Consider the following 576,716-nt stretch of genomic DNA (forward strand, 5'->3'; position numbering starts at 1 on the left):
ATAATTCGCAAGATTTAAGGGGGGACATGCTCGTCGAAGGTCAAAATTGAGTTTTTATTGTATTTTCAAACCATGATCCTGGACACTCCTTAAACGTTGTAGATAATCTATTTATATAATTTTGAAGCCTTATTATCCTTTATAGTTATTTTAAACATTTGATGACTGCATAAAGTATTTTTGTTACATAAAATAGTATTCTTTTAAACCTCTCGCTCTAATGTTTTAGAATATAGTCATATTTCGGTACATAACTGTGCAGTGGTGTTACGATTTTTTACATTTATTAATTTTTAAACGCATTTATAAAACCATTAGCATAATTTATTAAGAGATAATTTTTGTAAAATATTCACGATAAAAAATTATATTGATAATCTCTGTGATCCCAAATTTGACAAGAATTAGGCATTTTATTATTCAAAAAATCGGCAAGATCAACACATTTGAAGATGATTCTAAAGATATTTATTATAAGCTATGTCTTTGACCATTCAAGTGTGATAAACATCTTATGAATAATGATTGCTTTATAATAATTATTGACCTAAGAATAAGGTAGTGTTTTTTTGAAATACGCCATTTCTTTTGTCATTCCCCAGTGGTTAAGCTACAACATACGGCCGTAGCCATAAATTGACAAACTATAATTGAAGTAGGGAGTAAAATGATATTGACGCGCATGTTTGAACATGTACCGTTTAAAAAAAAAAAAAAAAAAATTAGTTAGGTACATGTTCAAACACGCGCGTTAACATAATTTTACTTCTTATTTTAATTAGAGTTTGTCAATTTATGGCTACGGCCGTATGTTGTAGCTTAACTACTAGGGAATGACAAAAGAAATGGCGTATTTAAAAAAAACACTACCTTATTCTTAGGTCAATAATTATTATAAAGCAATCATTATTCATAAGATGTTTATCACAATTGAATGGTCAAAGACATAGCTTATAATAAATATCTTTAGAATCATCTTCAAATGTGTTGATATTGCCGATTTTTTGAATAATAAAATGTCTAATTCTTGTCAAATTTGGGATCACAGAGATTATCAATATAATTTTTTATCGTGAATATTTTACAAAAATTATCTCCTAATAAATTATGCTAATGGTTTTATAAATGCGTTTAAAAATTAATAAATGTAAAAAATCTTAACACCACTGCACAGTTATGTACCGAAATATGACTATATTCTAAAACATTAGAGCGAGAGGTTTAAAAGAATACTATTTTATGTAACAAAAATACTTCATGCAGTCATCAAATGTTTAAAATAACTAAAAAAGATAATAAGGCTTCAAAATTATATAAATAGATTATCTACAACGTTTAAGGAGTGTCCAGGATCATGGTTTGAAAATACAATAAAAACTCAATTTTGACCTTCGACGAGCATGTCCCCCCTTAAGAATGTACCATTCTAATTATTGAACGTACATAATTTTGAAAAACACTTCTGAGAAAATATATTATAACCAATAGAAAAAATCTTTTATCGTAATTATATCGTCATTTTGTCGTCATTAGTATGTCACCTCGTAGCATAGTGGTTAATGCGCGGATTGGGGCGTAATCCCAGGAGATGCAGGTTTGATTCCTGCCGGGTGTTTTAACTTTATTCAAAAAGATTTTTTCTATTGGTTATAATATATTTTCTCAGAAGTGTTTTTATCAAAATTATGTGTTTTCATTTTCACATTTTTTTTAAATAACTAAAGTCATATAAATTTATAATGTTTACAACCGCTGAAATTATATAAAAAATATTTACTTGTTCTCAAAATCATTGTGAATACAAATTTTATTTATGTTTTTGAATTTATTATGGGTACGGGTTTGTGTGGCAGCCTTGTCTGATCCAATGATATATGGATGCTCGACGAGAATCTTTTTTATGAATAGTGAAAAATGCTATGTTTAGGTATTCAAAATGGTTAATGAATCGCATTACGCTTCTTTTTGTATTGTATAACTGAAAGATTGCAATAATATCGACAAAAAGTAAATTATAATTATTAAAATAATAACTTTAAAAAATTAATCCGGCCGTTTAGTGCCGGCCGCGGGCGATAGCTCCCCGCCGGGATATTCTGCGAGCGAACTACGAGTATTGTACAGTCAACCTAAATGTCCACATGGGTGTTTTCGTAATAATAATAATATATATTTTTATATATTCGGCGATATGCTGTCTATTTGTTGTGTGTTCTAAACGATCTTAGACGGTTGTTGTTGGTCGGACAAAGTGCAATTTATCGGTCGAAAAAAAATGTAAATTGTGTAAAAATATCAATACAAAGTATTTCGCGATCGCATAATACATATTAGCGTAATATGATTGTTTTGTAAAATAATAAATAATGTTTGGTTTTATATTTGTAGATTCGTTTACGTTCCACTGTTCAGTTTTTTATTCGTATTCCTTTGGACGCTTACCATTTGTTATTCTTCTTCGTAAACGTATCGGTGTTTTAAAATGTGCTATTATTTATGATACAAGAACAACCGGCGAATGCCAGCTGTTCTGCTAGACCTTGCAAGCTGCAATTATGTCTTTCAATAGTAAGTACTGAATCATCAGTAAGGTATTTTGGGCTTCGTCTAAACTATTTTTTGAACACACATTTGAATTTCGAATACCTAAAATCTTACCCCACAAGTAAAAAATAATGTTTTTGGTAGAGCCAAACATCGGAAATATATCCGTATTATTTTTAATGTAAGTATATCTTAGTATACTGTAATGAAATAATGGCAATATCACCTTTTTACTCCAGTTGAAAAAGTGGTGTTTTTTTACATTATCCATCCTAACTTTCGGATTCCAAAATTGTATGCGTGGTGTCTAATAGGTGTGTCGCTTTTTTTATATGTACAGATTCCAAATTATGCGTTTCCTGTATGCGCTTGTATACCATTGAGATTTTAAGACCAATTTTATATGAAAATTAAAGTTGGACTTATCTTAGTTCCGATTCTGATTTAAAATCCAGAAAAATGCTAATAGAAATCGCATTAGTGATACATGACATGCGCTTAGTCATTTGATTTTCGTAATAATTAAAGAGCGAGACAGCATTGTGGTGAATAAATTTTATGGGGAGTTATTTGAATTCGTTCCTTGATTCGCGCTCAATGTCTGAGCAAAGCAACATCGTTCTGTTTTACAGTTTAGTTTATGATAAATCGTCTGATGGTGGAGTTATCTCCCCGATACAGCAATTGTTATAAGAACTCTGTTTTACACTATTCTAATAAACTTTTAATACAAATTTTCTGGAAATACTAAAAATTATACTTTCTTTCTCTTTGCGGGTTTGCTGATTATTATAATTCCCCGACCATGTCCGATCCTAATAGGATCATATGGGCCTCCACAGAGTAGAGGTCTGTGTTAACAGAGTTTGTTTTTTACGAGATGTCAGCCACTTGCTCAACCTATTAGGTCCATACCCTGACTCACACACAAATTGAAAAACAATATGTGTACTTGTCAGACCCAGGATTCGATTGGTATATTACCTATGGATTAATTTATTGTGCGTAGGTCGATTTTCTTGTCAAAATCTTCAAAACAACTTCGTATCTCAAACAAATGCTACGTATTTTTAAACTCATACAAGTTACTGCATAATGAAAAATCCATTTGTTACAAATACGTTTCTGCCTTTTGTAAATCTTACTTATAGTTTCGGCCAATTTTTACTCGTACAAGTCGATTTAAACTCTAATCCTACCCTACCAAATAAACTGAGGGTGTCCAGTATCTAGAAATTCTAGAGATTTTTCGCCTCGGGGTCCACAGAGGTCGCCAGTGTCACCACTTTACCAATAGATAATCCAATTAAATGGCGTCGAAACGTATTAAATATTTTATAATAATATCATGTTACTCGGATGGGAGATTTCGTTTCGTTTCAATGCATCCGAGCTGCCCCTCGCTTGGCAACAGAGCCCGGGGCGCCGGGAGGGCGTCTGTATCCACTATTCGTTGGTACATGGTTAACTCCTTCAGTGATGTCCCCTGGATATTACTACAAACGGATCGCGAAAAATGACACTGGAAACCCAATTGAAGGGAGACATTTCAAAACGTATTCAGTCATCCAAAATACCAAATGTTAATATGTTGATGGAACCTAATGATGTGTGTTGAGATGTATTCTCGCACTAAAAATCATTTGACTTACAAAACCCTGAATCTCTTCAGTTGTATGTCAAAAGTTTTTTTTTTAATGTACCAACTAAAGGTGATGATAGTGAACAAATGAAAAACAGTTTCTAGTGCAAGGACTTAAAAGATGAAATCTCATTGCCAACACTCTACCATAATAAGATAATTCCTAGACATTTTTTATTAACAAATCAAATCGGAATCAGAGAAATACTTTGTGAAATTGACAATAACAACGTAAATCAGGCTTTGCCACTGTCGACGCCAGCTATCTCCTCCAACTATGATTATCAATATCGTATTTAATTGTTAATGGCGCTATGAATGGTCATCAGTTCTTAATAATTATACAGTGCGATTAGTTATTCGTTACAACTGTTTACCACCACAGTGGCAATAATATGATTAAGAGTTTTGATTCGTAACAATAAATGTTCGTAACCTAACGTAATGTCAATGGAAATACTTACTCGAATAAGCTCCTGGTTCAACTGTATCGTATGAATTCTGCCCTTTCAGTGGTACACATATCAATAATGAACTATTTCTGCAGATTCCACTAATCACAAATCTGCATACGCAAAAACAATTAATTGTAGACATTTGTGAAAAAAGCACCCGGTTCGGCTCAATGTACTTTATTCCAACATCCAGTTCGCGTGGGCCGCTAGCCAAGGACATCACTGAGGTACTTACTCTTTGATGGTCTAGCCTCCTACGCCAGACGTAGGGCTAGGAGGGATCAGGATAAGCCGGCAACGATTCCGATTACAAAACTGAACTGAACTTGTACAACTTGCATGCATGCCACGTGTGTAAAGGGAATAATAATATATCCAGATGCCAAAATCAGATGGAAACTTTTGTTTTTGGGGATGGCGCGGAAAATTATAATTGATATAATAATACTTCCGTATATGTAGGTATACAGCAGACGATGTTACATGTAGCGTAGTACCTTAAATCCGCGAGAGCTGCCCTTCAAAAATTTGACAGACGTAGATCTCAAAAAACATCCATACGAATTTCAAATGACTGTATTTTTCTCTATGAAAGTATCATTCAAATTTTCCGTTTATAATAATAAAATTTTAAATGTGTCATGTTTTCCCATCTTGGAAACTTACTAAATTAATAATTCTTAATTAATATTATATTTTTACCAGTCGTGTCGTTCGCGAACGACTGATCTAAAATTATCTATAGGTACAGCGGTCTCAATACAAGTCGTTCATACACTAACTAACTAACTAGAGATTTACTCGTTCATTTAAACGTTTTCATGGTTTTGTTAATTCTACAATTTTGAATTATTTGATTTGATTGATACCAACATATTCCTTTTAATGTCGTCACAAGGGAATTGTATTATATCGACTATGGAAAGGAAAAGGGGCGTAATCGACACGAATCAAATTTTACTGGAGGCACAAAAACGTTTTTGTTATAATTTCAGTCAAAGTTAAAATAAAAAATAGACTTACCCGCCGTACTTGTAGTGCATGATAATTAATAGTTTGCGTTTTATATCCCTAATCTGATATTAATCATTGAGTTATTTTGACTCCATGTGACTTTTTTTTTTTTTAAATTGCTAGCTAAATTTAGATAATAAATCGGCATTTGTAGCTTAAATCCTTTGGACACCACGTGTATTTAGTCGTGTACATAATATGCAATAAAACCTATTTTGAAAAAACTGAGGGTTATGCCCTTTTTCCTCTCTAAGGCGATATAAACAGCAATTACATTAATATAGTAATGTAATCAGACATCAAAAATGGTTGGGGGGGGTTCATTGCGACAAAATATCTGCGCTGTTTTCAAACATTAGAATGATGTCCCTGATGGTTGCACCATTTCACCAGTGCCACTGGTTTTCCAATGGTCACAGTCGTAGAATACCGAGAAAATTAGGGACAACCCGTTGGGAAGGCTATTCGACAGCCAAATCACTTGGGTCTTGAACCACAGTCATAAGGCCATGACGAAGAATGAATATTCCATTTATCTTAATAATCTGTATTTTTTCGTTCTTAATGGGGTCCCCTTTTATATCGTAACAATGACTGATCATTACAAATATTGGTTTTGGTTATGTCATCTGTCACTTTGGTAACATTTCGAGTCTTCTGAAGCTCAGTTTAAGTTTATTTTCCATTATCATTTCATATTATAAGATTTAATTTTCAATATGGTATAATCGGTAAATATTTCTGTGGTATGGTGGTTTGTAAATAAGTGCGTACAAACAAGAGATAGAGGAGATTTCCCCATTTTTCCACGTGTCAAACACAGCTGCTGTAAGCAGGCAACACGTGCCTGAGACAAGAGAACTTAATAGACCGGCTTCATAATAATATTCGGTTCATAATACGCATGAGAGATATTTTTTGCCTGGATTATAACGACAGGTGTCCTTGAAATGAAGGCATTTAGGTGACAGTGAAATAGGTGAACGGTGAGCTTATGCAACATATTTACCTGTTCATAATAAAAAGATACTTGCCTTAATCTGCGTACCCAGGACTTGACAGCCGGTTCTTGCGTAATGGATATTAAACATTGTAGAAACAGTAGGACCTACTGTCAAAATTATTACACAACATGATTGACGAAGTAAAGTTTCTGTAATAATTGAGACAGAATGGTAGTGTCCGTCTATAGTTTTTTTAATACTACACAGGTCAAAAGGACACCAATAACAGTGCCTAGTGTTAACTACCACAGAAACGCCCAGACTGGAGAAAATGCATTGTGATCTCATTGTGAATCTAACCCGGCACCCTTGATATAAGCCAATGCAGCGATGTCCCTTGGGGTTAGGCAGGTCATGCGTTGCTTAAGGGCGGCAAATGACGGAACGAATACGAATATTACAACTTTTGAGATCAGTGGCGGTTTTCTATGAAGCAGACGATTCGTTAGGAATTACCGACATCCGAAGCATTAAAAAGACTGGTGACTTACCCTATTATTCCTGTTTTGTAAATACCCAGTGGCGGTTTATTGCATAGGAAAAAAATCACGAGAGGGCCTCCCAATCTGTCAGTGTCTCGGATCTCCGTGTTTCTAAAAGCACCCCTGTTTGAGAATGTTTCGTTGAAATACAATTTGAAACTGAAAACGAAAAGGGATGACATTCTAAGGGCTTACCTACGGTCGTCACTGAAACAATGTCTTAGTCGGCTCGCACATCGGAACTCGTCTTGCCTAAAAACGTGTCGAATACGTCGATGTGACGTCATCGTTATTTAACGAAACAACATAACACGCGTTGCCAAATGGAGCTTCGCAGATTGATAGAATGCAACTGTTTGTTGTCGTCTCTCGTCTGAAAACGTCTGGCTGTTGCATTCTTACATGTTGCATCCTTCTCGGGCTCTGATTCGGAGGGTCAAAGTCACAAAGAAACACCTACGAATTGGTCATTCCTATACCGGCTCGCCGATCACTGCATTGAAATATCAATACGTTTCGAAGGCTACGCGCAACTGTCGTAAAGATAGATGTGCGAGTTGTGTCATGCAACACTGGCCAGCCGGTCTCGGAAGTTTTGATTCATGGCTGTCAGGCACACGAGGCGAGTTGTGATGTACGAGCCGGCTTAAGCATTGGGCTACAAGACCCGTCAAATTACCAATAGGTACGTATGAGAAGAAGCTTTGTATTTTTATTATCTTAAGTGACCGATACTGTTGTTTGTCTTTAAATATTATAATCGTGACCATTGATTCTTTAATGTGAATATTATTTATGCTTTGTCCATTTTCATTTATTAATTCAATAAAAATAAACATGCGGACAGTGTAGAACTCGTTAATGCTTCTAATGCTTGTATTTTAATGGAAAATTTACCTCAAAAAGTATGCGGTCGACATGTTTGTTTGTTTCAGCGTGGAATTAATGAATTCTCCCGACCGCAGAATTTCAAACCCCTTTCGGAATGTCACCATCGAGAATTCTCAACAGAATAATATTATTACACTTCCACGGATACAGACAAAACATGCCTAATATTTCAAATTCCATGACAATACTTAGTGACCTATCTGTACTTAATTATATCTTGTACTACATTATAACGCCTGTGTGGTTTTAGAATTGCAAACCAGGGAGCGAAACTTCTGTACACTTTGTGGCTAATAACTTTTGCTGATACATTTCTGTCAACAATGACTACACTGCAGCATCTACAAATATGTGGATTTCCTGTCATATGTTTCTGTCTGAGATAGTTGCGAGCATCATCAGAGCAATCTTTAGGTTTGGCCAGCACTCGAGAAGGAACATTTTACGAACCGGAGCGCTCATTAATTTTCTGAAAATAATAACATAATTATCCAATGTTATGTGTGCTTTATAAAAAGAAGTATGCTAGATTTTTTGTTATTTATGGCCATTCTAGCTTAAACGGTAAAATTAATTTTATCCACGAGACGGAATGACAATGTTGCAGATTTTACGACCCAAAACTGCGCTCCGGTCTATTTCGAGCCCTGGTTTTGGCACGAAACTATAACGTATCCCCAAATCATTATGTTTGTATAATGTTTGAGACTTTCGCAGTTGTTTTATAACATAGGTTATAGATTGTTGGGTTTCCACCACGTATACTTCTTCCTTCTTTCGTCGACGTTTCGGGCCATTATCTCTTTATCATTATCTCTTGATAATGGCTTCTGCAACGATCCCAAAACGTCGAGGAAAGAAGACGCAGTGGAAACCCAAGAATCTATTACATTATGTGTATTATAAAATCCATTATTCAATTCACGGTGGAAAGACGTCGCATGTGTAAACTAGAAATCGTTATCATGGTTGTATACATTTTATAATAACAACAACTTCACACATCTCGGTAGGACTTTCGAGGCTTGAATCTACTACTTGTAAACACCCGGTTTGAATTTTCGAGTAAAAAATGATGATTATTCCACCGTAAAGCACCGATAATTACATAATTATAATAATGTAATGTTGATTTGGCCTTTATTTTTGCATAATTACGATGAAGTCAGTGCTACATTTTGCAATACTGTGTCGTTTCATCGTTATTAGCAACCCTCTCCTTCGTCGGGGGGACCTCATGACCTCATTAATTTCACCAATATTGCGGTCATCGGGCAGAATGAATTTTTTCAATCGTGTGATTTTTGCATAATCCGATCAGGCCATAGAACACACATATTATAATAATAATAATAATCCGCGTCATTATTAACATTTTCGTGAGATTATAATAATTTTGTGTTATTATTTATCTCACGAAAATGTTATTCGATGAAATTACGGCAGGAGTAAAATAAAGTCATTTTTATAAATAAATAAATAAATGAGCATGTGTGGTGGCCATACGCGACAGAAGTAAAACTTTTTTTGTTTTGCCCTCCATTTTCACAATCTTCAGCATCGTTGTCGTCGATGTATGACAACTGCGAACCGAATTATGGTCATCACTGTATTGTTATCTTCGCATGCATTGTACGCACAAAGTTACCCACCAGTTGCATAGTCTTCGTGACATATCTATATACGTAAAAAACAAAAAAACAAGCGTGCATAGATCATAGATATTGTCAGCGTTGAGCGAATTACGCGGTTGGCCGGCTGACTCGAAATCAAATAAATCTACTTTATCCACTTTATCAAGTAGTTTTGTATACGAAGTTTCCACATTTACACTGTCTAAACTAAAGCGCCGTCTAGACGGCAACGACTTGCTTGCACGGTAGTTTGTGCAAAAAATACGAAACACTTTTACAGAGCTTTTCGGTTTGCGCAAGCCACAGTTTTCCCGTCCATACACACGGACATCCCGATACAAACCGGTTTGCGGATGTAAGCTTGTGGTAAAGGTAAAGCATGAGCGTCTAGCCGGCGCTTTAGTGGTGGAGCTAATTGGTAACGCGCTTTTCGATATTCGAATCAGCTGTGGCGGTTTTAAAAATATTGTTCTGGATCAAAGATACATTAAAAAAACTACATGTGAATTTAGGTAGAAACAAAATTTTAACCCGTGATCCAGTGCTCCAGAGGCGGGAACTCTGCCACTATTCCACTGTAATTGTATTGTATCTTTACCCGTTTCTAATCCGCTGCGAGTTGAAGGCCAATCTTAAGAGCGTACATAAGTGAAACGGCAAATAATTTTCAACACTATGTGGAACGAAATTTCGGCCGCGTTGAGGCGCGTTGCCATTCGGAGAGGGATAGTATACCTGTTCGCACGTCAATTTCTTTTGTGATGGAGTCGGATGAATATATTCTTAAATCGTGTTAAGATAGATGACTTAAAAACGTTCCGCATGTACTTGAAAAAGAAAACATGTCAATGAATATACTATTATTATTACGAATATATTAATAAACATAACATAAAAAGGACGCATGTTGAATTTTTATGGCAAATCATATTTCGTTCGGTTCGCGTCATTTGCACCCGCGACCCGCAATCCGCGCATTGCGTAGTCACGATCTTTTTAGACCATGCCTCAGCTGATTGATGTATAGCCTTAATGCTACATTAAAACTATTCAAATATTAATAAGGATGAAACGAAACAAAACAAAATGATCTCGAATTTCTAGTTACTGTAATTAATTTGACATGTAATCAACATGACAGAGTATTATTTCACAAGTAAACCGTTTAAATTTATATATTTATAATTATTTATTGTACCTAGTACCTATATTCCATTCCGTAAGGCTTACTTTGAATATATCCTGCAATAAATAACAGCGCATGTTCTGTAGCCACGGTGTCGTTAAATCGCATTATAGTACTTTAAAAACAATACCTTCAATATAGCGTACGTGTCACAGGGAAAGATTGCAATCTTTGATACTGCATACTTTGAACTGTTATATTTTATATGTGGAAAGTGAACGACGTCGTAACGGACCCATTTGAAAGCATCCCAGATGTATGTAGTTGAATTTGCAAGAAATGAGCGATAACATAATTTTATTTACCTAATTACTATCATCTCCCAATACATTTTTAAATATGAGAATTTTGAGAAGGGAGGGGGGAGGTTAAAAAATTGGAGGAGGAACTACGTACAATATTAGGCATATAATCCAAAAACATTCAAAATATATTCACAAATTCTGTCAAATTACGAGTGCAATTGGGTGGGAGATAAAACGAGACAAGCCGATGCAACAAGGAGCGATACAAGAAACGCTATCTACTTTTAAAGTATACTAATTATTGACTCTGCCTAGCTCTATCGGACGGGAATTAATGGGATTTTCGCACTTTTTGTAGTTTGTTTATTCATTTTAAAAATTCTACATGTGGATATTTTCTCGACGATATATTATATAATCGAGAACAGTATAAATATCATTTCATGACAGAAACGTGGCAAGAGGTTCCAACGTGGAAAATTGCTTAATATTCGGGATGTTCGATTCTGAATTCGAATGCTGTCATATCGTTTAGTACATATATTTATGCTGAAATGAAAATAGCATATAATATATAGCGAGACCAGGTAGTGTACGTAGTATGTTTTAATCAAATAAAAAGTAGCTCTGTTATTTTTAATATTGGTGAATTTTTTTTTTTTGATAACTCTTTAAAAAGAATTATGATTATAATCGTTTGATTTTTTTTTACTGCACAAACGTTGTCATGCAGAATAATGCCAATATGTGACGTGAACGATACAGGTCGGCCGAACTGACGCACTGAGTTCTGCTATCTATATTCTCGCTCCATTCAGAGTTATATTAATATTTGTTTAGTTCCTAATTGTTTGAATCATCGGTCGTATATGAGGAGTGTATTTTCAAAGTGAACTTATTCCACTACTTGACGAAAATGAGTTATGAACGCCAAAATTAAAAGGATAAAATTTTGAACGAGTAGTTTTTGTATATAAGAACCTTACAGCATTCAATCCAGTAGAAAAACTTCGAAGTCGGTGTTAGTAACAAAAGTAGCTTTTTTCAATACAAAAAGCATGTGTAACATCAATACCGTAGACAGTTTTTTTGGTTTTTGCCAAAAATTTGTTGAAGTGGAGTAAGTTCACTTTGAAAATACACGCCTCATATATCGCTATACATATTTGAATATTCACATCGAACACTCGCCATTTCATCACTCAAGTGTAAAATTAACATAATGTGGGACTTTTAGTTTTTGTGTCGTCGATAGATCAAAATATAGTAATGCGTACTGAAGAGAATCCAAAACTACATACATATTTGTCATACCTATCTAAAGGGAATTGAAAAAGGTATTTTATCCCTTACAGTAAGTTTAAAAACGGCATGACGACTACTGATATCTTCACAACTACGCGTAGTTGTATATATATACCTGTATACCAAATTCATCTACCTATGTTTTGACATCATCCATTTAGTACCTTTAGTGTTCTGTTGACAATATTCCCTGGTTTTGTTGTACCGTTCGCCTTACTGCAAATGTTTGTCTTGCAATAAGACCTCCACTCTCGCGGACCGCAGCATAACTGAAGCGGAAAGCCTCGACCGCCCCCACCCCTCATCTCTCACTTCCTTCCCCTCCCGCCACCACCCCGCCCGCTCCTCCAACCCCTCGCCCACAGCTGCTGCTAGGAAAATCAATATCTCGTGATGCCGCTGCATACACTGACATGCACGCATACATACACGGCACACATATGTATACAAGTGAAAACGCATTTACACTATAATATTATACTTACTTACTAGAACAGATCCGAATGCAGATATTAATTAGTCTAATTACTAAATGGAGAACGGTACAAATTAAATTAAGCTCGATGCATTTTATTATTGGAATTTTCAAATGTATACGTACTAATTGGGTAATGGAATAAAAATGTTCGTTTTTTTTAAATTTCAGCGATCGAAAGTTGACAAAAATGTATGATTATTTCACATCTTTATACCTACTAATTAATCGTACAGTTTATGTTGTGGTATTGAATCCATTTTAAATCGAAATGTTAATTATATTTGGGCTATTTCATATGTACCTACCTAATATCTGTCTAAAATCTGTGATGTTTTCGCGTAAACTGTAAAACTACGTAAGTCGAAAATATAATATTCATAGGAGAGCACTTATTAACATAATACTATTTAGGTATTTACATAATACGTTATTCCAAATAATGAGTGAAACAACCCTAATACAATGTAGGTACCTTTGGTGAATAACATAAAATTGTTATATTTTTCATCGTCGGTACTTGGCACAATATAACAAATTTACCATTTATGAAAATATTCAGGGGAGACAAAAATACTTTATTACTACGCGGGGTCGCTTTTAAAAGTTAACCCTAACATGGTGTTTTTTCCTTACCATGGTTCATATGTGGTGTTATATTATAATGGTGCATATAATGTAACTTGTCATTTTTAACATAATGCGGCGGAAAGTGTATTTTTTTAATGTGTCTTTATTAAATTGGTACTCACCTTTAGCAGCTTAAAGTTTTATGATGACTTACGTACTTTTACCTAAAGATAGTGAAACTGCTACCAAATGGTTTCTAAAGCCCAATTGCATTCATGAATACAGTCGATCCGTTCGATACGTGTCACATAAAGATAATAATTGTGTTACCTTCTTAGAGACTAAGATATATCAAATCACGTTTTCCAGCCATCAACGGAATAATCTATAGATAACTCGACAATTTTCTAAATCATGTTTTTTTAATAATAAAACGTGTACTATAAATATAGATGTTTTAACATTGACACCTCGTATGAGAAATTTGTTTTTACATGGGAGACTTAAAAACTACTAATAAAACGTTGACAAAACAACAATACACTTCGTTTAAAACAGCTATTTTTGTGCAGTTGTACACCCACGATGGCGGCGCGGCTTAAGCGTTGGCCTATCACGTCGTGGGTCCCAGGTTCGAACCCTGGGTCTGGCAAGTACACATATTGTTTTTCAATTTGTGTATGAATCAGAGTATGGACCTAATAGGTTGAGAAAGTGGCTGACATCCATTTCTCGTAAAAACAAAATCTGTCAATACAAACCTCCACCCTGTGGAGGCCCATATTATGATCCTATTAGGATCGGACATGGTTGAAAGAAAAAAGAAAAAAAAAGAATTTTTATGTTTATTTAATTTATTTCCTGATAACGTTTTAACTCGCCCCTTTAAAAAGAGTTGAATCTCTGTTAACATGTTTTAATGTTAAACCATCGATATGTACGTACACAAGATGACAGTCAATATAATAATTAAGCTTTGATAAAATAATCTTTTATTAATTGAAATTTAATTATCTTATTCCGAACCCTGAATACACGAACACAAACAAACATCCGTTTTCTTTATACGTATGTAGGTACGTCGTGACGTATTACATTATTGTCTATGTGTGCAAGTTTAGGGAACAGTGCTAGTGGGGCTCCGGGTCGCTCGGAATTTTCCCGCTTTTTTTAACAAACGAAATGTTGCCACCTTTTTCGTTAATTTATTCCACTTCCGCCATTTTGAGAGTTTTTCGCATCTAAACCATGTACACGACCGTTTTTATTTTATATTCACGAGGTATTATAATTAGAGGGGTGCCTGCTTATGTTCTATAATAATATTATGGATTAAGTATTACGTATTATTGCCGCAATAAATTTTATATTTTAAATTTAAACGAACTCTATCGAACGAATATTAATTAGACACCACGCAAAAATTAGGTAACTAAATGTCATAAAAGAAAAATAATGCTTATGCATATACTTACCTTATCAAACTTATTATTCGAATACCTGAAATGTTATTTTTTACTTAAAACAAACTATAATAATGCTGTGTTATTATTGTTCTAAAATGGAGATATGTCAAAACATGCTAATATGTAAAATTTCAATTACATGGAATAAGAAGATGATTTAGAATCAATAATATTTTTCTCCGTTTCTAATAAAATTAATATATCGACTACCTCATGGAATAACACACTAATTCTAAATTATCAACTTTTCAGGAGAGCAAAAAAACCAATCAAAAACATGTGTAGAAAAATCCGTTTATTTTATGAAAATATTATTTAAATTATAATTTATATCTTAAAAAATAATAAAAATAACTTGTCATGCCAACTACAGGTGGATTATTATTCCATATTATTTAAGATATTACAAAAAATGTTATATAATCATAACTCTACTTACGAGTATTATTTTAAACAGTATTTTGGGTATTTTTCGAGAAAAAAATGCTTGTGTGGTATTTTTTTCTATGCAAGAATAGCTCAAAAAACATAAAAAAACACTATTTTGAGTTGGTGTATTATTCCATGAGGTAGTCGATATGTTGAGAAAACGAATACAAATCTACGTTTTATAGGGGCACATGTTTTGACATATCTCCTTTTTCTTTCGGATCACAGAAAACGTTAAAAAAGACCGCGTAACAGCGATAAAATCATATTTTACAATTACGAATGAAAATTTAATTAAAAACTGAACAGTTCCTTCGAAAATATTGTCGCTAAAGGTTAAAATAAATATTCATCATCACGTATCTAAATAATGGAATAACACCACTATCAAAATAATAAGAAAATTGCTGTTTACAAAGACTGTCTTATAAGAGAGCAATAAAATTGATGATCGCCTTTGAAACGTTTTAAAAGGAAACTAATTTCTGAAAACTCTGAGTGTTTGACAATCGCCATATTGTTTTTTTTAATGTATTGTAAACACTATCGCTAAATCACCTTAAAAAGAAGCCTTGATTATAAATGTCGACATTATACACTTCAATGTAATAATTAAAAATGGATATTGATTGAACACGGTTCTAATGAATGGAATGTTTCACTTAAGGTGCAATTTCACTTGGCGAGTGAACCTGAAACGGAAAAGATTCAAGCCATGTAAAAATGCACCTTTACCCATCAATATTCAGCAAATGTTTTATTTTGTATACTATTTAGAATTAGCTTATGATGCTATTATTTCTTGCCAAATAATACCATAAACACGAAACAAATATTTTAGTCATGTTTTGTCACGAATTCCAAATTAATAATAATTTCATATAAGAATTGTAGCAATATATTAACTAATTTGTAATAAAATTACATTAAATTGAACCTTTTTTAAATGGGTATTCGTTTGTCAGTTATTAACGTAGGTAATTTCGATGTTCTAACATTGAGACCTCGTTTCTGACATTCTATATTTTTGACAGAGGAGAGTTAAAATATTATAAGTACAAAAACTATTAAATGAAATTAAATTTAATTAAAAATACGCCAAGTGAAAATATATTTTATTTTATTTTTAAGATAACTGTATTGTTGTTTTTTTATTTAATTTAATAACCTGATATTTATAAAAATTTAATTCCCCCTATATAAAATATTGAATGTCAGATACGAGGTGTCAATGTTAGAACATGGATTTATTATTCTTTTTTTTTTAAATATCGAATGTGTACGAATATGTATTAATTATTCACTTCTATTTTATTGTTCATATTATAGAAAGTGAAACATTTAATTTGTTCGAATGCAATATTATATTCAGTTTCATTTTTAAATTTATAAATAAAAATATTATTTACGATGTATTTAAAATTAATAATGTTGCCATGGTGTAGGAAGAGAAATGGTAATCGGAACTAATTATCTCTCCCTTACAAAATAACAAAATATTATTATTTATATTTTAACTCGTTGTTGACTATGACTAGCTTTAATTATTATTATAAAAACTATTAAATGTTTCTATTATGTCATTGTATTTTTTACTTATTTTTTGTACGCCCGATGAATCTCTTGTAAAATTATTTTATCACAATATAAGAAAATGATTTAAATGTCACATAATATATTGTATATTAATTTATTCATTTAATGCATCTTGACCCAATATCACGATTCTGTTACATACAGTCAAGGAGAAATCAAAGCGATTTAATTTTTAAACACCATGACATATTATGTTATATTAATTTATATTAGATAAAAATTAATAATAAAATTTCATTATAATATGCAGGGTTGCCAAAAATAAATATGGTAGCCGGTTTTATAATGATATTTTTTTGTTGTACCAAAACCGGTATTCCAAATTTAAAAAATTACTATTGCTATCTTACTGCATTTATTTTAAAATCTATCTGATTAAAATAACCGATAATATTGGTTGCAAACTTTATACATTTTCTCATTAGCATTTACAATTTAAATTTGTGTCACCGTTATCGGCCGCGATAATAGCTAATTTGTCTCCGTGACTTATTCATGTTTATGTCACGTTGGTTTCTAATTGGATTTGTTTTAATCGTGATGGCGCCGATCTTGTAATTTCCCCTATCGGATGTTCATGCGGGCAAATAATCATTATTGGTAGAAAGTTTGCGCTGTTGTATTATAAAAAAAACATTAAGTATGTATTCTTTTTGTAAAAATGAAAGAATTTTTGGCTAGAATCTGAAACATTCAACACTGCCATACAAACCATTTAAATGTCGTCTTATAACATGTTCTTATCAATCTTAACATCAATATAAATATGTATAACAAAAAATATACAGGAATACACCAAAAGCAACAGTACAATTTATTAAGTATATATTAATCAAAAATGTATTCCCTGCAAAGACAAAATGTTTTATTGTTTTAATGGACACTCAAATGGTAGTTTGTGTTTAATTTAGGCAGTATTCCAAACAAACTAACTAAACTTTGTTACGTTACTAAACTTTGTTACGTTACAAAATGGCGAGTGTAAACTTTCAAAAGCTAGCCACAAATTCTATGGCCACAGTTGTGGTGGCAAGTATGGCAGGGCCTCGCAGCGTATATGGCCATACAACACTTATCGTTAATTCACTAGTCCTGTAAATACATAGAGACGTGCATATATTGTAATTATTAATGGTTTATTATTATAATTCTATGACTCCGAAGTGTGTGGAACATTTTCTAGTACCTAAGGAATTTTATGATATATTTAAGACGTATTGGAATTGTGAAATATATTAATAGTGACAAAAATAAATATTGTATGTAGACTAAAGAAATTGATTGGTTATAGCCTACACTTGAATGTTTTATTTCACGAAAAGGGATGATTTTAATGGCTGCTCTATAACTTTTTTTCAGTTACCTACCACAGCTTACGTACCGTCAACAGGAACCTTTCACCACTGTTGTATAGCTCTCTATGCTATATTAAAATTTGAAAGGATATGAAAATAAATAAACACATTTTTCCGAAAACAGTAGGTACATAAATTGTAATAAAAATATAAGTATTGTTTTTCGAATTGCGTTATATCGTAGGTACATATATCAGTTTTAATGGTTGATAGATGTATACCTAAATATTATAATACAAATAATTAATTATTACCGAACCTAACATACCTTCACAAAGTTAGTTACTAAATTAAGTTATTTCAAAACTACACAAATTTACAGGAGCATCTATAAATGTATAGTCCATAGTAGTTTAAAAAAAAACTATCTCACAAAATAAAATCTTCCATAGACACTAAAAAAGAGATGTAGATTTGTTTTTGAGTGACTCAATTTGAAAACAAAATAGTTATTCTCAATTAAAAGAATAAATATATTATTACCAATACAAAAGTACTTAGAGAATGTTCCCTGTAAATAATAAATCAACTAAATATTAAATCCACGGAGTCAGGAATCGGCCATCGGCCATTATTGTAAAATATATCATAACATGTATGACATAGGTTAAATTTTTAGGCCAAATATGTACTGAATGTTGAATTAAAAAAAACTTATCAAGGAAATCTTCAGACAATGCATGCCGTAGAAGCGTTCATTACAATATTAAAGTAATTTTAAATCTAAACCGAACGACTTATATTATAATATTATTATATTTGTGACTGTCCACAGTTTAACAGTAATTTTGTATTTTATCTATGATTTTATTTATACTCACACCATTTGTTAATTTTACTCATAATTAAAAGGTTCAGAACCGCTGATGTAATTAATTATTTTAATATTCTTTAGGGGGGCCTTGCAGGTTATACAAATATAAATAAATACGATTACAAACCACTCTGGTGTGCAGTCAATCTGTCTTGTTTAATTTTTAACGAATATTTTTTTCCATTTAATGATTAAAATTTCCTGAATGCTCTTCACTAATTTAAATTAACGGGAAAAAATCGTATTCCGGAAATAAACGTCAAATTTGAAGTCCTTTAAATTATTATATTTATATTAGTAATTTAATGGTGAGTCATCGTAATGTGAAAGAAAATTTGAAAGAACGTATTGCTTACAATTATTCTGAAGTCTTCAATGATATTGTCAGATAGTCTATATTAGAAAATACATACTGTCAAAAAGGGTGTAACGCACAATTTGCAATTTGGCATCTACGAAATAAAAGTGTAATCTTGTCACGAAGATTAAACTCTATGCAATCTTACTCCATACACAACTTATTTACATCCTTTTGGAAATTACTAAAAAACACATAATAAACTACTCTAACTATTATTGATGTATATTAAAACAATGTATACGACGCAAGGTCCTATAAGAACGCATTATATGCAATCCAGTATTTTAATGTTAAGTGTCACATTCCATAACTTCCATGGCCGCCATTTTGAATAAAAATGAAAGCTGCAATTTTATCGAATATGCCAAATTATTATGTTAATTATTTTAAAGAACACTAACAATTCAGTAAGTACCTACACACGCCGATTTGATATAGCATCCGTAATAATTTTATGTGAATATGGGCTATCGGTAGTTATTCCCTAATAACTAAATGTTGATTTTATGAAAGTAAATTTGACTGCTTTATGCATTTACAGATAAATGTGACGAAAAAGGTGGTGATCAATTTCAACTACTATTAAAATCTATAATTTCAATAATAACAATTTAAACAACCAAATAAAAAGACCTATGTCCATTTGACAGGAGTTTTCAATGAAACGCAATCCCACCGATTGCATAGTCCGATTGAAGCAGACAATTTTTTTTAAAACCCTTCTACAAATCCATAAATGTTGTTAGTAATTCATTTACGTTTCAAACCAATATATTTATTATAGTGATGCTTAATTGAAAAAACTTTTTAATACCGATAATTAATTACCTTCCGCCCAATATTTTAATAATAAATTATATATTAACTCTTTGGTTATTCATAAATTATTTAATTCATATTAGCAAACATATTAATTTTATAGAATCTACAAAATGGCGTATACAGCTAAAAGATGATTGAAAGTGAGAAATGGTACATACAACATTTTATTTGTAATTTGTAATTTATTCTTTTTATATCGTTCAGTTGATTGATATATTTTATTTAGTCGTAAATAATATTACTTATTTATTTCAAAGCGCGAATACCTCGCCTGTTTATTTTTTGTCGTATTATTTTACGTCAATTTTTTTATGAATATTATTAATGAATGTTACGTGAACATTTTGTGAGTGCGTTCATGTTATTATAGTTATCATAATTCATATTATTGTTGAAGATTTTTGTAAATTATTATAATTGATACTTCATAGGAAAGTAGTTAAACGCAAAATGGCTCCCCACGTAGGCCAATCATCACTGTGAACAAGTATTATTGAAAAATACAGATAGAAAAATATTTGCTTCGATTATATTATTTCTTCATCTATATAGAGGCAGAGAATTTCCCTAGGTTCCATGCAGCTAAAGGAAATTGGGTGCGAAAAAATACAATACATTATAATAACAAACCAATTCGTATTTATTTAAATAAATAATCAATGATTATATTTTTTTAATACATCAATAACACACGCAGTGTCAAACTTCGTTAGTTTCAATACCACCTCACTTTTCTGTGCACAAGTGCACAAAAAAACTAATGGGTCTAAATACGTTCTTCACTTATTGCCGGAGATATAGTAATATAATATTGGTCAGTATTTATAATATTATAGGTACTAATTGTCGAGAGAATATAAATTTCTCAAAGGCACTGACCGTAAGTATTTATGACAGAATTTTATCGGTATTTTTCAATAATTTCAATTATGTTATCATTGTTCCTGTGACCTGTGAATTTTAATGAGATTTAAGTCTTTTTCTACACTTTCATTGTTATTATTGTGTAAAGGTCAACCATTGTACCTACACCGAAGATTAGCAGTATGTACCTATATGTTATTTTAACCATTATTGGCCAAGGCAATCATTTTTATAAAAATACTAACCATTTTATTGAAAATTCACTATTACTTCAAAATGTAAGATTATGTAAATATTCGTGTGTATGACCATTTTTGTTTTTTATTGTGATCTTCGGCAGATATCTTTGCCATGTAAAAATGCTTCACCGGGTTGACATTATTTTCAATGTAGCAAATCAATGTTAGAAGAGACTAAATCTTATTAAAAAATAAACCGAAATATCACACATCTAGTCTGTCGTAACTTAAATTATTAAACTAGATAGTTACAAGTTGAAAAAAGACATAACTGTATAATTACACTAAAATTCTGACCTGAGATTGAAGGGTTGTAAGAGCCATTTTAATAAGAGTGTAATGCCATGATAAAGCAACGTGTTTAATGTACATGAGTGACCAAAATGCAGTGAAAATCATTATTAATATGACTCTGTATTTCTACAGAACACATTATAGGTATGCATAATTTGTCTGTTAGAACCTTTTCATTCTCACGTTGCACGATGTTGATAAAAAAAGATGTGTCGGCACATTGGTAATTGGACCACGTTTTGCATTTATAGATAAAACTAAATTTTCGCGTGAGATAATTACACTATCAAATTAATTCAGCTAAAATTATTATCATTCATTTGTTGTCTGACTTTCACGGCATTGTAAAAAACATAAAAATAAACAATTTGGCAATATCCGTTTACCCAAAGTCTTAAAGTCTTGTACACACGTACTTATGACATTGTGTAAATTTGGGTAATTTAGGATCTGGGGTTCGAATCCCAGGTGTGGCAAAATTCACATATTGTTTTTCAATGTGTATTTGAACGTGGAGTATGGACCTAGTAGGTTGAGCAAGAGACTTATATCCATTTCTCTAAAAAAACAAAAAAAAATACAAATTCCACTCTATGGAGGTCCATATGATTTTTTTTTCGAATCAAACTTGTTTAAAAAAAATATAGAGTCTGCTAAACCAAATTTAAGTAAAAAAAAATCCTGCCATCAAGAATTTCTTGAGAATGTTAAACTTGCTTAAATTGGCGTTAACACTACAATTGCGAATTGTTTTTTACGCCCTTTCGGCGTAACTCCCTCAAACTGAAAAGCTGAAGTCGGGAATACTAACAATGGTTAGTTTTAGATTGCACATGACATATTTAAGCAAAATTATGCTTAACAGCTTATTTTGTTATCGTAGCTTCCCGTGAACATCGTTTTATGAACGAATGCATAACTCCGTCTAATGTGTGGTCAAAATAATAACGATGTATGTCTGAATGGAGTTAGACACTGGATGTGTGACGTTTTGGTTTACAACTTTTATGAGCATACTCTTTAAATAGCCCATGTACAGAAACCATTGTAGGTAGATAATATTGCCAGCAGGCTATATCATTAGTGTGAACTGAAGATATACTAACGCATAGCATACCTTACTATTATAAATGATAAGTTACTTTTGCGTAATTTTAACTAAGATACAGAAGAAAATCCCATATTTATATACTTTTTTCATGTGTAAAAAGTGGCGTAGTGGTGTGTGAGGGACTGATCGCGCTGTACTTCCTTATAGAGTTGTCTAATCATCTGAACGGTACTCGTATGTGATATCAATAAACTATCGTAAGTTCAAATTATTGTTGTTTCATTAAGGTCCTAACTCACCAAATATCCTGCGCCAAAAGGGCACAACTCCCATTCCTTCCATTTTTCTATCAATTCTACAATATACTTATACCAATGACGATAACTCCATGCTAGGTGACTTTTAAAGCTTCCTTTAACAATAAAAAAAATGTTTTTGTATCACATTTATTAGCAACATATAAGTAACAGAGAAATGCGTAATATAATGTTAACGTTGTCACAATTAGGGATTCCAATCCTGAGCCAAATTTTTGATCCCGGGATTTCGGGATTACAATTTGACGATCCCGGGATTGGTATTTTTTCGATAGTTCATATTAAATTTTTATATTGGTATACAAAAAACTTTGATAAAATCGGTCAAAAATTAATAAATAAATAATTTATACTATTTAAGACATTTATTGTTAATATTGTGCATGTTGTTCAATCTTGGAAACACATAGGTGTAATGGAGTAAATAATATTGTAATATAAATAATAATGTGAGAGTAAAACATTTCTATTTATTTATGAAAAGATAACAAATACAAGTTCAATTAACATGAAGTGTTAGTTTTTTTAGTTTTTTCTGATGTTGTTACGATTGCTGATTGTGATCAGTGGGTCTCCAGAATAGCATTTTTGGTAGAAACGTCTAACTAAATGTTTCTTGATGTATTTATTCTATTTCTCAAATTCATATCACGAAAGTGCGAAGCATTGTTTTTTCCAATCTATCGCATTTTTATTAATTCATGTGAAAAAATAAAATTAATTGGTAACACATGGGTAATAAATCAACTTCATTCAAACTCAGTTTGTTTCTAATGTAGTTATATGTTATTAAAAGTATTTTTTCTGTTATATTTTCGTTTTTATTTTATTTTCCATAAAAATTGATAAAAAAATCAATCCCTAAAGTTTCGGGATTATGTTAACTAATCCCGGGATTCATAGGTATCGAAAATAGTTGGAATCCTTAGTCGCAATGTTACACCAATGGTTTGCCGCTTAAAGGCAGTAATAATTTGTACACGCTTGACCATATTTTTGAATAGAATATTACATACCATCTAGCTGAAATTATGGAAGTAAATGAGTGAATTGTATAGAATTGGAGGCTTTTTATATTTTAATAAAATAAATATTTTCTACGGCATCAAATTTTGCTTACCTAATTAAAAAAAAAACTTTTATAGTATTTATGGAGGAGGAAAATATATTTAAAAATTAACTAAACCATTATTATTGTCTTAATTATAATTTCAATGACTGTGCTGTCAGTAGAGTTGTCATCGGTTCAGAGTTAGTAAGTGCTATTATTATTATAAGCATGTGAAAATAGTGTGTACTATTTTCTCGAATCCCCATAACCTGTCTACGAGTACTTTTTCAAAAATTACTTCTCATCTCAGGTGATCATCTATGCCCCGGACACCTAAATATTGTCTCTGCAAAATGAACGAGCCGTAATTTAAAAAAAAACCCTTAACTCCTTCTTCGGACTAATCAGAGACGGGAACAGTTGTATGAGAAGATACAATATTGAGGTAAGTATATAGTTTGTATGAAGATTCTAGAGTAGTTCAAATGGTGCCTTAGTTACGAGTATGTTTGACGCCCACGGTGGCCGCGCGGCTTAAGCGTTGGACTATCATGCCGTGGGTCCCAGTTTCGAATCCTGGGTCTGGCAAGTACACATATTGTTTTTCAATTTGTATGTGAATCAGGGTATTGACCTAATAGGTTGAGCAAGTGGCTGATATCCATTTCTCGTAAAAACAAAATATGTTAATACAAACCTCTACTCTGTGGAGGCCCATATAAATGTACACTATATGAATGACAATAAATCTAAAAGTACAATTAGGTACATCGAGCAGTTGGTATAAGGTAAAGAAACCAAAAAAAATCTGGAAAGATTTAACTATCAATGCCTGCCGTATGCTTTGAATAAAGACAAATGGAGGGAATAGAGAATCAGGACATACGTATTCCAAGTTGTCGCGCTTCTGACGATGGTGGCGACACATTTATGGTATGAGAAGGATTTTTAAAAGCTTTTGGTTTTATTTGAAGACCTCAATAAATGTTTGATATATGTTGCAGGTTATTAAAAATGAAATTACGCAGAAATTACACCAAACGTTTCAATTTTTACATTGCGATGTTTGAACATTATAATCATGGCCCCACATCCTAAAGCGGTCCCCCAGGCCAAGATGTTTGGCCCCCTACCTATCGCTAAGGTGAAACGCAGTGTGATTATCTCAGTGGTAGTTTACCCCACTGGTATTCAGTTAAGGTTGCGTGAGGTGAAATTAGGGATATTTCGTGTATTTTTAGCGATTTTTTGTATTTTTAAATAAGTCTTGATTTATAGAGTTATCGCCACTTGGCATCATATTGATTCACGATCCCCTTTTGTAGTAGTCAAGAAACATACGACCCTTCGTCACATTGAATAAATAGCCATTTCATTAGTCAGGTAATAGGTACACTACACTACAAATAAATATAAAATAAAATTTTACACTTGAATTTTCATTTAATTACTTATCTCAATCATAATATGATCATATTTAACTGCATCGGACAGCCACATATTTTTTTATGTTATTATTCTTTAAGTAAAATAGCACCACAGGCTACTTTTGAAATCTATTTGGTATATCAACTTTGTGGTGTATTTATCTCACTTAACTGGTCGTATCGCGACGCCGGGCCCCCTTTAATCCCGGGCCCCCAGGCTATAGCCCTGTCAGTCCCCTCTTTGTGGGGGCCATGATTATAATATTATTGATACTATTATAATGTTGTTTAGCTTTGCGGCGAGAAGGAAACATCGCTCCACCACAACGGAAGAAGTTACCCGAGGCTGACAGGTAACAAAAGTAAAGGACAAAACACATTGCAAAGACATGAACGATTTGCTGTCGCAAAGTGCATCGGTTTAATTAGACAACTCTGGGTAAGTAGCTATAAACTTTGTACGATACAAGACAAATCCAATGATTTCTATAGTATAATGTAATTAGTTGAACTACATCATAGGCGGCATACTAATATTGTCATCTGGCAACAGTTTGCACAGGTGTTTATCCTTATTACGTCACTTGATTTTTGGTATTTTTAACCTCCCCTCCCTGCCTATCAACATACAATAATATCATATTTTATAACATCACCAATTGGTGAAAATGATCTATTTCAGCATAACACCTCGTTTACACGTGCATTGATTTACTGCTGACAGTACGTATTATAGTGGCCATAACAAGAAAATGCAAGATTGCATGGATGGATGAAAAAAAATCAGCGGCTTCTGAATTTTCACGCGATAATTGAAACTTGCATGACGTGTGCGCAGTAGAACGATAGTGGCGAACCTGCCGGAAAAAATACGAACTATACCGCGCAGCGCATTTTGACGTATACCAATTTTCACAACCTATCAACATATATAGCACCGTACAATGACACCAACGCGTCTCACTTACGCTTGAAGAATGAGATTGGTGAGATAGGTAGTCAGCACTATTACGTTTTACAAGTTATTATCGCGATAGTTTAATTTACACACATTAAAAATGAGTTTATTTTGTTAGTTTTGTAAAATTGCATTTTCTATTATATCTCTCCTATCCCTTCGTTAAATCCCTGAATTACATATATCAAATTTAAGAAGTGATGTCGTATACATATCAAAATGCGTTCTTTAGCGCGAGGCAGTGCTTCTCATTAATATAATTTTTAATTGTTACGCCATAGACAACGATTTGATTGCATATTCATGAAAATTCTGTGATTTATATTCATGTAAACGAACTAGTAGGTCAATAAAGCAATCAGAGCAATAACAAATTCGCATTCTGGCTGGTCGTCAAGCATAATATTTTTATGTCGCACAAAAGCGAAAATAATTAATTACAACATTGCCCTAATTCCATTAGTCTCGCAATAAATACGTCAAGGGCAGAAGAATGGCTGCCAATTATATTATTATTTCTGAGATGGAAAAGTTTCTGCTGAAGCAATTAAAATGCAAATAGCAGCCGAATTGTACAGATAAGTTTTCCGAACGGAAAATTTCTCCGTTCTCTTAAACCTGGTTCAGTGGGTCTATTCTATACTTATCAACCGCTGAAGTGATAAATATTATCAAACTTAGGCTAGATTTGTATCAAAGTATTATCACTCATTGTAACAATTACAATAAGTTGGTTGTAATTGTTGCAATAAGTGCTATATTTTAACAGCACATCTCTTGCTGCTGTTAAAATATAGCACTGATTGCAACAATAACATTCAATTTATTGTAATTGTTACAATAAGTGCTAATATTTTGATTCAAGCCTACCCTAAATTTGATAATATTTATCACTTCAGCGGTCGATAAGTATAGAATATACCCAAAGATCATGCTAGTAGTTTAGCCGAGTGGCGAGTAATTGAGAAACTAAACGTGTATGAACAGTCAAATTTAGTCGAGTAATTTAGTAAAATTATTTAGTCGAGTCAAACCACTTTCTTCTATTTTTAGATCGAGTAGCGAATCCCAGTACCCCTAATTAAATACCAAAAGTCTAAACATGCCACATTTAGTCAAGTTCATTAGTATTGTCGCAAAAATATTGTTTCGTTGCAATGTCACACAGTGGCGAAGGGTGGACGTAGGTTAGATCCGACATAAATCGTGCATTCTAAACATTATCAGCCAAACGTATTTGTTTACGTTGAACTAAGACTACAGTGTATAGATAGTGTTAGTTTTTAAAATTCAATTAAACCCTGCCTAATTCAAACCAGTGGCAGTGAAGGGTGGATGTAGGCTGTTAAGATCCACCATAAATAGTGCTCATTAAACTTTGTCAGTCATACGTATTTGTTTTCATAAGACTACAATTCACAGAACCCTGCGAAACCAGATATTAACAAACTAACTAACATAATTAAAAGATAAAAATAACTTTTTACATACCACGTTTTTAAATTTTCTGTTGGTTCATATAAACTTGACAATTCCATGTATTAATAATTTAGGCCAAATAAGACAATTGTCAACAAATCATTTTTTTTGCTATTTTGCAACAAACAAACAAATATAAAATACTGAATTGTCATTTTGATTTCCATAGTAACGCACGTATATATTAATAATTTAGTTGCTAGGACCACCCCCTTAGCAACCGCATCGTGTTCTGATATATTCTAAAAGTTTCAAATGTCTAGCTAGTCGGGAAGTTAGTTAAAAATCGATTGCAAGATTTGTACTGGATAAACAACCACCGGACAAATAAGAATACGACCTAATAAAAACGTTGTAATAAAATTGATAAACATGTTACCATTTTTGGAAAATTATCGCGCACAAATTGTATTCTTAGTTCAATGAAAACAAATAAGTATGACTGACAAAGTTTAGAGTGCACTATTTATGTCGAATCTCCACAGCCTACATCCACCCTCAGCCCTTAATACGAGGGTGGGTCAATAAGTCCTTAGAAAAGCCGACAGGTGGCGCGACTAGTACTGTAAGCGGTGTGTTTTCATGCAGCGGCACTACCGATTCAGTATGCTGCGAAGTTTCAATCAGATTGGTCGGGTTGTTGTGTGTTTCTCGTACATTTAAAAAAAAAATTGCTTGTTTACAAAAATGGAGAAAATTGAGTTTAGAGCTGTTATTAAACATTTTAATATAAAAAAGTTAACAGCAAAGGAAATAAAAAATGAGTTGGATTTAGTTCACGGCACATCTGCTCCTTCACTTGCAACTATTTATAACTGGTTAAATGAATTTAAACGTGGTCGTACATCAACAAAGGATGAACCACGCTCAGGACGTCCTGTAGAGGTGACTACACCAGAAATGATCAATAAAATCCACGATATGGTGTTAAGTGACCGAAGATTAAAGTTGAGTGAGATAATTGAGGTTACAGGGATCTCAAAAGGTAGCGTCATTTCTATTTTACATGACAAATTGGGCATGAAAAAAATTTCTGCAAGATGGGTGCCGCGTTTGCTCACAGTCGACAATAAACGCAATAGGGTGGTGGCCTCTAAAGTCCTGTTGTGGCTCATGCAACGCAATCCGGATGAATTTTTTCGTCGCTTTGTGATTGTAGATGAAACATGGATACACCACTATACTCCTGAGACGAAAGAACAGTCAAAGCAGTGGATTGCGAAAGGCGAACCATGTCCAAAGAAGGCGAAAACCGTAAAATCAGCTGGTAAGGTTATGGCTACTGTATTTTGGGATGCACGTGAAATTATTTTCGTTGACTATTTGGAAAAAGGAAAAACAATAACAGGGGATTATTATGCATCTTTATTGGACCAGCTAAAAAACAAAATTGAAGAAAAACGGCCTCATTTAAACAGGAAAAAAATCCTCTTTCATCAGGACAATGCCCATGTTCACACATGTTTACGATCAATGGCTAAAATTGAAGAATTGAAGTTCGAATTGGTCGACCACCCACCGTATTCGCCAGATTTAGCCCCCCCAGTGACTTTTTCCTTTTCCCAAACTTAAAAAAATGGCTAAGTGGACAACGTTTTTTTTCAAATGAAGAAGTCATCGATCGGACAAATGCTTATTTTGAGGACCTTCCGAAAACTTATTTTTCTGACGGTTTAAAAAAAATTGAGAAACGTCTAACCAAGTGTATTGAGCTCCAAGGAGATTATGTTGAGAAATAAAAAAAAATTACAAAAATAAAAACTGTTTTAATGCTTTTTTCTAAGGAATTATTGACCCACCCTCGTATAAACGTAATATAATAACATATTTTAATAAGAAGAATTTGGCATTCTTAAAGTTCAAAAGCGTTAATTTATGTCTAATGAAATGTAATTCAGTGAAAATCGAGGAACACAGAAATAATTGGAAGCGGGTTGCCTTCCTGTGTGAGGCTGTAACAAGATTTAAATCTCGAGTGTGAATACATATCGACAGTATAAAGGAAAAAGGGCGTAATCCTCAATTTTAATCAAAATAGGTTTTATTGCAAAATAACGTTGAACACAACTAAATACAAGTTGTGTACAAAGTACGTAAGCTGAAAATGCCGAATTATTATCTAAAGTTAACTATAAATTTAAAAAAAAAAAAAAAAGTGACATGGGTAAAACGACTTAACCATCATTCTTGTTGGGTTTTTTTAATTAACTCAATAATTTATATTAGATTATAGATATAAAAACTAAATTATTAATTAATATGCACTTTAAGGCTATGTCTATTTTGTATTTTAACTTTGACCGAAAACCATACCGAAAACGTTTTTGAGCCTCCTGTAAAATTTGATTTGTGCGGATTACGCCTTTTTTACTTTCCACAGTCGATATGTTATTTTTATTAGGTACGCCTGTGTTATACAAAATATGTAATAAATGCCAAAATTGGAATGGCAGGAGAGGTAAAAAAAACTTTGTATTTTTCATAGTAGATAGATGTTAGTTAGGGCCAAGTAAGAAAAGAAAATCAAACAAACATAATAATATGTTGAATTTGTATGTAGGTATAGATATTATTCGCTTTTCGTGGTCACAGTTGCCAACCCCTGGTATAAATTGTTCTAGGAAATGTGGAATGTGTAAAGAATAAAAGAAGCGTCCCCTGATTGATGTTGATCGATCAATTCTATTAGTGTTAACAATAATTCCAGATGATCGATCTGATTCTATCCAAATAGAGATAAACGATTTGTACCTACACATATGCTCGACAAACTGTAAAAATACCAAACAATGATAATATTATTAATATTGGTTGCCGATTTTGGATAGCTTTTCTTGCACATACAAAAATCTTAAATTGTATCAAGGCCTGAACAAAAACGATGCATGAGTGCGAGTGAGAAAGTATTCGGCACCCTTATAATCTCTGCAACACGCGCTAGAGTAAGATAAAAGGCTTACATATGTTTGAGTTAGTTTCCAAAAGTATCGCCGACAAATCGTGGTGAATCGCTTCACGTAGCGTCGTAGCTCGTGTTGCTAAATTGCTATTTTTTGTGTTAAACATAAAGTCAGTGGTAAATATTTTTAGTTAATTAAGTAGGAAAGATGGTTCTGTGTGTTGTATTAAAATATGGTAGCCGTACTGATAAGCAAGAAGATGGTATTACGTTTCATAGGTAAGTTGATACATGTTCGTGATAATTTATTTGTATATTATTATATATTTTAATATCAGTGACCTAGTGTTTCTTTAAAATAACTTAAATTATGGATATCTTTACCTAATGGTTGCATTTTGACCGCTTAAAAATACTATATAACTATGGTCTCGAACATTTGTAGACGAATGCGTTCGCTCGCCCACAAACCAAACGCATGGCACGCAGCTTAATTTAGCAATGCAACCGTCTAGGTGGCGTCTAGGTGTATCTATAGTCTATGAATTGTATGCATTTTACTTATCACCTTTAGATACTGAGGCTTGACTTTTGTTTAAGTAGCAAAATTATAAGTCTGTTAATACAAACCTCTACCCTGTGGAGGCCCATATGATTCTATTAGGATCGGACATGGTCGAAAAAAAAATATAAGTGGTTTATTTATGCTATTAATAAGACGATAGTGACACAAAAAAAAATGTAAAATATAAGTACATCAGAAAACAAAATCACAAAACCATTCACAAAAAATCAAAATTCAATGCAGGCGATTATTATTTAGAAAATGAATACAATCGACCGAGGATACTTGGTGGAACTTAAATTTAAATTCTAATTGATTTCAGTTTGGTGCTGTTTTATGTGAGTCATTTTTGCGACCTGGGTTTCACCTTTCAGCATCTTCAGCCACTATGCGCACTCATCAATGGTAAATACACACTGACAACAAACACAGTTGACCACGCGTCGCTACTGCCAATGAAACGGTAAAAATATACCCCCTTGCTTATTTATTACTTTGCACATGTTTCCCCATCTGCGGCGGAATATGTATTTAAAAATATGGAGATTTTCGTGTAATACTGTAGCTATAACATGATTTTAAATCATTTTTATTTATTTGAAGACAATAATAATTGTATGTATCTTGGTATCTTGGATGTATCTCGGTCTGAACTACGCATTATTCTTGTATCAGCTTAGTCTTGAATACAAGTGCTTGGACCATAACCGAAAGTATGATTACCTACCTCAGACTCCAGCTATGTTATATTCTAGCAATGCCTTGATTTAAATTACAAAATTGGTAACCACCTCTTAACAGATTTTAAAACACTTTAGATAGTATTCATAACCATAATCCATCCGGAAAGCGAAAGGTGTGTGTTCGAACTCCATTCGGCTTATTTGCTGTTATAGAGTTTTCTTAATAGTGTTCTTAATGTTTTTTTATTTACCTATAGATATAGGAATTTCACATAAATAATACTATTTATCGAAAACTCTCGATATCGTGAGAAATTATGTTATTTAAAATTAATTAACTCATCCTCGCTATAGGATTGGTTTGTCGAATATCCGTATTTGTCGAAATCGACCTTTGAATCCAGAATGTTTTTTATGTATCTAAATAGACCATAACCATCCTTTTCTTGAAATTACTTTATAATGGTAATGAATACATCATTCGTATACTGTAAAAATAACAATTTCAATATCTCCATGTACTCGTTTATATAGGATTATGAAATTTGTTTTTCGTCTCCTGAACATTTGGTCTATCACATTTGGACAAACTATAATTAAAGTAGGGAGTAAAATGATATTGACGCGCGTGTTTGAACATGTACCGTTTAAAAAATAAAAAAATAAATTCGGTTAGGTACATGTTCAAACACGCGCGTTAACATAATTTTACTCCCTACTTTAATTATAGTTTGTCAATTTATGGCTACGGCCGTATGTTGTAGCTTAACCACTAGGGAATGACAAAAGAAATGGCATATTTCAAAAAAATACTACCTCATTCTTAGGTCAATAATTATTATAAAACAATCATTATTCGTAGGGTATTTATCACATTTTAATGGCCCAAGACATAGCTTATAATCAGTATCTTTAGAAGTATCTTCAAATGTGTTAATCGTGCCTGTTTTTCGAATAATAAAATACCTAATTCTTGTCAAATTTGGGATCACCGAGATTATCAATATAATTTTTTATCGTGAATATTTTACAAAAATTATCTCGTAATAAATTATACTAATGGTTTTATAAATGCGTTTAAAAATTAATAAATGTAAAAAATCTTAACACCACTGCACAGTTATGTACCGAAATATGACTATATTCTACAACATTAGAGCGAGAGGTTTAAAAGAATACTATTTTATGTAACAAAAATACTTTATGCAGTCATCAAATGTTTAAAATAAGTATAAAGGATAATAAGGCTTGATAATTATATAAATAGATTATCTACAACGTTTAAGGAGTGTCCAGGATCATGGTTTGAAAATACAATAAAAACTCAATTTTGACCTTCGACGAGCATGTCCCCCCTTTTGACTCGGCATACATACTGTACCTTTAAGCAGTGCGTGTGTACCTACCTTAATGTGAAGAACTTTATTAAAGTAGCGACGCGCCGAACGATCACTGAACGTATAATAAAATATGACATAACTGGGACATGTCAAGCGCCATATTATCAACTACCTACCAGTAACCAGATGCTACATGGAGGAAGGGGTATGTATGACAGTAGGGATAATGATCAAAATATTCGCTATGTTCAAGTTCTCTAAGAAGTGGAACGAGATATTTTTAAACGGAGATAAACCAGAAGAAAATATTACATATCTACACATGTCATATAGCATTAAATATAATAAAGATTTCCGTCCAGTATACATTATAGGCAAGAGGTCAGTGAACTGACTTTCCCAGAGAAAAGAAAAACCATTTCCCAGTCTAAACTCCCGTTAGATTTAACACACAGCGGTGAAGTTTGCAACGGAACTGTTCTTACGGGACGCATGCACGTTTTAAGGACATACATGAACGCAGTTTTACAATGATAATACGTAGGTACTTATTATAAATAATTACAAGATAAAAAGAATTTTTTACATACAACGTTTTTAAATTTTCTGTTGAATCATATAAACTTGACTTGACTAGCTTAAACGATCAAAAAAAATAGTACTTGATAGAAATACTGAATAAATATAGAATACTGAAATGTCATTTTGACACTTCATATTGATTTCCATAGTAACGCACGCATATATTAATAATTTGGTTGCTAGGACCCCAGACCCCTAGCAACCAATAATAGTGTTTTACTTTTTACGGATTTCTTCCGAAATAACTTTTCATACAAAACAGAATTAACTGAAAATGAATTCAATTCTACTTAAAAATGGCTAAAACTATTAAAAGAATGCATTGGCATCGTGTTCTGATATATTCTAAAAGTTTCAAATATCTAGCTAGTCGGGAAGTTAGTTAAAATCGATTGCAAGATTTGTACCGGACAAACAACCACCGGACAAATAAGAATACGACCTAATAAAAACGTTGTAAAATCAATTGAATTTGCTTAAATCTTTGCTGGAAAACTGTTATAATAAAAATAAAATTACTGATGTTTTCGTAAGCACTCCTTGTTGTAAATCAAAAGCATCATTATTGTCTAAGCTGGGACATGTTATTGAGTGGTATTTTATTGGCTGTTCCTACCAAAAAGAGTCTAGGGCAAGGCCTGAATAAAAACGAACCATAAGTGCGAGTGATAAAGCATTCGGCACGCTTATCTCTCCGCAATATGCGTTAGAGTAAGATAAAATTTATACGGCTGAATTAAATATTTTTTGTACGCATCGCCGGTAAACATTGATTTGAATGACTACATTCATTTAAAAACTACGAGTACGTATTACTGAAATTTATTGTTTTTGTGTTAAGTGGTAATTATTTTTAGTTAGGTAATTTAGTAGAAAATAATATGGTTAACTAACTAATTGTGTTGAAATTTGTTAGCCGTACTGAGAAGCAACATGATGGTATAACGTTTCATAGTTAAGTTGATAATACTAAAATTGAGGTTCTACTGTGCGTTTTAAGAAACACGGCTTCATTTTCCCGAACAATGCCCACTCTCTTTATATTATTACTCTGAGGTCTAGGGCGTTTTTAGCTGAAGTACATTTTCCCATACTTTTAGCAGTAACCCCACATTCCCCATGTACCTATTATAATACCCATTAACCATGCCCGATCCTAATAAGATCATGTTATAGGTCTCTACAGAGTGGAGGTTTGTATCAACAGATTTTTGTTTTTACGAGAAATGGATGTAGCCACTTGTTCAACCTATTAAGTCCATACTCTGACTCCAAACACGAAATGAAAAACAATATGCAGATTTGCCAGAGCCAGGATTCGATCTTCTTCCATGACATTATAAGCCGACAAGTAAGCCGCTCGTAATGTTCTAATACCGGTTTATCGCACAGACACAGTATTCAAAAGGGTGCCTCCAAACTTGTCAGTGCCACAGACCACAGACCACATACTTCAAACTCCCACTGTTTTGAGAGTAGGTTTCATGGAATGGTCTAATTATCAGATTTCGATGTCAATTTAACGATATCTGCGCATCTATTCTATACACAAAAGTCTGCTTTCGGACGCTACGGCAGCTAAATAGGGTAGGAAAGTATCGAAATATTAACACTTAGGTATTGTAACAATTAGGTACACTAAGTTAGCCGTCTAAACAGTCAAAACTGACTATCTCGTTCTGAAATTTATCATAGCCAAGAGATGTGCTGTTAAAACATAATATTTATTGTAACAATTACAACTAACGTATTGTAATTGTTAGAATAAGTGCTAATATTTTGATACTTTCCTACCCTATAGGTATAGCTGTTTAAGCGGCTGAAAGTAGTCTTGTGTATAGGATGGAATGATGCGCTGGTGTATTTGTATGGTTAAGATAAGTTGGTAGGTATTCAACGAATTTTCAGACAATTTGAAACTAAAAATGAAAGGGGGTGACATTATAAATTTGCTTAAGGGCGGCACTTTGTCTAGGGACGTCATAGGGTAAGTCAGAACGCGCGGGAAAATCGTTTTAATTCCATTGCATAGTTTCATTATTATAGAAGAGAAATTATGTTTATTCATAATAATATAATCCAATCGTTGTATGGTCTCTTATTTAATTCTGATCCGACGCATGCGCAGTTGATGGAGGCATTCACAATATATGGATCGATAGCTGTCACTTCGCTATATATGAATTCCTTCATATAAACATCCTCTTTCGCATATAAACTATAAACATTGTAGTATAAGACATTTATAGTAGACGATTTCGTACTGCAATTGCGTCATTTTTCTCTATGGGAAATGCAGATAAATTTTAGGTTAGGGTGGATATTGTGAATAGATATCCGGAAATACCTAATAGCACCTGTACACGTGCATGGGTTTACTTGCACCAATAGTATTTATTTTAAACTATCGCGATAATAATTGTTTACATGTAAAAGTACTGATGTCTCTTCAATCTCATTCTTTAAGCGTAAGCGAGACGCTATGGTTTCATCGTATGGTTCTATTTGACAGATTCAGACAGGTTCGTAGATAAATGGTAGACCTCAAAATATTCTGTGCAGTGTAGTTCGCATTCCGTCCAGCAGGTTCGCCACTGTCGTTCTACTGCGTGTGCGCACCAACTATTGCGTGAAAATTCAGAAGCTTCTGAACTTTTAAACACGACAATACGTGTTTACAAGTGCATTTTCTTGTTATGGCTGCGATAATACGCACTGTCTGCAGTAAATCCATACACGTGTAAACGGGGTATAATATTGCATCATTTCCTGCTCTTAGAAGACATGCCGTAAAACAACATTCTGACGTTTTTAAATCTTTTTCTTATATTTTCAGTCCTTGACGTAACTGTTCTAAATACTATTTCCATGATGCCACTGAACTGACAAGGAGTTCTTCTTTTACCAGCACTCCGACGTCCTTCGTTGTAGAACGATTTGTCTATTAATCCAATGCACATAAGTCTACGTGTGTACATCCCATGGCCCCCACATCTAGAAGCGGGCCCCCAGGCCAGGATCTTGGGCGGGCCCCCCTACATATCGCTATGGTTAAAGGCAGTCTGACACTCTACAGTGTTGTATTTCAAATGGTGTTCGAGGTGAAATAAAATACAGTGTATTTTTAGCGATTTTTTAACACATCGAATTTTGGGGTTGTCGAGTATCACTCAACACGTCATAACAACCATATATTTTAAAATGGTAATAACTCCGAAGTAAAATAGCGCCGCGGGCGACTTTTTTACTATTACAGCAAATTTAAGATGTGTGTTTATTTCATTTATCTGGTCGACCCGTGACGCTGGCCTCCACCCTAAGCCCGGGCCCCTAGGCTAGAGCTCTGTCAGCCCCCCCCCCCTTGTGGGGGCCATGGTACATCCTGTAAATATCGACGAGCCCCAGGGCTTTTTAAAGTCTTAAAGGTGATACGTGCTGTCTATACATTATATTAAACAAAGGAAAAGAAAATGAAATATAAATGGGTATAGTTCAACCCAAGCAGCCTCTCATCACGCTGAGAGTGGTGAGGCGACGTTGAACCTTACCATGATACGTGCTGCGGAGTGCGGATACCAGAAGAGAACTTCAACCTTGTTTGCCTATTCTTCAAGCCAACCTGGAAGGACGTAAAATACTATCCTCAGATTGTATACGGCGGAGCTACGGAATACCGGTATGACTAGCCTTTTTGGAGGTGCCGTATGGTGACCATATGCTCCAGTTAACAACACCGTTTCAACAAAAGGTCCGTTGTTGAGCTTTTCGCAGTGGACTGTAATTATTTTGAGGGATGATGAGGAGTTAGGATCTAGAGGTGGGGGCGATTAAACAGAATGCCAGACACTGACCTTTATGATGATGAGGGCTGGTGCGCACTGGCACTGGTCACAGGTCATACACACACGCACTAGTTTGTTTTGGGCCACCCTGTTCGCAGCACTTGATACACAGATGGGTGATGATATATTATGTATGAATGTCTTTTGAGTCACTCCTGAATCAGTCTGTATTTTCAATTGAGTTGCTAGCCACGGTAAGCTATCAGAAGCCCGCTCGCGTCGGCTGGATCATAGTAACTGAATGTCACCTTGCAACACGGTCTCTCATGACCCGCAATTGCTCATTGATTGTCTGGTGGCAATAACACTGGGGATTAGGAGGTGGGTGAGGAGATAAGGAATGGAACTGGAATATAAATTGCCCAACCAGTCCGTAAAGTCAAAAGATCCACGAAGTGCCAATTCAAAGTACGAGGAGGCCCCGTGCGCCGACTGACTTCTAGCCACATTACTGAAGTAACAAAAACAATCAATATAACATTTACAATGTTTGTTTTATTGTATTTTCTACGATTTTACTACAGGTTTTGAAGCCTCTTTGGATGCAGCCACTGAGTGTGAAAATACACTAATAAAATTTAATAATAATTATAATGTTTTTTTACGTTTAAAAGCCTTGCATTGTGAGAAATGCGCATCTGTTGATCATCATTTTGGAACTTTCTGACGAAGCGAGTGCCTCCTACGTTTCAAGGAAAACCACCGTTGAATATAAGTATAGGTAAATCATTCTACCAGCGCACGAAATGGAAGATTTTACCAACCGGAACGCTCGATAATTTCCCGAAACTACATATTTACGTAGTAGTTGTATGTATTGTATGGAAATACACCTGCCAAGATCAGATGGTCAAGCGGAGTACCTTTCTTTAAACATGTGGCATGCAAGTTTAGGGCATAACGTTGTCGGCGCCCGTAGACGATTTTTTTTTTTTTACTATGATTCCGACAAGTTTCGTATGAACTTTAAAACATATATAGAAAGTAAATTAATTTTATTAATTCACGAATGCATTATTTAATTTTTCCACGATACGGAGCGATAATTTCGGGGATTTTACGAACAGGAGCTGCGCTCCGGTGCGTTCCGGTCCATTTCGAGCGCTGATTCTACAGTGGCATCATGAGCGATTCGCATGTATATTAGTAGTGTTCGCTACAATGTCTATTTCAATGCTAGCATTCATTACCAATACAACTGCGAGTAGGTTTTGCCATACCTATTAATGGTGCCACTGTAAAGTAAAGATTGACATTTATGAATAAGATATTTTCCCTACATGTATACTTCTTTGGTAAACTGAGCCACCGTGAGGTGTCGTACCGAAAATATATAGTTATGTAGCATTGATATTAAAAACTAGAGCGTTGTTCGTGGAGCATTGCAGACATTAATGTTCCAATTTTATTAGATTTAATAAGAACATTAATTTGATATTGATTATTATCAAATATCTGATTTTTGTTAGATAAGTCATCATCATCATCAGGGGCGCGACAACCCGGTGTGGGCCCTGGCCTCCTCCAACAGCTCCCACCACCTGTCCCTATCCAGTGTGGCCGCTTTCCAATTTGGTACCCCCAGAATACGGCAGTCACTGGCAGCTCCATCTAACCAGCGAATCTTTGGCCTCCCTCTTCTTCTACGTCCTATTGGATTGCTGGACATCACTCTCTTTGCCGGTGCATTGTCATTCATACGGTGCACATGACCTAGCTAGTTAGATAAGTACGACTTTATAATTACGAAGACCTACCAGAATTTTATATAAAGTATACGATATGATTGTATTTCTAATTTACTTGCCTACCTATTTTATTCTGTCATTCATTCATATTCCCGTTGTTTTTATTACGTATTTTTATTTACCTATTTTATTTAGTCATGAATTTGATCTCAATGCTATATGGCCAACATATTAGGTACAATTCAGGACACGAAGAATATGGACACCACACGGTTCCTTTAAGAATATGTATATACTTATCGCGTTTTGCGTCCTCCCAGGTAATGATAACAGAACATCCCGAAATATGAGCTACGCTATTAATCAGCACTCTAAATGGAAAATCTTACGAACCGGAGCGCCCAATATATTTATCTAATTTTATTACTTAAATAAGTATGTTTAATTTTTTGTTATATGGCTTTTCTAGCCTCACATCGTCAAATTAATATTTCCACGAGAACGGTGCAATAGTCTATGGTAGCGATGGCAAATACGTGGCACGCTGCACCAAAAAAAAAATCATTTTATTTTTTAATATTCGAAACGTTTATAGCGGAAAATATAAAATCAAAGCGATATCATGTTGATGTAGGTATATGCATATTGTGGCAACACTGGACAGTTGATGCTCTATATTGAATAGTGTACATTCAAAGACTAGACATAGGTTGACAAATGAAGATGCAGCAGCATGTATTAATTTGTAATCAACGACATATTATCAGCCTGATATAAAAAGTCTCGCAAAACGAAAAACCTCAAACAAAAATTAGTGTGTTAACAATATATTTACCAATGTACCATGTAACCATTTTTTTTATATTCAATAAATATTATTTAGATTATATTATATTATCATGTGTATACTTAAAAAGGAATGGCACGCGCCACGAATTAAAAAAAATCGGCTTATTTTGGCACGCCGATCAAATCCTATTTGCCATACCTGGTCTGAACCGAAGCTGCTCTCCGGTGCGCTCCGGTCATTTCGAGCCCTACCTACCAATAATATGTTAATTGTAAATAATTGTTTAAAATAAAATACACACAAACTATACATATACATGATGCCAATAATAATATGGCATACTATTAAATTACATTAAAACGTGACACCCCTTCTATAAAGTTAAGGGTGCAAAATTACATAAACAAAGTTCACCCGCCCACTCTTTGCAAAATATATGAAGTTTATAATCAGTAACGGCGATGTTGGTATAAACTTTGTTCAAATCTAAAATGGATTTACACAGCTTTTGTAAAGTTAACTTTCTATTATTTATATTTTATACTTGAGTAAATCCACAGTTCCTGAAATAACTTTGTGCAAGATATTAATATATAAAGTTCCGTTTAGGTACATGATTCACTTTTGACGATCATCGCGGAGGAATCATCCCCAGTGACCCGTGTAAACGAACATTCATCAACGAATCATCGAAAGTGATCATCCGGAATCAAAAGTAAATGATGTTCAACTGGTTCTAGACTTTGATCATTTTGTGTGCACTGCGGATGATTCCAAAAGTCTTTCGCATGCGCACTGCGCCCCTGAGTACTGTCATCATATTCGCATATTCCCATGATATTACGTCACATTACCCATGTATATTAGTTTATTAGTCTATGGCTTTATCCATCAACAACTTTTTTTCCGATTCCTCTTTCTCTCGATGAAATTTCTGCATTAATATAACAATCACAAATTGTTTGAATTCCAACCTGCAGCGTATTTCACTTGACACCATTTTGGATGAATTGTGTATTTCACTTTCAGTGACACGTGTAAACAAAAAATGAACGCCTGCATTCAATTCACTGCGGATGATCATCCGCGTTGATCATCCGCAGTTACTCGTCTAAATGAGCCTTTATACCTGGATGATTTAACCGTCTGAGTCTAGATGGCTTGGTTCCATCCCTTATGGTATCCAGCGGTACTTAGGGCGTGCGTCAATGAAAAATTGGCGAAATTCTTGATTTAATCCATCCAACTGTCAGGAGCTCAGCCTTCTTCTCTCCTACCTTCGACCGTGGCCTATACTGATGATGCGCTCCTTCTTGTGGGGGCGTTCATTCAGGGAGGACTCGAACGCATAGCTACGGACACGTTGGGTAGAACACTCGAATGGGGCATACTGAACAGGCAAGAATTCACTCCTGGTAAAGCTGGAGCTCTCCATCTAAAGGTAACTCCAGGGTTAATATTCGCGGAAGGGCACGCACCCACAATTCGTATGTGGCTGGTACGTTTCTCGAAGTACCTTGGTATAATTCTTGACGATAAGTTGTTTTATTGAACATACCAAGAAGGCTGCTTCGAAGGCTAACATATTCTATCAGAAGATTGTCATAATGGCGGCTAAAAATTGAAGACTTAGTGCTAGTGCCCTTAAGGTCGCATTATGGCGCTCCATTTATGGGAATTGCCAGTTACGCCTTCAGAGTATGGTACCTTAGCATAACATCGTTATCTAAAGTAAGGGTAGTCAACCTTTTTACACCTACCGCCCACTTTTATATCTCTGTTAGTAGTAAAATTTTCTAACCGCCCACCGGTTCCACAGTAACGGTGATTTATAATGTAGGAAAGTAGGTAACTTATAAAATTTATAAAGCAGAATTACAGCAAGTTAAAGCATATAATAATAATTACTTACCAAATACTTTATGTCAGACTTTCGCTAAGTTTGGCAGAATAGATCTTTATAAAACAACTTACTGTAGTTAACTCTATCCTTTTATTTATACTTTGCATACATAGAAGCATGAAGTCTGATGAAATTACATTTAATTAAGTAATTAAACAATTATTAATGAAATTTAAATTGTCTAAAAGGAATTTTATGAAAACATTATGAAAATGTTTTTAAAACCCCTACCGCCCACCATGAAAGTTAGAACGCGACTCTCGCCGTTTGGTATTACTAAATACACATAACTGATGGACCACGAATAAAAAGGTAGGTAGGTAGGTAATAATACAAAAAATAAGAAGAAAATAGTCCCACGCAGTTTTCAACATAAATAACTCAATTAACGAAGAATTAACAAAAAACTTTGTTTTAAAACCATTATAATGAAGTTCTAACACGTATACTGTCGTAAACGTTAAATAAATTACTTAATTAGTAAAAAGGCTGTATATACCTATTCAAAAATTATAATTAAGTATATAGAAAAAAATAATACTATTAACACTATAATACGCCTAGAGGCCCAATGACTGTAGTGTAGTTTAACAGTTAGTAGTGTATTTAGTAATATAAGTAAAGCTCGCAGAAGGGACAATTGTTGGACAAATTTAATCATCCAGTGGTATCCAAGAGGTACAAAATGTCCTAGAGGCCGTAGTTCTGCGGAAGTACGTGGCAACGCAACGTACACGACCAAGAGAAGTGGAATCAGCTTGGAGAGGCCTTCATCCAGTAGTGGATAGATTCAGGCTGATGATGATGAAGTGAAACATTCACAAACACCCAACTTTTAAGAAAATCACTTACATATACTGTGTCCTCACCAGTAATCGAGCCCGGAGCTCCCGGATGGAAGGCCAGCGCCTTATGCAATACACCACGAGAAACATAGGATAAATGTAGGTATACGTGACAAACTTAATATCTTAAATATAATTAATGTAGTTGGTCGGTTTTCCTTGTTTGTAACCATCGTTTATAATACCTACTACATTCGAATTAATGAAATCGATCAATACTTTCAATAATTCGCAATAAAATCGTAACGCAGAATCAAAGACAGCAATCAAAACAATACATACATAACAAATGGGTATTTTTGAATCTCATTATCGAGTTATGTATAGCAATAATATTTTTCCCGCGCTTTCCCGCGAAGGCTGTATCGCACGTAAGCGCGGAGCGGGGGGGTCGTAAAAACGGCGGAGTGGGGAGGGCGGTGTCCTCTCTTAGTACAGGTGAAGGTCATAAGCCCTCTCTGCCAGCGAATGGGGAGCAAAGGGGAAGCGCGGGCAAGTTGTGTCAAGAGGAAACGGGTACGCGTGGAGTATTTCCGTTTGTTTTACACGGAGTTGGAAATTTCGCTCGAAACATAGCGTGGGATCAAAAGCATAGCTATATATATTTATAGGTAATAGTATACCTACTTTATTATTAATACTTATATATTTATACTTTAGGAAATTAAATGAACTAGGTTTGTTTATTGCTATTTTAATTTGTGTGTTTACTTATACAGTGACCTCCCACGATCCCTGAAGCGTAAACTGTTTTTCCAGGGCTAGACTGGGAACCGAGTGCGAAATATGGTCACATGACGTACTGTGTACGAATACATTATAAGCCGAAATCATTTGTACCCATTACAAATGACAGGTCAAGAAGAACAAATAATTAAATACATTTTAATTTTGCCGAGCAGTAATTCGTAGGGATTTTAAAAACAAGTGTCATTTATTTGAGATGCGACGTTTATTTCAAGATCCAATTAGATTCAAATAAAAAATGATATCATCATCATCAGCCTGAATCTATCCACTGCTGGATGAAGGCCTCTTCAAGCTGCTTCCACTTCCCTCGGTCCTGTGCATTGCGTTGCCACGTACTTCCGCAGAACTTTATCATTTCATCGATCCAGTGGCCTCAAGGTCCTACCTTGCGGACGTTTTGTACTTCTTGGATACCACTGGATGACTAGATTTGTCCAACGATTGTCTCTTCTTCGAGCTATGTGTCCAGCCCATCTCCATTTAAGGCTTTTAATAAACTCTATTACATCGTAAACCCTTGTCTGCTTCCTTATCCACTCATTCCTCTTGTTGTCCTTTCGCGTTATGCCCAGCATGCACGTCTCCATACCACGTTGTGCTACTCTTAAGTTTCTGGATCTCTCTTTTACTTAGGGTCCATGTTCCACACACGCATAAGTGATCACGGGAAGCACACACTGGTTGAACACTTTGCGCTTTAGGCACAGTCAGCGCTCGAAATGGAATATTTTACGAACCGGAGCGCTCGATATGTTACGAAAATATTAACATAGTTATCTAATTGAATATCTATTTTATAAAAATAAGAGAGTTAGATTTTTACATTATATGGCAAATCTAGTCCAGACGGTCAAATTAATATATCTACGAGACAGAGCGATAACTTTGTAGATTTTACAAACCGGAACGGCGCTCCGGTGCGTTCCGGTCCATTTCGAGCCCTGGGCAAAGTGGAAGTTCACTTTTCAAGATGATACACTTATTAGATACGAGGGTGGGTCAATAATTCCTTAGAAAAAAGCATTAAAACAGTTTTTATTTTTGTATTTTTTTTTTATTTCTCAACATAATCTCCTTGGAGCTCAATACACTTGGTTAGACGTTTCTCAATTTTTTTTAAACCGTCAGAAAAATAAGTTTTCGGAAGGTCCTCAAAATAAGCATTTGTCCGATCGATGACTTCTTCATTTGAAAAAAAAACGTTGTCCACTTAGCCATTTTTTTAAGTTTGGGAGAAGGAAAAAGTCACTGGGGGCTAAATCTGGCGAATACGGTGGGTGGTCGACCAATTCGAACTTCAATTCTTCAATTTTAGCCATTGATCGTAAACATGTGTGAACACGGGCATTGTCCTGATGAAAGAGGATTTTTTTCCTGTTTAAATGAGGCCGTTTTTCTTCAATTTCGTTTTTTAGCTGGTCCAATAAAGATGCATAATAATCCCCTATTATTGTTTTTCCCTTTTCCAAATAGTCAACGAAAATAATTCCACGTGCATCCCAAAATACAGTAGCCATAACCTTACCAGCTGATTTTACGGTTTTCGCCTTCTTTGGACATGGTTCGCCTTTCGCAATCCACTGCTTTGACTGTTCTTTCGTCTCGGGAGTATAGTGGTGTATCCATGTTTCATCTACAGTCACAAAGCGACGAAAAAATTCATCCGGATTGCGTTGCATGAGCGACAACAGGGCTTTAGAGGCCACCACCCTATTGCGTTTATTGTCGACTGTGAGCAAACGCGGCACCCATCTTGCAGAAATATTTTTCATGCCCAATTTGTCATGTAAAATAGAAATGACGCTACCTTTTGAGATCCCTGTAACCTCAATTATCTCACTCAACTTTAATCTTCGGTCACTTAACACCATATCGTGGATTTTATTGATCATTTCTGGTGTAGTCACCTCTACAGGACGTCCTGAGCGTGGTTCATCCTTTGTTGATGTACGACCACGTTTAAATTCATTTAACCAGTTATAAATAGTTGCAAGTGAAGGAGCAGATATGCCGTGAACTAAATCCAACTCATTTTTTATTTCCTTTGCTGTTAACCCTTTTATATTAAAATGTTTAATAACAGCTCTAAACTCAATTTTCTCCATTTTTGTAAACAAGCAAATTTTTTTTTTAAATGTACGAAAATAAAAAACAACAACCCGACCAATCTGATTGAAACTTCGCAGCATACTGAATCGGTAGTGCCGCTGCATGAAAACAAACCGCTTACAGTACTAGTCGCGCCACCTGTCGGCTTTTCTAAGGACTTATTGACCCACCCTCGTATTACTTATTAGAAAATGATATAGGTACTTATTAGATATTCAAAATCAATAAATTGTTTTGTAAATACCCACCGGATGTGTTCAAAATTATTTAAGGATGGTAAAGTATGTTTACCGAAATTAATAATAAAATTGTACTAGCTGCAAGTCATTTCGCATTGCGTCGTCAGTTGTACCAAATTTCATACTGTTATTCGCAAAAATCGAAGACTAGGTAGTCAACACAAATTTAGATTCACTTCCGTTAATTTAATAATTTTATTTTCACGTACGATTGATGTTAACAAGATACCTAACCCCTGAAATTTGAACGTGTTTATAACTATCATCAGTCATCACCCCCACATCCTGAAGCGGGCCTCTAGCCCAGGATCTTTGTCGGCCCCCCTACCTATCGCTAGGGTTAAAAACATATGCTCTACACTTAGGTACAGAAACGTTTCCAAAATGGTGTTCCAGATAAAATTAAAGGTATTTTTAACGATTTTTGTGTTTTTCAATAAATCCACTTGAGTTATGACGTTTTATGACGTTATCGATGCACAATAATCAAAAGTTGCTTCACACAATCACATATTTTAAAAAATTTTACTATTAGAGCAAATTGATGTGTATTTATCTCACTTATAAGGTAGATGCGCCACGCGGGGACCCCCCAGATCCCGGACCTCTAGGCTAGAGCCCAGTCAGCCTTGTGGAGGCCATGCCTAATACGTCTAAATAGGTCAATGATATTGGCTATGAACAAAAATGTTTATAGCCACCATTTTTCAAATGCCAGCGTACAGAAATTAGTTTTTACATGGCTACCAATAATATTGGAACACACTAAAAATGTTATATTAGAAATACAAAAAACTTCATATTAAGACTCCCTCACTAAATATAGTAAATAGTACTAGGTAAATATAGTTTTCCAATGTTGCCACTACAATGGTAGATAAATTTTATTAATATTGATTATATATGACTTAAATTAAATGGCTACGTGCTAAAATTGCTGACAGCTGTTTAAAATAATAATCCCTCCTCTGGAATTATTACTCTTGCTAAGTATTGATTTTATGTCGACTCAAGTCAACATTTCCGACTGATACGACGGCTACCCGAATTGACTATTATTTGCTTCCGAATTAATTGCAATGCGGAATATAGGCCGCTATTATAGCTTGTTTACTCTGAATCTGTGTGGGAAAACGGAACGGAAAAGGGAGATAAGTCTTAAAGTCTAAACTTATCTTCCATGATCAGTGTTTTTTTACTATAGCGGCACACTTGTGCCTCCCATGGCACACCAAGCATCGATGTGATAATAATTTGATATGACCAAAGATACTGATCAGTTGATCGAACTTGTCTTCAAAGGTGCTCTGTCGGTATTCGGGGAGAGGGATGTTTCCTGCCCCACTCCTCTCGGTATTCTACGACACGGCTACTATAAGATCCACGGCTCTCACGAATTGATGCAATCATCTGGGGCATCGAATGTTTTCTTTGATATGCTGACACGGCATGTCGCATATTTGATAATCACGTGTGAAGCGACGTAATGCATGTTCATAGTTAGGCTCGTTTCAGACGGGACACCGGTGTCGCGCTCGTATATGATAAGGAGGCCTTTGTATTCGAATAAATGGGCCTTTGTATTATGTTTATGAACGCCCAGAGCTAATGAGTCAACGCATAATTTCGCGATATAAATTAGAACATAAAACTGGCTGCGGTCATAAAAACATGTGTATCGGCGGCTTGAGGATGTAGCGGCCGACGGAAAAGTGTACCATACACGCTTTGACTCATTAGCTCGGGGCGTTCATAAACATAATACAAAGGCCCATTTATTCGAATACAAAGGCGTCCTATATTAATACGAGCGCGACACCAGTGTCCCGTTAGAAACGGGCCTTAGTCTCAAAGTGCGGAGTGTTGGAGTATGGGGTATGTACCCTAAAAAAGCGGGGATTCGCGAGGTAAATTCGGAAGTCAGTGACATCTGTTAGATTTAGTTAACCACACCCCATCCCGTTAATTATGGATAATTTTTCGAAACGGAGACACATTTTTCTGTGTACACGCCTGCTCGGTAGATAACTTGATGCATTCTTTTCCTGATAAATGTAAGGATTTCAAATACATGTCTAAAACATTAAACTCGTTGCATTAAACTACTTATTAATACAAATGTAGTGAACCTGTCAATCATTATAAATCATGGGTATGGGATCTTAGAAGGTTTGGTGCTGTTAGTGTATAGGGAAATTTGTCAACACACTGAGAGGGAACTCGCGGCACACCAATGTTGCCAACCGTACTATAGTTATAATATTTGTACTATAATTTTGGTCTGCGTACTATGCACGATAGAAAACAGGTACCTATGGTACGCCTAAAATACTATTATTTTGAATACCGGAAAAAATATGTAAAAAGTACTAAAATTTCGATATTTTCGTTCGATAAATTGGTGCAAAGTACTATAATTTCGTAATATACATAAGAAGATTTGGAGAACTTGGAAAAAGAATGCTCGAAAAACGTAAAAAAATCCCTTGACTTTGGTTTAAAATGAAATTTCTTGAATTCTTCGGTAAGCATTTTTGGTCGGAAGAGGTACCTAAATAAAAAGGGGTCTCAGACTTTCTCAAATTCTCCGTTATTTTTTTCTGAGAAACAAAAAACCTATAGATTTTCAACAGATGACATTGCGTACTATAATTATGTTTTCCCCAAATACTATAATTTTGGAGGCTCAGTACTATAATTCCACTTTGAAACGATGGCAGCACTGGCCGAGGCCCACCGTTTGAAATAATAAAATAAATCAGTGTGATTTTTTATTGACATAATCTTTTTGATTCATGTCTCTCTATGATTGTTATTATCTCTCATCGGTTCAATTAACAGTCATTCATTCTTTAAATGACGTCAAGCAGTGGCGCACCCAGGATTTAATATTGGGGGGTGCCCAAGGAGGAGAATGTAAATTAGTCTCATAGGCTCTTTTTCATCTTCTCGTTTATCGGTCTTTTGTCTATTACCTACACCATGGTCCACAGATCCTGAAACGGGCCCTCAGGCTAGGATTGGCGGACCCCCTACCTACCGCTAAGATTAAAGGCAGTGTGAAACACTACATTAACGTTTTTGAAATTGTGTTTTAGTTCAAATTAAGGGTACTTATACAGTGAATTATTGGCGATTTTTAATACATCTACTTTAATAATGGAGCTGTCGAGTATCAACACATAATAATCAAAAAATATATTGCACAATTATATAAGTAATTGAAAATGTTCATGACCATGAAGTATAATAGCGCCGCATGCGACTTTTTTTACTATTAAAGCTAATTTATGGTGTGTGTTTATCTCACTTATCTGGTCAATCCGACACGCCGGGCCCCCCACAGCCCCGGCCCCCAGGCTAGAGCCCTGACAGCCCTCCCCAGCCATGACCTACACCACTCCGGAATTCGGGTAAACACCGAGAATTTTTTGACAGTTCCATTAAGGATTGGGTTTTTAAAAAACCTGAGATTAGTGTTGTGTTAGATAATAAAATCTAAGAATTTTTTCTAAAAGGGGTGCTGGAGAATTACAAATCATTTTTTGCCGTGTTTTTAGGCCCAAAGGTATAGTTTATTGGCTTAAAATTTCAATGTTTAAAATCATTCTGATAATTTTCATGTTTGGGGGGTGCCAGGGCCCCTTGGCCCACCCCCTGGGTGTGCCACTGACGTCAAGTTATCTCCATAATTTGGGGTGATATCCTCAAGTTAAAGAGACGTGAAGCTTAAAACATCAATCAGCAAAAAATCAAATATTTTTTTAGTAATGTATTTTCCCTTTTGTTCTACAATCCGATCTATATCTTGTTCATTGGCCGCCTCCTGGGAGGGATGTTTAATCCATATACCTACATAGTAATACACAATCACATTTTTCAATAACAAAATAACTATTTAATCTAATAATGTCAAAATGAAAATAATTTCAACAGGAATAAAGGTCAAAGAGATTAACGTCGAATCCAAAATGAACGTAGTTATGCAGAATGTAGCCAGTCCACAATAATGTCGAGCTGAGATAATGGCACTTTAGTAACAACATGAGTATTAAAAATGTATGTAAAATGTCAAATTGTAAATAGTATGTTATTTCAAGAATATTTTTTTTGCGGCTTGGCTATTTTCAGCAGAATGTAGAGAAAACCTTCTCGCATCTGATCTATATCATATCTCATTTTTTATTTTTTGTGGACTGGCTACTTTCTGCATAACTATGTCCAAATATTGTGCAGTGTTGTAGTAATAATTCAAAATTGGAACAAACTTAATTATAATCATTTTTGTTTGTTAATGTCTCGCTCATTTGTTATAGAATTGGGCTACTGTCATTTGATCCATATTATAACAACTAGCAAAATATTACCAGGTGCTACTGCCACCTGTCAACATTCTCATACGTCTTCTCCCTGTCTCCATCTTTCTCATATTATGTTTATGTTCTGTCTATTTAATTAACTATTTCTTTTATTTAACGAATAATTGACAAGATTTTAAGAATGTACCATTCTAATTATTGAACATACATAATTATGAAAACACTCATGAGAAAATATAGCCAATAGAAAGTCAAAAGATTTTTTCTATCGGCTATATTTTCTCTCGTTCGTTTGTCAAGATTCAACCCGATTAAAATAAACGATTCCTCCATTTTTTTCAAATAGGTCTAGGACGATTTGGCGCCGGGACCGGAAAATAAATAGACGTGAAGTACTTTTAAAAAATATATTTCATATTATTATTTATATTTAAATTACTATATTATGATTTAATAGTTGGTGAGAATTTAAATATGCACACGTAAATAATGATTTAACCGTGCATATGTTTAGGTTCCAACGACAAAAGAGTTTTTTATTTTTATATAAAGCCTTAGGCATGGTAATTCTCAATCCGCAATAAAAAATACATTATGTTAAGAGTACTATGGATTAAAACTACTAAGTAGTAGATAGAAACTGATTAAAATTCCTCGTCCACGTTATGTTCACGTGTCTACGACAGTGCGGCGTCCAATTGTCCTGGCGTCCAGTTGTCCCATTCCTTATATGTTTAATGTTTTCACACGTCACATGTTTTCTCCCATGCGTTACAGTTAATCCAAGATATATAAATAATCGCGCTTATGTATACTTATCTATAACCTATAACCACTAATATACGTGCCTGAGTAAAATTTGAAATATCAAATTTGTATAATATGTAAGAATATTTTGATTCTTTGCATAAACAAAATATAAATATCCCTGAAAAAACTGGGATACCTGCTATATATAGGTGATACCCTTTCCTGCACAAACGCAAAATATACAAAAATCCAGAGAGAATATTTTATTCGATGACGGACGGGTCAGGGACTTCCGGCCATCTCCCATCCCTCGGCGCCCCCAACTCCTCGCAAAATTTCCCGGGTACAACGGCCTTCTAAAGTTTCCCGGAATTACAACGTTTTCGGATCGCATACATTAAAATTCGAGGCAAACTCTGTATGCAAACAGAACTATGCATTATGTATGTAGCATGGATAGCAATTACTGATTCTATAGTAAATCTAAATTTATACACTTAATTTTCATTATAAAATGTTTAACTTGCTGAGCAGAATAAAATGTGGGCAGTAAAGTTTTAACCGTATTTTTTACCTTTATTACTGTGGTAAAGTATCGGCTTATAATGTCGTTAGTCCTGGGCTCAATTTCCGGTTCTGACAAATGTACATAGTTCTTTTTAACGTGTGTTTGGGTTTTGAGTCAGAGTATGGATATAAGCAAATTAATGTATTGTAAAAATAAAATTCTGTTACCTCAATGCTGTACTCTGTCGACTTTTGTGGAGACCTGCATATTATTATAATTATTATTCATTTTGAGATTGAACATGATGATGATTGTAGTAAATATACTCGTACCTACATAATATTATATTAAGATAAAAATGATAGAAATATTATTGTCAGCGATTATCAATATTTTATTTTTAAACAATTCCTTCAAATTCGAATTTATTGTAAAAAATATTAGTTAGGTAAGTACTTATATTATGTTTAAAAAATCTTGGAAAAACTTCCAGATTAGGTACATAACAAAATCTCTTGTGAGGGTAATATTTGTTATAATGTACAACTCATGTTGTAAACGTTTTGAATTTAGATTTGTTATGTCCACAATGTTTCGTTTTCTTACATAAATAAATAACACCTTCTTCAACTCAGCACACGGGAATTAAACTAACGTATCATTTCTCTCACATTTCTACGCCCAGTTTACGATTTATGAAAATGCCTATTTACGTACCTACGTTTTGACGAGTTGACCTAATTTAAATAAGTACATTAAAAACTTTATTATATGTAACATAATATTAATATTTTGTACGGTGTCGAGTCGTAGACCCCAAGGGCAAGGGAGCTGAAGCGATGGTATTGCTGCCGAATGTTTCATATTTCTTGGACAGAGTAGTACAGGACGAAGCAGTCAATCATCCAGAGATTCCAGATCAAAGAACGGCTCTCGACAATATGTCTGAGACGCATTCTGTAGTTTATTTGTCACTTGGAGAGACTGATGGTTTTGGGTAGTCTCCAGGTGAGGTGAAATAGAGGAAGAGCGTCAGTACACTGGAGCGATCCAGTGAATTAGCAGCCTTCACTATGCCCTGAAAGGCGCAGAGAACCTAGAGGATAGAGAGCTTGGTCGCTCAGAAAATGACTAATTTTCAAGGTGGTCAGCCATGAGGGAACGACCAGGAATGGAATATTGGTGCTTGGAAGTATGTCCCGTGTCGGCGACCTGGTGTGCTCAGGACCGCTATACCTACTCCTGGTACCCACGCAAGTTCACAACGCCATAAAAACGGTAACTCGCCCATTAAATCTCGGAAAAGGTAATAAAAACGAAGCTGTTGTTAGCTCAACAACCCATTAAAACAATATTTATGGTTATAATTACATAATAAGATAATTATAATTAACTGGACGGCCGAAACGGAGATGGCTGGACTGCGCCACGGGATTTTAAGAATATTTGGACAAAGCAACTGAAAAGCGTCAGCAAAGGATTGCCCAGGATGGAAAAAAGTTTTTGGAGTTGATTATAATACCATAAACATGATGATAATTCCAATTATTAATATTTTTCAGCTTGTTAACTTTTTCTTTCTATGCACATAGAATAAGAGGTAGGTACATATTGTACGACAACATCTTCTTGGCTACGTGAAGAAGGGCGCTGTTGTCGACTAAATGGGAGGAGCTTGTTAGTTTATACTGGAAGTGTGGTTAAAAATAGGAGGAGCATGTTAGTTCATAGTTTTAACACGTAGCCAATAAGATGTTGTCATAGAGTACATATACTTCCTCATTAATCCACGCAATTTAATTTATTACATAAACCTCAGAGGCAGACGGATGCAACTCTGTTTTGGGGAGAATGAGTTTTTTTAAGAATCGTCATGCTAAAGGTTTTATCTATTAGTGGCAGAGAGATGAAAGTCCTAGTCCAAGATATGCATAGCATAAAGATGCAAATGCCATACCTACCTTAGAAGCAGAAGGATGCAAATCCAATAATCCACTAAGCTAAAATTCTCTCAAACCGTCTGCAATATGTACGATTACTAGACGAGAACCAGCCAGGAGAACGAGCTTTAGAGGAGGATATAGCACTATAGACCATATTATCCAAGTCATCAGAGAAATCAGAGCGGTAACAGGAATACAAGCTGCCGCTATCCATGGGTTTTATAGGCTATGAGAAAGCGTTCGATTCCATAAAGAAATTTTCAATACATACTCGATGCACTCAGAAATTAAGGAATCCCCGGGCGCTATATAAATATTTTCAATAATATATAAAATAGCGCAACAACATCTCCATAAACCATCGCGCATTTCCTATCAGCAAAGGAGTCCGACAAGGTGATACAATCTCACCTAAACTATTTACAGCTACATTTGAAGACTTATTTAGACAACTTGACTGGAATGACACGGGTCCCCATAAATGGAGAATACGTGAGTCATCTACGCTTTGCCGATAACAATAAATGAGTCGTATAGTATCAAAAGTAGAACTGTCGCATATATGTCGAAATTGAACTAAGTATGCCACATTATTCTTCGGATCATAATGTATGACTAACAATATAATATTCGAATTAAAATCATATCTGTGTGGTATAAAATCGTGAAAGAAAATAGGGCTTGGTATCAAAGTTAGAACTGTTCACGTCTTTGGAAACACAAGTAGAACTGTTCGGTTTCGACCAATCACAGAGTTGCCCTAAGTGACGTCACAATATGCCCGCTCATACATATCGTTCAGTTGTGACTGTTGACATGCCGTGTTTAAAGTTGAGTTTTTTATGGTTTTTTTTACCAAAACATATAAATACTGATGGCTAGTCCCCTCATGGAGTACCAACCAACACCAGTAATAATAAACAAAGGTCGCAAGAGAAGCAGAAATCCTGAAAAATGACAGGCAAAAATCGACAAAGTTGGCAGGTCCGTGCGTGTAAAATCCATAGGCGTACCTACATCAAATGTTTTGAAAATATTACTTATTAAATATTTTAATTTAATTTTATTTATCCTAGTTTAAACTATTTCAAAAACATAGTGCTAATTCTTTTTCATCCTCGGAAGAATGAAACCTCAGTTGAAAATTTTCCTATATTTCCTATATAAACCGCTCCTGATTCATTAAATAAAGTGGATTTTAGTACAATTGTTTTTATGAAATTTTATTTATATTATTAAAACTAGATTAAAACAATGCCCCCCCTCTCCACCAACAAGAATAGTTTATATAATTATTTGGATTGTTTTTGTTCACTTTTTGTTTGTTTTCTTAAATCTTTTATTTATTTTCTGTGAACTGCTTATTTCATTCCTTTTTTCTTATCGATGACATATTAAGAAAAGAAATATGAAGCGTTCAAAACGTTAGGGGAATGTTTTAGTACAGGTAGAGAATTTATATCGATTAGACTACGGGAAACTAAAGAATATTATACAAGAAAAATAATAACATTGATATGATTCGTCCATTTACAGTTGCAAAAAGGTTGCCAAGTGAAAGAAGTTTTATAATAAATTATTAACTAAGCATTATGGGCCACAATGGTAAACTTTACCTAGGTACTCTCCAATTCTATAAAAAAAACGTTTGATTAAAATAACTCCCGGAATAATTTACGAGATTCGGGGGACGTGAACTTAGGTGAAATACAAGATGACATTCTAAATGAACTTATAGTATAGATTTTATTCCGTTATTATTCTTAATACCTAATACATTGGAAAATATGTCCTATTTTCTTTATTATAAAATATGTCATACAATAATATCTCTGTCTCCCTGTATGTTTATGGTTTCATGTTATTTTTTTAATACCCACAATATTTAATCAATTTAAAATTAAAGTATTATAAATTTTATGTAGGTACCTATTGAAATTGAAATCAATAAATAAAAAAATACATTATTTTTATTATAATGATATACTGCACTGGTAAATTTGAACTACTTCTTAGTGACGTCATCCACAATTGTTTGGGATCAAATACAGAACGTTACACAACCTTGGTAACAAAAACAGAACTGTATACTATGTGAGTATCAAATGTAGCACTCTTCATTTTTAAAACATGTATATTTAATTATTTACAATAATCAGAATTCTGACATACGTAAATTATGTTGTGTATTTCTAATTTCTAAAAGTAGAAAAATATTTTATGCTTTTATAAAACTCAAAAATCCAACAAAGCGTTTTTCGTCATTTTCTCGAAACGATGAATAGTGCACAGTTCTACATATGATTCTATACGACTCAAATAGTAGTTTGCAAGACTTAGAAGGCCTCTAAGGAAGGAAGTAACTCGTTGGAGTAAGCAACAAAGTAGGCTTGAAAATAAATGTATCAAAGAATAAAGTCATGTTCAACTGCTTTGCGGGCCAAAAAGAGATCCTCATCAATGGCATTCAGCTCGGAAAGGTGCATGCTGGGCATAACGCAAAAGGACAAAAAAAAGGAATGAGTGGATAAGGGAACAGACAAGGATTAATGATGTGATAGAGTTTGCTAAAAACCTCAAATGGAAATGGGCTGGAACATGGCTCGAAGAAAGGATGATCGTTGGACAAATTTAGTCATCCAGTGGTATCCAAGAGGTAAAAAACATCCGCAAGGTAGACCTAGAGGCCGCTGGATCGATGAAATGATAAAGTTCTGCGGAAAAACTTGGCAACGCAACGCACAGGAACGAGAGAAGTGGAATCAGCTTGGAGATTAGCGAGGCCTTCATCCAGCAGTGAATAGATTCAGGCTGGTGATGATGATGATGACATAATAAAAAATTTAAAAAAACTTGCTTTGTTATATTTATACTTACCTATTATTTTTTTTAACTTATAAATTGTTTTATTTTGGCTAGGTAAATAAGATACAAATCCACATTAACAAAATATCTTTAGAGGCAGAAGGATGCAAATCCACACTACGTTTTTTATTTTATTTTTTTTAGATATAAAATTGTATTATATTTATTCCTTTCTTACATATTCCAGAAGTACTTTAATTGAATTAGAATAATAAAAATAATGATCATTCTATGTATATTTTCTTAGAAGTTATGAGTATTCGTTTAAAAAAAAATTGTTTTTTGGCTCTCCTGAACAATTGGGTATTTGGATTTGCATCCGTCTGCCTCTGAGGTACAGAAATATTGTTTAATATTATTATTTCGACAGTTTTTTAGTTTGCATTGTGTCATTTATGATTGATATTATAGAAATAAACATTATAAATATTAAACAATGCATGTTTTATGTTGTCCCGCTTTTTGCTGCAAAATCCCGATTTTTTTTATTTCACATTTAAAGAATCCCGATTTGCTAAAATAATTACCTGTCAGAATATTAGATATTTTTAAACTTCGTTTCGTGCTCCGAATTTTTCATTTCTAAATCTTCGTACCTTCGTGAAATGTCGGTCTTAGTGACCAGAGGTGTAATGGAGCCGGAGCGCGTGTTTGAACACGTACCGAACTGAAAAATAAATCGTTTTTTTCGGTTATGTACATGTTCAAACACGTGCGTTAACACGATCTTAGTCCCTACTTCAGTTTCCGTTTGTCAATTTATGGCTACGGCCGTATGTTGTAGCTTAACCACTGGGAAATGCCAATAGAAATGGCGTATTTCAAAATAAATACTACCGTATTCTTAGGCAATAATTATTATAAAACAATCATTTTTCGTAGGATGTTTTATCATATTTGAATGGTCTTATAATCAGTATTTTTAGATTGTGGTAATCGTGCCAATTTATTGAATAATAAAATGCCTAATTCTTGTCAAATTTGGGATCACAGAGATTATAAACATAATTTTTTATCGTAAATATTTCTATTATTTAAATAGTAAACAATTTTACTAATGGTTTTATAAATGCGTATAAAATTAATAAATCTAAAAATATAATCTAAAAATAAATCGAAATACTACTATATTCTAAATCTAAAACATTAGATCGAGAGATTTAAAAGAATACTATTTTATGTAATATACTTTATGCAGTTATCAAATGTTTAAAATAAATATAAAGGATAATTAGGCTTCAATATTATATAAATCTACGTTTAAGGAATGTCCAGGCTTATGCTCTGAAAACAGCAGAAAATCTCCATTTTGACCTACGTGGCGCATGAGGGCACTTAAGCGGTGGCCTATAACGTCGTAGGTCCCTGGTTCGAATCCTGGGTCTGGCAAATACACATATTGTTTTTCAATTTGTGTTTGAGTCAGGGTATAGGTTGAGCAAGTGGCTGACCATTTCTCGTAAAAACAAAATCTGTTAATACAAACCTCCACTCTGTGGAGGCCCATATGATCTTATTAGGATCGGACATGGTCGAAAAAAAAATTAATTATATTATTGGTAAATAAAAAATGCTTCATTATTTAATGCAATGTTAAGGGGGATCCTATATGCCAACAGAGAACCTAGCTATAAAAGAGATAGATACAAATAAAAAGGATTTCAAGTTATACACATTTATATTTTTATAAAAACGATATTTTTTTAAATAGATATAAAAAATACTAAAACGATGAATTGGTTGGAAATTTTAATAATAAATATGACCATAAAATTTAATGTAATAAGATGTGACCCTGCAATGAATTCACATTTTATTATAATTGTAAGTTTATCTTTGAATTAAAAAAAAATCTATTTAATGTTTTCAGATACATATTTATTAATTAATAAAGTTGAAATTGTAAATTATCAAAAAATCCGCTAGGTTCTCTGTTGGCATATAGGATCCCCCTTAATCAGTAAAATGCCAAAGATGAAACACAATTTCACTAAGTCCTATAATTAGTATGACTATTCAACTGTACACCAGTGACGTCCCTAGACAAAATGCCGCCCCTAGGCAGCGTCAAAATGCCGCCCCATTTTTTTATTATCCTTTCATTACTCCAATAGCTAAGAAATGTGTTGTATGAAGCATGGCCCCCTCATCCTGAAGCGGGCCCCATGTTAGGATCTTTGCCCCCCCCCCCCTACCTATCGCTAAGGATAAAAGCAGTGTGACGCTCTACAGTAATGTTTTCCAAATGGTGTACGCGTTAAAATTGATGTGTATATTTAGTGTTTTTTTTGTATATTTTAATACATACACTTGAATTGTGGAGTTTTTGAGTATCGCTACACAATTATAAATTGTATTGTGTAACCACATAATTTTAAATAATATCATTATTGAAGGAAAATAGCGCCGCAGGCGAATTTTTTGCTATTAGAGCAAATTTGTGATAAGTGTTTATCTCACTTATCGAGCCCGAGCCCCAGGTTAGAGCCCTGTCAGCCCACCCTTGTGGGGGCCATGGTTTGGATACATTACTAATAAAATATACACCTACCACTAAGCTGAAACATACAAAATTAAATTTAGATATCAATAAATAAATAAGCGAATAAATATAATATTAGTTAGACACTTACCCAAATCACCAGAGTCTGAGATGCCATTTGGTTGATATGTCTGACACATTTGGTTTGTATCATTTAGTAATACCTACGCAGATGTATTATTTTCCTACCTACTAGTGTACATTTTTATTACAATTAGCTGGTACTTAACGTAAATACCTATTATATGCACGAATACTAATTGATTATGTCAAATGTCAATAAGGATTAATAATCATTATGAATAGGTATCTATTTGCAATAGGTACATCCGGCAACTTTTAAATCTCGCGAATGACTGGCAAAAATATTTGGATAAATTAAAAAATACGGTATGTACCTACCTATAAATCTCTACCATAAATTCTCCTTGTTTCGTTACCAATGTTGATATTGTCACCGTTCAGGCAAAAGTCACCAACCCTAAAAACATAATTTTGAGATATCGCAATTTGAATGTTTGAAAATGCAGGAAAAATCAGATTTTAATGTTTTTAAAGTTTTATCTACATTAAATTATTTTCTCATGTCTTCTTAATAATTTCTTTAAGGTAATTTTACTTTTTGATGCTAATTAAAACATCTGGACGGTTTTGAAGGAGGCAAGGTAGCTCAATTATGGTTTGGTGACTTTTGCTTGTTAATAATCTGAAGAATGTTAGCCAAAAGAAGGATCAGTAAAACTCACCATCCATAGTATAGTGACTTTTGCTTGTATATTTATAACGAAGGATTTATTTTTTTTATATAGTCAATAATGTCTTTTCACCTATAATGACTTTTGCGTGTTAAGATTTTATCGAAAGTCATTTAGTGAAAAACAAATAATTCGGATTTAAGCAAAATTTTACTAACTAATGTACCGTGGTGAGTTTTGCATCTTAAAGAACATAATTTTACGCTTCGGGTGATATACTCAACTCAAAACTGCCATTTTCAGGGTTGGTGACTTTTGCCTGAACGGTGACGATATAATATATAATATTATTTTCTTTTAATAACTACGGCGCGACATAATTATTGGCTTTTGCGCAGTATACCTACCACTGTTATGAAAGGAACTCTTTAATCTGAGTAAATGACATTATATTATTATGACTGATTTATTATTCGTTTGTGATGTTTTACATTTATAAAAATATTCATAATGTGTATAGGCGCCAAGTTTATTAGCATTTGTATACGAAACCGAGCAGTCAAAAATAAAATAAAAAAATCTCTAGCGGATCATCTAGCTCTCATACTAAAATCGCTGCGAGTACCGACTTGATAATAATAAAAAAAAGCATCCGGAACAAAACATCTCCAAAGCTCTGGTTATAATATAACTAAGTTTAGGTAGCTATTTCTATATAATACCAAATGATTCTCCTCGATTTGCCGCCCTTCGAGTATCTGCCGCCCCCAAGCGACGCTCAATCTGCCTACTCCCACGGGACGTCACTGCTGTACACCTTTTATTGACTACCCCCCCTCCCCCGCTTACATTCCTCTAAAGGTACTCTATCACTGTAAGTCAATGTCAACGCTTGGGATAGATAACTGGAGTAGGATGCAGGAGACCGGACAGAATGGCGAAGTCGCCTTAAATTAGCACCCAGGTACACCAAGGGCTATAGTTCCGTAAAAGAAGAAAGGGCTAAAGAATTGATATAACATAAAATAAAGCACAAGATTTATAAAGAGTAGTATTTATTCATTAACAATAAATTATTTATTATAAATTATAACATAATATAACCAATATAATGGAAACAACACATTCTACGTATGACTATTACATTGTTATACATAAAACATGTAAAAAAATCAATTTCTAATAAGTTTTATATAGGTACTTGTCTGTTATACGCCAGCCAATCAAAATATATCCAAGAATTATACCCATAATTTTTAATTCATTCCGTTAATTTTGATTTCAAAGACAATTCAATTTACATTACCTCAGGGGTCGTTCATATATGATGTCACACCCTAAGATTGGCGGAGGGGGCTGTACAAATGTGATGTCACAAAACTAAGAAAATAAAATTGTATTTTTTCCGAGAATAAAATATTCCATGAGAACACAATAATACTGAAATCAATCATTTTCAATGAATTTGTTGGTGGGGTGTTTAAATATGTGACATAATTTAGATAGGGGATGTCAAAAATACTGACAATTAATGACATCATTTACAGACGATCTCTCGCAGAATCCATTAATATAATATGTAGAAAGTTATATTAATGGGTTCTGTTTGAATTACATTACATTTACAAATGTTTTTTTTGTATCAGTTAACAATATCTCGACACCTCCTACGTAAAAGGTCGGAACTGCATTTTTTGCTATTTTGTCTTGGATTGCCTTTATTAAATAAGATATTAAAAAAATATAGAAAAAAAAATCAATCAATATTTTACAGGCATAACTAAAAAAATACGATTCCAGCATTTAAATCAACGTTGTGGTGTCATTAAAATTTATTGAAAACATACTACTAAAAAGTTACCATTTTGCAGTTTAAATAAGGACACAGCTGGTCCTAAACATTTTAAAATTATATTAAGTACTATATAATGTGTTTTATTTTAATTATTAATAAACAGATAATGCTTCAAATACAATATCATTACGCTATGTGCTGTTACAGTAAGCTACCATTATGGGAAAAAAATGTGTAATGTCGTGGTATTTAAAATGTTATCAGACTGATTTTTTGCACCTATAAACGAACATTGTCAATTAGCAAAATCTGTTGATATCGCCAGAACAACAATGAGGTCACCTCACGCGTATCACGCTACACGCGTTTTTTTCTCTGCGGGCCTACACATTTTCGACTCGCATCATTCTTTGTTTTTAGTGGTTTTCTCTGTGGATTTTCTATTAAATTATTGCCTATGTCTGTTGTTTACGTCCATTACCTATGGTCGCCTGGTTGGTTTCTGTTCAAAATATTATCTATGGATGCAATTTCGCGAGTTATTTTAACGTCGCACACCTAGAAACTGTTAAAGTTAATCGAAATTAGCATGAATAATTAATAGTAATTCAAAATACTAATACATTAGAATTGGCACTCTCTATCATTGAATTTATAGAGATAGTGATCGTTCAAAATATTCTGTGGAATGACGAAACCATAGACTAAATTTGTCACCGTGACAGCACATAATGTGATGATAATGAATTTGAACCATAAGAAACAATATCTGAAAGCATATTATATTCATACGATAGATTGATGATTATGCAATCTCCCAAAAATGCTAAATTAAAACTCGAATAAATAAAAAATTACACACTGTAGTAAAGTTAACTTGTAATGTATATACTTTGAGATTACTTTATATTGTTTATAATTGCTATAATGTCAATTAGCTGACGCATAATGAACAATGATCATGAAGGTTACTTTAGTTTTAAAAAAATAATATTACACTTAGTAAGCGTTATAATAATCAATAACATTATCCTTGCGTGGGTCATTTTATTTCACCGCCAAATTTTTTTAAAGGAAATATTTGTTAATTTTAGTGATGAGCAAACAAAAAAAATGTATATATATTATTGTGAGTGTTGGCAACATCAGACTGAGGCATTGACTGTATTTTTTTAAATAGAGAAAAGAAAAAAAATCATGAAAAATTGAATTGCATTATATATTTATAGATCAAGTGATGAATACTCCTAGTTAAAAAATTTAGTTAAATTAAACTGCCGTTGTGCTGATTGCATACATATTGATAGTTTAGTGCACAAAAAGTAGTGTGTTCAGTTTATACCAAAATTGAGTTGTCATTATAGCTTAATTATTTTGCAACAGAAACCTCTTAAAAATGTTGTGGTTTCTCAGGTTTCATTTTTCACATATTCTGAAGTTTTACCAAAAACAAAATTATTATACATTCTAACGTAATGTTTTGCATTTTTTTACCAACGTGATTAATGCCCACAAACTGTGACATCCATATTCTTCGTGTGGTAAGGATATCATAAAAAAATATTATACACATCTAGTTTTTGAGTAGGTACCTACCTACCTATTGATGTTAACGCTAATGGGGTAGGTAGGTAATTGTTTTTTTAATGAACCAGAACCGAACCTCATTTGATTTTTACGCTGGAATCGAAGCGTAAAAAAGTTTGGGGATTCCAACAGCTCTGGTTATTATGCATAAAACATCTCTCTGTATCACATCTTTATGCTATAAAAATATTGTATGTCCAAATAGGGTACATGATAAGAAAACATGTCTCATTCAAATACATAATGTACCTATCTACATTTCGCCTTTAAATCTTTGAAATTCGATTTTCTCAAAACATCCAATCTGTGCATATTTAAAAACAAAGACTATAATAATTACTTATCTCATTTTGGAAAAAATTTCACTTGTTCTAGAAATACAAAATGACAGTTCAAATCATTATCCAAAAACAAACTCATCCGAACATGCCAAAACCTCTTTTTTGAATCTATAAAGTTATCCAAAATTATCCACACATTTTCTCATGCAAAAATGTCAACTATTCAATAAAAACTATATGTTAATAATACAAATAATATTTCATCGCCATTCAGGCAAAACTCACTATCTATAGAAAGGCAGATTTGAGTTGTTTAACATGCAAATTGGCATCCGCCAATGAATTATCAATCCTATTCAGAGTGAAAACATAATATATGTAAAAAAGAAAAATGATTTTTTTATACACTTTTAAACTTTCAAAAAGTATTAATAAGTTTATGTCAAAATCATGTATCTGCTGATAGTGAGTTTTGCCTCAAAGGAGACCATTTCAAGAATTGAAGATAAATATCACATAAACATTAAAACTAAGTTCAAATTAAATTAATTAATTATTCGAAAGGCGTAAAGTAAAATAGAGATATTTGGAATATTAAATATTTGGTCATAATAATTATTATTAGTAGACAGATAGATGATTGGTCAAATTCACCAGTGGATAGGAACCAATACAATGCATTACAATAATAATACTAAAAATTGAAATATGTATCCAGACGTATCACAATAAAAATATTAGGCATTTGACAGTTTAATCAAAATAATAACATGTTATTTTATTACTAAAACTTTTCATTCAAAGTAAATAAAATGATTTATACTTGACAGATCTTTTAATTGCACCAATCTCTTGATTTTTGAGCTATGAATATTATTAAAAAATATGAAAAATACCGACATATTAAAAGAATGATTTGAAGTAGTTAAAATATCATATAAGATTTAATATTTGGTGTCTGTTGATCAACAGTTAAGGTAAATAAAATTAATTTTATGAGCAGCAGATCCATAGCAATACAAATTTAGATTAATACAAATAATGAGACAAAAAATTAAAATAAATGTGTTAAATAATACATTTTGGTGATAACTACATTATACAGTAGCAATACAAAACCATGCATGTTACAGTGCGACTTCTATATTGCTACCAATATGTCATTATTTAGGTACGCAAGAGTAGAGATATATTGAATTCCCAATGTGGCCATTATAACAAGTCAGTCACAATACAGAGTTGCCCATCCCTTTAAAAGCAGTTCACATTGAGAAATACCCATGAGAACGAATGATCCACATAATGTATGGGTACAAACTGTATAAAATATGACCCACATCCAGAAGAAGCCAGCTTTATGGCAAAAACCACACTTTTCAGAGATCGTCTGTCTATATAGAAATGTGTTAAGCCTCAAAGAATGGGTAAGGCCAGAAGAGTTCCTCCCCCCCCGGGAGCCGGTCTCAACTACGAAACATAGACTGCAAATAATGGTAGGGTGTATTTAGAGATAATATGATGAAATGGAAAATCTCCGATGGAACACCTGTTTAAATTTAAGGCATGCCCACATATGTTATATACGCTACACACATAGAGGGGTGGCTTGAATTTTAAACTTCTTGAATGTGTCTCTCAGCATCAGTCGTTCCTTTATTCAGAGGTCATCATCACGAGGGATTCACTTTTTATTATATACTGGTGTTATTGTTATAATGCCAGTGTGATCATAAAAAAAATTATTGTGAATTATCGAAGTGCGCGACGTTAATGATCGGTAATTTACGGTTATAATTTATGTAAGAAGGGCGTCATGTATATGGAACTTAATATGTGTAGCTGATATACGAGTAAGATCTTTTTACGCCTTTGTGTAACTTAAGGCGACATTTTTTTTCATAAACAGATGGTGGCAGCCCTGCATGGCTACTTAAATGTAACTTTAACAAGGTCCTACAAATTGAGGAAGATCGAGTTGAATTTGCCACCTTCAATTACAGACTATAGCTGTATGTACACCGGTAAAACCCACAGAAAGAAACTGTAATATAGAAGCCACTGTATTTTATAGGGATAAATGATACATAATATATTAATCGTAACTAGAATAAAGGAATAATGCAATAAAACCTCTTAAATCATTTTCAAATAATTTGCAATAACAGACATTGGTGGAAAGGATTACATTTAAAAATAATTCATTGCGAAAGATTAATATTATCTATATTTTCATTTAAGTTATGTACAGACAAATTAATAGTGACTATCAAAAGATATTTCTGTTGTACAACATGCAATCGCTCAAAATGAACTGAGATGTCTGTGCTTAATACATATAAAAAATAAACATATGTAGCTAAACTAAACAAAAAAATGGAGGGTATATCTCAATACGTCACTGAATTGAGCAAAAAATTAATCGTAACTTAAACATAATATTATGTGGACATAACAAATATGTTTATTAATTGAAGCACGTCGAGAAATTTAATTTATAAAAGAATATTGCAACTACAACCTTCAAATGAAAAGAATATATTTGTGTGCGAAAGGAAAAGGGAGATATGTCTAAAATTACTACTTTTCAGAACAACCAAAAGAAAATTGAGTTTTTGACCATTTTGTACGGAATTTACAAATTCCGATGCGTTGATTCAACTTATCGTTTTTCTCGTGTATTAAATATTATTCTCATTTTTTTAAGACTTATCGCCATTTTCCTTTCATATAAGCAACAGATATAACCTCTTGGCATTAATAATAACTCTATCTACCGTTGGAATATTTCACTTTATTAAGTTTAGTATCAAAATTTTCAAAATAATGAAGAATTCAGGAAAGTAAACAAAACTACATAATATATTTTCGAAATGTGTACATACATATTATTATATTATGACTATTTCTTTAAAAATTGTTCTTCTGCAAGCTTTCTGATTTCTATAATAGTATGGTACAAGACAACACTCATCTGAGCCCAGTGTTGCTAGTTATAGTAGATTTACATCATCGTCACATTGATGTGAATCAATTCTTAATTTCAAAACTTGCTAAAATGATTTTACACAGTATTAGATATAAGGTGAAATGGTTGACATTATTTTTTAATTTACTGATTTCATTATACAGTACACTCTCAGTAATCCGCCGCGTGATTATCCGACAACTACTATAATCCGCCGTTATTTTTACTAGTTGGAAAGCACAAAATCAAGCTCTATAATTCGCCGGTATTCGATTGCTGAATTCAGTAGCAGATGAGATGGGTTTATTTTGGAAACTTCTCCTTCGTAAAGGGAAAGCCAGGAATCCTAAGCCATTCAAGAATATCTGCTTCACTGAACAACTGGTTGTGTATATTTAGTACACGTATATGTAGTTAATAAACTTAGTATAAAATATGTATAATTTAATAAATACTTGACTTTGATTATAAATAAAACCGTAATTTGCTAGTACAAATTTCTCAAAAAAACTATTTTTACCAAATTTAATACCTGTTTTAATTTTTACCATATTTTGTACATATGCACTATAATCCGCCGCCGCCACTAATTAGACACTTGTCTTGTTTTTGGGGTGGCGGATTACTAAGAGAGTACTGTAGCAGTATTGTGTAAATATGTAATTGTTATTAATTAATTAATTATCTCACAAATTATAATCAAATTTAGCAGATTTTGAAATCAAGCACTTTATATCATTTCTAAAACGGATAACAATTACAATTTCATTCCCTTTAATGAATAATACAAAACCTAACAGCCAGTTGAATAAAACAATAAATTCACTATGTAAATGATAACGATACACTGATAATTATTTATCAAGTAACGACATTTCCAGTATCGCGGCGAGTTCAGCTTCCTCTCTTAGCCTCTCTCTCTCGTCTGCCTCCCTCTCTCTCTCGCTGAGCATGAGGGCTTCCAGGAGGTCAGGATCCGTAGAGACAGGGGTGGCGGGTGAGGGGGGGCTGTCGTATTCGTCGCCCCTCGGAGCGCCGGGCCTGCAGCTCGCCAGGCTGGCTTGGATGGCCCTATCAGGGATTAGGCATGGTCTACATTACAAGCGGCAAACTAGCTTACATTCAGCTATGATACAACACAAAACCGTAACCACAAAGATTTTTTTTTAACTACAAATAATCTTAAATTACTGTAAAAAGGGAAATAACTCAAGTTAGTACATATTTTAAATCCATGTTGATTTTCCTAAAGGAACTGGAAGATGAGTCAGAACCAGTAGTTATATTAACCTATTTTATTATAATAAAGGTAAATTAGTATTTTTGCTGCAAAATGGAGAAAACACCTAAATGGTGTGATTATAAATGAGGAGTACGGAAGAAGAATATGTTATGTCAAACTGAGATATTGTCGATTAAAGACAAAGTCAACGACTGTAAAGCCATCCGTTCACGCAGAAACTAAAATCTGACAAACTGGTTGGTGATGGAACTCATAATCTGGCCAGTGACTGATGCGTCGCTCACGGCGATATTGAAGCCTAATAATCTCTTAACCTCAAACTGCCAAACCCATTGTCTTTCCTACTTCATTCTAAGCTTTTTCCATAATATCTTTACGGGAATATTCTGGCAACCTGTAATCATACAGGCAGGAGTATTTCTCAACATCTCTCACATATTTTAAATTAAAAATCGGTTCACCCATCTTTAACTTTTGACGTCTTGACTTGTTATTGCTTGTTTAGTTAAGTGCTACCAATCAAAAATATGATTTTTCATCGAATCTACTGATATTGGTACCACTGTTTTATAGGTGACTGGAAACTGAGAGACTAGCATATCGCGTCTCATCGGTTTCGGTCGTGGACGTTTTGAAACTGAGAGATTCCAATCTTGCCGTCAGCGAGCTGCCATTGAAATACATTAGCTGGATACTGGAGTTACAGTCTCATCTTTTTTGAGTATTCACGTGAGCGGATGGCCTAAAGAGCATCGATTTTTATCTGGCATTGCTTATAGTGCTCATCCGTTCGTCCGGCGTTTCACAGGAGGAGACTTTTGATTTATGATTCCGATGCACTATCAAGAGTGTCAATTTTGAAATGAATGTAGACCATAGACAATACATGATTTTACCCTGATCGAAATGGACATTTCTTGTTTTTAGTCTGTATGATAATTTTCAATGCTCTATAACTACATATTAGGTACTGTTAATGCCGAAATTAAAATACCATATTGTAGTACTCGATTCGATCTACGAGACTACATTGCCAGTTTAAAAAAAATCAAAAATGTGACATAACATGTTCTTCACCTATCCCCTTCAAACAGACTTTTTAAAGAGAATCTCATTTTATCCTTGCAATGATTAAACACACATTTAACGCAATAATTGTGTTAACTCTTCAGTTTTAATGAAATTTAGTAGGCATGAGATCCTTTTTTCAGCTGCACTTACAAACATTTAGGCTCGTCTCTATACAAACAGATTTTCTTAAACATTTAGTTTTCTTAAACACACCTAAAAATAAATATAACTCAAAAACCTTGAATATTTTTAATTAAGGGGTAGCAAAACCATTTATTCTTGAATTTTATGTGCAATGTGCCTTACAATGTTATATATTATTTACTGTGAAATAATAGTAATGGTGCTGGGTTTGAGTGGGTACTGTAGATTAAACTGCAATCGAACCATCAAACATCTTCAGAAATAAACTGAAATCACACTGAATCGATAGGTAACTAATTGGTACAGAATTTACCATTAACTTATTAAATGAAGGCATTTATAGACTAAGTGACATTCTCGCAAAACTTGTATAATTTGCTTAGAATTTTTGCCAGCTTAAGTAAGTTATAACATATACATACCTACATATTTTAAACTAAATACCAAACTGAAATTTAAAAAAAAGCTTGGATGCATGATTTTGGTTTATAGTTCTGGATGTCACTTAATCTATAAATATTCAACATGGTGCAATTGGCGTAAATAAAAATTAGTCCAAAATTCATTTAACATCTTCCGACATAGTATGAAAGTATACTCAAAGATGTAATTATGTTGTCTCAAGGAAAAGGGAGATATGTCAAAACGGTATTTTAAAAAAACTATCGAGATCAACAGTCTTGTTCTTTTCATTTAGTAGATAAATCTTTGTAATACATTGTGTTATTTTGTTTTAATTCTATAGCAAACCACGAGGCATCAATTACAGTAGCGAAACTTATCACAAAAACGCCCTGGGTATACTATCAAATAAAAATGTATGTATTATGACTTCATCACCAATTGAACCCGGAATCCCTCATACGATAACCTAGTGCAGGGATGGCGAACCTGCGGGTCAGACACTGACCCACGCAGGCTTTTTAAATGACCCACGCGTTGATTTTTATAAACTTATTTTTTATATCATAAAAGAGAGAACAGACAATCAAAAATATTAAAAACAAAGTATATATTATATCTAATGTCGAATTTATAACAAAGTATTTCAATGTGGACATTGGCTAGCTAATTTTCTATCGTATCAATACACCTGTGTATGAGGTACATGGTCGTAAAACGTTGTATTTCGTCCATTTGTCGCGAAGCGCGTATGACTCATGACAATTAGTCATAAACTTGACCGCGCATACATATTCGTTGCATCGTAGAACGGGGAGATGTACCAGTGCTGAACTAAATGGCAGCCTTGTCGTACGCGTCTAGAGGTGTTTATTAATTCAACATTATTATTAAAGTTTCTCATCTACATATGAATGTATATCAAGTACGTTAATAAGAAATTTCTTTTCAAATTATTGTGTTCTAAAATATTTTTAGTTGTAGCCCTATATTATGTCGGCGGTTAAAAAAATAAAAACAAATGATACAAGTTCCAGCAAAACGGTTTGATAAATATGGTGTGATTGAAAAGAATAAAACGACTGTGTGTGTATTTTGCCATGTAAACAATTTTATCAAAATTCAGGACCGGATTCGTCAGATTAAATGAACATTCTTAAATAAATCAATTGGTATCCAAGTGGATAGTAACCAAGTTTAGTAAAGCGACTTTATTGATAAATTTTCGTTTATTTATTTTATTCGACACAACTATTTTAAACAATCGGTAAATGTAGTTTGATACTTAAATAATACATTATTCCTATATCTTTCTATTCATATTATTTCTTTGTTTTTTAGTATTCGGAGGGGTACAAATAAATATTCTCTAATAAAAAAAAATCGCCTGCAGCGCTATTTCCTTTTATGGATATATTTTGAAATATGTGACTCAGTGACCCACGAGCTAGTACTAAAAAAAATAATAAACAAAATTCGACCGACTTCTCAAAAAGGTTCGCCATCCCTGACCTAGTGCCTAGCACACTGGACGACAAGAATAGCCAAAGGACAGTTTTGACTTATCTCCTTTTACCAGTATACTCCGGAATTGTTCCCATTAGCACAACTCAACCTAATATTTGGATTAATCACACAATAACAATTTACTACAAATATTTGGGAGTTAGCGTAGTCTTGGAGGTTTTTTGTTTTCTACCGGGGGTGAGGTAATTGCGGACTTGCTCATAAGGAGTGGGGGTGGGGCTGTAGCGAGCGGGAAGATGGCTGGGGGCGGGAGACAAAGAACGGGAACACATTCCTGGGGTTGAGGCGCGACGGGGCATGTTTTGGTATGGCATAGGACTGCCTCTGAAATTCAAGTCTTTCACATTTAAAATAGTATTGTAACTAAATTTAAAATGAAAAGTATTTAGGTCTGACATTCAGCATTTTGACATCAGCAAATGCAAGACATTTGGCATTTTCAATCCCTTTTACCTAGGATTAAGAAATCAAACAGAATCCTGGAATTGCAAACCATAATTTTTGCTAAATAGTTATGTCAGCATTGCCTCACAGATTATCCAATCATGGCCCAGGATACACTTTTCGGCAACATGTCCTTACGAAGGAACACCTCTATATATTATTACAATCATTACCTTTGCAGTTGTCTCTCTTCCTCGCTTATAAGATTAGGTGTAGTTGGACGAGACGGCCGCTGAGCTTTGAGTGCTTCCCAAATATCAACCTAGAATGTATTTGAACACTTTTATAAAATCTTCACACAATAAAACATATATTCCACTAGCACTTCCCCGATAATGTCAGTCAAAAATTATGGGTGCATATCAGCGTTGCCAAACATCCCAATTTTTATGCTTTTTCACGATTATTCAACAAATTATTCAGATTTTTTATCGTAAATATTTCACTATAATAATGTCAACATAAATTTTACTAATGGTTTTGTAAATGCGTACAAAAATTAATAAACCTAAAAAATCAAAAAAACATTAAATCGAGAGGTTTAAAAGAATACTATTTTATGTAATAAAAATACTTTATGCAATCATCAAATGTTTAAAATAAATATAAAGGATAATAAGGATTCAAAATTATACAAATAGATTATCTACAACGTTTAAGGAATGTCCAGGCTTATGCTCTGAAAATACCATAAAATCTCCATTTTGACCTACGTTGGGCATGTGGGCCGTTAAGCAGCAGAAAAAAACTCTTCAAGAAGTAAAATCTTCAGCCAAGTGCAAATAGGCGAGCGTCGGGAAAAATATTGTTTAATATTATTAATTTGATAGTTTGCGTTATGTCATTTATGATAGATATTATAGAAGTAAACATTAGAAGTATCGAACTATGCATTTTTTAGGTTGTCTCGCTTTTTGCTCCTCATTCCCGATTTCACATGGTAAAAATCCTGATTTGGTAAAATAATTATCCGGCGACGTTGGTACCTACATATTAATATTATAATTATTATCTACAGTGAAAATTTTCATTTCAATTAAAAAAAATATCGAAATACAATTTTTGTTTTTATACAAGTAGAGAGTATTACTCACAGGAAAATCATTTAAATGCGACATAAAGACTCTCCAAAACACTAAATGATTCATACAGGTAAAAACCTGATGTATTAAATTGTATTTTTTGTCTCTTGGGGATCCCATCCCAATGCCATTCAACATCTCGTTGAGTCTTCTAGTCCCAAGTCCCCAAGGAGGCTGAAGTGCCCATTTTTAAAATCACTAGTGAACCAGATCATAAACTTAAAGAAAAAAAAATGCTAGCCACACTGAAAAGGAATGCAGAAGAATTAAGAATATTGTCAATATAAATATCTAAAATTAAAATATACCTCATCCCGCTCACTGCCAGCATCAATAAGGCTTTGCTGAATAGCATACTGCAGGAGATCATCCTCATCTTCGAAGCTGAACTGTCTTCTATCTTCAGCACCTAAACACATGATAACAATAACATAAGAAAACATGTACATAGTATGTTCGAATAAATTATAAATTACGCTTACAAGCTGGGACACACAGGAAGAGAGGAGTTTTTCATAAATAAGTAATTCTATTATTTAAAATGCAATTTCAATTTATTTACTCATAGTGTCTGGCTAAACTAAACGGAATTGCGGGAATGGAAAATCGGTTCGTTTCTAAAACATATGTACATATTGATATAAACAACGCCACACCACAGCGGAACGGAACATATAAGAAAGGCGTGTCCAACCCTCAGTATGCAGTCCTGGAAAGCTAGTAATGCAGCCCAAGTCGTGCCCGGAAATTTGTACATAAATGTAGTTAGTCATATCACAATTCACGGTGAAATGTAATATGTACAATTGACATGTAACTATCCCAAGTAAGTGAACAGAGAAAAATATGCAGTTTTAATTAACTATTTATTCGCACAAGATTCAAGAATGTAACATTCTAATTATTGAACATAAATAATTTTGAAAACACTTCTGAGAAAATATACTATAACCAATAGAAGAAATCTTTTTGAAAAAAGTAAGACACCTCTGCATCTCTTGGCATATTAAAAAGTCCAATAGTTAAAATTCGTCGTAAATAAGTATGACTGTGGACTATGTGCGCGGGCGCGATACCCGAGAGATGCAGGTTCGATTCTTGTGGGGTGTCCTAATTTTTCCAAAAAGATTTTTTCTATCGGTTGTAATATATTTTCTCAGAAGTGTTTTCAAAATTATGTATATATGCAATTTTGTTTTCCGTTTTGATACGGGAAATTGAGAACGAATTCCAAGATTTCCGGGGAAATCAATAAGTTTTATGTTTCCTTCTGTATTTTTAATTTAGCATTGAAGTTAATGGTCCCACCAAACCGCATCCGCCCTGCACCACACCTGGTCTTAATCGGGCATATCATGGGACCCTACGTTTAGATATGAAGAATCATTTTTTTATGACTTTATAACATAAACAAACATGTCGACTGTGGAAAGGCAAAAGGATTTAACCCTCACTTTTTGCAAAATAGGTTTTATTGAATAATAGCATTGCACACAACTAAATACACGTTCTGCCTAAAGGATGTAAGCTGCAAAATGCCAAATTATTATCAAATTTTAGCTTTTAATTTTTAAAAAAGAAGGGCGTTTGAAATTTGCGTCCAGGTAAAAGGATTTATTCCACATCAATGACATTATTAGTCGTTCAAGTAATCTTTTACGGAAAGGAAAAAGGCGTTATGCATCTTACGTTACAAATGTATGAAAATAATGGTAGTTTTACTAAACTCTGCCGGCAGACCGGGTAAGTTATGAACCAGAAGGAAGACTTAAGCCACGTACATTTCTCGGTCGGTCGTTTGACAGTTAACACGGATTTCGACAGTTTTTTTCATAAAAAAATCATTTAAAGTTTAAACATTGAGTGAAAATGGCAACAGAACGAAGCAAAATGATTCTTGAAAAGTGTGGTGTTAATATGGACGCAACAAATAATCCCGACAAGAACTGTTAGTGTTTAAAATTACATCTTGAAGTTTTTATATCACACACGAGAAGAGCTATTGTAAATTCTATCTATATCGGTATGAAACGGCCTGTGACAACTTATGTTGTGTTTTAATTGTTGATTATCGATTAATTGATTTGATGATTTCATAATATCTGAGAAAAGTAATACAATATTTGCTAATTCACCTAAAACACTGCCATGCGATTTATAGGTTATGTGATGTGTCAAAAATACTTCTCAATTGAAATTGTTTTCAATTCACTTTAATTTACGATTAATGTCATTGTAATAGACTAATATCATTATTATGCACTGTTTTATGTTAATATATTATAGTAATAACATAAATCGCAAGTAAAATGTACGTGTCTAACTCCAAATATGTTAATACCTACCTCATTTTTTGTCAGGTAAAATGACTTAACCCTCATTTTTATTAGTTTTTCTTCAAAAACTTCATTATTTAATTATAAATTGGGAAAAAATAACACCAAATTATTATTCATCATGCACTTCAAGTTTGTGTCTATTTTATATTTAGACTTTGGCCCAAAATCTTTATCAAAACGTTTTTTGTGCCTCCTGTAAAATTTGATTAGTGTGGATTAACTCCTTTTGCCTTTCCACAGTCGAATGTATATAAATTCACCATATTATATGAGGGGTCCAAGAGTTGAACACATAATGTTAAGCACACAGAACAGATAATAAATAAAATACTGATAGGCTATGTTCAATACGTCCCATATTGATGCAGGGTTTTGAATGTGTGAGTGTTTTACGAAAATAAAACACGCATTATGCACGTGCAATAGTGTGTGTAATACACCAATATTAAATGAGCGTAAATGCATAAACCGAGAGCAGTGTTCAGTATTCGACGTATAACGTATTCTTGACATGTGTTTAAATTTATTCCGTATTCTTCCTTACTCGAGATCGGTTGCCTGCTTCTGTTTACCCTTTAGATATTTAATTTCCCATTATTTCTGAGTTCCCTGGTTAAGCAGTTGAGTCTCCATTCACCTTCTATGCCTGATGCGGAATGGCGACAGAGATAGTGTGCCTTCACTATTGTACAGAAGTGTGGCAACCCAATATATACTAAATTAATGCATCTTCAATTACGTGTCCGACATATCAAATAGGAAGATTGGTTATATTTAAATAGATACCTTGTTGTTCATACTCCGGCGGAACTTGGAAGATTTCCTCGTCGATGAGACATGTCTGCCGATCGCCTTCCATTATGCAAGAGACGTGTGGCACGTCACATTCCGTGCCGTATATGTTGCCAAACGTTATTCTCGCGTTTAATACATGGAATAATGGAATCTCTGCAATAAACAAAACAGAGCATCACACTTAGTCCTCCAAGTTTAAATATTTTACATACATAGAAAGGACTTCACTCGGAAATTATCTGTTTTTAAACTTTCATTTCATACTCACGTTAGATGGCTACAATGATAAGAGAGAATAATGAAATTATTGAAAAATATTCAACTGTTAATAATAGTTAATTCTATAAATTAGGCATCCAATGAGAAATCCAACAGACTAATATGTTTGTATGAAATATCCCATAATACGACATAATGATCATTCAACTTTTAAGGCATGCCAAAAACATATGATTTTTTTTAAACTTATGAGTAAATAAATTAAATGATAAAACAAATGCAGATATGAATGCTACACAGATAACTTGGTTGGTTTTAAAGTTGGTTTGGTATTTTATTTTTAAATTATGTCTTAATTATCATCAAATGGCTCATTGTAATATCATATGCAGCGAAGTGTTGATTTATACTTTATTTGGTACACATGTGCATTATGGAAAATAACGGAAAGCGCTGCGATTTTTGCGATTTGCGATAGTATTGCCATAAGAATACTCGCGTATAATTGTATATTATCACTGAAAGTGGTTTACCAATTTTTACAGGGAAGCCCGAAGGAAGTTGCATCTGGATAAAGTCTTTGAGTTTGGCAAAATGAGGAGACGACATTGACGCCATCAAGTCTAAGATCGGCATTATCTGCTCCTGGAGCTGAAAATCATACAATATTGTAAACAATAGATCAAATTAGAAGATGCTGAAGAAAAATGCGATTCTATGAACATAGTTTGAAAAAAGGGTTAATAAGACTAATGATTAAATTAAGTTTGTTCACAGCACAGATTCATTTGTAGCAATTTGTACACATATCTATCTATACTATGAGATTTATTTGCCAGTTAGTTTTATAAGCTTAGAGCAAGTTTTTGATAATATCATCAATGAGAAAGATTACACGATGACAGCCCAAAAATCGAAAAACATGACAGTTGACTGTAAATATTTCGAGCAAATTATGCGTCTGTACTTCAGATCTAGTGTGTCTTAATACCTTTCGAGTCTGATCACAACAGAAACTTGAATACACAAAATAAAATAGGAACTTTTTTATTTTTTTACCATGTCCGATCCTAAAAACATCATATGGGCCTCCACAGAGTGGAGGTTTGTATTAGGATATTTGGTACTGTTCGGTTATACAGAATACAGCGGAAAACGCATTTTGAAAATAGCCGATAAACTGGATTATTTGTTAGTTTGGGTTAGTTTAGGTTAGGTTAGGTTAGGTTAACCTAACAAATAATCCAGTTTATCGGCTATTTTTAAAATGCGTTTTCCACTGTATTCCGTATAACCGAACAGTAGCGGATATTTTTTTTGATGTTATGAGAAATGGATATTGGCCACTTGCTCAGCTTATTAGGTCCATACTCTGACTTCAAACACACATTGAAAAACAATATGTGTATCTGCCAGACCCAGGATTCAAACCTGGGACCCATGACATTATAACCGAATGCATTAGCCGCTCGGTCATCGTAGTGCCGTATAATAGGAACTATGTATGTACCAAATATTCTAAAAAAAATTATATGAAGAAATTTTGCATGTGCCATTGGTATATAAAATGTGCCATATGTATTAAAGTCCCAAAAAAATAGATTTTAACCATCTATTCGATCTCAAAGGCGGCGTTGGAAATATGCGCCATGCGTATTGACAAGTCACAAATGTCAGTTGTATGAAAATGATTGAGATTAGTGCTTAAAATAATGGGCTCATATTCCTTCCACAGAGGAATTCAGGTGGCACTTAGTCCACGTTTTAAGTAACAGTACAAATGACATGCTTTAACATTATACACCTGACAGATCTTAAATTTTGTTTTTATCTCACGAGGGTACTAATTATAGCAGTGAAACAATCACAGAAATACCCAGGCATGAGAAAATCACACATTATGAGAATCAAATGCAGAAAATCTGTTAAAAGTACCCAGTGTCATACGCATTGGACTATGACGGGCACCACCTCAAGATATACTGGCTCTCAGGTACACAACTATTATTAAGTATGGTTATAATTTACCTGTAGTGGATATGTCTCGCATAACCAAAGAGTGGCTCTGAACTTTTGAATCTTGGTGTTAATCTCTTTTGGTCTCCCGATGTCTCTGCCCTTGAGGTCCTCTTCGCTGAAGTATTCCTCAGGAGTGATATTGCAAGGGTTTCCTATCGCATTAAACTCTTCCTGAAAACATTACCAATGACAAAAGATATAACAAAGAATTAAATAAAAAAATAATCTTATGGCGAAATTCAGGTGAATGTAGACACAACAATTTTATACCAGATGCTATTTACAATCATAGCTATCATTTTTTTAATGGAACCAACTTGAAATAGTTAGAACTATATAACCAATATCCCAGTTTTTAAAGCACTACATAAATAGCTATAAAAACTCCATTAGTTGCCCTGACCTTAAAAATTGTAATAATTAAAATACACAATACAATGAACCAATTATTAACGGAATGCATTAATTTATGATTCCCAGAAAACGTAATTTTTTAGATATGTGCTCGATGTAAGTACATATATATGACTGTCGTAAAGCCATGTGTGGCTATTCTAACATATCACTTAACATCCAAAAAGAACTACATGTATAAATATATCACATTTATCACTTTCTGTGACCAGGCAGTTAATTATTATAATAAGTTAACCGCCTGAAATGTCAAAAAGTGCTATCTTTAAACAGTCCCTCTCTTGATTGTGTTAATTTTTAAAGCGAGATAGAGTATGTCAATTTTACATATTGAGAACTGAGATTCAAGATCCGACTGTTTCGAAATATAATTACATAACGGCCGCCCTTAATGTATAGTTCCCCATGAGCTGTCAAATATTGAGTGGCTAGTAGCAGCTAGTAGTAACATAATATTTGTTTTACTGCAATTACATTGTTGTGTTGCAATCACAATGACATGACTAATAACATTGTAGGTTATCTTGATATATGTGATGTTTCAATACAAGATTTTTCGGTTTGGGCGTTTGGACACGTCTACCAACCTTAATTTTTGCTGTATTACGAATTTACCACTTATTGTAGATACCGCCTTGTGTATGGAATGCCTTCCATGTTAATTTGGACCAATGAAAATAATGGAAACGTGCTAAAGTGCTAACTGTTAAGAATGCCTGTGCAGGTCTTAAATTATCTCCTATATATTATTATCCTAAGAGATTTTGGAAAATACGTCAACTTTTTTATTTAAACACCACTTTGTTGATTATTAAAGGAATTCACTTCAATTTTTAGAGTCCCGAATCTACTTCCATTTGAATCGGGCACAATCTGATAAAACTCGACACAATCACAGATACTATCGTTTTTAAATCGCGTTTTATATCCGTCACCATACATTTTCGCATCTTGCAGTCCGTGTACCTCAAATTGATTATAATGTCGTTTAATACTTTTTATATACCTAATCAATATTGCAAAATATCTAAATTAATATTCCACAAAATTATTCAAATCTGTAAGTAGCACATTGGCGTATTCTTGAGTTTTAACACAAAATAAATACATATTTCCTCACTAATTACTACGAAAATATAATCTAAAACCATGTCACTGCTTTTTATCTGTCAAACTAAAAGAATTAGATTGTCATTTGTTTTCTTTCGCAAAACAAGTTCATTTGACGTATCAGATTTCAAATTTAGAATTTGCAGGAATAAGTAATCGAAAAAATGTGACATTTCTATTAGCACCCATAAATAATCAATTTCAATCAAGACATTTATTGTAAGATGAAGATAATTTTAATAATTCCATCAATAAATTGAATAATTTCAGACGTAATAAATAAGAAACTACATTATATAGGTACATATTACGCTCTTCTCAATATTATAGTAAGTCGACTGTGATCTGACAATAGTATCTATCTGCAGTTTTGGCAAATTCTAGGTTATTGGTGTATTTTGTACAAAATGGTGACGGATCGAATGGAAATATTATTGTTCTACGAAAAAAATCCTAAAATGCTCAAATTTGACGTGGAAAATAGTGTCTATCTGCATCGAAGTGTCTAGAAACTAAAAAGAAATATTATCTATCTGCGTGATTTATTTTATTATGACATTACAATTTTCATACATCTTTAAATGACTGTTTTAGTACTAATATTAAATCATTTCACTTGAAAAATAAAAATAATACTGATACCGACAAAAACAGTTTTTTGAACCCCCTGAAAAATTGACTATAAATGTCAGATAGATACTATTGTCAGATCAACGTCGAAGTATCACACACTTCCATATAAAATAGATAGGTAGTTATCGTGATTCAGTAATAATTGTATTATTTTTACATTTCTTTGGTAAATGAAATTCATGTGACGTTTAATACAAGTAATTAAACATTAATAATGTTTAGGTATATATTTTATAATAATAATTACATATAAAATTACAGTAACCTTTCTTCTTCTTTTATATCATTAGTAACTATTAATATTAAGGGGGGACATGCTCGTCGAAGGTCAAAATTGAGTTTTTATTGTATTTTCAAACCATGATCCTGGACACTCCTTAAACGTTGTAGATGATCTATTTATATAATTTTGAAGCCTTATTATCCTTTATAGTTATTTTAAACATTTGATGACTGCATGAAGTATTTTTGTTACATAAAATAGTATTCTTTTAAACCTCTCGCTCTAATGTTTTAGAATATAGTCATATTTCGGTACATAACTGTGCAGTGGTGTTAAGATTTTTTACATTTATTAATTTTTAAACGCATTCATAAAACCATTAGCATAATTTATTACGAGATAATTTTTGTAAAATATTCACAATAAAAAATTATATTAATAATCTCTGTGATCCCAAATTTGACAAGAATTAGGCATTTTATTATTCAAAAAATCGGCAAGATTAACACATTTCAAGATAATTCTAAAGATATTTATTATAAGCTATGTCTTTGACCATTCAAGTGTGATAAACATCGTATGAATAATGATTGCTTTATAATAATTATTGACCTAAGAATAAGGTAGTGTTTTTTTGAAATACGCCATTTCTTTTGTCATTCCCTAGTGGTTAAGCTACAACATACGGCCGTAGCCATAAAATGACAAACTATAATTGAAGTAGGGAGTAAAATGATATTGACGCGCGTGTTTGAACATGTACCGTTTAAAAAAAAATAAAAAAAAATTCGGTTAAGTACATGTTCAAACACGCGCGTTAACATAATTTTACTCCCTACTTTAATTATAGTTTGTCATTTTATGGCTACGGCCGTATGTTGTAGCTTAACCACTAGGGAATGACAAAAGAAATGGCGTATTTCAAAAAAACACTACCTTCTTCTTAGGTCAATAATTATTATAAAGCAATCATTATTCATAAGATTTTTATCACACTTGAATGGTCAAAGACATAGCTTATAATAAATATCTTTAAAATCATCTTCAAATGTGTTAATCTTGCCGATTTTTTGAATAATAAAATGCCTAATTCTTGTCAAATTTGGGATCACAGAGATTATCAAAATAATTTTTTATCGTGAATATTTTACAAAAATTATCTCGTAATAAATTATACTAATGGTTTTATAAATGCGTTTAAAAATTAATAAATGTAAAAAATCTTAACACCACTGCACAGTTCTGTACCGAAATATGACTATATTCTAAAACATTAGAGCGAGAGGTTTAAAAGAATACTATTTTATGTAACAAAAATACTTCATGCAGTCATCAAATGTTTAAAATAACTATAAAGGATAATAAGGCTTCAAAATTATTTAAATAGATTATCTACAACGTTTAAGGAGTGTCCAGGATCATGGTTTGAAAATACAATAAAAACTCAATTTTGACCTTCGACGAGCATGTCCCCCCTTAATAAAAATTAAATTGCAATAATTTTTCTTTTGATAATGATATTATGCATGTTGTTTGCTATTTCATCTTTTATTTCTTCTAAGTGAAATATATACTTATAGTCAAATATAGTCGATTATGACCTTTATACGACGCAATTAGGTACAATAAGTAAGTACCTACCTGTTTCTTTTTCCATTTTTGTACATGATAAAAATAATATTTTTTTTATTTCCCCACAAAGATAATTTGTTAAATAATAATTTTAGCATGTTGAAATTTATTCATTAGTATATTAAGAACTTACGAATTTTAAAATAAAGTACCATTTTTGCTCCTAAGCAAAGCATATGGACACACCCCTTCAGAGTGGTAATTACGAGTATCTTAAAAGACTTATTATAAGAAATAGTGGGTGCAATCTAAGGTGATCCCATTGAATAAATAAAACGTATTATATCGCAATAATCTAAATGTATGAAAAATAAGACTATCCTGCAGTGGCGATGGGTGGAGGTAGGGTGGATCCACCATAGATAGTACAGACTAAACGTTGTTAGTTATACGTATTTATTTACATTGAACTAAGACTACAATTTACAGATAGTGTTCTCATTCATTCATATTTATTTTCGTTAAACTATGAACATACATTACACGTCATGTTGTTGGTTAGTTTTTTAAATACAATTAAACCCTGGGAAACCAAGCCATAATACGCATCTGTCTATAAAATATTTAAAATTATGCCATTAAATCATACATCATTTTGGATATTTAATAGATAGAATAATATTTTAACTACTATTGTTTGGTTTAGGCAGGGTTTAATGAATTATAAAAAACTAACCAACAACATGACGTGTAATGTATGTTCTTAGTTTAATGAAAATAAATAAGAATGAATGAGAAAGTGCAATATATAAACATATTAGGTATATTCTATTAAAATGTCAGTAGTAGCAATCGGCGATTGCCAGCTGTTCTGCGAGGCCTATCAGTCTGAAGTGGTGTCAGACGATATTGTAAAGGCCAGACTCCAGAATAGACTACGCATATGACCCCGAATTTATATTGGCAGTGACGACTTGCAAATCGTAAAACTGACAAATCAGCGAAATATCAAACTGTCTGAGGTGAATGAAAATCTATGACGAAGGGAAAATTATGGCGCCGCCTATGCATACTTCACAATTATATTAATATCCAATACCGCCAAGCCGTCTGCAAGACCTAGCGAGACAGACTGGCGAGAGCCAGCTGGCTCAGCTAGTAATTACATAAATACCTATTAATGAGGAAAGGGTACCAGCATCTTATTTTTAAAACTATATTATCTGATACTAACAACGGATTCCGGATAAAATCTTGCTATGTATATTATAATAAACATTATTATGATCATACTTTAGAGATAACAGTCAACTTCTAAATACACAATGTTTTCTACTGGATTTATAAATAATTCTAGAATACAAGATAACGGTATATTAAAAAAAAAAAATTAAATAAATATAACAAAAAGCAGGTATTAAAATTTACAGAGCATTAGGTATATGAGAAATTGATAAAAAAACACACATACCCGATTTGCCTTTGAGCATGCAATATGTAAATTTAAAACAAAAAACAAAATATGTAAACAAAAAAGAACAATAATAAATCAAATTTGAACTAAGATGTCAAAGCTAAAAAAGATTGTCCCAGATCATAATAATTGTGAATATTCCTGATCACTGCCAGAGCCGAGTTAACTCATCAAAGCATGTGTGCCGCGTCAGGGCATGGACGAGTTAACTCGTGCGTTCTTGTAAGCGTCATAACTTCTGAATAAACAGTTTGTGTATATTTTCTAAAGAATATTTATCATTTTACTGTGAAAATATTCACGATAAACTCGAGAAACATGTTGATTTGGTAAGTTATCACAACTATTTATCATTCTGTTCATATTTCATATTATTTAAGGGATTTATTTTATTCGAAAAATAGCTGGCCGACAAGTGTCCACCTAGTAAAAATTGGCTGTCAGTGATAAGGCTAATTTAATTGCTATTAAGCACCCTCTGTCGATAGTATCAATGCAATGTTGTTTAAACTTATCTCCCTTTTCTTTGACAGCACTCAAATAAAACTCTAAATAAACTGAAAATATCCTTACATCATCGGGAGCGCATGCCGCCTTGTCTTCTTCGTCAGCAATGCCAAGAAAAGAGTGGAGAGGCGTCCGCGGTCCGCGAGGTCCTCTCGCTCTCGCCTTGTCTCCCTCCGATAGGTGTTCGGTGCGTGTCCTAGTCACGAATTCTACATTGGAGGCTCCAAACACCTTGCACTCTCTGCCGCCGACGGTTTCCGCTTTGTCAGAACGCCAGCCCCAGATGCCGCTCTTATTTCTGGAATTAATTATTTTAATGTTGAAAGAAAAACAAGGAATTGTAATTTTCAAAGCGGACATGACAAATAAACCTACAATCAAAGGGAGACCATGTCCGGTATGGAGACATAAAAGAAAAGATTTTTAAAAAAACTTGGGAGAGAATAGAAACATTTTTATAACACAGATTATCATACTAGATGGTTTGGCAGGGATATCGTTGGTTTGTATAATTTAAGTCGTACTTGGTTATTACGAGGAAGATGGGACTGACTGAATTTGCTTGTTATAAGCATTACTCATAATATCGTTATATAACATCTTTCACGCCACGTTCTATTTAAGCATAGAACATAAAAAAGACCATCGTAAAAATCCCCGAAACAAGCATGGCATTCATAAACTACAAAAGAAGTTGTTTATTGTAATGAAGTGCTGAGCCGCCGGCGGGGGTAGGTACCTACTGACTTCACAAAGCTTGGATTTTTTACATGCAATTTCAACCATATGCGTGGATACTTTTTCAATATTGTCGGCGAAAACACCAATGAGGTACTTAGACACTTAACTAGTGTCATAAACGTAATCCGATCCCGGCGGCATCGGTCTAGTTAACTGCCCGATCGGATTTTATTGATTAGGGTCGAAAATGTTGATTTTAAACGATTGACACATGAACAGTTTTGCTCGGTATACCCGAGAGGTAGTTCGTTATAAAAGTGAATAAACGTATAGAGAAAATCATAAACTAAAATGTCAACGAATGTTTCCTCATTACATCCGAGATCTCGCTATTTTCGTGATCGTAATAACCAAGTGCGACTGAATTAGTTTATAAATAAATATACCTTTCAAAGCTTATTTTTTCTGTATCAATATAATTGGTGCAGATGGGAGCGGTGAGCCGGTGTGAGACCTGCTCGGAAGATGGAGGCGACGCTGTCTCGTTTCCGCCTCCTTCTAATCTCTCCGCCCACACCTGGTGGGTTTCATGGTCCAGCTCCAACATGGTGGCAGATGTACCTGAAATCCAGCAAATCATGTCATTAAAGCATATGATTTTTTTTTACAGAGGTCTCCAACTTTAGCGTACCTACTAAAAAGTAAATTCAAAAATATCTATGAAACAGAGCGTATCATTTACCTTATCAAGAATAATTCTGTATGCAAAAGTAAAAGGGAGATAAGACCGAAAATTTTATAAATTAGTTAATATGCCAAATTAACTATAATGCATATACTGTGTAAGGAAAAGAAGGATAGAGTCGAATGAAAACTGCTGCATAAATATATTTAATGCAGTAAAATAGAATTTACCTACATACAATATTGTTAAACATTGAATCTTCTTTGGGGTCTCCTAAAAAGTAGTAATTGTATACTTATCTCCCTTTGCCTTTCATACACGTGTGAATGGAAAAAGGAGATAAGTCTATCAGTAGTTTTCAAGACAGCCAAAAGGTTGTGGGCAACTCTGTACATATTATGTTTCTATATGGAATTTACTAATTCACTTGAAGTGAATCGACTCTTTCATCCCATTTCTCTTTTACACAAATGAATTTTGGTTAATTTTTCATAATTTTTTCAATTGTCCAGATCTCCCTTTTATTTTCGCATATAGATATTATAATTATGATTTTTTATCAGATTTTTCAAAATATATATTACAAAATATTAATCAATAAAAAAATATTTTAACATCTACACATTCCACACTAAGTATTGACTAATAAATGTTATGATAATAAAAACAGAGATTCAGACTTGAATACAGAATACAACGCCATGATGATCACTAGCTATTTTTAAATATTCTAAACATTAATAATAATGACACATCTTGTTGTAAAATTTGCAAAGAAAACATAAAATGACATTTGTAAGAAATTAGCATTGTCACAATATTATAACCGCATTAGCATATTAAAGATTATCAAATAATCCCATTAGAGGATTCCAAAACATCAAATTAAAAACGCATTAGCATATTAAAGATTATCAAATAATCCCATTAGAGGATTCCAAAACATCAAATTAAAAACGCATTAGCATATTAAAGATTATCAAATAATCCCATTAGAGGATTCCAAAACATCAAATTAAAAACGCATTAGCATATTAAAGATTATCAAATAATCCCATTAGAGGATTCCAAAACATCAAATTAAAAACGCATTAGCATATTAAAGATTATCAAATAATCCCATTAGAGGATTCCAAAACATCAAATTAAAAACGCATTAGCATATTAAAGATTATCAAATAATCCCATTAGAGGATTCCAAAACATCAAATTAAAAACGCATTAGCATATTAAAGATTATCAAATAATCCCATTAGAGGATTCCAAAACATCAAATTAAAAACGCATTAGCATATTAAAGATTATCAAATAATCCCATTAGAGGATTCCAAAACATCAAATTAAAAACGCATTAGCATATTAAAGATTATCAAATAATCCCATTAGAGGATTCCAAAACATCAAATTAAAAACGCATTAGCATATTAAAGATTATCAAATAATCCCATTAGAGGATTCCAAAACATCAAATTAAAAACGCATTAGCATATTAAAGATTATCAAATAATCCCATTAGAGGATTCCAAAACATCAAATTAAAAACGCATTAGCATATTAAAGATTATCAAATAATCCCATTAGAGGATTCCAAAACATCAAATTAAAAACGCATTAGCATATTAAAGATTATCAAATAATCCCATTAGAGGATTCCAAAACATCAAATTAAAAACTCTGCGTGTAATGTAGGTACTCATAATAAAATAAGAATTCATTTCATTGTTAAAATATCCCAATCAAGTTTATCTACTTACTTACTTCAAAGTTTTCTACCATAGATACGGGCGTCAAGTATTGATAATTTCATTAGATACAATTATACAGATACCAAGAATCAACACTTTTTCTTTCGATATGATAATGTTACGCAAATCGCATTCACAGTATGTGAAGGCCTTAGGAGCATTTTTTGGTTATTTAGCTGTAAACCGTTAGTTGAACTATTGTTCTCGATTGTAGATGTAAACTTCTGGGATACTTTTGCCAAATATAGAAATATAGAAACAAATAAAGTATGTGAGGTTTCCTCAGTCGGCGAAGTGGAGAATACCTTCATGAAGTATGCATAAGTGATTTTTTCTTGCCTGCAGAGAGTGTCAGTGAGTCAGTCGCTGGTAGTCAGCCAATGAATGAGGAAGTATACCCATTGACTGTCGAAATGACAGAACGATTTGAGCAGCGGTATTAAATCAAGCTTTCAGCGATAACACCATGTGTATAACTTAATATTAGGAGTGATAAACACAGTCCAAATATGGCCGCACATCAGTGGAGAGCGACACATTCCGGTATGCTCTCAACAAACTGTAATGACAAGGTTTGATTATGCAGAACCATCGTGTCACCCTCTAGAAACTTATCGATGAGGTGAAGAGAAGTGGTCTGGTACGTTCCATTTTGACGATTTGGACCTGTGGAGGGTGTAAGCGAAAATAATGCCGAAGCTGCTAACGATGGAATAGAAGTAACTCAGTCACTCCTATGGTTCGTCAAACTTCTTACTCTCCTGACACTATTCCTTGTGATATTTGGCTTTCGAAAGTCACTAGAAGACATTATGTGGAATGCAACTGTCTGTTTGCAAAGCTTGGTTCAACTACTTATCTTTAAAAAAAATGTCACATCGATTCATCTTTCCCGAACTGTACGAGTATAACTCTTGACCTTAGAGAAACTACTCAAACAAAGTAAATAGTAATAACAATTGGCTGCATGCTTCAGAAAATAAATGTTACCTTGCCCTTTGAAGATATAAGTACGGTTGCCCCTCTGCCAGTTGCCGTTTTCGAAACCCAGAAGAGTGGTGTCGATCCGAACGCTCGCCCCTCTTTTGTACACTCTGTACGTGTCTGACGGGCACATACGGGACACTAATGGCACTGGAAGAAAGAGACAAATATTTTCAATAACCATAATTAATTTATTAATTATTATACATTGTTTTCCAAAAAGTTTCAACATGACTTTTGGTGTGATTAAATTGGTAGCCATTTATTCAAAAAGGCCACTACAGCCCGATGAGTCTTGGCCACTTCAGGAATGCCTCTACCATATATATCTGCCGCTACACAGTCGAACCACTGCTGTCTAAATATTCCGACTCTCCTTTTCTCTTTTGATCTATTGAAGCGGAGTGTCTTTAGTGGTTGGGGTCTCCCGTACTTGAGACATAGTTCCTCATCAAATTAGTCCAACAGAGTTCCCACACCTTTGCTTAAATGATTACTACTATAATATAATATTGAGTTCACATATAAATAGACCATTCTTGTTACACAAATATCACCCAGTAGTATTTTTAATTACATTACACATATACATATTTATTGTTTTAATCAAAAACATAACTTACCTGCTTATCTTATAAAATTAAATTGCTATTCTTATTTTTGCTATTAATACAAGAATAATTTTGAATGAATAAAATAAACTCTACTTTGGAGTAATGAACAGGGAGCCCATTAAATTCTTTGTATTATATATTTATTTTAGAACCGTCACTCGTTACGTGTTATGCGCCCGAAAATCGGAAGTATAACGTATCATAAATCTGACTAAGCATATGGCCATATCAAAAACATTCAATTATAACAATCCATAGAAAAAGTTTTCCTTCAACATATTTGTTTAGCCCTCTACTGAAACAATATGAAAATAGGTAACTCACTCCAACTGGTGAACTCCCACTTCATCTCGACGTAGAAATCGGGAGCGGTGTGCAGGCGAGCGAGGAGGAGAGGAACGCCCTCCGAACGAGCCACCTGTCGACTCTGGTCCCGCCGCCCCACTATTAGCGCCACCAGGCCAGGGTCACCTGACGATACTGCCTCTTGCACCACTGTAAAACATATAGACACAATTAGACAACTTGCTGAGTTGCATCATTTACTTGTAATAAGGCTTGGAATGGAGCCTTGTTCGGCAACGTGCCTTTGTCAGTAAGCTATAGAGTAGGTTCAAATGTAGTTGTAGTGCAATACAACTATCTCTGTCCCACGATTTCATATTAGTAACCTCGTCATATGATGCAAGGTACGGCCTGCCTTCCTGGAATTGGGTAGCCAAGTAGTTACAACACTAATAGTTAATTTACATACAAAATTAAATTGATTATTCGAAATAGCTAACTCTGTTTATTTAGCCGCTAAACACTGATTAAGGCTTGATTTTGGAGGGCATCCAGGAGGGTATCATTTGAAGACCTAAAAATTTATCTCAAAAATAAGTGCTTTACTTTTGTGGTGTAAAACATTGGGCTTATCACACTAAAGATTTTGGGTTTGATTCCCAGTGAGGTCACAATACATATATTATGTAACTTTCTCAAGCATGGGTGTTTCTGTGATTGTTTCACAAGATGCTGTAAAGGGTTCCATATACATATTGAAGGTTTACAAAAAGTTAAAATTCTTCAATTTTGTTCAAAAGTTTCACTTATAAATTCAATGCGATAGTACTTTTATACGGGGTGATAACATTAATCAAACATGTCCTAGGTGCCGAGAATAGAAAAGATTGAGAACCTGCAACTTGTAAAAAACAATACTAAAGCTATGGCATTCTATGGAGCACTGTCAATTATTGACAAGACATCTATAATTCAATTATCACAGCAGATATAAAAAATGAGTCAAGTGTCAAATAGGTTAATTGACAATATCAAAATGGTAAATTTATAACGAAAGAGTATATACGATACCTTGTTTTAAATATCACTACTAATCATATGACAAATACATGGTGAAAATTCATGAGTTCATTGGATGGGTAGCACATATAGATTTTTTTACTTTAAGCCTCCATGACATTGAGCTACTTTGTAAGCTGCTTGTTGGCGAATTTAAAAGCGGGCGAGTCAGCTAGTGCGATTGTGATGATGATGCACAAAACTTTCCACTCGCTCAGAAGCCACAAGATAGCGACTATTTTGACAGGACGTAGTTCGTTTTTTTACCGGGAGGTCGCCACTATCGCTCTATCGGCCCACACGCCAGCGTGTAGCGTGTAAAAGTAGACCGGCTTTCAACTTTTCTCGGTAGATTGTTTACAATCTGCTTCTTAGCTTGTTCGATGACACTGGGCGAGTTTATAAGCAGACAGAATGTAAATTCACCAACAAGCAGCTTGTAAAGTAGCTCAATGTCATAGTCTACGCCCATTACGAAGGAAGTGCTAGTCAGCAAGAGTACCGTATCCTTATGTATAGTATGTGGGGTGCATACGGGCGGCCAAACAAAGGGGCGACTCTTGAATTTGTCTCTGCACCAGCCGCTCCTTGGTTCAGCGGCCTTCGTGACTGATTCATACGTTATCATTAATTTAAGTTTTCAAGTACACTAAAATATTATTTTGTTTGAAAGATATTATTTTTGATACTTGTGTTGTCTGAATATAAACAAAATTTTAATTATTGAAGTATACGACGTTAATGATTGCTAACTTAGGATTATTATATATCTATCAGCTATTTTATTTGTAGATTACATCTATGTTAAGGGGGTATTTTTTAACACACACGTGGGTGATGACACGCTTTTATGAGCCAAAAAAATTATACAAATACAGCGAGACTGCAACTCATAGAGGCTACAACTCATCGACTTTGTGTGTGTGATTTAGTTGCCGCATATAGTGTTGACACAATAATGTTCGTTGGAAAGACAGTCATTCACGCTTGCAACAAAATTGGGAGGTGTTTAGCATACATACATGTCACTGAAGGATAGATGAAACATTCAAAGCAATCATTCTTGTCAAAATGCATAGAATCCGTTCTATTCACAGCGCATATGGGTCGCTTTTGCTTCAAGCACCCACCAGATAGCAAATCGTAATGACATTTCAGTTTGAGAAATATCCTTCCAACAACTGATATATTGCACAATGGTATACTTCTAATAAATGTACTTGAAGTATTTCTTATCTTTATTAAGCGGCAAAACAAAATCACCTTTTCTTCGTCTCATATACAATGACAATTATAAAGTTTAATTATTTTGGCAATTAGGTTTTTTTGGCTTTCAACTCTATGGATTAAATCACGCATGCGTGGCGTGATAGTAAATGCAATTTGTGGCTAGCCGAATGTATGTGTCTTAATTCTTCGTTAATACATATTTTGTATTGATTTAATTTTTACTAAAGTCAAACCTGTCCATCCTTCTTTGTTCTCTCGGTTGACATCGGCTCCAAGATCTAGAAGGACCCTGGCTGACTCCAAGTGGCCGAGGGTCACTGCCAGTATCAAAGGAGTACGGCCTCTAGGATCCTGCTTCTCCAAGTCATGCTGAAATTATAACAAGTATACAGGAATTTGAAAATATTATTGTCCATTTTTGTTTTGTGTATATGACAGGAGAATTGTCTAGAAGAGATTATTTTGATATACAATAGAAAAACAGTATGTTTTGCTACTACTGATAAAAATTGATTTTTCAAATTAACGTGTAAGAAAATATCATTATCCAGTTTTCCATACATTTCAGTAATCCGGCACCATCAGGTTTTACATAGTGCCGGATTATTAGGATTCATCTGTATTCTGAATTTACGATACTATTACTTTGAATAATATCTCGAGATAGGCGCTGTAGCAACTGGGCTACCGTAGGTGCAGCTGTATTTTATATTAACGCACATAAAGGATAAAGATGAAACTCGGGTCACTAAAACCAAATTGCGTGGTTTTCGTTTGATAGGACATGGGTCGGAATGCACATGCGGGCACGACCATCAAGACGCTGAACAAGTCCTCTAAGACTGCCTATTGATGGAACCCGACCGAGCGGAGCTGTTTGCTAGGGTCCGCCCACACACGGGCTCGATTGGCCACACCGACTTGATATCAACCAAGGCCAACTTTGAGGCATTTGAAAAATTTGTTGCATTATATGGCGGACGGAATAATTCAGATCACTCCTTAGATTCATCACTTTCAACTCCTGACTTCTCTGTTTCGGCAGAGTTTCAGTACACGGGGACAGAGGACACCTCATGTCATTAAAGATAAATGACGGCAGAGCAAGTCAAGATTCTTTTTATTTTCTAAAACTCTTTCTTTAAGCACTAAGGCGCATGGTTGGTACATCAGTTCCGTGCAGCATCGCTTCGGGACAAGGAAGTGTGGCACTAAAATCTTTTCATTCTGACACTTTTGACGCATATACATGACAGGTGGAGATGGGGAAACAAAAAAGGACAAAACTATAATCAAATAGAACTTCAAAGAATAGTCGAAAAATGGTGCTTATAATGAGAAGGTATAATTTTAGTGTTTTAAATTATGTCAATTCAGCGTGTCCAGAAAATTGTACAGATGTAGAGTTCGCATTCTTTATGCTGGCGTGCGGTTTTCCCCACGCTTCAGCATCTTAACACTGTATTCCCTCTCGTTCCTTCTCATTGAAAACTTGCAACAGTCAAACGTGATGACACAATGCTTTCCGTCCGCGAGCGACGTGACGTGAACGCCAGCTTAAAGAATACAGACTCTAGTTGACCACACCATATATATATTCATATAAAATTCTGAATGATTGAAAACTAGGTAGGTTAGCAAGAAGGTGCTCATAAGTATTAAATCGTATCTATCAAATATCTGATAGTAATGACAGCTTTATTATCAGACATTACCAATTAACCCAATGCTTACGGGCCCTTTTAATTAATTTTGTAATTAACGTGTTAATTTGCATTTGAAAAGCAATTAGCAAAAACACAATTTTGTGCGGCCCGTAAGCATTGGGTTAATATCAAATTAATGTTTTAATTGGATCTAATAAAACTGGAACACTACGGCATGCATCGTTCCATGAGCAACTTGTAATTTTTTATCTTAATGCTATACGGCCATCTATTTCTTGTACGACAGCTCACAGTAAACTGTGATATATCAAAATGTAATACGTACAATTTACATGTAACCGCAATTTAGAACACATTCGTTTGTTGGAATTGGTACGATTTTCATTGATTTTTAGTGATTCACATTTGGTAAGCCTCCAAATTAGTTGATCATTCGAAAGCAGACTAAATATTCTTCATAAATATTTTACAGTTCAACAAATTTCTGAAGGCAAAGTAATATGGTAAGCTTGTGGCATTTTCAAATCCAATTATACGTGGTATTTAAATTTCACGTTGAGATGGTAGTCATTTTCAGTCGATCAATCACATAACGTCACTTCCCGCCTCAATGAAATCTGAGGAAGCCTTATCTTTCACTAAAAATATCTAGGTACACGAATCGGCCCCTTGTTCTAGATTATTCATGGCCTATTTTACATGGTTATGTTGACACTACTGTCAACTTAACACCTATATGCATTGGAAGATATGGCAAAATGCAGGTTCTAGGATATTTACCCCTCTGAACAAAAACCGTCCGGAGATTAACCATGTGTTTAAAAAAATACCACAAAACAATACGTCTAATGATGAATGTCGAAGAACTGGCAGCGAAAGTGGGTGCCTCCATCAAAGGTAGACAATATGTTCTTTCCAAATGTTCAATGGCAATTGGAGATAAACAGTTTGACTCCTGACCACTACGCCAATTATGGCCCCACAAAGGGGGGGCTGACAGGGCTCTAGCCTAGGGGCCCGGCGTGGCGGGTCGACCAGATAAATGAGATAAACACACATCTTAAATTTGCTTTAAAAGGAAAAAGTTGTCTGCGGCGCTATTTTACTTCGGAGTTATTACCTTTTTAAAATATATGGTTGTACAACGCAATTTTTGGTTGATGTGTGTTAATACTCGACAACTCTATAATTTGATGTATTAAAAAATAGCTAAAAAATACACTGAATTTTATTTGACCTAGAAGACCATTTCCAAAACCCCACTGTAGAGCATTAGACTGCCTTTAACCTTAGCGATAGGTAGGGGGGCCCACAAAGATCCTGGCCTGGGGGCCTGCTTCAGGATGTGGGGGCCATGACGCCAATCAATTATTGACTGGCCATGGTGGATTCTCTGACAAGCTCTTTGAGTTTGGACTCGTCACCTGACCAAACTGTCCATGTGGCGTAGAATTACAAGATGCAAACCACATCCTATGGGAATATCCGAAAATGTGCTCCGAAAGGGAAGAGATGCTTAAATAGGCCCAACCAGTTGTTGGGTCTATCAGCCTGTCGTCACATACGAGATCTCGCTATATCCGTGATCGTAATAACCGAGTTTGACTGTATATATTTAGTAATTAGAATCATTTATTTTTGTTAGCTTGTACGTACCCTATTCTACCACGGGCACTTTTTATTAGTAAGTTTTTATGAACCCAGTCAAAGCACGCTTGAGTGTGTGGGGTGACCTCAGTCTTGGGTATCTGCTATTGAGACATTCTCAGTAGTAAAAAACTGCTTCACTCAAATGTAGGGCCTCGTGATATGCGGGTTGGGTTGCTTTAGAGGGGGCTCTGTTATGTTGTATGTTTCTAAATTATTTATGTTAACCATTGAAAAAAAAGTGGTTTATTGATTTTCCGTGTTGGCCACAGAGAAAAAAATAAAGTATAGATAACAATATTGCTACGTACAGAGGGGTTAAGGACTTTACGAGAAAGGTTGTCGTCATTGCTAAAAAACGTGTGTAAGTGGAAACCATATAAATCACTTTTCATATTAAGTCGTAAAATGTCTTTCAACAATGTATCATCCTGTTGGTATATAACATTTTTGTTGACTGCATATCTTATCAATACGCTTTTGTAACTTATACTAACAATAAAATTAAAGCATCAGTCCGTGATTTAGAAATATTTGTCTATTGATCAACCTTTCGACTATTTCCATGATACCCAAAATATAGTTTTTTTTTTTAATTTTGTCTATATCATTCTGTTGGTTCGTTCCCTTATAATAATAATGAAACTTGCACAGCTTATAGACAGCATTGTTGGTACCGATATAGTAGAATTATACTTCAATATCTCTAAACGTTACGAAGTTACTTTCGAAAATAACACACTTGCAACAATTCATTACGAGTACGAGCAGGCAGAGGGATGCGCGCCTACATCCAACTGTTGTCTACTGAACGGGCTCACACGAGCTGTCAGTCGAATGTGATACTGATATACGGGTCAAAAGTTACTGACCAAATTCATAGAAATTGAAGATGGGTAGAAGGGCGCACGCCTAGATCCAACCGTTGCCTGTCTTATTGATTTGAAGAAACTCAAATCGAATCAGTCTACTTCTTCATTCCGCATATTCGATCTACATTTTATTTCAGTAATATAATTTTCAGATTCAAATTATAAAGTATTAAAAAAATTATAAATTATAAACTTATCTGAAGAATGGAATAGGGGAGCTACTGTCGAAAACTACCCAATCAAGACTCGTAACTGGACAAAATCTGACATTCGAATGACATTTTGAAAATGGCGTCCTATGGTAGTTCGTAGTTCCATTTTTGGCCATTCTTTAGATAAGTTTGTAGGTCTGTGTGACTTGTTTTATGCTAGTTTCTAGATATTTTTTGTTGCCATATATATTTTTTTTTTTTTTATTAAGGAAACAGTTAGGTACATATTGATTACAAAAATTTAAAATATAATAATGAAAAGTTATTGCAACCAGCAAAGTTTCCATGAATGCATTATAATATAGTTAAGCCTAACAAGACAGAAAGTAAGAATAACATAAATATAAAGAAATTACATAAGAAAATTACATGAGAAAAATGAGGTAAAAAAAGTATAATGAAAAATTAAATTATATACAAAAAAAGTAACATAAAAAAAAAATATAAATATATATATCTATTTATACAAAATTTTGGAGATAGCGCGTTTAAATGAAACAGATGAATTATTAAAAGGATCAACGGTGGAGAAATACATATTATAATTTAAACAAGAGCGCCGAATAAAAGAGTTTTGTGCATAATTAGAATTGCTACGACTGATATGGTACAAAGTTTGGTTTCTCGTAAATCTTGATGGACAATGGAAACCCACCCTTTCGAGTAGGTTTGGTGAGTCAACAAAACCATTGATAATTTTAAAAAGAAAATATTGATCAGATATAGAACGTCGACTTTCCAAAGATGGTACAATAAAAGTTGCATTAGTCGCAACAGAATTAGATAAATCATACATATTTTATTACTCTAACTAGCATATAATGTCAACAACAGTCGGCATCACCGATCAAGACAACAAAAATATACGATTTGTCTCTGCTCACTTAAAATGTGACAAACGAAATAAGCATCAAGTAAAAAACTAATTGGTAACATTTCATACAATTAATATTGTATATCAAGTCAATTTCAAAGTAACGAGGAAGCTAAATGAATGATTTTTATGGAATTATTATGCCCTATTTACCCTGTATCTAATCTTATTCAAACAAGTTAATTGAATTTCTGATATATTCGTGATCGCTTTATATTAAAACAAAATCAGGGACGCCTATTCAGCAGAGTGGAAAAATAATACAATTTAATGAATGATTATAAAGAAAAATGACAGAGCTGAATTTATTTTACGATAGAAAATTAAAAATATTATGTTTCAATAGTAAAACAGTTAATGCATACAAATATGGTGTTTTGCACACAATAATAATGTCTACATATTGGAAGTGTTAGTATCAAAAAACGTCTCTCATCTCCATATACGTAACACATTCTTTTAATTCTTTGAAAACGTTGTCATAAAAAATCCTAGCACCCTGCAGGAAAAGGAGATTGCATGGTCAAGTGCCTTCCAGATGGAAAATTATAATTAATCTTCAATATCAGTGATAACCACCTTCAGGAATGCGGCAAAGGATATGAAAGAGAGCTAAATACGTAATGTGTAAATTAAATAAACAATTTTAATATAAAATTACTAATGGTAAACAAATATGACAGAAATAACAGGTTACAATTATAAATATAGCAGAAACACCATTATCAAGATCTTCCATTATCTGGATTGTGCAAAACAAATAATTTCAACAGAAAAGACAGCCACAGACTCCCGCTATTTCTCATTAGAAAATCAAATAATCTAAAATACAAGAAGAAGATATGGATGAACAGTGAGATTTTTAAACTTGATAGTTGAATTGCCGAAGTTAAGTTAAAATTTCTTCCACTAATTAATGTCTTGTCTATAATACAACCACTGGATTAGGTTGTAACCAAAACATTAAAGCGCCTTTCCATTAAGAAATTGATTAAAAGAATTTTCGCTACATGGTAGGAGAGAGTAGAAATTATGTAGATATGTCAACATTGAAGAACACCATGGGAGAACGTTTGAAAAGACTCTTAGTAAATTCCAAATTTCCGTTCCTCTCGATTATCCAGATTTTTCGTTATGCGGATCATCTTAATCCCCGTTTCATCCGGATAATGGAAATACAGATAATAAAATTCCTGCAATTAATATAGTTAACGTCTTGGAGATTCAAAGACTCGGAAGGGTTGGTTGCGATTTGAGATGCATGCACCTAAAGCCTCTGTAAGATTTATAAAGGAACTCGATTAGGCACTTAGTTCCTGGACCATTCCAAAAAGAGATGGACAGACATTGTCAGGAGGGATGCAGAGAGGCCGATTGGGAACGACTGGAGAGAGAGAGAGAGAGAGATGGCTTACGATGCATAATAATGTTTATTTATTACCGAAATAATAATTCATTCTAATAATGAAAATATTTATTGGAAATAGAAAAAATACGTTTGACTAAACATGACTGAATAGCAGTGGCGAAGGGTGAAGGTAGGCTGTTAAGATCCGCCATAAACAGTGCACATTAAACTTTTTCAGACATACATATTTGTTTTCATTGAAATAAGACTACATTTTACAGACAGTGTTGGTTAGTTTTTAAAATTTAATTAAACCCTGAGAAACCAAGCCATAATAGATAATAGTCAAAAAATACATGTCTATCTATAAAATATCTAACATTATACAATTAAATCATACATAACTTTGAATATTTTATAAATATAATAATATTTTTTATTTATTATAGTTTGGTATAAGCAGGGCTTAATGAATTAAAAAGAATTAACCAACAATATGTGTAATATGTATTTTTAATCCAACGAAAACAAATAACAATGAATGAAAAAGTGTGCACAATTTTGTCGTATTGCCCAAATTAGACCAAAACTATTATGGTTTCGTTTAGGCATGGTTTAATTGATTTTTAAAAACTAACTAACACCGTCTGTAAATTGTAGTCTTAGTTCAATAAAAACAAATAAATATGACTAAAAAACTTTAGTGTGCACTATTTATAGCGAATCTTAACAGCGTACCTCCACCCTTCGCCACTGCTGAATAGTATACTGGAGTCATTCTACAGTGGCGCCATTGGTGCGACAAACCGATTCGCAGCTGTATTGGTATTGTCTTATACGTACATTTAAATCTAAAAATACCAATGCGTGTTTATTGCAATTCAATGTGAATAGTAAAAACATACTTATCAAATAATTTGACATGCAATTTTAACTGGTAATTGTGATATGTATTGAATTACCTATTAATTTTATGAATCGTCTGCATTTGCCAGCATTCAGTGGTCCTGCTTCTATTAAAGCTTAGGTTGGTTATCATGACACAGAGATCTACAGTGTACAGGAGCTCCTAGGTTTCCAAATAGTGGATCTCAACAGATTGTTTACAGGGAACGGTTGCTGACCATTCTCCAACCCATTGGGTTTATCGTATCAAAAATCATAAATTAGCAACACTGCATCGATCAGATGTGATCTGTCATATTTCGGGGACACCACTAGAACTTAACTTTTAAGAAAAATGATGGGAAAGCCTCAAATAATCCCACTCACAAAGTTACATTAAAAATAAGTTAGAGTAAATCCTGAAGTTGAAAAGAGCATCATATTTAGAATTCTGTGAATATATATGATACACTTGCTACTACGTTTCCTTACCACATTTTTGGAGATCTCTTCGTGAAGTTGTTGGAAGGAATTATCCCAGACGAGCCAGTGAAGGGGATATTCCTTCTCAATATTTTCTAAGGAGGCCATCACAACATAATTTATCCTAGATCGCTAATTTATTATATATTATATTTAACGGATGATTTAATATTATCTAACTATCAAATCGAGCAAAGGAACTTTGACAATTAACACCTCCATTCGCACTGGCAAAAAATTGATGGTTGATAAATCTGACAGCCGCCCGCTGTCCACGAATGATTAAAAGCAGTGCTGCCAACCGAAAGAAAGTAACATTAAAAAATATGACAACGATTTGGATTTCCATTCCCGCAGAGAAATACTATGATCATCATTTCCATTGGTTTGGCTTGCAAAGTAAGTTTTGACTGATTCATCACAGAATGATGCAATTATTGTACATGTTTTTAAGCTATTTTCGAATGGATACACGCACTGGATTACGGTACCTATAACATGGCTTTTGGTTACAATTAAAATTTCTTCTGGATGTAAATATAATAAATAATAATTGCATCAAAATAGTTAGGACAAAGTGTTTCAAATGGGATCAACCATATGCGTCTATAAAAATCCGTTTTTTTTATTACAACTTTAATCACACACTCTCTCTCATTTTATTTTTATACACTTTTTAATTGATATTTAAATTTTCTGAAAAGTGTGAGGTGCTAAATAATATTCATTAGTATTTTTGCCATTTCGTAAAAAGTTGATTTTGTATGGCCTTTAGACTGAACTTTTATTTTGAGCTACCTACTTTAATAAACAGAAAAATATTTTTTTGGTCAATAAAAACGATTGTGTGATGCAGCGTTTGATGAGATAGACATATAATTAAAGGTAAACATGAAAAAACTAATATTATGTGTGACGTACAGTCAAATCAAAACAATGATTCGGTTCGTCAATTGTGTATGTACGTATACGTATGAATACGCGGTCATCGGCTGCCAGGCGCGCGACGGCGTACATCTAGTCACAAGACCCAAAATGCTTTGTGTCCACTAGATACAGGCCTACCCATTTCATCGCACAAAATTTTAAATAATCTGGATTGAAGTGGTCTTGACTTTACATACCTACATAGTTTATCACTTTCACGGCATCATCAATTTTAATTGAAAAAAACATATCTAAATTTTATTTTGTATTAAAACGTGCCTTAACTATAGTATAATATCGTTTAATGAATGCCAGTTTAAATTATTTATTTATGAAACTCGAAATTGTGTTAATATTTTAAAAGAAATCTACAGCATATTATAGTACTGTGTGTTCAATTTCTAAGTATACCTACCCAATTACATTAAATTTTCAAAGTTTATTCTTGAACTTCCAATTTTTGTTATATATATATTATACTAGCTGACCCGGCAAACGTTGTTCTGCCATATAAATTATTTCTAGTGAATATTTTGGTTGTTGAATAAAAAATAACGAATGTATTGTTTGTAAGTGTGTGGGGATGGGATCTATGACAGAAAGAGGAATGGAGCGCTGTAGACAATGACCGCCGATAAAAACAAAAAAACACCAATCATTTATTTTCTCAGTTCAAAATGAGTAATGATGTTCATAATGAATGAATTACCTGTGGCGGGATCGTGTTGTTTAATGTTTATGCAATATCCGTCTTGTCCCTTCCAGAAAATTAGCGGATATTGGAGAGCGTCGTATGAACGGTGTGTGTCAGCGATGAACTCCAGATTATTTTTTCTTCTTAGAATCACGATTTCTCGCGTCGATGTGCGGTCGCCAGCCATGATTCCAGCAACGTCGTCAACAACAGGCGCATCGAATCGACGCACGTGCTCTCCAGCTGGTGTTTTATCAGGATCGTTGACACTAGCGTAATTGTCACTTTGCAATTCGTGAATTTCAGCGAAGAATTTCAATAATCCATTGTGCTCATTCAATAGGGGGTCCAGTTCGCCGACGATACGCCTGGCATTAGGCGAATTGAGGTTATTGTAGCCGCAACGTGCATTCACTCGATTGATGTCCTCACCGCCCATGAAGTAGATTTGTAAAAAATTATGTGGTTCGTTTGGCATTGGCAGCGATGAGCCTACTGTGTGGTACACTTGGCCTTTGATTTTGAACGTTGAATGGAATTGTTGACCATTGCTGCAGTATTGTGAACTATTTCTGTTGCTCCGAACGAAGTCATTTGGAAGCATGAATTGAATATGCGAATGGACTTCAGGAACAGGTTTGAATCTGGAACCGTGCCGATGAGCAAGCCGTTCAATGGTTCTGGTGGTGTCTCAATTTCTGGTAGTTGCACTCAGTGGCGCACCCAGGATTTAATATTGGGGGGGGGGGGCAAGGAGGAGAATGTAAATTAGTCCCATAGGATCTTTACTTCTTCACAGCCTAATTTCTCGTTTATCGGTCTTTTGTCTATTGCACTCGGTGTACCCACACCATGGCCCCCACATCCTGAAACGGGCCCTCAGGCTACGATATTTGGCGGGCCCCTACCTACCGCTAAGATTAAAGGCAGTGTGAAACACTACATTAACGTTCTTCAAATTGTGTTTCAGTTCAAATTAGGGGTACTTATCAGTGAATTATTGGCGATTTTTAATACATCTACTTTAATAATGGAGCTGTCGAGTATCGACACATAATAATCAAAAAATATATTGCACAATTATATAAGTAATTGAAAATGTTCATGGCCATGAAGTATAATAGCGCCGCAGGCGACTTTTTTTACTATTAAAGCTAATTTATGATGTGTGTTTATCTCACTTATCTGGTCAACCCGACACGCCGGGCCCCCCACAGCTCGGGCCTCCAGGCTAGAGCTCTGTCAGCCCCCCTCAGCCATGACCTACACCACTCCGGAATTCGGGTGGACACCGAGAATTTTTTGACAGTTCCATTAAGGATTGTGTTTCTAAAAAAACCTGACATTAGTATTTTGAAATTTTTGTGTTACAAATTAAAATCTAAGAAATTTTTCTAAAAAGGGTGCTGGAGAATTATAACAAATCATTTTTTTGCCGTGTCTTTATTTGTCGAAGCCCAAAGGTATAGTTTATTGGCTTTCAATTCCAATGTTTAAAATCATTCTGATAATTTTCATTTTTGGGGGGTGCCAGGACCCCTTGCCCCCTCCCCCTGGGTGCACCACTGGTTGCACTTATCCTGATGCGCAACACATCCCGGCTGACTCATGTTTGAATTTGAGCGCATGACAATGGGGACATTCTTTGTCCATAGCATCGCACCAATCAGCTTTTTCGGATGAGCGGAATATACAATATCTGGCTCGTACTCGAATGCGAGACGAAGGAACGAAGCGGATGTAAATGCTCAATGTACTTGTTGGCGTTGTCGGTCATTTGCTCTGCGTGTTTTAACTACGAACCGACGCGCTTGGCTCCGTTCCAATTGTCGTTGTTGATCTTGTTCAGCTCGTGCCTCTTGTGATTGAGATGCACACAATTGCGACATGCTCACACGCACATTTTCGTTATCTTGTTGGATTTGTTCGTCTGTTTTTTCTGCTCTACTATTTCGCATTTATGTCGCTTTATTCGTTCGACACCCCAAATGGTCCCCCTTGCGTCTTGCTGGCATTGTTCACTGTAAGTAATACACCCACACAAATAAATACATTAAAATAAATCGTACAAAGTTTTGCACGCACTGCGTTGTGATATGCCGAATAAAATGTCAAAATGACGCTACGCTTCTCTTGAATTCTTCTCGGACGTAGCGCCATTTGTCATTCAAAAACATAAATAATTTCGTTCTGTTTGAAATACGAACGACGGTTAAATTTGATCATACAAACATCGTAATTAAAAAATGGGAGGGTGGAAAAGAATGTGGGTTATAGGTATTTTTTGATGCAAAATAAAAAAAAATACAAAAAAAAAATTTGTCAAAAAAATTAAAGAAATTTTTTTCTCGATAGAGATACCCTAATCACCTAACGGTATGAACACTTAATGACCTATTCTCATACCTAACAAATAAACATTAAAAAAATCATAAAAATCGGTCGAGCCGTTTCGAAGGAGTGCGACCACAACCCCGTGACACGAGATTTTTATATATATAGAGATTATTATCTATTATAAGCAACATTTGACAGCTTAATATTTTTGTTTATTATTGAGAAACGGAACTTCAGCTGTCTGTTCTTTTTTCGAATACCCTAAATAAAAATTGCAATTCCTTTATTTAAAGATAATCAAAGTGGATTTTCTTATAACAGACTGTCTAAAACAAGGGAGAAAGCCATCGTAAAACGCAATATCTTGGTCCAACAATAGGTAATAATAAAATTGTTAAGTGATATTATCGTCATACGATTTATCTATTAAACATATCATTTTGCATGTGTTGGATTTTATTTTTGTGATGTGTGCCGCGGGCAATGTTGGGACACCTTAATTATTGAAACATTTCTTTCTATTTCAGATTCATAGCGATGACGCATTACTGCGATATATGCAACAATATTTTCAATTGAGTTGACCGCGTCTACGGGACAAAATGTGGTCACGTTTTCTACCATACCTGCCTAACGCAAAGGCTACAACGGTAAATAATTAATGTTCTTGTTTCGTGATAGAAAAACTTTTCTACTATATGGAGTTTGATAGATTTTTGAAGCCGCAAAGAATAAGTATGAAACTGCGATTGCGGAAGCGAAATTAGAAAGCTGGAAGAGCCATTGCTCGGCTCAGGGAAAAGAGAATGTATGGTCTAGTCTTCAGAGATTGCTCAAAAGTAAGGCGTTCAAACCGCCTGAAACTCTGACAATCAACGGTCGCATGACCTCTTCGGCTCTCGAATCTGCAGAGGCTCTTCTTGCGTATTTTTTTCCAGACGAGAGTATTGCAAACGAAGCGGAGCAACAGACATTGATCCGAAATGCCGCCTCGATTCCTTCAGAGATATGACGACGAGAACTTCACTCTCGAGGAGGTTGAAAGAACAATGAGGCTGTTCAATCCAGCTAAAGCACCATGAGAGTGAGATAGCGGCTCGTAAGTACCGCCTTGCCAGCTATTGTACGGTAATGCAGGCCAAGCTCTATGCCATCCAATGCGCTCTGGAGTGGGCAGGCTCAGATCCAATCCAGCGAAAGCTCACCGAAAACCATAGTATTTGTATTTATTCGGACTCCAAAAGCTCAATCTAAGCAATTGGAGATCACTTGTCTACTAATCCGATTGTCTTTTCTATTCACAGCGAGTCCGCTCTACTGAGACGGCGCCACCCCGAGGTGCACTTCAAGTGGATAAGGGGACACACCGGGATAGAAGGAAATAAAAGAGCTGACAAATTGGCTCGGCATGGTGCCTCTGAACCCAAGACCGCAATAGCTTATGACAAATTTCCTCTGAGCTACGCGAAAATTACAATTTCAGATATGGTAAAAAACGAATGGAACTCACGATACATAAACTCATCGACAGGGGAGTTGACCCGAAAGTTTTTACCTTCAATTTAAGCAGCACGAGACGTCAGGGTGCATAAGGGGCTGTGTTTTGAGATGACTCAGATTCTTACAGGTCACGGAGTCATGCGAGCATACCTGCACCGGTTTAAAATAACATCTGATGGAAAGTGTCCATGCGACGACGGAAGCGACCAGGGGCTCTATGTTAGAACTTGCGAGTGCAAGCTTCCCGGTCGAGATGACGTCATATGACATCATTTTGACGTACTACCGGAGTGATAATAGCATTCGAGAAAATAGCGAGTGGTCAGACAGCGGCGCTATTCATTGTCACCATACACATATAGGTGTATCATAATAAAATTTTCTATGGTTATTCTGTGCGCGGTCGGCATGCCTCGAGCGTGACGTCACAATTACGTCATCTCGTCTGGTGCCACACGAGACGAGAGTTAGGAAATCGCGGTGCAGGACGTCTTACATTTACTCCTAGATTGTTAAATCTTTAGCAAGGAGCGGCACAACCTGAAAGCTTTTTATTACAGATGGAAGATCCGGACATTCGAGACCATCCGGGGACCAAACGAGGCCGGAAGAGATGCACTTTTTAATTTCTGTATTGATGTAATAAAAAGAATAAAAATAATAAATGGTGACATGTAATGATGATTCATGCCTTTCAGATCCAGTGACTGCAATCATATAAGATAGGATAAGTATATACTTATAATATCAGTCCTATGCGTCATTTCTTTTACCACGGGAAAAAACTCGACTAAAAATCGCAGTCCTCAGTTCCCAGTGAATACGACAAAATATTCATCAGAATCACCACCGCCTTGCGCTACAAAGAATTTTCCAGGGTTTTTGCAAGGCGGTTTCATATGCCCTGGCCGAATTCAAATTAGCAATACCCGATGCGGGTAGAAGAACAGTTTTCAATAAGGCATATTCTCTCAGCCGGCACAATTTTCATTTGACTAGCATCAACTAGAGTAGTTTGCGTGCCAAAGTCCTTAAGAAACCTCGATAGTAAATGCGAGGTATCCATAAAGGCATCTAGAAAATAAAGAAAAAAAAAAAAAGCTTTGGCCTAGGCCACTCATATTCAGAGGAGGGCAAATGGTTTGCTAGAGCCTCGATGAAATGATTTAATGCCAATAGGTACATTTCTATAAAGTGTTGAGACGCTACTCTACGGATAGCCAACAAATCCTATCTCTAGCCTCCACGCGGCATCCCACGGGCAATGCAGATGTGGTGTGTCTTATGACAGTATATATAACCCATCTGTAGCCAATAGAGAAGGGTTAAAGGCGAAACTCTGGCACCTTAAAACGAGAGATCACTTGGCTACGGGAAGGAAAACCCAGACAGAAAACCACACACCAACCCGTCTGGACAGCGTGGTGTGTTATGTCCAAATACCCCCCATAAAACACAAAAAAAAATCTCGGCCCTTATTCTCCGAAGGCCAACCTGACACTGATCACGGCAGCAATCAGCAAGGGAAGGCAGAGGGTGCTAAGAATCCCCGGAAAGACGGAAACGGCTACCTACCGATTACCATTGCCACAAATAACGCGAGAACATTATCCAGCAATGCCAAACTTCTAGAGCTCGAAGAACTTGAAAAAATCCATTGGGATGTTGTCGGGCTCAGCGAGATAAGACGACAGAGAGACGATATCGTTAATCTCCACATCGGACATATACTCTGTTATAATGGGGCTAAGACCGGACGCACAAGCGGTGTCGGATTTTTAATCCACAGACTCTGGATAGACCGCATAGTTGAATTTGATTTCTCCTCAGATAGAGTAGAAAGTTTAACACTTCAGCTCAACAAAAGATACCAGATTCTGCTTTTGCAAGTTTATGCGCTCACTCAAAACTCATCTGATGAAGAAGTGGAGGAGCTATATGAAGAAATCAGTACGTTTAAAAATAAACGGAAATGTCACTTCACTATCATCATGGGAGACTTTAATGCACGAATCGGATCCCAAAACCAGGATGATGTAGCGGTCGGGCACTTCGGACATGGCACCAGGGATGGCCGAGGAGACATGTTAGTGGAGTTTGCGGAAAACCACAATGTCTACAACATGAACTCATTCTTCAAATAGAAGCCTTCCCGAAAATGGACATGGCGAAGCCCAGCAAAACGAACCAGCTAAATTGACTACATCCTCACCGACAAGAAGGATATGTTTCTAGACTACACAGTCATTAACAGATTGAATACTGGCAGCGACCACCGAATGGTAAGGTGTAAAGTACGATTTAACATCAAACGTGAGAGACCCAAACTGATGCAGAAGTCCAGAGTCCACAGAGGCTTGAGAAGCAGAGTCGAATTCCAACAAGAGCTGGAGAACAGGCTAGCGGCCTTCCAGGCTGAAATTGACCCCATCTCCCTACAAAACACCGAGGTAATAACAAAAATCATTATAGAATCTTCGGAAGAGACAGATGCTGCTGTGGTTGAACGAGTAAGCAAACTCTCAAAGAAAACATTGGATCTTATGAAGCTGCGTAGGAATACGAAAAGCTAGCAACAGGTTGCAAATGATCCCGAGTACTCCACGCTGTGCAAAACTCTACGTAAAAACATACGAGAAGATCTTCTTAAGTTCAATATGAACCTTGTAGAATCAAGTGTTGCATCAGGAAACAGCTTACACAAGAACAAGCAGCATCTATCAATAGGGAGACGGCAGATCACGACACTAAAAGCGCAAGATGGAAGTATCGTGCGTAACTGGGATCATCTCCTGGACACTGTTGTAGAGTTTTACAACGCTCTATACAAAGATGACACTGACAACACTGACATCAATTCAGACTGGTGAACGGAGAATATGGAAATCCTCTTCCCGAGGTTACTACCACAGAGGTGGAATATGCTATAATGTGCTTGAACAGTGGGAAAGCCCCGGGAGAAGATAGGCTGACTATCGATGTTCTCAAACGGGCCGGGAGGACGGTGAGCGAAGGGCTCGCACATCTGTTCACAGCTTGTCTGCACGAAGAGAATATCCCAGAGTCATGGAAAAATGCCTCCATTATTATTCTCCATAAGAAAGGAGACACTTAAGATCTGAAAAACTATCGACCAATTAGTTTACTGCCAATTCTGTACAAGGTTTTCACGAAAATACTCTCAAACCATCTCGAAACAGTTCCAGACGAGAACCAACCAAGAAAACAAGCCGGATTCAGCAGAGGCTATAGTACTATGGATCATATAGAGGTCGCCAGGGAAATCATAGAGCGCTACCAGCAGGGCTCGAAATGGACCGGAGTGCACCGGAGCGCCGTTCCGGTTCGTTAAATCGGTAAAATTAACGCTCCGTCTCGTGGAAAAAATATTTTGATCGTCTAAGCTAGATAGCCTATATAATAGAAAATCTAACACACTTATTTTTATAAAATACACATAAAATTTGATAACTATGTAAATATCTTCAGATAATTGCCGAGCGTTCCGGTTCGTAAACTTTTCCATTTCGAGCGCTGGCTACCAGGAATACAAACTGCCATTATATCTTGGTTTTATAGACTATCAAAAGGCGTTTGATTCCATCAAAAAATTTTCAATTATAGACGCCCTTAGTAACCAAGGAATTTCCAGACGCTACATAAACATATTGAACAGTATATATACAGTGATGCCACAGCATGCGTAAAACTCCACAAACGGTCTTGTAAATACGCCATCAATTTATTCCCGATTAATTCACCTTTGTTATTTTTATAATTGAGATATATCTATTCTGAATATTTGCTTTTAGGTTATTTTGTTGTGGCATTGACATGATTTTGACCTGAAAGACATATTAAAATGCAATTAACGCAAAATAAAGTGTTACTATTACTATTCATAATGAATTGCAATAAAAACGGATTGGTATTTTTAATGCAAAAACTGCATCTGTGAATTATTCATCTTGGACGAGGGTCTCTGCCTTTTTACTTTCTTCTAGCTGTAACTCTACACTGTCCAAATTTGTTTTTAGGGATCCAGCGTCGATTAATTCACCTTTGCTATATCTATAATTGAGATATATTCTGAATATTTGCTTATTGTTTATTTTGTTGTTGCATTGTTGATATGATTTTGACCTGAAAGATTATATTATTATTTTTTATAGTTCGACTAGGTACGTTATTAGCTATACCATTGATAAAATGGTTTGAATTTTGACCGACTACCACTCGTTGACAAACGCTATCATTAATAACATGGCGGACATTATCTGTGCTTCTAAATAATGAAGCATCAATTAAATTGAGCTTCTTTACGAGCTGTTTATTGGCAAATTTAAAAGCGGGTGATTCAGCTACTGCGATTTGATGATTACACACAAAACTTTCCATTCGCTGAGAAGCCTCAAGCCAGTGACTATTTTGACAGAACGTAGTTCGTTTTTTTACCGGGAGGTTGGTACTGCGCTCTACTGCGCAAATGCAGTAGGCCCACACGCCGGCGTGTAGCGTGTTAAGTTGACCGGCTTTCAACTTTTCTTGGTAGAGTGTTTACAACCTGCTCATTAGCTTATTCGATGATTACACTGGGCGACTTTACAGGCAGATTGTAAATTCGCCAATAAACAGCTCGTAAAGAAGCTCAATGTGATTGAGGCTAGTCATAAACTAATAAGTTGTTGATTTACTAAAATTGTTGATTGTTGTTATAATATAAAGTTGTTGATTAAAATTGTCACAAGTTATAACTATATTGTATACCAAGTTTAAAATGGAGTAATTCCTATAATGTTATTAGGCTAATGATTCATTCAAATTGGAATAACACAAAGCATGTTTTTTTGGTGTCCATTGTTACAATCAAATCCTATATGTACAAAAGCTTTAGTGGCCATTTTTGATACTGAAGAATATAATTAAAATTTTCAATGCTAAGATTTTGATGCAGTTTCATTATTTCATCATTCATCTAAACCAGCGTTTCTTAACCTTTATGATCTCAAGGGCGGCTCTCGCGGTGCAGTGCGTAGGCGCTTGCCTTCCACCCGAGAGTTCTGGGTTCGACCCGGTCAGGACATAATATGTATGTGTTTTTATCAAGGCCTGGGTGTTTGTGATTGTTCAAAATTACTAACAACCACCTTGTACGAAAAAGCAAGGACATTGTTATTAATAATTCTAAAATAATGAGATTGGAGAGACAGTCAGCACTTTTACGTGAAAAAGTTATTATCATGACAGTTTAAAATAAGCACAATTGTCAACAGTAATTCCATGCACGTGTACAGGCGCTATACCTTTCGCTCGACAAAAATATTATTAGGGATAATGAAATATGTACCTACAATATTATTAAATTTAGTTTTCCACCACACACGTCATACTTGATTTTTTAAACTTGGTGTTGTCCATAGACTAATATACTTGACTGTGTTGTTATATTTTGTGATCTTGTCTGAATAATCCAGTGTTGCCATCTTTTCAAAGTGGAACTATAGTACAGAGCCTCCAAAATTATAGTATTTGGGAAAAAACTATAGTACTCGTTGTCATCAGCTGTTGAAAAACGTATAGGTTTTTTTTTCTCTGAAAAAAAATAACGGAGAATTTGAGAAACCCTGAGACCCCTTTTTATTTAGGTACCTCTTCCGACCAAAAATGCTTACCGAAGAAATCAAGAAATTTCATTTTATACCAAAGTCAAAGATTTTTTTTACGTTTTTTGAGCAATTTTTTTCCAAGTTCTCCAAATCGTCTTATATTGCGAAATTATAGTACTTTGTATCAATTTATCGAAATCGAAATTTTAGTACTTTTTACATGTTTTTTCGATATTCAAAATTATAGTACTTTGGGCGTACTATACCGGTTTTATATCGTACATAGTACGCGGACGAAAATTATAGTACAAATACTATAATTATAGTAAGGTTGGCAACACTGGAATCTGAACAGGTTGATGTTGGTAGACATGGGTAGACGTTTTAAGTTCTGCTTTGTTGGCAGCGAAGGTCACTGTCCACTGATCGGCCTGAAGTTGATTTCACATTTTCATTGCGCTTCACGAATGTTGGAATGCCATCTTTGATGGATTTTAATTACCCGTTATAGTGTGTTTTCCTAAAAATCAAGTGTCGCTCCGCTCCTCTCACCTCGCGCGTTTTTATTGTTCACAATGTGGAAGATTTACGAATCTTGTAAAAGAAATCAGTGCCTTACGTAAAAGCTCTCGTGTATACCGTGAAAAATGATCGTGTCAAAAAGTTCTAGTGATTGACGTTTGTATATTTTTTATGTATAGTGACTCCTGTGTCATTAGCCTTGTAATTAGACACGGCTCGCGAGCCGTGACCCGGCATCAACACGTCGCCTTCGGACATTCGGAGTACGGTCCACAATGTCGACGACGACAGCCCAAGTGTTAATGCGGAAGGGCAAACGAGGCGCAGCGGGGTACATCCACGCGGATTGCTCCAGCGGCTCTCTGCAACTCTTGGGAGGCCTGCTGGATGTCCTCCTGCATCCCAACAAGGCCATCGACGAGTGGGAGACCATCGACTGGTGTCGCTGGCTCATTGCCGGCGGCCGAACCCCTGACGAGTTTGCTGCCATCGGTATGTCGATCAGTGTTTACAGTTTACATGCTTGTCGGTCTTTTGCTTTCCTCGTACATAATACACGTATCATTCGTAAGACTAGCACCTTATTATCAAAAATATATCTTGTGTAATTTTGCTATATATATATATAAATACTTCAACGGTCTAACCGTGATAGCATAATCGTTTCGAATGATCAATGTCACTTCTGTCAGGTGTTATTGCACCCAAGGCAAATCGGTTTGGCACTTCAGAAAGGTCAATACTTTGAATGTTGCCATTCGGTAATAGAATGCAATTTCATCTAAGTACACACCTAAGTACCTATTTACATTTTGTTTACATTCTCATTCCAAATAATTTAACATTACAATGTATGTCATACTATGTACAATTTTATTATTGTAGGTACTCATATACGTGTCAATACCATGCAGCTTTTTATAACCCCTAACATTAGCTAGTAGGTACCTGTATTTCGTTAGAAACCATGACTCGTGCAATTAATTAATTATTACTTACATAAAAGTTAGGTTAGAAGATCGTTTTTCTGTATTGTCATTGTTAAAATTGAATCTCTAACTTATGTACTTGAATGATTTATCTTGTAATTATTATAAAATTGATGATAAAGTGAACTATTTTATGATTGACCATCTATCGAATAAGAGTTGTCTGTAATTAACAGCCAATAATTATTGTTCTTCGGGACCTCATGATTGGACCCAGGTTATACTTTTCCATGGTTTGGTTCCATCGTTCTCGTCATACTCAGGGTCTGCGTCATGGGAAAATCCGTACACCTGGATATAGTTCTTCCTTGTCCTCCCACCTTCGACCTTACCAAACACCACGAGTTTTCAGGTTGTCAACCTCCCTGCATGACCCACACCAACGGGAGTCTGTTTCGAATCTGTTTGCTGGTGATTTCGCTCATTTTTACGTTTCTGATTTTTTGAATTTGTCTTTCTCTTGCCTCCACCGTCCTAGTCTCTGAGGGATACTTATATACAAATTGGTAAAGCCGCGTTGACACGGTCCAAGTACGATCCAAGTAGACTTGGATAGGAATACTTAGTATGAAGATGTCTCATCATATTTATTCCTATCCGAGTGACAGCTCCATACTATTTATTCCTATCCAAGTTAACTTGGATGAGTAGGACGCGGTCCAAGTAGCTTGGATAGGAATAATTAGTATGAAGATGTCACGAGTTCACTTGGATGGCACTCGGTCCAAGTGTACTTGGATCGGGTGCCATCCAAGTTTACTTGGATAGGAATAAATAGTATGGAGCTGTCACTTGGATGAGACATCTTCATACTAATTATTCCTATGCAAGTCTACTTGGATCTTGCATGCCCTCCACATCCTGAAGCAGGCCTCCATTCCTGGATCTTGGGCAGGCCCCCTTATCTATCGCCAAGGTTAAGAGCAGCGTTTCCCACATGGTATTCACGCAGTCACATGGTTCCGCGAGGTAATACTAAGAGTATTCTGTGTAGGTGTGTATTTGAAGCTTTTTTTATTTGTGAATACATCCATTATTTAGACTAGTTGTCGGCACCCAGCATCGTTCGCGACCCCTCGCCATATTGGATAAATAGCTATTTTTATTAATGAGGAAACACTAAAATTAATTATAAAATAAAATTTTACACGTGAATCACCATAATATTATCACGTCATGATATTGTATTGCACAATTTTAAAGTGTCATTACACCTTTTTTTACTATTGGAGAAAATTTGTGATGTGCGTGTGTGTTTATCTCACTTAGCTCCTCGACTTGTTACAGTGAGCCTTCCTAATGCCGAGTCCTGTAAGCGCCCCCTTGTGGAAGCCATTTAAGAGATCTTACTAGACGCATTTTAGTCGGTTTGGTCGTTATTACTCTTCCAGATCGGTTGCAGTTTCGATATATTATCATTATATTCTATTTTATGTTCTCTTTTGTCGTCAGCTTCGCATCCATTCGTGATAAACGTAATATATACTGAGCACCACCATGTCTTACGATTAGATTAGTAAATATTTATTTAAACTTCCTGATGAGTGGTATCATCAAAAAATATATTCCACATGTGGTTTTGTGCATGGGTGATCTATCGTCTAACCCTGACCTATCAAGAATTGATCGTTCATTGTCAGAAGCTCTTATTTTGACCAGTTTCTTCTAATCACCAAGTGTCGCGACCTATAACAACGGAAACGGTTATAATACCCCGCTAGCCGCTACCGTCCCAAAGACAATTGGGTAAGGTAGTCTCGGAGCGTCATTCACCTGGTTGCTCCAGAGAATCGAGAAGCTTCCGCGATGATCATCATCGTCTCCAAATAAAGTACATATTTCAGAAACTTTCATTCTTTTTCGTTTAAATCACAGTTTCTCCGGGATTTGAGTTACGACTGTTACAAGACTTCTGGATTATGTATGGTTATGCATATAATTATGTAGTTACATCATTCAAAGCGCGACAACTTGTGTGGGTCCTGGCAGTCTTCAAATTCTGTACCGACTTCATATATACAGCAGTCTCCATCTAGCTTTTCATGTCTCTTCGTTTGCACTCCATTGGATTGATTGCTGGTTAGTATGTAGTCTCTTTCGGTTCGTGGCACACAACACACATGGCCTAAGTATTCAGTCTCCCAATTTTGATTGATTGAACTGCGGGTAGAGTGTAGACATACATTGCGTTATTAACAGGCTGTTTCAACAAGTATTATTATGATTTTTTTTGACATTAAATTCCTACAGAGACTCTCTAACTGGATCACAGAATATATTGTGTAGTTAAACGGGGAATAATACTAAATGCTAATATTACTAGTTATTAGTACTTCATATTGATAGCGCGGGTTCAATTATTAAAGTGAGCATGACCGAAAAGCCGACTTGGAACGGATCAAAGCTGGCCTGAGGCCAATCCAACAAAACACTCGCCAAAGCACTACAATCTATTTCCCATCACTAAAAATACCTACACACTTCGACACGGAGACACTGAAACATCCATTTAGAATTATGTATTAATATTATTATACCTAATATACGAAGTCTGCTAAGCAATGTTTAACACCTCTTATGAAAGCCATCGAATTATAACAGTTCACGAGTCAATTGCAAATGGAAATAGAAAGTTTGCCTAATAAATTTTACTACATACCTACTTAATTTTTTTATTAAAATTAAAGGTACACTGGACGTATTGACGGAAGAAATGAAAAGGATATGGCATAATAATCACATATGTCATTATTGGAAAGATGTAACTATTTTAAGTAATACATCTTTACTACAACGTCTACCTTCTGGTTGTTTAGGTTAAACTCTCAAAGATACCATAAATTCTTAATTTGCTACCTGTACATATCATATTGTGGGCCTTTAATGTCTCCTCATTTTTTTTCTAGATGCCTTTATGGATACCTCGCATTTACTATCGAGGTTTCTTAAGGACTTCGGCACGCAAACTACTCTACTTGATGCTAGGCAAATGAAAATTGTGCCGGCTGAGAGAATATGCCTTATTGAAAACTACTCTTCTACCCGCATCGGGTATTACTAATTTGAATTCGGCCAGGGCCTATGAAACCGCCTTGCAAAAACCCTGGAAAATTCTTTGTAGCGCAAGGCGGTGGTGATTCTGATGAATATTTTGTCGTATTCACTGGGAACTGAGGACTGCGATTTGTAGTCGAGTTTTTTCCCGTGGTAAAAGAAATGTCGCATAGGACTGATATTATAAGTATATACTTATCCTATCTTACATGATTGCAGTCACTGGATCTGAAAGGCATGAATCATCATTACATGTCACCATTTATTATTTTGATTCTTTTTCTTACATCAATACAGAAATTAAAAAGTGCATCTCTTCCGGCTTGGTCCCCGGAAGGTCTCGAATGTCCGCATCTGCCATCTGCAATAACAAGTTCAGGTTATGCCGCTCATTGTCTCCTCCATTATAAGACACGGTTAAGGAACATATTAAGTTTTTGCTCATAATATACTACTATGTGCGAGTCATCATTATCGCCATCATGGATCAATCCACGGCTTAATGAAGCCGTCTACAAGCTGATTCCATTTCCCTTAATCCTGTGGTTTGCGTTACCACTTACTACCACATGACTAATCCGACGATTCAGCGGCCTCTAGTTTGTCTACTTTTCGGATGTTATGTCCTCTACGTCTTGGGTACCACTATAATAATACTACGGTGTATGAGTAGTTTCATCCTATTTCCAACGTCCACTTTTGCATTTTGTAAAGTCATATTTATAACTTATACATGCTGGTTTTCCCAGGCTTCGTTGTTAACAATTTGTCCAAACTGTTCGGACACCCCAATACACTTTAAGGGTGTCAAAACACCACGTAAATTAAATACGTACACATGTACACGGCCAGCGGGATTAGTACCCGTATCTACCGATTAAATCATTGGGTCAATGCACTGAATACAAACACACATTAATTCAACATACCTATAACATGTGCATTTGATTCAGATCATCACCGATTGGGATCAGATCTGATTAACCTTGCTATTGTTGTGATGTCAAGTTACGATACACAGGTTCTTCAGTATTTTATGTTTCAGTTAAGTAATAAAATGCACTTAATTCTTCAGCTTTTAATTATTATTTCATATATACATAATATATTGTTAAAGTAGGCAATTCCGTTAAAATACTATCATCTCATGAAACTGTACGGTGGTAACCAATGTGACATGTGACATGACAGTGGAATTTATTATGTTATGACACTAAGACAACTTAGTTAACCAGCACAGAGATGGCGCGTTTGTATGTGAGAACATCTATCTTGGATAACAAATACGTAAATCAGCTTCGATAGAGATCGATACTAATAAAATTATCTCTTGTGAATATCAAATGTCTTAATTCGAATTATTGGTAGTGCCTTAAAATTTGTCGGTCATTTTATTTTAAAGTATACTTAATTGGGAATAATTAATTATTCCTAATAAGTGGCTGATTAGAAATCTTGTTTGAAGAGATGGACAAGTTATTATGTAAATATGCTTGTTCGGTATGTGTCTTATAGGAAAAGCGTGTTTGTTTTGGTATGAAATTGCGTTCTTTCGAATTCGAATTTTAATGTAGGTATGTGTTCTGCGAGGTTTTATCCGCCTACTGAATGATTACGTTAAATTTTGTTGAAACGAAACTAAATGTAAATAAATATGTATTTACGCAGTGACGTCCTGTGGGGGTAGGCAGGTCATGCGTTGCATATGGGTGGCGAATGAAGTAACGAATACATTTTTTTGAGAGCATTGGCGGTTTTCAATGAGGCAGACGATGCGGTCGCTTCATTAGAAAATATGGACATCTTTGTTTAAAAAATAATGAAAAAAAAAACATAATATTGCTGTAGGGGGAGGCGGGGCTAGTTGTTACAAAAAAAGAAAAAGTTAAATATCTGAAATCCGTTTATCTTAAGACACATCATATTAATTATTACTAATTCTACACACATTTAGCTATTACAATACTGTTTATTTGTATCCATACATACCTTACAAAAGTTACAATAGCATTAAAAACAAAAAATGAAAAGTGTAACAATGTGCCCCAGCCGGGGGCAAGTTGTTACAGGGTAGGGGCACGTTGTTAACAACTAAAACAAAAATTGAAAATGTATGTAAAAGTAAGTTTTTTGCTTGTGATTTTCTTTGCATTTATATTTAGTCACTAAAATCATAATTCTGACATATGAAATTAACTTTATCCCCACGAATACAGGAAATGTGAGCCCAATTTTTGCATGTTGTGCATTGGATCCACTCTTGCCCTGGTTTAAAGAAAATATAATTCCCCAAACAGAAGCATTCTTCATTCTCTGCGTCCGAAGAAGACAACACCACTTTCTTTTACAGTTTCTTAGTTCCTTGGGCCATAAAATACTTTGCTACATTTTATTATGTATGTTGCAAGCTCGTTTTCTTGATCGACAGAAAATATCTGGAGATGTTTTGCGTAACCCCACTAACTTGGAAGTGGTCTGGCGGTTTTCTTTATGTTCAATATAACATTGTAAGGTCATAAAGTTTACTTTGTATGCTTGGGCAGCTTTTTTCTAAGAGATATTCTGTTTTCAATTATTTCTTTAGCCGCTCTGTTTTCGGTTTCCTGGAAAATTTTACCTCTATCGGTTTTGTTTTTTTTTTGTCCTCACCATTGTAAGATTGTAATCTGGAAGGATAAAAATAGATGGTATAAGTACCTACCTATTGCAAATAAAGAAGATAACAAACAATTTGTAGTAAAGTGGTAGTGAGTGGAGTTAATTCATACAGTAACCACCTGCCCCCACCTCACTGTAACAACTAGCCCCTTTGACCCAAATAAAATTGAAATTGTTTTAATATTAACACGGGAATTATATTTACTTCGTTAAATATACAAAATACGAGCATAAATATATAGATTTTTAATAGCATACTTTAAAAAAACTTACCTTTTATAGTTTGGTAACAATCAAACTTCAAATTCGTCCAACAAAAGTTGCTTTAGACACGAAATTCACTCAAAATGGTTTTATTTCAACTGCATACAATTAATGCAGGCGACCTTTCGTCAGCGACTGCGGACAGGATGTTTACGTCTCCTATGTGACACCTACGCCACAGGACCTTATAACGGGAGAGTTATCTAGGATGTAACAACATGCCCCCGTAACAACTAGCCCCGTCTCCCCCTACTATAATACCCATTGCAATACATATTATGATTGCGGTTTATCACACAGGCAACATTTGTACAAGAGTGTCTCTAAATCAGTCAGAGCCAAAGACCTCGACGTACCCAAAACCACCACCATTTGAGAGTAGGTTTCGTGGAAATGCTGATTCAAAGTCTGCTTAAGTACGACACTTTGCCTAGAGATGTCACTGTATTTACGTGTATTGTGTTCACTGTAGAACTGTGCAGATATGTTGAAGAACCTTTTTTCATACGATTGAGTCTAAATAATATTATGTAAGATTATGTAAGTGAAGTTGACGTATGTAATTAATTGTATGATTTTTAAAAAAATATTTTATTTTGTTGAAGTATAGTCACTCAGCAGTGGACCTTTTTTGGTTAGCGGTAGATACGTCATTCTAAGCTTGTCCTTCGTTCTGACTGTTTTAACTGCTCTCGGTTTATATGTTACGCCGAATGTGCGAAATTGAATATTACATGAAATGGGCAAAATTTTGCCTAAATCATGAAAAATGCAAGCCCGTTGCCTTATTCACGAATTAGACAAAATATCTGGAGAGTGTGTGAAATCGCCAGTAATTTTTCTGCCTACTTCATGTCTTGGACAAATTAGATAGTAGCGCTACGGTGGTATTTTTTGCAACTAAACTAAATGTATCAAATGCTCATGGATTAGTCAAAATGTACATTTATAAAAATAGATGATCGCGCTCCGTGGTGTTTTTTACAACTAAACAAATGTGTCAAATGTCATTGATTTGAATGACGTTCATATCCATTTACTATGCGCAAAAAAAATCTAGAACTATAATATGATAACGGAAGAATTTTATTGAAAAGTATTTTCGCGATTTGATTCGTGCTTGGGTATCGATTGTGCAATGGTCGATTGAATGTTTGTGATAGTTTGTTGACACTTGATAGCTAACCTCAAAATGGACATTCAGTTGAATAATTTAATTCAGAATTACAAAACCTAACCTAACCTAACCTAATAATAATATTATATTATGTCCAATTATAACTAATAAAACCATCCGTATTATTTTCGCACATTCGGTGTAACATATACACTGATGCTCATTCAATATTGGTGTATTTGAAGGTTGCAGCACACACCATTGAACGTCTATAATGTGTGTTTTTTTTCGTATGACACTCACACATTCTAAACCCTGCTTCAAAATGTATTGTATTGGGGTATAGCCTATCTGATTTCTATTTATTAATCTGTTATGTGTTAGCGTATAAGTAATCTACATTAATGAATAAATACGTGTTACTAGTTACTAGGATCTTACAATCTCTGTGCTTTATTTGAGTAGGTGTATTTTATAATATCCTTCCTTCAAAAACCTTCCATGTAACACGCAATGTAACTTATTTTTGCTATTCCTGACCTAGATAATAATTGGTGATTTTTCCTCTCCTAAACTCGTGGACTCTCTCCTCGTATGCGTCTGATTGTATCTACAGGTAAAGACGTCATATCGATATCGAAGTATTGAAGTATCCGTCAGAAAGTGTCAATACTTTTTTGACGTCCCTATCTACAGAATATTTCTTCCTCAGGGATTATGCTGATTGATTATGCAGGCGCTCGTGACATTGTGGTTAGTTCGCCAATTACTTTATAGGGCCTGCTTATTGCCTACATTCCTTCGTAATTTGCAATTGCAATAATTAAATAATTGTGTACTCAGGGCCTTCCTTAATAAATTAGTTTTAATTAATATTTAACGGTTATTGGCGAAGACTCTTTAACAACTCGATTATTTAACATTTTTATTACTTACCTTGGCTTGCAAAGAAATTATTTAATTGCGAAAATTTATTAACCATTAAAATGTACTTACATAATGTATACATTCGTAGAAAAATGTGATATTTACCTGTTTGTTTATATGAGACAGTAAAACCTTATTAGGTACTACAATACAAGTTTTATATCAAGTCTCCTGCGGTACTACGATCGTTTCTGCGCAACTATTCTATACACAAGACTGCTATCAGCGGCTATCGAGGGCAGTTTATCATATTTATGTATTTAGGTATTATAATTTATTGTTACAATAAGGTAGCCGTCTAAACTGTCAAAACTCTCTTATCTCGCTCTAAAAGTTAACACAGCTAATAGAGCTGCTGTTAAAACATAGCAATTTTTGTCAGTTTAGACCGTTAACTTATTGTAACAATTAATTAACCGCATCAATACAAAAATATGATAAACTACCCTCGATAGCTGCCGATAGCAGTCTTGTGTATAGAATTGATGCGCTGGAAGTAAAATCTTCTCACCCGCATTTAATTTCACCTCTACTACATTCCCCGCGCCATACATTCAGTGTATTCGATACCGCGTACCGCGTAGAGTTGTAGAGCAGACGAAGAGCATTATTTCAAATGTAGAAGTATTGTGATGTTGAGAGACAGAAAATACAGCTTCTGATAATTATTCTTCTCAATAGTGCCAAATATACAGTATCTGCTATGTCAAGTCAACACGCAAAGAGCATGTGACGTAATAGTATCAGTGCGCAAAACCACGTGTCGTAACTAGGGAATCCAATCCCTAGCCAAATTTTTGATCCCGTGATTACAGTTTGACCATCCCGGGACTGGTCCCGGGATTGGCGTTTTTTCGATAGTTAATATATTTTTTATTTATACAAATAGCATTGATAAAATCGGCCAAAAATGTCTAGTATCATTTATATCTATCTACTTATTAGGATTAATGTTAATATTGTCTACGTTCAATCTTGGAAATACCATGGGTATAATGGAGTAAATATTAAATAATATGAAAGTAAAACAGTTTTTTTTTTATTTAGGTATTTAAGAAAAGAAAATATTCATAAAAATCGGCATAGAAACAAGTGCCTGCCTGCACGTCCGTGGTACTGGCCGTAGACGCCGTTCGCGTGCCAGAACGTCAGTGGACGTCTAGCTGGTTAACGAATTTATTATTTTTCTGATGTTGTTACGACTGCGTATGACAACAAAAAATGGTTACGCTTCACTAACATATTTTTTTACTCATACTAATTGATTGTGATTCATAAAAAAATCAATCCCCAAGGTTTCGCGATTATGTTTACTAATCCCGGGATTTGTAAGTATCGAAAATTGTCCGGGATCCCGGGATTGAAATCCCTAGTCGTAACAGTGGTAAAGTCGCACTGTAGGTAATAGTCATTTCTAGTTAGTAACCAAAGCAAAGTGTCAATACCGTGATTCCATTTTCTTTATTATTTACAAACAACGCATTCTGACATGCCGTCTGAAATTTTCACCTGACTACTATTCAAATTTTATTTATTTTTGAGAAATAGAAATATTATTACACGTGTTAAATATATACAATTAAATAGATCAGTATTAAGTCATTAAACAGTAGAAAAGTGTAAATACAAAAATAAAATTAGATACAAGGAAGTACATCGAATGAGCTAAGCAGACCCTATTTTAAGAATTTATAAAACAATGCCCACCTATACTCGTCCTCACCCAAGTTGTCAATATCGGAAGTGGGTTGAACAGAGTTATTGCCCTCCCAATTGGCATTACCAACGCCAGGCACATAGTTTCACCTATTTGGTTCTGCTAATACTTATTTGTTTTGTTTTTATTTAATTATGACTTTAGAATTACTATCATCTCTTTATAATAACGTAGTTTTCAATGTGGTTGTAGGTAATATTATTATAAGATAAATCAACATGCGACTAGAATATACTTACTAGGTTTTACATGTAAAGCTTAGAAATGCTAGAGAAATAGTTTTATTTAGTATTTATTTAGATTTTTATGACAATCCATACCTACTTTCAATTTAATAGAATTCCTGTGATACGCGCATAGTAATTATCGTCATGTTTTATTGATTTTTAATTAACTACTTATTGCCCTATCTTGTGTAATTCCGTCATACCTGTCAGATTACTCAGAACGAAATGAAATTACCCATTTATGAGTTCACGAACTCACCCAAACCGGCTTGTTTTGATTTGATTAGTTTAGCGCAGCGATTTCCAAACAGGGAGGCGCGGAGTGTTGCAAAGGGAGGCGCGAAATGTTTCACAATTAATGTAGCCACAGGTTTGCAGTTTGCAAATGCATAGTTTATAAATCGGACGCTAGTTATAAATTACACAAAACAACAGTCCTATAAAAGGTTGTTTGCAAACATGTCTGAAAATATAGAGACTTTATAATATGTACCTCACTTCTATACTATTGTGAAGCGCGCTAGCTATCTCGGAAAAAATTAAATAAAAGGGTCAAATCATAATGTTTAAATTTGAGACAAATTATTTGTTTAGGAACGATAATTTTGTTGATAAACTTGTCTATTTGGTTGAAATTTAAAAAAAATAGTGAAAAAATCAATGCAAGGATCACTACTGCATTCACCGATTTAAAAAAGACAAAGTGAAGGCATTCATAAAAAAATGGAGCTTTGGAAATCAAAATTACAAAAAAATAAGTTCGCCATGTCTCCACTTTTAAATGATTTTTACGCCAGATGTATTGAAGTAAACAGAAATCTATTTACCATCTATATACTGAGTTCTTGGTCAGTTTGCTAATGCAACTTTCACATTACTTTATTAATAGTAAAAAAAAGTCATGAATAACAAATTAATTAAAAAATTATAAGTAGTAAAACTTTGTTTACTATTTAAAAAGGTGTCTATATTATTTAATGAAATAAAGAGGGGAGGCGCCAAGATTAGATTTTTTTATAAGGGAGGCGTAGTAACATAAAGTTTGGAAACTACTGGCTTAGCGTCGTGATGGGGGGAACCTCGTACAGTTGATTCGTCGCGTCATTCTTGGAATTGAGTCCTTGTCTAGGCCTGCGCAGTTCATGGATTATACTGGCAATCAGTGACATCCACAGACAAAAAGTAAACCTGGATTGATTTTTGGTATTGCCTGACGATTATTAGACACGCGTCGAAAGCATTGACATTGACTTGCTATCGTAAACATCATAAACGGAAGAATATGGTGAACATACACTGAAATAAAGGTCGTTATTGCAAACATGCGTTCATATCTTTGCAGCATTGTGTCCACTTTAAGAGATTTTGTGGACCATACCATATTTTAAAAATCTAGTCTACTTGAACAAATGGTGCATGTGCTGTGCGTTCATTGCCTTACTTCAGAGGTTCTCGAAATGTGCGATTAATTCCCTGGGGCAATGCAGGGAATTTAAATAATTTCGGCGATTGCCTTCAAGTCTTACACACATTTTTTGACAACCGCGGTTTCGCATTCGCGCCAACGGCTCCACGGGCGAGTGTTCTACCAACTAGACCACCGTGTATGTAATTCCATTTATAGTGTACTTATTGTATATTACTTAACCTATGATATAAATTCAGTTTCCATTTTTCCTGAGGGTCATCAACCCGCCCCACACTGGCGCCGCCATGAGTAAAAAGCGGAAAAATACAGGATTTACACGTTCCGCGCCGGTCGCCGACAGACTACTCTTACCGGGCACGGGCCATCAATAAGAAGACTGTCACTTAATGTGTTAATATAACCCCTGAAGACACGATGGAAGTCAATTGGATACTGCTCAGATACGCACATATTATTATTAATTGCAATAAACCATTGCCTGCGAGTTGGCACGTAGTTATAAAACAACTAATTTATAAGTTTATGAACAAAATTACACTGAAGAAAATATTATAATAAAATATCAGTGGCGAAGGGTGGAGGTAGGCTGTTAAAATCCGACATAAATAATGCACACTAAACTTTGTCAGTCAAACGTATTGGTTTTCATCGAACTAATATTACAATGTGCAGATAGTGTTTGTTAGTTTTTAAAATTTAATTTAACCCTGCCCAACCCCCACGACGGCCGCGCGGCTTAAGCGTCGGCCTATAGCGTCGTGAGTCCCAAGTTCGAATCCTGGGTCTGGCAAGTACACATATTGTTTTTCAATTTGTGTATGAGTTAGAGTATGGACCTAATAGGTTGAGCAAGTGGCTGACATCCAATTTTTCGTAAAAAAAAAAACAAATACAATCTGTTAATACAAACCCCCACTCTGTGGAGGCCCTTATGATCCTATTAGGATCGGGTGTGGTCGGAGAGAGTTTCTAAGCCATAATAGATAATAGTCAAAACATATTCGTTTATCTATAAAATATCTAAAATGGTGCCACTAAGCCATACATAATTTTGGATATTTCATAGATAGAAGAATATTTTTGATCGATTATGGTTTGGATTAGGCAGGGCTAAATGAATTTTAAAAAGCTAACCATCACCGTATTCTTAATTCAACAAAAATAAATTAGTAAGTATGTCTGAAAAAGTATGCATTATTTTGTCAGATCGCCCATAGCATAACGGTATGCTGCATCCTAAACAATCATGGTTAGGTTTTTAAAAACTAACCATCACTATCTGCAAATTGTATTATTAATTCAATGAAAATAAATAAGTATGACTCGCCCCTCGCCACTGATGTATATTCAATATAAAGAATGTTACATTCGCAAATTTTGTGAATTATTCATTGAATAAAATAAATAATTTATTACATCAAGTGCAAGTGCGTTATAACTAAAATTTGGGAATACCAATGTACTAAGTACGTACTTAGTATAAATATCACCTAGAATCACATCATGTAACTAAAAAAAAATATTATTGAAGATGACAGCGATGATGCATAATAATAGGTAATAGTGGTTTATTTATGTGTGTACAAGTAGCTATCTGTTTACTAGTAAAGGTATGTTATAGGTCCCATTATGTTAGTTGCAGGGATTTCGCTATGCTTTGGTTTGGATAATATTTTATAGGTACCTGCTCAATTTGTGAAATACCTAACCTACACATATTTTTAAGAAGGTCTATGTATAATTTAATAATTGTATGGCTGGTTTGGACAGTTTCAAGGCTCCCTTTTAAATCGTATGACGAATAGATTGCGTCCAGAAGAAATTTCTTCGAAGTCTTTATTTTAAGATAAATACAATTATTTTCCTTTCGATAATTCGTCAAACGATTACTTTCCGACATGCTCACTTTTCACTCTCTTGAATCTCGTAGATCACTTCTGCTCTTGATACATTTTTGCCTGCTATCTCGAGAGATGGTTTCCAATCCTGGCGTCCTTTAAGAATTTAAATTTACATGCGCCTGTCAATTACTTACCTATGTGGTCGCAGCCATGACCTATTCTTGGCCAAAACTGGTCCCTAGTGTCAAGCTTATCAGGCACCATTATCTAGGGGTACAAGACTAGTCAATGCACTCTCCAAAGATATTTTCCTATCCTTTTCAGTGATGTGCTGTGTATTTTGTTTTTGAAATTTTATTTTAATGTATAAAATTGTTTTTTTTTTAATTATTTTTTCCTCTTCTCTTGTGAGCTCTCGTGTTATGAACGTCCTGCATTTTGATTTGTTATGTTCACAATGTTTTGTTTTCTTAAATAAGAAAATACAATAAATAAACCAATGAAATACAAAGCTTGCCGAGTGTCCTCAAATATTATAAACTTTAATGCATATTATGATAGGGACGTTACTATTAAAAATAACTTATTCTTAAACGCGTATATATTTCTCCACATTCGAGATTTAAACCTCGTTACAACTCACTTCCAATTATTGTTGTGTTCCCTGCAGGGCACATTTCAGTTCCTTGACGTTTTTATAGACATCTGCAAGTTGCAACACTACTCTGTGACATTAGATTTGAAGAATTGTACTACTATGCCCTCTTGAACATCACATTTATCGCAACGTGCTACAATCCTGAGCTGGTGCTAGGTTTTGGACTCACGTAGCTATTTGTCATTTGACAATAAATCGTCTCTGTTCTGGCAGAACACACTCACTGGAGAATACTAGTTTTGAGTAATTTGACTTTGAAGTTGTTAGAATATTTGAAATGGTCTATCGTGTGAGTTTATTAAGTAATCGTAAAAAGGATGACTTTAAAATAAAGACTGTTTATTTATTAAGAAGGTTTCCAGACGGTAAAGTTTGAAATAAAGAACATTTTGGTATAACTAACTCAAGATGTCATTTTTTCGAATTAGTGTCTTCTGCCAGAACAGTGACGAAATTATCTCACCAGTAACCTCACACATAAGTTAAGTTTTGTAAGGTTAGCAAAATAATGATAGGTCATCGTTAATAGGTTTAGTTTTACCGTGTTCTATAGTCGTGCTTATTTTATTATTTTTGGCCAAAATTTAATTATAGAGAAAACTCTTTTTGTATCCAGTAAACGTATTTATTTATTGAACTTTGACTGTGTACGTGTACTGTGTTTTTTTTTACAAAGATTATCGTATAATGACAGGTGTAGATAATTATAGAAGAATTAGCAAAGCAATTAATTTCTTAAACATATGTATACATTACCGATTTACCTTCGAATTAGAAAATTGAAGATATACTTTTGTACTGTGAGGGATCGCAACCTTTTTCTAGCCGTTACCCGATTCGACGCCATGGGAGCATCAAAGTTTCGTCGAAAACTGAAGGATTTTTTAGTCCGTCCATAAAATATCCAAAATAAATGTGTTGAATTTTTTTGTGATTATTTCACTTTTGTCGTAGTCATTTTTGATATAGTTTTTTTGCAATTTCTCTGCTTTTTTAATACCTAAAATACCTAAAATATCGATATTTTCGATTATAAAACCAGTATTTCAGAGTCGTTAAAAATCGGAAACCCGTTTTTTTTAATATTAGTATAATTGCAATCCCTATGCGTAGCTCGTCCTATAAGTATTATTGATCTACAAGTATAAGTTGTTTGTGAACAATTTCAACTTTGATTTATTTTGATCAATTTTGGGCCTTATTTTACTGACATGTAGTTTTTTTCCAGTTCACTATTTAGTAGTTAGACGCCCACGATGGCCGTGCGGCTTACGCGTCGGCTTATAATGTAGTGAGTCCCAGGTTCGAATCTTGGGTCTGGAAAATACACATTTTGTTTTTAAATTTGTGTAGGGACCTAATAGGTTGAGCAAGTGGCTAACATCAATTTCTCACAAAAACAAAAATCCTATTGACTTCGGACATGGTCAAAAGAAAGTAAAAAAAGATAATTTTTGTAGTTACTTAGAGATCCATGGGTTAGGAACCCGTGGCAAATGTTCTCTTTTCCACTAATAACCTCTCAAAATGTCAGTATATAATAATTCATTAAAATGATGCTTGTGCAAACATTAGTGTTCTCGATATTTCTATACGGAGTCCAGTCGTGGACCCTGAAGGCAAGAGAACGGAAGGGAATCGATGCCTTTGAGATGTGGTGTTGGCGCCGAATGCTTCGCATTTCTTGGACGGAGCACAGGACAAACCAGTCAATCATCCAGAGACTGAAGATAAAGGAACGGCTCTCGACGATATGTCTGAGAAGAATTCTGCAGTTTTTTGGACATATTGTCAGGCGCGGACCTGACAACCTGGAGAGACTGGTAGTTTTGGGTAGCCTCCAGGGAAGGCGAAGCAGAGGAAGAGCGTCTGCGCGATGGAGCGACCAAGTGAAAGAGCTGACTGGGGACACCATCCATTCTGCCCTGAGAGAAGCGGAAGATCGATGGAAAGTCTTGATCGCTCAAAGGATGGCGAAATTTAAATGTGGTCACGATCCTCAGCCATGAGTGCACGACCAAGAAGAAAGAAAATATTTAAAAATGTTTTTGTGTTTTACGGTGCGGTCCAGCCACGGTCAGATCGCTTTGTATATATACATTTTCGTGGAAATCTGAATTTATTAACGTTAGACGCAATTAGTCGATAGAATGATCTCCTAAACTCGCCCCGAATCACACAATGGCCGCGGAGTAATTAATGCCATAAATCACACCGTATCACGCTCGGAGCAGACTTACGTACGTATGAGTATGATTATTGATTACTCAAGCAAGACGTTGAAAAAAGACCTTCATCTATAGACGGAGCCTAAATATATGAAAGTGAAGCTGAAATAACCACTAATAGCTCCTGTACACGTGCATGAATTTACTGGCAGTGCGTATTTTAAACTATCGTGACAATAACCATTTACACATAAAAGTGCTGACTGTTTCTCCAATCTCATTCTTCAAGAGTAAGCGAGACGCGATGGTGTCGTTTTATGGTACTATTTGACAGGTAGTGAAAATCGGTTAACCTCAAAATGAGTATAGTTCGTTTTTTTGCCGGTAGGTTCGCCACCATTGTTCTACTGCACAGACTCAGATCGAAAAAATCCCTACTGTCGCATTAACATTCAGAAGCTTCCAATTTTTTTTTTGATTCATGCATGCAAGCTTGCAACTGCAGGATAATACATGTTTATCCATATTTTTTTTTGTTATGGCCGAGATAATACTTACTTTCAACAGTAAATCCATGCACGTGTAAACGGGGCATTATACTAAAATTAGCTGCATTGTCACTGAAAAGCATTACAATACAATTTTGGTTTCACACAAATCTCAATCACAAATTAATAAGCTATGTATTTGACCATTCAAGTGTGATAAACATCCTACGAATAATGATTGCTTTATATTTATCTTCAAATGTGTTAATCTTGCCCATTTTTTTAATAATAAAATGCCTAATTCTTGTCAAATTTGGGATCACAGAGATTATCAATATACTTTTTTATCGTAAATATTTCACTATAATAATGTCGATATAAATTATACTGATGGTTTTATAAATGCGTTTAAAAATTAATAAATGTAAAAAATCTTAACACCACTGCACATTTATGTACTGAAATATGACTATATTCTAAAACATTAGAGCGAGAGGTATAAAAGAATACTATTTTATGTAATAAAAATACTTTATGCAGTCATCAAATGTTTAAAATAAATATAGATGATAATGAGGCTTCAAAATTATATAAAAATATTATCTACAACGTTTAAGGTATGTCCAGGATCATGCTTTGAAAATAGAACAAAAGCTCCATTTTGACATACGCTGAGCATGTCTCCCCTTAATGTATGTTCTAATATGATTTATTATCAGTACGTAAAAGGATTTTCTCCAAAAATACAAAATTAAATTATCCTGTTGCAAATCATGACATCATAGTAATATTATTAAAATCTATTGTCATTTTGTCCAAACTGCACAAGGTATACACGAAAAATGAGCGGTGCTATAATACAGGTATGTCCAATGTGTTGATCGCAATAATCACAGGATGAATTTTGGTCGATCCCACCCATAGGTATGAATTGGGATCATGCAATTTTAAAAATCGTGTAGGTACCTACATTTAGTTTTAATTTAATATTCATTCATTGAGATTTTAAAAGGGAAGCATGAACCATTCCTATTTTTATTACTTTAACCAGCTTACGTGAAAGTCGAAAGCCTCATGTAACCGTGACCTCACGAGTCGTATTGCATTACTCCGCAGGAGTGAGACAAAGAGAAGAAGTGCATCCTCGCGCTTTATATCCCGTTTATACTTGGATTGATTTAAACAAGTTCAGAAGTTTCTGAATTTTCACGTAATACTTGGTACTTGCATGGCGGTGCGCGTGCGCAGTAGAACGATAATGACGAACCTGCTGGGAAAAATAAAAAAATATGAACTACACCGCACAGAACATTGACATTTGCCGTTTATCTATAAATCTGTCAAATAACACCATACAAAGACAACATCGCGTCTCGCTTACGCTTGAAGAATGAGGTTAGAGAGACAGTCAGTACGTTTACATGTAAACAGTTATTATCACAATAGTTAATAATTAATACACACTATCGGTGCAAGTAAATCCATACACGTGTACAGGCGCTATTAAACTGAGGCATAGTTTTCCTTTACCGTCATGCAGTATGATAATTATTGTTTGACGATGTGTGCAATGGATACCCAAAAGAATACCAAACAGGGAACTCAGAAATAATATTATCTGTTCTGTGATACCAAAACTTAAAAAAAGGCTTTGTGATGGTAAAAGATGAACACTTATTGTTTTTTTATGTAAGCCCCAGTTGAGGACACTGGAATATAATATGCGTCTTTAAGTTGAACAATGACATTGAAGTCCTTGAAGTCGGACATGCCTGCATAATAATGTCCGTAGGCGCCTAATGATCATATATATAAGATTGACAACTGTTAAGTTATAATAACTAAAAAGATCAAACTATCTTGATAGTTATCATGCCCATTATATCTTCAATTTAGCGCTCATCTCTCTTGGGTCGATATATTTTCATTTGTACCTATATGGAAATTTATCAATTCACTATTCTATACTAATTTATACATTTTGTTGTTTTTTTTCGAATGACGTTCGAATAACGTCAAAATTATAAATATAGCAATGAATGATTATTGCTAACGTATGAAACGTATCTGAATCATTAAATTATTGGCTACTACAATTAATAGTTTAAGTATTAGCACACTTTAACTGTATATTACATCTACTTTTTACCCATTACATACTTCGTGAACTTGTGACACTTTTTTTCAATTATTCAAAATTATATTGGCGACGCTCCAATCCGTATTACGAAACGTTATTTTGTGATTACTGATTATAATAATATATCGTACTATTTATTATGCTTATCCAAATAAAGCAATGTGTATGTAATAGTTTTTATTGATGCGATTGTGAATCTGTCCTCGCTATCCGAGTACAAAGGTATGTGTTATTTGAACAATTTGTCTTGGGGGTGTTTTTTTTTTTTTTTAAATAGATTATTATTATAGTAAGTAGGTATAGGTACTCAACTGTCACATTTCCAGCAATCTAATATATTGTGTTCGTTCAGGTCTTTTCTTCCAGTTTTGGACACCCACGGCATCTAAATCTGATTCGACACTCAAACAGTTTTATACCATGGGGAACTTTATCAAAAGAAAATATACTAAGTACCACTCGGGAGTGTTATGCCGGGTCCACACTGGCAACATGTCGCGCGACAACCTCGATAATTTTTACGATAAGTATGATAATTATCGTAAAATTTCTTAAGCAGTTATGATAATTATCGTAAAATTTAACGAGGTTGTCGCGCGACATGTTGCCATTGTGGACCCGGCATTAGAGTTTTTTAACTGACTCGTGTTAAAACATAACACACTTTGACTCAATTCAAAGTGGTTTTATTCAGGGGTTCGAGACGTTATTTTTTGGTTTTCGTTCCGGTTCAAGTAAAAAATATATACCTATATCGGTTCGGTTCGGTTCCGGTTTTCGTTCGGACAAAAGTAACGGTTGTTCCGGTTTTCGGTTCAGTTCCGGTTCGAAGCCCTGTTTATTGTCATATGAATTGAAAAATCACGAAATAGTTTGACTGATTCTGTTTGATACGATTCCCGGTCTGAATGTCTTGGCAAGTTAGGACGCGGACGACTTGTCGCAGTTGTCTCGAAAACCAGACTCCTGACGAAGTATACTTGTAATATAATAAATACGTCATAAATACATGGCAAACTGCAAAACTATACATATGTACCTACTTGTTATATTTTTGTTTTTATCAATAAGAAAAAAAAACATGAATTGGCAACTCTCGCTATGATTTTAGTAAAATTCGTGGCAACAACGGCTTAACGTTAAAATATATATTTTTTAATTCTTAAATAGCCCGATGGCCACTGCGCATATTTGCTCCATCTTGTACGAGGTCGACCAGGTCTTGATTTTTCTTCCGGCTTCTTGATTAAGATGTCATACTTAAAAATTATAAAATAACATAATACGTTATTATTAATGAAAAAATAACGGAATGTCTGGCAAATAATTATTTTGATTTTTCAAATCCTGACGTTAAAAACCCTTCCACGATGGCAACAGCATCGCCATAGTCAGTGTTTAATAATAAGGCCTCTCCCTGCACAAACTATAACATTCAATGTTTGGAGTATAAAGGCGGTATTAGACGGTCATATGAGCATCGTTAGAATATCATTCCATTGAAACAGAGTCAAACAATTGGATGAGAAAATAATATCGTCCCAATTGCTTCGCGCATATTATTTACATATCAAAAGCGGGTTTGTACAATTCATCTCTAGACCAAGAATATAATTGCAGCAAAAAATAAAATCATACCTCATGTCAGATGTTTTCAAACCAAATGCCGCGCATCGTTTTTCTATGCTGAATCAATTACGTAAAAAAATGTTTTCATAAATAATTAAACCTTGTGAAAAGAATAAATAAAATAATACATTTTTAACCAAAGAGAAGTGTTTATTAATTGAATCAATAGGTATGATTACTATCTCAGGTTTGATTGGAGAAAAAATATTATGATATGGTTTCATCATCTCCTCGGGGGTTGATCCGCTGCTGAGTAAAAGCATCCCAATAGCTCCTTTCACTCAGTCTCTAGCTCTTCGCTGTCACGTACATACACTGAATTTAATGAGTTCGTCGATCCAGCGGGTTTTATGGTGAACGGGTACCACTGTATTATTGCGTTTTGTCAGAGGTTGTCCACTTGACGAGCACCATGTCCAGCTAGCACAGCGCGTCAATTTTTCAGAGTCATAAGTAACACCCGTTTACCAAATTTCAAAATCTTAACTGCGAAATTAATTTCGCTTTTTTATTGATTTTTTTTTATACCTAAGTTCTTTCAATTTGTCATTTAATATTTGTCATCTCTTCATAAATCACTTAATTAGCACTAGTCATAATAAAAAATTAGAAGGCATGCACAACTAAATCGCAGGTGAGTTGGCTCGGTGGAATTGGCAACCGCTGTTTTGGCGAACATCGCCGGCGGGGGGCAATGAACCCATCCGCGGTTCGGGCACTAAAGTTTGACATTATGAACCGTTTCGATACATCCGAGCGTGGTATCATTCATTATATCTCATCTTCTGATGGCGAAGTCGGGATTAACTCAGCTTAGAACATTATGCTAGGACCGGAAACTCATGCTTTAGCTTATCCATCCCTTGAGGTTTTTAATGCATGTTGTCCTTCTTTCTAGCCTGCACACTTTTATGATATTCTCTTAGGATTCCGTTCTTTTTTGACATGTCCAAGTATTCAAGTTTTCTTTGTTTAGTCGCGTCACTACTATATCCCAGTGGCTATGCGGTAGGCTGTTAATATTCGACATAAATATAGTGCACACTAGACGTTGTCAGTCATACCTATTATTGTTGTTTTAATTTAATAAAATTCAATTTTTTTGTAGTACTTAAATTCCACTTTTAATCAATAGATTAGGACCGGTTTCGTCCGACTCAGATGGAAATGTCCTACTATAAAAAAATGCGTTTTATTAAATTAAAACAACAATACAATGCAGTTCCACCATGAATTGACAGTTAACAAAATAAAATAAATCATACCTATTAGTTTTCATTGAACTAAGAATACAATTTGCAGATGGTGCTGGTTAGTTTTTAAAATTAAGTCCTGCCAACCATAATCGATAAAAAATATTCTTCTATCTATAAAATATCGAAAAAATATCTAAAATTATGTATGGTCGATAATCGATTATTTTTTTACTATTATCTACTGTCTTGGAAATGACAGGGTTTAATTGTATTTCAAAAACTATCAAGCACCATCTACACATTATAGTTCGTTGGACCGACAACGTTTAGTAAGCATTATTTATGTCGGATTTTAGCAGCCTACCTCCACCCCTCGCCACTGCAGTATCTATCCGAGAGATAAAGCTTTCGTTAGTACAATCGCATTTCGAGCGCGACTAAATCTTTACACAACTTATGAGTGTATTATGTATTTTGTCGACTATTAAATTTAACGTACATATATATTTTATAGGTATTTATACGAAAATTGTCTAAAATAATACCTACCTGGGCACAAATCACGCGAATTGACTTCTTATTAAATTTTATGATGTTATTGGGTCTGTAATCGTAACTAATTTACGAGCGGCACAACGCGACATGGAAAAGTGGATGCTGGGCATAAGGTGGAAAGATCACAAGAAAACCAATGTATAAGGAAGCAGACAAGAGTACGCGATGTGATAGAGGTCGTTAAGTAGATGAAATGGCAATGGGAAAGACATGGGTAGTGGACAAATGCCATCATATAGTGGTACCCAGTGAACTCAGAAATAATGGGAACTGAAATACCTAACGAGAGAAACAGACAACCGATCTCGAGCTTGTTTTTTGTTCTGACAACTGCTCTCAGTTTATGCGCTGACGCTCATTCAATATTAGTGTATTTTAAGGTTGCAACACACACTAAATATTGCACGTCTATAATGTGTTGTTAATTTTCGTAGGATAGTCACATTCAAAAGCCTGCGTGACGATCTCATATAATTCGGTGAATGCACGTGGCAGTGAAAAAATAGGAACCGATAAGAGTGGAGAGACCTCGGCTGATGATAATAATGATGATGATGACGATAATGGCATTAAAAGAATATATAATATATAGGTAAGATCCATAGAATTACGAATGATCTTACAAATCTGAAGTTTTTTAATTGAACGATATTTTGCACGTACCTGTGTCAGCCGAAATCTCGGCGGCTGGGACGCTAGTTGCTAAAACTCGTTCGAGATAATTAATCACTGTTTACTCAAAAAGTGTTGGGCGTGTTATTAGGTAAATTGTTTTGTGAATGGCATAGTCATGTATTTCGACGTATAGGAAAATTGGCGGTCATCATCATTTGACATAATGCTTTTACATATCAATTTTGGATTAAATATACGTATGTATTAAGTTAGCTCTAATTTATGCTTTTCAGAGTTTCCAGTGTTGGGTACATTGCCTGTTTAAGTTATCAAGCAGTAAACAAATATCATTTTTTATGCGTACTGCAAATTAAATTGATATAAGTAATAAAAAAAGCACATCATTTATAAAATATTGTTTTATAACTGTAGAACGGGGTTTAACAATCTCACCCCGTTTTATTCAACTGTAACATTGACAATTTTATCATCTATCCCTGTTCATTAAATAACCCATTTTCAATCCCCAGGTCCACAATAATTGTAACAATATGTATTGCATAAACTCGTTTAATTTTGGTACCTCATACTTGTAAGCAAAACCGTTAACCATAATATTTTGTATGTGAATTAAGTGATACATATAATATTACATAGGTAAACCATAACCACTGGGAAATGCCAATAGAAATGGCGTATTTCAAAAAAATACTACCTCATTCTTAGGTCAATAATTATTATAAAACAATCATTATTCGTAGGGTGTTTATCACATTTTAATGGCCAAAGACATAGCTTATAATCAGTATCTTTAGAATTATCTTCAAATGTGTTAATCGTGCCTATTTTTCGAATAATAAAATACCTAATTCTTGTCAAATTTGGGATCACAGAGATTATAAAATATAATTTTTTATCGTAAATATTTCACTATATAATGCTAACGTTAATTTTACTAATGGTTTTATAAATGCGTTTAAAAATTAATAAATCTAAAAAATCTTAACACCACTGCACATGGATGTACTGAGATATTACTATATTCTAAAACATTAGATCGAGAGGTTTAAAAGAATACTATTTTATGTAATAAAAATACTTTATGCAGCCATAAAATGTTTTAAATATATATAAAGGATAATAAGGCTTCAAAATTATATAAATATATTATCTACAACGTTTAAGGCCCGTTTCAGACGGGACACCTGTGTCGCGCTCGTATATAATATAGGAGGTTTTTGTATTCGAATAAAGGCGTATTTGTATTATGTTTATGAACGCCCCAGAGCTAATGAGTCAACGCATAATTTCGCGTTATAAATTAGTACATAAAACTGGCTGCGGTAATAAAAACAAGTGTATCGGCGGCTTGAGAATGTAGCGGCCGACGGAAAAGTGTACCGGACACGCGTTGACTCATTAGCTTTGGGGCGTTCATAAACATAATACAAAGGCCCCTTTATTCGAATACAAAGGCCTCCTTATTATATACGAGCGCGACACCGGTGTCCCGTCTGAAACGGGCCTAAGGAATGTCCAGGATTATGCTCTGAAAATACCATAAAATCTCCATTTTGACCTATGTGGGGCATGTGGGACCTTAAGTGATTGTGAATTGTTTTAAAAATAGAACTAGCATTTATTTGTTAATTATTTTAAGTAGCTATGTCGTTATGCTTTGTCTAAGTTATGCAATTATCATTGGTAAAACAATTGCCCGCCATTCCATTTTTGGTTATAAATGTGATCCTGATTTAAATAAGGTAGGGGACTCCTGTTGTAGGCAGTTTTAATTGATAATAAATAATAGTATTACCTAAGCAAATCATTAATTAGGGCTGTCAAAAATTATCAAAATGTCTACTGTCGCCGGTAATCAGCGTGGAGAGAGATTTTATTACGGTCGTACGGCGCTCTTGTATGGACTTGAAATATAATCAGACCATCTCGCAGAATGAGAAAATCAAATTAACATCACCATTAGCTGGTGTCTGTGGGGGACGAATGAAATCCTCGGACGCAGATCGGTAGCGCCTGCTTACTTGTTTTTATGTCTGATGGTTTTTTTTCGCAGGTACCGACCGAGCACTAGAGCTGGCCGCTCGTGTTAAATTTTACACTCGACATCTCGCAACCAAAAGGTCGTTTGTAGACTAATAATACAACTTTAGTTACATACAATAATTAGTGACAATTACTAAATGCCGGTACTGTACTGACGTATATCTACTAATATATTAGAAACCTGGAGTTTCCCCTGTATATTTTAACAAGTTGCTGAACTAACCTGACATTGATAATGCCAGTTGGGAGGCCAATAACTGTGTTCAATGAAATCCGCTGTGGATATTAATATATTCCACTTACGTGAGGTGAGTTTAGGCGGACTTTGTTCAATAAGTTTTTAATATATGGTCTAATTTAGTTCACCCGGTGTGCTTCCATGTGCTTTTTTTTATTCATTTTACCCTGTACTTTTATCTAAACAGATATATACATATTGTAAACACATATTTTTCGTTGTTTTTTGTCATGTCGTTAAGGCTTTGAATTTGTACTTTATTATGTTCATTATAATGTATAAAATAAATCAATTTTAATTTGAAAAAACATGATGATTACGTTCAATTTACATTGCGTTTAGATTCACAGGTTTATTAAAAAACTATTAGGTACTAACTGATCACAAATAACGTTTAAAAATACGCGCACGAGATTGACGAGTGGTAACGCGTCCGCTTTTGTCGTGGATCTCAGGTCTAAATCCCGGATCAGACAAATTCACATGTTGTTTTTAAACATGTGTTTGGACTTAGAGCGTGGACCTTGAGAATGTGGCTACCGTCCAGTTCTAGTAAAAAACTGTTAAGAAACTTATTCGTGAGGCGGCCAAGGTCCACATCGTCTTGTAGATCCAATGCAATAAAGACGGATTGAAGTGTCTACTTTATGATTCTTATGAATATTTCGAGTTTACAGTCAATTCATCGAATTATATGTATATCTGAATATTGCAGCAATTATGACGTCACCAAAACAATGGTGAAAAAATTCTGGTCAATTTTCCGTAACCCTATGAATGGTATATGTATGATAGGTATATGTGTAGTACCCGCTATTTCCAGATGGTGTCGTAACAACGGTGCGATTGTCAAATACTCAAATGCAACGGGACCAATCAAAAAAATGCATAGATGACTTATTTTTTTTTGATAACTCTAGTTGCCTATTATTATTGAATTGTGGTGCACGATAGTATTATTTTCTGTCAGTATCCATTTAAAAATAACATTATAACTCGGTACTTGTCTATCTGAAGATTAGTAAAAATACACAAATGACCTTTCTGTACTGAGGCAGCGGCATTAAGTATTTACTTACCTGTGTTTTACATTTTCTTTTTGTGAACATTTTAAAATACCGCGATGACTTTGCAAATAATGCCTGTTGGGTTTGGATCATCCGCTTTCCATCGCATTGCAAATCCTTCAGGTTGGTTATCCTATCGGTTACATTCGCATACGACATTGGTAAGAGATCTATTAATTTTATTTTGAGTTATAATTCAATTGGTGCGATTGCTTGTACATCGGTCAGACAGGACGAGTGCAATCCTTTCGTTGTCTAATTGCCATCGTTGTTATAATACATTCCTATTATTCTCAGCCTCGGATAGATTCGAGTGTTTTTCGAACTTCTTTCGACGATTCCTTGGCCAAAAAATATATTTTCTTTCCCCTATTCATTTCCTCTTTATATATCGATAAACGGTTTCGTGATTTACAATTCTTTACCGTTTTTGGGGTGGTTATTACTTATTTCGTTACGGAGTATGGATTGCCAAGGTAATGTGGTTGTTATACCTACTCTGTTACATTAAGGACGTTGAAAATCCTTCTATAGAGATGGCGCCTAGATTTAGGCATTCGATCAAATTACTAATGATTCATTTAGTTGCAAGTAATTTTTCTTGCAAACATCCCTCCTTTGTGGTATGCGATTTTTTCGCCGAATGAGAGATAAAAATTGACCGTCGCCATTTTACATATCTATGAAAACAAACATCACAATCACAATTAACATTACGTATAGCAGTTCGCACCATTAGAGTTGAGTCGTGAAAATGTAAAAAGCGTGCACCATTCTTATTTTTATTTCCTTAACCTGCTTAAGTACGTGTAAGTAGTTTTTTAAATTAACTATGTGAAAGCTCGCTTAACCTCGTTATATCACCTGATTCGTGTTGCATTATTCACGGCCTGCCGCAGGAGTATGTGAGAGAGAACTTGTGAAACCCCGCAATTTAAACTGGGGCGTAGTCCTCTTACAATAGGTTATTTGCACAGTGTGCAATAGGTGTCCAAAAGAAGACCATAATTTATAATTTTTACAGCGAGCGAGAATGTAGTATTTCTTTGATTACAAAATTCAATTGTCCTCCGCCAAATATAACACGTTTGTTTAAGTTGAATGAACAAAGGGGGTGTGTAATAGATTACTGCCATTATTGAACTGAGTGATAGTAGATCAACCTACTCGAAGTTGGACATGCCTGACATAGTATAACAACGTAAAATAAGCCTTCATGTTTCAATGTATCTAATATTAATTAATGTATTATTGCCACGAAATCAACTACAATAAAACTGTATGGAATTTCCATATGCGTATCGTCACATCAATTATACAACTAGATAACACTGATTTGGTCATTGTTGGGAAAATGAAATTTAAACTTTACCTGATAAACTTATTAAATCTAGGCTAAAATTATTATTTTAAATAATAATGGAAAATTGTGCTCGTCTAACAAATTCGAAATTCGAACAATTAAATAATGTTCAAATCTATGAAAAAATATTGTAGATATACTATTTTATTTATTTATTGCATATGGTTTTAATGTTATCTAATATTTTCAAACACAAAATTAATACAGTTCCCATTAACTTCTGACTTACTTAGTTTTATCATATTGTAGAGAAGGAAATGTAGAATAATATTCAAAGGCTAACTAAAAAACAGTGAAAATCAACTTATCTAGTTGTAGTATTGAGGTGACGATATGAATCTATTACACGTATGTCTATTCCAGAATATTTAGTTATTACTCTATTGCCAGCATGATCTCTTAGTTTTTTTAATTAAAACATAATATGATATCGTTTTGCCCTCTGGGCTCTGATATTTCCATATATTATGAGAATCATCATGTACCAACTCTAGTGACCATGCATCGTAATTATAATGATAATCTTTGCGTGCTCATACTGGCTCGAAGCCGCGAGCTTATCGGCTGGGCTCTTAACCGGAAAATTACTGATGAGGGCAAAGCCTCAACATCTCCAATCTTGTAGTATTTTAGACTGCCAGTTCACGAAACTTATTGATACATCTTGAAAATAGTTTGTAATGTTGTTTACGTTTTACACCGGTTTGGCATTTTGTCCCGGCTGTTCCGCATATGAATGATTGTCAATAATTGTCATAATTATCCGTAGTAGCATTTATATGTGATGAAACGGCGGAGAAGGGTGCGAAAAAAGTTCATTCTCGCGAGAAACACAACTGGTTGCCGAGCTAACCTGACATTGCTAATGCCAGTTGGGAGGTCAATAACTGTGTTCAATGAAATCCGATGTGGATATTGATATATTCCACTTACGTGAGATGAGTTTAGGCGGGCTTTGTTTAATAACTTTTTAAGATATGGTCTAATTTAGTTCACACGGTGTGCTTCCATGTGCTTTTTTTATTCATTTTACCCTGTACTTTTATCTAAATAGATACACATTGTAAACGTAAAAATCTGCTGCAGCGGACCTGCATTCTTCTTTTTAGGTACAGACTTTTAATAATAAAATAATTTTTGGTGGTTAAATTTGTTTCTTGCCATATATCCCGTTCCTGTCCCGGAGTTTCATAATTATGGTAAGCCTAGCTATACCAATACATTACATTTTGAAGCAGGGTTTTGAATATGTGTGTGTCATACGAAAATGAAACATATAGCTGTGCAATAATATAGTGTGTGTTGCAACCTTCAAATACACAAATATTTATTGAGCGTCAGTTCATAAACTTAGAGCAGTTGTCAGAACAAAGGACAAACTTAGAATGACGTATTTTTGACACGTATTTAAGTTTATTCCATATTCTTCCACACTCGAGATCGGTTGCACCCGTTAAGTATTTCACTTCCCATTAATTCTGTGTTCCCTGGTGTATAACTAAGTAGTTGTAAAAGTTACCCGCGCCACATTTTTAAGTACCTACACATTTTTCATTGTTATTGCAATACATGAAATTAAGAATAGCCGTATTTACTTGACAGTCTTGATAATGGCGTTTCAACCGCCATAGGCATCGACGTAAAACATCCTGTAGAATTTAATATAATTTTTATTATGATTGATAATAATTTAATTATAGAAAAGGTACGAAAAATAACATTATAACTTAGGTACACATGGGATTGTTAACTATGTATTTATAATCAACGAGTAATATTTTTATTAATTAACGACAGTAATTATAGACATTTTTCGGCATCATTGGCGATAAATTTTTACACTCCCAACTTAAATGAATCCAAGATGTTCTTGAAATAAAAAAATACACTCAATTCGGTTTGATGTAAGATTTCTTATCCGCTGATTTTCCGGCTCGTTTGATTGCTGAAGTTGGTATTATGTCTAATATATTTTGAAAATAATAATATCTTAATAAGAAAAAAGTTAATTAATAATTTCCGCTGTCATTATCGCTTTTACGCGCCGGTTTTGCCTATTTGCTGTGTAATTATTTCTCTGTTAATATGATATTGCATTACTTACTTCTTATTTTATTCATGTTTGCTTAGTCACTGTCTACATCACGACTGTGGTCAAAAAACACTAAAACTCCTCACGATCAGAACGTCCTATTTCGTTTCTTGCATTTCGATTTCACGTGGCTGAGACAATCATCTTAAAATTTTTGCCATTTTAAAATACATAATAAATATGTGTATGCCATCGTATGTTCGGTAATTTGTGCGAAAGAAAAATGGCCGAATGGAATTTTCACCGATCAGCACGTTGTACGAATTACATTACTTAAAATATTTGATAATATTTACATTCACTTACCAGCACCTTACCGCGGCATGCATATATTTTCAAACCCCGTTGAAGGTAATCAATGGATGATCGGCTTATTAGCTTGATCAACTGATTATGTGACGTCATTCATAATTGAAAATGGCCGCTTGTCAGTCCTGTCACTAGCTAAAATGGGTTCGCTACCACAAACGTTTTTTGCCGCGAGTGTACAGAGCCTTGTTGATTTCGTGGATGCCGCAGTTTTGCGGATAGAAATAGATAGAAGATCTCGACTGCCAAAGAAATATATAAGAGATATGGAAAATCCATACATGTATTCATTTTTGGATTTGACTTTGCAGATAACGAGAAATCAGTAACAATGTTGAATGAACACGAAACGTCAAAAAGTGTTGCCATATTATGGAAATGTTTACTGGGAATACTTTATCCTTTCGTGATTAGAATTATAAAATAAATGTGATAATATAACTGATAATTTTTTTAAAGTTCATAATAATTATTCATTTATAATTATTTAATTTATATGGTACTGTTCGCACACTTTCGCACATTTATTTACAATTTTTAATTAATGATCGGGGAATCAAATTTTATAAGTTAGCCATTATATGGAAGCCATGACGCATATGGCGTCACACTAGTGACATCGCTAAACAACGGATTACATTTGCGTTCATGCATGCAAATTGGCAGTATTTAGCTTGAAGGTAATTTGACGTTATATGCATACCGCGGTTATTCTACAAGACAGTACTCGATACATGGCAGTCGAGGTGGTTGGCATCCACCAAAGGACGATAGACGTATCTGTTTTTTCTAGATGTGTCCTGCAGGCTTCAGATGATACAACTAAGGCCAACACACTGGTTTAGCCAGTCCTGACCGTCCATGGTGACTTCGCAGCCAAAGTGCACGGTTTTCATTTGATAGGGGATGGGCCGGAATACACACCCGGGCATGACCACCGAGACGATGAACACGTCCTCTGGGACTGCCCGCTGATGGGATCCGACCGAGCGGAGCTGTTTGCCAGGATCCGGCCACACATGGGCCCGATTGGCCACGCCGACTTGATATCAACCAAGGCCAACTTTTAGGCGTTTGAAAAATTTGCTGTCATGGAGGACGGAACAATTCCGATCCCTCCTTAGATTCATCACTTTCAACTCCTGACTCCTCTGTTTCGGCAGAGTTTCAGTCATGGCCCCCACATCCTGAAGCGTGCTCCCAGGCCAGGATCATTGTCATTGACCTATCGCTAAGATTAAAAGAAGTCTGATGCTCTACAGTGGCGTTTTTCAAATGGTGTTCTAGGTCAAATAAAATTCACTGCAGATTTTTTAACACACAATGGTGAAATGTTCAACGAACAACTCGTCATTTGATTAAATGCTATACGAACACATGCTTTAAGAACAACGGCTCACGAAGAAGTGTCTTACGGTTAATAACTGTATACGTATGTACGCAGCAATCATTCACGTCGTGTGTATTGTATTAAAACAAGAGGTCTGCTTCGGCTCATCGTTTGGAACCGGCTTTAGAGTTGTAAGTTATATTATAAACCAGCGTAGTAATGTAGTTTCGTTTTATTTTCCTCACAATTTCTAATAATTAATATTACGTGGAATTTCGTCCACCCAAGTATTCCCAACTCTCCAATATTTTTACCTTGTAATTATCTTCGACTATTAATTATTGATACGTGTAGATTGCGTTTCTAAAACGATTGATAACTAACCAACTACAGGTGTGGTAGCGCAAGGTGAACGTCAGGTGCGAGAGAATAAAATGTCAGATCATGCAGAGTCGTAGATAAGATGTCAAATGACTCATGATTGTTTTCGAAGCATTTGACCAGCGAAGGCAAACCAAAGGTGCGCACTTCGGTAGTTAATTAAACTGAATCCCAGAGGCACACCTTCGTTGTGTGTATGGTATAATTCGTTTTAGGGTGTGGTAATACCGCCGGCCACCCACCTGTCTCATGTCGAGATGACTGCTGACACGTGGCATGTTGCCCTCAATTTGGTCAAAGGTTTTTATTCTTGCATCATTAATTGAAGAAATAATTTGTTTATTTCAGAACATTGTTTTACAGCTTGGAGGAGAATTAAGTTGGCATCTTTAATACTTTTACTTACTATTCATTAGTGATGACTACAAATTGCCTATTAGATGTTTCATTATTACTTTATACTATATTATACTCGTATGACACCCACAATGGTCGAGCGGGAACGTGTTGATTTATAATGTCGTGGATCCCGGTTGGAATACTAGGTCTGGTAAATTTAGATGTAGTTTTTTAACGCGTGTTTAAGTCAAGATTGTGGTCCAAATAGGTTAAGCAAATGGCTAACATCCATTTCTCGTAAAAACAAAAATCTGTTAATATAACTTCCACTGTTGGAGCCCATAAATGTTCCACTTATGATCGAACATGTGAACATGAGCCGGGACAACTGGGCGCAACGCAATCGAATTAAATTAGAAAATAAATAGACGTTCGTGAATTATATGTATTTATATTTAAATTATTATTTAATACTCGATGAGAATTTAAATATGCACACGTAAATAATGATTTAGTTGTGCATGTGTTTAAGTTCCTATTGGAAGAGAGTTCTTTTATTTCTATATAAAGCCTCAGGCATGATTATTCTCCGCAATAAAAAACATTGTGTATCGAGCAAAATGAATTAAAACTACTAAGTAATATATAGAAACTGATTAAAATTCCTCGTCTACTTTCTGTATAAAATCGTAACGAACGTCGTATATTAATTTTATTTCATTTAACTGTGCGGCGCCCAATTGTCCTGGCGCCCAGTTTCCCATTCCCTGTGATGTGTAATGTAATTTTAGCATACATTGCAATGACCTGATTTTTTTTGACCAGTGAAGTCATTGCTCAAAGCTTCTGCTTGTGTAATGAATTTAATCATGAACATACATTACATATGAACGTTTTCAAGAAAATTTGGTCGCAGTAGAAATGCTTTCAACAATGTTTGCACTTTCAACCGATGCGCAAATTATTTTCTTGTACCTACTCTTGTGTGCCATGATAACAATTTTATATAAAAATTCTGTAAAGTAGGTACTGACAAACTAATAACTAATTATATTATGTTACTTGTATTATCTTAATTTTAATATGAAACAAATCTTTTTAAGCAGTGTTCAAAGGCGTTCATCATGTTGAAGCATTTAATTAACATTTTATACAATTTTATACCCAAATCGGCCATCTTCCTCGTTCTTAATAATTGTTTTAATATTCACGCTAATGACCAATGGGCCTCTATCGGAATTTACCGTCAATTAAAAAAAACCGAAATCAATAAATTAGTTTTTAGTTTTATGTTCGTAAATGAGGTTTCGGTTATCTATTTTCCATTGGCCCCATGTCCGTGCACACAACGTTCATTATTTAGAATTTTAATATCGTAAAATACGTGTAAAATTGTAAATGAATATGTACAACATGTACGTTTGCTAGCGCTGGCGGTGTTACTGGAAGTGCAGGAGGCGCTTGCTTCGTCGGAAAGTTAAAAAAGATTATTATTTTTAATGTAAACGAAAAACATTTCAGCACACTTGTATTTATATATTTTAATACCCAGTCACAGTTTACTGTATCTACATGTTAAATATCGTAGAGAGGCACCAAACCTGTCAAAATGTTAACAAATATTTAATTTTTACTGAAAACGATGTCTCTTTCTATTTTTTTTTAATAATGAAATGGAATTTTTAATAATGAAACATTCTTTTGATACAAAGTGTAATAAAGCGTAAAATGTATTTAACGATAGAGGTGTTTATTTATGAAAATAGCTGTAAAAACTGGGCTAACTCTACTTTTATGATTATTATGTGTGTATTGCAGTGTTGCCATCTTTTTCTATGCTGATTATAGGACAAAGGCATACAAATTATAGTGTATTTCTGAAAAATATATAGTACAGGAACATTGTTCGTCTTGAATCCTTTAAAATTATAGTATTTTGGTATATTTGGCGTAAAATTATAGTATTTTACGTTTTTCGCGGAATTAAAATTATAGTATTGTACTATAATTATAGTACGGTTGGCATCCCTGGTGTAGTGCAAAAATAAAACCATATCACGCGTGCTATGTCGATCGTTATAATGTTATAAATATTATTTTTGTGATGAAAAAAAAACAATAAATATGTAATGCTTGACAATGAGGTAAAAGTGCTTACTATCGCTGAGTAAGCTCAGTTTGCCCTCAGCGTTGCCAATTTAGCCTATTTCTTGCCAGATCTAGCATTTTTCGGTCGGCACCTAGCTTGCAAAAATGCATCTAGCTTATAGCGTTTTTATTAGCTTTTTTTGGTGACTTCAACAGCTTTAAATGTGCTGACAATAACCAAGATATTTAGTTCATTTATTCAAATATTTAATGAAGGTAGGTCAGTACTTGAGACAAAAAACAACACAATGAAACAATAGGAGCATTTTTGGCGTTGTAGTGATATAATCATGGCCCCCATATCCTGAAGCGGGCACCCAGGCTAGGATCTTTGGCGGCCCCCCTACCTATCACTAAGGATAAAAGCAGTGTGACGTTCCACAGTAGCGTTTTCCAAATGGTGGACGCGTAATATATTCTTAGTGTTTTTTTTTAATTTCTTTATTTTTTTAATTTTAATTTCAATACATCCATTCGACTATCGATACACAAATAAAAATTGTATCGTATAAACACATAATTTTAAATAATAACATTATAGGAGGAAAATAGCGATTTTTTTTACTATTAGAGCGAATTTGTGATGTGTATTTATATCACTTATCTGGTCGACTCGTCACGCCGGACCCTTCCTGAGCCCGGGCCCCCAGACTAGAGCCCTGTCAGCCACCCCTTTGTGGGGGCCATGGATATAATAATTTAATCTGTGCTTAGGCATGTGGCATCGCATTGACGATTATCGAGGATTCCACTCTCTGGTATTACTTATCATAGGTTTTTAGATAAATTAATTATTTTTTGTCAATTTTGAAATGTGTTTCTGGGAAAATGTGGTGTGATTTATTTTGCACTTTTTTCCTGCCATATTTGTTTTCGTATCCCTTCTGGCATTTTTTTATCGACGACAGTAGTTGGCAACACTGTCTGCCCTACTCGTTACGAGCATTGATTTTCACTGGCATTATTGTGCAGCTGTAGGCATCGTATCCATTATTAACAGGTAGATTAAAAATGTTCGATAGATAAACATTGAATTATTTGTAGGAACGTTTTTTCGAATTGACTTATAAAGTACGAATTGTCTACATAAATTACTATTAGTCGTCATATTTGTGGCTTATCAATAAGTATGCTGTTGATTAAAATCTATCATCAATGGTAATCGATTATAATCGATGTTCATTTTATTACCCGCCAATATCCTGTGTGTTCACTTTTTAATTAAAATTAAAATTCTGATACGTCTAGTGGTTTAATACGAAAGTAAATGAATGATCGTGAACCCATCAATAAACTCGAATAGCCAATGAATATGTTTTATTAACTTTGGCATACGTCATAGTGAGAATTAATTGGGACCTCGTTTACATTTTGAAAAAGTATTAATTTCTTTTTGGAAACATTAATAATCTCCTTAGAAATAATTATTCTTCTATACTATTTAAATTTAAAACACATGAATGTTGAAACTAGGGATAGCAATATCGGTATTTCAATATTTTTTACTGAATACCGGTATTAATACCGGTATATTCGTCAAAACATGTTGAAAAAAAAGAAGTAGCTATCGTTAAATATAACCATTAAAATCTATTTGAAACACTATTTTATAGCAACCTAAAGTACCTACCTACATTTGTAAATGTGTATAGAATATGGAAATATTTTAGAACTGCTAATTTTTACAAATACTATAAGTCCTGATACAGAAAAATCTCTCTGAAATTCAATGTTTGTTGGATGTACTCTATCAACGGTGGATCAATAGTAAAGTTATAGAATAATTGGAAATATTTGCCACGAATGTTTTTTTTTCTCGAAATATGTTAATTCATCGCGACAATTATATTTGAGGGATTTTGTTTTATTAGATATTATTTAGTTTTTGTTAGTTTCATATTTGCGTTTTGGCAGCATAAAACTTGTACACTAAATTTAATGTACAATATAGTACTTAGCAAGTATTGAAAAAATAATGCTAATAAATCTATGCTTTCATAATACCGAAAATACTGGTAAGTATTTTGGATTTTTGAAACCGGTATTTCGGTACCGATGAAAAATTGAATACCGGTTTTGAATTGCCGGTATTGCAATCCCTAGAGGAAACGTACATCTTGTATGACTTTACTGTCAAGTCATCCTGTCAGTTTTACTTGAAAATTCATTATGAATTGTAATTCATGTATTTTTATTATCTTTGAGTTCGGTTTGTGGATACTGCCTACCTAATTGAGACCCATGATTCGTTAGTACCTTGAAATAAGATAGGGAAAGGGTATCAATTAAAAAAATATATACTAGGTGATTTTTCTGTAGTAAAACCGGTAAGCTAAATCTAATAGGTAATGTAGCCCATCCTCGAGGCAACAAACGAGACGTGGCCACTCTTTGATGTTTACCGGAAGTTCCCTACACTGCTCTAGGCACAGGGATGCTGTGTCTTTTTATTGGGATCCATGCTCTACGATTATTTAACGTTTACATTGACTCATAAAAATGATGTAAATGCGAGAGTTTTCTTGCTATATCTAATTCCAACGTAATATAATATGTAGTATTATATCCGTAAATTATGAATTTTATTATAAAGTGATACACTGGCGCCATTTTTAAATATCTACTGTCTAATTATTAAGTCTGTCTTTTCTAATATTTATATGAACAATGAACGTAGGGTATTTTAAGGCGATACTTCAGTGAAACGGCAAATAATTTTCAACTATAGGCGCGACGAAATTTTGGACTCGCTGGCACACTGAGAGCGAACGTCGAGGTGTGAATACGTCAATTTGTTTCGTGATTGGCGACGGGGGTATTAATTCTTAAATCGTGTAAAGATGACTAAAAACGTTACCCATTTACTATAAAACGAAAACATGTCAATGGATATATTATTATTGTTACCGATAGAACAATAAACAGAACATTAAATGGACGCATGTTGGATTTATATGACAAATTATATTTCGTTTGGCATGCGTCATTTGCACCCGCGACCCGCAATCCGCGCATCGCCATGCCTCAACTGTTGTATAGCCTTAATTTAAACAAATATTACTGACCACTTTCCATAAAAAATAGTATTTATAATATTATACTGAACATTAAGCCATAGAGAAAATTGCTGCGCGTTACGCGGATAATGTCATGAATGTCTCTGTTTAGCCGTGGATCGGCTATTTAATGAATAGCGAAAAAACGTCAACACACGTGGTGCGTGGAAAAAGATGCGCACACAATTATTAGTGACAGGCAACATCCACCATTCGCCATAAAGCCTTGAAAACACGAAAAATATCTATAATATCAATTAAATACAGAAATACTAACGACTGCCAGTATTGAATACGTCTTATACGTATTATTATTTTCACTATGATATCTAAACACATAAACAAAAGGGGTAATTTTGAAATCTATTTATTTATTTACTTAACTTAAAGACACAAGATTCGAGAATCTAACATTCTATATATTGAAAATACATGATTTTGAAGCATATGCATATTATTATTATATACACTAGAAAAAATCATTTTGTAGAAAAAAATACGACACCCGACGAGACTTGAACCTGTATCTGTTGGATTCGCACCAGTATGCTGTTCCAATTAAGCTACGGGCATCTTACTAAATTACGACAATTTAAACTAGGTGGTATGTAGTTGTTACATGAAATGCTTATCGAAATGCGTTATAATGGTACTGTAGGTATAAATTAATTCCTTAATTACTAATTGAGTAATCCACGACGTCGGGTGTCATATTTTTTTTCAACAATGTTTTTTTCTAGTGTGTATATGCATGAGATGTTTTCAAGTTATATATCGTCCGTGTTTTGTAAAAAGGGCGAATCAACCATTTTGGCGAAATCGAGATTTTAATGAAAATACAATATCTATGTAAGTACCCCACTAGCTTTGTTGTGTAAAAACGGCGAATTTGTATCTCCACAGGAAAGTACTTAAAAACGATAATCGACTAAAATTAAATTAATTAAAATTACGAAATAAAAAGCAAATGTGACATATTAGGCCTTTTAAAATATTATATAATAATACCTATTATAATGACAGTATTCTTTCTAAGCTTTATTATAAACTTGTTAGATATTTATAATCATATACAGGTGATAAACAAATAAATCTCGAAAGTTAAAAATCCTCCTCTTGTTCAATAGCATTTTGGTTAATTCGCCCTTTTTACAAAACACCGACGACATGTTTAATATGTATTTTTTACGATGTATCTTATTCGGTATATTGGATCCACAATGATTTACTTAATTCACATCACTAATAAGTGATAAGTATCTTTTAAATTCCTATTTAAAGTGTATAATAACTATTTTATTCAGTTTATATTGTACCATTATTGGTAATTTAAAAAAAAATATAAAAAATTAGTTTTATTAAGTTTTTTTTTTTTTTGTGTTTACCGAGGCTTTGACTGCGACTCGCTGTCATATCGCCTCTTCTCTTCTAGAAGGGGATCCGTCGATCAGGTCCTCACTCCTATTCTGTTAAATAACTTTACAATTTTGCCTAGCTCTTCCGTCTTACCCACCGCCAGGACACCCTTCAAGTCGTCGACATTCTCATAGATATCTGCAATTCGCAGCTGTACTCTGTGAATTTCATATTTGGGGCATTGCAGTGCTATATGTACAATGTTATTAAGAGTTTAGCAACTGTAATTGTATTTTGGTTTATGCATGTAATTATTTCGATTTAATGTACCTACTCGGCATTCTATGCATCTGGGGCTACTGTGTGTATTTTATCATTTTAGTTATAATCGATGTCCTCCATCCAACGGAGGCGGTCAAATTTAATATGTGCAAGCTCAGTGTGCACTGTGGTTATGAATAATATTCCGCTTTGCTGGGGATATCAAAAGCCGAAACCCGACGTATGATTTTCGTCTTAGGCACGCCACTGCGGTGACTTAATGAGTCGTCACGTGACGTGGACTGTGCAATTAGTCACAGTGAGGTGATGCTTGTCGAACTCGGGCTTTGTTTCACCTCTTCGCTTCAGCTCGGGCTGTCTCGCTCTGCAAATGACGCTGGGGGATGCCTGCAAGGGTGTTTCATATTCACCTGTCGTTAATCGGGTACATAATTTTAGATTGTTTGTCTCTCAACGACCCTCCCAAAGTGCTCCATAATCATAAGTAGCCATCAGTACAATGTTCTCACGGATAATTTTGTTCTTAGAAAGAAATGAATTTATATCGTGTCGATTTTGTGATGTCACAATGGTTGCCTGACATAGAAAGGGGGGTTACATGTAAATTGTACATAAAACATTTCACCGTGGCACAGTTCGCCGTGAGCTTTCTTACGGTCTTCATTTTTATTAGATTCAATATGAACATTAATTCAATTTTCATAGCTGATTTTGGCAAAATTCATGAATTCAAGAATGAAAACCATAACTTAACCGTCTTAACCTAACAGATAATCCAGTATATCGGCTATTTTCAAAAATTGTTTGGCTTCATGTAAAATGTCAACCGACAGGAACCGTGTTTTATTTAGACATGAATTTTATGGCAGTGCTATGCGACCCAAAGAGGTTGGACGGTCTTTAATATACGGCCATATATTTCCGATACAACATTTCATTAACCATAGTAATTAAGGTAATTAATATTCCTCGATTTAATACACAAAAACCGATAGTTAATAATAACGCAATTTGATAAGCATTTTCATGTGTAACAGTATAACCTACTAGTTTAAATTATCGTTATTAGATAAGAGTCTCATAGCTTAATTGGTTAATGCACAGATTGGCGCGACACCAATGGTTATACGGGTTCAAATCCCGTCGAGGATCGTATTTTTTTCAAATATCATTATTTCTAGTGGGTATATAATTATATATCTGAAGTGTTTTCAAGTTACGTAAGTATAAGTAAGGTAAAGGCACTAATGGTTGACAGTGCACTAATGGTTGACACTTTTGAAATATATTAATTAAAATAAGAAAACCTGTGCATGTATCCATTCGAAAATAGCTTAAAAACATGTACAGTGTAAATTTTGTGATGAACCAGTCAAAACTCATTTCTTTGCGAGCCAAACCATTAAAATGGCGAATATTTTTTAAAGAGTGTGACAGAGTGTGTACGTATTTCAAATTTTCTTACCAAATCCGTTAAGAATGCTGTACTCTTCCAGGTAAGAAATTATTACATAATATGTTTTTATTTCAGATTTTTGGTATCTTACATGTAATAATATATGTTAGTAGATTTGAATAGGTTTCGTGATAATATATTTAAATTTATGTCTGAAATTGATTGGTGTCAATTATTGGACCACAAAATAAAGAAAACCTAATAGTTGACAGGGTATGTCAATTAGTAGTGATCACATCAAAGTTGCAATAAGAGTGATTTTTCAACAATTTCGGCATACACATACATTCAGTTTTGATTCCATATAAGAAAGTATATTTTTCGTCCATCCTCTCCAATAGTAGACACATGTCAACTACTAGGTAAATTAAATGTCAACTTTTGGTTCCGCAAAACACGAAGCGACTGCCTCAAGAAAAATGCCACCTATAAAACGACAAAATGTTTCAATACTCTTAAGGCTATACCTCAGTTGAGGCATGGTCTAAAAAGATCGTGGCTAGGCGATGCGCAGATTGCGGGTCGCGGGTGCAAATGACGCATGCCGACCGAAATATAATTTGTCATATAAATCCAACATGCGTCCATTTAATGTTCTGTTTATTGTTCTATCAGTAACAATAATAATATATTCATTGACATGTTTTCTTTTTAAAATGGGTAACGTTTTAAGTTATCTTTACACGATTTAAGAATTAATACCCCCGTCGACATCACGAAACAAAATTACGTATTGAGACCTCGACGTTCTCTCTCAGACTGCCAGCGAGTCCAAAATTTCGTCGCGCCTATAGTTGAAAATTATTTGCCGTTTCACTGAAGTATCGCCTTAAGCGTCAATTACATTGAGCTTCTTTACGAGCTATTTGCTGGCGAATTTATAATCTGCCTGTAAAGTCGCCCAGTGTAATTATCGAACAAGCTAACATGTTCGATGATTACACTGGGCGACTTTACAGGCAGATTATAAATTCGCCAACAAACAGCTCGTAAAGAAGCTCAATGTAATTGACGCTTTAAGCAGCTATGGAGGCAGCTATACATGATGAGGCAAAGCCTTCCAACTACAACAGCTACAAAATGTGCCTAGAATTACACTGTTATATAAAGTTAAATCTCATGTGTAGCATTAAATGAGAACAAGTTCATACATATCTGAAGATGGAAGAAAATAGAAGCAGTGCTGGTAACATTGACCAATCTTTACGAGCAACTGCAAATCCAAAAAAATGTATTTTAGAAGGGAAAAAGAGATATCATAAATATGTCTGCGTTGTCCAAAAGGCATTTAATAAAAATGATATCATGGTAATGATTTGTTTTGACAATGCAAAAACGAGTCACCGGTTGATGGTTAATTTGTATGTAGGTACCAGAAAGGGTAAGGAGAAAATATTTAGGTAGGTACATGTAAATTATACCAAAATATTCCATGTCAACTATTGGTGTCTAAAGGTGTCAATTATTAGTGATTCATCTTTTTTGCCATGTCAAGCATTAGTGATAAAAGGTAGGATACAAAAATGTTTTATTAAAAAGTGTGTTTTATTATTGCTTATTTTCTCTCATTATAATATAATCGGTAAGGGTTTCGTGCAGTGATTAAGATGTCTGGTTTTTAAATCTATGAAGAAATGTGTATTCTATATTAAAAAAAACATGATTTTTTTCTTAATGTGTCAACCATTAGTGCCTTTACCTTAGGTATATTTTCAATAAAAAATATATTTTTTCTAATCACTTTTTAAAATATTTATAGTGGATGTATCTTGAACCGCCTGTCGCGCTGTCATATTATCCTGACCGTGTGCTTACATAATAATTATTTATTCTTTCTACCTTCGGCATATATATATTCAGATCCCCTGTACAATAATGAAATGAACATAGCCTCTTGATCATACAGCATGGCCGATAATTAAGTACGGGACTTCCTTTTCTGGCGATGTATTCATTTCTTGCACCGACTGTATTATAATAAATTATGCTGCGATTATCCGCCTCGGATGACTTTGGTCTTTCTTCGAACGAGAAAAGGGACACGTTCAAGACGGATGCCACGCTAGTCAGCGATTGCAAATACGTCGCACGCGTGCCCAACTTGGCACGCTAAAAATTTTCGATGGCACTCCAAAAAAATTAATTCCTTTTATTTTTTAATATTCTAGCGGAAAAATATAAAATCAAAGCGATACATGTTTATATATGTATAATATAGATATATATTTATTGTGTCAACACTACATAAAAAAGACTAGAAATAGGTTGACAAAGGAAGATTCGGTAGCATGTGTTAATTTGCAATCAATGACATACTACCAGCCTGATATAAAAAGTCTCGCAAATAACATGAAACAAAAAATCTCGTATAAACAACGTATTTCGAAAACGTTACATGTCACATTTAAAAAACGAGTGTTACCTAGATACACAAATGTATAGTATTTTTTTTGTAGTGTTTCGAAGACAATAGTTAATACATTAAAACTTTTCACTATTTATTTTTTATATGGGATTGTTTGTTTTCACTATTTTGACGAAAACACAATAGTGACTTGTAACGTTTTCGAAATACAGCATTCAATTGGTGTTTAATTAACTAAGTATTTCTTTTGTTCAACGAATAATTCACAAGATTTAAGAATGTACCATTCTAATTATTGAACATACATAATTTTGAAAACACTTCTGAGAAAATATATTATAACCAATAGAAAAAATCTTTTTGAAAAAAGTAAGACTCCCGGCAGGAATCGAACCTACATCTCTCGGGTTTACGTCCCGCGCGTCACCTTGACTGTAGCATAGTGGACCATGCAGACGGGGCGTAAACCCAAGAGATGCAGATTCGATTCCTGCGGGTGTCTTACTTTTTTCAAAAAGATTTTTTCTATTGGTTATAGGTAAGAAGTGTTTTTCAAGATTATGTATGTTCAAAAATTAGTGTGTTATTAAATGTTTTATAATATAACATTTTTCTTTCATTTTATGTGTAGGTATCATTTTTTTATATATTCAGTAAACAATATAGTTACCAATGTACCCAATTGTTTTTTTTAATATTCAATAAATATAATTTAAATTATAAGTATCATGTGTACCTACACTTAAAAAGGAATTACTTACACGCGCCACGAATTAAAAAAAAATCGGCTTATTTTGGCACGCCGATCAAATCCTATTTGCAATTCCTGCTATAGGTGATGTAAATAAATTATTTTCATGATAATAAAGTAAGGCTGTCAACTATCCCGGTTTCGCCTGGACAACCCCGTAATTGAACTTCTAGTCCAGAATATCCAGAAAATATTTTTCATTCTTTCATATAGCTAGCTATTAGAAACATTCGGTTCCCAAGTAGAAGCAGCTCTTGGTTAAAAAAAAATAAATAACTGCGATATCTAAATCTAAGTTAGCTGAAATTTTCCAAATATGCACTCTAATACTGCCGGTTAGATTAAAGGTCCTTACCAACAAGGTTTCAAGATATTGGTACCTGCCATTTGGGAGAGCTTTTCCTAATTCTCGCGGAGCCCCTGACAGAGCTCACGCAATCCGAGAGTTCCGCTTTAGCGGGATAACGATGTGTATATCGTTACTATTCTGGCAGAAGACACTAATTCGAAAAAATGACATATTGAGTTAGTTATACCAAAATGTTCCTTATTTCAAACTTTATGTACCGTCTGGAAACCTTCTTAATAAATAAACAGTATTTATTTTAAAGTCATCCTTTTTACGATTACCTAATAAACCCACACGATAGACCATTTCAAACATTTTAACAACTTCAAAGTCAAATTACTCAAAACTAGTATTCTCCAGTTAGTGTGTTCTGCCAGAACAGAGACGATATAGAGTCTATAAACGCGGCCAAATTACTTAGTAAATACGCTGCAATTTCGCAATGCATTTTCATTTGTTGCAAACTTCGGACGTATCTGTCAGTGACCGCAAGTATTTTGGCAATATTTTTATTCATTAAATTCCATATATCGATACGTCATGTTGAATCTATTGAATCGGGCATGTCCAACGCGGTGTCCTTTGCGGGATGGGTTTTGATAGATTGCACCATAGACAATTAAGTCGAGAAACCGAGTATCTACATTCAGTAATTGTAATATGATATGATTTTATTGAGATTTCAAGGGGAAGCATTCACGACACCTATTTTTATTCCTTAACGATCTTTACAAGCCTACGCAAAAGTCGTTTTAAAATTGACGAGGAAGCCCGCGTGACCGTGTATCACTTGATTCATACTGAATAAACCACAGTCTGACGCAGGAGTTAGTGAAATAGAATATGTGAATCCCGCGCTTTAAACTGAGACGTAGTCCCCTTTACCGTCGCGCAGTAGAATAATTTTACAATGAAAATAATTGGTACAAGTCGGTTTACGGGAAGCCAGGCTGGAACCGTGCTAATTTCCATAGCCGATTTTGGCAAAATTCAAGAATGATAACCTAACCGTCCTAACTTAACACATAATCCAGTTTATCGGTTGTTTTCAAAGTTTGTTTGCCGCTGGCTTCCCTTTTAAACCCACCCACAAGAACCAAATAATTTTCAAGGCGAATGGGAAATTGAATTTTTCTTCGTGATGGTGGTGTTTAATTTTCCGCAGCCAAATATCAGTAAGTACCTACGTTTGTTCTAAAGTTGAAAAATGAAGATGAATGATGTATGAATTGGGGTGTATGGCAAATATGGTTCTACGTCAATAATCTATCCGGCTCATTTCGCTAGTGAACCATTGAACCATTTTTGTTTGAGAACAGAATAGAAATATTCTTACGGCTACACAAAACGTATGTCCACGTATCGAAATGCCCTAACTAGGTACTAACCACCTATCTACCTACACAACTGTTTTTATTTGTTTACTCGCCTGACATCTTTATATTACTAGTGGCTCAAAAATTTTAATTAAACGCTATATCAGCAGAGGCATTACAAAAAAATAGACGAGAGGTAGAATACGGTAACACGCGTAAAACCTGTGCTCAGTGGGGTGAATATGAACACGTTTTGTGTTTAGGGCTCATTACTGCAGTCGAGTGACTTGAACCATTAAATCACTCGACTTGTTCTCTTTATGTACCATTTCGTATTTTTTTATCCAGCATTGGGCAATTAAATTGCGTATTATAAATGCGTGACAACGTCGCTGGATCTTTACTTGTGTAACGCGGTCCAGTCAATATCAATGTCCATTTCAATAGTAACGAGAGTGCATGTGTCAGCAACTTGAATCAAAATGTTATGTGAAGGTTACTAATTCGCATGCAATTTTTAAAATCATATCTGCCCCAACGGAACAGATTAATAATATGATTTTCGATTCCCCGTCTCCACCCATGGATATGCAGGGCCGCCTTCCAGGCCTGCGATTTCCTAACTATCGACTCGTGTGTCACCAGACGACATGACGTAATTGTGACGTAAGCCAATACACGCTCGAGACAAGCTGCCCAACACACACTGCTCACCATAGATATTATTATGATGAAACACCTATTTGTGTATGGGGACAATGAATAACGCCACTATTTGACTAGCGTTATTTTCTGGAATGCTATTATCACTCCGGTAGTACGTCACAATGATGTCATATGACGTCATGTCGACCGGGCGACTGGGACTCGCAAGTTCTAACATAACAGGCCGCTTAAAACGTGTCTGAAAGAAAAGATTTTAAGCGCGGCTTCGTATCGGAATAGCACAGGACTGACGTAACAACCAAATCTGAAAAAGTCATTGCCATTTCCCAAGGTTTTGAAGCAGTGTACTTTATGACGGTCGGTCCATAAAACTAGAGTAGGTATAACAAAGTTATACCGAGCTATTTAATGTTATTACATAGTACTTTGTCTATTATTTCTATACATACTTTTTCTACAGCATCTATGGACCGCACACCACTGTTGTTGACGTATTGTCATTTATATATAAAAAAAAGTATTTTCCAAATCTCGATTAAGTATTCTTTCGAGATGTTTAGGTTTTACAACAGACTATCAATCGGTTATCTTATTACGTAGTACTTTGTCCAATATTTCTGGGCATGCTCTGCATTTACAGCAGTGGTTCTCACGTGAAATTTAACTGTGGCCGCACAATTGACATTGACAGTTCTATGGAAATGTCTGGTGGTCGCACCAAATTTCACTTTTGTTGTGATTGAAAAAATTAAAGCTAAAAAATGGATCAATTTATTTATAGACATGTCCATTTAATAAAAGACATTTGAAGATTTTAGTAAATATCTTATTTAAAAATAATTCAAATGAAAATTCCTCAATACTCCTTTTTCTAATGCAAGCCGCATGGATGCTTCTAAGTTTACATCTGTCAACTGGCTTCGATTGTTTTTTATAATTTTATAAATACATTTTTGAAATATTATTCTGTAATGCGCTAGTGGCTGCAGCAAAATCATCTGGTGGCCGCACATGGGAACCATTGATCTACAGCATCTATGGACTGCACGCCATTGGTGTTGACGTGTTGTCGTTATAATTCTTTTTTTTTTTTTTTAATTTTTGAGTATTCTTTCAAAACGTTTTGGTGTTATAACAGGATGGCTACCAAACGATTATGTTATTATTAAGTAGTAATTTGTTCATTGTTTTCGGGCATGCTCTGCATTTACAGCATCTATGGATCACATGCTACTAGTGTTAATGTTTTGTCAATATAGAAAAGGCTATTTTCCAAATCTCAAGTATTCTTTCAAAATATTTAAGTTTTACACAAGCAAGCCCTCCGACTGAGCCGATTTTAGTGAGTAATGTTTTACAAGTGCATAGCCAACACGCCAGTGTTGCCATCATATAATTTATAAAAACATCGCTTGTAAAATTATAACATTGGAATAAATATTCGATATCTGGCAACACTACGACACGAACACTGTCACACATATTTTCGAATAACTCAGGAAAGGGTCGCGGAGGAAGCGTGAAGGGGGCGAGGCCAGGAGCCCTATGTTAGAACTTGCGAGTGCAAGCTTCCCGGTCGACATGACGTCATATGACATCATTGTGACGTACTACCGGAGTGATAATAGCACTCGAGAAAATCACGCTACTCAGACAGCGGCGCTATTCATTGTCATCATACACATATAGGTGTTTCATCGTAATAATTATCTACGGTGAGCACTGCGCGCGGGCGGCTTGCCTCGAGCGTGGATTGGCTGACGTCACAATTACGTCATGTCGTCTGGTGCCACACGAGTCGATAGTTAGGAAATCGGGGCCCAGTGCGTCAAAAAGTCATGTTTTGAAGGACAAACACATGCAATAGCTCTATCTATATTTTTCTATAATCTAAGACAACAAGCTATCAGACGATTAATAAAAAAACTGATATTAGAGATTGTTAATGAGGGCGACATGAATGTTGTACCTACTTGTACGCGTTTTGTACCTATGTATCTACTTGGTTTCTTCCTTCACGCAAGCTGTCTGTTGGGTAAGGTTACTTCCGCCGCATAGCGCCACGCGAACCGGAGATGAGTCGTCAATCGAATGGGTTGGTCGGAAGCTTTGATTAATTACAGGTGGACACGAGCCAACTGTAGGTAAGAATTCGTACGCCGAGCTCGAATGGTATTATGTGCACTGGTGTGACAACCATACACTATGTGTGTATAGCAGTCGTTCCCAACCAGTTCGCGTCTTGCCAAACCCTACTTGCGGTTCTGAATTCTGATAACTCTACTTAAGAACATACGGGTTCTTTCCTTATGATAATGACAATAAAATGAATTTCCCGACTCGTTTTCTTCTGGGTATGCTATCAATGCAATCCCTGTCTACCAGAAGAGTGATTGTTCTTTTAAAGCATTTCTTTTTACTTCTTCGTGGGCTCATTTACAATCCGTATATACTGGCAAATATTAATTTTCATGTTCCCACCAATATCACTCGTAGCTCCACGGTCTTCAAGATACCTCGTCGCAGGACAGATGTTATGTTTCATGATGCTGTGTATCGTGCAATTAGCTTATTTGATGGCACCATAAAGGTTGATTTGTATTTTATTAACTATATAATGTTTGTGGACGTGTTAAATAGGCTAAATTTATAATTGTATAAATTATCATATTTCAGTAATATTTACACATGCTGTCTTTTTATTGTTATTTGTAATTAAGATATTTTTATACATTTGTATTTATTAAGTATTATGGCGCATTGGCCAATAGCTGTAATGCCGTAATACTCTTTTTATAAATAAATAAATAAATAAGCAAGCTTTCGGACTTTTGGTGTGTATGGGCGATGTTATAATACGGTCTCCAAAAGCTACATCAATGTAAAGCGTCGATGACATTGAGCTACTTTACAAGCTGCAAGCCGACGAATTTACAATCTGCTTGTAAACTCGTCCAGTATCATCATCGAACTAGCTAACATGCAGATTATAAACAATCAACCGAGAAAAGTTGAAAGCCGGGCTACTTTACTCGCTACTCGCTGGCGTGTGGGCCGATCGTCGTCTGCGCAGTAGAGCGATAGTGGCGAACCTACCGGTAAAAAACGAACTACTCAATACGTCCTGTCAAATAGTACAAAAAATGACGGTTTCAACTAGCTAGCTTGTTGGCTTCTGAGCGAGTGGAAACTTTTGTGTGTCATCACAATCGCACTAGCTGACTCGCCCGCTTTTAATCTCGCCGACTAGCAGCGTGTAAAGTAGCTCAATGTCATCGACGCTTAAGCACGAAAATTGCCTTTGCCATGCTTTCTGATAAGTAGGGTTTGCAAAACGCAACGGGTCCGGGTCCGCGAAAATTCGCAAATATTATACTTTAAACCTGAGAGAAATTGAGTTGTCACTGCGGTGGCGAAGGGTGGAGGTAGGCTGTTAAGATCCACCATAAATTACTGTGAACACTAAACTTTATAAGTCAATTTGTTTTCATTGAAATAAAACTACAATTTACAGACAGTGTTGGTTTGTTTTTAAAATTCAATTAAACCCTACGAAAATCAAGCCATAATAGATAATAGTCAAAAAATACTCGTCTATCTATGAAATATCTAAAATTGTACAATTAAATCATACATAACTTTGGATATTTTATAGATAGAATAATATTTTTTATCTATTATAGTTTAAACATATCGATACACCAGTTCAATAGGGGAACAACTCATAAAACCTTGTTCCGAGATAATGGCGTTTGAATTTTTTGCAGTAGGTAATTATTATTTTAATTTTAAAGCCTTGATTTCGATGAAAGTGTATATTTTTTGTATTTGATTTAGTGGAATTCATCAATGCACAATGAAATTGTACATTTTAATAACGAATTAACAAATAAATTTGATTATATAATGGAATTACTGATTAATCTTAGAAATGATTATTCGATTTTATGACACATTGAAGAAATTTTTAATTATTTTTTTGCTGAATTATAAAGAGAAGACCTTTCTATATCAAATGGCATTCTTAACTCAAAACCTTTAAATTTTGAGTTGTTCCCCTATTGGACTGGTGTATCGATATATAATTTAGAAAAAACACTTTCTGAGAGAATATATTATAACCAATAGAAAAAATCTTTTTTTTGAACAAAAGTAAGCCAACCCGACGGGGAATCGAACTCCGTATCTCCCAGGTTTACGCCCTGATCCGTGCATTACCACTATGCTACGAGGTGACATACTAATTGCGACAAATTTTAACTATTGGTCAATTTTAATACCTACTCATCAGTGCTCTTCCAAATCAAGCTACTTTGGCAATCGATTTTTGTTTCTTAAATTAGTGTAGGTAACTATTTACTTATTACTTTGATTACTAACCGACGTCGTGGAATTTCAAAAAATATTGGAGAAATTCCACAATTTGCTTCAGGGCAGCACATTTTAAGGAAGGATTGCGAATACAAATTTCTAGAATAGCTTCCGTAAAGCTGACGGGTTCGATTCCGCGACTGGCCAACATAAATATAATACAATACTTTTTTCAATGTGTGATCCAGTGTTAGGACTCAAATGTGTTGGACGAAAGGCTAACAAACATTCATTGTAAAAAGGTCTGTTAACATAACATTCACTCTGCGGAAGGAAGTCCATAATAATATTGCTCCGCTTAGCGTAGTAAATTCTATTTTTGACTTTACTGATTATTACAGATTAACGTCGATAATATTATTATGTAAGTTATAATTATTAACGTATAATTTGTAACAAGAGATCGGTTTCATTTTTCGGGACTTTTTCGAATACATATCAACAAACATTAAAGCTGGGCCACACCGAAAACAAGTCGCGCGACAACTCGTTAAATTTTACGATAAGCATGATAATTATCGTAAAATTTCTTAAGCAATTATGATAATTATCGTAAAATTTAACGAGTTGTCGCGCGACTTGTTGCCGGTGTGGCCCCACTTTTACATCTATATTCTACCTATACCTACAACAGTACTTATAAACTTTTCTGTTGACGTATATCGTATAGGTATAACTTCAAAAGATATTATTACACACAAAACTCAACGAAGATCCACCCAAATCCAAAGAATCCACACTTTTTATTTCACTCCTGTAATTTTGGTCAATTTTAATGAGCATTTAATTCGTAATTTGCGCAAATTAGGAAGGATTAAAAAATATTGAAAACTGCCGTAAGCGAAATAAAAATTAAATAGATTCCTAATAAATTGCATCATACTGACGTGCTCTCTCGTGAGTCACACGCTTTGTTGTTTTTCGCAGTTATTATTGAAAAACACTCTATCAATGTCACGGCTGTATTGTGTTGAAATGATATTTACCTCGTGATGATACAATATTCGAGATGTGACATCACGATCACGCCGTGCTCGCGAAACTTCGTCGAATCTTGATTGTTCATTTATTAATCACGTCGGTTGTCGACTTGGCAAATTTGTATTTATGAACAGAGTGGGGTGTTAGCAACCCTTTATTATTAAATTTGTCCACATGGGGTGTTTGTAGTACTGATTATGTTGTTGTTTCGCTCTGATCTGATCCCACTTCGGTAGTTAACTTCAGGAAGTGGCGTCGCATCGAAATACCCAACAAAGTTAATATTATACGCAATGTATTCACACAGTCGTCTTCTACCGAAGGTTACCAGTTAACTGACAGTACACCCCCTATCCTGGAACAGTCGTACCAGATCCCCAACGCCCTGGACATTGAGATTGCGTAGCCAAGATAACCTACGCTACTATTGCACTCTACCAGTGGCGAAGGGTGGAGGTAGGCTGTTAAGATCCGCCATAAATAGTGCACACTAAACTTTATCAGTCGTACGTATGTGTTTTCATTGAAATAAGACTACAATTTACAGTTGGTGTTGGTTTTGTTTTAAAATTCAATTGAACCATACGAAAACCAAGCCATAATAATAGAAAAAAATATAATTATTTTTGTGTCTTTCTGTATCGATGGCGAAGGATAGAGGTAGGCTGTTAAGATCCGATATAAATAGTGCACACTAAACTTTGTCACTTTGTCTGTCATAGGTACATATTTATTTTCATTGAACTAAGACTACAATTATTTGCAGATAGTGTTGTTTAGTTTTTAAATTTCAATTGATCCCTACGTAAATCAAGCCATGATTGACAATGTCAAAGAATATTCATCTATCTATAAAATTGTGCTATAAAATCATACATAACTTTGGATGTTTTATAGTTAGAATAATATTTGTATGTACTTCTCATAGTTTGGTTTAGGTGGGGCTAATGAATTTAAATAAATGAACCAGCAATATGACGTGTCCTAATACCTATGTATTCTTAATCCAACTAAATCAAATAAGTATGAATTAAAAGTGTGCACAATTTTGTCGGATCGTCCAAAGTATACCAATACTATTATGGTTTGGTTGAGGCAGGGTTTCATTGATTTTTTAAAACTAACCAACACCATCTGTAAATTGTAGCCTTAGTTCAATAAAAACAAATACGTATGACTAACAAAGGTTAATGTGCGCTATGTATGGCGTGTCTTAACCGCCTACCTCCACCCTTCGTTACTGCCCTCTACCCGCCCTTGCATTATAAATTGGAGTAATCAGTAAATCATACTTCTGATTGCAGAAAATATGGCCGAAGTATGCAGCTTTTCTGCGCTTGATAGTACTTCTGTACTCTTCTGTGATGTCTTTCTTGTTGGTTCGTTTTAAAACCTTCTGATTGGTAATGTGATCAGCCCATGATATCGTCATGGTACACGGATACAGCAGTTCATTCCAAGGCATCTGATCACCCTCCACCGATTGCCCACAGCTGTCTCGATTGCGGAAGAGATGTTTCATTTTTTTTCAAAAGTGCCATCTCAACCCTGACCATTTCATGGTAAGGGCTCCAGTCTTCATGCAGACGGCAACCAAGATATTTTACATGCTCCACCATTTTTTATATGAATGTGCAGGTGGACAACACCGACTTTCTGTTTAGTGACAACACTGACAACCATAAAAAGGGTTTTTTTTCATTCACACTACGTCCGTATGTCTTACTTACGGTGCTTCAGACAGTAAACATTGATTGGAAGTCATCGGCATTAACCGCCAGTAGGTTTTGTCGGCGAATGAAGATTAGGTATATTTTATCCATCAACACTTACTACATATCTAATTACAGGTGGGGGGCTAGAACAGGATTGGCGAACCTTTTTACGTACTCGTACCAAAATTTCCCAAATATAATTTTTCAAGTGTCTGACGTGCCGAGCATTTTTTCATGGGGAAAAAATAGTTTTTGAGAATTCTATAGGTATAATAAATGATGATGTTCTAGATACCACTGACAGAACATAGCACAAATATAGCTTTACCGCGTTTATCAATAATTACGCTATACATTTCGGACACCAATAAATTTTGAAAACTGTCTGCCAAAATTACTACTACTAGCCCCACCACGTTTTTGTCTCATATTTGGTGCAGCCATTTTTTTTTTGGTAGAAATGAAATTATCTGTTAATGTATAGATTAGTTTTGTTGTTTGCTTACAAATTGACACCTGAATTGCTCCGATCAGATGAGGCATTTTCTCGCTACAGTGGTCTTAAGCATTGTAAATCGATCAAAATTAGAGGTTCGCGGCGCGGCATTCCCCGCAGCCTGATAAGGTTAGTGTGATAATAATTTATGTGACGCATAAAGCGTAAGGAACGAACTATGCAATTATATAATATTTACATTAAACGTAATGCTTATTCTTACAGAGTATTTGCGAGATTTTTTTATACAGTGCGATCTGTCATTTGTTAGTATTATATTTCTCTTCAAACGCGTGCCATAGGTTCGCCACCACTGAGCTAGGAATGGTTGCATATTCCTCCTAGCCTACAAAACGACCAAATGGCCGGGATACATTTTAAAGATACTAGATCAACCGGGTACACTGAATTAACAAATCAAGCAAAGATATCCTCATAAAGTATGTTACCAATGACATTTTGCTGTTAAAAAAAATAAACATGCTAAATATCGATCAGTGTTACTTTTTAGACCATTACCATTTCGCACATTGCGTACATTTAAGAATCGACAAAATGTTACCACCTTAAATTTTTAAATTTAATGACAGTAATGAGTACAGTCTGGCTCAGTTGTGTAGTTGCGACCTTTATTGTGCTTTATCTCACCCCATACAATGTTCCTACTGCTTCCCGTCGCTTCGACCCAGGGAACTCAGAAAGAATGGGAACTGAAATACCCAACGGGTAAGGCGATAGCAGGTAACCGTCTCGAGTAAGGAAGAATCCGGGTTAAACTTACACACGTGTGAAGAATATGTTGTGCGTCTAATACTGAAAACTGCTCTCGGTTTATGCATTTACGCTCATTTAATGTTGGTATATTACACACACTATTGCACGTGCATAATTCGTGCTTCATTTTCGTAGGACACTCACACATTCAAAAACCCTGCTTCAACGTGCGGCGTATTGAATATAGCCAATCTATTTATTATCTGTTCTGTGCTTCGACCGCTTACTAATCTAGTCCTGCATACTTACTTTCCTCCCAAATACTCACTGCTGCGATCTGTGCCGTGAATACCTGACCTGCAACTGTGACCTGTAGTAACCAAAAGTGGCTATGTCTGCGGTAGGCCTAAATCCATCCAAAATTGGCATTCTGCACACGATCGAGTTGAATATTGTTATGTATCATTCTCATTGAAACTTATTTAATGTTGATTAATGACCTGGCCGAAGCTCCCCGTGTTGAATCAACTAGCTCTAATTAATTATGTTTTTTTTTAATAAATTTTATAATGGGCAATAATTAGTGGCAGAGTACTTTCGCAATATGGGGACGGCGGTGCGTGACGTCGCCGCCCACCTAGCGAACCGCCATTCAAGACACGTGAGGCATTTTTCTCAACCTTTATTCTTTATTCAGTTTAATCCACATTGACCAGGGGCATGGTTTCTTAAGCCCGTTAAACGTTTAATAGTTAAAGAAGTAGTTAAGTACCCACTCTTAGGAAAACTTACGTCTGAAAGATACTTTTGATTTAGGTACCGATGCAATTTCTTAATTATTTATCTGCTATCCCAAATAGTGCACACTAAACTTTGTCAGTCAAACGCATTAATTGTTTTTATTGAAATAAGACTACAATGTGTCAATAGTGTCTGTTAGTTTTTAAAATTCAATTAAACGCTGCCTAATCCAATCCCATAGTAGATAAATAGTCAACAAATATTCGTTTATCTATAAAATATCTAAAATTATGCCGTACCATACATAATTTTAGATATTTTGTAGATAGAAGAATATTTTTCATCTATTATTGTTTCGTTAGGCAGGGCTTATTGAATTTAAAAAAAAACTTCTGTAAACATCTTCTGTAATCTGTATTCTTAATTCAACGAAAACAAATAAGTATGACTGAAAAAATGTGCACTATTTTTGTCGGATCGCCCATGGCATACCTATACTATTATGGTTTGGTTAGACGGGACTTAATTAAATTTTTAAAAACTATTTATGTCGAATTTTAACAGCCTTCGTCCACTCCTCGCCTCTGATACCAGGCTGGGTCTAGGACGATTTGGCACCGGGACAACTGGACGCCACGGAATTCGAAAATAAATAGACGTTAGGTACTTATAGGTACTTAAAAAAAATATTTAATATTATTTATATTTAAATGATTATATTATGATTTAATAGTTGGTGAGAATGTAAATATGCACACGTAAATAATGATTTAATCGTGCATATGTTTATGTTCCAACGAAAAAAGAGTTTTCTATTTTATATAAAGCCTTAGGCATGGTAATTCTCAATCCGAAATAAAGAATACATTATGTAAATAGTAAAATGAATTAAAACTACTAAGTAGTTGATAAAAACTGGTTAAAATACCTCGTCTACGTTCTGTATACGTGTCTACGACAGTGCGGCGTCCAATTGTCCGGAGTCCAGTCGACCCATTCCCTACTGTAATTAACTCTTTCGGCCCTGTTATTAAAAAATTAAAACAATACGAAACAAAAATAATAGCCTAGTAAATAGGTATAATCAAAAATTTGTAACAAATGCAATCTCCGATATTTTGCAGTGACATTTTGTATAAGAAAGTATGGGGATTAGGAAAATATAACACAACCTATTATAATATGAACCAATCAAATTAAACGTCAAGCTAGACCAATGATACTCAACCTTTTTTTTCTTCGGGCCAAATACATATATTTGTAAAGTAACGCGGGCCGCATCACTACTGGTGTGACGAAAAAAATCATGAAACCCCCCTTTTTTACAAAACATTTTTGAGATTTTAAAAATTATGCGTGTTTTTTTTAATTAATCGTGTGCAATAGCAACACTCTTATACCAGATCTGATGTGGACCATAATGACAATCCTCTTCTGGTGTCACTATCTGTGCGTCAAAATCGAAACGAATTTCAAGATATACGAAATTCCTTAAAACAAATGTGTTTCGGGCCGCACATAAAAGCTTAAAAGGCCGCATGTGGCCCGCGGGCCGCAGGTTGAGTATCGCTGAGCTAGACGATCGAATTTGTACCTGAATAGTTTCGTGTAGTTACTCAATTATTGCTCACGATGATCGCACGAGACGTCAGGTCTATGAGTCTGCTTGTAGAATTTAGGTATACAGTAATAAATTGCCATCCTATATATTATCACAGGCTTATCTATTACCGATGAAAGTGAAGTTGTGCGCCAGCCATCTGGGATTATTGGTTTTGTATCTGATTGACAAATCCCGATCGTCGACCTGTCTTTCTGGGCGCAAATTTCGATTCAAATCGTATGTAGATTCGAAGTGGGAAATCGTATTCAAATATTGTACGATTGTAAATGCGTCGCTTGGCAGTCTGGACAACGGTCTTGTCGACTGTCAAACAAGGCGCGAGTTTTGAATAGACAATGCGCCACACGTAAACCGACTAGCATGGACCTCTCTCGTGTCGGCCGGTGAATCATTTATCTATCGTTTTCATACAAAGTATGCACTGTCAAAAATAGTACTTTTGATTAAAAATAAACGCAAGTTTTTTAATACTCTAGTCTTACAAAGAGATCAAAACGTCAGAAATGCAAAGATTTTTTGAATTCATTATGTAATTCATTCATTATGCGTAATTGTCATTATTAGGGCCCGGATTTATATGCTAGTGCATGTTTTGTTAGGGTGTATGCACAGCTATGAGAGTTGCACAGAAATCTGTTTTGAAAGACACAGAATCCAAAAATAAAGTTTTATTGTGCATATAGATGCATATTTGAGACGTTAGAGAATATTTGAGACATTCGTGCATATTTCGTAAATTAATGCATATTTTAGAGCCTTTGAATTTATAATTTTAGTATTTAATATGTATTATTTTATCGAAATATAACTAAGTTAGGAAGGTAGACAGTTTAGATGGACTTGCATTTTAATGCCATCTCCGAGCTGTGAATTTATCAGAAAAAGTGAAGTGAACTCGGGCACTTTTATTTAAAGTTTGTCCAATCACCACTGTGGACGTTGAGAGGTCGTTTTCCGCATATAAACAAAATACTGACAGATACCTATGCGGAAAAATTTAAAGCCAAAGCATAATATTAATTCATAATATAATACGACCCTCATATTATAATGACTCATTATTATATGAGGGTCGTTATTTGGGTTGCATGTAAATAATTGCACGTATTACATTTCGCCGTATCACATTTCACCATTGGCTGTCGTACCGGAAGGATATAACCGTAATAGCATTATGATAAAAAAAATAGCACGGAACTAATTTGATATCGATTTGCATCAAATATCTGATAATAACGCTGTCATTATTAGCAGATATTATTGATAGGTTCGACTTTATACGAGCACCTACTTGCTAAGCTATCTAGTTTGGAATTATTCAGAATTTTATATAAATATTTACGATTTGGCCAACTGCATCTGTACAATGTTCCGGACATGCTGAATTGACATAATTTAAAAAAAGTATACTTTTCTATCTTGATATAGGTACGATATTACCGAGATATATTATAATATATATGATTACGAGCAACTACTTGATAACCTACTTTTTAATCATTCAGAATTTATATAAGAATATACGTATATAGATATACTTCAAATTTATTTTCCTACCTATTTTCTTCTCTTTCCCTGGTACTCCGGTGGGTTTATTACGTATTTTTAAGTGTTTTATTATTTAGACATGAATTTTTTAATTTATTGTTTATTTTAACTTGTTTTTGAGTATTTTTAATTTTTTATGAACCATCCTTATTTAGCATATTGAAATCAACAAATAGTCGAAACATACAGCCATCTTGTTTATTTATAAACATTGTTTGCTATAGTTTTTTTTTCTAAAAGCTTTTTAAAATTGACGATACAGTGTCAGTTTTAGGACTGCATTTCCGATTTACCTGCATATGGCACCCACGTGAAATCTCATGCGTACGTATACCTTTGTTTCTTGGCCACACGTGGCACATGGCTAGATGACACGTGATAAGCCGATAAAGGGGTGCCCGCTCGTCACACGATGCATGAACTACCGCACGTCTGTCGATATTAACATTGCCTAATGAATTATTTATTTTAATCTGTCGGCATAATGGTCGGAATCATTTCATTATTCTGCAGACTTCATACATAGTTGCTACAGTTGGCTATCTCGTTATATACCGCTTTTGCCACTACATCTACAGCGTCTGACCGTTGAGATTTTACATATTATATGTATATACATGTACAGTGAAACCCCGATTCTACGGTTTTCAAGGGACCCTAAAAAATGATAAATGTGGGATATATAAAAATAATTGAAAACTCGTTTTTCTCCTGGATTTTTTTCGACGTCTTGAATTTTTTTCAGTTTCTCAGCGAGAGTTCTAGTTTTATTCATGGGAGGCATTTTAGTTGTGACTTATAAAAATAGGCGAGGCAAGCCTGAGCGCCGACCGACCTGTGCAAACAAAGCAATCCGGCTAAAGGTCTGTATGTACAATTCTACGAAAGCGAAATGACAAATATTCAACAAAAACGGTCGATCGGGATAATATTTGTGACGGGACTATACTATTTAGACCAGGGGTCGGCAACCTTGTTGCCACGAAGGGCGTAATACAAATTTTGAACATAGGCGGGGGCGAATAATAATATATACATACATATATATTTTTCTTTAAAGCTGATAACTATTAAAAATCAACTTAAAATCTTCATATAACCCCGAAAATCACAGAAATGTGCATTATTAATAATATGGAGTTCTATAAATTAAACACCATATTAATCGATCAATTAATATTTAATTTAAGAGAAGATACATACAATATATCGACATAAATCAACACAAAAGTAATATTTCAAGCTTTAAAATTAAAAATACAAATTCTAAAAAAGTTAAATAATAAACCAAAATTCAAATTTTCAACTTTATAAAAAATTAAATTATTAATATTATTATGTATTTTAAAATGGGTGTTCTTATATTATTTAAATGTATTGACGTACATATACTTACACACGAATACATTCTATGCAAACAAATTCAATGCGGCACTGTAAATCTTCAGCTAACTTATTATAGTCATTACATAATTTGAATTACCTGTCTTTAAGCAATTATCCAAGTGAGGGTCTGTGAGTCTTGATCGATATTTTGATTTTAACTCACAAGAATATGTCGTAGCACAGTAATAAGATAATATGTTTAATGCACATTGTTTTAAATTATGTTAACTATTCTCTTCGAATAAATTCCAAAATATGTTATCATTATAATGTGCTTTTAATATACTTAGTATTATTTTGTATATTTATTATTTCCGTTTCTAAGTCTTCAGTATTAAATTCAAAATGTTAGTGGAGTGACAGTATTATAATTTGATGGTATCTTGAAGGCGCAACAAATATTCTCCGAGGGCGTACTGGCGCCGCGTTGCCGATCCCTGATTTAGACGATAGATCGAGGAAAATGATAAATCGGGGAGCGGTTAATGCGGGATTATTTAACATTGTTCTTATGGGTGTTTGGCGGGACTTTCAAAAATGAACATGCTACATTCTAAATAGAGCCGTGGTCTCCTCAATCCTCCGTCTCTAGAGATAGAAGGAAGAAGGATGGAAAGAAGGAAGAAGATAGTTTCCTCTAGAGCAGTGGTTCCCAAAGTTGACTGGGCTCCGACCCATCTAACAAAAATTTCCAATCTTGGGACCCACTTCTTAGCTGTCTTAGAGAAAAGAGGGCATAAATATTGGTAATGCTCAGATTCCCTAGTGGCGAGTCGTGGAACAACTTAATGCTGTCTTATTTGTTCTAATTGAAATAAAACAAATATTTTTTATAAGTGTTACCAATATGAATGAAAAACTGTTGAAATAAGAAACACAACTTAAATAAAAAAAAATATTACTTAAATACCTACACCTGCAAGGTTTTTTTACAAAGTTATTTCAATGGGAAGGATGTATTTGTTTCTTATTTTTCTTCATTACAGTTTTAGCATCAACTTTAACTTTAGTTACTTTTAATCGCAGTGAGTTTGATATATCCAATTTATTTCGGTAATAGCCGAAAATCCGACCTCAAATAGATATGAGGTAGTAAAGAGGAGGAGGACTTTCATAGCTTCATCGAACAGGCAAGGATAATTATCAGCAACTGAGAGCCAGAATTTCGTTAACTGTTTACGATTGAAACTATTTTTCAGTGACGTATCTTCTGATAAATCAATGAGTTCTTCACATGCGTTTGTTAACATACTAGTTGGTAAGTCGTCTTGAAATGGGCTACAAATCCAACGCAATGAATCAAACTTTTTCATCTCTTCCCCAAAATAGTCGTCAAAGTTATTTATTAACAGTGATAAATGACTGGAAATTTCAGACAGTACGTTCATCTTAGGCTGCACTTGGTTTTCAATAATAAAAGTATTCTTTTTTTATTATTATTTTTTATAATTCATGTATACAGTGGCGAGGGCCCACTCAATATTTGCTCGCGACCCATAGTTTGGGAAACCATGCTCTAGAGGAAACATTTATTTTAGTATCACAATAATATGCCATTTATGACTTTTTCCCCTGCAGGCAAATGCAGTTTTTCTAACTATTGATATTAGCTTTTTCTCTAGATACCTACATGCATAATTTCTTATCTTAAAAAACCGTAGCTGCATGCGAAATTTTGATTATCGTGTAAACTGTAAACCGAGGAATAATAATTTCTGTTATCTTTATGTACGTAGGTATGTGCCTACGTTATTATAATACCTATTAAGGCTAGACCTCAGTTGAGGCATGGTCTAAAAAGATCGTGACTAGGCGATGCGAGGATTGCGGGTCGCGGGTGTAAATGACGTAAGCCGAACGAAATATAATTTGTCATATAAATCCAACACGCGTCCATTTAATGTTCTGTTTATTGTTCTATTGACTCTTCTGTAGACTCATCCATTTCAATTCGTGACACTCAGTATGCGGGTACACAAAGCGCTTAACGTCAGCGGACAGCAGAGCCAGTCCAAAAACAAACATTTTCTTTCTTAACTTTCTTCTTTAAGCACTACGGTGCATGGTTGCAGCATCAGTCCCGTGCGGCTCCGTCTCGGGACGGAATGAGCACTTAAAATCACTTCTTTCAGACACGTTTAAAGCGTCATAGAAAGCGGCCGTGCATATCCACGGTTGTGCATATATGACGGGTGGTGGTGGGCACTTTAACGTATGTTCTATTAGTAACAATAATAATATATTCATTGACATGTTTTCTTTTTCAAGTAAATGGGTGACGTGTTTAGTCATCTTTACACGATTTAAGAATTAATACCCCCGTCGCCATCAAGAAACAAATTGATGTGTTCCCAGCTCGATGTTCGCTCTCAGAATGCCAGCGAGTTCAAAATTTCGTCGCGCCTATAGTTAAAAATTATTTTCCGTTTCACTGATGTATCGTCTTAATATATTAGCTAGGCGAAATGAATCAATCAATCCATAATAAATTGTGAAATTTGTTTTTATAATATACCTAACACGTTGGCTCGTAGCCGTACAATCGAGCGTGTTGACAATTAATATTGCTCGTGTGGATAGAATTGCTAGGTAACTAAATCAAAAAATGAAAACTTACATACTCACTGCGATTACGGCACGGATTAGAGTATTTCCTTCATAATTTTCAATAATTCGAGCATGAGTAAACAAAAAAATCTGAATCAAATTTAACGATGTTAAGATTTAGTTTCGAGGCCCCTTTAAAATTTTCTAATGGATCGATTGCGTCAAATTGCAAAATCGCCCCCGGTCATCCCCCAGATATTTGAATTGCATCAACTAGGCAGGTACTCAATCAGCGTGTGTTTGAATCGCAAGTTTGCATCTTATCTTGTCATTGAGAGATGCACGTTGTTATTATTTAGATTTATCGTCTACCAATTAATATCCAAATCCAACATGGCGGTCAACGTGCAAAATAATATATGAAGTGGTAGGCTAGCTGGTTTTAACTACCAATCAATTTTTATTGCTTAGTATATTCAGTTTAAGCGGTGGAATTGATTGATGACGGTCGATAGTTTCCCCTCCCAATCATTGGGTACTGTTTATTCATTGGCAATATATTATTGTTTGTAAATAAGTACTAAGCGTGTGTTAATTCAAGTTACTTGAATCAATCAGCGGACAAGTATTATCTGATAAGAAAAGCCATCCTCTTTTCCAATACGATACTACAGTTATTTATACCAAACACCAGTGACAAAGAGTCACTTTTGAAAGTGGGTAGGCTATGGGAATCATAGTGCATAGTCCCGACAGGAATAGGTACGGCTATAAATCAATATCGGGCGCAATGTTGCAACTGTCTTCCGTGTGCACAAGTGAGGACATCCCGGGATAGTGGCGCCACACGGTTAGCCGAAGCGAATGAAAAAGCAGCTTCTGCGCATGTGCCATTGCGACATTTTGGTATTATGCCTGCGCCGCATGTCTAATGAAGTTTGTTGCCAGCGACACCAGCTGTTTTTTTTTTCAAACTAAAATGTTACATTATTGTGTTTTGCGAATACCGACAAAATCACATCGACATATTCAACGTATTGCAAACAAGACGATTGTAGGTGTGAGTCCTGGCTTACTGAACCGACCACCTGTAGCGTGGCCCCCACAAGGGGGGGGGGGGGCTGACAGGGCTCTAGCCTAGGGGCCCGGGTTCAGGAAGGGCCCGGCGTGACAAGTCGACCAGATGAGTGAGATAAAGACAGACCACAAATTTGCTCCAATGGAAAAAAAACCCTCCTGCGGCGCTATTTTACTTCAATAATTAAAATATGTGATTGAACCATGCAATTTTTAACTGCGTGCCGATACTCGATAACTCCATAATTAAATGGATGTACATATTCGCATAAGTCGCTGAAAATACACCTTAATTTTACTGCGTACACCATGTAAAACGCTAATGTAGCGCTTCACACTGCCTTTGCCCTTAGTGATAGGTAGGGGGGCCCGCCAAGCATCCTAGCCTCGGGGCCCGCTTCAGGATGTGGGGGCCATGACCTGTAGCAACGGTCGACAAGAATGAAAATATGATCCATACTGGGTTCCATAACAATCTAAAGAACATATTAATTCGGATAGTTATATTCGCGGAATTGGCAGTTGTATCTTTCTATATATTTGTAAAATTTTTATCGTTTTTAATATTTACATAGGAACATACTTTCTCTTCTACTGTATTGTTATTTGTAATTAAATCATTTTTATATTTTGTACATATTTTTTATGTTTGCCAATATGTAATGCTAGAATACTCTTTTTTCTAAATAAGCAAATAAACAATTATTTGCAAAACGTTGCCTAAAATAATATTATGACTATTGAAGGCATTGGAAAAATAAAGACAATCATTTTTATCGCCCCCTAAATTGTAATGTCAAATCCACTTGATTCAAGCGAAAGTCCGATAAACTCTTGCCAACTTGACACTAATAATGTTTAATTAAATGTTCTGCTTCTAGTTTTTTTTAGAGAATTTCTTCTCTGACCATCGACATTATCTCGGAGCTCGCTTCCGTGCCAAAATTTACTGAGAACGGAAAACAAGTTGTTATGGCGAATTTTGCCGGATTTAAATTAGCTACTGCCTTATTTTAACAGCCTCGCCCAGACGTTTGTGGGTAATTTATATGTCTAATGATTTAATTGGTTATATTACACGGTTCCCTGCCTTGCCGACCACTCTTCTTGCACTGTCGAACAAATTTTTGATTTATTTCTTATCTTTTTTTTCACTCAGGTTAATTATTTGCACGTCGGTAGGTAGGTATGTGCTATGCGCTATGCCTAAATTTACGAAGACACATTTGTGATTTTGTCTTTCTTCAGTAGTGTACAATATAATTTGATATCTGTGTCCAAGACGTAAGGTATCCTTATAAATTATAACTTAACGTGTGTCTTTTTGAAACCACAGCTCTTCCACGTTAATGCCATTCAATTGGGGAAAGATAAAGTCGGTAATCATGTATCTATAGTACTTACTATCCATTGACTGTCACGTTCTGGCCGGCATCATTTTTGAAGAAATATGGATCAATGATTCCACAAAACAGTGACTTTTTATGGATGTAACGGCGTCTCAATAATGGCTTGTGGATTCTCTTCACTGCAAATGTGGCAATTTTTCTTATTGACGTAACCGTTCAACCAAAAATGAGTGTTTAATCAAAATAATGATATTTTGATTTAACGTAACGTCGATATTCATTCTGGCCCTGACAAGGCGCTAATTTTCCATGACATGTCAATACTAAGGGACACTTCGAGTCGGTTTGAGTTCAACACGTATTTGCTTGAATTACTCGTTGTGGAATTTACCCCTGGATAAGATAGGTTGTGAGTGACTGATTGATGACTGATGAGCGTCGTATACGGCTGATGATGATTTGGAACTAATTCACACATCAAATAATATGATATCAATATCACCGGGGCGAGTAATGATTTCTAGAATGCTCCGCGGGCGTGCGGTGTCGATTACCTCTGCCATGCAACGAACCGTTGTACCGCGTGCCGTATAATTTAATTATCGATCGGTGTTGTCGGCCTCTGTCACTTGTGTGGTTATAAATGTTATAATTTATAATATTTGACTGATGGACAGAAGGTTCTGGACACAGAACAGATTAATAAATTTAATTCAGATATACTAGAAATACACTACATTTTGAAGCAGGGTTTTGAATGTGTGAGTGTCTTACACAAATGAACCGCACATTATGACGTGCATTAGTGTGTGTTGTAGAGGTGAGTTGGAAATACTGTCACCAGTTTGTGTACTCAAGTCTCGGCATGAAACTACCCATACTCAGTACGTGTGGCCCAATAAACTTGTTCCAAGAAACTTGTTCGAACGCATACGATGAGATCATGACCATTTATTCGGTGCGTCGAAATTTTTCTGATTACCAATTATTTCATGAAAAAATCATCTTCACCGATGAAGCTCATTTTTTCATGAAGTCTCATTTGGAGTAATGAAAACCCACGTGCTATTCTTGAAACATCTTTACATCCATAAAAAATAACAGTTTGGTGGTTTTCTTGGTCTGGACTCTGGAGGTATAATAATTGGACCGTATATTTTTGAAAACGAAAATGGCAATGCAGTTACGGTAAATGAAGAATGCTACAGAAACATGATTAATGATTTTTTCTAACATGAATTAGATGATTTTGATCTGGACGATATGTGGTTACAACGAGATGGTGCAACATGCTATACAGCTCGTGACACATCAACTTATTGAGAGAAAAGCTCAGTATATATAATATATTATATATCTCTTATTTGATAACTCTTTGTTATGCGAAATCGACATTTTATGATCACGTAAAATAATATTACTATATCACAAAAGAATATTATTGTAAGCGTCGTCGTTATAAAATTGAGAATAAAGCCATATTTTGGTAGACGGGATATGTCTGTGGTAATAATAGAACTTTTCAAATTATTTTTTTGTCAACACGTGTATTATACCTACAAACACTTGAACACAAGATTCTGAATCTTTGGTTCATTATTTCCACAGAACAAATAATAAATAGAATACCGATAGGCTATATTCAATACGCCGCATCTTGATGCAGGGTTTTGAATGTGTGAGTGTCCAACGAAAATGAAGCACGCATTATGCACGTGCAATAGTGTGTGTAATACACCAACATTAAATGAGCGTAAATGCATAAACCGAGACCAGTTTTCAGTATTCGACGTAAAACGTATTCTTGACACGTGTGTAAGTTTAACCCGGATTCTTCCTTACTCGAGTCGGTTACCTGCTATCGCCTTACCCGTTATGTATTTCAGTTCCCATTATTTCTGAGTTCCCTGATTATTTCCTATTCAATAAATATTAAGGTACCTATATACTTACATATTTAGATTTTTTTTTATGATTAGCTCCCAAAGATACACAACAAACTAATTTTTCACTAGTTATAGAAGGGCAAGTGGGCCCATTTAGATTTCTTTTTTACTTCTAAAGACGCTGTTTCGATCGTGATTTACATTTACATACTATAGACACAAAATGTTGCGATTCACTGAAAACTTTTTTCTGTTATTAATAAATTAATATCCTTATTTGTATTGTGGATCAATGGTGTTGCACGCCTGGTTTCAATATTTCCATCAATCAGTGGACGTTTTTGATGACCGTCTGCGATTTCGATCGCCATTGCCATCGTCATATTATAACTATCATCATCATCACCATTTCATATCCAGCCCACAGGTCCAATTTCGCTACAGGGTTGCCACGTCAGGGACAATGACCTGCGTTTCGTTTTGTTATTATTTTTTGCACATCTTATATAATGAGTAATCGACGTATTGTACGTGATTTCAAATATATTTTTTTTTCAATATTTAAATTCAAGGAGCAATGAAAAAACCAAAGAAAAATAACTGTATTAACAATATTTATTTACAAACACAACGTATTCTAAAGAGTAAATTAAGCTGACGTTAAATAATGCTATGTACGAGGGTGGGTCAATAAGTCCTTAGAAAAGCCGACAGGTGGCGCGACTAGTACTGTAAGCGGTTTGTTTTCATGCAGCGGCACTACCGATTCAGTATGCTGCGAAGTTTCAATCAGATTGGTCGGGTTGTTGTGTGTTTCTCGTACATTTAAAAAAAATGTTGCTTGTGGAAAATGGAAAAATGGAAAATGGAGAAAATTGAGTTTAGATCTGTTATTAAACATTTGAATATAAAAGGGTTAACAGCAAAGGAAATAAAAAATGAGTTGGATTTAGTTCACGGCATATCTGCTCCTTCACTTGCAACTATTTATAACTGGTTAAATGAATTTAAACGTGGTCGTACATCAACAAATGATGAACCACGCTCAGGACGTCCTGTAGAGGTGACTACACCAGAAATGATCAATAAAATCCACGATATGGTGTTAAGTGACCGAAGATTAAAGTTGAGTGAGATAATTGAGGTTACAGGGATCTCAAAAGGTAGCGTCATTTCTATTTTACATGACAAATTGGGCATGAAAAATATTTCTGCAAGATGGGTGCCGCGTTTGCTCACAGTCGACAATAAACGCAATAGGGTGGTGGCCTCTAAAGCCCTGTTGTCGCTCATGCAACGCAATCCGGATGAATTTTTTCGTCGCTTTGTAACTGTAGATGAAACATGGATACACCACTATACTCCCGAGACGAAAGAACAGTTAAAACAGTGGATTGCGAAGGCAAACCATGTCCAAAGAAGGCGAAAACCGTAAAATCAGCTGGTAAGGTTATGGCTACTGTATTTTGGGATGCACGTCAAATTATTTTCGTTGACTATTTGGAAAAAGGAAAAACAATAACAGGGGATTATTATGCATCTTTATTGGACCAGCTAAAAAAACAAAATTGAAGAAAAACGGCCTCATTTAAACAGGAAAAAAATCCTCTTTCATCAGGACAATGCCCGTGTTCACACATGTTTACGATCAATGGCTAAAATTGAAGAATTGAAGTTCGAATTGGTCGACCACCCACCGTATTCGCCAGATTTAGCCCCCAGTGACTTTTTCCTTTTCCCAAACTTAAAAAAATGGCTAAGTGGACAACGTTTTTTTCAAATGAAGAAGTCATCGATCGGACAAATGCTTATTTTGAGGACCTTCCGAAAACTTATTTTTCTGACGGTTTAAAAAAAATTGAGAAACGTCTAACCAAGTGTATAGAGCTCCAAGGAGATTATGTTGAGAAATAAAAAAAAAAATACAAAAATCAAAACTGTTTTAATGCTTTTTTCTAAGGAATTATTGACCCACCCTCGTATTATGCCAAGAAAAACGATCGGTTGGCAACGTTGACCAAGACACTAACTACTTCACGTACATAATTTCAATATTAAAGTGGACATTGCACAACACAACATGTAGTACATATTTTTATAAGCAGGCAGGTAGTGATTTTTAATGTTTGGTTCATAATTACTTCCATGATGTTTTGACGGTAAGAGGTTTTGCCGTTTACGGCGACATCGTGCTTATTATTTTGGCAACCCTACTCTGCGGAAGTAACTCATAGTTACATAGGTGGGTGTACGCGCTGGGGAAGGTGCGGAAGGTGGGGTGCGGTGCGCCAAGGCCACAGCGCACAGCTGTTGTGAGCTGTGACCGCTGGCTGCTACGAGAGGGGTCTACGATCTCTGTGTCCTCACCCTCCCCCCTCGCCTCCCAGCATGACATCTCACTCCGCGCACCGATCTGGTTTTCACTCATCACGCGTGCTTTCGAAATGCGAAAAAGGGCGCCAAGAGAATGCCAAGTGACATTTTATGCCGGCGTCGAAATACCTCGTATCTCGTGAATTTCGCACAGATTTATTTTGCAGTATTTAACTGCTATTGTCTATCTACGGGGTGGAGATAAATGATTATTGCAAACGAATAGCAGTACACACGTAGACAGTGATGAATATCGAGTGTTCGCCACCGCTAGCTAAACGTGGGCGGTCGTTCGTTCGTATGGCAGCTGGTTGTCAATTATATATTTAGTAAAAACAATCTGTAATACAACTAAGGATAAAACTACATCAAAAATATTGATCATTAAAAAAACGAATGAAACTCACTTTACTTCTGGGGTCAAGAATCATGAGAAAGAAGTATTTGGTTTTTTTCCTACATGAATGGATGTAAATGTAGAACCTGCCTAAGGAAGTACAGAGTAAATAAATCGATCACTTTCGTTGAATATAAACAAATGAAATGTCTATATCTATAAGTACATTCTGTCTTACCAACTCGCATTCACCAATATATTATAATGGTACAAAAATAAGCTAGTTTCCAAAAATCGCTAGATCTTTTCAAAATAATGAAAGTAAGTATATTATACTAAACTAGCATGTCTAAAAAGTATTCATAATTATTATGAACATTATTTTCACGAGTTTGCAGATGAATTTATTATTTAAATTTAAAAAAATCAGTGTGCGTACTTATGTACGCGCGTTAGAAGTTATAGTTTGGCGTAACAAAACAAAATAAGCCGTTACCTGAGTCTTAATATTAAAGTGGATAAGGTTGATGTAAACGTGCGCGATTCATCTGTGTCTCATATAGCACACGATTATTGTAATTTAATTATTGTATTGGACCAAAACTCATCTTTGCCATACAGCGGTTATAATCGATTCAGAAGTGCCCATGTCATTAATAAAAAATCTAATTTTAATATATTTTTTGAATTATTTACCAACTCAGCATCCACAAAATTTACAATGAAAAATAAATATACACTCCAATATAAATAAAGTTTTAAATTAACAGTGTAGAATGTTATTCTTCAGAAATTTGTTAATAAACATCTTATATTTATTATGACACAATATTGGTTATGTTTACAATACGTGCTCTTTACTTGGTTGTATTGAACGACAAACTAAATAAAACTATGCGCATGCGCGTGTACCCCTGAGACCGAAATGAATATAGGTAATCATATCTAATAATAAATTATGTGTTGCATCTGTGTGCGCAACTTCCGTCACACGCCAAACGTGTTGCATCGGCGCGCGCAACTTCGTCACACGCCAAAAATACACTCTGATCTGTTATCCCAAACGCGCCAAAAGAACTATAACAAAAAAATATAAAACGCATAGGTACAACTAAAAATTGGGGTATGGAATTTGGTTATTACAGTAAAACTTGACTATTTATTGACTATTCGTCAGATAACCGATTAGAGAGGTTGATTATAAAAAAACGCCAGACTTCAAAAGTGCAAAAAAACGTGATTGTTTTTTCAAAGTAAAATTACTGAAAGCAAGCGCGTCAACATCGAACACCAACGTCACTCCACAACGTGTGTATCTTGATATATCATCCGAAGACGAACATGATTTTGTTTGTGTTTTTATATAACGGATTTCCGGCTTTTACGGACACCCTCTCACCCGCATTAGTCTGTTATATCGATGTTATACTGTACTTAAATAATGCATTTTAAATTTATGAAAAACTTAATACTGTTTGCGATGGCATAAAACGCTATAATTAATGCCATACGCCAGACGCGTATTCAAAAATATTATATCAGGGAAAAAAAATGGTGACTACATTGGTAACCGTCTTGGATGCTTATGTAGATGATTATTGATTATAAATATAAATTATCATAATCATAACGATAGCTCATTATTTATATTTTTTTAATAGTCATAGTAATAATAAATTACATTAATAGTATCTTGGACTTCTTGGCAAGTTTGTTGACATGATTCAGTATTTTTTTTACTTGACGTGTTAATATGAAACTAATATAATTATTGTGTAGTTAGGCACTCTGTGGTATTACGTGTAAATGAATAATATAAATGTCAGAATTTTTTAATAAGTAGTATCAGTATCTATTATAATATTATGGATATTTCGGGAATATCGTTTGCGGGTGTTTTAACGTCAATGCATCCCGAAACACACGTAGGTATTTATTAAAACATATTTGTATACCGTGCGGTACTTAAATCTGCACGCGTCGGATTCCAGCCAATGTGCTTTACCAATTAAGTAACCGGTGTAATACCATCAGTGTTGCCATCTTTTCAAAGTGGAATTATAGTACAGAGCCTCCAAAATTTGGGGGAAAAATATAGTACGCGTTGTTATCTGTTGAAAAGGTATAGGTTTTTTGTTTCTTAGAAAAAAAAAAATAACGGAGAATTTGAGAAACTCCGAGACCCCTTTTGGTACTGTTCGGTTAAGGCGGATACAGCGGAAAACGCATTTTGAAACCAAGGTTAACCTAACCAAACCTAACCTAACCTAACCCAACCTAACCTAATCTAACCCAAACTAACAAATAATCCAGTTTATCGGCTATTTTCAAAATGCGTTTTCCGCTGTACCCGCTTTAACCGAACAGTACCCCCCTTTTTATTTAGGTACCTCTTCCGATCAAAAATGCTTAACGAAGAATTCAAGAAATTTCATTTTTAACCAAATTCTAGGGAATTTTTAACGTTTTTCGAGCATTTTTTCCCAAGTTCTCCAAATCCTCTTATATTGCAAAATTATAGTACTTTTCACCTATTTATCGAACGAAAATATCGAAATTTTAGTACTTTTTACATATTTTTTACGATATTCAAAATTATAGTATTTTGGGCGTACTATACCTGTTTTATATCGTACATAGTACGCGGACCAAAATTATAGTACAAATACTATAATTATAGTACGGATGGCAACACTGAATACCATGCACGTCGATATTTCCCAATAGCTACGCGTCCGAGGGTTTCCGAGATGCAGCCGAGGTTGGATGAAATCAAAAAAATATATTTTTGCAATGGGCATATTTCTGATATATTCCAAATGTGTGACGAAAGCTACATCAAATCTCATTAAATTCATTAAATCTCGTGTGTTATTCATTCAATGAAAATAAATATTTAACTATAGTTCTTTTCCTTGTTTACTTTAAAAATTAAATTCACTATTTAGTAGACTTCAGAATTATAAAGGCACTCTTATAAGTAATACGTTTTACCTTGATTGTTTGATATTTACATAAATAAGAATACCTTAATTGATTTGAACGAAATATGCAATTGAAAATCATTATTTACTGCGAACAGGTTACCGCGTTGAATTCGAACTCATCGTAACTCGCAATTGAGCGCCTCGGCCTGACCTGTGGGTCTATTCTATACACAAATCGGCTATCGACGGTAGTTTATCATATTTATGTATAGAGTATTATAATTGTTAAAATAAGTCAGCTGTCTAAACTGTCAAAACCTAGGGGCGGCATGGTATATGAAAGTATGGTGAAGCCGGCAAGTATGGCGAAAAAGTATGGTGAAACAGGTTGGTAATCAATTTGCGGCAAATTTTTCCACGTTAACATTATTTTATATGGGTACGTTATAATGACAAAAGTAAATCCTCCGTGATGCCCTGCATTTTTTTTTATCGCGTCGCCATTTCTCGCGAGTTATCGGCTGTTGTCGGCATGCTTCATTCAGTTCTATGAGGAAGCCAAATCGTTGCCTATCTTTACTTTTAATACATCTATGGTCAAAACTGTCCATCTCGCTCTAAAAGTTAACACAGCCAAGAGAGGGGTTGTTAAAACATTGCCCTTTTTGACAGTTCAGCGCAGCTATTCTATTTTATACACAATACTACTATCGGCAGCTATCGGGTGTAGTTTTTCATATTTTTGTATTGAGGTATTATAATTTTTACAATAAGTGCTATATTTTAACAGCACCCACCCCTCTTGGCTGTGCTAACTTTTAGAACGAGATAGACACTTTTGACTGTTTAGACGTCTAACTTATTGTGACAATTATAATTCCCCAATACAAAAATATGATAAACTACCCTCGATAGCCGCCGATAGCGACTGATAGCAGTCTTGTTTATAAAATATATGCGCAAACGGTTAACTTACTGTAACAGTTAACCGCCTCAATACATGTATATGATAAACTACCCTTGATAGCCGCCTTGTGTAACTCGAATTATTCAAAATTGTAAAGGAGTTACAAGTTCCGTAATACTTAACATTATTTGCGGAAGTGGTCAATTAACAATAATTAAGTATTACCGAATTACGATGAATAGTAATCCTGTTTATTGTTTATGAAATCTTTTTTGTCTCCCTTTTCTAAGTTTAAATTATTTTAGTTTTGTAACGTCATGTGATTATTAAATTTCGAGTTAGTTATTCCTGATCTGTGCATTCAATTGTCCGGGCACGGATGGTAGCGACCCGGACCGCCCCCGAGACAAAAAATACATAATATGAAAAGTTTTGCAAGATTACTTTTGAAAATAACTCCACTCCGGCGCAGAGTTAGATTCAAATCTTCGATGTTTTATCTATGTAAATTCAAGACGTAATTTTGTGTGTAAAGGAATTGATTTTGCTTGTAAAAGATGCGTGAAAAAAACCGCGCGAATTTGAATAAGCATAGAGTATCCAAAAAATAGAATACCTACATCTTATTAAGTGGTATTCCTTGTCGTGTCGTGTAAACTATGTTTTTGTACTTAGTTACTTCAGTTTATATATTCATTCCTGCCAGTCATACGTCTGACGTTTTACTCTATTTAAATATCGCAAACTTTATATTGAATTTTAAATAGATGGGCGGCGGCGGTTAGTAGGGATTGCAATGCCGAATGAAAATACCAATACCGGTATTTCCTATTGAATACTGGTATTAATAACGGTATTCGTAAAATAATCTGAGAAAACAGAAGTATTTAATAAATAAATATGTAAAAATCTCTTTAAAATATTAATATTTTATAGCTCGTGTCATTGCTGGTCACCAAGGACGATAAATAGCCACGGAAGTAAACCAGTCATCGCGTGACCCGACCAAAAACTTACAGTCCTGTTAACCCGTTTATGTAATTAATACGTCATATTGTTTCCACTTTGAATACCGAATATATAGGTATTGTCTGATTTTTAAAACTGGTACTTCGGTAACGAAACATACTGGGATACCGGTATTGTAATCTCTAGTGGTTAGGGTAGCCAACTGTCACGGTAATTGAAGACTGTCTCCAGGATCCCAGTTGGTGCTTATCCTCCGGGACGCACAATATCCTAACCCTAGCAATGGCACTGCCAATCTTCGCTGGTTTATCCAGAGACTTCAGAAAATTAATAATTTTCACTACAGACACTTTATTTAGTTAACTCGATCTGTAGATTTTAAATTACTATTCATTATTACGTATCAAATTTGACATTATCGGAGGTTTAGACCGCGCTTATCTGACGATCACTAGCAGTCAGAAGTTGTCCAGGTATTTCGCGCGTCATTAAGTCATGCACCAAAACTGGCTTCAAAGTCTTGGTCTATGGCGACTGGCTTTCGCATGTCTATCGTATTAATGTGTTTTTCGGCTGTGACTATAAGAATATTTCTTTTGTTGTTTCTAGTGCGAGGTTATGACAACCACGTGAAATGTGGTCTGGTGTGGATTCCGCACGTGGTGGCTTACCGGTGCCGGACGTGCGGCATCTCTCCCTGCATGAGCATCTGCCGAGAGTGCTTCCGGAGGGGCGACCACTCCACGCACGACTTCAACATGTTCCTCAGCCAGGCGGGGGGCGCGTGCGACTGCGGGGACACCAGTGTCATGAAGGAGGATGGGTGAGATGCCTTTCGATATTATTAGAAAAGTGATTTCCAACCTTTTTGTTTGACAGAACACTGGATATTATCTGAAACCTCAAGGAACCCCTACCTGGCCGACCCATTTAACGCCCAGATAGGTCCTTGACATTAATAGCCCAACCAAAACACTCTGACTCTGCTCGAAATCACGGGACCCTACTTTTGGTGGTGTAACAACAGTATTTTTTGACTGGGAATGTCTCGGGAACAGTTATCCAAGACCTAAGTGTACTTTGACTGAATTTACATGACTTTAATTTAAGAGTGCCCATGACAGAGGAGCACACATAGGCAAACATGGATGTTGTCAATCCATTCTTCGAGATGATGGAACTTAACGTTACAATATTTTGATTGTGTCACCATACTTACAACGTTCTTTAAAAAAAAAATGTAAATAACAAAAGTTGATACAAAAATGCCGAACAACCTAAATCTTCACGTTGACAGTATGACGCTGAAAATTTTCTGAATGAAACATATTGGCCTTTGTAGCAACCAGGTGGGACAATCCGATGGGCAAAAAGCTGGTAGAACCGACTTGAGCAGCTCTTCCTCTTCCGTACACTTTTTAGGACATACCCGGAGGACGTGGTGTGCGTCCTGTATATTTCCACCACATGGATATGTTCAATGTAATGGAATGGGTCTGCCGGTATGCAGTGATGTACCAATGCAAAGTGCCATTCAGCAACTCTTTAAAAAGATTAAAAACGTTGTCTTTTATCATATTATTTTAATCTCCAAGTTTACAGTGTATTAGCACCATAGACAAAAAATTTGATGAGATGAATTATTTTAACATACTTATCTTTTGTCCAAAAAATACACCAACCAATGAACACACATTTAACAATAAATCATTGTGCTGTAACTGCAATGCTATTGTGTAAATTTTAAACGTTTAGACAGTGCGGTGATGTTCGTCACTAATAACTGAATTCTTCTATTTTCCTTTAAACTTAAAAATATGTACTTCATTCAAATCTGGTGGCGGTATCTAGTCCAAAATATAGAGAAATTTTATTACGTATACCAGTGGCGAAGACTCCATACTAGGCGATTATTTAAATATTCTACATCTCTATTTTATATTCTACAAAAATAATTTAATGTGCCAACGTATATGTAGAAATGTATTATAAATATACACAACCATCTGTCAAAGGTTAAAAGTATATTCAACAACGCCATCTCTCTTCAACTATTGTATGTACCTATCCAATAGCGGCCTTAAGCCTGGCAACGGGGTAGGTCAATTTTGAATATATTATTTTAATTTGCCTTTTCGTTGTATACTTAAAAGACGTATTGCAAATTAGCTTTTTATACATTATAGAAGAAGTACTATAAATTTTTATATGTAGGTTACTTACCCTTAAAAAAATTCCATTTTTCACATTGTCAACTCATCTTTAACCGAAATTGCACCCAACATGTTATAATTTTTTGTAAATTAGGTCAAAAAATAAACTTTGTGTGTCTATTTATACACCTAATAACTGTTGTACTTAATACTATTTAAGAACATAAGATTAAAACAATCAAACACATTTAATAAAAACTCCGTTATAATACCTAGTGTTATGGAATGGCGGGATCATTTATATATAAACACTTTTTATATTTCCACTGATCTCATTAGAAGGTAACTTTATGATTAATATAGCAGATTACATTTTAATCGGTAACTTGTACACAATGGTTTAATACAGAAAATGCAGTCAATGGGTTTTACTCAAAGGTTGGATTTAAACTGAACTACAAATTAATAACATAATAATATGAAACTTTCAGAGAACAATGGTCAGTTTGAAATAATAAGCGACAACAAATAAGAATAAAAAGGTTTGCCGCACAAATGAGACCTTGAAACCACAGAACAAAACTCTTGAAACATTTAAGGAAAAATTTATATCATTCTGTTTCATTTTACATATTGAAAATAGTATAGCTGTCTCGTTTTCGGCAATGACCAAAATTTAGTGTATGCAAGTGATAAAACAATATGAAAAAAAGGCGTGTTTTGTGCTTTCTTTCCGTCTCACATATGGGAAATGAGAGAGAAAGAAATATTATTAAGAAATATGAATCTTGGCGTTCATGAAATTGACCGAGAAACGCTTGTGAGAGTTGAGATACGTGTGTGTGTATGGTGGTTAGATACACGTACATACAAATTAGCGTGCGTCACGTTACGATCGCTCGCCAAAACGGAAAAAGGCGTAGGATAATAATATATAGGAGATAATTGACATTGTATAATGTATATAGATTGTAAGATATTTATTTTTGGGAGGTCATTGACTATTTGACCCTTGGAGCCAGCCGCTCATGTACCTATCGATTATTGTGTAATGAATGTCAATTTTTTTTGTGTGATCTCAGCCCCGTCTACCGTAATGTATGCAATATGGTAGGCTCAAAAGGCAAAGCCTAAAATCTTTGCGTATAATATTATTGTTAATGTCTGCTGCTTTATCCAAAATAATTAGAAAATAAGATAATTTAAAAATAATAATTTCTATGGTATTCAATCACATGTAATTGATTGTTTTTAAAAATAAAAATATGTTTTATCTAATGATTTTTGTTGTGTATAAATGTTTAGGAAAATACATAATTTAAACTCATCGCTCAATTTTATATTGTCAGTGAGTTATTGAAATTTCATCGATTTAGTGTGTACCTATTCATCAGTAATAATATTGTATTATCTTCTTATTTCCCGTAAGTATACCTGACAAGTGTGCTATTTTTCTCTGATCTCCATAGCCTACTTCTTTCCAAAAGTCACCCTTCGTCACTGATGTATACTCCTGATGTATATCATTTTGCAAACTTCATGCCTATTTACAAATGCTAGATCTGGCACAGAACGATTATCAGGCAATGCTGACTGGTATTTTGTTAGATGACTGTTCTATTTTACTATATAGTACTACAATCTACATAATAACATTGATTGATTTGTTTGTTAATATTTTTCCAGATTCTGCAGCAACCATGGCATCAACAACTGCGCAACAAAGAGTCCAGCACCAATTGATCTCATGTGTGTGGCGGAAGCCATGATGCCCAGGGTCATTCTTAGACTGTTGCAGCACTTTCGGGAGAACAGGTTAGTTAATTTTTCGCAACATATTTTTATATTTAACATTACCACATTCGCCCAAGAATCTTGATCATCGATGAACAATAATTATTCATCCACATAATTCATTTTTGCCTCTCAGCATGAGTAAATTATGCCCAGGGCAGGCTATGCACACAGAACAGTTTTTTAGACTTTCACACATTTAGGGTCCATCTCTATGGGCTTTCTTCAACATTTTTGGTTTAGCATAATATGGAAATCACATGACTTATATTTCGACATAATCGTCTTCTGAGAAGGACGTCATCGACATTGCCATTGCAATCCATTGGTAATGTCCTAAGCAGACGAAACCGGTCTAATTGTTATTACATTATAATAATTAACTTACATTTTATACTTTACTTAAATACTTTTTTGTTTTAATATTGTGTAATGTTTGTTTCCACCAAGAATACTATTGTTACCCTTCTTTCTGATAACTTCATACTATGAAACAACTGTAAATTTGAATTAACACAAGATCGTTTCTCGACATTATAATTACGTCTACCATATTAATGCCATTTTAATCAACAAATTAAAAATTGATTTGTTTTACCAAATTAATGAACTCGTGTTTCCTTGAATATTTTGCAGTGGGGAGACACAATCCAATACATACCGAAAGGCTCACGTACAGGAGTGCGAAGGATATGTGGCCATGCTGATGGAGTTTAACAATATGGGGGAGCTTATGAGGAAAGCCATGACCAAAGCTCTTATCAATCCTCAGGTATACTACAATCATCTTCATGTTTCTTTTTTTATCGTATCCGTGCAAACTTACTGCTGTTGAAATTTCATTAACTGATACAGAACTTATAATATTAACACTTTACCTAGGTACCGCGAAAAATATGGAAAGTAGTTATCTACGCCAAATACCAACAAATGTATCATAAAAATTATATAACTTTTGAACCAGCCGATATATTTCAATAAACTTTTTAAAATCTTTGATGAAGAATTGATGAGAAGAAGATGCTTTTTTCTTATGTCAACCTCTAACAGAAATCGACCACCATTAAAGCGATGTTTGCTATATCATCTGCTACCTGGAACAGAATCACAAAGGTTCTTAAGCCACGTAATGCGGTAGGTACCATTAATCTTTCCTTCAATCACAAGTTAGCGAATGCTGTTCTAATATCCTTTCATAATGTGACCGAGGTCTGCAGTTTACTGGTTTTGATATTACACAAAACTTCTTGGATTTCTCCATTTGTTTGAGAATGTGAACATTTTTCATCTGGTCCGTCAAAATGTCTTAGGTAGCCTCTATACAGCCACATCTCGAAAGCCTTAACTCTCCATACCATAGTGAATGATTGAGAGAACTTAGCAGCGAACCAGACGTAGTCCCAGACTCCAAGATGCCTTAACAGACACCCCTATCTACTCCTGAATGGATTTTCGACCAAAATTAAAACTGGGTTTACCTATTTAGTTTTTGACACGTTAACTCTGTTGGTCAAATAGTTATCAGAGAATGAAAGGAGGCCAAAATCAATGAGTTAAAGTTTGAATTGCTTCCTCACGCACCCTATTCGCCAGATTTAGCCCCTTCGGATTATTTTCTGTTTCCAAACTTGATAAAATGGCTCGGTGGTAAAAGATTTGCCAACAGTGAAGAGGTGGAATCTGCGGTTGATGGCTATTTTGAAGAGCTCGACGATTCTCACTAAAACAGGGTACCGAAGTTATTGACCATCGCTGGGAAAAGTGTATCGACCTAAAAGGAGACTATGTAGAGAAATAAAAATATTTTTTCCCAAATTTTTTGTGTTTTCTTTGTTAGGTCGGGTACTTCTGGGACTACCCTCGTACATAGTTTATCCTGCTTGACCTGTCTGCACTAATTATGTAAAACTTGTCGATAACTGTCAAATATTCTGATTGTACATATGTGATTCCACTCGTTATGACGATTCCTGGTATGTGTCACATCAATAAATTATTATTAAAAATTGATTATTATGTGACGCATTCGAACTTGCCGGTGGTGCGATAAACCGAGGGCTTTACCTGTGTACTGAATACTTTCTCGCTCACTCATCGGACGTCACCTACAGTGTCGTGCGGGGCGGCTCCACCGCAGCGTGCCGACGTTATCACCTAGACGGCAGAGAAGGGGTCGCCTGTTTCACTATATAAGGCGACATTCGGCCTTCAATAATCAGTCAGAATTGGGACGGACTTGGCTTTGTCAAGAGACCTCATTCAGCTAGCTCACTACAGTAGTCTTGCTTACACTCTGAAAACGGAATACACAGTTAGCCGTTACCCTATCAGAGTCAAGTGAGCTATTTGATTAAGCTAGGAACAAGGTCGGACTACGCCATAGTTCCACTCTCAATTACATCGAACTCATTGTACTCGCGTTCTGTACTATGCGGTGGTACCCTTATAATATTTTAATAATATATTGTACATATATTTCTACGATGGGCTTGACTAAGGTGGAAGGCTTAAAATTATCTCGTAAATGTTGCAAATGGAACTAGTTGTGAGAGTATGATGCCAGTATTCCATTTCTTGTAACTCATGTGCCACTATAAGGTAATCCTATAACTGATGGTCAAGCCAGTAAATGGGGTATATATATATATATATATACATCGCCACAGTATGCTGATTTTCCACCCTGAATAGCATTAGCAGAATTTCAGATTGTCTATGCAATAGTGATATTGGGACTAGGGAATCCAATCCCGAGCCAAAATTCTGATCCCGGGATTTCGGGATTACAATTTGACAATCCCGGGATCCCGGGACTGGTCCCGGAATTGGCATTTCTTCCATTGTTAATATAAAATTTTTATAATTACAAATATCATTGATAAAATCGATCAAAAATAAACCTAGTATAATTTATACAATTTAAGACATTTAATGTTAATATTGTATACGTTCAATCTTGGAAATACACAAGTTTAACGGAGTAAATAATATTGTAATTTAAATAATAATGTGAATTTAATAGGAGATTGCTGTTTCTGATAGTAAAGACTTAATGAATGGATTAGCGAGATTTAAAATATTAAAGCAAATAATCATGGCGTACTTATGGCCTTTCCGCTTCATAAATCTAATTAGTCAGACAAATATGAAACTGCCGTAAAACGTATGATATCATGGTGGAATTACTTTGTTAAAAGTGCAAAGCATTGTTTTTTCCAATCTTTCCATTTTTAATAATTCACGTGAAAAAATAAAATGAATCGGCAACCTACACATGGGTATAAATCAAACTTCATTCAAACTCAGTTTATTTATAATGTAGTTACTTTTTATTACAAGTATTTTTTATGTTATATTTTCGCTTTTATTTTATTTTCCATAAAAATTGATAAAAAATCAATCCCGAAATCCCGGGATTATGTTTATCAATCCCGGGATTCATAAGTATCGAAAATAGCTCTGGATCCGGGATTCGGGTCCCTAATTGGGACGTCAAAAATTTATTTATAATGTGACTCAGTACTACGGTATTGTGAAAATATAATAAATATTGACAGGAATAAAATTTCTTCTCCAGATGTACAGAAATATGGTGGAGCCCCCCTTTCCTGAGACGGAATACGGACAGTATGCAGCAAAATCCCGTCTCATTTATCAAAAAGCGATAGAAGACTTCCCAGCACCAGAGCCGCCTAATGAGTAAGTTTTTCATGTATTTTTTTTCATATGTTTAATATGATAACCAAGTTCGACTGTATATTATTGTAAGATATTCTGTCGTGTGGAATCCACAGTACATACATAAATCATCTCGAAGCGGTATAAAAGCGATTTCGTAAGCATGTCAAGCAAGCAACCACTGCAACTTTTATGGTACCATCTTTGGAAAGTCATCATTCTATATCTGATCAATATTTTCTTTTTAAAATTATCAATGGTTTTGTTGACTCGCCAAACCTACTCGAAAGGGTGGGTTTCCATTGTCCATCAAGATTTACTCGAAACCAAACTTTGTACCATATCAGTCGTAGCGGTTCTAATTATGCACAAAACTCTTTTATTCGGCGCTCTTGTTTAAATTATAATATGTATTTATGTTGATCCTTTTAATAATTCACCTGTTTCATTTAAAAGCGCTATCTCCAAAATTTTGTATAAATAGATATATATACTTATATATATATATATTTTTTTTATGTTACTTTTTTTTGTATATAATTTAATTATTCATTATTCTTCCTCATTTTTCTCATGTAATTTCTTTATATTTATGTTATTCTTACTCTTTATCTTCTTAGGCTTAACTATATTATAATGTATACATGGAAACTGTGCTGGTTGCAATAACTTTTCATTATTATATTTTAAATTTTTGTAATCAATATGTAACTAATATTAATACTTTCGACCGAAGGTACTTGATGGAATTTGAATTTAAATTCTAATGGATTCAAGCTCTGTACTATTCCATTTAAGTCGTTTTTTGCGACCCGGGTTTCGCCTTTCGGCATCTTCAGGCGTCGTGTACAATCACCAAAGGCAAATACACACTGACAACGAACGCCCTTAACTCTACCTTATATAGTAAATCGATACAATAAAGTAGGTAAAAACTCCATTACCTACCTATTTAGTCAGAACATTACAACAAAAATTCAATAAACAAATTATGAATAGCTGAAGTAAAAAACCTAATTAGTAAAAACTCTCTCTTATTAATAACAATACACTGGACAGCATATTATTATAATAAATCGTCAAACCTAATAATAGGTCAAAATTCTTTATAACAATAAAAAATACTACACTCAAGAGGTGTAAATCGTCAATTCTAGAGAATTCAATCAATCGTCAATGCCAGAGCTTGAATCCATTAGAATTTCAATATGTAACTGTTTGTTTTCTTAATAAATAAAATAAATAAAAGATTAAAAAAAACAACATAAATTTTTTTCTGCGTTGGAAATAGAATCTAGTTTACCATGCCGATTGCCGGATTACTTTTGGTTCTTTTAATGCGTTTAAAAATTATTAAATGTAAAAAATGTTTACACCACTGCACATTTATGTACTGAAATATGACTATATTCTAAAATATTAGAGCAATAGGTTTAAAAGAATACTATTTTATGTAATAAGAATACTTTATGCAGTCATCAAATGTTTAAAATAAATATAAAGGATAATAAGGCTTCAAAATTATATAAATAGATTATCTACAACGTTTAAGGTATGTCCAGGATCATGCTTTGAAAATAGAAAAAAGCTCCATTTTAACCCACGCTGAGCACGTCCGCCCTTAATATGTTTAATATGTAAATATGCTATGTACACCATAAAAAAAAAAAAATTAGAAGATTTCTTTGTTCCGGTTCAGTAGTTTGCCAAGTTATCACTGTTATTGTGTAGAAATATTCTTGTTTTATTCAATACCATTGTAAATTTATCTCTGCTGTTTCAGATATAAACACTTCCCTGCCCTCGGTAAGAAGATGCATCATACAACACTGCTGGAGGAATTCATTTTTTGGACTTTTAAATATGAGTTCCCTCAAAACGTTGTCTGTTTTCTTCTCAATATGCTGCCTGATCAAGATTATAAGGTCAGTATTGCCCAATGGTGAAGATTCGATAGTAAACATTTAGTGGACACCTTGACGTGTAATGAAAATTGATTTATTTGTGCGTATTTCAATAAATTAGGCACAGTGTGAGTAAAGAGTGACATCTATGTAATTTCAATGAATCTATGAGTTATTTTGATCTTAATTCACATCTTTATAATGTATGAAAACCAGTGGTGACATCTTGTTATCATAACCAAATATCCGCAATTCCTTGGTAAATTGCAATGGGTGATAATACACGGTATACTAAAATGGTGTGTCTAGTGAGAGACCAGTATAGATAATACATTCAGTGAGTGGTCCCCATATATAACAGACGTATATATAGGATCGTAAGTTCTATCCGAAAGGATGCCCCCTGTAAGCGGCGCCATCTATTGGTGTGACTATGACTATGTATTTGTACCATGTGAGCCCCAAAACGCAAAAAAGTACTAATAATTATAAAAACAAAATTGTTTTAAAAATAAATTAAAGACCATATTTCAAGTCAGATACAGTTGATTGTAATAATAATACAGTTGAGCTTGGTTATTATGAGGAAGATGGGACCGACTGAATTTGCTTGTTATGAGCATTACTCATTATATTGTTATGTAACATTTTTCACGCCACATTCTATTTAAGCATAGAACATAAAAAATCTGAAAACCATCGTAAAAATCCCCGAAACAAGCATGGCATTCATAAACTACAATAGAAGTTGTTTATTGTAATGAAGTGCTGAGCCGCCGGCGCTGGTAGCTTCTTACTGACTTCACAAAGTATGGATTTTTTACATGCAATTTCAACCATATGCGTAGATACTTTTTCAATGTGGTAACACCAAATAACCACCATCATAAACATAATCCGATCCCGGCGGCATCGGTCTAGTTAACTGCCCGGTCGGATTTTATTGCTTAGAGTCGAAAATGTTGTTTTTAAATGATCGACACATTAACAGTTTTGCTCGGTATACCCGAGAAGTAGCTCGTAATAAAAAGAATAAATGTATGGAGAAAATCATAAACTAAAATGTCAACGAATGTTTCCTCATTACATCCGAGATCTCGCTATTTCTATGATCGTAATAACCAAGTTCGGCTGTAATAATAATAATGTTGACATTATGAATAACAACATAAATTTATGAGGATATAATTATGTATAATAATAATCGTAACGCACTCCGACCATTGGTGGTAATTATTTGTCAGCACTTCCTGTCGGATTAATGACTTTATTAATTTCCCATGTGTAGTCTGAAGATTTCATTATAGATTTTCATCGCTTGCTGTTATTTTGCGAAACCAAAAACCCAACAAACAGATAAAATATTAATACAAACTCCGAAACAGTAATTTTAAAATTTAATGTCAAATAAAATGAGACTGGTCGCCATTTTCACTTTTGTAAGGATGCGCGAATATAATATAGATATTTTATATACGTAATTTACTAAAACGTAAACTTCTTTACATATTCATGTTTACGTTGGTTGATTTGCAAACATGAAAATTACAATACCATCAGTATTTCGATGCCACGACTGGACAGAATTTTCAAGGGATATCCTATTGGGGTGATTCTGATGTTTAAGATATCAAAATCGCTGTATGGAAGAAACAGTGGTACCCAAGGTGCACTACATGTCCACAGTGACCTTCTAAAACCCACTTGTTCGATGAAATGATTCAGTTTGGTGGAAATAAGTGACATCTGAGAGCTAAGGGATGCATTTATCCAGTAGTCGGATGATGATTATTATCGTCCTAGTTAGTTTAAAAAAAAAAAAAAAAATATTGTATACATTTCTATAATGCGCTCGCAGTGATTCTTAGAGCTAATGGGTAATATTTGTTTGTGATTACAGGAACACTTGACGCGGACGTTTGTGATGCACTATGCCCGGATCCCTCTGGTGCTGGAGCTGTCAGCAGACCCTGATATGCTCAGTAACCGCGTAGTGCACATGTCCGTGCAATTGTTCTCCAACGAGGCCCTCGCCCTGCGCATGGTCAACCAGCTCAATCTCCTCCACGTCATGGTCATCTCCCTCAAGGTCATGATGACTAAGATACTCGTCAGGAATACCTTGCATGGTGGGTGTTTATTCTCTTCTTCGTGATTATATATTTATGGCTTAACGGCCCACATGCTCAGCGTACGTCAAAATGGAGCATTTATGCTATTTTCAAAGCATGATCCTGGACATTCCTTAAACGTTGTAGATAATCTATTTACATAATTTTGAAGCCTTATTATCCTTTATATTTATTTTAAACATTTGATGACTGCATAAAGTATTTTTATTACCTAACCAAAATTTTTTTATTTTTTTTTAAAACGGTACATGTTCAAACACGCGCGTTATTATGATCTTACTCCCTACTTCATTTATCGTTTGTCAATTTATGGCTACGGCCGTATGTTGTAGCTTAGCCACTGGAAAATGCCAATAGAAATGGCGTATTTCAAAAAAATACTACCTTATTCTTAGGTCAATAATTATTATAAAGCAAACATTATTCGTAGAATGTTTATCACATTTGAATGGTCAAAGACATAGCTTATAATCAGTATCTTTAAAATTATCTTTAAATGTGTAAATCTTGCCCATTTTTTGAATAATAAAATGCCTAATTCTTGTCAAATTTGGGATCACAGAGATTATCAATATAATTTTTTATTGTAAATATATCACTATAATAATGTCGACATAAATTCTACTAATGGTTTTATAAATGCTTTTAAAAATTAATAAATATAAAAAATCTTAACACCACTTCACATGGACGTACTAAAATATGACTATATTCTAAAACATTAGAGCGAGAGGTTTAAAAGAATACTATTTTATGTAATAAAAATACTTTATGCAGTCATCATATGTTTAAAATAAATATAAAGGATAATATGGCTTCAAAATTATGTAAATAAATTATCTACAACGTTTAAGGAATGTCCAGGATCATGCTTTGAAAATAGCATAAAAGCTCCATGTTCACGTACGCTGAGCATGTCCCCCCTTAACTAAAAGCTTTTACATATACAGTATAACCTCGTTTTTACGTGCCCAGAATTCACGTTTTCCCGGCAATTGCGTGTAATTTTTTCAATCCCGATGTATTTCAGTACATTTAATACCCGCATTTACGTTTTTATTTCCCGCGATGTACGTCGGAAATATTCAAAATATGCGAGTTACACGCGCTTGACAATGATTGGTTCGTAACATTCGAACGGCGTAAGGTGTTTGGAGGGAAAACTCCGTGTCTTTAGAACGGCGCACGGTGATTGGTCGGCGAGCGACGCTGTGATTGGCCCGAGTTCGGCGCCTGCCATTCTGATGAAGAAGAGGTTGATATTCCAACAAAAGAAGAAGCAATGAGGTTCACCGAGGGTTTAAAAACCTACTTTACAAGCTTTGCTGATATCCAAGATGACACTTTTAAATGTTTATATAGTCTTGAAAGAGAATTACATAACAAAAATGCAACAAACATACATGATTTTTTTAATAAAAATTAAAAAAATTTCATTAAAAATTTAAATTGAATGTTGTTTTTTAATAAAACGTTATTTTTTTAGAAACATAAAATTTAAATGTTCTTTTTTTCCCCCCTTTTACATTTTCCCTCCAATTAGGTTTTTTTTTTCAGTCCCTTAAAAAACGTAAAATAGGGGTTATACTGTACTACGAATTTCACGAAGTCCGACCACCCGAATCTTCCGGTTTTATTCAGTTTTTCACAAAATTGATTAAAAGTCTATTGCTCATATTGCCTGTCAAATATCACAATGTCACAAATGGAGGAAAGAGGGGAGGCAAAACCTTACACCGATTCAAGTTGAAAATTCACAATGATCTGAAATCAATATCTAATCACAAAAACCAAAGAATTTGAATTAATAAGAGGCAGATTGTGGAATGTTTATAGTATTATTAAATTAGTACCGTAGATAAATTAATATTCTTTATATTGGCAGCACTGAATACCTACATTGTTTTTAATTATACTACAATAGGAGCCTGCTTGTTAATGTTGGTTTGGTGATTTACAATTTTATTTTAGATTAAATTGACCCTACTTATAAAAAGGTTATGCTTTACCGATGTAATGATGATGGTTCATTGTATGACAAACTTGTTAAAACGCTTGTGACACTATTGCTAGGCGTATGTCTATCAGTGAATTTGTTTTCTGTCTTCAGATCAATATAAGAATCGTCACCGTGTGATAGACTGTGCACGCCGCGTGATGAAGGAGCACTGCTACTGGCCGCTGGTCTCTGACTTCAACAACGTCCTCTCGCACAAGAGCGTGGCGCTCGTCTTCCTCCGGGAGGAGACCCTCATCGACATGTGGTTTGAATTCCTCTCCATGCTGCAAGGTGACAATATGATCATTTTTCACATTGTTTGGGAAATGCTTTTGACCGAGTGGTTTTATACTCTCGGAGTAGGTGGTATGTGGAAGATTTTTTGGAGGCACGGCCTGGACTCTACAATTTATGCTCTGTCACGCCATTCTCGAGAGCATGGACGGGTTCTCGATACATGGACCTCATAATTTTTGATGATTGTGTCAATAGTTTTACCATGTTTAATCTGAATTTTTTTTTATGCGAAAAAACACAATAATTTTTAACTATTTTAACTAAATTTTAAGTCTATAATCCAATAAATATAATCTAAAAAAAAACAGGTTTGACCGACGTGAAATCCTTCTTGTATACTTAATTGTTCATTGGTTTCTATTGTGTTTTTTTCTCGTTATATTGGTGACCCTTTAGGGCTGATATAACGAGAAAAAAAAATGATGGTCACCAAAAATCTGAACAGCTTAACACTAAGGGAGAGATAAAATGCAGGCAATGGATTTTCTTCCTTATGTACTTTGTTTATTTTCTCGTATTCAGAGGATGGGTTCATAACTGTAATGTATTCTCAATATTGTAGAATAAACGATAACTTTGTTAAAACCGGATGGCTGCCAATGACGTCTCAAGACGCGAACTTTTCCGTGAACGGAACGCCGCTCATACAAAGATGACATCTTTGGATGTCCTGCTTTAAACGGGAAACGGGGGGTAAATCAATTATTTTAAGCATACAATTATGTTGAACACATGACATATATTGGGAATGTCGTCACATACTCAGAATTAGCGATTCCAATCCCGGGATCCCGAATCCCGGGATCCCGAGCTATTTTCGATACCTTTGAATCCCGGGATTGATAAACATAATCCCGGGATTTCGGGATTGATTTTTTTTATCAATTTTTATGGAAAATAAAATAAAAGCGAAAATATAACAGAAAAAATACTTTCAATAAATAATAACTATGGTAGAAATAAACTTAGTTTGAATGAAGTTTGATTTATACCCATGTGTAGGTTGCCAATTCATTTTATTTTTTCACATAAATTATTAAAAATCTAATCTAGCTTCGCACTATTAACAAAGTTATTCCACCATGATATCCATACGTTTTACGGCAGTTTCAGATTTGGCTGACTAATTAGATTTATGAAGCGGAAAGGCCATAAGTACGCCATGATTATTTGCTATACTATTTTAAATCTCGCTAATCCATTCATTAAGTTTTTACTATCAGAAACAGCAATCTCCTATTACATTCACATTATTATTTATATTACAATATTATTTACTCCGTTAAACTTATGTATTTCCAAGATTGAACGTATACATTATTAACAATAAATGTCTTAAATAGTATAAATTATAGATTTATTTTTGACCGATTTTGTAAATATAAAAATTTTATATAAACAATGGAAAAAATGCCAATCCCGGGACCAGTCCCGGGATCCCGGGATTGTCAAATTATAATCCCGAAATCCCGGGATCAGAATTTTGGCTCGGGATTGGATTCCCTACTCAGAATTGAAACAGAATTCGTTTTTACCACTTGAAACGTAAATTGATTTTATTTTTTTATTTTACCGCCTACCGGCTTATTAGTAAAAAGGTTAAAGAACTTTGTAACATGAAAGAAATGTAATGATTGCTAATTCACATGCACACATGGACAAAGTGGGAGAAGATTTAAAATGATTCATAAATGATAAACCACATGATATGTAAAGTTTTATTTAGTGATCATTTTTAATGTATTTTTGACACATCCTGGGAAAATTGGGAAATAAAATCTAATAGTAGTTATGTTCTCTTCAAATTAACCACTAATGCAAAGTCACTTGTTGCTAACATAATCAGTAGACACATAGACAATCAGGGTCATATTTTTGCTTCACTTCATGTTTAACCTTTCTAACGCGGCAACTGACTTTAGTCAGCCTATACGCGCGAGTCATCCGCGCGTCAGCTGACTAAAGTCATTTCGATTTTCGTTTGCCTAGTACTGCTTTCCGCCAGGCGCGAATAATTCGAATATTGATTTAATTTATTCAAAAATCATCCTTCTCTTGACATCTGTCAATGGATAGCCTAAACTTTTGTTCTATCTAATTTAAATAAATATTTTTCGGGAGCGTGTCTTGAATAAAAATATATCAGTCATCGGGCCAATTCAAATTTGCCGCGTATATAGTGTCTTATCGCTTCTTAGTGCATGTGCGCCGAAGACATTTGACTGACGTGTTTGTAACGATACGAGTTTGCGATATAATAAGTTATATTGTTTTTTAGTGATTGAAAAACTATTTGGTGCGTAAACTGTTAAATAGAATATTCGAAAGTTACATTGATCAAAGTGAATTTACAAAATATTTTTACAAAAGGAATGCTTTTGGAGATTGCATTCATTCGCCTATCTGCCAGTATATTATCCGCGAGTTTATAGTTTCGGAAAATAATTTGAACCAGGTGTCATTTAAATATACCTAGAAGTCCGCGATTTAATATGTCTCTTTGTTTATCATTGATTAACATTTTTAAATACTATTTTCTGGTTATAGTATTAGGTGAAACAGACAAAAATTATTTATTTACCCTAGTTATCAGCCATTTATAAAGAAAAGACACGAACACTCAGACGCCCGTTCCCGCATAAATGCGGAAATTGTCGTATTACGCAAACACCAGGTCCCGCGCTACTGAATTTTTATACACTGCGCGGCAAATCATCGTCTGCTGGTGTGAGACAGACACTTGAGAATTATTTTTTTCGTAATACTATTCAAAAGGGTTTGATTCATGACTACTATTTTTTTTATGTAGAATTCTTCTTATATTTATAGTCGAAAATAACTCGAGTTACTTACTATCACGTCATTATAATAAAATAAGAGATTACCTATTCTAGTACCAGGTTATTGAAGTAATATAATAAAAAAAAAACAAATGAACTTGAAAATAAAATTGTGGTGACTATAAAGCATTTAGAAGTGCAAAAAGTGTTTGAAATTTAATATTTTACGAATTGTAATAGGTATTCGAAAAATAAACCATTTTGTTATATAAACTATGTGTCATTCGATTCCATTCAGTTCGGGGTCAATGGTAGGTACAAACCAGGCACTGGTGGTAAGTACATCACTCTCAAATAGCCAGTAGTTCTCAAGGATGATTTATTTATACTCGGCCTGCAGTGCTGCAATGTGTATGCGAGTTCAAACAAAAGTTACACAGTTTGAGATGTCCTGGATGCTATAAAAATGAGTTATTTATGACTGATATTTTTTCAACACACTCAACAAAAATGCTCATAAAAGTCATAAACCATATTATTATTCATTATGTGTATGACATATTTGTCGAAATGGTAGCCGGTAGACTATAAGAATACTGAACTGTTCTTACACTTGTTAATCTGTCATCGACGCATTAGTCCAGCACCATTTCGTAAGTGTCATGGCGCCGCTCGAGTAAGCTGGCATTTTTTCAATGAAGAAGTCTTGTTCGTGATTTCTTATCAGATTTAGGCGACGAATGTTTATTTTTAGAGTCACATAAAATATTAGGTTCTGTCATAATCATTTTTGAACTTGACTCCGATTTTTTACTACTCTATTTGTGTATGTTTGACTGACATTTATTACGATTTATTGATGCTTGAAATCACAACGCGCACTGTTGTACTAAGTCGGGATTCGTAACGCTTAGAAAGGGTTAATGTGTTACTAAATAGGTCCTAGCAGTAGTTAGTGGAGTGAAGATCATCTTGATGATGACCGACCACCTATATATTATGTATTATTTCCTTCAGGTATGAATGTAAACGTACGCGAGCTTGGCACCCACGTGGAATTTGAACCGTCATCATATTATGCGGCGTTTTCCTGCGAACTGGAAGCGTCGGCCTACCCCATGTGGTCGGTGATCTCCCATCTCACCGACAGCACTCATGCAGACCTTGCCAAGAAGCTCATCCGTTACTGCCTGGCCTATCTGACGAGGTGGCTCGATGCTATATCCTTCTCCAGACCACACATTGACGGGGTAAGCTTTATTTATATTGTTTGTTATGATTAAAGAGTTTGGATAATAACTGGGGGGAGTCTTATAATCCGAATGATAAAAAATGAAAATGTTAATTACATAGAATTGTACAGATTGGTTTATTAGTCGATATCGGGCTCTATGCTGTAACTAGGGACATTGAAGGCACTCGCAAAATGATGTCATTGTGACGTATGCGCAATACACGTATCGAAGCGAGGCACCCAATGCGCATGCCCACCATAGATATATGCCCACATACTTATTTGTGTATGGGGACAATTATTAACGATACTATTTGAGTAGCGTAAATTTCACAAAGAGTATATGACTCACTCCAGTAGGGTCGACAAATGCGTCATAATGATTTTATATGACGTCATTTTTCGAGTGACTTCAATGTCCCTAGTTACAGCATAGCGGTGCACTTCCCTCTTTCACATCAGCAACTATTCAGGAATAATACTTAGTATTTTAGTCTAGAGACTAAGCGCTAATTTATAAAGTTTTTTATTTTCTGAAACCCATCTCATGATTTCGTATGAGCCCCATGTTTTTTTATACGGTTTTCTACTGTGTAGATCGGAGTATTTAACATTAAAATGTTTTCAGATTGTTGTCAGTCGGAAAACAATCACTTCCAAAAAATTATCATCTGATTCATTTCCCTAGTTAAATGTTTCGATGATTTGTTTCAGCCGGAAGTGATGAGGGCGTCGTTTCATTTCCCGCTGCACCGATATCTGGCAGCTTTCATCTGCCAAGCGGTTCGCCACATGGAGGTCCCCATCGCCGAGCTCGTGCCCCAGACAGATCTGCTACTCCTGCTCATGATGCATCCTCTCAGAGTCCAGGTGAGTCTTCAATAATTTGAGATTAAAGAGCTTGAACTAATGTAGCCTATGGAATTCTTTGCAAGTATTACAACACTTGAAAGCGATGGGTTTCAAGATTATCCGCAAACTTTTTATTCATATAAAAATTATTATTGAAATGATTCAACATATGGGCCGTAAAAAAGCTAGTTGCTAATGACTTATGTAAATAATTAAAAATTTGGTAAGGGTAATAATTTTATTGCTTTATCATAAGACAAAACTACAATATTTTTATGAATAATAATTTTGTTATTAGTGGTTAATTGTTGGTATGGAAATATTTTAATTTTCATGAATTCATACTAAGGTATTAATATTATCATTACACAACATAGTTTTAAAAGATAAATTAAATAATACTCAATGTTTTAAGAACCCAAATCGCTCATATTTGTATTTATTTATACATGGAAAAATCTATATAATATAGATAAATGTTGTCTTACTTGAGACTTTCATGGTTATTACTTGGACATATATATTTTCTGTTAAATGAGTTTACAGTTTACACTGTGTGTCAGTGTTGCCAACAGATAATTTTATGCAAAATATAAATACCTACTTTAATTTTTACACCTCTGTACTGTAATCAGTATTGAAAAAGATGACAACATTGCTATGTGTACTTCTTCCTCCTTTCCCTGTCAATTACCCAGCGTCTCTATAGAATGAACTTTGAAATGAGCCGGAAATGTCAGGAAAGGAAGAAGGTTTTACACCCTGTGATATCCAATTGCCAGGAAATGCATTCTGTAGAACGGGGGTTTTCAAACTTATTCAAAATTTTAACAATTTAAGGCAATGTTAATTTAGTGGCTGATATACGTTCACAATGATTTTTGTATGTTGCGGTTATTGTTTTCTGGAGGTGATAACAAAATTTAGACAGAACATATTGTTCTTTCCTCACCGCTGAGATAAAACAAGATATGATTTCACTTTTTTTTCTGCCGAATTTTAGTAATTAAAATACCTTTGTATACAAGCTCGGTTATAAAATTGGTCAGATAATTGTATTTTTGCTGGTTGAAATTTGCATGTCGATTATTCTAGACATTTTAATTAAGCCTATATTTGCAATCATTGATTACTTCAGATATGTCATTTCTATGTAGTATTTGGGAAAATATAGGTTGCAATACAAGTCAAAATTTGTTATTTTTTGCAATTAGTCGTTTCATAATCTGGACCCGATTATGGCCCTGATAGATAAGGTAATTGTTGCCTAAAATCAGATTTCGTAAAAGCCCGTGCTAGATAACAAAAATGATACGCTTCTGAAGTATATAAGGTAGAGTTGTCATATTGAAAGAAAACTATTAACCTTTCTAACGCGGCAACTGACTTTAGTCAGCCTATACGCGCGAGTCATCCGCGCGTCAGCTGACTAAAGTCATTTCGATTTTCGTTTGCCTAGTACTGCTTTCCGCCAGGCGCGAATAATTCGAATATTGATTTAATTTATTCAAAAATCATCCTTCTCTTGACATCTGTCAATGGATAGCCTAAACTTTTGTTCTATCTAATTTAAATAAATATTTTTCGGGAGCGTGTCTTGAATAAAAATATATCAGTCATCGGGCCAATTCAAATTTGCCGCGTATATAGTGTCTTATCGCTTCTTAGTGCATGTGCGCCGAAGACATTTGACTGACGTGTTTGTAACGATACGAGTTTGCGATATAATAAGTTATATTGTTTTTTAGTGATTGAAAAACTATTTGGTGCGTAAACTGTTAAATAGAATATTCGAAAGTTACATTGATCAAAGTGAATTTACAAAATATTTTTACAAAAGGAATGCTTTTGGAGATTGCATTCATTCGCCTATCTGCCAGTATATTATCCGCGAGTTTATAGTTTCGGAAAATAATTTGAACCAGGTGTCATTTAAATATACCTAGAAGTCCGCGATTTAATATGTCTCTTTGTTTATCATTGATTAACATTTTTAAATACTATTTTCTGGTTATAGTATTAGGTGAAACAGACAAAAATTATTTATTTACCCTAGTTATCAGCCATTTATAAAGAAAAGACACGAACACTCAGACGCCCGTTCCCGCATAAATGCGGAAATTGTCGTATTACGCAAACACCAGATCCCGCGCTACTGAATTTTTATACACTGCGCGGCAAATCATCGTCTGCTGGTGTGAGACAGACAATTGAGAATTATTTTTTTCGTAATACTATTCAAAAGGGTTTGATTCATGACTACTATTTTTTTATGTAGAATTCTTCTTATATTTATAGTCGAAAATAACTCGAGTTACTTACTATCACGTCATTATAATAAAATAAGAGATTACCTATTCTAGTACCAGGTTATTGAAGTAATATAATAAAAAAAAAACAAATGAACTTGAAAATAAAATTGTGGTGACTATAAAGCATTTAGAAGTGCAAAAAGTGTTTGAAATTTAATATTTTACGAATTGTAATAGGTATTCGAAAAATAAACCATTCTGTTATATAAACTATGTGTCATTCGATTCCATTCAGTTCGGGGTCAATGGTAGGTACAAACCAGGCACTGGTGGTAAGTACATCACTCTCAAATAGCCAGTAGTTCTCAAGGATGATTTATTTATACTCGGCCTGCAGTGCTGCAATGTGTATGCGAGTTCAAACAAAAGTTACACAGTTTGAGATGTCCTGGATGCTATAAAAATGAGTTATTTATGACTGATATTTTTTCAACACACTCAACAAAAATGCTCATAAAAGTCATAAACCATATTATTATTCATTATGTGTATGACATATTTGTCGAAATGGTAGCCGGTAGACTATAAGAATACTGAACTGTTCTTACACTTGTTAATCTGTCATCGACGCATTAGTCCAGCACCATTTCGTAAGTGTCATGGCGCCGCTCGAGTAAGCTGGCATTTTTTCAATGAAGAAGTCTTGTTCGTGATTTCTTATCAGATTTAGGCGACGAATGTTTATTTTTAGAGTCACATAAAATATTAGGTTCTGTCATAATCATTTTTGAACTTGACTCCGATTTTTTACTACTCTATTTGTGTATGTTTGACTGACATTTATTACGATTTATTGATGCTTGAAATCACAACGCGCACTGTTGTACTAAGTCGGGATTCGTAACGCTTAGAAAGGGTTAATGCCAAGGTATTGATAGATACTTTGTATTGATTAACTTTGTTTATGAAAGCCCAGAGCTAATGAGTCAACGCATACTTTCGCGATATAAATTAGAAAATAAAACTGGCTGCGGTCATAAAAACATGTGTATCGGCGGCTTGAGAATGTAGCGGCCGACTGGAAAGTGTACCGGACGACTGGAAAGTGTACCGGACACGCTTTGACTCATTAACGTAATACAAAGGCCTCCTTATTATATACGAGCACGACACCGGTGTCCCGTCTGAAATGGGCCTTATAATCGATGGTGTCTTACAATCGCTGTAAAATTCTACGGTCATGATGAATCATCACCGATTACTAGTCTGGTGCGGCGGAGCAGGTAGTCGAGTTGAAGTAGCGACTGCCCAAACGCGTTTCGGTTTGAATAAGAAATTGAAATGTTCAGACTTCGTCAGTGATGATACATAAATAATATGTCTATTTTAAATCCTTATTGTCATTTGTGTGACTTTTATCGGTATATAAATAAGGGTGCGTCTTAGGAAGTCTCAAGGAAATACGGTTGTATTGCGTGTAGATTGAGAAAAAACAATTATTTTGTCTGAAAGTGAAAATTTCGGTTGGCAGCCCAGAAAACCTAAAATTTTTCTCTCTAATGACCCGGATTTAAGGTTTTGTCATATGTCATGATGTCGAGAAACAGACTGAATGGAGAGTGGGGGGGGGGGTCATTAAAAGGTTAAATAATCATCACAAAACAAAACCTTATAACTAATGTAACCTACGAGTAATTGTTTATTATATCTACTGAGTATCATTAAAACATGTATCATATTCTTAATTAATTAACTTATATTATTAACTAAGGTATACAGTGATTTTATACTATAAACCATATTACATATGTAGGGTAGGTACACATAAATTTGCTTGCATAATATCCCTTTGCATGACCTTGATTACTGATCTAGTGGCACCTTTATCAATTTTTATTAATCATTATATTTCCGTCAAAACTCCTTGTTTGATGAAGAGTTACGCTAACGTACCCATTCATGGTACACAGTTGTTAGTGCCCCAATTTGACCTACGTGCTCATCTTGCTCACATGATATTTTATAGCACATATTTTGATTAGAAAATCATTATAAACATGATATTACAGACAAAATTAATTCGCTCATAGTTGAAACCAATGACATTATTAATGGACAACGCACTCAATACAGTAGCTAGCAAGTAATTCGCGCATAGCTACATTCGCACATGTATAGGTAGACGTCACGCAATTTCCATTATGCGATATCACGCATCGGGAATTTATAGCAATATCACCTTTATTGTAAAGGCGTTAGAACAGTGTTTCTAGTATCAATGTTCATTTGTACGAACTCGTTCGAACCGAACCATTCGGCAGACCCAACAAAAGGCATCGGGAATTTATAGCAATATCACCTTTATTGTAATAGCGTTAGAACAGATTATGCCATTCGGCAGACCCGACAAAAAAGTGAGTGTCATTTTTTTTCCCAGATGCTTCGTCCATATTAATGTCATTGGTTGAAACATACAAAGAATGTATTTATTTTAATTTATTAAAACCCATTTTATTAGTCAATGATTGAAATAACAGAATAGTTACTCTTTTAAATTAAATTTATTTATAAAACTATTTAAAAAAAAAAAAATATATATATTAAATATATATCATCAAAATATATATCAAAGTAAAGTTATGTGAAAAGGTCCTATGTCATTATTTGATATATATTCATTTTTGGCATTTTCTCATTAAATTGAAATTACATATTATATTGTTCCAGTGTAACTTTAAATTTTATAGCAAAGGGTTGGAGGGTTTAGTTAGATTTTCTGTTGAATAATCTTATAATTACTAAGAAATATTAAGAATAAATTTATTAGTACAAATTATTATCTACTAATGATAATATCATATTATATTAGACTAAAAATGCCAGTACAGATCGTTTTTGTATTTAAAACTACACAAAAACTATTGCATGGCATTTTAAAATTCTCAGCCCTTTTAATACCTATCAATAAATTAGATTTTACAATCGTTGTATTGATAATATGCAGAAATTCGTTAATGTTAAAATTAAGAAAGCCACACACTGAAGGTAGAAGTGTACATAGTTGTGTTTTATAACTTACAGTTGGTAGTGATATAATTAATTATGTTGAATTCACATCATATAGAATTACGGTTTATTGACATTATTGTAAAAGTCTACATTGATATAAAAGTCATCTAAATAGTCTGAAAGTGATATATTCCAATCTCTTCAAACAATAATTTACGGCTCAATAAGATCCTATCTCAATTGTCAAAATATGGATAAATGTCAAAAGTCATTATTTGCTATCGTTGGTGTTGGTAAATAAATACCTATAAAAATTTTTGGTATTTTTTTCATCGAATATTTCTTGGGAAATAAGTAAAAATTGTAATTTATATATTTTTCAGATCGGTCATTTGAGATTGCAGAAAACCTCGACAACTATATATAGCAAATTACTTTTGTTGTATTGATTATCTTGCAAAAAAAACATTTTTTAAAGAGATATAAGTAAATTGATCATTATAGAAATGATGATGTCACTATCTAACTTCGGCCATTTTTAGATATGTGACCTTTTCTATTGAGCTGCTAAATTTTGTTTTAATAGTTATGAACCAGTGAAATTTACAAATTCGGAAACAGTTGGGAAGCATCACTAAAACATTTTCAAAATTTGTGAGGATTATTAATCATTAAAACATTAAATTGGAAGTTGATGAGAACAAACTATTGAAATACAAAATTTTGATTGTAATGATTTTTGTCTAACTACATGAAACAATTTTGATATATTTTGTCATTTGGACAAGCAACCAAAAAAGTTATCATTGAATTTGATATGGAGAAGCCAATATAATATTATTGATATCGATGTGACTAAACCACACTACGGCGCAAGACATTTTTGATAGGCATTTGGTTTCCCGTAAAATTAAAATTGTCTGTTCCACTCTGGCTTGCCATTCTCGAATTATTAAAAGAAACAGAACATTTTTTGATCAGTAAAATATAAATAGATGTTTGCATTTTTAAATTTATTTAAGATAAATCTTTAATTGACAGGGTACTATTGTGGAAATGAAATTGAATTGTTATTCATTAGAATAAACTGAATTGTGTGGTATTAAAAGCGAAAAGAATTTTCTTAAATTGATTTATAAAAATTCTAACATGAACATTATTCACTAAAAATTCACTAAAATTAAAGACATAAGAATCGACATTTGGCTGTAGTTTGCTCATACTTAGCCTAGGTTACAAATTCACTATGCGCGCAATACAGATACTTTTCACAGAATAATTGAAATGTATAAGTTTAATAAGGTTAGACTCCGTTGTCCATGTCAGGGAATGTCACCTGCATGTGCCTGGAGTAGTCGTATGTGAAGACCTTGGGGGCAATGAACCCGCCGTATGTCTTCTGGCCCTTGTGGTATAGTCCGGCACCTGAAATTGCAAAATATAACACGAGCTTTTAATCAAATGCGTTGAAGAATACTTTCTCGACTAGACGGAGCCTAAATGTATGAAAGTGTAGCTGAAAAATGAGTCATTGTCCACTATTCACTTTATTCACTATATTCAGTACAATTCATTTCGCATTGCAGATCCATTTGAAAACTACTATTTTCACCCACATCTGTAAAATTTCAACACACCTTTAGATTCACTGAAACAGTCCATTCCATAAAATATTATTACAAGTCGAAGGTCGGGTGTCCATTTTTTTTTTTTTTTTTTACAAAAATGACATTCTTCACATTCGACCTTTCACTTTTGACGTACAGAATTGAATTAGTCCATACCTGACAGTGGAACGGCCTGTGCTGGCATCACAATTTGGGCGTCTAGGAACGGTACTGTCGTTTGGGCGACATCCGTGTCCATATTGGAATGGGTGAACTCGATGTACTGGTCAGAGTTGGAGTCTGGGATCGAGGGGGCCCGACTGCTGGTAGGGACATCCGGATTGTTTAACTCCACTTTTGTTCTGTAAAACAAACAAAGGCTATAAAAAAGACCCCATTGTGGATTACGATATCAGTCTTACTAATATGGTAGCCATAGTTTCCATGCTGCCACATGTTTCTATAAAAAACATTGAGCGTGGTGGAACGTATGAATTTTTTACTCTGTTCGAGATCTGATTCGTAATGCTTAATCGATCTTTTCGTAGTATAATCGTTTTTTACAATTAAAGTGAGGGTGAAATGAATTCTACAACTGAATAATATTTATTTCTGTGTTAATTATTGATAACACTTGATAAAGATTATTAATAGAACTGAATACACATTAAAAGGTATTAAAATAAAATTGATTCATGTATCAGATCAGCCGGTGAGAATCTTTTTAATATTAATTGAAGTCATATCATCACCGAATTTCAATGTATGATGTGCATTTTTCTATGATCTTTTTTATTTCTCTATTTTCATACAAAATTAGTCACAATTACAGACCCATCGGTATCGCCAATTTCTCACATAATTTTAATTAATGCTAATGTAGCGAATTCCTGGCAATTGCTTTGTAGGTACATAATATTATGTTTAGAAAATTCTTGTATATTTTAAACTATTTGTATCAGTCAAAGTGAAGGTCAAATTATTCCTCAGTAGTCTTCGCCACTGCTAGACACTTTATAATATTTTGATTCTGTAGTCACAACTCACCGCGGTGCGGTCTCGGATGCATCAGTGTTGTCATTGCTTATCCATCGACTGGTCAGATGCGGCGTCAACAGCTTCCCGGTTTTGAAATCGAACAGCGAGGTCTTGATCTCTAAATTAAGATGGCTACCTAGCTTTTGGAAGCGCACGCCCGTCAGCACGTGCCCCGGGGGGCCTTCCAAGTCATCCAGGTCAATGGCCTTCTCCTCGTGAGACAGGGTGTGGTAGTCGGTGCTAATCGCTCTCGTGTTGATCATTCTAATCGGCTGCCACCTCACGGAGGCCTGGTTGATCTTGCCCATCGGTTCCAGGGTGCCTTCGCTTATCTGGAGGTAGATAACGCGGTTCTTTTTCACGAATCTGAGTCCAGTGATCACCCTACAAAATCAATTCAGTTTGGGTCAGAGTTTACACCTATAATTGTAGTCAATCATGCCTCTCTACCTCACTAATACTTTCATTAAATTGAAATGTATTCAAAGTGTTTAATTTGCAAATACTGTTAAAATGGTCTTTGTTAAATTTTAAATAAAAGTTAAAAAATGTGCTTAATTTTAAAATTCAATATGAAGCAATGTAAATTTCAAATATGGCATTGTAAGTTTATAAATCTAGAAACATTGAAGTAAAAAAATAATTAAATTCTACCTGACTGAGTTACTTAGTTAGTTTAAATGTCTTTTCTCAAATATCTAAATGGTTTTACTGGCATTCGTAACAGTCACTTGATTTTATTTTTTACTGGCTGAATATATTGTATAGGGTAATTAATATAGAATGCATTAATTTAAATAAATATCATATTAGTTTTTAATTAAAGCGATCATCGTGCATTTAAGTTAATAAATTGTTGGTAAAAAAATTCAGTGAAATCCAAAAAAAACAGGCAATTATACAAAGATGTTAGTTCTTACAAGCAATTTATTTAGTAATATCAGTTAATAAAAGCAATGGTTTTGCATGCAAATGCCATAGAGATTGAGTTATATACTTCAGTATCTCCTCCTCCTCCACCTTCTCCACTGGTTGAACAATTAACATGTTCAAACTGATATTGAAAAATATAATTTTTCAGCAACATAACCCATTGCCACATTACCCAATAACAGCCAAGGCAACATATTGGACTGAAAAATAATTAGAACACCTCATTATGTATTATGATTGAAAGAAAACAGACATAATTAATTGTTTTTTCAATTCCACCATAATTCTATGAGTATATATAGTGCTATAATAATCCAGATGATTGATTGTCTCACGCGTTCTGGACTTTTATATTCCAATCCAAATGAAGTGCAAATTTCCAAAGTCATGTCGAGAACAGAAAAGATATTTTGAATTGGATGTGCGAAAATGAAAGAGAAAAACCAGCCCAAAGCGGTGTGATTTATTGAAACAAATGACAGTTGATTTTGTGAAAAAACAAATGACAACCAATTTTATAATAAAACAGATAATGGTGATCAATTGTAATAAATCAAATGACAGTTGTTTTTGTGATAGAAGTGAAAGACTAGTGTATTGAAGAATATGGAGCGGTTTTCAGAAGAGGGATACTGACTTGTTCTCTGTGGCATTGGCCAGCAGGGTCTGCATGCTGATGTAACGGTCGCTTTCGGGTCCGGCTTCCTCGCAAATGCACAGGCAATAGGAACAGTGGTACAAGGCCCATCGCCACCAAGAGTCGACCTGATAGTCAAACACACAGGACACACACGCGTGCAATCAAAACGGAAAGACAATATATTTTCCACACAGGCATTTGCAGAACTTTTAAAAGACAAATCAACCTCTGCGTAGTCTGTAGTGTGTGTATTGTATGATAGAATTGGTGTTCTTTGTAAATGTAGATGATTAACTATCTGTTTTATGATAGTATTTGATTATAACATATAACTTGAATTATCAAATGACAACTTTCCTTGACAGATTTCCATGGAATAGTACAAACATTTCATCAATTAGAAGTTAAATATTCTTTCGATTGGTATCGCTGTTTCACGTTATCAAGATGAAAGCATAAACATTGCTGTGGATGAATTATATAAGATTAACATTTGTCTGTGATGCTACATTTATGTTCTATATTATTATTGCACAGGTGCCGATACAAGTGTCAGACATAAATGTGGGTTTAGTGGTCTGTTGGAAGATGTTTTGTTTAGTGTAAATACAATACAAAAAAAGCATTACATAAAATAATATAATAGTTCAATATGTATTTATTATTATGGGCAGTGAACTATCATCGGCTACAGAACAAGCTACAGTTCAACTGATGGCAGCTTTAGTAGATAACTAGTCATAGAAAAATACATGCTGAGGTAACGTGCGAGAACGATAGACGTGGAAGATACATGAATGTGACAAGTCATACCAAAGCTTTCATCAGTGGAAATGTATGCATTAAAAGATGATATATAAGGAGGTAAGCGGTGACATGAGACGGGTGGCTTGCAACAAATTCAAAATATGCATGTTGTAAAAATGTAATCAGTTCTAACTTATTGGCGGTAATATTGGACATGGTCTCCAGCATGCTGATGTATCTGTCTGACTGCATGCCCGACTGGTCGCAAATGCAGAAACAGTAGGAGCAATGCCAGAACAACCATCTCCACCATGAGTCCACCTGCCCATCCAACACACACATAAGACAAGTTAAAATATTCTCGGCTTGTTGTTTGTGCTTTGGCTCTGTGAAGGTATCTGCTGACTCCCGAATTCTCGTTCATGTTATGTCCCAGCGACACCAGTGTCTTTTTTAACATTTGTCAAATGTATCGTTTTTTCCAACTAATTTTATTATTGGTTGCTTCGTATAGAAATGTCATATTTTATTTGCCAAGAGACCTAAGTATTCAGCAATATAATAAAAACTTAGAAATATGATTCATTTTAGTATTTGCAAATGTAATAAAGGATCCAACTGTATACATATCACACAAGTACCTTTTCAACTGAATTATATTTTGACACCATGTAATAATAAGCTAAGTGCTTGTATCTCGTTATTCTGTTTTAATTTTGACATTCGAACATGTAATAACGATCCTTCTGCACATTATGTAACCTTATTCCACTGATCTGATTTGACATGTATTGATTTATTCTTTAACTATTAATTTATTTCTACACAAACGTATCATTTCAAGGCGATTCTATTTGGGCATTTGCAAACGTAATAATGATCTAACTGCATAATAATATGTCACTCTATTTCATTGTATTGTGATAACTACTAATTACATTTTGAAATTGGGAAATAACGATTTTAGTGGGTATGTTACATTATTCCACTGCTTTAATTTAAAATAAACCCTGCGAGGTAGTGACAATGGGCAATTTAAGTCACCCATGTCGGTTATGGATGACTTTAATTGTATATAGAAAACAAGAAACTCTACCTAATTATTGTCTAAGCATTGGGTTGCTAGGTAGGTCCTTCCTGAAAATTCCTATTCTAATTGTACATGTGCTAATTGCTTACGTTCGAGGATCCTCGTGCGCACGCTCCATTTCCTTTCTTTCCGAGTACCCTTCCATTCTCGTACTCGATCCAATCGTATCGTCTGCCTGATTTTACCGCCTAAAATAGAGTAACATTTAAAATCATTAATTAATATAATCATATAAAGCATTTATCATAGTTGAGCAGTCCGATTTTAATATGCGCTCGAGATATATCAATTCTACCATCAATCAACAGGCCTTATCTGACATTGCTGGTTTTTACAAAATATGTGGACAAAAGGTTGTATGTGTGCTTCATAAGTGAATGAAAGAATGAACTGTGTTATGCATGAAAGCATAAAAGTTTATAGAAGTTTAAAGGAAACATGCAAAAATATATTCTTATAAGATTTACCTTAATTTGAAAGGGTTTTGAATTAAGCGCTTTTGTGTTTGATTATGTAATATGTAGGAATTTATTTTAAAAAGCACAATACTTTAAACCAACAGATTGATTGATTGATTTACAGATTGATAAAGTCCACGGGGAATTTCACCTATGGTTTACGACATAATGACGGTCAGGCCATGAAACACAACAAATACAAATCCCGCCTGAATGTTCTCAAATATTGCCAATATTGAATTCGCGTTTCGTCTACGTGACACACTGCATATTTACAGATGTAACTATGATAAAATAACATATTCATAAATTCTTAAACTAACGTCCCATATTTCTCATTAAACTCGTTAAAGCCTAATCCAGAATGTAACCCACTTCTCAATATTTTTGTATTTCCTGGCATTTGCACATCTTTATTCAAAAGGTTGCAAACTTGCATCATATAACTATTTTTTAACAAACAAAAACCGATGAATTTGCAGACGTCACATTCAAACACAAACAAAAGCCTTACTTCCTGCAGTCATGCTCTCAGCTGCTGCGAAATATATTATTGTATAATTAGCATGTATGTATTCAAGGTGCGTAATATAACTAGGCATATATAGATAAACGTTAATCATTATGAATATACAGACTCGCGTGTGGCATTCATATGGTTGTGCACACCTGCGGTCAAGGCGACGAAATATTGACCTGCCGCGATCGCGCCATTTGCAAAAATACTCACATAATGTAGGTATTATAATTTATAAATTATATGGTTATCGACCGCATTGCTTTCCAAATCGATTGCTGTGTTGCATGCAGGGAACTCAGAATCTGTTCTGTGGTTGCATGTATTGTTTTATTACGATTTGTAATACATACAATATAATGTTTTATTATTCCATGACTGTATACGTATATTATGATGCCACTAGCTATGGATTGCAATTGTCCAGCCGAGTGTCGAACTCACCCCTTTCAATTAATGTGTGAAAACACTCCCTAGAGATGTAATCGACAATTTTAGCATCTGCAATTCACCACATAATCAAATGACCATGTTGTGTCAGGCAGAGAATTCCAATGCGGATTTTTTTTTATTTCTGTGGCTTACACCGTATTGCATCTTTTCCCGAGGGCTGTGGTATTACCACCCAACGGTCACAAATGAACCTTACTAAACGATTATTTCGCCCTTACTTTAATAAACAACAGCGAACACTCAACAGCAAACTATTATTTATCATTTAACGTTTATCTTGGCTTGTAAAAAAATATTTAATTACGAGAATTTATAAACCACAGTATGCAATTTTATTAGTACTACACATAATGCAACTCGATATTACGTATATGTCCGCATATTGAAATTGTGCATAGTGGCATCTGTATGATTTCAATGGAATCTATGAATTATTTTGTCATATTTCATGCGGTTACAATGTTTTTGAGCCAAGCCGAATGTGAATGCTTTGCGTTACGATTAATACTGCGAATATAATATATATGTATTATAAAAAAAACAATGTCAATATTATGTGTTTTCAACCAAAAGTTCAGTGGTCTGTTCATTACCGATGGACAAATCGTCATGTCGGAGTCGATGTAGGAGCATGAGAGAATCTTTCCGGTGCAGGCCGGCTGCCTAGAGCAGAACTGCTCCTTGAAGCAGCCATGGTTCTTCGCAACCTGGTAATAGTCGCAGTTTTCCCTGCACGTGTTCTCGCTGTTCATGTCCACCTCGTTCTCGATGTAACCCTGGAAGAGGCGGGTCACTTGGACGTACGTATCGCCTGGTCAGAAAATGAAACAATTTATTCGGCGTTCATATAGTGGCATTCAGAATAATACAACAATTTAGCTTGCCTACTCAATGAGAGAATACGCTACATTCATTTGTTTTGTCGAAAAAGTGTTGTGGCAATTAATTGTATTGAAATTAGGAGGCGTTCCCATACTACAAACATGTCGTTTCCCATATCCATACTAGGTATATTCTTTAAAAAGTGTTGTTAGGTAACGCGTCATTAATGGCTGAAGGCGGTCAGCCTGATGGGGTGTAGGGCCACTAAAAAAATTATCACTATCGTCGTTGTTTTGTAAAAAGGGCGAATTAACGAAAATACTATTTTACAGGAGGAGGATTTTTAACTTTTGATATTTATTTATTAATTTCCTGTGGATGATCATAAATTTCTAACAAGTCTATAATAAAGTTTAGAAAGAATACTGTCCTTATAATAGGCATTATAACATAATATTTTAAAAGGCCTCATATGTCACATTCGTGTTTTATTCATAATACTAAGTGGATGTTCGCCCGTACGATTATCGTTTTTAAGTGCTTTCTTGTGGAGATACACATTCGCCGTTTTTGCACAACAAAGTGAGGTACCTAGGTACATATTGTTTTTTTTTTATTAAAATCTCTATTTCGCCAAAATGGTCGATTCGCCTTGTTTACAAATAATAATAATGATTTTAATATTATATGTATCTACTTATGGTGGAAATTGATTGCTTGAGTGTATCCAAAATATAATGTTTAATGTTTCGTCGATCGTCAAAATGTGTGTGCTCCATGTCTTGTATCGATATAATATCTAGATCTAAAATCTAAATAGATTAGCTTAGGAAAAAAACTGTATTACCTTGGTATTCTAATTATTGTTCTAAATGTGCACAGTTGTGCATTTTTTATGAGTATTCAACTATTAGTAATTTGTTTTAAATGAAAATGTGACACGGCATGACCTTCATTTGCAATATTTACAGCTTCGCTAGAAATATATTCCATTACAAATTGCTAAGTACAAAAATGATAAAAACTAATCAACTGTCGCTGGAAAATAATAATAATAATAATAATATGATCGTATTTCCAATTGTCGGGAATTCTGCGAATTGGCTCGAAATTGTTTTTACTTCGTGAATGTTAATAATAACAGCTGCTTAATTCATTATTTCCTCTGTACACAATGTACGTACATTTCGTTTTATATTTTCCTGATACGTAGATAATATTTTGTGTTACGATACAATACTGGTAGCTGTCGAGAATTTTTTCGACAATATCGAAACAATACGGCCCCGTATCAGTTGAAGTACGATCTATTAGTTGAGAGCGTTCAAAAGAACAATTTGAAACTCCTTTATTTGAGGCTACATGGATAATATGATTATGTGGCTCTATACGACTGACTTTAGGTATTTTAGATATGCTTAAATAGACTAGTGTAACAGCATAAGATTAGGTTACGAGATATTTGAATATAATATATCTTAAAAATCGGGAAAATCAGTTGTTGTCCGTTATCGCAAGGTCGGTCAATGCCAATTGGACGGGCAATAACAAGTACATTATAACCTCGTTTTAACGTGCCCGGAATTCACGTTTTCCCGGCAATTGCGTGTATTTTTTTCAGTCCCGAAGGTCCCGATGTATTTCAGAACATTTAATACCCGCATTTACGTTTTTATTTCCCGCGATTTACGTCGGAAATATTCAAAATATGCGAGTTACGCGTGCTTGACAATTCGGTCGTGACATTCGAACGGCGTAAGGTTTTAAATAAAAAATAAAAAAAAATTCCATAAAAATTTAAATTGAACGTTATTTTTTAATAACACGTTATTTTTTTAGTAACATAAAATTTAAATATTCTTTTTTTCAATACCCCCCTTTTACATTTTCCCTCCAATTAGGTTTTTTTTCTTCAGTCCCTTAAAAAACGTAAAATAGGGGTTATACTGTATTTTCAAACAAATCGTTTCGGACATTAATATATTCCTCTTGCGTAAGGTGAGTTCAGGTGAATGTTGCTTTATAAATATGTTTTTATGTAGGTATTTCTTATATTTACCTACACTGTTTTTTTAATAATAGCTGACCAATACTGTTACTTTTTTCTTTTTTTTTGTATTTCATGTGAACATACATTTGCATATCATTATAAAGTCCACTAGGTGTAGGTGTATATATCTTTAAGTGACATCTAAAAGATCAATGTGTAAAGGTACCCTTGTTAAATTATAGACTTAGGGGTGAATGAAAACTTCTGAATAATTACTGGTTTAAATAGATATAGGCACTTAGCCAAAGTAGTGGTAGGATGAACTGGTAATGGATAATATAAATAATGTATGTATCACATAATAACCAATATTTGATAATAATATCCATCATGATATCATAATAATATTAGCATGATCAATTAATTTATTGACAGAAAAAAATTCATAGAATTAATTTGTTTTTTTAGTATCAACTGTAAATTTCCTACATTTTATTTATTATTATTAATTGTCAGAACTCATCAAAATGTACTGGTAAAATGACAAATTTAGACGAACTTAATAAGTATATAGGTAACTCCGTGTCACTAATTTACATCTCAATGTACACAGAGGCGTATTAATTCACGAGTGATGTGTTTTACCAACTGTTTTGAATTTAATGTGAATTGATTATTTTTCGCTGTCATGACGTAGCAACGACAACCACCTCGAATATAAGCGCATAGCCGTCCCAGAATACTAATAAATCGCACATGCAAAGATGTCAATGATCGAAGACGCCTGTCGTTACTTGATTTGCCGACTACCACCGTTTCACACGTAGCGAATATTATCGCACGATTCGCTGCGTATGGATCGGAGATGCGGGTTGTATATTCTGATCGTCGTATGGCGAGAGAGAACGTCCCGTCCCGGCTTGTCTAGACTCGTGCGAAGTAGCCATGTAAGTCAAACTAGAATTTTTGCACGCTATTCCCAAACACGGCTTGGAGAAGTTTCTCATGGGATGTTCCCATTCATCTAATTGATCTAATCTAATCGTTCGTCCCACATGCTAATCTAATTTTCAAATCTACTTCTATATATATCTGCGCAGGTGCAGATCTTACTTGAGCATTAAAATTCAGAAACTTCCAAACTTGTTTGATTCGTGCACGCAATCTTGCCAACTGCAGGATACATGTTTTTACCCATACTTTTTCTTACTGTGAACAGTGAATCCATGCACGTGTAAACGGGGTATAAAGTTTACAAGATAGAACGTCGATAATAACATCCATTATGTATGTAGTTTTAGTAAAATAAAATGCTACAGATTGATACGGTATCATACCTTTTTCAAAGTTGAACAATCGTTGGAAACCGTTAATTTCGGAACTTAAAAACAAACTAAAACCTGACACAACCTACTAATTTTTGGATTACGCAGGTTGTGGAGTAGGTACTGTATCTGTCAGTGGCGAATGTGGAGGTAGGCTGTTAAGATCCGACATAAATAGTGTACACTGGACTTTGTCCGTCAAAACGTATTTGTTTTCATTGAACTAAGAAATAAGACTAGGTACAAAAAGTGTATAATCTCCTATATATTATTATCTCCTATATATTATTATCCTACAGTTGTGCCCGTTTTTGCGAGCGATTGTGTGACTTATTCGTCATGTCCAATAGGTTTAAATGAAAAATTCAGTAGAGAAACGTTCTTTATTCAAGTATAAAAGTATGGAATTTGATAAATTTCGTTGCGTTTTAGGGTTTTTTAGGGTTATTTTGACTGTTTTACAATAGATTTTCGATCGGCACGTGACTTTTTTTACAACACATATTAATTAGGGAATTTATTTTTTCGATGTGTTTGCAACACTGAAAATATTATATTTCAAAATGGCGGCTACTCCGTCAATCGTAATGACAATATGATAAATAATGCCTTTGTATTAGAAACAAAAGATGTTTATTTAGGTTTTGGTGACTTTTAGAAACGGATACTACTCTCAATCAAGTGATTTGGCGAATTGTTTATGTTTTAGTGAATTTTTAATCCGGATATTATTCTCAATCAAGCGATTTGGTGCGATCTTAATTAACATAATATTACCCTTTCAGTAGAGGTTAAATAAAACTACCTAATACATGTGTACCTATATTATATTAAAACACTATACTTATCCTAATAATACATTCAATCGTTTGAAGTTGTTATTATAATATTAGATTCATATTACCGGCGAAGTATACCATGTCACATCAATCTGACAGCTGCTGTATGTTTATGATGTGTCACCGTCACCATTCTAATTTAAGTTGTGAAGCAAATACCTATTGTGTATCTACTGTTGATGAAGTTATACGCCAGGTAAGTGCATATGCTCCTGGTTTAAAACATCATTCTGGTTTTCTGGTCATTATGACATTATTTTAATGCAACACTTGACGTATATTATTTACGGTCACATTCATAACTGATATTATATTTTTAGACCGTGAAAAACAATATATGTATTTGTCAGGTCCACGACATTATAAGCCGACATGTTAGCCACTCAGTCATTGTGGGTTTCAAAAACCTGAATCAATCCAAACCTTCATCAAACTGTTCAAGCAAAGTAATTCCATTCCTTTCGTTCACAAATTATGTTATCAAATTTGTGATAATATTTACCTAGGTACCTATTCAATTCATTATTATTATCACCATCATCCTCGATCAATCTACTGTTAGATGAAGTTCTCTCCAACCTAATTCTATTTATCTGGTAATATAGTAATTACGGTGAGTACGTAGATATGTATATATTAATGTATAACGATGGTATTTGAATTTAAATTGTAATGGATTTAATATATAACATATTTTGTGATAGGTACGTTGTCTTGACTTTCAAATTATTAAGTTATTTAAAATAATAATATTATGCACTATTCTGCTCACGTTTTTCAATTATGGTTGATAGTACCGATCAGTGTTACATTTTTCAAACTGTTTGAAATTGGACCCACTAAAGTATTGAGGTCAATTATTCTCTTTCCCCAATTATGAAATGTGGTGATAAAACTAACTATTTTCACTCTCCAGTGGGTCTATTCTATGCTTATCGACCGCTAAAGTGATAAAGTGAAAAATATTATCAAACTTAGGGTAGGTTTGTATCAAAATATTAGCACTTATTGTAACAATTACACGAAGCCGGTTTTTATTGTTGCAATAAGTGCTATATTTTAACAGCACATATCTTGCTGCTGTTAAAATATCGCACTTATTGCAACAATAAAAACCGGCTTCGTGTAATTGTTACAATAAGTGCTAATATTTTGATACAAACCTACCCTAAGTTTGATACTATTTATCAATTTAGTGTTCGATAAGTATAGAATAGACCCACAGGTTAGGTTTGGTTTGGTCTAAAAAGAAAGTTGTAAAATCTCATGTCCACCTCTGCGGCACATTTACTACAGATTTTTTTATGTTTACGATAAATGGATGTTAGCCACTCGGTTAACCTATTATGTCCATACTGGTACAGTTCGGTTATGAGGAATACAGCGAAAAACACATTTTGAAAATAGCTGAGATACTGGATTATTTGTTAGGTTAACCTAACCAAACCTAACATATCGGCTATTTTCAAAATGTGTTTTCCGCTGAATACCTCATAACAGAACTGTACCGCAGAATCTTATTAATTGCATTTTTCGACATTTATCCGACTGTCATTTATTTTATCAGCTTCACAATAATTCACAATAACAAACATAGACTAAAATATTTTTATTCGAACTTTTATATTCAAAGACAACGTAAACATAATTATTTTTAGGGAGGTAAATTATTAAAAATGACATTTACTATAGGTAATTATTACACAACGTATATAATATTATTTCATTTTATATTGTAAATATTTTATTACATAATATAAGTAAAATGCATGCGTGCGTATAAGCAAATAAAATAGTGAATTATGATAATTTCATACCCTAATCACACTATGAGTCGTCTACGTCGTATTATCCATTATTTCCATTCGCGTGGTTATATAGAAGAATTAATATGTATCACTATGCTTATTCGCATTCCACTACTGGATGAAGGTTTTATCAATAATCCTATTGGTCATATGAACTGCTATATCTATTAAAATTGGTGATATTAAAATTTACCTACCCATTTATATCGTCATTATTATCATGAACCAGGATCAATCCACTGCTCGATGAAGGCCTCTCAAAACTAATTCCATTCCTGTTTCATATATACATTGCTGCATTTATCAAATATTTCAATATAATATATTCATTTCATCGTTATCATCATTAGACCAGGTCAATCCACTGCTGGATGAAGGCTTCTCTAAGCCGATTCTACTCTTTTTGGTCCTATGAATAATCGCTATATAATATACATAATCTACCTATTTATAATGCCATTATCATAATCAGTTTATATCAATACACTGCTGGACGAATTCTTTTCCAACCTAATAATTACTTCCTCTCAGATCTATATGTTTCTTCTTTTATCAACATTTGTTTCGATATGAACGTCCCGCAGCGTGAAACATATTATCGCTAAAATTTTAATTCAAATTTTAATTTTTTTAAATATTATTCTATGGCTGCAAGCATTTTTTTAGACAATGAAACAAAACAACTTAATAGTTTAAATTTATTTTTTATATGGCTAACCTTCTTCTATTACATTATATTCAATCGCAATCAAATTGTCAGGTATTATGCTAGGTCTAGCAGCCTGGGATGGTATCAGATGACATCCTGAAGGCCAAAATCCATAATAGACTATACATATGACGCTAAATTTATATCGACAGTAACGACTTGCAAATTGTAAAAGTAACAAATCAGCGACATGCCAAACGGCGCCGTCTCTGCATACTTCACAATTTTATTAAAATCCAATATCATTTCATTAGGACGCCAAGCTGTCTGCAAGACCTAGCGAGACAGACTGGCGAGAGCCAGCTGGCTCAGCTAGTAATAATTAATAGTAAAAAAATATTCGTTTATCTATAAACTATCTAAAATTTATGAAATTATTTAATTTTAGATATTTTATAGATAGAACAATATTTTTTTTTATCAATTATGGTTTAGAATAGGCAGGGCTTTATGAATTAAAAAAAAACTTACCAACAACATACGTACCTATTGTTAATTCAACGAAAATTAAATGAGTAGGACTGAAAAGGTGTGCACTATTTTTGTCGGATAGCCCATAGCATATCTAAATTATTATAGTTTGGTTTAAGCCGAGTTTAATTGATTTTTAAAAACCGACACAATTTGCAAAATGTATTCTTAGTTAATGAAAACAAATAAGTATGACTGACAAAGTTCAGTGTGCACTATTTATGTCGAATCTTAACGGCCTACCTTCACTCCTCACCACTGGCACCTTTACCGAATTGACTTTGCCTGATTGGACCGCACTAAATTAGAATTTAACGAAAACACACACGGTTTATTATCAATAATTTTATAACAGCATTTTATAACAACATTACGAATTGATATTACTAAAGTGTCAATTTTTGAAGGCATATGCTTTTACCATAATCAGCCTTGCATTGTAATAGTTTCGTTAAAAACCGGTTTTTTTCTTGGTGACTGGCTGGCGTTGTGTATTAATAACCGTAGAAGAGTGTTGATGTTTATTGCTGATCACTGATCAGTGATCAGTGATCAATATGCTTTTATCGGACTTAAGAGACTACATTGCGTTACATGTTTATTATCAGCTGTCAAACAGTAGCATAAGAAACAAAAGAAAGTAGGTAAAATTTGAAAAAAGAATCAGAGCAGTGTAGCCAACATTATTAATATTGTCATAGACACTATGAGTATTTTTCACCAACAAGACTTATATTATTAACCGGTGTTATTTTTTACGTAATAGGTACCTACATAGAAAATCGTGGTTATTTTATAAAATTATTTAATTCTCAATTATTATTAGTCATTCGCCATTACACGAGAGACCAAAGGTTATCTTTGCAGTTTTGCGTAAACAAAAACAATGATTTGCGAGCTTCTTCGGTACCTACTATATAGATAGCTGTCAGTGATGTGATGAGAAAATAATATGATCTCTTTTGCCAAATAACGTGACGTTATTATTAACAAATTAATATAACATCGAATTAAATTCTAGCAATGAGTAATTAAAAAATGCGTACTTGCCTACAATGGTGTCGTAATTTATCTCATTTTTATCCACAATGTGTGCTTACGTACATAGTGATGTGAAACGAGAATATTCTCTTATATTATTATGTGAATATTCTCCAAACGACTATTCTTCGAGAAATTTCATTTTCATAGTTTAAACTCCTAAATGGATTTCCTTTCAACTTATAAAAGAAAAGTTTTTTTGTATTTTGTTGATTCTTCCTGCCTTTTACCTATCTTTTTTTGTGACTGTTCCTTACCGTAACATAGGTCACTATTTAAAAATAATTTAGAGCAGAAGAAATAAATTTATCAAAAACGGTTAAATATATTTAGTAAATACGTAAAAAACTACATCCTGACTTTATGTTACTAAAACCTTTTTTAAATTGTGTTTTTTTATTATTATTATTAATATTAATTTGTTTCCGAATTCTATCTTAGAAATCTAAATGTAACTATTTTTCACTGAAATTGAAGTTTAATTGTAACAAAATGGTATAAAAACCCTTAGTTATTTCGAAAAGAAAATTCTCGATAATTTTCAGTTGACCGGATTAACACTTTAAGCCGACTAGTCGTTTTATTAATAATCGTATATCAAAAAGAAAGAATACAACATACCAAAATGCCTGGTTTATCATATTCAAATTATTGAATTTTAGTTATTTAGTAGTACAATTTAAATTTTATATAGTGTAACACCGTAACATATTAAACGTCTTTACGATACAAGAAAATGAAGCGAAGTTTTGAAAATGGAATGGTTATAATTATTGTAAACGACCTTTTGTTATTGTTGAAACATTTTCACAGTAAGTATCTACATACAACCATTGCTTACAAAGATAACCATCGGGTTATGCATTCATAACTCAAGATACTAAATAAGTAAACCAATCCTACATTTGAGAGTTCTGGGTCGATTGCATACATAATAATATTTACTGAACTATAAAAGGCAAATATCTCAGTTTAAAACGGTGTTTGACCTCACCCAAATAGTACTACTACTTCATTAGTAACCAAATGCTATCTATGTATGTAAGTCTTCAAAAACGTTTGCCATATTATCTACTATAATATAATTTCTCGTGTTTATCTTCTTTTCTATGTCCGTTCATGAGTCATGATCCTCCCATTAGTGACCCTCGTAATCAAATGCGTAAGGTACTGGCTTCCTCATGGGTTCCGGGTTCGATACATACCTATATATAATTTTCTCATCCCTAGAGTGTTTTTACCGTAATTGGCAGTGTCGGGTTGCTATGAAGCGCTTTGTTCAGAGTCTTGGAAAATATACGTATCGTAAACTTCGAGTACATGTTAGAACTTGCGAGTGCCAGCTGCCCGGTCGACATGACGTCATATGACATCATTGTGACGTACTACCGGAGTGATAATAGCATTCGAGAAAATAACGCTACTCAGACAGCGGCGCTATTCATTGTCACCATACACATATAGGTGTTTCATCGTAATAATATCTACGGTGGGCACTGCGCGCTGGGCGGCATGCCTCGAGCGTGTATTGGCTGACGTCACAATTACGTCATGTCGTCTGGTGCCACACGAGTCGATAGTTAGGAAATCGCGGTGCAGTTTATCATTAAAGCTTTCGCAAGGGGGAATTTTGCTATATTTAAAAAAAAACTACTTGAGATGAATAGAATGCATTAGGCAGGTATGTCGGTGTGTATCTCAACAACGCGACATTACCAAAAACGGTATCGATGGCACGACGTACACAACTAACCTTCCGTATGATTGCTGGGATCGCATCGCCACATTTCGCGGCTCGCCTGGGCCATCGCTCCCTTGACTGCCGCAAGGGTGACGGCTGATCGCTCCTCGAATTTCTGCCTCATATTGGCCGCTTCCGACGTGAAGTTTCCTGGAGACCAAGTAAAATAATTAGGACATTTACTCCGTATGTAAAATATAAGCCCACGTAAATACTGGTCTCGGCTTGCTCAGAAAGCCGAAAGTGCAATCAATATACATAATACATCTTTATTATTTGGTTTAAACTAAATTTCTATCTCTAGAATGCATGTTGTTATTATTTTTATAACGTTGTTTGAATGTTTTAGCATCACCTTTTGTGTCCTAACAAAATCTCATTGGACTACTTGCGAAAATTGCGCGCGCGCACCGTCCCGACTGTCTGTGTGTGTCTTATCCCTTGGGAACACATCTATGTTTATGGGATTTCGTAAATGGTTTTGTTGACTATTGATAAAATTATGCTATTCTGTTTTATGTAAGCATAGTTTGAGGCTCCGAAGTTAAACGGAAATTTAACCTTGTCATATTTATTGTGGTTACGTGTATGTTGTACGTAGCACAGTTCGGCGTATCACAATTCACCGCGAGCTGTTTTACCGTAAAGAAATGGCCGCATGGAATTGCAGACAATAATGTTCAAATTTTATTAGATTCAATAATAACATTAATTTGATAGGTTCGACATGATACTTACGAGCACGTACCATTTCCGATACTTCAACACACGATGAAATACGGCCAACTGCATACGTACAAATTACCGGATAGATTCATTGTATACATAGTGATGAAGAGCTCATGGCCCTTGGCTACATACACGCCTATACAAGCTAGGCGACCGTATGCTTATTATAATTTATAATATATCAAACGTTGAGTGTTAAAATCAAATGAAGAATAAAAAAAATCTGACAGCTAAATATTGCTGTATTTTTAACATTCAACGACATGAAAATTTTTCGCAAGGGGCCATCCATACCTAATTGAAAAATTTATGTTAAAACATTTGATGATTCTTCTTCCTTCGTCGATATCATTTCTACTCAATTTCTATAGTGTTTTTAACAAATGGCGTTACTCATATAGTGATTATCACAAGACAATGTTAGTTCTTTTCTCTCTTACCATGTCCATACAACTTCAAAAGCATCCACGAAAACTGCATGGTGGTGTAGCCTTTGATTTCCGTCAACGCAATGGTGTTGTACATGTTGAAGAGCAGCTGATGGGGAGACTGCTTCAGCTCGCACAGGTGGTTGTTGGACTCCTGTTTCATACAGAAAAGACACTTTAAAAATAATGGAAAAATTCAGAACGTATTTTCCAAATAGAAGGCGCAATGTATGACGTAATATTACAACACCCTTCATGTGGAAAAGGTTTCCGAAAACAGTATGCGAACCTGGCCTAGTCTAGCTACCACGTTGTTTTGCTGTAAAGGCTTTTATTTAGATTGGTATTGCCCCATCTGACTTGTTAATCAATAGAGCGCCTGCATAATTCTCTGTGATGTCCTACCCTTATTTTCCGCTGTTTTTTTTTTTATATTTCAGGTCCCCCCATATACGTTAAAAAATATTGATTTCAGTAGGTATTGCGTTCTAACTGAGTGTTTTATTTTTAGAAAATTTTATTGGTGTTGTGATGTCCACTTCTTCAGTAATCATCGCATTGTATGTGATTCCTCCCTCGTAGGGTGGGCGATCCCTCACAAACGTCTATAGTCTATTCTAGTATACATATATACATTATCTTCACGTTGTACCTATAGTGTATTTATGGTAAAATTATATAGACACACGTTTGTATTTAATAATTACCAATTTTGTCTAGATATGACATTTTGTGATAAGCATGATAATAATTTAATAAATAATATAAACATTATGTAGGTAGGTATCCAACTTTTGTATGTATTTATAACATAGCCTGTAATCGACGTTGATTAGTGATTTGATTACACATTAATTGATTTAATAATATATAAAATTGTACGTATTATAATAAATTATAATATATTAAGTAAATATAATACTTCCTTGTTGAGGTACTTACTTAATTACCAATTTACTGATTAACGTTGTAAATCATTAAGTATTTTCTGTTTGTCGAAAATGCATTTCAGTTGTATTATACGAGGGTGGGTCAATAATTCCTTAGAAAAAAGCATTAAAACAGTTTTTATTTTTGTATTTTTTTTTTATTTCTCAACATAATCTCCTTGGAGCTCAATACACTTGGTTAGACGTTTCTCAATTTTTTTTAAACCGTCAGAAAAATAAGTTTTCGGAAGGTCCTCAAAATAAGCATTTGTCCGATCGATGACTTCTTCATTTGAAAAAAAACCTTGTCCACTTAGCCATTTTTTTAAGTTTGGGAAAAGGAAAAAGTCACTGGGGGCTACATCTGGCGAATACGGTGGGTGGTCGACCAATTCGAACTTCAATTCTTCAATTTTAGCCATTGATCGTAAACATGTGTGAACACGGGCATTGTTCTGATGAAAGAGGATTTTTTTCCTGATTAAATGAGGCCATTTTTCTTCAATTTCGTTTTTTAGCTGGTCCAATAAAGATGCATAATAATCCCCTGTTATTGTTTTTCCTTTTTCCAAATAGTCAACGAAAATAATTTCACGTGCATCCCAAAATACAGTAGCCATAACCTTACCAGCTGATTTTACGGTTTTCGCCTTCTTTGGACATGGTTTGTCTTCGCAATCCACTGCTTTGACTGTTCTTTCGTCTCGGGAGTATAGTGGTGTATCCATGTTTCATCTACAGTCACAAAGCGACGAAAAAATTCATCCGGATTGCGTTGCATGAGCGACAACAGGGCTTTAGAGGCCACCACCCTATTGCGTTTATTGTCGACTGTGAGCAAACGCGGCACCCATCTTGCAGAAATATTTTTCATGCCCAATTTGTCATGTAAAATAGAAATGACGCTACCTTTTGAGATCCCTGTAACCTCAATTATCTCACTCAACTTTAATCTTCGGTCACTTAACACCATATCGTGGATTTTATTGATCATATCTGGTGTAGTCACCTCTACAGGACGTCCTGAGCGTGGTTCATCCTTTGTTGATGTACGACCACGTTTAAATTCATTTAACCAGTTATAAATAGTTGCAAGTGAAGGAGCAGATATGCCGTGAACTAAATCCAACTCATTTTTTATTTCCTTTGCTGTTAACCCTTTTATATTAAAATGTTTAATAACAGCTCTAAACTCAATTTTCTCCATTTTCCATTTTTCCATTTTCCACAAGCAATTTTTTTTTTAAATGTACGAAAAACACACAACAACCCGACCAATCTGATTGAAACTTCGCAGCATACTGAATCGGTAGTGCCGCTGCATGAAAACAAACCGCTTACAGTACTAGTCGCGCCACTTGTCGGCTTTTCTAAGGACTTATTGACCCACCCTCGTATTATAATATATTCTACTTTTAAAATGTGTTTGTTATTATTGCTATTAATATAATAATATGTCAAGGACAATGTATTACTTAATCATTCAAGCTGGCTTATATATTGACTTTATAATACCTAATAGATTACCGAACATCGCTTGTTATCTAAATTCATTCATTGTTAATTAATACACTGACATAGATAAATTTAAATATTATTTGTAAAAATATTGTTTATCTTTTTGAATTTCTTTCATCTTCAGATTTAATAATGATTTAATTAATCTATTATTTACAGTACGTACCTAATGTATTCATAACACAAATAATAATTAATTTCAATTAATAAAAATAGATCTCTACTTATCTACGATATTATAACAAGAGAAAATAAGATTTGTTCTACTAAATAATCTGAAACTTTCTCTAATCGGTTCCTCGTATATCTACGGTTTCCTAATAGAAATGTAAAAAAAGATGTTGATCTACTTTTTGATATAGTGGTACATTGCATTATGATTAGTGCATGGTGCTGAGCCCCAGTATATATTTGTACTTTACGTTAAATAAAATGGAATTCGCGGTTACTATATCTAAAGAGAGTTATGTTTTGAATGACAACTACCGGTTCGAAGGTTCAAAATGAACTATTATGAAGAATTTAAATTTACATAACATAATCATAATAATATTATGGTCTTCCGAAAGAGTTCACTACAGTTTACTTTACATAGGTATTAGGATTAACAGAAAAAATACGTTTCTGTACAAATGTATGTGCCTCAGTTTCTAAGCTTATAAATTCAAACATCAAATTATGTAAATAATACCGGTTTTTGTTGACTTAGTATGATTCCATTTTATAATCAATTTCAAATACCTATATTATTTTTAGTCGGGGCCGAACCATTTCGATTATAAGATAATCGTCAAGATTCCAGATCTTCGTTTGTATAGTTGCCTTGCAGCTAAGAACTAAATTGGTGGAATTTTATACTTATTATACTATGATTAAATGGAATTCACACAAGTTATTGATATCTGTTTCGAAAACCTTGAAAATAATATGTAGCTACGAAATAAAAAAACACAGTTTGTGAAAATTAATATTATACCATTGTAGGTACCTAAATCAGGTTTACACTACCTAAATCTATTGTTTACCTGATACCATTAAAAGTCACAAACTGTTTGTGGTACTTACATATTAATGCATAGATACAATCTTGTTTTTATCTATCCTATTCATAGTCCTCCAAATAATACAATGAAATATTTCACTGATATGATACGTATTTTACCTTGATATAACACTCAAGTTATCCAAGCGTAGCGAAGGATTCTATTTTAACAATTGCGTTTTTATTTAAAATTTGATATTTAATTATCATTCGCTAACGACGTTAATGTGGTCATAATTTCTAATATGTGTAAGGAAAATGCTCTGATAACATTGTAGATTTTTCTAGTTTCCGTAGTTGATACCTTTATTCGAACAAACAAACAATAATAATTATCAATAACTAACAATGTCATTATATTATCAAAGTAATATTATTATCGCTCGCTTGGTCTATTTATTGTATTATTCGTCACAAATATTATTGACAGTTGTAAAATATAAAAATCAATTTTCAATTTCAATTTCAATTGACAATGCCAGTTTTTCCAACAGCTACATATTACAAGTCTTGGAAAATGAATGATAATATTATGGTGAATATTGAAGTCCAAAAATGGTTGTTTCGAGATAGATAAGTAAGTAGGTACTTATACAATTTTGTGAGTCATTGGATAAACCAAACCATCGATGGAATGATAATATTTGACGATTGTCTTCATTACCACGACAGTTTTTTTAAACTAGATTTGCGTGCTATTAATGTTACAGACAATACATAACGAAACAAATAATATCGACATTGAGTTTTTTCTTTATCAGATTGACCAAAGATCACAGAAATATTATCGAATACAATATTATTGTATCAGTTTTATAATATTATCAATCCACTCTTTTAAAATATGTAATACCTAAATGTTTTTTTATTATTATCATGAGATGTTTTTGTTTTCATCTGAATAGGTAGGTACGATCGTTATTAATTTATTATGTATCTACTTCGTATTACAAGTTTTACATAATTATAAGGCATACCCATTGGTATATTCAATGCAGGGTGGTTTTAAACATCTTAGCCAGTTGTTGGCAATAGTCAATGAGACTTTAATGTGGTTATTAATTATATATGAATTACTTCATCAGATATGACAAAAAACTTAAATTAAGTTGTAATTTGTAAGGATCTCGGAAGTGAAAAAGTGCTTATTAAATTATTATGCTTATTACCGTATCTAATGTGCAGTTGCAACTAAATTGTTAAACTGCGAACGTGTGCCACGTCTCCTATGTTTATTTTACAATAAAGTAAGCAAATTGCTTTCTTGAGAAGTGAATTGCTAACAAAGGATAATCGCATTGTTAGTATATAGTTCCATCACGTAGGAATTTCAAAATATACACTTATCTGACTGCCTTACCTTTGTTTATTTTTTATCGCTTTTTACTCAACGCGAGTTCGTAGGTAAAATCTATTGTAATTGTATTCTTATCTTATACATTTCAATCATATTATGGTAATAAAATGACATTCAAAGTAAATTGTATTGTGGATATGAATTGAGATGGTTACCTATTTGAGTTTCTATATTATTATATTTTACGTCCCAAATTTATAGCATTAAATAAAACATTATTTGGTAAATGTGCCGCAGATGCCCGCATGAGTTTTTATAACTTTCTTTTTAGACCAAACCCAACTTAATATAATCCAAGTGTGTGATAATGATGCATCGAAATGTATGAAAATTACAAATTTAAAATTAACAATTAATTACTGGATCGAAAAGCATCTGCGCTCACAGAAAAAAAGGTATTTAATTCCTTTTAATTTTAATATTTAATAATTTAATAAAGTAATATTATAATCGTTTACATGGAATAAACTGTTTTCGTAAAGAAATATATACATAAAAAAGCTCATGCGGGCGGCCAACTCTGCGGCATAATTACCCATTTTTTCTAACCCACTTACATTGACGATAATAACAATTTTAAAGTTTGTAACCGAGGAAGAATAATTTCACTTTTTGTTGCGTTACGTGTTCAAATAAACCGGTACCTAAACAGATTAAAGAAGAGAGATTATTGTGAAATGACCAGCGTTTTTGCAAAGTCGAATACCTGTTACGTGTTTACCTGCACTGCTTGATTATAGAGGTTCGAATGTATGATCAGATTATGCATTCTCTCCGTAGCCTTCGGTATAGAGCTGGTAGGATCCTGCAGAATAGTCTCTGCCAAATCCAACCACAGTCTCTGATTAGAAGGCACATTCGAGGTGGCCTGGTGGTTAATAAACCTCCTGAAGGCCTCGTACAACTTGTCAATTGTCAGCCTCTCGCTGGCCAATTTAGCCCAAACCCAAGAATCGACGACCACCTCGGATTCTCTCAGTTTCGCGTACGGAAAGTCGTTTTCCAACTCTTCGCAGAATTTGTTAAACTCTTTAGCTATTTCTATATCAGGCCCTAGCTGAGATGTGTCGGTCACTTCTTTCCATCTAGGGTCGAGAACTTTTCCCCAAAGTTCGTCCTCTAGAGATAACGCATCATATCTTAGCTGGTCGATCTCGCATAGACCTTCCTCCGGGAAATCGTTGTGTTTTTTCGATTCTACTGTCAGCAACACTGCCGCTATCAGCATGCAAAGTTCAAATAACTTCGCCATTTTTAAACGGGGTATCGCACTGTGGGTGTATGAATTATTTCTACTTTTCACAACATAAATCTGTTTACGCTCGTTCGTTCACTGGTATATTTTTGTCACTGCACTTGAGGGCACCCTCTACTCGTTGGCGATCGATGAACCAATTAGATTAGGACTTGTAGCGCACACACATCCGCGGGAACAGGACACAACTTCCGACTGTCACGAGAGTCAGATGGACAGTGTGGAATTGGTAAATAAATTACTATTCCGTGACGAGTGCCGGAAACGACCGACTTCTACCGATCGTGACGTAACAATATTCTAGCTATTGCTCTTGTTCTGACTGTCGGAATTATTGTGACGTTAATCATTATTGAGGGCCGGTCAGGTGTTGTTTTTTTGTTCTTTACGACGCGTAGGATTTTTTTTTGAAAGACAGGTAGACTGTATCTGTATAATGTGTTCCAGACAGTTCGAAAGTCTCTTTTCAACTGAGTTGAACTGAACTGAGCGACAATAAAGCGGTGGAGGGACAGACAACTTTACTCTGTACGTCGGCCGCCAATTTACCGCTCAAAAGATAGGGAGACCATGCAATATTTATTTTTTAAATATCTATGTACAAAATTTGCATGACATACATCGGTAGATAATTAAAAGTTTTAAGATAAAACTACCTTAGTCGCGGTACCGCAAAAAGGCTTAAAAGAAATATATATATATGAGAACAAAATTCATTACAATATAGCGTTAAGTATTAAGGCAGGAAGATGTTTATTCGATTTGTATTCAGATTAATTTTCCTGTCAGATCAGTGAATTGTTTGTGTGTATGTATAGCAAAGTGTGTAGTTCGATGTGTTTTCGAAAACAGATAATTACCCCGACTAGTCTGCATATTGAATGTAAAAATAACATTTATGTACCTATGCGATTTTGTTTTAATCGAAGAATTTATAAATATATATATATATAATATATGTGTGTTGACCGCACTAATCAATTAATATATTTAAATACACACTAACAATTTAATTGTTTATTATAATAATATTATCTACAAATCTGTCACGTGACTATATTAATTATATGTGATCAAATATACAATGCCAACATTGAACACCTGCCGTTTTATCATTATTGATTGGGTATTCAATGAAGATGAAGATTCGGAAAGTTCATCGTTCAATTGGGTCTAAACTTCTAGGTCATCTTGATGCAATCATAACTGACACAGTTAGGCAACTGTTACACGTGGTTGCCGTACGAGGCGCACTGCATACACTGTGCTTGTTGCGTCAAACACCTGCGATATTCTCTGAGTCCGCAACTAGTCGCCGTCACTGCTATGCATGAGCATCGTGGTAAAAACGTGGGTAGCGAAGTTATCAACATAATACATTATTAGTATTATACATACACAATGCCGTTCTTAACTCATTTAGTGCTAACACCGCGACTGGCGCGTTTGGAGTAGTTGGCCATTAGATATAATTAGCGTGTTATTTAAATGTAGTAATTAAAAGGTCAGCAGTGATGGAAAAGATATCCATTGAATTGGTTTTAAAACAAGGTTATTTTGGTTAATTCTACTTCATTTATTTTAATGGAGTTCTACCCCGTAAATGCTACTTCATTTAAAATAAATATCAATTAGGCCCATAATGCTCCTTCAATGTGTTCATAAAAATACTGAAAATGAACAAAATTCAAATTCAGGTATTGTAAATATGGCTATCCTATGACTTTTCTGTTATCTACCACAGCCTACACAACCTTCAACAGGCACCCTTCACCATTGGTTAAAATAAAATTGTATACACGGAGGTCACGTAATGTAATTTAATGTTAGTGCCTAATTAAATCCTTATAACTTTTTATACACAGCAGTTGTGTGTTTGAAATCTGTTTCACGTACCTATAAATAGGGCATCTCCGGAGAATTGTACGCATGCATTTCGCCGTATAACAGTATCAGAAACAGATGACCGTATCGCATTGAGATTAAATGTATGTCTAAAAAAACGTAATAAATACCACCGGAATACAAGAGAAAAACAGACGAAAATAAGTGAATGAGTGCATTATAAATTCAATCTTCTTGTATGTATATAAATTATAATTCTGAATGGTTCAAAAATAGGTTAGCGAGTAAAAAAGGCGCTCGTAAATTAATACTACACCAACAAGGCGTCATTTTTTTATCTAGATGCTATACAGCCATCTGTTTGCAGGACAACAGTTCACGTCAAACTCCATACACACTAATTTATTCATCAGCCCCATAATTATGTATCGTTAGCCAATCGCACGATCATCATTGAGTATGATAGCATAAAACATTTCCTTCCTGTGATGATTTTCTTTCTGTTTCCTGGAAACAGACTAAAGGCTTGACAGGTGTTGTAACTATAACAATATGCACAATTCACGCGGATAATAAGAAAGAAACTAAGTTCCACTAATTTAACACACTATCGTGGTTACACTATGTCTCATGAATGTTGTTCGGTATTATTATGGCAGTGTTGCCAGCTCCTCGGGGGAACGTTCGCAATTTCTGCCGAGTAGGTAGATCGATGATTATCGCGCAGCTGTTTCAAAAATAACACCAGGCGGCCATATTTGTTGTTTTGTTTTCACCCCCTTATTAATGAAAAAATATCTTATATATAAAGCGGACAGACATTATTAATTGTTTTTTTTTTTGTAATTTAGCATTCCTTTCTTTCTGAGAGTATTCGAAATTCGAATTATAGACAGAATTAGTTTGAGGGTTATAATGAACCTTATATTAATTGCACTTAACATTAGATAGGTACTTATTCATTCTGTGAAATATTTAATTAAGAATTATTTATACGTATTCAAATGGGGGAATAAACACTTAGGAACGGTACGGAACCTACCTGCACTGTATGTATTATGTAAAAATAATGACAGTTAATTACAGTTCTGTCATAGATTAGCTGCAGGTCATTTTGATTCGTGAATAGATAATGAACGGACTATGCTGCAGGGGTAACAAAGACGTAGCAAGCGTAAAAAATGATATTGGAAAAATTTCTACATCAAATACCTACCTAAAACGAAGGTTCATAATTCTTCAATTTTTATACTTACAAATTTATGTCTTTTAATTCGCTTTTATTCGCAATTCGACTTTTAAGAAAATGCTTCTACAATGTCTCACTTTCAGATTTTTATTTATTTGTATTTTAACAGCTGTCTACAATTAGTCCAATTGCTTTTATTAAAATTATACGTACAAAATAATATGTCGATATTAATAATTAGTCATTTTAATCGGTCACCTGTAATTTGTCTTCATCGATCGGTACTCTGACAAAGATTTAATAAATAGATTTTTTAGCATTTAGCATTTTTTGAGATTTAAAAAAAATATTTGAAATCATGTTCCCTCACATTAAATTAGAGAATTGTACATTAGTTCGAAATATGTACTATTTTATGATCTTACTTCGGGGACGTACGTAGAAAGGTCCACTGTAGTCAGGCCGTGACCAAGGATCGAAATGACCGGAGCGCACCGGAGCACCGTTCCGGTTCGTGAAATTGGTAAAATTATCGCTCCGTCTCGTGGAAAAAATATTTTGACCGTCTGAGCTAGATAGGCCATATAATAGAAAAATATAACACACTTAGTTTTATAAAATACACATAAAATTTGGTAACTATGTAAACATCTTCTGAAAATTGTTGAGCGCTCCGGTTCGTAAAATTTTCCATTTAGAGCGCTGGCCGTGACACGAAACTGTAAACTTCGATGCTAGTGTTAGTTATTGTTCATGCTTCGAATGCAATATGGTAAATAGGTAAACTATTGGAAGATTTTTTTTTGCATATTCAAATGAAAGGTTATAATTTGAACGAAATATGCAATCGAAAATCTTCATTGATTGCGATGATGTTACCGTATTGCATTCGAAGATAATCACTACTATCCTAATTAGCAATTCAGTGCCACGGCATGAATATAGTCGGCCTTGGTACGTAGATACCTACCTTTTAGCAATTCAGAATGAATATAAATTGCACGACTTTTAATAAAGGAAATTGTATTAAAATGTAGTGCCCAACTTAACCTAATGTAATTATCGAATATTTATTTCGAATTAATGCTGAATTATCTAATTTAATCTAAAGGGATCATCAGTATTTTTAAATATCTGTCATAAGTAGGTAGGTACCTGAAATAATTGCTACATATGTTTGTTTAATTGGTATCTACAAATTACCGCTTGGCGAAATGCTAAATTGAATTCCTCACGTTAAAAGTCTGTCTACTGGTATTGACCAAAGTGCCATCGTCTCAGTGTTTTTTTTTAAATTACCGGACACGGTAAAAAAAATACATGCCTATATTTAAATATTTTATTTTACTGCCAACTTTGTGATCCGTTGATACAATATTACGGCCGCAGTACAGGTAGTCCGCGGAGTCTAAAATGTTGGCTAGCTCTGATATTAATGTTTATGTTATTAATAATTATTGTTTTCAGAACTCCAAAATATGTAATAATGACTTCTTGAAAATTAAAGTTAATTTGGAATTTTATGTTCGGTAATATTCTGAATAATAAAAATATGATAGTAGGTACATTATAGTCTTATTACAACTTTAAATGTCTTTATTCGCGGAAATATTCGAATTGTCAGTAATACCGAGGAGTTTCATATCTTACATTTTTTTTAATTTAAAAAAATCACATTCATTGGTTTCTCAGAGCAATTTTCTCGCGCGTGTTCGTAGAATATTTTTTTTTAATGTTGATCCGCGAATTTTATCGTTGAACTACTTCTTTCGATGTATCCGATCCAGGTGTTAGTCTACTATTCTGCCACTTGCTCCGTGACCTGGATGATTTGGCTGTCGAGCATCCTTCTCAAAAGGTTGGCCCTACTCCTCTCGGTATTATAAAGAACGCATTCCCTATGTAAGTGGAAAACCCATGCCATTCATGAATTGGTACAATTTATTTTAATATTCTCGAACGGTATGTCGAAAAAAAAGACGGCACGAACAACACAAACGGACACTCGTGATAATTATAAATTATGACCGTATTTGATAACCACTTGTGAATGTGACAGGTCGCAATAACTCGCATCTGAGCACACGTACTTATAGCTGTAGACTATGTGTTCATTGCTAGATTGAAAGTGCGGAGTGTCTGTGTATGGGGTATGTACCCGTAAAAGTGCGGGAGTCCACGGGACTAGATTTTGTTAACCCTACCGTCGCCTTAAAATATCAATAATAAACCATTAGGTATCGATATTTTTTTGAAATTAACCCTTACTATTTTCTTTTGTGCGTGCCTGCAAATGTGTATATTATAAAGTTGATTACTATGCCGAAACAATCATCCAGTGCTGCTGATTATAAGAATAAATATTGGAATATTTAATTGTAGAAAACCATATAGTCTGTTAGCAAACTTTAGCTATACCTACAATCATATAATATTAGTTTATCTCTATTCTTATCTTGTTATTAATATTTTATCGTTAGATTTTATCAGATTACTGCACCTTAATAGATTTTTTAAATAAATTCAGCCGTTTTTAAATAATACTGACATCAGATTATTTCTTTAAGGTCCCTTTAGAGTCTTTCGACGATCAGTTCAGTTGTCCGTTCAGTCTCAGTTGACAGTGCAGTTGGGTTACGGCGATGTAGGTATATTTACGTATATTTATCCAATTAAAATTAATGTTATTTTTATAATAACTTTCTAAACGTATTGGTTGGTAGGTATAATGCAGTAGGTACATGTATTTGAAGAAATAATAATTTATGAATCGAAATTAGAAAGTAGTGGGTAATACGACAACACACACCTTAGATTAATTTCGCTAAATAGGTACCTAAATTAATTGGGGAGGTACATACTTTATCGGTTATAAAAAACCGATACTTCCATATTTCGTATTCTGTACATCGTAGGAATCTTCTTTTTTGTTGGCAGTGTGGTGATCACTATTTTTCCATAAGCATAAATCTCAATAAACTCCGTCTTTTACACGTCAATTTAACTGGCAACTCTAAAAACTGATAACTAATGGAAAACCCACCCGTCACATTTCCGTTTCAGTTTTTTCATTTAGCTTGACTGAAACGGAGACTGAACGGACAACAGCTAAAGCACCATTAATGATAAATAGGAAGAACTTATCAACATTTTTTTTAAGTACCTGAAAGCTGATACGCCGATTACCGAAAGACAAACCGGATTATTCCTGGTTGATATGGGAAATTAATTGTATAAAAATGTCGCCAAATTGACATTGGGAAATTGGATTGGAAAAAACTTAGATTTATATTTTTGATTTGATGTTTACGTATTATTATTTAAAGAAAATTAACATTCATAACGGTTTTTATATTATACTTCTCCTTCTAATTTACACGTCGAATGAAGCGTTAAATACGTTGTTAATATTAAAAGATATAGTAAATACTTTGGACGCGGAAGACGCACACGGTGCGTAATGACCAGGCGGCCGATCGATGTAATTATCGTGCATTTTAAAGGGGGCAATTAAAATCTCATTATCTATTCAGCAGCGAAAGCGTTATTAAGTCTAGTATTTTCGTTTGTAAAATTATAGACATTTACGAATTTTCGTTTTACCATAGTGCGGCGTTGGTTGTTTTCATACCTGGTGGGGTGGGATTTCTTATTAAAATATAATTTTATATGTTCTACTTGTTACTTTTATACTTGTATCATCAAAAATAATAACGCCGGTTGAGAATGTCGGGGACGAAACTGGTCGTGAAGAATATTAAATTATGTGGAATAGGTACCACATAATACATACTGTGTTTAATTTTAATTGATACACTGACTCTTTTAACACAATAATTAGAATGATTTATAAATGTCGCGTTGTTATTTCAATATATAAGTATTTTACAAATCGATGTTTTAAATTGTAAAAGTTGTAAATCATTCTATAGGTACTGTCACTGTGGGCGAATCTCAGGAGTGCCTATTGGTTTCATTTGCTACAATGCATGTTTCAATGATGGCAAGAAAAACCGATGCAACTGAGAATCGCTTTTGCCATACCAATATGGTGACATTATATAATGATTTACCCACAATATACCTATCTACCGCCACTTTCATACCATGATACAAAGAGATAAACACATTTTATAAAAATTATGATGAATTACCACCAAGTAACCATTTGTTTATTTACTATCCTTGTGTTTTACTGAGAATCGACTAACGTGAATGATTAATCTTTTATCACGTCTTTATGATCAATGAATGAAAAACGCATGTTGTAGTTTTTCATAATCATAACCATTGCTGTGGCGGTGCGGTTATTGTGATGTAATAAATATTAAGGGCCCACATCCCGTGTAAATGTTGAAAATGAAAAAAATGTTTATTATGTAAGTTACGTTTGAATAATCTACACATTTTTTAGGGAAGTTGTATACATTAATATGACACCCGTTTATCAACTTAAAAATTAACATCTCAGAATATATTTTATTAATACCGTAAAACGCAGTCGTTTATTACATGTACATGACAGTATATTATAGTAATTATATTCGGTAAATTTTCCATTGACATTTCAATTTAATGAGAAATTGTAACATTCTACGTTCTGTTTTTGTCATGAAGTGTTGTATATTTATGATGGTTTAATATTTTATTATCTCAATGCCCATTCTAGGGATTGCAATACCGAATGAAAATCTCAATATCGGTATTTTATATTGAAAATCGGTATTAACAGCGGTAGTCATAAAAAAATTAAATCATAGAACTTTTCCGCCGAAAAACCTAGACATTCTTTTGACTGTTGCCAACTATCGTCCAAAACTAAAGTTGAAAGCATTCCCATAATAAATTAATATTATTATGTAGTGAATTTGTGATTATTGTATTTATGTTGGATTATTCAGTATTTTTAATTACAGCTTTTTGCAATCTGCTTTCTTGATACCGAAAATACTGTTTTAACCGGTATTGTCAAACACCGGGATTCCGGTTTTTTAAATACCGGTATTGCAATTCCTAGCCCATTCGTTATACATTGAATTGTTTTATTCATGAAATACAATTGCATCTTATTAATATTTTTTAACTGTCTTACACTCTTACATTTCATAAATTGGTCTGACATTGGTTTATTTTGATTTTTAGTTTCAAGTTTCAAGTTTTTTCGACGATTTGGAGTGCTGTATCGTTACTCAATTAATATGTGTTTCGTTTTGTTTCATTTAATACTCTGTTAATACATTAACTTTACTGTTCTTAGAATTTAATAATAAACAAAACCCAAATCCATGTTTGCACTTAAAATTTTTTAATTTAAAATCCATTGCCAATATGCATTTTGCATGTCTTTAATAATGCTCAATAATCATTGATAACAATTTTCATTATTACACATAATAAATATTTTATTGAAGTGATAAAAACAAATGTTTTTTTACCTACCTAGTACTGATAATCAAAATCGGTAATCTGAAAAACCTAAATTCGGGAAATTACCGTAACAAATTGAGGATATCTGATAATTGTAATTTTAAGATAACAATAATAAATAGATATAATTTCAAAGTAGACTGCTTGGTGTTATTGTATACATGTTTTCCATATAGTTATACGTACATATAATATATTATCATAGAGATAATAATATTTGATCCAGTGCGTTGTGCGATTATTCTCAAAGATAATAATTGATAATACTATTAGATTGCAGGTTACATTTTGCTATACTCTCTATTTATCAAAAAAAAAAAAAAACACTTGACATGAATTGATTTAAATTTTATAATATTACTATTCCTTATTACTTATTCTATTAAATTTTTAAACAATTATTTATTAGAAGGTTTCAAAATCAAATTGACCACATTATAAATACATATGTCATGTACGGTAATTTTTGAGTTTTCAAATATTACTTCTACACACTTTTATTTGAAAACAATTTAGAGATGGACATATTAAAAACATTTTTTTAAGTTGTTGATATCTATAATAAAAGTACCTATCTAATGTGGTATGGCGAATTGCATATTATGCACTATTTGCATGTAACCACTATTCATACGTAAGGATTGCAATACCGGTATTCAATTATTTTTCGATACCGAAATTCCGGCATTCTCTGTATTAAGGGCGGACATGCTCAGCGTTAAAAAAAATCGGTTAGGCACATATTCAAACACGCGCGTTAACATCATTTTACTCCCTACTTCAATTATAATTGTCAATTTATGGCTACGGCCGTATATTGTAGCTTAACTACTGGGGAATGCCAAAAGAAATGGCGTATTTCAAATAAACACTACCTTATTCTTAGGTCAATAATTATTATAAAGCAATCATTATTCGTAGGATGTTTATCACACTTGAATGGTCAAAGACATAGCTTATAATTAGTATCTTTAGAATTATCTTGAAATGTGTTAATCTTGCTCATTTTTTGAATAATAAAATGCCTAATTCTTGTCAAATTTGGGATCACGGATATTATCAATATAATTTTTTATTGTAAATATTTCACTATAATAATGTCGACATAAATTATACTAATAGTTTTATAAATGCGTTTAACGCTTTCGCTGCTGAATAGATAATGAGATTTTAATTGCCCCATTTAAAATGCACGTTAATTACATCGATCGGCCGCCTGGTCATTACGCACCGTGTGCGTCTTCCGCGTCCAAAGTATTAAAAAGTAATAAATGTAAAAAATCTTAACACCACTGCACATGCATGTACTGAAATATGACTATATTCTAAAACATTAGAGCGAGAAGTTTAAAAGAATACTATGTTATGTAATAAAAATACTTTATGCAGTCATCAAATGTTTAAAATAAATATAAAGGATAATAAGGCTTCAAAATTATATAAATAGATTATCTACAACGTTTAAGGAATGTCCAGGATCACGCTTTGAAAATACAATAAAAGCTCCATTTTGACCTACGCTAAGCATGTCCCCCCTTAAGAAAGCATACACGTTTGTTTTTCGAAAATAAATTGTTATTTTTTCATCATTACTTATTATATTATTGTACTTAGGTATATTAAATTTATATTGTAAGTTTTATGCTGTCAAAACATAAATATACTGACTGAAACCAACAAAATTTAAATAAAATTTAAAACAAAATCCCTCAAATACTTACAGAATTGTCGAACATGTAGAATTTTAGTGAGATTTTCCTGTACCCGGACTTATAGTAGGTATTTGTAAAAATTAGCTGTTCTAAAATATTGTGATCTAGTCACCAGTGTTTTATATAGATTTTAATAGTTATATTTATTGATAGGTACCTACTTCTTTTTTTCTATGCTTAATATGTTTTGACGAATACCGGTATTTAATAAGAAATACCGAAATACAGATATTGATATATGCATTCGGTATTGCAATCCCAATGCATACGCCCCTTTGACTCACTGAGGAGGGTGAAATAATCATGTACTTATCATTTTATTACCATGAATGAATTATTTTTTTTAAACGATGTTATTTTATTAGGCTTACTTAAACTTCTTATCTGAATGCAGTGATGTTGCGGTTATTAAATGTGGAATTATCATCCTCACTGTATTAGTTTATCTGTTTATCAGTAAAGTTGTCGAACTGAACACCATTTATATTATGAAAGGTTGCCGCGATAATGTTGTACACAAAATGACGCACAACCACTTCCGGCGGATATGGGCATCTGCGATTTTTTCTCGGTATTTTTAGATCGGACGACCACCGAGATTACAAGATTTTTAGATGTACCCACACATGCATACGTATTATACAATTTCACAAACAAGAAATCCCTTTATAACTGGGTCGTACAGAAGGTTTTCATCAACATCTTTGGTCGTGGCTTACTTACTATCTCGATACTTAGGTAGGTACTAATAATAAAATTGGAGTGTGTCCATTTGTTCGGGGTATAACTCTAAAAAAAGACTGATTCGATAATGGTGCAATTTGCAATTATTGTAGACTACACTGGCAGTAACCAAATTAGTAGAATTTCATCTCAATTCTTGTTATCTCAAAAGAAAATTGTAGAAAATAACGCACTTGCAACAACAAAAACTACGCCGCAAAATATTAATTATTATTTTAAAATATTTTTAACAACAGTAAACTCAACTTAAAAACTAAATGGGCAATGATTAATATTTTGACATTTAGACATACCCATTGATTTCCAGCCACTAATGCCAACTTCACGCCGGTTGGTCTTTGTATTAACCAAAGAGCATTCTTGACAAACTTTTAAAATACTATGGGTGTCATTACTATGACCAGATTTGAAATTACAGACCATAATGTGAGTGGTTAATATATTAACCAAATTCGGCCTTTGCCCTATAAAGGGTTAAATAATCATTTAACGATTTTTTTTAAATCGGTATGAACTTTCCTAATAACTATTATAACGTTGTATTCATATCCTCGTTCATTTCATGCTCGGATAATCCGAACTCGGATAATTGAGGTTTTACTGTATATTATGTACACATTATTTATTATTGTACATCATGTATTCTTCGATTTACAACCGATATATAATATTTATACACTTTTGTGTAGATAGATAATTTATTTAAATTTGTTAATTGAAAAAAACTTTTTGACTACAACATTTCGTCGCCCAAATCAAAGGGCACTTGTGCAAAAATAGAGTTTTGGGAAAACCGCAGTTAAAGTTCTTTTTGAGTGAACAAAATCGTGTGGAGGTTATTTCTTAATATTTTGACATGACCTTCAGAGCACATGTGACTTATTACTCAAAGATTGGTTTTTTTCATATCTTGTGAAGATTCTCGTCACCAAGGCCCTTTTTCTGCAACAAAATCTTTTTTTTGTACAAAGGCTACACATTTAAAAAATAATTACAAATATGTAGTAGGTACCTACTTACTATTTTCTAATATTATTTTTACTGGCAAAATCGTATAAGTATATAGCTATGTTACGTTTTTGTTATACATTAATAAATTGAAGATCAGTTTACAAAATACACAGGTGACCTTTATTTTCTTTCGTAAATTGTGATTTCAAGGATTTAGCTCCACAAATGACATTTTGCCTATAGTGTACAGAAAAAAAAATACGAATAAAACTACATTCATAACAGCTGAAAACAACTGTCAAAATGTCCTTTTGCTTTTAGTGCGACGAATATTATGCAAAAATCAAGCAATAATAATTTTATTTATTTAGTCATTTTTTTCGGACGGTGAGTGCGAAATATGACATGTTGATAAGTTGTAAGTCGACGAATAAGTACATGTTTTTAAAAATGTAATCTAGCAATCACTGTGAGAATTTCCAAGTCGAGCAACACGTCGTATGTTTTGTATTTTGTCACGTCTGTGGCGATTTAACGTCTTTTAATACAGCTATCAAAGTGCATTTCGTGTGAAATTGCAATTTAAAACGACTGTCCAGTGTCCAACAGCAATTAGAATACCAGAGGCAAAAATAATAACACATACCTACTGCGAATGCAAAAATTTATCATTATGCTATTTGACTGAATGGATATATGAAACTAACTAAACCACCGATGTGTTGACTAATTCAGCGGTTTCCAACCTTTTTCGCGTACGTCACTCTTTTCAAATTAAAATTCAAATTAATAACTTATATATTTTTTCACGTAAACAGATAAAACTCAAGATTGTCGAAATGATATTAAATTTCGAGTATTTGGAAAAATGCACTGTTTCTAATACAGTTTGGTATATCCAAGGATGTTAAAAAAAATTATACTCCGAACTTAATGCTACTATTCGTATATATATAATTATTTAGGAACATGTTGAAGTATATCAATCACATTAAACTGTGTAGCACAACCACATATTTAAGAAAAATATAATCATCAAAGTAAAATGCAGGCGACTTTTTTTTTACTATTAGAGCAAATTTGTGATATATGTATATCTCACTTAGCTGGTCGACGCGCCACACCGGACACCCTCTAACCCCGGGCCCCCAGGCTAGATCCCTGTCAGTCCCTCATTGTGCGGGTCAATATAAACGTCCTGCGTTTATAATATGTAATACTATTATGTCCTCAATTATTAATAATTAACGAAATCATCCAAATGGTCGGAATGTCTTCTAAAATCTTCCGATAAATCAAAATGCTCCCCATTTTTTTTTTAAAGGAAACCACCACAATATAATAATATAATATGCAGGTTTAATTTAATTAATACACTATTTGTCATTGCGTTATGAGATCGGCAGCAATGATATTTTCATTTGTTGTGTTTATCTGTCATCTATTTCAAAATTATATATATTTTAATTGGAACTACGCAGAAGACTCGTGCAAATTTTATTTAGTTATTGGAAAATGTAAAATTATATTATTTAAGATAGATAAACTTGGTTACAAGTGCAAGCTACATGAAAAACGTGCAAATAATATATTATATCCATAATGTGCTTCAGAATAATTCAGAATAAAAACAGAATAAGAAAAGCAGCAAATGCATGGTGATAATCAATAATGGAAAGAACACACTAGTCAGCCTGTGATAATGCCCTTGATTTCTGTGAATATTGTTTGTGGTATTCGAGAAAGAAAATTAATTATATCGATATTGGAGTTATTGATTTATATATCAGGCAACGAAAATTGAGAGTATAAGAAACGAAGAAAAATATAATTATGAAATGTTTTAAGTCGCCGCCACTGGATATTTGACATACAAGATCTGTCATTATTTGCAATATGCAAATTCGCACGATTTCTAAATAAATAATATGGATTCAACCAACTTAGATTACCACTGAATCATTCATATTTTTTTTTTAATTTCAAGTAGCGTTATCTTCTGTTATATTATCCAAATGTTTTCCAAGCTCTCTGGTAGTACTGTTTATTGTAGAGCTTTTTAAACGGTGGGCCACAAGCGATGAGAGAATTATTAATTATTAATTTTTCGTACAAACATTTTGAACAATCACAAACACCCAGGCTTTGAGAAAATCACATAAATATTGTGTCCTCACCGGGTCGAACCCAGAACTCTCGGGTGGAAGGCCAGCGCCTTACGCACTGCACCACGAGAGCCGTTTGGCCACAAGGGATTGAGATTTCATCATAATACTACTTCCCCTTTTTATATCATTTACTTCTTTTTCTAGTAGTTTCTAGTTTTCTCGTAGTTTATAGTAGGATATATTTTTTATGTTGCATTTATTGTTTATCGGAAATTTAGCACTATTTCTCTGGGTTCATAATCTTTTATTGTGAAAATTTACTGTTTTTGTATTATTCTATAAACCTTTTTCATATACCTACTTTTAAATAATCTCAAAAAGTTGTCAACAGAAAACTCGTTTCGACTGCAACACGTCGAATATGCCGATCCCATTTTGTTGGTATTTACAAAACACACTTAACTTGATGTACCTAAGCACACAGCTCGAACGCGACATTTTGGATTTGCATTTACATTGCGATTAAAAAAATAAATTAAAAAAAACAGCTGTTATCGCACGTAATAAATTTCAATCGGCATGGGGCGCAGGTGTAATATTTCGGCTAGCCGCGTGACGTCGTTGTCCCGGCATGTCCTCGCTTATGCGCACGGAAGGCAGTTGCAACATTGCTATGATTTATGACCGTATCCTAGTGCGACCAGGTTATATCGTGCAACAAGGGCGATTATAAACAAGTTTATTCCCGCTTTTTTTCAGGTGCCAACTTACAGATATAAATTTTTTATATACCTATATATTTTCCCACGCTAAAAACGATATGAAATTGTCATCACAAAAATGACATAATTTATGATACCAATGAGTACTAGAGTCTAATAGTTGTAGTTCAAATATTTTATCCGGTTTTTTTTTCAGGTGAAATTCCCATAATTATTTAATTTAATAGCGTGACAAAACCAATGGGTGCATACGTACCTCGCTCAGTATGCCGTGAAAATTGTTTATTTTTAAATAGGGTGCCATGACGTGAAAACGGTTGGGAAGCACTAGTCGATTGTATGTATGTAAAATGACGCTGCATTCGTCAGTTATTTAAACGGTTGGTTTCTTTGTTTCTGCAACTGCGTCTGGTCTGTCGACCTTTCCTCACACCAGCGATTAGCTTTAATAAAATGCTGCATCAGGGGTCAGGGAACAGGATTAAATTACTCCAAACGTGAATTTTTTTATTAAATGAAGGCCCAAAATACAATTAAAAGTCTACTCACACTTTAACAACAGCCTTATATTTGAATATCGAATTATCGTCAAGAAACTTACCAATTAATAACAAACTATTTTTTTTACTGACAAACATTTAGATTGTGTTTTATAAAGAGTTTTCAGTTTCGAGTGGATTGGAAAATATAAGGCGATCCACATCAGATCTATAGATCGAATTAAAAAAATGAAAGCTATTTATATCGATTTCTAAATAATTATCCAAATCCGATTTTGATTCTGATATTATTTTTGAATCGTCTTCTTCACCCAATTTAAAATAATAATACATCTAGCTATCATTAATTTTTAATATGCCCTCGTTCGGCGCATCCTGTCCTGACACTCCTCCCTCTCGCAAGGGTCAAGTTCATGGACCTATACATAAATGGCTATCACGCGATATAATTTCTCTCATCAAGTGGGTATATATATATACGCTCTCGATAGTCGAGCGGTTACCGCGTCAGTTTATAATGTCCCGGGTACGAATCCCGGGTCTGGCAAAGTCACATGTTTTTTAACGTGTATTTGAACCAGAGTATTGGCCTGATCGGTTGAGCAAGTTGCTTATATCCATTTCTCGTAAAAATAAAAATAAATCCACTAGTACATTATATTATTACTTCATAAGTAATTTCCTGAACTTTATTACCTGCTTATAAAAATGTATGTTGTCGTCTCAGTATCTCAAATTGTTCTTATAAACACAATATTAATAACTTATTACACATTTTGTATTAAAATAACTACAATTCAGTGGTTTGTCATATTGCGATAAGTAGATAAGCGTATCATCCAATGACAAACACTGTTGGGAGATTGCATGCATGCTCTGAACGTCCTGTTTATAAATACGACAGTCATACAATATCGATATGGTCATTATCTGCCATTGATTTGTGCATGTGCAGTGTGCTATTAACCCTTCCATGCAAATGGCGGCTCCGGAAACAAAAACGTCTGTTTCTATTTTCGTAAAATGTTGCAAGTTAATAAAAGTTTCGTAATTATTTCTTTCTTATAGGTGTAATTTCTGAAAAAGTAGTCTTAAATGTTGTTTATACTAATGACATTTTAGAAAACAATTTTTCAGAAATTATACCACCCGTAACAAAGAAAAAATCGCGGCCCAAACTCTAAAGAACGACGATTAATTAAAAAAACAATGCTTCCATAACAATATTTTTTATAGTAATTTATTGTATTAGGTATTGTGTCATGGTATAGTTTTACTACTTTTATTTTACTGGCAAGCGGAGTGTTACAATACTTAAAAAAATATATGTGGCACTTCATTGTATGTAGGTTGCAGACCACTGATTCAATTGAATAAATCTCGTTTCGATTAAAAAATATTGGAAAACTGACACTGCCATTTTCAAACAATGTTAACTGCGACTCCAAGTTTAAAACAAAAAATTAAGACGTCAAGAAATGATGTAATTTTTCACCTGGCCTAAGTGTCCTCAGTACATTCTTCTATGTCTATATCATTCTAATAGTTTCTTTTTCTTTTACTGTGTTAACTGTCAATTCGTGGTGGAAATGCATTGTATTATTAATTTAAATTAAACGCAATTTTATTGTACCAATTCCACTGACCGGTTTCATCCGCCTCCGTGGGTCAAAGTACACTTTTTATTTAAATTAATAATAGTTAGTTTCAAATTATGTTAACTCCCAAATTTAAAGTTCTTCGTTAACTTATGTTATATTTACATTTTAAAACGTTTTTAATGATCTACTTTTCAAATTAACATTTTTTGAAACTATTCCTAATTATTTTATATTATATGATCGAATTTCAGATGTTTTCTGTTATTTTGATAATCAATTACTCTCCGGTACAAATATTCACCTATCTAACAACACTACTTTAGCATTATTCAGTTATCACAGTGTTTGATAAAAGGACAATATAAGTACATGCTACATTATAATTTTATTCATTGACTGCATGATATAATATAATTTATCAGTTAATAATAATTGTTAGCTATTATCACTTATAATTATCGAATGCACCGATTTCCTTCGTCCTACTGTGTTTGCTATACTTTAATTTATAAACGACCTAATAAGATAATAATATATTGTAATTGTGCAAAATAATTACATATTCAACGTTTAGATATTGAAATATGTAGGTATACCAAATAAAATAGTCACGTTATAGCAAATCGAGAAATAACCTAATAATTTATGCTATTATTTTTTTGTCTTTTAATATGAATAGATTAAAATAGTAATCTTATTTGCGTTGTGTTGTCAATCCGTCAATTTTGATTAACTTGCCAATTGATAATTTTATATCGATCGAAAATAAATTATTTTTCAGCTACGAATTATTCGAAATGTAAATAGTTTATCTTATTTATAGATTGTGCCAAAATACGATAATACATTTTGAGTAGGTCGTAATACTGTTGTAAACATTTTGATTCGGTCTCCGTCGTGGATGGATTTACCACATGATTAAATGGGTTACAGCCCAGGGTGCCTGAAATTAGTTAGGGTCTGCGGGGTTTTGCAGACGTTCAAATCGCTTTAAAAATTTTGACCAAAATTATCATTGTCACTTGCTCTAGTGTTATGTATTAATGTTTAAAATATTATATTTTAATGAGACAACAAGTCATTTTTCAAACTAAAAAGGCACGAAAAAAATGATCACCGTTAAAAAATTAAGTTTCGATTAGCTGTTTAAAGCGTATATGTGGCTCTGTCACTCCATGTATATAATATGTAGTTTACCCGATAGTAATGAATATTTCACTGTATATTATTACCTATTATTACTTATGCTGATACGTGATACAAATCAGTCTGTTCTATCACAAACGTCCGTGCACAATCATTTGTTTGCAATGTCGACATCGTACACATGTGCGCGATTCAATAAAAATGTCGCGTCAGCGCTGCAGCCAGTCCATTGACGGTTTCGGCACCGTCAGTACGTACACTTGCAAGGCATACCATGCCTAAATTAATGAATTAACATCTTATGTAATCGACCCAAATATCAAGTATCTACACGTGTTTCGCTGGTAACCTACAAACTAATCCCACAAAAACAACATTCCACGAGGCCACGCTTGCTTACTTGGCAGTATTTTTGCATAAGTCTCCCATCCGCGGCGAAATTAAAAAGAACATGAACATTTGTATCTATATGTTCAAAATGTTCGTAAACCGTTTTTTATAGGTAATGTGTAATTAATATTCATTTGTTCATGGAAAAATAATGTCGTATTTTATATCAAACCAATATTGGATCGCAACCCATAGGTTCAGAACCCTTGCTTTGACTACTTCATTTCAATTGAAAATAATAAATGCCATTACGTATTTCCCATGCACCCTCTGTTTGTTTCATATTGACCACCGGTTCATTGAAATTAATAATAATTATTGTATGTTATAATATAAGGGTGCTTTGATGATATTATTTTCGTGTAGGATCGTCAAGTTGTCATAATTATTAGTGGTCATAAATGCATGTTTTTTGTCCAATCCAATGATCCAGGATAGCAACTATTTCTTTTAAAAGGGTCTGTCAATTCGACATCCGGTCCATAGTGCCACAAATGCTCCGCTTTGGATCGAATATGTTAATTTAGTTTGTTTACACAGACAGAATATTAAGTGGCACCAAACTATATCTGGCATTACCAATGAGCTATAAAAATATGTCAGGTGACCACATTTTGTACTTATAACATGCATACATAAGCGAACCGGAGCATCAATACTACTCTGCTATAAGAAGAGTTGGGTTTCGGGAATTCTCGAGAAATTTTCAATCCCGAATCTCGAGAATTGAGATGTTTAACATTTCGGGAATTCCCGGATCCCGAGAATCTTTTCTCGAGATTCGGGATTTCTTTATTATCAAATATTAATTGGAAAAAAAACGATTTTTCAATATGAAAAAAGTGCACAGAAAACATAAAACGTTCAAAGACTGATGGGGGCATTTTACACAATTAAGCCACCTTCAACTCAAAATGAGCGCAATTTTTCAACATCAGGGAATTTTGTGTCTCAAAAACGTACGCGATTGACAGTGTGTGTTTTTTGAAATTCTATTTTAATAAGTAATTTTTTGAATTATCTTTGTTTTCCTACTTCTATTAAATTTGATGGTCTTACATAAATTAAAAAAAACATATTTAGTCTGTTTTCACACTGATTAGGATTTGTTACTTTTTTTTTTAATTTCCCGAAATCTCGAGAATTCTTTTCAGGAAATCCCGAATCTCGAGAATTCAAAATTTCATCATTTCGGGAAATCTTGAATCTCGAGATTGAGATTATCTCGGGAAATACCCAACTCTAGCTATAAGGTAGGTACTCCAGTATAGTAAATTTCCTTTTTTTCTTCTTCCATACAAAGTTGCCAATCTCTAAGCGATGGTGCCCACAGAACGCGTCGGGCGCCGCACTCGCGCAAAATTTCTACAAGTGGCGCATAAATCATTGAAAATACAACGTAATCAAATACGCCAGCGCCCACTGGATATGGCGACGCATTATACGCGCGCGCCGCATGAATCATCGTTTTTTCGCGAATCACCGCTTCTCGGCGATACGAATGAAAGAAAATACAATGAGTCCGAGTCCATTCATTGAACACAGCGAGCAAAAACATGCTGCGCGAGGCATCGTCGATCGACGGGCGGAAAGCAATTATTTAATTACAGAGAAGTCATTGTTTTATTTTATTGCGTGTTCAGTTTATCGCTGGTTGAATAATGTCATCGTAAATTTTAATTACAAGCCCCGAAATAATATAATATTTTTATTGCTTTGTTATGAGAGGCGCTGTAATAATATTTATTTTGTGCTGCTTGGGCCGCTTATAACATAGGTGAAGGGTAATGCGCGGGAAGAGACGTGTGATTATGGTTATGAATAAACACTGCATTCGCCGACTTCGCGCGCCCGACGCGTCTGTGGGCACCATCGCTAAAGGTCCCGGATGTTTTTTCAGGATCAGGAAAATTAAAGTACTGTTTTCAAAATAAAGGATTGGACTGAGTTTTACAGAATAAAATAAATAGAAATGACACTAACTGTCAAATAAAGGGCTGTCCTCTTAAATAAACGAAAGCTGGTCAACGTAACATTATGTTAAAAAAAACGGATCGAACAGTAATTGTAATACGTTAATCCGAACACTGAAGTGGTACGTAGCGATACGGATATGTGTAAACATAACCTTAGAACACTATTACTTTATTACCTTCATCGCCGTGACGAGCAGTTCCATGAGGCCCAAGTTGAGGATACCCAGCTCGGAGCTGTGCGGCAAGACGAATTCATGAACCTGTTCGAGCAGGTTCCTCATGCTGCCCTCCTCGTGGGAAACGGCCCAACTGGCAAAGTTCTCCATCGTATGTTTCTCCGCCTTGTTGTGGTCATCGGCGTACGTCCGCATGGTGTTTTCGCCCCACTTGATTCGGGCCAGGACGCCCGACAGACCGTTGAGGAGTAACTCTAGCTTCAACGTCCGAGGAGTTTGCATCAGGAGCTAGAATAACATGGAATATTTAATTACTCTGTGAAGGTTTCGGTAGCATGTATATCATTTAATTATACACGACACACTCTTGTTTGGAGCGCCCACTTATGATTTCTTAAAACCCTTAGAATGCTACGCAACGATATATCGTTGTTTTTGATAATGGCCAGAAATGCTAACAACGATCATCGTTTTGCTTTTGATGCCTGAAATGTTAAGTTAATTTGGGAACATACTACTGCACCAGTGGTACGAAACATTGTTTTATCTATTTAGTTTTATTGTTGTGTAATATAACCCGATTCATATATGTTTTGTGACTGATTGTGACTGGGTAGGTTTAGAACTATTGTATTTTTTTTCATGGCATCACTCTTTTTACAATAAAAACAATTCCAAATACAAATTTCAGTTTACCATATAAAAATTTGTTAACATTCAAATTCTTGGTGAAAGGACAATGTTTTATTTTATTTTATGCAGTTAAAACATGGGAAAGACTTTTACTCAACTCAGTGTTTAAAGTAAAGTGGATTTGTGCTATATAAAAAGTTTCATTTACTTATAAAAAAATAATGAAATAAAATCATTTGCAATACATATTTTAAATGTTCCAATAAACAAACACCATGAAGACCTTTTTCACAAATCACGCATATTGTACGCAATCTTTTAACGAGGCCACCACGAAAAATTTTTCTTTTCGGCCGGGTAGTTTCCTAATTCCACTACTTTGTATTATCCCTCGTGCGGGATAACCGATTGTTTCCAATAACTGGTAAAAATCAAAACTCTCTGCGCGGATCGTGCGTTTCGCTCGCTCTTGCGATCGCCCGTATGATAGAGCGAGAAAGCGATATGTCAATTACTTTGAACAGTAGATGCAGCGCCGGATATCTAATTGCCTCATTATCTATTCAAAACGATAAATTAATTACGAAATGTGTTTTCATAATATTCCGATTTCGCAGAATCAATTAGAGTGGTAAGGTGTCTAAAAATAATACAATTCTTCCATTTATCGACTATTATTGGTAGCAATCCTCGCTCGGATTTTGAGAAACATCGTAGCAGCCAAAGGGGTAATTACTAGGATGTCTGTATTTTCTAACGAAGCGACCGATTGATTCGTCCGTTAAAAACGTGGAAAACGACCACTGCTTAAAAGTTTGTTCTGTCGTATGTCGCCCTTTATAAGAAACGAATGTCTTACCCACCCCCACGGGAAGTCACTGAACAAACATCTAATATTTTGTAATAAAATAATATAATCATGAAGTGATTCAATTTACGCTGTTCGTATCAAATTGCCAACTGTAGCAGTCCCGTATTTCCGGTTCATTCAACATTTTCATGTCATGTGAACACACAAATACGTTTTGTTTCATTGTCAAGAGCAACTAACTACTATGTGGGTGGGTACATATTGACTATTGACCCACCCTAACCTATATCAGGGCTAGAGCATGCATTATCGGTTTACAGTAAACCGATTTAGTGGTAATATTGAATTTAATTATCGGTATTTCGATTCATTGAGTATTTTCTATTCATTGAGTATCAAAGTATTTTATAAACTGTAATGTTATTACTCCATTATACACTATTATGTAACGAATTTATTCATACATAATTCCAACGACAGGATCGGAGAGTGTGGAAAAGAAATCGTTATCTCCTAGAGCTGATTTTAACAAAAGTACATGTTAGGTACCTACTACTTCACGCGCGCATAGGATTTTATCATAAGTTAATAATTATTATTAGCCATTAACAACTGTATTCCCTATGAATAAGATATAATATATTAGCGTGTATAATTTGCACTAGAAATGATTGTTTATTCTATGAGTAACTACTATGAAAGACAAAACTTTTCAGTTAGTACCAAAACATGTTCCGACACCAACCGTGTATCTGTATGAGTCGAAAATTCTTATTATTACTGAAATGGCTTTGTTAAATTTTGTTTTTTAATACTTAGTGTAATAATTATTATCTTTTAATTTGTTAATAATTACCGGTAGTCCGGTATTTACTTTATATTTTTACCGTTTTACCGGTAATACATTTTCTCGATAATGTCGCATGCCTTTCTCAGCAATGATTCCCAATCGGTCGATCGCGTAGCAAAATTTGGTCGATCTCAATAATTACGATTGTCAATTTTGAAAATAATAATGATTATCATTTCAAATTTACAACCACGAATAAAAAAAATATTGAGAGACAAGATAATTATGTGACTTATCTTCATACAAATCACCGATCTAACAAAAATGAATGTGATAAATTCTGAATTGGAAGGGAAATCAAAAACCATCACCGATATGATATCGTCAGTCAATTCGTGGATCAAATGAAATGGATATCAAAACTACAAAAAAGGACTTTACTCATTTTTTACAATTCGATAGATGAGATTGATAAAAACGAAGATTCTTATAATTATTATATTAGAATAAATACTGGATGAATTTCACAAGAGATTTACTGATTTTAATGAGCTTCATAAAATTTGCAGTTTCTTATTGAGTATCGTCTTTAAATATGAATGAAAATAACGTCCAAAGTGATTTTTCTGATGGATGTGAGGAATTTCGAATTACAGTTGATTGAATTATTGCAAAACGACGTTACATACGTTGACATAATTGAAATCTTCTGACATATGTATGGAAAGAATTGAATCCAGAAAAATTTAAAGAACGACTATCTTTTTTATTTTTAACGTTATAATTTAACGAATTTTATCATGTTTTGAAAGTACGTATAAATGTACATCTTCATTTCTTCTATGCATTTTATTAAATCCAAATATCGAACAATATTTAAAGATTGTCACTAATTATTATACGTATTGATAAAATATATTTGAATTACTGAAAAACTGCAAGAAGTTTTTTTTATTCTTCCGTGTTTCCCCATGTATATAAAAAATACGAAAATATTAAAATTATTTTGTTTTTGCAGATATCTAACGACATTTTACATTTTTAAATGAGTATTTTTAACTCTGAAGAAATAAATAGAGCAACATCAAAAATGCTTATAAGATTCTTATTAGAAGTCGGTCGCCATGAAAATTAAGATAAAAAGAAGCTGCCAACCGCAAAAAAGGTTGGGTACCATTGCCTTCCTGGGATCTAGGTATACGGAGTATTGTTCTATTTAATTATAATATTGCGCCATTCGCAGCAGAAGTGTTGTAGTTCCAAAGGGAATTCAGTTAGGTATAAAAATGCATCCTTTACAAGCTTTACATTTTGCGATGTCTTATATACAAATTATTACACCAAGTGAGCTCGTGCATACAGTCAACGCAACTTTTTAACTTGTAGCCATACGTAATCCATTTGCCAGTATGTGATTGTGTAGTACTAATATGGAAATATGTAGTTCATTGTATTCGTTAAATTAAAATGTATATAATAGTATGTATTTCATTGTGGTTACTGGTATTTATATTCCGATAGCTATTTAGTTTTTATGCAGTTATCAAGACATGATATTATAATTTCCTGTTGATCGTTTAAAAACGGACTTCGGCTGTTTTATCTTGTAGCGTGGGATGGAGTCAAATAAATCCAGCTAAATCGACGAGTCATTTTCATAGATGGTATATAACTTATTCAAAGCAAATATTAATGGGTTTCTTTTAAAATTGATGCATTACATCGATTTCACACTCGTATACGGTTTAAATATAGTTATATTGTTTCAAAATACATTAATTGTTTATTTTGTAACGGAGAAACTTTCAAACAGCTGATATCCCAAAAGAGGTTAATAATACATTATCATACACTATTTAACTAGAGTACTAGACCATTTGCCTTATTGCAGTGTTCATTTTGGTGTGGTCGGTCGGGATATTGTGTGCGGATTAGTTTTGTACCTACAGATATCCGAGAATACTTGAAAGATTGTAAAAACAAATCCAAATCACTGATTTTCTTAAAATGATACGTGTAAAAATGTTGATAGATTTTTGAAACATTTTAAAAAATACCTTATTATTGGGATAACCGCAAAACGTACAGAAAAAAATTAAGATTTGTTTATAACAATGTGTATGTTTCTGACGTTGTTCCAAACTATGTAATATGTCCGATAAAGAATATTTCATTCTTAAATCGCGTGTATTGTTCACTCAAGAAAAGATAGTTAATTTAAAATATTAGGATTATCCATGTTTTCACGTTATTCGTGGCCCATCATTAGCAGAACACATACACATAGATATGTCTTTAATAAGGGAATGGGACGACTGGCCTCCGGACAATTGGACGCCGCACTGTCGTAGACACGTGTAGACGAGGTATTTTAATCAGTTTCTATCTACTACTTAGTAGTTTGAATTCATTTTACTCTTAACATAATATATTCTTTATCGCGGATTGAGAATTACCATGTCTAACGCTTTATGTATAATAAAAAACTCTTTTTTCGTTGGAACTTAAACATATGCACGATTAAATCATTGTTTACGTCTGAATATTTACATTCTTACCAACTATTAAATCTTAATATAATCATTGAAGTTTAAATAATAATATTGAATATTTTTTTTAAAGTACCTATAAGTACCTAACGTCTATTTATTTTAGAATTCCGTGGCGTCCAGTTGTCCGGTGCCAAATCGTCCTAGACCCTTTAATAATGTTTGAATTTATCAACAAACCGTCAATTATTCTTGAAAGAAAGACTCCATATTATTAATAAGAATAGAACACAATACTTGGGTTAGGTAGAATTACTTAACCCATATAGGTAATTAAATAACGATCATGACCGGTTTTATAATATATTAATAAATTTCTCAACAAGTTTAGTTTTAAAATATAGCTAAGTACCAGATTTGTACAATAGTTATTATTTTACATACGTATATTATGTTAGTAATTAGATAATCGTTTAGTTATAGTATCTGCTAGTTTTAATATTATTGTTTACATACCTTGGTGACCATCGCATTGTGACCGGTGTCCACAGACCGCTGGACCTTATCCACCTTTCTAGAAAGCTGTGCCAATTTCGACATCAGCCTCTTCTCTTTGGGCATCCTGATGTCCTCAATATCAGCGACGATCCCCCACGTGTCCTTAATTCCGCCTCCGACCTCCTTCAGGAGTTGTACCACTTCGATGACATCTTCGATCAGCGGTACCGCGGGATCGGGGAAGCAGATTAGCAACACCGCGGCGACTGGAAGTAACCAGCCTCCTGGTGACATGTTGGCTAACGATTATTGTTTATTAACACTCACTGGTAAACGCGAGTGCTACCGACTCGCGAGTCGCGACTGATATGGCAGCAGACAGACTAACCGGCACAGCTAAACTGGTTCTGATTGGACCGGAAAATAAATCTGACTGCGAGCCCGCCACGGTCAAATAATAATTGGTCGCTGTCTTTCTCTTTCTGCTCGACTGTTATTTTTGCTTTCTCTCTGTCTGTCATCTGTTCTTATACAGAGCTGGCTTGAGAATGATTCTGCTTTATCTGTGCACTTTAATTTTGTCCAAATTTTATCTGGATAATCCATAAATGTAATCTGCCGATAACACCTGCTAGACAGAAGTAATTTATCAATAATAAAATGATATAATTAATTCAAACACTTTATAATAATTTCACAACTGATAATATTGATAATTAATTATCCTCGAAATTATTTGTTTTCTATATTTCTTTATATAATTGTGAAAGACTTTGATTATCATTATCAAATTATAATAATATATCAATATCAAACAGGTAGTCATTATTGTGTACATTCAATCATTGATGCGCAAAAATTGGCTTCATAGACATTAACATCTTCCACATAGGGACGCACCAATGGTGACTGCCATTCGGGTGCCAACCCAAAATTTCCCCCCTCCCCCTTAATAAATATGTCAGAAGTTAAAGAAATTTTGAAATGTTATTGTCATCACAATACTTTCTTAATAAAAATTATGACCTACGAAATAATATAACATTCTAAATTATAATGTAAAGCGTCTTCAATCGATATAATATAAGTATCGAGTGATATATGTGTCCTGGACTATCTAAAAATCGGGAGCATCGGTTGTGTGTTCTTCCAAGGTACAGAACTAACCTGTCATTGGTGATACCAATTGGGAGTGCAACAAAATGGTTTCGGATGTTCGTATATTCCACCTCCGTGAGGATGAGTATAGGTGGGCGATGTTTTATAAATTCTTAAAATAGGGTCCACTTAGCTCATCCGATGTACTTCCTTGTAGAGTTGTAGGTATCTAATTATTTTTAATTTTTGTACTTATTTACTCTTATACTGTTTTCTAATAAGGACTGCATATATTTATTTGTCCTTTGTACTGTTTTAATATCTACCATTTCTTTATTTTTTAAATGTCATGGTTTAAACGTATTAATTTTATAATTTGTATGTGAATTTTGAATTACAATTTATAAAGAAAGTATTACACGAAAATTGCCCCGCATTCGAGCTTTTTCATCAATAAGGTTCATTTTATCTTTTTAAATATTTAAAAAAAAATCATGTTCCGCACCCCTAACACCCCCGCTTGGCGCGCCCCTGCTTGCAAATTAAAATAGTTATTTTCAATATTATAATTATTGAGGATTACGAATATTTAATTGTGAATCACCCTTTGAAGCAAATTGAAGTTTAATCCGGTCTATTTTATTTGCAGATTTGTCTTTGTGGACAGTAAAATTATCTGCTCGTATGGCCAGTGTGATTATCCGCGCGATGACGTATTACTTATTAGGCGTGTGGTCGATAATTAATGTCAAAAATTTTCAATGCGTTATGGTATTTATTTAAAACTCATTAATTTTGTGAATGGATTTATCAATTCGTTATATTTCCATACGGTCAGTTAGCCTGGATTTTAACCCAATGCTTACGGGCCCTTTTAATTAATTTTGTAATTAACGTGTTAATTTGCATTTGAAAAGCAATTAGCAAAAACACAATTTTGTGCGGCCCGTAAGCATTGGGTATCAGTGTCGCTCGATTTCAAAATCAGCCAAGTCCACCTTTCGGTATTTTTAACTTTTTTGTGAATTGCTGGAGAACTACTGCTTTCTAACATTTCTGCATTATCGAAATGTGGAACTTATTAATTTTAAATATTCTATCATCGAAATAATATAAACTTTCACCCTCGTGACTGTGTACTTGAGAAAACAAAAACGCTGTTTTTCTCCTATTCATCCATTATGAACTTGGCTGATTTTGAAATCTAGCGACACTGCGAGTGAATTTTTATTGTTCGTGTGTTCGACCGTGTATTGTCAATGATCAGCTGCAAGAACAATACTATAATTATTCCAAAACAGCTATGTTTTATTTTAATACGTTTACGTGTTTTGTATACACTATAAATGTCGTGAATCGCGGAGATACCGGCTCATTAATTTATTATTCGTCGTAGGAATGGTCAATTATTGTCCAGCACGGTGAATTATTCTTCACACGGTCAATTATTACTCTTGCGATGAATTATCGATCGCGTGTTCAACTATTATCTGTGCGATCAATACCTTAATCGTAAGTTAATTAATTGTTGTTCCAATACGCTTCTGTAGTGACTCGTATGCGTCACACCCTGACTTGATGACACCAGCAGACTACTGTAGATACATGAATGAATCATTCCCTTTGTAAAATCGTTCATGAAAAATCTGCTACTGCAGGGCTTTTCTCATGGGCAGTAGGCGCAGTTACCACATTCTACGGTTATATGACGATTCTTCATATTTTCACATACCTACTTAATGTTATCGAATACCTTTTAAAAGCAGTATAAATCTTTAAAAAATCTATATTGATATTCCTTTTAAGGCTATACCTCAGCTGAGACATGATCTAAAAAGATCGTAACTATGCGACGCGCGGATTGAGCTAATGACGCGTGCCGCACGGAACATAATTTATCATAAACATTCAACATGCATCCGTTTAGTGCTGTGTTTATTGTTATATTAGTAATAATAATATATTCATTGACATGTTTTCTTTTTCGAGTACAGGCTTAACGTTTTTTAATCATCTTTACACGATATAAGAATATATTCTTACGACGCCATCACAAAAAAAAAATCGACGTACTGCCACCTCGAATGCCGCTCGGCGATTGGCAACGAATGCGAAATTTCGTCTCACCTATTGTTGAAAATACTCACCCGCGTGCGTATTATAATATTTTGATGTTATCGATCTTCTTAATAGCTCATGGAATTCTATGTGATACAAGGAAATAGTAGGAATAAAAAATATATGATGACCGTTTTCATATAAAGATATAAACAAGAGGATTTAAAATATGCCGTTTGTTGTGATTTAGTGTAAACACAGGCATTTCGAAAAACGCTGAAGATATGAGATGATTAAATTAAAATTCTAAAAAAAAATATAGTTATTTTTCAAGAACATAGTTCAATCTTTCCAAATGATCATAGTTTATTGCATTCATTAGAGTATTGTCTTCGTTTGGTGCATGTAAATTTGTGATATGAATTGCGATTATTTGCCGTTTCACTTATGTATATACAAAAATGTGCTCAATAACAAAAAAACTTCTAACATAGGGGTGGCAACCTTTTCGGACATGTGGGCCACATTCAAATTTTACTTTTAATTATAGGGTCAGAAGTGTGCCACACCCAATAGTAAAATATCGCTATTTTGTTTCACGTTTATTAATATTTTAAAATTATAGACACTACGTATTTATTATTATTATTATTGTGTGTCAATAGGTAACCACTTTCAATCTAGTTAATCTCTTATGCTAAAAAAACACAAATTTGTGAACTACCGTATTTTTTCTTCTGAACGAAAAAAATTCGGCCTCTGTATAAGCAAGTTTACATATTAAACTGTTGAAAAGAAAAGGGACGTAACCCACTCATTTCAAATTTTACAGTTGGCACAAAAACATTTTTGTTATGGTTTTCGGTCAAATTCAATAGACATAAACCTTCAGTGCATGAAGATAATTATTTTGGTCTTTTATGTTACTAATCTGAGGTAATTAAATAAAAACCGGTGCTTAAGTCTTCTTTCCCACTTCACTTCTATTAAAAGAATTAACTGTATAATATTAGCTAAATTTAGATAATACTTTTTGCAGCTAACATCCTTTGGGCACAGTGTGTATTCAGTTGTGTTCAATGTTATTATCCAATAAAACATATTTTGAAAAAACTGAGGGTTAATGTCTTTCTTTCTACAGTCGATATCTTATCTGACAAAACTGTTTTAACAACATCTATTATTTCGCGAAATCTTCTTGTATGTTTCCCTGTTAATTGGTTTTTTCTTGGGCCTTTCCAAGTTATATCCGACCTTTGACCCACTGGATCATAAAACTGATTAGGTAGAAAAGGAACTAGTGAATCTCTTCATCACTTGCCCTCCCTTATTGGATGATTATGTATTAATATTTTAGCAGACCAAAATTGTACCATTGACAGATGACAGATCATTAAAAATCCCATGAGTATGTTTTACTACTTTTCTTAGTTTTGTATTATCATATTCTGAGGAAGGGTTCATAGCAAGAAACAGCTGCCAATGTATATATCGTGGGTATACTGCGAATAAGCATTAAGTCAAAAATACTAGTTTTGAGATAATCGAGTTTGAAAGTTTCTACGGTCGTAACGTATTTTACATATATCAAAGGCAAATTACTTTCTGCGATATTGCTTTGAGTATGACTTAGTGCAGTTTCGCACGCAGAATTTTGTGAATATAGCCTGAGAATGACAGAAGCAAATGCACTAAGTCCATTTAGTGCCTTTTCTCTGAATATAATATGTATGTCTTTTTGACTTATAACATAAATTATCTTCGACAGTTTTATAGATATGACAGTGTGTGTTTTTGTAAAGATAAGATTACCTCATCATTAAGTCAAAACAGCAAAATTTTGACTTAGTGCTTTTTCGCAGAATACCCACGATATTATCTTAATATTGTAGAATTACTATTAAATATGAAATGAAATGTGATGATTGCTAATTCACATACTGTCATTGACAAAGTGAGAGAAAATTTATGATAATTAATAACAATTCAATGATAATTCATGTGTGTTTTTTTAAAATTATTTTTAATCTGTTTTCTCTTCTATAAAAATACTTTTTATGGTAGGTAGTGTATATTATTATTATATTCTCTGTGGTTGATTATTTGTTTTCAGATTATGTCGCATTAAGATTAGATTTAGTATCATTTCAAATGTGTACAATATTTTCATTCAATTAAATATTTATTTTCAACTAGCTATCTATATTATCACTATTATCAGTACATAGCTTAGTAAAAAATATTAAATTATCTTAAAATATGATCAGGTGTTACAACATAAAAACTGTCCATCCTTGCAATCTTAATAAAAGGTTTTTTTTATATCTCGGTTCTGGCAAATATATTATATCAGTGCAGAAGACATAGTGAAACTTGCTATAAAAGTAAATGAATTTGCAATGGAAGATGAGTTTTAGCTAATTTAATTATTAGCTTTACTTCAGCTTCGCTTTCATGATAAAAACTCTATCTGCATAGAAGGATTTCTTCAAAATCTTCGGGTCTTGGTCTTCGTGAGATTATTAGTAATATGTAGATATCCGTGTTTTCTGATAACCAAGCCAAGACTTCAACGTCAAGTTGCCATTTTATTTATTATCAACAAGCAATACATTCAATGTTGCAAACGCAGAGAATATTATTTTTTCTATATTCAACCGTAGGTACTGAAAACGTTAGGTAATCGCCATCAAAAGTTCATATTATAGACCAGTGGTGGCGAACCTATGGCACGCGAGATGATTTTACATGGTACACATTTGAAGAGAAAAAATATCTATAATAATAGTAAATGACGCATTGTATAAAAAATAGCAAATAGCTAATTTTAAATATTTAATTACATTGATCTGTCCTTAGACTTTATGCGTCACATATAATATTATCGCAGTAAACTCATCAGGTGGCGGGGAATGCCGTGCCGTGAACCTCTAATTTTGATAGTTTTACAATGCTTAAGACCACTCTAGCGAGAGAATGCCTCATCTGATAGGAGCAATTCTAGTGTCAATTTGTGCGTAAATAACCAAATTAATTAATACATTAACAAACAATTTCATTTCTACCCACAAAAAATGACTGCACCAAATAGGACACAAAAACCTGGTGAAACTAGTAGTAGTAATTCTGGCAAACAGTTTCAAAATTGGTGTACCGAAATGTATAGCGTAATTGAAAATGTGATAAAGCTATATGTGCGCTATGTTCTGTGAGTTGTATCTAGAACATCGTCATTTTTGAAATACAATTTTTAAAAACTATTTTTTTCCCAAATGTGGGACATTTGAAAAATACGTAGAAAGGTTTGCTAACCTTCTTATAGACCAACTCCTATATCTAGCCTTCTACGTCACAGCACTGCGCTGACACTGCTGCATTATGCGGTTAATACGCGCTGATACTATTAAGTCACATGCTCTTTACGTGTTGACTTATCATAGCAGATACTTTGGCACTATTGAGAGGAATTAAAAGCTCTCTTTTCTGTTTTTCCTCCTCACAATACTTTTGCATTCGAAAAATGTTCCTTGTCTGCTTCCGCAAAGGTTTAGGCATTTTAATGTTAGTATAACTCCACACGATATTGAACACACACTGAATTATTGGAGCGAGTAATGAAGTAGCGGAGAAAGTACATCCGGGGGAGGATTTTAGTTCCAGAAAAGACCATGGTGAGGTAGAAGATTTGATATAAAAGTCGCACTGTACTCCGGCTATTACAATAAATTCAATATTTGATATGAGGTCATTCATAGAATTAACGTGTTACATACTTTTGGGTATTATTGTTGACCTGTTTTGCCTCACCCCCTACAACAGACAGCCCCTCCCAACCCCCTCTCACAAATCATCATATATTATAATATCATACCTCTCTCCCCAGTAGGACGTTATGCCATCTTTATTATTTTTGTATGGCATTTGACATGTATTGCTGGCATAGTTGCTGACCTCTGTACTGATGCAATGTTTTCTCTTTCATTTCAGAGCCTCTTCTATGAGATCCTGAGCGGGATATGGGTGCGCAACGGGCTGCAGATCAAGGGACAGGCCATGACCTACATCCAGGCCAACTTCTGTAACTCCATGGTGGACATGGACATCTATTTCCTGCAGGTCTGCGCCTCCCATTTGCCCAAGGCGCAGTTTCTCGACATATGCATTAATACGTAAGTCTATTAATTCTAACATTAGGAAAAACAAATGAAGAATAATCACATAAACACGGGGAGGTGTCTTCAGTTTCTGCCACCCCCCAGGAATTAAAAGAATATCACAAATTATTTAAATGGATGGAATATTACCTATTTCAGTAATATTAAAAGATGTGTTTTAATATTGCCATGTATGTATAAAAGATGGGACAGTCTATTACCTTAGAAAATAGGTTGACAACACCCATATTTTTTATATTCCTATCTAGAGACAGACCACACGGTATTATTATATATTATTATATAAGGTTTCAGATCGATATCGACAGCCTTTTTAAGAACGTTAAATAAAATCGACACTTCCATTCAAAATCATCATTTTTCATTGATTCAAAATCAAGTATTTTAATTTTCAACAATGCATGCATGTGAACCTGCGGCACAATATCATAACACACGCACGTTGTGCTAAATTTTGACATTCTCATTTGTTCCAAGCAGTTTTATTATTCCCACATTACACTTACTGTACGCATCATACTGTCCAAGTACAGCTCGGATGTAGCATAAGAAAAATATTATTAGGTAATGGAAAGTCTTTCAAAGTAACAATTTCATTATTATTCTGTTGTCAGGTTTGGCGTCAGCGAATGGTTGAACATGTGCACGCTGACTTCGGCACAGGAGCAGGAGCAGGACACTATGCTCGAGGGACTTCTCACATTCCTGGCAATGATTGTCTCATCTAGAACAAACATGGGTAAGATTCCGTCTTATATTTATTTCAATACTAATAAAATTTGTGATTCGAATATTGTCTGAGTGATGGTCCACAATTGAATACGTGTATTAATTAAGGCGCTAAGTACCAAAAAAATAAAAACTGACATTTTTATAGAAAAATGTTCTACATACCAACGCCAATAACTTCAACTATAGTCTAAGTGCCTCAAGCAAGTCAAAAAAATACAGCAAAATAGTTAAACCTGTCGACGTTGTAAGTCCGTTGGCGTGTTTTATTTATAATGGTGTAAGTAGCATTGCAGTGGTCAACGGCATTCAATATGAAATAGCTGACGATGGTGTGTTGAGACTTGCGAGTTCTTAATACTTAAAATTATAGAAGCTGCCGTGATTGCTTCACACTGTAAAACTACATTTTTCAAAAGGTCTGCTTCATGAAATTTTACTGCAATGACTCGGTATTTTGTAACTACAGGCAATACTACTTTTTGGTACTTAGAGCCTTATTTAATACACGTATTCAATTGGTAAGCGAAGGTGAATGATAATTTTTTTTTATATACGCATTCAATATAAATGTTTAAAACTTTTCGATATATGCAGTGTAATAGCATCTATCTCATTTAGTTCAGGGTGCTTATGGCACTACAAAGATTTAATTTCAAGTGTTATTTTCTATAGAAACACACATTTGGGTACCTTACAGTTACAAGCAGGTGTAGATGGATGAAAATTCTCTTGGCTACGCAACCTCCATAAGTGGCTCAATATTCGAGGCGCTGGGATCTGATACGATTTGCCCGAAAAGCCAGTTGGGAGCATCCCTGTACTGTAATACTGTCGATTGATGCGTTACGATTTTGTTATTTTTTTAATTACCTTCAGATGGAAGTTTTACTAGACCATTATTTTTAAGATAAATAGTCACATAAAACACCGATAAATACGTGCATAGGTTGTGTAAACAAAACAACAAACTTTAAATCGCCAGAGCGCGAGCTGCAATTAAATTTTTGGGGCTGCCAATAGAATAAAGAAATAATAATTAACTTTACAAATACAACCACAAGTAAAATCGTTTGATTTGAAAATCGAACTGCCTTCAGTATTGCCAATATGAAATGTGTATAAGACTCCTTTATCTAGAGTCTAAATTCGAAAGATGGCATTAGGGCGCAGAGGAAATATCCTGATGAATCAAAAAAGTTTGGAAAATCTCTGGACTGTAACTTAATTAACATCATATTCAATTTGTGTGAATGTTTCAGGCAATGATGAGCTGACCCAGTCCCGCTTGGAGATCAGCACACTACTTGCAACGGGAGATAAGACTCATAGCCAACTCCTAGAGTTGATGCCTGAACGGTCCGGGAACGCGCACACAAGGAATTTTGAGACAGTCCTCAAAGAGGTATATTATCAAGTTATCATATTGAGTGTCATCTAGCCGCATCATCTGACAGTAATATTGTTGTGTTTTTTATTGGTTATAGGTCTTCTAATAAATTGTTGTCTGCGGTACCAACAAAGAGATGTTTTTTGTCGTAGTAACAGCTATAGGGTAATAGCACCCTTCGTCTGGCGTTACTGCAGACTGTACAGCCACAGTCTGGATTATTTTCGTTGTTAAAACTGAGAAATTTTCGCTTGGCTTCAAGTTTTGCAATATTCAAATCGTAATATCTGAAATAAAATGTGTGTTCATTAAAAATCTGATCTTTATTAATACATTATAATATTTTGAACGTACATAATTTGAAAACATTTCCTGCATACCCACTAGAAAAAAAATAACACCTGACAGGACTTAAACCTGTAACCGTTAGATTCGCGCCAGTGTGCTTTTCCAATCAAGCTACGGGCATCCTACTTAATTACAACGAATTTAACTAGTAGTTTTTAGAAAAATATCCATTTTAGAAAGAAAAAAAAGCACTCATTGTCAGTGTGCTTTTCCAATTAAGCTACGAGCATCTTACTTAATTATGACGATTTTAACTAGTTCTTACATGAAATGTTTATCAAGTTTGCGTTAATAATGTTGGTTATCAGTTTTAGTATATTAAATCAAGGTAGGTATCAATTAAATGCCTTAATTATTACCAACCAACGTCAAGGATCACTCCAAATATTTAGTTTTTAATAATAATGTAACATTCTCAAATCTTGTGAATTATTTGTTGAACAAAAGAAATAGTTTATTACATCATATTTTATTGTTATTTTTATCATTAAAATGTGGTGTGATTACTTCTTACAAAGGTATGTGAAGATTTTTAAATGATAGTTATATAATAGTTTTGATAACATAAATTTTTCTGTAAAATATAAATGTGTACTTAGTATATTGGAGCTACATAATATGTGTTTATTATCAAAATAGAATCCTTAAGAGGGGGCTCAAGAGGAGGAGATTGAAATATAATCTAGTATCAAAAGGACATCGGCGTCGTTAGGACTTTAAATCGATATTTTCGCAAAAACCACTAATCATCGGAGATTTTATTTAAAAAAAATATATATTATTGGCATTGTCGGCAGTCTTACACATTATTATTTGATAAACAACTGCACGTGTCCGCCGATCAGAAAACAGGGCTGTCAAAATATTATATCCATTAATATTTTTAAAATGTTAATTTCGTCATAGTATTATTATTACCTAATTCAAATTGAGCGTAGGTTGATACTCAAATACTATTATAGTATGTTTATGATTTCGAGAAAATAATACGATGATATATAATCCATATCAATTATTTGAAAACAATACATTTGCATGTAGGTACATGTATAATATAGTGAAAAGGTCAGATACCTGTTTAATTTTCAAGATAACATCAAAATTTGTATATACTTACCTAAATGAAGAATATTCGACATTCATGAGTGAGCACGGCTCAAAGCTATGAAAATGTGTTTTTTTCAATTTGAAAATATTTTAATTGTGTATTATTTTATTACAGATTCATAATACGTTATATAACTAATACAACATACTGTTTTTTTCTATGAATAAAAAAGACTGGAAGGAACATATTGTGTCACGGCAATCAAGAAAGACCGGAAAATATGGCCAACAATGCATGATACACAAACATAAAATACACAAAATTACCTATTTAAGTTTACCGCACACGTGCAGACCACACGATATTTGTTTTCGCAAAGTCATCGCTTTCCAAAATGGCGAATTTGGTTGCCAGTTTTTATGGCGATGAATCAGTATGTTCCTTCCTGTCTTTTTTTATTCGTAGGTTTGTTTACTATGTACACCAAGAAATTTCCATTTATAAAATCCAAAATGAGTTTTGGAATATAATGCAACTAAAACTAGAAAAATTCTATCATGGGTGTTTACTTCTTGAATTAGTTGACCCCAGAAACAACAGGTCCATTCCACTACGTGAACCACAGTGGATATTATGCAGGGTCCACATTGGCAACATGTCGCCGGCAACCTCGTTAAATTTTACGATAAGTATGATAATTATCGTAAAATTTATCGAGGTTGTCGCGCGACATGTTGCCAGTGTGGACCCGGCATTAGATGCACAAAACTTGAATAAAATATATTATAAATAAAATTTAAAAAGTACAGTATAATTAATTGCGTCGACAGCCCTGGCGTCGCCCGCCAGTCGGATGGTCTAATAAAAAAATAATGTATCTAGTGACTGTATGTTAATAATTATTTTTAGGCACTCATGATATAAATTATTTCGCCCATTGCCTTTACATGCAATAATGGTTCTACCTACCACTTATTTCACTAGTATAAAAGTGAAGTTGCGCAGTCAATAAAAAGTCACTTTCTTTTTATAATAGGCAGACACTAAATTCTACGTTTTAAAAAATATGCATTAGAATTAAACAATACCTATTATTTTTAATACGTAGGTCCTAAACATTACAAATAAACACTATTCATTATTAATGTTTTTTGGATAGCACATGAAATAAAAATGTAGGTAGATATGCATTTCAACATCCTTCGTATGTTTAATTCTCGGACAATTTCAGGTTAAAAAGTTATTAATATATTATTAAGTTTATATTGTGGCAACCACATAATTGAAAATGTCACCATCATATTGGTTGCAATACTTTATCCCAAACAGTTGATTAACAAATTGAATTTAGTAACATTTACGTACCTACCTATATTAGAAGATATTATTTTTTGATCACCCCATTCTGTCTTCACGTCGACCGTGTTTATGATTTAAATTTAATTTAGAGACCATTTACATTTGACACAAGCATTGTCGGCGACCTTTGTATATTGCTAGTAGACCAACAATTCCGGACCACATATAAAAAAATCATATTTTCAATTCTCAAGGGCAATTCTGTAGAGCTTACCCTTAAGACAATAAGCTAACGTGGAACACAAAGCATTGACATACTAATAATTAATAACCCTTCCTATAAAACAAGTGCGATTCATGCCATCAACGAAAACATAGAACGGTTGCGCAGGAGGCGCTAAAACAAAACAATCACTAACTTGAATGTGAGAGCAGCCAGTTTGCTGTTTGATCATTACTAGAGACCGGATTATATGCATCTGCATATTTAGCCCATTCTCAACGATTATTGCATATTTTACCTAAAATCTAGTGATGATGCATATTTTCGCTATATTTTATATTTTAAGGCCATCAAAGGTGTAGTAAATGACTTCGATAGTGCAGAAACTATGGCAGTTTGTCAGTCCAAGGAAGCATTTAACGATTCTAGTATAAAAAAAAACATATCTGTTATTAGCACTCATTTTTTCCGCATCCTGCGAGTATTAAAAAGCTTGAAACTCAACCTTTGGCGTTGACTGAATCTATTCAGTTAGTGAATAAAATCTGCCGAATAAACTCCGCATTGCTAGAGGTATTCCCGTCTAAACTTAGAGGGAAGTTTGAAAACATTTTGAACAAAAACCCAGGCTTAGAACCCAAATTGATAGTTTTATTAATGGGACGGGTGAACTTTTGCCAGAAACAATAAGTGCTAACCATAGCACCCAAACTCAAATATTGCCCAGTTACCTCAATGGATGTGGAACAGTCCTTTTCCACTTATAAAAATATTTTGAGTGATCGAAGACACAATCTTACTACCGAACACTTGTAACAGTGCCTGATAGTAACAAAATGTTAAATAATTGTTAATTAATAATTATCATCGATTTGATTTTGAAATAAAAACTAAAAATTAGTATCTTTTTATTATTTAATGTTCCATATTTTGACACTTTTCATGCAAATTTTAAACATTTTCATGCATATCTTCATGCATATTTAAAGCTTTTTATTTTGCATATAATCCGGTCTTTAATCATTACGCTAAACTAATATGCATGTTGATAAACTGCAATTACTCCCGGCCAGTTGCACATTTGCCAATCATTGCCGTGAGTGTAGGTTGTTTTAAGGTTTGATATTATGTTATTATACTCTTTATGGTTACAAATTTGATGGCACCCTAGCATACCAGTTGGAAAATACTGATCTATACTAATAAACTTATGTATTTTAAAAATTAATCTTTTCAGCTATCATTTTACCGTTCTCCGCCGCGCTGTTCGGAAACGCTGGAGCAAGGTCAGTTTGCCCCGCGAGCCGTAGTGTGGGCTTCGCACTATGATCCTTTACATGTCTTGCAGAGAGCCGTCCACAGGAGGGATTTCCAGAATTCAATGGACAGATTTACCGCCTAGTACGTGTCATTTTTATTACATTTACATATTTTTTTGTTAGATTTTAACAATATGTGGAGTTATTGGTTTTTGGAAATAGACACCTTATATACAATACATACATTTTTGTGTACCTACCAAATTTCAATTTTTTGCTTTTGTTTCCGGGATTTGGTTGATTTTGAAGGGGTAGATGGTTAATATTGTGTGATGTCAACAGTGTGCAATCATCGGGCCTGGCTCCGTCCAACTGTAACACGGCATCGAGCAGTGCAGCGGCAGGAATCCCAGCGCCCACCACGGAGGCCACTTCGGGGGCCACAAACACCAACAACGGCCGAGCACCCGCCCTCTGGCCACCTTTGAGGCCTGCCAAAGCACCTCCAGCCGGTTCAGGCTGCGACCCCCGACAGGTGGTGAGATGCGGAAGGTTGCACGCTGCCCTGCTGGCCGTGCTGCATCGCGCTGCTCACAGAAGACGTCCTCCCCCGGAGAATGTGCTGGCGCTGGCCGTCTTCCTGTTGGAAGTGGCCGCTGACGCCGAGAAAGAAGCCCGGGACAATGGGGAGCTGCCAACCGAAGAACAGGTCACTATATTAATAATAATTAATATGATATGTCATATCGAGGTTTGAGAAATGAAATTTCATAAATGACAAAATAACAAGTTTACAGGAGGGGAAAAAAACTCTCCTGCACATAACATATTATGTGTTTGATATTTGATATTACAAATCAATGTCTTTGTCATCTTTAATAGTGAATATGTGTATGTAGAATGAGGATTATTTACATGTATCTGACAGGTGGTTGGCGGCAAACAAAATGATGCATTTATGAATTTTCATTAGTTGAATAGTTCACACAGTAGATTCGAGATTTCGTTTCAAACATATTTAGGAGCTAAATATTTTTTTAAGAACTTTCAGCTTTCATCAGTAGATGCCAAGCCAATACTACCAATATATTCATGAATACAAAAAACGTAATTTGAACAAAATGTCACTTACATGGTATCGTTTCCTAACCCTCAATATATATTATATATATTCTTCTTCTTTAAGTAGTGTCTTATCTGGTCTCGTTTATGTTGGTGATCATCTTTGAAACACCTCTTCGGCACCTCATATTCTGGTTGATCTTAGACATTTTTGGACATGAAATATAATAATATACATCCTATGAATATTATATTATGCTCATTCATCACATCTGATTCAGACTTTCTCGGCAAATGACTACATAAGGCTCCTTGTGATTTTTGGTTATTCTTCAAGCTGAAATTACCGCTGAAAGCGACCCGATAGTCACGTGAAGACATTATGCAGAACTCGATTGACTATTTTGAAAGGGATTATGCTTTTAGTTCTCCACATGAGTAATTGTATTTTTCCCGGCCAAATGTCGAATACTTTTTGAACAAATATCATATTTTAATTATTGTGCGGATCAAGCAATGACATATCAAATGGACGACTCACTTCATACCCGGCGCGCACGAGAAATTGTGCATGAAAGTCATTCACAGATGTATAGGTAGATGTCACGTGACCATTGACGTATCCGTTTCCATTATGCGATACAAGCTTCGAGAATTTATAGTAATATAACCTTTATTGTAATGGCGTATTAGTGTCATGACTCATTGCGTTAGAAACAGATTCTCGGTTACTTACGACTTCTCGGAGATTAGACGCCAGTGAGCTCAGCGAATCACAGGCGACTGACTGTCCAATGGTTCCTGTCATTCAATTGCATTGAATAAACATTCATCAATATCTTAAAATGGCATTTTATAAATAACAAATAATACTAACACTTGCAAAGTGATATCCCATCTTTCTTGGAGTGTTTAGTAGATTTTTTTACAATTTTTAACTAGGCACATTGGCATTTTGTAACACAATAATAACGGTGGAGTCGAAACCTGACAGTCAGAAATTTTGTATGGGCAGACCCAGCGGTGTCGCCAGACCGCTTGCAAGCAGAATGTTCATTTGAGCGTAGGGTACCGATATTAAAATATGAATTTCGCCATCCGGCAGACCCGACACAAAGTGAGTGTCATTTTATTTTCTAGATGCTTCGTCCATATTAATGTCATTGGGATCAAGTAATTTGAATCAGAATGAAAATAATGAATATGATGCAAATATTATTGTTACAGTCGCAAGTATGTCAGTGGAACTGGAGTGCCAGTAGTCGAGGCCTTCTGGACAGCTTCTCTGGAGATCATTTGGGAGAGAACTGCCGCATGTCCATCGACAAAGTCACCACTCCCTTGCCCCTGCCGCTGCCCCTCGAAAAGTTTTCCACTACCAACAATACAGACAGTAGCAGTGAGTATATCCTACAGTTGATTACAGTACATTCTGCAAAAAACCACTAAACCAAAACTGTATAAAAAAAAAAACACATCCACTCTTTCTGATAATGAGGAATAATATTTTATTGTGAATTCTGATTTCTCTCAATCTTATTAGAGATTAACCACTGCCCCTTATAACAGGCACATTGACCATAACAATTAACCTTTCGAGGCTTTCTTACAATGCAGGCACACACGGGACAGTGTCTCATTTATGTATAGTGCGTGCAGTATCGAGGCATTGGTTCTGTGTTCTGTCCGGGACACGCTCAGTAATCATCGCTAGCACCACATCTTGAATACCTCAACGATTTTCGTCTTCTTGCCTCATAAAGTCCAGGATTCCACTGCTTATATGAAAATGAAAAACAGCAAGAACTGCAATAGTGGATAGCCGGATCATTTATTTTTTGAGATATTACAATCTCCATACAGGTGTCAGTTGTTTCATTTCGGATTGGGTGATTGTCACTTTACATTTCATTTCTGTACATCACCATTATATAAATACAATTTTCTTTATTGGTGTGATTCAATCAAGCGAGTTGTTTATGTCACATTCATTATCGTGAGGCACCTCATTTGTTATCCAGTGTTAAGATATATTATAATGAGGGTGTAGCATGAAAATGCGACAGGTAGCTGAAACCATTGCCTCACGCCTGCTCATCCATTAATACCAACACACAAACGCCTGTCTATATCTACATCTGTCAATAAGTCTTATCTACAAATTTGTGACAAATGATACCATTTTAACCTCAATTTAACAAATAAGATAAAGATAATTTATTATTTTTATCGTAGTTACGGTAATTTATGATCGTATCGTATAATGTTGTAGGTGATTCGGATTGGGACATCTCAGAGACGGAGAGCAATGAGAATGGGGAAAGGAGAGCCGCCCTGGGTGGGGGTGGGGGTACAGTTGTGTCGGCGGGCCCTCTTTTGCCAGCCAGACGCCAGCCAGCTCTTGATATTGATGAAGATGACACTCTTGTGGATGGAGCACGCGCCGTTCTCATGCAGGATTACGTCATGAGAGACGATGACGAGATATCACTGCAGGTCATTTTATTTTTAGATCACCGTTTATTGTTTCTCTCAAATCATTCTTGTGACATGTCTACTGCAGAATGTCTTTTCTTATCGATAATATCTTTTTTTTGTGTTACTGTGATGAAGCAGTCGCTTAGCGTCTCTAAGTTTACGTGTTAATTTTGCAATCTGTGTTTACTCAGGTATCAACCATTCGGAAAAAGAGTTCTTTTGCCAAGAAGGCCCATATAATATATCTGTTTATCCTCACTTCTAAACAAGATATTATCTTGTTTAGAAGCGAGGATCAACATCTATAAATATTTAAAAAAAAAAATGCCGATATGTTGGTCTTTGAAAATATCTGTAGGTACCTACAGTCCTGCTATTAATTTTGTTACATTGTCGTTCAGATTTCGGGAATCAATTACTTTGGATTATCCACTTTTCTTCAAGATCATTCCAAAATTTTTCTGTTTAGTTTTTCAATCACATTTTTCCATCCTGTTAAAAAGCTTTTTCGGCTACTTTCCGTTTAGTTTTCTCAGAGACTTGAAATTCAGTACACAGGTGCTTGTATGTTGACATTGCGTTATATTATTGATCTTATCGATGTGAAACCTTCACTGATAATATATTCCCCATAGAGGGTTTCCAACATGGGTGTTGTCGATCTACTTTTTGAGATAATGGAACTTAAATATTGCATCAGTGTGCACCGCTGTTGCGCGTGTACTGAAGAGAGGAGGTCAAGTCCCATTAGTATAATATATAATGATCTGTTTTAATAAAACTATACTCATTTTATGTGCTGTAATGGGTTGTTGATTTTTCAGGAGGAGTCTTACCAATTAGCGCTCCCGCCTGCGGAATCCGTCATTGGAGACAACACGCAGATGACGGTTGCTGTGCAAGGAGACATGTCTGTTGTGCCAGCTGCCCACGATGGTAACATAACTTCTCTTACAGATAACTTTGCTCGCCAAAAACATGATTACATGAAAACATTTCTATTAGCTTAGTTAGATCTACATTTTTGTATTAAAATTTATTAACATATCTCATCACATTGGTAATTTTTTGTTTTATAAAATTAAACCTCCTGCAACCATGTAGAGTAAAATTAAATCATTCCTTTCTATACCCAGCGTTTAACAAATTCTAAGCAAACTAACATCTAAGTAAATACAAATGACATGAAGCTGTCAATCCTCCATTTATTTCAACCCATGAAAGCCTTACATCCTTTTTTAACTCAGGTCAGCTGATATATATATATAATTTATTCTAGTATCGGAGATGTTCCCTTCGGAAGGCGCTTCGAGCACTGTGAGCGGGGTAACTGGAGGAGGATCATCAGTGGTGGGCGGGTCTTCGCTGTATCTGCACTACGCGCGAGTTCAGCCTGCCCCGCCTCCGCCGTCCATCTCCGTCTCCATTCCAGTTCAGCCTCTCAGGAGGTGCAATACCAAAGCCAAGAAAACTATCGATAATGTGAGTTGCAAACATATTATAACTATGGGGTTGTTATGGAGATTTCTCGTCTCGAGAAATAATGAGATTCTTATGAAATGTCTGAGACTTTGACGATTGTTCGTTATCGTAAAAGATTTTTGTGTTGTCAAACGTGTTCTTCCCCCTTCTTTGGTTCCTGTTCAAGCTCGTTGCAGAGACCATGCTCAAGAGAACTATTTCTCTGTGACTGTAGGTCTTTTTTCAGTTTCACTTTCATATATTCGTCTAGTAGTGAAGGTTTTCGTCAACATCGTTGACAATTTTAACACCATTTATTTTATTCAACTAATGTAGCATTCTTTATATTGTCCATATAATATACGTTATATAACTGAAATGCGGAGTGATCCGGGCGTCGGTTAGTAATCAAGGCACTTAATTGATTGTACCTGGATTTAAAACACGAAAACCAATAACTTAAATTAACGCAATTTGATAAGCATTTTATGTAAAAACTACTAGTTAATTTCGTCATATTTAGTCATAGGTTTAAGTCCCGTCGAGCATTGTATTTTTTCAAATAGTAAGTGTACAGTGGGGAACCCCGATATACCGTTCTCACATAAATCGTTTTCCTGAACGGATAGTTCATTTTTGAAAGTCCCGCCAAACACCTATAAGAACAATGTTAAATAATCCCGCATTAACCGTTCCCCAATCTATCGTCTAAATATTAAGGTCTTGTCACAAATATTATCCCGATTGACCGTTTTTGTGGAATATTTTTCATTTTGCTTTCGTAGAATAAAATTGTCTATGATACATACAGACCTTTCAGTCGCGTCGCTTTGTTTGCACAGGTCGGTCGACGCTCAGGCTTGCCTCGCATCTCGTATCATGAATTTTTATAAGTCGCAACTGAAATGCCCCCCATGAAGAAAACTAGAACTCTCGCTGAGAAACTGAAAATAATTCAAGACGCCGAAGTTTTTTAACAAAAAATTACATATTCCGCATTATCGTTTATTTTAGGATCCCTTAAAAACCGTAGAATCGGGGTTTCACTGTATTGTGTTTTTAAATTATGGGTGTTTAACCTCAAACCATTTTTGATTTTATTTATGTCATTCTCTGGTTAATTTATCACTCTAATATATAATAAAAATGAATGCTCTTTTGACTTGACTATGTTTGATTTCAGTCTGTCAGCCAGGAGGATGCCAGAGTGGTGCCGATCAACGAGTCCATAATATCTCTTCTGTTGAAGCTACATTCCCAGCTGTCGGGCTGTCTGGACAGTTTTAGCTTGGAAGACGAGGGTACTGACGCCACGGCCACTGTTTCCCCCACTCACAACTCCACCACTGATAACCAAAGCCAAAGCAATATTAGTGATAGGCGCTCCCAGGCCGAGGGAGACAAAAACACCTGTGAGAGCAGGATAGGTGAGTTTGTATTTATAACTTAACATATTTATATTTTTTTGATCCATGTCCGCTATTTAGGTGAAAATATGGACACCTCCAAAAATCCCTGTCTCCTGGCGGTTTTCCTATAATTCTACCCTGTGGGACGCCGGAGTCCTAATGAGACTCAAGGTATCAGTAGCCGAGCCAAGTCAAATCTTCATCTCAGATGTGGCGAAAGGCTGCGTGGATCATTCTCTTATATTTCCATTTCTGACCAATAATTGTATGTATTGTGTTGTATAGGTGACGGCCCCCACTTTATCGGCAACCTGTTGCGCAAACTGTGTGCACTTGACCCGCGTTGCGCACTGGAGGTGAGCGGCGTGCGGGCTGCGCTCTGGCCGCGTCAGCGTGAGAGGCAGGCCGAGCAGAAGGCCAGAGAACAGAGGGAGAGGGAAGAGAGGACCAGAAAAGCTAGAGAGAGACAGAGAATCCTTATGCAAGACTTTGCGCACAGGCAGAATGTCTTTATGAAACGAGCCATGGAATCAGGTAAGTTATCATTTTCTACGAAAATCACTTGATGAATATATATACACACCTTAAAAGAAAATTTGTTCAAGACTTCAATGACTAGAAGATACATAATAATATGGAAGAGCCTCTTCTAAGTCTTGAAAAGTATTGAATAAAAAAATTATTAACCTTTCTAACGCGGCAACTGACTTTAGTCAGCCTATACGCGCGAGTCATCCGCGCGTCAGCTGACTAAAGTCATTTCGATTTTCGATTGCCTAGTACTCCTTTCGGCCAGGCGCGAATAATTCGAACATTGATTTAATTTATTCAGAAATCATCCTTCTCTTGACATCTGTCAATGGATAGCCTAAACTTTTGTTCTATCTAATTTAAATAAATATTTTTCGGGAGCGTGTCTTGAATAAAAAAATATCAGTCATCGGGCCAATTCAAATTTGCCGCGTATATAGTGTCTTATCGCTTCTTAGTGCATGTGCGTCGAAGACATTTGACTGACGTGTTTGTAACGATACGAGTTTGCGATATAATAAGTTATATTGTTTTTTAATGATTGAAAAACTATTTGGTGCGTAAACTGTTAAATAGAATATTCGAAATTTACATTGATCAAAGTGAATTTACAAAATATTTTTACAAAAGGAATGCTTTTGGAGATTGCATTCATTCGCCTATCTGCTATTATATTATCCGCGAGTAAATAGTTTCGGAAAATAATTTGAACAAGGTGTCATTTAAATATACCTAGGAGTCCGCGATTCAATATGTCTCTTTGTTTATCATTGATTAACATTTTTAAATACTATTTTCTGGTTATAGAATTAGGTGAAACAGACAAAAATTATTTATTTACCCTAGTTATCAGCCATTTATAAAGAAAAGACACGAACAATCAGATGCCCGTTCCCGCATAAATGCGGAAATTGTCGTATTACGCTACACCAGGTCCCGCGCTACTGAATTTTTATACACTGCGCGGCAAATCATCGTCTGCTGGTGTGAGACAGACACTTGAGAATTATTTTTTTCGTAACACTATTCAAAAGGGTTTGATTCATGACTACTATTTTTTTTTATGGAGAATTCTTCTTATATTTATAGTCGAAAATAACTCGAGTTACTTACTATCATGTCATTATAATAAAATAAGAGATTACCTATTCTAGTACCAGTGGGTCTATTCTATACTTATCGACCGCTAAAGTGATAAAGTAATAAATATTATCATACTTAGGGTAGGTTTGTATCAAAATGTTAGCACTTATTGTAACAATTACACGAAGTTGGTTTTTATTGTTGCAATAAGTGCTATATTTTAACAGCACCTATCTTGCTGCTGTTGAAATATCGCACTTATTGCAACAATAAAAACCAACTTCGTGTAATTGTTACAATAAGTGCTAATATTTTGATACAAACCTACCCTAAGTTTGATACTATTTATCACTTTAGTGTTCGATAAGTATAGAATAGACCCACAGGTTATTGAAGTAATATAATAAAAAAAAAAACAAATGAACTTGAAAATAAAATTGTGGTGACTATAAAGCATTTAGAAGTGCAAAAAGTGTTTGAAATTTAATATTTTACGAATTGTAATAGCCTAATAGGTATTCGAAAAATAAACCGTTTTGTTATAAACTATGTGTCATTCGATTCCATTCAGTTCGGGGTCAATGGTAGGTACAAACCAGGCACTGGTGGTAAGTACATTACTCTCAAATAGCCAGTAGTTCTCAAGGATGATTTATTTATACTCGACCTGCAGTGCTGCAATGTGTATGGGAGTTCAAATAAAAGTTACACAGTTTGAGATGTCCTGGATGCTATAAAAATGAGCTATTTATGACTGATATTTTTTTAACACACTCAACAAAAATGCTCATAAAAATCATAAACCATATTATTATTCATTATGTGTATGACATATTTGTCGAAATCGTAGCCGTAGACTATAATACTGAACTGTTCTTACACTTGTTAATCTGTCATCGACGCATTAGTCCAGCACCATTTCGTAAGTGTCATGGCGCCGCTCGAGTAAGCCGGCATTTTTTCAATGAAGAAATCTTGTTCGTGATTTCTTATCAGTTTTAGGCGACGAATGTTTATTTTTAGAGTCACATAAAATATTAGGTTCTGTCATAATCATTTTTGAACTTGACTCCGATTTTTTACTACTCTATTTGTGTATGTTTGACTGACATTTATTACGATTTATTGATGCTTGAAATAACAACGCGCACTGTTGTACTAAGTCGGGATTCGTAACGCTTAGAAAGGGTTAACATGTATAAAGGCGCCAAAAATTTAAATTTTGAGAAATCGAGACATTAGCTATAAATCAAACTTAGCAATGTTATTACCTACTAACATATGCAAGGATGTTTATTGGTTTGGCAGCTTAGCGGTCAGAGCCCTCGCCCAGCAAGTGATAGAGATGTTTGAATACCACTCAGACAAAGAGTTTTCTATAGTCATTTCCAATACACATATCTCTGAGGCTTTTTCAAATCATGTACCTATTTATCGGTTTATCAAAATTTATTATTGTAGTGGTTTCTGTGTTAAACAATTTTGAATTAAGTGTCGTAAAATACAGTGTCGAACATAAATTTCAGATACATGTGAAATTAATATATATTTCTCTTGGTCGATGATAATAATCTTTCATTTCACCCTTTTTGTGTTCACTGATTGTCTTTGTTGTACAGTGAATTAGTATTGATATATTTTTTTCTGTTTTCAGAAGAATGCGGAGGAATGGAGTGGCAAGATGAGGAAGAAGTAGTCTTAGAAAAAGAATATGACTGCATCATCTGTAACACAACTTCACCTAGTACCGAAACTAATCCCATTGGTCTTGTCGTTTTACTTCAGGTCAGTATTCACGAATATGTTGACTTGGAAGAAACGATAGTAGGGATATCTTTAATGTGGCTCATAAACCAGGATTTTAAATCTCGCATCTTGACTCTAATGCTATATGGGATGGGGGGTTGGATAGTTGAATGGTCCATTTTTTTATCCCAGCATACTTGATGATCGTAAATAACTGTTATTCAACTTATAATAGCTAGAAGAAAATTTTGATCATTTTTTCACAGTCAGTCTTAATCCATTAATGTCCCAGGTGCCGTGTGAAGTTTGAGAATGAAGAACTTGGGGTATATTTGTGAGCTAAGCCTTAATAATCTGTAGACTAGAATAAGAATGCACAGTCATAAAGTCAATAATACATTAAGTCATCATAAAAAAAAATATTTATCATTGCAAATACAGAACGCAAAATGTTGCAATTTCTCCAAAATTATGACTCAATTACAAACTCCAATGAAAAGTTTATCTAATACAATTGACTATTTTATGATAAAAATAATATTGTAAACGTAAATGACGATTCTGGTTATATTATAATAATTAATGGTGGAATGTGGTCTGTTGACAGTCGACATCAGTGGTTGGTCACCGAAGAAAAGCGAGCGACCGAACGGCGCTGGCGCTGAGTGACACCGAACGGAAGAAACAGCTGCCTCCCAGAGACAACACCCTCGCGGCCGACCATTTCAGGAGACACCACGAGATGGATCAACTATTTGACAGCGTGAGTTCCAATATCATTTTTTTTTAAATTACTATAATATCCATGCATATGTGAGCACCGATAACAAACATTGGTTAACACTACGCTTTAGGCACAATATGTATACTGTATAGCTGCACAATGCTGACATGATAACTTGAGACCGTGGTGAGGGACAGCAACTCTTGTAGGCACCACATGGTGTCTATGGTCTACTTTAGAAGTGAACGCGGACAATAAAGAAAAAGAATAAATAACAATAATCATGTTGTGCTTCGATAGATTAAGTGACAGTATCATGAAACTAATATAATTGGCTTATTAAAATATATTGCAATTATCTCACCTGATCGAATCGTTTTTCGTTTTCGAATTTTTATTTTATTTATTACAAGCTGAATTACCCGGCCTTGCTGTAAGGGTGTGATTTTATGGTATTTAATATTTGACAGGTGTGCACTTTTTTAAAAAAAAATATATTTGTTTTGAATAATGATATATTAAATTACTTATCTCGAAAAGTAAATCAATAATGCCCATGTTTTTTTGCATTTCTATGTGAAAACTGACCATGAGGAATCCATCGGTAAAGGTTTCAAAATGATAGTATCATTTTTTTAAGTTGATTGTATGGGGGGGGGGGGCATGTTTGGTGCACCAGAAGAAGATAAAACTCTTAATTGGTACCAACAATGTAGTCTATAAGCTCTGCAAGTTTCATCAATATCAGTATTGTAATTTTTGAGTTACAATCGAACAAATGGAAATGAACAGACAGACCAACACAATATTTTTGGTATAAGTAATATATACATATTATTATATTTTATTTTGATTAATAAATTGTGGTAAAGCTTCCAGAAGTTGTCAAGAGACTTGAGTTAGTTTCTTATTTTCTGACTTTCATCTTTTGGGATAAGATATTAATGTAAACTGAATTATTACGTTATTTCAGGAATCATGGTTGGTCTCGGTGAACGTGGGCTGGGAAGGTGGGGTTCACGTGCAGTCGTGTGGTCACCACGTGCACTTGGCTTGCCTGCAGGCCTACCTTAGATCCCTCACCAACCCTCAGCGCCCTCATAACCTACACATCGATAGGTAAAGTAACCCTAAATCTATTTTGATTTCTTCATTTATTATTGTTCATGTCGCATAATGCTGATTGTATGGTTCTTAGATAATCTAAATGATCTGCAGTTATTATAGGTGAGATTATATACGAGATCCTCGGCTCGTACTCCGCTGTCCTGTGATATATGTCGGCGGCTATGCACATGGACTATATATGGTTGATGAATTACATTGATAATTAAAATGCTCAATAGAGAGATATGAAACTATCAGTAGTTGGTTTGGACTGACCATTTAACCTATCTGTGCTAGAGGTGGGAAAACTGGTCGATTTTGAAGACTAAGTATACTTACTACCAGTATAAAAAAATACTTAGCATCGAAACTTGTTCTAAAATACTTAATAGTATTTGGAATACTATATAGAGCGTTTGGCGTGCGTATGCGACATAAGTCTCGTACTCGACTGGAACTAAAACCAACTCCATATTAGTATTTGAAATATCGGCTTCAACAGAATCGCTAAAAATACACTGAGCTCGGCTTTTCGAAATATCACATTTATTATAAAATTTTAAACACATTTTAAATTTATGAGTTGTTTTTCTGTTAGGTTATAATATTCTTGTTAACATAAAATGAATAACAGTAATTTTTTTTTATTTTAAACATGTTTTGAGCAGTCATAACAAATTTCGCAATGGTATGTGCTACTACACAAAATTTATGACCAATTAATTATTCATATATATGTTACACCGAATGTGCGAAATTGACTATTACATGAAATGGGCAAAATTTTGGCTAATTCATGTAATAGTCAAGCCTGTTGGCTTATTCATGAATTAGGTAAATTTTCTGCTGAGTACATGAATTCGCCAGGGTATGGAATTCTTGAACTGTCAACATGACAGAAGAAAAAGTAAATTTAATACGGATGGTTTTATTAGTTATAATTGGACATAATATAATATTATTATTATTAGGTTAGGTTAGGTTAGGTTTTGTAATTCTGAATTAAATTATTCAACTGAATGTCCATTTTGAGGTTAGCTATCAAGTGTCAACAAACTATCACAAACATTCAATCGACCATTGCACGTTGATAACCAAGCACGAATCAAATCGCGAAAATACTTTTCAATAAAATTCTTCCGTTATCATATTATAGTTCTAGATTTTTTTTGCGCATAGTAAATGGATATGAACGTCATTGTAGTTATTGATTGTTATATTTTTATATTATAATCAATGACATTTGACACATTTGTTTAGTTTGATTAGTTGCAAAAAACACCACCGGAGCGCGATGATCTATTTTGACCATAGATAATATATGTACATTTTGACCAATGCATGAGCATTTGATACATTTAGTTTAGTTACAAAAAATACCACCGTAGCGCTATTATCTAATTTGTCCAATACATGAACTGGGCAGAAAAATTACTGCCGAATTCACGCACTCTTCAGATATTTTGTCTAATTCATGAATAAGGCAACGGGCTTGCATTTTTCATGATTGAGGCAAAATTTTGCCCATTTCAGGTAATATAATATTCAATTTCGCACATTCGGTGTTACATATACAATTATGTCATTCATAGACTTAAATTAAAATATACTTGTATTGAAGTGCTATCTCGCTCGCGCGCATTTAATGTCAATAGTGTTGAAAGTCTACCAACTGGCGAGTGACTCGCGATGATAACATCACAAGTTTTTTGGAACAAGTTCATTGGGCCACACGTATTGAGTATGGGTATTTTCATCCGAGACTTGAGTACACAAACTGGTGACAGTGTTTCCAACTCATTTCTAATCTGTGCAACCATGACTCCATTCTCGAATTTCACTATATAACATATGAGTATGATGTTTGCTACAACTGATTCTGCGATGCAAATTATATCATAAGCCTTATATATTATTAGTTATACTTTCATAATTTATCTTTTAGACTTTGTACCTACAGAAGAAGGTTTTTTTCAACATCTAGTTGAATTTTGTTTGTTTTTGATTACCTATTTCAGAGGTGAATTCCTGTGTCCGGTGTGTCGTCAATTAGCCAATTCCGTATTGCCACTCTCCCCGCAACTTGGGCGGGCTAGTCTTGCCCGCTGCCAGCCCCCTGATACTCCTGCCCTCATATCTGAGATACAAGCCTTCCTCAAGGACTACCAGAGACCCCCGGTAAGTTAATTAATTTGTCATTCAATAGCCATTTCATTTGACTAATGCAAATTATTTTTATCATTGGCAAATAAATGCAAATTAATCTATTATATTGTAAAATGATACACAGCTAATTTAATCATTAGTCTTTCTCCATCAACTAATGTATTATTTTCAGACATCATCGAATCTATCAGAGGCGATGGGCAAGGCGATGGAAGACATGACAAACTCCACGCAGCTTAGATTTAAGCAACGGGGAACGGCTCCGAGTCATCAGACCCTTTTCTTGTTTGTGTCGTCCGTTGCCAGGACCAATCTGGAGGCAGAGCTTGTGCAGCGAGGCGGAACTCTTACAGCGTCTTCCCCAAGATATAAACCTCGGAGAGACTGTATTGGTGAGTAATTTGATACAAATTTTTGATCATTCTTCTGCAGTCTTAGTCTAGCAGCCATGTTTACTGTTTACTTGAAATTTACCACCTGTGTCTGCACAATATTAGCATTTGCCATGATATAATATGTATTAATATATTATCGCAAGATCTATCAAGTGTGACTTGATATAATATTATTTCCAGTTCCCCTACTCCACGTGTTGGCTGTCCACGCCCGCGTGCTTGCGCAGTGGCCGGCCAGCGACTGGTGGCAAGAACTCACCTCCGGAGGCCTGTCGGCGGAGGACAATTGTGTCGCAGGAGTGCAGCCCAGTGAACTGGTTGTTGCAGGAGCTCCCACAGGAACTACTCGACTGCCGCTCATGCTGAGGGACCCTGTTGCTCTGCTCATACACTTCTTGCTGTTGGCGCCATTACATTTGGAACTGCGTAAGTCTTTTTGTTGCGATGTTTTCTTTTAACCATCTTTATTCCTATAACCTAATATTCCATGACCATTGCTGCGGCAAATGCGAAATTCAGGTGGCTGTCAATTTATGTGTAAGATTTGACTTAAATATTGACAGAAGTCATTTAAAGAATGGTTTTTGTTAGCAGTGGTTTTACTTTATGAATTTTGATTTCTGGACTTTTTTCATTTCACGAGATATGAGAATTCTTGAATTCAAAAATATTTATTTTTCGAGATTTGAGAATCATCTTTTCTCACTATTTCTCGAGAATTTTCGAAACAAGAAATCTCCATCACAACCGCTAATTATTGTGACGCCATCTCATGGAAAAGTATGTTAAATTTCTAACTACCTACTAAATACAATTTTATGTTCATTGATATTGCCTAAATGCATTTTAATCATTTTGATTTCTTTGGTTTCTTACAGCATATCTGACATGCATGATCCGGGTGCTGTACAACCTGACGTACTATCAAGTGGTGGCGCAATTACTTCCGGGCATGACGGCACGGCAGAGGGAGTGTCTCCGGGTGGAAGGCGCCAGCGAATCACATCTAGTGCGTGTGGCCACTCTATTGCTGACCACTCTGGATAACTCACAACTTCTCGAGGATGAGGATAACTTTGATGAAGCATCCACTTCGTCCGCTCCCGACGCAGCCGGGAGTGTGGACCTCAGCTCCATGGAGACTCGGGTACATTCTTTTTTTCTATATTCTATATAATATATGATTTCATACAAAATAGCATGTGATATTACTTATATTTAGACTTAATATTATTCGATAGAACGTCCAAGGGAGAATTCAGGCAACGATATGAGATTTTTAGTATGTGTCACTACTATTACATTGCCCTCCATGGAACTCCATGACTGAAGATAGGCACATGAGAGAGGCAAAATACGGTTTAATGTTGAAGTAAAAGGACAGATTGATAATGTAAAGTTCATTAAGTTAATAAAAAGTCACATAATTTTAAAGACAAAACAGTTTACATGGCGACAAATTATTTAATTATTTCCGTGGCCAGATACAATAATTATGTCAGGGAAAAAAGAAAGTAGAAATACTAGAAATTAAAATGACAATAGATCTTGGGTTTTCGGTGAGACAGTCGCAGATAGTCTAAGACCAAAAACAAAATAAAACACAGTACGAGAGCCAAGGAAGGCAGAAAAATATTTAATTTATTCTCTATTAACTCGAAATCAATAAAACTAAAATTGTTTGTAGGTGACATACTGACTTGCTCTATAAGATAATGGATATGCACAAAAAATTATAGCTCATATAAAAATTATGATAGCTAATAAGATTATGTTCTCTATATCGTTATTGTTTGGGTCATTAGGAAGGTTCATATTATTATATGAGGCGTCTAATTACAAAAAGCAACAAATCCACAATTCAATATTTTCGGGAAACAACTTTTTTATGTTTCAAGCTTCAATTATTTGTTTTAACGTGAGATTATTTTTTCCGTTGTATTCTATGTCGAAGTGAGAACCAAATGGCAATTTGTTTCAGCCGATAAACTCTTAAATGTAATAAATATAGGCAAAATAAAATTGGACATAGCACTATTTGTACCTCACTTTTTAATTTATGCCGCATAAGGCACATATTTCCATGGCATTGTCATGAGTTTACCAGATGCTACAGCATGGGATACGCCCTTTTCAATATTGAACGTTCCCTTATTGGTTGACTTAAACACGCGCAAAATCTACCAAGCTTTAAATAATATGAAACACGGACTTGGCGTTTTTTGTAATAAATCTAGACTTAAAATATTTTTTTTCGTAGGGTAATGTCCCGTTTTGGAATTTATTGATCAATACATATTGTGTAAAATTATACAAAGAATACGTGCATATTTTTTTCTCAATTTTGACCAAATGTGGAATTAGACGCCTCATATACAGTTCATGATTCTTATCTTTTTTTAGTGTCTTCTTTTAAGATGTTCATTGTCCTCCCATTTCTCGGCTTAATGAAGATTTTATAGAAATTAATTTTGGTTTTCTTTCCAGGTCCAGCAACTATGTCTTCCATTCTTACGAATCGCCTCACTCCTGAGGCACCATCTTTACGGTGAAGAACTGCCTAACGTTCCCACTCCACAGGATGAATTCACCCGTCTAGTCTTTTACTTAGAACTTGTCAATGATGGTGAGTCTAAATAAAAAATATTTTATTTAAAAATTATAAGCAAGGTATTTTCATCACTCGTAACGCCATCTAGAAATCATGTCGGTAATATCATTACCTTGATTTAAATTACAAGGATGTTAGACATATCTTGACAGAATTTGAAACATCTCAGATAATGTTTATATTTATTCCAATAATATTCTGTAACAAGCATTGGCATATTGTTCTAACTTCTAATTTCAAAGAACAATGTGATTGAAAAAAAAAACTAAACACAACAACTTCATTTACCAAAAATATTGAATTTTGTTATTGAACATGTATGTATCGGTATTTGTTTACTATTTATGTGTATCAGCAAATTTGAGAACCTCTCGAGTAGCTTGCCTACTTCATAAGTCCTGCAACACCTTTCCACATTATCGTTCTACTTACAAGTGATATGACTTAGTGGTATTTGGAAATAGATATCTTCAATAATGAATTTTTCTAATTGCAGATGTGCGGTCAATGCCATTAGAGGCGGGCAGCGCTCTGCACTGGGGCTCCGCCGATGGCATGTGGAGTGAGACAGCTGTAGGCACTCGCTGGGCGCTATCTCTGTCTAGCACGGCTTCTCGCTGTCCCTCTCCCACCCGTAGGCTTCTTATGCAGCATCACCCGTGGGCGCAACCCGCTCTACTGAGGCTGCCTAGGGAATATGACAGGCTTTTCACTGTAAGATACTATCAATTTATCTCTACTCACCCACTTAAAGGTATATTCGATTTACAAACATGTAACACCAGGGTAACATTCTTGCAGGGAAATCTTTTGTACCTGCTGGTAAGTAACTGCGTTTGTCTGCAGACGCTGTACTTAATCAAAAACTGTGTCTTGTTTGGTTATCAGTGGTTTAATTTTATACAAAATGAAATATAAAAAATTATATAGGTTAATAATATGACAAAATTGTGTTCATATAAATAGATGTACGGCCACAATGGCTGAGCGGCTTACAATGTCATGGGTCCCAGGTGTGATTCCTGGATCTGGCAAATACACATATTGTTTTTCAATGTGTGTTTGGAGCCAGAGTATGCTCCTAATATGTTGAACAAGTGGCTAACATCCATTTCTCGTGAAAACAAAAATCTGTTAATACAAACATCCACTCTGTGGAGGCCCATTTTATGATCTTCTTAGGATGGAACATGGTTTAAAAAAAAATGACAGATAAGCAATTATTGGGGATGGAAATATAACATCTACATTATAAAACACAATCTAATTTCAAAGTGTTCAATGTTATTACAATATAAATAGCTATAACAAAACAGAAGATTCTCATTTTTATTTCTTCAATATTTCGACACAAGTTTTTTGATATTCTGTATGCGTTGTTAGATTATGAAATAACCTGTAAATATGAGATAAATACACAATTGGAAAAAAAAGAATTATTCACAAAAATATATATATCATTCGAAAGAATCATATTTGTTTTATTCATGAAATGTTTGTTATGAAAAATAGTGTAGTAATCATTTTAACATGAAATATGTTTTCTTTGTTGCAGTATTACCATGAGCGGATATGCTCCCAATGTGGCGCGGTGCCCAAAGAAGCGTCAGTGTGTTTACTCTGTGGCACGGTGGTTTGTCTCAAACAGCAGTGCTGTCGACAGCAGGATGTCTGTGAAGCCGTTCAGGTTAATATTATGTTTCTCTTCTTCCATTCATTTTTGTCTTATAATTTCATATGTACACAGTTATAGTTAGTAGGTATTGTGTTTGTTGCTCTGTCATTTTCCTGATGACTGGAGGTCATGCTCACTATGGAATACCTACTCCAGAACTATGGATCAGCTGTCTCAATTTTACTCCCATCCTTTGCCTGCTTTCAGTGTTTTCCAATGATTTTACTCCACTTTATATGGCATGTTGCCCGGAATTTTTAGTGTTTTTGAAAACTTAGCTATGTATTAAGACTTCCTCTACTCTCCATCTCATCGTAAATGTATGAAATCATACTATGGTCTGTTATATAACAATTTTACTGTTATATTAACAATCCAATTGACGATGGATAAAAAATTATGTGCTTAATATGTACATGGCGAACAATATTGATCGCTCAATTTTAGATACAACAGCTGTGAAACTCTTTCTTCAGACTTTTGAATGAATTATGTAATTAAATTTGTCTTGTTAATCTCTTACAGCATTCAATTGACTGCGGGGGCGGTACCGGAATATTCCTGGTGGTGACTTCCACTTACATCATCATCGTGCGGGGCAGAAGAGCCTGCCTCTGGGGCTCACTCTATCTTGACGACTATGACGAGGAAGACAGAGATTTAAAGTGAGTAAATTGGTGCAATAGTGTATTTTTTTTCGGTACAACGGCACTTTCATTTGATTTGTTTGAATTAAATATAAATTTAACACATTTTGTAGTTATTAAAATCGTAAGTTTTTTTGTGTGCTTCAAAAATGATAGTGTATGAAAAAAGACAAGAAGTACACTGTACAAAGAGTTCAAGTACTATACTACTTCAGTATGAGGTATTGAACATGTTGATGGACTAAATCAGTGTTTCCCATATGGCCCGGTTATATCTACACTTCTCCTTTGTGAGCCACTACATTTTTTATCGCCTATACTGGCCAATGTGTAAAATAAAACATTAATATCCATACACTTTTCATATTATATTAAAATAAAAAAGCATTTAATCTTAAAAATGTGAATGAATAAATTATTAATGAGGAGTGACCCGGTATTTTTTTTTGTGGCCCAGTGCTGGGTCGCGACCCACAATCTGGAAAACGCTGGAGAGGTGAACTCTAAACACTGAAGAACAAATGATGAAAAAGTTATGTATGATGAGTGGAAATATGAAACTGGATTATAGCATTTGGATGATTGACGTAATACAACATAACCCAAGTTTGGTGACTTGATTTTAGTGTAGAAAGATCAGTTACATAATAGCTTCAGCTTGAATACCAAGTTAGTATAACAACGATACAATGATAACTGTATGTTGTTTTTTTTTTCAGGCGTGGTAAACCTTTGTATCTGTCGGAGGATCGCTTTGAACTTCTAGAGCAGCAGTGGCTGGCACACCGGTTCGACCACACCAAGAGGACGTGGGTGTGGCACCGCGACTCGCTCTGAATATCGCCCTCATGCCCCGCCACCGCCACCCGCTAGTCTCACAACTGCACAACCTCAACCTACCATCGGGCTAGTCTTATCAATCTACACTGCATGTTACATCAAAAATATTATTACTACATTTTGATTCGTCGGACGGATATGCATGGGAAAGTTGACCCTTGAAAGTTAAGCTTTAGTGCCCAACGGAATAATAATATCAATTTCAAAACACTTTTAGTATACAGTCGAACTAGGTTATTACGATTACGGAAATAGCGAGATCTCGGATGTAATGAGGAAACGTTTGTTGACATTTCAGTTTATGATTTCCTTCATACATTTATTCACTTTTATAACGAGCTACTTCTTGGGTATACCATGCAAAACTAATGTGTCGATCGTTTAAAACAACATTTTCTGCCCTAAGCAATAAAATCCGACTGGGCAGTTAACTAGACCGATGCCTCCGGGATCGGATTACGTTTATGATACTAGTCAAGTGTCTAAGTACCTAATTGGTGTTTTCGCCGACAACATTGAAAAAGTATCGCGCATATGGTTGAAATTGCACGTAAAAAATCCAAGCTTTGTGAAGTCAGTAGGTACCTACCAGCGCCAGCGGCTCAGCACTTCATTACAATAAACTACTTATTTTGTAGTTTATGAATGCCGTGCTTGTTTCGGGGATTTTTATGATGGTTTTCAGATTTTTTATGTTCTATGCTTAAATAGAACGTGGCGCGAAAAATGTTATATAACGATATAACGAGTAATGCTTTTAACAAGCAAATTCAGTCGGTCCCATCTTTCTCGTAATAACCAAGTTCGACTGTAGTTGAATTGATAACTTATGAAAAGTTAATATTCTACTGCAGCTTTTTACATCCAGTGTACCGCCAAATTTTCCTAAGTTTTACCTATAAAGAGCATAACAACAAAACATCAAACTTTTTAACAACCCACACTGATAACGACAGGCAGGTATGCAACTACCTAGGTGCAATTAAGTGATATTAACATATGGCAGCTCATCTAGAGTCTGTTTTCTATAAGCTGGCATGCCGGTTTCCCCCCCCCCCCGCTATAGCATCCATCTCGTTCCCTCCCATTGAAAACTTGCAATAATTGAACGCGATGGCACAATGCTTTCCGTGTGATGTATACGCCAGTTTATAGGATACAGACTCCACACTTGTGTTAGTTTAATTATTAGTACAATGATCAATCGGTCAATACACTGGCCGCCTCTCAATTACTCAGTAATCGTCAATGATTACTTAGTACTGGCACGATTGTGCTGTTGACAAATACGTATAACATACTTACTATTACTACCTACTTAGGGTTTTTTTTAACTATGTAGTATGGTATGTGGCATTTCAGTGTTGGTAACTTTGATATTCTAAAAATATTCAAATCATATGTAACATTAATAATATAGAATCTTTAGAGAAAGTAAAGTCATGTAAAATTGATCATAAAATTGCACAATAAATAGCTATATCTTAATATTGTATATTATTGATATACCATCATAAATTATCTGAAGTTCAAACTTAGAACTAAGCTCATCACCGTATAAAAAATATTAAATGATAAGTCAAATGTTAGCATGTAGCGCCCTCACTCTATGGATCTATAGATACATAGTACTTTATCATTTTTTTCATCTTTTAATAACTTTGTTGTAGAGCAATATACTTACTCTTATACAATTTCAATAACCACTATTAGTACAACCAAGTGAAAATTTATCGTATTGGCTAAACAGGAACGTTATTAATACGTTTACGTACAACCAAGTGAAAATTTATCGTATTGGCTAAACAGGAACGTTATTAATACGTGTCTGTAGACACTAAAGACCTGAATACTTATGTGATCAAGAAGGTTTAAATTTTTCCATGCATATCCACCGTCTCTTATTTATCACTACCCTGGAATATTTTTTTCATTGTCCTTATGGTAATAATTAATAATTAAATTGTAGTTCTGACATATAATAGATTTGACCGGTAAATTACTGATGTTTGGTCAAATATTTCTTTAAATATAAATTTCAATTATCATTACATATATGCTCACATGACCCAACTGTATGCAATTTAATATTGTCACGTGTCAGTCAGGATTATAAAATACTGTTGTCTACTATTATTGCCTAACATTGTTTCACAATACGTAATAATATGTTATTACCAGATAAAGATTGCAGTACAGAATTACAGCACTCCTTCACTGTTCGTGGATTTCTATAGTTTGAAATTAAATCACATTTATTAACAGTTATAAGACTTGTGGGATTATTGTAGAAATAAAATAATCATGCCTAAAATAATTTTGAAAGGAAACAGACTAACCTCTTCTTCCTTGTCATTTCTTTGTGAAGGATCCATTTCAAGTGTCAGTTCAATATCTTTCAACGTAACACTGACTGAAACGACATCTGTTGTCTGGCGCAATTCTTTGCAACAGGAAAACGGAGATAAGTCTGAATGATTAAAAAAATAAGTTTACTATGCTAAATTAACCATAACGCACATACTATCGTGTAAAATAGATAAATTGAAATGTGTTCAATCAATTATTAGTAAATTTAACAAAGAGACGTAGTAATTCATAATATTTTATAAAGTTGTTGAAAACCCAACGTTCTTTTGACTCTCTTGAATAGTAGTGATTTAAAACTTATTTCCCTTTTCTTTTCGTGCACAAAATTAGTCTTTTATCATTTACAACTGAAAACAGAATTCGATCGCCTCGCTATCTGGAACAAACCTATCTGCACATTACGATAGTTACAGTAAAATCTCGTTAGTAAGACCACTGATAATTCGAAATTCGCCGTAATTCGAAATTTTCACGAAAAAAAGTCCCTTAAACATTATTTTCATATAAAACCATACCTTTAATTCGAATTTCGTAATTTGAATGATTTCGGAGTCCTGGCATATAAAAATATTCAATAAATCGTAATAAAGGACACTATTTCATGAGCCTGTCATTGAAAATTGTGACAGACTTTTCTTAAAACATCAAAAATTACTTATTTTATGAAGGTAATAAAAATAATCCTGACATTTTATGACCCATTGACACACACAGCGGTATGTCATCAGAGGCTCAACTACACTCCACTCCAAGGTAAAACAATAACTCACATGTTTCAGGGCTGTAGGTATTTAATTGTTGATTGTTTAATCCATTCCACGCGGACGGCACACCCGTTTGTGGCCTCATTAATTGGCCATTCGATATAATTAGTATGTTATTTAAATGTGTTACCAGAGAACCAGTGCCATACAATTGTGCTGAAAAATAAAAAATATTTCGTATTTTTCTATAATTCTAGCTACTTGGTAAATTCAATTAATGGATTACTGACGCATGGTATTTGGACAGATTTTAATTTGAAAGAATTGTATCGGAAATTTGGTAAGCACATCTATGATCGAAAACAAAATTAATGAAAACCGAAAAAAAAAAAAATTTTAAATTTTAATATTTTCCCCCCATACATTTCATATTTCGTAATTTGAATTTTTTTTCGATTTTCGGTCCCATGGAATTCGTATTAATGAGGTTTTACTGTAGATATCACCACAAATTGCAGGAAGTCTCAGGTTTGATGTTCATTGCAGGGGTGATAATATCAGGCAGGACATCTCGCGGGTATCGCACACCTATCTGTCTGGCAGCAAATTGATGCACGGGGCATAGTCGGCCATATGTTGTGGTACTTTTGCATAGACGCTCCCTTTGCTGTATGTAGTCCCTCTGCCACCGGACTGACAGACACTGTGATACCCGCGCTTTTCCCCACCTGGTATCTTTATGCCCAAACCACCCCTGAATGTGCGGACGTTAAACTTGTGACTTTTGATAACGTCTAGCCATCTTAATGTATGGACAGCCCAAGAATAATGAAGGATTACTGTATGCTCTTTAAAATAATAACTGAAAGATCTTTTTGCACTCCGTTTTTCAAGGACTAATAATTATGCGAATTATTAGTTTTTAAAAAAATTACGAATAGTCTTAGATAGATAAGAAATTGATTGTTTGTTTAGTGGTGATTTTGGAGGGAGAATGATATATGTAAATGATATATCATGTATAATGTGATTTTTTAATGCTTCAATTAATAATATTAATACAAGCTTCCCTATTGAATAGTTATTGATCTGTTGTATGTAATTATTACTATATAAATATAATAATTGTAAGGGAGTCTTATTTTTATGGAATATTCTATGTATAATATATGTATATTATTTTGAACGCTAGAGGTTTTATTTATTACAAATGTAAGCTTTCAATAGTATTGGCAATTAAAAATTGAGTTTTTTTTTTTTTATAAATATTATGTCATAATAGGAAATGTAAAATTCTTTGGAAGCTTTCTTTGTTTAACAGAAATTATTAACTGATTTTTTTCATACGATAAATTTTTTTTTAAATTATATAAAATTTAACGTTGTATTTTTCAAGGTTTTTTTTTATTTTGCATACAATCATGTCTTTGTAAATTTTGAAATCTTTTTCCAGAAACTATTTTTATTTTACGTTTAAAATTCATTTTTGTCAATTTTAGTTTTTTGGCATATTCAAATAAAGTGATATTATATAATTCACAGTGAAACTCTCGTCACCATTCAGACAAAAATCACTATCGGCAGATACACACTTTGAAGGTGTAAAAAATCAAGTTTTCTCTCCGTATTATCTTTCTGAATCAATCGACATTTTTAACTCCCGCTATAGTGATTTTGTCCAGAACGGTGATGGTATATTATCAAGAAAATTGATTTTATTATTCAATTTATTTCACCTCAAATTCATCTAGTATAGCACTGTCTAATTCTTATCATAAACATATTATACATGATGCGTAAAAGTTAATCTGCATATAAATACTACTACTTTTCACACCCTAGTTTTAGGGCATAGGGCAAGCACAAGTTGTGCCACTTCTCTCGGTCCATTGCCAAGTCTCGCGCCTCCCGCCATGTGAGACCTGCAGCATGCAGATAGCTTTTCTAGCACCACTGCAGGGTGAAGGAGGGTCAACCACGGCGACAGAACCCTTGGTACCAAGTGTTCTAGTCTCTGCACTTAAATATTGTAATAAAATCTTTTGTATCAATACTAATTTTTTACACGGCTCATAAATTTTTATAGTAAGCACACTTGTTATCGGTCAAATCTCTGAAATGTCATCACAAGCAAAATGTCATCTATCAAATCTCTGAAATGTCATTAATGACATCATAATCACTGATGAGAAAATAGACATGACAATATAAATCAGCAACCTTTTAAATGTGCAGCAATCGTACTGTAACAAACACGTTGCACTGCAATCAATTTTGTTGAAGCACAAAATATTTTTTACAATAGGTAACATGTGTTTTGTGGACGTTTGTTTACTAAATTACATATTATATAAATTATGAGTTATGGTTGTATTCAGTTTGTTTGTGCGAGGCTGCTTATATTTTCTTTATAATAAAAAAGCGAGACAGTACTTTACTATATCAATACGGTGGATGGACGTTAATTTTGCATCAAAATTTCTACAATGTTTTTTGTGTGATACATTACCCATGTAATTTGAAAACTTGCAATTTTTATTGTTTCGTCATTGTGAGTTTTTTTGTTTTTTGAAACCCTACTGATTGTTATTGTAAGTATGTCAAAAAATAGTTGAAAAGACTGTAAACACTGCTTTGTTGAATACCTTTTTGAAGGGATAGTAATAATATTATGCATAACGGCGACACTGGTGAAATAAATAACTTGACAGGGTTACACATGGAACGGTCTATTAGCGGGGCGGGTGTTGTCGCTGGACTATAAATATTATATTCTATGTCCTTGCTATGATAGGCATATATTTATTTTTAGATGAAAGTATAAAATATCTTAATTTGATGAGCTAAATAATAATAAAATAACGTGCCTAAATGCCAAATTTATTGATAAGGTGACACACGTTTTAAACTTCTGTTGATTTGGTCAGTATTTTTTTATTAATCGGGCAGTATGTTTTTAAAAAAATCATTGTGATAATATTAGATGTTTCAATTATTAAAAATCATTTGCAATCAAGCAGTACTTTCGTCTCATATTCCTTAAAGCACACGTGTACTGAAATCAAATATTTGAAATACTGAAATGTAATATTATTCTCATTATAGAGTACTAATTTTATTTGATATGAAACTGTATACTTAATAATTTGACTGCATAGCCATTATCTTCATATGTATTGGTAAATGGAAATACAAATGTTAATATGTGACAAAGTATCATTTTGGAATTTTTCATAAATTTCACAAGATAATCTATAATGAAAAATGATGTATGTTCACTTTACTGCGGTCAATATCTATTTGCCCTTTAATCTAACAACAAGAGATGCACTGAATATTGAAAATACTGATCAAAAATTATTCTAAAAAATTTACAGAATAATATAAATATTGTCTATGAATTAAATTACAGCTGATATATTATCATCAATATAGCCATTAAATGTTTCATTGTCAGGATAGTTGTTTAAAAGTTACTTATAGTGATTAATAGCTCGCTAAAATTCAAATATGAATGTCTCGGGCACTAGGTTTTTTTTTGTAGGCAAACAAGTAAGCTTAAAATAAATAACCTCCAGAAAAGCTAATCAAATACATATATTATTATGATTATATTTAGGAATAAACATATTATTATTACTGTTTTCTTGATAATAAAAAAAATGTAAACTAACTAGAAAAAAATTGTATAAATAAATTGTTATCGATCATTTTTATGATATATATTATTATTGGAAACACGTTTTTGATAATTACTATTAAAAATGGCCTCCATTCGATTATGAAATAAAATATATTTTGTCATTCGAGTTTATTTTTCTTTTGAAGCATTTTGAATGTAAAATTAATTTTGATGAAATTAAATCGTAATTATTGTGAATTTAAAATGTCTGTAAAAATTACGCTAATTTAAAATTCACGGCCTCTGTAATAAAATTGTAAATCTAAATAAAAGGTTTCGTGCAAAGTGTAATATTATGTTGTTGAAAATACAATGTCCTATGAACTGGCCTAAGTAATTGAGTATTGTTACATAATATTATATTGACTCCAAAACTTACCGAAGGAACTATAAATTAATAATACAGTAAAACCCCATTAATATGACACGGTTAAGGCTATACCTCAGTTGAGGCGCGGTCTAAAAAGATCGTGGCTAGGCGATGCGCCGATTGCGGGTCGCGGGTGCAAATGACGCATGCCAAACAAAATATAATTTGTCATATAAATCCAACATGCGTCCATTTAATGTTCTGTTTATTGTTCTATTAGTAACAATAATAATATATTCATTGACATGTTTTCTTTATCAAGTAAATGGGTAACGTTTTTAGTCATCTTTACACGATTTAAGAATTAATACCCCCGTCGCCATCACAAAACAAATTGACGTGTTCCCAACTCGACGTTCTCTCTCCAAATGGCAGCGAGTCCAAAATTTCGTCGCGACTATAGTTGAAAATTATTTGCCGTTTCACTGATGTATCGCCTTAAGTAATTCGACACTTGAAAAAGTTTAACAAAACAATTTTGTATTTCGATTTTCTGTCCTGTTTCCGAATTAGCGGGGTTTTACTGTACTGGTATTAAAATACTGCATTTATTTTTGACAATGCAATTTGACATTTTAATGTGATAAAATATATTGAAGATATCACCTTTTAAGCAATTGTGTACCATCGTTGAGTTATTTTATAAATGCATTTTAATCAGACTGCATAACTGTCAACATTAAGTGTTGTATTATCGACTGATATAGATGAAAATGATCTGATCACTCTTAAATTAATTAAAGTAATTTAGAAGTTGCTTTCATTGAACAAATTTTATCTCGAGTCTAATTGAGTATTTAAATGGTGTTATTAATAATAGATCAAGCAAAGCTTTAGCATTTTTTTAAATGTAGATTAAATCGATTTGACTCGCAAAATAATATGGGTTTACTGAGGTAAACATTTTTTACATTACTCGTTTAATATCTATGTTTAACACCATTTAATCGATCAATAGACACGAATACAATTTAATTATTACATGGTTGTATGATACATTTCACAGTGTAACATAATTATATGACTATGAAATTTTATTATTTAGCAATCGCGTCATGCTAATAACGCCTTAAATTTGTTTGACTGTTAGATACCAGATTAATGTGAGGTTCAACAGTTTTAACATAAAACAAGCCGAGTGACAGACTTGATGTAAGTTTAGTTGAAAACTGCTAACCACTATAAGGTGGTATCTTGTGTTACATACAACCCTGTAATAATTGAACAGCGATTTGTTGTATTAAACAATTCATAACCAATGAAAGACAAGCAATCTTTTAGGACACACTGCATAATATACCCTAATTAAATCTATCTTTATATTATATAAAATCTAGAAAGTCTTTTGAAATTTATTTATTTATTTTAAATCAATACCTAATGATGATATTAAGCGTTTTTACATTTACCAAACAATTTTCTTTGAGGTAATAAAACGTGTTATAGATTATTGAAATATCTAATCAATGTGTGTTATACTATCCCATAATATGTTGTTGGATTGTTTAAGATTTTATATACCTACTATTGCGTCGGATTTATTAATTTCATTTCTGTTATAAATAGCTTTGAAATATGATTGCTTGGAAATGGTCAAACACAACTACACGTCATGCCTAATGAAAATGAATAAATAAATACCTAATTAAAAAATATTGTAAAACCAATTTATTGTTCTGAGTTTGTATGATAAAATGTGAAATAAAGCATATTAATTAAAAACTTGAAAATAAATGTGTTTTTACTTTTATTCTGCAATTTTTTAAATTATTATATATCAGCTAAGCACACCATAGGTATCTATAATAGTCTTCTTTACATACGAGGGTGGGTCAATAATTCCTTAGAAAAAAGCAGTTAACAGTTTTAAAAACAGTTTTTATTTTTGTATTTTTTTTTTATTTCTCAACATAATCTCCTTGGAGCCCAATACACTTGGTTAGACGTTTCTCAATTTTTTTTAAACCGTCAGAAAAATAAGTTTTCGGAAGGTCCTCAAAATAAGCATTTGTCCGATCGATGACTTCTTCATTTGAAAAAAACGTTGTCCACTTAGCCATTTTTTTAAGTTTGGGAAAAGGAAAAAGTCACTGGGGGCTAAATCTGGCGAATACGGTGGGTGGTCGACCAATTCGAACTTCAATTCTTCAATTTTAGCCATTGATCGTAAACATGTGTGAACACGGGCATTGTCCTGATGAAAGAGGATTTTTTTCCTGTTTAAATGAGGCCGTTTTTCTTCAATTTTGTTTTTTAGCTGGTCCAATAAAGATGCATAATAATCCCCTGTTATTGTTTTTCCTTTTTCCAAATAGTCAACGAAAATAATTTCACGTGCATCCCAAAATACAGTAGCCATAACCTTACCAGCTGATTTTACGGTTTTCGCCTTCTTTGGACATGGTTTGCCTTCGCAATCCACTGCTTTGACTGTTCTTTCGTCTCGGGAGTATAGTGGTGTATTCATGTTTCATCTACAGTCACAAAGCGACGAAAAAATTCATCCGGATTGCGTTGCATGAGCGACAACAGGGCTTTAGAGGCCACCACCCTATTGCGTTTATTGTCGACTGTGAGCAAACGCGGCACCCATCTTGCAGAAATATTTTTCATGCCCAATTTGTCATGTAAAATAGAAATGACGCTACCTTTTGAGATCCCTGTAACCTCAATTATCTCACTCAACTTTAATCTTCGGTCACTTAACACCATATCGTGGATTTTATTGATCATTTCTGGTGTAGTCACCTCTACAGGACGTCCTGAGCGTGGTTCATCCTTTGTTGATGTACGACCACGTTTAAATTCATTTAACCAGTTATAAATAGTTGCAAGTGAAGGAGCAGATATGCCGTGAACTAAATCCAACTCATTTTTTATTTCCTTTGCTGTTAACCCTTTTATATTAAAATGTTTAATAACAGCTCTAAACTCAATTTTCTCCATTTTCCATTTTTCCATTTTCCACAAGCAAATTTTTTTTTTAAATGTACGAGAAACACACAACAACCCGACCAATCTGATTGAAACTTCGCAGCATACTGAATCGGTAGTGCCGCTGCATGAAAACAAACCGCTTACAGTACTAGTCGCGCCACCTGTCGGCTTTTCTAAGGACTTATTGACCCAACCTCGTATATCGGATTATGGCAAAGATCAGTAATTTTAAAAAGGGTTAGTGTTGATAAATTTTCAGTATCTCAAAAGTGCGTCAGCAATAATATTATTATTCTGTGACGACTTTACAACTATTTTTGATTGGGTAGTTAGTGAAGAATATACTTAATGACAAAACCAATAAAATTCTTTTTTTTAATTGCTCTCTTATGATTGACCACTAACACTCAGAACATGTAATAAAAATATGCCAATTGACATGAAGATATTATAATGTCAAATGAAGAAGTGAATCCGTGGGAAGAAGAAAACAATCAAGTTATATCAAATACATAAAACATGCCAATTATTATTGAGGATAATATTATTATGGAACAACAAGAAAAAGATAACCAACATAAAATATCAAATCTAGACAATATTATTATTGGCATTGGAGGCAGTATCATGTTAAACGAAGAAGTAAAACTATTAGACCAAGAACAACATTTTGATCATTCATATTGCGGTATGGAAGATGAAAACAGTGATCTCTCTACGGTGGTATGTTGATATTGATACATCTAACCGAATCAAAGAAAATACCGAAAAAAGTTCTGAATTTGTAGAAAACGAGGTACTGTGGTCGCATATCTGGAAAAAACAATTGACAATTACATCGAATTTCCAAAGGTGGAACATAAAAAAGATATTAAACAAATGCCATTCGGGTTAATATCAAAAAATATAAGGAATGTGTACAAAGTAAACTTAACTTACCTTGGTTAAAAGTAAAAAAACTTGAACGCGAACAAAGTAAGATATGCAATGAATTGAATAAAAAAAAGAAGCTGGAAGTTACAAAAAAACATAAATAAACATCGATAAGAAAACCCAAGGACAAAAAAAGTGCCAGAGAAGTAAGAAAATACACATCAGGAGACAGAATATTTAGAATTTGAGGCAAACACTCTGGATACTTCTGAAAAAAATACAGAGTATACCCTGAAAACAAAAGATTTTGAAAAAAAAATCGCCTGTGGTTGCCATGTCTCAGTAAAATATTCTACAAAGAAGACTGAACCTTATTTCGTTGGAAAAGTCTGCATGATAAAGATTTTTTGAGGAAACAGTGCAAGAAAAAAAAGGAGACAATTCTATTTATTTTACCTATCCAATAGTTAAAGATGTAAGTGAAGTGGCCTAGGTAGCAGATATAAAAAGAATCCTTTTTGACCCAGTGGAAGTGGAAGATCTCAGTGTTGCGGAATAAATGGTTAAAATTATTAACACCTAGGTATCTATAATATATATTATCTAAGTATCTCATCATCCGACCATGTCCGATCCTGATAGGATCATATGGGCCTCCACAGAGTGGAGGTTTGTATTGACAGATTTTGTTTTTTACTAGAAATGGATGTCAGCCACTTGCTCAACCTATTAGGTCCATACCCTGACACACACAAATTGAAAAACAATATGTGTACTTGCCATACCCAGGATTCGAACTTGGGATCCACAGCTTTATAGTCCAACGCTTATGCCGTGCGGCCACCGTGGGCGTATCTACTATGGTTGAAAAAGACCTTAACTTTTTTATGTATGATTCCTTCACAAAAAGGAATATTTACAGTACAATAACAGTTTTTATGGTGTGGCGGCAGATAAATGAGCAACTTTGGTACAAAAATGTTTAACGAAATTTCAAAATTCTCCTACCGATTTAATATGAAAAATGAAAAATTCTTCTCTGGTAATCTTCAATGGCATAAAATTAATAATACCATAGTTATACACAATTTATTGTACCTACATATGAGTCGCTTAGAATCATAACTCACATATTCCAAAAATCAAGTTTTGAGATAATCGCTAAAAACCAACAGAGCACTATTTTTTGTAATTAGAAGAACAGTATTGAACTCCCTAGAATATTAATGAGTGAGAGAGTCGAATAACTTTTTTTTTTTAAATATATATACCTAATACTCCTAACAGTTGCAGACATACAGCATACCATGAGAAATAGAACTCCCCGATTGGTTAGGAAGGCGTTGGTGACAAAACTCTATTCTTTGAAATATACGACATATTACACCAACAATGAACTTTGTCAACGATTTTCACATGGTTTAAATTGACTTTTAATACTCAACTATTTTTCGGTATATAGATTAATTCATTTAGAATCACTTGGCATATTTAACTAAAAAACGACAAAATTGCAATATGTGAGTTATGATTCTAAGCGACTCATATATATATATATATATATAATTCTATACCTAATAATAAAGGACTGTTTAGTTCAGTGCTCGAAATAGAAAATTTTACGAACTCAATATTTTTTCAAAAAATATGTGTAATATTCAATGACATTAATATGGACGAAGCATCTAGAAAATAAAATGACACTCACTTTGTGTCGGGTCTGCCGGATGGCGAAATTCATATTTTAATATCGGTATCCTACGCTCAAATGAACATTCTGCTTGCAAGCGGTTTGGCGACACCGCTGGGTCTGCCCATACAAAATTTCTGACTGTCAGGTTTCGACTCCGCCGTTATTATTGTGTTACAAAATGCCAATGTGCCTAGTTAAAAATTGTAAAAAAAAATTACTAAACACTCCGAGAAAGATGGGATATCACTTTTCATGTGTTAGTATTATTTATTATTTATAAAATGGCAATTTAAGATAATGTTTATTCAATGCAATTGAATGACAGAAACCATTGGACAGTCGCCTGTGATGCGCTGGGCTCACTTGCGTCTAATCTCCGAGAAGTCGTAAGTAACCGAGAATCTGTTTCTAACGCAATGAGTCATGACACTAATACGCCATTACAATAAAGGTTATATTACTATAAATTCTCGAAGCTTGTATCGCATAATGGAAATGGATACGTCAATGGTCACGTGACATCTACCTATACATCTGTGAATGACTTTCATGCACAATTTCTCGCGCGCCGGATATGAAGTGAGTTGTCCATTTAATATGTCATTGGCAATATTCGATATAATAACTGTAATACAAAAATATCTCAGTTTTACATAATGTACTTTATAAAACATTTTCATCACCACATTCGCCCGAATCAGTTGATTGTGACATCAAAATATATAATAATATAAGTTTACGAAATCGTTTACAAAATCATAACATTAATATACTTACAAATATAAATAGCTAAATGTATATGAATCTAATTGGAGTAGGAAACATAAAAATACTTGAAATAATGAACAAACCAATAGATACAATTTCCCATTGGTTTCGTCAGTAGTTTGGAATAAATTATGAATGTATGTGTAGATGGAAACATGAGTGAAGATACCTCGTCGTAATTGATTTTTTGGGTTTTTACCGCGTTTACTTCTTCCTTCTTTTCTCGACATGTCATAATATAATTATTATGTTTGATTATGATATTATGATATCTCTTGATAATGGCCTCTGCAACTAGCCCGAAACTGAAAGAAGGAAGAAGTCCACGCGGTGAAAACCCAAAAATCAATTACGATGACAAACAACCGTGAAAGTCTCAAACAGCAGATACCTACCTTAGTAAAACCAAGACACATGCTACTTTATTCAAAGTTCTGATTTTTAATAAATTGGAAATATTTTGATAAAACTATTTTTTAATCAAATCAAAATCCAACATGTACGAAAAAGCAAGAGCATCAAGCATCAAGAGCACAGTATGAACATCATAATAAATTTTGTGGGTGATGGTTCTGATGATCCAAGTTGTAAATATGGACCACGAATCCGAATAATAGTAGGGAATCTTATCTAAGAATACTGGCAAACCACTACTGTGAGTGGCAACACAACACTATCTATGCACAACACACACAATTTTTTGACAGATTGTGACGTATATTTGTTATTGTTTTAGTTATTTAGTCGCATTTATTTTCGTTGAAAAAATGAAGTTCGCTGAACATTTATCGGCTCATATTACTCCAGAATGGAGAAAACAGTATATCAATTATGAGGTACTTAATTTTTTATATTATCAATTCTATTTTGATACATAACTTTGAGAGCGAATCTTACAAAATATTCATTGAATGCTAAGCAGCAGATTTAAAATTTCTTGTAGTCATATCATTTTCATAATGGAATAAAACATAGCATATTTTCCTGACTAACATACACCGGATCTAAACCAAGATGCAAAAATAAACAATTTTAATTAATACCTATAAGGTACAAAAAAATAGTTTCATATCCCTTTGCATTGGTTGACTACCAATGGATTGTTTAATTGCAAAATAAAAATATAAGCAAAATTTGGTAAGACTGTTAATGTAGACTACAATATTGTGTCGTTCTTGAAGAATAACAGGCTAAAAGTTAACCTCAAAATAAATCATGAGATTTAGATACCTAGCCTAGGCAGGAAAATATCTTGATTCTGATGGTTACGTCTTTCCAGGAAATGAAGACAATGCTTTACTCGGCAGTTGAAGAAGCTCCACCATTAGAAGGTGGATTCGGTTCACGAACTCGATTCTTGGCTAACTTTGATGAGACATTTTTTCATTACTGTGAAAATGAGCTGGCCAAAATTAATACATTCTATTCAGGTAACTATTGTCATTCTCAGAATATTGAATATTGAGATAATATTATACAATTAATCACTATATTAAATATGTATGATTAAATAATTAAAATTTAATGAATGGTTAGCAACCAATCCTCATAATGGGCTATGAGATCCCCGGGGTTCCAGCGGCTAGCTCAGGTGTCCATCGAACCCCGGATTCACAAAAAAAAAAATTCAAACGGTTGGAGTGTAAATAAAACACGGTCTTTCGTGCTCGTAACGTGGTCTTCTTATATTTTACATTTTCTTTAAACGTTTACATATTTTGTTTTAACAATAAGTTTCGCAGGTCCTATCCTATCGGAAAGGGGACGCTTACTAATTACTTTTTTTTCTTTTTCAAACTTCGCGTACCCACGCCATTCCAGCAAAAAGGACTCTCGTGATTGGCCAAATTTTATCGCGTGATCTTTGGTTCGGCGAATCACGAGGACCACCTCGGCGCAGGCGCGCGAAGACTTCAACGTTGCCGGCAAAATTTATTATATTTAAATACTTATATTAAGTCTTAAAATTATCGCTTTCATCCATTATCATTTATACTTTTTAAATTAAATTAAATACTTACGTGGTTGAGCAAGGAATCAGATTAGATGTTTTATGAAGCCGTTTCTAGAGGTCAGGGTTACGTTTCGACTTGAGCTACTAAATGATTATTTTACACCGGGAGAAGCCCGCCTGTAACAGGGGTGTATCAGTTACCTAATATTATTTGTGTTGGTAATAAGTACTGAATACATTGTTTGTGTATGTAATACAAATGGCTGTCTTCTATTAAAACTCATACAGTTATTTGTGATTTTATGCAATTGTTTATCTAAATCAGCGGCTCTTAATCTATGAGTCGTGGCCCGAAAAAGTGACTGCGTCGTAAATTTATTTTAATAACATTTCTTTCTGTTATAATAAAATGTCATATACAGTGGAACCCCGATCTACTGTTCTCACATAAATCGTTTTCCCGCACGGATCGTTCATTTTTGAAAGTCCCGCCAAACACCCATAAGAACAATGTTAAATAATCCCGCATTAACCGTTCCCCGATTTATCGTTTTCCTCGATCTATCATCTAAATATTATAGTCCCGTCATAAATATTATCCCGATTGACCGTTTTTGTTGAATATTTTTCATTTCACTTTCGTAGAATTATTTATGATACATGCTATAACAAACCTTTCAGTCGCGTTGCTTTGTTTGCATAGGTCAATCGACGCTCAGGCTTGTCTCGCATATCATATCACGAATTTTTATAAGTCGCAACTAAAATGCCCCCATGAAGAAAACTAGAACTCTAGCTGAGAAACTGAAAATAATTCAAAACATCGAAAAAATCCAGGAGAAAAATGAGTTTTTTTTTTTAATTTGTATATATTTATCGTTTCCCGCATTCATCGTTTTTTTCTAGGGTCCCTTGAAAGTCGTAGAATCAGGTTTTCACTGTAATACATTGTACCTACATATACAAAGATCATTGCACGTCAAAATGTTCAGAAACTCTGCTCTAAATAATGATGGTCCATTCTATTCATGCAAAATGATTACTTTGTTTTTAATTTTATCATTTTAGTATTAATAATTAGTAAGCATTTCATCAGCTTCACTTTTATAAATTTAAATTAACATTCACAGCTGTAAGTAAACAAAGTTCTCCCGCCATAGCAAATTGGTAGTATTGTGCACTAGAAATCTAAGATGTCTATTGGTTTTAAAATTTGCATTATGTGTATTTGGATACAAGGTATAGGTTTTTATGATACCTCCAATCTCTTTCTTCTATCTGTCTCCTTGTATTATGAAGAAATGGTTGAAACATACTGGGTTTGGAAATGAATATATTGAAATAAAAATCATTACATTTTTTTGCTCTGTCAGAAAAAGTGGCAGAAGCCACTCGAAAATATGCCGCTCTTCAATCCGAGCTGAGCGAAGCTTTGGAAAGATCCCGCGAGACGGCGGAAGGAAGAAACCAGAAGGAACGGAGACGAGGATTCCTACCGCGAGACAGAGCACCGGCACGGAAGCTGCGGGACTTGAGACTGGCCTACTCTGAATTTTACCTCAGTTTGGTCCTACTGCAAAATTATCAGAATCTCAATTTTACTGGGTTCAGGAAGATACTTAAGAAACGTGATAAGGTTTGATATGTTTTTTTATTGTACACATGCATATAAAATTTAATGTTGAAGGTTCAAAACACCACAGTATAATAAAAATATCAATATTTAATGCTTTTTGGTTGAACATAGCTAATTATTGCACTCCCAATTGGCATTGTCAATTGCAGGTTAGTTCTCTATCTTGGAAGGATAACTGATTTCTTAGATAGTTATCAGGTACAAAGATCAGCAGACATATAATGTCAATTTAGCAGAATTATAATTTTCATTTTACACTTTTCATTAATTGGAAGCAATACATTGACAATTGAGGCAATTAGTTTCGTTAATCTCCATTTTCATTTATTTTATATTTTCCTTGATTCTGATTTTGTGACTACTTTTCCATCATATGGACGGTATATTATTCATAAAATATCAAATACAGCTCCGTTTGTAAGATAGAATATAAACTGGAGGTTGATTGCAAAGTCGTTCACATTTATCAGCCGCCATTTTTTTATATACGACTATGGTATTTTATCAGTTTATTTATTAATTCTTGGAAATAATTATTGTTATCATTAAATTGTTTTTTATGTAAAAATATATTTCGTTTAACATACAATGTACACCTCTAAAGTCTAAAGTCTAAGCGAACAAAACTAGTCTCTTGAATTTAATATTATGTGAATTAAGTACATACTATTCTGTTATTTTGTTGTTATTTTCAATTTGAAGAAAACTCAGAATATTCTCCCGAACCAACCTGGGGCGCTGTGATTTAGGGATAGTCAGATTTTGTAGTGTTGAACATATTTTTTTTATAATAAATAATGTATTTATTTATATTCAGATCTAGGCAGAAGACAGAACAACATGTCAACTATTGTTTATCAACTTAATGAGTAAGTAAGAGGTATACTAACTTAGTAGCTGACAATGTAAATAATACCTGTCTTGCAATCCTGTAGCTATCTGGGGCCAGGTGATTAGGCAGTCGAATTCGGCTATTTAGTGAATGGTAACAATACTAAATAGTGCTATGATTTAGAAAAGCTTGTGCCAATTGTCAGAATAGTATAATCATGCACGGAATTTGGCAAATATTGTATTGTATTTTGTTTGGATTTAGATTGAAATTCTGATTCATTTGATCTTGCTTACGAATAAATAAAATATAATACTATATTTGCTAGAATTTTATATGCGATATGCTTGACTGTTTTGATAGATGTCACATGCGTTTGTCTAGTCTGCCGCTATTTGGTGAAGGTACCACTCATGTTAGTTAGGTTAATTTAACGGCGATATTTATACATCTGGCCCCTGGATATTAAAGTCCTTTCCTAACTGTAAGGCGATGGTAATATCGTTTGCCCTGGGCGCCAATGAATGGAGAGGGTCGGTCCTAACCCCTTCCATTATAAAGTTGTACTTCAACTAATCGTATTAATGAGTACACTGTTTCAATCAAAAACCTTCACATATTTGTAAAGCCATTGCGGTGAGTGGTCTGGTATTTTTATAAGACTCAATCGACAGCTGCTGAGCGGTGAACTCGGGAGCAAATGGCGAGAGGACAAAGTGGAAACGTCTCACTTCTACACCAATAAAGACATCGACCGGATGATCGGGTCTACAGAGGCGGCCGTGACTCAGGAGTTAGAAGCCGGGGACCGTCAGCGCGCCATGCAGCGCCTTCGTGTGCCTCCACTCGGCCACCGCAGCGGCCCATGGACCACTTTTCGGGTCGGACTCTTCAGCGGAGCTTTCTTTACGCTTGCCATTGCTGTCGCTATATGCGGTACGGAAGGTTTATGAATTATTTAATGTCAAAATAAATATGTTTCATGCACAGACATCAAGTAAACGTAGTATTTAATATATTTATTTGTTTCCAATAAAGCTAAATTATATTGAGTACCAGTTATATGCAAGCATCCCACATGTATTATGTTGACTTAAGGTTGCGAGCCAGTTATGGAATATGATGATGGAAGTATGATAAATATTGACCCGTTGATTTAGTTTAATTGACTCTATTGTTGTTTACCTTTACAATGTGGACACTGGTGATAGAAATTATTAAGACGGATTTGAATGGCTCGAACCTTCAATTTATATTTCAATACTTGGTTATGAATCGAGCTACATGTTGATGGATTAACCCGAGGACGGAAAGTGATTAGACTGAAGCTAGTGACTTCCTGGTGATTTTATGTTTTATTTGTAAAGTTCGTTGAATGATTTTACTGTTTCCTTTAGGCGATTCGATTCCATGATTATATGGCAACATATTAATTTATGTTATTCATAATTTATATTAATTCATTATAAGAGACGTGACAGTAAACTGTTTGTACATTTTAAACAATTTTCACCGTTATGGTTTCGTCTTTCAGGAAGTCTCCGAATGCGTGATCAAGAATGGCGCATAGCGCTGCGCCTGTTTCGCGGTCCGCTTCTCTTAGCGCAGTTCTTGCTGCTGTGGGCGGTGAACGTGCATGGATGGAGAGCGTCCGGCGTGAACCACGTCCTTATCTTCGATTTAGACCCTCGCCGACATCTGGGAGAGCAGCACGCTGCGGAGTTGGCGGCGGCCCTCGGCGTTCTCTGGGCTTCCGCTGCTCTTGCATTCATCTACAGATGACCTCTCAATATACCGCCTGCCATTCCGCCCATAGCGCTTTACTGCGTCGTTGCCGTGTTTTTGTTCAACCCGACCAAGACTCTGTATTACAACGCCAGAGTTTGGTTGTTGAAAGTTCTGGTAAGCCGTTTGCATTAATATAAATAAATACTTTTCATTACATAGTAACTATTAATTATAATCGTCAATGATTAAAATACGTTTATTTATTGCGACAATAATTCTATAAAGTATATTTGAGGGATTCTTTTTAATATTATTAAACTTTTGTTAGTTTCAGTCAATATATTTGCGTTTTGGCAGAATAAAACTTATACACTAAGTAATGGAAAAATCACATTAAATTCATTTTTGAAAAACATAATCTTATACCTGTATGCTGTCTTAAGGGGACGCTCTACAGAATCGGCCTTGAGAATTGAAAATATGATTTTTTTACATGTGGTCCATAATAACTGGTCTACTAGTTAATATAAAAAGGTTGCCGCCAATGTTTGTCTCAATAAACTCCCTCCAAGTGAAGCTTGTGAAGTGAAGCTATGGGGTGACCAAAAAATAGTACTTTCTAATAAATGTTACTAAATTTATCAGTTCTTTGGTGGGAAGTATTGCAACTGATATGATGGATATGATAACTTTTTTGATTATGTGTTAGCCACGATATAAACTTAATAATATATTAATAACTTTTTAACCTGAAATTGTCCGAGAACTAAACATGCAAAGGATGTTGACATACATATCTACCTACATTTTTATTTCATGTGCTATCCAAAAAACATTACTAATGAATAGTGTTTATTTGTAATGTTTAGGACCTACGTATTAAAAATAATAGGTATTGTTTAATTCTAATGCATATTTTTTAAAACGTAGAATTTAGTGTTTGCCTATTATAAAAAGAAAGTGACTTTTTATTGCCTGCGCAACTTCACTTTTATACTAGTGAAACAAGTGGTAGGTAGAACCATTATTGTATGTAAAGCCAATGGGCGAAATAATTTATATCATGAGTGCCTAAAAATAATTATTAACATACAGTCACTAGACACATTATTTTTTTATTAGTCCATCCGACTGGTGGGCGTATAAAAAATGACGCCAGGGCTGTCGATGCAATTAATTATATTGTACTTTTTAAATTTTATTTATAATATATTTTATTCAAGTTTTGTGCATCTAATGCCGGGTCCACACTGGCAACATGTCGCGCGACAACCTCGATAAATTTTACGATAATTATCATAATGGCTTAAGAAATTTTACGATAATTATCATACTTATCGTAAAATTTAACAAGGTTGCCGGTGTCATGTTGCCAATGTGGACACGGCATAATATCCACTGTGGTTCACGTAGTGGAATGGACCTGTTGTTTGTGGGGTCAACTAATTCAAGAAGTAAACACCCATGATAGAATTTTTCCAGTTTTAGTTGCATTATTTATTCCAAAACTCATTCCCGATTTTATAATTGGAAATTTCTTGGTGTACATAGTAAACAAACCTACGAATAAAAAAAGATAGGAAGGAACATACTGATTCATCGCCATAAAAACTGGCAACCAAATTCGCCATTTTGGAAAGCGACGACTGCGTAAACAAATATCGCGTGGTCTGCACTTGTGCGGTAAACTTAAATAGGTAATTTTGTGTATTTTATGTTTGTGTATCATCCATTGTTGGCCATATTTTCCGGTCTTTCTTGATTGCCGTGACACAATATGTTCCTTCCAGTCTTTTTTATTCATAGAAAAAAACAGTATGTTCTATTAGTTATATAATGTATGAATCTGTAATAAAATAATACACAATTAAAATATTTTCAAATTGAAAAAAACACATTTTCCAAGCTTTGAGCCGTGCTCACTCATGAATGTCATTCTTCATTTAGGTAAGTATATACAAATTTTGATGTTATCTTGCAAATTAAACAGGTATCTGACCTTTTCACTATATTATACATGTACCTACATGCAAATGTAATGTTTTCAAATAATTGATATGGATTATATACCATCGTATTATTTTCTCGAAATCATAAACATACTATAATAGTATTTGAGTATCAACCTATGCTCAATTTGAATTAGGTAATAATAATAATATACCCGTAGATATATCAATAGTATGTTTGCTACGATATCCACCCAAGTTATCAGTATGTACTTACAGGTTTGATTAAAAACTATGACGAAATTAACATTTTAAAAATATTAATCCATATAATATTTTGACAGCCCTGTTTTCTGATCGGCGGACACGTGCAGTTGTTTATCAAATAATAATGTGTAAGACGGCTGACAATACCAATAATAATTTTTTTTTTTTAAATAAAATCTCCGATGATTAGTGATTTTTGCGAAAATATCGATTTAAATTAACGTCCTAACGACGCCGATGTCCTTTTTATACTAGATTATATTTCAATCTCCTTCTCTTGAGCCCCCTCTTAACCCTTTAACAGCCACTGACGAGTGGTTCTCGTCATGGGCGTCTACTTTCGTGCGCCCGTGACGAGCGAAACTCGTCGCGCCGTTTTTGAGCCTAATATGAGTCATATATTTATTTTTTCAATTTTAATACGTGTATTGACATCTATGGGCAAGCTCTGCAGGCAGAAATGTTTGAAAAGTCAAATACATCGCGAGAATAAAGGGGATTCCCGAGAGGCCCGTTCAGGGTTACCGATTTCTTCCCATGTACTGAGAAATTTTTGACTCATTAGTTCGCACCGCTATCGCGTAATAATTGGTCGTCGGTATGATAGTCTGATTTGCGTTCTAATTGAAAGAATTTGCATTTTTTCTTATTGAAATTTAATTTGTGTTGAGTTACGAAGTGTTGTGAGTATTTATATTTATATTTCGCGTATGATTTGCGTATACAAGTGTTATATTTACGAGTATACTTATTGAATTGAAACATTTTCGATGTTTTCAGATTGAAAATTTTATTAGTGTCGAGTGACTAAGTACTGTGACTATTTTTATTTATATTTTGCATTCAATTTGGACAAACAAAAGTGTTATATTTACGAGTTTAGTTTACCAATTTTTCCAATTCAAAATGGATGAATATTGTGAAGATGGTGAAATTGACAATCTTTTAGAAACGATTGAATCTGAAGACGATAGTGATGATTCCGAAGTTGATGAAGTTGACGATACTTTGGAAGTTGAAGAAAATGAACCAACTACATCCGAAGCTACTGAAAGGCCGACATTTGAGTGGAAATCGGATTTATTTGACCCGCGCGCATTTTCATTCGATGATACTGAATCGGGATGCAAAGGAGATAGTTTAGCTTCGGATGCAATTGAAATGGATTATTTCAAGTGTTTTATCCACATTTCCTTTATTGAAATGATAGTGCGAGAGACAAATAAACAATTTAAATTTGCTACAAAAAATATCACGGTTCTAAGTGATCGTTTACGACGATGGATAGACTGCACAACCGACGATATATACACATTTTTGGGAGTGTGCATGCTCATGTCACGTAATTCTCGCAACAAAATTACTGAACACTGGTCTATCAAAAGACCGTTGTTTTCACCGTATTATTCCGAATCAATGTCCAGAAATCGTTTTGAGCTCTTGCATCGAATGTTGCATTTTAGCGATAATGAAACCCAAATTCCCGGAGATCGATTGTACAAGATAAGACAGGTCTTGCAAGAGCTGAAAATTTCTTTCAAACGTACTTGTATCCTTATCAAAATTTGTGCATCGATGAGAGTCTTCTTCTCTTCAAAGGGAGGCTTTTATTTCGCCAATTTATCAGAACGAAGGCAAGTCGTTTCGGCATTAAAATTTTCGTAATGGCCGATTGTAAAACTGGTTTTGTGTTAGATATAATAATTTATACAGGGAAACAAACAGAAATTCAGAAGAAAAATTACATCGGAATATCAGGCAACGTTGTGGTGACATTACTTGAACCGTACTTGGAACGAGGACATACGCTTTTCATCGACAATTGGTACAGCAGCCCAACATTGTTCAAGTACCTGTATGACCACCGGACAAATGCCTGCGGAACCGTGAGAAGAAATCGAATTGGGATGCCGAAATTCGTAAAAAAATTGAAGAGAGGGGAAACCGAGACATTTCACACTGACGAAATGATGGCATTGGCGTGGAAAGACAAAAAAGACGTGACAATGTTGACCACAGTGCACAAGAATGTATTCAAACCGACGGGAAAAGTAAACTATGTGACAAAAATTCCTATTTCAAAACCCGAGTCCATCGTGGACTACAACAAAAACATGGGCGCTGTAGACCAAAGTGACATGATGCTTTCATCCGTAAACTCATCACGAAAAACCCTGAAATGGTACAAAAAACTTTTTTTCCATCTATTAGATTTATCATTACTGAATGCGCATATATTGTACCAACAAAAAACTGGTAAAAAACAGCCCTTAGGTGACTTTCAGTTGAACGTTATTGATCAACTGATTCAAAAACACAAGACACATCCAAAGACAAATTTGAAGCGGAAGGTGCCGCTACCCACTAGGCTTACGGAGAGGCATTTTCTGGGTAAAATACCACCCACGGACAAAAAAAATAGTGCCACCAAAAGGTGTTACGTATGTTATAATACAAAAAACAATAAGAAACGTAGGGAAACGCGGTTTGTGTGCAAGCAATGTGACATTGCACTATGCTTTGAACCGTGTTTCGAAATTTACCATACGGAAGAAAACTTTTAAAGATGTTTATGTGGACAGTGAAAATAATACTGATATTGCAAAAAAAAATGTGTATTTGTAAAATTTATAAATTTTATAAATTTTTTTTTTGAATTTTTTAAAAATATTTTTGAACTATTTCTTGTAAATTCGCAGTGTTGTGATAACCCTAACCTTGGTGCAAATTTTCCGACATTTTCGTGAAATTATGAATGAAAAACCCTTTCGACGAACTTCAAATGATGTCTCATAATATGTAAGTGCTAGATATAAAATTTTCCACTGATATTTTTTTTTTTTATATATTATTTAATTCTTGGGCCCTGGAGATTATACCTAGTATTATCAGCTGGGCTGCTAAAAGGTTAATACCGAAAAAAATGGTATTTTGGATTTTTGAAACCGGTATTTCGGTATCGGTAAATAATTGAATACCGGTTTTGAAATACCAGTATTGCAATCCCTAGGTATACCTGATATTCTTTAAAATTATCTGTTTTTAAAGATAAGGAAATAAAATTTAATGTTATGTTGAATGAATAACAAACAAAACTAAAAACCCCAAATACACAACATTGCAGAGTACTGTACTGATACCAGATGGAAATCTCCCACAGGAGACTACCTCAAAGGGCGGACCGAACCATCATATTTCCCAACATACCACAGCCTACGTCCACTCTTCGCGGTGATCGCAACCCTCGGCCGAGCGGAACCCGTCTCCTTGAAATTCAAATTCGTCAAACTCCCGCCAAAACAGACGCGGTCTATCAAAAACGGCCGCTCGCGCCGCCACTAGTCAATCCGTCGGTAAAACAGAGAGGTTCCCGACCGACGGATGAACATGACGCCGCCTGTCAGTTGAACGCGCGCAAAAAGCTCTCTCTTACCTCAACCGCCGAACCAACAGCATCGACCGCAAAATCTCTTCTCGCCTTCGCTCGCCTTGGACGCGAAGCCAAGCCAGCATTCCGGACAGCCCGCCAAAAAGACCACATCTGACATCGGCAGATCGCCACGCCGCAAGCACTGACTCGCCTCGGATGCCAAGCAATCAATCAGCAGCCCAGCCGCGACACCACGTTGCAGCCCGCCAATTACCAACCGACCGCCAACGACGACAATAACCTGTATCGTATCTGTAACGACTACCCTGCAATACGATGAAATAAACCAGCCTTGACCAAATACCCCGTGCGTTTCTGTCCCCCACCCCCGCTTTGACCTTGACGTTATCACGGCCTGCCATCTCCGCTTCAGAGCGCGCAGAAGGCCGGTGATAGTACCATAGGTACCATATTCTCCGTTTTGAATCTAAAATGGTGATTTCTATACATATTAATTTTCTATTAACAGCCAGTGTCAATCTAATATAACAATTATAAATGGTTTTCAGGGACGCGTTATACTAGCTCCATTTTTCTACGTTGGATTCGCCGACTTTTGGGTTGCTGACCAGCTGAATTCTCTCGTACCCGTATTCATGGACGCCTATTTCACCGTGTGCTATTTGTTTTCTTACACCGATGACTACTCTGGAACTATCGGTAAATATTTTTAGAGCGATAACTTTTAGGTATAAGTAATAACTCCCAAGATCGCCGAGCAGTTACCGCATCGGCTTATAATGTCTTGGGTCCCGGGTTAGAATCCTGGGTCTGGAAAATTGTTGTTTATCAATGTGAGTTTGGACCAGAGTATGGACCTAATAGGTTGAGCAAATGGCTAACATCCATTTCTCGTAAAAATGAAAATCTGTTATTACAACCTCCACTCTGTGGAGGCCCATATGATTTTAGGATCGGACAAGGTTTGCAAACAATAATAATAATATCAATCAATCAATATTAGCATGACAAATTTATGAAATTTCAGCAATAATCCATGTATGTAGGTATTCATGTAATATTAACATTTTGCTTTTGGATTTAATAGTTTTGTAAGCATTTAAAAGAAGTAAATTTATGTATTTTATATAAGGTGTCTATTTACAAAAACAAATAAGTCACAAATATGGTCAAAATTTAACAAAAACTGTGTACATATTCAATGTGTAAATTTACACATTATCTAATAATGTATAACTTCTAAAATTCGCCAAAATCATACAAATATTTATAAGAATATTACACATTTCGTTCTTGTTTGGATATAGTACTTAAATAACAATCTATGTTCATTGTCTTGTCTTGTCTTGTCTTGTCCATAGAAATTTATTTGAGAAATCTTTTCCTTTTTTGTATAAATAAAATTATGGAATATATACCAGAGCTACCGAGCTCTGCTCCGATGCTCTGATATAATACACATAGCGGATTCAAAGCAATGTAATACAAACTGAATGTTAATTTTTTTAAGACCATTGCTCTGTAATTATCTGGACAGGTTGGTTGGGAGCGTTAGTTGGTATTCTGCCAGCGTGGTGGAGATGTGCGCAGTGCTTCAGACGCTGGCGAGACACGCGGGAGATAAGTCCCCATTTGCCCAATGCTGCCAAGTATGCGTCTTCGTTTCTGGTCATCATCTTTGCTACTCTTAGCGCTGGTTGTGCTGGTAAAATGACACTTTTTAGATCAGTATTGTGAGATTGAAATAAATGTGTGTTTCGGAGTTGAATATTCAAATTAAAATAAAATTAATCCAAGCCATAGAAGTTTTTACGAACCAATGCGGTAAAGTTTTTATGTGATTAGATATATTATATTTATGAATTATACATATTATTATTGCGTTAAGACTTGTTAATTCAAATACCCATAATTCGGCTTCATAAGGTCAAAGAAACATAATATCTCATTATTCTCTACTTTACAGAAGACCGCTAACAGAAGTAAATTTACAGTCCGCTAACAACAAGAAAGTATTTTCAGGAGATTTTAAGAGAGTATTGAACTCTGTTGAATTTTTTGTCTCTGAAGTTTCTTTGTCATTAAATTTAACGTAATATAATATTATGTTATGTCCAGTAACGTCATAATATGTAATTGCTAAAAATTGTGATACATTTCTTTGACTCTAAAGAGCCAATTTAGAAATTTGTTATAATTCTAATTGTTAGTCAATTTTTAGATGTCAATAATATTGTTTAAGCGTCAATTACATTGAGCTTCTTTACGAGCTGTATGTTGGCGAATTTAAAAGCGGGCGATTCAGCTACTGCGATTTGATGATTACACACAAAACTTTCCATTCGCTGAGAAGCCACAGCCAGCGACTATTTTGACAGAACATAGTTCGTTTTTTTACCGGGAGGTTGCTACTGCGCTCTACTGCGCAGACGCAGTAGGCCCACACACCGGCGTGTAGCGTGTAAAGTTGACCGGCCTTCAACTTTTCTCGATAGAGTGCTTACAACCTGCTTGATAGCTTGTTCGATGATTACACTGGGCGACTTTACAGGCAGATTGTAAATTCGCCAACAAACAGCTCGTAAAGAAGCTCAATGTGATTGACGCTTTAGACAGGTACCTAAATTACGAATGACTAAAACTTAAACATTAGTGTGTTATGTTTCAATTCCTTTAATTTTGAATTAACACTGTTTTACAATAAGTGTGTTTGTAATGAAACTATAACGACAGTGAAACTATTGTACCTCATAATATGTAATATGATGTATTTACAGAATCCTATGAGAGCTGGAGAGAATGTCCATGGATTTGGTTATGGGCAATATCTGGACTGATATCTGCTTTTGCTGGATACCTGTGGGACATTAAAATGGACTGGGGTCTTATAGAAAAACGATTTCTCAGAGATGAATTGGTTTACTCTGAGGTATCACAGCAATTTATTTTTTGAATTCTTTAATTATATTATACATCAGTTACAAAGGGTAGAGATAGGCTGTGGAGATACTACTTAAATAGTGCACACTAAACTTTGTCAGTCATACTTATTTGTTTTGAACTTAGAATACAAATTGTAGATGGTTAGCCATGCCTAAATCAAACCAACATAGATAAAATATTTTTTTATCTAATATTGATTGAGTTTTAAAAAAACCATCTGCAATTTTTATTCTTATTTCAATGAAAAAAAATAAAAGTATGACTGACAAAATTTTGTGTGCACTATTTATGTTGAATCTTCACAGCCTACCTTTATCATTCGCCACTATGTATTATACATAGGTACTTCTGGCATTGTTACATTTTTTGTACATTCGAAAATCAAAAATTCTCAATTTTAAATGGGTATAAGGCCCCTTAAGCATTGTTGACTGGTGTCCGGCAACCAGAAAGTATGACTGGTCGCCGCAACCACGTACGTAAATGCTGATTTCCTTTCTTATGCTTCGTGGTTGCTTTTCACTTGGTTACTGGAGGTTGACAATGCGTAAGGGGACTAAGACTCCTTATATTATCTAGAGTCCAAATTCTTTAGCATTCTTGTTAATGTTGGAGCTATCATCTTGTGCATTAGTGAGGCCAAATATTATGTTTGATAATAATTGCCATTCTTTGGTAAAAATTGCAGAAATTCTACTACTTCGGAATGATTGAAGACTTGGTTCTCCGTCTCTGCTGGGTGGTGTCCATGTCGCTCACTTCCATGCATCACGAAAATGGCGATCTAATAGTTACTCTATTGGCACCTCTGGAAATTATCAGGTACACCTAAGTTTATCAAATTTTTTTTGAATTTGAACATTTTCTCATTACACCTTTCGACTACATGATTTAAGGCCCCTTATGCCGTTTATATTTCAAAAAGAAGTATCTTTGGGAGAATGTAGACTTTGTAGGAAATGTATATACGTATGTCATTATGATTTCCAGTCTTTTTCATACTCGGAATCAAAATTTCATGGTCACATAAAATATATTAGTACCGTAAATGAGTATTATTTTAAATGTCGGAAAATTCGGAAAATTATTCTTTTGTTAACACACACATTATACATTTAGTTCAATGTTTACCTGAAATTATATAGTAAAATGCATTCGGTAAAACTTTCCATTGAAATTTGCAATTGGCTTTTAATTTTTGGATAAATGGAACCATTTTGGGTTTTATATTTGTCATGCTTATTATGACGGTTTAATATATTACTACCTATCATATTTAAAAAAAAAATGGCACCCCCACCCCCTATTTCAAATGTATGAAAATTTGGTTAACTTTTTGCGCCCCCCTTTGAACTAGTACGCGCCCCTAGTTTGAATACCGTTGATTTTAATAAACTCCGTATACATATTTTAATAAAGTCACATAAATTGCAAATATCTGTAAACAACTTGGTTACCATTTTCTTTTTTATTTACAAACAATGCTTCCTATATACAGAGTAGAAAATATAGTATAGTTACCAATCCAATATTCTGTTCATACCATAACCTTTGCGTAAGTCCGAACTTATACCGAAATACACAACACTGTCCAATTTAACTTAAGACCTGTAAATCTTTTTTGATTCCTACCTTCCTTTCCAAAAATTTTATATATCATGTAGAAATTTCTGTATCTTATGTTTGTGCATTGGCCATATTTCAGACGATTTCTATGGAACTTCTTCCGATTGGAGAACGAACACCTGAACAATTGCGGTAACTTTCGAGCCGTCCGAGACATTTCAGTCGCACCATTAAACACTGGTGACCAAGCGGCCATCTTGCGCCTCATGGATATGCCAGAAGAATAACGATAGAAAATAGTTGAAAAGTGATATCAAAGTATTATAGTTATATTATAAAATTAAAATTTTACCTATATATTGTGGATTAAGGCCGAGATGCATAGATCAGAATAGAATTACAGCTGCGAAAGTATTAGTTAGCTAGTGAGGCAACATCGCATTACGCATTCTGAATTGATAAGTTAAATTGAATAATTATAAATAAATAGGTAATGTAAACTTTACGTGCCTAATTTAATGATTGCTTTGACAGTGGTTAATTGAATAAATTAACGCATCACGGATACAGTATACATACAGTGTCATTTGTATATTTTTTAATTGATATGACGAAAAATTCTTTTATTGTATAAGGGATGCAGTCGTTACTTGCTTTGTTCCAACTACACCCGTTATTCGTTTGATATCTGAAGGCTGCTCGTGTGTGTGACATGTGTTCGGGCAGAGTTGAATAATACGCGAGTTGGTGTTTTATATCGTTTATATTATGGCGCACATTAACTTTGTTATTACACGGCAAATAACATGGTGTTATATTATATTATATCGCTATGGTTTGACATGAATCTTTTAACTTGATAATTCAGCGAAGGACTGGAGCATCCTTATAACCTCTACACAGGAACGAGGTCTCTAGACAATTGTCAGTTTCTTATTTACGCTTCGCCGCTTTCTATGCCCCAAACATGAGCATAGACAATGGCGTAACAGTTGTAAAGTTGGGTAAAACCTCTACAATTGTATCAAGATAGCGTCTGTTTACATAAGTATTAACCAGGGAACTCAGAAATAATGGGAACTGAAATACCTAACGGGTAAGCAGATGGAGGCAACCGATCTCGAGTAAGGAAGAATACCGAATGACTTTAAACACATGTCAAGAATTCATTATACGTCGAATACTTAAAACTGCTCTCGGTTTATGCATTTACGCTCATCTAATATTGGTGTATTACACACACCATTGCATGTGTATAATGCGTGTTTCATTTTCGTAGGACACATACATTCAAAACTCTGCATCAACATGTGGCGTATTGAACATAGCTAATGCTAGTGTTAGATAGTATTTAGTGATTAGTGACATTCTATGCATCTAGGCTGAAATTTCTAACTTCATGTCTTCAGTGTTAACAATATTGTTGTAATTTTGATGTCTGTTTTATATATATAATATTTATTATATAATATGTCTAAATTCTAATAGATTTAAGTCCTGTACTATTCCATTTGAGTCAATTTTTGCGACCCGGGTTTCACCTTTCGGCATCGACGCTGTGTACACTCACCAAAGGCAAACATACACTGACAACGAACACTCTGAACTCTCACTTATATAATAAACTAATACAATAAAGTAAGTAAAAACTCCATCACCCACCTATCACGTCAAGGGTCAACAACAAAAAAATAAAAAAAAATACAACAAACGAATTAATTAATGACTTTTAAAGACTAATACCTATCTCATTAACTCCATTAATTTCCAATGCGTTGCCATTGTTCCTAGAATTGATGATTTACACCTCTTGAGTGTGGTGTTTTTGTTGTTTATAAATACTAATGATCTAATATTGGGCTTTGACGATTTATTATAATATGCTTATTAAGAGTATTATTATTAATAGGTTAGGGATTTTTACTAATTAGGTTTTTTACTGACACTTCAACTATTCGTGATTTGTTTGTTGTATTTTTTTTAAATATTTTTTTTGTTGTTGACCCCTGACTTGCTAGGTGGGTGATGGAGTTTTTACCTACATTATTGTATGGATTTATTATATAAGCGAGAGTTAAGAGTGTTCGGTGTCAGTGTATTTTTGCCTTTGGTGAGTGTACACAGTGCCTGAAGATGCCGAAAGGCGAAACCTGGGTCGCAAAATCAACTCAAATGGAAATAGTACTGGACTTAAATCCATTAGAATTTATACTCAAATTCCATCAAGTACCTTCGGTCGATAGTATTAATATTATATGTCTAGTCTTATTACTATTAATTAATGTGATATTTGTCTTGGCTCGGCCACGTGCTATGGATGTCTCGAGAGAAAGTTTCAACCTCACCTACCGTTTCTTCAGTCAAATTGAATTCCAGCATTGTGAAATTAATGCTCTATCTATACCAATCTAGAAGATATATGCAGCAGGCTATAAATGATGGTTAGCATATTTACGGCATTTGGTATGCGCAGAAATTCTTCTGGTACGCGAAAGAATTGTAAAATCTCAACCAGGATACAAAACATCCAGGAATTTTAGAGCACCGACAAAACGTAATACCAGGAAAAAGTGGGAAAGCCATTCTGGCGTAAAAAAAAATTGGGAAGGAAAGCTAAGAAAAAGATGTCGGCATGGATTTTGAATGGAAATTTTTCTTTAGATGAAATGTCTGCACCGACATGAACTACCCAACAAAGCATCTGTTACCCAGTTCGCCCTTCGGGAGCCAACAGGGATTCTTGATAGGGGAGCATATGTCGTAGCATCTATGAAACGGACATGGAAAGCATTGGATGCCAAAATTTTTAATTTACAAAGGAAGACATTTTTAGAATGCACATCTACGACAATGACATATTATTTAAGATAATATGTTTAACATTGTACTGCATTTTAAATATTATGTATGTTTCTTTATTTACACTATTCTGTGATTGTAATTTATTGGTTTAATGATCGAAGATTTTCTTAGCTAAGAATTATATTTTCTGACGATTTTTGTATGTTGTTCCCACCAATTGAAATGTCCAATATCTTGGGTATTCTGCGAAAAAGCACTAAGTCAAAATTTTGCTGTTTTGACGTAATGATGAGGTAATCGTATTAAGAGTACGCTCTATAGTCTACAAAAACACACACAGTCATATCTATAAAATTGGCGAAGATAATTTATGTTATAAGTCAAAAAGACATACATCAATTCAGAGAAAAGGCACTAAAGGGACTTAGTGCATTTGCTTCTCTTATTCTCAGGCTGTATTCACAAAATTCTGCGTGCGAAACTGCACTAAGTCATACTCAAAGCAATATCGCAGAAAGGAATTTGCCTTTTATATGTATAAAACAAGTTAAGACCGTCCAAACTTTCAAACTCGATTATCTCAAAACTAGTATTTTTGACTTATTCGCAGAATACCCACGATATGTAAGTTGAAATTTATTGTAGGTTTTTAATGTGAATCAATAAGTATTGTTAGAATAGTGAAATATGTATGTAGGAATGTGAAAATATAAATCCAGAGTTGGGAAATTGGAGTAAAAAGTGTGTACTGATGTTGTCAAATGTTCAAATTTATTAGTCTTCCACATCTGATTTGAGATCTATGTATATACATTTCTGTATACCATTAGTTAAAATAAGGAAAGGAATTATTTGTACACATGAATTTGATATTTGGGATACTGAGACCACTCTAGCAATATTCATCCCATAACAGAGTAACTAGACAATCATTTGATCATCGCTGTAAAGAACTTTTACTATGTACCACAAACAACTGTTTTGGCGAGATGGGCAATGATAGAATGGTTGCAGTGCATTTTGTACATTTTTTGTTTAGAATAATTTTATAACTTTTCTATTGAAATTTAAAATTAATTTGTGATAGGTACTTTTTGTATTTCATATTCAAAATCGATTTGTGTTCGATTTACAACAAAATCTAGATGAATTGCTAATTTTAAATTATGTAAGACCAATTATACATACTTTTTCTGAAAATGCCAATATTGATTTTAAGATAATTTTGTATTTTTTATACTAACTTATAGAAAGATTAATTTATTTAATAAAAATTTTATCGAAAATAACATATCTTAACTGTTTATTTATAAAAAAAAAATCATATCCTACCCCTGCGGGTTTCCGATCCGCCTGTCGAGCTGGTGACCAAATTTAAATACAATTTTAAAATATAGTGAACTTTACATATTATAAATTTAAGACGTTCACAACATGACATTGGGAACAATTAAAGAAATATATAACAGTATTAACAATATTTACAGAGATCAGAGTAAACAGGAACATCATAAAAAAGTTCATTGAAGTAGGTACACCGAATTAATTAAGTAGACCTATTTTAAAAATATATAGAACGACATTCACCTAACCATTCTCACGCAAGTGGAATATCTCAACATTCAAAGCGATTTGGTTGAAAACAGATATTGGACTCCCAATTGATATTACTAATAGCAGGTTAATTCTGCTGCACCTTGGGATAACAAACAACTGATTTTCCTGATTTCTAAGGTAGTTATCAAGGTCACACAGGGCAATACTATTAAGAATTGTTCTCAATTATAACGCATAATTTGGAAAAATTACATGACCAAATATGGATATCCACCCGATAGGAATTGAACCTGTAACAGCTGGATTCATGCCAGTGTGCTACACCAATTATTAAGCTACGGGTATCCTACTTAATTATGATGATTTTAACTAGTGGTTCTTACATGAAATGCTTAATTGAATTGCGTTATAATTTAGCTATCGGTTTTGTAAAATCAAGGTAGGTACCAATGCCTTAATTACTAACCGACGTCACAGAGTAATCAAATTATTTGTTTATTACTTGAACTTGCTATTAATTTAATAAACTATTTCTTTTTATTCAATGATTGAATTGAATGGTAAATAGTCTTGCGAATTTTTCGCAATCACATCAATAGAGTTAAATTCTTCATACATCGTCCATATCTACTTCTCCAGTCAAAATTTAATATAGACACCGCATTCTCTATACTTTGGAAACTTATTTCGTTCTTTAGGTTATGAAACATAATATGTTTTCACGCGTTATTTATATTTGTTGAATAATCGTGAATTTAGTTGTCCTGCACGGAACAATCAATTTTTGGTGAAAAAGAGGGACACGTCTGGCAACGGTGGTAGTAGGTACTAATACCGGGAAGAAGGACTCACATGTATCTTGGTAGGTATCCTTGATCCAGCATCACTTCAGGTTGGGGGAAATGTGTGACACCATGAGAGACGGGATCAATTATAACACAAAATTTTTTAATTTGACAGTTCCGCGTGGAACTATTTTTTTTTATTCACATTAAATTATACAAGCATTGGTAATATTACATTAGGATAAACATTACTTTTTGAAACGGTTTGCCGAGAACTTTCACTTCGCAGAACCCTGACATATCAAGCGTGGGTATGTTTTTACCGCGGCCCACAGTATACACTTGTGGTTTCACGGGACATTTTTTTTTTTATTACAATCTCGCGTTATAGGCGTCACACGACAACGTATGTAGTTTATTAAACGGGCAGCTATATTTAATTTTTTTTTGTAAGTGGGTAAAGGCGGGAAGTTAGATTTTACATTTTTTTTTTGAAGGGCCTACGCCCGCTATGTATGATGGGCGTGACCTTTACATCACGAGAATCTTTTTTCATCTGCTGCACAAAAACTATATTTTACAGGGGATCCTTTTCCCTTGCGGGTTAAGGGGAAGTTACTTGACAAACTTACGAACAAATTACGGTAAATTTTTACTTCGGAACGATCGGCCATAAATGCCTTTGGGTGCAGGCAGGTACTTTCCTTTGTCACCGTGGGTACCCGAAATTCGCATTGTCGTTTTGAAAGATAATGTTTGTAATATTGTTCGTAAGGTAGGGGCTGTGCAACCTTTTAGTTGGGGAGGTGTTTCGATATTTCTTTTTGTTAGATTGTTGATTTGGAATTTGGAACTTTCCTTGCGCCAGGGTTTTTCGTTTGATAACAGTACATAGATGTATTTAGAATTTTTGTGAACAGGAGAGGGAGGGACAGTTGAAATTAAACACAAAGGCAGTAACGTTGGATTTTTTTTATTCACTTGTATATTTTTAATTACATAATACAATAAAATATATAATTACATTTTAAGGAGGTAGGATATCGCTGTGATTGAATGTAGGTTTAGAAAAAAAAAAAAACAAATCACTTACATTGAGAAAACCTGAAAAAATATAATATGAAAGCTATTAGATAATACCATTGTTATAACATTAAGTAGTTCAAAATAAATGTTACCAGTACAAACACTATGGCAAACAAACTATCACAAAATGGGTGATATCTTTAAGGTGCTTACAGACGAGTGTCTCTTTCGAGACCTCAACAAAGTATGTATATATTATAGCCTAAAACAAAAACTTACAAATAAAATATATTTTATTTATAATATAATCTGAACAAACCAAATAAGAATTTTTATCACGTGGAATGTCAAGGGAGTATATAATATTTTTCTAATATAAAAGAAAAATTATTTCTTATATAAAACACATCTTCTAGAATTAATAAAAATTATGCAAATCTCATTTTAACCGTTACATTATTTGTAATGAACATGATTTTGGTCATCATACATGCTCAATCAGAAATCAATCTGTAATTCGTACTTTAATCGATCAATATAAATTTTTACTATATTATTTTTTTTCATATGTGGAAAGAGATTAAATTTATATTAAATATTAACACACTTATAGATAATGTCATTTACTTCCGACATTTTTTGTAGGTATTGAATTTTGAACAATAACTCAAGGGGAGAATTTTTAATTAATTAATACGCCATAAATTAGCCAACTATTGTCCAAAAAATAATTTTCATATATATAAATACATTTATATATTTATAGCTTATTACAAATTTACCAGTATTAACTTGTTGACCGCGGAGCATTTAATTACCACATTTAAATAATATGGCTAATTATATCGAATGGCCAATTAATGAGTGCACAACAGGTGTGCCGTCTGTGTGGAAAGGATTAAAACAGTACAGCCAAAAACTGATTTAATTATTTGTTTTATATTATTATGTAATTAATTAATGAAGTTTAAAAAGTATTTTAAAACCAATCTTCATTTAAAAAAATAATAATTTAATTGATTTCAGTAATAAGACAGAATAGATGTGATATTGATTAGTAACTTACGGAAAATATTACTGTCGACAAAATATCACATAGGACATGTTATCAGAGTGGGGACATGTTAACAGAGTTAACAAACTACCAGGTTTCGGCTGGATTGCTGCATGTATATGAAGTCTCATGGCGGGTCTAGACGCGTGTAATGTAATATGTAAAGTAACATGTAATGTAACGCGAATCGTTTGGACGGCATACAATCTCGATGCGAATACTGTTGTTGTTGGAGATCTCGAGCACTGCGAGCGCCTTTGTGTTTGTGTTGGATGTTTGTTTGTGTTCCGATGGATCAGTGCGAACGTCGCTACCAGCATTACAAGTAAGGATTGTAGCTACGTCGATACAACAAATTCGCATGACATTACACGCGTCTGGACGCGGCCTTATACAACCCAACTACCATACGATTGAATAAAACAGTTAAAATAAGGACTGTCTACACATTATTAATACACGGCATATAAGAATCGATAAAGTCAATAACATAAAATAAATTTAAAATCTTTCCACTGTGTTAATAACTATCATTCTAGAATCTCCACAAATCAATTGTTAAAACCTTTGTAGTTTCTTTTAGAGAAATCGTTAAATAAATTTTGAATATAGGATTAAAACTATACATGCGTGCAACGCCTCATAAAACATTCTTAAACATGAAATGTCAACGAGACAATATCTTTATAAGTATTACGTCCTTTTCTATTATTACGTTAATTAAACTAACTACCAGAGTAAATAAATTTCCGTTCATCTTTAGCCTACTGAGATATATTCATATATATATATATTATAAAAGTTAAATATCATTGAAAAACGTTCTCATATGAACGAATTTTGTAATGCAGCTGAGAAATATGCATAATATCAATACTAACTACATACATATATATATTTAAACAATAAAATATGATGGCAAGGATACAATAAATGATTACCAAAAAAAAAAAAACAATAATTGAGTACTTAACCTAAAAGAAAAGACTCATAACTAAAACATACACTATGTAAATACCAATGGTGTGCGGTGACTTTAGCTTGAAGAGATCCTGTTGCAATAATGCATATCGTCTACTTATTTTGTAACTTTACTAATTCAATCATAACGCATCGCAAATGAAGTAGTATGGTAAGTGGTATTGCACTGCTAAAAATATTTATATTTTGTAAATTTTACATATTAGGATGCTCTCTGTATCACATCTATGAACCGCACACCACTGGTAAAATACCCCAGCTCAATCGGGAAACAACTCAAAAATTGTAGATAAAAAGTGATAATATTATTTAATATAATAAAGTTCAATACAGAATAAGCCAAAAATTTCTTGAATGTGCCCTTTCCTGTAATAAAATAATTAATCATTATTTTAATTCTACATGGGTTCCGTATTGAACTACAACACTTCATTGAGTATTGCTAGAGTCTATAAAGATCCAAATTATAAAAAAGATTTTCGTGTTAGTAATGAAATTGATATGCAGTTCAGAGTGAAATCTTGCTGTATTTTCAAATCACTTACATTTTTTTTGCATATACATAAAGAGATGATTATGTAAAATATTTTGAATTAAAAGAAAAAATATTGATTGTCAAGAATATGAAATTGGCATATTTCGAGTTGTGACAGTATTTTTCTAAGTGGTCTAAAATGCACTCAAAAAATGAAAAAATGAGTACCGTCGTTTGGGGTGAATAGAGACTGTGGGGTGAAAAGAGACAAAAACATGGTATGAATTTCAACACAACTTTAATAAGTATCCTACGTATTTATCATGAGTATGTGAATATTTTTTGACTGCTGGTAATCTCATATTTTGGATGACAACACCAAAGCAACTCTATAATCTGTCAAAATTTAAACAACTGCGTTAGACTTCGGTGTCCGTGAATCGTTACTTTTCGACTGCTCAAAAACTTTGATATTATTCCAGAAAACGTAAGTATAACTGTGTTAACATAATAATTTACATTTACTGCAAGTGTTTTTTATACTATAAACACAAGTTTGTATAGTATTTCATCGAATTTCGGCATTATTGGGCTCTTTTTACAGAACTTGAAATTTTCACATATTCTGGGGTGAATAGAGACGAGAAGGGGGTGAATAGAGACGCCATAAGGGGTGAATAGAGACGCAATACGGGGTGAATAAGGACAGCCTGTGGGTGAATAGAGACAGTGATGATACAGAAAACTTAAATTTAAATAGTTTGAAAAGTGACTATGTTTGGTATAATATTTCTTCTTTTTCTTTTTTTAGAAAGATCACTGTACAATATAAACATGCCAAGTGTTTTAAACCAGATCCCCGAAGCACCAAAAGACACCTCAAACACAACCCATAGGTTTTGAAGAATGCTGTACAAGCTATTATATTGGGAAAACTTCCAATAATACTAATTAATGTTAATAACTAAATAATAATGATTTTATTCATTGATAAATATCTTTTTAAATAGTGCACATGTAAAATTAATAATTTCATTTAATACCTAAACTCCATAGATTTGAGCATTTTTAATTTTCAGTTACCTACTCATCTACCTAATAAACTCACAATATTAATTTTATGTAACTAGATACCTACCTATTTTATAATATTTTCATAATTGATTGATAATTATCTTTCAAAAAGAAACCTAGTGCAATAATTGTAAAATAAATATTTTGATTTTATAAATTCCATAAATGTATGTAAAGTTAGTGTAAAGAAACCAAATGCTTATATATTTTATATATTGATAAATATTATGTTTTATAAAATTGCACTTGTAACATTATAATTCGATTTAATAATCTCAAATGTATGAATGTTTATAAATGACCTACATCTACCTACCTCCCTATACATTTTGTCTCTATTCACCTTCCAAGTCTCTATTCACCCCCCTCTCGTCTCTATTCACCCCAATTCAAGTTAAATAGAGACATCGAACAAAATTGGCTGTTCTTTAATAACCTTAAAGGATATTTGAAAAATATGTCCATAAACATGTAGAAGGACTATAAAAACAAGTTTTAAGCTAATCGTGTTGATATAATTTGGAATAAGTATGCAGATACATTATCGTCAAGGGAAAAAAGTGTCTCTATCCACCCCATTCGACGGTACCTTATTATAAGTCTGGAAAAATACATTACATTTTAACTGTAACCCAAATATTACTATTTCTGATTTAAATTTTATAAAAAACCAAGCATTATTTTAATGCTAACAAATGAAAATACAGGAGAAGAATGAAATTTCATTTAATAACTTTATAAAAAAATGAAAAGGGAAAATTTTATAAAAAACTGGCGACAACAATCATTCCTAAATGTAAAATTGTGCAAAATATTGTATCACTGACAGTGTTAAAAATAATTGTGTAATTATTTACTATAAAATGTAAATATTAGATATAAATAATTGACAAAATGAATTTTCTTAAAACACTCTTCTATCTTATAGGTAAATACGTATATAGAGAATAGTATCTCAAAGTATATAAAATTAACATGGTCACTATAAGCAACGAAGAGAAATGATAATTATTGAACCTAACAAACGAATCATACAGCGGTGTTTTCCCAAAAGTTATGACATTTAGAGACAGCTTTTACCAGAGATAGATACACTCAAAGTTGAATTCAAGACCCTTTTTATAACCTTCTAGAAAAATTTCTTTCAGAATCAGATTTGATGGCTTTTTTTAAGGAAAATTTTAATGGAAAATCAACAAAATCTATCCGCAATATCATTTTCAAACAAAATTTTAGTACAGAAATGCAAAAATATAGTATTTTTGACGTACTGTACATACTTACTATTGTATATTATAATACACAGGTCAGACGCATGATACGTTTGGCAGATGTCTCGACTATTGTCAAGTGTGTTGTACAACAAATTATTTATACAAAAAAAATTTCAACTGCACCCCTTCAACCCTTTAGTGTACCATTGTTTAGAAAACACTGCCCTTGAGGATGAATCTCAAAATATTTTTTTACTAAGTTTTTTCTTTACTAGGTTCCATACTATGAATATGAAGATAGATTTTAAACTGTATCACTAGAAAGTTTTTAAAGTCAAACTATGTTTTTATAATATTCTATCTGAATATTGCCGGATATATTATTAATTTCACAGATGACTTTTGATTTAACATAATCGTCTTATCTCTCATTTAATCCAATCATAATCATCGGGTTTTTACTTAGTGTGGTAACCCTACTGAGAAGTGCTTACTGATCCGCAAAATTTATTATATTTTTAGTGATCACTCATTTCCCATCAGCGAAAATGTAACCTGTAAACAATCAACAGATTATGTGATGATTTTTTAAAAAACAATTTTCACTATACATGAAGCATGTGAGCCTCCAGAGTGAACGTTTTATTTAAAGATTTTTACAGGAAACAGTTTGTTCCAGCGATTCCACCAACTGATCGGATCCTTGCTCTGGATTAAACACGCATTGGAAGAACAATGTAAGATTTTTTCCAGACAGTGGGATTGAACCCACGGTTTTAAATACAGGCGTTCTACTGCCATTGGGCCAAAGCCAATTGTAAATCGAGAGTCAACTGTATAACGATTTAATTCATAAAGTGACTGTTTCAATGCTTTCAATTTTCGACATTAGGATGTCAAATTTTGAAAATACGGTGGATGTTTTAAAAATTGGACACGACTGTGGCGGTTTGAACTGTAATATATTTTCTATATTTTATTTTTGTTGCATGTCTAGTATCATTATTAAAGTGAATATATAAATACGCCTTGCATATCTGAGATTTATAGCCTCTTCAGTGATAATTTCAATTTGGGAAACTGGAATAATTTTAAATCATCAATAGTTAAAATACACAAGCAAGTAGATTTAATAATTTTAGCCTAACAATTATTACAAAACACAATAACTGCCAATTATTTGACAATCAATTGTTTACACGTAATATATTTTGATTAACTTATAATATTCATGTTACCTGTAATAATTACAAGCAAGTTTAAAACTAACTCATATCAATTACACAATAAAACTCTGTTACACAAAGTTGACACGTTACATATTATAATTATTATTTATTAAATGAATATTATAAAAAAATGTAATAATACAATAATTAAAATCAGTCTTAAATAATTAATGATGCATATTGCAAAACCTGCCCACATTTTACCACATTCCACTATGTAAAGTTTAAAATTAATTAAACTTCTATACATACTAAAAAAGTATTCGAAATTGATTGTAAATTATATGAAGATATTTCTATGATAGACAAACGTTATAAATCTCAAACATTAGGCTTCTTTTTTATATTTAGAATAAAATTAAGATGTATATATATATTATATATATCCTAGCAGATATATAATCAAAAAGAAAATACTGTTAACTTTAGCGAGAGATCAAATTAATATATTTTAAAATGCTAAAATAAAATTACGTCTGTCTTAATTCGTTTTATATCATTCAATACGTTACACGGCACATGTTTTGTCGTATCATTATCCAAGACAATAAATGCTATATGAAGAGTAATAATCTAAATTATGGCCACAGATTCTTGCAATATCAAACAGAGAAAAATATTATCTATTACATATTATTAATAAACGTTTGAGGTAATTGTGAATGGTTAAAATAAAGTAAATTACGGTTTTAAATGATTATCATTGACTTACTAGTGGACACGGTATCCGAAAACTAAAAGTTCACTTGTAAACGACAGTGCTCATAGCCAACTGAGTATACTAATACAATTTTCATTCATTCGTAAACAGATGAACACAGATGAGTGTGGTTGTAATAATAACCATATGCATATCGCAAAATTACAATAATAGCGCCTGTACACGTGCATGGATTTACTTGTACCAATAGTGTGTATTTTAAACTATCGTCATAATAACTGTTTACACGTGAAAGTGCTGACTGTTTCGCCAATCTCCAACCGTTACAGGCGCAGAGCAGATATCACATAGTCCAATTGTCGCGTGAAAATCCAGAAGCTTTTGAACTTTTTTGATTCATGCATGCAATCTTGCTATTTGTACAATAATACGTGTTTACACGTGCATTTTATTTTTTTGTTATGGCCACGTAATACGTATTGTTAGCAGTAAATCCATGCACGTGTAAACAGGGTATTATTCTTTTTGCTGTCCTATTCTGCTAACATGGCCATTTAAATATGACACGTTGTATGTAGTCGAAAAATGAGTTCTACTTACATCGCAAAATAAGGGTGCATATTGACACAGTGTATTTACGTCTTGGACTTAATATAGTGTCCATTAATATGTCAATGATTCTGACAAATATAATATATTTATTGAATAAAAAAAATGCATTTATAGACTGATAAAATAGCAGATTGTCACTTACAATAATAAATTAAAAAATGAGTAAAGAAAAAAAGCTATTGTAAAAATATTGTTAAGTATAAAATATATCACATTCAATACATAATATCAATCTCACGAAACAATTAAAATGTCTTTACATATATATATATGTATAGATTAACAATAATTAATTAATGGTTTCCAGTATTATAATAAGAGATTCAGCAAACAAAATCTTCACTTTGACAAACATCGACAAAAATCTACCCATGTCTCCCACAACTTATAACATAAAGATCTTATTTTCAAATAATATTATCTAATTAGACCTAATAATTGAGAAGTCGTTTTCACTTCTCTACTTGTGCTATAGATAAATTTGAATCATTGTATCAGTGGATTCAAATTTTGTTGGCTTTGGGGCAATCAACCGTAATAATATATTTATCGGTTGGCTCAACCGATAAGCTGTACTGTTTAAATAAACCTTATTCGAAAAAAGCTGTCTTTATTTATGAACACTTCTCTGGAGATTAATTTTACTTGGGGAATTAATATTACAAATACATAAAACTGCGTCATTATTACAAAGTTGTATGTGACATTTTTTTTTTGTTATCTGTATCAGAGAGAAAGGTTTCTTCGAGCACCATACAACCTTAAAACATTGAAACAGCAATATGTATAGGTACTGTTAGTCCTAACTCAATAAAAGCCTGTTCTTTCATGCACCAAATAGCCATCGTGTCTATGTTTAAAATTAGAGAAAAGAAAGATATCCGTTGCATGAGAGAGTATCTCTTAGCACTTGTAGCACTTTGGTGTTTCCCAAACTTACAATATACCAGTGGCGAAATGTGGATGTACGCTGTTAAAATTCGACATAAATAGTGCACACTAAACATTGTCAGTCATACTTATTTATTTTCATTGAGAATATAATTTGCAGGGTGCTGGTTAGTTTTTAAAATTCAATCCCTGCCACCAATATATATACCACCGATTTTCTATCTATAAAATTATGTGGTTCAACAGTATAATTTTAGATATTTAATAGATAAACGAATATTTTTTGACTATTATCTACTATGGCTTGGATTAGGCAGGACTTAATTTAATTTTAAAAATTAAGAAACTATCTACACAATGTAGTCTTAGTTCAATGAAAACAAAAAGTTTGACTGACAAAGTTTAGTGTGCACTATTTGTGTCGGATCTTAACAGCCTACCTCCACGGGAACTATCAACATAGAATACATTTATCGGCAAGAACTTCGCGGACAACTAGCAATGTGGAAGTGACACATGAAGGTATTATGTATTTCTAACAAAATTATACCACAAATACTGTTAGAATAGTACGAATCACGGATAAGTCAAACATGTTTACGAAAAAAAAATTCAACCGCATACCCTTTCAGTCTGGGAAACATTGTCTTCGCCAATTCAACGGAAGCGATGTTTTGCTTCCACTGAATTAGGAGTAGCGTACATAAAGATTAACTCCATGGAAGTGTTCTAATTATCTGTGGGTCTATATTTTTCCTTGTTTAAATATTTATTTTAATGTGAATATTTTTCTAATAATGTTTTTCATTGTATGCATCTGGCGACGTACATCACGCAGGCCAACTGAGGACGAAGTGCGAAATACAATTTATATGGTTATTGTGTTATAATTTAATGTGCTAGACAATTAGACGATTCAGCTCGTTAAGAGATATGTTACATGTCGTTACATGAGAAATAATATCACTACAATACACAAAAAAAGAAAAAACAATGAATACAGGTATTAATTAATACACAGAATAAATGGCACCAAATAATGTCAATTTGCTTTAAAAATTACACACTACTGTCGTTGATACTTCGGCTATCATAAATGATCGAGATCGATTTAAAAAATAATCAACAATGTCTTTTTCCCTATTTTATATTTAATTCAAATTAAATGTCCCGCCCGGTGTTAAGTGTAATAAGAGCTTAATAAATTTTATTCATCAACATTGTAGTCTCATTGGTCAATATGTTTTTTTTAAAAATGGAACGTCAGGTCTCGCCACGCCAACACTAGACTAAAACCATTCGCCTTTTGCCTTCAGGATTTAGGGTAGAAAAGAAAGGCTTTTAACTATTCGGCAAGTGTAAACAACTAAATGGAAAGTATTTTATCGAGGGATGGCAAGTATTATAAAATAATGGTAAGTATGTACATAACACACACACGCGTTATAGGAATGTATTTTATTCTCAGTTTTCATAAATTATACATTTTACTGTGATGTATTTGAAATTATAGCCATTTTATTTTGGCAATATCTTTAGTAATATAATGTAGTTACTTGTCAATCTAATATTGTGATACACAATATGTATTCGGATACCAACAATAATCATCGAATACCGTTTGACTTATATAAATGTTTATAGGACAAACACATCTGGCATCTGGTAAGTTATACTTACCATTAACTGAAAATACTTGTCATGACATATATAATACTTGTCGAACACTTGAAATGATTTAGGAGATTTTTGATTACTTCACTATAGGAGATGTATGATATCATTTTTTTGTAGTTGATATCACTGGAAGCAGCCGTCATACCAGGATGTGAGAATGATGGCAAACACAAACATTAATTCACGCTTGCCTGCACTACAAACCGAATCTACTCCTCAAGCAATAAACCCGAGGCAAAAGATCAATTGGTCATATCCTAAGCTACGATAAAGAAGTAAAAAAATCTATATGATTAACATTTAGACTACATCGAATCCTAACGCAGCTTGAACACTTTTGAGTGAGGGGGCCCGGCCCGCAGGGGGGCGCCCGCAAATAACGATTAAAAACGTTTAACAGCTATTTTGTCATAATTGGCTCTGAGTAATTAATACACACATTTATATAGATATATCTACGGCTGTCGCTCACCCCATTGGGATCGATCAATATTATATGAACATGGAGTGTGCCAACATAAAATTTATGGTGATATAGATTCTTCAAGGATTATTTGTAAGTCATTCATTAAACAAGATTCATCAACCAATGTTATTTATCTAATTGTAATATTCTGTTTTCAACTGTTCTACAATCAAGTCAATATCTTGACCATTTACAGAGAGGTTTCCTTCATCCGGTCAACCTATTAAATTCATATTCTGATCCAAACACACATTGAAAAACAATATGTGAATTTGGAGATGTAAGACATCCTATCACTCGACCGCAGCAGGTGCAAACTTAATGTTATAGTCAAGTTTTTTTAGTTTTGGCATTTAAACAGAAAATTTTACTCTTTCAATTATTTCTCCAATCGCGGCAGGGGGATACTGAGGGGGGCAAAAGGGGGCCAGAGAGCAAAGTCCTACTCTATAATATATATTGTCAATTAGCTATAAGACAACATGTAATATTGATCAATCCCAATATGAAATATAACCGACGTTGCAATCCGTAGCGCAAGCATTTATTCAACATTACATGTATCGACCCTGTTAAAAAACCCGTTGACGTTATAAATATTCATCCCACACTACGGTCTCGCTGGCGTCCACCGGCGACATTTTAATGACGGGAGATGCTCCCGAAACCCCCAACGGCACCGGATAAGGAAAGTAATCCATCGGATATTGGTAGTTACCGTCGTTGTGTGATTTATCCATGGGAGGGTCGCAGTAATTGTCGAATTGCGACTCATATCCCGAATCTTTACAGTTCTGTTGGAAGTTAAACATCTTGGTGTCAGTGTAAAGCGGGCTCCACAGCTCTGATGATGAAGAGAAGCTACCGTAATCCGGAGTGGTGTCGGGTCCGCGGGCGAAGCTGTTGGAGGGGTCTTCCCCGGGGTACGAGGCGGCCGAGTGGGCGAGGCAGGTGTGATCGCACTCTCCACTGTATTGGTCCACATAGTTGCCGTACTCGTCCGTGTAGCAGCGATGTCGGGGGCCCGCACAAGCCACCGGGGCGTTCCATCGTTCCTCCATCGCTGGCTCCTCTTCGTAAACTGCAATCAGAAACAGAGTTATAATATTAAAAATGATATTTTCTTTTATATTATTTCGATTGACAACATCCAACTATATGCAGCAGTAGCGTAATAATACGAGGGTGGGTCAATAATTCCTTAGAAAAAAGCATTAAAACAGTTTTTATTTTTGTATTTTTTTTTTATTTCTCAACATAATCTCCTTGGAGCTCAATACACTTGGTTAGACGTTTCTCAATTTTTTTTTAAACCGTCAGAAAAATAAGTTTTCGGAAGGTCCTCAAAATAAGCATTTGTCCGATCGATGACTTCTTCATTTGAAAAAAAACGTTGTCCTCTTAGCCATTTTTTTAGGTTTGGGAAAAGGAAAAAGTCACTGGGGGCTAAATCTGGCGAATACGGTGGGTGGTCGACCAATTCGAACTTCAATTCTTCTATTTTAGCCATTGATCGTAAACATGTGTGAACACGGGCATTGTCCTGATGAAAGAGGATTTTTTTCCTGTTTAAATGAGGCCGTTTTTCTTCAATTTTGTTTTTTAGCTGGTCCAATAAAGATGCATAATAATCCCCTGTTATTGTTTTTCCTTTTTCCAAATAGTCAACGAAAATAATTCCACGTGCATCCCAAAATACAGTAGTTATAACCTTACCAGCTGATTTTACGGTTTTCGCCTTCTTTGGACATGGTTCGCCTTTCGCAATCCACTGCTTTGACTGTTCTTTCGTCTCGGGAGTATAGTGGTGTATCCATGTTTCATCTACAGTCACAAATCGACGAAAAAATTCATCCGGATTGCGTTGCATGAGCGACAACAGGGCTTTAGAGGCCACCACCCTATTGCGTTTATTGTCGACTGTGAGCAAACGCGGCACCCATCTTGCAGAAATTTTTTTCATGCCCAATTTGTCATGTAAAATAGAAATGACGCTACCTTTTGAGATCCCTGTAACCTCAATTATCTCACTCAACTTTAATCTTCGGTCACTTAACACCATATCGTGGATTTTATTGATCATTTCTGGTGTAGTCACCTCTACAGGACGTCCTGAGCGTGGTTCATCCTTTGTTGATGTACGACCACGTTTAAATTCATTTAACCAGTTATAAATAGTTGCAAGTGAAGGAGCAGATATGCCGTGAACTAAATCCAACTCATTTTTTATTTCCTTTGCTGTTAACCCTTTTATATTAAAATGTTTAATAACAGCTCTAAACTCAATTTTCTCCATTTTTTGTAAACAAGCAAATTTTTTTTTTAAATATATGAGAAACACACAACAACCCAACCAATCTGATTGAAACTTCGCAGCATACTGAATCGGTAGTGCCGCTGCATGAAAACAAAACGCTTACAGTACTAGTCGCGCCACCTGTCGGCTTTTCTAAGGACTTATTGACCCACCCTCGTACCTAATACATAATTTATCTAGTCTATAAAAATAAACAATTCGTTGTAACTTAAGTATTTATTCTCAAGAAATAGAATAAAAGTTACATCTTCCATTTCATTCTCTCTAATAATATTAAAGATTAAATAAATATACTAAGCTTGCATTCTTGGGATCCCGGTCAATTTCATGTTCCTGAAATTCTGGATTTGAAATATTTGTTTATATGATTTTCGACATGGGAAGGTTTTAGTCAGCAAGAGGAGCATAATTTAAAGAAAGTGGATGGTTTGTAAATAAAAAAAAAAAAATTATCAGGAGCTACAAAATATGAGATTTACATTAGGATGCTTAGCCATACTTATGTATTTATGCAGCTGATTTTCGAATTCATAACACACGAGTCAATTTCATCCATATTGTGCAGTTTTCATGCTTTCCATCATATGTGTCAATCTAATGATATTTAAAAAACATTACAGAATTTTTTTTTTTTTAAACGGCAGTATATGTTGCTATAAGTGACATTGCTACGTTATTTGTTGATTAACTATTACTAAACTGCCAACTATGTATAAGATTCACAGTTACTAAAGTTTTAAATTACATCGACGACATCTTTGGATTTCGCCCAAAGTGTGTGATTTTCTATCATTCAAAGCCTGACCTGAAATTGGGATTATGACCTCGACCCCAAAATATAATAATTTAATTAGATCTCTACAAATTGCAATTGATGTTGCACAATACAAAAATGCACATGTCACACATAAAAAACAGACTGAGGTCATCTCTTTTGACACAAAAATGCTGACAACAAACTAGGTTTATATTATTAACAAATCCCAGAAATGAATTAATTGCAAGGACGCCTAATAATAATATTGTAATGAATAATTGCATATGGCATGACAGATGTTGAAATATTAAGGGGGGACATGCTCGTCGAAGGTCAAAATTGAGTTTTTATTGTATATTCAAACCATGATCCTGGACACTCCTTAAACGTTGTAGATAATCTATTTATATAATTTTGAAGCCTTATTATTCTTTATAGTTATTTTAAACATTTGATGACTGCATAAAGTATTTTTGTTACATAAAATAGTATTCTTTTAAACCTCTCACTCTAATGTTTTAGAATATGGTCATATTTCGGTACAGAACTGTGCAGTGGTGTTAAGATTTTTTACATTTATTAATTTATAAACACATTTATAAAACCATTAGTATAATTTATTACGAGATAATTTTTGTAAAATATTCACGATAAAAAATTATTTTGATAATCTCTGTGATCCCAAATTTGACAAGAATTAGGCATTTTATTATTCAAAAAATCGGCAAGATTAACACATTTGAAGATGATTCTAAAGATACTTATTATAAGCTATGTCTTTGACCATTCAAGTGTGATAAAAATCTTATGAATAATGATTGCTTTATAATAATTATTGACCTAAGAATAAGGTAGTGTTTTTTTGAAATACGCCATTTCTTTTGTCATTCCCTAGTGGTTAAGCTACAACATACGGCCGTAGCCATAAAATGACAAACTATAATTAAAGTAGGGAGTAAAATTATGTTAACGCGCGTGTTTGAACATGTACCTAACGGATTTTTTTTTTATTTTTTTTTAAACGGTACATGTTCAAACACGCGCGTCAATATCATTTTACTCCCTACTTCAATTATAGTTTGTCAATTTATGGCTACGGCCGTATGTTGTAGCTTAACCACTGGGGAATGACAAAAGAAATGGCGTATTTCAAAAAAACACTACCTTATTCTTAGGTCAATAATTATTATAAAGCAATCATTATTCATAAGATGTTTATCACACTTGAATGGTCAAAGACATAGCTTATAATAAATATCTTTAGAATTATCTTGAAATGTGTTAATCTTGCCGATTTTTTGAATAATAAAATGCCTAATTCTTGTCAAATTTGGGATCACAGAGATTATCAATATAATTTTTTATCGTGAATATTTTACAAAAATTATCTCGTAATAAATTATGCTAATGGTTTTATAAATGCGTTTAAAAATTAATAAATGTAAAAAATTTTAACACCACTGCACAGTTATGTACCGAAATATGACTATATTCTAAAACATTAGAGCGAGAGGTTTAAAAGAATACTATTTTATGTAACAAAAATACTTTATGCAGTCATCAAATGTTTAAAATAACTATAAAGGATAATAAGGCTTCAAAATTATATAAAGAGATTATCTACAACGTTTAAGGAGTGTCCAGGATCTACTACTCATGAAAACAGAGCTGGATAGACACTCTCTTTACTTAATGAAGAGACATAAGACGTTTCGTCTTTTTTACATCACAAAATAGATGGTTTTTTCATTCATATTAATTAAAATTGATGTAAGATTTATAGTACACATTTCAAAGGCTTTGATGGAGTATGCTTACATTCAACAGCATTCCTGGAGTGACTTCTGTTGGGAGGAGGCAGCGCCGAAGGTGTGAGGGGTGTGGCCTCCGAGGAGGACGATGACGAAAGCGCTGAGTGATGCGTGAGACCGGATACTGGCATAACCCCTCCGCGTCCGATGAGGTTCTGATTGCCATGAAGCGCGTTTGCGTTCCCATTGATGTTTTCACCAACGCTGTAGTCACTACTGTTGCTACTGCACTCAGGACTGTACGGAGACGACTGGAAGAGGAAAAATATACAAATATATCTCATGACATAATAAATATTTATATTATGACATATTTTTCTATGGTAAACCTGAAAACTAAAACGTTTAAAGACTTTTCGGTGAGTGTTAGAATAGCTGAAGATTAAAGTAATACAAGTGCACCGGTGACTAGGTTGAGTAAATCGACTTCGCGTAAACGAGGTCTTGTTCGCAAATCATCCATTATTACCCATATATGTCTATTAATAATTGAAATAGGACAAGACATGCCAAATTCAATTTAGATATGTTGCTATGAAAATAATAACAGTTTGTACACAAGAGTTCATGTAGTGTAATCCAATGTTTGGAAAATATGTTTATAAATTTTCATACAAAGCAGTTACATGTTTGAATAGGTGTGCATATTTTTACACCCACGATGGCCGAACGGTTACCGTGTCGGCTTATAATGTCGCGGGTCTCGGGGTTGAATCTCGGCCCTGGCGAAAATTCACATGTTGTTTTTCCATGTGTGTTTGGGTCCAGAGTATAGACCTAATAGGTTGAGCAAGGGCCAACATCCATTTCTCGTACAAGAAAAAAATCTGTTAATACAACCTCTACTATGTGGACAACTCAACTATTTATTAGATCTATATACAATTTTTCACAAAACCAATATTTTAAAAACAATGCATTTTTTTTATAAGTATAGTATATAAAAGTTTATAGAGATATAAATTACACCAATTCTCCTTAAATTTTATGTAAAATTTGATTATTTCTTTTTCTTTAAAAGCGAGTATCAATGAGATTAAATGTGGACAACCATAATATGATCTTCTTAGTATCGGACATGGTATCAAAAAAAAAAAGAATAGTGATGTTTTCGAAGAGATTCATAGTCCACTTCAGGGTGATAGTTATCCAAGAATTTTTTTGTTTCTCCACAACTTCTGTCCAGAATCAGAGTCGAGACCATATTTTGTAATGTATCAGTGTCATGTTATTTATAATTTTTTAAATTTTGTAATCGTTCAAAATGTTCTGTGTCCCAATTATGGGTCCAATAATAACTTACCCTTCCTCTTTTCTTCTTAATAAATTTCAAGGCCTCGTCTTGTGAATAATTGTAGTCAATGGCCCAATAAGACCCTTTGCCAGGATCATCTTTGCTGCGGGCAACCTTTGTGAAACATTTGTTCAGAGACAAATTGTGCCGGATGGAATTCTGGAAATCAACCACATTGTCATTATTTAGCATTATCATCATAATTGGATCTACAATCTAGTATGGAGGAGGTGTCGTAACAGACTCTCCTTCAATCCCATTAGGTCCATGCTCTAGATCCAAAGATGTACAGTAAAACCCAGTTCACAGTTCAAACACAGTTAATTCGAAATTCGAACTAAAAAATTATAATATTATGTCGATTTCGGTTTCACGAGAGTTTACTGTTGTCAAAAACATGATGTCAACTTGCCAAATGCGGGATTCGAACCAGCAAACAATTTCAGAACTGGACATATGAGCACATTTACCATTACAATAGGTGAGGTGAACATTGAAGTGGGTACAATGTGAAAATAAGAATACATATTGCTGAATATATTCCTAAATGTTGAACAGTTAACCTTAGACAGTGTTGAAAATCGAATTATTTACCTAATAACCACCTGAAAATCAAACATTGAGGGAAAACTGCAAAATAATTTCTACACAACATTGATGTAGTTTCAAATGAATTCACAAATTAACACAACACTTATACAATACTGAAATGATTTGATGTAGTCAAGCTCACCTTCCAGCCTGTACCGGCCTCTTTGTAATACGGAAACACCCTCATAATAAACTGATAAATTTCAGAAAGAGTCATCTTCCCCTTCTGACAACTACTGATTGACATTTTGATGAGAGTCGCGTAACTGAAACAATATTCATTAGTATTAAAATCTATATATATAATTTTATTGAACAGGTAACAAATGGTAATGGAAAATGCAAATTAAATGAGCAAATTCAATGACTCTGCACCGATCATAGAATGTAATTTTGAGTCATGGGCAGACAAGAACATTTTCTATTTTAGCTACACACAAATAGATGACAGTTTGGCTTAAAGCTGTCAGTTTGTGTGTACAGCCACATGCGATGCGCCATATCTCTGTCAGTTTGATGTTATCATTTATAATAAAGATTGTCTGATTATTTTTATTATTTTAACAGGCAATATAAAACAAAAATAATATGCCGGTAAATACAATCAGCAACTTATTACTAGTTCAAATGCAATCTCCTCTTGCAGTGACAGTTTGAAGTAAAAACATAATATGAAAGAAGAGTGTTAAGATATTTTTTGGTTTACTAATAATTTTTAATACCGAGTGTATACTGAATGAATACTGAGATATTTTTGTATCGTATTATTAGTCTGTATTTTCCAGCAAGCACTACTCCGTTGTAAAACGTTCGCTGGCAGACATGAAGCACACTGCCCAAATTTAAAGTGACATTTTAATTATGCAGACGATTGGTAAGAATCATGTTGGCTCATATAATTTCAGGACAACATATCGAATATATAGGTAGGTATATGAATATACAATAGTTGACTATACGTACAGTACACTCTCAGTAATCCACCGCTCGATTATCCGACAACTACTATAATCTGCCGTTATTTTTACTAGTTGAAAGCACAAAATCAAGCTCTATAATTCGCCGGTATTCGATTGTCAAATTCAGTAGTCCGCCACGTACAAGTATATAACGCAGATGAGACGGGTTTATTTTGGAAACTTCTCCTTCTTAAAACTTACATTCATCGCGAAGAAAGTAATGTACTAGGGAAGAAAGTGCCCAAGGACCGCATCACAATTATGCCGTGCTCCAATGCAACCGGGACACACAAAATGAAGCTTTTGGTTATATGGAAAGCCAGGAATCCTAAGCCATTCAAGAATATCTGCCTCACTGAACAACTGGTTGTGTCAAGTGATTTACTGTTTAATATATAGTTAATAAACTTAGTTTATAAATATGTATAATTTAGTAAATAATTGACTTTGATTATAAATAAAAATGTAATTACCTAACACAAATTTCTCAAAAAAACTATTTACATGAAATACCTGTTTTAATTTTTACCATACTTGATATGTATGTGTTACGCCGAATGTGCGAAATTGAGTATTACATGAAATGGGCAAAATTTTGCCTAAATCATGAAAAATGCAAGCCCGTTGCTTTATTCATGAATTAGACAAAATATCTGGCGAGTGCGTGAATTCGGCAGTAATTTTTCTGCCTAGTTAATGCTTTGGACAAATTAGATAGTAGCGCTACGGTGGTATTTTTTGCAACTAAACTAAATGTGTCAAATGCTCATGCATTGGTCAAAATGTACATATATTATCTATGGTCAAAATAGATGATCGCGCTCCGGTGGTGTTTTTTGCAACTAATCAAACTAACCAAATGTGTCAAATGTCATTGATTATAATATAAAAATATACCAATCAATAACTACAATGACGTTCATATCCATTTACTATGCGCAAAAAAAATCTAGAACTATAATATGATAACGGAAGAATTTTATAGAAAGGTATTTTCGCGATTTGATTCGTGCATGGGTATCAATCGTGCAATGGTCGATTGTATGTTTGTGATAGTTTGTTGACACTTGTTAGCTAAACTCAAAATGGACATTCAGTTGAATAATTTAATTCAGAATTACAAAACCTAACCTAACCTAACCTAATAATAATAATATTATATTATGTACAATTATAACTAATAAAACCATCCGTATTAAATTTACTTTTTCTTCTGTCATGTTGAAAGTTCAAGAATTCCATACCCTGGCGAATTCATGTACTCAGCAGAAAATTTACCTAATTCATGAATAAGGCAACAGGCTTGACTATTACATGAATTAGCCAAAATTTTGCCCATTTCATGTAATAGTCAATTTCACACATTCGGCGTAACATATGCACTATAATCCGCTGCTTTCACTAATTGGACACTTCTCGTCTGGTTTTTGGGGTGGCCGATTACTGAGAGAGTACTGTGATGGTATTATTGTTTTTCTTTCATCGTGCATCAAAGAATATTTCAATCTGAGATGAGTTATAAAGAAAAATTGATTTAGGCCCACAGTTGATTTCACAGAATATTCATGATCATGTGAAGCTTCGATGCGGCCATTTTATATAAAACAGAACTTAATGCCACAAATTAATTAAGACGCTATCAACGTGAAATGATTTCAAAGAAATAACACTTTTATAAAATGAAAATATCAAAAGGAAATGCATTAATTGCAAATGCCATGACACAACCTGACCTGATTTTTTTGAATAATTTTATATATCTGCCTAGCAACAAATTACAAAAAATTATTTAAATAAATTATTTTAAAACTGAACTGAATACAATATTATATCATCTAACCAACACTCATAATATTAGAATCAAGTGATCTCAACTAATATTAAATATGTTATAAGATTAATTTATAAAAAACGTGGTGGTTTTGCGCATAAAGCGACAAGCGAAATTTTGTGATCGACGGAGGATTGAAAATAGGAAAACACTATTATTAAAGTTAATATTAAAATAGGCGGAATATATAAAATAAAAGTAAATTTAACTTTGCAATAAGCTGAAAAAAATATATTCATTTTGTTCCGCATTGCAAAAAGGTTTCGTTGCCATGTATCAGGTTACTTTTGTCGTATCTTTGTCATATGTGAGCGAGAGAGAAAGATCGTATACATGTGATTTCACTCATTATGATTCCTAGCATGTGGCACATATAAAAATCAGTATGGGAAAAATCAATCATGATATAATGAATTTGCACTCGCCAGGGGTCGTGATGAATGAGTGTTACCTGTACTATTTATATCTGTAGGTGCATCTAAAGAAGCGATGATTCTATTTTACAGTGTAAAAGAATTTTATTGGGTTCGTTATGTTTTCACTGTACCAATATTTTGATTATTTCACCAATTTAACTCAGCATCAATTAATAACATTGCAGAAAAAATCTTTTTTTTATTTAGCAAAGTCAAGATTAACTTGACATTGAACTCATAAGAATAAACTTAATGTCGAGGCTGTCTCGACATTAGACTGGAAAGGTTTACCCCTACGCTGCCAACATTAGTGACTTAGACGTGAGAAAAACACGCAATGTGGTTACAATCATTATTTTTATCAATTAAGGCTAACTCAGCGTTGACATCTCTGCATTTGGCCATTAGCTGTTTAAAAATGGGTCTATCTTTTAAATGTATTAAATTATTAATACCCTACACTGCATTATTGAAATGTGTCATTAAAATCATTTAAATGATAATGCAATGTTTTACAAACCTGTACGGTGGTTTTCCATACTTTGAACGGTTACGCGGTGACCCTGGCGTTTCCGCTTCAGTTCCTTCGCATTGCGTCACCGGGGGCACATAGGCGTCTTCGCCGTACGCATAGCGAGGCAGAGGCCCCAGTGGATTGTGCGGTAAAGCCCCGTGAGTCAAAGACGGCGGCCAATCCACCCCGGATATGTCGCCCATCTTGCGGTGAGTGTTTCAGTTCAGCGAATTAAAAATGCGTATGCACCATCGCGTGCATTTCTATGCAATACCCCTTTGCGGGCTTCATCGTTTCTGGTACCCGATCCTTGCGTGATTTATAAAATTATCTGAAAGAATGATATTGAAGAGTTGTTTAGTATATACCTAGAGTCTGTATTCTATAAACTGGCATACACGTCACACGGAAAGCATTGTGCCATCGCGTTCAACTGTTGCAAGTTTTCAATGATAGAGAACGAGATGGATGTTGAAGCGGGGGGGGGGGGGGGGGGGCGAAACCGGCACGTCAGCTTATAGAAGACAGACTCTAGTATCATTTTGCGGGATGTCGATTACATTATCTGGAAATGTCCTGCAATAAACGAAGACACGTAAGAATAATTCATTTCGTTTCTTCTACGTCATGTAAACCTCATAAATCAGAAGACAGTAAAAACTGTCTAATTTTCAGTTCAAACAAAATTTCGAAAATGAAAAATTAATTTTTAGTGTCACTGTAACATTGTACGCATTTAATTCACTTCCTGGACATTCCTGACAATTAACTGAAACACACTTAACGTCAGTATGCTGAGAAATATTTGTGAAATAAATGTGAGGCCAGAACTAACTGTGGGAGGTTTCCATTACTTATTAGGTCGAATTGATTGTTAACAAAACTTTTATATAGCAACAAAGAAAAGCTATACCTGTGTAATATGATAACGTTAGATTTGTATCAATCCTAAAAGTACTTATTCTGATATTCAAGAGAATACCGACCAGTGACAGTCGAAAAAAATATATGATTCAAAATTCAAACACAATAGATAAAAAATAAACAAACCACTGAATAAATTATCGCTATTATTATTATTTAAAACACGAGCACGTGAGTTGTCATTGTAAACGAACTTGAAAAACGTAGATTGAAATATAGGCCATCAACCCATATTTTAGGCAGAAGCTACTTGGCACGACATGACTGTCTCCGGCGAAAAAACAGCCAACATTAAACTTCTCCCGTCATCGAGTGGACATTGTATGCGGCCCAAAGAGTCGTGCATCACTGTCATGATCACTGTGAGAATTATCTATTCGGTGAATAGTAAACGCATCCTTGGAAACATGTGAAAATAAACGCTATAAGGAAGTCCAAACGTTAACAGCGTAATTGGCGGTATTTACAACAAATGGATTTGATATCAAGCTCAAATTGTGTGGCTATGTGAATTTAAATACTTACAAAACTATTAATGCGAAGGAAACTGTACACAAACATAAATGTTTCTAGAAATAAACAATAATCTTTTCGACCTAACTAGACGGGTGACATCTTTACAGTGTTGCCATCGAAATTATTTTGATATTATTGCCATGAGCATGAGTCGATCACAATTTTTTTTTTAACTAAGCTAAATTATAGCCACCTCCGATAACCGATTATTTTCAAATAAAACCTTAGAAAAAATATTGGGATCTCCTCGACTAAAATAATGGTTGACAACACGTCTTTTCATCAAATATTATAGTCAATTGAAGTGGTGCTTATGTGAACGAAATTCATTATAATGATTTTAAATCAGTCAAAAACATATACATAATATACCTATTTTAATTAATATTTTTTTGTAGGCAAACTGAAATCTTATAATTATTATTCTACAATCAAATACGTTGGTAATTCAAATTGTTTACAGCGTGTCTAGTGTAATATTATCAAAATAAAATTATCATTCTGATTTATTTCATTTCTAATTAGGTACTAGATTTTGTAATAAAATAATTCTAGTGTTTTCTTTCATATTCTTCATCTTCCTCATTACTCAAAAAAAATAATTAAGGCATTTTTAAATTCTATAACAGGTAACATACCTTTTACCGTTTTTCTTTCATCAACTGTTTGAGACGATTACAGTTTGCCAATCGATATCTATTACAGAATTCTTTTACACATCAAGGTAAATAATTTGCAGAAATAAGGAAAACTGCTGAAGAGAATCCCCGAAGGTTACCAGATGGTTGGTATTTGCGAAGGTTGAATGAAGACGTAAATGGGGACTGGTATAAAAAGAAACGGTGTGGTATAAAATAATTTATTTTTAAAAAAGTTAACATCGGTAATGGTGACAGTCCTCCTAGGTCCGAGGACAAAAAAAGTCCTCTCTTAATAATATCATAGCTTCATAAAATAATCTTTAAATAATACTGTTTTCCACAGAGAACCCCAAATTACAAAGACGCCTACCTAAGTGCTCAAGTGGTAAACAATATTCGCCGTACAACTTATAAAGATAAAATATAAGTAATACTGTTTTTAAAGTTAATAATATATTTGTTTAATAAATAATTTAATTAATAAGATACTAAGATCACAGTTTTGAAACAGAAGTTCAGTGCACCATAAAATAGTAACAATGGTATACTATAAAAATAATATTAATAATTTAAATAAGTTAATTCGAGTCATAAATACGGGTTAAACCCTGAGATTAAATTAACAAATGGAATGTTAAGAGTTAAATAAGGAAAAATCATGTAAACAACACAACATAAACTATAATGAACACACAGCACAACCATAATAACGCTTTTAAATATTTGTAAATAATTATTAGAATAGACTTTCATGCAATTAAATTTAGCTGCATTACATTTCACACTTAATAATAATTGCTAAGCAATGTTTAATATATTTTTGCCATACACACAGTCAGTGTTTAAAATTATTATAATTTTACATAATAGTAATTCTTTTTAGCACACGTTAACGATATTAAGCCAACACATCTTAGAGTAAAAACAAATCATAGTCACAACACAAAACAATAATATTGTATATTATAATATGTAACCGTTTTAAACCGAAGATGTTGAATCTTCTTTCAGATTGAGCCTTCTATAATACATCTTATAAAAACTGCTGAAATCAATTTTAGTTTGACGTAAGTGGCATTTTTGCATGCAAAAAAAAATAAACGCTACCTTTTCAGAGATGAAAATTATGAAAATCATGAAAATTAGTAGTCCTATTTATGCCATAACTTTCATACGTTTAGGCTCCACCTATAGACAAGAACATCAACATCTTTGGTTTTAACTGTATAGGAAAATAACACCAATCGTAGGAATGAAAACAATAAACAGGAAGTTCAACTGCACCATTGTAGTGGAACATCCATTATTATCATTTCTTGAAACATGACTTAAAACCAGCAGCGATGACTGCCTGTTGGACGGAGGTAAGAGGAAAGAAGAACAATACACACTTAAGACAGTAATCATTGTGTCATAATCGTTTTGGCATATTTAGTTTAAGGCGGAAGATTCAGAGTCAAATAAATACATTCAATATATTTTTAATATCATTTTTGTATAGAAACGTCTGAATATTTTTTGTTTCTCCAAAGAGCGACACTAGTTATTTTAATACAAATATTAGTTATGATTAGAGACTCGCTAACTTTCACATTACAAGTTTAATACTTATACCCCGTTTACATGTGCATGGATTTACTGCTCACAGTATGTATTATTGCGGCCATAACAAGAAAATGCATGTGTAAACATGTGTTATCTCAAGTTGCATGCATGGATCAAAAAAGTTCACAAGCTTATGAATTTTCCAGTTGGTAATTATGTGACATATGCGCATACGCAGTAGCATGATAGTGTTGAACCTGCCGGAAAAATACGAACTACACTGCGCAGCGCATTTTGATGTTAACCAAATTTTCACAACCTATCAAATAGCACCATGCAATGACAACAACACGTCTCGCTTACGCTTGAAGAATGAGATTGGCGAGACAGTCAGCACTTTTACGTAAAAGCAGTTATTATCGGAATAGTTGAATTTACATACTATTGGCACCAGTAAATTCATGCATGTGTACATGCGCTATTACATACGGTACAATAAAAAACAATTCATTATGCATGCAAACTGTATCGAATCTTTGCCACTGCTTGAAACCAAAGAGTCAAATGTATCTTGTATTTATCTGATCATATTACGTTAAATACATTTATTAAGTGACTGTTGAATTTATTTAATATGCTTTAGAGGTGAGAAGTATCGAAGTATAAATATAATATGCCGGCACGCACATCTAAACTCATCTTGTCTGCAAAATGTCGAATACGTTAATGTGACATAATCGTTATTCACAAAACACACGTTACCAAATGGAGCTCCGCAGATTGGTGGAGTGCGACATTTCAGTTTGAAAAAAACATCTGGTGTTGCAGTTGTGCCTGCGCAAACTGTTAATCCAAAAGTCACAGGTCGCCGTATCTCCTACAAATGACAGACGAGTGTACCAAAATTTACTTTATCCAAGAGATTGAAATATAATTATACAATGATAGTCCACTTCAGAAGATTTCTGCGCTCAATATATAATAATCGCTGTTTTGGCGTCTGATAGCATTTTTGATTTGGCGTTTCATTTTTTTGACGATTTTGACGTTTCGAGAGGTTGCAATCGACAATTTCGCTAAGCTCATATGTACGTGGCGGGCTATGCAACATGAATCCAACAGTCCTACAAGGTTTGATTTACGGCTGTGTTGCAGACGAGGCGAGTTTAGATGACCGAGCCGGCTAAAGTATTTATGCAGGAAGCAACCAACCTACAAATTTGGCATAAATAATTTATAATACATATTCCAAAAAGGAGTATTATTCACTAGACATTACAATCTCAAAAAGAATTTTCGATTCCAGGAATACAGTCGAACTCGGTTATTATGATCACGGATATATAGCGAGATCTCGGATGTAACGAGGAAACATTCGTTGGCATTTTAGTTTATGATTTTCTCCATACATTTATTCACTTTTATACCGAGCTAAAGTATGGTCAAAAATTTTCTTAAAACTGTTAATGTGTCGATCGTTAAAAAACATTTTGACCCTAAGCAATAAAATCCGGCCAGAGAGGATGCCGCCGGAATCGGATTACGTTTATGACACTAATTAAATGTCTAAGTACCTACTTAATTGGTGTTTTCACCGACAATATTGAAAAAGTATATACGCATATGGTTAAAATTGCATGTAAAAATCCAAGGCTTGTGAAGTTAGGTCCTACCAGCGTTCATTACAATAAACAACTTCTTTTGTAGTTTATGAATGCCATGCTTGTTTCGGGGAAAAATTCTAATTGTGTAATTTTGTTTGAATTGTGACTTTTTGTGTCATGTGACCGCTCATTTAAAAATACCTATTCTCTGATATAACAAGTAACGCTTATAACAAGCAAATTCAGTCGGTCCCATCTTCCTCGTAATAACCAAGTTCGACTGTAATATTAATTTTTCAGTATGATTTATGCAAAAAGATATCTTGGTTAAAAATGAACATAATCCATAAAATTCACACTAATTTTTTTTTAAATTAAAGTGAAGAAATTCGCAAGATATAAATTGTTCAAAATAAACCAATTCAATAACAGGTGTGTATGTGTGCTGAGTTCCAAAACTTTCAAACAGTGGACTGTGCATGAAATTTGTATAATTTGTTCACAAACAGTTGTATCTTAGTCTATACTACTAGGCATTATGACGAACACACTTGTGCACACTTTTTCAATCAGTCTTATTTGTTTTCGTTGAACTAAGCATACACATTGCAGATGGGGTTTGACAGTTTTTTAAATTCAATGAAGTGCTGCCCTGCCCAAACCATAATAGATAAAATATTGGCATAATCATAGATATTTTATAAATAGAAAAATATTTTTCTAATCTATCTTCTATCTAATATCTATTATGGTTTGGTTAGTCAGTATAATTGAATTAAACCATCTAACACAATCTGCAAATTGTAGTCTTAGTTCAATGAAAACAAATAAGTATGTTTGACAAAGTTTAGTGTGCACTATTTACGTCAGGTCTACACAGCCTACCTCAACCCTTCGACACTGATATAAATATAGTGGAACAATTTAACCTTGAACTAGCGCACATGAAATTTCTTCTAGTATGCACGAATTACAAAGGGTGAATTTAATTAATTGTTACAGATACTATTTCCGGATGCTCTTACGTGAAGTCTATTGTCACGTTTCTTCTTGATCGAACTATGTCATATTTTCTGCCAAAACTATTAAACTTCATGCATTTCGTGAATCGAGCAGGATTCCAAAATTTACATTCTGTAATACAAAGGCGCCTATATGAAACATTATTAAGATCACTATTGGGCTACGATTCAAAGACATGATCATCAACCTTTAATTACTTGACTAAATTAATGTTTGTCTTTGGTTGTCAGTCGGTGGCTAACCGCATAAACACATTCAATATTGGAAAGTAATTTTTATTATTACTAATTTTTATTAGGTACTTAATGGAATTAAAATTTAAAGTCATGTTTCTTACGGACTACGTGTGGACTGAAACAATAAATATATAGATGAGATCCTATACAGAGAAAATAGAAAATCTTGATGAAATCAATTGGTAAAAATCATTCGTAGCCTACAAAGCTACCCGGAGGAGATTCGATAAAGTAATAATTTACAGCCTTATAATGTAATAATAATTGTTAAGTAGTATTTGAAAATCATTTTGGTTTAATCTCGATGGGTAATTTCTTCATGGTGAAGGTGGAACTTGATGGATAATCTGAAAGAAAATATATTCAAAATAATATATAATATACAGTGGAATCCCGATATCACGTTTGTCACAAATATTATCCCAAATGACCGTTTTTGTTGAATATTTTTCATTTCGCTTTCGTTTTCGCTTTTAGTTTCACGTTTTCAGTCACATCACTTTGTTTGGACAGGTCGGTCGGCGCTCAGGCTTGCCTCGCATGTAGTATCGCAAAGTCGCAACCAGGGGGGCGAAAGAGCCATACAAAAATTATACCCGCTGATCAGCCTATAGTACCATGTACAGCTCATAGATGGCTGTATGACGGCCGTAAATTAACAAAAAATCGTTCGCCCATCTCTAATTTCGCCCATCCCTATGATTTGCTAGTACGATACTCAGATTAGTGAAAGCCAATCAAATTAACGGATTTGATTAGTATGAAGTCTTTGCAAATACCATACTCTAGCAACTGAAGTTATTTAAAAATAACTGTCAAACGTCAAACTGTCATTAATTTTCACTCAAAGATATACGTTTTCACTATTTCAGCTCTAAAAAATCTTATGATATCTACATATTACTTATCAATACAATCAATTAAATTGTGTTATTATAGTTATCTGTGATTATAGTATTCGACTGCCCTGAATTAATATTATATCGGTATGTATTTTGGCATTGTGTTTATTATACTTACATGACAAACCATTTGGCATACTGACTATTGTAATAATTTTACGAATATAAACCAATAGACTTCCAGACTGATATTCTATTCTTACAAATACGAAACATCGTCTTATATGCATTAATTTTATCCTGATATAAAAACGATAGCCAGTAACTGTTATCTTAATATTAAGAATTCAATCAAGCGTTAGAGTCATTAGAGTTCACTAAACCAAAAAAATTCATTGAGTTATCACACGTAACTGTCGTTTAAAGCATGTTAATAAATTATGTAATCATTCTCTTTTATTCGTTATGTTATGTCATAAAAAAATAGTCCATGAAAAGTGTACTTCAAACCAATTATAGGTTACCTACATGATGATCCTATTGTCATTCCAAAAATTTTAGATGCCTCGAAGTTGTTGGGTGCCTGGCTGTGAGGTGAAGGGTGTGCCTTGTTACATCCTACCGAAGGCAGATCATGAACGACGGCAATGGATCCGTTTAATCGCGAATAGAAAACTTAAACTCTTAGGCAAACCACCGTCAACGGTCAACACTAAGCTGTGGAATTTCAAAAACATTAAGGTAGGTAAAGATGGCCTTTTTAATAATGTCTACGTTTTAGCGATAGAATTATTAATTTGTACATTTTATTTAATGTAACGCCCACGGTGGCCGCGCGGCTTAACCGTTGGACTATAACGCCATGGGTCCCAGGTTCGAATCCTGGGTCTGGCAAATACACATATTGTTTTTCAATTTGTGTGTGTGTCAGGGTATGGACCTAATAGGTTGAGCAAATGGCTGACATCCATTTCTCGTAATCTGTCAATACAAACCTCCACTCTGTGGAGGCCCATATGATCCTATTAGGATCGGACGTGGTCGAAAGAAAAAGAAAAAAGAATTTAATGTAATACGTACGTACTGGCGATTAGTATTTACGTATTCTTTAATCGTTTAGTACTTGCGTTTTCAAGTCTCGCTTTTTCTTCTCTTAGTATTTACCATGATCAACTTTCTTATGAGGTGAGTTATTATTATTTGTTTACATATTTTTCTAGTAACAAGGAGTTCAAGAAAATGGTCCGGGCAGCCTTTAGTCAGATCCAATTCAGAGGGGCGGCATTGGCCGGTTTTGGCCACTAAGCTGTGGAATTTCAAAAACATTAAGATAGGTAAAGATGGCCTTTTTTATAATGTCTACGGTTTAGCGATTGCATCATTAATTTGTGCATTTTATTTAATGTAATACGTACGTACCGGCGAATAGTTTTTACGTATTCTTTAATCGTTTAGTACTTGCGTTTTCAAGTCTCGCTTTTTCTTCTCTTAGTATTTACCATGATCACCTTTCTTACGAAGTGAGTTATTATTATTTGTTTACATTTTTTTCTAGTAACAAGGAGTTCAAGAATGCGGCCGTTCATGCATCTTCTCATCACATCCAAATGGACCTGACTCGACTACGCGCTACAGCTGATGCATCAAAAGAGTTACAAGCTATTTGCCTGTTCAACCCGACATAAATACTATCCATATTATTTATATAATACCTACATAATATTATGAATATTTTTTCAATAGGTTTGTGTCTGAGATGTTCCAATTTATGTATGTGAAGAATATAATATATGAAGTAATTTAAATAATCGTCTTTTATTATTTTCACTGCTATTATTTACTTGAAGACTTTGAATTATAAAATAACATACACTTAATTATTATGTAATTATATATTTTAATTTTTCTTACTTATTTCCACAATTATATTTAATATCGGGCTTGTCTTTATGACATACTCACTTTAAATATGACTGTAGAAATAAGTACGAAAAATAAAAATAAATAACTTTGATAATAATTGAGTGTATGTTATTTTATAATCCAATTTTTAATTAAAATATATTTTCAAAATTGGCGGGCTTTTTCGATCGTAGTTCAGGTACAGCTCAGAGATGGCGCTGTTTAGCGGGAATAATTTTGTTCGACTCTTGCGAATCTATAAGTATCTTATCTATGGTCGCAACTAAACTAAATCATGAAAAAAACTAGAACTCTAGATGAGAAACTGAAAATAATTCAAGACATCGAAAAAAATCCAGGAGAAAAACGAAATTAAAAAAAAAATTATATATTCCGCATTTATCGTTTTTTTAGGGTCCCTTGAAAACCTTAGAATCCGGGTTTCACTGTACAGATCTGCATCATGACTGCAGCACTCAAAACCAAGGTTACACAATGTAATTGTTAAAATTTATTGTTTTTAGGTTTCCTTTCCGAAGACACAACAGTGTCCTCACTTGACGATTTGATAATGCCCCCCTGTTCAGAGAATCAGTTAATACCATAGCCAGAATCATTGGTGACCTATAGAGCCTGTCCACATGGCGTGGTTCCCATCGCGATTTACGCTCGAGAACCAAAAATGGCTTCCGTCCAGAAACGGCGCAGTTTGCGCGTTTGAAACAATTATGTGACGTAATTCATTTCTGAATCGGCATAAAAAATAAATGCGAGTGTAGAAAAAAGTACAACAACTCGATGGTGTTAGTCGGCTTCTATGAGATTTTGTATTTCGCAATTACTTTCAATACCTATTCTCAGCACTTTACAAACTGGGTGACTTAATTTATTTGGGAGTAGCAATAAAGTCTCGCGTTCGAGCGCCAAGCGGTCGTATTTCATTTTGTAATAGCTGTAAACGCCGCGATTGTTGTGCGAGAGTCGTCACACGTGAGGTGGCAGTGTGGACAACTGAATTGGGTCACATGTACCTGGAGAATGCGCGATTTGTTACTCGCGCGTAAAAATGTGCCATCTGGGCAGGCTCTTAGTAATAGATAATATGGCAGCCAAAGTGCTACCTGAATATACCTTGCTAATTGAATCGCCACGTCTTTGTGATGATTGAGGTGACTGGGAAACCGTCCCAGAGTTGTTGTTGAATCCGCCCGATATTATTTTCCGCATGCTAAAAACATACAATGTGCACAATTAATTAAATAGGATGATTATGGTAAGGAAAGAGAAAGGGTGTAATGTTTTAGGCAATGGTGGATTGTGTCATGACGAACACTGGTCAGACGAAATGACATTAATGAACTAAAACATTCACCTGACACCATCTAGCTTATGACTATTGATTCAACTTAAATTGATACATAGGAATATACCTTCAATACAAAGTTGAGCTACAAAAATCGCCATGTTTGAATGCGGTATCATATTCAAAAAAATTGCAATTTCAGTTTGATATAAACAGGTACAAATGTGCAGAACTATTATAATGCAAAGCTTTTATGAAAATTTGTGGTCCATTTTTGTATGTCACTTTCATACATTTAGGCTATGGGTTATATTCGATTAATAATTTGTATTACCTGGATGATCCATTACTTTGTTTCAGAGTTGGTGCGGGATTTGAATATTTATCGAAGTAATCCTTGTATATGGTGTATCGGTTTGGTTGCCAGATCGTGTTGGTCAGATTGTAATGCTTGGCGAGGAATCCGCTAAGCTTCGGTGAAGGCCTGTCGAATGCCATGTCGGCTGGAGTTATGTTTTCCACCTGAAAATGCAGTGAATTTTAGTAGCATGATACTGGCAGATGGAGTTTCGACATATGAAAAAATTGGTTACTATTAAATCAGGTGTAATTTCACAATACAGGCACATTTATACAGTACCTCTTAATTATATTTAGTTTTATATTCATTAATAATTAAATAGATCTTTTTGATGATGGGTTAGTAACCTAAAACAGCAGTCGACGTCAATAATTAAAAATTTATTTATATATTTAGAAAAAGAGTATTACGGCATTACAGCGATTGGCCAATCCAATTATAGATGTAACAAAAATGTTGTTTCAAAATCATCATAATGGAGTAAATGCTATCATGTAAATATCAATTCGTTTAAATAATAAGTGAATAATGTGAATGCCAAATTGACTGTCAACACATAAGTAAACTGAAACTCAAGTTACGTGGGCCTTGGCTACCTCAAGCAGACTCTTCCATTCCGCTCTCCTCCAGTTATGGACCACCAATGCTCGCAAATCTTTCTAGACACCATCAAGCCACTAAAGGTGAGGCAACTCATCGGTTCTTGATCATTCATACGTATCAGGTGGCCGGTCCGTCGCAGGCAGTGAGTTTTTATAAATCTGATATCCAAGTTAACATAAAGGACTAGAACTATAGGTAAATGATAGTTGTCAGTAATATTGATGTTAAATTGGCAATACTGACCTCTAGCATGTTGTCGAAGATTCTTTTACCCCAGCCTTTGCGTTGTTGAGTATTATAAACATAAAAGTCCAGCACACACGTGACATTTACAGCCACTTGCTCCCTTGAGCCGTCAGTTAAAAAAAGTTTCTTTTCGCCAACCTTAATAAAGCCAGTTGCGGCACCTTTACCACTAAAATGTAAAAAGATTAAATATTTAATAATAACCACCTATGTAATATGAATCGTCGAGCCATTAACCAAGATATTCTGTAGCGACACCTATTGCCAAAAGTAATAGGCTAGAACGAAACTTTGAAATTGGCCGCTAGATACAACATGTAATTATAAAGAAATTGTCCACAATACAAAGATTGCCGTCTGTCTTAACTTAGGATTATATGTGTCGCTGAGTTTCAAAACCCGCTATAACACTTTTTTGAAATAATTAAGATATATATATCGTTGGATTCGTTATTAAAATCTCTACATGAAAATTTTATCGCATCTTTCAAAAGTCGCTACGATTAACTGTCATTTATGAAACAAAATCAATGTGTCTATCAAATCCTACTATAACACTACTGAAACATTCAAAAACCTTTTTAGTTCAAAAAGTTTTTGTTGATTTTCTCAACATAATGAAAAAGTGTTATAGCGGATTTTGAAACTCAGCGACACATATCTATGAACCTGATTCATACTGTGCCTGTAATAGTATAGCTTAATGTGAGTAAATAAATTAATGCAGTAATCACAGAAATAATGTTATAACTTTCATCCTATATTTCCAACTGGCTCACACCCTTCGACCAAATAACATCAAGTCCAGTGGATCGATTCTTAACATAATGGAATCCCACATGTGGCATCCATCCGCACAGTTCATTCGGTACTATATGGGTGCAAAATATGAACCTTCAATTCAAAATTAAGCGTAACACAACGCGGTAAGGAGATGCATGTTGGGCATAATGTACATGGATCGACAAAGAAATGAATGGGTAAATGTAAAAACCTTCTAGTGCAGATAGGCAGGGCATATTGTTTGTTGGATAAAAAACCGCTGGATTGAGGAGGCAATAGAGTTTAGCAGATGTATATGGCAGCGAAAGAATAACAATAGAATTAAGACAGCAATGAAAGAGCTTCCGAGAGAATGATGTAATGTTTTCAGATGTGAATTCATTTAGCTGAAGTCACATAATTTGGAGAATGTTGTGGAAAGATTTTGCTGGTACCTACTTCAAAATATGCTTGGAAGAAATACAGTCGTACTTGGTTAGTACGAGCAAGATGGGACCGACTGAATTTGCTCGTTATAAGCGTTACTCGTTATATCAGAGAAAAAGTCGAAAATAAAAAATCTGAAAACCATCGTAAAAATCCCCGAAACAAGCATGGCATTCATAAGCTACAAAAGAAGTTCTTTATTGTAATGAACGCTGGTAGGTACCTGCTGACTACACAAACCTTGAATTTTTTACTTATTTCAACCATATGCGTGGATCCTTTTTCAATATTGTCGGCGAAAACGCCAATTAAGTAGGTACTTAGACACTTAACTAGTATCATAAACATAATGCGATCCCGATGGCATCCTGTCCGGTGGAATTTTATTGCCTAGGGTCGAAATGTTTTTAAACAATTGACACATTAACAGTTTTAAGAAAATTTTTGACGATATTTTAGCTCGGTATATCCGATAAGTTGCTTGTTATAACAGTGAATAAATGTATGGAGAAAATCATAAACTAATGTTTCCTCATTACATCCGAGATCTCGCTATATTCGTGATCGTAATAACCGAGTTCGACTGTATATGAGTATGTTTAAATATGGTTAAAACGCTTAACTAGTATCTCATATTTTTTCGCAAATCAGCATTTAATTTAGCTGTTTTCATATATTTACAATTCACACACGAATAATTTCATACAATTTTATTATTAATCTTTTTTCTAATTTATTTATGGCATTATGTTTAACAAATTTCTTATTTAAATTATTTTTTTACATGTCAAGGTAAATGCACCATAATCCTCATAAGTCTTAGTCACTGATAAGTACATACATGGAGATAAAATTGACCTCCGATCTTGGCATGGATGGAACTGTACAGAAAACGATATAAGGCTATAAATATAACTTACTTGTTGTATTCAGCATCTATTGCCATATAAACCCTGTGATTAGTATTTATAAGGTTTTTAAACGTAGTTATAGGGCTTTTTAACTCTTGTTCGACAGCCGATAATTCGCCTAAAGCATCAATAACCTTCTCTAGTTGTAGATAGGTTCTCCTGGAATGATGAAAAAAGATCGGTAAATTAGCGAAAGTATTTTAATATACCACTTGAACAGTTTTCTTGACACGCATCTTGATTTAAGCTTTGAAACAAAGACGTTTCCCATGAGTAACCATGGGATTAACTGTAAAAATAGCGAAATAACCTTCGTTCCTCATTACTCAATTTGTAAGATGCAATAACATCCTCATTATTGACCGTGACGAAATCATTAGAAAGAATTTCGGTAGCTTTGTATTCGAACTCCATATTGTGAGAGATGAGATAAGGCTAATTTAAAAATAAAAAAATAATTTTGACAACTTTGAATTTGACACACGAACACGACAGACACAAAAATGACTTTTTCGATCAAGTACTTATCTATGATCAAGTAACAAGTCAAATATAAATGTTGCCACTACTCTAATGAAAATGAATCCGTCAAAATTTGTATTTTACAATTAGGGAAATTTTACGGTGAGTAGCTTTAATTATAATATAATTATTTCAATACTTTTGGTAACTGTAGGTTGTAAACCAGGTGTAATTTATTTGTAATTATTACAAGATAAAGTTACACTTAATGTCTTTAATTTATTACTTAATTTTTCAAAGAGGAGTCTCTTAGTATCAAAAAGTTGGACGAGGTAGGTAAAGTAAACGTACCAGTAGTTTACCACTCAAGAAAAAAATTCAACAAAAATAACGATTAACGTTTAGCATTAGACCGAATGTTGGCAAAGCAAGTCTCCTCATAATGGATCAAATGTCTTAATTAATATGTCAAGACAAAAATTAAGAAAGGGTCTGTTACAAAAAAAAAAATGTGTTCAATTTTTCAAAACCATGTTGCTGTTTCAGTAGTTGACCATCCAAAAAATTGAAAGTTCCAGTTGTTGACCACTATATTTTTCAGTAGTTGACCATGTCTAATCAGGAGGCTTCATGGCAAATCTGTCATCAGAGTTGCCTCAGGGCTTCCTGTCAGACCACTCTAGCCCATAGCTACTTGAATCAACTTGCTAGCAATGGGCGGTTCAGTAACAAGTTACATAGAAGAGGATTTTGTTTGACAGCCAATCATCAGTTTTGTTCGGGTAACAAAAGGTGCAAAATTAGTTACTTCAAAGTAAAAATACAAAAATATATTTATTTTAGCAACTAAGTACATACATACTACATAGTAATGCATAGGCTCAGTACTTACCAAAATAAAACTCAACATAAAATCCTTAGATATTCCAAATAAAGTCCAATTCCGGAACTAAATAGACATTACGAGTTTTGCTTACTTGGTCATTTATGTGGGATAGGTACTGCCGCCTTCCATTCATAGCTAAGTACATCGTCGCTCTGGCCATTTCTATAGTCTCCCGCACTTTTGCATCGATGAAATAGTAGCTTTTACTTTAGAAATTATATTTTCATTAATATAATTAATATATTTTCCCCGAGAAGTATTATAATATAATATTCATTAATGACTTTCATAACGGGCAGCCATCGAGTTTTAGGCTTAAAGCTTTCATCACTAGCTCATGCCTTTCACTCTCCGCTGAGTCTGAAATGTCAACACTTGGGTTAGAAGACTCAGAAGAAAAACGCATTTTTTTCTTCCTTTGCTTGCTCATTCAGTTCTTTCTTTCTTTGCCTCTCTGCAGCTCGTTCTTTTTTCAACCGTTCCATTTCTTCTTTCTTCCTCTTTTTGTTTAGGAAATACTCCTGGCACAGTTTACCGAAAACACTGGTGTGGGTTTTTTCCCTTTTTGCTTTCTTCTTGAATTTTTCTTCCCCTTCACCGGGGAAGAAAAAATGTCTCTTGAATGGACTACGAACATTTGATGGACCAGCCACGGGTTCACTGGCGATTGGAGACGAAGAAGAATTACAAATCCTTATACCAGCCTCAGGTGCACTGGCGATTGGAGACGAATTACCATCACAAGTCGTCAGACCAGTCACATAATAATTCATAGTATTCCAGGCGGCCAAAGACATCATATCATCGGATTCCTCTTCTTGCAATGCCTCATCGATGAGTTTGACCGGCTCAGGTAGAGTGATATTTTCCAACTCATTTTTTACTTTTCGCCACAGTGCGAATAGTGACTTGTCATCTTGATCAGGTTCGTTGTTTTTGCGAAATGATTCAAGATTTTCCCCATCAATGTTTTTACTCAGGAACTGCACTCCTCTCTCTAAATACCGCTTGCGTTCCTCTAATGTACCCATTGAAGGCACACTTTCAGATTCTTCTGGTACTGTTACAGCTTGAGGGCTCCATGGACAAAGTCCACATTTTCGGAAATTTCTTGAGGAATTCTTTTGTACTTGTAGAGGACTGTCGTTGGTTGTGACAGCCCCACCGACACTCCCTGTTACTATGACGGTTATGCATTCTTTATCGTCGGCATTTACCTGCTGGTACACTGTCTTGTTTACTTTTTTGGCTAAGACCCTGCTCCCCTAGGGGCGGCAGGTTATATGAAAGTATGGTGAAGCAGGCAGGTTATATAAAAAAAGTATGGTGAAGTAGGCTAATAATCAATTTGCGGCAAAACTAACGTTAACATTATTAATTATATGGGTACGTTATAATGACCAAAGTAAATCCTCCGTGATGCCCTGCATTTTTTTAACCGCATCGCTATTTCTCGTAAGTTGACAGCTATAATTGTTGGCCTGCTTCATTCAGTTGCTTTATGTTCAGGGCTATAATTCAAGAAATTTTTGTTTTTCGAAGAAAAAATACACAATCCGTTTCTGAAAAACTACAAAAAAAGTTGACGCCTAGGTCATCTATTGGATAGAACCACCCTAGACACTTCTAATTAATAAATAATCATAGTTCCATACTTATGAATGTGTTCAAAACTAAGTGATATAATTTTATTTTATTTATCTAGTGGTTGACCACCCTGGTCAACTACTGAAAAAGTATTTAAAAAAGTTTCAGTAGTTGAACCCCCCCCCCCCCACAAACTTGCTTCCTTGTAAATATAACTTGAAAATTACAAATGATCTCGATACTTCAATATTATGACTGCCCGTAATGCATTAACTTGATATTATGAAGTCAAAAACATTAAATTGCCATATGCTTACATCCACTGATATCCTTAACAATTTATTTAAGAAATTAAAAATAAAATGCTTACGGCGTGATGTGTTGTTTTCAAATAAGGTGAGTCGGGATAAGTGTAACTTTGGGGTAAGTGTAGCTACTAAGATATCTCAGTATCTACTACAAATTGGATGATGCCGTCTATGGAAAGGTGATAGGAAAGTCACCGATTTATAAAAATAATCAGAAATGGTATCGATACCATGTTTTTTGAGGTGACTACATGGATTATTCTCCAGACGACATTTTGAAGTCGACGAGTGAGATAGTAGCTGTTACTAAAATATTTTTTTAAACACGGAAATCTGCACATTGTGGTTGTAAAAATTGGTGAGTATATGTGTTTTGATACGCTGCTTCACGTGCTGTTATCGTTTTACTGAATTATAAACATTTGAAACCTTTAATCAAGTAGACACACTTCCCTCACGAAAGTAAACACGTGGGGTAAGTATGCCTTTGTATTGTGTCACACTCCCCCATATATTTACTATGAATTTGCAAAGTCAATATTTTAACTAGTGATGGGACATGACGCATTATTTATATCGATCGAAATATCGAAGATCGAAAATGTTCGTAATTGAAATATAATGTTTATATGTAAGAATTTGTATACCAGTATAACCTAGATAATTCAAAATCCAAGGGACTCTGAAAATTTGATTTCGAATTAATTCGCGAAAATCGCTATAAATCGAATTTTCTGAAGAAGAAAAAAATTCGTCAATTTGTATGAGGACTGTTCGACTCAAAAATGTTCTTCTAAGCCTATAATTCTGGATTGCAAAGTTGTTTAATTACCAAATAAAGAAGTTACCGAAAGTTTAATAGAAATGCCACTGTTACAAAAGTTTCCTGCAGAAAATATAGAAAAAACTTTGTTTGAAACACTTTTGCTGAGTTCTATCAGTAGTAAGGCGCATATAAAGAATAAGAGAAAAATGGTTGCCCCAGGAGCAGAAGTGATTACATGTTATGATGTTATAGAGCGATTGAAAAATAATGTACCAATAAAAAAGAAAATAAAGCCATTGCAAGACAAAACTAACATGCAGAAGAAGGTATTGAAACCGATAAAAGTACGCCAAAACAAAAAAAAACACGAACCCATGTCATCGGAAGAAGATTTGTCATGGACATCAAGTAACGAAAGCGATGATAATATGCAAGACTATATTAATGATTTGCTCGGCGATGAGAAAAACGATCCTTCAATTAATATGCTTAATATATCAATGTTTGATCAGTTTGATGATACTGCAGGTGCATCTAATTCAGAAATGTTAGAGATTGGAAAATGGATTGTAGTACAATTTGCTACAAAAAAAACGGTGAAACATTTTGTCGGAGTTATAATAAAACTTGAGCAAGATGACAAAATTCTGACAAAGTTTGCTCGAAAACTTAAGACGATTAAAAAATAAAACGAAACTATGTTTTTATTTCCAAGAGTAGAAGACATTTACGAAGTGAAAGAAGAGGATGTCATATGATTATTGCCTCAACCATCAACTGGACGAAGTGGCGAAATAATTTTCAAAACAAAAATCTCTGGTTTCAATATTCAGTAGGTACCTAGTCATGCAATTTCAAATATTGCAATTCGAAATAATTACATTAGAATAAATAGTTTTGTAAGTATTGAATTGTAAGTACAGTAAAAACGAAAGAATAATTCGAGAATGAGACCCAAAACGTTATAGAGATTTAATGTTTTTGTGTATTAATTATTATTTTTTCTTTTATATCTTACTCTCTATTTGTATCCACATTTTATTTTTGCTGATTGTTATTTAATTTTGTAATAATACGAAAATAATCATGTAAGGTATATTAAATTTCATCAACTGTTTGTTAATGCTCACTGTTTCGAGCTAAAAAAATAATGTTTTACCCTGTTAATTCTTGGTGAAGCTATTATAACATTTCAAATTTAACTCATTCTTTCGTACACTTATTCTCACGCCGCACACAATCGACAAACCTCTTTAACGTTTTGATTTTACTGTAAGTGCTTACGTATTTGTCATGTAAGTACTGACTATTTTTAGGCTTACTCTGCATTCCTGTATTGTATACTTTGTATTTGTGCTCTCTCGAGACGAATAAAATTATAAGTTAATCTTCAAAAGCCTTTGATTGATTTACCTACCACTCCTGTTGCTGAGATAACCACATTAAATAATTAAGTACCTACCTAATAAAAACATCATTTTTGTTTCGGGACATCACTAGATCTACATACATTAGTATGACACACTTACCCAAAAAAAAAAAAATGATAGAGATCATTTTTATTGAAAATCTATACAAAAGTTTTAATTTAAGAATCAATATCCATTAAATGTTATATTACCTTTCTATGCATGTAATACGTTATGGTTTTGAAGAACTTTTGGAATAATGGTGAATTTAGTTACATTTACCCCAATATTGGGGTAAGTGTAACAAACTGACTAGTAATCAAAACATATTAAAATGTCGTATTATAGTAAGATATACAGTGGGTTCCTTCTGTACATATTAATTGTAATGATATTGTAGATCATATGGTAAAGTTCTCATCATCTAGGGCTAGAATATGCGATGATGGCATTGATTTACTACTAGATGAGGAGTTCCCATACAAGTGTCATTTTAAAAATGTACCACAAAAGATATTACGAATATCGTCTTATGATATTTCCTTGTATGTATAATGCGTAAAGACAGTTAAAATGGATTCCCGAATTTCACCCGTATTGCCCTGGCTGTAAAACTAAATTTGCGTTCTTGGAATAGTGAACCTAAAGGTGCCTGCAACCCAAAGCAGACAGAGCAAGTCGTCATGCGCTGACTATTAGTTAGAGTAAGATGTAAGCTAGATCGGGCTTACTCAGTAAGTTTTAACATTGGCCGAGTCGCTGAAAATCGGGCGTCATTTTAAGAAGCATATGATTCATCCAGTATATTCTTGATTCAATTTATATAAGCAACTATGTCGACGAAGTCGTAACATATATTGCCGGATTCGTTGTCAGGCATTTGCGGAAAATGGTAAAGTGTGAAAAGTGTCTGTCAGCGATCACAGGTATCAGAGAGAATCTCATGGAGTCGTTGATCGTTGCGAAAGATAGAGGTGGCTTAGTGTACCCATCAATGGATGTAATTTCCATTTGTACACGCAGTGAAAAAATCTTTAGAGAAGCCCTGCATCAAAGCGGAGGCATTCGTATGCATCCAAAATTTAATTTAGAATATTTAAATAATAAACTTTTAAAATATTTTGTTAATAGCAACTGTATTTTTAGAGAATTAGATAATCACATGTATGATACTTCGCCATTAACAAACCATGTCACAAATTTAATGAAACTAGTTTCAAAAAAATATTTAGAAATAAGATATCATTATTTAGCGAAAAATGCAGAGCAACCAATCAACCATATTAGACAATATTTTAATAGATTAATTAAACTTAGGAATCAATAGTTTTTCAAAATATTATTTTCTCAACGCTGACTTTCATACATGATATTTCAAATAAAACCATTTTCGTTTTAAATAATCGATTTTTTTGTATGAATTCATATTGTATATGCAGGGCTTCTCTGATAATAATATTATGTTAAATAGATAAAATATTTTAATTAACTATATAATCAAATTTTCAACATACCTGCCTGTATTTTGTGTCTAATAGGTTTATATAACCAAGTAATTTTATACACAATATGTCAAAAACGAACCCATGTTATATTTTTATTTCATAAAATATTTTTAAAATACACATGTGTAAATAGGTAGGTAATATAATAAACTTTTTTTTGTTTGTAATTAACCGTAAATATTTGTGTTTTTTATTTAACCGTTTTATCTAAACAAAAATGCTATGTTATTTTATATAGAACAATATGTAAAAACAAGACCATATTTCTTATTCAAATATTTAACCATTTGCTATTAACTGATTTGTGTATAATTTTTCATAATATTATTGTGTTTTTTGTGTTATTAAAAATAAAATACTTACATCCATTTGCATTATTTTTTCTTACCCTGAATCCTAATAAAGTTTTTATTGCGGGAACTTTTTATAATGAAAATACGTTTATCATAAATTGGTTGTAAGCTTGTGTTGATAAAAAAAATACTCAGTGGGGCGTTTTTATGTCCGAGTATGGCCCATTTGCAGCAAAGTGTACCTACTTTCAGAGAGGTAGAACTTTCTATCACAAAACAAGTACACACACTGACATTTGTGTGCTACCTCTGGGGGAGGAGTCCAATCTCTTTGATGCACCTGCAGTATCATCAAACTGATCAAACATTGATATATTAAGCATATTAATTGAAGGATCGTTTTCCTCATCGCCGAGCAAATCATTAATATAGTCTTGCATATTATCTTCGCTTTCGATGACATGGGTTCGTGTTTTTTTTGATTTGGTGTACTTTTATCGGTTTCAATACCTTCTTCTACATGTTAGTTTTGTCTTGCAATGGCTTTATTTTCTTTTTTATTGGAACATTTTTTTTCATTCGCTCTATAACATCATAACATGTAATCACTTCTGCTCCTAGGGCAAACATTTTTCTCTTATTCTTTATATGCGCCTTACTACTGATAGAATTCAGCAAAAGTGTTTCTAACGAAGTTTTTCTATATTTTCTGCAGGAAACTTTTGTAACAGTGGCATTTCTATTAAACTTTCGGTAACTTCTTTATTTGATAATTGAACAACTTTGTAATCCAGACTTATAGGCTTAGAAGAACATTTTTGAGTCGAACAGTCCCCATACAAATTGACGAATTTTTTTCCTTCTTCAGAAAATTCGATTTCCTTTCGAGTCCCTTGGATTTCGAATTATCTAGGTTATACTGGTATACAAATTCTTACATATAAACATTCTATTTCAATTACGAACATTTTCGATCTTCGATCGATATAAATAATGCGTCATGTCCCATCACTAGTTAAAATATTGACTTTGCAAATTCATAGAAAATATATGGGGGAATTGTGACACAATACAAAGGCACACTTATCCCACGTGTTTACTTTCTTGGGGGAAGTGTGTCTACTTGATTAAAGGTTTCAAATGCTTATAATTCAGTAAAACGATAACAGCACGTGAAGCAGCGTATCAAAACACATATACTCACCAATTTTTACAACCACAATGTGCAGATTTCCGTGCTTAAAAAAATATTTTAGTAACAGCTACCATCTCACTCGTCGACTTCAAAATGTCGTCTGGAGAATAATCCATGTAGTCACCTCAAAAAACATGGTATCGACACCATTTCTGATTATTTTTATAAATCGGTTACTTTGCTATCACCTTTCCATAGATGACATCATCCAATTTGTAGTAGATACTGAGATATCTTAGTAGCTACACTTACCCCAAAGTTACACTTACCCCGACTCACCTTACCTTTATAGATTTCAACGTTGGTGACGAAACAAGATTTATAGGTAGGTACATACTTCCATATTTTTTAATTTATCCAAATATTTTTGCCAGTCACTCCCGAGATTTAAAAGTTGCGGGATGTAGCTATTGCAAATATATATTCATAATGATTATTAATCCATTGACATTTGACATAATCAATTAGTATTTGTGCATATAATAGGTATTTACGTTAAGTACCAGCTAATTGTAATAAAAATGTACACATGTAGGTACCTACCTAGATTATATCATATTTATTGTGCTGTGAATAACAATACCTTCTTTTAAGTCGTTTTTTTGTAAACATATTATTTTGTACTGATAATTAATAGTGTGGATTTGTGGTTTATTTCAATCATCAACGGTTGGGTGTTGAGATTATTAATTAATAGTGTATTTATGATTAAAAATAGGTTTATATTAAATAAATAATGAGGAAAATTATTTTGTTTACATATTGTAGGATACAATAATAGCATAGAAAAAATAGTGAAAAAATATTATGTCTGCGTAGGTATTACTAAATGATACAAACCAAATGTGTCAAGACATATCAACCAAATGGCATCTCAGACTCTGGTGATTTGGGTAAGTGTTTAACTAATATTATAGTTATTCGCTTATTTATTTATTAATATAGGGTAGCAATATTTAGCGTATACAAAATATTATATATATTAGACCGAGAATTTTAAATGGTTTCGTAACAATTTATTCTTTGTAAAAAATATATTAGAGAAAAGAATAGACCAGTTCATAATTGAAATACACGCCACTGGAAATTCAGGTGATGACCGACGCATTTTTAACACATTTATGTCTAATTTAACTTACCGTTTTCGGCGCATTTCGTTGACTTTTGAGATCCCCGGGGTTCCAGCGGCTAGCTCAGGTGTCCATCGAACCCCGGATTCACAAAAAAAAGTACGATATATTTGAGGGTGGAATTAAATAAAACCACGTCTGTCTCGTGTAACTTGGTATTAGCTTATCTTTTACACTTTCTTTACATGTTTAGGTTTTTACAATTAGTTACGCAGGTCCGTACATGTCGGAAAGGGGACGCTTACTTCTTTTTTTTTCTTTTTAAATTTCGCGTACCGACGCCGTCCAGCAAAAAGGACTCTCGTGATTGGCCAAATTTTATCGCGTGATCTTTGATTCGGCGAATCACGAGCCTGACCCTGGCGCCGGCGCGCGAGGATTTCACGCACAATGCGCGGCAAAATTTATTATATTTAAATACTTATATTAAGTCTTAAAATTATCGCTTTCATCCATCATTTATACTTTTTAAATTAAATTAAATTTATCTTAATTACACCTCCGCCCAATATGTGATTTTCATACACCGGACGAAGGCCCTTACTTATAAATAAAAAATACTTACGTGGTTGAGCAAGGAATCAGATTAGATGTTTTATGAAGCCGTTTCTAGAGGTCAGGGTTACGTTTCGACTTATAGCTACTAAATGATTATTTTACACCGGGAGAAGCCCGCCTGTAACAGGGGTGTATCAATTCGCCCCATCTGGATTAAAGTCGAAAGGTACGCCCTGATCTCATCGGCCACCCATCCAATTCCTTGTTCATCCGTTAAGTACATGGCATGAAATATTTAGTGGTAAAGACAAATTACTTAGCCAAAATGTTTGCTTAATATTATATATCTTCAGTTTTTACACTAAAAATAGTTAATACTGGTTTAGATCGGTCAAGTTATATAGCATTTAGTTTCATATTGTATAAAATATTTGATTATATTATATATACTCACAACAACGATATATTCGACATGTAACATAGTTGATAAAATAGAGTATAAATATTTATTTTTATTTCAAGTTGACCGCATCTTGAAACGCCTTCGGCAGCTGTTTATTTTGGCTGCTGATGTACCAGGCATCCGAATCATTGCTCTGCCGTTGACAGTCCAAGAAATATGTCACTCCTTTTGTGAACGGCGCCCCACGTTGGGCGCCATTGAGATCCCCGGGGTTCCAGCGGCTAGCTCAGGTGTCCATCGAACCCCGGATTCACAAAAAAAAGGACGATATATTTGAGGGTGGAATTAAATAAAACCACGTCTGTCTCGTGTAACTTGGTATTAGCTTATCTTTTACACTTTCTTTACATGTTTAGGTTTTTACAATTAGTTACGCAGGTCCGTACATGTCGGAAAGGGGACGCTTACTTCTTTTTTTTTCTTTTTAAATTTCGCGTACCGACGCCGTCCAGCAAAAAGGACTCTCGTGATTGGCCAAATTTTATCGCGTGATCTTTGATTCGGCGAATCACGAGCCTGACCCTGGCGCCGGCGCGCGAGGATTTCACGCACAATGCGCGGCAAAATTTATTATATTTAAATACTTATATTTAGTCTTAAAATTATCGCTTTCATCCATCATTTATACTTTTTAAATTAAATTAAATTTATCTTAATTACACCTCCGCCCAATATGTGATTTTCATACACCGGACGAAGGCCCTTACTTATAAATAAAAAATACTTACGTGGTTGAGCAAGGAATCAGATTAGATGTTTTATGAAGCCGTTTCTAGAGGTCAGGGTTACGTTTCGACTTATAGCTACTAAATGATTATTTTACACCGGGAGAAGCCCGCCTGTAACAGGGGTGTATCACTTTCCAAGATTTTGGTTGGCTCAACCTCTTCCTTGCTTTATTAACTGGACATTTAACCATATTTATAAGTTCGTCACACATTTTAAAACTATAAATCGTAAGAATATCAAAACAGCACACCTCCCGCAACTCACAACATAAATGTACTGGCAGCTATGTTGCATTTAGTCTGATTCTCGCTTTTTATTGGTCAGTTGTGTTATGGCGGATTTTGAATGTAACACATAGTGTTATAGCGTGAATTGATTGGCACATTGATTTTGTTTTATAAATGACAATCAATCGTAGCGGACTTTGAAAAAGGCAATAAAATTTTCATGTAGAGATTTTAATAACGAATCCACTGATATATATATCTCAATTATTTCAAAAAGGTGTGATAGCAGGTTTTGAAATTTAGCGACACATTTAACAATTTGTATAAATTATTTACTCATACATTCTATCTTTTTACTTTGAAACAATACTGCGGTATTGTATAATATTCGGAACCAGGCATATTAATTTTCAAATAAAATTTGAAGCCTACTTTTGATAGTTATGGATTTGCTTCTTGTAACTGCATAATATTAAGTGTCTAATAAAAAAGTTAGGATTCCCAATAATTCTGATAGTAAACTGATAGCCAGTGATGTTGAGTCACGATAGTAAACAAAAAATGATTAGTCAATGAGTCGTAGCCACAGGACTTGACTATCCCCCTTATATGTGTAAGATGGTGTCATCAGTTGACATCATGAGTAGTTTTAATAATAATATCAATATTGAAATAATGAGTAATAAAGCCACAGCCATTGACTTCATTATAATGGGTGTGCATCGGTTCTCATAAGAACCAAGTTACCGAAGAAAACTTTCCTTTTTAACATTGATTCTAAAACATTTCTAGTTGGTGTAACCCTTGAAACATTTGTGAAATCTTGGGGAACTTCTACTTTGCAAATTCTCGCAGAATGCAGACACGGCTGACATGTTTAAATAATGTATCGGCTCTCTTTTTAGATAAGACTTTTTCTTCTTTGCAAAAAACCAAAAGTTTAATAATAATAATTCTAACATTCCTGATCCTGATCGTTTTAGAAATATTTTTATTATAAAAAGCTTCATATTACGTAAATTGATAGATCCGTACATCGTAAAATGAAATGATAAATTTGGGGGCGTTCCCCATTTGAAAACAGAAGTGCGATTAACTGCACTGGAGAGGATTGTTACTTCATAGTTTTAAAACGTGCACAAGAAGTTCTTGTTCGACAATAAAAACCCGTTTAGCTTAGCATCTTCAATATAATATTTAGCTAGAAAGTGAGTGGACAGGAAATAATAAATACATACAATAATTATTATAAATCAATTAACATTTTATTTAGATAATATTAAAACTTCTTAACAAAATAGTAGGCACATTTAAATAAACTGTTGTATGAAATATTAATATAATGGCACAAGACCATCACATTTTACTGTTCGTGAACAATGAAGTAAGCAACAAAAACAATAAAGATAAAAAAAACAATGTACACATTTAACTTAATTTTGCAAATATAAATGCAATGAAAAGCAATAAAAGAATTATGCTATAAAAAGCGTTTAAACATAATGTACTTAATCCTTATTATGTTAACGGCCTTATATGTGTGTCTTTAAGGGAAAAAATAATACATAATTCTAATAATGTGAAAAAAAGACAACAATAAACTGTTTTCATATTGAAAAATAAATTATGAATTAATGATTTCATCATTATAGCACCTATTCCGTATTTATCGTCAACTTAGTTGTGAACTAACCTTTTCCACATTATATTATAGATTTCAGAAATATGATGTTTGAGAATTTATGCCTTGGTTTAATACAAATTTTTAGACAATTATATTTTATAAATAATAATATTATTCAATAAACAAACATTAAATACATCTATTCAGTCTTCAATACCATACAATTTGGTATTTTTAAAATCGTTTGGTCAAATAAAACCATTTTTTAGAGCATGTGGTGTAGGACAGTTCACCACCAAGATGACGTTATATTAAAAAATTATCTGAATAAATATTTCCATAAAAAGAACAGTTTTCAGTTTCAACATATTTGAGTGAAATACAAAATATACATACATCTTTAAGCATATGATTTGGCGTTTTGTTTTACGAATAATGTTATAATTGGATGTAAAATACAGAATGGCACATACGTCATCACCTTATCGGAAGATATCAGAATTTAGTTTTTTAACATCAATTTATTATGCATCATGAACAGACCGCAAGAACGTGATGAAATTGTAATATTTTCATTCAAATGTAGTAACGTTGCGATAACATAGTGAGAAGTTCGTAGAAGACATTTCAGTCATTCTTTCATTTTAGTGGACATGACAAAAAAATCGAGATTTTAATGACAGAAATGTTGAAGGCAGTGATGGCAAATATTATGAGAAGGACCCAACTTAGCACAGGGGCCATTAGCCTATTATTTTTCGAAATTGATGATTAAAATTATAAAAGTTAAGAAAACACATTTCCGGTCCGCACCGAACAATATTGTTCGGACATATTGTTACGAATAACCTGGAGACTGGTGGAAGGCGAAGCAGATAAAGAACGTCGACGCGCTGGAGCAACCAATTGAATTAGCTGACTGGGGACAGTCTTCACTTTGCCCTGGAGAAGCAGGAGAGGGATAAAAAGTCTTGGTCCTTCAAAAGATGACACAATTTCAAGGCGGTTACGATCCTCAGCTATGAGGGCACGACTAAGAAGAAAAATATTTACTTAGGGGACTTAAAAATCTTCAGGGTTTTTAAATTATCTTCAAAATAATTATGATGATGACATTCGCACCATCCTGCATAACTCAAAATGTGATAATTGATTAGTGATTTAAATGCAATAGTTAGGTATCATTGTATTCATATAAATACAATTTAATATTCAATAATATATATGTACTAGTTTAATTAAACTAATAATAAACACAGAATTCTTTGAATACATCCCTTCGATTGGATTTTGTAAATACTGAAAGTAAAATTATACAAAAATCTTATTTAATTATGTATTTTTAGTATTATTGAATTCCATTTTTTTTTAAAATAAAATACAATACTTTCGATATTATAATACATATTGCATAAATACAAAATAGTCAATAGAATAATTTATGCATAAGCAATAAAACAGTATAGATTTTAAGTAAAAAAAAAAGCATAAAAGCATTGATTATGACTGTGTAATATGGCTACATTAAGTAAACTAAGGCTACTGTTTATTAAATTATAACTTAGACAATATAATTATACTGGCTAAAATCTTCATATAAATATGTACCTACATTGAATATTATACTTTTATACACATTTCCAAAAATACTTTTTCAAAAACATTTCATGGAGTAAAGTTTCATTGTCAAGAAAGTGAGTTTGTAAATTTTTTTTTTCTTCATTTATTTTATTCTGCAACGTAACCAAATTATGTCATGGAAAATATAAATAGTTTTTATGATCTTTTTTTTTTGAGGAGGACTATATAATTAAGTATTTCAAGTATAGAGTATTTATCTCAAGAAGGCTGCGTAGTCTCTCCACTAATCACGTGTGCGAATCAGCTTCACGTGGGGACCATCCTTTGTCAGATAAAACACTATACAAATGCGTGTCCAATCATTATGCTTTTCTTTCCTAGCAGTTTCTTTCGCTACAATAACACTAAAAATATCACAACTCCTATAGGCACAATAAACTACGCTAATATAAAAAATATAATATAATACATTGAGGACAATAAATTATAATGATAGTATCAATATTCCCATTTTTTTTAACTATTTTTTCATTATGACAACACTGTAATTATTATGGGAATATTGAGATAATTATTATGAATGTGTTATCATTGTACAAATAAGCAAAAGTAAAATACCCTCTGTAACAAAGTCTACATAGAGTCAATAATGTCCTATTAATGACTGAAGTGTCATCTAGAACAATGTCGTTAGTGTAATTAGAGCTACTTTACCTCTCTGATCCATTGGCATCCAAATTCGATGATTTATAGTAACACCGATCTACATAACAAAACAACATGGCAGCCAATATGCTGACACGTTGTTTTGCAGTGAAGTGCCTGCACTACAGGAGGCAATAAAATAAGAAATATCCTTAGGGATCGTTTACAAAGACGTCAAATGATATTTGGTATCTTTTACCCCATATACCCCCATTGCCATAGTTTGAAACAGAATCTATTATACCCCATTTAAGTTACATCACATTTTTTAACTCCTAAATTTATTAAAAAAAAATTCAGTTGAAAATTACCGATTTCAGTATAGGGTTCTCAAAGAATATTTTATATCAGATCCTGCCCCCTTAGGGTAAAAGATCATATTATAATAATTAAAATAACCCATAAATTTTTAGATGTGAAACTACAAAAAAATAATTAACTTAGTCTGGAATACGATATTATTGAAAAATTAATATAAATTTCTTATTGTCATGAAACGTCGACATGTAATATAATATAGAATATTTTTTTTGGGATAATTCGCATATGAATATTTTGCTCTTGCAACATTGTTTTAGACAACACTTCAATGATTGGTTACTTTTACTTACAAACAATGATATACCATATTATTATTACGTATACGTAATTACTTCCTCTTAAATCTAATTCATTAAAAATACTGTTTTTAACCTAAAATAACACAATTAATGCACAATTTATGTAGCCAATAATGGCGTATAAGTCTAATAAAAATAAGTCACATCAATTTTAGATTGTATAGGCAATGTGAATTAAATAATAATAGCATAATATTGTATGTATATATAGACTGTACGACTGCTTCAAAAGCAAAATTGGGATTGATTAAATATATGTATTACTATCAATATACAATTGTTTCACGGAGCGATATTATTATGACAGTATAATCAATTGGATAAGGACAATTAGTAATAACTTTCTGTGACACTATGGAAGTTCTTTTGATATCTATAATAGGGATAATATTTAAATTGAATAATTGAAATATACATAATTTTTAAAAACACTTCTGAGAAAATACATTATAACATAACCAATAGAAAAAATCTTTTTGAAAAAAGTAAGACACCCCAGGATCGAACCTGCATCTCTTGGGTTTTGCGCCCACGCACATAGACCACTATGTTAAAGTGTTACAGAAGTGTTTTCAAAAATTATGTATGATCAATAATTAGAATGTTACATTCTTAAATCTAGTGAATTATTCGTTGAATAAAAAAAGTAATTAATTAAAAATTGAAATATGTGTCAATTTATCAGACAATTTTTCTTTGAACACCCATTGAAATACGACAATTATTTAAAAATCCACTACTGCAGTAGGTTTGGATGGAATATTCTAGTATGAATAATGCAGTTTGAATAGGTATATTAAAAATTTCTATATAAATTAGGGGGCAAACTTTGTACTTGTAACAGGCTATCCACAACAAGCTACGGTCGGACAAAATTTTAATCGTGTTTACATCATCAAAAATAAGATTATGGCCACTTACAAGATTAATTTATTAAAATAAAAATATTATGTATTACATTCATATTACGAGGGTGGGTCAATAAGTCCTTAGAAAAGCCGACAAGTGGCGCGACTAGTACTGTAAGCGGTTTGTTTTCATGCAGCGGCACTACCGATTCAGTATGCTGCGAAGTTTCAATCAGATTGGTCGGGTTGTTGTATGTTTTTCGTACATTTAAAAAAAAAATTTGCTTGTGGAAAATGGAAAAATGGAAAATGGAGAAAATTGAGTTTAGAGCTGTTATTAAACATTTTAATATAAAAGGGTTAACAGCAAAGGAAATAGAAAATGAGTTGGATTTAGTTCACGGCATATCTGCTCCTTCACTTGCAACTATTTATAACTGGTTAAATGAATTTAAACGTGGTCGTACATCAACAAAGGATGAACCACGCTCAGGACGTCCTGTAGAGGTGACTACACCAGAAATGATCAATAAAATCCACGATATGGTGTTAAGTGACCGAAGATTAAAGTTGAGTGAGATAATTGAGGTTACAGGGATCTCAAAAAGTAGCGTCATTTCTATTTTACATGACAAATTGGGCATGAAAAATATTTCTGCAAGATGGGTGCCGCGTTTGCTCACAGTCGACAATAAACGCAATAGGGTGGTGGCCTCTAAAGCCCTGTTGTCGCTCATGCAACGCAATCTGGATGAATTTTTTCGTCGCTTTGTGACTGTAGATGAAACATGGATACACCACTATACTCCCGAGACGAAAGAACAATCAAAGCAGTGGATTGCGAAGACAAACCATGTCCAAAGAAGGCGAAAACCGTAAAATCAGCTGGTAAGGTTATGGCTACTGTATTTTGGGATGCACGTGAAATTATTTTCGTTGACTATTTGGAAAAAGGAAAAACAATAACAGGGGATTATTATGCATCTTTATTGGACCAGCTAAAAAACGAAATTGAAGAAAAATGGCCTCATTTAAACAGGAAAAAAATCCTCTTTCATCAGGACAATGCCCGTGTTCACACATGTTTACGATCAATGGCTAAAATTGAAGAATTGAAGTTCGAATTGGTCGACCACCCACCGTATTCGCCAGATTTAGCCCCCAGTGACTTTTTCCTTTTCCCAAACTTAAAAAAATGGCTAAGTGGACAACGTTTTTTTTCAAATGAAGAAGTCATCGATCGGACAAATGCTTATTTTGAGGACCTTCCGAAAACTTATTTTTCTGACGGTTTAAAAAAAATTGAGAAACGTCTAACCAAGTGTATTGAGCTCCAAGGCGATTATGTTGAGAAATAAAAAAAAAATACAAAAATAAAAACTGTTTTAATGCTTTTTTCTAAGGAATTATTGACCCACCCTCGTATAACAAACTTATTATGAATACAACGTATAATGTACAAAATTTATTGTATTGAAAAATATCTTTTTTACTGTTTTAAAAATAGTATGTTCACGGAGTCCTTATTGATTAATTCAAAGGCTTAGAGACTTATCTTTATCTATGTAATTTAATGCACTGGTGCACACAAAATTGAGTCAACATTGTCGATTAGGAAAGAAATAGTTTGTGTGCGCAATTTTGGTAACAAGCTGAAGTCGCCTCTATTGCTATCTGTCGAACATGAGGCACGGTACGATTTTGGTGGACGATTTTAAGAGGCTAGAATATTGCATCAATATTATTATGTCTAATTGACGAATACATCCAATATTTCTGCGTAATTATTTCAGAAAACTAATGTTTCTTCTGATAACATTTCGTTTAATGAAGTTTTGGCTTTTATGGAATAAATCGTATCTGTGTGCAAGATTGATAAAGCATTTGGCTATGTATCTGGCTGAGTCGATTTTCTGTGTACGGACCACTTTAAAGTCGTTAAAATTTGTGAAATGAACTAGTTGATAATTACATACAAAAGAACCTAAAAATAGGTTTAATTTAGTTAATATTTGACATTATTTGTCTTCTAAATCATAGTGAAATAATTTAAAACACGTGTCAAAATCAACCCAAATTTACAGATTATAATGTAGTTCACATCTATCAGTGGAAAATGTAATACATATTATTATATTATGTAATTCCAGAAATATGAAATACTTAACGTAAATTAGAACTTTATTGCCAGTTGTAATCCATTAAGAGTACTAGCTTTTCTCTAATACATAATGTAATTATTATATATTCTATTATATGTAAAATAGATAGAAAAACTATATATACATAATATATCCAAGGCACAGAACATAATAATTGATTTGTATAAAAGTACACAATAATATTTTTCAATGTATTATTAAATAATAAATATATATTATTCATTAAAATATCTTTTCATAATTAATACTTTTTCACGATTTAGGATAAAACCACAGTATAACGAAGAAAGTGATGGATGAGGTAATTTTGTATGAATATTATTATTGTCACAGCAATGTTCTGTTTTATCGTCACATTTCACATCATGGTAGTTTTAATCATATCAACAACAGACCTATTTTCAGAGACATTGTTAAAGCGGTATTTAACACCTACTTGCACACTAGTTGTCAGTAGTCGACATTGTAAAATATTTACTTTTTACTTCCGTAAACTACATGTCACAGTTTGATTATCCAAACAGTTATTCTACGATTTTTAGCGATGACAAACCTATTATAGTAACTATAAGGTACGAGACTGTATCCGCAGGTGCTAAATTATACGCCAATAGTTAACTTGGCTTCTAGAATAACTTGCTGTTAGAAAAGTTCCCACAGTATTGTGAGTTTTGAAGTGATAATTGTACCAAGGGCACTTATGATTTTACGCAGAAACCGCGTTAGGATGGTAGGAGATAATGTTGTGCGCGTGGGTAAATGGTGCGGGCGCCCCGGCTCCTGAATGCAGTTGAAGAGGTCGGTCCTTTCCTCCCAGAATGCAACGTGTTGTTTCGCCAACTTCCACTTCTACGTGAAGATCGGAGCCTCTTAACCTGAAAGAAATAGAATTCAATTAACAATTTTTTTGTAACATGTAGTGAATGTAACATTCTTAAATCTTGTGAATTATTCGTTGAATAAAAAAAATAGTTAATTAACGTAGTCGCAAGTTCAAGTAGGTTATAACAAAAAGCAATCCTGATATCGGTTAGTAATAATAATTAAGGTAATTTAATACATTGATTTGAAATACAAAAGCTGATTGCCTATTAATAACGCAATTTAGAAAGAGCTTCAGAGTATTATAAGAATCATTAGTTAAAATTCGCCACAATTATATAAGACACCTATAAATAGCATAGTGGTCAGTGCACATGGGCGCAATTCCCGAGAGATGCAGGATCCTGCTGGGTGTAATTTTTTTTTCTAATGGTTATATATTTCTCAGACGTGTTTTCAAATTATGCACATTCTTAAATCTTGTGAATTATTCGTTGAATAAAAAATACAGTTTTTAAACCATCATTAAATACGTAATATTATATTATTATCATGGTAAATATGGAACTTAAAGTGATGCAATTCATTAAAAATAATTCGGTTGGCAATTTATTTTTCGTTAATCAAAGCTGAAGGGCGATGGGGAAATATGTATTTTTATGAGACCCAAAAGCCACTTTAATTAACCATATATCTTCAAAAAAGTTTTGAGTATAAAATGGAATTTAAAATTTTGTAGTATGTATTCATATGACTTACATATGGAAACGGTTTGCAATCACTCCGACCAGCTCGCCGACCAAGTCTTGGCCAGGCGCAGGAGGCACCAGAGCTACTACCAAATCGTTCTTGGCAGCCGGGATTCCCAAAACTACCAGTTGGGCGGAACTGCTCATGACTCGCACCACTCCCAACTGAAAAAATATAAGTAGGTTATTATCGAAGAGTTTGTACCTGTGAAAAGAGAGCCTATCTAATTTTTGTATTACAACACTTCATAGTAATTCCAGAATATTTTTAGCGTGGTCAAATTGGTAACTATAGAAACTATAGAATATCAATAAAAGCATAATAATGAAGTATAGAGTCTGCGTCAATATAATATGTAGTGACGAGCAACAGCGTGAAAAACATTTAACATCCGCGTGACGTAGGCCATTCAGAATGGGACACTGTTTCCACATGATCACACCAGGGAGAAATTTATCTATTTTTACCGCGACTAAGCTGACACGCATGCCGGCTTTGCTGTGCATGATGTATTTCCATTTAATTTTTTGCCACATTTTTCTGAGACAACTATAACAGCACGTAGTGGAGGGGGCAAGCTAAGATGTTTACACATTAAAACTGCACATACCTCAGCAATAGGCATGGGTTTTTTCATGGGTTTAAAGTTCCTGGGATCCAGTTTCATGATGGATGTATCCGTGATCAGCAAACACCTTTCCGACACCTTGTTGAAACGGTTCACCTTGAAGAGGCGGCATGAGAACAGTGGTCGAGCCTGTGGTTTGATCTGAGCCAATGCTTTCAAATACTGAGCGGATGAAGGGTTGTAGGATGGCTGCGACAGATAGTCTCCCGTCCATGATCTGGAAGCTCCCCAATCGGAACGCCGACTTCGGAGGCATCCTGCGGCGGCAATCTTCATCCTGAAAAAATATGTAAAGCGCCAATGAAATGAGGACATTAATTCTACACCGATACGGCTTTATAAAATATCTTTAGTACAGAATGATTGGAATTTCAAATTATGACATTGTACTCGGATACAATGTAGGTTTCTTAAAAAAAACGCAAGAAATCAACCAATAAATGAAATTAAAATGTTTATTTATGATATCAGGCAATTTGATTTTGAAATTCTTACTTGAGTTGTGGCCACTGGTCACGTGGAACAGGCTTGAGTACCAGCCACGCCCTCCATCGCCTGTGAGCGCCTTGCAGAAGTGCTAGAGGGAACTTTCGGGGAGCAGGTGGCCATGCGTTTGCAGGGAGAGCTCCCTTTCTGCTTGCAGCTAGTCTGCGACGTAATTCGGCGATGAATTGACGTCGTTTGTAGTTTCTGTGAAAAAATGCATAGAATTAAAATTTACAAACGAAACTTCAGCGACAGTGCGATACTCATACTTATATTTTGTTTATGCTTAGAATTAGAATACTAATAATTGCAGATGTTAGTTAGATTGAGAAACATTTCGAAAATGTAAATATTCCATTATGTACTTACTTCCACGCATTCATAATCACCATGGCAGCCTTCATCTTGCGGTATCGTTGTCTGGCCAGAGCACCGCGCCATTGCTTTTGCAACAGGATAATAATGCTGGGAAGTAATGCGGCACGTGCTGCTTCTAACGCATGCAAAGTTTTAGCACTCCTGTGAAGAAAAATAATAAATATGATAACTGATAAATTACAAATAAGCAGAATCGATTCTAACAATGTAATGGGATTTTTATATAAACCTACTCACGCAATGACTTATTGGCTTTAATGTTTTATATTTCTTTAATGTGCATGCATTTGGTGTTTGCCATATCTGGAAAATTGTACTTAAGTATACAGTTTGCCGTATAACATTGAGAATGAAATTATCTCTAAATAAAACATTTAAAAAATACATAATAAAAACCAAGGGGAAAGATAGAAGAAAATTGGTAGGTAAATAAATTATAAATACAATCACAATCATATTATATATTTCCATAGAATTATGAATGCTTCAAAAGTAAGTTAGCAAATAAGTATTAAGTCCTATCTATCAAATATCAAATTAATGTTCTCATTGAATCTAATAAAATTGTAACATCAGTATGCAAACAAGCTTCGCATCTAAATGGTTTTAGAAGATACGTAAAACTTACTTCACGGTGAAATGATCCAAGAACAATGTGTCAATTTTTGATCTCAATGCTCACAGTAAACTATGATATGGCAAACTGCATATGTAAAATTACATGCGCTCATTTATAGCACAGAAGGCAGAAGCAACAAAGCATGGTAAGGTAATCGGCGAAGGGCAAGTTGCAAATACATGTGTCATTCTGACAAGAATGCACGATTACCTTACGGTGCCTCGTAGTTTCAGTAGTAGAACCCTCCAAATCCATTTCGGATATTCAGACAGTCCGTGCAATGAGTAACTGGCTCACGGCTTAAACCACTGTCAACTTCGAGATGTTAAATCTCTTATACCCACAAGTGATTGTAGTGAGTGGTTTTACTAGCAGTCGTCATTCATAACACAACCATTTTTGAAGATGTCATATGACCGATAAAATAAATGTGTATTCCCAGGTCCAGAAACATGGCTGCCATGCCCGGTGTAATATATTTAATGGTCTTTTTGGAATTTGGTGATGCTCACATGACAAGTGAAAAAATTATCAAACCTTATAAATAGTTTAGTCTGCCCATATTGAACGTCGGTGATCCCCCGGTCTCTCAGAAGTACCATGACACCTTCCTTGTCACTCCCCTGTCGGAAGTTGGGCCACGTGAACTGCGAAAGCATCTTGTAGCGCTTGAGGAAGCGATCGTAGCGTTGACGGTTTGCGAAACCAGCGCGTCGTACGCGAACATTTTCCACCAAACCAAGGTAGGCCACTTGATGTTTGACCTGTAGAATTGAACAAGGAATAAAAGTTAGTGTTATAAAAAAATTACATTTAAAGTAAGAAGAGATATAGAAACCTATGATGATAAAAATATGTCACTATTATGACCCTGCACCGCAAGTTATAATAATATAAATGGCAAAATTGAAACTGCAACCAATTTGGAAGAGCAAAAACAATTGGTATATTGAGTATATGCTTCATAACTTTGCACTCCGGTTCTAGGATGAAAATGATGTAATATATTCTAAAAATATTTGTTTTACATATAGATACAGTGAAACCCCGATTACGGTTTCCAAGGGACCCTAAAAAAAGTGATAAATGCGGGATATATAAAAAAAAAACTCGTTTTTCTCCTGGATTTTTTTCGATGTCTTGAATTATTTTCAGTTTCTAAGCTAGAGTTCTAGTTTTCTTCATGGGGGGCATTTTAGTTGCGAAAAATTCGTGATACGAGATTCGAAGCAAGCCTGAGCGCCGACCGACCTATGCAAACAAAGCGAAACGAGGTCTGTATGTATCATAAACAATTCTACAAAAGCGATATGAATAATATTCAACAAAAACGGTCAATCGGGATAATATTTGTGACGGGGAACGGTTAATGTGTGATTATTTAACATTGTTTTTATGAGTGTTTGGCGGGACTTTCAAAAATGAACAATCCATGCGGGAAAACGATTTATGCGAGAACGGTAGATCGGGGTTCCACTGTATTTATTTATTTATTACTACATATTATATTAATACAAGTGAATATCATTTGATGTAATTTTATCCGAGGTAATGAAGCAAAGAGGCCTATCAATGTACTAAAAAATGCGAAAAAGGTATAAAGTTACAAAATATGTGATACCATGTCTTCCCAATTTGTATAAATATGACACTGGACAGTAAATACAAAAGTTTGAAAAACTGAGTCTTGTGGATGGTCAAAAACACTAACGATTCAATAATCATAGAGTTCCAGATTTGAGACAATCTCCGCGTTTTGCCTTTCGCCGGACTCTCTAATTTTACATTCATAAAGCCCGCAGATTGAAGGTCAGATAAGATAAGGAAGAGTTCTTTCCAGATGATCAAATTGAGAATGATACCACTGATATCGGCTTTGCGTGCCGCTGAATGATAGAGCCAAGCCAGGTAGATGGACAGCCAAATCATCCAGGGTCACGATCCTCAGTCATAAGGTATAATAACATCAATGTATTGTGCAATCATGTATTTCATATCGCCATTCTGAAATAAATCAGGTCAATAAAGATCCTGTACTAAAATTATATCAGAGTTGTGATATTAATAAAATTTGCTAACCTACTGTCAGATAAGCACTTATTATAGATGAGCTTAATCTCAAAAGCGACACATACTATGGAGAAGATGACAACAATTCACTGGATGGTCATTAATAAAACTATCTTGGAGGAGTCTCCAATTCAAGGCAGATTGTAGAAAAACAAGGAATAATTACATACCAGTTCTCGGTCCCATTTCATAGGGCTCTGGTAGGCGTTTGGTTTGATGCATCGGACATAAAATGGCTCCTTGGTTTGAAGTCCAGCAACGAGGGCAGCCATTGACGCTCTGAACAGCGAAGCAGCTGACGGAGGTCTCTTGGATGTCTAAAATAAGATAAATAAATATAGTACACAAGTATCGATACCAATAGCAGGTACAAATAAATACTTTTACTTTCGAAATGACAGATCTATAAACAAGTACGGAGCATTGATCAATTGAAAGGTAATGTTTAGTATTCCATTTAGAATGGTTGGCAAAGATGTATGACAAATTGTTTGTTATGAAAAAATAGCACCATGTGTTTGTTGTTCAGTATTTATGGCAAACTATTTTGTAGCAATTTTGTATATAAACACTAGATCTGTTTATTTAACCTAATCTGAGATTGTATAAATTTATAAGTCAAAGAGAAGAAGATACTTAAGGGGGATGTCATCAAAAGTTTCGTTTTTATAGAGCCATCTATTCCCCGAATTACAAAGCATATAGGTCAAAATTATATCAGAATCTAATTCCAATTACAATCCAATTTGAATGAATCTTCGAGGCATCTTATCTAGATGTCACTGTAATTATATATTAATAAAAAATCTAAAAACAGGTGATATAATTACAGTTATTATTTAAACAATGGTATATATATTTTTTGCATTTTATTTCAATCGGACTTTTTTATATTTTGTCAGATTATTATAAAAATATACGTGGACCATCGACCTGGTAGTAGGTACCTTATAATAATTACTTATGTGAGTTTAATTGGAATGGATTGGATTGTATTAGAATTTGGATTTTATAGTAATATTAAAAAAATATATACATATAATAATATTGTGTAATGATATTTATATGTGATAACAATCTGTGAATTATTGACATTCTCATAGTAATGAAGATAATTAATTAGGTATGGAATCATTAGACCATACACACGATCTCCATAAAAATGGCGTCATAGACTATTTTACAACACATTTTTAGAAAATAATGATTAGGTTACCTAAGTAAAAATATAAATATTATCAATACATTATTAGAACAATCCGAAGATGACAGCCGGTTTGGTGATTTGAAAATAATTAAATATACCTACCCAAAACATTGACAATAATAATTTATTCTCATCATAAGAAAATATACCTAACATCTGAATAGAATAGACCCATAGGGACTCAAAACAGTACGTCGAATGTGTTGATAATTTATTTTTTCTGGCATTCACAAAACGTAGGTAATAATAATAAATGTAGGCAGGCACACTGCACACTGCAGGGTTTATTTGGAAAGCATCTGTCAGTCGTGCAGGTACCTACCTAGTAATATATCAATGCTAGCTGCCATCAATGCTGGCTGAATTGGCTGGACAGGGAGGGAACTCAGAAATATATTTTTTCTTTTCTGTGGTCTCGGACCATCGCAAAAAAGCAACGTTGCGCCAGTTTTGATTTGTGACTAGGTATAAATATGCCAGTCGAGATTATTTTTGGTAGGTAAATACTTCTGATTACTTATACAAATATTGGAAACTGGTTAAGTGAAACCAAATAAGGACTGATCTAATTATTTAAATCTGAATAGGTATATCCCAAATTAATTTTATAATTAATTTTGACATTATTTAGTTTGCAGATATTTTATAAGTAATGTTTTGCTACTTAGCTACTTACAAACATTGTATCAATTTTATTTTCGATGAATATATATTAAGTAGGTATGTTAATTACTTAACACATTGACTGCTGATTAGATAATTGCTTTTTAATTACCACTTTTAAATAGTATGCTAATTATGTCGATTGGCCACCTAATCGTTACGCACTAGGTACGTCTTTAGTGTCCAAGTCGATATGCCCTGGATCGAGGGGCCCTGGCATCCCCCAAACATGAAAATTATCAGAATGATTTTAAACATTGAAATTGAAAGCCAATAAACTATACCTTTGGGCTTAGGCCTTAGACAAATAAAAACACGGCAAAAAAATGATTTGTAATAATTCTCCATCAATCTTTTTAGAAAAATTTCTTAGATTTTAATTTCTAACACAAAAATTTCGAAAAAAACGAAAAAAACAAACAAAATTTTAGAAACCCAATCCCTAATGAACTGTCAAAAAATTCTCGGTGTCCAACTTAATTCAGGAGTGGTATTGGTCATGGCTGGGGAGGGCTGACAGGGCTCTAGTCTGGGGGCCCGGGTTGTGGGGGGTCCGGCGTGTCGGGTTGACCAGATAAGTGAGATAAACACACATCATAAAGTAGCTTTAATAGTAGAAAAAGTCGCCTGCGGCGCTATTACACTTCATGGCCATGAACATTTTCAATTACTTATATAATTGTGCAATATATTTTTTGATTATTACGTGTCGATACTCGACAGCTCCATTATTAAAGTAGATGTATTAAAAATCGTCAATAATTCACTGTATAAGTACCCTTAATTTGAACTAAAACACAATTTGAAAAACGTTAATGTAGTGTTTCACACTGCCTTTAATCTTAGCGGTAGGTAGGGGGGCCGCCAAATATCCTAGCCTGAGGGCCCGTTTCATGATGTGGGGACCATGGTCTAGGTAAACCGAGTGCAATAGACAAAAGACCGATAAACGATAAATTAGGCTGTGAAGAAGAAAAAGAGCTTATGGGACTAATTTACATTCTCCTCCTTTGGCCCCCCTCAATATTAAATCCTGGGTGCGCCACTGCTTATTGGGGTAATAATTAGATTCATTTGCGAAAATTCGCGTTCACATTCACTTGAAGTAATGGTAATAGAATTCAATGCATATAATATATCAAACGCGATAGTTTTTCAGGATATGTATGTCTTTTCATATAAGATGATTCAGGAAAATTAACTTGTACCTACCTACTACGTAAGCGCGAACATTATTTCGTCTAATTGATTTTTTATAACTGAGAATGTCTCAGGAGCAGTTACCCAAACTGAGGTTGCCATGCACTCAAGTGTGCTTTAACCGAATTTATATGACTAGTCAAGAGTGGCCATGAAAGAAAGGAACACATAAGCAAAATTAAAAAAATTGTTAGCTCATACAAAGCTGATAATTATGAATTATCTAAGGAAGTAAAAACATCTTCACGTTGACAGTATGACGCCGCAAATTTTCTAAATGCAACAAATTGGCTTTTGTATCGGGCGTTTTACTTTTTTTCTTTATTTCCTATTTTTTTATTTAAGTAAGTACTTCAAAAATTATCGTTGTTAGTGTTATTATTATATAAAATCGCTGAAATTAATAAATAGATACCTACCTTAACAATATAAGTTTTAATGAACAATTGTATGTGTTTGTTTGTGGGGGGGGGGGGTGTAAATTTACCACACCGGCTGACGGGTGACACCAACCCTATTTACGCCACTGCTCAAATGCGTGAATTGATGATCCGCACACACACAATAGAAAAATTAGAGGGAACGTTGCTAGCAGTGTATTGAAATTGACTGATGAATGTTTGCTTTATTTTATCAATATACAAGTAAACAAATGAGAAGACGGCTTAATATAAATGCTAACATAAATTTCTCAAATTGTTTCAGACCATTCGTAATAAAATATGTTACCATGTGCATGCATACTAACCGCACGTATCTACATACGAGGTAGGTACCTATTATTCATGCGAACTAGAATCTAATACAGATGACAGTTATTTCGGTATCGCACGTTGTTGCCGCTAGAGGCAGCACGTCCTTGACCGACTGTATTTGATTGGAAATTAGTAAATAACATAATAAATATAAATTAAAATATTACGTTAAATATATCTAAAAAGTAAGAAAAATATATTGAACAGGCCCACGTTTTCGCTTGATGCAATTATTGAAAATTGAACATTTTTATTTTTCGTAAAAATCGATTGATTTTAGATTGAAAAAAAAACATTAAAACTATAATTAATTGACAAGAGAGATTCACTAGTTCCAAGAAAACTTATTAAACAACATTAAATCGATAATTTTGTTTCAAGAAATTACTTGGAACAATAAATATTTATTTTAGTAAAACCCTTATTTTTAGCCATTTTTTCAAATTTGTCGCTTTCTCTTTGAAATAAAAAAATATATTTTATTTTTCCCATTGTATTTAGATAGGTATCGATCGATTAAAATATGTTTAAAGCTTTAATTTGATAATGAATTTCTATGCCTCTCCCCCTTAATGCCAGTGATTAGACAGTGTCAGAGCAGCATGCACAATCTAAGATTTCGTTCCTAAGGATAAGTCGCCGAAAAGCATGACTTAACTATAAACAATCCTGAGTATAGAGTTAAGGAATCCTTAACCATAGACTACTTTTGTTATGAACACGCCCCCTTCTGTATTACCATTTACCACTGATAGCTGCTGTCAAAATAAATTCGCATGTTTATAACACAGTCCATACATTCAAATTCATTTAACAATGTATCTCAATATGGATATTGATAGTGTTAATTCGTTCGGCATGTACTTGCAGAATATTATTTTACTTTTATACGCCAACCCGCAGAAATACAAAATGCCAGGTGAAGAATGACACTTGAGGCTAGTGTTACCATGTTAAAAAAATATCTTGCGGTGCCTGTGGAATCACGTATAATGACTTATAACGGAAACATAAAAGTATTATAATTAAAATTAATATGTATTTATAGTTATTGCATTTATAAAATAAAGTTGTCATATTTTTGTCATCGTTTAACAATTATAAAATAATTTACCTAATTTACCTAACGATAATTTTTAAATATGGTATTATTTTCAATAGAAATGATCTTAACTAAGGATAATGTTTCTGCATAGTGTTTTCTGCTAAGGAAATTTTAGTTATGACAAATGATTCTACATTCCGCTCTCAGTTATTAAAAGAATAATGAAAAAGTGGAGAAACAATGCCCAAATGAAAGAATACTGTCTTCTTCTTGTGTCACTTCCTATGAGGTCGGCCAAACATCATCATGGAAATTCTAAAAACCACAAAATCCTGTATCTTGCAAAATGAGCTGGGGAAACTGCTCTTTTGTCCTCTCATAATGTAGCCGAGGTAGTGTAGTTTTCCAGTTTTGATACTAAACATAACTTCTTGGTCATTTCCTATTTGCTTGTGGACATTAATATTAGTCATCCTGTCAGCCCAAGGGATTATGACGATACACTATACAGCCACATGTGGAAAAGAATTGAGATCATATAATAACAAACTATAAGTAGTCTCAGGTTTAGATCGAAGTCTCTATTGCCAAGGAGGTATCTCATTTTGAGAAATGCACTCCTCACTATCACAAGAATACTGTAAAAATCGAGTATGCAACATAAAAAATGACAAACCAATTGTATGTTGGTTCCACCCTCTGGCCACATATCGGAGAGACTCTGGTTTTTGGAAGAGTGAAGCAGTCTCTTAAGGTCTTGCCATAGAGCGTCTTTATTTTTATCCATGAATCCCAAAATGCTGTACGTCACATCTCCGGCATAATGTCTGCAAAAAGATTTTTTTTTTATAAAATTAACCTAGTTCATTCCTTACCTGTATTATTTTTTCAATTGATTATATTATAATATATCAAGTATTATTACCTATACAGTGTAAATGATAAGTCGAATTATAGAGCTTGATTTTGTGCTTTCAACTAGTAAAAATAACGGCGGATTATAGTAGTCGGATAATCAAACGGCGGATTACTGAGAGTGTACTGTATATCTCTATTTCAAATTGTCATATTCCAGTCATAGGTAATTGAAGTCACTTTTATTTGACCATGTCCGATCCTAAGAAGAGTGGAGGTTTGTATCAAAATTTTTTTATTTTTACAAGAAAAGGATGTTTGCCACTTGCTCAACCTATTAGAACCATACTTTGACTCCAAACACACATTGAAAAACAATATGTGTATTTGCCGGTCTCAGCATTCAAACCTGGGAACTACGACATTATAACATACTATAATATATGAATGTTATGAAACGTTGGAAATAAAATATTGAATTTCAGTTCAACTTGAAATTTTGGAGTTGGAAGCAGACAAGCGCGATAAGATTTATGACTAAATTTAAGTGTGAATTTAAATATCAGATTATTGAACAATAATTGGAGAAAGAAATCGACACATGGATAATGCTTTGTCAGTCCTTGCTTTTTGACCAATTGCAGGAATCTGTCAGTCTATTTCTTAATTTATTGTACGTTGACTGCACTCACTTTGTACGGCACTGACGTATATGAAATATACGATTGTAATAATTAATAAATTTGATAGCTAGTATATTATAATCAATTTTCATACAAAAGAAATATTATGAAGTGTTGTAAAAATCAGAATATAGATATGAATAGAAGATTGAAAAAACATTACAACAAAAAAATTAAATAAATGAATACTGACGTAATCCTGAAGTGTTCTCGGTGTTTGAGGGCTTTGTCGGTGGGTAGGAGTTGTCGGGACGTGTAGTGAGCGTGCTGGCCGAGTCGGGAATCCAAAGCTTCCAACAGAACCTCATCGGTTACCTAAAGTGACAAACATTCAATATCGTTAGGGTTTAATATATTGGCATCTCGTGCAGTGTTAATTGATTACTCGAACATAACACTATTTTAGAAAATACAATTGAATAACTGAAACACTTATTTGAGCAACTACATTTTAGATATGAGAAATATTCACAATAGTTTTGCAAATTGAATAGGTAGAAACTATTAGAAAATATGTATTTAGTTTCATCAGTGTACATTCAAGCTACAGTTTAATAATAGAAAATTGTGATTAAAAACCTGTTTAGGATTTAGACAGGCTTCATCCATGATGGAGATGATTCCTTTGTGCGGTGCATCGACAAGCTCACAGATGACTCTGTTGTTGAAGTATTGGATGGGCGTCCACTGGATGCCTTCCCGCTGATACTCCTCCTGTTCTTGACGCAGAACCAGTTCTATAATAAACATAAATATTTATCAATTCTGTGTATTTATACGATCTTTGCTGTATATTTGAAACATATGGCCATCGATAATAATAGTGAAATAAAAATTAGAAGAGTGGCATGAAAAATATGACAGCACGGTACATCACTGTATCACAATATTCATTTCGTAGCATTGGCCTGTAGTGCACGATGATTCATGAAATGTCAAATTGTAGTCGAATTAAATTATACGATATCCAATCCTATGAATTTAAGTATTAAAGTTTTGTTTTGGCAACATAGAATCATTTATGTAATTTTAACTAATTGGGTGAATCTGAAATTATATTGGAATGTCACAGTAGAAGTGTGAAGTTCTCTTCAAATGAACCTGCAATGCTAACTTAATCAGTAGACCAGAGGTTCATTTTCTTTGTTTCAATTTCATATAGAAGAAGCTATTTCTCAACATCCTTGATTGTAACAAAACATTGCAATGCATTTTTATCTCAGTGCAATCTAGGCAAATAAATGTCAAAGTGCACACACGTATGAAGCTAGCTACATTTAAATTGGCACTGTAAAATGACTTACAGTTAACTTAATTAAGTATTAGCGTTAGATATGACAATTTTAAATGATTAATTGATAAAAAATGGTAATCACCAATAAACAACTGCTGCAGTTTCTCATTGCAATAATTAATACAGAATTGCTCGAAGCTGTTCATATCGAATATCTCAAATCCATAGATATCCAAAACACCAATCAGGGTATTCCCCAGGGAATCCTTTGGGATCTCAATGGCGGAGTTTATCTTGGTGACAATCCACGTGAAGAGTCTGTCATAGACAGCCTTGGCCATGGCGTCTCTGGTATACTCGGCGTCTCTCAACGTGTGTTCTTTGTTAACTAGCTCCCCTCCCGCCGATAGAACTCTGCCGACCATTGCAGACTTGAGCGAAGCTTCCGTCACTCCGAGGGCTTTGCAGCAGTTTGCGGCCGGTCCGCCCACTTTCAATTCTGTACCGTCGTTTCCGCCGGAGAAGGTAAGCTCGCCCTGAAAACATTTTCTAATTAACATCTGCAGTTAAACATTCCTTCAGGCATATTCCAACTATGTAACACTTTAACAATAAATCATTATTTGTTACTTACGTATTTTCAGCAAGCAAGGGTTATCAAAATATGTAATAGGTAGCACGGCGCTACGTCAAAATTTCAGCTGGTATTACAGTGGATGCGTCAAATGACGGCAAGCTTGGCATGGCTACGGCACTAATATTTGATAGTTTGCTGTTATTTCAATATTTAACCGAAAAAACCGGCGAGTTCATTTAAGCCATGGAGTTCAAGTCAATGCGATATGAATGGAGTTGAACAGACAGATTACGATGTTGTGTATAAAAATATTAAACTGAAATTTCTTGAAAATATTTTGCATGACAGGTCATGGTCAGTGGCGGCCGGTGGTTTCCAAAACTGCTTTTGTTGGGGGTGCACTAAAAACTTTCATACCTTATTTAAAAAGAACATCACTTCGGGTTGTTTCTGCTTAGCGAACACCTTAATAACTTTCTCATTAAAGTCTGGAACGGTTTGTAGAAGTTTTTTATGCTTAGCACAGATACAATTAAGTCTGCCCTAATTCATAGGATTTTTTAAAAATGATTTAATTCTTATACAGTTGAAAAAAACCGTCCACTTTCCACAGATGTCATCAGAATCGTACAAATGATTTTTAACACTTTAGTTAGTATATCGATAAAATGATACCGTTTGTTTTAATCCAAACATATTTTGTCCATGTTGCGGAGAACTACAGGATGCAAAACAATGTGAATTGAGAAAAAAATATTGAAAAACAAAAATCCTTACCAATAAAATAACTCCGGCGACAATGGTCCAAATCTCTTGAAGCTGATTGGACGAGAAGCCTAGTGAACTGAAGCAGCTGTTTGTCATGGAGAAGGACTTTGTATCTACTGCGGAAGGTTTGTTTGGGCCCATCACTTTGTATTCCGTGCCGCGATTCAGGCCCCAACCTTTGCACTGGCTATCGGATGCGCCTCCGAGCATCTGTGGAATAAGAATTGTTAAATCTGTGAGATACATAAATACACTTTTTGAACCTGAAATACGTCACCAGCTTCGTAGAAATAAGTCATTGCAAATGGAACCATGATTCTCTGAGATTTAAAACTCAATAAAAGATATTCATCGTTTATTTATTTTATATCCAAAACTCAACCAGCTCTATATTGGCAAATTCAAAATTTAAAAATATATTGACACAACAAATGACAATCATTCTCTTATAAGTTTGACAGATTAGTACCAGTGTGAGATTATATTTTTGTAGTAATTAGTGAAGAAATACCAAAAAATTTGGACTATAAATAGAAGGACTCTTATTATTATTTTGCAAGTGCATGAAGCATGGTAAATTGGTAAACTCAACAAATATTAAGATCATTCAATTGCTATTCTGCTTTTCTTACATATGCAATGGTGGTCATTTTGTTATGTTCATTGTGATTACTTTACTCAAGTGCACTTATAAACGGTTTTACAAAAATTTTACATGATTTTTCAACTAAATAATTGCTGAAGTGTAGTTATTATTGACTGATTATCTACTCATCGTGATTACGCTTGATTCAAATTGTAGAGATTATTTCGAGAGTGCATGAATCAAAGTGAAATTGTCAAATAATCAACAAATTGGCGTTTAAATAAGAAATTAGTGTGTTATCCAAGAGATTTTAGAGTAATTATTATATGGATACTATTTTATGTGTGGCTATAATTCAGTACAGAGACAATCAACAAATAAAATATTATAATTATTATTTTTTGAGACAAGATATTGCCTGCATTGAATAACAATAGTAAGGCCAATTAATAAACATTATCATGCAATTAATTAGAAATACAGAAAAAAACGTAACACTAGAAGTAGAATAACAATATTAACACAATAAATCTTATTGTTTCAAATAAAAACTGGAGCAAAAAAAAATAAGATGTAACATTGCTCCAACAATGGTGGGAACCATTTTTTTAACATAATCATAAAACATTTACATAAAAGTGAGCTAGCAATTAAAATTAATTTACCCGTTAAATCTATGGTGAATAAATTACAATCCTCTCTTTGGCGATAGAATCATCAGACCAAGAAAGTTGAGCTGGAAACAGTACCTTTGGTAGATACACCAAGAAGAAAATATTTTTATAAAAATAAATATCTAGTATGTACTATTAAATTAAATATAATTAAAATGTATCTCTAGTGTAGTATAATATATCATTACATATCATTATTCTTCAACACTTGCATCCACTGTGGCCCGGCCCCTCAGTCAAATAGGTTATGCACCGCTGATCTAGACAAACCAAAAAGGTTTGCAATTTTTCATTTTTATTCCACTTTCAAACCTCATTATTGACTGCAAACCACCCCATACCAATCGGCTGAAAACTCATTAGCTGTATACCATCTAATACCAATAGATTGACCAAAGAACAGAGCAGATTGTTTTACGAAATGTCAAAAATTACGTCCGCGTCAAAAACCTATACAAATTTAATTAAAAGCGTATCCTATGTGTTAAATTCATGTTTTGGTAGCATAAATATAAGTTACGTTTAACACAATGCGAATGTTTTAGTTCTGGTACAAGTTTTTTATATCTTATATTTGAAATGGTCCATGCATGTAGTGATTAAGAAACAAATACCATCTGTTCATAAAAAATATTAAGTCATTCCGAAGTTTATCTCAGGAATATAAGCATATTTTTTAATACATAGTTTATGGAATAGACTGGGTTTTAAAATGAATTTGTTTAACCATAAACCATGGTAAATAATCTTTCATATTTTATCCATGATCCATCCATCTTTATAGAGGAAAGTTTTCTTTAAACATCTTTGATGTACCTAAACAAGAATATTTTCATACATAATAGCGCCTGTAGACGTGCATGGATTTACCGGCAGCAATAGTGCATATTTTAAACTATCCTGACAATAACTGTTTACACGTAAAAGTGCTGACTGGCTCTCCAATCTCATTCTTCAAGATTAAGCGAGACGCGATGATGTCATTTTATGGTACTATTTGACAGGTAGTGAAAATCAGTTAACCTCAAAATGAATATAGTTCTACTGCATGCAAGCTTGCAACTGCAGGATGTTTACCCATACATTTTCTTGTTATAACCGCGATAATACTTACTGTCAACAGTAAATCGCAAGTGTAAACTGGGTATAATGATAAAAACAAAATACTTGGAGTAATCCGTGACATCGTTTAGTAATTAAGACATTTAATTGATGCCTACCTTGATTTAATATACAAAAACCGATTGCCAACATTATTAACGCAATTTGATGCAAGAACTACTACTTAAATTGTCATAATTAAGTAAAATGCCCATAGCTATATTGGAAAAGCACACTAACGTCGGGTGTCGTATTTTTTTCTTGTGGGTATTATATGCATGAGATATTTTCAAATTATGTATGTTCAATATAAGATAGAATGTTACATTTTCAAATATTGTGAATTATTTGTTGAATAAAACAAGTGGTAAATTAAAGAATATTTTCTTCTCTGACTACTAGTTTGTTTTACGTAACGGGTGCTGTATAAATTTGATTATAATGAGCAGATAAATGCAGAAGATAATACCAAAAATTTCCCCATTAAAAACACATTAAATTATGGTGTAACATGAGTTAGGCATTAATTATAATGATTATGAGTTTCGGATCAACATGGAATATTTTTATGGTACAGTTCTTTCATCTAAGCATTGTTACTTTGCAGTGAAAAGTTTCTACATGATAATAAGTATGTAGTATTTTACGTATTTTCATACACTAGCGAAACGTGTCATAAACGCCCATGTTCGTGAGGTGATATATCAGACATCAGTGCTCTGGTAACAGAAATATGAAGATCCCCTTCACATGGCTAAAACATGTAATTTTGAAGCTGATTGAGAGTGTGACACTTGTGGCACAGCCGCTACTTGTCTCACAGGTCAAGCAAGAGTCGCGAGACATGGTGCTGGACTAAGAATTGACACAATCTTGTTCTTACCCTATGCTCTGAAGCGGGAGCGGGAGAAAGATTCTATCTTCCATTCCGATATCCATTCAAATATGTTGATTGTGTTACATCACGAGACTTTCCCACTGTGGCATTTGATCAGTTGGGTCTATATTACACAATAAGTTAACACTGATTTCAGAACTGATGTGGTTAGTACCTATTTGAACGTTTCCTTCATAATAAAATTCATAATAATTGAAGGTGTCCCTTGAAAATGGGTCTATATGAAATAACCAAAATTTTACAGGAGAGAGGAAACATACTTAAATAAATATCAAGAATTTCAGTGATGTATGGTTATATTTTTAATCATTGACATTAATTGCCTTAAAAATCATAATTAGGTATTATAAATCACTGAAATTCTTGTTGTTTATTTTGATTTCCTTTATCCCTTTTCGAGGGACACCTTCGATTATTGTCAGACTACCACAATTACTATGTTAAATAACATCATATACCTGATAAAAAGAATGGAAGTTTCTTTCTCCAGGTTGCTGGCAGATGACTCTGGATTTTTCCAAGAGGTAGTTGCTGATGAAGCCGCCGACGGGATCCCCTTTGAAGTCGAAATTGATGTCCATGTATTTGCCAAAGCGTGACGAGTTGTCATTGCGGTTTGTCTTGGCGTTTCCGAATGTCTCTAGTATTGAGTTTGATTGGATAAGTACATTTTTGACCCTGTAAATAAGATATACGATAGTCAGAACAGATATCATTAAATCTAAACTGTCATAGTATATTTAAGAATTGTAATGATACACAATTTCGGTTTTGTGCAATATTGTAGAGAGATCACAAAAGAAAAAACCAACAGGTAAGAAAACCAGACAAGAGTAAAATATAAAAATTAACTCTCATTTGACATTAGAATTTCACAAAAATACTATAAATTCATTATAGGGAATAACAATTTGATTTATAGATTTTTTAAATACATACCTACTTATGAAAATTAGGCGAGATAATGACGAATAAGACAAGCATTTTGATATGCAGAATTTGAATTTATAGACATGAAAATTTCTGTTGGGTTGTCTGCCCATTAGGTTGGGAAGTCGGTGCGACACGTTGTTAAGTTGAAAATGGTTTTAGTTGCAGTTCACACAGACTTGGGTATGAAGTAATAGAGGAAAGCTCGCATCATGGTGAAGTAGGGAGTGCGAACGGTAAATATGACACAGCATCGACTTCCAGCGCGTCTCCTATGCTTCCACATAATATGTAATAGTATTCTCGACATGCTAGCCTGTGAGAAGCAAATATTTGCCACTCACCCCAGGTCGATTATTTAACCTTATCTGATTACTCATGCAGCAGGATCCTCGCTTTTCATACCTAGATAGTCTAGCTAGGCGGACTACGGCTTAAACGCCTTAAACCATTGGTAGAATGCTTAACTTCAAGACATTGCAACCTGTCGCACCGGCTAATCGTCTTAATCAATGGGGAGCCATAGGTGTAGGTATAAGTAATTTTAGACAAAATGCCTTATTACATCATTTGATTGAGGACAGTGCATAATTTTTATTGGAATTTGCACAATTATGTTGGCTGTAAACCCTGTTTAGTATCTAGCAAAATACTTTTACACAGATGGACATATATCGTCGGTGTTTTGTAAAAAGGGAGAATCAACCATTTTGACGAAATCGAGATTTTAATGAAAATACAATATGTACCCCACTAGCTTTGTTGTGTAAAAACGGCGAATTTTTATCTCCATAGGAAAGTACTTAAAAACGATAATCGACTAAAATAAAATTAATTAAAATTATGAAATAAAAAGCGAATGTGACATATTAGGCCTTTTAAAATATTATATAATAATACCTATTATAATGAAAGTATTCTTTCTAAGCTTTATTATTAACTTGTTAGATATTTATAATCATCTACAGGTAAAAAACAAATAAACGTCAAAAGTTAAAAATCCTCCTCCTGTAAAGTAACATTTTGGTTAATTCGCCCTTTTTACAAAACACCGACGATATTATGAAATCAAGTTTTTGCATTTCATCTGTTGGAATAATATGGTATTATTACGTGAGTTAACTCATTCACTGCTGACCAGTTAATTACTGTTTAATTACCACATTTAATTATCATGCTAATTCTATCTAATGGCCATCTAATGCAAACGCGCCAGTGGCTTTGTCAGCACTAAATGAGTTAAGCAGTAAACATCCACAAGGCTGGTCTGAAACCGGAACGACTGATTCTTCGATACGGCACGAATACGTGAAAGTGAAAAGACCAATGAGTGGAAGAAGCTAAATAAAACTTTCATCCAGTACCGGATCGATATCCATTTTCAAAATATATTACAGTTATAGAATAAGAATATTAGCTAGAAAGGTGTCAGATTCTTGTGGCAGTCCAGGTGACTCATTTACGTGTTGGTATCATTACTTTCAAATGACACTAATACCGTTCCACAGTGATTTAGTTGTGGCCGCAAACCCAGAAGAATATGTCCTTCCCCTACCTGTCAATATATTCTCTTTGATTTTGGGTGGTGTTCGCAGCAATGTATCTCATGATCAGCTTGGAGGCTTCCGTTTTGCCGGCACCCGACTCCCCGCTGATAAGTACACAAGTGTCTCTACCCTAGAAACGACACAAAATAAAAATATAAGCATATTCAGGTCAAAGATGTTGAAGAAAATTCTATGCGGGAGGTTTAATATATTATGAAAGTGAAGTTAAAATTATAAAAAATTAAAAATTTTCTGTTGAATTATTATGCTCAATAAGCTCAAACTTGTATTTGATATGAAGTAAATAAAAAACAAATATAGAATACTCAAATGTCATTTTGATTTCCATAGTAACGTACGGATATATTAATAATTTAGTTGCTAGGACCCCAGACCCCTACCAACCAATAATAGTGTTTTACTTTTAACGGATTTATTCTGAAATAACTTTTCATACAAAATAGAATTAACTGAAAATGAAATCAATTCTACTTAAAGATGGCTAAAAGTATTAAAAGAATGCATTGGCATCGTGTTCTGATATATTCTAAAAGTTTCAAATGTCTAGCTAGTCGGAAAGTTAGTTAAAAATCAATTGCAAGATTTGTACCGGACAAACAACCACTAGAGCTAATAAAAACGTTGTAAAATACCATCCTTTTATAACATTCTTATGGTTTATGATAGAGGTACGACAACATCTTCTTGGCTACGTGAAGGAGGGCGCTGTTGTCGACTAAATGGGAGGAGCTTGTTACTTTATAATGGAAGTGTGGTTAAAAATGGGAGGAGCATGTTAGTTCACAGTTTTAACACGTAGCCAAGAAGATGTTGTCATAGAGTAGGTGATAACAGTGTGATATTTGTTACGTATAAATATGCAATAATGACAATGAGAAAATTTAATCATGAATTTTAGTAATATATTTTCAGGTTCTCATATATTTCTGCTACGTCTATATAGCGGTTTTTTTCAATGTCTTCACATACAATCATGTAATTAAAAAAGGATGAAATTAAAAGAGTTGTAAAAAGTGATTCATACGTTACATAATTTTGAAATCTCAGAAAACATAAATATTAGAAGTCGAACCTCATATCTTTTCACGGTCTGGGTGAGTGCTAGTTATTGACCTAACCGTGATTCATGTGAATTAAATGTCATCTATATACACTCAGAGATATTACACAATTGTGTAATTTTAATAAGAATTTCATTCTTAATCTTGTGTCCACAGAACAGATAGTAAATAGAATTCCGATAGGCTATATACTAATACAGTAAATTTTGACGCAGGGTTTTGAATGTGTGAGTGTCCTCCGAAAATTAACCACACATGCAAAAGTGCGTGTAATACACCAATATTAAATGAGTGACAATTCATAAACCGAGAGCAGTTGTCAGTATTCAACGAATGACGTATTCTTGACACATGTTTAAATTTATCCCGTATTTTTCCTTACTCGAGATCGGTTGCCTGTTTCTCCTTACCCGTTAGGTATTTCAGTTCCCATTATTTCTGAGTTCTCTGCTTGTGTCTATTCAATATTGAATAATAAAGAATAATTAATGATTCATACCTGTTGCCTAAGTACTCTTTGACATGCGTCAGCCACTGCGTATACGTGCGGCGGCACCTCAAACATCTCCCTGCCTCGATACTGCGCCATCGTGTCTGGTCCATAGATATCTAATGTCTTGTACGGGTTCATAGATACCAACACCTCTCCAATGTATGTGTAGATGCGGTTTTGTTGAAATCTGTGAACAAAGAGACAAAAAAATTAACAATCAATCAGTAAATGAATTAAAAGGACTCTTCTGTGGATAACGGCGATGACCTTCAATGTTTATATGTTTATCGACCAAAGTAAACACCAATAAGTAAGACATGCACTAGTATGAATCTGCAAGAAACAATTTTTATGGTTGTCAGTAAACAAAATATCCGCCTGCACATAGTGGACCATGCAAAATACCTCAGTGACTGTAAACACGACAACTGGAGCCCAGATCATGAGATCAAGATCAAGATCAGCATTGAGATGGCAAGAAGCACATTTGAAAAAAATTAAATAGCTCTTCTGCAATATAAATATACATCTGGGCACTTGATGGGGACCGATCAGGTGCAACCGTACAACCGTAGTAGTCTACGGAGTAGTAGTTTGGACATAAAAGGAACCATCAGAAGACTGGAGGTTTTTGAGATGTGGCTCTATCGGCGTACAATGAGGATTTCCAAGAGTGATCACTGATCACACTACCACTGAGGAGGTTTTAAGACAGGTCAATAAACCCAAGATAATTTATAACTATCAAACGCAGAAACTTTGGCCATATTTTCCACAATGAGAAGTATGACATCCTATTCATTATGCAGAGAAAGGAAGAGGCAGCAGAGGCGTGGGCAAAAGAAAATTCTCTTGGCTACGCAACTGATGGTGATCTGATATGACTGGCCCAGGATAGGGAGATGTACAGCAATTTGGTCGCCAAAGACACAAACAGCAGCGGAATACAGGGATCGCTGGAGAGATGTAAATAAATAGAACGTTTGAGTAACAATCCTGTGAACAGTGATAGACATGAAAATAAAGAAGGTAGGTATAGTGAGTGGCGGAAAGTCTGACAAGTCCAAAGATTATATAAGTTCAGTTAATCGGAGAGTTTTTCAACTGTGTTCGACTGGGAGCTCATAGATTTTGTAACATACACTATAATATGTCTACAAATCATGTGAGGGGTCAAAAATAAGATTTGAAAATTATATTTATTATGATAGCTTTTACAGCTGATATTATTTATGGTATATCATTGCGTTTGATGGTGGTCTCCAAACTTTCAAAGATTTAAGAAATAATTTTTAAAAATTCTAACAATTTAAAAACTTAAATATTATTATGGGCTTTTCTCTCTGCTATTAGCACTATACTGTAGGCATATATATCGTCTCTGTTCTGGCAGAACACACTAACTGGAGAATACTAGTTTTGAGTAATTTGACTTTGAAGTTGTTAAAATGTTTGAAATGGGCTATCATGTGAGTTTATTAAGTAATCGTAAAAAAGGTGACTTTAAAATAAAGAATGTTTATTTATTAAGAAGGTTTCCAGACGGTAAAGTTTGAAATAAGGAACATTTTGGTATAATTAACTCAATGTCATTTTTTCGAATTAGTGTCTTCTGCCAGAACAGTGACGATATATTGTAGTGTAGTGAATGTAAGGCACCCAGTTTCAAAGTGTCCCCCGGGAGCAATGCACTGGAGTATGCATGTTTTCTAAATTAGTAGTAGTAAATTTAATATAGAATGTGTTAGCTTAGATTATATTATGGAAATTAAATTATTTATTTCACATATTTCCAATTACAGGCAGCCCTCGACTTTCGAACGTTCTACCTTTGTACATTTTTAAAAATTTAGAATTGATAATGCAAAAACTGTGGGCTTCTATGCAGTCGCTCCTCTCTACGCTCTCCGCCAGCTTCTCAAATACATAAAAGGGTGGTATTCAATTATCTCTTGACAAGTTTATAAAGAAAATACCTGCTAATACGCATCGGTAACTTTATTATACTCATTGATAAATAAATATTTTGAAGTACACTTTTTGTGATTTTTTTTACATCCCTCTACTTTCGAATATTCTACATTCGAACACATTTCCATGAACCAATTACGTGCCAAAGTCGTGGACCACCTGAAATTAATGTTGTTTTAAATTTATAATTAATTTGTTTCCTATAATTTTTAAGCTATTATTATACATAATATTTGAATTTGTATTGTATAATATTATGCAGTTATTTATAATTAAAATAGCTGAGTCATACATAAGATAAAATAGATAAAAACAGTGACTCACATGATTAAAAGGATTTGTTAGTAAACTATGGACTGGAAAAATAATATATGGGATACATACTAACTTATATCAATATATCACTATGTTGAAAAATTTGCAGATGCCTTGGTTTTACACTCACGGTGCGATATTATAGGGTTGTCATATCGAAAGAAAAAATGTCGATACTAGGTATCGGTATTGTATATAATTTTGTTGCATTTAGCTTACTCATATAGTATATACTAGTCATACTCCCAATGTGAAGATCTCTTCACTTAGATTGTTCAGCAGTTGAGGCTTGAGGACAAACATTAATTATGTACTTATTTAAGTTTACAATATGTTTTGAAAATAGCATTGGCCTAATCTCACCCCATTTCATGGTACATATTTATCTTCATGATGGGGGGGGTCGGATGTTTTGGACATATTGACACAACTACCAAATTATTAACTTCAAAATGGTGTATTGTAGTGGCGAAGGGTGGAGGTAGAGTATTATTGAGATTGACATAAATAGTGCACACTAAACTACAGTTAGTCAACTTATTTGTTTTCATCGAACTAAGAATACAAATTGCAGATGGTGTTGGTTAGTTTTTTTTCAATTCATGTTTTTTTTTGATCATGTCGATCCTATGAAGATCATAATATAATCATAATTATAAATAAAAAGGATTTCAAGTTATACACATTTAATTTTTATAAAAATCGATGTTTTTTTAAATGAATATAAAAAAATATTAAAACTATGGATTAGTCCAAAATCTCTTAGGCGATGCTTAGAAAACTTAATAAACTAAATTTTAATAAAAAATATGACCATAAAATATGTAATAATAAGATGGGGTCCGATTCAACAAATATACATTTTATTACATTTTTTACAATAATTGTTTATTTTTGACTTAAAATAAAAATATATTTTTCTTTTTAATGTTTTCAGATACATATTATTTATCAATTAACACAGTTGAAATTGAAAATTATGAAAAAAATGTCTCAAATTGCAAGCTTCGTATTTTTCCGCTAGGTGCCTCTGGTAGATAAAGACCCTTAAGGGGGAGAGGCATGCCAGCAGAGAACCTAGCGGAAAAATACGAAGCTTGCAATTTTAGTTTTTTTTGATAATTTACAATTTCAACTGTATTAATTAATAAATATGTATCTGAAAACAATAAAAAGATTTTTTTTTAATTCAAAGATAAACTTACAGTTGTAAAAAAATGTAATAAAATGTGAATTCGTTGCAGGGTCATATCTTATTATTATATAATATAATATTATGGTCATATTTATTATTAAAATTTAGTTTCTTAAGTTTTCAAATTTCAACATCGATTTTTATCAAAATATAAATGTGTATAACTTGAAATCCTTTTTATCGATGTTCTCAAATATCTCAAGTGGGCGTGTGTGTGGACCCTATGTATGTAGTCAATACATCGAGGATATTACAAACTATCGATAATGACAGCCCCTCACCAAGTAAGTTAAGTCACTTGGGTAGATTTTCAATTTTGTCACATCAGATGTATTAACAACAGCTCAACGACGTTGTGTATGTAGTACTAGGTAGGTAGGTAATTATTGTATCTATAAAATATGCAGGTACAAAAAATGCACAACCTCGAAGTGTCGTCACCAGCCTTCGCCACTAGGCCATTCCCATACATGCGAACGCAAAATCCATAACAATAATATAGCCTCAAACAAGTCTCCGTGAATCACAATCGAAAGTGACGCAATGCGATAGGCGAGCCAAATACATTTTTACTGCGGTTTGATAAGATAGCAAAAATATATTTTAATGTGTTACATACTTGTGCATGTATTTATTTCAATCAAGTTAAATGAAATATTGGAAAGATTCATAGGTATATTTTTATCGCATAAAAGTCTCAATTCAGTGCTCAAAATCAGACATACAATAAATTAGATGGTGTGGAACGGTATTCTGCATTTTTTCTCTCTTTATGAAATCATTCCACTACGACTTCTCATAGATTTTAATGGTTTTATAGATAATATAGCAAATATTTGACGTATTTTGTCACACCTTTTCATGATAGGCACTCGCCAAAAACATTCGACACCCTTTCCCTGGCGATTCCCTATGTATTCGTCCGGGGCCAAGAGGGCTACCCGAATGAAGGCCCACTAATAACGGCTGGAAAGGTGGTTTTATTACTATGGCATAATATATATATACTTTGCTAAACCAAAACGGCGTCAGTGACAATTTACAACTTAACACGTGTAATTGGTTTCTTTTATTATATTTATTACACACTACGACCATGTCCGATCCTAATAACATCATATGGACCTTCACAGAGTGGAGGTTTGCATTAACAGATTTTGTTTTTACGAGAAATGGATGTCAGCCACTTGCTCAACCTATTAGGTCCATACTCTGACTCATACACAAATTGATAAAGAATATGTGTAGGTACTTGTCAGACCCAGGATTCGAGCCTGGGCTTAAGCCGCGCGGTGGGTGATATTACATACTACGCAGTCCCAATTCCAGAAAATAACAGTACATATTGATGCACGTTTGGGGATCCTATAAAAATATTAATGATTACTTGTCTAACCTGTAAAGTGTAACTGTAAACAATCTGTCACATCAACCTTGACTCTATAGAATTACGCTACGAGTAGGATCGAACATATTTAATGAATTGGAAGGGTGAGTTTAAGTGTGTCGTAATTTAGACAGGGGATAAAAGATTTTTTGAGGAAGTTTGGCGATAGGGGAGGGGGTTAAACTACCGAAATTGTATGACGTCATTTATGAATGACTCATAATATATGGATTAATTACCTACGAATATTTCAATTTGACACGACATGACAAGCTTATAATGTCCTGGGTCCCGTGTTCATTTATGTCATGGTGCTTTTTGCCTTTACTTGAGGTTGTATGGATACTATCCATGCTTACATACTGCAGTCTGCAACTTTATTTAGCTACGTATTTTTTCGACTTATACAGGTATAAATGAGAACTCAGTCATTCTGGGCAGTATTACCTGTGTGTCCCTGATAACTATCTTAGAAAAAGAGAGCATTAGTAGTTGTATATTCTCCCAAGGTGCAGAACCAACCTGCCACTGGTAATGCCAATTAGGAGGGCGATAACCATGTTCAACCAAATTGCTTTGGGTGTTGATATATTCCACTAACGCGAGGTGAGTTTAGGTGGACGCTATTTTATAAATTCTTAAAATAGGGTCTCCGTGTCAAACTTGGTGTACTTCTTTGAACTTATATTTATATGTATAATTGTATTTTCACTGCTTTTGTATGCTTACACTATGTTCTCTTTCTATATTTTAGTGTTTATTACTTTTTCATATTTAATAATCATTTAATATTTCATCTCATGTCATGTTGTGAACGTCTTAAACTTATAATTTGTAATGTCTACAATACACTACTAATAAGTTGAGCAAGTGGCTAACATCAATTTCTCATAAAAACAAAAATCTGTTAATACAACCTCCACTCTGTGGATGTCCATTTGTTATGATCCTCTTACGGTGGCATCAACGTACCTATATAATTAGTCTAGATTTACTTCACAACTACATAATACCTCACAACTACATGTAATAAAATCCACAACCACGTAGACAGGAGACCAGACTGTCTGTAAGACCTAGCAGACAGACTGGCAAGAGCCAGCTTTGGAAGATCATGGTGATGTAATGTAATGTAAGATTGACTTGAAAGACAGAATCAGACAAGACGTGACTATTGCTAACTTTTCAGTGGAGCAGAAATAATGATACATATCTCAATGCAATCGGATTTCAAATCGTGTCATGTGTTACGTAAGACGCGAAAAAAATATAGACGGAGACATTCTATCGATGTGTTGAATTGACAGACCGCAAGAGCAAATAAAAATAATAAAACAAAAAAAAGAACACTTGTGTTAGTTTGTCTAAAGTCGAAATGTTGTTATGGTTTTGAATTCCAAGATATTTAAGTTAAAACCTGCTGTTTTGCTGCGTACGCTTCATGGGTATATTATGTTGTTATTTGTTTTACTTTAATAATAGTATAATTTATATTTCCAACAATAAATGCCGATTAATAACACCATTCGAGCGTTTATCAATTATATTCAATTTACTAGGCAGGTCCTAACAAACCGCCCTCGTGGCTCCCGACGAATACGTATGAATCGTCGGAGTCTAAGTTAAGTTCTTATATAGATATGTAGTAATAAGATATGTAGGCTAAGTAGCTGAAAAAAAAACTTTGATAAAAGTTCAAATCTTAAAATTTTGCTCACGGCATATACACGCTCAAACTAATAGATACATACATAAGTAATGTTTCATATAATCAAAATACACACGTGTACCTACTACTTATATAAAATACCTAATATGTTTATCATTGGCTAAAAGATTCAATGAATATTCCTATGAGTAAATCCGGAAACTCATTATAAAAACAGAGTCAATAAATAACAAGGCCTCATCCTCGTAGATAAACAAATGCACAGCATGATTATTACAATATGATTATTACTCATAGAAACAAATACTATGTTTATAGTACTATTTTACGATAAAATATACTAATAGGTTATGTAAAAAAACGAATCAATTCATAATAATGCGTCATCAATCATCATTATAGTAATTAATTACTTTCTAATAACGGTAAGTTTGTATTATCGGAATATGAATTTATTCTTACTATAAGCCGTCATAGATGATTCATAATGTATTTTTACAGAACAGTATAAATCTTCTATGAATCACAGCATTACGATGACTAATAAGGGAAACAGGGCAGGGTCGAATGAAAATGCAAGGAAAAGCGCGAAAATTTATTAGATGGCACGATACCAAGGGATACGTCATAATATACTTACGTATCGATTTTAGATAAATTCCCACTTGGGATGACAATATTTCGTGACTCAGTCTATTATAAACTTACATAACCATCGGGCACAATCATTTATGATTGATTACGCATCAATTTTGGTAATTAAATTTGGTCTGTATGTACTCGGAATCGTGATTAAGATTATATTAAAAAACAAATTGTTGCAGACCTACATAGCGAATGAAAATGTCATGGTGGATAGTTCTTTGGCGTAATGATTAAGTTAGTTCTGGATCAAGATCAGGTTTCACAGACGCTCTGATTTGGTAGGTTTTACGGTCAGACTAACCAAATTAGATGTTATCTACAGACGGCCGAACTTTAGACAGTTCGTCGCTGTAGGATTGGTTTATCGAATAGACCAAATGTCAAATGTTCAGGAGACGAAAAACAAATTGCATTATCCTATATTTAAATACATGATAGTATTTAAATTGTTGTTTTTACAGCATATGAATGATGCATTCATTACAATGTAATTTAAAGAAAATGCTGGTTCTGGTCCATTTAGATACAAAAAAAATCATTATGCATTAAAAGGTCGATTTCGACAAAAACGGATATTCGTCAAACCAATCTATAGCGATGAGTTGTTGATTTTTGCTTTCTGAAGAGAACGCGTGCATCATTCCTTCTATTTTATTCAAACGTCGAACTCCGGCCAACAGTAACGTTAGCCTTCAAATCAGGGTTAGACAACCTTTTTATACCTACCGCTCACTTTTGTATCTCTGTTAGTAAGTAATTTTTAACCGACCACCGGTTCCACAATAATGGTGATTTATAAAGTAGAGTTACAGCAAGTTAAAGCATATAATAATAATTACTTACCAAATGCTTTATGTCAGACTTTCGCTAAGTTTGGCAGAATAAATCTTTATAAAACAACTTACTGTAGTTAAATCTATCTTTTTATTTACACTTTGTATACATATAAGCATGCAGTCTGATGGAATTACATTTAATCAATTAAATTATTAATGAGATTCCTGAGGCTGATGCTGCGAAACTAACTACTGGATATCAGTCTCAATTTTTTGAGGAACAACGAAGGTCTCCTCTTTCGGAAATATTCAGGCGGTTTCTTGCTTTGGTCATTGTATGATTAACATCACTAAAGCCTGATTCCACAAGATATGAGGTAAGGAAAGGTATCAATAAACTGAATATGATTTTCCAGATATTTGGACAAAAGACAGGCATTTTTTTTTATTTTTCCATATTCTCATGGAAAATGTTATGAAAAAATAATGAAAATGTTTTTAAAACCCCTACCTCCCACCATGAAAGCTGGAACGCACACTATTGGGCGGTAGGGACCAGGTTGACTACCTGCTTTGAATTATTAAGAACAAAATGAAAAAAGGACACAGTACTGGCTGATGAATGTTTAAACCCGATTGACCATGTGCTAACGAGGATACACACGACCCGGATTGGTCAGGCAATTGGACAATGAGGACGCCTGTCATCATCCTATATCAGAAGACAAGCCTACACTCGATCTAATATTACGTCTCATCTGAACCAAATCGGTCCGACCAGATAAGTTCGTCTCTATGGGATATACAATGCCATAATAAAAACAGTCCTTGACATTTTACGGGAAAAAAGGCCATACTCCTCCAGCTATTTTATTTTATTTATGCAATAAAATCGCTATTACAATTCGCCCACAATTCTTGCATTTTTATTGATTCAAATGACTGTCGAGAAGCAATTATTATGTGTGTCACTTCAGTATGGACATATTGTATCAATTTCTTCATTTCGTTTTACGTGGTTTAGACTTTTTTTGACTTCCGATGTTTCGATTTACAGTCGAACTTGGTTATTACGAGGAAGATGGGCCCGACTGAACTTGCTCGTAATAAGCGTTACTCGTTATATCAGAATATATGTATTTTTAAATGAGTAGTCTTTTTAAATTTTTTCCCGAAACAAGAATGGCATTCATGAACTATAAAAGAAGTTGTTTATTGTAATGAACGCTGGTAGGTACCTACTTACTTAACAAACCTTGATTTTTTTTTTCAACCATATTATGCGTGTATACTTTTTCAATCTTGTCGGCGAAAACACCAATTAGGTAGGTACTTATACGTTTAACTAGTGTCATAAACGAAATCCGAACCCGGCGGAATCTTGTTCGGTCGGATTTTATTGCTTAGGGTCGAAATGTTTTTAAACGATCCACACATTAACAGTTTTAAGCAAATTTTTGACGATATTTTAGCTCGGTATATCCGATAAGGAGCTCGTGATAAAAGTGAATAAATGTATGGAGAAAATCATAAACTAAAATGTCAACGAATGTTTCCTCGTTACATCCGAGATCTCGCTATACCCGTGATCGTAATAACCGAGCTCGACTGTATTTCATTTTGACTTCAAGGCGCCGACTGCACAGCCACCTACGACGCGACTTCGATGAAACTGATATTTATTTATTTTTATTTATTTATAAAAAAGAGTATTACGGCATTACAGCTTTTGGCCAATGCGCCTATATGTACCTATTAAATTAATAAATTGATAACATTGTCTCTACTATTGCGGTGAAATGAAAATAGCCGACAACGTTATCACAACGTCAGAATTTCGTTTTAATATCATAATAACAAATCAATGGAATCCGTAGAAATGATATAAATCGTAAATATGGGAAATGAAGCGGATAACTAACCATTTCGCGGTCACAGACCGTGTCGGAAAGTCACACACGACGGATTTAAATGAGACAGTTTCATCCCGTGGGGCCAAGACCTACAAATCAGTACTTTCAAGTGTTCAAGACAATCATAATTAAATGAAGAATTTATTTTATCCGCAGGTATAGTGGATATTTACGTCACCACATTCGATTCTTAAAAGATTATATTATGGGTTCTACAGAGTGGAGGTTGTATTAACAGATTTTGTTTTTACGAGAAATGGATGTCAGCCACTTGCTCAACCTATTAAGTCGATACTCTGACTCCAAACACAAATTGAAAAACAATATGTGTATTTGCCAGACATAGGATTCGTACCTGGGTCTCACGACACTGTAAGCCAACACTTAAGTCGCTAGACCATCGTTGAATGTGGGTATGCTAGTCTTATTTTCGTGGTGTAAAAACTAGTACTGATAATGGTGTGGCAACCGAAATAACTATCGACTAACAAACCAATCAGTATAATGCAATATAATTCATATTATTCTTTTTATAAAACTGAATTCTACCAATTGAATGCTAACTCAATTGATATAATATATATAATTCGATTTATTCACAGAGGTAGGTAATAAAAAAAGCTGCCGGCAGAATATATTTTGTGTTGATAAAAAATAAAAGTGTTTCAAGAATTAAACAAACAACATCACGTGGTTTAGCAAAAATGTCGCAGAGTCTGGGCATGGGGAATGTTCGCGGGAAGGAGCGTTACGAGTGGTTCTGAGTCATGAAAGCTAGTTGTGGAGTTCACAACCAGTAGCATCTAATTAAAACACGAAACGAAGCATATGTGGACGTCCCATACAAATAGTACGGGAAGTATAATAGTCCGTAATGTGTGGTTACTACCGGTGGCAGTGGTTAGTATACATGTCAGTAAGCACTGCAAAACTGGGCGTTAATTGATAGCATCCTTCGGGTACTAATACATATATAATTTAATACCAATTCATTGGATGTTGAATGGAGTTTTAATCTATTATGAAAAGGTAAATATATTTTACCAAAAACCCAGCCAAAATAAGTAATGTCAAATCCGAGAGTGAAATCGACAGTGTATGACAAAATGCTCGCTAAACTTGTTTTGATTTATGCAACATAACTACTAAATGAAATGGAAAACTTACGATGTTCATTGACTGGTGTTGATATGATGACTTTTGATTACTGTGCAACGATAATAAACGACAGTTGGCTGTAAGCACGACACTTTTCTGCCGAAAACGAAGCATTATGTTATTTTACGTACCTATCATAGTAATTACTTATTTAAATCTATTATATTACACGGTTCTGTGATTATCCCTTTTTATTTATATAGCTAAATAAAAATTCATAATATGGTGAAGAAAACACATTACAAAATATAATCATAAAGTAAAATAATTTGACGTTTGGATTGTCAATCATTCAATACTTTGTTAGGTAGTGTGGCACCCCCGTATGGACCCCATTTGGGGATGTCTCTGTGTATCTGGAGAGGCCCGAATCGGTATCAAACCCAACAAATAGTAAAGCGCTGATTACGAAAATAAATAATAATAATAGAGCCGAGCTGGCAATGCTGTAAATTATGACCGTTGGAGATATTACAACGACACCTTTTCTTCGACAACGGCTTTCGTTGAAAGCAAAACACAAGATGGCGGGCAGAACGCTACAAATAGCTAAATCGCGAACACGCCAATTTCGTTTTCCGTAAAATTAAATTATTAAAAATGTAACTATTATATAATATTAACTTAAATATACCTCGCCGTTTCCAAAACAATTCCGGTGTGTTATTTGTTCACCTCCACATCCCGAATCCAGACGAAAAACCAGACAACAAAATAAAAGTGACAGTTTGTTTTCACTTACCAAAATGGAGGGAAATGATAGTAGGTACATATTTCCTTTACTAGTTTATGTTTGATTGCTGTCAATGAATATTATACTTTTTTGCAGTAATCAAACAAAAAAAAAAAAATGACCGGCATCCACCTTAATGCATCCCAATAAACAATCCATAAGGCAGTGATTTTCAAACATTTTTGGGTGGCGACCATTGCCGCATTTAATAAAATCTCGAGGGAAACGTAGTAATTGGATGACACATCAAGATCCAAAGGGATAAATTATAACTTTTTACCATCTGTATGAACCCTCAAATTGTATATAATTTCATTACCTTCTGCAAGGTCTTCTATCTTAAACGGAAACAAATTATTCAATACTCTTGATACATTAGTATTTTTTTCCATAATTTGCCGCCCCCATATAATGTGCTGCCCATAAATAACTCGTCATCTAAACGTCACCCTGCGCTACACATTACTGGTCAGTAAATTTAATTATAATTAACTTGCAAAACATATTTAAAAAAAAAATGATTTCATACAATTCGGAACACTTGAATATAAATAAATGCTTTGCTGTAACTGTAGGTACCTACATAAAGTTAGCGTGCATATTCTAACGCGTTCAAAGAAGCAAAACAAATAGTGCATAGTAGGTGGCGACACTAATCAATTGTACAATTTTTATTCATTCATTCATTCACTATTGCTACAACATTTCCTTTCGTACGTACAATTTTCGCTAGATAGGTACCTACTTCAATGGTACGTTTGACGTGATATCGTTAATCAAGCATTTAAAAAAAAACATACTACGTTCTAACTAGGGATTGCAATACCGAATGAATATAATTATCAATACCGATATTTCTTATTGAATACCGGTATTCGTTAAAACATATAGAAAAAAAATAAGTACTAAATCACTATTTTATAGCAACCTAGCCGACATATTTTATTTTGTTGGCTTTTATAAATATGTATAGATCATAATATTTTAGAAATGCTATTTTTTACAAATACTACAAGTCCGGGTACTGGAAAATCTCTCTCAAATTCAATGTTTGTTCCCTGTACCAGCAACGTTGGAAGAATAGTTACTGAACTAGCTGAGTCAGCTGGCTCTCGCCAGTCTGTCTCGCTAGGTCTTGCAGACGGCTTGGCGGTGTTGGATTTTAATATAATTGTGAAGTATGCATAGATGGCGCCATAGTTTTCTCTTCGGGATGGGGTTTTTTATTCACGTCAGACAGTTTGACATTTCGCTGATAGTAGTAGAATGAGGTTGCGGAATCCTTCATCCAGCAGTGGATTGATTCTAGTTGATGATGATGATGATAACGATATGAGTATGTAGATAAATATAATATCACCAATTTTGATAAATACATCAATTCAAATGACAGAAAGGAGTAGCATATGGGTAGGGAGGCCTTTATCCAGCAGTGGATTGGATCAGGTCGATGGTGATGATGACGATATTAATATGTAGATAAATATAATATCACCGATTTTGATAAATACAGCAATTCAAATGACAGAAAGGAGTAGAATCAGGGTAGGGAGGCCTTTATCCAGCAGTGGATTGGTTCAGGTCGATGATTATGATGACGATATGAATATGAGGATAAATATAATATCACCGATTTTGATAAATACAGGAATTCAAATGACAGAAAGGAAAGAATCAGGCTAGGGAGGTCTGTATCCAGCAGTGGAATGATCCTGGTTGATAATGATTTAAATAATATGTATAACACCAATTATTGTTGAATACCTTTTAAATATTTTTGGGTTATATGAGCTGATTGAATGTATATAAGTTTCATTGGTTTAAAAAATTATCATTTAACAGCCATAAAAAAAATGTTACGTTATCAAATTTTGAAATATTATTCTATGGTTGATCCAGTGTTGCCATGTCTACTGAAATTTCAGTAGATCAACTGATATTTTTGCCAATATACTGAATTTTTGATTTTTTTTCGAAATTCAAAAAATCTACTGATATTTGTGTTTCTCCATAATTGTTAATTAACTGATGATGATTCTTTTAATAATAAACTTGAAATGATTTACGCATGACCTTTTTTAATGTTATGCACTTCTAAAATGACATAAAAAGCATTGTAACTCTACCCAAGAGCGCCATTTTACCCATTAATATCATCATTGTTTACAATAAATTAATATTATTAGTTATTGTTATTCTTATTAGTTTTAAATCATATCTAATAAACCACATTTTTCAAAATCTACTGATATTTTATGAAATCTACTGAATTTTTTGTCAAAATCTACTGAAAATTTTAATTTTGACTTGGCAACACTGGGTTGATCGCATAGTCAGTGTTGCCATGTCTACTGAAATTTCAGTAGATCTACTGAAATTTTTGTCAGGAAAAGAAGAAATTATGATTATGAGAAGACACTTGTGAGATTATGTCAATATGCACGCTTTCACCAAGCACAATCGTTGAATTTCATACATTTTTGTCAATCTATTGATATTTTGAAGAAAAAATCAAAAAATCTACTGAACTTTGAAAATTTTAGTTGGCAACACTGGTTGATACCTTTTAAATATTTTTGGGTTATAATGAGCTAATTAAATGTATATAAGTTTCATTGGTTAAAAAAAATCATTCAACAGCCTTACAAAAAAAAAAAAGTGACATCAAATTTTGAAATATTATTCTTTGCGTTGAAATGACGATAGTGCGCGCCCGCAGTGAAATGAAATAAACATTGTTAATGTGAATTCGTATAAATGTTATTGTTTATTTGAATAATTATAGTGATCTATAGGTACTTGCTATAAATGTGAGTTATTATATAGTGATGTGCATCTTTAAAATCATTATAAGATGTAAATAATCTCAGCTACAAATTCGTAATGATGCGATGACGGATGATAGTTTTTAAAAGTGTTTTTTTTGTGACTGTGTTGAGTTTTATAAATTTGTGCTCACTTCGAATTATAGCCACTCGAATGCATCCGATAAGTAAATATGTGGTGAGTAAATTAGAATAATGTAGTTAAGTATACATAGTGTGACAAATACGTAGTGTCAAAAGACTTCCTTTCCGTCAGATGTGTAGAAACCTAACTAAAAACAAAGAACTTAATTCATAAAAATTTAAATAAACCAGTTCTAATATGTTTATCGGTTTATCTTATTATGATTAGTTTGTGAAAATTGATTGGATATATCGGTTAAAACGCATTTTAAATTTAAAGCGGCCATCTTTGGTTAGTTGGTTTGAGTGTTGCAAACATTGTGAAAAAATAAATTCCCGACATAATCAGTTGTCAATAAAGTGGCGTGTCTCTGGAAAATGTATCGGGAAATGAATAAAAATCACCGACTTCGAGTGGAATTTCGTCAAACGGCTGTCAACCATGGAAAACCCATTTTAAACGATCCGAGAACCGATTTTTTTTTAACCCATCGGACATGACGAATAAGGCACACAATCGCTCGCCAAACACCGGGAAAGCTGTAGGATAATAATATATAGGAGATAATTGGAAATATTTGCCACGAATGTTTTCTTATATTTTAATTCAACGCCACAATTCTACAAGTATAATGCCTATAAGGGATTTTGTTTTAATATTATTTAACTTTTGTTGGTTTCAGTCAATATATTTGTGTTTTGGCGGCACGGCAAGTGATGAAAAAATAACATTAAATTCATTTTCGAAAAACATTAACGTGTATAGGTACTTTCTTAATACAGAAAATAGGTACTTACCGGTATTTTTTTATTTTTGAAACCGGTATTTCGGTATCGATTAATAATTGAATACCGGTAATGCAATCCCTAGTTCTAATCTTTTTTTTTAAAGTAAATTACCAATAAGTTTATACGAATTCTGGTGGAGCTCCTGGAATTTCTCGCGTAACCTCGGTTGGGAATTATTATCATTGCCCTCTAAGACAAAAATATAAGGCCGAAACGCTTTAATTTTAGTGCTGTATGAATAATAATTAATAATCCAAGCAAATGTGGGCTAATTAAAAAAAAAATACACCACATTTGATAGAATCAGCTGATCCAACAAATCCATTTAAAGATAACATTGCAAAGTTTATTACATCTTTGTTATTCTGATGCCATCGCGTTATGTATATATATATATTGTTGATAGAAATGTCTTCATGTGAGATTAAGACAAAAAAGATTTAATAATATGCAAATGATGACGAATTCTGCACAAATTAGCGCTTTGAAGGTGTTCCGGTACATTATTTTCTTATATAAATATAGTTAATATTATTATTAGCATATATTTAATAATATGATTCACGTTATACTATTGTTGATGATGACTAATAATAATGTGCTTAATGAATGAAAAATGCTAATGAAGTCATAATAAAATCATGTTTATCAAGTATAGTGTATCCATTGAGATATATAATTTTATTGTATATAGATTTCACTTCACTGAATGGAGGTGGTTATCTCGTGGGGTTGCTGCCAAGTTGCAGAGGCCATTCTAAAGAGATAATGTACCTATTGCCATTATCTCTGCGCAACAAGCCCGTGAAATCGAGGAATGAAGATGGAAGCACACGCGGTGACAACCCAAACAAGCACGCGTGAAAGTTTCAAACATCACGCTAGAAATTTAATTTTAACTGAAATATATAGAGAGAATACGCAAAGAATGCTACTGCTACGAATACAATTATTAATAATCATAAATAATAGTTATCGTCTTCGAAGGGGGTGTGTATTCTAACCACCTGGGAAAATTAATATATATTATTATGTTGAGGTAGTTTCTAACCTAAGGTAATAAAACACATCACATAATAAAGGTAGGTCAGCATGATAATTGATAATTTTGCGTGCCGGAAAATATCTCGAAGGCCAACTTCCCGAATGACAAAATCCCGAGTGACCAATTTCTCGAAAGCCAAAATTTCGTAAATACATAATATATAATATTATCTAATTAATATCAAAAAGGTATAAAACTGGGATACTAATCGTACCAGTGGCGAAGAGTACCTGTTGAAGGTAGGTAACTGAAAGAAAGTCCTAGTATAGCTATATTTACCGGACTTTTGTTTATATTCAGTATTTAACTGAACAAAAAATTATATACTTTATAATAGATATTTCATGGAAAAATGACAACAGGCACTATACTATCTTGGCGGTTTAGCGTTTTATTAAAGGGACCATTTTGCATCGACCCCAACGCAAAAAAATAATGAATATAATTTATAATCAGGCTTTTATACCTACAGCCTCGGGAGTTGACATTGTGTGCGTTTTTTTTTTTACAATGTGCAATTGAAATTTTACAGGCGTGTAATCGTTTGTATGTGTTGTATGCTTCAAATGTATCAAATTAGTTTATGCCTTTGTTGGATTGTGTTTGAGTTATAGCTTAGTTACGTATTAGTGGAATTGCTACGTGCCGTCTGGTTGACGAATTAATTTATAATATATACCTACAGACAGACGTCTTTGGCAAATTATATTTTTTGTAAAATATAAAATATTGAAATTGTTATTTAAATACGATAATAAGCAAATAAAAAATATTTTTACTAAGAAGGTAGACTTCAAATGATAGTCCAGTATGAAGCCTTCGTCACTGAACCATACGGAGAGGATACGAAGCGGTTTGCTACTTAAAGATCATATAGGTACCTTCTAAAAATTGGATTGATTTAACATTTTAGATTAAATTCAAAGCATTTAAAGAGAGCGCTAATTAAAATTGACAGAATTTAATTCACAGAACTAAATACTTACTTACAATGGCCATGTAACGTTTGAAGTGTGGGGACCCAACTAATTTTTCCTTGCATAGTGACTCTAGTATTCTATAACCAGCATAATACTATTATCATGGCTGCGATTTCTTGGTATTATGCTTCATGGTGCTGTAGTGCAGTGCTCCGAAACCTTTTCTCACACACGGCACACTAAAGGTCTTACTAGAATTCCGCGGCACACCTCACGTAAAACAATTTATACATCAAAACATGGACCCCACATACTCTTAAATCGAGTTTTTTTAAATGGTACTGATTGTATGTCTAGCGATTTTTTGTATTTATTAATATATCCACTTGAATTATGGTTAGTTATCGGGTTACGAATAATTATTTGTCAAGTAATGACATAATAATATTAAATAATTGTATCCTACAATCGCATGTTTGAAAATATCAATATTAGTGTAGTAATATAGCGCCGCAGGCGACTTTTTTTTACTATTAAAGCAAATTAGTAATTTCTGTTTATCTCACTTATCTGGTTGACCTGCCACGCCGCCCCCCATCCCCCTCCCCTAGGTTTCCAGGCTAAAGTGCTGTCAGCCCCCCCCTTGTGGGGGCCATGCGCCAAAATTTCATTAATTTATATTTTTTTTATTTGATAAAAAACTAAATATACAAACAACATCACACGACGAAGAACAAAACGTACATCTTTCCATGTATTTGTATTATCAATATAATAATCTGGTAGGTCCTTTGGTACATTTGTAGAAATCTTTGTCTTAACTCCTTCTAATTTATCAGAACACGTCAATATATTTTCATTCTGACCTTGCATTGTTTTATTAAGTCTATGCAGGTGCTCAAATATATTACCAACCACGTACGAAAATTTGGCTATTTGTATAAAAGTATTGTATAATATACAAAAGTATTTTTTTTTTGAAGCAATGCTCCGCGGCACACTTGTCATTGTCTCACGGCACACCGGTGGCGGAGCACTGCTGTAGTGTGATGGATAAAACCGGGGTCATATTATGTTCGTGCGTAAACGATCGGGGGGTTTCGGGGGACAATCGATCACCGTTAAGACGTCCGCAACCAATAAATGATGGTAATACTATACTGATTGGTTAGTGGATAAACTGAGTTATATCTACTGATACCTACATTTTGTGGGACCTCCGAAAACAAGCCAGAACAGGCATTTTGTGGTCAAATAAGCGGAATTGACTTCAACGTCTTAATGTTAAGTTTTATTTGTGTGTTTAAATTGGCTCTAATAATTGCAACTGACTATGTATATGCCGAGAGCGAGGCTGGTCAAATTCCGGAAAGGCAGACATACCTGGGTCTGGGTTACTTTAACTCTCGATCTGTCGATGAATAATCGATTTCATTTCAACAGTAAACTTTGTTGTATCAAGATGTGATCACTAATCACGTCTTTATCTTCAATAAACTCCGTTCACCGTTACACCCCTTAATCATTAGAACCAGCCTTCCTCCTGGCCAAAGCCTTCTAACGGTAAACTCCCTGTCCAAGCCTTACTACTAGGGTTGTCAAAAAAGTAGGTACTTATCGATATCTTTTGGCAGATACTTCGTTACTTTCGAATCGATACTTTTCTTCGAGTCATCGAAAATTTGACAATAATTGTTGCTCTAAATTTTATTTATTTCTCGTATCCGCCGGAGTTCAATAAAAAAATAGTCGAGCCCATTCATATCAACACCATGTCGGACATGTCCAAATAAATATTGATTTATTTGGACCTACTTTTTTCTGTCGACTTACGATACATTTTCAATCAGTTTCTTTGGCCACTATAGATAAAAAAAATAGTCATCTAACAAATATTTGTGTGAAGTGGGCAAGTTAAACGTTATAAACTTAAATACAAATTATTTTTAATAGAAACTTATATATTATTCCACTTTTATGGAATGTTAAAACAAAAAATTTGAAATGTCCAATTTAATTTTTATTAGCAAATAATAGCAAATGTCACAACACACCAGATTTTCTCCCGCGGGGAATTGCTTCGAGCAGCTAGTAAAGTTATTAAAACTTTAATTAGGAACGCTAAGCTGACACAAATGTTGAGAAACATACATCCACAATAATGCGCGGCGTTGAAAGTTCACTGGTTTAATTGATTGAATAAACACGTTAAGGCTACGCATTCAAAGACTTTAATAATAAGAAGTAACATACTTAACGGTTACTTAATAAATAATAAAGTGCGTTTATTACTTTAATACTTACTGAGTATAGCAGTACCAGTGATGATTTATACAAATTATTGGTATTAATTCAACATAATTAAAATGGTTCTACGAAACGTGTTGCGCTAACATGGTGAGTTTTAATTAGTATCTACATATTAACCTAAGAGTACTATAGAAATTTACTATGTATTTATTTTATTCAACGAATAATTTATAACATTGTTTATTTAACATACATGATTTGAAAACAAGAGATTGACTAAAAAAACATGACTAAAATTTAGGGAGATTCCTGACGCTGACTAGGAATTAAGGCGACTACCTACCTATCAGTGGAGAAGGGTAAAGGTAGGCTGTGGACATTCGGCAAAAATATTACACATTAGACTTTGTTTTCATTGAACTAAGAATACAAATTGCAAATAGTGTTGGTTAATTTTTTAAATTCAATTAAACCACGTCGAAATCAATCAAACCATAATAGATAAAAAAAAATATTATTCTATCTATAAAATATCTAAAATTATGACTGACAAAGTTTAGAGTGTACTATTTTGGTTAGACCTCCACAGCCTACCTTCACCCTTCGCCACTGCTACCTATTATTGGTCTGTTGATTCAAACCACAAAAATCAGTCGCCACTGTTACTGAAATTTGTAAGGCGCTTTAGTTGTACGACTAGGTACTAGTACTAGATGATTTCGTCGTAATTAGGCTGGACGCAGGTGGCTCAATTGGTAAAGCACATCAATCTAAATCCGATGGATACGGGTTCGAGGTTTTCCTAGTAGGTACGTTTAGAGGTGTTCTAAAATTAGTATGTATGTTTATAGAAATTTATGTTTATGTGTTGTTATACATTTAATAAGTTGTCTGTACTGTGTGGTGTGGTTAAGAAAGGATAAAGTTAGAAATAAATAACTGCTCCTCCCCTGAATTTACCATTCATAGCAGTGTTGCCAACCGTACTATAACTATAGTACAATACTATATATTTTGAATCCGTGAAAAATGTAAAATACTATAATTTTAGGTAAATATACCAAAAATACTATTATTTCGAAGGATTGGATTCGAGACGAAAAATGTTCCTGTACTATAGTTTTTTCAGAAATACTATAATTTTTACCCTTTGGTACTATAATCAACATAGAAAAAGATGGCAACACTGATTCATAGCTAAAGCAGCGGTGTTGTCTCTATCTGTTGTTATGTGTTGTTCAACTTATCGGGTGATGAATTCCATTATTTTAGAAGTACATTTTGCAATACCTACTGAGTAGGTAGGTATTACCTTTGTTTTCATAGACGAACCATTTGCCAAGGGCATAACGTTACGATTTTTTTATAATTGTCGCATAATCTATTTGATGGTTCGAACGCCGATAAAACTAGCCTGTGTTGCCAAATGAAGTAAATTTTAAAAAGTCAAGAGATTCGTCATTACTGGAATAGATGACATTATGTGAAAAAATACAATAGACTTTTTATAATTATTTATGTAATTCCGTTATGACCCATCACTAAACCATCGCTGTTGCGACTATGCGAATCGATTCGATTATAGAAATGATGAAAAATTATTGTTAATTAAAAATTATTAAAATTGACAGGAAAACATTCTTAAATAGTGGCGACATATTATTGTTGATAGGAAACATCAATAATCATTCAATATAAATTGATTTGTTATAAATTATCAGCAACCATTAAGTACTAGGTAGACATATCTTTTGGTAAGTATGTAGGTATATTCAAGAAAATTTGCACTTGTATAATCTAATATACATAAGAAGATTAGCTTATCGTATTAATCCAACCAAGTACATATATCTAAAGCATATCTTTCGAACGAATATAAAATTGCTATCAAGGATACATTATTAATTTACCAGTTACCTGGTAACAAATATAAGAGGGATGAGAGATCAACAGTGACAAGTACATGGATGAAAAAATAAGTATAGAATAAGTAATTTAAGAGATTCAATATAGTTACCTACATATTTTTTTTAAATTTGGCCAATGAAGTATGTTTCTTCATGAATCTGTTCTATCGTTCTAAGCAATATAAACGATACGTGTGGGGTTATATATAAACAGAAATAATATATACAGAAATGTTATCATTTTTTTTTAAATACATAAATAAACGATTCTTACCCGATATTATTGAACCAATTTATTATCAGTAATTTCGTTTAAATGTACTAAAAACATCTTATCTATTATCACTGGTAAAGCAATAATAATGTCTATATAGCGAAATATTTATAAATATCGTAATATTTTGATTGTTTCGTGTTAATTGTCATATGACGGCCATGTTGTGCTCTATAGTCTATAGCAGTACTTCTCAAAGTGGGGGCACTGGAGATCCTGCCAGGGAGCCGCGAAATATTTCAATATTTGAAAAAAAAATCATAAAAACGTGATCACTTGACGATACTATTTCCCAAACTTAAATGAAGACCAAAGTACAGTGACGTCCTGTGGGGGTAGGCAGATTGAGTGTCGCTTCGGGGCGGCAGTTACTCGAAGGGCGGCAAATCGAGGAGAATCATTTGGAATATATAGAAATAACTACATAAACTTAGTAATAACGAAAATATCTTTCCATTAAAAAAATTATCTCACTGGTTTTGTCGGGTTCGCGATATCTAGTTTACTTCCGTTGTCCTTCGACGTCCTTGGTGTTCAGAAACTTTCAGATTTGTGAATAATTAGTCTGATATTTTGATAGTAATGTATCCATACAACACATTTCTTAGATATTTGACTCATGAAATAATGATAAAAATACTGTATAAAAAATGAGGCGGCATTTTGGCGCTGCCTAGGGGCGGCATTTTATCTAGGGACGCCACTGCCAAAGTGCAATTGGATAAGAACACCATTTGCTAAATTCTTAAAATATGATTATATAACATGGGCAGTTCAAGAAGAATTGATTGTTATTAGATCAGATAATTCCCTCGAAGTCGAATTTAATGAAAGAAGTCTTGCAGAATTTTGGATAAGGCGACAGCAAGAATATCTGTCAATCGCAAAAGCAGTATTGTTAATCATAATTCCGTTTGTGACAACATGCCCATGCAAAGGAGCATTTTTACCATTACTGGTAATAAAAAATAAAACAGGTCGTGTTTTTCAACGGAGACTTAGAGCAAACCCTGAGAATTAGCATTTCAAACATTGTACCGGATATTGATGCATTATGTAAAATCCACACCCCTCTCATTAAATTGTTTTTAAGTTTTTAATAAAAATGTACCTACATATAATAATAATTAATGGTAAACAAAGTATTGTTGGTCACTAAAGACTAAAATTTTTGAGGATGGGAGCCTTGGATTTTTTTTCTGATTTCGGGGGCCGTGGGATGAAAAAGTTTGAGAAGCACTGGTCTATAGAACGCAAAATTAGATACCAAATCAAACTTAGAATTCCTACATTCCTACACACAAGAATAATTAACTCTCTCGTCGGCCATCAAAAACGTGCACTATTTAAAAAATCATTAGACTCTCGCACTAATGAATTTTCATAGTATCTACCTATACCATGTCAGACAGACAAAGCGGTTCCGCAAATCAATTATTCCCGCCAAAAATGCAATTAAAACGGCCGGAAAAGCGGAGCTCTGATTTTCATGGCACGTTTGATAATGAAGAAATTCTAATTTGGAAGTGCTCTATGGAACATGTAGATTTGAATAATATACCTATTGTGAGTTTGATTTTAGAATTTGATTTACTTAGAAATCGGTGGAAAACAAAATAGCCCAATCAAAATATTGAGGTGAGAAGAAATAGTTCTTATATGAATAAACAGCCCCCGGCTAAAAGATATTTGCATAATAATACAATTATTATAACTAGTGGATGTCCGCCCCCCAGCCTAGACCCCTGGCCTACATTCACTGCACACACACGAATATAATGTTTAGTCCAATAACTCGAAAAGTAGATCGACGACAACCAATTAAAAATATACACATGGAAACCGTTCATGAGGAATCTATTAGCGAATGATTCTAAATCGATAGAATCATTAACAAAAATGTTTTTCTAAGTATCGTTGTATGGAGAGGAGACATCATATTATTTGAGAGACCGCCCCCAAATTTCAATATAATGAAGTATTGTCGAATTCAAATTTATTTGTTTATATATAATGAACTTTACAAATTATTAATTCAAGACGTTAGCAGAATGGTGTGGAGGGGGAAAAGTAAAGAAACTGTATTAACCAGGGAACTCAGAAATAATGGGAACTGAAATACATAACGGGTAAGGCGATAGCAGGTAACCGACTCGAGTAAGGAAGAATCCGGGTTAAACTTACACACGTGTTAAGAATACGTTTTACGTCGAATACTGTAAACTGCTCTCGGTTTATGCATTTACGCTCATTTAATGTTGGTGTATTACACACACTATTGCACATGCATAATTCGTGCTTCATTTTCGTAGGACACTCACACATTCAAAACCCTGTATCAAGATGCGGCGTATTGAATATAGCCTATCGGTATTCTATTTATTATCTGTTCTGTGGTATTAACAATATTTAACAGTGTAAGTATCTACTTAAAGATCATACAAAATACATGGAAATACACTGAATACCCTACCACCATTAATAAAACAGCATTCACATAAGCTCATTTAAACACTAAAGTACTTTGACATTGAAGAGTATTCAATTTTAGCAATGGAATAATACCTATATGTAAACAAACTAATTAATTGTAATTTGGGTTATTTTCGGCGGGGTCTGTTGTACTATGTACCGAATTAGTTTTAGATTTAAATATAGTACAAGTCAGTGGGGGATACTTTATTTTAGTCATTCAGTGTGACTAAAGATATTTATGACGATTCGAACATAGATAGGTAGGTATTAAAAAAATATTCATAAAAAATGTCCAAATACGTAAATTGTATCACAACTTTTAGTAGGGCAAAGAAATAACGAGAATGTAGTGTGAAGGTTGACCTATTTTTTCCGGTAATGCGTTGTGTAAGGGGCGGATTTTCATCGTGGATTTTCCGGAAGTGTAGAAAATCCAATTCTTTTGCGTCAAGTGACCGCTAGCCCTTGGAAATGTTTGAAATTCAAAATATTTATAACGTTATTAAAGTAACAAGAAATGAAAATATAAATAATATTAAATTCTACAGGTTTTTAAAAAGGTTTGTCGATAGCTATTTAGGTTGTAACACCATTATCAAGACTAGTCTTCTTTAATAGTCTTGATAATGGTGTTACAACCGAAATAGCTATCGACAAACCTTTTTAAAAACCTGTAGAATTTAATATTAATTATATTTTCATTTCTTGTAAAATGGAATTCTACCAAGTAAATGCTAACTCAATTTATTAAGTTATTTAAGTAATCTGTCTTCTAACCAAGCGTAACGTAATTAAAAATAATATATAAAAGACCTCTTTCAATTGCCAATTAAATTGAACAAAAGAGCCGGAAATCCTATTTATATGTTGGTAACACTGACGCTATTTTAAAAGATACCTATAAACATTTTTTTCTTGAATACTGAGCAGATGGCTACATGCCTACTTGCTTGTTATTTGACATTATGGAATGTTTTGAATACGTATCTATTTAACGTTTATATTTCGAGTATAAAAAAAAATCTGTTTCAAGGTAAACGTTAAATAATCGTTTAGTCAGGAGTCTTCCGCATTTATTATACGGTTAGCAAGTTGATTATGATACATAAAACGGTATTGTTTTTATATAGCAGCATAAATTCTAGTACATACCGCCAACATTTATGTTAATGGGGCCACCAAATAACATCACCCCGCACCATACCCGGTCTTAATCGGGCGTATCACGGGACCCTATGTTTGTGGTGAAGCATAATTTTTTTAAAGACTGGAAATATCTCAGGAGCAGGTACCCAAAACTGAAGTCGCCATGCACAGAAATGCGCTCGGACAGAATGTACACGACTGTACCCATGAGAGAGAGCACACTTAAAAATTGTAATAAGTAACGAAAGCTAATACAGAACAATCCAAGTCAGTGGTTCTTAACCTTATTGGACCGAACCCTTCTTAATTGCCTTTCAGAGACCAGTTCAGAAATGCGCGGCTTCACCTTGGCAAGTGCCACTCTCATGTCATTTTCGCAACAAAGTCTGTTCCCTTTCTTCGTTTTTATATCCAACATCCTCGAAAAGGATTGCTCGCAAAGATATGTTGTAACAAACCGTATGAAAATCTCCAGAGCTTTCTTAGCAATAACAGCCAAATTCCCTGCAGCACAGATAGGCCAAGCGGGGCGTGTGATCACGAATCATATGAGTCGGGTGTGTGTCTTGACCTCCGCCGAACCCCTGGGACTGACTCATCGAACCCCTGAGGTTCGATCGAACCAGGTTAAGAACCACTGATCTAAGTGAAGAGATCGCCACGTTGGCAATATTACGGCGCGTTATAAAAATACCGCCAACAAATAAACAATGTATAATAACTGTTATCCGACAAATATTTTAAATGTTATTTTTTATTCCACCGCGCACTGACAAATAAGCAAGTTTACTCTTTCATCAGATCTTGTGGAATGTTGTTATGATTAAAGTGCACAATTTTTTTACGATGTGGACTGTCCAAACTACATGTTATTTGATAATAATGTTTTCAGGTGTGAACAGATCTCGTGGAATGTTGTTATGATTAAAGCGCACATTTTTTTACGATGTGGACTGTCCAAACTACATGTTATTTGATAATAATGTTTTCAGGTGTGAACAGATCCCGTGGAATGTTGTTATGATTAAAGCGCAAATTTTTTTACGACGTGGACTGTCCAAACTACATTTTATTTGATAATAATGTTTTCAGATGTAGACATGCGTTAAGTCTGTCTTGAAAAATATGTGTGCACGTGCAAAAGTTTACCAACAATAAATTGTATAATTTGTATGCGAGAATGTATATTATGTCGGTCTGTAATAATAGGCTTTATAAGAGTTTTTTTAAGAATGATTTATTTTCAAGGTAAGGAGTTAAAAAACATATCACTAACAAAAGTTCATAATCTAAAATCCTGCTCGTGGCATGTGCGCGCATAAATGAATATTATTCTTCATAACACAAAAAAAATCACACATGTTTATGGTGCTATTTTTTATCATAGACACAAAAAAACGACCAACCGGAATGATGTAGGTACCTTACACACCGAAGTATTCTGTTCAGCGGATATGGTGGTATAATTAATTAGAATAGAGTATTTCGTCGTATAGCGAGCATTGCTCTCTCCATCCGAAATACCAAACATAAAATCTATTCTCGGTTGTACTAGGTCGAGATAAACACTATGTTGACAATCAACGAACACTACTTTCCGTTTCCACCACAGTACAGAATAATAAGTGTCCCCTGGGGCCCTATGTTAGAACTTGCGAGTGCCAGCTGCCCGGTCGACATGACGTCATATGACATCATTATGACGTACTACCGGTGATAATAGCACTCGAGAATATAACGCTACTCAAACAGCGGCGCTATTCATTGTCATCATACACATATAGGTGTTTTATCGTAATAATTATCAACGGTGAGCACTGCGCGCGGGCGGCATGCCTCGAGCGTGGATTGGCTGACGTCACAATTACGTCATGTCGTCTGGTGCCACACGAGACGATAGTTAGGAAATCGGGCTGCTGTTCTCTCTCTACCTAATCCATATTATTATACCTGTCACATGACAAATACTATTCTTACCTATATGCCTTAAAGTACAAAATAGATAATATAAACAAAGCTCTGACATTTTTGATACAGTCAGAAACGCTTATATGAAGAACGTACGAATTTCACGCGTAAGCACTATTTTTGTTGATTGCCTCGATGTATTCATACACGCGAGAGCTTTCATTTAAGTACCACATTTTAAAGAAATTAACACTTCCAAAGATATTACAACATATTAAAAATCCACAATTTTGTATTTCTACAGTTGAAAAGAATAATTTTAATTGTTTTCCCGCCTTACACGAATGTTTGACTGAATTAAATTTTAAGTTGATAAAGTTTCTTTAGAACGCTTACAAACTTTATTTTCCGAAAACTAGTAAGGACGATTCCTGAGTTCAGAATTCATTTTTCGTGACAGCTAAGCTAGTAGGCTTCGGTGACTCTGATAAAAAAAAAATAGGGCGAATTTATCAGAAGAGTGGGCCAGTGTGTCAAAACCAGCTATTATTGTTTTACTTCCGTTTACTACGACATATTTATGCGAATCAGGATTTTCTTATAATGCTGCAACGAAGACCAAGAACAGGCTCGACGCCGTCCAGGATATAATAATTCAACTCTCAAATATTGTGCCTGGTATCAAGAAGATTTGCAATTCAAGGACCCAAAATCATCGAAGTCAGAACTGCATGTACCTACGTGTTATGCTTTGAAAATAATTACTAAATTAATAATTATTGTTTTTTTCTCATTTCTTTTTTTGATTAAGATGTATTATTTGCGAAGTGTTCCAGCGCAGGAAAATTTGGGAAACCCTGATGTAGTCTATAATTTGTGCAAGTTTCATTAATATTGGTTTAGTAGTTTATAAGTCATAAAACTCACAATCGAATAAACGGACAGACAGACACACACTCAAATTAATATATTATTATTAACTGTAGACCTTGTATGGATATAATAATATGACATTTATTTAATTTTGATAAACTATTAAAAATATTTATAATGTTTACAATAATTCTTAAATTACTTAATTTTCCTAGGAAACAATAAAATTCAATAAAAATAATATCGCTCATTTATTCTGGTCACGCAACGTTGATTTCTTAAACGGAAGCCCACGCATTAAAACACTTTCCTTTTCATTGGTAGTAAAATTTAAAAATACTATAGTTTTGCGAATTGTTACCAGATTACCTGTTATTATTTTTATTAGAAACTGAATATAGACATGATTTTTAGAATGTAAAGCATATTTAATTAAATAAGCACTTAGAAAAAAAATCATCAACATAATATAAAGTATAAGTAATATGTATTTATATCGGAAAAAAACATAGGGAAGAGTGTGATTCGAATACACATCTCTCACTTGACGTCTCAAAGCTCTTAACCAATTAAATTACCGATCAAAAAGTCAGAGAAAACGTACTCTACTAGAGTGAGCCTAAATAAAATAACGAGAGCAAATATTACGTACAAAGGGATTCATAATTAGTCTACTGTTTAGATTAGATGCAATTCATTTAGCATTGGGGATACATTCGTAAAAAGCTACACTATTTTCGCCTGCAACTTTACCGTAAAAAACCGCGAGCATTTCAAACAACTTTCAGCACAATTTTAGATTCTGTCATATAGCCAATTTAATCATGTAGTTACCGAATCGACATAGTTTTTACTTTAAATGACATAATATTGTGACATGACTCGATGATGAGTGAAAAGGAGAAACAGGCACACTGGAATGATTGGATATGATTCGTCAGGTGGTTTCTCAGCGTAATTTTTCACAAGATATTTAGATGAACGATCACAAATTGAGTTAATGATGCCATCTTGTGGAGAATTTTGTAAGCTATTAGATGGCATAGTTAAAAATAATAAAAATCATCATTCAAACACTGACCTCAGAAAGAAAACAATGAAATTCAAAAGATTAATATCACAAACATTTGACAAAGAATATTTTGTATATTTTATTCTTTCTTTCACAAAACTATATTATTTAACTAGAGTGAATTATGATTGCAATTCATATCGAACTGACTTGTAAGAAATTTATTTTTTTCAGTTAATTTTAAAACTGAATTAACGGGACAATGATCTTTCTTTCCGCCTACTCTTCAAATGTGTCAGGCCCTTATGTTATTCGTATCTAAAAGTGAAATAAAAAATGACATCTATAAACAGTCCGCGCATTTTTCAAATTCAATCTGTCTACTTAGATATTTAACATATTAATTTTCCTTTGGTTTATAGAATTTTAATATTAAAAATTCTTTTGGTTGCTCACTATAATAAGTTAAAACTCTACTACAGACCCAAATGTTTCATTAGAATTATTAGTTGAAGAAAATGTTTGTATGCATCCTAAATGGATGGCATTGCAAATGGAAAAAGTATCCACCCCTGTTCTATAGTTTTCATAGAAACCGAGACAATTTTGAAAGGCATTCATTTCTTTTTTATTACATATCAAAATGGCACTCATCGCAATGCTTCACTAGTGGCGTTTTTAAGTGCACGGACGATCTAGGGCAGCGATGGCAAATACAACTTGCCACACTAAAAGTTTTCGACGGCACGCCAAAAAAAATCCTTTTATTTTTTAATAACGATACCAAAGTTTATAGCGGAAAATGTAAAATGAAAACGAAATCATATTGATGTAAGTATGTATATTTTGGCAACACTGGAAAGTTGATGTTCTATATTGAATAATGTACCTACATTCAAGGACTAGAAATAGGTCGACAGAGGAAGATTCAGCAGCATGTATTAATTTGCAATCAACGACATATCAGCCTGATAAATCCCGCAAATAACAAGAAACAAAAAAACCTCAAACAAAAATTAGTGTTATTAAATGTTTTAATATTTCCTAATTTTCTTTCGTTATAAGTGTATCATCTTCAATAAATATGATTTAGATTATTTATAATGTCTTAAAAAGGAATGGCACGTGCCACGAATTAAAAGAAATCGGCTTAATTTTGGAACGCCCATCAAATCCTATTTTCCATCCCTGATCTAGGGACTAAGCCATGAGAGCTTTGGAGGCCCCCCCGGTGATAAACCGTCATTGGACGTTAGAATACAGCAATAATTATCTTGCAAATATCTTTTTAACTACCTACTTATAGTATTTTTTGTGCTTTGATTAATACTTTTCATTGAATCTGTTCTGAATTGAAACAAAACAATTTTAAGATTTTCATATGTACTCTCTGACGAAGTGATCGCCTCATCTGCCTAATAAAAAACCGCCACTGAGCGAGTATCAGCGAGTTTAAAAGGGAGACAATAGAAAACTCTATTTTCTATATGTATGCAACATCGTTATTTTACAATCTTTCCGGCGGCCATGTTGGCACAACATCTCGGCCGACACGTGAAGATACGACAGTAAAATACTTTCCCCCAAAAACTCAACACGAAACGTGTGGCGAGGTGACGAGTCTAAATTTAATATTATAATGCGACAAACGGACTCGCGCGCGGGTGACAAATGACAGGATGCAAGCGACAAGCGACGTTCGCTCGCCGCACGACGTGACGTTGTCAGACGGAGTGACGCAGGTGACGCAATCGGCGCCTGATTCACACGCGGAAGCGTCGCAATGTGCATTTTCCTAACCCTTGTCAAAGGCAACTATGTACTACACTTTGAGTTGCAAGAGTGTTAGTGAAAATTTGGCCGCTTCACCTGTTTACACAGAAAAAAGGTTGACAAATTAGTACTTATGTATGTTTGCACATATCTCCGCCCTTGAGTATCGGGTGTTTTTTGTTGTTGCTTAAATAATAGTGGACTGTCAAATCGACCTGTGATATTACGCTCATTTTTTGGCATTTATTATTAGTATACCTATAGCAGGGATGGGCATACATGAGGTCACCGAGAGCCACATTCTGGATTTTCATATTGTACCTATAAAGAGCCACACCATAGGATCTAACATTTAGCAAGAAAACTCGCGAAAATAAAAGTATAATGGGGAAAGAAACTATCTATATTTTATCAAGAGATATTGGGAGCCGCACTTAACCTACCGAAGAGCCGCATTTGCCCACGTCTGGTATATAAATAGTGAATCGTCATGACATGTATGGAGTCACGTACAACGCGTGTCGATCAGGCTTTCTAGAGCAGTTTGAAACAGACCCGTTGTTTTATCCCAAAAAAATGCGTTCATCGATGAGGCTCATTGGGTTTGTTAATAAGCAAAATTGGCGCATACCGAGTGAGACCAATCCTAAAGAAACCCTACATATTCCATTGCATCCACAAAAATACACCGTTTGATGCGGTTTACACGCTGGTGGTATCATCGGATCTTATTTACGTTACGGTCAATGGCGATCGTTTTGAAAATAGGATGACATTGATCCGACGAGACGTGGTTTCAGCAGGATGGCGCTCGTACTATTCATTTTGCGACCGCAAACATCGACTTATTGAAATCAATTGCCCGTTGATCAGTTGTCGTGGTGAAACGAATATATTATTAAATTATTATACTCTGGGTCCAAACAACATAATGCCGGGTCCACACTGGCAACATGTCGCGCGACAACCTCGTTAAATTTTACGATAATTGTCATAATTGCTTAAGAAATTTTACGATAATTATCATACTTATCGTAAAATTTAACGAGGTTGTCTCGCGACATGTTGCCAGTGTGGACCCGGCATTATAAACTGACACGTTACCGCTCGGTCATCGTGGGCTAAAAAACTTGGTATACTTTATACACGCTCTCGTGCAATGCATATTTCGCACGTATAGAAGGGGCGGGCCTGCCACAGATGACAGAATACGAGGATGTTTTTATTTGAATACGAATTGACAGCACATAAGTAACGTAAACATTCTTTGAGAATGATCAATCATAATTTATATCTTTTACACGAACAAAAAGTGCGTTGTCGTCGTACTGAGGAAAATATGCATTTGATTTGCTTTCATTCGCCTAAGTTGCATACAGTTACTTAAATGCCAGTGGGCGACACTTAAAGAAAATAATTAATCAATGTTAGTTTGAGAAAAAGACTAGTATACTCAAAGAGGTTGGAGGTCTTTGAGGATACTAGATGCCTACATACCATTATATAGGTTTATAACGTAGGGAGTAGGGATTGCAATACTGAAAGAATATATCAATACCGGTATTTTAGTGTTTCTTATTGAATACCTATATTCGTCAAAACATTTTATAGAAAAAAAATAAGTAGGTACCTATCAGTAAATATAAATATTGAAATCTATTTAAAACACTATTTGATAGCAACCTAAAGTACCTACCCCACGTTTATTATGTTGACCTTTGTAAATATGTATGTATAGAGTTTATAAATATGCATTTACAGGCCGACTATATTCAGGCCGTGGTGCATTGAATTGAAATGAATTGCGAATTGAGATGGTAGTGCTAATTATTGATTATAGTCAAAAGCAATGCGGGAACCTGTTCGCAATAAATGAAGATTTACAATAAAATATTTCGTTACCATTTAAGCGGGAATTATATTATGGTGCATGTCGCTGATTATCACGTAACGTCACAGTAAGCTGCCGCTACGGGGAAAAAGTGTGTAATGTCGTTTTTCTTGGTGTTTAAAATGTTATCAGATTGATGCTCACATCCCGTAGCACATTTTGAACCTTTAAACTAACATTGTCAGTTGGCAATATCTGCCGAAATCACCAGAACAACAATGAGATCACCTCACGTTGAACTGCACTGCATCGACACCTATATGAATCAATGAACGTTTTTATCATATTCTACATGCCTACACTTTTCGACTGTCATGTCAAAATCACGTTTTTTTGTTTTTAGCGGTTGGTACTATATATCTTCTATAAGAATGTTGTCTATTATCTATGGTATGCAGGTTGGGTTCTGTTCAAAATATTATCTATGGATGTCATGACGCATGTAATTTTAACGCACACACGTGGAAACTGTTCAAATTAATTGAAATTGGCATGAATAATTAATAATAATTCAAATTACTAATACATTATAGTTGACACTCTTAGTCAGTGTCATTCTTCTGTGAATTTACAGAGATGGTGAATGTTTAAAATATTCTGCAAAAGGATGAAATCATATACTAAATTTATCGCCGCGACAGCGTGACAGTAGGCGACATGCACCTCAATTTGATTCGCGTTTTATTTGCATTTTCTATAAATGGTTCACCGTGCCTATCGCATTTGTATGAGCCAACTAGCACTATCATCGAAGTTTACAGTTTCGTGTCATGGCCTGACTATTTAGTGGGCCTTGAGTCAAACAGTTATATACGACATAATCACAATAAACTCTATCGGATATACAATTTACTGCTAAGTACGCTATAATGTACCTATTATCATTTGCATACATAGCTACGATAGATAGTCTACATAATCTAACTTTGGTATGTAGCATAAGCACATACAATGACTTGTTATCGCTTCCCGTTAGCACTTAGCCGACATAGCCAACTAATTAGTAATTAGAACACCTATGTAATTTGGGATTTACTTATTTCCTCAATTACCTGCCCAACGTAGCGCCCAAATAGCGGGATTTAAGAATGTTATGGTCAATTTTAATATGAACTTTATGGTTAACACCAGCGGCGAGAAGCAAAATAGGCAAAAAAACTTATTAAATGTCACTAAACTATGTAATCCAGCTCTGTCTGTAATCTGTAAGAATCAGCTGATATTATGCCAAGAATTAAAAAAAATGATTTCGTTTTGTTAGTTTACCAATAAAATATCTTTAAAACGCCGTGACACGATATTATTAGTCCTTACAATTTTTTTTTTGTATTATAAATCTTTCAGAGACATGTTTATTTATTGCATCAGAATGCTGCACGGAGAATTATGTGTGGTGCGCGGTAAAATTTCATGACCTGAGCGGTCGGGGCACTTTAGGAACACTAGGTGTTTGCCAATCGCCCGACACATAGGGTCTTCGATCAGAATCAAACACACATTGGAAAAAATAACACGTAACCTTAACCAGACGCGGGATTTGAACCAGCATCGACGGGTTCAGAGTCAGGCGATAACTGCTGCGGTGTGGGGTAAAACATGTGAATTTCACTTACCTAGCACAATTCGAATATGGACCATCAGCAAGAATATAAGACGGGAAAATATACCAATAATAACATTTAAGTGTCTGTTTGTGATTCCGACATATTTGTATTTTAATCAGCGTTTTGAATACTTCCGTAAAACCTAAGCACAACATATTTTTATGTGTGGGTCTGTTCCGATATAACTAAAAAAATATTCAACCAATATTGATGAAACTTGTCCAGCTTATCAGAATACATTATTATTATCTACCAATTTAGTAGAGTTTATTCTCAATTTAAAAATTAAGACATTACGAGTAGATGTAGTGGTCAGATAGCAGCGATAGAGTGGTGAGATGAGGAGCGCGCGCGGGGGCTTATTAAACAAGCTATCCGTGATACTGACTGTCTGGATATTTATAAAAATGGAACGGCTGGGCAGAGAAACGCGCGCCTAGATTCAACCCTTGTATATCTCATTGATTTTTTTAAAACAATGCAATCAGTATAATTCTTTATTATGTCGTTCTATTATCGCTAGTATAAAAATAAGCCAGTAGGTGCATATAAATGCGTTGCATTTGTAATGCATTAGCGGACTCTTTCATTTATCTGGTTTTTATGGATGAAATAATAAAAATAAGACTTAGATAATTAAAATGAAGATTAATTACCATCGTATTTTATGGTTACCAAGGCGGAGAAGTTATTTTAAAGCTCAACGTATCACGCTCTGTCCATGCCCGTGGCCATCAAAAGAAACTGTCGTAATCGTTCTATTCACGATGGCTTTCTTTTTATTACCTCCCAAAGCAGGGACGCTAAGTGCTGTCATCGCGGCAGATTTCACAGCACTTCGAGAGCGTTCGTTTTTAATGCCAAAGACAATATTTGTAGGTACTTACACGTTTAATTATGCCAAAAGAAATAATGGCAACACAGTAAGTTTTTGTTATTTTCGAAATTGGTGAGAAAATCTTACTACGTACCTAAATTCCAACTTAGACCGATGAGGAAGGATATGTGACAAAAATTAATGAAGTTCAAAAGTAAAAATTAGTCCCCTCTTTCTGTTAATAGCGAGATAGTCACCGCGATGCTAAGGCGTTTAATAATAAAACAGTGTAAAACGGAGAGAAATTTGAGTACCTAGTACAAAAACTAACCATAAGTACGAGTGAGAAAGCACTCGGCACGCGTACAATCTCCGCAATGTGCGTTAGAGTAAGATAGAAGAGATATGAATGACGGTGTTAGATTTTAGGACGCGAAGCCGATAATTATTAGTTTGACCGATGGAAATATAAATAAATATGTTTAGTTAATTTACTCTTTTCTTTGATTCTTTTCTTTCAATGATACTTGTACCAAACATTGCTTCTCAGTAAAAGCATGTTTGGTACAAGATCATTGGTAAGTTAATAACCAGAAAATTGAGGTTCTACTGTGCGTCATTCGCAAAGATAACGACCCCATATAGCCAGACAAAATACTCATTTTAGGTAACTTTGTACTTGAGGTCCAATGGGCATTGACAAATGGCCTGTGAAAAATGTATATACAAATAAATAAATAATATTTTCACGATCGATTCGTATTTCACGGATTTTGCTGACAACGCTAGTTGTCACATGACTCGTTGATCGCCACATAATTCGTGGGTCGGGATGTGAAGTCAGATAAGTCACAAATTGTCATTTTGAGATATAGCAAAAACAAAGTTCGAAAAATTCCCCACATTCCCCTAATTATAGTTATGTTTTTTATATCTAACAAATCAAAGTACATGTAATTGGCTTTCAATTATATGTCCTAGAAGTATTCTTACTGTTTTGTTTCATCAAAACTTAATTGGTTTAAAAAAAAGGGAATTGACTTAACTGGATTTGCACAAAAAATGATTGACTTACCTTACTACGCTCAAAGTAATATTATTATTTTTTCATGTTAATCCAACTAATATTAGCAATAAAACACACATTTTATACATAAATCTTATTGGTTTATTGAAAAAAATATTATATAAATTTAAAAGTAGCATTTTTATAACTTTTTTTTTACTTTAATGTTATTTAAGTAGTGAAAAGGCACACAAACCTGAATATTATAAAGGTTCATCGTTATCATTAAACTTCAGTATTTATTTCTTCAATGGTATCTAGTTAAATATCGTTGACTATCTCAAATGTCTCAAGTGACTCATAAAATTCTCTATAACATGGTGAAATGTATGGAAGTAAGTCTATCAAATATTTCGTCTTGTCTCGTCTTATATATGAAATTTGTTAAAATGCAGTCGTCTCGTCGAGAGTTCTTTTAAATTTTACTATTCCCGGTTCGTGTTTGTTGAATTGAAGCCACTTAACATATCTCCAAACAAACTTATTCCCATCTGTGTCTATTTTTCTGAGTGGCAATGGTCCTTTTAATCGATCCGAGTAGTTAACAAAATCTTCACGAGTCATTTCAGTGACTTTAAAAGGATTTTTCTTTGCAGCCTCACACATTGATTTGGCCCAATTATGAGGATGTTCGATCGTTCCACCAAATGTCTTTTTTTTCTTAATTATGCGATGGTCACTATCGCATTCCATATGTGTGTGGCCAGGGACTCAAAATCAGTGTGATCAATTTTGTTTAAAGTCTCAGAATATTTTACTGCTATCATGCACATTACAGCTACGTGGCTATTTTTGTTTTGACCCGCACATCTATCAGAATACATGATCACATGCTTAATATTATCATGTGTCTCCTTGGTTAAGTATTTGAACAGGCATGAAGCGATATCGTTAGCTTCGCTATTAGCAAGAGTCTCTGGTATACATAGCAATATCCCTGGTTATTATCACAATCATGCACTGTCAAATGTCGTTTGTAAAAGGCCAGGGAACATTGCTGCATGTCAAATGTTACAATTTGGCAAGAGGAATCTTGCAAGTACTTTTTATCACAACTTTTAGCTGAACATGCAAAGTCAGCTTCGCATGATGCTCTTTCAATTCCTCACGATTTTTATTTCTTTCTTCATCGTTGGTGGAATTCTTAATTAAGTTAAGTTTATCGCATTTTTGGTAAGTATCCTTATTTGGCCGTTTGAATGTTAAGTTCATGCCATGGAATATTTCTGCGTATAAACGAATATTGATGGGATTAGAGCTAATACTCTTCAAATATTGAGAATACATCACAGTTATTGTCAAATGTGGCGGTAAGTATTTTCTGACAGTCCCTTCTAGAGTAATGACTCTCATAATGATGGAATTGAGAGTATATATTGTGTCTTTGCTATTTGCCTATCTTCTTCGCTATCTTTGTTTTTAGAGATATTTTTCCTCTTGCATTTTCTTGAATAAGTATACCGGAAGTAGTCGCACTTTTTTTTTTCAAAACATATTCAAAAAAATTGTGACTGTCACTTAATGTTTTTAGTGTACAATCTTTACAAATTGGTTTCCGTAACAGTTCAACAGTCAAGTAATATTGAACTGTTACTTGGCGAAAATGTTGTTTGCCTGGTTCGCTTTGTCTGATACGACTTTTTTACGTATTCATAACTTCCATTATAGGTACTTGTTGCGTAACTTTTGCCAGTTTTTCGTGCAACTTTTTTATCATTTCTGAAGGCTTTGTATCATCCCTTAAGTTATTTTTTGGTGATTTTTACTTCTCAATCGAGAACGAGGGCAACAGGTTAAAACATCGTCGTGATTTGTAATCGTGGAAGCACTATTTGAGCATGAAGGGCGTGGTTCTTCAATGTTGGTAAATTGGACTGCATTAATTCTTGAATATTAAAATCAGGATCTTTTATGCTATCAATGAATCGCCAACATACAAGTTATTGGAGTATGTAGTTGAACCTAGAAGCAAGATTATTGTTTGGATATTGTGTACGTGTTTTTAGATTTAAATAAATCAAATTCGATAAATTTGGTATATTTTTTATTATTTACAAATAATACACATACTTATTTATGTATATAAGTCATAATTTATTATAATATGACTATTTTACTTAGGTTCTGTTGTTATTTTTTTTTCAAAATTTCTCAAAATATCTTAAAAAATACGTTAGATTCACCAAAATCAACACTGAGTAGGTATGACGTTTGAAGGTAAGCCAACTATGAGTAGTAAGGTAAGTCACACAAAATGTTGACTTATCTGACTACTCATGTGACTTAATAACCCTTATCATACCGGACCCGGAAATTTCCGGTTTTGTTCCTGGCCGTAATTAATTTAATATTTTCAGCTATCTATAGAATTTTTCGAAAAATTTTGTTTTCTGAAAAATACGGAGAATTCCGAATCGGAGATATTGGAGACAGTTGGCGAAAGTTGGAGACAGCTGACGACAGTTGGGGACAGTTGGAGACAGTTGGCAAGAGTTGGAGACAGTTGACGTGAATTGGAGACAGTTGAAGACAATTGGAGACAGTTGAAGACAGTTGGAAACATTTGGAGACAGTTGACGAGAGTTGAAGACAGTTGACGAGAGTTGAAGACAGCTGGAGACAGTTTTAGACAATTGGAGACAGTTGAAGACAGTTGGAAACATTTGGAGATAGTTGGCGAGAGTTGGGGACAGTTGGAGACAGTTGAAGACAGTTGGAGACAGTTGGCGAGAGTTGGGGACAGTCGGAGACAGTTGGCAAGAGTTGGAGACAGTTGACGAGAGTTGAAGACAGTTGGAGACAGTTTTAGACAATTGCAGACAGTTGAAGACAGTTGAAAACATTTGGATACAGTTGGCTAGAGTTGGGGACAGTTGAAGACAGTTGGCGAGAGTTGGAGACAGTTGACGAGAGTTGGAGACAGTTGACGAGAGTTGGAGACAGTTTTAGACAATCGGAGACAGTTGAAGACAGTTGGAAACATTTGGATACAGTTGGCGAGAGTTGGGGACAGTTGGAGACAGGTGACAAAAGTTGGAGAGAGTTGAAGACAGTTTTAGTCAGTTGGAGACATTTGGCGAGAGTTGAAGACAGTTGGCGACAGTTGGAGACAGTTGGCGAGAGTTGGAGACAGTTCGGATACTCCGAATCCCGAATTAAATGAATTCACCGGCAATAATAGATTGTCTGGAATAATGTCCAGACATACTCTGAAGGCGATTCCACAGATTGCAAAAAAAACAGTATCCATCGCGAGTCTGCCAAGTATGTGCTGCGCATAAGAGGCGAGGAGAGACCAGATACCTTTGTCAAGAATGCTATGTGCCTCTTCACAAAGGATCATGCTGGCAAAAATACCACACAATAAATAAATATTGATTGCATTGTCAAAAAATCTGAGTTTTATTCCAATGTCTCCATAAATATATCTTTTGTAAGCATTTTAGTACAACACTATGTAATGAAAGATTTTTCTGAAATCATGCCGGTGTGGGAGGGTTTTCTATTTTTTTTTTGCCGGTATTATGCCGGTAAACTGCATCTCGCCAATAGTGAGACATACGGCTTACCTGACTACACACAACGAAAGATTTTTTTTTTTTAGTATAGTGGCATTCATATCTCATTTTTGCTGTTTTGTGACTTACCTGACTACACATCCCGACCCACGAATTATCAATGCGAACGTCGCTCCATGTAAATGTGTCCAAAAGATTCGGTTTAAATGACAGTGAACGTTACTCAGAGTAAAAAAGGCGACCACAGAATATAACAGATCGGATATTGGGATTTGCTGAAACACCGATTGTACATACTTGACATAGCTTATTACGTGAACAAAACACGTGTCGTAGTTTCTTGAAGTGGTGGATATCGATTGATTAAAAGTCTTATTCAATGTAAGTACATCTATTTAATTATATTTTTTATAATGGACGTTGGTTATAATTTTCTCACAGCGATAGTCTTCATTGTTACTCGGTAAATGATAGCCAGGCCATCACATTTCAATGCCCTGCGCCCGAGGCACGGCATAGTGCGAGCACGCGTGCGTTCAAAACGGAATACCAAGGTTCGAGACTCCAAAATTTGATACGGTTATAATTTATAATAAGATTCCCAAGCAGATGATAATCACAGATACATAGGTGTTCATAATTTCATCATAGAGAAAAGATCCGTTATTTTCTGAACGCGATATGAGATTCTCAGATGCAATATGAGAAATCGACGCTTATTTCTGTCTATGGTAAAAATATATATAAATATATGCATACTCATATGACGATAGTCAAATAATAAATAAGTAAAACATTTTGTTCAAAAAAAAATACATTAAAAACAAAATCGCACAACTAGTTATAGTAATAATATGGTCGCTGTGGCATCGACAAGGCATCAATCCACGCAAAAGCTTCTGGTTTGGCTTGATGTACCGTTTAATCTTCTCCAGGGAAGCATAATATATAGGTAATATTACATGACTCGACGAAAAAAAAAATGAATTCAGCAATTCAATGGTTTTATGATCCTTATCATCAATTAGTCAACACTGTCAATAATCAGTGTTCATCCTGACACAAAATTTCATCAAAAACATTCTACCCCTTCTCTCCCGCGAGTTCTCACCGTATTCGTCCGGAGCAAGAGGGCGGTTTGTTACGACCTATTATGTTGATAGAAAAAATAAATACCCACGTGTTTGTCAACCGGTACGCGAACCCGGACCTACTGCACGCTAGCGCTCGATACTAGCAATCGGTCAGTTATTCTAAATTCCCATATCAGTTGTGCAACACAATACAAAAATAATTATCAAAAATGCTTGAAATGTATATCGCAAACTCGCTTCATTATCATGCGAAGATAATTTATTTTTACAACAGTTAATCATTCATAACAGGAAGTGAAAAAAAACCGACATTATTAGTTTTCCTGTAATGTGAATGAAATTAATTACAATAATATTTAGTATTATAAAATAAGATAATATAGAGTGAGTTAATAATATACCAATTTGATGGCTATTTAATGACATCATCCAGATATTGTAATGTAAAAAATGACAGATTTGTCATACTAACATTATGTTTAGTACCAAATAGTTCTACAATGACAAGGGGAATCGAATGAAATTATTGTATAAAAATACACGGTTTCACGTAAACAACATGCGTACAATGTGTTTATTTTATTGTTATAAATATATTGGCTTGCGTCGGAGCCAAGGCCTAATATAGTTAGGCCGTTCCAAGAAACTGTAAACTTCGAAGGTAGAGCTATGTATTGCTCATACTTCGAAGCAATAAATGTAAACTGTTTGTATACAATGCAAATATTCATTCATTGCAAACAGGTAACCGCATTGCATTCGAAGATAATCAATAACTAGCACCACCATCGCAATACGTGATTCAGTGCCACGGCCTAAATATAGTCGGCCTTGGTCCGAGCTAGTATACATATTTATTTATTTCGAGGTATCCAACTACGCCGATGGTCTACGGCTATACGACGTCTACTTCTACAACTCTACACCTACAGGGACAGCGGGTGATTTAGGTGTAGTTAGTTTTCTGTGGGCGCGGTTTCGAAACCCCGCAACCAAACATAAAAATATATCGCTTAAAAGTAGATGTTGACATAAAACGTGACAGTTTCGTGTGACACCTCCGCGTTACAATTTTTTGAGTCTTGCCAATAAACGTATTTTAAAACCTGTGGAGTCTTCAGAAATCGACTCCCGACTCTTTTGTATGCATGTACGTTACTGTAATCAAGATAATAAATATTGGCCTGGTGCAATGATTATCACCGTTTCTATACATGTCTACCAAGTGACGAATCTCGAAGAATGGATAAAACGGAAGCCAGCAAAGCGACTGCGACCCCCGGGATAGTTTCGAGTGGCGAACACGAAAAGTTCATAAAAGAATAATCACCAAGGTAGAGCACACTCCAGATCAAATCATGAAACGGGGTTTTTTGATGACCAGAAGTAATAAGTAAAACCAGAGCCAAGTTCGAAAGACTACGAACGGACTATAATGGAAGGAGTTGTGAGAGGCCTTCATCCAGCCATGAATCGAACCCGGCTGATAATGATGAAGATTATATTATACGTCAAAATAAAATACAAAACATTTAATATTGTAAGAAAAAAATAGTAATTGACCTGCAGTATAATGAATGACTATCATGGCCCGCTTCTATGTCGAATTCCGCATGCGTGCTTATTCCATGCGAACAGTTACTTTTTTTACACATATGTTGCATTTCAATTATTTTTTTCCATCAGTACCGGATCTAGGAATTAAAAACACTATTATTACAGTTAGTTGTCTTAATACTGTTTCATGCACTAGGAAGTCATGTTTGATTGATCGAATTTAAATATCTTGACACGCATTTTGAATTACACACCTAGTTCCCGGCATGAGAATGTTACCATAATCGGTTGATAGATTGGTCACACTAAGAGTCAGATGCATTAAATACCATAAATGCCGAAAAAATGTAACTGTGTATTAGAATCTATACACTAAATGTAAAATGGCTGATGATGTTCATTACTGTCAGAGTGACGGTCATGGGTTGGGATTCAGCGTTCATCGCTTGTCGATTTTGTAGATTTCTCAGAACATTTACGAAGTCTAATCATATGGTTACGAAAGATGTACAGCAGGAGTTATGCAGGATCCATACTCTAAATATACTGAAGATGTCATAGAAAACGCAATATTTCCTCCGGTTAAGATGGATTTGAGAGAAATATACCTACACATAGCCCCAGAATTAGAGCCTCTTCTAGGATTACAATATTATGTCATTGGAAGCGTTTTGCATTGAAGTAGGCCAAATTGGAATATATTAATATGGTCTATATTTATTTTATGAGATACTGGAGACACTTGAGATATTTAATAAGTCTTATGTAAAATTTTGATTGGAATATACATACTAATTAATAATACATAAAAAAATCATTAGATCCCTTTTCAGAATGATTGACATTTTCTGTATCAATAATGAAGTAAACAGAAGTAAACACTGAAACTGTGTTGCCACTCGAATGCAAAATAAATATTCTCTTTGTTACTTAATTTTATGACTGTGATAACGTGATAAAGTAATCAATTCATTTTTTTAAGTTTATATTAATCAATCATTTAATTTATATTGTCCCGTTTGCATATTAAGTAAGTTACATGTGAGTTGTGAATGACAACAAAATTACATCGACAAATTCGACGTGAGTTTGTATGTGCGACTAGGCTAACGTCCATGTGTCGTAGAAAAATCTAATATGAAACCTGTTCGTGGGGCGGCCAAGATCAATAAATCTATTTTTAACGTCAACTAATCGAAGAACTATTTTTATTTAAGCATAGAAAATGAGGCGATAAATATCTCAGTACGGATCTGCAGTAAAATGTCATTGCCAGGTATCACATAGACTGCTTGTCTAGTAAACTTCTAAATTAGATCATACCTAATTGTTTTACATTATTATAACAAGATAAGTCGAAATGGATTTAAAAAACACATTCATTTTGTATTTCTCGTTGCTTTGATGTTTTTTTTTGTACCCAAATGGTGGAAGATCATGATAAAATTTAATTAAGGTCAGTGATGGCTGACGAAATGTAAAAGGTATATCGACCATCTTATCATACCATAGGCGAAGAGTGCCTGTTGGGGGGGGAGGTAGTCGATGGGCAATCGAAAAAAGGTATTAGCACAGTCATATTCACGGGCCTTGAAGATCAGATTTTACTTAAAATATAATTATATGTAGGTACGGCCGCTATTCCAACTCACATACCGTTTGGGTCACGGCCGCCTATATTCAGTCCGTGACACTGAATTGGAGAGTACGATGGTAGTGCTAGGTAGTTATTTATTATCTTCGAATGTAATGCGGTGACCAATAAATGGACATTTTAGATTGCATATTTTGTTCAAATTATCACAATTTATTTAAATAATATGCAACGATCATCATGTTCTACAAACAGTTTACCGTATTACATCCTATGTATGAGCAATAGATGGCACTACCATTGAAGTTTACAGTCTCGTGTCACGGCCTGACTATAGTGGGTCAAGATTTGGGTGAGCTTTTTTGAATTGTCGCGGAGCCCCAAGGTTCCGCGGACCAGTTGGGAATCACTGCTGTAACATTTATGCAAAGCACCTTCAATTGATTTTACAACTCAATGTGTCATAGTTCAAGAATGATTTATATTTAAAAAATACTTTTGATTGGTTGATATTTCCATAATGGAGTCAGACATGCATCTTTAGAACGGTATTTATGGAGCCAAAAATAAACTTGCTATTTTTGGCGTTTCAAAATAAAATTATGTCGTTAACGTGTTTACATTTCGTATGTAATTTTGCTATATGAGTGCCTATATAAATGTATCAGTCGCGTGTCCGGAAAATTGTACGTATGCAGTTGGTCGTATCAGTTCACCGTGAGACGTTGTATCAGAAACTGATGGCCGCATAGCATTAGGATCAAATTCATCACACAATAAAACACTTAAAAATAGCTAAGTACCTACCTACGTAATAAAAACCACCGGAATACAAGGGAGAGATAGAAGAAAATCGGTAAGTAAGTAGATTAGAAATACAATCACATTATCGTAAGTACTTATATATATATATATATATATATATATATGTAAGTAAGTATATAAAATGATCGATGATTTAAAAATATGTTAGCAAGTACTTAGGTGATCGTAAGTCAAATCAAATATCAAATTAATGTTATTGAATCGAATAAAATTTGAACATAACGGTCTGCTATGCCCGACGGATGTGTCATTTTTTGAGCTCAATACTATACGGCCATTTATTTCCGGTACGACAGCTCACGGTGAACTGTGATAGGGAGAAATGTAATACGTACAATTTACATGAAACCGCCTAGTCCACCATGAAGATATCCTTCCCACTTTCCAGATTCTTCGACTATACCTGATATTTTTACATTCTCCCATAATATATCCAATCGAGCATTCAGATCTGGTGTTGTCGCCGAAGAGAATTGTATTTTTAAATGAGTTTGCATTTTTAGACAAGCTGCCATGCCATGGCTTTGTGCGTTTTATTCATTTTATTGTATTGTTAATGCAGAGACTGCGCTGGATCGGCCACGTGCATAGAATGCCGAAAGATATACCAGCAAGGCGGGCTATGTACGGCCGAAATGGAGATGGCCGGACTGCGCCACGAGAGATTAAGGAATGCCCGGTTTAAGTGTCGGCGCTTAATCGTCCAGGATGAAGGAAGTTTTTGATGGAGGCCAAAAACCGTCAAGGGTCGTGTGCCATACATGATGATGATTGTATTGTTAACTATTATCAATTACTTACCGTACTCTGTCTTCTACTTCATCACGCATGATCAATTAAAAAAAATGATATAGTTACGCATGAGCTACCGAGGATTATAGCATTTCTACGAAACCTACGCTTTTAAACAGCGGTGGTTTTAGGTAAGTAATGATAAGTTTGGAGGCCCTCTTAGGATTACAAAAAACTAATACGTCGGCGACTAACGAAGCGACCGCATCATCCGCTTCATGGAATATAGCAACTGCTTTCAACAGTTGTAATGATTTATTCCTTCCATCGTTTGTCGCCCTTTATAGTTTGCTGCCCTTAATTTCAATTTTTTTTTTAACATATTGTGGACATTACAAATTATATGTTCACAACATGACATGAAACATTATTATAAAGAAAAAAAGTAATAAAAACGATAAAAATGAAAATATAAAAAGAGAACTTAATATAAACAAATAAAAGCAGTGAAAATACAATTATACATCTATGGAAGTTCAAAGTATAGTGAGGATGTATCTATAGTCTATGATAGTGAGTTTGTTAAGGAGACCCTGTCCACATAAGCAACCCATGGCCTGCCTAACCCCACGGGACGTAACTGAATGGGAAAATATATTCTCGAATAATTATATAAACACTACAGCAAAAAGTTGCGATGCGAATGTGTGTTTTGTGTAATTAATAAATAACTCAATTTCGGTAAAAACTGGGCATACAAAGTCTGTGCGCTAAACGGCTAAACTAAAGCATTGAAATGTAAGTATGTACATAGGTAGGTAATTAAAATTTATAATAAATTCAGGTTCTTTGACATTTATCGAGTCCACGATGGCTCAATTTAGATATTGAAAATACAGAAGTATGTAATATGTTTGGAGGTACCCAACTAAATACTGAAATTATTTGTCTATCCTATCTGAAATAATATTCCATGAAGTAGTTTATCGCCGATACTGAGGGACCAGGTGAATATTAATTACCTTATCAATACCTGCGATATAGATAAACGAGTGATAATATTGATAACGTGATACCTAAGTAACATAAAGCAGAAAATTCACTTTATTCATAATATGTACTAATTTAGTTCAAATAAGTAAATAACTAAATTTACGGGGGAATCATCGGTTTTTTTAAGCTGCTTGCCGAAATTGTATGTTTTCTAACCAACCATGAGTAGGTACAATGAACGGATGCCTACATTTTGGTTACATATTCTATTTCTTAAATACTTTATAAAGATTTCCAGAATTTAAAGTCAAAGGGAGAATACAAAATTAAATAATGATATTATTGGTTGTCGTTGATATATTTTTCACTAATAACCTTATAAATAAGTTAGGGATAACTCTCTTCCCGACTGACAGGATTGTTGAAAAGCTGCACCGCGATTTCCTAACTATCGACTCGTGTGGCACCAGACGACATGACGTATTGTGACGTCAGCCAATACACGCTCGAGGCATGCCGCCCAGCGCACAGTGCTCACCATAGATATTATTACGATGAAACACCTATATGTGTATGGTGACAATGAATAGCGCCACTGTCTGAGTAGCGTTATTTTCTCGAATGCTATTATCACTCCGTTAGTACGTCACAATGATGTCATATGACGTCATGTCGACCGGGCAGCTGGCACTCGCAAGTTCTAACATAGGGGGCCTGAAAATTAAATTATAAGCCATCCGACATCGAAAGTAATCATCGGCTTGCCAACTCGATTCAAATATAACGTTTTTTACAATTATTATTACCAAAACATACATTGTGTAACTTTTTCAAACAGCCACACCTGTTGCGGATTTGAACCAAATATGTTTTAGACAGGGAACTCAGAAATAATGGGAACTGAAATACATAACGGGTGAGGCGAAGCAGGTAACCGACTCGAGTAAGGAAAAATCCGGGCTAAACTTACACACGTGTCAAGAATACGTTTTACCTCGAATACTGAAAACTGCTCTCGGTTTATGCATTTACGCTCATTTAATGTTGGTGTATTACACACTCTATTGCACGTGCATAATGCGTGCTTCATTTTTCGTAGGACACTCGCACATTCAAAACACTGCATCAACATGGGCGTATTGAATATAGCCTATCGATATTCTATTTATTATCTGTTCTGTGGTTTTAGAATTCAATTTTAGGGGCGTACGTACTAGACACCGAACAATATGTACAAACCCCTTAAATATCAGATTTACAGTAGCATGATATTATAATATGATTGGATAGTGCTCGCATTTTACCATACAGAATAATAAGATACGATGCGACTACAACAATTGCGCCTATTGGAAAAAAAATAGTTTCCACTGTACTGTTTTGAATTTTTGATATTATCATGCGGGTGGGTATTTTCAAAACCATAAGATAAAACTACACATTAGCCGGAAACCACAGTAGGTATCACAAGTTTTGGTTATATGTTGAATAATAAAATTACAGTACTTTTACAGTTGTTGTCATTTCAGTATTAAAGGTCGCCTCCTACTACGCACTGTTCATTTTATTTTTATCAAAGCGTTTACAATTTCCACGTCAGCGTTACAGTTACAGCAAATACATAATTTATTACAATACTACGGGAATGGGACAACTGTGCGCCAGGACAATAGGGCGCCGCACTGTCGAATGAAATAAATAGACCTTCGTAACGATTTTATATTAAAGGTATATTAAAATGATATACGCTAATATACTATGTATATCCTCTGAGAGTAAACAAATCGTAAACTACCTAGTAATAGGTAGGTATATTGCTTTTCTGCTGAACGACACTTTGCTTCACTATATCACTGACTAGGTACTGTTTTCCATAACAATTTTATAATTTTAATAATAGAATTTTTAGAAATAGTCTGAAGGGTTTCGCTAAACAAAAAATGGTTGGGAACCACTGGCACACTTGGACACTAGAGCTGTATTGTTAAATTTTATATAAGGACCTGTTTTTTTGATTAGCATGTAAACATCGTAAACCAATTCAGAGAAATAGCATTGTAAATAAAATATGCGCCTATAAGCATAAGCCATAAGATCCTACCTATAAAATACATTGCATGGAATATAACATTGAAAGGTGAAGCATACAATATGTTAACATAAACTTATTGTGGTTTTGCGGTCAATACGACACAATATCTCTGACTATTTTCCTGATAATACATTAGAAAAATATTAATTTACAAAATTAATAATAGTTCATTAGGTGTCCAGTTATTTACATGTCATGATATCATAGCAATAATGATAATATTACTGTAGTGGCGTAGTGGACAGAGCGCGCCGGGTCGGCGACCCGTAATTTTTTTCCAGACCTGAACCGGAACGCACTCCGCCAATTCTTCAAACAATATTGTGTATGCTGCACACAACAATTTCGCGTCATGTAGATACAGAAAAATATATCGTTGTTATATTGTGCCTAGATCGTAATATATTTATTCACGGTAAACTGAGAGTCAAATGTGAGAGAAACGATTAGTCAGTTCAATTCCGAAGTGACTATGAGAAAATGTACATAGGTATTGTTATCTTACTATCTTACGATCAGTTCTTCATAATATGCCGACAACTCAATAAATCAACTGGATTTATTTTAAAATCGCTAAATATACGGAATATCCTTAACCCCAGCGTTCCGTGGAAACCACTTAGGGAATATTACTGTAGAAAATCACACAGCCCTTAACCTTAGCGATAGGTAGGGGGGCCGCTTCAGGATGTGGGGGCCTTGGTCACGGTATCTACGTAACTACAAAATTTACGGATCCCCGTAATCTCGTAGGCACCTGTCTGTTTTCTTAAAATGTAAATAACGAAACTAATCGTGGAATTCCACCACTATCAATCTCGCGTATTACCGGATCAACAAATCATGCGGGATCCTGGAATAATAATTGTAAACCGTACATAAAGGCACATGGTTAAGTGGCAAAATGGTAAATGAGGGAATATTGAAAGAAAAAACGATAATAATTTACCATTTATTTTTTAACACCGGACGCGGAAATAAGTATTAAAGTGTAGTGAGTAGGTACCTAATTACATACTTAAGTAGGTATTACTAATTTTAAATCAGTATTAATTTAATGACAGGTGTAGTCATTCTTTAAAACACCTAACAAAATACGATTGCCCAATGACAACAATCAACAATGAAAAACTTTCATTTCTTGGTAATGTTTACAGAATATATGAAAACAATATTTTTTAATACGTAGTAAGAACAGGTGTGGTGTTTCTATTTTTAAATATTATTTTTCATTGAGACAATGAAATAAATACTGACTGGATACCAGGGAACTTTGTAACCAATTAGGGAATGGAGGCAGCAAAACACTTGAAGCTTTCGAACGAATGTCAGTGTACAAACGCATGCTCAGTAAGTATCAGATGGAAAGACAAAATTACGAATGTCAAGAAAATGTCATGGATGAAAAATACCAAATAAGACAACTAAGGAAGTGAAACTGGAGAGATGGCATATTTTGGGTGACGTCCCGTGGGGGTAGGCAGCCCAAGTGTTGCTTAAGCCTCGATGACATTGAGCTACTTTACAAGCTGCTTGTCGGCGAATTTACAATCTGCTTGTAAACTCACCCAGTGTCATCATCGAACTAGCAGACAAGCAGATTGTAAACAATCTACCGAAAAAAGTTGAAATCCGGGCTACTTTACACGCTACTCGCTGGCGTGTGGGCCGATTTGCGTCTGCGCAGTAGAGCGATAGTGGCGAACCTCCCAGTAAAAAAACGAACAACTCAATACGTCCTGTCAAATAGTACCAAAAATGACGGTTTCAAATAGCTAGCTTGTTGGCTTCCGAGCGAGTGGAAAGTTTTGTGTGTCATCATCACAATCGCACTAGCTGACTCGCCCGCTATTAAACTCGCCAACAAGCAGCTTGTAAAGTAGCTCAATGTCATCGACGCTTTATGAAAATTATAAAGGGCGGCAAACGAAGGTACGAATACGATCATTACAACTTTTGAAAGCAGTGGCTTTTTCCGTGAAGAGGAGATATAGTCACTTCACTAGAAAGTACCGGTAGCTGCACGTCAAATCTGATATCACATTATAGGTTAATTTGTATAAAAAATCACTAATAATTAGTGCTCTGAGATTTGTATAAGTAAGTAAAGTACATAAAGTAGGTAGGTGAGTAAAAGTTTTATTGACAAAACAATGAGACCAACGCAGAGAATAATAATTTTCCTAAATCGGTGTGTACTTATGTACGCGCGTTCGAAGTTATACTTCTTTAGTGTAACAAAACAAAATATTATTGCAGAATGTACCTACTTTGGAAAAATAAAATCTTAAGACCTGTGTTTGAAAAATTTAGCAAACCGCTATTTCGACCATCTTTGCTTAAACAGACGACTGTACAACTATTTTCGCTAACAATAATAATTTATTACAAATCAAAAGTAAAACATAGCCTATTTTATTTAATGGTTTAAGGGCCCGCTGAAGAGCCCGCCGTCCAAATATAATTCAGTATAAAAAGGACCTCTGCGTCGTAACTACGTCAATTTAAATCGATCTTTTCGCAAAAATCACTAATCATCGGGATTTTATTTCAAGAAATATTATTATTATTACTGATAATTTCTGCCGCGCGGAGAATTATTATTATTTTATGAACACCTGCGAGATGAAGCCGATCAGAAAACAGGGCTGTCAAAATAATATTAAGCATTCATATTTTTTAAATGTTAATTTCATCATGGTTTTTAATCAAACCTGTGCAAGTACGTACTGATAACTTGGGTGGATTTTGTATCAAACATACTATTGATATATATACGGGTATATTATTATTATAACCCAATTCAAATTGAACATAGGTTGATACTCAAATACTATTATAGTATGTTTATGATTTCGAGAAAATAATACGATGGTATAATTAATCCATATCAATTATTTGAAAACATTACATTCGCACTTTGCACAAAATTACAAACACATTCGAAGTTTGCCGCACACGTACAGACCACGTGATATTTGTTTACGCAAAATCGTCGCTTTTCAAAATGGCGAATTTGATTACCAGATTTTACTGCGATGAATCAGTATGTTCCTTTTTGTCTTTTTTTATTCGTAGGTTTGTTTACTATGTACACCGAGAAATTTCCATTTATAAACTCGGAAACGATTTTTACAGAAGAGTTTTGGAATATAATGCAACCAAAACTGGAAAAAATTCTATCATGGGTGTTGACTTCCTGAATTAGCTAACCCCAGGTCCATGCCACTACGTGAACCACAGTGGATATTAAGCCATTTCCACACTGGCAACAAGTTGCTGGCAACCTCATTAAATTTTACGATACTTACCTTAATTGCTTAAGAAATTTTACAATAATTATCGTAAAATCTAACGAGGTTGCCAGCAAATTAACTTGTTGCCAGTGTGGACCCGGCAATAGATGCACAAAACTTAAATAATATATATTATAAATAAAAATTTAAAATTATAAATATATATTATGATTTATGTCTTCGACAGCCCTGATGAAATAAATGTGAAATATGAGTCGGATCAGTCACAGAGCAAATTTATTAACACAAACAACTTTGACAAGACCTTTTTATATTAACTAGTAGACCAGATATTATGGACCACATGTTAAAAAATCATATTTTCAATTCTCAAGGCCAATTCTGTAGAACGTCCTCTTAACTGAAACGTGATATTGGCTTTTGTGATGAAACATAATAATTATTATTGTCTTCAATTATTATAAAACGCTAATAAATAAATTGACATGGGATAAACGACAAATATTATCCTAAACCGTAAAAATATGTATTTTTGTGTATGAAGTGTCTAAATATTGTAAATTTACAACATATCATTGTTTGAATTATTTACCAACTCAACATTCACAAAATTTATTTATTTATTGATATATAATTTTACTCATAAATGATACTTACTTACTTACATAAATATAGCCTCAAATCTTGATACACAACCTTTACAATGGAAAATAAATATACACTCCAATATACATAAAGTTTTATGAATATAAATTAACAGTGTAGAAAGTTAGTATCCAGAAATTTGTTTATAAATATATATCTTTATTATGGTTATGTTTACAACACGTGCTGTTTACTTGGTTGTAGGTATTGAACGACTATGCGCATGCGCATGTACGCTTCAGACCGAAATAAAAAATGAATAATCATAATAAAAGTTGCAACATTCAGTCTTTACCAAACCGGCCCAAGCCACAGCTGAAAATTACGGTGACCGGACAAAACAGAACAAGACAAAATAGAACACGACAAAACAGAACATGACAAAACAATCTACCTTATATATGAGCTCTATTTTATGAGAGCCTAATACATTTTTTTAAAATATGCAATATCTATATTATTTTAAGCTTAGTAAAAAAGGTGAAAATTCTAGAAGGCATTGCCGTTTTTCATAAATAATCTACCTGCAGGGGTTTATGACAGCCTGATACATTTTTTTAAAATATCGTCGTTGATTCTACAATACCTGCAATGAGTACAAAACCATATTGTCCAGGAGACATACAACTGTTTTAAAAAATCGGTGTGTGTACTTATGTACGCGCGTTAGAAGTTATACTTCTTTGGCGTAACAAAACAAAAACAAAACTTGTGATAACCTAGATTCTTCGACTAGCTCTTAATTATCTTATTAAATTACACACTCAAGAAAAAGGAACGCTTATTGGAACGCCGTTGGTTTATTTATATACACTTTAACTTATATTACTAAATTACATAATTATTTATCGTTGTTTTTATATTTGACGTTTAATAGTTTGTTTACGTAAGGAATTGCAAATGGTCGACAATAATAAATTCCCTGCCTAGGCAACGGAACAATTCTAAACTATAATATTATACTGTACAATCGTCACGATTGCATTATCACACTGTGGCGTAAAGGTAGTGCGTTTGGCTGATAACCGAAAAATCGGTGGTTCGAATCCAATCGAGTGCGTTTATCTTTGTGTGAAAAAATAAATTATGTGTTACATGTCACACGCCAAAAATACATTCTGATCTGATTTTCCAAACGCGCCTAAAGAAGTATAACTTCAAAAAAAAATTAATTACCTACTTAGTTATAGGTTGTCTTTGTACATTATTTTTATTCACTTAATTTATGCATATTATTTTAATGTATCAACATAGGTCATTATCATCAACATTAAAAGTCAAGACTAAACTTTGAAATTGATACCTACGCACGAATAATAGTACAATACTTTAAATTCAGAGTTATATTATATAGATAGGCAAATTATAGGTAGTGTGTATCTAATAATCATTAAACCCTTCGGTCAGTAATTCCACAATTTGTAGGCAATCCTCTCGATAAGTAAAGTAAAGTTTGATTCATAATATAAATAAAATAAAATGCTGAGCTTGAAATTCAAAATAATGACAGAAACAACGGTAATTTTGCACTAATTTGTAAATATGTTAAATAATATTGTTATAATTCAACTTTACATTCAAATAAACGGTTGAAACTTTGTTCAAAAAAACTTTTTTCTTCACATAATACGTATAATGTAATAAACAGGTTGCGTATTTGTGTGTATAACAAATGACCTTAGCTTTCTTTTAAGGTTTTGTGAATGTCAAAACAATGAGTAAAAACGGCAAGACGGTCCAAGTTTGAATATTATCGACACGCCCTCTGATTTCATGATGAAAACAAGAAGCTTCTACCTGTTGACATCGATACATTCGGCGTATAGAATTACACACGTTGTATACGGCTAATTACCTCGTGAGAAGGTTATCTAGGAACAATTCCGGTGACAGATCGTCCAATAGGACGAAGTCCGCGACGCCGACCTCCGGTTGTGATGCCATTGTTGACAATTCTTCGGAACAAACAAACACTTGTCACAAATAACTTTTTCACTATTTTGACATGTCAGACCGAAACTGACTGCTCCGTTTTTGTAACTGACGATTTTGAACGGTGTTGCCAGAGCGAAAACATGTACATGAGTCAGCCGGCGAGTGGCGAGTTCGTAAAAATGTCAGTGGCAAAATGATGTCATTTCACATAGTGTTGCTACAACGAAATAATGAATTCGTATTAATTATTTTACGTACCAAAATATTATTATTCCGTAGTTGTAAAGTATATTTTATGCAATGATACTTAAACACACTGAATACTTTAGTGGTTTAGTGGATCAGTATAGGTATTATTTGTATGTAAATTATTGAATTATAGTTTTAATATTCACAATTGTATAAATAAAGTCGTCTGCGTAAAATTAAACGAATATTTAGATATTTGAAAGGCGACCTATTAGTAGGCTTACCATAGTACGTCCCGGTTTCACACATTGGTCCCGGCTGGTTTGGAATTTTGTCCCGGCTGTTATTCCGCGTATTAATGATTGTCAATAATAAATAATTGTCATTATTGACCGCAGACAGTAGACGCATTTTATGAGTGTTACTAACGACACTTCAAATTTAATAGAAAAGAAGTAAAACTAGTGCCAGTTGTTATAAGTATACTTTTTACCATTGGAGGGTGTGCACGTAAAACTAGGTAGGATGTTTAGTCTGTTCACGGCGAGACATCGGAAATATTGCCTAAAACATAATTTCAACATTGCGTCGTCATGAGATCGATGAAAAGATAGGTGCATTTTGTGGTGACTATTGTAACCCGAATTTTGTAGGCGTAGGTAAATAGAAGAAGGCAAAATAACGTTTACAGCCGACTCAAATATACTTCAATCGTATGTGGAAGGTCTGCCAATCAAAATTGAAGCTCTCGTTTTGAAAATATAATTATTATTAATATGTTCATAATACACAGTTCGAGTAACTCAATTGGCCACTTCGGCATTACATGCAACTCTTTTTATGAGACAATTAAAAAAATGATAAACTGCTGAAAAAAGTTCATTCCAACAAGATTTTTTTTTTTTTTAACATTTTTGTATTTCTAAAGCGTCAATTACATTGAGCTTTTTTATGAGCTGATTATTGGCAAATTTAAAAGCGGGCGGTTAAGCTACTGCGATTTCATGATTACACACAAAATTTTCCATTCGCTGATAAGCCACAAGCCAGCGAGCGATTTTGACGGAACGTAGTTCGTTTTTTTGCCGGGAGGTCGCTACGCTCCATAATAATGTTTCCATTAAACGTCAAAAAGGTAAATTTCAAAATGAGTAGTTCGTTTTTCCACCACCATCGCTCTACTGCGCAGACGCGATACGCCCACAAGCCGGCGTGTAGCTTATAAAGTTGACCGGCTTTCAACTTTTCTCGGTGGAGTGTTTACAACCTGCTTATTAGCTTGTTCGATGATTACACTGGGCGAATTTACAGGCAGATTATAAATTTGCCAATAATCAGCTCGTAAAAAAGCTCAATGTAATTGACGCTTTAGACAGAGCGAACTGACGAGCCGAAGAACAAACCAGTCAATCATTCTGAGACGCGTTTTTGGATATTATATTGTTCGATACGGACCTGATAATCCGGGTAGACTGGTGGTTTTGGATAACCTCTAGCGAAGGCGAATCAGAGGAAGAACGTCGGCGCCGTTGAGCGACCAATTGATGAAGCTACGAGGGACAGCCTACAGCTACACTCTGGCCTGAGAAAAGCAAGGTACCAAGAGGAGTGAAGAGCTTAGTTAATCAGAAAATGAATTTAGCGAGAAAAGAGTGATTATCGTTTATTACGTTTTTCAATAGTTTAAATAAAATAAATAGGTAGTACACGGGTGATAGGTTTTTAATTAAATTTATTTAATCAATTTTATTTGCATACATATTCTAGGCTTAATACTATTTTCGGTTTTGGATATAATCAAGACTACCTACGTGTTATATTAAAACGTCATTTATAGTAAGTACATAATATTATTTTAATAATGACGTCATTTCCTATATTAATTAATTGAACTGGCGTTTACGTTGTTGAACACAATTTTATTATAATGGTTTTGAAATAAAGATATTATTTATGTTACTAGTAACTGATTTACTTTCGAAACAGATAACGTAAATGATTCAAATTTGTTTCAAAACCATAATAATAATATTTCGACTGAATTCGAATGTATGTACATAATAATGTGAAAGGTTGTTACTTTTATTAAATAATATTCTAATATAATTATTTTTAATTGAATAATATTAAGGTACGATATAGCTGTATTTTACCTCAATATTAAATTAATTAAATAATTGTCTCAAACATTGTACAATTTTAATATATTATATTATTATTGAAATACTTTATAGCAGGGGTTTGCAAGTCATTTTTGATCAGGAGCACACTTTTGAGCAAGAAAAGAGATTCATACACTTCTTTTTCTAATGGAACATAAATAAAAAAATTAAAAGGAAAGTCCTCAGAGGGACATTTTCTGAGGCGGACGAAACCGGTCCTAATTTATTGATTAAAAGTGGAAAAAGTACTACAAAAAATTGCGTTTTATTAAATTAAAACAACAATACAATGCAGTTCCACAATGAATTGACAGTTAACAAAATAAAAGGTAATAAAACAAATATAAAAAAATGGATAATCTTGCATCGATTCAAATTAACAGCACTAGTAATTAATAATTATTGTACCCATCTAGGTAGGTACACGTAAGATTCAGTATTATTTTCAGTATCTACCTAAAATAAATCTGAATATTATGTGGGTATTATTATCAAGGCATGTCAATTACATTAATTTCTAAATTAGTATTTCCATAAAAAAAATGTTTTCCGTATTAACACAAATGAAGGTGAAAATGTATTCGCAGCAAGTACATTGGGAACCCCTGCTCTACAAGACATTACATAATTTATGTAATGCATATAATAATTATTAATAAAGACACCATCGAAATTCGTCGTCAAACGTTCAGTGGTATATTTCTAATTATGTCCAGTTTACAGTTCAGCAGTGCTAGGAAAAAGATGATCCAAATACTGCGGACTTCCAAATGACTGAAGAGACTTGGGCCTAGCGCTACTCCTTGCGGAACGCCGAGATCTGGGTCTTGAAAGCGGGGGCGGAGGATTCGATGGTGGCGGTGGAATTGACTGACCTCCCATAGGTCGAGAAACGGTCAGGTGTGTTGGGGGAGTCCCCATCCTGGAGATGGTCACGTCGTACTGTACACGGGGTTCAAGGATCGAGTAAACGTGGTCTCTGTCGGTGTCCACGTTACCCTGAAATAAAATATGTTGTTCATCTTCAAGGTCCTTTTCAAAACTGCTCACACGTTAATTATTCATCAATTGGTATGTTAAACATTCATACCTGGTAATTGAAGAGGGGTATTCCAAAACATACATTCTTTCGACCATGTCCGATCCTAATTGGATCATATGGGCGTCCACAGTGGAGGTTTTTATTAACAGATTTTATTTTTACGAGAAATGGATGTCAGCCACTTGCTCAACCTATTAGGTCCATACTCTCACTCGTACACAAATTGAAAAACAATATGTGTACTTGCCAGACCCAGGATTCGAACCTGGGACCCTCGACACTATAGACCGGCGCTTAAGCCACGCGGTCATCGTTACTCCAAAATGTATTTTTGTTCACCAACACACTATAATAACATTACGTATTTGTGGATTTAAATGGAACCTGATAGTTTGTTGGACGAAGTATGGCGTGTGTTATCACTTATCATAACACATAAAGATATTTAATATTAGACCTGAAGACATATTATACATAAGTAATATTATTTAGAATATTTTTTCTAGAAGTTTTAATATTATGTAGGTACTTAGCTATTTTTTAATGTTAGCTCAGTTAGCTGTATTTTACCACGTTTTTATTAGCTCGTATCCTTGTTTGTCCAAGATTTGTATTGGACGATTGAAGATTTTTAACTAGCTTCCCTTAGCCATTTTTAAGCAGAATTAAATTCATTTTCAGTTAACTCTTTTAAAGTTTTGTATAGAAAGTTATTTCGGAAACAAATCGTAAAAGTAAAACACTATTATTGGTTGCTAAGGGGGTCCTAGCAACTAAATTAGTAATTTATACGTGCGTTACTATGGAAATCAATATGAAATGTCAAAGTGATATTTCAGTATTCCATATTTATTCAGTATTTCTATCAAGTACAAAAAAAGTATTTATTAATAGGATGCCTACATAGAATAGTCATTTAACAGAAAATTAAAAAACGTGGTATATAAAAAGTTCTTTTTATCTTGTAATTATTTATAATTATTTTATGAAAATATTTTAACTATCTCATATCCAAAAATATCTATTCAAAGTATATAAATATTTTGATCGAATGGCAAACGATCGATCTTTGTAAAGATCCGCAATCTGGATCCAAGCACTCATAAAAAACAATATTTGAATTAGCGAAACGCACGGCAACCGACAACATCAGAAGCATGCATTCTGTCTCTTCGTTTGTTATGGGAAGGTATTATTGTAAAAAAATAAAATACCATAAGTACCTAATAATTATAACAAAATCCCACCTTTGTGTTAGTAAGAGTTAGGTAATTTATTAAAAAGTAGAAGAAAAAGTAGTAGAAGAAAGAAAAAATATAATATTTAAGAATATAAGTATCAGTTGTATGATTTACAATTCAACAACAGGTTCGCCCTTTCTAACACCCTTTTCATTCCGTTTTATTCAGCTCTCGAAATGAAAATTTTTACGAATCTGAGCGCTCGATAATTCTCCAAAAATATTACCTAACACCAATGACATTAATATGGACGAAGCATCTGGAAAAAAAGACACTCACTTTTTTGTCGGGTCTGCCGAATGGCATAATCTGTTCTAACGCCATTACTATAAAGGTGATATTGCTATAAATTCTCGATGCTTCTTGTCGGTCTGCCGAATGGTTCGGTTCGAACGGGTTCGCTCAAATGAACATTGATTATAGAAACACTGTTCTAACGCCATTACAATAAAGGTGATATTGCTATAAATTCCCGATGCGTGATATCGCATAATGGATATTGCCTGACGTCTACCTATGCACGTGCGAATGTTACGTTTGAATTTACTTGCTAGCTACTGTACTGAGTGCGTCGTCCATTAATAATGTCATTGCCTAACACAGTTGTCTAATAAATGTTATGTATATTTTATATAACATTTTTAGATTTTTTGTTTATGGCCTATTTAGTTCAAATAGTCAAATTATTTTTTCCACGAGACGGAGCGATATTTTTTTTGGATTTCATGAACCGGGACGGTCCATTTAGAGCACTGGTTTTATTACTTCTTCATAAGTTTGAGTATTTCTAAATTCTTTAGTTATCATCTCATTTTATTAGCAATGTTTGTCATATTATCAGCAGTAAGGCAGCTTCTTTGAACCCCTCTTTTGCCTCTGCAGTACCCGAGTAGTCCATCCCAGAGACAATCCCACGTAAAATTTGTCTATATGGATATTGTTTTAAAGGAAGGGTAGACAATATACATGCTAGTATTCTCTACTATTTTCTTTCCCATATAATTATTATGTCCCATGAACAGGGCCGCACCAAGGGTAGTTTCCGCCGGGATGCCAACCCAAAATTGCCGCCCCCCCCCAAATAAAAAATAGTTTTTTAATGATGTATAGAATAAATTAACGAAAACAGCCAAATAGAGATCAGCTTATCAGCATTAGCTTAATAATTCGGTAACTAACAATTACATTTTCGCAGAAACATTTTGATATGATATTGAATCGTTCTATTGAGATTTCAAAAGAATGCTACATTACACATATACAACTATGATGCATGTCATTAGTGATATATTGAAGATCTTACACAATATACAAAGTGGATTATTATTATATTCCTATGAATAAATATTTTTTTTTCGACCATCTCCGATCTTAATAAGATCATAATATGGGCCTCCATCGCGTGGAGGTTAGTATTAACAGATGTCGTTTTTACGAGAAACGGATGTCAGCCACTTGCTCAACCTATTAGGTCCATACTCTCACTCATACACAAATTGAAAAACAATATGTGTACTTGCCAGATCCAGGATTCGAACCTGGCACCCACGACTCTATAGACCGACGCTTAAGTCGCGCGGCCATCGTGCTGTTAATATATTTCGGGTTAATTCTTCGATTTGTCACACTTGTGATATCACTTTACGGTAGTATGCAACACAATATGTAGGTATTTTATATTATATTTGAATCAAATATATTATTGTGTGTTCACTGTTTTAATAATACGTATTAGGTACCTATGAAACATTCGGCCCCCCTCAGAATAATGCTGCCCTGTTTGCGTGTCATTGGCCAAGAAAAAGAAAGACTACTTCGAAAGTACCCAGATGGTGATAGTAAAATTATTGTATATCAATAGGTTTAATTGCAATGTTAAAGATAAGACTATGGTGTTATACTTAATGCTGTTTTAAAAGCCATGCTCGAGAATCATTAGTATCAAGTTCCACTACCGTGCAATGTGTTGTTGACAGGTGGAAGGGAAAAGCACACACACACGGCACACGTGTCACACGTGTTCAGACGGTGGTAGGAGGCTGAAGCACCAGTGCTGCCCTCCGCACCTTGAGGGCATCAGGGGAGTACACCCTGGTCGTGGAGTATACTGCGTCAGCGGGTAAACCTTCGGCCTTGTCCCTATAATAATACAGATCGAGTTAATCATTGCATGACGAATTGTGGTTGTTTTTTTTCATGTCGTGGTCACCATTTGTAGTTGTTTGCGATTCAATTTACTTTTTAAGTTACTACACAATATGGGCACATATTTTTATTAAAAAATGAAACTTATTTTTATGTGGCCATTATTATGTGTTCACTTGCTGTTGCGAACTATATTACGATATATATATATTAAAATCTTATTCTATAATGTAATTAAATACAATTTGTTAGTTTTACATCCATGCGGATGGACAACGACTACTTGTATCAACTGTTCAATGACGAGAGACTTTTATTACCTGTCGACCGAAACATACAGTTTTGTTTTCTGCCGATAGATGTTACTATAAATACAATATATTAAACTAAATTAAAATAATTATTACAAATTACCACCCCTCTACGAAATTCAATAAGCTGTTATATTATTTATATTAAAAACACAATTTAAAAAATATTTCTGCATATTGAGCATATTATTATAGTAGGCATTGTGAAAGTAGGAGTTCTTCTTATTGTGCCATTCCCTAGCGGAGGTCGGCCACCATCAAGGCGATCGTATCTTTGTCGTCTGCTACCCGGAACAGGGAGTAAAGAGTAAAAAGTATGAGTAAAGATAAAAATAACGACATGGGCTGGTGGTGTCTTTATAGGCGAAAATTAAGCCAGTCGATATAGGTACCACCCGAAAACCCTATATCTGAATGGGTGTTTTATTTTGGTGTATGAATTCAATATGATATTGGGAGAATATCTGTGGCTTTTCTTTCTGTCTTGGTACTACTTGCAAAAGTAATATGATTATTTTATTTTAACAACATTCATCTGTATAAAATAAGTTATTTTACATTGACGAAATCGTTTCGATAAAAATTAAAATAATAGTGCTCAAAATGAAGTATAATTAACTTTAATTTTGCTTCAGACATTTCAAAGTAACTATACTCTTAGGATGTATATCCATATCATATGTTTGTATGTATAATCGGTTATGTATTTCGTGTAAGCCGAATGTACTATGAGTCTTATTTCTGTAGCTGTTTTTTAACTATTAATTGATTATATACAATAAGATAAACCTGTAACATGTCCATTACGCACTTACCCACTGAGTTCGGATGCGCTATATTCGTTTTTTTCTGAAATCAAATAAATACCATCAATGTTAGAAAAAATGTTTTTAATGCGTGTATTAAATTATTTCCTACGAAATAAGAATACAATGTTGTATTACTATTATTTACAACGTTTTTTTTAGCTCGTATTCTTATTTTTCCGGTGATTCTTTGTCCGGTACAAATCTTGCAATCGATTTTTAATTAACTTCCCGACTAGCTAGACATTTGAAACTTTTAGAATATATCAGAACACGATGCCAATACATTTTTAAATTGACGTGACATTTCATGTCACATTTGGTAAAAACGTGACCTAATTTTATGTAAATTATATCTACTTATTCTGTAGTTAACTGGTTTCATGAATTTTCAGTTATTTTATAACCAGCATATATGTTATTACTTAGGAAATTTAATCATAATTTTGTGATGCTACGATTAAAATAATTTTATCATAGGTTTAGTCACGGCCATTTTTACAACGTTTTTATTAGGTCGTATTCTTATTTGTCCGGTGGTTGTTTATCCGGTACAAATCTTGCAATCGATTTTTAACTAACTTCCCGACTAGCTAGACATTTGAAACTTTTAGATATCAGAACACGATGCCAATGCATTTTTTAAATACTTTTAGCCATCTTTAAGTAGAATTGAATTCATTTTCAGTTAATTCTGTTTTGTATGAAAAGTTATTTCGACACCATTATTGGTTGCTAGGGTCTGTGGTCCTAGCAACTAAATTATCAATATATACGTGCGTTACTATGGAAATCAATATGACATTTCAGTATTATTTCTATCAAGTACAAATTTTTTTGATCGTTTAAGCTAGTCAATTGAAGTTTATATGATTCAACAGAAAATTTAAAAAGTTCTTATTATCTTGTAATTATTTTACTTTATTATATACATATATGATGAGCATGCGTAGACTGTCAAATTATATTTAAACGAAATATCGTCAATATTACATGCATAAACGAAAATACAATAGCAGTTGTGAAAATGCTAATAATGACGTAAATTTTTCCATTTTTCCAAATTTCTCCACAAGGGTTTCTTACGAACAATGGTTGGTCCAACGCACTGGATCCTTGCTCTAGATCAAATAGACATTGAGAAAATATACAAATTGTTTTCCAGATGCGGGATTTGTAGCCGCATCAATGGCTTCAGACAAGTTGCTCTACTATATTACATAATATATTATATTATGTGATTATCTTAAAATTCGTTTAATACAATATTGTAATATTTATTTGAGATGGCCGTGCGAGCCGATACAATTCATCGTCGTATTCTTCAATGGCTACATGGTGTTTCCAAAAGTTGCCAAATGCAACACTTTTTTTCGACTATTAAGATCGCATTTCACGTCAAGAAAAATTATGTGTTTTACCATTTTTGCAATTTACAGCACTTTTAGCTTGGTCATCACACAAAGTATGACAGTAGAGATTGCAACACCGGTGATATGTGGAAAATATAAGTAGTAGAAAACCATAGCAACGAAAATCAACAACTATAATTATTATACAAGACTGATCGCAACGAACACGAAACGAATTATTATTGGTATTACTATTCTGTACCTACAATCAATATAAAGACATTAGACATTTGAACGATAATTTTAATAAAACTAACACTAAAAAAGGTAAGTGTGCCGCAGAGGTGGACATGAGATTTTACAACTTTCTTTTTAGACCAAACCAAACCTAACCAAACCTAACCTAACATAACCTAACCTAATCTAACCTACCCCAACCTAATATTACCTCATATAATCTTACTTTGTGATAATGGTGTATCAAAGGGTATGAAAATTTTCAATTAACGATTATTGGATCGAAAAGTCGACAGAAAAAGGTATTTATTATAATTGTCTACATGGAATAAACTGTTTTCGTAAAAAAAATATATAAAAGCTCGTGTCCACCTATGCGGCACAATTACCCTAAAATATTGTAGTAAATTGATTAGGTACCTTTAGAATTACGGCATCGTCGAACAATACAGAAGATTGCTAAAAATATTATAACGACCACTACGGCTGCACCGGCTAATGGTCCTAAAGCAGCGTTTTCTGAAAGAAAAGAAGAAAATATTATATTATTACTGATAAAATATCTTATAAATGTATGTTTTTTTCTCGCAAGACTCAGAAGACCTCCAAAGCAGAATGCAGGAACTCACTGAAGTAAGCAACAACGTAGGTTTGAAAATAAAAAAAATGTTACAAAGACGAAAGTCATGTTCAACTGCTTTGCGGGCCAAAAAGAGATCCTCATGAGTGGCACTCAGCTCGAACAGGTGAAAAACTACATATATCTGGGACAACAAGTGTCTATAGATGGATGTATATTTGATGAAATTGTTCGCAGAGTAAAGCTAGACTGGAGTGCTTTTGGCCTCCTGAATAATGTCTTCAAAAGTGACCTTCCACTGTGTCTAAAGCGCAAAGTATTCAACCAGTGTGTGTGCTTTCCGTAATCACATGCGTGTGAAACATGGACCCCAAGTAAACGAGAGATCCAGAAACTTAGAGTAGCACAGCGTGGTATGGAGAGGTGCATGCTGAGCATAACGCGAAAGGACAAAGAGAGGAATGAGTGGCTAAGGGAACAGACATGTGTTTGCGATGTAATAGAGTTTGCTAAAAAGCTCAAATGGAACATAGGTCGAAGAAAGGACAATCGCTGGACAAATTTAGTCATCCAGTGGTATTTAAGAGGTACAAAACGTCCGCAAGGTAGACAGATAGAAATGATAAAGTTTTGCGGAAGTACGTGGCAACGCAACGCACAGGACCGAGACAAGTGGAATCCACTCGGAGAGGCCTTCATCCAGCAGTGGATAGATTCAGGCTGATGATGATGATGATATGTATCAAATAAAATACACTTTATGAAATATTATTTAATGACAACTTTCATCATAAAGTTCATTTTATATAATCGAATAACATATTGTATTGTTTAATAATATCATTAAAGACATTTTTTCTGATTTTTGCCGCCTCCCGAATCTTGCCGCTGGGGTGTTTCGCATCCCTAACACTCCCGCTTGACGCCTCCCTGGATGTACCAAGTTAAAACTTACTTATATGTTTAGAAACTCGGCTAAACTCTAGTAAGTATTTTTACTACAGTCTACTCCAATGTATACGTATAATTTCATTGGAAGTATGACTATATTTATGTGAATATCTTCACAATAAAATTATATTTAGATTTGACAATTTACCAGTTTCCCAAGCTTTCGACATCTGTGTACCCCTTCTATAATTTTCGTAACACTGAGTACACCTCGTCAAAAAAAAAATGCATATACTTTAATAACAATCAAAATATATTTATTTTTTATGTACATAAACAAAATAATAATAAACGATAAATAAAATGCATTCATAATAAAATATAAATAAAAGTTATATTATATTATAAATAACATTCATAATAATCAATGAGAAGAATGAAATTGTTTATGTTAAGATAGGTCATCATAATTTGGTTCTGAGATGCGGTTCCACATCCAAAAGTCTGTCTACAAAATGCTGAAAAAGCAACTTCACATAGGTAGATATGAAGTTGGAAAAGGCAAGATGTATTTCACGACTTTCTCTGTTAAAACTGGATACACATGTTGCATTTGCAACCAGAATGATATTAAAGCACACTCCTTATATTTATTTTTCAAGAATCCGTCTGAAGCTAATTCTAACAATAATTGCTCTTCTTCCGCTTGCGATAAACCTTCTAGCATGGATATTGTATTGATGTCGTATTAATGCTTGTTACACCAGGCGTAGCCGAAGTCCGGTGCAGCGCGTACCCCCACCAAACTCTTCCCGTACCCCAGGGGGTACGCGTACCACACTTTGGGAAATAGTGATAAAAGTTGTATAGTTAACACAAAACTGCATTATTTCGAGATACTACATTTTGGTTCTTTGGATGCAATGTTTAAAATGATGTAGTTACCGTGTAGCACAAGATGGGCGGCGTGTGCCGTAGCACCTCGTTCGTTCTCTACGCGTAGCAAGTACGTTCTCGCGTCTTGTCTTGTCGTAGAGGTGACGTGCAACACGTAGAGGTAGCAAGCACCGCGGCGGACGGCCTCGGCGGATCTGTAGCGACCTGCAAATGTAAATTTAAGTATGTAAGTATGTATATACCAAGTTAAGCTCACTTTAAAAAAGTAGTCAAACCCGTTGGACACCGGTAAACATATTGTATTTTTGGTTGAGTTAAGTTAGGTTAGAGTTTTAATTTATCGTAAATGCGATGTAAAGGGTTATCAAATAAGAGGTATACGAGTATAATTTTAATTTGAAATATAAACAAAACGGTAAAACATATCAATGTGATATTTTATTTTATTTTTAAGATTAATTTATGGCGATAACATTTAAAAATGATTTTATACGAATGACCGCCTTTTTTGGTCACTTTCCTACATAAATCATCACTCAATGATACAAATAATGATGATTTTATGGTCATTGAATGTTTGTGGTTTATTATTAAAGTAAACCTATAATTTAACTTAAACCCAGAGATAACAAGTCCAATAGAGTCATATTGCAAGATATTGGTGGACAGTTCACAACGGCATTTCTTGAGATTATACTTTCACTGATTTTTTCTCTTAATGAGTTGGTAATGTCATGAGCTGTAAGGCATGCTGCACCACATGGCCCCCACAAGGGGGGGGGGGGCTGACATGGCTCTAGCCTGGGGGCCCGGCGTGGCGAGCCGACCAGTAAGTGAGATAAACACAGATCACAAATTTGCTCTTATAGTAAAAAAAGTCGCCTGCGGCGCTATTTTGCCTGAAAATATTAATAATTAAAACTATTTGGCTGTACAATGCAATTTTTTACTGTGTGCCGATACTCGGCAACTCCATAATTCAAATGGATGTACTCGTACATATTAAACATATAAAAAAATCGCTAAAAATACACCATATGGATAACGCTACTGTAGCGCGTCACACTTATTTTACCCTTAGCGGTAGGTAGGGGGGGGGGGGCGCCAAACATTCTAGCCTGGGGGCCCGCTTCATGATGTGTAGGCCATGCTGCACCAGCTTGTTGGAAACACATATCATCCAGATCAAAATCATCTAATTCATGCCAGAAAAAATCAGTAATCATTTTTCTGTAGCGTTTGTCTCAACAGTTACCGCATTGGCATTTTCGTTTTCAAAAAAATACGGTACAATTTGGCAATTTTTGTGAATATAAAGGTGTTTCAAGAATAAAATGTGGGTTTTCATTAATCCAAATGCGACATTTGTGCCTATTACGAAGCCATTTAACAAAAAATGAGCTTCATCGTTCAAGATGATTTTTTCATGAAATAATGGGTCTGTTTGAAGTTGCTCTAAGGCATAAAGTCCACTAAAGCGGACTTGCGGGGCGCTTGCGCATATTCCATGTGAATCATCGAAAATACAACGTAATCAAATACGCCAGCGCACACTGGATTTGACGACGCATTGTGCCCGCCCACCCCATGAGTCACCGATGTGTGGCTTCCCATTGGCCGAATTAACGAAAATACAACGTAGTCCATTCAATGAACACGGCAAACAAAATCACGCTTCTGGCAGCGTCGTCAATAAGACGGGCGAGAAGGCATTATTTAATAACAGTGAACTCTTTGTTTAGTTATTGCGTGCCGATATTTCGCTGGTAGAATGATGTCATCGTGAATATTAATTACAAGCCCCGAGAAATTTAATAATATTTAGAGTTATGAGCGACGCTGATAATAATAACTTATTTTGTGCTCCTTGAGCCCCTTATTACATAGGTGAAGGGTAATGCGCGGGTGGGAGGGGGCATACTTCGTAGAGAGCGCACCGAGCGCCGCTTTGGTGGGCTTTATGCCGTAGGAGTATTCATCATCATCATCAGCCTGAATCTATCCACTGCTGGATGAAGGCCTCTTCAAGTTGCTTCCACTTCTCTCGGTCCTGTGCATTGCGTTGCCACGTACTTCCGCAGAACTTTATCATTTCATCGATCCAGCGGCCTCTAGGTCTACCTTGTGGACGTTTTGTACTTCTTGGATACCACTGGATGACTAGATTTGTCCAACGATTGTCTCTTCTTCGAGCTATGTGTCCAGCCCATCTCCATTTAAGGCTTTTAATAAACTCTATTACATCGCAAACCCTTGTCTGCTTCCTTATCCACTCATTCCTCTTTTTGTCCTTTCGCGTTATGCCCAGCATGCACCTCTCCATACCACGTTGTGCTACTCTAAGTTTCTGGATCTCTCTTTTACTTAGGGTCCATGTTTCACACGCATATGTCATCACGGGAAGCACACACTGGTTGAACACTTTGCGCTTTAGGCACAGTGGAAGGTCACTTTTGAAGACATTATTCAGGCGGCCAAAAGCACTCCAGCCTAGCTTTACTCTGCGAACAATTTCATCAAATATACATCCATCTATAGATACTTGTTGTCCCAGATAGATGTAGCTTTTCACCTGTTCGAGCTGAGTGCCATTGATGAGGATCTCTTTTTGGCCTGCAAAGCAGTTGAACATGACTTTCGTCTTTGTTACATTTATTTTCAAACCTACTTTGTTGCTTACTTCAGCGAGTTCCTGCATTCTGCTTTGGAGGTCTTCTGAGTCTTGCGAGAAAATTACTATGTCATCGGCAAAGCGCAGATGACTCAGGTATTCTCCATTTATGGGGATCCCTTTGTCATTCCAGTCAAGTTGCCTGAATAAGTCTTCAAGGGTAGCTGTAAATAGTTTAGGTGAGATTGTATCACCTTGTCGGACTCCTTTGCTGATAGGAAATCTGCGCGATGGTTTATGGAGATTTACAGATGCTGTTGCGCTACTGTATATATTATTGAAAATATTTATATAGCGTCCAGGGATTCCTTGTTTTCTGAGTGCGTCGAGTATTGAACATTTCTTTATCGAATCAAACGCCTTCTCATAGTCTATAAAACCCATGCATAGTGGCAGTTTGTATTCCTGGTACCGCTCTATGATTTCTCTGACGACTTGGATATGGTCCATAGTGCTGTATCCTCCTCTAAATCCGGCTTGTTCTCTCGGTTGGTTCTCGTCTAGTACATTTTGCAGACGGTTTGAGAGAATTTTTGTGAACGTCTTGTAGAGAATAGGGAGTAGACTTATTGGACGATAATTTGCTAGGTCTTCTCTGTCACCTTTTTTGTGAAGAATGACAATGCTGGCATTTTTCCATACCTCTGGGACATCCTCTTTGCATATGCAGGCTGTGAACAATTGTGCAAGTACTTCATTTGCATCCTTTCCTGCTTTTTTGAGGATATCTATCGTTAAACCGTCTTCCCCGGGGGCTTTCCCACTTTTCATGTAATTTAAAGCATGGGTTACTTCCCAGGATGTAATTTCGGGAGTATGGTCTTCCGAATTTCCATTTCTCTGAAGATCTAAGTCTATAGTCGTATTGTCAGTGTCATCACTGTAGAGATCGCTGTAGAACTCTTCAACTCGGCTTAACAAGTGTTCCCAATTTCTGATATATATAATACTCCTACGCTACTACCTACCTACATATAACGTAGGAGTATTATATATTATAATATGTACCTACTTAAAAAAAAAGAATCATGTAAATCGACTCTCACTCATTGATATTCAAGGGAGTTCAATACCTTTTTTCTAATTACAAAAAACAGTTGTGTTCTGTGGTTTTTGCGATTATCTCAAAACTAGTTTTTTTGAATATGTGAGTTATGACTCTAGGCAACTCATGTGTGTAGTGCGCGGGTGGGAGGGGGCCTACTTCGTAGAGAGCGCACCGAGCGCCACTTTGGTGGGCTTTATGCCTAAAGCCCAAATTTTAAATATTTTTATACTCCGAAAAACTGTGTATGTTTCCATGACGATTTTGTCAAACAAAATTGAACATGAATGTAAATTTTGGTCGGATATATCGAACATAACGGTATAGATTCAAATAACGTATCTCGCTTACCGATTTGCGCTGGCACACTGAGGGTCAGGCTGCCCCAATGCCAGGCAGCCTTCCTTGGCGGTGGTTCAGCGCAAACGAGCGCCGAGACGCGGGCGTCGGCACCCAGCCGAGCCTCGGACGCCCCACCTGCTTCGCCGCCCTCGCCAATGGGCGGTCCTACCTGTGAAATATGTATGTAGATCAAACAGTGCGCCACGACACCGTCAAGTTGTAAAATAATGCGAATTTATGCATTATGGGTTTGCGGATATTAAAAATAACCTACTTATGATAAAGTTTAGGTATATAATTCAATCCTACATAACTACACAATAATTATAAAGAACATATTGTTGTAAATACAATATCCAGTTAGGAGTGGTTTCTGAGAAATCGGAGATAAGAGTGAGTTTGATTTGGTAAACTTTGCGAGTCAGTTTCAGATTAGAATTGCGATAAGGGACAATGGTATGTTAATTTATTGTTTCCCATTTAAATAGTTGATGGTGTTATATGGTGTGTTTCGCGTTTAAATCAGAATAAAGGATTTTCAATATAAATAACATCATCTTGGACCAATCCCCTGCTGGATGAAGGTTTCTCCAAGGCGACTTCACTCCTCTCGGTCATATGCGTTGTGTTTACAAGAATTTCCAGAGAATTTAACTATATATAATATATTAAGTCACGTTACTCATATCATTGGTTTTATTTCATTGTCGAAGTTGGAAACACCTCTGATAGTTAGTTATTTGAATTTATTCGCGTGCGTCATAGGCGGGCTGATAGTTCGAACCATAGAGGTATTAAATTAGTTCAAACGATAAGAGCACTTACTCGAACAGTAAAAAGTGCAAGTCCGAATCCTTTTCCGCCTAATTTTTCTTAATATGTTTGTTTCTGAGCTTTTAAAAACTGCCCTATTAGTATAATTATAGATACTTACCACAGCAAGAGTGACAGGGTCTGAAGCATGCCAGCGCTCCCGTCCTGCGATGGTATTCGAAGAAGTGCATCTATACGTGCCCTGCTGTCTGTAGGAGACATTGTGTAGAATCAGAGCGGAGTCTCTTCCAATTGGCATACCGTTCTCGGGATCTATTGCCTCCAATGGCCTGAAAATCAATGCAGATAATTAATACCTTTAGTTGTTTGAGACGTACCAATAACTCTCAATCGATACTGATCAATTATTATTCAATGGTTTGTAAATTTTTGTCGCTACACCAATGCACGTGGACAATCATTTTTGTTTGAAACTAAACGAGTGTTCACATCAGTAAATATTGCTAAAAAATAAAAACGATTCACATCTGATAGGTTTAGTCAAAACAATATTTCACAAGATCACACGATGAAACAGTAAATTTTCCCCCCAGCTTTGAGAATAAGGTAGTTACCAGGGAACTCAGAAATAATGGGAACTGAAATACACAACGGGTAAGGCGGTAATCAGTCGTACATTAACGTCGCAGGTCTACTATTTCATTATGTCGCAATACAGCGCTGTGGGCAGTAGCGCACCCAGGGGGGGGGGCCAGGGGGCCTTGGCCCCCCCCAAAATATGAAAATCATCAGAATGATTTTACACATTGAAATCGAAAGCCAATAAACTATACCTTGGGCTTAGACAAACAACATGGCAAAAAATGATTTGTAATTCTCCAGAACCCTTTTTAGTAAAATTTCTTAGATTTTAATTTCTAACACAAAAATTTCGAAACACTGATGTCAGGTTTTTTTAGAAACCCGTTCCCTAATGAAATTCTCGGTGTCCACCCGAATTCTGGAGTGGTATAGGTGATGGCTGGGGAGGGTTGACAGGGCTCTAGCCTGGGGGCCCGGGCTGTGGGGGGCCGGCGTGTCGGGTTGACCAGATAAGTGAGATAAACACACATCATCACAACATTTTAAATTATATAATTGTCCAATATATTTTCAGATTATTATGTGTCGATACTCGACAGCTCCATTATTAAAGTAGATGTATTGAAAATCGCCAATAATTCATTGTATAAGTACCCTCAATTTGAAGTAAAACACAATTTAAAAAACGTTAATGTAGTGTTTTACACTGTCTTTAATCTAAGCGGTGGATAGGGGGCCCGTCAAATATCCTAGCCCAGTGGTCGGCAAACTCATTAGTCAATAGAGCCAAATATCAACAGTACAACGATTGAGATTTCTTTTGAGAGCCAAATTTCTTAAACTGAAATTATATGCGTAGGTAGTAAGTAGGTACACTGCTAATTTACTTAATAAACTTTAGTTAAAGTTTTAAGTCATAATTAAATTATAGGTAGGTACACTGAATAAAACTGAATATCATACGTAATAATGATCTTATTTATTAATACAAATTAAATTGTAAGTCAGGTATCCATAAAATTGAATCATGACAATGACTGACAAACTCAATGTAAATAATGGCCTTGCATCTCCTTGTAAAGTTTGGGTAAGTCAGGTTCGTATGTTGTTGATTTAATTTTAAGCACGATTCCAGGTTCTCATCAATAAATCGATTTCTCAATTTACTCTTGATTTCCTCTCTTGGAAATCTTTTTACTAATCACAAAACTTGCAATATTAACATTGTTGAAAGATGTTATTCAGTACCTAATTAAATACAGAACTTTATTTTTCTTGACTCTTCTCCTCAGCTGCTTTCTTCCTTGCATAATCGACAGAATATTTAGCGCAAAATTACGAGTTTTTAGTTGTAGTATCTCTCTAAATTTGAATGCGCTAATTTTTCCCGACACATAAATAAAGGTTGGTAAGCCATTTAAGTTTTGAATAAACGCAAAGTCTCGGTCTATTCAACATTACATTTACGGTTATCCTCTTCCATTTTCTTTGCTTCTTCTTTGTAGCCATATCAAATATGGCAGAGAGCATCTGCGGCAGAGCCGCGCTCAAGGGGCCAAAGAGCCGCAGTTTGCCGACCACTGCCCTAGCCTGAGGGCCCGTTTCAGGATGTGGGGGCCATGGTGTAGGTACACCGAGTGCAATAGACAAAAGACCGATAAACGAGATATTAGGCTGTGTTGTATTGAGTAGGTTGTGTATAATTTAAAAGCAATAATACTTTTTTGTCCATTTTCAATTAATATGTTGAAACCTCAATATTAAAAAACCAAAAATCTGCGATAAACATTCGGCGAAAAGAACGACTACACCCACTACGGTGGTGGTGTAAATCAAAAGAACATTTTTTTCGGTGGAATTCGGCATAAATATTGTAGCTCTCTAGACCAGTGTTCCCCAAACTTTCGACATCTGTGTACCCCTTCTATAATTTTCGTAACACTGAGTACTCCTCGTCAAAGAAAAATGCATATAAGTACTTTAATAACAATCAAAATATATTCCTTTTGTAGTACATAAACAAAATAATAATAAACGAAAAATAAAATTCATTCATAATAAAATATAAATCAAAGTTATATTATAAAAAAATAACATTCATTATAAACCATGAGAAGGATGAAATTATTTATGTTGAAACGACAGATCATCATAATTTGGTTCCCTGGTTATTAATTTTAATCTGAGATGCGGTTCCACACCCAAAGGCTGTTCCTTTTTTTTGACTTAATGTCTACAAATGCTGAAAAAGCAACTTCACATAGATATGAAGTTTAAAAAGGCAATGTATTTCAGGAATTTCTCTGTTAAAACTGGATACACATGTTGCATTTGCAACCTAAATGATGTTTAAGTACACTCCTTATATTTATTTTGCAAGAATCCGTCTGAAGCTAGTAATTCCAACAATTGCTCTTCTTCCGCATGCGATAAACCTAGCATGGATGTTGTATTAATGCTTGTTGCACCAGGCGTAGCCATAACCCGGTGCAGCACGTACCCCCACCAAACTCTTCCCGTACCCCAGGGGGTATGCGTACCACACTTTGGGAAACACTGCTCTAGACCAAGCGGGTAGCACAGCCGATATTATTTAAGCAATGTTTCAGCATACTAGGTACACATGTCCAGCATGGTCGCTGTTCACTTCCAATCCGCCAGTCGCTGATGACACGCTCAACGGTTACCGCCACTATGCCTCCAATTTAATAAAAACCAGGAGAAACTGTACAAATATATCGCCGTGTATTGTGAAATTATTTAAAAATAATTATATGAAGAAGAAAAGGAGCCTATGGGACTAATTTCCATTCTCCTCCTTCGCCCCCCCCCCAATAATAAATCCTGGGTAATCTGTAATCAACTGTAATTCACTGTAATCACTGTAACTATAATTGTATATATATTCAATAACAATAGTAGATTCCATCAAAGATTCCGTTTGACCAAGCACATAGACACAGTGACGTCTTTAGGTAAAGTGCCGCCCTAAAGCAGAATAAAATAATGCAACCCCTTCCATTAATATTCTAAAATTGTACGGCTAATTTAGTTAATACTGCATATCGAAGGGTTGCCAGAGTAAACGTTTTATAACTTTGCACTTTTTTGCACTCTTTACTATACTGATAAGCCTCTTTGCGTAATTACCTCGCATAAAATTAGATCAAATGATATTTACTTGTATTAATATAATATATTATTTACTAATAAATAAATAGACAAACAATACATGTAAAAAAAAGTTTTTAGAATATGTTAAATCATTTTCATCCTAGAGCTGGAGTGCAAAGTTATGAAGCATATACTCTATCAGGGAACTCTGAGTGTGGACATTTGCGACTAAAGTAGAAAGCCGATACATTCACAACGACTGGTCCTACTTTTTCCGCCCCTCTCGTTGTCAGTGGCGCACCCAGGGGGGGCCAAGGGGCCCTGACACCCCCCAAAATTATCAGAATGATTTTAGACACCCAATCCCTAATGGAACTGTGAAAAAATTCTCGGTGTCCATCCGAATTCCGGAGTGGTGTAGGTAATGGCTGACAGGGCTCTAGCCTGGGGGCCCGGCGTGTCGGGTTGACCAGATAAGTGAGATAAACACACATCATGCATTAGCTTTAATAATAAAAAAGTCGCCTGCGGCGCTATTATACTTCATAACCATGAACATGTTCAATTATGTAATTGTGCAATATATTTTTTGATTATTATGTGTCGATACTCGATTGCTCCATTATTAAAGTAAATGTATTAAAAATCGCCAATATTTCACTGTATGAGTACCCTTAATTTGAACTAAAACACAATTTGAAAAACGTTAATGTAGTGTTTCACACTGCCTTTAATGTTCGCGGTAGGTAGGGGGCCCGCCAAATATCCTATCCTGAGGGCCCGTTTCAGGATGTGGGGACCATGGTATAGGTACACCGAGTGCAATATACAAAAGGGCGATAAACGAGAAATTAGGGTTTGAAGAAGAAAAAGATCCTATGGGACTAATTTACATTATCCTCCTTGGGCCCCCCCCAATATTAAATCCTGGGTGCGCCACTGGCTGTGGGTGTATTGTATCTACAATACGGGCTATAGTATACATCAGGGAACTCAGAAATAATGGCAACTGACATATCTAACGGGTAAGAAGTAGCAGGTAACCGACTCGAGTAAGGATGAATCCGGGTTAAACTTACACACGTGTCTAGAATACGTTTAACGTCGACTACTTAAAACTGCTCTCGGTTTATGCATTTACGCTCCTTTAATGTTGGTGTATTACACACACTATTGCACGTGCATAATGCGTGGTTCATTTTCGTAGGACACTCACACATTCAAAAGCCTGCTTCACCATGCGGCGTGTTGAATATAGCCTATTGGTATTATATTTATTATCTGTTCTGTGGTAGTTACCCAACAACTTTGTATACGTTTGGAGACTAAAAATGTAAACGGGTGGCATTCTAAGTCAGCCTAAAGGCGACACTTTGTCTAGGGACGTCACTGCCTACAGCTTGGTAAAAACCTTGCCTTGCATTCAGACATACGTATGAGTTTAGTTGTAGGTATATCTTACGAATGAGTCCAGAGATATCTTGGCGGTGGGTTTCCTTCGGCACGACATTCTAAAACAACTCTTGAAAAGAGCGAAGCTTGCACAGCAGGCTCAGGTCCAACCCACATCACCCTGGCTGGATCTGCAATACAAAGAATTTATCGGATTAATTTCGATTTTGGCGGTATTTATTTTTCTTAAAACTTTTAAAATTGTAGGTAACTATATGCATGCATATAGAAGAAAAACTCACATTTTACGTCGATGTCAATACTAACAGGATCTGATTCTCCCATTGAGTTTTTGGCCTGGCAGGTGTAAGTTCCTAAAAAGAAAAAAAAAACAATATTTAATGCTCGTGTTAATAAATGATTAATGAATAATGAATAATGAGACTGTTGAAAGTCCAGAATATATATCCATACAGGTACGCCATATTTGTTAGCACTAGTCAGAAACAAGGTTTCAGAGAGAGAGAGAGAGATCTGAGAGAGGACTCCATTCACAACTGGTGGAATCAGACGTAGGAATATATCGTCGGTGTTTTGTAAAAAGGGCGAATCAACCATTTTGGCGAAATCGAGATTTTAATTAAAATACAATATGTACTCCACTAGCTATGTTGTGTAAAAACGGCGAATTTTTATCTCTACAGGAAAGTACTTAAAAACGATAATCGACTAAAATAAAATAAATTAAAATTACGAAATAAAAATCAAATGTGACATATTAGGCCTTTTAAAATATTATATAATAATACCTATTATAATGACAGTATTCTTTCTAAGCTTTATTATAAACTTGTTAGATATTTATAATCATCTACAGGTAAAAAACAAATAAATGTCAAAAGTTAAAAATCCTCCTGTAAAGTAGCATTTTGGTTAATTCGCCCTTTTTACAAAACACCGACGATATATCCGAAATGCTGCAATTTTATTACCTGAATGATTTCTAGCAAGAGGTGCCAGAAGCAGTGCATCTTGCGACTGCGAATTTGAAGGCAATGATCTTGGAGCCGCTCTGCTCCACCAAGCGTTAGGTGGAGGATTCCCTTCTGCCAGGCAGCGGAGGGCCAGAGCGCCAGCACCCTCTTCCAGGGAGTCCAGCCCGTCGGCGCCAGCTATACTTGCTATTGGTGGAACTAGAAGTGAAAGAACTACGTTAATTATCACTAACGTATACAAAGAATTGGACTGAAATATTTTCAGAGGGTTTAGCTGCATAAACATTATTTGGTACTGTTCGGTTATCAGGAATACAGCGGAAAACACATTTTGAAAATAGCCGATAAACTGGATTATTTGTTAGGTTAACCTAACCAAGCCTAACCTAACCTAACCTAACCTAACCTAAACCAAACTAACAAATAATCCAGTATATCGGGTATTTTCAAAATGTGTTTTCCGCTGTATTCCTGATAACCGAACAGTACCCATTATTTTATTATACGGGCGATCTACCTTAAAAATATAAATTGTTTACGATTTACTAATTCAAACTGTAAAATAAACAACTCCAAGGGTTGGTACAAGCTTTGACGATTTTTAAATAAGTAAATTATGCTTATTTAAATAATATGTGGGAGTCTGCAGATGTCGCGGGTCACAACTTTGGGACTTGTGGGAGTCTACTTTGGCGGTGGAGAGTTTATTTATTGTTTACATAATCACAAGGGTACAATCGGTACAATATAATAAAATACAATGACAATGCGGTGATATGTGTTTTTTACCGGGAAGTTATAGTCGAATGGCATTCGACGATTATTTCCGGAACAGTACAAAAAAATTCGGACCGGCAGTTGGGAAATTCTGGTCTAAACAATGGCCATATTATTCGATTAAGTAATTATTTGTTTAATTAAATAAAACAAAATTTTATTGTACTTATTCCACTTTATTAATTAAATTTTGTACCGGTTTCGCCATCTTCAAAGGGACATTATCAACTCGAAACGACGAAACCGGCACAAAATTAAATTAATAAAGTGGAATAAGTATTATAATTAGTAATATAATTAAACAAATAATTAATCAAATAATACAATGCAATTCCACCATGAATTGACTATAAAAAAATAATGGCAATATTATTTTATTATTGAGAATGGAGACTTCAACAGTTCCGAAACGTTAAGAAAGGTATAAGTCTGCTTACTGGAAGCCAGTCGGGAACAGCGATAATTTTCATTGCCGATTTCGGCAAAATTCATGAATTCAACAATGATAACCTAACCTAACCCAACCTAAACACCCACGGTGGCCACGCGGCATAAGCGTTGGACTATCACGCTGTGGGTCTCAGGTTCAAATCCTGGGTCTGGCAAGTACACATATTGTTTTTCAGTTTGTGTGTGAGTCAGGGTATGGACGTAATAGGTTGTGCAAGTGGCTGACATCCATTTCTCGTAAAAAACAAAATCTGTTAATACAAACCTCTACTCTGTGGAAGCCCATATGATCCTATTAGGATCGGACATGGTCAAAAAAAAAAAACCTAACCTAACAAATAATCCAGTATGTCGACTATCATCAGAATTTGTTTGCCGCTGGCTTCCACTAAACTGACTAAACATACGAGAACCGAATTAAATAGTTCAAATAATTATTTTATTCACAGAATGGTTAAAAAGTTACATGTAACATCCAGTATGGCTGAAGCATCTCTGTATCCAGGCTCCGGATAGGCAGCATGCGTAGCCCTGCACGAAAGACGTCTTCCATGCGCAGCTCGGGATCCGACTATCTCGACTGCAGACCTCGCCGCCCATACCCTCGGACGCTCCACCTCCGAAGAATTTGTCTGGCTCCAGGCGCTTAATTGCTCGTCATCTAAAAAATATTATGACAATATTGTAGTTACGGACAATACCTATGTATCGGCAAGGCTTGTATGGCAATGTATTATTATGATTGGAAATGCTTGAAACGAAAAATGTGTATATATGTAATGTGTGTAATACCGTTGGGAAAAAAGTTTTTCCTAAAAAAGGAGATGGCAATATTGCCGTTTGCTTGAAAAATCAAGATGGCGGGAACAGATAGCCGCAAGAATCCCTTCTCTATACACCCTCTGACCAGACAGGACCTAGTAACAATAACATCGTAATTCTGTGAAAACGGCACCATGCTTTTTCTTCGGCGGCCATGAAGGTGTCTCCCGAGCCCCCGTTCTGTAGGTATAGGTACTAAATAGTGATAAATGTGTGTAGAAAAAAAGTCAAGACATTAGGTTACAATATATTATAATATGTTTTTAGATATAACGTCATTAGCAATGATTACAATTCTGGAGATAATTTACAATTGGATTTTTAGAAACCAATATGTTTTCCTCGAACTTTGTTATTTATTATGAGAATGTCGCAGTTATTTATTTATTGAAGAAAACGAAACATTGTGCACATAACAAATCTAAATTCAAGACGTACACAATATGAGATTTACATTATAACAAATATTACGCTCACTAGAGAGAAGAAGAGGATATATAAAATAATAATAAAAACATACTTAAGTACAATTTTATACAGAAAAATAAAATTTCGAAATCAAAATACATAGCACGTTACCGAATATGTCTAATTTTTTGGGGAGCGCATTGCTAATCTTGCACCCCTCGCTAATTGTGCCTGATAGGTTTGACACGAGAAAACAGTTGCGATCCAGAATAAATCATGGCTGCGATGGCGTAGGTAATTGACAGGCGCATGCAAATTCAAATTCATTAGGACACCAGGATTGGAAACCATCCCTCGCGATAACAGGCAAAAGTGTTTCAAGACCAGAAGAGACCTACGACATTCAAGAGAGTGAAAAGTAAGCATGCCTTGTAGAAAGGCAGTCGGAAAGTAATTGACGAATTATCGAAAGGAAAGAATGGTAGAATTGTATTTGGTATGGTATTTTAGAAAATTCTCTTCGGCATTTGGTATCCTTTCGATGTTTATTGTTATTATCGTCAAGGCTAGTTGTTGGCATTTGTCCTGAGAAGAGCAGTTACGAAGCCGACTGCAGTGGAAAGAATGGCGAGGTGGAATGAGAAATGCGACTACGCAACCTTGTCAATGTTACCCAGTTGAAAGCTGCTGATTCAGGACTTTGAATCGGATACGAACCGGAGTAACTTGAACTAAAAATAATATGAAGAATTGTTAATACTCCGATAATCCTTCAAACTGCGAATGTGGCACCGACGAAACTGCAACACGTGTGATGATCTGTCCGCTCGTCGCAACCAGCTGCATCATCAGTGATATGTTTGAAGCCGATTCAATATCAGAATTTCAGTATATTTAATCAGAAAAAAACTTAACTTTTCGGTTATGTTAAGAATAAATTAAAACTTATAATAATGTATATTTACCCAAAAACCATGTAATCGACGCTGGCGGATTCCCATATCTGGATTCGCAGAGTATGGACGTTCTGGCCCCCTGGGCGGCTGACAGAGCACGGCCAGGAGCTAGGGCGGATCCACTTTGGAGTAGGCGGGGTGGCTGAGGTGCAACGCGTACTGACAGTGGAATCGCTGGACTTGATAATGCATCCTTAACATAAAAGCGTGTTATTTATAATATCATACTCTGCTCGAGAAAACTTTAACTGGTAATGTGTATTAAGTTTTAATTGATATAAGAAAATATTTAGTTGAATCCAAGGCAAGTGACGAAAGGGTTGGTCCTTGACTCTAATGACAAACAAATGATGCAATATTTTTTTTCATATAGTTCATGGAAATATCACATTTACATGGCATTTTTCAGAATGACGTCTTATTTAATATACAGATAGGTACGATTACGAATGAGTAATAATTATAATATCGTCACTGTTCTGGCAGAAGACACTATTTCGAAAAAATGACATATTGAGTTAGTTATACCAAAATGTTCCTTATTTCAAACTTTATCGTCTGGAAACCTTCTTAATAAATAAACACTTTATTTTAAAGTCATCCTTTTTACGATTACCTAATAAACTCACATGATAGACCATTTCAAACATTTTAACGACTTCAAAGTCAAATTACTCAAAACTAGTATTCTCCAGTTAGTGTGTTCTGCCAGAATAGAGACGATATGTAGATACATAATTTTGAAAAACACTTCTGGGAAAATATATTATTACCAATAGAAAAAATCTTTTTGAAAAAAGTAAGACACCCGGCAGGAAACGAACCTGCATCTCTTGGATTTACGCCCCGTCCGCGCATTATCCATTATCCATTAAGTCAAAGAAGTTTAGAAACAATTATTTTATTTAGGTACCTACATCAAAATTTATAGCAAAGCTTATGACACTTTTTACCGATTAAGTATAGGCCTAACATTCTGAATTATAATTTAGAGCGTCTAAAATCGATAGATATTTTGTATCGATTTTTTTCACTATAAAGTTTATTTTATGTGGTTTAATAACAATTATTATTTAATAAAATTATTATAAGTGATTTATTCGAATTCTTTCGGGTGATTCGTACCCCTAACACCCCCTGCTTGGCGTGCCCCTGATTCTATCCCAGTAATTGTACTGATACCGTGACCCGTTTTTAAAATTCAATTATAAGCTTATGTAGACGTCATTATGATCTGTCGATGTGTTCACTTTTGGATGAGTCACATACATTTGATAAAAAAAAATTACCTGTGCATCATATGAACTGGCCGTGACTTGACACTGCCAGAGACCATCGTCTAGCTGAAGAGAAGCAGCCCTCACCCAAAGGGAACAGTCCTCTCCGCCGGCTGTTCCTCCCACGGCTCCACCAGACCATTCGTATTTTCCAGAGTACGTTCCAACTGGCTGAAATGAGTAAAGGAATTTAATGAAACCCAGTACAAAATGGAGGACTGTGGAAAAAGGTGCATACTTATAATAACAATAAATTTGTTTTCATTGCCTCTACAATCCGATGTGGATCTTACCAAAGATTTGTTAACGATAAAGGAATGTCAGCTACGTATAATATACTAGTAGGTTAAACCCAGCGCTCGAAATGGACAGGAACGCACCGGAGCGCCGTTGTGGTTCGTGGAATGCCAAAATATACCGTTCCGGCTCGTGGATTCATTTAAAATTGCGTTGCGGTTCGTTAGATTGAGATATTTATGTGTGAATGTATCTTTTAAAGTGTTTCTCAAAATTAAAAATTAACGAAGTTATGTCATGCCGGGCGTGCAAGGGTTAAAAATAAAATTTATGACATCCCTAAATTTCTTTCAATTTTCTTTTTTGTGTCGATACATCCGTGTCTAAATGCATTGTCTAAACACTCCAAATAATTGCATACTTACATAAAAAAAGTAACTACAGCTGCAAGCTACAAACGAATTGTGCCTTTGCTGACATTGTTTGAAAACCTTTTGTACTTAAATAACTTAAATTCAATAAAAAATAAAGTTGGCACCTACATATTTGTATAATAATTTCTAAAGTATGAAACATCTCAGTACAGTCTCGCTTTTACTTTTGACTGGTATGCATTGCGAATTTACTTACCTACTAATTTATTACTTATATTTAATTCTGAGTGATAAAACTTATTTATTTTCATCGCCATCTAATCGCCGTGTTAATTTTATACCCACGTCTATTTTTGCGGGCAAAATTTTCGGTGGTAAAATTAATATGATAAAGTTTGGTAATTTAAATCGTACAATTCCGCTAAAATCTACTTATTAGTGATAATCGCTTGTTTTTTAAAACATTTTGTATTATTTAAATTTGTTCTCTTAAAATTTAATTAAACATCTCAGCAGGCGATACCTTTCTATATATTACATATAAGTATATTTTTTGTCGTTGGTATCCAAACTGATTTAACATATAATGCTGTTGACCAGTGGCCACAAGCAGAATTTTTTCGTTTTGAAAATGATAAATATGAGTGGATATTTATAAATTGTATGAAGGTTTAATTAAGTAGTAGGTACTTCGTGTAAATCTGCTAAAACATTAAGAATTCACTCCGATAAGCATTTAAGATCGACAATACAGTTGAAACAGGGTTTTCTGATTCAATGTCATTTCGATAATTGACTCAACGTGTTAAAAAATATTTATGACGTGTCGTAAACCCTTATTTTTACAATAAATAATAAATGAATGCACCATTATGCCATTTTCCTACAAAAATGGTTTTGGTATGAAACTATTGAATAGCCTACCGTAATTAGTTTATTTTTAAGGGACGTTTCTATTATGTTATAATTACATACGTTGTAACTTGCTACTTTATAAATAATAGATACCTACTATGTAGAGAACTTTTAGTTAATTTTTGTTTGTAAATTTGTTTTAAAAAAAAAAGGAATACCCTCCAATAAAATTTTATTACTATCATAATAATAAATTATTGTTCTGTATTATCATTATTCATCACCGTGGCAATAATAATGACTATAATGAGACTAGGTAAGGACAAACATCACAAATTGAATCGTTTAGTTTAAAATACACTCACAAATTAGGTAGGTACGTGTTCAGTGCGGACAACAAATAATTTTAGATGGTAGTCATAGATTAAATAAATACGGTGAAGTTCTTTAATCTGAGGTGGTAAGTGTACGTATATTACAATAATGGTAACCAAAGCATCATCATTGTAACATATAGGTCATGGTCTCCACAACGAGGGGCTGAGAGGGCTCTAGCCTGGGAGCCCGTGCTCAGGAGGAGCCCGGCGAGGCGAATCGACCAGATAAGTGAGATAAACACACATCACAAATTTGCTTTAATAGTAAAAAAAAGAATTTTCTTACAATACTATTATTTATAGTTATGTGGTTATACGAAACAATTCGTAATTATTTATTAATACTCGACATCTCCATAATTCGTATGGATGTTTTAAAATATACAATAAAACACTAAATATACAGATGATTGTTACCCCGTACATACTGCCTTTATTCTTAGCGATAAGAAGGGGGCCCCACCAAAGATCCTAGCCTGGGGGCCAGCTTCACGATGTGGTGCCTATGGTATAGGTATATACATACACTACAATATTAGTCCTTATAATGTTGAATATAGGTAGGTACCTACTGATTAATGACAATTTTATATTATTTTATAGGAATCGTGTTTAGCAACTCGAGTTGCACCTTCCGTCATGTTTTATCTTATATAATTAATGATACTTCTTCTTCTACCCTGTCATGTCCTAATATTGGGGCATAGGGCAAGCATTGGCGCCACTTCCCTCGGTCCATCGCCATGCGCCTCCCGCCATGTCAGACCTGCAGCAAATAGGTCGCTTTTGTAGCACCGCTGCAGGGTGAGGGAGAGGCGGCCACGGCGATGGAACCCTTGAGGCTGTGCCACAAGGGTACGAAGTGCCGCACTCTTTGGCGGCATCCGGAATACGTGTCCCAGCCACGTAAATCGTCTCTTCGTGATAACTTCAATCACCGAAGGCTGCTGTGCTCACGAACTCGGGTATTTGTAACGCGGTCGTACCAATGTACCCCTAAGATTCGGCGGAGATATCGATTCTCAAACCTCAAAAGCCGATAATTAATGATACACCATTGGTAATTTAAAATGCTATAATTACGTAGTTTGGTGATGATGGCTTGAAGCTTTTCTTAGAAGTAGGTATGGCCTAATGGCCTTTATGGTGGAGAAGGTTCAAAAGAAATCTTTGAGGATCCTTTGTTTGAAGCTGTGTGGATGCCATCCATGGCTTTATCCGATTGATTTATCTTAAGAACGCTTACACACTGTGTTCAACCAAATCGCTTCGGATATTGGTATATTCCTCCTGCGTGAGAACGAGTTTATGTGAACGATTTATAAATTATTTGTTTTATAACTTCTTAAATAATTAAATGGCGTAGTTAGCTCTATCGGTGTACAGATATGTACTGTATAAATTTTGTATTTACTCGTCTCTGTATAGGTACTTACTATTTTTTCTAATAGTTGCTGCATCTATTTCTTTATTTTTAAACACTATTTTAATACTATTTCTTTGATTTTTTTAAAAATATTCTGTGCTCGTCTTGAATCTATAATCTGTAAAATTTGTTATATGTAAATTAATTTTTAATTTGAATCTTTATGGTAGGTATGTGGATATGTTGTTTTTTAAGTTTAATTAATTAACAAACTGAACTATCCCAAATGAGACAGTAATATAAGTTATAAGCAGTGACGAGTGGTGGTAGAAGTAACATGCCTGCTGATTATGGGTGGTAGATAAAGTAAGAGTAAAGAATAATACAATTCTTGACGGTATACTTTGTTGAGACGAGGTTCTTTCGCCTGCGACGCTGACAATCCTTGCCCACTTGCTCAATATACATCCACGTAAGAAGTTCAAAGTTTATTGTTGCATTTATACATCCAACGTACGTACGTATGTAAAGAAAAAAAATTAAACATACCGTTTTTTCGGAAAATTATAGAGCGTTCCTGTTCGTGAAATTTTCCATTTCGAGCACTGGTTAAACCTCAAATACACATAAAAAAACATGTGAATTTGTCAGACCCACGGATTCACAAGTGGACACTTCATCACGTATCCACCGCGGGCGGCGATAACAAATGAAAAGAATGATTATACCAAAGAATATGGACTATAAATTGAATGAGTCTTTGTACGTTATGTCTGTTATAACCATAGAGGTATTAAATAAAAAGAGGGGCAAGGAACCGGCTTTCTCATACAACTGAATGAAGCAGGCCAACAATAGCTGACAACTTACGAGAAATAGCGACGCGATAAAAAAAAATCAGGGCATCACGGAGGATTTACTTTGGTCATTATAACGTACCCATATAAAATAATGTTAACGTGGAAATTTTGCCACAAATTGATTATCAGCCCGCCTCACCATACTTTCATATAACCTGCCGCCCCTAGGTTATAACATTTGAAATTATTTAGCAAGCATCAGAGACCTTTCATCATGGCCCCCACAAGGAAGGGGGGTAATAGGACTCTAGCCTGGGCGCCCGGCGTGGCACCCACCACAAATTTGCTCCGATCGTAAGAAAAAAGTCGCCGGCTTCGAACGCTGTTTTCATTAATGATGATTAACATAAAAAAATATGTGGCTATGCAATAAATTTAATGTGACATCATGGTTTATGTTTATATAATTAAACGATAATTCACGTATAGAATTTTACTTTATAATTATTGTGCAGTAAGTGTGTAGTTAAGTGTAAAAATGACTATTTATCCAATATGGCAAAGGGTTGCATGCTACTTTTGGCTACCCCAAAAGGAGGTCGCGATCAGTGCTTCATAATATGTTGGGTGCCGACAACTCAGTAAATCAACTGGATTTATTTAAAAATCGCTAAAAATACACGGAATACCATTAACCCTGGGGTTTCGTGGAAACCACAGGAAGAATACTACTGTAGAAATTCACACTCCTCTTAACCTTAGCTTAGGTGGGGAGGTCCGCCATAGATCCCGGTATAGGAGGCAAGCCTTTAATAATATTATGCACAAAACAATCAATCAAAATTTATCTAGTCAAAAAAGGTCGAAGTGTCATAAGCAGTGACGTCTCGAGGGGTAGGCAGATTGAGCGTCGCTTGGGGGCGGCAGTCATTCGAAAGGCGGCAAATCGAGGATAATCATTAGGTTTCTGTAGAAATAGCCACCCAAGCTTAGTAATAACGGAAATATCTTTCGATTAAAAAAATCAGCTCACTGGTTGGAAACAAAATGTATTAATTAACATAAAAGGTTTAACATGACTGTATATTTTGTCGGGTTGGCGATGTCTAGTTTACTTCCGCAGACCTTGGACGTCACGTCCTTGATGGCCAACAATGACACGTGCAGATTTGCGAATTATATGTAGGTATATACTTACCTACTGAAGGCGTGCGAATCTCTCGCTTTAATATTTATCAAATCTATTATATTACATTTTACATACAATTTAAACTCTGTTTATTACTAATCTATACGTAATAAACATATACATATTAAAATTGAGCATTTATTAATTATTATTGAGATTTACTTAGATTATTTTGTCACCTATATATTCATGGTCTGTGACCGACTTATTCCTTCTACAGCTCACCTTGAGGGGTCGTTAGATCCGTCAAGCTGAACTGTAGGACTTTTATACTTATTTAATTATGTTTAGCTTTGTCAAGGGTCATCGTCTTTTACCTAGTGCCAGATTTAACTATTAGGTTCAGACCAAAATGGTTGCGTCGTCCACTACTCCACTTGGGGGGCACCCACGGAGGGCTGACAATTTGGGTTCGTGTCACTACCTAATTTAAAATTTATCCAAAAATATTTTTGCCAGTTACTCGCGAGTTTTGGAATGTGTATTTTTAAATGTATCTGAAACCGTGGACTCGTAATATTTTCTATTCATTGAAGTAGATATGACATTTAAATAAAATTAGATTTGGTGGTAATTATATTTTGTTAGTAATGTATCCTTACAATACATTTCTTAAATATTGGAGTATTGAAAGAATGATAAAAAGTAGATACTGTTTAAAAAAAATGGGGTGGCATTTTGTCTAGGGACGTCACTGGTCAAGAATTGAATGAATGCTCATAACCGTATGCTAGTGGAATCATACATCATGAGACACATAACTAAAATACGGAGCTAAACGTTGTAGGTAGGTATCTGCACTATCACAAAGAATAGAATTAGACAGAGAATGTACCGGCGTACTACTAACAAGCTGGAAACGAGTTTGAGGAAGTGACGAGAAACAAAAAAATGATAGGCACATATCCGTTGGGGAACAAATCCGTTGTCTTCTTCGTCGGGCGATTTTCACGGTTCGCTGTCACTTCCTGTTGCTTACTTGTTCTCAGGCAAATTGTAGGGCAAACGTTTTTTGTATCGAAAAGGTGCGGCGGACGTCTCCTCTGGCAGTTATTTTTCACGTATCACTTGATAAGTGGCTTCTGCATATATATATGTAAATTATTTACATAGTGATTGATCGAATACAGTTCATAATATTATAACGTTGTAGCGACTTGCTAGCATTTATTAGTTAAATTTATTTCACTGTCAAAATGTCGGTAGTCGAAATAAACAATATTTTTACTTATACATTACATTACATTATCATGTTCGATTTCAAGAGGATCATAATATATGGCTCTCCACTGAGTGGAGGTTTTATTAACATATTTTTGTTTTATGAGAAATTGATGTTAGCCAATTGATCAACCATAGGTCCATACTCAAACAGGCTCAAACACACTTGAGTTGCCTAGAGTCATAACTCACATATAAAAAAACGAGTGTTGAGATAATCGCAAAAAACCACAGTGTTTTGTAATTAGAAAAAAGGTATTGAACTCCCTTGAATATCAATGAGTGAGAGTCGATTTACATGTTTTTTTTAAGTAGGTACATATTATAATATATAATACTCCTAAGGCTGCAGAAAAACAGCACAATATGAGAAATAGAGCTCCCTGATACGATAGAAAGGTCTTGGTGACAGAATTTATATTATTCATTGAAAAATGTGAGTTTTGACACCAACCGTAAACTTTGTCAACGATTTTCACATGGCTTAAAATGATCTTTGATAACCAACTATTTTTCTTTATATACAGAAAGATAGATTTACGATTTTAGATAGCCTTTAGAATCAATCATTTATTTAATTCAAAAATGACAAAATTGCAACATGTGAGTAATGACTCTAGGCGACTTACATGTGAATTTACTAGACCCGGAAATCAAACCCGGGACCTACGACATTATAGGCTGACACTCTACCTGATCGGAAATCGAGGGAGCCTCCAAACTTCAGACATGCACGTACATAAAATCACCGCTATTTGAGAGGACGAGTAGGTTTCGTGAAAGTGTCCTCAGTAGATGATATTGGGTATGTAATTATTTAAAGATTTTTGTTGCATTTGTCTCTTTAAGACAATAAAATAGTTAGGTATGCAATTGTAATTAACAATTTCGCATAGGTACAACTTGAGACTAAAAATGAAAGGGGACGTCATTTCAGGCCTTTCTTTGCCTAGAGACGTCATTGACTGAATGTACCAATACAATAAATACCTTGTTATCTTTCTGCCATGAGCATGTTCCTCGACGATTCTGCACTTTACATCGAAGCAAGACGTCCTTATCTGGGCTCACTTCTGCTGGAGAGGGTGTCTCCAGGAATTTCTGTATACTATCTGAAAAAAAAACAATCAAAATAAATAACCATCGAGGAAATGACAATTTTAGGACTGCTGTTGCGTGTAGGTACACATATGCGTGGTTAATTTAAACCAAACTTCTGGTAGGTAATTAAAAATACAATTATTGTAAGAAATAGAAAGAATAGACAGGATCATAATATATAGCCTCTCACTTGTGATAGCTATAAGGCGAAGAAGCGACGTTGCAGCTGTCTCAGATGAGTACTTTGAATGATTCAAAAGAGTCTCAACTGCTCTACGTTTTTCTTAGCCAACTGGATTCCTGCATCCTTCTAGCTAGACCACTAAATACTATCATTTAGCTATGGGAATCAAGTCAATTATTAGTGACTCGGAGGCTTTCGTTCAATTAGAGGTAATGATCCGTTCTCATAGGTTAGTTCATTTGAGTCATTAGGTATTTGAGTCAGTTGGAAACATGAACGTATTGCATATAGCATTTTAACGCGCGTGTTTTTATATCTACATGATTCATGAAGTCTTACTAGTCTCGAAGAAACAATCATATCATCAAGTGACTGTTTCACAGGAAGCCTCTGACTCGGAAACGTAGCTTATTAGACGTCACGAGTCAGGCATGACGCGTTCGCGTAGGACGTAGATTGTAGAAGATGGTGCATTACTAATTAACGGGTAGACTCTGACTCATGTAATTTTAATCAGTTGTACAACTATTTCATTATGTCGCAAAACAGCGCTGTCGAAGGCGGCCGTGCATAATCCACGGCTGTACAGACACGGCGGGTGGAGGAGGGTGTTTTGTATTGTATCTACAATACGGGATATAGTATACATCAGGGAACTCAGAAATAATGGGAACTGACATATCTAACGGGTGAGGAGTAGCTGGTAACCAAACTCGAGTAAGGAAGAAACCGGGATAAACTTAAACACGTGTCAAGAATACGTCATACATCGAATAATGATAACTACTGCTCTCGGTTTATGCATTTACGCTCATTTAATGTTGGTGTATTACACACACTATTGCACGTGCATAATGCGTGTTTCATTTTCGTAGGAGACTCACATATTCAAAACCCTGCATCAAAATGTAGCGTATTGAATATAGCATATCGAAATTCTATTTATTGCTTGACCTAGGAAGACAGAACAAGTCAAGAACAACTAACTGTTGCTCACGGACATGGAGAAATAAGGAGTAAGTATATAGACGAGAAAGAACTTAATAGCTTGTAGAAGTATTATATGTTATATGCAGGGGTTTTTAAAAAAAAACAAAGGTGCCGGAACTCACTTCTTGCCAAACTTCTTACCTATCAAAGAAAATTATATTCAAATATCATTTAAAGCAACTATGCAAAGCAACTAAGCACGATTAGAACAAATTTGTGATGTGCGTTTATCTCACTTATCTAGTCGATCCCCCAGGCTAGAGTCCTGTCAGTCCCCCCTTTGTCGGGGCCATGGTGATTTCCAAAGTTCAGTCCAATTCTCATCTGCCAAATCGTCTCGTTCCTTTTCTTAGTGTTAGCACTGATCAACGTATTTAGAAGGAAAGTGTCAAAAGTGGTCCGACGAGTTTGATGAACAAAAGTGCCGAAAATGTTTTGGTTTTCAACGAAGCTCTTATTGTGGTAATAATTATATTCATTTGCGAAAATTCGCGTTCACATCACTTGAAGAAATGGTAATAGAATTAAATGCCTATATAAAATGCGATAATTTTTCAGGGTCTTTTCATATCATATCAGGAAAATTAACTTGTATTCTGTAAGCGCGAACATTGTTTCGTCTAATTGCTTTTGAAACAATGAAACGTGAAAAGGGTGCCGGAACGCCATTCCACCGCGTTACATGACAAAAAAGCCCTGTATATATGTGTTTATAATCACTCAAAAGGATTAGTAATAGGGGATGGAATATGCGTTTATATGACCTGTATCCGTGGCGAATCAAGTCAAGCGGAGGCCCTGAGTGGTAAAAATTTCGGGCCCCCAAATTCAAGTTAGAAAAAAAAAGTTTTATACATAGAAACTCTCATTAATTTATAAACATAAAATGTAAACAAAGGTAGTAGAAATAAAATAAAGAAAAACATATTTTTTAAATAAATTTTTGTCTTGCTTTATTACTTGCAAATTCGTCAATTATTTTGGCAGTGTCAATTCGGATAAAAATTTCTTGCTCTATATATAAAATGGCCATAGTATTTAATCTTTCTTCTCCCATAGTACGTCTCAAATATTTTTTTACACGCTTTAAAACAGAAAACGATCTTTCACCTGACGCATTAGATAAGGGGATTGTTAAAAAAAATCATTAATATTTCTACATTTGGGAATGTGCAAGACAATTCGTTGGCGGCTCGATAGATGTCTGGTGTGGTTTTCATAGTACTTTCTATTAGAAAAAGGCTAGAAAAAAAAATAGAAAAGGCTCTTTAACCATTTCATATATTTGTGTTCTTTGAGATAGTTCTGCCTTGGTCTTATCACATATTATGACATAAAATTAATTTCATTTGAAATCTTCTCTAGTTGTAAATACATGTCCGACTTCTTTGTTTTCATCAAAAAACATTTTTCTTTTTTGTTGTCTGCGAGTTTTTCCATATTCATCATTAAAGGATAATCCTGATAAATCAGTTGCCTCTTTTTCAACTTTTTCATATTCATCTCGGAAATTATTGATGAAATTTTCTAATGACTTCAGTAGGACAGATCCTTTCAATAGTTCGCATTCCACTGCTTAGTAGCGAGACCATAATAAAGTAAGGGATGAACTGCACCCAATCACAGAGATTATCAAAAAATATCAGGAATTATCAAAATCCGTTTGTAAGACAATTCTTTAAAAACATTCCAATATCTCGGGGCCCCTTGGTACCTCGGGGCCCCACGCTGCCGCTTAGTCCGCTTACCGCTAGACCCGCCCCTGCCTGTATCCAAATTTGTTTGACAAATAGACACAAAAGTATATTATACTTATTCAGCCGGGCCTACGAGTCAGATTCCCTCGATATTAAGATACTCTACGAAGATATAATATGAACATATTCAATAATAGCGAAATTACTACGTATTCTGTTGGATGAGTTTGGACTATTTTTTTTCCATGTGAGTTCTTTATCCGATAAAATAGATTTCATCATTGTTCAGTGTGCGAAAAGGGAAACGTGCGTTTAAAAATCAGTGACGTATAAAATCTCATAAAAACAAGAGATCATAATAAATAATTAATTATTAGGTGTACTCATTAGGAAAAAAAATATTTCGAAATTATAAACACAAGTGAGTTCGTTTTAGTTTATTATTTTCTTATCGATTAAAAATATTCGCTATCTCTTCTGTATGCAATCTTATTCTGTTAGTGTACATAAAGTAAGTTCTTAAATTATGGATGCCAGTATAAAATTATACAGTAACATCTATCAACATAAAATAGAACTAACGATCTCAGACGATACTTAATTACTCGTCACTCAAACTTACCATTTATTTTTATTACATTAGTCGAGATAGAACCTTTCAATCAAGCAGTTCACTAAATAATCTTCAATTGAATAATCGTTCCTCACATACTGTGTTTGTCCGAGAATGACGTAAAACTATTAAATATTAATGCTGTCAATCTAATTTGTATCCTTATAAAAACAACAACCTACAATGAGTGCGCCCTTAAATGCATAAACAACTACAAATTATTAACAAGAATTCAGATATATTTTTTTCTACACCCTCCGGAGGGGTTTTTACCTACTAATGCACATAGATACATAGTTGTTTGTGACAGGCAGACACATATCGTCGCTGTAGATTGGTTTCTCGAATAGACCAAATGTTCAGGAGACGAAAAACAATTTTCATAATCCTATATTTAAATATATGGAGATATTTAAATTGTCATTTTTACAGCATACGAATGATGTATTCATTACCATTACAAAGTAATTTAAAGAAAAGGATGGTTTTAGTCTATTTAGATACAAAAAAAACATTCTGCATTAAAAGGTCGATTTCGACAAAAACGGATATTCGACAAACCAATCCTATAGCGACGATATATAAAATATTTAGATGAACATTCAGAAAAAATCACGTAAATTATAGAAAAGATTAGACGTAATATTTCAAAGAGGAACGCCACTGGCTGCCATTAACACGTTCGAAAGAGAAAGGGAGCTACGTCTCTTCCTAAAAAGCGCAATTTTTATTTGTAATACTGTAATAGGTAAGTAGGTAATTTATTTCATTACAATTAATTACATATTCTGACTAATGCACTCTTGTGAAATAATTACAAGTATGTATTATAATAGAATTTTAAAATTATTGTTTTATTGACAAGTTGGATTTGGGATTAGGTAATATATTTTTAATTTCATTACGGAAGTATGAGGTACCTACATAATAAATGTAAGTTACTTGCAGTTAAGCCACTGTATCTGGGTCGTGGTATGATAATCATAATTAGAATTTTGCAATTTCGGACTATTTCCATAGATCGGTCACCAACCCCTGTAAACACGCAGCGAATAATAACCGCGTGATATGAAGTTACGCAATTTTGTAACGCACGATAATATTCGCTGCGTGTGAAATGGGGGTAAGTAATAAAGTTACCTGATCACACAAAACCAGGCAGTGTTACCCCGAATCCAGGGTTATTCAAACTGTTTTAGTCACGACCCAGATAAGGGTAAAATTTTGGTTAGGCGACCCAATAAAAAGAAAATACCTATTCAAAATCTCTCAAAATATTATGTCAAAATTTTTGATATTTTTTAAAATGATAAAGTCTTACTTATGTGTATATATATCGACGGCCCCAGGAAAAACCATGATAAGTCTGAAAATAGCGTTTTAAGTTTTATTAGCTTTTTATAATATCATATTTTTTGTGCATGTCCTGTAAAAATTTCAGGTCTCTAGCATAAAAATTGACAAAGTTAGGTTTTCGACAATGGTGCTCTATATCTACATATCGCATCGACCAAATTTGTGTTCACATAAATATCCGAGGAGTATAGTCATATATCAATAAAAAAAGTGTACTGCGTTTTATTTTACGAGTAAGAGGGTTGTTATACTTGCTATAACAGTCTTTAACGGAGATCCTAATATACGGCATGGTTTATATTGACGTATCACATTAGTTTCGAAAAATATATTGGTTTATCTTCGGAAAATATTGGAATTTGCAGTAGGTAAATGCAGTTTTAGTTAAAAAGCTACTCATTAGTCACTAGCACTAGTGTTTTATTATCAAAATATTATATTATTGAATATAAAACAAACAAAATAGAAAAGAATTATTTTGTACTAATATAAGTAGGTACTTATACTATACTAGGACACAGTAATAATGTTTAAATATTAATTTTGATTCATCAGCCAATTTCAATCCACCGCAAAATAAAGACCTCCACAAGCTTTCTTCGACTATTTTCGGTTAATTACTCTTCTACTTAGATACCCAAAAAACAATGTTGTAGTTTGAAATTGCTATATTATTTGATATTAAACAAATATCCAATAGAAAACGATATGGATATATCATTATAATAATTCACTGTTTCAATTATTTAGATGAGTAAAAAAAGTATGTACCTAATTATAAATAAACTTAATTTAAATAAATACTTAGCAGAAAACGACATATTTTAATTAAATATTATTACCTATCACTAGAAAACAAATTGTTTTCCAAATAAAAATGTACCCACCTAAAATATCCGATCATGTCCGATCCTAATGAGGCCCCCCACAGATTGGAGAACAGGTTTTGTTTTTACGAGAAATGGATGTCAGCCACTTGCTCAACCTATTAGGACTCCGAGCACAAATTGAAAAACAATTTGTATCTATTTTTCAGATCCATGATTCGAACTCGGAACCCACGATGTTATAGGCGGATGCTTATATCTATAATATTATGTTTTAACTTCAAAAAATTATTTTATTTTCGGTACAGTATGACACATTTTGATTAAATTAGTCTTGTACATCGATAATAACAACTAGGCAGTATTTTCATGTTTAAATTACAAAATATTTTATTATTTAAAAGGAAGGACTTACCTAGCTAGCAAATACAAGAGAGTTTATTTTATTATTCTTTTAGCTAAATTCTTACTAATTACGGAATAATATTTATGACTTAAGAAAGTGAAAAAAATCATTTTTATTACCTACACTTTGAAATGGTGAGAATTTCCGAAAGGCTTACTAGTTGATTGGGACCGACTTAAGCTCATTGTAATAATAATATTATGAGTTCGGCTAAAAATAAAAAAAATACGTCCTACGTGTTAATAGTATTTTTGCAATAATATAAAAGGGTATATATTATTATTACTTTGTACATTGAATATTTTTCGAAAACGAGCTCTGTGGATTATAAATTATTATTGCATCGGTCACCTAAAAGGGAGATTAGCCGGGTTTTTTGAAAACTTATTTTATCTATTATTTTCAATAGAATTTTACCAAAAACCGTGTATGAAAATAGTCAGTTTATGAAGCATTTATTGTTGTCTAGAATCTAGGTAAGTAATGTATATAAGATGAGATTAAAATTTGGTATCTGGTAGGTACCTATACTATTGAACAAAATATCAATTGGTTTTAAATCTAGTAAATTATTTAGTAATTTATTGAATATGATTGTTTTAAAATATGAAAACTAGCAAAAATAGTAATTAATATTTTATCTAAGTTAAATCGGTCGGAGTTATACAATTTTTAGATCGATCAAAATAAGTTAAATAAAGTGATATGAATGACAACGGATATTAAACGATGTTTTGTTGATAAATAAAAAAACTCTACGTAATCGATTGGATTAGATAACATAATGTATCATTTAAAGAAAATACTACTTGAAAGCCAACCGTTTAGAAAAATGCAGATTCGTAGCACGATTATTTAAATTTTAAACTAAATATTACAATGTTGCGGAGGTACATACTTATTTTAACTTTCCAATTATATTAATGCAATCATGACACCTCGTATTATTTACATAACTGAGTTCAGTTAAGACGTACTTATACTGATGTTTCATGATTTATGTTGACAATTAAATATAATCCATCTATGTTTACTAATCGGTAATTAAACTCATATCAACAATAAACATTAGAAAAACACAACGATAGTTATTATGATCACTGGATCAGTATTTATAAGCTTATAATTACAATTTTACAAGATCAATTACCTACAGAAAGATAATATCTTAATGATATTATCATGTTGCAAAAATTGAATTGAAAAAAGAGAATATAAGGTAGGTACTGAAAAGGTTATCACTCTTGTTACATAAGAACTACATAATGTTGTATCAATGTTATTTTAGATAGGTAATTACCTAATCGTGATTATAGAATGTGTATGTTATACAAGCCTAGTATAAATTTTATATGAATTTAACTTCTGCTGATGAACATTTTAATAATGCTATCTCATTTGATAACGAAAGTGAATTCAGCTGTCTTTAAATAATAATTATTAGGTTATAAATAACACTTTCCTTAGGTTTATTAGTATTAAAATTTTTGAAACTAATAAACCTACTTAAATATATTTTTTCCAACATTTCGATGCTTTGGTAGGTACATTTGTGCCAAATTGTTATGTAAGTATAATATTATATTCCACTAGTTATTTAATATTTTTGTATTTTTATATTGAACAATCATAATTATGCGTGTTCTAAAGTGATAATTACTAATTTAATTCACTCAGTATATCCTTTATGTAAACTATTAACGAACTTACAATGATTTATTTAATGAAATATATTATCTCTCTGGTTTCGATAATTGTACTGAATATTAATTAAATTAAAATTGTTCTACTGATATACATGACCATTAACATTATATTGTTTTTTTTCTATCTATTCTATATTTTTAATGAACAATTTGTAACAAGGTAGGTATAAAAAATAAATATTTTATTGATGGTGTAGTAAGTAGTGTTATGTACTAATTTCCTCATAACTTCTTTATTATTCCATTATAAACATTTTTCCTGAATGTTTATTATTTAGTAATGTACATATTCTGATTATTTATAAAAATATCAATAATAATTTGCAAAAAAACATAAAAAGTCATACTTAAATACATTTAAATTATAAAAACTCCGTATAAAAATATATATATATCAATATGTCCCTATATCCCTTGTTAAGATTTTATAGACACGCTGTACTATTTCGAGTTAAATATTGCGCAATGTCAATTTTTCCGTAAAAGAGCGTTATAACTATAGTTGTAATTCATAAAATCGTATAGAGTAAGAAAAATGCGAAGTAAAATAAGGTTTCTATCTCAGAATATGAATTTGTTATGCGGAGTCAGTAATCTATTTCGTCCGCGCAAAAGCATGTTGAATCGAGTCGAAATATAAAGTGCGTAATATTATTCCAAATAAAAACGATTTTTGGACATTATCTCAGCTGTTAATTAATTAATCACCATTAAATTTTGATAGGAATATAGACCATAAAATGGTCTATCTGATTTACTTAAATAAGATAAGAAAAAACTTACTCATTTTATATGATGAATTTAATAGCGTAAATATTTTAGTTTTTTCGCTCTCCTGAACATTTATGATTTTAGACTTATCATGGTTTTTCCTGGGGCCGTCGATATATAAATTAGGTGGACGTACAAAGCAAAATAAGCAATTCAAATACAATGTAAAATGAGCTATTTCTCTGTCAACGTCAGCTAGATCTGCCTACAATGCGATTGCCATCATATTGTGTTGAATGTATCATACTGAATAATATCGTTTTTATTAGGGAATCCAATCCCGAGATCCCGGGACTGGTCCCGGGATTGTCATTTTTATCCATAGTTAATATAAAATTTTTATATTTACAAACAACATTGATAAAATCGGTCAAAAATAAATCTAGTATAATTTATACTATTTAAGACATTTATTGTCAATATTGTATACGTTCAATCTTGGAAATACATAAGTTTAATGGAGTAAATGATATTATAATATAAATAATAATGTGAATTTAATATGCGATTGCTGTTTCTGATAGTAAAGACATAATGAATGGGTTAGCAAGATTTAAAATAGTAAAGCAAATCATGGTGTATGGCCTTTCCGCTTCATAAATCGAATTAGTCAGCCAAATATGAAACTGCCGTAATACGTATGAGATCATGGTGGAATTACTTTGTTAAAAGTGCGAAGCATTGTTTTTCCAATCTTTCTCATTTTTATTAATTTATGTGAAAAAAGTAAATGAATCGGCAACTTACACATGGGTATAAATCAAACTTCATTCAAACTCAGTTTATTTCCAATTTAGTTATTTGTTATTAAAAGTATTTTTCTGTTACATTTTCGTTTTTATTTTATTTTCCATAAAAATTGATAAAAAAATCAATCCCGAAAGCTTCGGGATTATGTTTACCAATCCCGGGATTCATATGTATCGAAAATAGCTCGGGATCCCTAGTTTTTATGGAGTGATGTAGTATTTTCGGTTTTATGAGATTTCGTCGATTATAAGTATCTACAATATAAGGTTAAGTATATAATATAAGTACATATAATATGCCTTATATAAAATTTTTGATTTATTCAAAATACTGTGTTTTTTTAACAGAGCACTTTTATTTGTAGTTCAATTATTTACGAACTTAACTACATTCCATAATACTATGAATATTGACCATTTCCGGTTCAGCAGAATTTACCCCTTACTGTTTCCTAATTTGAATTTTCAAAATTGTACTCTGGGAATTTAAATTGCGCATAATTATTTTTAAAGTAGGTAGTTACTATATAATGGTCAGTTATTGTGTCCCACGTTAGAATAACAATATTATTATTATGGTAATAGCATATTGAATACAAATACATATTAGGTACATATGTCACGCTTCTACATTTTTACTGTCATAAAAAAGTATTTATATTTGAAAACAAAAGCATTTTAATTCCAGAGAAAAACCGTTAAAAGTATCTTAAGTTATCTTAGTTACAAAGCAAATTTTACTGTCGGAAAAATAAGGAGATTAGTTCAATACATCGAGAAAAGTGGAGGTTTTTTTCAGTTACTAAAGACAATGCAAACGGCTTTCTAGTGGTGCAAGAATTTTCCCATCAACATCGCCTTAGGGCAGGTCAACCACTTGTCTTCAGTGATCGGATTGGCCAATTAACACATTACTCTGGTGTGATTTTTAATCAGAAAGTTTCATTCAATTATTAGTTTTTATATACTTCGTATAATTATTAAGATATGTATTCATCATTATATCGTATGGTGCCAGGGTGTCGGCAACGGTATAGAGATATACATTAACAAAATTATATCCACATTAACTCAAACACATTCTTAACTGACATACAGGGTAAAATCTCAACAATATACTCAGCGGCTTGAATTTCTTCGTACTTACATAAAGAAGAGAGATTTAAACCTCACTTATGCATGCTATAAGCACTTCGTCAGTGTAAAGTATGTATTAAACATATTACATACATATTATATAAATTATTCATTGAAAAAAATAGTTTTTTTTAATTATTAGAAGGGCAAGTTTATAATAATAATAAAAAAATTGCAGTGATCTTAACACCGGTTAGTAATTAAGGTAGTTTAATACCATAATAATATTTAGATAAGATACCTATAGCATAGTGGACAGTGCACATGGGCGCGATTCTGGAGGGCCGCAGGGTCGAGTCCTGCCGGGTGTCGTATTTTTTTCAAAAAGATTTTTTTATATGTAGTGGTTATATATTTCTCGGTACCTACCTACCTAGCGTTTTCAAATTATGTATAACTTTAAAAAATCTAAGGAGCAGTTTATTAATATTATATATTGATTTATATTATAATGCAGTATTATGGGATTAAAGCTATTGGCCAATGAGCCATAATGCACAATAAAATATAATACAAACATGTAAACAGTATGAACTAAATTAAAAAAAAAGACTTAATTACTAATAACAACCAATATAAAACAATAAAGAAGAAGAGAAAATAAGTTCTTATGTAAACATTAAAATGAAATTATAAGTTTAACCTATTAACACATCCAAAGACAATAATTATGTAAGTGTATACAGTTTGAGGCGAAACAGCCTTTTATCCTCGTCATATTTAGGACTTACAAAATATGTAATACAGTCGAACTTGGTTATTACGAGGAAGATGGGACCGACTGAATTTGCTCGTTATAAACATTAGGTAGGTACCTACTCGTCATATCGTTATATAACATTTTTCAAGCCACGTTCTATTTAAGCATAGAACATAAAACATCTGAAAACCATCGTAAAAATCATAAACTACAAAAGAAGTTGTTTATTATAATGAAGTGCTGAGCCGCCGACGCTGGTAGGTACCGACTGACTTCACAAAGCTCACATGCAATTTCAACCATACGCGTGGATACTTTTTCAATGTTGTCGGCGAAAACACCAATCAGGTAATTAGACACTTAACTAGTGTCATAAACGTAATCCGATCCCGGCGACGTCGGTATAGTTAACTTCCCGGTCGGATTGTATTGCTTAGGGTCGAAAATGATGTTTTTTAAACGATCGACACACGAAAAGTTTTGCTCGGTATACCCGAGAATTAGATTGTTATAAAAGTGAAGAATAAATGTATGGAGAAAATCATAAACTAAAATGTCAACGAACGTTATAATGTGATCGTATCTTTTGATGAACAGTTCATGGTCCTTGGGCAAGAGTCTAGAAATTTGAGAATTGGTATGTAATATTGGTATATACTTACTTGCTAACGTTAGAAGTGTTGCGAAAGTCCATAGGAATAGGGTGGTGCTGAAGAGCGACTTCTGTAGTATCAACATCGTCGCAATATATTTGGAGTTTTCTTCTCATATCCGACACAATAAAGTTGACTATTAAAACACTAGACTTTTTATTAAACTCACTGTAGTTCTCAGTTATTGAATATCTCCCAATATTAATGGTATTGTTTTTTTATTGTTCATCAGTAGGCACTTTTAATATAATTTTAAGTACGTACATAGTAAATAAAGGATTTCAATTATTATAGACACTAAATTTAGTTGATTAAATATGTATATCTATAATTTTTCACACTTGAAATGTAGGTACAAACATTAACAATGATATTTTGTACATTTAAGTCGATTGATCTCGGATCATTTGTAGACTGTCTGTTCATGCAATTTTCTCAATAATTTTTGTTTCATTCATAGCAATGATCTCTGGCTTAGGCAAATGGTTCCAACCTGTAGTTGGCTATATCAGACTGAGGCGAAGGGTGGAGGTAGGCTCTTAAGATCCGACATAAATAGTGTATACTAAGCTTTGTCAATCAAACGTAATTGTTTTAATTGAATGAAGACTACAAATTGCAGATAGTGCTGGTTAGTTTTTAAAAATCAGGTAGGTATACCGAGTCATAACAGATAATAGTCAAAAAATACTCACCCATTTATAAAATATCTAAAAGTATGTCATTAAATCATACATAATTTTAGATATTTTATAGATAGAAGAATATTTTTATCTAGAGTTAAAGAGGCTATGGTCAAAGGTCCCCAAATTTGGTAAGGGATGCGTTACCCCAACTATAAATTAATCAAATAGTTTAGTAGTTTGTAAATAATTTTACGAGCTAATTCTACGTGGAACAGTCAACAATTGTGCAAATGTGTGATCTTTAATAATATGATACTAAATAATATGATACCAAATCTATGAGTTAGTACGTATCTGTTTTACGAAACGTTTGAATCGCTTTGAGAATTCTTCTCTCTATTATATCTTCAATGGATTTATTATTAATTGTCAAGGAGAAATGTCGTTTATTTAAGTATGCAATACCATTGGCCACCATAGATTAAATTAACTTGCTCCAATGACGTCTGAAATGATTTTCTGGATAAGAAATAAAAGATATGATTAAAAAAATACATTTAATCATTGGGGCCCTGAATCTATTAGCCCAAGGTCCTTTGAAGTGTAAAACAGACCCCAGAGGTTAGAGTCTGTCTTCTATAAGCTGGCGTGCGGTTCCCCCCCCCCCCGCTTCAGCATTCAGTACTGCATTCCCTCTAAAACTTGCAGCAGTCGAACGCGATGGCACAATGCTTTCCGTCCGCAAACGGTGTGACGTGAACGCTAGCTTATAGAATACAGACTCTCGTAACTTAACTATAAACAATAAGAAAGATGAAGTAAAAGTTATCATATTATACTCAAAAATATTTTACAAAGTGAAATCTATCGAAACAAACTTTTCAAAGGGTATTTAACTCCCACTCATGGTTTATCAGCATTTGTTTTATCAATATTAATATATTTACAACAATATTGATGTGATTTCACTGTTGATGTTGAGTTTTTCAGATTCTAAAGATAACTATTATAAGAAACAATAGCTTTAACTCATTGTATTTATTGTAACGTAACGTATTTTGTAGTAGTAATAATAATTATAGTAGACAATCCCGTTTCTAGGCACTGGGAAATCATTTTAACTGTTATCAAAGTTAATTAAACAACAAAACTGTTATTTATACTTCAATACGACGACGTGTGAAATTATTGCATACTATTTTTATCCATTTTTATATCAGACGTATTGTCTGCGATTATTTGTATTGTTAGAGTACGTGAAAAAAATAACCAAGGTTATGGGTCAAATTATTACTACTAAAAAAAGTATTAGTTAATTGTGCATCGTTTGACCTCAATGCATACAAAATATTTAGATTTTTAATGATAATTAATATTGTTTTACTTTTAATTAATATCACCACCGTAGAGTTTTGGCGGGGCGCTTGTCTCTGAAACTGTTGATGCGGGTTTGAATTCCGCGTCTGGCGAAAATTACATAAAATACTGTTTTTTTTCGATGGACGATTGATGTAGGGCACGGACTTAAGTAAGTTGGGTGAATTGTTACAACCGTTCGTGGTAAAAAATGGTTAATATAACCGATTGATATATTTAACTCGCCCGAAAAGTGAAAGACCTGAGTTCGAATCTAACTCAGTTCAACGTTTTTTCCATGTTTTTAAGGGTATTTTTCTGACGTTTTTTTAATTATACAAAATCTAACATTCATAAAATTGTAGATATGTTCAGTATTGATTTAAAAATATAACAAGTTGAAAACAAAACCTTCAAGATTATGAGTAAGAATGCATTTAGCTATAGAATACAAAGCATGCAATATAATACGTAGTTTTAGTGATTATTAAAATATTTGGCATCTAAAAACAAAAAAAATTAAAAATAAATATATTATAATTCAAAGATAAAATTTAAATTTAAAAAACCTCCGTTATAAAATATGCGTCCATTGAATGGTCTCCTCCTATTAATTTATTTTCATCTCCCATTGTGTCTTAAGCGTAAAATGTTCAACCAATGTGTGTTACTAACGGTCACGTATGCATGTGAAACATGGACTCTTAATGTAAGAGAAATCCAAGAATTAGAAGTAGTTTCATGTTGTATATAACGCGTAAAGATCACACAGCTCAAAGCAGACGCGATGTGATAGAGATCGCTAAGCAGATGAAATGCCAATGGGATGGATATATCGCTCGGCGAGTCGTCGACCGCTGGATAAATGGCGTCATACAGTGGTACACAAGGGGCACTAAACGCCCACAGGGACAACCTAAGATCCGCTAGATAGACGAACTCATAATGATCGGTGGATATACGTGGCAGCAAAGAACTAGAGAGGCATTCATCCAGCAGTGTATCGATCCCGGCTGATGATGATGATGATATCTACAAATAGACCACAAATGGAGCGTAAGTAAGTGAATAACTAAACTAATAAACTTCCAATGATGGGGTAGGATGAAATTTCAGAATCTACTATCAGAGGTGTAGGTATAAAATATTCGTTATTTCTGCCATAATTTGCTGTCTCTAAGCAACGAATACGCCTACTCCCACAGAACGTCACTGATTTTTAACATTGTTGAATTATAGTAAAAACACCACTTTATGAGAAATGTGGATCTACTTTGGATTTTTGTATAATTTAACAACTTTATGAATGGTCCAGACTGTTTTGGAGGCACCGTTTAAAATTTTCTGGCGGTTACGTCATTTACGTCAAAGAAAATCGCCGCTAACTAAACTCTACCCTCGGACGTAGAAGAAGCTGAAATACTACCATACGTTTACACATATTTTAAATAACTGCAATTTTAATAAGCTACCTTACAATACGTTATATCATTCGATATTATGTTTGTATGAAATTCGTAGCACTTTTATTCGTAGCACAAATTAATAATATACACACTTCCTGGTTTTCACTAAACAAGACAGTTTGTTACAAAATCGTTTTGCATAATAAAATTACTTGTTGCACTTATTAGGTTGATAAAACAAATTATTTTATGGTATAATTATTATTATACACAATAACCACTTGTTGGGTGTTGATTATATCAACGAAGGGTGAAGCGCGCAACCCGCTTACGAATGAAAATTTTGTTTTGAGTGACGATCGAAATGAAAATGATCAGATTCACGAGTTGCGACCAAATAGACTGACTGGCTGGATGGTTAGCGCTAGTGGATGGCACATTCGGAGAAGCATGAGTGTGTTGTTTAACTGTTAGTCAATTTTGTGAGGTATGGTTCATTTGCAGTGGGGTACAGCGCTGGATTTGAAGAGGGGGTTTGACGAACGATAAAAAGATACTTGAGAAAAGTCGGTTAGGTAATGAAAAAGCGACAAAAAATGACGACTGCCCTACGATATATAAATTATGGTGGGATTTAGGTAATATTATAAAAGTTGGAAATATGTTTAAAAGTAATGATAAACTGCTCTGCTGACCCAAAAGCGTCCTCATCAATGTCTAGAATCTAGATGAACTAAAATCGAGCAAGTCAATAACTACTTACGTCTAGGTATATAGGACTAAAATGTCAATTAATGGAGATATGTATGACGATATTGGTCGCAGAACCAAACTGGTATGGATGCCTGAATAATAAATAGCTTCACGTAAAGTGTTCAACCAATGTATACTGCCAGTACTCATGTATGCATGTAAAATCTCTAATTTAAGAGAAATCCAAAAATTGCCACTGTATGCGTGTTAACATACAGTGGCATGGGAAGGTGCATGTTGGGCATAACACGAAAATACTACAAAAGAATAAAGAGGCAGACAAGAGTAGGTGATGTGATAGAGGTCGGAAAGCTGATGGAATGGCAATGTGGCGGTCATGTCACTCGACGAATGGAAAACCGTTGGACTAATGCAGTTACACAGTGGTACTCAAGGGGCACTAAACGACCACAAGGACGTCATAAAACCTACTGGATCGACGAACTCATTAAGTTCAATGGATGTAGAAGGAGTTAGAAGCAGTGAATCGATCCTGGCTGATGCTACACCTGTATTGAAAACTGTAAATACAATATCTTTGTATTTCCGTAGATACTATATGTTTCTTGAGTGTAGAAATCGAGAAATTACTATTCGCAAAAAATGAGTTGTCCGATGAAGCGAATTAATGTTAAACGAAAGGTTAAATAAAATTCGTAAATAATAGCATTTTCATAATATAATATATAAACACAAATAAGACCATACTACTCTATACAAATGAATACTTTATTGAACATCCATAACTTGAAAACACGAATAATTAGAATTACACAATTTGATAAGCATTTCACGTAGGACCTACTATTTTATATTGTCGTAGTTAAGTAGGAGGTCTGTAGATTAATTGGTTAAAGCATATTGGCGCGATACCAGTGGATATACGGGTTCAAATCTCGTCAGGCGTCGTATTTTTTTTAATGTAATTTTTTATAGTACTTATGTATATATCTGAGGTGTTCAAGTTATGTATCTTCAATATATGCCGTGGAATGTTACATTCTAAATCTTGTGAGTTATTCGTTGAATAAATGAAATGGTTTATTTAGAATGCTTATTAAAAAAAAAATCTGTATTGGTTCTTAATGGCTCGATGACATTGAGCTACTTTAGAAGCTACAAGCCAGCGAATTGATAATCTGTTTATAAACTCACCTAGTGTCATCGTAGAAATAGCTGATAAGCAGATTGTAAACAATCTACCGAGAAAAGTTAAAAGCCGGGATAGTTTACACGCTACACGCTGACGTGTGGGCGAACTGCGTCTGCGCAGTAGAGTGATAGTGGCGACCTCCCGGTAAAAAAACGAACTACTCAATACGTCCTGTCAAAATAGTACCAAAAATGACGGTTTCAACTCGCTAGCTTGTTGGCTTCTGAGCGAATGGAAAGTTTTGTGTGTCATCATCACAATCACACTAGCTGACTCGCTCGCTTTTATACTCGCTGACAAGCAGCTTGCAAAGTAGTCCAATCTCATCGACGCATTAAAGTATATTGTTTCCTTTTAAGATGGCATCTACAACAATGCATTACCTACATAATATGTAGGTATACAAAGTTGTGACAACAAATTGAATTATTGGACCCTTCCACGTGCGCCACTGCACAAAGTTGTTCTGTTCTGTGAGCAATGCTCTCCCCACCGGAACTACAGTTGACGGCGCGCGACCAAACTCCACCTTTGTGTGGCAGACTCTATAATGTAAAAAACAAACGTGGCTCGCGAATAATAAAACGATTTTTTATGTACCCCTCCATGTATAATTTTTTCCACACCGCCAGATAGATTTATTCTGGTGTTCGTTTGACTATGATTTTTTTATAAAATTTGGTATTGCAATATAACTTCTAGTAGAGTATAATATGCTTCAAAACTTTGCACTCCGGCTCTAGGATGAAAATTATGTAATATATTCTAAAAACATATTTTTTAAATATGTTGTCTATTTATTTATTTATTATTACATTATATTAATACAAGTGAAAGAGGCGTATAAGTCTAGTAAAAAGTGCAAAGTTATAAAATGTATACTCTGCTTATCCACCTACACAAACAAAACAAAAAAGCTTGCATTTGTGAATGTGACAAAAATAAGGCTAAATATAATATATAAAAGGTAACCATGAATATAGTAAGTTTAAGGTAATTTAATTTCACCACATTAAATAATAATAAAGATAATATGAAAGATTGATATAAAATCTCAATGTAGTACTCGTAGGTACCCAATAAAAGTAATGAATTTTATTACAAATACAATTTATGGTATTTAATCTTATAAATGAGATGACTTACTGAGATTTACAGTTAATCCTAAAAAGGATTATTGTAATCTAAAATGGATTATTTATCAGTGGCGAAGGCTCCATAGTCGGCGATTATTTAAAGCCTACCTACTAAGAAAAATAGATCTTCAAGCAAATAATTTATATTAAAAAAAAAATACACTGAAAAATCCAAGATAATAATTGATAGTCATCTATCGTCAAAATTCAGAAGTACATAGCTTTATTTTATAAATTAGTAAGGTTTATAACCATAACTACTGCCGCATGGATTCAACTGTGTTATGAAATATTCGATGGGAATTTAAGATGTGGTTTGTATGCGTTTTTAGTCACGTGACGCCACTGACGCCAGTCTCTGTCTGGCTTTTTATTCCGAAATCATAGGCTGTTTAGTTAGCGCTTACTTCCGCACATTTATTCAAAACAATTAATAAGAAGATGATTTAAAAAATAATTTCTATGGGATTTAATCACATATAAATATTGATTGTTGTTAAAAATATTAAATAATAAATTTATCTCGCGATTTTTATTTATACCTAAGTCTGTCTTTTAAATATATAAGTACCTATTTTAAAATGTCTAGTTTTACGGGTTAAATAATAAATTGTTATGGAACATATTATACACAACAACGGATATTTTCAAAGATGATACATAATATATTTTGAGCGTATGTTACGTTTATAGGAAAATACATAATTCAATCTAATTGCACATTTATTTTATAAACTAATTATATCAAACTAATTGAGATTTTGAAATTTCATCGATTTAGTGTACCTATTCATCAGTAGTAATATTGGGTTATCTTCTTATTTCCCGTAAATATATCTGACAAGCTTGGTTACTCCACAGCTTACCTCTTTCCAAATGTCACCCTTCGCCACTGTTATTTATTATAATTTAGAGATCAAAATTTGATTTAAAAATAAAAAATAAAATATTTTTATCAAAAAATATATTAAATTATAAATCAAATTTCTGTTGCTCTCCGCTTGGTGTGCCTTTGTGTCATGCACACCAATGTAATCGCGGAAGACCAGTTAACTTGGATTGAGTTTCCAGAAGAGTGCCGGGAGTCAGTCGTCATTCTACCATCAATGATGAGTCGATCTTTGGTCTCTTCGGGAGTTCCGTCAAGGCAGGAGCCTCTTGATGGCCAGCGGCCTGATGGTATGGCGATGATTCCATGGATGGAAGGGAAATGTATGATTTGAGATGCTACTGTGGTGGATACACTCACGGTATCTCACCAGAATAAGTCGGTCAATTTATTGTCAGGTTCAGCAGCTCTTTTAGCCGAGTCTGTCACCAAATTATATCGTCTGTCCCCTGGCTTTCAAGACATTTGAGCCTGGGGACCCTCTGCTTTGAAGCGGTGGCTGAGATCGGTCGTCGCTTGACTGATAAAACATGGGAGTGCCGTTCAACTGACTACCTGAGAAAGCAAACAATCATATACATCCAAAGAGGCAATGCAATCGCTGTGTTACGTACTCTAGATGTATCCAAGGGACTGGAGGAGTTATCTTATATACCTACGTAGGGAAACATAGTACATAATGTCAATAGTTTTATAAATATTAGTTAATTGGATTACGTATTATTTTATTATTGTTTAGTTTTACAGCTTTTGTCACTTATTTTGTTTTACTCTTCAATTCTCTAATTCTCAATGTAATTCTTCATGTAATATAATATGTTACTGTTTGTTTGCGATGGAATTTTAAAAATATGTAACTATACAACTAAAAAAATGTAAACTATAAATATAAATATGATTGAACAATTTAAAAGAGAAATTCTCACTCTACATTTTCCTGTATATAATATAATAGCTGAGTCAGTAGAACTAATAGTTAATAGCAAACACTCGTATAAAATATCCATTAAGATACTTTTACATTATGGAGGTAAACATATTATGTTCAATCCCTGCATTATGCACCTATTAGTGATTTTCTGACAGTTCATTGTGTAAAACATATGTTTTACGCCTGTAGGTTTATATCACGAATTCAAGGTTTTCTAATTCAATACGGCCCTGAAAAATAATGCACATGTGTGAAGTTATTTACAAGTGAACTACAATGCAAAATGACTCGTAGTTAATTCAATCAAAACCATTTTCAGATTCCCTTCAAATCAAAAATCTTCATAACATTATTTACGCAGTCGGTACTTCCATAGGCAATTATAGCTAAATTGATCTGTACTATAACGTGACTGCTTTGGTTACGGTACAAGTCGAACACAATTGTATTTGAAATGGTCAATATACGCCAGTGGCGAATGGTGGAGGTAGGCTGTTAAGATCCGCCATAAATAGTGCACACTAAACTTTATCAGTCATACGTATTTGTTTTCATTGAAATAAGACTACGGTTTACAGATGGTGTTGGTTAGATTTTAATATTCAATGAAACCTTGCTAAAACCAAGCCATAATAGATAATAGTCAAAAAAGACTCGTATATCTATAAAATATCTAGAATTATGCAATTAAATCATACATAACTTGGATATTTCATAGATAGAAGAATATTTTTTATCGATTACGGTTTGGTATAGCCATGGCTTAATGAATTTTTTAAAAATAAAGCGACAATATGTGTAATAAATATTATGAATCCAACGAAAACAAATATGTATGACTGAAAAAGTGTGCACAATTTTGTCGTATCGCCCAAAGTATACCAAAACTATTGTGGTTTGGTTAGGCAGGGCTTAAATTATTTTTAAAAACTAACTAACACCGTCTATAAATTGTAGTATTAGTTCAATAAAAACAAATACGTATGACTAACAAAGTTTAATGTGCACTATTTATGGCGGATCTTAACAGCCTACCTCCACCCTTCGCCACTTATATACGCAGTAGTTAATTAATTAATTTCAATTCAATTCAATTTTTTTTTAAAACATATTGTGGATATTACAAATTATACGTTTAAGACGTTCACAACATAACATAAAACATTAATATAAAGAAGAAAAAAAGTAATAAAAGCGATAAAAATGAAAATATAAAAAGAGAACGCAATATAAACATACATACAAAAGCAGTGAAAATACAATAATACATCTATAGAAGTCCAAAGAAGTACACCGAGTTTGTTAAGGAGACCCTATTTTAAGAATTTATAAAATAGCGTCCTCCTAAACTCATCTCACGCAAGTGGAATATGTCAATACCCGAAGCAATTTGGTTGAACATAGTTATCGCCCTCCCAATTGGCATTGCCAGTGGCATGTTGGATCTGCACCTTGGGAGAATATACAACTGATGCTCTCTATTTCTAAGATAGGGACACACAGGTCAACCTGTCCAGAATGACTGAGTTCTCATTTATATCTTGTATAAGTCGAAAAAAATATATAGCTACATAAAGATCTCCTCTAAATTGCAGACTTCAGTATTTGTAAGCATACCTAAGAGAAAGTTAGTTGAAAAAAAAATGAATTAATAAAAAAATATCATTCATTTATATCAAAGTCAAGTTTTAGGGTATTGATTGAGTGAATTTAAAATTATGTTGGAAATGCTGACGGTTTGACCGATGCAGGGCAATAGAGAATTTTATTACAAATTAAGCCACATTGCAAAAATATTTTAACGTAATTTAATCATTTTTCTTTCTCAAATCTTTCTTTAGCTTTACTTTCAAATTTTTCTTCCACGTCTTCTTCCATTATTTATCCGTTCGTCTGTTAGAACATGTGGACACCATGCGCTGCGTCGCCTCCAAGAATCCCTTTGACTGAATTTTACGTAAGAAGACTTGCTAGCAACATCCATTCATATTTTTACAGGCTTCGTTTGTTTATATGTTAATGTTATAGAAATTATTTTCTTCAAACAGCTTTAACCCTGATACTTATAATGAGGATTCTGTAAACAAGACATAAATGAAATGTAATATAAATTGGGTTTGAAGTTTGGGAAACATTTTGTTCATAATAATTTTCGCCTGTATGTTGGTATATACCTAGATAATAATAATATGTAGGTACATTTTTGTATACATAAACGACCAATTTTGCTCATTTCTGTGAAAAGTCCCATGGGCTATTTTAATACAAAATTTATGTCCCATTGTATTTTATATTATTATAAGCACATGTTATTAAGTCAGGGACGTTGCAGATTTAAAATAATATAGTTCTGATAATAATTGGTTGATTAAATCTACGTTGACAAAATTATGACTGAGATTAGTGCGAATTCTATACAGTGGTCGACACTAAACAAGTGTGAACAGTGACGGGCTTAGGGGTTTGGAGGCCCGATCACTCATTGAGTATATTAAGCCCCTTATTCTGTGAGAAATACGCAAATTTTAAATATTTTGGCATAATTTAATAATGCACTCACGGGGGATAGTTTCCAATCCTGACGTCCTGAAGTATTTGAATTTATATGCCCCGTCAATTGCCTGCATGGTCGAAGACTCGTAGCCATGGCCTCTTATGGACCAGCATTTAGGAACGGCCAGGCTTATCCAAGCACCATTAGCGAAGGGTGCGAGACTAATCATGCACTCTTTGGATATTAATGAATGAGATGTGTTATGTACACAATGTTTTTTTTTGTTTAAATTAATGCTTGTGAGACAGGTTTGAACTGTTTCAAACCCCCCTTTAAAATTTTCTAAAATTAAATATTTGTTAAAGAAAATCGCCACTGGGTGCGGAGACGTGACAGCTGGGGGAGGGGAAGCATGTGTGTTCATCCATTCGGTAATAGGTAGGTATATTTAGTGAACTTCTCACAGCATAACAAGCAACAGTTTTCCTAAAAGATGTAGTAATCATATTTATTATTTTTATTTATCCAAGCGTATTTTGTCTCTTGGCAATACTAATAATTATCCCATGTCATTTCGAGCAATTATAAGAAAAGTTTTTTGGCATAGCTAACTACCATCTAACGATTCCGCAATTATTTACCGTTGAATATTCTTGCTACGCCGTGCACAACATGGCTAATGTCTTTTTGACTGTTATTAATTTTAGACTTCGACAGGTCCTAAGCTCATTGCATAGGACCGCAACCGTTTCAATGACTTCTCCAACATAATAGGTATTCTACTTTACCGGTTAAGGGGGATTGTAGTGCTACTAGAAATACTAAAAATAAACCTGTTAATGAGTGTCTGTTGAAGTCTTTCACCTTATTTACCTCATGTTGTTATATTTTTCAGCGCAGCAGGCGAAAAATCTAATTTTGATGAAATGTATTGCCAACAATTGTGTTATTATTTTTGTGTCCTTTATTTACTTTTATTGAAGATGTCAGAGGGCGAAACCCTGGATGATAAACACAAATTTTATGAAATAAGTTCGTAGCTTTTAATAGAGAATTTATTATTATTATTATTATTATAAAAACTAATAATAATGTACATTCATAGATATTATATCAACCATTAATTTTATTTAATTTATTAACCCATTTAGTGCTAACAACGCCACTGGCGCGTTTGTAGTAGTTGGCCATTAGATATAATTAACATGATATTTAAATGTAAAGTAATTAATTGGTCAGCACTCAGCAGTGAATGTATTAATGGTCATTTGACTTATATACTGCTATAAATTGCAGTAAGTAATGCTATTAATGACGTACTTAGTGTTACTTATCTTTATTGTATTTATTATGTGGTAAAGCGTCCGCCTGTGGGTCTGTGGGTCGCAAATTAGAATCCCGCCTGTCTGGAAAAATATTTTATGGTTTTTCAATGGCTGTTTGGTCCAGGGTAATGATACTATGGTTTGTTTAGGACGTTTAGACGAATGTTTGACATCCACCCATTCACATTAAAAAATAGGTTCTTTCTGTCAATTATGTGGAAATATTCTCTTGATGAAAATGGCAGGCATATAATAGGTACACAAAGAAGGGAGGGGTCCTCAAGTCCGAAACGAAAATCCGAGGAACGAGAAAAATCTCAAATTATGTAAGTAGGTACCTACTTACGTGAATCGAATATTACTTACCGCGGTAATATCACAAGAAAAGTTTTCGTTGAATATTAATTGCGAAGCGGAATGTCTAAAAGACGGGACAGCATGTCGCAGATGATTGTATAAACGGTTCAAATAATTAGGACCGCTAATGTGAGTACCTACCTACCTACGTACGACAAGTCGCAGAAATATTTCATAAATAAACATCTCACACGTATACTCAGGCTGCAGAATCAAAGTAGTATTAATATGCGGAGAGTCTGGGCATGGGGAAATGTGCATGCCTCCGAGGTAGAGACGATAAGACGCGGTAAGTGGCGGGCGGTGTAAAAACGAAGTCAGGTCCATTTACCTGGATCACCCAATGTTAAAATTCCAATTTTTTTTTGTGTGCATTTGTTTGTGCATGATTTTTTTCGTTTGTGCACCTATAATAACCGAAAAATTCCAATTTCAAATTGGGTGTTCCAGCTAAACGTTGGGTCACCCAATGTTGAAATTTCAACTTTTTTCGACTGCATTCGTTTGTGCATCGTTAGTGCACGTTTGTGCACGCACATTAAGGGGGTTATTCGCATTTCAATTTGGGTGACCCAGCTTAATGCTGGATACTTGTGTCACAAAACATGTGTTTTTCCTTAAATTTAAATTGTAAACACTTGTGCCTTGGTAGTGAACGTTAGTGCACGATTTTGTTTTGCTTTTTCACTTATATTCAGCGCGCTATTCAATTTTAAAGTTTGTATGCAAAACCTGACTGGGTGGGTTTAAAAAAATATTTTGTAGTTAAATCTCTTGTTGCCTAGCTAGTGCGCAATTCTGCATACTTTTTTATTTTTTTTCTCATATAGTGCGTGAGTTATTCTATATGAAATATTTAATGATCGTTAAGTAGAACCACCCAACAAACTTTTTTAACTTTTTATTAAGTCATCAATTTGTCTATTATTGGCTTACGTTTGTGCACGTGCTTTTTTGTTTTATCGATTATATCGTGAGAGATATTATTTTTTAAATTTTAGTGACTTGATACTTGAACCATTAAATTTGCCTTAAAATTTTTTTGTTTAGGGCATCCGATTAAGTTAATTTATGTAAACTTTTAGCACGATTTAAAAAATTTTTATCTCTTATATTAAGCTAGTAATTAGATTTTGAGTGGCCGTCAAGTTTTAAAACCAAACATTTTTTTTCCACATTTTTTAAATGCACACCTTTGAGTAATTTAATTACATGATTTTTCATGAAGTTTTTATTGTTTTTCCATTTAAATTACGCGAAAAATTCGCATTTTTCCATTTTCACTAAGTACCCCGTCAAAATGTCCTGAACAAAAACGACCGCATCCGTTTGGAATATCCAGTCAAAAGAGTCTCCTCAAAATAGCCAAAACGGTGTAAGGTGCACTAAATATGTCGGTTTATAATAGACTACCTCAAAATTGACAATCTGATTACACAAAAGTGTCAAAATTACAAAATCATTCAACTTTCTTAACATTTATCTATTTATTTATGATTTTGAATGGATCAATGTCAGTTTAATAAGGAAAAATGCAGTCAATTATATAATTATACTTACCTACTGTTTTTTAAAATGATCTGTAATAAAAATAAATACCGTTAAGTTATTAGAATACAATTAGGTATGCATACTTTTGAAAAATGCAATAGGTATGTTTTTATGCAACGATATTTTCCTCAAAAGATAATATTGGAATGACATTTATATTTTTTTTATATAAAGGGGTTAACTTGCAGGCACTTAACTCTTCCTAATAATATTTGCTTCTTCTTTTTCTCTGTTTCTCCAGGTGGTGCAACGTATGCTTGTAGTTCTGGTAGGTGTTATGTTAGGAGAGAAGTGTTAGTCACTTCATATTATGCTATTCAGAATCGATATCAAATAAAGTTTTGTAGGTTCTTTAAAAAGTTATTGCCTCTGACAGCTTCGACAATTGTTTCACGCAAATGGTTTTCTTTTGAATGTGTGTGTTTATTAGTTCTTAAACAACGTACCTACTTACATATCTGTTTACATTTATATTTAAACTCATCACGATTATGAGTTTTTAAATGACATATTTGTTTAGGTAAGTACTACTTACTTTCAAAATAAAATTCATCACACGCAAATGGTTCTTATCTAAATTCTTATCTAAATTAAAACTGTAAACATCTTCACAGTCTTCTGATGTTGGTAAATTGAACGATCAAGAGTTACGTATTTTTAGCATAATGAATAGCTGCTAAAGAAACTATGTTTTAAAAATCGGATGAACTTGATATTTTTATTTGGCAAACGTATATAAGTATAGACATATTATCCGTGGTAAACTCAAAATACCTAAACTATCAACTTACCAACTTTTGGCAGCATCGTATCGAATACGTTGTTTAAGAACTCATAAACTTACACATTCAGGAGAAAAACCAGTTGCGTGTAATGAGTGATGAATTTTATTTTGAAAGTAAGTAGTACTTACCTAAACAAATATGTCATTTAAAAACTCATAATCGTGATGAGTTTAAATATAAATGTAAACAGATATGTAAGTAGGTACGTTGTTTAAGAACTAATAAACACACACATTCAAAAGAAAACCATTTGCGTGAAACAATTGTCGAAGCTGTCAGAGGCAATAACTTTTTAAAGAACCTACAAAACTTTATTTGATATCGATTCTGAATAGCATAATATGAAGTGACTAACACTTCTCTCCTAACATAACACCTACCAGAACTACAAGCATACGTTGCACCACCTGGAGAAACAGAGAAAAAGAAGAAGCAAATATTATTAGGAAGAGTTAAGTGCCTGCAAGTTAACCCCTTTATATAAAAAAAATATAAATGTCATTCCAATATTATCTTTTGAGGAAAATATCGTTGCATAAAAACATACCTATTGCATTTTTCAAAAGTATGCATACCTAATTGTATTCTAATAACTTAACGGTATTTATTTTTATTACAGATCATTTTAAAAAACAGTAGGTAAGTATAATTATATAATTGACTGCATTTTTCCTTATTAAACTGACATTGATCCATTCAAAATCATAAATAAATAGATAAATGTTAAGAAAGTTGAATGATTTTGTAATTTTGACACTTTTGTGTAATCAGATTGTCAATTTGAGGTAGTCTATTATAAACCGACATATTTAGTGCACCTTACACCGTTTTGGCTATTTTGAGGAGACTCTTTTGACTTGATGTTCCAAACGGATGCGGTCGTTTTTGTTCAGGACATTTTGACGGGGTACTTAGTGAAAATGGAAAAATGCGAATTTTTCGCGTAATTTAAATGGAAAAACAATAAAAACTTCATGAAAAATCATGTAATTAAATTACTCAAAGGTGTGCATTTAAAAAATGTGGAAAAAAAATGTTTGGTTTTAAAACTTGACGGCCACTCAAAATCTAATTACTAGCTTAATATAAGAGATAAAATTTTTTTAAATCGTGCTAAAAGTTTACATAAATTAACTTAATCGGATGCCCTAAACAAAAAAATTTTAAGGCAAATTTAATGGTTCAAGTATCAAGTCACTAAAATTTAAAAAATAATATCTCTCACGATATAATCGATAAAACAAAAAAAGCACGTGTACAAACGTAAACCAATAATAGACAAATTGATGACTTAATAAAAAGTTAAAAAAGTTTGTTGGGTGGTTCTACTTAACGATCATTAAATATTTCATATAGAATAACTCACGCACTATATGAGAAAAAAAATAAAAAAGTATGCAGAATTGCGCACTAGCTAAGCAACAAGAGATTTAACTACAAAATATTTTTTTAAACCCACCCAGTCAGGTTTTGCATACAAACTTTAAAATTGAATAGCGCGCTGAATATAAGTGAAAAAGCAAAACAAAATCGTGCACTAACGTTCACTACCAAGGCACAAGTGTTAACAATTTAAATTTAAGGAAAAACACATGTTTTGTGACACAAGTATCCAGCATTTAGCTGGGTCACCCAAATTGAAATGCGAATAACCCCCTTAATGTGCGCGCACAAACGAAAAAAACGCGTGCACAAACGTGCACTAACGATGCACAAACGAATGCAGTCGAAAAAAGTTGAAATTTCAACATTGGGTGACCCAACGTTTAGCTGGAACACTCAATTTGAAATTGGAATTTTTCGGTTATTATAGGTGCACAAACGAAAAAAAATCGTGCACAAACGTGCACTAACGATGCACAAACAAATGCACGCAAAAAAAAGTTGGAGTTTTAACATTGGGTGTTCCAGGAAAATGGACCTCTCAAAGACGCCAAATAAAATGTTCAAGTATGATTTAATATTTAATGGAAAATAAAATTTTATATACTGTTAATACCACATTTGATAAATTTCGCAATATTTACGTCAAATTGTGAAACGTCAGGCACATCCTGTCTTGTCTACCAGACTTGGTAACACATATTTTTGGATTGAACAGCGAATAAATCATTTATACCAAGGATGATATAGTTTTTAACATTTATTTGTTTCTATTTAACATCTAGGCTCTAAAGTTAGCAGCCCAGCTCGAATTATTTGTTGGTTTTTTATAACCTCAAAATGGATCCTAAATCGCGGATTTGTAAGATCTATGAAACAGATAATTTCAGTAAATTGGTTGTAGGCATTCAAGTTGCAGCATGCATGATATCGGACGCTCCCCCACTTGGTAAGTCCATAATTACAACCCAAGTAAAACTAGTGTTAAAAACGAGGTTATTTTGTTTTAATCACCATGATAAATATTATTTTCTCGCAAATATCTTTTCGATGAGTATGTCCCACTTAAGTATGAAAGTTGTCAGTTTTGTTTTTTTTCGATAATATGCCAAAATACTTATTTTCCCTAATTAAAATTATTGCACAATATGACTACAATCTGTTCCGTCTAAAATCTATCGATTAAAATTCAAATGAAATACGATACTAATTATTTGATTAAATTTTGTGTAAAACATACTTAATTATTTTGACAGCTACCACTTGCGTTTCATATTTATGCCATTAAGTGCTACTCACTAGTGGTTTATCCCCTTAAGACCAAAGAACTGTATCTAATTTCCCTCTACTTTACATGCAACACCAAACACAAGTAAATTTACATTCCACTGACAAAAAAGTATCTTCAGCAGATACGTATTGAATCATCAGCTTCCATTTGTTGAATTTTTTTATAAATCTCTTTGTCTTAACGTAATACTTTATTTTATGTACAGTATGTATTATGTAGATAACTGAAAATCACAAGGGCTGGGTTAAGAGGTATATACGGCCACTTATATACAGTAGTTGACTAAATGTTTGGCCCCATGATCTATTGGCAGGTCACTCAATTGGTGTAAACTTAATAATAAACTAAAACAAAGCTTATATTACATACCTATTTGTAAGACTTATGCTGTGGCACTGTGTTGCTTACCACTCAAAAGAAGTCAGTCGGTCTGTTACCTGTTAGATTTTGGTTGTAACTATCTATCAATTTCTTACGTATCTATGTGCAAGCTTTTCAATATTAAACTTATTACATAACCTGTCATTTGAATTCTGCTTTCCAGTTGATGAGGCCAGCGTCGTTCGCAGAGCAGGAGACTTGACAGGTGAGGGCAACACTGGCTTGGGCAATACATGCTCCAGTTGCGGAGCGGGACCCTTTGAGACTAGAGCCCAGCAAATTGCACATTACAAGCATCACTGGCACACTCACAATTTGCGTCGGAGATTATTAGGGCGTCCTCCGCTCACACTGCTCGAGTTTAATTCTAAGGAAGGTTGGTTGTTGATATTCAATACTTTTAAAATGTGATACTTAATAATATACACCCGATCCTCTTTTTGCACGGTTTCGAAATAATATGGTTTAAAAAAAGTACCGATTATTTTTTATTTATACTGATGTTTTGCTTTAACACGTTTTAAAAAAAATAAAAAGAATAAAAATACGCATGTATGTACATATTTATCAAAAAATTGCATTGCAATGGACCGCATGCCATTGGTGTATACATATGTCGTCACCGGATGCCGCCCAGCATACATACGTACCTACATACACGGTGCCACTAGTCAGTCACTTCGGGTTCGATACGAGAGACGCACCACGTGGTTCGGCGTCAGCGTCATTAAATATTTCCAGTGATGAGAGTGATTTTTCGCCAGCGAAAAACAGCAGTAAACGGGTACGTTTATTGTCAAGTAGCGACACTAAATGAATATATTTCTCTATGCTAAATTTAATTTAAATTGAAAACTATGTATTTTTATGTATAAATATTTTTATGTAGGTAAGTATAAATAATAAATAAATTCGATTTATTTTTGAGTTCAAGAATTTCGTATTTTGCATTGATTTTAAGTAATGGAACCTATCTTCCATTTTTGTATGGGCACCTTATCTTTTTTTACACAGTTTTGTTTTGCACGGTAGTCTTAGGTGGCCATAGACGTACAGTTTGAGTAACAGGTTGAACATGCCAGTTAATACGTAATGGCGGCAATACAGTTATCTTTGGTAGATATATCTACTGCACCCATAGACGGACAGTTTTCGACCTGCCAGATGTCTGCCAGGTTCAAACTGCCGGCGACCCCCCACTCCAGTGTTTTTGTAAAACTGTTGGAATTTCGACTCGCCGAAAGTTCTCGGGTGATATTAGATGTTAACGACGTTAAGTAGAATATACCACGCGATACAGCTGCGGCTGATGTTGCTTGTTATAAAATACAAATTCATTTATTATTAATATTGTAATAATATGTACGCGGAGATCGCAAATATATTTTATTTATTTTTACGAGGGTAAAATAAAGTTATAATTATTTCTGTAAACATATAATTTTATACAATTTAATAATTATAAATGTTAAAATTTTACAGAGCATTATAAATATTATCTTATTGTGAAAATATAAACTATTCAAATTGTATTTATTGTATGTAGTGAATATTACTAATTATTAATTTAAGACGTTCACAACATAAATTAATATACCTAATTGTGAATGACAATGTCGGTAAATCTAAATAAAATTTACTTATATATTTTAATAATAACATAGTAATTAATTATTATACTACTGATTGATGTAAATATAATTTTGTGGCATGTTTAAATTGTAAATAAAATCAATATTATAAATATTACCGTATTCTAAAAATATGACCAAATAGATAAATACTGACTCATATGCCCATTAAATGGAATAATTTAATCAAAAGAAAAGATTATAGATCATATTTTATATTTACACGAATGTGTATAATATTGTTTCGGTGAATCGATAAAATACACAATCCACTAATGAAATCATGATTTATTTTACCAACGTCATTGGTATGTATTGTATGTCAATTTGTTTCTAATAAAAACAATTATAATCATAATAAATTCAAAGTAAAATTATTCATGTATCAATATCGTTCAAGTATACCCTACTTAAAACTAATTTAAACGCTACCCCTGTATATTATCTCCGCGAACCTAACCTCCATGGTTTTTGACACTTGCTCTGCCACAGACAATAACTGTACGAATATGGGCACATCTGTTGACAGTTCGACAGATTTAAATGGGGTAGTTTGAACTGATCTGTGGTGTGCCCACTAACGCACAGTTATTGTCTGTGCCAGGTTCAACCTGCTACTCAAACTGTACGTCTATGGCCATCTTTTGGTACGTATCCCCCGTGCAAAAAGAGGATCAGGTGTATTATAAAATATATTCAAGTCTTACAGTGATTTTGCCGAATCTTGAAAGCGGAAGAAATCTTAACGTTATATTGAAATCTACATAGTATTTGCTACATTTTCATGTTTATATTTTTACAGATGATACATCGAGTATATCGGATAGCGATTCGGATTCTGAGGATGCACCGAACAGAGGATCAGAGGTTTCCGAGTTATTTCTGGCTGCCACCAGACATTGCAGGGCATATTTTACCAACAAAGACGGACAAGTTCTGTCAGTTTACCGTTGCCTGCTTCATCATAAAAAGGTTGAGACATATTTGCACTCTGTGCCTTAAAAATGATAAATGAAAAATAAATAAATTGAAAGTTGTATTTTCATAGTTTCCTTTCTCTACAAGAGATCTTTCTTTGTGGAATTTAAAACAAATGTAGGACTTCATTTTCATGTTTATTCCTAAGCGGTGCTGTAGTGTGTATCTAAAATTTTTGCGCACACATGCGACCTAAAAGTAGAGGTAACATTGGTTCTGGCTACATTTACAAACTGTTACGATATTTTTAAGATATAGGATAACAATTATTAGATAACAAATTTCAATCAACTGTAGGAATGGATAGGCGGAGATGGTCGTGGTGAACGATGGGTGGAAGCATGTCACAAATTGAAAGACAGTGGAGGCTGGGCACTCTTTATGTGTGCCGGCGGCCATTTTGCGGGCGCCATCTTTAGAGGGGATGCTGGTGTTGCCATCAAGTAAGTTTTATTTACCTCTCTTTTGTTTAATATAGTTTATTTTATTGGCAGTTATTCCTCAAAAGATAAGTAAATCTTGCAACTACAGACAGTAAAGAAAACCTTCTCTGCATAAAAATAATATATAGTTTCCATGAAAACATGCATAACATTGTTTTTTTTTTACTATACTTACATGTTTTTTTGTGTCCATGATGTTCACCTATTTATCAATGGTATCGCTTATTTCAGACATAAATCGCTGCACTCTTATGTGACAAGACGAGGACAAGGGAAGGCTCAGATGACTAGGGATAATCGGGGTAATGCTCCGAGATCTGCAGGTGCTTCTCTGAGACGCTACAACCAGGAGCAATTTGCTATGGTATGTATTATAAATATTATTCTTTTTGTTGACCATGGTCTATGTATGACGTATATTGTAAATATACTCTAAAACCCTTACATGCTACAAACATTTTATTAAACAGTTTATGCTATATTTTATTTATCTGAAATTGAATTATTTACTGTTTTAGCACGTTCAAGAGGTCCTCACCAGCTGGAAGGAAGAGTTGGCTTCTTGTACCTTACTCCTTTACCGTGCAGTAGGACCATTGAACAAGGTTGCGGTATTCGGCTCTGGTTCACCGATCTCCAAGACTGATACTCGTTTGAGATCATTTCCTTTCCCGACTCGTAGGCCATCTTTTAAAGAAGTTCAAAGAGCTTATTCAATCCTGGCATCTATGGAGGTTTATGGTAAGCTTAAGACATGATATTAACCAAGGTTTTCTAAATATGGTTCGCTTTATTACTTTAAGTTATAAAACCCAAAGGACACAAAACGCGTTGACCGTCGTCAAATATTGAATGCACGTTTCATTTACGTGACAAACTGTAATGCATAATACAGACGTAATTATTGAAAATAAAATATCCCATATTTCTCCACATTCAAAATTTGTAGTATGTTATACCACACCCAGTAAGCTAGTTTCCATTAATTTTTTGTACTCTTGATAATGGTATTATAACCGAAATAGCAATTGACATGTATGCAAGATTTGTTGAATTTAATATTATCAATACACACAGATACTATACACTTTCTAAAAACTAATAGGCTGTGGTTTTGGTAAATGTTCATTTATTCAGTGCCTACATAAACTGCCAATACTTACCAATATCATTTATCTTTCATCATCATAGCTATTGTAATTCAGAGAGAATCATGGTCCATTGCAAGCTTATTACTTACTGTTGTCATACATAATTTACACACTTTCAAACAATTCCTTTTTACTCTTTGAAATATCGCATTGTTTCAGATACTGTTGAAATATTCCAAACTGCACTAACCTCGATGAACACTGTATCATCAAATAGCAGCAATATTAACAATGCAGATGGACGTCGGCAGAGAAAAGCAAGCCCTATGAAGCTGGACAGGGCAAAATCCCGTGAGCTGACAGCCAGACCACTCCCGTCAGATTTACCAACATGCAAAGAAGACGAGACTCCTTGCTATCAGGATGGGCTCAGTCCACCAAATTGGACGCAGACACTCTCCGATTTTAATGACTCGAAGACAAGGAAACCAGTCACTGCAATTGTTAAACAGGTTGACAAAATGGCAGATAATTTGGAGAAACTCGATATGCGCGAGACGCTGCAAGAGTTTGATGATTCCGTCAAGAAGAAAGGGAAGAAAACTAAGAGTAAAAGCCAGAATAACCAGCAGAAAGCTAAGAGTAATGTGGAAATTACTGCTGGTATTGTTAAAGAGAAGCTTCAAGAAAAAGATGTTTCTAAATTGGGACCAAAGAGTGAAGAGGAGAAACCAAAGGGGGGAAAGAGTAAAAAGATTGTTCCCGAAAAGACACCACCGAATGTGCAAAAGGTACTTATACTGTATTCATTGCATCATATAGCTTGAAGATCCCGCTCCTCTTCTAGATGGAATAGAAACAGTAAATTACCATATGATGGACCTAAGTTATATTAACATACTTCTTTTTACGATTAATAGTTATTGGTCATTAGCTCAATACATTGGGTCTTTGGTCTGGATCAAACACACATTAAAAAAACAACATGTGATTTTCACTAGATGCTAGATTCGTAACTGCAACTGATTACTTTAGAGATAGTAGCAGAAAATTGGGCCACTATTATCAATTTCATTTATCCATTGTTTACTTTAGCTGTATGCCGGAATTCATACATAAACCCGTACAGACAATTATTGGTAGCATGGGTAGCCAATAATTTATTGTTGCATGAATGAGGTTTATGGGTCCTTACTTGACTAAGATCGCACTGCAATATTTAAACTATGTAGTACAGTAAAACCTCGTTAATACGAATTCCATGGGACCGAAAATCAAATAAAAAATTTGAATTACGAAATATGAAATGTATGGGGAAAGATATTAAAATTTTGAAATTTTTTATTTTTTTTTATTTTCATTAATTTCGTTTACGATCATAGATGTGCCTATGAAATTTCCGATTCCGTGTGTGTTAATGGGTCATAAAATGTCAGCATTATTTATATTACCTTCTTAAAATAAGTAATTTATGATGTTTTAAGAAAAATGTGTCACAATTTTCAATGACTGGCTCATGAAATAGTGCACTTTATTACGATTTATTGAATATTTTTGTATGCCAGGATTCTGTAATCATTTCGAATTACGAAATTAGAATTGAAGGTATGGTTTTATATGAAAATAATGTTCAAGAGACTTTTTTTTTACGAAAATTTCGAATTACGGCGAATTTCGAATTATCTGTGTTCTTATTAACGAGGTTTTACTGTAGTCATGTAATTCTTTAGTGAATTATCTCAGGGTTGAATAGCAAGTAATTCACATCTTCACATTTTATGTTATAATTTCTTTACAGATGTGGGAGGCATTTTCATCTGACTGTCAGGTGTTGACTACAATATTAGATAGATGGGAAGGTCCGCCATCTTTGGAAGAATCATTGAATTTCCCTGACCCCGCAGATGGCAACACTGCTCTCCACAAGGCTGCCATTGCTGAACAGCCGGACATAATAAAGTAATGAACCTTGGGGTTTAATTCTTGTTGATTGAGTTTTTAATGAGCCACAAGCAAACTCAAACACATTCATTTAAATATCTGTTATAGTTTCTTTCAAACCGAAAATGTTGAATAAAACCTTCTTGCATAGAGATGGAGCCTAAACGTACAGTGAAATCCCGATTATACATTGAAAATTAAAAAGAAAAATATTTAAAAAAAATTATACAAATTGGTTTAGAGCATGTTATGTGTAACATGTTCATTCACCTTTTCGAGACAGTTCCTTTTCTCTTGAACTGACAATGTTTTTCTTTGTTGAGACATTATTTGAAAGGGTGTAAACAACAACAAAACACTATTACTATCGCATTGTGTAACCATGGTCTTGATCACTGCAGACATGTCTATAAATATAAATGCACACATGCATCTGAAATTTATTTCACTGATTCTTATGCATTGAATTGAATGTGTTAAATAAATATAATACAATAGAAAAGTATAGGTGGCCCTCGACTTTCGCATGTAATCGGTTCCTGAAAATATGTTCATAGAGGGATGTAAAAAAAACATAAAAAAGTGTACATTAAAAATATTTATTTATCAATGAGTATAATAAAGTTAATGAGACGTATTAGCAATCAGGTGTTTTCTTTATAAAGTTGTCAAGAGATACATAGTTAAATAACGCCTTTCTACGTATTTGAGAAGGTGACAGGGATCAGAGGAGAGAGGAGCGACTGCATGGAAGCGCACAGTTTTTGCATTATCAACAAAAATCTAAACTTGAAGAAATGTACGAAATAGCGAATTATGCGAAAGTAGAACGTTTGAAAGTCCGCCTGTATGTCACAAAAGTTAGATATGTGATATGTGGTTCTTTACCAACTCAGCCAATGGTGCAATCACTAATCACGCCAAAATTATTTAACAATTTGCATCTGAGGTATTATTTCTAATTCCGATGTTATTGGTTCTTTTGAAAGTGTGAATCAAGAGTCATTACACGTCTGTTATAATTTACTCCTCTGGACCTTTTTAATATTTGTAATCCATTCTTTGAACTAATATTAAAATTTTTGTTTTCTTATTATTAGTTTCTGTTAATAGCCAACTATTAGGGCTGGGTGCTGATCCCTGCTGTCGGAATACAAAGCTGCAGACTCCTTACTCTGCCACAACTCATCCGGAAACCAGGATAGCGTTCAGACTGTTTCAAGGACTACATCCTGATAAATATCAATATGCCAAGGTAATTAATTATAAAATTATAAATTATGAAATAGTTTTTCTTCTTCGTTAGGCGCGGTCGTCAATTTTGCCAGCAGCATAGCGACTCAACCAAAATACAATGTACATATCTGACAATACAGAGCCCACTAAGAGTGATGGCGAGGAAGGGCCTGAAGGCGACTCAGTTTATCGTCACTATTTATTACTGGTTCAATCAATCTGAATTCTTTGGCAATCAATTATTTGTGATCGGAGTGAAAATAGAAAAAAAATGCCATTTATTTTCTGAAATACCTACTTAACAGGAAATATTTTTCTGCTTTGTCTCCTTTCTGAGTGTGTTGAGCAATGTCTCCTCATGAGTTCCTCCATGTGGGCTTTCTGTCTCAGGGGCCTTTCATCCAATATTTTCGAATGCGATTTTACGCCAGATGGCGTGCAAAACGTATAATTCCGTTCATGGAAATTTTATACATAAGCATCTCGCCGAACCCGAACACCTAATGCCCCTATACCATAAGTTTAGCGAACCGATTGCTAAATTCAGCAGAGTCGATTTTTGACAGATCGCAACCGACAGCCCGCATTTGTTGATAATCGTCATAGGTACTTGTTTTCTTCCGTATTTCATTATGATTGAGTGAATTATTTTGATTATTGTCTAATGGTATTATCTATTTTACAATTGGTCCTATAATTGGTGCTTCATTTTATTCAATCATGAATGCTTTATTTATAGGTACTAAACTTTGCTTTCGTAGATGAAGCTAATCTACAATGCCGCAAATTTCGTAAAAGCGGCGACGTTTTCGAATTTAAGAGTCTCGTTAGTAAATACACATCAGACGCAGATTCATGAAAATCAAATAAATATAATATAATATTTTGGACAACTCAATTCACATGATTATGCTCGAATCGATTTTTGCATAATAATTATATGGTAGGTAGGTATACTATCACGATAACCATTTACTTTCATTAGTTTATATTATAATGATTATTTATTCAATAACGTTTATTCGGCATTCGGATTATCCGGCCATAATGTAGTATTAATCGAAAAATAAAAGAAATAATATGAAAGTAAATGTATATTGAGTTCAAAATATATGGACCACTAGGGATATCTAGCGGCAAAATGTGAAAAATTATCGTTTATTTGACAGTTAAGTGCCCATAGACATCAAAAACTGACCATAGAGAAAAAATATTTTTCTATTTTAATATAAGGAATACTTGTTTCAAATAGACGTGCATGTACAAACACCGTTATTTGAATGGAGCGTTATGGAACACGGCGGCATCCGAGTATACAAATTTGCAGACAAGTGGGTGAACACTCGACAAGTTTTATTACGGCAATAAACGGTTCCGGCGTAAGTTGAGACTGTCATAAACGATTCGGTTTGGCTTATTTCCATGGATACCCTATCAGTCTTATAAAAATCTGTGTATTTTTGTTTTATCCGGCATCCATTATCACGCAATGTGGTTTTACTGTTAAAATTTGGTTCACAACTCGCAGCTGAGGTCTACTGACATTCGTCACAACATGCTCCGTAATGGCTATCTTCTCACGAGTATTATTTCAAATATGGCAATGTATTTTTGGATTCAATAGCGGCTACCAAATTGGTCATCAAGAGGACTAAATTTCCCAGTTTCAGCAGTGTAAACAATAACACTCTGGAAATAGTAAACTAAGTGATTATTTTATTTGGTTTCAGGCAAATATTCCTGGTCCTTTGACGTTAGAGATGCTGGACCAAGAAAAGGAGAAAAAGACAGCTCAGAAGAAAGTTAAAAGGCAAAAAGATAAAGAGAAACTTCAAGAAAAACTGAAGACAGGAAAATTCTTGGAACTGAATGATGTTCAGAAGGTACTGTCTTATTTTTAATATCATTTATAGTTTATCAGTGGAATTAATTGATTAGAATCATTTCAAAAATTGATTGCTTCATTACAATTTGTTAATCACTCAAAGGGCTATTATATAGACAAGACTAAGATCTTTGATTCAGTTGCAATTCCTCTAAATATGGTGTCTACAACATTATTTAAAAATTACAATGTGTTACCTATAGACCAGTGATAAATAACCTTTTTTTCCTGAGGGTGAAATTACGTACCAAAACTTGTTAGGTGTTGTGTTTATATACTTACTTATTTATTGTATAATAATCATTCAAACCGTTTAATTGAGAGAACATTAAAATCCTATTCATTCTTGGACAAATTAAAATGAATCCCCGCTGAGCGGATTGTCTATCGCTCCATAAATATAGCACAATGTTACAAAATTACTTTGAATAATGCCGTTCAAAATTTAAAGAGGTTTTTTCACATGTTTTTTACAATGAATAGTCATTTGCACAATTTATTAGGTGTAGGCTTTGGATTTTTTTGTGGTTTCAAATACAGATAAATAAATGATTTGTGAATTTTCCAGACATGGAATATTAACCTGCAACCAGATATAATATCTTGACATTACACACACGCAATATTTACACGTAACCATGAAAACACTATTTAGAGGCATTCTTTTTTATCCATGGGGTTTATTGTGTTTTATTTGAAAACTGTTACTTTCTAGTTATATTTTTTTAGTTCACGAAAATATGTTTTTTTGTGAAGAAACCATACCAAAACTTGTCCCGGGATCCTGGGATTCAACTTGTAATTTTTTTCTATGAATTATTATTAATGTATGTTTTCTTATTTTCTTTATAGATGGCCGCTGTGTCAGAAAAACGCTGTTTTTCCTGCGGAAGTTTAGTTGGTTCAAAGCCATTTAATTACGAACAATATAATTTTTGCACCATCAAATGCCTACAGAATCATAGGAACGCAAGACCTCTAAATCTGTCCACGTAATCCACTATAATAATTGTATTTATTTATGACCTAGTTTCAAGTCAGTTAATTGACCAATGCTATAATAGTATGTTTTTGTGTTGTGAGGATATTCATATTCCATCAGATATTTTGTTTCTTCGATTCTGAATTCAGCTTCAGATAATACACCATTTATTTTATTCAACAAATAATTTACAGGATTTGAGGACATCTAACATCTAATAAATCAAGCGTCGGTTAGTAATAATTAAGGCAATTAAAGATAACTCCCTTAATTTGACCCACAAAAATGCAATTTGATAAGCATTTCATGTAAGAACTACTAGTTAAATTTGTCATAATTAAGTATGATACCCGTAGCTTAATTGGTGAAGCACATTGGCTCGAAACTATTGGTTACAGGTTCAACTTCTGTCGAGCGTTGTATTTTTTTCAAAAAAAGAATTTTTCTAGTAGTTATATACATGAGATGTTTTCAAATTATGTATGTTCAGACAATAGGTTGATGCATATGATTGTCGTGTTGTATGTATACATAGAAGATACGCACTCGCCAAATACTAGGTTGTCACTGCCCTTCACCTCATGTTATACTGTACCCTCTACAATGCGTTGATGGCCCTATAGCAGCGATGGCAAATATCTGGCACGCGTGTCTGACATGGCAAGCTAAAAGTTTTCGACGGCATGCCAAAAAATAAATTCCTTTTATTTTTTAATATTTAATATAATAATATTAAAAACATGGAAAAGCATGCCTGATATTTTTATATCTGTTAAAAAACTTGCAATCTCGTTGTTGACCATTTTTTCTTCCACATACTCATGTGAAAGTATTTTTTCTATATTGAATCATGTACATTCAAAGACTAGATATAGGTTGACAAAGGAAGATTCAGCAGCTTGTATTAATTTGCAAACAACGACATATCAGTGTGATATAAAAAGTCTCGCAAATATCATGAAACTAAAAACCTCAAACAAAAATAAAATAGTGTGTTATTAAATGTTTCTATATTTCCTTATTTTTTCCATTTTATATTGTGTATCATTTTTTTATAAGTATATTCAATAAACAATATAGTTACCAATGTAGCTAACTGTTTTTTTTTTAAATAATAAATATGATTTAGATTATATTATCATGTGTATGCCTAAAAAGGAATGGCATGCGCCACAAATAAAAAAAAATCGGCTAATTTTGGCACACTGATCAAATCCTATTTGCCATCCCTGCCCTATAGCATCACTAAAATCTGTGGGATTAGCCATACATACAATGCTTACATAAAAATTCATTATCATTTCGAGTGTTGTCCACATGGCAAAATAAATAATCCTGTTCTGTACCTACTACATGAGTAGGCATGGCCCCCACAAAGGGGGGGGGGGCTGATAGGGCTCTAGCCTGGGGGCCCGGGCTCAGAAGGGGCCCGGCGTGGCGACTTGACCAGATAAGTGAGATAAACACACATCACAAATTTACTTTAATAACAAAAAAGTTGCGGCGTTATTTTCCTTCGATAATGTAATTATTTAAAATTATGTGGTTCTACAATACAATTTTTAATTGTGTATCGCGATACTCGACAACTCCATAATTCTAATGGATGAATTAAAATATATACAAAAACACTAAATACACACATTAATTTTACCGCGTACACCATTTGGAACACGCTACTGTAGAGCGTCACACTGCCTTTATACTTAACGATAGGTAGGGGGACCCGCCAAAGATCCTAGACTGGGGGCCTGATTTAGTATGTGGGGCCCATGTGAGTAGGTATTTATTCAGTAACCTGACTTCTCTATGTATTGTTAATCAAAATTATGAAAAGCGTAGGTATTTTTATTGTATTGATGAGTTTTAATATCTTATAAATGTTTTTTATCTAAATTTTATTATTGTATTGATTATATTTTTGCACTTTATCGTATATTGATAATGGCTTATTCAATATATTACTCCAATATGTTGCTCAAATAATGAGGCCATGAGTAATACAGTCACCTGACTGCCAAATGAATAAAAAATGTAATGTACCTAACTGTTGCACTATAATTTGAATGTCCAAATTTTTTTAAAATTAATGCTTCAAGACAGGTGTCGGCAACTGGCAGTCCGGAGGCATTTTTTGCGATCCATAAATATCAATAATAATTATGTTGAATTATTTCAATACTAAATTTGATATGAATAAAATGATTCACTATTAATTAATGCGTTGATAATTTGTACCTGAAAATGGGTGGTAACACAAAAAGGTATATTATCAATGATTTACAAACTGAATTTTCAACACGATTCTAAAGAAGTAAAATACGTCTTTCTAATGTAGAAATCAATGAGGTACCAAACGAATTACAGATGGAATTATAATTATAACATAATACATTTGCAAACAAACATTTTCTGCACGTTTGAGAAAGAATAAATTTTTGTTCTTAACTAAATTTCCACTTTAGGTGTTTTCAATGTCAGTCAGTGGACAGTGATGAACTGTATTTTGTTTTTACTCGTGAATATTTGATTATTTGTTTTCTTCATGTTTGTCTCATATCTCCTAGTTTTTTAAAGATAGAAATAATACAAATTGAAAAATATTTTCTAGTCATTCTCTAAATATTGAGTATGGCCCATGAGTCTGAGAAGGTTGCTGACCCCTGCTTCAAGGGATAATTATTATTGTAAAGAATATGTACAGTGTGAATGGAGTGTGTTGGTTAAGCCATTATAGTTGTCATGGCCTCATATTTTAATGAATTGATTGAATAAATAAATAATTTATTACAACCTACGTTTTGGTTTTTATTTGTCATGTTTGTGGAATTTTATTTCTTATCAAATTTCTAATGATATACAGTTGAGCTCAGTTATTACGACCATGGATATAGCCAGATCTCGGATGTAATGAAGAAACATTCGTTGATATTTTAGTTTATGATTTTCTTCATACATTTATTCACTTTTATAATAAGCTCCTTATCGGATATAATATGTACCGAGCTAAAATATCTTCAAAAATTTTCTTAAAACTGTTAAATGTGTGGATCGTTTAAAAACATTTCGACCCTAAGCAATAAAATCTGACCGGACAGGATGCCACCGGGTGCAGATTATGTTTATTATACTAGTTAAATGTCTAAGTACCTACCTAATTGGTTTTTTCGCCGACAAAATTGAAAAAGTATCCAAGCATATGGTTGAAAAAAAAATCCAAGGTTTGTGAAGTAACTAGGTACCTACCAGCGTTCATTACGATAAACAACTTCTTTTGTAGTTTATGAATGTCATGCTTGTTTCGAGAAAAATTCTAATTGTGTATTTTTGTTTGAATTGTGATTTTTTGTGTTATGTGACCACTCATTTAAAAATACCTATTCTTTGAGTTTTTAACGAGTAACGCTTATAACGAATTTAGTCATTCCCATCTTCCTCGCAATAACCAAGTTCGACTTTATTTTTTAAATTAATGTTACATGAATGTTATTATTCTTCGTCATAGGTTTTAGCATCCTCCAAAGGGAAAGAAAGCAATGTTTATAATTCGGTTCATGTTTTTAATATCGTAATCATTCTTTTTTCTTAAAAGTACATACACTTATAATTAATTATATTTGAAATGAAATTGACTTGTTCACAAGAGTATAATAAATATTATGTGGAAACAATATAATTTTTTTTTATTACAATTTTAATCAATAAGTAAACTTATAAAAAATATCACGTATATTACAGATAGGTGGAAATATATTTAACAAGTTCTTTGGTATACCTATTTTATAGTATCCTCATAATTTGATATAAATCCGACAAATCGAATTATGAATGATGTAAAATTTAAATGAAAATAATAATTTTTTGAATTCGATTTTGAAATTACTATATAAATAAAATTTGATATTCATTAATAATCTGGGCATAAACAGATTTCAATTTCAAATTACAGGCCATAACATTGTATTATGAAAATATTTTTGTGCCCTATAATGGGTGCAGAATTCAAATTATAGAAACATTCTAAATTTGAAAGAGGTTTTATACCTACATATTAATTAATACTAAGAAAGTCTTTCATAGTAAATATAAGAATAAACTTTCTTCTTAGATAGGCTACAAAGATTCATTCTTTAATATAGGTACAGTAAATATATGATATGACTATTTTCAAAAACTGTTAAGTCCACAAATACTGTAGTACATAGTAGGCAAGTGACATTTTTGTGTTTCAAGCGTGAGTGGTTTTACACACAAAAGTGCTTACTGTCTCACCAATCTCGTTCTTCAAGCGTAAATGAACGCGTTTGTTGTCGTGTGGTGCTATTTGACAGGTTCGAACAGGTTCTGAAAATTGATAAACGTCATAATGCTCTGCGTGGTGTGGTTCCTATTTTTTTCTGGCAGGTTTGCCACTATCGCCACTATTTACTGCCACCACTAAATTCATGCATGTGGAAACGGGTTATAATGTAAGTTTATTTTTTCCATATTGAATTTGAATAATACAGTAAAACCTCGATATAACAGATAAAATATACGGTCTACTGTGAAAATTATTAAAAACAACTTTTTAATGTTGTACATGTTGAAATCCAAGTGTCACCGCTTGTAAACAATGCTCTGCGCATGATAATCTATTAACATTTTTATTGACAGATAAGAATACGTCAGATAATGAAATTCAACTATATGATATGGATATGCATAAGTTTAGATAGTTTATTATAAAAAAACAGCAGACTTCAAAAGTGCAAACAAAACTTGATTCACGAATTGAACTTGACGAATAAACAAGATTGTGTTTGTGTTTTTATATAACGGACTTTCCGCTTTAACAGACACCCCCTCACTCGCATTAATCCGTTATATCAACGTTCTATTGTATTGTCATTTTTATTTACACAATGCTCTTTATTGAAAATATAAGCAGAATAAAATTGGACATATTAGTACTTATGTATAGTTTATATTATAATAATTCGATTTCGATCATTAAGTTTTTAAACATTGTTTTTGAAAGTTTTGGAAGTTATGTGTATTACAAATTTAATGTAATACTTTACGTATTGTTTGTTAAATTTGGTCTTTATCTGTACTTATCAGTTTTTGAAAATATACAACCTCATGTAATATAGTTCTGCATAACATAGTTCTGAAAAAAAATTCAGACTTCATGAAGTTCAATAGCATTCATAAAAAATAGTATATAATCGCTTATAGAATAATAATACTAGGGTAAATAGTCACATATTTAGTATATTATATTATACTTAGTATACAGGATATTTTTGATCATAAAATGATTTTTCTAAATTTTATGGCTAAACTTAACATAATACTACCCATTATCATTTTTTTTTAGTTTTATGTAATACTATGTTGTCAGCTTATTGATGTAAATTAGAATTTTTTACTGTGTAAACGGTCATACTCAAATAAATAAATGACTCACTGCAAATCAAATTAAGCTTTCTCCATTTATTTGCAATTCAAGATAAAATTCTATTACCCAAAGCTAATTAGCTTAAAGGTAGGATACTTTTAATAATCATTAAGGGCCCACGTATGCCACGTTGGTCAAAATGGAGATTTTATGGTATTTTCAGAGTATAAGCCTGGACATTCCTTAAACGTAGATAATCTATTTATATAGGTAATTGTGAAGACCTATAATTTATTCATATTTATGTTAAACATTTGATGCCTACATAAAGTATTTTTATTACATAAAATATTATTCTTACCTGTCAATCAAATGGTTTAGAATAAAGTCATTCAGTACATCCATGTGCCATGGTTTTTTCACTTCTTTAAATTATTATTTTTTCAATGCACGCATAAAATTATTTAAATCGTTTAACATTATATAAAAAAATATATACGGTAGAAAATTAAATTTGCAATCTCTGTGAACCAACTCTGACACAAATCTGACAATAATTAGACATTTTGCTATTTAGAAAATGGGTACGATATATACTTTCTAAGATAATTCCAAAAATACTTATTACCAGCTATGTCAAAATGACAAAATATTCTACTAATTATGATTCTCTCTCATGTTTGAAGTACATTTACCTCCTTTATACTTCTGACTGCCGGATACATTGACATTACATCAAAAAGAATCTGAGAGGATAATAAGCGAAGAAGTGTTCAATTCGATTGATGTCACCCTATATTGACTAAATAGTAATATTGTCAAATTTGTTTTTTTGTTTTTAAAAATTCAATTAATATGTAATTTGTAAAACTCGATGACAGACAAAACAAGATGGTGCAAAGATTAACAGTAACTTATTGACTACGGAGTATTTAATTACTATTTAATCACCGCATTTAAATAACATGCTAATTATATCGAATGGTCAATTAATTAGTGTACGGTGTACCGTCCGCATGGAAAGGATTAAAATAATTTTCGTTTGATTTGGTTGATTTTTAGTTTAGACATGATTTTATAGAAATAAGAGTAGGTACCTACAGTTTGCGAAACTGGGTGAAAGTGAAATAAAAATAAGAGTTTATAAAAATTATTTCATAAATCCAGGACACATAAAAATATGTATTTTGATATGTTTTAATACATAATGGAGGTTTAGCACAGTAATTTGCCACATATGTAATATTTATAATATTAATTGTTATGGCAGTTCATGATCAGCTGTGACTAGTCAGCCATCTTTTACATGAAAATAACACAAAAATTACCCAAAAATACAAAGACCTATTATAAACATTAACAGAGCCAGCTGGCTGTCGCAAGTCTGTCTCGCTCTTGCAGACAGCTTGGCGTTTTAATGAGATGGTGGTTAATTGTTGGTGGCACCATAGTTTTGATAGTTTGACATTTCGCTGATTTGTCAGCTCTACGATTCCAGCTCAGGCTGCTGGGCTAAGCAGAAAAGCTGAGAATCGCCGATTGCTACCATTGACATTTTGGTACAATATAATATGTGTAGGTACATAAATGTTTTGTTAAGTCACATGCATTTAAATATGATAAATTATACATTTCAATCATTCGAATGTAAAGTAATACCTATAATATATGATTATCATAAATAGCGATCCAATATGACGTGAAAATTAATCTTCCGCTTGTTAATAGAAGAAGGTTAGCAGTGTAAAAGATAAATTTAGACATTATTTAATTTCTTCATTGTCTATAAAAAATAAATGCTTATACATAATAATTTCCATGAAGATAATAATATGGTCTGTTGAATTACTGATTTTAATTTACTATTTTATATTGAATTAACATATTATAAATACTAGACAATTAAATAATTTTTGATGTATTGTAGGTGTTTTAAAAATCCGTGCATTTTATTAAATATATCTGATATTTAACAATCTATTTTTAATAACATAGGTAGGTAGGTATTAAAATTATAAGCGTTCAATGTTGCATTTTTTATACCGAAAATGCAACATGACAGAGAGACAATAAAAACTTTCTATCACGTTAGCAAGTATATTACCCTTCCAAGGAAGAAGGCAGTAACTGACTCTCACACACATTCGAGATAAATGACATAATGTGTTTTTTTTTTAAATTTTAGTACTGTGAATTGATAAAAACGGTGATATTTTTTATTAGTAGGATGTTAAAATACAAACAAAGTACGGCAATAATAAACAAGCAGTAACTCCAATAAATAGGTGCAATGACTGCCTTTTTGCTAAGAACTGTGTATTAATTTAGCAGATGTCCATTTTTTCACTAAGGATTTTAACAGTATTTTAGTAATAATACTGATTTTAAAGTGAATAGAATAATATAGCTTTCAAAATTACCTAACAGAAGACATTCATAACTCAATTTCACGAATTTTGCGAGTTACTGCCTTCTTCATTGGAAGGGCAGTATAACTGAGATGTAAAATAATATCATTTTCATTTTAAAATGCAGTTCAATAATAATTTTCGCAATTGCTACTTTGAAGGAAAACACAAAAAATCTTGTACGCACTTGGCCCCTTAACAATAAATGCAATATGTATTATCTTTAGTTTAACATCAGGTAAGTTATATGAAATAAATATCAGTGAATCTATTCTATACACAAGGCTGCTATCGGCGGCTATCGAGGGTAGTTTATCATATATATATTGAGGCGGTAAATGTTAGAATAAGTTAACCGTCTGAACTGTATGTTTTACCAGCACCTCTCTTGACTGTGTTAACTTTTAGAACGAGATAGATAGTTTTGATAGTTAAGATGGCTAACTTATTGTAACAATTATAATACCTCATATTATAAACTACCCTCGATAGCCGCCGATAGCAGTCTCGTGTATTGAATAGATGCGCTGGAGTTAATTAACATTAGTTTGTGTCATATTCAAGAGATAGCTTTTTTGAAAGTCGTTAGGCGAATGGTCGCATAGTCACGACTACGTGTGTAATGTCTGCGATAAAGGAGGAGCAGTTTAAACTTTGTTATCGCTTGAAGAAGACAGCTACCAAAGTATATGAATTTGTCATTATGATCACATTGAATTAACCCATTGGAGACAATCGGCGCCAATTTGACGCCGCTTGTCCTCTGTTAAAATGTTTTATTTTTTATGTTTAATATAGCTTCAAGCCCTAAAAAATTACCTACATATTTAAAAAGATGAGTTTAAATTGAAGTGTTTCAATACCTACACAATTTTTGAAAACATATTTAAATTAATCACATATTATAAAAGTTTTAACAGTTTTAATAAATGCTTGTTAAATTTACTACACAATTTTAATCCATTGGTGGTCCACTTTTTCCTCCTTATCTGTCTGTCTCCAATGGGTTAAGCTTATCTGAAATTATCATTTTTTTCAAACAGCTTGCGGTGCCCCAGTGAATTGGTCACGGCGCCCCAAGGCACACTTTGAATACTACTGAACTGAAATACTTTTTTCTCAGATAGCAATACAAATATTTAATCTCTTTATTTTGGAAATGGCCATTATTGATTTGCTGTGAATCAAATATGCATAATTTTGTGTACTAAATTGAATTTGATATTGTAAAAAACAATATATAGAACATAGGTACTCAATAAATTCGTCGTTGTCAATTTTAGATAGCTAAAATGTGGAAAAACTCTGGTTCCTGTGTCAGATCTGGAAAGTCATAGACGGTTGGAATTTCTCCTTCTTTCCCAGTCAACCAATATGTGTCCATCTCTCCTTTGCCCTGTAATAATATAAAATAATATCTATATGTAAAGCCCATACAAAGGATGTAGGTACCTACAAAGAAATATCTAAAGTCTTGTTAATTATTAGGAACATTATGCTGGTATTATTATAGATTATAAACCATTGCCAAGGAAAATGTCTTGCGATTGTAAAATTATTATTTTGTACTTAATGAAGTCATTCAAACTTTGCAATAAATCGTTTTCACACTTTACGAAATGTTCTCTATTATTTTAATGAACCACCACAGTATGTATATATTATTGGCTTAATAAATTCAGTGTGGATCTTGGCCACCCTTATGAAGAGGTTTCGTGACAGTTTTTTTTTTGTTTTGGGTATAAACACATTGTGAATTTTGCCAGACCAGGACTTAAACACGAGATCCCTGACTTATCAAACGGATACGTTACCACTTGGCTCATTGAGCGAAGAGGCATTCTCTTGTCTTCTTTTTGGGAACTTTTTTAAGCTCTTCCTGCCATAAAAAGTTCTTTATGTTAACAATGTAAAGAAACGATTTTAAAAATGAATTACGAAATTTGGTTTTTGGGGTCACTGGGGACATTTTACTGGCTGGCTGTCCGAGGGTAAATGACTCCTATGGGCTGGGACAATAAATAAAGCTAAACAGTGTGTTTATTTTGTATACTTAGTGTTTATTATTTTTATATGGATGTATTTTGTAAGAGTTGATTTTTTTGTAAGTTTTTTTTGACTTAAAAAGTAAAGTTTACCTTGATGGCCATTTTACCTCTCGGCTCAGTTAAGTAGCCTCCAAGTATATCAAGAGCATCTTTGGTCGTAGCAGAAATATGAATGCGCATCTCTGAAAGAAAGAAAGAAAACTAAGTACATAGCACATTTTGTAATATTGGGTCCATAAACTACTTCACACAATTTGCGTTATTTTTTTATTATATTTATCAATTACAAACACCCAGGCTTTAAGAAAATCACATAATTATATTGAACCTCATTGGGAATCAAACCCGAAGCCCCCGGATGAAAGGCCAATGCTGTATAAGTACCGGACTATCAGGACCTTTATCTGGAAGTCGACAGAGACTATCTGAGATAATGGGTGAAATATAACATACCTTCTCCAGAAGATTCCATCCGACTGGCTGTATTAACAGTATCTCCAAACAGGCAGTAGCGCGGCATCGCTGTTCCGACGACTCCAGCAACGCAGGGTCCTGTGTGGATGCCAGCTCGGGCCTTCAAGATTTCTGAAGGCCGATGAGGTATGTGATAGCTTCCCAAACCAGCTACCAGTGCCAACGCCATATCGGCTATCTCACCTGCATGTCTGTCACCTTAAGAAGTTATTTCGATAGATTAATAATTGAGACGCAGAGGATTGAAAAAGTCCAAGTGCACTAGTGATCAAGTTGTGTAATCTACATTAATTGTAAATTCTACAAACTGATTTCATCATTTTGTAAAAAATGAGGTATTGTTTTCCAATGATCCATTATTCTTCTTCTGTCATGTCCTACGCCCACACCCAACCACGCCGTGATTGCCTCGTCATTGGCTTTCTCTTTAAACATATCATCGATAGTGTAGCAGGTATCTAGTGTATAGTGTAGAGTCCCTATTCATGCTACATTCTGCTCCTTCCCTGAAAGTCTGCTGTCAAGGTAAAGGGTGCTAACTATGGTCATGGATGGACTGGTTTGCTATACATTGGACCATCCAAATTATAATCCATAATTACAATTTAATGAAAAAGCATTGACATTTCCTTATACTTATTAATGTTTTATGTGTTTGAAGGAGATGTCAACGAAAAAAATTCAAAAAAAATAATGCAAATAGTCAATTGCACTCGAAATTTTCTATTAGGTTTTCTGAAAGGTGTTTTTCGGTGATCGGAAGTGAAGTCATATCTGATTTTGACTCCGTGCAAATATTTGTGATACATAGAGAGAAACTTGAATTTTGTTGTCGCCCAAATATAACAGCTACCTGTATAAATATGGTAATACAGCACTCGAAATGGAGAATTTTACGAACCGGAGCGCTCGGTAATTTTATGAAAATATTAACATAGTTATCTAATTTTATGTGTTTTAAAAAAAGTGTGTGATTTTTTGTTATATTATGGTCATTCTAGCTCAAATGGTAAAATTATTTTTTCCATGAGATGGAACGACAATGTTGCCGATTTTACGACCCGGAACGATGCTCCGGTGCGTTCCGGTCCATTTCGAGCCTTGGTACCACAGTAGTGATAGTGAACCAGTGTATTGAATTAAGATTGTTTGAGATTATTATTTATATTTATTATGTCTCGCACCACAACCGGTCTGTATCCGATTTCATGGACCTCTTAAATAAGAAATGACTGGGAATGTCTCAGGAATAGCTACCCGTGACAGCCACCTTTTTCTTCCAAAGGAGGACCCGCGTCCATTCCTCATGTCCGAGCAATATATACTTGTAGTTTACTCTTAGTCACAATGTAGTTTTTGTGTGCGAGCAGGTTTATATTCTTAAAAGAAATTTTTGTAATAATATTAAATAACTTAATACTTACCGTTTCTCTGAGGCAATCCAGATGCTACCATATAAGCATCTCCAATAGTCTCCACTTTGTAAACATCATGCTTAACAATCCTGGAGTCGAAGAGTCTGTACAGCGAATTGAGCATATTGACCACTTCCATTGCTGAGGAAGCAGCGGCCAGCTCAGTGAAACCGACAATGTCGCTGAAGTAGATGGTGACGCAGGAGAAGGCTTCCGCAGGGACCGCTCGGTTCAGGCGGAGCTGTCTGATGACAGGAGCCGGGAGCATTTGGCACAGGAGATGGTCACTTTTTTGTTTCTCCGAGCGTAGTTCCATTGTTCTCAGTTCAAGGCTCGCTGCAAAAGCCTATAAAATAATACCTATTTGATAATATTAGGATTATAAAAAAAAAACTACAAATATATTGTAAATGTGGGATTGGTTGTAGGTAAGTTATCTGCGAATCACGTGTTAACATATTTCGTAATTTTGATTTATTTGGGCAGGTTCACTGCCTACTTCAGTACCAACCAATACTTACGAAAACTTACAGACAATGATTGGTCCTACCTCTCCTGCGCCTTCCGCTGCCGTCTATGGATGACCTATCATTCTTTTATAGAGTGCTTATATACTGACGTGACTATTGTGTTCAGTTGTCGCAGCATATTTATGGATTTCGTTAAAAACAAATTATTTGAACGTACCTATCTACGAAACGTCGGAGTTCATCAAATTTAGTGATTCTATGTTATTAATAATTGGAAGTAATGATCAAAGTTAGCAAACTTTTCTAAGTGTATAATATCATAATACAATAGGACGCTTGTTTAACTGACTGTCAGTTCAAAACGACAATAGGTACTAACTAACAATTACTTATAGTGCGAAAACATCTTCTTGGCTACGTGTTAAAACTGTGAACTAACATGCTCCGCCCATTTTTAACCGCACTTCCGTTATAAACTAACAAGCTCCTCCCATTTAGTAAACAACAGCGCCTAGAAGCGTAGCCAAGAATATGCTTTCGCACAGTACCTATTTATATTCTACACTATAAAATATTAAACTGTGACTGCAAGTATGTATTAAGTATCAATAGTATGATAAACAGAACAGATATTATTATTTTCAAATGTGTACTCTGTTGTTGCAATGTTACAAATAATATTATTTTTATTGTGTTGCTTTTAAAAATGACATTGTACTTTCAGCATGTCACGCAGATTATTTTGATTGTCAAACATTTAAAAATTATTTAAATTAATTAAATATTGTTAAATATACTGTATTTTCAGTCATTATCATAGCAATACATATTATTTTAGGCGAAGAGGTTGAAGTTCTCGTAAAATTATAATTAAAATTATAAGTCCAGCTTGTTTATAAAAGAGCATTTCGCAACTATCACAAAATTATTCTCCATAAATGAAACACGTTGTTTATATAAAATAGTTTGAAAGTTAAATAATATACTTAATTTATTTTACAAATGAGAAACAGTTATCTAGGAAATTGGATCCAGAGTGTGTAGGTACTTTCATACTCTAATTATGACAATTAAAAATTAATCTGAACTGAAGAGGTACCTATGTATCTATCTCCATACCAGTACCTGGTTAATACTAAATAATACATTCCTACATAGAAGTAGACATTGATCTAATTTTTTCAGATGCCTCGCCGATGTTCTGCTACGGTTTGCAAAATAAAGATCAAGCCAAATTTTACTTTTAGTGATTTATCAAAAAGGTTTTAAGTTGTACCTACTTTTTTAGCCAAGCGAAGCTGGAGTATTTTAGACATGTAATAAAATGTACTTAAATTAACCAATTTTAAAATATAAACGTAGACGTCTACATATTATAATAAGAGATTGTGAAGATTCATTTTAAAAATGTATGATGGACTTGATTTCAGTTTCACACATTAAAAACCAGTTTATTTTCATAAAAATATTTATTCCTACAATATTCGTATATGGATACATTGCTAATAAAAGTATACACTTTAAAACGCTATTGGAAATCGATATTGACAGCTGTCGTGACATAAGCAATGGTTTGATTTTGATAGATGAGTTACATAATAAACAATACACCTTTCACAAACGTAATCTATAGCTCAATGCTGCATAAGACAATAATTTTTGGAAATCGATATTATTACCATTGGTTTTTGTATAAAGGAAAGGAAAGTAATACATTTAATTCAATTCGAAACGAGGAAAGGCTTTGTGATTTTGCAAATCAATATGTCAAGTGATCTGGGATCTGATTTTGACTGCTAATAAGTGGGACCACTCGTTTGAGAAATATGCTTGTGCAAAAGATAGGTTCAGGCTTTGTATCAAGATAGCAGTGGCCGGTTAAATAAAGATGTAATTTTTACTTGTGTGCGTGAGTGTGTACAGCCTGTGACCACAGAACAGATAATAAATAGAATACCAATAGGCTATACTCAATACGCCACATGGTGAAGCAGGCTTTTGAATGTGTGAGTGTCCTACGAAAATGAAGCACGCATTATGCACGTGCAATAGTGTGTGAAATACACCAATATTAAATGAGCGTAAATGCATAAACCGAGAGCAGTTTTCAGTATTCGACGTTAAACGTATTCTAGACACGTGTGTAAGTTTAACCCGGATTCATCCTTACTCGAGTCGGTTACCTGCTATCGCCTTACCCAGTGGCGCACCCAGGAATTATTATTGGGGGGGGGCCCAAGAAGGAGAATGTAAATTAGTCCCATAGGCTCTTTTTCTTCTTCATATAAATATTTTTACATATTTTCACAATACATGGCGATATACATAGGGACATTTTCAACTAGTTGAAAATGTCTCTCTGAGGTGGACGAAACCGGTCCTAATCTATTTAATAAAAGTGGAATAAGTACTAAAAAAAATTACGTTTTATTAAATTAAAACAACAATACAATATTTATTCCGAATTCCACCGAAAAAAATGTTCTTTTGATTTACACCACCACCGTAGTGGGTGTAGTCGTTCTTTTCGCAGAATGTTGCAAATTTTTGGTATTTTCATATTTAGGTTCCAACATATTAATTGAAAATGGACAAAAAAAGTATTATTGCCTTTAAATTATAAACAACCTACTCAATACAACACAGCCCTATAGCTCGTTTATCGGTCTTTTGTCTATTGCACTCGGTGTACCTACACCATGGCCCCCACATCCTGAAACGGGCCCTCAGGCTAGGGCAGTGGTCGGCAAACTGCGGCTCTTTGGCCCTTTGAGTGCGGCTCTGCCACAGATACTCTCTGTCATATTTGACATGGCTACAAAGAAGAAGCAAAGAAAATGGAAGAGGATAACCGTAAATGTAATGTTGAGTATACCGAGACTTCGCGTTTATTCAAAACTTAAATGGCTTCCCGACCTGTATTTATGTGTCGGGAAAAATTGACGCATTCAAATTTAGAGAGATACTACAACTAAATACTAGTAATTTTGCGCTAAATATTCTGTCGATGATGCAAGGAAGAAAGCAGCTGAGGAGAAGAGTCAAGAAAAATAAAGTTCTGTATTTAATTAGGTACTGAATAAAATCTTTCAACATTGTTAATATTGCAAGTTTTGTGGTTAGTAAAAAGATTTCCAAGAGAGGAAATCAAGAGTAAATTGAGAAATCGATTTATTGATGAGAACCTGGAATCGTGCTTAAAATTAAATCAACAACGTACGAACCTGACTTACCCAAACTTTACAAGGAGATGCAAGGCCATTATTCACATTGAAATTGTCAGTCATTGTCATGATTCAATTGTATGGATACCTTACTTACAATTTAATTTTTATTAATAAATAAGATCATTATTACGTATGATATTCAGTTTTATTCAGTGTACCTACCTATAATTTAATTAGGACTTTAACTAAACTACCTACGTATATAATTTAAGTTTAAGAAATTTGGCTCTCAAAAGAAATCTCAATCGTTGTACTGTTGATATTTGGCTCTATTGACTAATGAGTTTGCCGACCACTGGGCTAGGGTATTTGACGGGCCCCCTATCCACCGCTTAGATTAAAGGCAGTGTGAAACACTACATTAACGTTTTTCAAATTGTGTTTTAGTTCAAATTGAGGGTACTTATACAGTGAATTATTGGCGATTTTCAGTACGTCATCTACTTTAATAATGGAGCTGTCGACACATAATAATCAGAAAATATATTGGACATTTATATAAATTAAAATGTTCATAGTCATGAAGTATAATAGCGCCGCAGGCGACTTTTTTTACTATTAAGGCTAATTTATGATATGTGTTTATCGCACTTATCTGGTCAACCCGACACGCCGGGCCCCCCACAGCCCGGGCCCCCAGGCTAGACCTGTCAACCCTCCCCAGCCATGACCTATACCAATCCGGAATTCGGGTGAACACCGAGAATTTCATTAGGGAAAGGGTTTCTAAAAAAACCTGACATTAGTGTTTCGAATTTTTTGTATTAGAAATTAAAATCTAAGAAATATTACTAAAAAGGGTGCTGGAGAATTACAAATCATTTTTTGCCGTGTTGTTTGTCTAAGCCCAAGGTATAGTTTATTGGCTTTCGATTTCAATATGTAAAATCATTCTGATGATTTTCATATTTTGGGGGGGGCCAAGGCCCCCTGGCCCCCCCCCTGGGTGCGCTACTGGCCTTACCCGTTGTGTATTTCAGTTCCCATTATTTCTGAGTTCCCTGCCTGTGACCGACTAAGGCCGGTTTCAGATGGGACACCGGTGTCGCGCTTGTATATAATAAGGAGTCCTTTGTATTCGAATAAAGGAGCCAATGTATTATGTTTATGAACGCCCAGAGCTAATGAGTCAACAACTAAGGCCGGTTTCAGACAGGACACCGGTGTCGGGCACTTATATAATAAGGAGGCCTTTGTATTCGAATAAAAGGGTCTTTGTATTATATTTATGAACGCCCCGAGCTAATGAGTCAAAGCGTGTATGGTAAACTTTTCCGTCTGCCGCTACATTCTCAAGCCGCCGATTCACATGTTTTTATGACCGCAGCCAGTTTTATGTTCTAATTTATATCGTAAAATTATGCGTTGACTCATTAGCTCTGGGCGTTCATAAATATAATACAATGGCTCCTTTATTCGAATACAAAGGACTCCTTATTATATATCGTATATAATAAGAAGGCCTTTGTATTTGAATAAAAGAGCATTTGTATTATGTTTATGAACACCCCGATCTAATGAGTCAAAGCGTGTCCAGTACACTTTTCCGTCGGCCGCTACATTCTCAAGCCGCCGATACACATGTTTTTATGACCGCAGCCAGTTTTATGTTCTAATTTATATCGCGAAATTATGTGTTGACTCATTAGCTCTGGGCGTTCATAAACATAATACAAAGGCCCCATTTATTCGAATACAATGGCATCCTTTTTATATACGAGCGCGACACTGGTGTCCCGTCTGAAATGGGGGTAGGAATGCAGTCCCCTTTCATTTTTAGTATCATTTTTTTTGCGAAATTGTTAGATACATACCCACCTATTTTATGATCTTAATTAAACTAAACAGAGAAATGCTGGAAAAATCTGATATACCTAGTGTACTTAATCTACAGGGAATTAGAGCATTTCCACGAAACGTACTCTAAAATAGCTGTGGTTGTAGGTACATGGAGGCCTGAGTCGCTGAGAAGTATGGTGGTCCCCTTGTGATGCTTTAAAACTAAGATATTGTCTAAAACTAAGAAGCGACCGCATCGTCCGTTTCATGGAAAACCACCAATACTTCCTTTTTTGCCTCCCCTAAGCAACGTACATTGGTTATATTGGTACGACCGCGTTACAAAGACCCGAGTTCGTGAGCATTGAGGTAGTCATGAAGAGATGTTTTACTTGGCTGGGATATGTGTTCCGGATGCCGCCAAAGAGTGCGACATTTAGAACCCTTGTGGCACAGTCTCAAGGGTTCCGTCGTCGTGGCCGCCCCCTGCTCACCCTGCAGCGGTGCTACAAAATCGATCTACGCGCTGCAGGTATGGGATGGCGGGAAGCGCAAGAGTTGGCGATGGATCGAAGGAAGTAGCGCGATTTTGTGCTTGTCTTATGCCCCAATGTTGGGTCGTGAAAGGGTGAAAGAAGAAGGAAAAAGAAGAAACAACGTATGACCTGCCTACCCCCACGGAACGTCACTGATCCCTCCAGATAGATAGACCAAATCAAGAATGCCACAGGTTTCTCATTGGCAAAGGCTCTGCATGCCGCTGAATGCCAAGAGGGATGGAACCAAGTCGTGGAGAAGGGTTTCAGATCATCTGGCTAACAACCCTCAGTCACGAGGTCCTTACGTTAAAATTGTAGCAATGCATTCTTACCTGTATAGTATCCGTAGCATGACGGACCAGCATAATGATAATGGGAGAGACGACTAGAACCAGAATGAGTAATGTTGCTCCAATTATCTGCGACTGTCTTGCATGCCACATTTGCTTTGCTACCAGGAGTCTGTGAAAAAAGAAGAATATTAAGGAAAGTGCAGTGCTATTGTTGCTAAAGATAATAATAATATACCTAAAAACTTAAAGTCAAACAATTAGTAATACAATTGACTAATAATTTACATATTTAAAGTGTTTCAATAATCAATACGTGGGTATCTGAAAACATTACAAAGAAAAAGAAATAAGTACTTATCTTTAAATTCCTAGATTAACTTAGAATTTAAAAAAAATGTGTGTGCATTGAAACCTAAGGCCGGGAAGATCGAGCATGAAGAATTTGGGGTATCTTTGCGAGATTAGCCTAGATAATCTGTAGGATTTGTAAGAAAAACTTATATCATTATAATACCTTGTCTTTTCTCATATTAGAAATTAGTATTTAATGACCATATAAAATATATTAATACCTACCATAAAATAGTATTTTTCTAAACGTTGTCGTGTTACAGTTGAGAATAAAGCCATGTTTGATCATATTAATATTATGTTGGTGGTTATAGTACTTTGTCAAAACACGCAATATTACCTATTTTCAATTCTCATAAAATTTAACAGATTATAGTCAATATAATATTCAATGGAGTTTGTAATCTGCTCATAATTTTGGAGAATTTCCAACATTTTGCGTTCCGTATTTGCCTTGATATAATATATTATATAATATATAGGACATCAGTTGCAAGGGATGGAGGTACCCATAATAGTGCACACTAAACTTTGCCAGTCATACTTATTTGCTTTCATTGAATTAAAAATACAAATTGCTGATTGTGCTGGTTAGTTTTTAAAATTCAATTAAGCCCTGCCTAACCAAACCATAATAGTATAGAGTAAATAAGTATGCTGTGGTCGATTCGACAAAAATAACTAACTTGACTTGCGTCCAATATTTTTTTATCTTACCATTTTTAGTAGTCTTCGACTTTTTAGAAAGGATGTCGCAATCTAATGACTCAAACCTTTGGGGTTGGAAGTTGTGATTTAGGGGATCAACCAAGGTAATAAATGAGTAAAAATAAATATTTTTTATTACTCGATAGTCTTCGCCAATTCTTCTTGGTACTCCCGAATTGAGCTGACGTACCACGCCATGGTTTTCATGTAGACGTCAGCAGTGGTGCTATTGCCATCTCTGGGAATATTCAGAAATATATCTCGGCGGCTGGAAGTATACAATAAAACAAATATGCTAGATAACTTTCTTCTATGTAGTGTAGACGGAGCCTAAACGTATTATGATAGTGAAGCAAAAGAGGACAAAAATGACCTATCTACAGTATTTCATATCGTCACCCCAAAACCAAAAGGGCACTTGTGCAAAAATAGAGTTTTGAGAAAAACGCATTTATTAAAGTGAAAAAAAATCGTGTGGAGGTGCTTCTTAATATTTTGAAATGGAATTCAGAGCACAGGTGACTTGAGTATTTTTTTTTATTTTTCATATCTTGTTCTTTCATATCAGTTGAGTAGGTAGATACCAGAAAAAATCATTTATTGCAATGCTTGATTGCCTGAACGAGAGGGTATTGAACATATCAATAAAACAATTATTCGAATAAAAATTAAATAATGTGTATTGAAGAATAAACAGAGAAGTTGGTTGTGAAAAGGGTCCCAATTTTTGTATGTATAGTAGGGACACGACTCAGAGTAATGATATATAGAGAGCGCCTATTTTTCGGCAAAATGAAGCCGTGTTTCTTGCGTATATCGCACATAGAACCTCGAATTTATAATTATCAACTTAACTATGAAACGTCATACAATCGTGTTGCTATGTACGGCTACTAAATTTAAACACAACATAGTTAACCATATTATGTTCTACTAAGATAATTAAAAATAAATACCACTAACTGTATATTATGTATACCTATGTTACGCCGAATGTGCGAAATTGAATATTACATGAAATGGGCAAAATTTTGCCTAAATCATGAAAAATGCAAGCCCGTTACCTTATTCATGAATTCAACAAAATATCTGGAGAGTGCATGAATTCGGCAGTAATTTTTCTGTCTAGTTCATGTATTGGACCAATTAGATAGTAGCGCTACGGTGGTATTTTTTGCAACTAAACTAAATGTATCAAAATGCTCATGCATTGGTCAAAATGTACATATATTATCTATGGTCAAAATAGATGATCGCACTCCGGTGGTATTTTTTGTAAAATATAATATATATAAATATAAAATTATACCAATCAATAACTGCAATGATTTACTGTGCGCAAAAAAAATCTAGAACTATAATATGATAACGGAAGAATTTTATTGAAAAGTATTTTCGTGATTTGATTCGTGCTTGGTCGATTGAATGTTTGTGATAGTTTGTTGACACTTGATAGCTAACCTCAAAATGGACATTCAGTTGAATACTTTAATTCAGAATTACAAAACCTAACCTAACCTAACCTAATAATAATAATATTATATTATGTCCAATAATTATAACTAATAAAACCATCTGTATTAAATTTACTTTTTCTTCTGTCATGTTGACAGTTCAAGAATTCCATACCCTGACGAATTCATGTACTCAGCAGAAAATTTACCTAATTCATGAATAAGGTAACAGGCTTGACTATTACATGAATTAGCCAAAATTTTGCCCATTTCATGTAATAGTCAATTTCGCACATTCGGTGTAACATATATATATACTCGTATATAAATGTACAACACAAAAAAAAATTTCAGCAACACATGCTCCCAGTTTTTAAATGAATGTCAGTCAAATCTACATTTAGTGGCTACGTTTTCAAAAAATATTTAATTCAGCCGTAGAAATTCTATCTTACTCTAACGCAGTGTTTCCCAAACTGAGGTACGCGTATCTACCCCCTGGGGTAGGGTAAGAGTAAGGTGGGGGTACGTGCTGCACCGGGCTTTGGCTGCGCCTGGTGCAACAAGAATTAATACAACATCAATACAACATCCATGCTAGAAGGTTTATCGCATGTGGTAGAAGAGCAATAAATGTTCAGCTTAGCTTCAGACGGATTCTTGAAAAATAACTATAAGGAGTGTAGGTACTTTAACATGTGTATCCAGTTTTAACAGATAAAGTCCTGAAATACATCTTGCCTTTTCCAACTTCATAACTATGTGAAGTTGCTTTTTCAGCATTTGTGGACATTAAGGCGAAGTCTTCACTGAGCCTTTTTTAAAGAGGCACCTAGCGGAAAAATACGAAGCTTGCAATTTGAGACATTTTTTTGATAATTTACAATTTCAACTGTATTAATAAATAAATATGTATCTAAAAACATTAAAAAGAAAAATATTTTTTATTTAAGTCAAAGATAAACTTTTATATTTACATTTATAAAATATAAACATTTATATTTTTTGTAAAAATCGATGATTTTTAAAATAGATATAAAAAATATTAAAACTATGAATTAGTCAAAAATCTCTTAGGTGAGGCTTAGAAAACTTAATAAACTAAATTTTAATAATAAATATGGCTATAAAATATATGTAATAATAGGGTGCGGTCCGATTCAATAAATTCACATTTTATTACATTTTTTACAATTGTAAGTTTATCTTTGACTTAAAATAAAAAATATTTTTCTTTTTAATGTTTTTAGATACATATTTATTCATTAATACAGTTGAAATTGTAAATTATCAAAAAAATGTCTCAAATTGCAAGCTTCGTATTTTTCCGCTAGGTGCCTCTTTAAAAAAGGCTCAGTGAAGACTTCGCCTTAAACAAATGAACAGGCTTTTGGATATGGAACCGCATCTCAGATTAAAATTAATAACCAGGGAACCAAATTACGATGATCTGTTGTCTCAGCATAAACAATTTTATCCTTCTCATTGATTATAATGCATGTTATTTAATAATATTATAACTTTTATTTATTTTATTTATATTTTATTATGAAAGAATTTAATTTTTCATTTATTGTTATTTTGTTTATGTACTAAAAAGGAAAAAGATATATATGTATTTTGATTGTTATTAAAGTATATGCATTTTTTTTTAACGAGGGGTACTCAGTGCTACGAAAATTATAGAAGGGGTACACAGATGTCGAAAGTTTGGGAAACTTAGCTAACGCATAAAGCGGAGATATAAACGTGCCGAATGCTTACTCACTCGCACTTATGGTTCATTTTTGTTCAGGCCTTGGGACACGACACTGGATCGTACTCAACATTTCGAGGCAGTTGAAAATTAAATTTATGATTTTCAACACAACCAAAAGATCAACTTTACTATTTACCGTTTTGATTTTAATGTAGACAGATTAGTTACTATAGTTACCATACAGACTGACTATTTTTAATTTGTAAGAAGTCGGAATGCTGCAATAATATAATATGTATAGGTGATTAAATAAAAAGAAAAACGAAATAATATAAATAGATATATAGTAGGGTAATCGATATGTATGTACTCGTAGTAGCATACTATATTGTTTACCTGTTCACGCATATTGCGCAGTACTCCGTGGTCAAGAATGGCGGCGGAGCTTGAGGATCTGGCGGAGTAGGGACCAGGAGGGCGATGGCGCTCAATCTGTCCGTCCCGAGGGCGTCATGCCGCACGTACTGCGCGTGGTTGCGCGCGTCCAGCACCCCGCGCGCGTAATAGAACATGCCGAGGGCTGCTGCGGCGCTGACCTGCTCGGACGCGCGGAGAAGCTCTTGACTGGCTGTCAACTCCCTGTAGTAAGTATTTAAAATTATAGAAATATTGGAACAATATAAAATGTAGAGATTGAAATCATAAATGTCATGTTTACGAATATTAAAAAATATATATACCTAAGTATAAAACAGTGGCGAAGGGTACTTGTTGAAAATAGGTGTGCTGTATAGATATATAGCCGAAAAAAATCCTAGGCCAACCATATTTATACTACTTGAGTTAATTAATAATATAATCGGTATTTCTTCATAAAAGCAAATAATAATAATTATTATTATTGACCAGTGGCTAACGGTACCTGTTGCAGGATAGCCATATTATCTAGAGCAGGGGTGGCGAACCTATGGCACGCGTGCCACCGCTGACACGTGAGATGATTTTGCATAGCACGCGTTTAAAGAGAAAAAAATACCTATAATAATAATAAATTACGTATCGCATTGTATAAAAATAGCAGGCATACATACTCTTCAAGAATATGCATTACGTTTAATTTAAATATATAATCGGATAGGTCGGTCTTTAGACTTTATGCGTCACATATAATATTATCACACCAACCTCATGGTTACGATGGCCGCATGGCTTAAGCGTTGGCCTATTGCGTCGTGGGTCCCAGGTTAGAATCCTGGGTCTGGCAAGTACACACATTGTTTTTAAATTTGTGTATGAGTCAGGGAATGGACCTAATAGCTTGAGCAAGTGGCTGACATCCATTTCTCGTAAAAACAAAATCTGTCAATACAAACCTCCACTCTGTGGAGGCCCATATGATCCTATTAGGATCGGACATGGTCGAAAGAAAAAAGAACCTCATCAGGCGGCGGGGGGTACCCCGCCGCGAACCTCTAATTTTGATCGATTTACAATGCTTGAGGCCACTGTGGCGAGAGAATGCCTCATCCGATCGGAGCAATTCTCGTGTCAATTTGTGCGATAAGAACCAAACTAATTATTACATTAACAAAAAATTTCATTTCTCCCCATGAAAATGACTGCACCAAATAAGAAACAAAAACTTGGTGGATCTAGTAGTAGTAATTCTGGCAGACAGTTTCAAAATTGGTGGACCGAAATGCATGGCGTAATTGAAAATAGCGATAAAGCTATATGTCTGCTATGTTCTGTGAGTGGTATCTAGACAATCATCATTTTTTTTTAAATGGAATTTTTGAAAAATATTTTTTCCTCGTGATAAAATGCTCGGCACATCAGAGAGTTGAAAAATAATATTCGGGAAATTTTAGCACGCGTACATAAAAAGGTTCGCCAACCCTGATCTAGAGTATACGCTTTATAACTTTGCACTCCGCCTCTAGGATGAAAATGATGTACTATAATATATTCTAAAAATGTTTCTTTACATATATTTTCTATTTATTACCAAGTACATTATTATAATAATACATGTGAATATCATTTGATCTAATTTTATGCGACGTACCTAATCAGGCAAAGAGACTTATCAGTGTAATAAAAAGTGCAGGAGGTAGGCTGTTAAGATTCGACATAAATAGTGCACACTAAATTTTGTCAGTCATACTGTTGTTTTCATTGAACTAAGAATACAATTTGTAGATGGCGCTGGTTAGTTTTCGCAACGCTAACTGCTAAGTCTTCACTGAGCCTTTTTTAAATAGGCACCTAGCGGAAAAATACGAAGCTTGCAATTTGAGATATTTTTTTGATAATTTACAATTTCAACTGTATTAATGAATAAATATGTATCTGAAAACATTAAAAAGAAAAGTATTTTTTATTTTAAGTCAAAGATAAACTTGCAATTGTAAAAAATGTAATAAAATGTGAATTTGTTGAATCGGACCTCACCCTATTATTACATATATTTTATGGTCATATTTATTATTAAAATTTAGTTTATTAAGTTTTCTAAGCATCACCTAAGAGATTTTTGACTAATTCATAGTTTTAATGTTTTTTATATCTATTTTAAAAAACATCGATTTTTATAAAACATATAAATGTGTATAACTTGAAATCCTTTTTATTTATATCAAATTTTATTTATATATGGTCCTAATATTGAAGCTTGATTTGATATAAATAAAAAGGATTTCAAGTTATACACATTTATATTTTTTATAAAAATCGATGTTTTTTAAAATAGGTATAAAAAATATTAAAATCTCTTAGGTGATGCTTAGAAAACTTAATAAACTAAATTTTAATAATAAATATGACCATAAAATATGTGAAATAATAGGGTGCGGACCGATTCAACAAATTCACATTTTATTACATTTTTTACAATTGTAAGTTTGTCTTTGACTTAAAATAAAAAATATTTTTCTTTTTAATGTTTTCAGATACATATTTATTCATTAATACAGTTGAAATTGTAAATTATCAAAAAAATGTCTCAAATTGCAAGCTTCGTATTTTTCCGCTAGGTGCCTCTTTAAAAAAGGCACAGTAAAGACTTCGCCTTAAAGAGCGGCACTTTGCCTTGGGACGTCACTGTGCACAATTGTTAGATTCAAAAATCGACCTGTCAAAGTTAATACGGAAAGCGTATAAGATTATTTTTATCTCGAGTCCAAATTCTTTGCTCGAACCAGATTCTTGGAATATTGATGGGGTGATTGTCCTTTGGGAAACCGCTAAGGAAAACGTGTATGAATTTAATAAACTCTTTCATTACGGAGTCGACATCAAATGATTTTCGTAACTACTTGAGAAATCGACAATTCGAATCACTATTCAAAGGCTAAAAATATACTGTTACAATTTCTTTTATTGAGTTTTTTTACAGTAAATATTAATATCTAGCTTAAAATCCGCCTTACTGTTTTATCAAATCTTATTAAATAGGTATATAAATTTACTTTTCTTTATATTTATTTTAATATCGATCTCCGCGAATGATGTAAGTGACATTGACATTTCAGTTAGAAAGATTAGAGGTTATTAGTGGCGGATTTAGGGACTATAATGTTTGAAACACTGGCTGATTTTGAGGATCGATCACCCTTCTCTTGAGAAAGATCAACACCACCATTGTGGGCGCTCATCTGATGCCTCCGCCGAGATATGAAGACGTACCTTACAGGCAAACTGTTAGCACGTTAGTCTACAAGATAGCACTCGATACATGGCAGTCGAGGTGGTCGGCATCCACCAAGGGAGATAAACGTATCTGTTTTTTTCAGATGAGACAACTAAGACCCCAACACACTGGGTAAGCCAGTTCCTGACCGGCTATGGTGACTTCGCAGCCAAGCTGCATGGTTTTCGTTTGTAAGGACCTGGGGCGGAATGCACATGCGGGCACAACCATCAAGACGCTGAACACGTCCAGTGGAACTGCTCGTTGATGGGATCCGACCGAGCGGAGCTGTTTGCCAGGGTCCGTCCACACACGGGCTCGAATGGCCACGCTGACTTGATATCAACCAAGGCCAACTTTGAGGTATTTGAAAAATTTGCTGCGTCATATGGAAGACGTAATAATTCAGATCCCTCCTTAGATTCATCACTTTCAACTCCTGACTCCTCTGTTTGGGCAGAGTTTCAGTACACGGGTACAGAGGAAACTTCATGTCATTAAAGATAAATGACGTCAGAGCAAGTCAAGATTCTTTTTATTTTCTAAAACTCTTTCTTTAAGCACTTAGGTGCATGGTTGCTATATCAGTCCCGTGCAGCATCGTTTCGGGACAAGAACGTGGGGCACCAAAATCTTTTCATTCTGGAATGTTTATAGCGTCATGGAAGGCGGCCGTGCACAAACCGCGGCTGCATATACATGGCGGGTGGAGATGGTTCAACTCAAATCATTGGCTTATTTTGAGCCCCTCCCAAAATAAAAATTAAATAAAGACCAACGTACATGGTAAAAACATCGCAGCCTTTTCTTTTCTATAATAATATTCTGTAGGTAACTAAAAATATTATTGAAGATGGCATAATAATATACTTCGATGGCTATTTTTTGGGTACAACTACCTACGTATCTGCTTGAATGGTTATGTTACGCGCGCCTTTGATGTTCATTGAAGGGATTTTGTTATGCCTTGCTTCAGCGCTTGAAATAGAAAAGTTTATGAATCGGAGCGCCTGATAATTTTCCGAAAATATTAAAGTGTGCGAGTTTTTTTGTTATATAACTCCAACTTTCGGACATAAATTAGAGTTAGACATTGGTTGGCGAACCCTTTTACGTAGTACGTGTGCAAAATTTCCTTAATATTATATTTCCACTGTCTGACGTGCCGAGCAGATTTTCATGAGAAAAAAAACAAAAAAATGGTTTTTAAGAATTCTATAAAAAAATACAACTGAATTATTGAGATTCTATCTTTTACCGTGTTTTTAGCCGAAGGCATGTCTTTTATTCTTTGAATATTTTTTTTGTTTTCAAAATTTAAAGAGATCGCTTTCATATTATATTCCCCATCACTGAACAGTTTTCCAATTTTAACGATTATATTTGAGATAAAAAAAACAAGTATATTTGATCGACTGTCGATAAATTTCATTAAGTTTGTTGATTGAATATTTTTATTTGTAATTGGCCGATCAATGTATGGTTTATCTCATAAGGCGTTCGTGGTCTAGCATTGTAAATCGATCAAAATCAGAGGTACTCGGCGCGGCTTCTTCCGCCGCCTGATAAGGTCAGTGCAATAATATTATGTGTGAAGCATAAAGCCTAAGGATCGACCTATGAAATTATATATTTACATTAAATTTATATTAATTTGCCTGCTATTTTCAATAAAATGCGATCTGACATTTTTGTGGATGAATTTCGTCGTTTACGTTTGCGGATCGATTGGTAAATAATATTAAAAACCGAAGAAAATACGCATGGCTACGTCGTCAATATTTTTGAATATATTAAATATACCTATATTTATTTGTAAAACGTTTAAAAGTAGATATTATTAAAGGTAATTTTTTTTCTCTTTAAAATAAAACATTTGCCTGCTGTGCAAAATCATTTGTTGCATTGTTGTTGCCATGGGTTCGCCATCACTGCATTAGACGGACAGGTGCAATAATAGTTTTAAAACACCTGAAAAGCCTTACTACCTGCTAAAGGTTTGGTTAGGTAACATTTTTAGCGTCGCGATCGCGTCGTATAAGGTATAATGAGGAGCTGTACACACTTTATGGGGGGTGAAAAAATCACGTGGAATATGAAAATGCAGATATTGCACGTGATCGACTACATGCATAGAATGCCAGAGATATTCCAGCAGGGCGAGCTACGTATATACGCAATCCCCGAGGGCAAGAGAAGACCCGGACGTCCGAAATTGAGATGGTTGGACTGCGCCACATGAGATTTAAGAATGTTCGGTCAAAGCAACTGGAGAGTGTCGCATGAAGGAACTTGTTGAAGGAAGCCAAGACCCGCCAAGGGTTGTAGTACCATAAATGATGATGATTGTATTTCTCTGTGATTGATCCTATTGGTTGACATAATACAACATAATAACCGATATGTGAAAAATATGTATATTTTAAAGATTTTGGTAAAATATAATAATCAATTATTATTGTATGACTGGTGACTGATAACGTTCTTTTAATATGTGTGGACGTATATATTAGAATTGTGATATATTAGTTTGTATGATTTATCGATTGCAGAAACAATAAAACGTAGAATATAATTAGATTACATAATATTTGAGGTTACACATGATAAATGTACGCTCAAAGATAGCGCTTTTCTTAGGTATGTAACTCTAACTACTATTATTGATTCACACGTCTCTTTTCTAGCCAACCCCTCTGGATCTTAATATGTGTTATCCGAACAGGGATTCTCCGAAATTTTACAAAATAAAAAGAGGATTCCGCCAACCAAAACAAGGATGAATATGCCGCCATACAGAGTAAAAAGTAAACGTACAAAGTATGCAATAATTATTTTGTAAATAGACAACATGCAATAAACTAATCCAATATAAAAAAAAATCGATGTGTGCACTTATGTACGAGCGTTAGAAGTTATACTTCTTTATCGTAACAAAACAAAAACAAAACTTTTTGATAAACTAGATTCTTTGACTAGCTCTTAATAATCTTCTTAAATTACACACTCAAGAAAAAGAACCGCTTATTGGAAGGCAGTTTGATGTTTAATCGTTTGTTTACGTAAGGAATCGCAAATGGCCGACAATAATAAATTCGCTGCCTAGGCAACGGGACAATTCTAAACTATAATATTATACTGTATAATCGTCACGATTGCAGTATCATAATGTGGCGTAAAGGTAGTGCGTTCGGCTGATAACCGAACAATCGGTGGTTCGAATCCAATCGAGTGCGTTTTTTTTCATGTGAAAAAAATAAATTATGTGTTATATGTCACACGCCAAAAATACACTGTGATCTGATTTTCTTAACGCGCCAAAAGAAGTATAACTCCATTATGTGAGTTAATAATGTCAAGAAACGTTAAATATCATACAGATGCAGTAAATAATTCTTGGGCAACAGTTATAATTAGCTACACACAAAATAAATAGTTTATAAAAATATATCTAACTGAATGATGCTAATTAATAGGTTAACCGCATGATACAATATATTATTATCATCACGGAAGATCATATTCCTCCCGATATGGGGTAATTTAAAACCCGTAGACATTTGAGTATGACATTGGTAAGAACGTGAAAATAAATACGTGATGACATATAAAACAGTGACGAAGGGTATCTGTAGAAGGAAGATAAGCTGTGGTAGGTAACAGAAAAATTCTTATTTACCATGTTCGATCACAAGAATATCATAATCATAACCAGGCACCAATAGCGAGGGCTGTGCGGCTGCCTCTATTCTATTTCGTTCTAAATTCTATTTTATTGTTTAATTTGTATTTTTTTTTTGAATCATTGTTGTTTTTTTATTTTATTTCTTTTGTATAAAACTATTTTTTGCTTTGTTTTTTTTCTCTACTTTGTTTTTTGTCTAACTGATTACTTGTACTTTTTATTCTAAATGTCATGTTGTGAACGTCCTGAATTAATATTTTTTTATGTACTCAACATGTCTTTTTTAAATAAATAATATGGGCGATATAATAAATATATGATGTTTTTATACGAGAAATGGATGTAAGTCAATTGCTCAACCTATTAGGTCTATATTCTGGGTCCAATCGCATATTAAAAAAAAAACAATTTAATAACAAATAAGCCCATGCGGTAACCTTTCGGCCACCGTGAGTATGGACAGCCATATTTACCGGACTTCAATTAGAATTTTGTCAGTATTTTACTGATAAACTTTACTGAACATAAATATATTTTAATTTTTTAAAAGATAATTCACTAAAAAAGTAATGCTGAATCGGGAATCGAACTTCCGCTAAAAATGCGGCTAAGTTAGCTGCTCTTCTAATCCACTAGGCCACCCGCAGTTCGCCTGCTGTGCCCAAAATAAGATAAAAACGTAAACAACAATATAGACTTTATAGTTCAAACTTCACCCGTTTCAAATATTCAAGCAGACAGATGTTAGTTCTCAAGGACAAACACCATCAAAGTACATAAGAAAAAAAAACTTTGGACTATAATAGTAAGCATTGTTTGCATGTGTTAGTAACTTGGATACGCTATAAATTATGTATAAATGTGATTCCTATTAGAGACAGATGGCTCTAGTACTTATCTCTGTGAATTATTGATATTTTTTAACCTTTGAAATGCCTTTAGGATATCTATAATATTTCTTAAGAACGTATGCTTTAAATAATCGCCTTGTACGGAGTCTTCGTCACTGGTATAGAAAATCATAAATGAACTCACAAATATGTAGAAAAATGTTTTAAAAGAAAAATCGCTCTTCGGGTGAACGAGTATTATACTGACAGAAGAAAACGTGTGAGAATTTTCATTTGATTTTCATTGCCATAAAGGGATTCTTCCCTTATGAGAATGGAAATCTTGACAAGAAAATTCTTTTGTATTTACTGTAAACCCTGTTCATTATATGCGACGACTTCAAATAATACAGGTATATTCGAGAATATTTGAAGTGGTGAATATTAAATGTGTGCAATTTCTGATATATTAAAAAAATGTGTTAATAGCAGTCTTCATATTATCATATAATTACATAATATTTATACGTGAAACAGGATTTAAACACGTTAATGATTTCTCTGAAATATTTTAAGCATTTTAGTCCTATCATTGCATTACATTCCATAGACTTCAATGTATAAAGTGTTTTTATTATTTACATAACTAATTTGAATGGTTTAACCTGGTTTGTCCTCATTAAAATACTAAAAATAGTAGTAAGTAATTAATATAAATAAATTTAAATATTTTCTGAATGCTAATAATGGATTATTTGAGAATAAGACCTTCATTAATAGAATATTGAAAACAATTAGGTATGTATGTGGTTTGCCAATTATGGTAGATTTTTCCCACCTACCTCAAATCCCCAGATATTGTTGCAAGTCAGAGCGACCAGCAGTTATGGGTCATCAGTCGACCGTGACTAAATAACGCCAGTTAGCTCAAGTTACCTCAAGACAACGGGTGCGTGTAGACTTGCTACAGCTAAACCGCTGTTTAATGATTAATTCGATAAGGTATACAGACAGATTCAAAAGATAATAGTGGACCACAGCCGCGTCAGCTTGATATAGTGTGACCGTTATCCAAGCGATACTTCTAAATACCTGGCAAACCGGGATACCGGATCATGTCATTCATAAACCTCCGCATCCATGCATCATCCATCCATGCCGCGCATCAGGTAACACAACAAACAATACCGCGCGAGTGATAGTGCAACCAGACCGCAGAGCCAGCCTCAACAGCAATAAGGCTAGCGCCTGACATCCTAACATAACCCCCCCCCCCAGCATCTACATCCACCGTCATAAGATTACAGTCCACTATGAAAAACGCAACCAGTATGTTAAATTTACAATGGCATATTTAACTTTGAAGTCGATTTTATCAATTAGGTGACCGTTGCACTTATATTCGTTAAATTTAACATTTATATGTAACAAATACTTACCCCTGCTTCAGATTGCTATTCGGGGTGAAATATGTGGTTAAAAGATTGTAGACAGAAGCACATGTCGTAGCTAAAAAATCAAAGACTACGAGCTGGTTAATTCTTATTCTGAGCGACGGAAAGAAATAAAAACAAATACTTACTTCCAAAGGTCTCCCGTCGCGGTAGTCGCAATCCTCGTTGCCATCAAGTCAAGTAAACAGGTGCTAACCACAGCATATCGCGCGACTTGAGCAACCTGCTTAGCATTAAAGTGTGCATCGGAAGTATTCTCCTTTCCTGATTTAGCGTCAGCCCTGTAAAAAAAGGCACATTAATTGTAGATAGTGAGACACTACAAACATCGCCAGTGAAATTTGAATATTTAAAACAATCGGGCCCTAACGCTTTTCCCCTATTGAAATATCATCACGGGCTTTCAGGGAGTAAATAACTATATATCACGGAATTCAGATTTATTATGTAAATTTGCCTGAGGAAGTAAGAAAACGTGCTGGGGAGTAATGAGATGATAAAAAATGTCACCACCAGCTCACACCCTGCGTTTTTTTAGTAGGCAGGAAAAAATTGAAAATAATTTTAATGGTTTTTCGCGTTTCCCTATCATAAGATCAAATACTGCGATACCTGCAGGAGCATGTTAATATTTTGATTTAAAACACGGTAAATTATAAATTCTAAGATTCTAAGGGTGAGGTTGGTTTATTAACATATTTTTTAACCTCACGACAGTCCGTGAGGTCTCATTACAACAGTAGTATGGATGTAGAAGTATGTAAAATAATCACAAAGCACACACGTCTTGAGAAATTCATATAAATGTCTTTTGACCTCACCAAGAATCTAACTCGGAGTCTACGAATGAGAAGCCAGTGCTTTATGCATTGAACTACGAGTACTATATTAGCATCCGTTGTTGAATAAAAGTTTAAGTGTTATTCCACGAATCGTAAATTCGAACATTACGACTAGGAAAAATGCATAAGATAAACAAACCGTATATTTTTTTGGATCTAGTGAATGGTCCAAATGAGTGTAGGAACTGACTTGACTAAAAGAAAGTACCATACTATTAGGGGTATTAGTCAGTGGCGAAGGGTGGGGGTAGGCTGTTAATATTTGATATAACTAGTGCACACTAAACTTTGTTTGTCATGCTTATTTGTTTTCTCTTGAACTAAGAATACAATTTGCAGATGGTGCTGGTTAGTTTTTTAAATTCAATTAAATCCGGCCTAAATCAAACCATAATAAATAAACCATAAAAGTAATATGCTGTGGACGATCCGGTAAAAATAGTGGACACATTTTTAGTCATATTTCATTTGTTTTTGTTGAATTAAAAATACGTATTGAAAATGGTGTTAAGGTGCAAGAGCCTACCTCCACCCTTCGCCACTGGTATTAGTGGAATGTATCTGAATCGTGATTATTTTGTTATATACTTAATTACTCTACCAAGAGCGAAAACCCACTTTTGGACGAATTTGATGGCTAAAGAATAATGATTATAAGTTGCAAGGGGATTTAAGGTCTTCCTAAATCCCACAAAGAAAGATATTTTATAGAGAAAAGAAATTAAGAAAATGTGTATTATTTTTTTCTCATTTTATTATACTCAACGGTGTATAAATATTTTTATGGTGAAGCGGGCTGTGGCAGACTAACAAAACATGCAGATGGAAGATGGGGAGTGATTAAATTTTTGTGATGTTAAAATGTTCTATTGATTTTTCACGAAGGCAGGGGGGATATTTCTTTTAATATCACCGCGGTAAAAGAGTATTGAATTCATTAGTGATGGGAAACAACTTTTTTTGTGAAATCTGATTTAAGATATTTGAGTTATTTTTTTATTAACTGTTTCATGCTATACACCTCAGTGGCGAAGGCTCCATACTAAGCGATTATTTAAAGCTTACCTTCTATTTTCAAGTATTTAATTTATATAAATAAATATCTATATTGTAGGACATTGTAGGTTATAATAAAAATATTGATTGCCATCTATCGTCGTTATTTATAAGTAGAGCTTTTAATTTAGTCATGTTTCGAATCAAAAATAAATGACGGAACGTCCAACGTGAGTGCTATTTTTAGAATTATTTCAACGATAATCCAAGCCGAATTTTCTACCGAAATTCAGTTGCCAACTTCATGCATGTCTGGGTTTTTGTTCGAGACTCAGAAGCGTTAACAGACAAGCTTATTCGAAATTTTGATTTGTTTATTGTCTTTGCTTATCTTTAAAAGCAAATAATAAATAATAAGGATGATTAAAAAAAATAATAACTATTGTGTTCGATCACATATAATTTATAAATTGTTATTAAAAATAAATATTGTATTAATTCGCGATTATTATTTAGGTTACTTCAGTCATAGACAAACATAACATGCTATTCACAGTTTATGTCATTTTGACATTTCAAAGCAGTGGTAAAGGTTTATTTTATAATACAAAATTTATTGTGTTACTGTGAATGTGGATAAATTATCTCATATTGTACCGAAATCATTCGCCAGTGCTTTAGATATATAAGTATTTATTAAATTGTGTAGTGTCCCGGTAGAAAATGTGCGAACGATTGCATTTAAAAATTATCAAAGCTTGACCTTCCAAGGGTTCATTTAGATTTGAATACAGCAAAAAAACTTATATTAGACATTTTCACAACAATTTATAAATGATAAATATTTGTTTTTAACTGGCAGTTATACATTAAACAAACTTTTTTTGTTGGCGATGCGTATTGTTTGGTAAAGAAAGTATGCGTGGAATTCTACTGCCATAAGTGATTTAAATAATTTGACAAATTCAGCGGTGAAACCTATGACCAGTGTGTCGTTGTCATTAGTGTGCACCTATTCATCAGTAGTAATATCGTAAGTATTATCTTCTTATTTCCCGTAAGTTACCTGAAAAGTGTGCTCTTTTTCTCTGATCTCCACAGCTTACCTCGTTCCAAAAGTCACCTTTCGCCACTGATAAACCTATCAGAATAATTATTCCAAATGTAACTAACTATAAAATATAAGTTATCTTTGGATTGTTCAGAGTATAATTTTATAGCATTAAACAGCTCTCAACGTTAATAACTCATCGTCTACGTCATTTCCATGGCTACCCGTGCTTTCAAGGATACTTCTATCACATGGTGACATCGAGAGTATAATATATATGTGGGGGTCATCACTGTGAAGGTTATGGTATGGTGGATGAGAAAGTCGAGAATTAGTGGTTGGTCCAATGGACGGAGGAGCGAATTTTATTTGCAGCGTAAACAGTCGGTACAAGAGTATGTTACAGTAGTTACGATACAATACTTTATGACAGTGGTCTCCAACCTTTATGTTACTACGCCTCCCTTTAAAAAAAATCGAGTCTTGGCGCCTCCCCCCTTTATTTCATTAAATAATACAGACACTTTTTTAACACACAAGTTTTTACTACTTGCTTATATCAAATTCATTTTTTAATTAATTTTTTTTTCATGCGACGAATGAGCTTGTTTATTACCACAATCAATTTTAAAAGAAGTCAACCAAATTCATCATCGTTCATTGACAAAAATTAATGGATTCTATCATGAGCTCCACATAGTGAATAGGGCCCACAGGCCAGGATCTTTCACCCATATATTAAAAATATTTAATAGCCCTGAAACAAAGCAGCGCCGCAGGCGACTTTTTTTACTATTAATAAAATTATATGAAAAATGCATTAGCAAACTAACCAAGAACTCAGGAAATAGATTTTTGTTTGCTTCAATATATCTGGCGTAGAAATCATATAAATGTGGAGACATGTATTATTGTTATATTATATTAAAGAAATCACGTCAAAAACAATTTAAAAAAAAAATATCACACCCTGTCTACACGCTTCAGTTGACACTTTAGCTGCTACGAGTGACATTTAAATTTGAGGTTATTGTTTTCATGCAACCAGCCGTCGTTTTGTGCATTACCGAAACAGAGCGTTTGCAAAAGCGCCATTTTTAAATTTCTCCGCTCCAAATATTTTTTTAATAGGATTTAAATATATTTATTATATTTTAAAATAAACATTCATGCACTGAATTTTTACTGTTACGTTAAGATATGAACTTTTATTTATTTGTAGATATTATGGTATAAAAAATAATTTATTCAAAAATTTTGGCGCCTTCCCTGGCAATAGATCGCGCCTCCCCTGGGAGGCGCGCCTCCCAGGTTGGAAACCGCTGCTTTATGATATTGTTCCGAGGTCCGAATCTCGGTAGAATGAGATGTGCGGAGCGATATAGAAGCCGGGAACTTATATTCGAATGTCCAATGAATTATAATCCATAATATCTTGAACAAAATATTTAGGAAATAATTATTAGAATTGAGTCAGCTACTATATGGAGTTTGCGTCATCGGATATAGCTCACTATGTGGAAAATGGATATCGCGGAAACAATCATCGCGATTGACTATCTTGAGTTTGCCATAATTCGACATAAAGGGAAATGGATATTTAATATCGCCGATCAATATGCTGATACGGATTGAATTGTTTATCCCCATATATATATATATAAATTAAACACTACAAAACTCCCGGTTCAATGCTGACATAATGTCTCCATCTAAGAAGTGTCGACGCTAGTGGAATCCTTTCTGGATTGCAGGAGAAGATCTACTCCAGACTGAGAGCGAGGAGGATTATGCCTGCGACATGACAGGCCAGCATCGGGGATGAGGAATTCCTTTCTAATTATGAATCCGCCGAGCGAGCTTTAAGCTCCCACCCGAATATTCGAATTCGGTGTTACTTTTTGAGAAACAGCGGCAATTATGAATTATCACGTAGTTATAAAAAAATATTATCATGAATCATAGATGGATCAATAGCTTTGAGGTAAAAGTATTCACCCGGAAAGTAAGACATGTGTTCGAGTCCGACCTTTTTTCTAGATTTTTTCCTGATATATTGTATGTTTCTGAGGTTTTTCAAAATTATGGTATTTCTATAAAAAAAATAACAATTTTCTGAAGAAGAAAAAGCTTTTTTATACAAAAAAAAACAAAACTTTAATTTTTATGTTGATAGTGTTGTTGATTAGAATAATAATTGATTGGATTAAATATTTTATATTATTATAATTATAAATTAACCTATGATTAAAACTTATGATTATTATGTAAGCACAGTTTGTCCACTGCAGAGAACTGCAAGTTTTTAAATAAAATTTCATTCACACAAAAAAATATGATGGATAAAATAGTTGGTTACCAATTATCTTAATTATCTAGGTTTCATAAAAATATCGTAATCATAATAAATAATGACAAAATACAGATTTTTAAAGTGCTTGAATCCATGAAAGTACAGGGTATAGGTACTTATAATATTTTTAATGACATTTCGCAAAGTAAATTATTACTTGGTAAGATTACAGTTAATAAATATTGTTATCTCATAAAAATCTAACATTTTGATAAAATAAACTCGAGGGAATAATAAACGCCGATACTAGAGAGTTTATTAAAGATTCTTAGCTTCTTGTAGAATAAATAATTGCTCTTTTGGGAGACAATTAACGCAAACTATCTTCTATTATGCGATGTAAAGAAATATCAATTACCAAGCATTATTTATTTTGATTTATTAACTGTTTTATTCCCTAATTGCATCCACAGTGCGAGTTTGGCAAATTACACAAAAGTACTTTTATTAATACAATATGGCCCAAAAATATCATTTTACCCAGTACACTTATATACGTACGACGTACATAGTGTATTATTGATTAATATAACTACAGGACCAGAGCCGCCCGTTAATCAGTCATACATCACCTTCAAATTGTTGACATCTGTGTACCCCTTCTATAATTTTCGTAACACTGAGTACCCCTAGTCAAAAAAATGCATATTCTTTAATAACAATCAAACTATTTTTATTTTTTTCCTTTTTAGTACATAAAAAAATAATAATAAACGAAAAACAAAATTCATTCATAATAAAATATAAATAAAAATAAATAAAAGTTATATTATAAATAACATTCATTATAATCGATGAGAAGGATGAAATTGTATATGTTGAGACATATTATCATCATAATTTGGTTCCCTGGTTGTTAATTTTAATCTGAGATGCGGTTCCACATCCAAAAGCCTGTTCCTTTTTTTGACTTCATGTCTACAAATGCTGAAAAAGCAACTTCACATAGATATGAAGTTGGAAAAGGGAAGATATATTTCAGGACTTTCTTTGTTAAAACAATTAATACAATTTGTATATTGGCACAATCAACCGCATTAATCTTTAAATCTTTCACGTAGTTGCCACAATTTGAGAAACACTGCTGACTAGAAGTTATGTCTGGTTGATAAAGTTGGTGGATTTATTTTTACTCTCTTTTATTGCAATTTTTACTATATCTTTTACTGTGCACTACCCCTGCCAATTAGTAAATATCTTTCGGTTTTTCCGGCATCTCTTACTCTATTTTTGTTTCAGTTGTCTGCACCAACCATTAGAGTATTTATTTTTATTTTTTTTATGTTCATTGCCTTGAACAAACTATAATGAATTTAATAAAATGAAATCGAATTTTTACCAAATCTCTTACTGTACTAAGTGTTCAGCCAGTGCGTACTACCCATAATCATATACTAAATATGAACTCCCAGTAATATAAAGGTCTGGAAACAGAGCGTTGTATGGAAATGTGCACGCTGGATATAACGCGTAAAGAAAATGAAACTAAATAATTCGATAGGAGAACACATAAAGGTGTACCTACAGTGTACAATGTGATACAGCTTACTATAATACACCATATCGCTCGTCTTGATAAAAAAGTTTTGAGGAAAAATGTAAAAAAGTAATGCACAGGTGTTATTAGCTCGGAAACGGAACCAGATTGGATTGGTTCACGCTGACAATGATAATGACTTTAAGAGTTTATATACCTTTTCCGAAAAGCACAACTTTATAATAAATTATTTTAGGAAATATATTATAATACTCACACCATTGATAATGTATCCTTCCTAAGTAGGCTTGAGTAAAAAGAAAAAAAATACAGTTTACTATATTATTATTTATAAAAATAATACCCAAAAATATATTTTTTCATAATTTAAAATGATATCCGGAAGTTATGCAATTAATATTAGGGTAGAGAATGTGAAATATTACAGTTTTATATGTATTTTTAAATTTATTCACGATATTACAACGGTTTTTGTGTCGCTCGTAGGCAGAGCTCGAAATGGACCGCAACGCACCGGAGCACCGTTCCGGTTCATAAAATCTCCAAAATTATTGTTCCGTCTCGCGGAATAAAAAAATCATATATAAAAAAATTTAAACACACTTATTTTTTAAAATACATATACAATTAGATAATGATAATATTTTCGTAAAATTAGCAAGCGCTCCGGTTCGTAAAATTTTCGATTTCATGAGCCGCTCGTAGGTAATATCATAGGTACATACGGATTGTTTTAAGACTATTCTGATTAGTGCCTAGGTACCTACATATGTATATTTTAAAATTATATTATTTTTATTTAATTCTGAATTTTAGAATGTGCCATTATTCATTGAATAAACTTAATTTTGAATGAGCGCATTAACAATAACATAGGTACTAATTCGAAAAAATATACAAAAATTAGCAAAATGGACTTGAATTGAAATTGATATCCGGCATTGTAAATAATCTTAATTTAAAATATTAGCAGTTGTAAGTTCGTCAATACGAATAAAATGTAAATATGTGTAAATATATAATAAAATTAATTAGTTTATGTGACGCAATATTGTTTTTTTTTACCCAACAATTTAACAGTTTTTCAACATTTCGTGGAAATCCATTTCTATTTGGTACATTACACACAGCATCATACATTAGCAAACGGATAATTGAATGCTTCCATGCTTCATAATTATTCATGACCTTAGAGTTAATATAACAGGGACGGGGGATCCATGACTTGCGGATGTGGTAACGATTTAAAGATACCCGCCCTCTGTAGTTTCCGGAAAGATTCCTGTCTCCATTGTGTGATTACATTATAATAGCTATGTGAAAGTGAACACTTTTTGACAAAGTCAATAGGTACACCCCTTAAAAATGTAGGTTATAATATTATCTTTTAATTGTATTATACTTATATCTTCGCTTTTCCAGTTCCCTTGTTCATCGAATGAGGTAGACTCATAAAATTTCGAGAATATCATCCATAATTATTAGATTGCGAAAATGTAGATAGTTATTTTCGGTGAATTATTTTGATTTCGTGTCGAGATGTTTTTGACGTTGAGTAATGTCGTGACCACTAAAAAAGATCAGAAATGCTCACTCACTTTAATAGATGGCAGTACGGTAACACATGAAGTCGCAATGACACAAGGCCAGTTTAATGACCAATCGGAGCTCAGCCATGACCCAGCCAATCAACACTCGAGCTGCAAGACTATTTGTCATTGATATCATGTCATTATTTTAAAACTCCATGTCAATTCTACATGAAATCTCAAAAACAAAAGCAATCGTGCAATAATTTCGAGTTGACATTGGTGTAAATAAAATAACATATTGAATTATGTAATAGTGTCAGAATAACATATTGATAAAAAAGTTTTGCAATTTGACAGCTGATAAAACAAATTCATGGTTAAGTCTACTTTTATTGTATTATGTTTATATTATACGCTTATGTATGTCCCTTGAAAGTTTTTTGGAGTCATGGCATCGAAATAGTGATAAATAAAGTACTTATATAAAATGACAAAGTATAGTATATTTGCGCTTTCTTACAGAGGTAGAAATGACGACCATTGTCATTTTATTTTTTGACATTACTTTTTAAAATTATTGTTTAAGTATCTACATCAACATGTTGTCGATCGTTGGGTTTTCTGCGCAGAATAACAGCAAGCGATAAAAATTTATAATGAAGTCATCAAGCTACACATAGGAAATTAATAAAGTCATCAATCTGACAGGAAGTGCTGACAAATAATTACCACCAATGGTGGGAGTGCATTACGATTATTATTACATAATTATGTCCCCACGAACTGTCCTCTTATGAATCTATATAAGTATAAACATACGTGTATTATTTATGGTAATGTCATCAGACAATTTTGTTGTTTCGTCACCTAGGTTACCAATTATTAAAAAATTGCATTGTTTCTTTCTCTGTAAATGATAATAGCGTATGAGAATCTTCAAATGCTTATAGGTATCTCGTGAATAAAATCATAAATTCATTTAATATTTCTTGAGCACACATTTTTAACCCTTTTCGAGTCGTGACCCCATTTTATAGAAGCCAAGTGACGCGCGACCCCGATAAGTTGTAGAGCGCCTTTTTAATAGATTTTTAGGCAATATAATTTTAATTTAAGTCATATTTAATTCGAGGTTTGAAATTGTAACTCGTTAACCAGCTTCAAAATTCGCGGTTGAATTTTCGTTAATGCCAACCTCATGTCGTTCTCAAAGTTTAATTTGTTTCTCGTTTTGGTTTTCAAATGAAAAAGTAAACGTAAAATCTTAAAATAATATTAAATAAAATAAGTGTTCCGTTAATTTGCGTTCTAATGTGTATATACATTAGGTGTGCAATATCAACTTTTAAAATAAACCGATGCAGTTGGAACCTTGGAAAATTAGTATCTCCTCCAGTTATCAGCAGATAGTTATGAAAATAAGATATGTCGTATTTATTGATAAGAGAAATACTTTTCAAACACTAACTCAAAATGACAATTTTGTTGGTTGGAAATCGTACTACAGGTAGGATTTGGTTAAAATAAATATTTTTGAAGTTATACTTCTATCTTTTGGCGTGTTTGGAAAAT

General features: G+C 34.0%; 10 protein-coding genes, 1 long non-coding RNA gene and 1 pseudogene across 17 annotated transcripts; 5 read left to right on the forward strand and 7 right to left on the reverse strand.

Moving 5' to 3' along the window:
- Nucleotides 1-66,262: 66,262 nt before the first annotated feature.
- On the reverse strand, nucleotides 66,263-99,886 carry LOC147073948 (ankyrin repeat domain-containing protein 13D). Its single transcript, XM_085944486.1, has 12 exons — nucleotides 98,954-99,886; nucleotides 91,190-91,325; nucleotides 88,707-88,877; nucleotides 87,775-87,918; nucleotides 84,801-84,975; nucleotides 83,740-83,971; nucleotides 77,750-77,911; nucleotides 76,255-76,372; nucleotides 75,494-75,655; nucleotides 72,677-72,777; nucleotides 71,460-71,548; nucleotides 66,263-67,526 (listed from the first exon to the last, which is right to left on the reverse strand). The coding sequence occupies exons 1-12, from the start codon at nucleotides 99,050-99,052 to the stop codon at nucleotides 67,310-67,312; spliced, it is 1,806 nt and encodes a 601-aa protein (XP_085800612.1). The 5' UTR covers nucleotides 99,053-99,886; the 3' UTR covers nucleotides 66,263-67,309.
- A 4,147-nt stretch (nucleotides 99,887-104,033) lies between these two features.
- On the forward strand, nucleotides 104,034-106,546 carry LOC147073949 (protein CFDP2-like). The gene is made up of 2 exons (XM_085944708.1): nucleotides 104,034-104,118; nucleotides 105,891-106,546. The coding sequence occupies exons 1-2, from the start codon at nucleotides 104,034-104,036 to the stop codon at nucleotides 106,544-106,546; spliced, it is 741 nt and encodes a 246-aa protein (XP_085800834.1).
- Nucleotides 106,547-110,381: 3,835 nt separating this feature from the next.
- On the forward strand, nucleotides 110,382-297,374 carry Ubr3 (Ubr3 ubiquitin ligase). Its single transcript, XM_085944479.1, has 33 exons — nucleotides 110,382-111,022; nucleotides 185,688-185,901; nucleotides 188,918-189,046; nucleotides 189,662-189,797; nucleotides 192,603-192,724; nucleotides 194,487-194,628; nucleotides 196,508-196,736; nucleotides 198,850-199,029; nucleotides 202,833-203,065; nucleotides 203,764-203,919; nucleotides 267,501-267,682; nucleotides 268,303-268,427; nucleotides 269,680-269,822; nucleotides 273,963-274,126; nucleotides 274,327-274,693; nucleotides 276,274-276,445; nucleotides 277,319-277,542; nucleotides 278,349-278,460; nucleotides 278,804-279,006; nucleotides 280,169-280,412; nucleotides 280,680-280,928; nucleotides 283,663-283,793; nucleotides 284,362-284,517; nucleotides 285,452-285,597; nucleotides 287,604-287,763; nucleotides 287,924-288,143; nucleotides 288,327-288,572; nucleotides 289,025-289,293; nucleotides 290,634-290,772; nucleotides 291,254-291,471; nucleotides 292,313-292,444; nucleotides 292,958-293,097; nucleotides 293,799-297,374. Exons 1-33 carry the CDS (start codon nucleotides 110,806-110,808, stop codon nucleotides 293,914-293,916), a joined length of 6,018 nt encoding a protein of 2,005 aa, XP_085800605.1. The 5' UTR covers nucleotides 110,382-110,805; the 3' UTR covers nucleotides 293,917-297,374.
- On the reverse strand, nucleotides 209,082-260,901 carry orion (chemokine-like protein orion). Of its 4 annotated transcripts, none has more exons than XM_085944483.1 (10): nucleotides 260,376-260,901; nucleotides 255,137-255,424; nucleotides 228,561-228,702; nucleotides 227,404-227,541; nucleotides 217,239-217,456; nucleotides 215,307-215,405; nucleotides 213,378-213,505; nucleotides 211,817-212,191; nucleotides 210,947-211,131; nucleotides 209,082-210,587 (listed from the first exon to the last, which is right to left on the reverse strand). In XM_085944483.1, the coding sequence occupies exons 1-10, from the start codon at nucleotides 260,649-260,651 to the stop codon at nucleotides 210,466-210,468; spliced, it is 1,971 nt and encodes a 656-aa protein (XP_085800609.1). In that variant the 5' UTR covers nucleotides 260,652-260,901; the 3' UTR covers nucleotides 209,082-210,465. The 4 variants fall into 4 exon arrangements, with proteins under 4 accessions (XP_085800609.1, XP_085800611.1, XP_085800610.1 ...); XM_085944482.1 differs by lacking the exon at nucleotides 213,378-213,505 and adding an exon at nucleotides 214,321-214,448 and having other exon boundaries at nucleotides 209,274-210,587; XM_085944485.1 differs by lacking the exons at nucleotides 255,137-255,424; nucleotides 260,376-260,901 and adding an exon at nucleotides 234,116-234,869.
- A 10,650-nt stretch (nucleotides 297,375-308,024) lies between the features above and the next one.
- Nucleotides 308,025-323,981, forward strand: LOC147073952 (solute carrier family 53 member 1-like; annotated as a pseudogene). The gene is made up of 10 exons (XR_015070368.1): nucleotides 308,025-308,152; nucleotides 308,596-308,746; nucleotides 310,644-310,906; nucleotides 312,413-312,674; nucleotides 313,273-313,640; nucleotides 319,622-319,772; nucleotides 320,611-320,778; nucleotides 321,851-322,002; nucleotides 322,705-322,838; nucleotides 323,722-323,981. The product of XR_015070368.1 is annotated as a solute carrier family 53 member 1-like (transcript).
- Nucleotides 323,982-337,771: 13,790 nt separating this feature from the next.
- LOC147073953 (forkhead box protein J2-like) lies at nucleotides 337,772-352,139 on the reverse strand. 3 transcript variants are annotated; one of them, XR_015070370.1, is made up of 7 exons: nucleotides 352,026-352,130; nucleotides 350,583-350,907; nucleotides 346,999-347,122; nucleotides 346,275-346,424; nucleotides 344,979-345,222; nucleotides 338,977-341,167; nucleotides 337,772-338,051 (listed from the first exon to the last, which is right to left on the reverse strand). XR_015070370.1 is itself a non-coding variant. In XM_085944487.1 (6 exons), exons 2-6 carry the CDS (start codon nucleotides 350,777-350,779, stop codon nucleotides 340,677-340,679), a joined length of 1,206 nt encoding a protein of 401 aa, XP_085800613.1. In that variant the 5' UTR covers nucleotides 350,780-350,907; nucleotides 352,026-352,139; the 3' UTR covers nucleotides 337,772-340,676. The 3 variants fall into 3 exon arrangements, 1 of the variants encoding a protein (XP_085800613.1); XR_015070369.1 differs by having other exon boundaries at nucleotides 338,503-341,167; XM_085944487.1 differs by having other exon boundaries at nucleotides 337,772-341,167; nucleotides 352,026-352,139.
- A 763-nt stretch (nucleotides 352,140-352,902) lies between these two features.
- LOC147073954 (alpha-tubulin N-acetyltransferase-like) lies at nucleotides 352,903-364,982 on the reverse strand. Its single transcript, XM_085944604.1, has 6 exons — nucleotides 364,753-364,982; nucleotides 364,452-364,601; nucleotides 362,320-362,491; nucleotides 361,447-361,634; nucleotides 360,941-361,037; nucleotides 352,903-357,412 (listed from the first exon to the last, which is right to left on the reverse strand). Exons 1-6 carry the CDS (start codon nucleotides 364,854-364,856, stop codon nucleotides 357,383-357,385), a joined length of 741 nt encoding a protein of 246 aa, XP_085800730.1. The 5' UTR covers nucleotides 364,857-364,982; the 3' UTR covers nucleotides 352,903-357,382.
- Nucleotides 357,917-359,595, forward strand: LOC147073955 (uncharacterized). Its single transcript, XR_015070382.1, has 3 exons — nucleotides 357,917-358,652; nucleotides 359,138-359,241; nucleotides 359,463-359,595. It is a non-coding gene; the product is annotated as an uncharacterized LOC147073955 (long non-coding RNA).
- Nucleotides 364,983-383,693: 18,711 nt separating the features above from the next.
- Nucleotides 383,694-460,340, reverse strand: Myo31DF (Unconventional myosin ID). The gene is made up of 16 exons (XM_085944481.1): nucleotides 460,114-460,340; nucleotides 405,498-405,678; nucleotides 403,925-404,046; nucleotides 401,898-402,117; nucleotides 398,190-398,390; nucleotides 396,978-397,371; nucleotides 396,181-396,338; nucleotides 395,795-395,916; nucleotides 394,740-394,890; nucleotides 389,364-389,510; nucleotides 387,661-387,887; nucleotides 386,496-386,645; nucleotides 386,136-386,330; nucleotides 385,623-385,917; nucleotides 385,022-385,176; nucleotides 383,694-384,315 (listed from the first exon to the last, which is right to left on the reverse strand). The coding sequence occupies exons 1-16, from the start codon at nucleotides 460,200-460,202 to the stop codon at nucleotides 384,147-384,149; spliced, it is 2,976 nt and encodes a 991-aa protein (XP_085800607.1). The 5' UTR covers nucleotides 460,203-460,340; the 3' UTR covers nucleotides 383,694-384,146.
- Nucleotides 460,341-466,848: 6,508 nt separating this feature from the next.
- On the reverse strand, nucleotides 466,849-507,045 carry LOC147073957 (irregular chiasm C-roughest protein). The gene is made up of 15 exons (XM_085944709.1): nucleotides 506,970-507,045; nucleotides 498,209-498,256; nucleotides 495,061-495,182; nucleotides 487,664-487,822; nucleotides 486,384-486,567; nucleotides 484,655-484,849; nucleotides 482,959-483,159; nucleotides 482,269-482,340; nucleotides 482,037-482,157; nucleotides 477,039-477,207; nucleotides 476,114-476,273; nucleotides 472,095-472,250; nucleotides 470,099-470,197; nucleotides 468,099-468,132; nucleotides 466,849-466,966 (listed from the first exon to the last, which is right to left on the reverse strand). Exons 1-15 carry the CDS (start codon nucleotides 507,043-507,045, stop codon nucleotides 466,849-466,851), a joined length of 1,914 nt encoding a protein of 637 aa, XP_085800835.1.
- A 16,696-nt stretch (nucleotides 507,046-523,741) lies between these two features.
- LOC147073958 (tRNA endonuclease ANKZF1-like) lies at nucleotides 523,742-535,208 on the forward strand. The gene is made up of 12 exons (XM_085944489.1): nucleotides 523,742-523,797; nucleotides 523,891-524,054; nucleotides 524,941-525,153; nucleotides 527,211-527,380; nucleotides 527,684-527,829; nucleotides 528,061-528,193; nucleotides 528,348-528,570; nucleotides 529,140-529,711; nucleotides 530,719-530,879; nucleotides 531,975-532,116; nucleotides 533,828-533,980; nucleotides 534,835-535,208. Exons 2-12 carry the CDS (start codon nucleotides 523,946-523,948, stop codon nucleotides 534,976-534,978), a joined length of 2,166 nt encoding a protein of 721 aa, XP_085800615.1. The 5' UTR covers nucleotides 523,742-523,797; nucleotides 523,891-523,945; the 3' UTR covers nucleotides 534,979-535,208.
- Nucleotides 535,209-543,873: 8,665 nt separating this feature from the next.
- On the reverse strand, nucleotides 543,874-547,031 carry LOC147073959 (atrial natriuretic peptide receptor 2-like). Its single transcript, XM_085944574.1, has 4 exons — nucleotides 546,702-547,031; nucleotides 545,257-545,475; nucleotides 544,894-544,985; nucleotides 543,874-544,151 (listed from the first exon to the last, which is right to left on the reverse strand). The coding sequence occupies exons 1-4, from the start codon at nucleotides 547,006-547,008 to the stop codon at nucleotides 544,035-544,037; spliced, it is 735 nt and encodes a 244-aa protein (XP_085800700.1). The 5' UTR covers nucleotides 547,009-547,031; the 3' UTR covers nucleotides 543,874-544,034.
- Between the last annotated feature and the right edge of the window lie 29,685 nt (nucleotides 547,032-576,716).

This window comes from Rhyacophila brunnea, unplaced genomic scaffold, assembly GCF_057557595.1.
Source record: "Rhyacophila brunnea isolate RB1 unplaced genomic scaffold, BYU_Rbru_1.0 scaffold_17, whole genome shotgun sequence".
Classification (NCBI taxonomy): domain Eukaryota; kingdom Metazoa; phylum Arthropoda; class Insecta; order Trichoptera; family Rhyacophilidae; genus Rhyacophila; species Rhyacophila brunnea.

Bases quoted from the DNA above. Each gene is read 5' to 3' on its own strand.
- LOC147073957 (XM_085944709.1), bottom strand. From the start codon at position 507,045: ATGTTGATACTACAGAAGTCGCTCTTCAGCACCACCCTATTCCTATGG. The intron at 482,341-482,958 runs GTAATAAAATTG...TTTTCTTTTTAG, and splicing joins TCTTGCTAGAAATCATTCAG to GAACTTACACCTGCCAGGCC. The intron at 477,208-482,036 runs GTAAGATATACC...ATTGATTTTCAG, and splicing joins AGATATCTCTGGACTCATTC to GCCATTGGAGGCAATAGATC.
- LOC147073958 (XM_085944489.1), top strand. From the start codon at position 523,946: ATGGATCCTAAATCGCGGATTTGTAAGATCTATGAAACAGATAATTTC. The intron at 528,194-528,347 runs GTATGTATTATA...TTACTGTTTTAG, and splicing joins ACCAGGAGCAATTTGCTATG to CACGTTCAAGAGGTCCTCAC. The intron at 529,712-530,718 runs GTACTTATACTG...ATTTCTTTACAG, and splicing joins CACCACCGAATGTGCAAAAG to ATGTGGGAGGCATTTTCATC.
- Myo31DF (XM_085944481.1), bottom strand. From the start codon at position 460,202: ATGGCATCACAACCGGAGGTCGGCGTCGCGGACTTCGTCCTATTGGAC. The intron at 404,047-405,497 runs GTATGAATCATT...TGTCGTTTCTAG, and splicing joins AAAGAGTACTTAGGCAACAG to GGTAGAGACACTTGTGTACT. The intron at 385,177-385,622 runs GTATGTGCAGTT...ATATTTTTTCAG, and splicing joins AACCCATGCCTATTGCTGAG to TTGGGAGTGGTGCGAGTCAT.
- LOC147073959 (XM_085944574.1), bottom strand. From the start codon at position 547,008: ATGGAACTACGCTCGGAGAAACAAAAAAGTGACCATCTCCTGTGCCAA. The intron at 545,476-546,701 runs GTAAGTATTAAG...TAACTTCTTAAG, and splicing joins TGGATTGCCTCAGAGAAACG to GTGACAGACATGCAGGTGAG. The intron at 544,986-545,256 runs GTATGTTATATT...TCTTTCTTTCAG, and splicing joins GATGGAATCTTCTGGAGAAG to AGATGCGCATTCATATTTCT.
- LOC147073954 (XM_085944604.1), bottom strand. From the start codon at position 364,856: ATGGAGTTCGAATACAAAGCTACCGAAATTCTTTCTAATGATTTCGTC. The intron at 362,492-364,451 runs GTAAGTTATATT...TTTACATTTTAG, and splicing joins ATAGATGCTGAATACAACAA to TGGTAAAGGTGCCGCAACTG. The intron at 357,413-360,940 runs GTATATTCAGGT...ATTTTCTTTCAG, and splicing joins GTGGCGATTCAATTAGCAAG to ATTATCCATCAAGTTCCACC.
- LOC147073953 (XM_085944487.1), bottom strand. From the start codon at position 350,779: ATGGGCGACATATCCGGGGTGGATTGGCCGCCGTCTTTGACTCACGGG. The intron at 346,425-346,998 runs GTGAGCTTGACT...GTTGATTTCCAG, and splicing joins AGGCCGGTACAGGCTGGAAG to AATTCCATCCGGCACAATTT. The intron at 341,168-344,978 runs GTAAGCATACTC...TTCTGATTGCAG, and splicing joins CTCCAGGAATGCTGTTGAAT to TTTACGAAGAGGAGCCAGCG.
- LOC147073948 (XM_085944486.1), bottom strand. From the start codon at position 99,052: ATGGCCTCCTTAGAAAATATTGAGAAGGAATATCCCCTTCACTGGCTC. The intron at 91,326-98,953 runs GTAAGGAAACGT...TTATAATTTCAG, and splicing joins AAGAGATCTCCAAAAATGTG to CATGACTTGGAGAAGCAGGA. The intron at 88,878-91,189 runs GTTTGACTTTAG...TATGTTTTACAG, and splicing joins GAACAAAGAAGGATGGACAG to TGGTGCAAGAGGCAGTATCG.
- LOC147073949 (XM_085944708.1), top strand. From the start codon at position 104,034: ATGCAGGCCAAGCTCTATGCCATCCAATGCGCTCTGGAGTGGGCAGGC. The intron at 104,119-105,890 runs GTATTTGTATTT...TATTCTCCGAAG, and splicing joins AAAGCTCACCGAAAACCATA to GCCAACCTGACACTGATCAC.
- Ubr3 (XM_085944479.1), top strand. From the start codon at position 110,806: ATGTCGACGACGACAGCCCAAGTGTTAATGCGGAAGGGCAAACGAGGC. The intron at 196,737-198,849 runs GTGGGTGTTTAT...TTCTGTCTTCAG, and splicing joins CGTCAGGAATACCTTGCATG to ATCAATATAAGAATCGTCAC. The intron at 203,920-267,500 runs GTGAGTCTTCAA...CTTTCATTTCAG, and splicing joins TGCATCCTCTCAGAGTCCAG to AGCCTCTTCTATGAGATCCT.
- orion (XM_085944483.1), bottom strand. From the start codon at position 260,651: ATGTCACCAGGAGGCTGGTTACTTCCAGTCGCCGCGGTGTTGCTAATC. The intron at 215,406-217,238 runs GTAATGAACAGA...ACTCTATTTTAG, and splicing joins ACATGACGATTTGTCCATCG to GCGGTAAAATCAGGCAGACG. The intron at 212,192-213,377 runs GTCAGTATCCCT...TTGATTTTGTAG, and splicing joins GCCAATGCCACAGAGAACAA to GGTGATCACTGGACTCAGAT.